At 39.6% G+C, this 494522-nt stretch overlaps 4 protein-coding genes and 5 pseudogenes across 28 annotated transcripts; 5 read left to right on the top strand and 4 right to left on the bottom strand.

The window, feature by feature from the left end:
* Positions 1-411: 411 nt before the first annotated feature.
* Positions 412-74164, top strand: LOC143664912 (meiosis-specific kinetochore protein-like). Of its 7 annotated transcripts, none has more exons than XM_077138362.1 (5): positions 412-492; positions 4502-4639; positions 7264-7379; positions 32019-32058; positions 73718-74164. In XM_077138362.1, the coding sequence occupies exons 2-5, from the start codon at positions 4510-4512 to the stop codon at positions 73777-73779; spliced, it is 348 nt and encodes a 115-aa protein (XP_076994477.1). In that variant the 5' UTR covers positions 412-492; positions 4502-4509; the 3' UTR covers positions 73780-74164. The 7 variants fall into 7 exon arrangements, with proteins under 7 accessions (XP_076994477.1, XP_076994474.1, XP_076994478.1 ...); XM_077138359.1 differs by having other exon boundaries at positions 7264-7383; positions 73718-74163; XM_077138363.1 differs by lacking the exon at positions 73718-74164 and adding an exon at positions 43341-43603.
* On the top strand, positions 57001-59782 carry LOC143664435 (coiled-coil domain-containing protein 32 pseudogene; annotated as a pseudogene).
* Positions 74165-79833: 5669 nt separating the features above from the next.
* Positions 79834-156058, top strand: ACSL6 (acyl-CoA synthetase long chain family member 6). 7 transcript variants are annotated; one of them, XM_077138350.1, is made up of 21 exons: positions 79834-79945; positions 96040-96260; positions 121144-121258; positions 121909-121973; positions 122196-122297; positions 122818-122917; positions 123482-123660; positions 124673-124705; positions 126023-126074; positions 133910-133983; positions 135499-135576; positions 136944-137078; positions 137919-138053; positions 139016-139111; positions 140496-140568; positions 142860-142948; positions 143691-143807; positions 146686-146829; positions 148792-148893; positions 149804-149875; positions 155588-156058. In XM_077138350.1, exons 1-21 carry the CDS (start codon positions 79897-79899, stop codon positions 155723-155725), a joined length of 2169 nt encoding a protein of 722 aa, XP_076994465.1. In that variant the 5' UTR covers positions 79834-79896; the 3' UTR covers positions 155726-156058. The 7 variants fall into 7 exon arrangements, with proteins under 7 accessions (XP_076994465.1, XP_076994467.1, XP_076994466.1 ...); XM_077138352.1 differs by lacking the exon at positions 79834-79945 and adding an exon at positions 85397-85778; XM_077138351.1 differs by lacking the exon at positions 79834-79945 and adding an exon at positions 91127-91432.
* A 6333-nt stretch (positions 156059-162391) lies between these two features.
* LOC143664910 (meiosis-specific kinetochore protein-like) lies at positions 162392-313208 on the top strand. Of its 9 annotated transcripts, none has more exons than XR_013166672.1 (15): positions 162392-162717; positions 162829-162943; positions 163333-163420; positions 165138-165198; positions 169212-169349; positions 171974-172093; positions 196776-196815; positions 209594-209658; positions 211858-211928; positions 225328-225405; positions 228408-228527; positions 261213-261333; positions 287579-287662; positions 297091-297166; positions 305058-305074. XR_013166672.1 is itself a non-coding variant. In XM_077138355.1 (13 exons), the coding sequence occupies exons 1-13, from the start codon at positions 162585-162587 to the stop codon at positions 313082-313084; spliced, it is 1182 nt and encodes a 393-aa protein (XP_076994470.1). In that variant the 5' UTR covers positions 162392-162584; the 3' UTR covers positions 313085-313208. The 9 variants fall into 9 exon arrangements, 3 of the variants coding, with proteins under 3 accessions (XP_076994470.1, XP_076994469.1, XP_076994472.1); XR_013166671.1 differs by lacking the exon at positions 305058-305074 and adding an exon at positions 299068-299171; XR_013166668.1 differs by lacking the exons at positions 287579-287662; positions 297091-297166 and adding an exon at positions 313053-313155 and having other exon boundaries at positions 305058-305258.
* On the bottom strand, positions 294247-295011 carry LOC143664434 (complement component 1 Q subcomponent-binding protein, mitochondrial pseudogene; annotated as a pseudogene).
* A 9870-nt stretch (positions 313209-323078) lies between the features above and the next one.
* FNIP1 (folliculin interacting protein 1) lies at positions 323079-493177 on the top strand. 5 transcript variants are annotated; one of them, XM_077138344.1, is made up of 19 exons: positions 323080-323292; positions 393845-393971; positions 429067-429201; positions 432144-432244; positions 433532-433606; positions 435064-435155; positions 440697-440780; positions 442044-442115; positions 443349-443484; positions 444054-444255; positions 451349-451434; positions 458991-459137; positions 461849-462018; positions 464728-466147; positions 466972-467140; positions 488061-488258; positions 488773-488888; positions 489308-489364; positions 490396-493177. In XM_077138344.1, the coding sequence occupies exons 1-18, from the start codon at positions 323201-323203 to the stop codon at positions 489336-489338; spliced, it is 3453 nt and encodes a 1150-aa protein (XP_076994459.1). In that variant the 5' UTR covers positions 323080-323200; the 3' UTR covers positions 489339-489364; positions 490396-493177. The 5 variants fall into 5 exon arrangements, with proteins under 5 accessions (XP_076994461.1, XP_076994459.1, XP_076994458.1 ...); XM_077138343.1 differs by having other exon boundaries at positions 489308-489368; XM_077138342.1 differs by lacking the exon at positions 489308-489364.
* Positions 348934-350188, bottom strand: LOC143664693 (major histocompatibility complex class I-related protein 1 pseudogene; annotated as a pseudogene).
* LOC143664692 (telomeric repeat-binding factor 1 pseudogene) lies at positions 351275-356062 on the bottom strand (annotated as a pseudogene).
* Positions 356134-356633, bottom strand: LOC143664914 (mitochondrial inner membrane protease subunit 1 pseudogene; annotated as a pseudogene).
* Positions 493178-494522: the final 1345 nt, after the last annotated feature.

Raw genomic sequence — 494522 nt, 5'->3', positions numbered from 1 at the left:
CACTTTGCCCGCTGAGCCACCGCGGCCCGCCCCTTTTTTTTTTTTTAAAGGAAAGACAGAGAGAAGGAAGGAAGGATAGAAGGAAGGAAGGAAGGAAGAAAGGGAAACATTTTTAATACATTTTCTTGTTTTATTGTATTCCGTTTCTCCGTTTTTGTTACATGGGCTGGGCCGGGAATCGAACGAGGTCCTCCGCATAGCAGGCAAGCACCTTGCCCGCTGAGCCACGCGGCCCGCCCCGTATTTATTTTTTAATATTAAATATTTTCAGACTATATCTGTGACTGATAAACTAAAATTATATATATAGCTGATATGCAAAGGTGTTAGTATTTCATTTTCAAAATAGCCAAATCAGTGTGATATAATGTTAAAATATAAAAATACACAATCTTATAATTGGTGCTATCTTTAATTCTTATTATACATAGGAGTCAGTGACTGATGGCCTTCAGGTTGACGGTAGTTCATCAAGTAGTGAACTAGTATCAGGTAAGATTGTCAGATGTGAATTCCCTCAGCTTCCTTCTTTTCTCCATACTTAAGTATCCATCTGTACCTCTGCCTCATCTTCCCATCTCAGTGGAAGTAGCGTCCATTTCCCTAGTCCAAGGTGGCTCCTCCTACCTGTGCTCTGGGTCTCATCCTCAAAGTCTTCAAGCACACACAAATAAATGTGAAATTGCTTTTGAGATAAGTGCTATAGAGAGATTTAATGACTTGAGTATTTGATTGGAGAGATTAGGGAAGGCTTCCATGAGGGAATAGCAGTTGAATTGAGATCTGAAAGTGGATAGAAATTGCCTATGCCAAGAGGTTAGTAAAGAGCAGTCTTGGCAGAGGGAACAAAATGTTCAAAGATCCTAAAGTGGGATTGAGCCATAATGTATACGATGAACTGCAGGGAGGTTAGTTTGGCTGGAATACAGATAGTAGGAGGATATGTGATTATAGGACAAGATTGAACAGCCAGTTAGGAGTCTTGCATAGCCTTGTGTGCCATATCAAAGATATTGGTGGTTTTTTTCTTGCACCAACAGGAAGCCATTGAAGTCTTAAATAAGAAATTACGTGATTGCTTTGGCTGCAGTTCTGGAAAAAAAGACTGGAAAAGGAGCAAGAATTGATGCGTGTAGACCAGTGTAAGGCCATTGCAGTACTTCTGGAGAGAAATAATGGCAGTTTGTACTAGGGTGGTGACGTTGGAGTTGGAAAGAAGTGGGCAGGTCTGATGGCTGTTTCAGGATGTAAAATTAATAGGATTTGGCAAATGAGGAATGTAGAAAATGGTGGTGTTGAGGATGACTCCTGTTTCTGGCTCGCATAACTAGATATAAGGTGGTATCATTTACTGAAGAAAATCTGGTTTGAGGAAAAGATCGTAAAATATTAAGTTATGGATGCTGTACTTGTTCAAAACTTCCCCCAATTCATGTCCACCTGGAACTTCAGGATGTGACCTTCTTTTTGGAAATAGGCTCTTTGTAGGGTTTATTACTAATGTAATAAGGTTTTGGAGAGAAGGGAAACTCTCAAGCAGGCCTAAAAATGACTTGAAGAGATCAGAGATATGAGACTGACTTGAGTTTTTGTGATGACTAGGGGGTGGGGACCTTGGTGAGAGTTCCTGTACAGTTTGAACTCATTTCCAGTGCCAAAAGGGGGAACACCATGGCTTTCTTATCAGCTTGCCCAGATGTGGGGCAGTGGTAAAGAGGGAGAAGTGAAGCTTAAAAGTTGTCAAACATCAAAAAATGGAGTAAGACTCCCTAATGCCCTAACCTAGAATTCTGTAGCTGGTCAAATTGTTACTCTGATGAGAAGGTAGTATAAAAAAATTTTGGACAGATCTTGCATGCAGCTTTTCTTAGGTAATGGAAGAGGTACTTCAACAAAACGAGAGAGTAAATCAATTAAGAAGAATTTATGAAATCTAGGAATCAAAGCCTATAGCTCACGAAAAATGTGAAAGAATTTCTAAGGGTAATGGTGAGGGCAAATCTCAAGAAGACACCTGTGCTGTATTTCTAGAGAACAGTCAGTCCAAATTTGAGCAAGTGTATATAATCTCCACTAGCAAAATTTCTTTTATAAAAAAAAGAAAAGAAGAAACTGATAACCTGGCATTTTTAAAAGTATGAAGAGGAAATTTATATCTCTGTAATAAATTGGGATGAAATAGTGATAGATATTTAGAAACCTATTTTTTAAATTAAGTAATCAATAACCTCTTTAAAAAAAAAACACAAAAACTTCCACCCAAAAAAAGAAGTTAGTTGTAGTGCCATAAGTGGCTCAGCTGTGAATATATTTGAGTAGTTGTGATAATAGAAATGTTAAAACACATTGAGTTTCAAAATGTAAAGGTGAATATTAACAAAAACAGTTAATAGAGTAGTTAATAGACAAAGTAGTTGCCTCTGAAGAGTAGGAAATTGTTATGGGAAGGTATGGCCGTGAGATTACAGTTTTTGTTATAAGCCCTGTGGAGCTATTCGACTTTTTTTTAAAGTATAGTATAAATTGCTAATATATAATTTTTTAATTTCTAGCTTGTGACACTAGGTAGGAACAACCTTTCTCTGCTATTACCATGAACCCAACTGCCCAGATGGTGAGAATAGGACTTCCCCTTATTTCAGAGCCTAGTTTGAGTTCTGGTGTGTGGTGGAAAGGAAATCTCTGCTGTGAATGGTATTCATGGAATTTTGAGGTATGGCAGATGAAGGCAGTATGTGAATGGGAAGAATAGAGACGGAAAAGAGCAAACAGTAGCAAGGACAAGGATAGGACACTCCAGGTCAGTTAGAGCAGAGGAAGCAAAGAATGCTCAGAGAAATAACTTGCCTCTGATAGCTGAGGAGGTAGAGAAGGATGATAGATTGTATCAGTCAATTTGGGTGTTAAGAGTGGTGAGTGGAGGAGGTGGCCAGGTAAGCTTTAACAAGGGGGTTGGAGTGGGAGAAAAGAGTATAGTGAGATCAAAGGAGGAAGGACAAGGAGCTAGTTATTTCAGGTAGGTACTGGATGAGCAGAGATGGGTACTAGTCACATTCAGGCTACGGGATAATAGGTTTCCAGAGCAGTTCTCCCCTTTGATTCCTCCATCCTTTACTAACCCACACAACTAATTTCTAGCAGTGTTGACTTCCATGTAGTGCTATTGGTAGTGTTTAACAAATACTAAGTATATAGTAGAGTAATTCTTTTCTTTTCTACTAAACCTCCTGATTCTCCTTAACTTTTTTAGCGTGGACAGGTACCGGGAATCGAACACAGGTCTCCGCATGGCAGGCGAGTACTCTGCCTGCTGAGCCACCGTGGCCCGCCCTGATTCTGCTTAACTTTTAATACTATGTTCTGTCTTTGTCACTTATTGGAAAGTGCTTCATTCTAGTCTCCTCTCATAGGGATAACTTTAAGGCTTCTGAGTCTGGAAACTTCCTGAAAGTTCAAGTATTTTTCCCATTTTCTTATCGAGATGTTTGTTTTATTATTAAGTTTTGAGATTTCTTTATATATTCTAGCTTCTGGTCCTTTATCTGATATGCTATTTGCAAATAAGTCTCCCAGTCTGTGGCTTTCCTATTTATTCACTGAACAGTCACTTTTTTTTTTTTTGCATGGGCAGGCACTGGGAATCGAACCTGGTTCTCTGGTATGGCAGGCGAGAACTCTGCCTGTTGAGCCACTGTGGCCCACCCTGAACTGTCACTTTTGAAGAGAGATTTTTAATTATGATGAGGTCCAATATATTTTTTTGTTCACTGTTATTTTTTAATGAATCTTATTTCTAGTATCATTGCCTTATCCAGTGTCATAAAGATTTTCTCCTGTACTTTCCTCTAAAACATTTATAGTTTTAGAATATACATTTAGATCTATGATCCATTTATAGTTAATTTTTGCATATGCTAAGGTATGATTATAAGTTATTTTTTTTTTCTTTTCTTTTTGGATATGAATAGCTGGTTGTTCCAGTACAATTTGTTAAAAAGATTATCCTTTCTTCTACTGAATTGCTTTTACATCTTGGTCAAAAATCAGTTGCTCATACATGTATGGGTCTATTTCTGGGCTCTCTATTCAATTCCTTTGATCTATTTGTCTATCTTCAGGTTCATTGGTTTTTAAGTGGAAGAATTAGAATCACCTTTCCCTCTCCTAAGCTAGTTATCTTGCAGTTGAGTTACTTATATGAGAAATGTATGTATGAAACTTGTATTTCTGAGCCAGGAATCATACCTCCACCAAAGTAGAGAAAGAATAAGTAATACATTGAAAACTGTAGGCCAATAAAGTGCTTGATCAACATCAAGAACAGAATTATTTTCTAAGATTGAAATTGAAATGATTTACAGTATTTTGGTCTCTTAGTTAAATCTGGAAGTAATTTTGTTCTTATATACAGTTCCACATACATTTCTACAAATTTGAATTTTTAGGACTTTGAGTTTGATTTCTGTTGAAACATTATACTTTTTGTTTGTTTATTCTATAGGACTAAGTATGGAGCACAGTATTTCTAGTTCTCTTCTGAGCTATTCACTCGTGGACTCTTATACAGAATGCACCAGTTCTGAAGAGAGTTTAAGTAACTTCCCATCGCCTGAACTCTTCAGAGGATCAGGTTATTTAGGTGAGAAAATAATTTCAATCTTAATTGATCCACTATAGAAATTGTTCTTTTGTCCACAAATTCTCCAATACATAAATGTTCCTTTTGAAAAGATCTACTTCTCTTCCTCACCACTACCCTCTTCCCCTTCTTGCTGCTAAGTGTGTTCTTGCTCATTCACATAGGACTAGTGAGCAAACCCTCAGATTGGGGAAGGATGAAGAGATGTCATTTAGTATTTACATGTAATACATATCCAATTATTAAGCTGTTTTTCACATGAGCTTATTTGTTCTCTTGTGATCTTTGTCTTCTGTTTCCTTTACTTCTCTTACTTTTTCAGCAATGAATTTTAAATAGACTGTCTTCTTGTTTGAATTCTCTGCAAATTAACTGTTAATTATATTTACTTTATATATAATTAAGAGCTTTTAGTTAATGATAGCAGATTAAACACATGCCTTACTCCACTCCATTCTGCAATGGCAGGAAATAATTTTTTTAAAGAAAGACAAACTCAAAAGTGCAAAGATGATAGTAAAGAGAAAACAACATTTGGAATACTAGACAGCAGATGGTCTGATACAGCAGGCCTGAGAAAGCTTAGTCCTAAAATCAATAATGACAGTACCCAGAAGCAAGCAAGTTTGCATTAAGGTATCCCAGAAAAGCTTAAAATTTGGCTGTACCAAGTACCTATAAAAAAATGTGTTTAAAAACACGAAAAATAGATGACTGCTTCTTTTCCACTCAGTGGGAGCCTACAGGGTTTTTCTTTGAGATGTACTGAAACAGAGACTGTGTACTAGAGGACACGGGGTACAACTAATAGCAGGGATACTGTGGCGTTTTGAAATGTGGTATTATATATCCATACCCTTGCCATGGTCTCATAGTGGGTAGAGCACACATTCTATTTGCAATTGGCCATGTAGGTTGATTTGGGCAGTAGAATAACAGATGAAACATGAAAGCTTTGAAATGTGCTTAGATGACTGGGCTTGTTCTATTTCATTTCTACCGTAATCGTGAAAAGAATATACCCTGGTTAACTTCTGACTCTCCTGAGAAGTCCCCAGCATAGGAAGCACAGAGCAGAACAGCTCCAGTCAACCTGCACCCTCAGAGAGCTTCCCCAGCTAATCTGTAGACCTGAAACCTGAAGCAGAGCTGCCCAAGCCAGCCAGTAGACACAGGAACAAGAAATAAAAGCTTGTCATTTTATTCCACTCAGATTTGGAGGTTGTTTATTATGCAGCAAAAGTTTATTGTAGCACATACTTTACTGAAACTAGATAAAGGAGAATTAAATGAAAGCCTACATCCTAAGTTTTGGGACTTGCTTACCTTACCCCTCTTCCTACCCTGACCTAATAGCCCATTTCTCTGCCAGAATGCTGACACCCAGACTTTTAACTTTCCAGGAAGGAGGGTAGACGATTCCTTCTGAGAAATCTAAAAAGTCCAAAAGAAAATGCCTAAAGATACTGATTTCAGTTCTTCAGTGAAACTGCCCTGTCAGAACACCCTACAGTGAAGCCACCTAGGTGACAAGACCCACTAGGCCAGAGATTCCACTTAGCCTTTTAAATCCCACTCTTAAATATGAGCAGAAGGCTAATGAGAAAAGTTATCAGACTTCTGAGAAAAGTGTCTAAGATAAACAATCAAAACAAAACAAGAAAAGGCACCAAGCAGAAATAGAAACAACATAATGAGATGAAGACACTAAAAAAAGTCTTAGGAAAATATATATTGCATCCATTAAATAGGAATAAGATGCTATAAAAGATATTCAGAGAACAATTAAATGCAATAAATAATTGTAAAACTCAGTAGAAGAGTTAAAAGATGAGGTTGAGGAGATTTCTCAGAAAAAAAATTAAAAGGGAAAAGTTTTTTTTTTCAAGTGGGAAAAAAAGGAAACTTGGGGAAAAGATAAATTAGAGAAGCAGTACAGGAATTCCAAATTTAAATAATAGAAGTTCCAGAAAAAGAAAATGAAGAAAAGACAAAGAGAAATATTATCAAATAAATAATTCAGAAATGTTTTCTGGAGCTAAAGTATATGATTTCCCACATTAAAAGAGCCAATGTGTCAAACACAATAGATGAAAAAAAAAACACCGAAGAACTGCATTATGAAACTTCAGGACACTGGAGACTGAAATAAACGGAATGGATTTATATAATTTGATAGAGTTAGGGAATAAAGATTAAACGGATGAAAAATAAAACACCATGAACTCTAGGCAAAGCAGAAGGTAGTGTGGTGTACCATAAGAATGAATGGCATTTTTATGGCATTTTGTCATCGTGATGACATCGGGAGATAGATATAATATATCCATAAAATATGAGAGCCAGCTCCCATGTCTCCTGCCCATCCGTTAGATCAATAATCTTTATAGGCAAAAACCTAGGAAGGATGGCAGAGTTACGAAACTGGAATAGACCACTACAAACTACCATTCTGGATTTGTTATCCTGATGCCATCAAGGTTTGTCTTTTTTTTTTTTTTCTGTCTCACCCAAAAGCTTCTTCAGTTAGTTGGGGATGGGTTGGGCCCTAAGTAAGAGAAAAAGGTAACCTGTTGCTGTGTGCTGCTGTTCTAAAATCTATGCCATTTCCCCTGCTTGTTTAGATTGGGAATGCCCCAAGTTGGAAGAACATATGCAGTGCAGGAATTCTACCCTTCTGGATATCAGTAGAGCAGTGGCAGTAGAGAAGGCACCACAGTTTTCAAATATCTCTGCAATTGTAGGTGAGTTTTTCTTCTCTTTTCTCATATTACATCAGCAAAAATTCCTCATTTATGTTGGAAAAACAGTTTATTTTTCTCCTGAATGATTTCTAAGTTAAGTTTATTTAGGATTGCCTTTGGCTGTAAATATTAATCTGACTAATAGTAACTTAAACACAAATATGAGTTTACTTTATTATAACTCTTTATTTTGAATTAATTTTAGGCTTAAAAATTGGAAAAATAGTACAGAAAATTCCAGTATATGTCTCACCCAGCTTTCCCTAATTTTGAAAATTTACATAACAATAGTATAATATTAGAACCAGGAAATTAACACTGGTATAAAACTATTAAGTAAACTACAGACCTATTCAGATTTCACCAGATTTTCCACTAATGCCTTTTTTTCTGCTTGAGATCCTACCTAGAATCCCACATTGTATTTAATTATTATTTCTTCTTAGTCGTCTACATTCTTTAAAAGTTTGTCAGTCTTTCTTTGCCTTTCAGAATTTTGACCAATTATTTTGTAGAATGTTACTCAGTTTGACTTTTTCTGATATTTTCTCATGATTGGAATGACATTTTGCAATTTTTGGTAAGAATACCATAGAAATGATGATTCATCCTCAGTGTATTGTATCAAGGGGTTCTTATTACTGGTGATGTGAAACTTCCTCACTTGGTTAAGGTGGTCTCTGCTGTTTTTCTCTGCTGAAAAGTTACTATTTTCTTTTTGTAATTACTAAATATATGTACTTTGAAACTCCTCAAATTCTGTTTCTCCTCAGACTTTTTTCACTAATTTTAGCAGGCATCAGAGGATCATGACTGCAGCAGTTATTACGGTAGGGTTCTTCTAAAGGTGGTTTTCTATTTTACTCTTTCCTTCTACCTTTATTAATTGGTATACAACTGTAAAAGACAAACTTTCTGTTTCTCCCCATTTACTTATTTATTTGATATCCATATGAATTCATGGATATTTATTTTATTTTATGAGTTAAAGTCCAGTACTATCATTATTTATATCCTTATTTAATTCTGGTATGCACATATCGCTGTTTTGGAAATGCTGACCCACACTCCTTATAAGAAACACATTTACTAACCGGATTGCAGCGTTTATGTATAGTTCTTTTTCTCTTTAGCTTTATAGTATCTAATCAAAATACTATTTTCCAAAGTTACTTATGCTTTTCTTACCCTCTCCTCCCTTTCAGTGTAGCTTTTATTCGTTTGTTATACAGTTAGGTTTGTTACTGTTGTATTCAATTTTGAGTTCACTCTGTATCCTGTTTGCTTTTAATTGTTTATTTATTCAGGGAGTATGTGAAGGTACATGAAACATTACTATGGTCCTAAGAGTCATAGCTATTCCTCTTTTCTCATCCTTACGACTCTCAGCCCACTCCCATCTTTCTTCTCCTACTTTCCACTTACCCCCTGTAGGTAACAGTTTCTTTACTTTCTGGTTTATCTTCCTATATTTCTTTTGCACAAATGAACATATACCTGTATATTTTCTTATATTTATTTTTTTATTACATGAAAGAAAGTGTAATGTAAATGGTAATCTTGGGGAGGCAGATCCCCCTGGTTTTCAGGACTTATCTGGCCTAGGAACCCTCTGGAAGTTATAGATGCCAGGAAAGTCAGCTTAGTGAGTGAAACTTTTATAGGGTCTCAAAGCCCAAGGTGTTCTTAAGAGTCAATAGGAGTGATGTTGGTTGAATTTGATAAACCATGGCAATTAGCAATATCTAGCTGAAGCTTGCATAATAATAGCTTCCCAAAAGCCTCTGGACTCTATTTGATCTCTCTCTTGGTCACTGATGCCTTATTTTTATTATATTTCTTTTCTCCCTTTTGGCCTTGACCCTCGTTTTTAAAGAGTGTTTCTATATTAAGGATGTTAACCATTTGCCTATGGTATATATTTGTGAAGTTTGCCAGGTTTCTTTTTTTTTTAGGGTGCTTTCATCACACAAAAAGTTTTTATTTATTGTGTTACTTTTCTTCAATACCAGTTCAGGGCCAGCTCACTAATATCATCAAGATCTTAGTTTCTTTCTATTTGGTACCAGGTGTGTTGACTTGTTGCCCCATAGTTGTAAGATGGTTGCTAAGCCTCCAAGGGCATGCTCCAGGGAGAAAGAATGAGAAAGGGCAGTGCCAGAGAAAGGACAGTGCCAGCCATACATGTTTTCTTTATCAGAAGAACAAATGTTTCCCAGCAATGCCCCGTATATCCACCTACAGCTAGGGAGGATGGGAAACCAAGTATTTTGCTTTCCTAGCCTATATAGTGGTCAAAGGCAAGGGATAGTGGAAAAATGGGGAGAGGAGATAGACATGAATGTTGTGAGCCAACCTATCAGAACCTGGCATGGTAAGCAGAGGAATATCAGCCAAGAAACTAAGTATCGATTTGGGGGTCTCTTATGGGAGAGTTGACAACTGTCTAGATGGCATTATTTCTAACAGTATTAAAGACATCTGCTGTAATATGTTTAGTTTGACAGTTCCCTTGCTGATATAAAGTGTCCAAAGAAGCAAGGCCTGTCTCTTTAACAGGTGTTTTCATTGGATTCCTTTTCCACTGCAAATAATAGAAAGCTTAAGTCAAATTATATTAGGTTAAAAAGGGAATTTATCCCATGTCAAACTGTGAAATATGTTCTACAACTGTGGTGCTGTGTTTTGAAATTTATAGCTTTTTTGTACATATGTTATTTTTCACAAAAAAAGAAGGAAAAAGTCAATTGTGGTGATAAAACAATATTTAAGCCCTCAAGCCTCCTATATTCTGGAGCAGCTAGAAGGAAATATCTGATTAGATCGTATGGTAGCCCTTGACAAACTCTGGGATCTGTCCTGTAACTACTTGTTGAAGAGTGCTTTGAAAACTTGCTTTTTTATTTCTTTGCTTTGTATATGTGCTATACTATAAAATATAAAAAAAATAAAAAATAAAAAAGGGAATTTATTACCACATGTACCTGAAAAATCCATCCATATATTGCATGCAGAGCAGCTTGATCCAGAATATTAAATTACACCAGTAGGATCTCTGGTATCTGCCTCATATGCACTCAGTTTAGGATCGCTTTTTGTCAGTTACATGCTCAACCTAGTCCCTTCACATAACAACCCTATCCACTCCAAGCTTATATATTCACAGCATTGAATTCTGTAGAAAAATAAATTATCTTTTGCAACTATTTGACTTGAAGTCTGGACTTTACATATTGGCTTAATTTAGTTCATATTTCTAAGCAGTCTCTTTGGCCAGGGTGATGCAGGCTTTTACTGCATTGAGTCACATTTCATGCCTGGACTATCGGAAGAAAAGTTAAGGAATTATATATCTGATAAAGGTTTAATATCCAGAATATATAAAGAACTCCTACAACTCAACAATAAAGACAACCCGATTTAAAAATGGGTAAGCCTCAACCAAGATGGTGGAATGAGAAGCTTCAGGACTTTGTCCCCACACAGAAACTTTGAAGTAAGAACTGGCAGAAACATCTCTCTCAAAGCTCAAAAAAATAAAGACTTGTAGAAACAGGGCAAGTGCTGAAACCAAAAAAAGCCTACTTAAAAGTGGTAGGATCTCTTGTTTCCCGGGCTGGCCCCACTCTACCCCCTCAGTGACTTAGCACAGAGTCAGCCTGTATTCCCAGTATGGGTCCCTGTTACCAGTTCCAGAAGGGTCAGAGTAACCCATGTGTACATATTGGGAACATATATGTCTGACGCAGTCTGTCTAGTGATGGCCTGAGGGTCTTAACCAGGATGCTCATGCCAGACTCACTGTTCCGGAACTTTCCTGTTTATATGTAAGGCAAGCCACAGAATGCTCTACAGAACATTGTCAGGAACCTGTCGAGTCATAGCCACCTGAGACAAGATTTTGGTGACTGTAGGACATGCAGTGTAGTGTATAGAACTACACAGTGGGAAAACTGCTTCATAGTAAGAGGGGACATTTGTATCCAAGCAAATGAGGGAATTCCTAGAGCTACATATGCAGGCCTAAGTTGCCCAAGATCAGATGTATGTGCAAACAGGCTATACTTTAGCTTGGAGCTATTCTCTAAATTCATTGTATAGTTAAGGCCAGAAGGAGAGCAATCCTATAGGTCAGTGTGCAAAGACTGGGAAGAGTTTTCTTTTTTTCTGTCTTTTTTGGTTGTAGTTGCTAGCTCCTGGAATTCAAGAAAAGCTCCTTTATAACACTTGCTGGATACAAGCTTAAGAAACAGACACTGTAGAGTCTAAACTCCAAAGGTAATACACTAAAATATCAGAATGTCCAGATGGCAATGAAAAATTATAAAACATAGAAATAGGAAGGGATGGACCAGGCAAAAGAGAAGATAAAGGCATTAGAAACCATCAATGGGGAAGATCAGCGGGGAGGACCTGGAATTATCAGACAAAGGCTTTTTTTGTTTTGTTTTAATAAAATGGTCTTAAATATGCTTAAAGATGTAAAGGAAAACATGGGCAAAGAACACACGTGAAAATCCTTGGCCTTAGGAAATATACGTGGAAGTATTAAAGGTTCAAGGAGTATAATATATACAACCTACATTCAAGTGGTCATAAAATAAATTGATAGGAATATAGTTGGACTGATAGAAGAATAGATAGAATGATATAGCAAATGTGGCAAAATGTCAAAAATGGTGGATCTGGATATCTGAGGAGGACTACGGTGTGTTAGAGTTCTCTGTATGAAGTCTGTATTATTTTTGTAACTGTCCTGTAAGTTTGAAAATATTTCAGAATAAAAAGTTAAAAAAAAATAGGCAAAAGACTTGAATAGACAGTTCTCCAAAGAAGTTATGCAAACGGCCAATAAGTATATAAAAAGATAACTCAACATTAGCCATTAGGAAAACACATATCATCCAGTATCTATACTCTGCTTTTGTGGCTAACAGTCATGATTTTCTTTCCAGGTCTATGGGCTTTAAACAATTTATTCTGGAAACAAATATACAACATAAAATTTTCATAACCTCCTTCTCAAGGAAATGCTTTGTAAAGATTGGGAGGCAACATTCACTTTACCTCCTCCTAATTGTTGGGATTTTTAATTCTAATCTGATGTAGAAGTGGAAAAGCCAGTCATAAAATTGATATGGATTGATACAAGGGCCCTGTAATGGTCAAGTTCATGTGTCAACTTGGCCAGATGGTGTCATCTGATTGGGCCTGTCTGTTGCTATAAAGACATTGCATGGACTTAAATCGTGGTTACATCAGCTGTATCCACAGCTGGCTGTGTTTGTAATCAGCTAAGGGGAGTGTCTTCTGCAATGAATGATCTTAATCTAATCACCAGAAGGGTTTTAAGGAGGGTTCAGAAGAGACAATCACTCTTCCTGCTTCAGCCGGTGACCCTCTCCTATGGAGTTTGTCCAGACACTTCATTAGAATTGCTAGCTTCACAGCCTGCCCTATGGATTTTGGACTTTTCTCTCCCCATGGTTGTCCAGCCAGACTCTCCTCCAAGTTTGTTGCAGACCTTCATCGGAGCTGCCAGCTTACAGCCTGCCCTACAGGCCTTGAACTCTACATTCCCACGGTTACATGAGACTTTTATAAATTTTTAATCTATGGATATCTCCTGATGATTCTCTTTCTCTAGAGAACCCTAGCTAATACAGGCCCCAAAAACCAAAACCATCTTGAAAAAGAATGACATTGAAAGACTCATACTTCCAATTTTAAAACTTATTAGAAAGCTGTAGCAGTCACAACATGGTGCTGGTACAAGGACAGATGTTATACATCAGTAGAATAAAGTTGACTGTTTGGAAGCAAATTGTCACATCTCTGACCAAGTTATTTTTTATTTAATTTTGAAAATCAAAGTTTGATGACACTAAAGAACTTTCTCAAGAAATTTGGGAGTGACTCCAGCCTCCATATTTCCATTAACATCAAAATCTTGTTTCAAATTACCCTTTCCAAGTTCCAATAATATACCAACCAGTGAATTTTCATTTGTTAAAAATAATATCAGACTTCCGGAGAAGCTGGCGGCTTAGTAAGACACGCGGGTCTTAGTTCCTCCTCCAGAAAAGCAACTAAAGAAACAGAAACAATACGAAACAGCTCCCGGAGTCACGACAGAGACCAAAAAGACAGCGTACCCCATTCTGGAACAGCTGAACGGGCAGGGAGAATCTGCTGCGGTGAGATACCCGAGGGGCGCGCGTTTTCCCGGCCGGGGCGGCTGGCGACTGGGGTCCCCTCCACGCACGTGGCTCCCCGGTCTGACTGGGAACGTTGGATAGCAGGGCCCTCCCGTCATGCTTGGCGTTTCGGGCCAGCTGGGCAATTAGGACCGGCACTCTCCCAAGCCGCGGCAGCCAGCGATCCCCGCCTCCACGCGCGGTTTCCCAGGCCGACTGCCCCACAGACAGACGAGCGCCACGAGCGCCACCTTCTGGGCAGGAAAAGAAAAACAGAGCCCAGAGATTTCACAGAAAAAGCTTTCAACCAGCTGGGTCCCACACCCAGGGAAATCTGATCAAATGCCCAGACACCAGCAGAAAATAATGGATGATGCTCGGAAAATTGAAGATATGGCCCAGTCAAAGGAACAAACCAATAGTTCAAATGAGATACAGGAGCTGAGACAACTAATGCTGAATATATGAACAGAAATGGAAAAACTCTTCAAAAACCAAATCAATAAATTGAGGGAGGACATGAAGAAGACATGGGCTGAACAAAAAGAAGAAATAGAAAATCTGAAAAAACAAATCACAGAACTTATGGGAGTGAAGGACAAAGAAGAAAAAATGGAAAAAACAATGGATACCTACAATGGTAGATCTAAAGAGACAGAAGCTACAGTTGGTGAACTGGAGGATGGAACATCTGAATTCCAAAAAGAAACAGAAACTATAGGGAAAAGAATGGAAAAACTTGAGCAGGGGATCAGGGAACTGAAGGACAATATGAAGCACACAAATATACGTGTTGTGGGTGTCCCAGAAGGAGAAGAGAAGGGAAAAGGAGGAGAAAAACTAATGGAAGAAATTATCACTGAAAATTTCCCAACTCTTATGAAAGACCTAAATTTGCAGATCCAAGAAGTGCAGCGCACCCCAAAGAGAATAGACCCAAATAGGCGTTCTCCAAGACACTTACTAGTTAGAATGTCAGAGGTCAAAGAGAAAGAGAGGATCTTGAAAGCAGCAAGAGAAAAACAATCTGTCACATACAAGGGAAACCCAATAAGACTATGTGTAGATTTCTCAGCAGAAACCATGGAAGCTAGAAGACAGTGGGATGATATATTTAAATTACTAAAAGAGAAAAACTGCCAACCAAGACTCCTATATCCAGCAAAATTGTCCTTCAAAATGAAGGAGAAATTAAAACATTATCAGACAAAAAGTCACTGAGAGAATCTGTGACCAAGAGACCAGCTCTGCAAGAAATACTAAAGGGAGCACTAGAGTCAGATACGAAAAGACAGAAGAGAGAGGTATGGAGTAAAGTGTAGAAAGAAGGAAAATCAGATATGATATATATAATACAAAAGCCAAAATGGTAGAGGAAAATATTATCCAAACAGTAATAATACTAAAAGTTAATGGGCTGAATTTCCCAATCAAAAGACATAGAATGGCAGAATGGATTACGACCCAGCAATACCACTGCTAGGTATCTACTCAAAGGACTTAAGGGCAAAGACACAGACGGACATTTGCACACCAGTGTTTATAGCAGCATTATCTACAATTGCAAAGAGATGGAAACAGCCAAAATGTTCATCAACAGACGAGTGGCTAAACAAACTGTGGCGTATACCTACGATGGAATATTATGCAGCTTTAAGACAGACTAAACTTATGAAGCATGTAATAACATGGATGGACCTAGAGAACATTATGCTGAGTGAGTCTAGCCCAAAGCTAAAGGACAAATACTGTAAGGTCCCACTGATGTGAACCAACATTCGAGAATCAGCTTGGAATATATCATTGGTAACAGAGACCAGCAGGAGTTAGAAACAGGGTAAGATAATGGGTAATTGGAGCTGAAGGGATACAGACTGTGCAACAGGACTAGATACAAAAACTCAAAAATGGACAGCACAATAATACCTAAGTGTAATGTAACTAGGTTGGAACACTGAATGAAGCTGCACCTGAAATATGGTTTTTTGTTTGTTTGTTTATGTGTTTGTATCTTTTGTTTTTGTTTTTTCCTTTTTCCTTTATATATATATATATATTATTAGTATTATTATTTTAATTCTCTTCTCTATATTAACATTCTATATCTTTTTCTGCTGTTTTTCTAGTTCTTTTCCTAAATTGTTGCAAATGTACTAAGAAATGATGATCATACATCTATGTGATGATACTAAGAATTACTGAGTGCATTTGTAGAATGGAATGATTTCTAAATGTTGTGTTAATTTCTTTTCTTTTTTTTGATTAATAAAAAAATTTAAAAAAAATAATATCAATCCACGATTTGTGTTAAATTTTAAATGCAAAAACTAAACACAGAGAAATGTAAAATCTTCCAACTCTTTAAGGCTTTACTTATCACAAGGGGTTTTAAAAAAAGAAATGTAATCACTTTGAGTCCCAATTGCTATAAAATCCTTTTTAAAAAATCTTTTTAAGACAGGATTCTACAGCAAATATTTACTAATTTAGTCAGATGTAGCACAGAATAATTCTGTCTCCCTGTAGCCTTTTAGATGATGGGGAGAGTATTGATTTAAAAAAAAAGTCTGCAATTGACAATAGTAAAGAACTGGTCCAGTAAATTCTTCATAGAACTGTGGAACTGTGAGTGTATTTATTCCTGATAATTTTATTCATAGAAATTTATCTAGCAAATAGAGAGTTAGAAACTATTATCAGAAACCAACAATCAGAGCTCTAAGGAGAATTCAGGAATGAAAACAAATTTTGCTTAATTGTTCTCTTATGAATTATTCAGTTTACTGAGTCAAGAGAAATTCTATTGAGAATATTAGGTTGATAATTCCATTTTACCACCCAATCTCAGTTACACTGTATTATGTTTTACTATGCTTTGCTTTATTGTCCTTTGCAGATACAGTGGTTTTAACAAGTTGAAGGTTTGTGGCAACCCTATGTCCAGCAAGTCTGTTGGCATCATTTTTCCAATGACTTGTGCTTCCTTTATGTTTCTGTGTCAATTTTGGTAATTCTTGTAATATTTCAGACTGTTTCATTATTATTACATCTGTTATGGTGATTTGTGATCAGTGATCTTTGATGTCACTATTGTAATTGTTTTGGGGTGCCACGAACTGCTTATAAGATGATTAATTTAATTGGTAAATGTGTGTGTTCTGACTGCTCCATCACCTGGCTATTCCCCTGTCTGTCTTCCTCTCCTCAGGCCTTCCTGTTCTGAGACACATCAGTATTGAGATTAGTCCCCTTAATAACCCTACAGTGGCCTCTAAGTTTATAAGCGAAAGGAAAAGTTAGACATCTCTCGCTTTAAATCAAAAGCTAAAAATGACTAAGCTTATTGAGGAAGGTATGTTGTAAGCTGAGATAGGCCAAAAGCTAGGCCTCTTGCACCAAACAGGCTAGTTGTGAATGCACAGGAAAAGTTCTTGAAGAAATTAAGAGTGCTACTTCAGTGAACACACAAATTAAAAGAAAGAAAAGCAGTCATATTTCTGATATAAAGTTTCAGTGGTCTGGATAGAAGATCGAACCATTCACAATATTCCCTTAAGCCAAAACCTAATCCGGAGCAAGCCCTAACTCTCTTCAATTCTGTAAAGACTTAAAGAGGTGAGAAAGCTGCAGAAGAAAAGTTTAAAGCCAGAATAAGATGTGTCCTCAGTCTGTCTAAGCCTGACTCTGCAAGTGAAATCATTGCCTTCCCCCCTACGTGGGACAAGACATCCAGGGGTGCAAGTCTCCCTGGCAACGTGGAAAATGACTCCCAGGGATGAATCCAGACCTGGCATTGTGAGATCAATTCCATCCTGACCAAAAGGGGGAAAGAAGTGTAACTAATAAAGTATCAGTGGCAGAGAGAGTTGAATAGAGTCGAGACACTACTCTGGGGGTTACTCTTATGCAAGCTTCAGTAGACCTTGCTACCTATCATAACCTGCCAGCCCTCAACTAGGACCAATCCTAAAGAACACCTAGGGCACTATATAAGATTCCACAAGGGTTCCAGGCACTAGAGTAACTTTCCAGAAAACTACAACCTCCAAATGGGTCCCTGGTCCAGATAAGTCCTAAAACCTAGCCCAGCCTCTACAAAACATCAGATAGTTCCATCTCCCTACCCCACATTAGTGACAGACCCTTCCAATATCAAAAATTTAGAATTGCTATTGACCAAACACCCCTAAAGAGAGGTTTGGAAAGATCAAAGATGATGGTGGAATTATACATAGAAGATAGGACTTAACAAATGAATATGAATGTTAAATCATTAAATTGATGTCTCTTTTAGCCTCCAGTATTTTAGAGCAGCTAGAAGTAAAAACCTAAAATTGTGAAATTGTAATCCATGTCAAAGTCTGAAATATGTTCTACAACAAATTGTGGTGCTGTGCTTTGAAATTTATGGCTTTTTTGACATATGTTATTTTTTATTTTTTTATTAACGGAAAGAAAAAAAAAGAAATTAACATAACATTTAGAAATCATACCGTTCTACATATGCACTCAGTAATTCTTAACATCATCACATAGATGCATGATCATCGTTTCTTAGTACATTTGCATCGGTTTAGAGGAACTAGCAACACAACAGAAAAAGATATAAAATGTTAATATAAAGAAAAGAAATAAAAGTAGTAAGAATAGTAAAAACAACAACAAACAAACAAACAAACAAGCAAACAAAAACAAAAAAAACCCTATAGCTCAGATGCAGCTTCATTCAGTGTTTTAACATGATTACTTTACAATTAGGTATTATTGTGCTGTCCATTTTTGAGTTTTTGTATCTAGTCCTGTTGCACAGTCTGTCTCCCTTCAGCTTCAATTACCCATTGTCTTACCCTGTTTCTAACTCCTGCTGAACTCTGTTACCATTGACATATTTCAAGTTTATTCTCGAATGTCCGTTCACATCAGTGGGACCATACAGTATTTGTCCTTTAGTTTTTGGCTGGATTCACCCAGCATAATATTCTCTAGGTCCATCCATGTTATTACATGGTTCATAAGTTTATCTTGTCTTAAAGCTGCATAATATTCCATCGTATGTATATACCACAGTTTGTTAGCCATTCTTCTGTTGATGGACATTTTGGCTGTTTCCATCTCTTTGCAATTGTAAATAACGCTGCTATAAACATTGGTGTGCAAATGTCCGTTTGTGTCTTTGCCCTTAAGTCCTTTGAGTAGATACCTAGCAATGGTATTGCTGGGTCGTATGGCAATTCTATATTCAGCTTTTTGAGGAACCGCCAAACTGCCTTCCACAGTGGTTGCACCCTTTGACATTCCCACCAAGAGTGGATAAGTGTGCCTCTTTCTCCGCATCCTCTCCAGCACTTGTCATTTTCTGTTTTGTTGATAATGGCCATTCTGGTGGGTGTGAGATGATATCTCATTGTGGTTTTGATTTGCATTTCTCTAATGGCCAGGGACATTGAGCATCTCTTCATGTGCCTCTTGGCCATCCGTATTTCTTCTTCTGGTAGGTGTCTGTTCAAGTCTTTTTCCCATTTTGTAATTGGGTTGGCTGTCTTTTTGTTGTTGAGTTGAACAATCTCTTTATAAATTCTGGATACTAGACCTTTATCTGATATGTCGTTTCCAAATATTGCCTCCCATTGTGAAGGCTGTCTTTCTACTTTCTTGATGAAGTTCTTTGATGCACAAAAGTGTTTAATTTTGAGGAGCTCCCATTTATTTCTTTCTTTCTTCAGTGCTCTTGCTTTAGGTTTAAGGTCCATAAAACCGCCTCCAGTTGTAAGATTCGTAAGATATCTCCCTACATTTTCCTCTAACTGTTTTATGGTCTTAGACCTAATGTTTAGATCTTTGATCCATTTTGAGTTAATTTTTGTATAAGGTGTGAGATACGGGTCTTCTTTCATTCTTTTACTTATGGATATCCAGTTCTCTAGGCACCATTTATTGAAGAGACTGTTCTGTCCCAGGTGAGTTGGCTTGACTGCCTTATCAAAGATCAAATGTCCATAGATGAGAGGGTCTATATCTGAGCACTCTGTTCGATTCCATTGGTCGATATATCTATCTTTATACCAATACCATGCTGTTTTGACCACTGTGGCTTCATAATATGCCTTAAAGTCCGGCATCGCTAGACCTCCAGCTTCGTTTTTTTTCCTCAAGATGTTTTTAGCAATTTGGGGCAACCTGCCCTTCCAGATAAATTTGCTTATTGGTTTTTCTAATTCTGAAAAATAAGTTGTTGGGATTTTGATTGGTATTGCATTGAATCTGTAGATCAGTTTAGGTAGGATTGACATCTTAATTATATTTACTCTTCCAATCCATGAACACGGTATGCCCTTCCATCTATTTAGGTCTTCTGTGATTTCTTTTAGCAGTTTTTTGTAGTTTTCTTTATATAGGTTTTTTGTCTCTTTGGTTAAATTTATTCCTAGGTATTTTATTCTTTTAGTTGCGATTGTAAATGGGATTCGTTTCTTGATTTCCGCCTCAGCTTGTTCATTACTAGTGTATAGAAAAGCTACAGATTTTTGAATGTTGATCTTGTATGTAGCCTGCTACTTTGCTGTACTCATTTATTAGCTCTAGTAATTTTGTTGTGGATTTTTCTGGGTTTTCTACGTATAGTATCATATCGTCTGCAAACAGTGATAGTTTTACTTCTTCCTTTCCAATTTTGATGCCTTGTATTTCTTTTTCTTGCCTAATTGCTCTGGCTAGAACTTCCAACACAATGTTGAATAATAGTGGTGATAGTGGACATCCTTGTCTTGTTCCTGATCTTAGGGGGAAAGTTTTCAATTTTTCCCCATTGAGGATGATATTAGCTGTGGGTTTTTCATATATTCCCTCTATCATTTTAAGGAAGTTCCCTTGTATTCCTATCTTTTGAAGTGTTTTCAGCAGGAAAGGATGTTGAATCTTGTCAAATGCCTTCTCTGCATCAATTGAGATGATCATGTGATTTTTCTGCTTTGATTTGTTGATATGGTGTATTACATTAATTGATTTTCTTATGTTGAACCATCCTTGCATACCTGGGATGAATCCTACTTGGTCATGATGTATAATTCTTTTAATGTGTTGTTGGATACGATTTCCTAGAATTTTATTGAGGATTTTTGCATCTATATTCATTAGAGAGATTGGTCTGTAGTTTTCTTTTTTTGTAATATCTTTGCCTGGTTTTGGTATGAGGGTGATGTTGGCTTCATAGAATGAATTAGGTAGTTTTCCCTCCACTTCGATTATGTTGAAGAGTTTGAGGAGAGTAGGTACTAATTCTTTCTGGAATGTTTGATAGAATTCACATGTGAAGCCGTCTGGTCCTGGACTTTTCTTTTTAGGGAGCTTTTGAATAACTAATTCAATCTCTTTACTTGTGATTGGTTTGTTGAGGTCGTCTATTTCTTCTTGAGTCAAAGTTGGTTGTTCATGTCTTTCCAGGAACCTGTCCATTTCATCTAAATTGTTGTATTTATTAGCGTAAAGTTGTTCATAGTATCCTGTTATTACCTCCTTTATTTCTGTGAGGTCAGTAGTTATGTCTCCTCTTCCATTTCTAATCTTATTTATTTGCATCCTCTCTCTTCTTCTTTTTGTCAGTCTTGCTAAGGGCCCATCAATCTTGTTGATTTTCTCATAGAACCAACTTCTGGTCTTATTGATTTTCTCTATCGTTTTCATGTTTTCAATTTCATTTATTTCTGCTCTAATCTTTGTTATTTCTTTCCTTTTGCTTGATTTGGGATTAGTTTGCTGTTCTTTCTCCAGTTCTTCCAAGTGGACAGTTAATTCCTGCATTTTTGCCTTTTCTTCTTTTCTGATAAAGGCATTTAGGGCAATAAATTTCCCTCTTAGCACTGCCTTTGCTGCGTCCCATAAGTTTTGATATGTTGTGTCTTCATTTTCATTTGCCTCTAGGTATTTACTAATTTCTCTTGCAATTTCTTCTTTGACCCACTTGTTGTTTAAGAGTGTGTTGTTGAGCCTCCATGTATTTATGAATTTTCTGGCACTCTGCCTATTATTGATTTCCAACTTCATTCCTTTATGATCCGAGAAAGTGTTGTGTATGATTTCAATCTTTTTAAATTTGTTAAGACTTGCTTTGTGACCCAGCATATGGTCTATCTTTGAGAATGATCCATGAGCACTTGAAAAAAAGGTGTATCCTGCTGTTGTGGGATGTAATGTCCTATAAATGTCTGTTAAGTCAAGCTCATTTATAGTAATATTCAGGTTCTCTATTTCTTTATTGATCCTCTGTCTAGATGTTCTGTCCATTGATGAGAGTGGTGAATTGAAGTCTCCAACTATTATGGTATATGTGTCTATTTCCCTTTTCAGTGTTTGCAGTGTATTCCTCACGTATTTTGGGGCATTCCGGTTCGGTGCGTAAATATTTATGATTGTTATGTCTTCTTGCTTAATTGTTCCTTTTAATATTATATAGTGTCCTTCTTTGTCTCTTTTAACTGTTTTACATTTGAAGTCTAATTTGTTGGATATTAGTATAGCCACTCCTGCTCTTTTCTGGTTGTTATTTGCATGAAATATTTTTTCCCAACCTTTCACTTTCAACCTATATTTATCTTTGGGTCTAAGATGTGTTTCCTGCAGACAGCATATAGAAGGATCCTGTTTTTTATTCCATTCTGCCAGTCTATGTCTTTTGATTGGGGAATTCAGTCCATTAACATTTAGTATTATTACTGTTTGGATAATATTTTCCTCTACCATTTTGCCTTTTGTATTATATATATCATATCTGACTTTCCTTCTTTCTACACTTTTCTCCGTGCCTCTCTCTTCTGTCTTTTTGTATCTGACTCTAGTGCTCCCTTTAGTATTTCTTGCAGAGCCGGTCTCTTGGTCACAAATTCTCTCAGTGACTTTTTGTCTGAGAATGTTTTAATTTCTCCCTCATTTTTGAAGGACAATTTTGCTGGATATAGGAGTCTTGGCTGGCAGTTTTTCTCTTTTAGTAACTTAAATATATCATCCCACTGTCTTCTAGCTTCCATGGTTTCTGCTGAGAAATCTACACATAGTCTTATTGGGTTTCCCTTGTATGTGATGGATTGTTTTTCTCTTGCTGCTTTCAAGATCCTCTCTTTCTCTTTGACCTCTGACATTCTAACTAGTAAGTGTCTTGGAGAACGCCTATTTGTGTCTAATCTCTTTGGGGTGCGCTGCACTTCTTGGATCTGTAATTTTAGGTCTTTCATAAGAGTTGGGAAATTTTCAGTGATAATTTCTTCCATTAGTTTTTCTCCTCCTTTTCCTTTCTCTTCTCCTTCTGGGACACCCACTACACGTATATTTGTACGGTTCACATTGTTCTTGAGTTCCCTGATACCTTGTTCAAATTTTTTTCCATTCTTTTCCGGATAGTTTCTGTTTCTTTTTGGAATTCAGATGTTTCATCCTCCAAATCACTAATTCTATCTTCTGTCTCTTTAAATCTGTCGTTGTAGGTATCCATTGTTTTTTCCATCTTTTCTACTTTATCTTTCACTTCCATAAGTTCTGTGATTTGTTTTTTCAGATTTTCTATTTCTTCTTTTTGTTCAGCCCATGTCTTCTTCATGTCCTCCCTCAATTTATCGATTTCGTTTTTGAAGAGGTTTTCCATTTCTGTTCGTATATTCAGCATTAGTTGTTTCAGCTCCTGTATCTCATTTGAACTATTGGTTTCTTCGTTTGACTGGGCCATATGTTCAATTTTCTGAGCGTGATCCGTTATCTTCTGCTGGCGTCTGGGCATTTAGTCAGATTTCCCTGGGTGTTCGACCCCACAGGTTGAAAGATTTTTCTGTGCAATCTCTGGGTTCTGTTTTTCTTATCCTGCCCAGTAGGTGGCGCTCGTGGCACACGTTTGTCTACGGGTTCCACCAGTGAAAGTTGCTGTGGGTCCTTTAACTCTGGAAAATTCTCGCCGTAGGGGAGGTTCGGCAGCCGAAGCGTCTTGGAAGAATGCCAGCCGGCCTGGGGTTCCGAATGCGGGGAGGGTCGCCGGCCGCCGCAGCACGGGAGAGCGTCCGGCCGAATTAGCTAGTCGGCCCGGGGCGCCAAGCGTGGCGGGAGGGCGCCAGCTGTCGCAGCCCGGGAGAGTGCACTGTTCCCAGCCGGACGGGGGAGTCACGTGTTTGGAAGGGATCCCCCGGTCACTGTTCTCCGCAGTCTGGGGATTTCCGACCCAACTATCTCAGTTGGTCCGGGGGGCCTCGCGTGGTGGGGGCACCAGCCGCCGCGGCCTAAGGGGACCGCCTGTCCAATTCTACCAGCTGGCCTGGGAAGGTGGAAGGGAGGGACTCCGGTCGCTTGCCGTCCCACCCAGGAAAGCCCGTGCCCCTTGGTGATCTCACCGGAGCTGGTTCTCCCAGATAGTCAGCCGTTTCAGGATGGGGTACGCCGTCCCTTTAATCTCCCTCGTGGCTCCGGGAGCTGCTCTGTATTATCTCCACTCCCCCAGTAGCTGTTCTGAAGGAGGAAAGGTGAGGGCGGCAAGGCTGTCGAGGCTGGTGGCGGAGGAGCCGGTGAAGGCAGGGGAAGAGGGCACCGTGGTGATTGGAGAGCCGCTGGAGCAGGAGGGGAAAGAGGGGGGAGAAGGAGGGCGGGCGGGTTGGCTGCTGCAGGGCGTGGGCGCTGCGCGGCGGGCCGGCAGAGAAAGAGGGGGGAGAAGGAGGGCGGGCGGGTCGGCTGCTGTGGGGCGTGGGCGCCACGCAGCGGGCCGGCGGAGCAATGGGATTCGTTTCTTGACATATGTTATTTTTCACACAATAAAAAGAAAAGTCGAATGTGATGATAAAATATTTAAGCCCTCTAGTTTCCTATATTCTGGAGCAGCTAGAAGGAAAAATATGAGAGGATCTATGGTAGCCAATGTCAGACTCTGGAATCTGTTCTGTAACCACTTTTTGAAGAGTGCTTTGGAAACTATTGCTTTTTTATGTCTTTGTTTTGTATATATATTATACTATACAATTTTAAAAGTTAAAAAAAATAAAAATGAACAAATAAAACGATGTATGACACCTTGAAGAAAAAAAAAGAAGCAAGTGCTGATATAGAAGCTGCAGCAAGTTATCCAGAAGATCTAGCTAAGATAATTGGTGAAGGTGGCTACCTAAACAACAGATTTTCAGTGTAGATGAAACAGCTTTCTATTGGAAGAAGATGCCATCTAGGACTTTAGTAGCTGGAGAGAAGATGTCAATTCTTGGCTTCAGAGTGTCAAAGGATAGGCTGATTCCCTTGTTAAGGGCTAATGCAACTGATGACTTTAAGTTGGAGTCAATGCTCATTTACCATTCTGAAAATCCTAGGGCCCTTAAGAATTATCATAAATATACCCTGCCTGTGCTCTAGAAATGGAAAAACAAAGCCTGGATAGCAGCACATCTGTTGGCAGCATGGCTTGCTGAATATTTTAAGCCCACTGTTGAGACTTACTGCTCAGAAAAAAAAAAAAAAGAGAGATTCCTTTCAGCATATTGCTGCTTATTGACAGTGTACCTGGTCACCCAAGAGCTCTGATGGAGATGTACGATGAAACTAAATGTTGCTTTCATGCCTACTAAATTGATACCTATTCTAAAGCCTGTGGCTCGAGAAGTCATTTCAACTTTCAAGCTTTATTATTTAAGAAATACATTTTGTAAGGCCATACCTGCCATAGATATTCCTTTCAAGGTTTTGGGCAAAGTAAATGAAAACTTTCAGGAAAGGAATCACCATTCTGGATGCCATTAAGAGCATTTGTGATTCACAGGAGGAGGTCAAAATATCAACATTAACAGGATTTTGGAAGATGTTGATTCAAACTCTCATGGATAACTTTGAAAGGTTCAAGACATCATTGGAGGAAGTAACTATGGAGGTAGTAGAAATAGCAAGAGGGTTAGTATTATAAGTAGTAACTGAGGATGTGATCTCATGATAAAACTTTAACTGATGAAGAGTTACTTCTTCCAGATGAGCAAAGAAAGTTTCTTGAGATTGATTCTACTCCCAGTGAAGATGCTGTGAACATTGTTGAAATGACAAAAGATTCAGAATATTACATAAACTTAGTATAAAAGTAGTAGCAGGGTTTGAGAGGATTGACTCCAATTTTGAACGAAGTTCTAATTTGGGTAAAATGCTATCAAACAGCATTGCATGCCACAGAGAAATCTTTTATGAGAGGAAGGGTCATTTGATAATGGCAACTTTCATTATTGTCTTATTTTAAGAAATTGCCACAGCCACCCCAATATTCAACAGCCCCACCCTGATCAGTTAGCAGCCGTCAATACTGAGGCAAGATTCTTCACCGGCAAAAAGATTATGACTTGCCGATGATTCAGATGATGATTAGCAACTTTTAGCAATAAAATATTTTAAAATTTACGTATGCACATTTCTTTTAGACATAAGGCTATTGTATACTTATAGACTACAATATAGTATAAACATAACTTCTGTAGGCACTGGGGGAAAAATTCATGTGATTCAATTTATTGTGATAAGTTTGCTTTATTGGAGTGGTTTGGAACTGAACCTGCAATATCTCCTGTGAAGAAACGTGATTCACACCCCACCCCACGTATACAGCACTGCCATCTAGTGGCAATTTTCCCCCTGCAATTTAAAAAAGCATTTGACCTAGATTTGGTAACAAATGGTAGCCACTGATGGTTTGCCAACTAATCGTTTGTCAAGTAAGCAAATGTATTTTGTATATAATGTCCATGCCAACAGTCTAATTACTGATCTGCTGTATATGAACAGAAAAGAAAAAGTAAAAAATCTCTTATGAGTTACCCTAACTATACCTGGCTATAAATCTCCTCTGACTTCCCCCTCTACTCAAAGATGCCTCTACTCAGATTAGACTACATCAAAGAAAAGCATAAGTGCAAGCTTCTAGAAGTAATGATGAAAAATAATCCTTAAATGCAATGATGATCTGGATCACGCGCACATATGTGCTCCTGCCATTAGTTCCAAGTCCTTGGATATGGCCCACCAAAATAGCTAATAGCATGTAACTGGAAGGTGAACTCCTTATGAACATCTTTTATAAAGTTATAGAGGCCTCTAATAAAGTTTTGTAATATATATCTTAAATATAGAAATAGAAAACTAAAGATTAAACATATAATTTTTTGAGGTACTACTTATAGGAAATTACTGAATAATCAAAAGCTGGTAGGAAACTAGTATAACCTATGACTTTATAACCTTTTAAATGATATAGGTTAAAGAAGAGCTTTCCAAACATTTTCAAGTCATGGCACACAGAAGATAAGAACATTTTTACACATACTGGTAAAAATGCAGTAGCCTGCTCTCTGCTGGACCCCTGAGGGCTGAAGGGATCCATATTTTGTTCACAATCGATAGGAATGCCTGTGCTAAAGGATCAAATGTAAGTGAAAGTCCTAATGGAAGCATGCTGACAAGCACTGAAGCCGCTAGAATTCCTTTTGAGAGTTCTTAGAATTCCTTAAATAAGGTTACAAAAATTACTTTCTTTTATGTAGAGAAGGTTCTTTCTTACTTAAAATCCCTCCATTGATGTGAGACCCTGGTTAAGAAAAACAATGATCTTAGTGTCATACAGGTTAAATCGATATGGCAGGGTCACAGTGCCCTCCCTGGTCACCCAGGGTCCAAGACATACTGCTGTATAGTGTATGCTTTAACCCTGTAGAACAATTCTCACTACTTGGACACTATTTTTAGTTATTACCCTTGCTGCCTTTCTTCTTTTTAAAAAAAATTCCAGAAGTTTCTCTTCCCGAAGTTGGAGAAACCATGTTTTTAAATTTGAGTTATTTCAGATCACAAATTCAGAGACTTGTGAACAAGAGGCTTCTATTCAGTCTCCACAGGGAGATAATCTATTCTGATATTAGTTCAAAGAAAGTTACAGTATTGTGCTTGGAATATAGAGAACCAAGTTATTAACTTTTTGCTATTACTATAATAACAGCTTAGTCAAGTTTACTGTGATCTCTTAGAGATCATGGGAACAAGTTATTTTGTTTTCTTGTAATGACAGTACATTTCAAGATACTTTTGCTTTTAAGAAAAGTCCTGGTACCCTAAGTTTCCCTTTAAATTAATTTTTAAGGGGACACATTTCAATAATGTGTCAAAAAGAGCCAATAAACAAATATTGAATTACATTTTGTTAGGATTTTTTTAACCCTCAAACTTCAGACTGCACAATTTTGTGTGTCTCTTACTCTGACCATGCTGCACTTTTCCATATACCACAGGCCCCCCATACGTACGAAGCCAGGAGGAAGGCTGACATGGTCTACTTGGAGCCAGTAGTTAGGAGTATGATAAGTCTGGATAAAGCGCCTATGGACAAAATATAATTTACCATGAGGTTGAAGTTCTTCAGTGTAAAGAAGGGAGCAAAAATGACCAATACTTGCAATAATTGTTACAAAAGATGGAAAATGTCGTAGCTTCAAATCAGCAGCCTCATTCTTCTACAAGATTCTTTCATCCTTCTTCTGAGTTATCTTTCTGTTATCAGCTACAGAAAGCTTTCAAGTCATTTCTTTGGAAACAGCATCCTCTCTCTTCTGTGCTAGTATATGGAGATGGCCAACATGATGAGAGGCATTCCTGAGGAAAAGAATGGAAATTTGGCTGAGGTTGCAACTGAAATTCTCCTCAGACTGCCTGCTTGGAACCACCCTTCAGGCCCTAATGAAGAAGAAGCTGAGAGGGTTGAGCTGCATGTGAAGTCAGGTGGAATTTCCTGGTACTGCCCCTGAGACCTCAGTATCCAATAATCTAGCCAAATGATTTTTGACAAGGGTTCCAAGTCTTCTCAATGGGGAATGAATAGTCTCTTCAACAAATAGTACTGGGAAAAGTGGATCTCCAAATGCAGAGAATGAAAGTGGACCCCTACCTTACACATTATACAAAAATTATCTCAAAATGGATCAAAGACCTAAATATAAGAACCAAAATTCTACAGCTCCTAGAAGAAAACTTAGATAAACTCTTCAGGACCTCGTGTCAAGCAATGAATGGTTTCTCAGACTTAACAACAAAAGCACAAGGAACAAAATAAAAATAGATAAATGGAACTTGGTCAAAATTTAAAACATTTTTGTATTAAAGGACTTCATTGTGAAGGTAAAAAGATAATCTATAGAATAGGAGAAAATATTTAGAGACCAAGTATCTGAGAAGGATTTATAAAGAATTCAGAATATATAAAGCTCAACAACAAAAGACATATAACCTGATTAAAAATGGGCAAAAGATTTGAATAGATATTTCTCCAAAGTAGATACACAAATGTAAAAAGCGCATGAGAAGATGCTCAACCATAGCCATTAGGGAAGTGCAAATCAAAACCACAGTGAAGTACCATTTCAAAACTCACTATAATGACTTCAATTAAAAGGAAAATATCACATGTTGGAGAGGATGAGGAGAAATAGAAACACCCATTCATTTTTTTGGTGGGAAAGTAAAATGGTTAGCTACTGTAGAAAAACATTTTGGCAGTTCCCTGAGAAAGTTAAATACAGAATTACCATATGACCTGGTAATCCCACTCCCCCAAAGGACTGAAAGCAGCAACTTGAACAGATATCTGCATGTGTGTCGGTTTGAAGCTATTGTGTACCCCAGAAACGCCATGCTCTTTAATCCTCATTTAGTATTGCTGGGTGGGATCTTTTTTATTGTTTCTATAGAGATGTAGCCTACCCAATTGCTTTTTATTAAATAGTTCCCATGCAGATGTATCTTCACACATTCAAGGTGGGGTTGCTTACTGGAGCCCTTTAAGATGGAACCATGGGCAGTGCAATTGTGGCTCAGTGGCTGAGTTCTCACCTGCCATGGCAGAGACCTGGGTTTGATTCCATGCCAAAAAAAAAAAGAGGGAACCATTTTAGAAAAAGCTTGAGCACCATCAAAACTGACAGAGACAACAGAATGGACGGAGGCTGGGGAAAGCCACTGAAGATTCCTGGAGGGAAAGCTAGCAGACATTGCCATGTACTTTTCCAGTTGAGAAAAAAAAACCCGAACATCATCAGCCTTCTTGAACCAAGGAATCTTTTCCTGGATTCCTTAATTTGGACATTTCTATAGCCTTGCTATTTACTTTGGACATTTTCATGGCCGTAGAACTGTAAACTAGTAACTTGATAAAATTCCCCTTTTTAAAAGCCATTCCATTTCTGGTATATCACATTCTGGCAGCTTGCAAACTAGAGCACATACTAATAACTGTTCGTAACAGTATTACGAACAATTGCAGAAAAGATGGAAGCAACTCAAGAGTCCATCGATTGTGGTATATGCATATACAATGGAATATCATTCAGCCATAAAAAGGAATGGAATTCTGATACATACAACAACATGGATGAACCTTGAAGACATCATGTTGGGTGAAATAAGCCAGACACAAAACAACAAATATTGTGTGATCTCACTGGCATGATATAATTAAAATAAGCAAATTCGTAGAATCAAAAACTAGAATGCATATTCCAGGGGCCAGCATAGGGGAGTTAATGCTTAATGGGTAAGAGTTTCTCTTTGGGGTTATGGAAAAATTTTGGTAATAGACGGTGGTGACGGTATAGCATAACATTGTAAATGTAATTAACATCACTGAATTATATTTTTGAATGTGGTTAAAAGGGAAAATTTAAGATTGTATATATGTTACTAGAAGAAAAATAAAACAGCAACCGTAAGGCTTTATAATACAAACAGTAAACTGTAATATAATCTATGGACTATAGTTAATCACATGTTTATAATGTTTCAGCAATTATAACAAAGATAACACTAATGCAAAGGGTTAATAATAGGGGAAACTGAGTGTATGGGTTTGGATGCTTGCCTTCCTTGTGAGAGAACAGGGTTTGATTCCAGGACCATGAACCTAAAAAAACAAACAAACAACCGAAAGAAAAAAAAAAACAGTAATAGGGAAAACTATATGTAAGGGAACTCTATTTTCTGCATGATTTCTCTGTGAACCTACAACTTCTGTCTAAAAAAAATGAAAAGATAAAAAGACTGAGTAGCTTTTCCATTAAAGGAGACTAAAAATACATGACGACTATGCAGAGGTACCAGCTCTTACAGAACATCAACTAGTTCCACCCCCTAGCCCATATTATTGACAGCCCCTTCCAACATGAAAAATTTAGAATGGGCATACCCCAGATACCCCTAAAGAGTGGGAAAATGCTCAAAGGTGATGGTAGAGTTATACAGAGAAATAAGTGTTTAACAAATGAGTATGATTGCTGAATCATTATATTGATATTTCTTTTAATCTCCAGTGTCTGGGAGCAGCTAGTAGTAAAACCTAAAAATATGGAATTGTAATCCATACCAAACTCTAAAATCCGTTCTACAACTAATTGTTGCAATGTGCTTTGAAATTTATTGCTTTTATGTGTATATGTTATTTAAAGAGATGGAGGAGTATAACAGAGAAGGTAGAATTTAACAAATGAGTGTGACTGCTGAATCATTATATTGAAATTTCTGTTGGTCTCCAGTGTCTTGGAGCAGTTAGAAGAAAAAATAAAAAATTGTGTCATTGTAACCCATACCAAACTTTAAAATCTGTTCTGTAACTACTTGTTAAAATATATTTGGAAATTTATTGCTTTTTTATATATATGTTATATTTCAATTTAAAAAGTATAAAAAAATACATGACTACTAAATGCAGTATGTGATCCTAGATGTGTTCTGTCTGGACCAGAAAAGCTAGGGACATTGGTGGGACAATTGGCAAAATTTGAGTGAAGTCTGTAGATGAGATGATATTATTCTATCAGTATTAATTTCCTGTTTTGGGTAATTGTGCTGTGGTTATATAAGATGTTAACATTTTGGGATTATGGATGAAGGGTATATGGGGATTCTTCATACTATTTTTGCGATTTTTTGTAAATCTGAAATTAGTATTTTAAAATGAAAAGCTAAACAGATAAAAAAATTTTTGAAAGAACCATGAAACTTGGGTTTATGTTTTGGTTATACAGCTATTAGCTTTGTAACTTGAGCAGTTATTTTTTTCTTATATGGATAATGGGGATTAATAAATTGGTCTATTTGCCTGACAGAATTGTTTTAAGGATCAGATAAGATAATAAATGTAAAAAACTCTGAGGAACTATCCAAATGCAATGTTACAGATTCTTGTATCTTATAAAATTTTGCAGCAATTTTTCCTTACTTTGGTAATTTGGAAATACTCCTTAATTTAACTGGTAGATGTTAAAAAAAAATAGTACAAAACGATAAAATCATGAAAAGGAAATTATACTGTCATCATGTATTTTAGGGGAAATCATTATTTTGGCTTGAGTAATTTTAGGTTCTAATCTATCTTGAAATTATCTTTCTAAGAGACTGTCTATTTCTCTTCTCTAGGTACCTCTTCAGAAGAGTATCAGAAATGCAATAGGAAAACGTAAGACCTAAAATTTTAAAAGTTGTGCTTTTGAAAGCTGTGGGTCAAGCCATAAACAGAAGCATTCACTCATTCAGTAGTTTTTGATGACTTTCTATGTACTGCAATTATTCTAATTCCTGGAGATAAATAGTGAACAAAATTGATTTTTAAAAAATCTTTCCAATAAATTTGCGTATTGACTTCTCCACTTCTGTAAAATAGGCTGTTAGAATTTTGATTGGAATTGCATTGAATGTCTATGTTACTTTGGATAGAATTGACATCTTAGCATTTAGTCTTCTAATCTATGAGCATGGAATGTCCTTCCATTTATTTAGATCTTTTTTTTAAATTTCTTTGACCATAGTTTTATAATTTTCCATATATAAGTCCTTTGTATACATAGTTAAGTTTACGTCTAGATATTTGATTCTTTTACTTGTTATTGTAAATGGAATTTTTTCTTGATTTCCTCCTCAGATTGCTCATTGCTGTTGTGTAGAAATACTACTGTCTTTTTGCATATTTATCATACAGAATTTAGCCACATTGCTAAATTTGTTTATTAGCTCTAGTAGCGTTGTTGTAGATTTTGAGGGCACTTTATGGGATCATGTTATCTGCAAATAGTGAAAGTTTTATTTCTTCATTTCCAGTTTGGATGCCTTTTATTTCATTTTCTTGCCTAATTGCTCTGGCTCGAACTTACAATACAATGTTGATTAACAGTTGTGATATTGGGCTTCCTTGTCTTATTACAGATCTTTGAGAGAAAGCTTTCAATCTTTCACCTTTCAGTATGATGTTAGCAGTGAGTTTCTTATATATACCCTTTCACATGTTGTGGAAATTACCTTGTATTCCTACTTTTCTAACTGTTTTTATTAAGTATGCTGGATTTTTTCAAATGCCTTTTCTGCATCAATTGAGATATGTGACTTTTTCTCTTCTCTCTGTTAAGGATTAATTAATTGAGTTTCTTATGTTGAACCAGCCTTGCATGCCATATGTATTTCCCACTTGATCATGGTGTATAATTCTTTTAATGTACTGTTGGATTTGGTTTGTAAGTATTTTGTTGAGGAGTTGTACATCTATATTTATAAGAGAAATTGGTCTGTAATTAATTTTCTTTTCTTGTAGTATCTGTATCTGGCTCAGGTATTAGGGCGATGTTGGCTTTATAGAATGAGTTAAATAGTGTTCCCTCCTCTTCATTTTTTTTTTTTTATAAGAATTGGAGTAGGATTGAGTTAAGTCTTCTTGCAGTGTTTGGTAGAAGGCTGTGAAGCCTTTTTCTCTGGGCTTTTCTTTGTTGAGATGTTTTTGATTGAGTCTCTTGTAATTGTTCTGTTGAAATCTTCTATATCCTTGAGTCAGTGTAGGTTGTTTATGTGTTTCTATAAATTTGTCCATTTATCTAGGTTGTCTAATTTGTTGGCATGCTGTTGTTCTAGTATCATCTTATGATACCTTTTATTTCTAAGGAGTCTGTACTAATGCCTCTGCCCCCATTTCTGACTTTATTTATTTGTGTCTTTTCTTTTCTTCTTTGTCTGTCTAGCTAAAGGTTTGTCAATTTTATTGATCTTTTCAAAGAACCACCTATTAGTTTTATTAATGTTCGTTATTGTTTTTAATTCTCTATTTCATTTATTTCTGCTTTAATCTTTGTTATTTCTTTCCTTGTGCTTTCTTTGGTTTTAATTTGCTGTTCTTTTTCTGGTTCCTCCAGGTGTACAGTTAGGTCTCTGATTTTGGCTCCTCTTCTTATTTAATATAAGCTTTTACGGCTGTTAATTTCCCTCTGAGCACTGTGTTTGCTGCCTACCATAAGTTTTGATCCGTTGAGTTCATTCATCTCAATATGTTTACTTTTTTCCTTGTGATTTCTTCTCTGACCCATTGATTGCTTAAGAGTGTTATTTAATATCCATATATTTGTAGATTTTCCAGTTCTCTGCCTGTTATTGATTTCCAGCTTTATTCCTTTGTAGCCAGAGATGTTTTGTATAATTTCAATCCTATGAAATTCATTAGGGCAACAGGACTGAATATAAAAACTCAGAAATGGACAACACAATACTACCTAACTGTAATGTAATTGTGTTAAAACACAATGAAGCTGCATGTGAGAATGATAGAGGAAGGAGGGCTGGGGACATAAATGAAATCAGAAAGAAAGATAGATGTTAAAGATCGAGATGGTATAATCTAGGAATGCCTAGAGTGTATAATAATAGTGAAATGTACAGTGTACAAATTTTAAAAATGTTTTTGCATGAGGAAGAACAAAGGAATGTTATTACTGCAGGGTGCTGAAAATAGATGATAATTAATACTTTAAAATGTCACCTTATGTGTGAGACTAAAGCAAAAAATGTTTATTTGTTACAAAATTTATATTTTGACTAGAGCATTTCCTAATATAACTCGTGTAGATAGTTTGATTGAATGTCATAAGTACTTGGAATCTCAGGCAGGACATGAGATTTTGTTGGTTTGTCCAGAGTGATGCCCCGATGAATCCGAGAGTGATTTCATCAGTGACTGGAAAAGTATTTGCAAGCCCCCTTCGGGGAATGGTGAGAGTGGGGAGAAATTCAACTTCCCCAAGTTGAATTCTTGATATTCTCACAAGCAGTGTGGACAACCAAAGCTATAGGCAGAGCCCCCAGTCTTGGGGTTTGTTCATATGAAACTTAACCCCACAAAGGATAGGTCAAGTGTACTTAAAATTTAGGCCTACGAGTCATCCCCAAGAGAGCCTCTTTTGTTGCTCAGATGTGGCCTCTCTCTCCAGCCAACATGACAAGCAGTCTCACCACCTTCCCCCTCTCTGCATGGGACATGACTCCCAGGGGTGTGGACCTTCCTGGCAACGTGGGACAGAGATCCTAGAATGAGCTGAGACTCAGCATTAAGGGACTGAGAAAAACCCTAGAATGAGCTGAGAATTAACATCAAGGGATTGAGAGAATTTTCTCGACCAAAGGGGAAGAGGGAAATGAGACAAAGTGTCAATGGCTGAGAGATTCCAAACAGAGTTGAGAGGTTATCCTGGAGGTTATTCTTATGCATTAAATAGATATCACCTTGTTGTTCAAGATGTAGTGGAGAGGCTGGAGGGAACTGCCTGAAAATGTAGTGCAGTGTTCCAGTAGCCATGTTTCTTGATGATGATTGAACAATGATATACCTTTCACAATGAGACTCTGTGAATGTGAAAACCTTGTGTCTGATGCTCCTTTTAGCTACTATATCAACAGAAGAGTAGAACATATGGAATAAAAATAAATAATAGAGGGAACAAATGTTAAAATAAATTTAGTTTGAAATGCTAGTGGTAAATGAAGGCGAGGGGTAAGGGGTATGGTATGTATAATCTTTTTTTTTCTCTATTATCGTTTTATTTCTTTTTCCGTTGTCTTTTTATTTCTTTTTCTAAATCGATGCAAATGTTCTAAGAAATGATGAATATGCAACTATGTGATGATATTAAGAATTACTGATTATATACGTAGAATGGTATCATATCTTAATGTTTTCTTTGTTAATTTTTTTTAATTAATAAAAAAAGTTAAAAAAAATACAATTAAATTAAAAAATTTATTAGGGTGCATGAGTGGTTCAGTGGTAGAATGCTTGCCTTCCATGCGGGAGACCCAGGTTCAATTCCTGGACCATACATCCAAAAAAAAATTTTTTTTATTGACACTTGTTTTGTGACCCTACATATAGTCTATCCTAGATGGTCCATATGCACTTGAGAAGAATGTGTATCCTGCTGTTCTGGGATACATTATTATGTATATGTCTCTTAGGTCTACTGTTTTTATCATATTACTAAAGTTCTCTGTTTCCTTATTGATCTTCTGTCGAGGTGTTCTGTCTGTTGATGAAAATGGCATATTAAAGTCTCCACGTATTATTGTAGAGGGTGCCTATTTTGCTATTGTTTAATAGTCTCATGTATTTTAGAGTGCTGTGGTTAGGTGCATCATTACTTATGATTGTTATTTCTTCTTTGTGGATTGACCCTTTTGTTAGTATATAGTGTCTTTCCTTGTCTCTTGTAACAGCTTTTGACTTTGTCTGTTTCATCTGATATTAGTATAGCTACCCCAGCTCTCTTTTGTTTACTGTTTGCATGGATTATCTTTTCCATCCTTCCACTTTCAACCTGTTTATGTCTTTAGGCTAAGATGAGTCTTTTGAAAACAACGTATAGTTTGATCAGGATTCTTTATCCATTCTGTGAATCTGTGTCTTTTGATTGGGGAGTTTAACCCATTAACATTGTGTTGTTATTGTAAAGGCAGTACTTATTTCAGCCATTGTGCCCTTTGTGTTGTTTTTTTTTTTTTAACTTTTTTTATTGTGAAATATATTTTAAAAAAGGAATAAATTTCAATGTACATTTTAGCAAGTAGTTATGGAACAGATTTCACAGTTCGGTATGGGTTACAGTTCCACAATTGCAGGTTATTCCTTCTAGTGCCTCCAGAGATCAACAGAAATGTCAATATATTGATTCAGCAGCCCTACTCATTTGTTAAATCCTACCTTTTCTGTTACACTCATTTCTCTTTAACGTATATACCTAAAAGCAACACATTTCAAAGTACATCACAACAAATAGTTATAGAACAGATTACACAGTTCATAAATTCCTCAATATTATGTTTTTATTTCCACCTGCTCAAAGATACTGGAGGCTAATAGAAAATATCATTAAAATGATTCAGCACTCATTTGTTAAACCCAACTTTCTCTGTATAACTCCACCATCATCTCTGATCTTCCTTACACTCTGTAGGGTTTTTTTTTTTTTTTTTTTACTTTTTTTCTTGCATAGTATAACATGTATACAAAACAAAGAAATAAAAAAGCAGTTTTTTCAGGCACTCCTCAAAAAGTAATTACAGGGTAGATCCCAGAGTTTGTCATGGGCTACCTTATGATCCTTTCATGTTTTTCTTTCTGGCTGCTCCAGAATATAGGAGGCTGGAGGGCTTAAATACTTTATCATCACAATCAACTTTTTTTGCCTTCTTTTTTTTGTGAACAATAGCATATATGCAAAAAAGCTATAAACTTCCAAGCACAGCACCATAATTAGTTGTAGAACATATTTCACACTTTGACATGAGTTACAATTTCACAATTTTAAGTTTTTACTTCTAGCTGTTTTAAAATACTGGAGACTAAAAGAGATATCAATTTAATGATTCAGCATTCGTATTCATTTGTTAAGTCCTATTTTCTATGTATAATTCCACCATCACCTTCAATCTTTCCATACCTCTCTTTGGGGTTGTTTGGCTATGCAGTTCAAAATTTTTTATATTGGAAGGGTCTGTCACTAATATCGGGTAAGGAGATGGAACTATCTGATGTTCTGGAGAGGCTGGGCTAGGTTTTAGGACTTATCTGGACCCATCTGGAGGTTATAGGCTTCTGGAAAGTTATTCTAGTGCCCGGAGCTCTTATGGAATCTTATATATTGCCCTAGGTGTTCTTTAGGATTGGCTGGAATGGTCCTGGTTGGGAGTTGACAAGTTATGATAGGTAGCAAGGTCTACCTGGAGCTTCTGTAAAAGTAACCCCCAGAGTAGTGTCTTGACTCTATTCAACTCTCTCTGCCACTGATACTTTATTAATTACACTTCTTTTCCCCGTTTTGGTGAGGATGTAATTGATGATCCCATGGTGCCAGGTCTTGATTCATTCCTGGGAGTCCTCTCCCAAGTCACCAGGGAGACTTTCACCCCAGAATGTCATGTCCTATGTAGAGGGGAGGGCAATGATTTCACTTGCAGAGTTGGGCTTAGAGAAACTGAGGCCACATCTGAGCAACAACAGAGGTCCTCCAGAAGTAACTCTTAGGCATGCCTATAGGTACTCTAAGCTTCTCCACTATGTACATAAGCTTCACAAGAGTAAGCCTCATGATTGAGGACATGGCCTATTGATTTGGGTATCCCTGAAGTTTGACATGGTATCAGGGAGAAAATACCCTGATGGTAAGGTTTAATTGTTCCATAGTCTTTCTCCCCTCCCTCAGGGGACTTTGTCAATACTTTTTGATTATCTGGTTAATGTACTCTAGGATGTATCCAGGCCTTACAATAATCTATACAGGATTAAAGGACCTCTGTCTTATTCTGTGCTTCCTGTGTTTCACTTGTTCAAATGAGCTATACAGATAGGTTGGATTTACAGAAAATTTTAGTTCCAGATCAAACAGACCTTTCTTCCATTGGTCTCAAAGAGTATTGTGTGGTTCTAAAGTATAGACACTGTTTTCCTTACTCCTGTGTTTTGAATTACTTTAAGCCCAACCTGTTCGGCTCTCTTCTTATCTCTCAAGTATCAGGTTATATATATAAAACAGACTCTCAAAATCCAAAAATAATAATTGCCACTCCGTACTTAATGTGTCTGCTCTACAAGCTTACAATCTAGGCCCCTGCTCTCTTATAAGCATTTTCTAAAGGTGACCATACCATCATTGTTTTTGTTTCTGGCTTATTTTGTCTCACCAAATGTCCCACATGTTCATTCACATCGTTACATGCCTCACGACTTTGTTCCTTTTTGTAGCAGCCTTCTTTGTCTCTTATGATGTCTTTACATTTAAAGTCTATTTTGTCTGATATTAGTATAGCTACTTCCGCTTTCTTTTGGTTACAGCTTGTGTGGAAAATCTTTTTCTGTCCTTTCACTTTCAATTTATTTGTTTCCATGTGTCTAAGATGCGTCTCTTTTAAGCAGCATATAGCTGGATTATGTTTCTTAATCCATTCTGCCAATCTGTATCTTTTAATTGGTAAATTTAGTCCATTAACATTCAAAGTTATTACTGAAAAGGCGTTTCTTGATTCTACCATCTTATCTTTTTTATTTTGTTTGTCAGATCTATATATTCTTTTCCCTTGGTCTCTTTGCATTCTTTAAATTACTCTTAGTTGTACTCTTCAATTCTGTGTCCTCCTCCAGACCTCTCCTTTCTTTTTTTTTTTTTTTTTTCAGCCAGCAGAACTCCTTTTAGTATTTCTTGTAGGGCTGGTCTATTGTTGACAAATTCTTTCAGGACTTTGTCTGTGAACACTTTAATCTCCCTCAATTTTGAAGGACATTTTGGCTGGGTACAGAATTCTTGGCTGGAAGTCTTTCTCTTTTGGCATCTTGATATATCATACCACTGCCTTCTTGCTTCCAGGGTGCTAGTTGAGTAGTCTGAAGTCAGTCTTATTTGATTTCCCTTGTATGTAATAGAATTGATTTCTCTTGCCACTTTCAGGATTCTCTGCTTTTCTACAATATTTGACAGTCTGATTAGTATGTGCCTTGGGGAAGGCCTATTTGGATTTATTCTGTTTGGAGTTCTTTGAGTTTCTTTGAGTTGTATATTTATGTCCTTTATGAGGGTTGGAAAGTTTTCCCCCTTTATATCCTCAACTACTCTTCCTAGTGCTTTATTCCTCTCTTCTCCTTCTGGAACCCCAATGATTTTTATTTTTGTGCACTTTTTTTTTGTCTATCATTTCCCTGAGTTCCCACTGAATTTTTTCCATCTTTTTTGCCATTTGTTGTTTTGAGTCTTTGAAGTGAAATTATCCTGTCCACTATATCACTTATTCTTTCTTCTATCTCCTCAAATCTGGTGTTGTGTGCCTCGAGTATGTTTTTTATTTGGTCAACAGAGTCTTTAATCTCTGTGATTTCCACTATTTTTCTATTTATTCTTTTAAATTCCTCTTTGTGCTCTTCTACTGTCTTTTTTATCTCCTTTATGTCATTTGCTATCCCATTTATTTTATTAAGTAGAGTTGTATGAACATCTTTGATTAGTTCCAATGTCTGTCTCTCCTTTGTTGTTTTGATTTGGTCATTAGGCAGGGCTGCATCTGTCTGCATTGTGATATGCTTAGTGATATTCTTCTATCTTTGTGGCATGTAAATATCTTGATTGATTTACTTTGGGAGTTGATTTCTTTCAGTAGTCTAAGGCCTTGTGTTTGTGGGGTGGTTGTATAGCAGGGAGCAGGGCATGGGGTGGAGCACTCAGTACAATGATTTGTTTCAGGGCAGCTATGGGCGCAGGTTGGGGATACTATGCTGATGCTTGTGAACGTGGGCACTCAGTGGTCAGGGAGGATGTAGCTGTGCGGGTGCACCAGTCTCGGGGGCATAACCCTGGTGTGCACTGGTCTAAGGCATGAGGCCCTTTGTGCGCATGCATAGAGTTATAGCAGCAGGTCAGTGTTATTCCTTCATGGATTGGGGACAGATGTGACCCAGCTGTGCTGGTCGGCACTTTCTCAGAGCTGGGAAGTGAGGCTGAGGGCTGTGCACATGCGCGGTTCTAGGACTGCTGTAAAGTGCGGTTCCCAGAGCTGAATGATGTGACTGGGGGCTCGTGGCACATGTGCGAGCCTGGGAGTGCTATAAACGGATGCACTGAGCTCAGGCAGGGCCTGGTGAGGCTGTGCAACACTGTGGGCGGGGGGCTGGAGTAGCCTAGGTATGGAGTTCAGTGCCTGCGGCCTTTATGTGCTGGCAGCAACCTGCAGCGAAAAGGGAGAGGGAGGTGTTGTGCGAAAAAGGGACAAGGCTTTGAGCCTTCTGGAATGTTACACAGAGATAGAACAAACCAGGCCAAGGCTCCGAAGTTTCAGGAAGTAGGTTTTATTTTCTATGGTCATAGAGCTCAGCCGAGTAGCCTTTGAAAGTCTGAGCCCTGAACAAAAGGTTAATATCAGTTTTTATAGACAGGATGACCTGTTAAAGACAAGGTAAATGATTGGCTGGTTTAAATTGGTAAGAGTGCAAGGCTGGGTTACAAAAGCATGTGGGCCGTTAAGGAAGGGGTCTCCATCCCAGGAATGTCTTATGTTGCCTACTTGCAGTTTCACCCTTTCCTGGAGGCTAAGGGAGGGACTCCTATTCCAGGAATGTGTCTTATCTTGCCTACTTGCAGTTTCACCCATTCCTGAATGCTAAGGGTGGGGGTTGCGGATTTTCCATGGAAGAGGCAGCTGAACCAGAAGAAGAAGTGGGTGGGGGAGGCCTGCCTGCTCCAAAGCCTGCTTGCTATAGAGGTAGTGCTTGGGAGGGGTGGGGAGAGGTAGGTTGGGCTGCACTTGGGGTGGGGGTGGGGAGCAGGTATGTGCACTGGGGGCTGGTGGGTAGCACCTGGAGCATGGGGAATGGGAGTGGGTCATGGGGTTCAGGTGCATGGAGGATGTGCTGAGTCGTTGGTCACGGGGCTGCTCTGGTGAGGGTAATGCTCCCAAGGAATGCAGCTGGCTTACTTCCTAGTTCCATGTTCCTGTCGGTGCATCTCACCTCTGCACCAGGCTCTAGCTTAGTACCTCTCAGTTCCTCAGCCTCTGCAACCAGGGTTGCCACATGTGGTATAGAAGTTACCACATGTGGTGACTCCCAGGTCAGCCATACTCCTGAATTGCCACCTCAGTCTCCCTCCTGACCCTTCTCTAACTTTTCTGTGGGGCAGGGCTAATCTCGAGCTGCTCTAGTCGACCATCTTCTCGGAAGTCCTCGCTGTGTCCTTTGTTTTTTACCTATCATATCTTCTTGTCTCTCTTTTCCTTTATTCAGCCTGCTTTTCTATAAAGTTGAACCTTTGTGCTGTATGTGTCTGATCTCTTTCTCATTTCTGCTTCTGTATATTTTCAGAATATTTTCTTTTTTGTTACCCTGGGGATTGTATTACCTAACCTACACATATAACCTACTAATTTGAAAAGATATGAACTTAACTTTAATAGCATACGTATCATTTGCTCCTTTATCACTTCATTTACCCCTTTATGTTGTTGTGTCCCACATTATGTCTTGGTATTTTGTGTGTCCAGTATCAGGCAACATCACTATTTCTTATTCAATTGTATTTCAACTCTTAAAGGAATTAAAGATTAGAGTTATATATTGAGGATACACTAGTATTGGGTTTTGCCTTACCCTTTTAGTTACCTTTACCGAAGTTCTTCACTTCTTCACGATACTCCCAAGTCACTCTCTCCTGTCTTTTCCTTTCAACCTGAAGGAGTCCCTTTAGTATTTCTTGTAGGGCATGTCTTTTTGTGATGAACTGTCTCAGTTTCTGTTTATCTGTGACTCTCCCTCATTTTTGAAGGACGGTTATGCCTGATAAAGTTTTTGGCTGGCAGTGTTTCTCTCTTTCAGTACCTTAAATATATCATACCACTGCGTTCTCACCTCCATGGTTTCTGATAAGAAATTGGCACTTAATCTTATTGAGGAGCCTCTGTATGTGATGAGTTGCTTTGCTTTTGCTGTTTTCAGAATTAGCTCTTTATTTGACATTCTAATTAGTATGTGTCTTGGCATAGGTTTACTGTTTAGAGTAAGTTGCACTTCTTGGACATGAATATTTATGTCTTTCATGAAAGTTGGGAAAGTTTTGGCCATTATTTCCTGAAATATTCTGTCTTCCCCTTTTCTCTTCTGTTTGCTTTCAGGGACACTCATGATGCGTATATTCCTACATTTCATGTTGTCATTTAAGTCCAGTAGATACTGCCCAATATTTTCTATTCTTTTCTCTATCTATTCTTTTGACTTTATGTTTTTGATTATCCTGCCTTCTAAAGCATTGATTTTTTTCTTCTGCCTGTTTAAATCTACTCTTGTATGCCTCTAGTGTATTTTTAATCTCCTTTCTTGTGCCTTTCATCTCCAAATTTTCTGCTTTTAAAACTTTCTAATTCTTTTGCTCACACCTCGTCTTCTTAATATATTTTAGCTGTATATCCACCTTTAGTTTATTTCTGTCCATATTTTCCTTCATTTCCTTGAATTGATTTAGAACAGTTTGTTGGACAAACAACTTTGATTAGGTTTTCCAAAGTTTGTGTCTTCCTCTGAAGTTTTCATTTGTTCCCTTGACTGAACCATAACTTCCTGTTTCTAAGTATGGCTTGTAATTTTTTGCTGTTGTCTAGGTTACTGATTATTTTGTGCCAACTCTGAAGGTCAATTTCTCCCTCTTGCCTAGGGTTTTGCCGTTGATTGGCTTTGTGTTAAGGCTCTTCTTTGACACGTGGTCCAACTTACTCTGGCCTTTAGATAACCTGTGGTTTACTGTTCAGGTTTTCTCAGCTCTTCTGCACCTGACTCTTGACCTTGATATGAAATATGATTTTTAAGATTGCCCTCTTGTATGTGATTGTTTCGCCTCCAGAAAAAAAGCTTCCTTTCCTTTGTTTCTTTTCTTGGAATTGTGAGATGTTCTGTTTGTTTTTGTGCAGTTCATGCGCGTCCGGATCCACTGTGGGGCATCTGCTTCCTGCAGTGAACAGCTCAAGTTTAGTCTCAGGATTACCAACAAGCATGTCTATATATGGAGTTTATTTATTTATTGCCCTCCCTATTGTGAAGTTATTTATTTTAATATTGGAGCCCTCTCAAGAGCGTCTGAACAGAACTCAGAGCGGGTATGGGCCCATTTCATCTCTGTCTCCAATTCACTAGGGTTCCTTCTCTGGGAAAAATAAACGTTTTGTAAAAAGTCATCTTGTTCTCATCATTGTGTTTCTAGAAGGCATCTCCATCTGACTCGGGTCTGGGCCACGGTTTCCATACTCATAAGTGAATTTCTCTTTAATGCTGTGATTTTGACTCCTCGGGATTCCTGAGCTCAGTCACCAGCATCGGGTGCCCCCACCCCACCCCTCTCCCCCAGCCCCCACACCCACCCCTAGCACCTCTCTGTTCTGCCACCTCTCATCACCCCTGTGGGCACCCCACACTGGCCCCGGCCTGGCCATCTGCACCCACCGCAGCTTCCAGCCTAGATCCCTCAGACTCAAAATGGCCAGACACTGAGCAACTCAAGTGTTGCCTTCTTCCTAGTTAGCTATAAACTGGAGACCATCTGCTTTTTCTAATTTACCCCCATATAATTAAATGCTGAGCAGCGTTTTATCAATTGCTCAAAAAAAAACCCCCAAAACAAAAACTAAAACCCCAGCCCCCAGCATCTAACCCTGTGACTTTCTAGGCAAAAATGAGACAACCTCTCACTGTTTGCTGGAGTGAGGGGGGTTTCCATGACCGGAGAGGATACCTGGAAGCTCATAGGACTTCAATACTCACTGAAGAAGATGCCTACCGGGTGAGGGGCCCAGCAGCAAGGGGCTGCGGGATGCCACAGGGATGGGGGATGTGAGCTGGGAGGTCCCTCCTGTAGGATCCTAAGGGCGGATACACATGTCTCAGGGGGATCCACGTGCCCTGAGAGTCCCACAGCCAGAATCCCAGCTGGAAAAGCAACAATAGACAGAGAACAACAATAGTAAGTGCCTCATGAAGAGAGACAGGTCTATATACATCTTCTTCCTTATGCCCATATACCCAAGGAGAAGAGGGTCCCAAAGAGGGAGGAAAGCAGCTTTTCTCCCATACCATCTCCGTGCTCTGTAGCCAGAGCTGACCAGCCTGGGAAGGAGAAGAAATGAGCATCAAATTGGAAGAGATTGAGGCTCTAAGCCGCAGTGGAATTTCTTTTACATTGCAAGTGACTCGAGAGCTGGGACTCTGCCCAAGAAGTTAACCAGGATCAGGATTAAGGGGCAGGAAGGGGACAGTTTGCATGCCCCACGGAATTCCAATCGTACCACAAGCCCCTTTCAATTGCAGAGCATCCTACCCCAGTGCTTGTGGCAACTGCCTTTCAGTCAAAGCCAGTCGTTCCCAAGTATCTGCCTGCCAGTTCAGACATCCTGACCAGCCTTTTCCTCGGGAGACCCGTCAGCCGTGGATAGGATTGCGTTCCTGCAGAAGTGGAAAGAAGTCCCCTGAGAACAGAAGAGGAGAGTTTGGGTGAATGTTAGCAGCTTCTGTGTCTGGCACACACGCGTATCTTCCCCTGCAGACTTACCATCTCAAGACGCACGCCCCATCAGTGGTCCCACTTGGCACCTTCACACCTGGGAGGTGGCCCATTGCACACGGTCCAGGGACGCGTCTTTCGGGAGTTTAAGCCCTTTGACCCTTTTCTCAGAGAATGCCCTTCTCCCAGACCTGTTCCCCTATCAGGACTCAGTTTAAAAATAGGCCAGGGGTTCTGCAGCTTTGTAGAGCCTGTACCCACTCCCGCAACTCCCCAGGACGACCACGGGCTTACCTGAGGCCTGGGAACATGGTGCAGGTTTCGGGGACATGGGAGTTGTTACGGGCTGATTGTGTCCCCACAAAAGATAAGTTGTCAACCAATGCTGCTAGAACAACTGGAGATCCATCTTCAAAAGAAAGAATGTGGGCCCCTACCTCTTACCATTTACAAAAAGTCAAGCAAAATGGATCAAAATCTTAAATATAAAAGCTAATACCATAAAACTCTTGCAATAAAACAGGGAAATATTTTTAGGATCTTGTAGTAGGCAATAGATTTTTTTATGCTTTCGGTAAAGCATAAACAACAAAAGAAAAAAATAGATAAAATGGACTTCATCAAAATTTTAAAATTTTATATATTAAAGGACAATAGCAAGAGAAAGTAAAAGACAACCTACAAAATGGAAGAATTGGAAACCATATATCTGAAAAGTAATATCCAGAATATATAAAGAACTCCTACAACTCAACAACAAAAGAACTGATAACCCAAATTAAAAAATAGACCAAGGATTTGAATAGACATTTCTCCAAAGAATATTTTCAAATGGCCAATAAGTATATGGAAAGATGCTCAATGTCATTAGCCATTAGTAAAACGCAATTAAAACTACAGCGAGGTACCACTTCACACCCCCTAGGATTGTTATTATTTTTAAAAAACTGAAAATAACAAGTGTTGGAGAGGATGTGGAGAAATACACAGGAATCTCGGCCATTGTTGGTGGGAATATGAAGTGGTGCAGCCACTGTGGAAAACAGTTTGATGTTTTCTCAGAAAGTTAAACATAGAATTACCACATGACCCAGCAATTCTTCTAGGTATATACCCAAAAGAAGTGAAAGCAGGGACACGGACAGGTCATTGTACTCCAATGTTCATTGCAGTTTATACACAATGGCCAAAAGGTGGAAGCAACCCAAATGTCCATGAACAAAATGTGGTGTATCAATACTAAGAAATATCATGCAGCTGTAAAAAGAAGTGAAGTGCTGGGACACGCTACAGCGTAGATGATCCCTGAGACATAATGTCGGGTGAAATGAGCCAGACACAAAAGGACAAGTATTATACGAGTTTACTAATACGAAAAACTTAGAATGAGTGAACTCAGAGAGGTAGAAAGCAGAATAATTACCAGGTGTGGCAGGAATGGAGAATGGGGGTTTATTGCTAAATGAGGATGAGTTCTGGTTTAGCATGATGAAAATAGCCTGAAAACAGTGGTAAAGGTGACACAGTATTGTCAATGTACTTAATGTAACAGAATTGTCTACTTAAAATGGTTAAAATGATTTTTATCTTATATGTATTTTACCACAATTAAAAATAAATTATTAAAAAAAAGAAATGAAGGGCCATGGTGGCCCAGCAGGCAGAGTTCTCCCCTGCCAGCTGGAGACCTGGGTTTGATTCCCAGTGCCTGCTCATGCAAAAGGAAAAAAAAAAGGAAGTACTGACACAGGCTGCAACGTGCATGAACCTTGAAAACATTATGCTAAGTGGAAGAACCCTTCATGACCGCATAACTGGAAGACCTCATTTTTTATCTAGTGCTTAGAAAAGGCAAATCTCGAGTTTGGAAGTTGATTAGTGCTTGCCTAATGGCAGTAACCATAGGGATGAGGGTGGTGGAGGGGGGCTGACTGCTTAACAGGTACAAGGATTATGGGGTGGGGGGGTGATGAAAACATTTTGAAATTAAATTATGGTGATAGCTGCACAGCTCTGCAAACATATTAAATGTCATTGATCTGTACACTTAAAACAGTAAACTTCATGGTTTGTAAATTACATCTCAATAAAGCTGTTTAAAAAGTACATAAATATATATAAATCATATCCCGTGGTACCCGAGAAGTGACCTGATTTGGACATAGGGTCTTTATGGATGTGCTTAGTTCAGATGGGGTCCACAGAGACGGACACCCGGGGAGAAAGCCACGCGGTGAGGGAGGCAGAGGATGGAGGGCCCGCGCGTGTGGCCGGCTCCGTGGGAGCCAGGCAGAGGTGGGGCAGGGGCTTCCCTGGAGCCATCGGAGCGACCATGGGCCTGTGGACACTTTGGCTTTGGACCTCTGGCCTCCAGAACCACGAAAGAATGAACTTGTGTTGTTTTAGGCTGTCACGTTTATGGGCATTGGTAATGGCAGCCCTAGGAAATTAGCACGTCACCCGTATTCCTTGGTCTCCAGGCCGATTGTGGGCAGCCGAGTGCTGCAGCCGCAGGGCCGTGCGACAGCCCGTCCGTCCAGGCGACACGGGCCGGACGGCAGCGCCAGCCCGGAGTCACTAGGCCAGGGCGGACTGTGTGCATTGGGCAGGCGGGAAAGGGTGACCGCAAAGGGCCGAAGGGCACGGCGCTGTGACACCGGACGGACGCGCTGGCTTCTGCGGCCCTGCCTCCTGCCCGTGCCCGCTCCGGGCAGAAGCAGCAGAGCAGACGCCCCGGGCGCCCGGGGCAGCGCCGGCGGGGAGGGTGGGGGCTGCCCGGCTGTGCTGCCCCTCGAGGCCCGGGCCACGCGCCTCCGTGCCGGGAGCTGCCCTGGCGTCGCCCGCGCACGCGGTACCTGAGCCGGTTGGGTTTTCCGAAAGGGCTTCGGTCTTTAGGGGTGAGGGGACAGGAATCCAGACCAGGTCCCACGCAGGGCTGCCCCAGCCGGGAGAAATGCCTTTCTGTTTCATCCTTTCCCCAACCCATGCAAAGCGCCGCAGGTGCTGGGGTACCTGCTCTCCTGGCTCCGCACTGCCCTTTCATTCGCATTCTGTCTTACGCCTCTGGGCCTGGTGTTCAGCCCCCTTCGCAGACGCCCGGGGCTGAGTGCCGCGGAGGCGCTTTGCTGAAGGCCCAGCGAGGGCGCAGGAGCGAGATAACTTTGCAGGGCGCACGCATCAAAGCCAGCTTTGTGTTTCCAATCCCTGCCTCGATTGGTCCCTTCCCGCCACTCATCCCCAATCCTGGGCAGAGTCCCAGCTCTCGAGTCACTTGCAAAATAAAAGAAAGTCCAGTGCCGCTTAGAGCCTTTCTCTTTTCCAATTTGTCACTCATCCCTTCCTCTCCAAGGGCAGGTCAGCTCGGCCTGCAGAGCGCTGAGCACTGGGAGTGGGGACGGGCGTGGGCTGGACATTTCCTTCTCCCTCCTCTTGGGACCCTCCCCCCTTGGATATATGGGGTAGGAAGAGGGTGGAAAGAAACCCTATCTCTTAGGTGACAGGCACTGTGGCCGTTCTCCTATTCATTGTCGCTTTTCCATCAGGGCTTGCCTGGATCCGAGGGATTCCCAGGATTGGAGACTTTCAGTTTTAAGACCAGGACGAGCTGGTCATCCCAGCGAGAGCCGCTCCGGGTGGCAGGTCCTGCTGTCCCTTCCCTCACCTCCCCTCTGCATGGGCGTCAGCCGGAATGAGGAGCTCTGTGCCCCGGTTCCCCGAGGAACTTCCCGCAGACCGCAGGGCAGGGCTGGGCTGCACAGATTGGCCACGGACTTTTCCCGACTCTCTGAAAACGTTTTCAGATTTAACTGAGTCAATCAAATTCTCGTCCTCCCACTGACCGTGCCCAGCACCTCGTGAGGCTGGGCGACGTTCTGGGTGCAATTGGGAAGCCTCTGTCGCCAGGACCACCAAGGCTGGGGTTGGAGCCTCTGGGTCTCTCTCTGGTCTCTGCGATTGTGACTGTGCTGGCCTCTCTCATGGTTCTTTCCCTTAACTGAGCTCACCTTAGCTTCCACCTTAAAAATCTAGCCTGTCTTCACAACAGCGCCTGAGACTCTTTCCCTAGGCTCCCCGCTGCGCTGGCCACTCGTCCTTCCCCAGCCCGGGCACCCTTGCCCTTGCCGACCTGGTCGATGCCACTTCATCTGGACGTGACTCGGCTCATGGTCACTCCTTTGGGGGGGCGGGTCCCCCAACCTCCCCACGCCCCCCTGGGCTGCGCCCCCGTCCTGCGCTGGCCCCTGTACCCGCTGTGGGAGCGTGCGTACCAGGACTGGAAGTTTCCATGATGAAGCTATGCCTGCTTCCTTCTTGTGTCCCAAGAAACCTGGGCAAGAGATGAGGGGCAGGTGCGATTGTCTGGGGGCCCGGGGGCAGTGGGCATTCTGGGGTAGACACGGCACTGCGGGCTGAGGGCTTGCTGCACAGCCCCTGCTCAGGCACCTTGCAGGCAGGGAGGGAGGCGTGAGGAAGCGCCCCATTCAGTGGGCTTTAGTTGCTGGAAGCTCGTAGCGCACATCAGGGCGCTGAGGCTGCCCTTGCAGACGCGTGCTCTGTTCATCTGCCCAGGAGGGAGGCCATCGGCTACGGGTTCCAGCCCTCCTGGCGCAACCTCAGGCAGAAGGAGAGGCAGGTGGGAAAGATAGCCGCTGCTACCATCTTGCCAAACCCTTTTCGTTCTAAGGTTTTCTGTCAATTTTCTATGGTTTTCCAGCATAAGACATGCAAGAAATGTAATTGTTTAAATTATTTTACATTTAAAAATGTAGGATAGAGCCCACGTGTAGAAAAGCACGTAAGACACATACGCACATTTTGACAAATAATTAAAAGCACTGACCCATATAACCACACTCAGGTCAAAACAGAACATTGCTAAGGCTCCCGCCCGCCCATGTTTGCCCTCTGGTTATATTTCCCTTCCCTTTGACGTAGCTACTCTCCTATATTTTATCACGACCATTTCCTTGGTTTTCTTTACATAGCTTTATCACCTACAAATGCATTCCTAAACAGTATAGTTTACCTTTGCCTGTTTTTAAACTTTAAACGAATGTAGTATAAACAAAGCTGCAATGAATGCAAGTACATATACTTTAATATATAGAATAACGACCCCTCAAAGAAGGCCAGTTATAATTCCTGGAATCTGTAGATATTTTGTCTCATATGGTGAAAAGGGACTTTGCAGATGTGATTAAGTTGAGGATTTCAAGACAGGAGGATTATCCTGGATTATCCAAGAGGGCCCAATATAAACACAAGGGTTCTTAAAAGAGGGAGTCGAGAGGACCAGAGCCAGAGGAGACTATGGAAGTGGAGGTCAGAGAAGGGGTGAGAGAGACCCGAAGATGCTACAGTGCTGGCCTTGAAGATGGAGAGAAGGCCACGAGCCAAGGAATGCAGGCAGCTTCTAGAAGTTGGAAAAGGCGAGGAAACAGATTCTCCCCGTGGAGCCTCCAAAAGGAGCCCAGCTCTAATCCCTTGATTTTAGGACTTTTGTCTTCCAGAACTGAAAGATAATAAATTTGTACTATTTGAAGCTACTAAGTTTGTGGTAATTTGTTGTAGCAGCAAAAGGAAACTATATCTGTTTGTCTTCTATCTAGCTATCTATCTGTCAACCTGTCTATCTAAATATATAACTAGGAGTGGAATTGCTTGGTCATTAAATATATTCAATTTTACTAGATAATATTAAACTGTTTCATAAAGTTGTACAATTTATATTCCCACCAGTAGTATCTGAGAGCTCCTATCGTGTCAAAAACTTGCCAACACTTGAAGCTATTGTCAGATTTTTTATTTATGCCAATATGGTAGGCATAAATAATATCTTATTGTGCTTTAAATTTGTGTTGTCTTGATTATTAATGAGACAGAGAAACTTCTCCTATGTTTACAAGCCATTTGGATATTTCCCATTGGGAAATGTTCAACCTTTAGCCCATTCAAACTTTTGCCCAGTTTCCTATGGGATTGTCGGCAATGTTCTTATTTGTAGGAGTTCTTTAACTATTCTGTGGATTATATTTGTTGCAAATAACTTCTCCTACAGTGTTTCTTATCTTTCCACTCCATGATGTCTCGTGAAAAACTGAAGTTCTTAATTTTAACATCATCAAATCTTTTCCTTATGGGTAGTGTTTTTTGTTGTTTTTTTTCCTTTGAATCTTACTTAGTTATTCCTTCCTTCCCTACTACAAGACCATGAGATTTTCTTGTATGCTATGTAAATGGTTTATAGTTTTGCCTTTCGCACTGAGGTCTTAATTGACCTGAGGTGGTTTGAGGCAGGGTTCTAATTCAGTTTTTCCGTAATAATCCAAATTGTCCCACACCTTTCCCTACTCATTTTCAGGGCTGCCTCTACCGTATATCCAGGGCTGTGAGCCTGTTTCTGGGTTCTCTGTTCTGTTTCGTTGGCCTGTGTGTCTCTCCTTGAGTCAATATAACATTGCCTTAAGTATTACAACTTCATAAATATCTTGATAACTGGTAGAGCAGGTTTTCCCACCTTGACCTTCTTCAAGTGCGTCGTAGCTGTTCTTTTTCCATATCGACTTTAAATAAGCCTGTCAATTTCCGCCAAAAAAAAGTCCTGCTGTGACTTCGAGATTATACTGATTCTACAAATTAATTTGAGTAAAATATTGATATTTTTAGTCCATTTTTTAGGTCTTCTTTAATGTCTCTCAATAAAGTTTAAAATTTCTCAGAAGAGAATTTAAACCTCTTTTGCGAGTTTTATTCCTAAGAACTTGATATTATGGTGTAATAGTGAAATCGTATCTTTTTCAAAAGAGTACCGTATTACTAAATGTCTTTTTCTGGTGTAGAGAAACGCAATTGATTTTTGTAGACTGATTTTGTATCCCGCAGCTCGCTGAACTCTTATCAGCACTACGCGTTTATCTAAAGATCTTTTGTCTATGAATAGTAACGATTTTGCTTCTACTTCTCTGATTTTTTCATACACTTTTTTCCTTTATCTTTCCTTCCCACATGGGCTGGAACATCTTGCACAGTGTTAAATAGAAGGGGTAATATCAGGCCTCTTGTCTTATTATAGCTCTCAAAGGGAAAGATTTCATCGTTTCACCATTAAGCATGGTGTTTCCTTAGAAAGTTGCAGATAACGCCTTATCAGATTAAGGAAGTTCCCTTCTATTCCCAGACTTGCCAAAAGTTTTTGTCATGATAGATGATGATTTTTTTCTTTTCCCCTAATATACTGAGATGATCATCGTTGTTTTTCTTCTATAGGCTGTTATTGTGGTGAATTGCATTAATTTAATTTCTAATTTTGAAAGAATCTGTATTCCAGATAAATTCAATGTGGTTAGGGTATATTAGTGCCATTTTTATGCACTTCTAATTTCTGTATCTCAAGACTTTTAAAAAGATTTTCATGTCCAGGCGTATGAGTGAGCTGAGAGGGGCAGTCACCTGGCTTGTGGGGACACCCCCCGTGTACACTTGCCATCCTCATGTCCACACTAATGGCACCGCTTTTCTGAGCCTGCAGATCTCAAAGTGCCCTGGTTTGCATGATAAATTAAATGGTCTCTGGTGATAATGGCCTGTGACATTGCCTCGTCATATTTTCTTTGTCAGGTTTTGGTATCGCAGCAACATTTCCTGATTCTATAATTTCTGGAAGAGTTTGTGTAAGAGTGGAACTCTGTCTTCCCTGAACGGTTGGTGGAATTCACTGATGAAGACTTCCAGAGCTAGAATTTTCTTTGTGTGAAGACTTTTGATTATTGAATTCATCTTCTATGGGTTATAGGATTATTCAGTTTTCTACTACCCTTGAGTCGATTTTGAGGTTATAATTTTATACTAATTTGACCATTTCTTCTATATTTTCCATTTTATCAGCATATGGCTTTTCAAAATATGCTATTAACTTTTTAATATCTGGATCATCAGTACTGATGTTCCTGATATTGGCTTTAAGTTCTTCTCTGTACCTTACTTTTTCACTAGAGCTTTGTAAATTATCTTAATCCTTTCAAAAAACAACTTAAAGCTTTATTGATCCTCTTTGTTGTATGGTTGTTTTCTGTTTCATTACTTTTGCTCTTTATTATTTCCTTTCACCTTTCTTTGGGTTTATTTCACCCTTTATCAAGCTTTGTGACACTGGTACTCAACTCATTTCTTCTCACCTTTATTTTTCTAATATATGTACTTAAGTTTCTAAGCCAAAAAAAAATTTCTGTAAAGCACCAGATGATAAATATATCCAATTTAAATACATCCAATATAAAGATTTCTCTTGGAACAACTCAAATCTGCCATGTAGCACAAAAGCAGCTGTACATAATAAATAAATGACTGGAAGTGGCTGTGTTCTAATAAAGCTTTATTTACAAAATTGGGCTGTGGACCAAATTTAGTTTGTGGGCCACATTTTACCAAACTCCATTCTATTTGTTCTATGCACTGCTTTAAAAACACCCCACAAATTTTAATAAGCTGTATTTTGTTATTCAGCTCAACTATTTTCTAATATTCATTTTAAATTCTTCTTTGACACATGGATTATTTTGGAAGTATGTTTCTTAAAGAATTTTTCAACTATTTTCTAATATTCATTTTAAATTCTTCTTTGACACATGGATTATTTTGGAAGTATGTTTCTTAAAGAATTTCTAGTTTTCTTGTTTGTTTGTATGTTTGTTTTTGCTTTGTTGTTGATTTTTACTTAGTCGCATTGTGGTCAGAAAGCACAGTCTATATCAGCGCTATTCAATAGAAATATAATGCAAACCACATGTAATTTAAACTTTTCTAGTAGTCACGTTTATAAAAGTAAAAAGCAGCAGGTGGAAATTAATTTTAATAATGTATTTTATTTAGCTCAGCATATCCAAAATAGTATCATTTCAGCATGTAATCAATACAAAAATCATTAATCAGTGGTTCAAAATTATTTTCTTTTCCATACCACGTCTTCAAAATCCAGTGTATATTTACATGTAAATCACATTATAATAAGGACTAGCTACTTTTCGGGTGCTCAGTAGTCACATACGGCTAACGGCTGCTGTACTGGACAGCGCAGCTTCACATGATGTTCCCTTTACAATTTGTTGAGACTTACTTCATGGTCCAGTATAAGGTCAACTTTCATAGACATTCCATACATACTTGAAAAGAATCTGCATTCTTTAGTTATTGTCTACAGCATGTGAATTTGGTCAGGTTTTCTCAGTGTGTTCTTCAAATCTTTGTATCCTTTCTGGGTTTTTTGTTTTTGTTTTTTGGTACATATGTTCTGTCAATCACAGAGTCGTGTGTGACAAATCTTCCTCCATGGTTGTGGATTCTTGTAGTTCTGTCAGTTTTCCATTGTATATTTTGAGGCTATGCATACGAACTTTAAAGTGTTGCATCCTCTTCAATTAAACATTTCATTGTTATAAAGTGATTTTTTTCTAGAAGTGCTGTTTTGCCTTAAAGTCTATTTTGTCTTACATTAATGTGGTTCCACTCATTCTCTGCCAGTTATTGCTTGCATGATATAACTTTCTCCACTCTTTTATTTTCAACTTCTCTTATGTTTTAGATATGTCTCTGGTAAAGAGCATATATAGTCAAATTTTGCTTTTTAAATCCAGTCTTCCTGTTTTACCTGGATTGTTTAGTTTTTTTTTTTAAGACTTTAGAACTGCTGTTATATTTTGGATTAATTTACCATGTTATATGGGGATTGTCATTTTTCCTGCTTATGCTATTTCTTTTTTCCCTTTCATTCTTTCATATTGATTATATTTTGTCATTCTTTTTCTTTTCCTCATTAGTTCGAAAGTTATTCACTCTATTTCTAGTCTTTTAGCAGTTACCTTAGTAATTACATCATTCATAACTTAGCGAAGACTAAAACTAATCATTACCTTTATTTTCCTCTTGAACAATGCAATGATGTTGGAACAACTTCACAACATTTACTCATTTCCCAACTTATATGTTCTCATTTTTGCATATTTTTCCTCCATATTTTAACTCTATGGGAAATTATTATTATCATTTTATGCAGTCTGTATAGCTCTATACCCATATTTTCACCTTCTCTCCCCTCCTTCTTTCCTGCACCTCAAGCCTCCTATCTGGAATCACTTTCCTAATGCACTGAGTATATCTCCCAGCATTTCCATCAGCAGGTGACTATAGGATCTCTTTTTATTTCTGAAAATGTAATATTTTTTTCTGGATATAAAATTCCAAGTAGTCAGTTATTTCCTCAGCACATCGAATACATCATTCCACTGTCTTCTGGTTTTATTGTTGCTAATGAAAAGTCAGCTGCCAATCTATCTCTTACCCTTTGAAGTTAATGTCCTTGTTCCCAGGCTGCATATAGACTCCCTATTTGTTTTTATGTTTATAGTTTAACTATGATGTGGACTTTTTTTCATTTTTGTTTTTGAATTAATTAAGTTTCTTGAATGTGACAATTGATGTTTTACATCAGTTTTGGAAAAATCTCACTATTGTCTCTATTTCCTCTGCCTCACTTTTTCTGTCTGCCCTATTTAGAATTCTAATTAAACATGAGCTAACATTTTTCATTTGATCCTCCATATCTCTTAATTTCCTTTTCGTATTTTTTCTTTTGTCTTTCTCTCTGTTATAATTTGGATATTATATCACAGATTATATCTGTCTTTTAGTTTATTGAATCTCTCTAATCTAATCTGCTACTAAACCTCCCCATTGAATTTTTGTGAGTATTGTGCTTGTTTCAGTTTCCTAAAACTACCAGAATGTAATGTACCAGAAATCGGTTGGCTTTTACAATGGGGATTTATTAACATACAGATTTACAGTTCTTAGACCATGAAAATGTCCAAATTAAGGCATCAAGAGGATGATGATACCTGGACTCTGGTATGTGGGGCTCCTTTGTCACGTGGGATGGTACATGAACAGCATCTGCTGGTCCTTCACTCCTGGTTCCCTTGTTTTTAGGTTCTGGTTCCAGGGCTTCCTTGTGGGTCCTCTCTTAGCTTCCCCAGGGAGTTCTCTCTCAGCTCTCTTGCTTTTCTGTCCTTTATCCTTTCATAAAGGACTCCAGCAAAAGGATCAAGACTCACCTTGAATAGTGTGGGTCACATCTCAGTTGAAACAACCTAACCCAAAGGTCCCACCCATAACATATCTGCACCCACAAGAATGGATTAAACTAGCATGGCCTTTTCTGGGGTACCTCGCAGCTTCAAACCAATACAATGTTTTAGTTTTTTTTAAATTCCAGAAGCTCTACTTTACTCTTTTTAAAAACTGCTAGGTCCATGTGATCATCTCAATTGACCCAGAAAAGACATTTGACAGAATCCGACATTCTTCCATGACAAAGACATTTGGAAAAATGATAATAGAATATCAACAGGTTAGAGGGCATTCATGAAAAACCCAGAGCTAACATTATAATCAATGGTAAAAGACTGAAATCTTTCCCCGAAGCTCAGGAGTAAACAAGAATGCCCACTCTCACCACTGTTATTCAACATTGTACTGGAAGTTCTATCCAGAGCAATTAGGCAAGAAAAAGAAATAAACAGTATCCATATTGGAAAGGAAGAAGTAAAACTATTTCTATTTGCAAATGGCCTGATTCTAAATATAGAAATCTCAGAGAATCTGTATGAAAGTTACTAGAACTAATCAACAAATTCAGTAAAGATGCAGAGTACAAGATCAACACACCAAATCACTTGTGTTTCTACAAACCAGTAGTGAACAATCTGAAAAGGAAATCATGAAAAAAATTCCATTTAAAATACCATCTAAAGGAATACATACCTAGAAATAAATTTATCCAAGGAGGTGAAAGTTTCGTAAACTTTAAATGAGGAAGGAAACATTGCTGAAAAAAAAATTAAAGGAGACTTAATAAATGGAAAGACATACAATATTCATGGATGGATTTGAAGGCTTAGTATTGTTAAGGTGGCAATACTACCTAAAATGATCAATGCAATCCTATCAAAATTCCAGCAGCCTTTTTTGATAAAATGAAAAAGCTAATCCTCAAATTCATATTGAATTTCAAGGGTCGCCAAATAGCAAAACAATAATGAAAAAGAAGAACAAACTTCTTAAATCTCAAAATTTACTACAAAGCTACAGTAATTAAAACAGTGTGGTACTGGCATAAGGATAGACATTTAGACCAATGCAATAGAATTGAGAATACAGAAATAAACCCACACATCTATGACTAGTTGACTTTTGATGAGGGTGCTAAATCCATGTAAAGGGGAAAAAGTAGTCTCTTCAACAAATGGTGTAGGGCCAACTGGAAATCCACATGCAAAAGAATGAATGATGGCATTTTCCTTCTGCCCAGCATTTACCTGCTGCTGGGTTGGCAGATTCCAAATGAAAATGAGAATGTTTGAGAGCCCTGACTCTAGATCCACAAGGTCTGGCCAGGATCTCTAGGCTGAAATCTGTTCCTGTCTCCAAATCCTGACAAAGAGGATGGTGTCAACAACGCCTTTTCAGATTCCTTGTTGAATTCTTATCCTCTGGACAAAGGTCAAGACAAGGCAACAGTCTTTGCTGTGCAGCCAGCTCTAAAGCCTTGGGCTAACCTTGCAGGATTCAGAAGTTTATTTAGCATCTCTAGAGAAGAAACTCAGAAAAATCAAAGGTTTAAATCAGGAAGTGTCTTTCAAGGACATGCTTTAAACCCTGGCCCAAACCAAGAAGGAATGCTAGGATCTGTCCCTCCAGGAGAAGTTAGGGTCAGACTTCTTTGTGGATGGACTTGATTCTGATGAGAGCATCTTGCAACATTTCAAAAGGTGGCGCCAGCCAGATAAAGTAGCCATCAGCAGAGAGGAGGTCTAGTGCCTGATTCCTCTGGTCGAGAAGCCAGAGGTTGAGGAGGAGTCAGCGGCAGGGAAACAGTAACTTACACACACACACCAAGTAGCTGTCTCGGGTCCAGAGTGAAAGGTGGAGACATGCATGGAGGGAAAACACCCAAGCTTCCACTCCATAAAGCAAACAGCTGTAGGCCCCCCGAGGACATGTCTGAGACTGGCATGTGTGACCAGACGAAGTGACTGAACCAAGGCATGCTGGATCAAAGGACTGCTTTCCTCTGTGTCTCGCAGCTGGCTGAGCTCTGCTGCTGCAGGTTAGAAGTCTGCTAAAATCCAGTGAAGGACCGAGTATGAAAGTTCTTGGAGAAACGGATGCCCTTGTATAAGCTAAGTGAGCCACATCTTTCTTCTCACTTCTGGGTGTTTCCTGCGAAGTCTTTCCAGACTAAATGGTCAGGAGTAACTGCGGCCAAGGAGAGTGAAGTCTGCCTCCTCGAATCCAAGCCCTGCCTGTTTTATAATGTATCGATAGTCAATATAGGGACTTTATGGAAAGACGCCCAGCTTTTCCTTTGATTTGTTCCTTGAAGGGAAAATGGGTGGAAGAAGTATGAAAATGTGGGTATTAATGGGTGGATTGTATATTTTCTATTTCATGCATGATTTGCTCCCCACCCCACCTTCCTCCTGCACTTAAAAAGGCCAGGTTCAAAATTAGACTGGTAAATCTGATGTCAGTGTGTGGCACTGCCCTTGACTAGTTCCAGGTTTGCCCTTGTGGCAGCTTTCCTGACTGAGCTGGAGACCCCTCTTAGCTTATCATGTTCTAGCTCAGTATGTTTAGTCCATACACAGCTTTTCTTACTGGGGAAAAAAAAAAGAACGAACGAGGACCCCTACCTCTCACCATATTAAAAAGTTAATTCAAAATGGGTCAAAAAAACCTAAATATAAGATCCAATTCTATAAAACTCTTAGTAGAAAACATGGGGAAATATCTTCATGCCCTTGTAGGTGATGGACAGATGGACTTTAGAACAGAAACACAAATGACAAAAGAAAAAATAAATAAATTAGACTTCACTAAAATGAAAAACTTCTGTGCATCAAAGAACATTAGTAAGAGAGTGAAAAGACAACCTACAGAATGGGAGAAAATATTTGGAAACCATATATCTGGTAAGGGTTTAATATCCAGAATATATAAAGAAATCCTAAAATTCAATGACAAAGAGACAACCCAATTAAGAAAGAAGAATTTAAAATGGCCAATAAGTATATGAAAAGATGCTCAACATCATTAGCATTAGATAAATGCAAATTAAAACTATAATGAGATACTACTTCATACTCCTTAGCATGGGTATTATTAGAAAAAACAACAACTGAAAATAATAAGTGTTAGAGAGGACACAGAGAAATAGAATCCCTCATACACCATCAGTGGGGATATGAAATGATGTACCCACTGAGGAAAAGCTTGGCAGTTTCCCAAAAAATTAAACATAGAGTTACCATATGGTCCAGCAATTCTACTCTTAGGTATATACCCAAAAGAGCTGAAAGTAGGAGCTTGAACAGATAACGCCCATCAACGTTCATGGCTGCATTTTTCACAATAGCAAAAAAGCAGAAGCAATCCAAGCATCCATCAGCAAATGAGTGGATAGACAAAACGTGCTGTAGCTGTACAGTGGGGTATCATTCAGCTGTGAAAAGAAGTGAAATGCTGGTACACGCTACAGCTTAGATGAACCTTGAAGACATCATGACGAGTGAAATGCACCAGACACAGAAGGACAAATATTGTATGATTTATCTTATAGTAAATGCATAGAATAAGCAAGTTCATTGAGGCAGAAAGCAGAATTGTTACCAGGGGCTGAGGGAGAGAAGAAATGGGGGAAGTTGTTGCTTAATGAGTATAAGTTTCTGTTTGGGGTACTGAAAATGTTCTAGAGGTAGATCATGATGAAGAAATGTATAATTAAAAGTGGTTCAAATAGTATTAGTGTTATGTATATTTTGTGGAAATTTTAAAACATTAACAAACTGGATCACTTTTATACTTTCTCATTTCCTTCAGCTATTTTCAAGCTAGGCTTCCAGTTCTGTAAATCTTGCAAACTTAGCTGTTTTAAAGTCTGTCTGATGATACCAATATCTAGAGTCTTTGTGGGTCTATTTCTATTGGTTTTTTTGGCGGGGGTGCATGGTCTGGGAATTGAATCCGTGTCTCCCGCATGAAAGGCAGGCATTCTAACCACTGAACTACCGGTGCACCATTTGCTGTTTTGTTTTGGTGCATCTTTTTGTTTTGGTGCATCTTTTTTATGCTTTGTTTCCTTGCATGCTTGGCTGTTCCTATATATATAGGTTATTCCAAGTTTCTTGAAAAATTATTTATGGTGATAATTAAGATCTAGGATGAAGGCGCCTTCATTTGCTTCTGCCGGGTGTATTTCTGGCTCACCCTTCTCTTGATGGTTAGCCCTGTAGGGGCCATAGTTTCATGAGGGAAGCATCCCTATTAGACCTCCTGCCTTGGCCTGTCCTGCTCTTTGACTTCTGATCCTCTTCCTTGAAGGGACATGAAAAGTGAATTCCAAGTTTACAGGACTGTTAAATGTTCTCAGAACAAAAGGGGCTTCGGTGCTTTGTAAATCTTTGGGTGTTCACTGATGCTTTTAAGGAGATTATTTTTTTAATTCCAATAACCTAGACCATCATAATCTTGGAAATGAAATCCCCTGGTTTTTTTTTACCACTCAGCCTATTCTCTGAGTACGCCGCTACAGTACTTGGTCACTTCGTTTGGGGCTCCCCCATTCCCTGGCTTGCATCTAAATTCTGGGAGCTTTTGAAGGCATCAGAGCGTGGAGTCACGTGGGCAGCAGCTACCCTGGCCTTCAGACGTTGGTCTGTGTACCACTGAACAATCTTTCCTTGATCCTTATCCAAGTTCCTTCCATCTGATCCTCTCAGGTCACAGCCATCCCCACTGGGACCACAGAATACATGACTGTTGCTCCTATACTAAGCTGGAGACTCATGGAAAATCTGGCCCATCACCCCAGGTAGACCAGCTCCACCAGAGAAGGGGGCAGCCTTCTGCACTGAGATCCTTTAAATCCCCTGGCCAAGCTGAAGGAAGGGGAAGACATTGGTTCTCCTTTTTCCAGAACATTAACTCTAAACTTCCCTTCCCATCAGCCCAAGAAACTTCATCAAGTCAGGTGAGATACCTGGCTCTGAAACATTTTGCATTCATTCCCTGAATCCTGAATCACTTAAGACTCTGGGGCTTTGACCCTCTCTGAGGTAACATCCCACCCCAGAGGACTTGGATGATCTGCAGTCCAATTATGAGAATTGGGGAAGTCTTGTGTGATAACAGGACTTACCAGAAAATACAACTAGGTTCATATTCCCCAACATTCTTCTTTCATGTAATTGTCATTGCGCTCTCTTTCATTGGTCTCTTGAGAAGTAAGAACAATGACAAGGAGCAGGACCCAGGGAGTACAAGTGACATGGTGGAGGATTGGGGTCTGGTGGCAGTTCTGGTCTCTCCCCACCCTCATCTCCTTTTACTTTCCTCCAGTGTGGGCTGAGTCCACAGCCCGAGGAGGCCAACCTGCGGAGTCACTGCTTGAGGACTTGCTCCACTTGGAGCACATTGGGGTTTAGTTTAGGTGGGCTCCTACCCCCAGGGAACCCACTACATGTTCCCTGGCCTTTTGCAGCAGCTGCATTGCTGCTCATCAACCTTCGAGGACTGACCTTCCTGGCTTCCCCCGATGGCTCCTTCTAGTCTGTGTAACTGGCTCCTTCGCTTTGGGCTTAGTCCTGGGACTCTGCTACTCAGATCAGGACAGCCAGGATCCCACAGCTCCATCACCAGCTCTAGGCCAACCCAGACCTCTCCCCAGGCTCCACACATGAATCCCTACTCAATGTCTCCCCTTGGATATTCCATAAGTCCGTATAACTCATCACATTCTAAAACTGTATCATCCTTCTCCACTGAGACTTCTCTTCCCTCAATATTTCTCATCCCAGTGACAACACCACCCACCCCGTCACCCCAGCCAGTGGCCATGCTCACCTCCCCGTGTTTATCTCCACATTGGCCAGTCATCTCACCCTCTACTCATTCAGTTCTGGAGAGGAAACTTCTCCTGGCTCTGTCCTCCCCCCATCCCAATGGCCTCCACCTGGACGTCTGCTGAGCCTCCTCACTAAAATCCTGCTCTCCAGTCCTGTTCAAGGCCATAGGTCCTCATGCCTGCAGCCTCATCTCCCATCACCCCCAGTGCATCTGCACCCTGGGTTCACCCAGCCTGGATTCCTCATACTCTTTTCTCTCCTGCCAGGCCTTTATCCCTGTTGTTCTTTCCCTCTGGAATGCCTTCCCTCCTCCCCTAGCCCACCCACTACCCCCACTTTCTCTTTCTCTTCAGGCTTCAAATCAGATACTTTTTCCAGGAAACTTCCAGAGCTAGATCAGACACCTGCGCGGGGGTCAGTGTCTGAGTTTCTCCAGTGGTTTGTAGGCTCTTCATTGCCATTTGCCCATCCTTCTCACTGGACTGTGACGACTGTCTTATTTCCTCTCATAATCTCAGTGCTTAGCTCAGTACGCAGACCACAGTCCCATCATGAATGCTTGTTGATTGAATGATTAAATGCCTTTCCCTTTTCTGCCCCTTCTCTCTTTCTCTCTCCTTTCTCTCTTCTCCCCCCTTCCCTTCTTTCCCCTTTCTTTCCTTCCTCTCTCTCTTTCTCTTTCCCTTTCTCCCTTCCTCCCTCTTTCTCTTTCTTTTTTCCTTTCTCTTCTCCCTCCCTGCCTTCCTTTTTCCTCCCTCCCTCCCTCCTTCTTTTCCATCCTTCCTACTTGACCTATTCAGTCATGTTTTTTGCCATTTTCCATTGAGGTCTCAAGTGCTTTTCAGATAAGAGCTTTGCACGTATTAAGGTTAGTAACACATGGACATATTTGTGGAAAATATCTTCTCTAACCTGTAGCTTATCTGTTGATATAACTCATGGTGATTTTCCCTCACAAAATTTTTTTTACTTATATGGTATTAAATCTATAAACCTTTTTCAAGTTACTTTTGGGGAGAATTTTAGCAATGTGAGTGGGCTTTATGGGATGGAATACTAGAAATGTTCTAGATTGTGATCTGAGTGTTGCTTTACAAATGTACACATATGTAAAAATTCTCTCGGTTATACATATATCTATGCATATTACTGTATATAAGTTATACCCTGATTTAAAAGTTTAAAAAAATAATTTATCTTTTTATTTGTGATTTTTGGAACATTTTAAGACACTTTTTAAGAAAGTTTTATCGAGGAACAATTGGCGTAGAATAAACAGCACATATTGAAAGTATAGAGCTTTGTAAGTTACAACATACGTATGCACTCATGAAACCATCACCACAATCAAGATAATGAAAATATGCATCACCCTCAAAAGTTCCCGCATACGCCCCGTAATCTCTCCCTCCTACCCCTTCCCCAGGCAACCACCAATCTGCTTTCCATCACCATATGGCTTACATGTCACAGATTTTATGTACATGAAGTCATACAGTATGTACTTTTAGTCTTGCTTCTTTTATGTAGCATAAACTTTGAGATTCATCAATGTTGTTGCATTCATCAGTAGTTCATTCCTTTCTATTGCTCAGAAGTATTCCAATGTGAAGCTAGCATATCACAATTCATTTGTCCATTACCTGTTACTGGAAATTTGGGATGTAACCAGTTTAAGGCTAATACAAATTCAGCTGCTATGAACACTCATGTATAAAATTTTATATGGACATATGCTTTGATTTCTCTTGGATATATTCTTTCATTGATTTTTGTTTCTTTGTTTGTTTTTTTCTATGAGCAGGCCCTGGGAATTGAACCCAGGTCTCTGACATGGCAGGCGAGAACTCTGCCTGCTGAACCACCGTAGCCCACCTTCTTTCATTGATTTTTTATTTTTCAAAAGTTCTTTCCCACTTCAACCTCTGTGTGAGACCAAAGGGAGCAATGTTTACTTGGTGCAAAATTTATATTTTGGGTAGTGTATTACCTAAATTAACTTGTATGGTCAGTTTAGTTGAACACCATAAGTACATGGAATCCTAAATAGGGCATGAGATTTTGTTGGTTTGGCCAGGTTAATGTGATACCCCAATGTATCTATCCACGGTAATCTGGGCAGTGAATAAGGACGTTATTTGCAAAGTTCCCTTGGGGGACTGGGGAGAAAGGAGGAAATATTCACCGTTCCCATTTGGAGAATTTCTGATATTCTTGCAAGCAGTGGGGACAACCAAATCAATAGGCCAAGCCCTTGATCTTGGGATTCGCCCCTATGAAACTTTTTCCTGCAAAGGGTAACCTAAGCCTATATTCTGGAGCAGCTAGAAGGAAAAATCTGAGAGGATCATACAGTAGTCCATGACAAACCCTGTTATTCTGTCCTGTAACTACTTGTTGAAGAGTGCTCTGAAAACCATTGCTTTTTTGTTTCTTTGTTTTGTATATATATGTTACAGTATAAAATTTAAAAAGTTAAAAAAAAAAAAAGGATAGGCTAAGCCTACTGATAATTATGCCTAAGAGTCACCCCCAAAGAGCCTCTTTTGTTGCTCAGATGTGGCCTCTCTCTCTAAGCCAACTCAGCAGGTGAACTCCCCCTCTACGTGGGACATGACTCCCAGGGATGTAAATCTCCGTGGCAATGTGGGACAGAAATCCAGGGACGAGCCATGACCCAGCATCAAGGGATTGAGAAAGCCTTCTTGACCAAAACAGGGAAGAGAGAAATGAGACCAAATAAAGTTTCAGTGGCTGAGAGATTTCAAACAGAGTTGAGAAGTTGTCCTGGAGGTTATTCTTATGCATTATATAGATATCCCTTTTTAGTTTATGGTGTATTGGAGTGGCTGGAGGGAAGTACCTGAAACTGTTGAACTGTATTCTAGTAGCCTTGATGTTTGGAGCTGATTGTATAAAGATATAACTTTTACAATGTGACTGCGTGATTATGAAAACCTTGTGTCTGATGCTCCTTTTATCCAGGATATGGACAGATGAATAAAAAATATATGGATAGAATATACATAAATAATAGGGGGAATAAAGGGTAAAATAAACTGGGTAGATGGAAATACTAATGTTCAGTGAGAGGGAGGGGTAAGGGATATGGTATGTATGAGTTGTTTCTTTTTCCTTTTTATTTTTTTTTCTGGAGTGATGCAAATGTTCTGAAAAATGATCATGGTGATGAATCCACAACTATTGTGGCTATTGTGAGCCACTGATTGTACATCATGGATGGAATGTATGTGTGTGAAGATGTGCCAATAGAAATATTTTAAAAAACCAAGTTCTCTCCCATTTGATAAGAGAATCAATGTTTAAACATTCCTTTGTTGCATAACATGAGGTAGGGATCTTAACTGTCCTTTTTTTTTTTTCACATAACCATTTCTTTCACCATGTAATGAAGATTTGGTCCCCTGCCCATGGTTTGCCATCTCTAATTCCCCACCCCACCTGCCCACCCGTAATTTTAAGGACTAGAGCAACGGGAGAAGTCGGCTTTTGCCCACACACATTTAGGTCCTTACCATATCATGCAATTATTTCTGAGTGTCCCCAGAGCAATATCTTGCAGCCACATACACACTCGTGCCAAAATCCCACATGGTTGCTCAAACGTTAGACCCACCGTCACCCAAGTACAATTGTCCATTGGTGGTTGGTAGGTTTAGGTGACACCTGCCCAGTGCATGCAGCGATCCAGGCCTCGGCAGAGTGGACAACCAGGAGTGGCCACAGTGAGGAAGGCAGAGCCACCCAGGTGGCCGCCCTTTCAGCCAAATCCTCTTCCCGCTACACTTTGTGGGATGAAGTGGGAAGAAAGCTCGGCTGACGGTGATGGGAGCCTCGAACGCAAAGCCGAGGGCTTTGATTTTGCGGCCACCTGCTCTGCTTCCAGTCTGCACCACGTATATGTGCTGAATATACAGCGATGATTTACGTGCAGGTCACGCCCCTGAGAAGCTCACCAGCAAGTAAACAGACAACTGTGGTTATTCATTCATTCATTCATTTGACTAGTATTTATTGAGTACTCACTAATTGCCCCGTACTATTCTAAGGGGTTAGGATATATAAATGAACAAAACAGCCATAGAGGCCTGCCCTTGTAAAGCTCAGCAGGAGAAAGAGACGATACAACAAGATGGTCCTAATAGAAATTATATGGTGTGTTAGAAGGTGCTAAATGCTTTGGAAGAGACAGAATAGGATACGGGAAGAGGCCTGCTGGGAAGAGGAGGGAGAGGCAGTGATTTAAATGCAGTGGCTGTGGCAGCTCTCAGGGAGCTCGGGGGTGCCTCCAGGAGACCTACAATGTGGCACAGAGGGGCGCCACCCATCCAGCTGGCGGGGCCTTAGGGGGGACTCCTAGGAGGAGCGCTCCAAGATCTGACACTAGAAGGTTGAGATAGGAAGAGAGGGGGGAAAGGTGTTTCAGGCAGAGAAAGTGTGGATGGAGAGAGGGTGGCCCCGCAGGGCCGCAGTACAGGCAGGAGCGGGGGATGCCTCCGTCTGCAGCCAGTAGGAGTTTGGGTGAAGATTAGCGGCCAGGGATGGCAAATCCCAGTACTGGCATCCGGGCCTCTCGCCAAGGGGCTCAGTAGATGCCTAGAGCTAGTAGGGTGCAGGCTCCCCCCAACCCGGAATGGGAGTGTAGGGTTGCCCGGAGCCATGGGGTTAGTCTGGGCCGCCTAGCCCCAAGGGGGTCGCTGGGTCGTGGGGTCCCCAGCTGGGGAAGGCTGGGGGAGGGGGCGAGGCTGGCACACCTGGTCCCGTGTATTTTTGGCTCCTCTCGACCAAGCCAGCCTGGGGGGCTGGGGGAGGCCGCGGAGACTAAGGCTGTGGCTTCTGATCTCAGAACAGGGCAGGAAGCTGCGGTCAGGGCCCCAGCGACAAGGCTTGCTTGTCAAACAAAAGAGAGGAAGTGTGTGCCGGGAACCGCCTGTGCGCTCCTCCCGGCCGGCCTGGGGGCGGCCGTCCAGCAGAGGCCCAGGCCTGCCCTGAGGCCTGCCAGCGGCCCCTGCTGCCCCGAGGCCGTGGTGGCGGAGGTGGTCACCGTGTCCCCAGGCTTTACTTCGGGGGCTCCCCACGCCGCCGCAGCCGCAGAGGTTATTCAGGCTCCTTTTCTCTGACGCTTTTTCCACAGGACAGCTGGAAGGGGACGTGAGGCCTGTCAGGAGCCCGCAGGCCTGGCGGAGCCTCCCTTATCTGCCGCCCACGGCCGCCCCACCCAGGGCCTGGCCCAGCTCCGGGAAGGCTCCCACTGCGCTGGGCGTGTGCCCCGGCCGAGCCGCCGCTGCCCTCAGGCGCCCAGCACTGGCCTCCGCTCCCGGGCCCACCCTTGGTCCAGCAGGGTGCTGGGTGCAGGGAGACCGCAGCGCACAGGTGCTCTCGGGAGGGGAAGGGCGACAGGCAATAGGGAAGTGAGCACACGTACAGACAAGAAAATTCCAGATGGTGTGAAGCTTAGGGATTAGATAAGACAACGGAATGGGTGGGCCCTGGGACATCGAGTCTTTGAGGAAGTGTCCCTCCCTGATGAGGGGACTTTGGAGCCGACATCTGGACCACCAGGGAGGCCGGTGTAGGGGGCATGGCGGGGCCCAGAGGAGCAGGCCGAGGCCTGGGGGGCAGCCAGCGAGGGCCCAGAGGAGGCCGGTGCAGTCGGAAGGAGGCAGGGGAGGTCGAGGCGGGAGGGGGCAGGGCGACCTCACAGCCGCCTCGGAGACCCTGCTAAGCAGTCTGCACTGCATTCCGGGCTGGAAGACTTTAAGCAATGGCATGATCTAATTTAGGCTGGTAAAGACTAGTCTGCCTGCTGTGACTGAGCAGGGAGTCCAGGGTAGGAGAGGGGAGAGGCCATGGTGGCTTGGACTGGGGGACGCAGGGGACAGCAAGAGCTTGGTGGATTCCCTACATATGTTGAAGACAGAGCTAATGGGGTTGCTTACACTGGGATGTGGGGAGTGGGAGAGCGAAAAGAGTGGAGGATGAGGGAAAGGATTTGGCTGAGCCACTGAGTAGACTGGGGTGCCATGAACTGAAGTGGGAAGACCACAGGAGAGCTGGTTAATCATGACGCTGCAACTGTCGAGTAACAGAGAGCACAAGTAAAACTAAACAGCAAGGCGGATGTGTTAGCTCTAACCACTGAGAAGGCCTGAGGTAGTCCAGAATCTGGGTGTGATTTGATCAGAGCTTCTGCTCTCCTCTTGGTTCTCTCTGCTCTGCTCTTCTCCTTGGGTCGGCTTTGCCCTCAGTCTGGCTTCCTTCAGGGGGGCAAAACGACAGCTCTGGTTCCAGTCCTGACACCCACCAGCAGAAGAAAAAGCTTCTGCTGCCCTAACCATGAAACAAAAGTCCTGAACTTTTGTTCAGTCTGATCGGACCGACTTTGATCACTGATCACTGTGGCAAGAGGGGTGGGTTTTTACAAATTGCCTTCACAGATCGGACACTGCCTGGGGGCCATGAGTGGGAGCAGCTGCTCACAAGATGCCTGCCAGGGGAAGGAGTGGAACGGATGCTAGAGAGCAGCCAGTGCATCCACACACACGTGGTTAGCTGAAGACGCCACTTAGATGTCCACGTGGAGCTAGCAAAAGAAAGCTGGACACAGGAGTCTGAAGCCGGGGCTGGGGGGAGGTCAGACTGAGATCTAGAGACTGATCTGTGAGTGGTGTGTGGACAGTACATAAAGCCATGAGGTTAGAAGAGGGAGCCTGAGAAGGGACTGTAAACAGTGACCCTTGGGGTGTCAACATCTAGAGGCAGGACTGCTCCTTAGGAGAAGCCAGCAAAGAAGATTACAAATGAGTAGCCAGTGAGACAGGAGGAAACCCTGCAGAGTTTGTTGTCATGGAATCAAGAGAAGAAAATATTCAGGGAAATGTTTCCCTTCAGCTGAGTGAAAAAATAAGGTGGGAACTGAGACATAGCCCCTGGATTTGGCAGCCTGGCCATTAGCGGTCTTGACAAGAGCCACCTCGGTGGACAGATCATGAGGGGAGGGAGTGGGAACAGTGAGTGATGATTCTTTTGGAGAGTCTTAGCAGGAACGGGGGAGAGAAAAGGTATGGCATCTGGATGGGACACGGAGTCAAGTACAGGTTAGTGCCCCTGGCTGCAGCTACCCTTTCCAGCCTGTCCATGTAGGCCACAGCTGTGCCTCAGGAGAAACAGCCAGGACACTGGACAGTCATTTTTTTCTCTGTTCTGGAACGCACTGGGCTAGGATCCCGTCTCTGCCCCTCAACCCTTCGGTGTCCACATGTCAGAGCATGCAGCCACCCATACTATAGCTACCCACCAGCAGCTCTCTTCGGTGGCCTAGGCTGATGAGGGCTGGGCATGGAGTAGAGTGGATGACTGAGCTCTAGTCACCGAGGCGTTGGCACAGAGAGAAAAGTCTGGGCATTGACCAAACTCATTGATAGGGAGCTGGGGAGGGCAGTGATGGCTTTGGGCCTGGATGGGAACAGAAGTAAAGGATGAGGGACAGTAGAGGCCTAAGAGCCAACATAGGAGGGAGACAGGATGAATGTTGGAAAGGCTTGAGGCTGTGTCCTGTGGGATGTGTGAGGGTAAGCACGATAGGAGGGGCCTGGAGGGGGCTGACTGGAAGGAGAGGTCAGGAACACAAGGGTTATAGGTCCAGGTCATCTTTGGGGGCAGCTATAAGACAATGGTGGCATCTACCCTGGGAGAAGACCTGTTAGCTGATGCCAAGCCCTCTTCATGTGTCATATTAACTTCCCTTGGACCTGTGTTGAGTTTCTTCAAACAAGCCACAAAGAGAGAACATAAAACCCTGGGCCAGAACTCTGTCTACACCAGTGAAGGAAGTCCCCTGGGGGTGGGTTGGCATGCACAGGTAACCCACATTCATTGCCACGGGCAGTGGCTGGCTCTGGAGGGGCAGCAGAAGAGCCCCACTCCTGGGGGGCATCACTGTGGCTCCAGGAGTGGTGGGAGGGTTGGGTGAAGGTCAAACAAGCGCTGAGTCCCAAGGAGTAGGTGATTTATGACGACTGCTGTTGTGCTCCTCTCCAAATCTGCGTTCGTGTGGTCTCGGAGAAAAAACAACCCCCACTGGGGGCTCTAAGGAAGCAGTGTCCTGGGATAGGTCAGGGTAGGGGGTGGAGGGAGGGTCAATGAAGACTTCTGTCCAGGAGCCTAGAGGACAAAAGTAGGCTCTTTGGGAGGTGGGAGGGGAGGCTGGGCCAGAAGAGGGGTCTCTGGTGAGAGATGGAGGGTAGGGAGGCTGTGACCTCAGGGTCTGTCACCAGGGTCAGATGGAGGCCAGGGGATTGATTATACTCAGTGCCCCTGAGAGTGGACAGGAGCCAGGGTGATGGGACTTCAGCCCTCCCTGGATGGCCTGGCCTTGGCTGGATTCACTGGCTAGACTGTTTCTTAGACCCCAGGCTCTACAACAGCACAAGGTGCGAGAAAGGAGCCAAAAGTGACACATTTGATGAATGAAAGGGAATAAGAAGAGATCAAAGAATGAGTATTCAATTCTGAAACCCAATTTCCAAAAAAAGGCTCAAAAAACTCAGTTCAGGAAGGACTGAGTCAATTCCGTGAGCCATCTGCCAGGCCTGGCTGCCCAGGGGAGGCCTGGGCCGCAGCCGTGCTTGGCAGGAGATGCCACTGACTCACGGAAAAGACTCCACAATCAAGATCAATGTGATTTTGTGGGGGAGTATTTTAGAGAAAGACCTGTGAGGTGTTCCTTCGCCCGGACTTTTCTTTCCTCCTACTTCTCACCCTGTGTCAGCTGGATCCCACACCCACCCCTGATGACCGGGCCCACCCTCGGATGCCCTCAGCCCCATGGCCAGAGTAGCCAGCTCCTGCCGTCTCCTCCACTGCTGGAGACAAGCGATCGACAGGAAAATAAACCCCAAGATTTGCAGAAGCCACAATTACTGACGTTTCAGCTGGCATTCTTTTAAGAAAGAGGGCACCTTTTGTTTTCATTTCTGGTTACAAATGTGATATATGTTCATTACAAAATGGTGGGGAAATGCATAAAAGCGCCAAAAAGAGAGCACAAACCATGCTCAATTCCAAGCTCAGCAGTAATCGCTTACCTGTGGCACATCGGTTTGTGTCTTCCCTGACTCTCTTCCAAACACATCTTCTTCTTTAATCATCCCTTGTGCTCCAGCTTGTAAGTTTTATAAATGGAATGTAAGCTCAGTGTGGGCAGGGACTTCAGCCATTTCATTCACTGCTGTTTAATAGTACAGGATAGTTGTTCGATAAATACTTGTTGGAAGCCTGGATTTCATAACCTGTTCTCAGTGAATGCAGTGTAACCATTTTCTGGTATTCTTATGTATTTTCTTATGCCACTACTTTTAATGGCTACATAGTATTTTATCCCATGAATATTTAATAATTTATTGTTAAATATTGAAGTTGTTTCACATTTTTTATGACTGTGTGATGAACATCTCTGAAAACTCATAAATAGCTGTTTCTGCACAATATTTAGTATTTTAATCCAAGAACACAGTTCATCTCTTGATGCATTCAAGTCTTCTTTTATGTCCCTCCATCAAGTTTTATACTGCTCTTCATTTAGGTTCAGCACCTATCTTGAGTTTATTCCCAGTTATTTTCTATGTTTTTGTGAATGGAATCTTTTTTTCCTCTATGTATTTTAATTGCTATATGTATTTTTACATTTAATAAATACTCAGTCACCTTACAAATACTCCTATTTGGAACCAGAAGTTTTTAGGGAGCTGCAACCCTCTAGGTGCTCACTTTGAGTCTTTCTTCTTTCTCTCTTCCATCCACATGTGGGTGCAGAACTAAATTTGAGTAATCAATTACTCAAAGAAGTACAGATCAGCCTGCAGTCCTGTTCTCAAAAGAACATGAGGGGTCTTCCTCCAGTGGGATGTTTGGTGACTGCCTTGGAAAGAAGAGTCTGATATGGATGAATAGATTTGTCCACGGCGAAACAGGAAGGAGACAGTCCCTCCCAGACAAGGAACCATGGAAACAGGTGTCTTGGGAGAAGCAAAAGCAGTTAGGAAGGGCTGAACACGTGGAGTTGTGTGTAACGTGGCTGGAGATTAAGCAGAACTGGCCTTGGGGACACTGGGGTTGGCTGGACACCTTGAACTTCAGGCTCTGGACAGCAAGGACCCACCCTTGAGACCAGGGTGATGGGAATGGAAGGCCCAAGGAGGAGGAGAGAACAAAGGTGTATAGATTATAGGGTAGAGGTTGTGAAAGGTGGCCAGACGGGACAGTGCCTGGAAGGAACACAGATGAGTGTGAGCCTGTCTGCCCAGTGCTCCCTCTTCCTTCGAGTGCCATTGGCTGTTCCCTCACAGTGGAGGAAATCATACCCGACCCCTTCTAAGGGCATGAATTAGAGGTCCATCCTCCTTGTTCCCAGGAGCACTCTGACTCATAGTTGATTCCATCATAAAACTTACTGCTCCGGGGAGGAGTCTAACTCTCCACCAGACAGTGGATTTTAGAACAGGACCTGTTGGTGTTTGCATATGCCTAATGATTTCTCTTTCATTCTAAAATTTACATCACCAAACTTTCATTGAGCACCTTGCATGCCAGATGCTGAGTGTGACACCAGCATGCATGCTGAGCAGAGAAGGTAGAGTCCTCTCCTGTAAGGAGGAGAGTGGGCCCGTGGGTTTCAGGATGAATCTCCATAAGTGTTGGTGGTTTCTCACCTCCCTCACTCCTTGCCCTGCAGCCTCTGGGAATTCACCTTGTGAAACTGTCTTTTCTTCATTGCTCGTTAGCCCAATGTGTCCAATATGGATGTTTCCCAGTCCATTGCCTCTTCCTTGTTTAGGAGCTTTCATTGTATAGATTTTTTTTTAATTAAAAAAAAATACTTCCTTTGGACATGATTAGAGTTGTACAGCACACATCTGTAAGCTGCATCAGTATTTTGGGTGGATTCCTTGCTGCTGTGTCATCACGGAAAGCCTGTGGTTGGCCAGGTGTTTCTACAAAAATCAGATTGCGTTCTCTTCCCTTCGCCCTGGGGTTTACCCTCAGTCTTTCTCCAACCACAGCGAGGCTATAGCAGTTGCATGGGCGAGAGCAAGGATTCCAGTTGTTAGACTTTCATTGCCAGGTTTTCCCCTATGAAAATCATTGGCCCCAGGCCTCAGTTAGCCTTTCCCCAAGAAACTAATTCTCCTTTTCCCTTTTTTTTTTTTTTACTTCAGAAACTTAAAATATTTTTAAGATATTTTATTGAGAAGAAATATTGAATTCCTCTTTATACAAATTTTGCCAATTTTCCTATAAATAGGTAGAGCGGAAAGAACACTGACTTAGGATTTGGATAACCTTGGGTTCAAATCTCAGGCCAGCTGTTGGGCCTTGAAGAAATTATTTCAGCTCTCTAATCCTTAATTTCATCATCTTCAAAATTAGGAATCTGTTAGTACAAATGACCGCAGGCAACAATAACCGACCCCAGCCAGCTCAAGCGTATAAGGGGATTGATTAGAGGGTCACTGCAAGTATCTCACAGATATCAAATGTGGGGATGCAGTGGGGCCTCCTGGACAGACTGAAATCAGGGATGCTGGTAAAGTTGGAAATGAGGGTCACCAAAAGTGGTTTCAGATTCCAGTGTGGACTGCCTAAAAATATTTATCTGGGATTTGTTTGGAGAAGCAGCCTAGTTGGTTCTACGCCCTCTTATAGGCTGTGTTTCCATACCGACTTTTTCTCCCCTTCCTTCACCCTGTGGAAAACCCAACAATGAATTCCTCTCTGTTTCTCTGGGTATATTTGCTTCATTTTTCACATCTCTCTGCAGAAAAGAACTACAATCCCAATTCCAAGTTCTCAGGGAAGGACCACGACTGTTTCAGCTATTGATTACCTGGACCAGACACTGGTGGCCAGGGCTGGGTCATATTGCAAACTTGAGATGGGGTGGAGACCATGGTGAGAGCAGACATTTCCTAAAGACCCTGCTGCAGAGACGATCGTCCTAGAGTCCATCCCCTGGGGACAGCCACACTTACATCTCAGAGCTGCTGAGCACAGAACATGAGCTTATCATGTGGTCACACCTGGAGAATGCTCACCAAATCTTACGAACTTGTTCCATGTCAGCCTGGCATCTTGGGGATAGATTCAACCTTATTTTAGTGGAAAAACAATTTGTATGCTTAATAGCCTTGTAAAAAATGTATTTAAGATTTCTGTGTCTATCTTTATATCTACAATTTAATCTATATTATAACCATGATCCACTTTTAGTTGTTTAAAATTTTTGTCACATCAGGTTTTGGAACTGTGTTGATATTTACTTCATAAATTGAATCAGATGGCAAATGATGTTTTTCTGTAGTTTAAAATAATTTACATAATATAGGGATTACTTAGGTTAAAACAAGTCTTCCTAGGGGGCAATGCATCGACTGGGAGTCAGAACACCCACGTTTTGGTTTGGTCTTCGTTTTAATTATCTATGTGACTTTGCACAAGTCCCTGCACCTCCTTACAACTCTATAGGATCGGGGAGGCCAGGGCATCTCAGATGGTCTCTCATCCTCCACCTAGATGACCTTTCGGGGTGATCAGTCACTGGTTCTCGGAGCACTGCCTTTTGGAGGCCCCCCCCCCCCTGCATCTTTCTGGTGCCCTCTAGCAGCTTTCCAGCGAGTGGTTCCCCCTCCCCGCCCCCGCCTCTGAGGTGTTTTATGATGTGTCGCATTTCCCTCCTGGCTCTGAGACTGCCCTTCCAAAGCATTGCTTCTGTTTTCAAGGGGTTGGGCACATGGGCAATGTCTTTGGCACTGATTTCTTGGTTCACTGTAATGAGCTCTGAAACAGGGACGCAAACCTCCAGCTTCCAGGGGACACACCCCCCTCTCTTTGGAAATTCTCTTCTTCCCTGGCCCCTGGCCCCTCCTTAAACTCCTCTTTCTACCACCTCCCAAAGGATCTGTGTCTGCTCCCTCCCCTCCCTCTGTTCCACCCCCCTGGGCTCACATGAGCCATCCTGAAGGTCCTCATGTCCACCTCCAGCCCTGGCCTCCCCCCACAGCCTCAGTTCCATGAGGTCCTCAAATGGCTGCCAGGGAAGAAGTCTGGGGCAGACGCCCAGAGGTCCGAAGGTCAGGAAGGGACAGGCGAGGCAGCAGTGACCCTGCAGCCATGACCTCATTTCTCTCATGATCCTCCCATGACCTGTTTCTCCCTCTTCAGCACCCCAGAACTCTCTGAACCAAGCAAGGGCTCTGGAACTACTTACTCCTTAAAATATATTTTCCCTCATTGCAATATAATGCCTGTTCATTGAAGAAAATTCCGAAAATACAGAAAAATTCAAAGAAGAAAAAACTCATAATCCCATCACTCAGAAATAACCACTATTAACCTTTCTTCCATGTCCCCCATGAATATTCAAATGCTTTTAAACATAATTGGGATCAGACTGAAGTTATTGTTTTATACCTGCATTTTCCAATTAGCCGGGTGCCACAGACGTCTCTCTACATCACTGTGCAATCTTCTGCACCATCATTTTTATGGGCAGCAGAGCATACAGACACCATCTCATAGATACACAAAATGTCTTCAACCTTGTCATTGGGCTTTTCACTTGTTACAACTTGGTACTATTATAATAAATCATATTGCAATGACTAAACTTGCAAACAAATGATTCCTGATTTTTCTCCCCTTTCTATCAGTTCCTAAGCAAATCCACCAGGCGTAGTCAAAGGATAAGAATTTGTTGAGGTTTGTGCCATACCTTGCCAAATGGCCCTTCAAAAAGGGTTTTTTCAGACCCTCAGACATCCACCCGTTCTCATACCTCTGTTCTGCTTTTCTGGTTTGAGGTCCCCCCACCTGGCAGGTGGAGCTGAACTGCCCGGAGGGACATGGGGGAAAGGGGACTGGACTCTGAGTGGACAGATACAGGGATGGGGGTGCTCGGGAGAGTGAGGTGAGGTTTGTGAAATGCTGGTCCTCTTTCCTGTCACTGGCATCAGCGCCCCTCTGACTTGCCCAAGGGACGGGACCCCACCCCAGCCTCTGAGGAAGTTGGCAGTGGCAAGTGGTGGCATCGCCTCACCTGCACAGGCAGCTGGGCAGAGAAAGGAGGTGCATCTGCTCTCACGAATGGCTTGTTCCTGTCTCTTGCTTATTTGCCTCTTTCTCATTGGTTAGGGTTATTTGTAAACCCTTTGTCTCCTGTGGCATAAATATTTTTTGAAGTTATCTATTTATCTCTAAGATTTTTAAATGGTGGTTTTTAACATGCAGATATTTTAAATCTGCATGTAGCCAGATCTTCAAATCTACCAGTCTTTTCCTTGACGGTTTCTGTCTCCTTTGTCGTGTTTGAAAAAGAACTTACCCAGCCCGCAGATTCATATTTATTCATCTATATTTTTTTCGAGTTTGTTTCATTTTCAAAGAGTTAAAAGTGAGGTTCTTTTCCCACGAACCTGAGCTTGTGTAAGTGGAAGGCATGCACAGGTGTCCCCTCAGGGACCTGGAGCTGTTGGTGGCTTAACCAGCCAGAACTCCAGCTCCGTACACTTAGGACACTTCCAAGGACTTCATCTTTGTCTTTCCATGGCTCTGGGAAGATCCAAGGGCCCTCCAGTTGTTTAATTGCCCAACTATCACTTCTGCTGCCACCACCGTGCCAGCAGGATGGACGCCACGTACAGAAACTTCTCCCTCTCACTGCTGGCTTTGGAATCAAAGACTCGAGAAGACATGCCTCACTGGCACAGTCTAAGCTAGTGGCCCATCTCTGGCTGTAAGGGAGGCCGGGAAAGAGAATTCTGGATTCTACTTCAGGAATCCAGAAGTATACTTATAACTCCACTTATAATGTGGAAAACCAGCAAAACATAGAAGAGTGATCAAACATTTTGATGAGCTACAAATGACAGAGGGTCCGCCGCAGTTCAAGAGGCCGGGCTGAGATGTCCTGTGTGCAGGAGGCCCTGAGCTTAAGAGGCCAGGCTCATTCTAGGCTGGCTCTCAGGGCCAAAAGCAGACTGGATACAAAGTGGACACTGGGCTTCACAGGCCTGGTGTGTGGCCACTCAACTGTGATGATGAAGAGGCAGCAGAGTCGTGGCTAGTTAGTCCCGATACCCAGAAGCCTCTAGACAATCCCGTCTTTGTACCGATGTACACAGAGAGGAGCAGAGGCTTGCCTAGGATTACACAGCATGACAGACTCAGAGCAGGGCTGGGAGTGGTGTCCTCTTCCCCACTTTGATGTCTGGTGAACTCGTAACGCAAGATTAAGGGCCCAACCCCAAAAAGTCTTCCTCCTGGAAGCCTCCCCTGGACCAGGCTAGACTAACCCCTCTGTCATCGCACCACACTTAGCTGTTGTTACTGCTACTTCCTATTTGTCTCTTTCCCCACTTAGTGCCCAGCATGGGGCACATATGAGTGAGCATTCTCTGACTGAGTGAATGAACGAGTGAATGGGAGTCAGGAGGCTAGAACTCCAATGTGATCTGAAATAGTTGCTCCCCTCTCTGGGCTTCAGTCTCCTACTCTCTTGAATGGGGTAATGTTCTTGCACTCTCTGGGTCAGACCTTGTGCCAGGACTGAGGTCAGATGGTCAGCACCTGGCTGCTGCCCCCTCAGGGTTGCTGGTCTCAAGGAGACATGGGCGTGATCAACGCTGCCCGCCGCCATGGCTGGCCTAGCTGATAAAGAGTATGTCCAAGGCTCCGGGCTCCCTCCTGCCGGGTCCCAGCAGTCACACCCAGCCAGCCGGAGGTCCTGGCCCATGCAGGGTCCACAGATGGAGACCCACAGATGGGGAAGGAGGCCTTGGGAACCTGGGACGGGAAGGAACAAGTTCCCTCACCCTGCAGAGAGAATGGGCTTAGAGAGAGGAACCCTGGCTATGTCCCCACAGCCAGGCCCAGGGCCCTCCTGTCCCCATCCCTCTAGTGGATGCCAAGCCAGGTTGAGAGGGAAACAGGAAAACAGTTAAACTGCAGCCAGTTGAGGCTCCAGCACAGGTTTTCGGATTAGAATATTCACAAGTAGCAGAGACATCTGTAGGAAGACTATTCGGATATGACATCCTGCTGGAGGCCAGGCTAAATGCGTCCCATGACATCACTCTGGAGAGGAGGCTGCCAGGAGCAGTGTGAGGGCCTGAGCCCTCCCGCAGCTGCGTGCTGCAGGGCAGCGCTGGACCTGGGCCTTCTTGCCAGAAGCCTGGGCTCCCCATTCTGAAAAGAGATGCTCTGTCCATCCCGTGATCTATAAAGAAATAATACATCTTAGTTCCTTAGGCTCCAGGATCAGGGAAAATCTCTGTCTGCCCACCTCCCTACGCCAACCTGGGAGACTGCCCTCTGGTTCTCCTGAGCATTAGCAGTCCAGGTCTGCAGTGGAGGCGGGACGGATCCTGACAGCCAAGTCATCTGCTGGGGGAGGGGGTGATGCTGGATGCCACACAGCCTCTGGGACACCCTCCTGGAGAAGCATGAGAGGCTCCAGCAAGGTCCTTGCCAGGCTGTGCCCGAGTTCAAGCGGAAACAGCTCTCCCAGGGGTCGAGATCCTGCGGATGAGAGCCCTTCTGTAAGCACTGGACGTGACTCAGAGGCACACATCCACCCACCTGCCCCCACAAGGTGCACATAGACCTGGGCACACATGCCATGCACTCAGCAAACTAGGCACGGGCCTCCCCACAAACCTGCACCTCAGCTGCTGAACTGTGAGGGCACGAGCACACAGGGCAGCCTGTCTCTGGTTTGTATGAAGGGAAGTCAGGCTCTTCCCCCTCTGCTACCTGCCCTCTGGGCCTCTGACTTCAGCCCGCGCTGGACCTGGGAGGGCTGCGCTTCTGCAGGGTTGGGCTGCCTGGGCGCTGTCCTCGGTGCTGGAGGCCTGGTTGGCAATGTATGACTGATGAGAACCAGCAAAGGCTGGGAGGAAGTGACCTTGAAATCCAAGTGTAGGTGTCCACCAGGGGACACTAGCATGCCTGCTCTCTCCTTTTTTTTTTTTTTTTTTTTCCTAGAAGAAGGTACAACTGAGCTTCCTCCTTTCAAACCCAGTCTCTGCAACAGAAGATGTCCAGCCTCTCAGCCCATCAGGGTGGCCTCTTGAGACCTCTTGTGCTATAAATGGTTGTGTGTGAAGTGCATGGCTTCTTGTGTCCTCATGAGACATCTGTGATTCCATGTAGCTTCCCGGGACCTCATGCGACTCCTGGGGCTGCTGAGACTTCATGTGACCACATGTGGCAACCTGTGACCACACGGAGCCTGTGACCTTGTGTGGCCTGAAACCTGATCTTCCCAGAAGGGAACTGCGAGGCCTGGGGTCCCCAGTGGATCTGGGTACGAACTCGCCTAACTGTCCCCCTGTCAGAGCCTAGATAGCCCCTCGCAAACCCTCTCCTTACCGGCTTGGAGACTTGGCACCCGGGGGCTCCCTCGTGCCTACAGACCCGGATCCTAGGGGGGCGTTCGGGTGCCCCCTAGGACAAGTGGCCGCGACCCGCTGCCACCCGAGACGGCCCAGTCACAAGGCCCAGGCCGCGGGTCGCGCGGTGGTTGGCTGTGTCGCGGCGGGGCGGTCGCGGGGTCACTCGCCCCAACTCGTCACCCGTGCGCCCTCCCTCCGCCCGTTTCCCCAGAACGCCGGGTTCCGACGTTGGGGGCGAGGGCGCGGAGGGCCGCGGGGCGCCGCGCCTCGACCCCTCCCCCGCGGGCTCGGCAGTTCCGCCGCGGCGCTCGGGGCTGGGGGCGCGGGGCCGGCCGGGCTGCGGGGGGGGGCGCTCCTGCGCCGAGCGCGCGCCTCGCCCTCCCCCTCCCGCCCGGACGCCGCAGCGGCGGGGGAGGGGGGCGCTGCGGAGCCGGCGGGCGGGGGCTAAAAATACCCGGCGGCGGCGGCGGCGCGGCGGCTGCTGGGCTGCGGGGCCGCGGGGCGCGGGACCGAGAGGCCGAGCCGGGCCAGGCCGAGCGCCGCTGCCGACATGCTGACCTTCTTCCTGGTGTCGGGGGGCTCCCTCTGGCTGCTCGCAGGTGAGTCCTGGGCCGTCCTTGCCGCCCCCTCCCCCCGCCCCGGCCCCGGGCGAGGGGCTCTCATCCCCGCGGCCGCCCGGCCCTCCGCCTCCATTCCCGCGGCTCGGCCCTGTGGGGAGGGCGCTGGCTCCGCGGAGGGGACGGGCCTTGCCCCCTGCTCCCCCAGCAGCCCTGCTCCATCCTCACATCTGCAGCGCGAACTAGGCCCCTGGCCCAGACCTTCCCCACGGCCACGGCCAGGGACAGACTTCTTGTGCCCTTGTTCCTTCCCCGGGGACAAGTACCGAGGACTCCGGCCCCGTTGTTCCCGCCCGGAGCCTTCTCAGCGCACCTGCCGGCCGGCCTTCAGCCGGGTGCGCGGTTTCTGTAGAGCAGGGTCGTCCGCCCCCGGCTCAGCACTGGGCTTGAGGCCCCACCACTGACTCCCCTCCCTCTCCCTCTCAGGAGGCCGCCCCTGCCCTGCCTTCTCCCAGGAGGCCTTGAAGTCCCCTGCTGGACCCCTGCCCAGCCCACCCTCCTGCCCACACCCCGCACCTGGGGTCTGGCCGCAGGCCCGCCTTTCCACCAGCTCTGCCTGGTCTCTGGGCCTCCGGTCCCAACTTCCCTGGAGTAGACCCTCTAAAGGACGTCCACCCCACCCCCGTGCAGATGGCATTACAGTGTATGTGAAGTGCTTGAGCCATAAACTGGTCTTAAATGGGGCCCGAGCACATGCTCTGAGAATGTAAGTTTGTACTTCACGGTCAGGTGGAGCCTCAGAGGAGGACATAAGATTCTTTGAAGCTGAGAAGAAGGGGAGGAGGATGACCCTGTGTGAATCCTCACCTGAGGCTACACATGTTCTTTAACATTCTCAGCGCATCCTAGGAGGTTGCCGGCCTCAGCCCTTTTACTAGGTTCAGGGGTTCATTGACTTGCCTCGTCATCCGGAGAATAACTGGCAGACTGGAGTCCGAGGTGAGGTTTTAATTGATAATGAGTGCTCAGTGCTTGGTTGTGGCAGGGGGTCACCTCTCCCCTACATCCCCCCCTCCCCCCGCCCCATGCTGTCCTGTGCCAGGCCACAGGACACCTCCCCGGAGCTGGGAGAGTGAGTGAGCCTCTGTAATCCCCTCAGTGCCCTAAGCTCCTTCTGTGTGCCGGCGGCTGGGGACAGCAGCTGGGGACTGGCTGTGCGGCACCCCCAGGGCTGGGTGTGGGTGTGTGGGAGGCAAGGTGGGGGCTGGAATTGGGTCAGCAGTAAGGGGCAGATTGGTGATGATGATGATGATGATGATGATGATGACTGTCATAGGCACCAATGATTGGGTGATGATCTTAGAGCTTCTTCCCAAGGCCAGGACCCCCTTTTGCTACCCTCAGGAGGCTCTGACCAGGGACGGCTCTCGGAAGCCATGGTCTTCTGTGCCGCAGGCAGGGGCTGGGGGCCTGTGGGACACACACAGGGGCCCCTGGCAGCCTGTGAGGACAGCTCCCCCCACGGGGAGGGGCCTCGCCTGCAGGTGGGGTGCAGCAGATCACTGGCTCAGACTGGCTCCTGTCCTGCTTCCTCATGGAGTGTTTCCAAAAGTGGTCGGCTGTCTTCCTAAATGGCAGAGTGGGGGGCTGCCTCAATGCGGGCATGCACAGGGACCTGTCTGGCTGACCCTGGGGTCGGAGGTAGCTGCTTCCGCAGAAGCCAGGCTTCTTAATGCAAACAGGAACTCCTTCCAAGGGGCCGTGCTTGGAGAAAGAGTGAGAGACTAGGGGTGGGTATGTGGCCCCCAGATGGAACACCCAGGCCCACGCTGGGGCGTTTCTCGCTCTTGTGTCCATCCAGCTTGGAACTTTGCCTGGATTCCCCCTTTTTGGGGGGTGGGGTGCGGGACATACGGGATTCCTGGGCTAGGAACTGTGGTTTAGCGAGCATACCTGAGAGCATACTGCCTTGTGATCTTAGGGTCTCAGGGCAGCAGCCTGAAACAGAAAGTTCGGTTCAGCCAGAGAGACCCTAAGGTGATATGCTTGTTAGTAGAGTCTGGCCACCCAGATTGACCCTCGAGAGACAGGCTAAGGCCAGGCAAGAGCTTCCCTCAAGGGGCTGCAGGGAAAGAATGGCATGAGGGGGACGCTTGGACCACAGCTGGCTGTGTGGAGGAGGAGGTGTGCACAGCTCACTGTAAGCGGCTGTGCTGCTCCGTCCCCATGAGGAGGTGGGCGCTAAGTCTTGCGCCAGCCAGCGCAGGTCCCTCCTGCGTGCTGGTTAGTAAATAAAGAGGCAGATAAAATAGGTCCAGCATGAGTCAGATGCTGTGCCTGGCCCAGGAAAGCGTGTCCTCACTGCTGTTAGCACTCAGAGAACATGGACGCAGTGGGCTGGAGCTTCCGCCCACCTATATGGCACCTTCCTGCAAAGTGGAAGATGGCTCTCTTCTTGGTGGATGTATTTCTAGTAAAGCCCCGTGCCCTTGTGCAGGGTCTGTCTCCTCAACCATATATCTGACCACTAGTGATGTCTAAGGAGGCTTCTGCAGTATGCAAGGGCGTCTGTCAGAGACGGGTAGGCCAGACTCCAGGTAGAGCAGGTCCGGTGTGCAGGAGGAACTGTGACGTGGAAGGTGCCTTCAGGGTCTGTGCCTGGGAGAACTGGGTTATGGGAGGCTGGTAGGTTTGGGGAATAGTGGGGAGGACATTCTGGAGAGGGAAGTAAGGTTTCATCTGGGGGCAGAGGAGCCCTGGATTTAGCTCTGAGTCAGAGGGAGGGGTGTAGAGGCCACAACAGTAGGAGGCTCTTGTGATTATGCATGAGAACAGACATCGCCCAAGGATGGCCTGATCCAAGGCTGGATGGACTCCAGGAAGGGAAAGGGAGGAGGCACTGACCCGGAAGGGGCGAGGGGAAGGCTGGTCCTGACAAGATGGGACAGGGCTGCCTGTCCAGCAGTGCGTGTAGCAGATACTAGCTATAGAGGTGTGGGATAGGCACAAGTACCCCATTCCCTGCCCACGCTATTAGGATGGACGCTGGTATAAAGTCTGGGATTCTTCCAGGGTCTCAGGAAGGCAGCTAGACCCCAGGCAGGCGGTGGAGCCCGGGCAGAGCAGGCAGCTCTCTGACCAGCTGGGGGCAAGCCTCACAAACCAAATCTGGATGCACACAGGCCATGCCGCTGTGCGGAAAGATTCTGGCCTCTGCACCTTCCCAGGTCTCCCGAGCCTACGAGGTGGGATGTAGGGGCAGGGGGGCAGGGGGTGGGGGGCTGGGCTCCCGGTGAGGGCACACAGACAGCAGGGGGTGACAGAACCCAGACGTTCTGCTGTCTGGCTGATTTCTTCTCGTGACTCTAAGGGCTCTTTGATTGGCCTTTAGAAGGCTGACGTCAGCTCAGCTGGACCCAGAGGGGACTCAGCGCTGTCCCGTACACACAGCAAGCTGGGTGAGTGAGCACGAGGCCTGCACTTGTTTGCAAAAAGAGGCAAAAGTTGCCGGCTTTTGTAGAAGAGAAGCTGCACTGTGTATCTGGCCAGTGCCTGCACAGCACTTAGTAGGCACCTAAATATTTGTGGAGTGAAGTGCTTTGTGGGGGAGGGAAGTGGGGGAAGGGGAGTGTTGTTAAAACCTGCTGACTTAACTTCTGCTTCGGAGAACACCCACCATGTGTCAGGCACTGTGCTCTGCAATTCCCCCAGCTTTTTTCTAATGGTGCTGCTATCTCCGTTTAACCCATGAGGCGCTGAGACCCAGAGAGGTTTAACGGTGAAGCGACTCATAGGAGCTGCTCGTAAGAGCTGATTTCCAGACCGGGAGGAAGCTGGTGGGCATGATGTGCCAGGGTCCGAGCCCCTGCAGGCAGGCTCATCAGGGGGCACAGACAGAGGAGGGATTAATGAGAGGATGTATGTCACATGTTGAGACCAGGGACTGGCACATAGGACGGGGCTCCTTAAATGTTAATTAAATTTATAACAATTTGAGCTAAATCTCCCTTGAAGGGGGTCAGGATTTCACATGCAGAAAGTAAGTAGGGAAAGAAAAGGCATTCCAGGCAGAGGGACCTGTGTGAAGAAAGATTGGCAGTCGGAATAAACGAGGTTTAGGGTCAAATCCTGCTGTGCCGGTGGGGTCACCAAGACTGGGTTCTGTAGGCCCTGCAATGGCAGCATCAGCTTGGTTCTGTGTGGTGTTGCCTCAGGGAGGTGTGGCTAGAACAGGACATGTGGGTGGCGAGGTGATGCCATCCTTGCACTCCGTGAGCCCCGTGCATCCCCGGTGGCACATGTCCCACCAAGCCCTCGTCCTTGGCTCCTGCCAAGGAGCCTGTGATCTCCTTGAGGGCAGCCCCAGCCTGTCTCACCTCTGTGCCCCCTGCCCACTGCTAAGCATACAGGCTGCATTAGCATTTGTTACAAAGATGAAGGATATTTAAAAATTCCCTGAGAATAATTCCCTTTAATAATGACTGTGTTATAAGCTGTTTCTGACCATGAGTCAATCAATAAGCAGCAGGCCTTGTGTGTACTCCTGCTAGGTGCCAAGCTCTGTGCTCAGGTGTGGGGGTGGGGGTTGGGTGACCCAAATATGGTAGAAACAGTAGGGGAAGGCAGGTGTGAGCTCTCTGCAGCAGAGGCAGGTCAGCCTTGTTCACTGTAAGAACCCTCAGTGCTCAGAACCAGTGCAGTCTGGCATAGAAGGAGGTGCTCAAAAAGTGCTGAATGAATGAATGAATGAATGAATGAAAGATGTTACAGCTATGGGGTGACTTGTTTTATGGAAGGTAGTCTCTTATGAGAGCAAGATCCTGCTTCCCTTCTGGAGTTTCGAAGGTTCCAGTTCCCAGCAGGCTGGCATCGCTGGGCACTGCCAGGCAGAGCTAAGAGTAGCTTAGCCACGGTCCCCGGCCCCCTGGGTCGTGTGGTGTGGTCACCTAGGGAGGCTCTACCAGGCCTGCCTTGGCCTCCCCAGAGTCCCTGCCCACCAGCCATCTCACACTGCACCTGACTTGACCAGCTCTGTTTGGAGCTTCAGCTTCCCTATCCAGCTCACAGCCTTGGCTAGGAAATGTTTGGGGTCCTGGGGCCCTGAGACGGACACTCCAGCTGGCCAGGGGCTGAGGGTAAGCAGCTGAGATGGAATGACTTCAGGCCTCGGGACAGTAGTAACTGAGCACTACTGCACACGCCAGATGTCAAGGACACTTTGTTTGTCTTTTCCGCATTTCCCAAGTGTGAATGCCCGATTCCCTTCTTCAGTCACAGATTTTTGACTTCTTCACGGCAAAAACCTTGGGCCCCAAGATTGGCAGGGAGAGAGGGGGGACAGTTGTGGGTGAGACACTGGCTTGGGCCTTTGCGATTGCCCTTCGGGATGCCCAGGGGTAGTCCCCGCATCACAAAGTGGCTGTCCATGATGGGTGTGGCTGTTCCCAGGCTGAGTGCCTTTGAGTGGCTCCTGGCTCCTGATTCAGGGATGCTTGGGGTCTGCAGCAGGTAGAAGCAGGCAGATGACAAGTGGGTTGGGACAGAAATTCTGGGCTAAGCTGAGCTATCTAGTCTGAGGTCCAACCAGATGTCTCAGAGCCTGAAGTAGCTCAAATCCCAAGAAGTCCCACCTGAGCCTGTTTGCCTGCCCTTCCTGGAGCTGCCCGTCCTCTCCTCCCCCCACACTGAGTCCAGGCATTGAGCTGGAGGGTGTTCATGGAGAGCTGGAGGTCAGGAGGGGACTAACTCCCGCTTCGCCGTCTGCCCACTCAGGCCTGTCTTCTGAGATAGCTGCCTCCTGTGGCTTTAGAGCAGGAAGCCAGGCCAGGCCAGTGCAGGGAGGGGACAATCAGCATCTTACTTTTCAGACCCCAAGGTAAGGAAATTTGGGTTGGCATCTGTTTGTTGGGGCCAAGGCCTGACCCAGTGATTGTTGCTTATTGGGGGAATGAGAGGGGGAATAGGTAGGCGCAGGTTGAATGGGCAGCTCTGGAACAGGCCCCACTAAGCAATGCTGGAATCCCTGCCCCGGTCCCTGCACACCACAGCCTCGCCCACCAAAGCAGGAGGCAGATGCCAAGGGACTGAGCAGAGCTAGGCCCTGCGGCAAAGCCCTGTCTTTCCTCCAGTGTGGGGACTGCCACTGGGGCTAGGACTCCCTAGTGGGGCTCCTCCTGGCCACCCACCCCTGTCTCAGCCTCGGCTGCAGACCATTCTGGGCACTGACCACATATCCTGCCCAGTGGGCAGAAAGGCCAGTGGAAGGTACAGTGAAGTCAACCAGAGACTGAACAGCGAGTCCGGCTGGAGGCCACATAGTAAGGACAAGTACAGATGGGGAAGGGAAGGCAGTCAGAGCCGGAACAGAGAAAGCAGCAAGTTGGGAGGTGGGCCAACCAGTGAGATTGGGCAGGAAGATTTAACCGAGGCTGAAGTTCAAGGCCCTGGAGGCCAATGAGAGGAGGATAGATATCAGGGTGGGGAAGGAGAGCTGAGCTGGGACTTCTCCAGGCCTGCAGCGACCCCTTCGCTTTGGGACTGGTCCCTTGGCTCTGCTCCCTGGAGCTGGGACTACATGAAGTCGCTTGAACCCCAGGGCCCACTTAGTGACCGGAGAACTTCAGGTAATGATGACAGCACCTTCCGGCAGATGGGCTGGATGTGGTCCTCTCAGCTTACCCTTTCCCGGCCCTCACCCTTCCGCAGGCCACCTCCTCCCAAGCCTGGCTGTACCTGGGGCGGCAGAGAGGAAGAGGGGCAGGCATTGCAGCAGACGGTGGGCTGACACGGGCTTGACCAGACGGCAGGGAAGGCTCTCTGTGAAACCCGCTTTCCCAGATCTGGACTGAAATGTCCTTTTTCCTGCTCCTCCCCTCTGGTGGTTCCGTGGACCCTCCCAGGGACGTGCTGGCATCTTGGCTTCAGGGGCAAACCGTGTGTACCCAGCTAAATGCAGGGAGCCCTGAGGAGGGTGGCAGCCAGAGGGCAGTCTCTCCCTGGCTGAGGGCTGACCTGGCCTGTGTCCCTTGGCTTGAGGAAGGTCTGTGGACCATCTACCAACCCTCCTATCACTTCACAACCTAAATGGTTTTGTCCCAGATATCCTCTCAGGCTAACTGATCCTTTCACATGTGTCTGAGTGTTGCTGTGTCTCTGTCTCCCTGTTAAAGGGACTCTGCACGGAATCCGTGCTCTATGGGTACAAGACTTGTGTTGTGATTAATGCACAGCTGGTGAGCTTCGGGCACCAAAGAAAGCAGAGCTTCTGCCCTCTGCAAGTCTGTAAAGGATTGACGTCTGGCCTTACGGTGGTGCCTCTGCGGGAGACAGAGTGCCACCCTGGGGTGAGCCTCTGGGGCATGGAGTTCCACTCTGGGATGAACCTCTGGGGGGGATGGAGTCCCACCCAGGCTGAGCCTCTGGAGGGCATGGAGTGCCACCCTAGGGTTAGCCTCTGGGGGCCTGGAGTGCGACACTGGGCTGAGCCTGCAGCTACCGACCTGACACCAGGGCCGCAGTAACCCCGCCCTGCCCGCGGCACCTGTGGCTGCTGCTGTGGGAACAAGGAAACGCGTGGCCTCCATTCTCAGAAGCCCTTGCTGTGCACTGCACAAAGTGAAAAGGTTCCTACCGTCGCTTTCCCTTCCCATTCCTTTCTCCCTGTTTACCCTTAACACCACGAGAACTGCGGAAGTTCCCTCAAACAAAACTAGCTGCCTCCTCCTACTGGGCCATTTTGAACTTGGCCCCCACCCCGGCCAAGCGCAGTGTTTTCCTCGGGGGCCGCAGAAGCCTTCGGTTCCCTCCAGAAAGATGGTGGGTTCCTTGTGGGCGCTCTCGGGGTGCAGTGCGAGCCACGTCCAGTGGCCGTCCCTGGGCGGCAGGCCCGGTTTGGCTCGGGTCTGAAAGAGATTTTTGTTTTACGGTGAGAACAGGCCCGGCCTGGCCAGCGCGGGAGCCTGCGCCAGGAATACAATCCCTGACCCAGGCAGCCCGCAGCCCACCCCGGCCCGCGCCCATTAGCATGTTCCCCATTCATCTGGGCCCTGAGAGGCAGCCTCGTCTCCAGCCCGGGTCCGCCCCGCCCCGCTTCCTTCTGGCCCGGCGTTAACCCTGCGGGCACCAACCCGGGTGGCAGGGGGCGGCGGCTGCCCAGCGGCCCTGACCTGCAGGGCACAGGCTCCCACTGAGTGCCAGGAGATTCGGGTTTGTTTCTTCTTGTAGCATCTGAAAGAGGAATTTTATCAGTGCAGGGTAGCCACAAAATTAAACCATTTAGCAAAGTCGCCTGATAATTTACCTTTAACCAAATGCAACACTCTCTTTGCTCTGCTCATTGTCTAATCTACAAAGAAACAATCCCACCTGGAGTGGGGGGGGGGGTGCAGGACCCGTGCTGGTTCCTGCAGCAGCAGTAGCCCCTCTGGTAGGGATCAAGGGCACGGCTCACTTAGGGGCCCTGTGCACTCTCCAAACCACTGGGTGCCAGGCTGTGTCAGCTGGGGGTGCCGTTAGCTTGTGCACTGAGAGCTTTCGAGGCCCAGCGCATGTATATGGCACCAACCACACTCTCCTTTCTCCTGCACCGACGTGCCATCCTCCCAGCCTCAGCCTCCTCCCTAGTCCTTAAGGCAGCCAGGGTCTGCCTCCTTCCCACAGGGATGCGAGGCGCCTGTGAGGTGCCCTGACATCTGGCCTGTTCTCCCTGTGACTTGCCAGCCAGCCTCTGAGGCTACCGTGGACTGGCGATCCTCTCCTTCTCAGGATGCCCCCTACCCACCCTGCCTCTAAGCCTCTCCGTGCTCCCACGCCCTGGCTGACGTGCGTCTCAGATTGTGTCACTTGGGCATCTCTCCCTAGCAGCGCGTCCCTGGTAGGCCAGCCTAGCTGGGAACTAGTCCTGCTCCCCCTACCACAATGACACCTAGCTGTATCTCCCAGCCCCCTCCCCACTTCAAGGAACTTTGCCCCCACCGAGGAAGGTCACCTCCTGTTCCCCCTGCAGCTGAGCTCTGAGGGCTGGGACCTGCCAGGCCCAGCCCATGTGCCCCTCACTGAGCCTGGTCCTGGATTTGCAGGTGTCCTCAGCTACTCTGGGCCACTGCTGGAAAAGGCTCACTGGTCCTGAGACCAGGACCCAGCAACCCTCCCAGGGGCATGGCCAGGAAGGGAAGGGGTGATGCTGTGTCCACAGGATATTTCCAAAGGGACGACTGCTATCGTCTTAGCCTCTGCTGCTCCTCTTTTCTCTGAGAAATGCCTGATCCTTGGTGAGGCACCCTTTATCTCAGAGCTTGTGAGAGACACTGTGTTTCTGTTTGCTTCTCTGTTCTCAAGGCTATTTATATTTTTAAGTCCCTGAAAATGTTGTTTGAGCCTGGCTTGGGGTGTGATGGTTGGGAACGTGGGCCCCGGCTCTGTGACCAGGGCTGGGGTCAGGGGCAGAGCTCAGGGGCCCTGTCCACGGGAGCTCGGGCGGTCGGGGCAGGTGTCCTGCCAGGTGGTCAGGGACAGCCAGCCCTAGTCAGACCCTTCCTTCGCCAGGAGGCCCAGCTGAACCTTCAGGGCACTGGCTGGGCCCTCTGGAGGCTGGGCATGTGAGGCCCTTGACACCCTGCTCACCTTTGGTTCTGTGGCTCTGATGACAGCCGAGGGGAAGGAGAGGAAGCCCCTGGCGCCTCGGGGGCCAGCTTGAATGTCTGTGCGGAGGGGTGGCTGCCAGGCCACGTCGAAGCCGCTGCGCCTGTTCTCTGCATGTCCCGGTCACAGGACTGTGCGGGGGTCAGTGCTTCCCGGGGCCCAGCTGCTTCCGTGGCCCCGTGGCCTGTGCCCTCCGTCCCCAGCTATGACACCCCGCATGGTGGAGCAGCAGGGTCCTTTGTGTGGCCACCGGGTTTCCTGCCCCAGCAGCCAACCCAAGAAGCACTGAAGGAAGGCTTCGTATTATTTAAAGGCATCTCTGAAGGTGTCTGGAGAAAAGCAGGGATCCTGTCAGGAAGGAAGGGGAGGGGGATTTTGGACAGAAAGGCAGGTCCTCCAGCCAGTGACAGGCCAGGTAGGTCCATGTTAAAACTTCCGGGAGTGGGGGGTGGGAGGTTGGGGCTGAGGCCAAGTCCTGGGTGAGGGCTGCAGAGGCAGGCGCTCTGCCCCGCTGGCCCCTGGTGCTGCGGGGAGTGGGGGGAGCCCTGCCAGCCCCACAGAAGGTGTTGAGGGCCTGTGGGCTCCGGAGGTGCCAGGCAGGTTGTGCGGGCAGCTCTCAGGAGAGTCAAGAGGGCGCCCAGGGCAATGGGCCTTGGCCTGGGACAGTCTCAGTGCAGGGCAGCGGGGGTGGTCAGCGGCCCAGCCAGGGTAGGCTCAGAAGTACCTGGAAGTACTGAGTGTCCACAGGACTGGGAGGGGCGAGGTGGGTCTCCAGCCTGCACTTGCTGTTCACTCACTGCCAGCCGCCTCTCCCTGCCTACTGTGTGCCCAGCTGGCTCCAGGCCGTACCCGCCTCCATCCCTCCCCCCAGCCTTTGATGACAGACCTGGCAGGAGCGAGACCAGGCAGTCCCTGGGCCCTTGTTGTGCCAGCCTGCTTGGCAGAGGTGCTGTGGGGGTTCAGACTCAGCTTTAGCTCCAGCAGGAGAGGGTGTGCGGCGTTGGGCAGGCCAGGATGCAGTGTCTCGTAGGGCGGGCATTAGGGAGGGGCTGATGCTCGGCCCTGGGGCCTGGGGGAGGGGAGTCGGTGTCTTCCACCTACTGCCCTGTCCGGTGGTCCAGGCCACCCGCCCCCCAGAGCATCCCCGGGCAGGTGTCCCATCCGAACCTCTGCTGGTTTCCATCCCCTCCCAGAGTGGACTGCTTGTGCTTTGTGGGGGTGGAGAGAGGAGCGGCTGGGAGGCAGCATCTCTGGGGTGGACAGTGCTGGCCTCTCTCAGCATCAGAAGTGTGCCATCCCCCCCACCCCCTCTTCCTGCCACTCCCAACACTCACGCTGGCTACAGGTCCTCAGTCCATGGCTGCACCCTGGCCCCTAGTCGGTGTCACCGATGGGTGTGGAAGGAGGCTTTGTCCTTTAGCAAACTCTTCCAGGGCTGAGGAGGTGGGGGGCGAGGCAGAGATGTGTGAGTTGAGACTCTGGGCCTCCTGGCAGAGTGAGGGTTAAGGCTGGTGGCTTGGCTCTGAGCCATCTGAGCCGGCTCCGCCCTGTGCAGATGGGGGGGCGGTGGGACCTTGAGGGGCCAGCAGCTCCTCACAGAGCCGCTCTGCGCCACCGTGGCCCCTGCCAGACCTGCTCCCACGGGCTCAGGGGAGCCTCTGCCATCGCTGAGACCGCCGAGACCGCCTCCACCGCCACCCAGCTTCTCAGAGCAGGTGGCTGTTGCCACCCACTGTCCCCAGGAGGGCAAGCTTGGGGCCCAGCCTCCCCACTCTTGTGCTGTGATCAAGATGTGGTAGCCTCTCCCTGAGCCTCAGGCCCTGTAAAGGGAGCCTGGATCTAGTGGGATCCGTTGAGCTGCCTCCCAGCTGCCAGGAGCCTTCTGGAAAGGTAGGGTGTTATTGCATCTACTTTTGCAAGTTTTCTTTGAGCCCTCTTGACTGGCGAAGAAACAGAGTAACTGCTTGAGCTAACTTAGTTACTGAGTGTTTCCCTTACAATGCACCTGGCACTGGCCTTTTATGTTCCTGAGCATGTTTGAGATGAGACTCAGAGGGGTGAAGTGATGGGGCCAAGGTCACACAGCCGTCAAGAGATGAGTCAGGAATTGTACCCAGGTCAGCCCAGCATGAGAATGCCCTTTGGATCCTCTTCTTAGCTGGTTTGCTAGGGACCCTGGACCTTGGGACAGGTTGTAATTTTCTTTTTGGAACTCTTTATGGGGAGTGGATAAAAGACTCTTTGATGATTGGATGGCTTGGCTTGTGCTTGCCCACCATTTCTGGAGGCCCCAGGGGTCTGTAGAGACCCAGACCCCCACTGTGAGAACCCACCCACCCCTAGGCTGAGGCAGAGGAAATTGGGGGTGATTCTAAGGGGAGGAAAGAATCTGAAGCTCATGGTGGATCTCGCTGCCAGCATCATGAGTTTGGACTTCTGTCCTAAGGCAGTAGGGAGCCATATGGAGTTTTTGAGCAGTGGCATGCCTTTCTCATAACTGTGTATCAAAAATAAATTTGGTATCCGTGTGAGCAGGGATTGGAGCAAGGAGAGCTGTGAAGAAGCTGGTATGGACAACTGGGCTACACTTGGTGGTGGCTGGACCTGGCCATGGGCTGTGGGGGTGGAGAAGGTTGGTGAGGTTTGAGAGATTTTAGGAGATGTCCTGTCAGAGACATCTAGCCAGGCTGTGGAGGTCCAGAGAGCTGGGCTTATGAGGCTGGACTAGCAGAGGGTGCCTGGAGCTGAGCCATGGGCCCAGGGCCATTTCTACAAGGATTGGGCTCTGGGGCTTCCCGCCACCTTGGAGCCAACATGTTCCTGCCAGGGGCCCTCCTTCCCTTCCTCTCTTATTCTGGCCGATGGCTCTCATCACCCACTCTCCATGCCCTGCGTCAGCAGAGGACGTGGTGAGGTGACGGGAAGCCGAGTCCCCCCAGCCTGTGCCACCACTTGGTATTCTGATATTCTGAATGAGTTTGTGCCAGAGGAAAGAGGGCAGAGGATGTGCTGGGAGGAGAGGAGCCTCGTTCCTGCTGCGGGGTGGGTCCTCCTGCCAGGTGAGTATTTATTTGCAAACACTCATAGCTGCTCACCTAGCAACACCAGTGCTGCTGGTCCCTAGAGTGCCCCCACTCCCCCCCCACACACACACACACTGCAACTAGGAGAACCTCCTGGGGTGAGGAAGGAGGCAGCCATAGCCAGGGCCCCAGGGACCAGCGCGTCCCACCCCAGTCCAGCAAAGAAGGAATGAAGGTCAGAGGAAGTGGGACTCCCAGGCCTAGGCCGTGCCCTGCCCCATGCCCGGGGCTGGCCAGCTGAGCTGGCTCTGTGGCCTGTGTCCTCAGAGGACCCAGACTCGCAGCTCTAGGTCTGAAGGGAATTGCAGTCTGGGCTGCACAGAAGGCTGGTGGGCCTGGAAGGATGAGAGGCTGCTGCCCAGCCAGGTAGGGGCAGGCCCAGCCTCGGGGCAGGGGGAGCTGCAGCCACTGGGAAGCCTCTCTAGGGATGGGTGCCAGAGTAGGAGTCTGACAAGAATCAGGCGGCCAAGCCCCTTCCCCCTGTCCTCCACCACCCCATGAGAGTGGGCTTCCTGGAGGAGGAGGACCAGCCATGAGAAGATGTGAATTCCTGATGTAAGGCCAGGAGGGCCCCCACCCACAGTGTGTGCACAGCAAAGCGCCGGCTCTGCTCACTGACGGATCCCCCTTCCAGCCACTGCCGGTCCCGAGCCACTGCTCTGGAACCTGGGCCCGGGCTGGCCAGAGCAGGTCAGAGCTGGTTTTCTGTTGATTCAGGACCAATATGCAGAGGGTAGGCCAGGCTGCGGGAGTGGGTCCAGTGCTGGCAGGGGCTGGGTCCATAGGAAACACGGGAGCGGATTTGAGTCCTGGCGCCACTAGCTCACTGCGGACCTGTAGATGCACACGATGTCTCCAGGGGCACCTCTGCAGTGAGCGTGCGGGCTGTGGTGGGGACTGCAGTGTAAGGGCAGAGGCTCCCCAGGTGTTGAATTCCCCGGGCAGTTTAGACAGGCTTGTCCTTCCCTCTGCTGAGGCCTGTGATGCTTCGAGGACTGCTGAAAGCTGGGCATCACCAAGAGGCCAGCCTCACAGACTTGTGGCACTGACACTTGTATGAGATTCCTTGTTTCAAGACTTTATTTCCTGAACAGAATAGTCAGCTCCCTAAGTGACCTGTGCTGTCTCTCAACCCTGGCCTTTGTACATTTGGTTCCCTCTTTCTGAGTTACCCTTTCTTTTTTATCCTTCAATGTCAGCATCATTATTGCTTCTTTCCAGGAGCTTGCCCTGACTCCCCTTAACTAAGCCGAGCACCTCAGCTGCACAGACATGGCCTGCTCTCTCATATATCTCCCCCGTGGGACTGAGAGCAGCCCTCCTCCGGCTTGTCCCAGTGCCCAGCATTGGGCTAGGACAGAGGGTCCATGGAGGGTCTGGCAGGTGGATGGATGGATGGATGGATGGTTGGATGGATGGATGGATGGACGGACGGACGGACGGATGGACAGATGAATTCATGGATTGATGAATGAGTGGGCGGGTGGGTGGATGAATGGATGGATGGAAGGATGGATGGATGGATGGATGGACAGATGAATTCATGGATTGATGAATGAGTGGGTGGGTGGGTGGATGAGTGGATGGATGGATGAATTGATGGCTTGGCAGTACTGGGCTGTGCTCTGTGAAAAAAACCAGTATTGCACCAAATGCCACAAATGTCTGCTTTCTGCTGCAGTATAGAGTCTGTGAGCAGGGAGTGATGAGAGTGAGGGTTCCAGGGTTTCCTTGAAGCTTTTGGGACCATGTAGCTGAACCCTTAGAGGCTGAGCAGGGGTTTCTCAGGCCTTGGCTTCTTTGCCCTTTGTCAGTTCAGCCTGTTAAAGGAGATGTCAGTCAGTTCAGAACTCACACCTAGAGCTGGTGGGTGTGTCTGAATTTTCCACTGTGTGGTGAGTCATTCATCTGATAGGTCTGCCTGTGAGTTGGTGTCCTCATCCGCAGCAGAGGGAAGTAAATGTCCCAAGGAGGCCGGTGGGCTATCTGCCCAGAGTCTTCCCCCGAGCATTTTTCCTTGGCATACTTGCTGTGGTCAGTAGCTGGACCTCTCCTTTGCTGATGCAGAACCCTAATTTGGTCAATATGCCAAGAGTGTGTCATTCCCATGGGGTGGCCTCAGAACTGAGCATGCTCAGGCAGGCCACTGGGAAAACTGGATTTCAAGTTCAGGAACTCAGTGAGAATTACACTCTGGCTGATGGGGGGTTCATTTTCACTGCTCCACAGGGAGCTCCCTGAGCCTACAGGTGGCTGGTGAGTGCTCCCGGATCTCAGACAGCCTGTGTGCCATCTAGAGAGAACACAGCTCCTCCGATGGGGCTGCCATCCCTGGACCCACCTGCCTCTGCAGGATTTGGACCAGCCTGGGCCAGGCCTGCCTGGGGCCCATTTTCTGATCCCTGGGCTGAGCAGCCCCTTGGTAAAGCCATCTCTTTACTCCTGGCCAGATACAGCATGAGAAGCTGTACAAGGTATTATCTCCATTTATAAGATGGAGCAGCAGAGGCTCGGAAATGCAGGGTTTGCTCAACCTTGCATAACTTTTTAGTAAAGGAGAAAATATTCGAACTGAGGAGCTTTATTTTCTCTTCATGATGACTCTGCATATGATTGGCCTCATCTCCTGTTTGGTGATGTTTCATTTGTCGGCATTTCAGCAGCTCTCTCCTCCTTCAGGGGTCAAGCTGTTGCTGTTTGTCTTGCGTCCTGTGGCTGCAGAGTGGCTGCCATGTGTCTCTTTGTTTCCCAAGAAGAAAAATCAAAGCCATGCTTCCGAAGGCTGAGGGCCTGTGGGGAGGGCGGTGGTGCACAGTGCCTGGCAGCCTGGAGCCCACTAAGCCCTCCTTGGGCGGGCAGACCTGAAGTGTCAGGCAGCACTTCCAACTTGGGGTCTTACTGGGCAGTGGCAACGAGGAAGCATCTAGCACCTGGCCCACCCTCACTGCCGGCTGCTGCCTTCCTCGGTGCTGGACATGACGCACACCCTGAGCCCAGCCTGGCCTTGTGTCTGCCCCGCCAGCCTTTGTAAAATGCTGTGACCACAGTCACCAGAGTGGCAGAGCACCGAGGCCCTGGGGCCTGGGAGGCATTAGCTCACAGAGCTGTTGGCTCTCCCATGCCCTTCTCCTGGGGCAGGTGGGGCAGCGTCCAGCCATGGTTCAGAACCTGAGCTTACGGGTCTCAGGAAACTGGACCCATGTTCAGCTGCCAGGTGTGAGTGCTCAGGCTCTGGTCAGTTTCCAAGAGGAGCCCCTCCGAACTTCCTGGCTGTGTCCTTGCACCCCAGTTAGCCCATGGCGGGTCTGCAGTGTATCAGCCTGGGCCAAGGTCACTGTGTCACCTGTGATCCAGAGCAAGTGGGAAGACCAGGACAGACCCCCTCCCTCACAGTGTCCCCCTCATTTCCTGCAGAGTTCGTCCTCTCAATCCTGGAGAAGATGCAGACCCAGGAGATCCTGAGGATGCTGCGGCTGCCCGAGCTGGGCGACTTGGGCCAGCTTTTCCGCAGCCTCTCGGCCACCACCCTCGTTAGCATGGGGGCCCTGGCCGCCATCCTCGCCTACTGGTTCACTCATCGGCCAAAGGCCTTGCAGCCACCGTGTGACCTCCTGATGCAATCAGAGGAAGTGGAGGTGAGCAGGGAGGGAGCAGTTGGGCTGCGGAAAATAGTAGGAAGAGAACAGGCATCTCAGCTCCCGTCCACTTGTGTCTTATTTGACCTCACATGGCCTGGATATCCTCAGCCTCCCCTGGGAGCCAGCCAGCAGGCCCTGGAGTGGCCTTGGGCTGGACTTCCTGCCAGAGGCCCCTTCTGCCTCTCCCAGGACAGCCCCTGGGCGCAGGCTGACTTGGCTTTGCACTAGGCCTGTGGTTTGCCTGCTTCCCGGCTGGGGTCCTTAACCCATTGGCATCTCAGTAGGAAGCCTCAGCAAGGGTTCTGAAGGAGCTCCCAGATGGATTCCCTCCCAGGCGCTCCTTGCGTCCGGTCCTGGCCTGTGCTGGGACCCAGAGCTGACCCCATCAGGCCCTGTCCTATTCATAGGTATCTCCCCACCTATACGGACTCATAGGTGAAGACACCGAGGAAATGAAAGTACAGTGACCCAGCCAGGACGAGAGTATCCCAGGGAAAGTCTAGAAGGCCTGGTGGGATGTGCTTCTTTATTAGGCTTATGGAATTTGCTTTTTTAAAAAACAAGTCTTTTATTTGAAATAATTGCAAATGTGTAGGACAGTTGCAAGGATAACAACAAACTCCATACTGAGAACTTCAGTAACCCCCACCGCTCCCAGATATCCAGGCCCACCAATTTTAACATGGTCACCTTTGCTGTATTACTTTTGTTCTTTAGAGAAATTGTAGGTTTACAAAAAATCATGCAGAAAATGCAGTTTCCGTATACCCACTACCACACACGCAGTTTTCCCTGATAATCCTTTGCATGAATGTGGTATCTTTATTACAGTTGATAGGAGACTATTGTGATAATTGTACTATTAATGTAGTTCATAGTTTACATTAGGGTTCGTTGTTTTTGTTGAACAGTCCTATGTTTGTTTCTTAAAATTTTTCTTCTAGCAACACATATACAACCTAAAAGTTGCCCCTTTTTTAAAAATTTTTTATTAATTAAAAAAATTACAAGAAACAAACATTCCCAACACATACCCTCAGCAATTCACAATATTGTCACATAGTTGCATATTCATCATCATGATCATTTCCCAGAACATTAGCATCAATTCAGAAAAAGAAATAAAAAGACAACAGAAAAATATAACAAACAGAAAAAAAAAATTTTTATAGGCCATACCCCTTACTGATCCCTTTCATTGATCACTAACGTTTCAAACTAAATCTATTTTAACTTTTGTTCCCCCTATTATTTATTTTTATTCTATATGTTCCTCTCATCTGTTGATAAGCTAGATAAAAGGAGCATCAGACACAAGGTTTTCACAATAACACAGTCACATTGTAAAAGCTATATCATTATACAGTCATCATCAAGAAACATGGCTACTGGAACACAGCTCTACATTTCAGGCAGTTCCCTCCAGCCTCTCCATTACATCTTGGATAACAAGATGATATCTACTTAATGCATAAGAATAACCTCCAGGATAACCTCTCGACTCTGTTTGGAATCTCTCAGCCATTGACACTTTGTCTCATTTCACTCTTCCCCCTTTTGGTCAAGAAGGTTTTCTCAACCCCTTGATGCTGAATCTCAGCTCATTCTGGGATTTCTGTCCCACACTGCCAGGAAGATCCACACCCCTGGTAGTCATGGCCCACTTAGACAGGGATGAGTCTGCTTGCTGTGTTGGCTGGAGAAAGAGGCCACATCTGAGCAACAAAAGAGGTTCTCTTGGGGATGACTGTTAGGCTTAATTTTAAGTAGGCTTGACCTGTCCCCTGTGGGGTTAAGTTTCATATGAACAAACCCCAAGACTGGGGGCTCAGCCTATAGCTTTGGTTGTCCACACTGCTGTGAGAATATCAAGAATTCAACTTGGGGAAATTGAGTTTTCCCCATTCTCACCATTCCCTGAAGGGGACTTTGCAAATACTTTTCCACTCACTGATCAAATCACTCTGGGATTCATCAGGGTATCACCTGGACAAACCAACAAAATCTCATGTCCTATACAAAGTTCAGTGTACTTAAGGTGTTCAATCAACTATCTACATAAGTTATATTAGGAGATGCACTAGTCAAAGTATAGATTTGTACCAAATAAACATTTTTTGCTTTAGTCTCACACATTAGTTGAAATTTTAAAATATTAAGTACCATCTATTTTCAGCACACTGCAGTAATGACATTCCTTTGTTCTTCCTCATGCAAAAACTGTTTTTAAATTTGTACATTTAGTCTTTTTCTTTACTCATAGTCTTCCTTTCTACACTCTTCTCCACACCTCTCTCTTCTGTCTTTGTATCTGTCTCTAGTGTTCCCTTTAGTATTTCTTGCAGAGCTGGTCTCTTGGTCACAAATTCTCTCAGTGATTTTTTTGTCTGAAAATGTTTTAATTTCTCCCTCATTTTTGAAGGACAATTTTGCTGGATATAGAATTCTTGGTTGGCAGTTTTTCTCTTTTAATAATTTAAATATATCGTCTCACTGTCTTCTCGCCTCCATGGTTTCTGCTGAGAGATCTACACATAGTCTTATTGGGTTTCCCTTGTATGTGATGGATTGCTTTTCTCTTGCTGCTTTCAAGATCCTCTCTTTCTCTTTGACCTCTGACATTCTGATTATTAAATGTCTTGGAGTATGTCTATTTGGATCTATTCTCTTTGGGGTATGCTGCACTTCTTGGATCTGTAATTTTAAGTCTTTCATAAGAGATGGGATATTTTCAGTGATAATTTCCTCCATTAGATTTTCTCCTCCTTTTCCCTTCTCTTCTCCTTCTGGGACACCCACAACATGTATATTCATGCGCTTCATATTGTCTTTCAATTCCCTGAGTCCCTGCTCATATTTTTCCATTTTTTTTCCTATAGTTTCTGTTTCTTGTCGGATTTCAGATGTTCCGTCCTCCAGTTCAGAAATCCTATGTTCTGTCTCTCGAAATCTACCATTGTAGGTTTCCATTGTTTTTTCATCTCTTTCTACTGTATCTTTCATTCCCATAAGTTCTGTGATTTGTTTTTTCAGACTTTCAGTTTCTTCTTTTTGTTCTTTCCTTGCCTTCTTTATATCCTCCCTCAATTCAATGATTTGGTTTTTGATGAGGTTTTCCATGTCTGTTCGTACATTCTGAATTAATTGTTTCAGCTCCTGTATGTCATTTGAATTGTTGGTTTGTTCCTTTGACTGGGCCATAACTTCAGTTTTCCTAGTGTGATTTGTTATTTTTTGCTGGTGTCTAGGCATTTAATTACCTTAATTAGTTTATTCTGGAGATTGCTTTCACTTCTTTTATCTAGGGTTTTCTTGCTGGATGAATTTGTTGTCTATCTGTTCTTTGACATTCCATTCAGCTTTATCTGGACATTTAGCTTAAGTTTTGTTTAACAGAGGAGAATTTTTCAGTTCTTGTTTTCTTGTTTCTTGCCCTGCTTGTGTGGTGCCTTTCCCCGCCACACACTTAGGAGGGTCTACTTAGATATTATAGACCCCAGCCAGATTTTCCCAGACCAAACTGGCCTCCTATCAGGAGGAAAGAGTCACCTGTGTCGGTTTTCCCTGAGGGTGAGACCCAGCAGGTTGAAAGACTTTCCTGTGAAGTCTCTGGACTCTGTTTTCTTATCCTGCCCAATATGTGGTGCTTGTCTGACTGCAGGTCCCACCAGCATAAGATGATGCGGTACCTTTAACTTTGGCAGACCTCCCTGCTGAGGGCGTGGTGGAGACAGAGGAGAGGTTGTAGGCTGGTTTTAATGGCTTCAGATTACCAAGCCCTGGTGCCTGAATTCCTTGATGGAGGGATTCCACCTGGGTGGGGCTTCACCCCTCGCCTGGGGAAGGCACAGGCTCCAGACAAGCCCCCGAAAGAGCTCACTTCTGCCTATGCCTGGGGCAGTTGCAGCCTGAAAAGTTCTGCCGCTGTATCCAGAGGCAGTCAAGCCTTTGTAGATACACAGCCACAAAAAACTCTGTTTCCATCTTTTTTTTTTTTCCGCTTTTTCTGTCAGTCCTGCCTCCTTGGTGCTGGGGCAAAAATGAGCAACCTCCGCTTTGATCAGGTTCACCTAAGCTGGGGGCCTATTTTTAGTAGTCAGAATTTGTTAATTAGTTCCACAATTGGCATTTGATTGTGCCAAGTCCCTGCTGCTGGTAAAGTCTTTTCCTTTCCCCTCTGGGAAGCGGTCTGTGGGGGAGGGGCGCTGGCCGTCACAGCTTTGGGAACTCACGGTTCTGGGGGGTGCTCGCAGCCAGTCCATCTGGTCCTGACTGGGGTATACTGTGTGTCTGGTCACTGTCGTGGCTCCGGGAGCTGTTCTGTACTGTTTCTGGTTATTTAGTAGTTGTTCTGGAGGATGAACTAAAATGTGCACGTTGTTAAGCCGCCATCTTGACCTGGAAGTCTCAAAAGTTCCCCTTTTTAATTCACTGGTGTTCATTACAATGTTGTGCTAGCATCAGCATGGTCCTCACCAGAACTTTTTCCATCACTCCAGTTATGCATGAAATCTCTATTCCCTACCCCTACCCAAGTTCCTAGCAACCTGTGTTCTAATTTCTGACTCCATGACTTTGCATCTTCTCATTACGCCCTGTCAGTGAGATCATACAATATTTGTCCTTTGTGTGTGGTTTATTTCACTGATCATGATGACTTCAGGGTTCATCCATGTTGTTGCAGATATCAGAGCTTCATTTCTCTCTATGGCTGAATAATATCCCACTGTATGTACATACCACATGGAGATACTTGGGTTGTTTCCATCTTTTGGCAAGTATGAATACTGCCACTGTGAACACTGGTAGAAAATATCTTTTAGAGTCCCTGGTTTCAGTTCTTTTAGATACATACCCAGATGTCAGGTTACCAGGTCATATGGTAATTCTATATTTAACTTTATGAGTAACCACCTGTTCTAGTTTGCTAGCTGCCGGAAAGCAACACACCAGAGATGGATTGGCTGTTGAAAAAAGGGGATTTATGTCGTTAGTTCTTCAGAGGAAAGGCAACTAACTTTCATCTGAGGTTCTTTCTTACGTGGGAAGACACAGGATGATCTCTGCTGGCCTTCTCTCCAGGCCTCTGGGTTCCAACAACTTTCCCTGGGGAGAAAGTTCTGCATCTCCTGGGCTGAGCTATGAGTGCTGAGATGAGGTATGCTGACCTGCTTGGGCTGTGCTATGTTGTGCTCTCTCAGCCAATGAACTCAAACATCATTCATTGCAGCAGGCACGCCTCCTAGCCGACTGCAGATGTAATAAGCAATAGATGAGGTTCACGTACCATTGGCTCATGTCCACAGCAACAAAACTAGGCACATTCACCTGGCCAAGTTGACAACTGAATCTAACTACCACACCAGCAAATTGTTTTCCATAGTGGTTCCACTATTTTGCACTTCCATTAACAATAAATGAGTGTTCTTTTTTCTCCGCATTCTCTCCAACACTTATTTTCCTTTTTTTTTTTTAGTAGTAGCCATTTTAGTGACTATAAAATATTATCTCATTGTGGATTTGATTAGCATATTCCTAATGACTAATGATTTTGAGCATCTCTTCATGTGCTCTTTGACCATTTGTGTATCTTCTTTGGTGAAGTGTCTGTTCAAGTCTTTTGCCCATTTTTAATTGGGTGTCTTGCTTTTTGTTGTTGAGTTGTAGGATTTCTATATATATATCCTAGACGTTAAACCTTCTTCAGGTATGTATCTTCTTCAAGTATTTTCTCCTGTTCTATAGTTTGTCTTTTTACTTTAATGTTGAAGTCCTTTGATGCACAAAAGTTTTTAATTTTGATGAAGTTTCATTTGTCTGTTTCTTCTTTTGTTGCTTGTGCTTTGGCTTTAAAGTCGAATGCACCATTGCTTAACCCAAGGTCCTGAAAATGCTTCCTTAGTATTTGTTCCAGGAGTTTTACAGTTTGAGTTCTTATATTTAGGTCTTTCACCCATTTTGAGTTCATTTTTGTTTGTGGTTTGAAATAGGGTTCCCCCTTCATTCTTTTGCATAAGGATATCAAATTTTCTCAGCACCATTTGTTGAAGAGACTTTTCTTTTCCAATTGAGTAACTTGGCACTCTTGTCAAAAATCAGTTGGCCATAGATGTGAGGGTTTATTTCTGAACTCAGCTCAATTCCTTTGCTTTATATTTATGTCTTTGTGCCAGTACCATGCTTTTTTTATTACAGTAGCTTTGTAATAAATTTTAAAATCATGAGGTTTGCATCTCCAACTTTGTCCTTCTTTTTCAAGATGGCTTTGGCTATTTAGGGTCCCAAACCTTTCTGTATAAATTTGATAACTGTATTTTCCATTTTTGCAAAGAAAGCTGTTGGAATTTTGATTGAGATCACATTGAATCTCTAAATCAGTTTAGATAGAATTAACATCTTAACAATATTTAGTGTTCCAGTCTGTGAACATGGAATGTCCTTACATTTATTTAAATCTTCTTTGATTTTTTTTTTTTGGAGGGGGGTGCATGGTCTGGAAATTGAACCTGGGTCTCCCGCATGAAAGGCGGGCATTCGAACCACTAAGCTTCCCGTTTTTTTTTTTATTGTTAACATTTTTAATTGTGAAGTATAACATATATACAAAAAAGCAATGAATTTCTAAGTGTGCTTTAATAAGTAGTTATAGAACAGATTTTAAAGTTTCGTATGGGTTACAGTTCCATGATTTTTCATTTTTTTCTTCTAGCTGTTCCAAGACACTGGAGACCAAAAGAAATATCTATGTAATCATTCAGCAGTCATTTGTTAAAACCTGTCTTCTCTGTTATAACTCTTCTTTGTTTTTCTTTTTAGTGAAAAATAACATATGTACAAAAAAGCAGTAAATTTCAAAGTACATCGCAAGAATTAGTTGAAGAGCAGATTTCAGAGTTCGGTATGGTATACAATGCCACAATTCTAGGTTTTTACTTCCAGCTGTTCTAAGGTACTGGTGACTAAAAGAAATATCAATGTAATTATTCATCACTTATACCCATTTATTAAACTCTAACTTCTCTGTATAACTCCACCATCATATTTGATCTTTTCCCCACTCTTTAGAGGTATTGGGCTATGTCCATTCTAACTTTTTCATGTTGGAAGGGGCTATCAATAATATGGGAAAGGGGTATGGAACTAGTTGACATTCTGGAAAGGCTGGCCCCTCTGCATTTTAGAACTCACCTGCAGTTGCACATTTCTGGAAAGTTACCTTAGTTCATGGAACCTTGTATACTCTCAGCCACTGATAGTTGTTCATTGTATCCTCTTAGGATTTTTTTCATTTCTTCCACATCTGTGGTAATGACCTTCCTCTCATTTCTGATTTTGGTTTCTTTGAATCCTCTCTTTTTTTACTTTGTTAGCCTTGCTAGTGGCACATTCATTTTATTGATTTTCTTAAATAATCAGCTTTTTTTTTTAACTTTTTTTATTTTATAGTATAACATATACAAAGCAAAGAAATAAAAAAACAGTACTTTTCAAAGCACTATCCAACAAGTGGTTACAGGACAGATTCCAGAGTTTGTCATGGGCTACCATACGATCCTCTCATGTTTTTCCTTCTAGCTGATCCAGAATATAGGAGGCTAGAGGGCTTACATACTTTTTTATCATCACAGTCGACTATTTTTCCTTCATTTTTGGTGAAAAATAACATATATGCAAAGAGCTGTAAATTTCAAAGCACAGTACCACAATTAGTTGTAGAACATATTTCAGACTTTGACATGGGTTATAATTCCACAATTTTAGTTTTTACTTCTAGCTTCTCTAAAATACTGGAGACTAAAAGAGATATCAATTTAACGATTCAGCATTCATATTCATTTGTTAAGTCCTAATCTTCTATATATAATTCCACCATCACCTTTGATGTTTCCATACCTCTCTTTGGGGTTGTTTGGGCCATGGCAATTCTAAATTTTTGATATTGGAAGTAATTACTGTCAGTAATATGGGGTAGGGAGATGGAATTACATGGTGTTCTGGAGAGGCTGGGCTAGGTTTCATGACTTATCTGGACCAGTAACCCATCTGGATGTTGTAGGTTCCTGGAAAGTTACTCTAGTGCCTGGAACCCTTGTGGAATATTATATATTGCCCTAGGTGTTCTTGAGGCTGGAATGGTCCTGGTTGGGGGTTGGCAGGTTATGATAGGTAGCAAGTTCTACCTGAAACTTGGGTAAAAGCAGCATCCAGAGTAGCCTCTTGACTCTATTTGGACTCTCTCTGCCACTGATACTTTAATTATGCTTCTTTTCCCCTTTTTGGTCAAGATGTAATTGTTGATCCCACAGTACCATGTCTGGATTCCTCCCTGGGAGTCCTCTCCCACATCTCCAGGGAAACTTTCACCCCTGGATGTCATGTCCCACATCGGATGGAGGACAACGATTTCACTTGCAGAGTTGGGCTTAGAGAAACTGAGGCCACATCTGAGCAACAACAGAGGTCCTCCAGAAGTAACTCTTAGGCAGGCCTATAGGTAGTCTAAGCTTCTCCACTACCTACATAAGCTTCACAAGAATAAGCCTGATGATCGAGGGCATGGCCTATTAATTTGGCCATGTACCTAAAGTTTGACACAGTACCTAGGGATTCCCTGATCGTAAGATTTAATAGTTCCATATTCTTTCTCCCCTCCCTCAGGGGTCTTTGCCAGTACTTTTTGATTATCTGGTTAATATACTCTAGGATGTTTCCAGGCCTTACAATAATCTATACAGGATTAAAGGACCTCTGTCTTATTTTGTGCTTCCTGTGTTTCAGTTGTTCAAATGAGCTATACAGATAGGTTGAATTAGATTAGGCACTACAGAAAATTTCAGTTCCAGATGAAATAAAACTTACTACCATTGATCTCAAAGAGTATGTGTGGTTCTAAAATATAGACACTGTCTTCCTTACTCCTTTGTTCTGAATTACTTTAACCCCAACCTCTTTGGCTTCATTCTTATCTCTAAGTATCAGGTTATATATGTAAAACAGCCTCTCAAAAACCAAAAATAATAATCGTCACTCCGGACTTAATGTGTCTGCTCTAAAAGCTTACAATCTAGCCCCTGTTTTCTTATAAGCATTTTCTAAAGGTGACCATGCCATTGTTGCTTTTTTTATTTCTGGCTTACTTTGTCTCACCAAATGTTCCACATGTTCATTCACATGGTTGCATGCCTCAAGACTTTGTTCCTTTTTGTAGCAGCACAACCTTTGCTCATAAGTATACTCCATCGTTCACCAATCTACTTCTCCGTCAGTGCATCCTTCAGCTACTCGCATTCATCGGGCATCATGTAGAGGGTCTAAAGTCCACAGTCCATCAACATTCTCAATTTTAGATAATTTCATTCCCAAGAGACAGTAAATCAATAAACATACCATTGCCAAATAAGAAATCTAAACCCCCTTTTAACTCTTGTCCCTCACCCCATTATTTACCTCTGCTGTTGCTGTAGTAGTGCTGATGGTTTCCTTTTGAACATAGCTCATAGCATGCAGTAGCAGTTTGCCCCGTGCCCTAGACTTTAACACTCTTTGTACAAGAATCTTATCTTTGAAGTAATTCTTATGAGAACTCATTCGTATTTCTAGTATGAGCCAGTTTGGCATGTAGGTCAATGCAACCCCTTTTAATCTTGTTCATCTTCAACATGGTAATATTACTTCTAGACCCACTAGAGAATCACCTTCACTCCTATCTATTCCCTTACATTGGAGTTCAACCTCATTATCTAATGGTTAACCCATCTCTAGCTTCTATTTATCTCTAAATCCCCTACCTTCTGTATTATAAGCCTCTGATTATACCTTTATGCTGGTCATAAAAGTAGAATCATACAGTATCTATCCTTTTGTGTCTGGCTAACTTCACTCAGCATTATGTCCTTGAGGCTCATCCAACTTGGCATGGGCTTCCAGATGTAATTTTGTCTTTCTGCTGCATAATATTCCATCATATGCATATACCACACTTTGTTGATCCACTCGTCTCTTGATGCATTTGGTTTGTTTCCATTTTTTGGCAATTGTGAATAATGCTGCTGTGAACATTGGTGTGCAAATATCTGTTTGTGTTGTTGCCTTCGGCTCTTCTGTGTATATACCAAGTAGTGCTATTGCTGGGTCATAGGGCAACTCGATATTTAGTTTCCTAAGGAACCACCAAACAGTCTTCCACAGTGGCTGCACCATACATTCCCACCTGTAGTGCATAAGTGTCCCAGTTTCTCCACATCCTCTCCAACATTTGTATTTTCCTGATTGTTTAATACAGCCATTCTTATAGGTGTGAGGTGATGTCTCATTGTAGTCTTGATCTGCATTTCCTTTATAGCCAGTGAAAATGAGCATCTCTTCATGTGCTATTGAGCCATCTGTATTTGCTCTTCAGAAGAATGCCTATTCATATCTTTAGGCCGTTTTATAATTGAATCGTTTGTTCTTTTGTTATTGAGTTGTATGATTTCTTTGTATATACAGAAAATCAAACCTTTGTCTGAAATATGCTTTCCAGATATTTTCTCCCATTGAGTTGGCTGCCTGTTCACCTTTTTGACAAAGTCTTTTGAGGTGCAGAAGCATTTCATTTTGAGGAGTTCCCATTTGTCTATTTTTTCTTTTGTTGTTTGTGCTTTGGGTGTAAAGTTTAGGAAGCTCCCTCCTATTAATAGAACTTTAAGATATTTCCCTACATTTTCTTCTAGAAGCTTTATGATGCTAGTTCTTATATTTAGGTGTTTGATCCACTTCGAGTTAATTTTTGTGTAGGGTGTAAGAGAGGGGTCCTGTTTCATTCTCTTGGCTATTGATATCCAGTTCTTCCATGCCCAGTTATCGAAAAGAGTATTTTATCCCAGAGGATTATATCTCAGAGGATTCCATTGGTCAGTGCTTCTGTCTTTGTGCCAGTACCATGCTGCTTTGACTACTGTGGCTTTATAACAGGTTTTAAAGTCAGAGAGTGTTAAACCTCCCACTTCGTTCTTCTTTTTTAGGATGTTTTTAGCTATTCAGGGTCTCTTTCCCTTCCAAATGAATTTGATAGTTAGCTTTTCCAAATCTTCAAAGTAGGTTGTTCGGATTTTGATTGGTACTGTGTTGAATCTGTAGATCAATTTGGGGAGAATTGATGTCTTAACTATATTTAGCCTTCCTATCCATGAGCAGGGAATGTCTTTCCACCTATCTAGATCTCCTTAGATTTCTTTTAGCAGTGCTGTGTAATTTTCTGTGTACAAGTCCTTTATGTCCCTACTTAAGTTCATTCCTAATTATTTGATTATTTTAGTTGCTGTTTTGAATGGAATTTTTTCCTCTACCGACTCCTCACCTAGGTCATTGCTTGTGTGTAGAAATGTTACTGATTTTTGCACATTAATTTTATATCCTGCCACCTTGCTGAATTTATTAGCTCAAGTAACTTTCCTGTAGGTTTCTCAGGATCTTCCAAGTATAGTATCATATCACCTGCAAATAATGAGAGTTTTATTTCTTCCTTTCCAATTTGGATGTCTTTTAGTTCTTTGTCCTGCCTGAATGCTCTATGTAGAACCTCTAGCACAATGTTGAATAATAGTGGTGACAGTGGGCATCCTTGTCTTGTACCTGACCTTAGGAGGAAGGCTTTTGGTCTCTCTCCATTGAGTATGATATTGGCTATCAGTTTTTCATATATTCCCTTTATCATGTTGAGGTAGTTACCTTTGATTTCTATCTTTTGGAATGTTTTTATCAGAAAAGGATGCTGAATTTTGTCAGATGCTTTTTCAGGATCAATCGAGATGATCATGTGATTTCTCTCTTTTGACCTGTTAATGTGCTACATTACGTTAATTGATTTTCTTTTGTTAAACCATCCTGCATTCCTGGTATAAACCCCACTTGGTGATATTGTATAATTCTTTTAATGTGCTGTTGGATTCAGTTTGCTAATATTTTATTGAGAATTTTTGCATCTATGTTCATTAGGGAGATTGGCCTGTAGTTTTTCTTGCTTATAGCATTTTTACCCGGTTTTGATATTAAAATGATATTAGTTTCATAAAATGAGTTAGGTAGAGTTTCTTTCTTCTCAATTTTTTGGAAAAGTTTGAGCAGAATTGGTGTTAGTTCTTTCTGGAATGTTTGATAAAATTCCTCTGTGAGGTCATCTGGCCCTGGGCTTTTTTTTGTAGCAAGAGTTTTGATGACTGATTAACTCTCGTTACTTGGGATTGGTTTGTTGAGATCCTCTATTTCTTCCTGAGTCAGTGTAGCTCGTTTGTGTGTCTCCAGGAATTTGTCCATTTCATCTAAGTTGTCTAATTTGTTGATGTATAATTGTTCAGAGTATCCTCTTAAGATTTCTTTTATTTCTTCAGGGTCTGTGGTAACGCACCCCTTCTCATTTCTGATTTTGTTTCTTTGCATTCCCTTTCTTTTTTTCTTTGTCAGTCTTGCTAGTGGCCCATCCATTTTATTGATTTTTTCAAAGAACCAACTTTTGGTTTTATTGATCTTTCTATTATTCTTTGGTTCTACCATTCATTTATCTCTGCTTCAATCTTTGTTATTTCTCTTCTCCTATTTACTTTGGGGTTAGTTTGCTGTTCTTTCTCAAGTTCCTCCAGGTTTGCTGTTAAGTCCTCAATTTTTGCTCTTTCTTGTTTTTTAATATAGGCATTTAGGGCAATGACATTCCCTCTCAGCACGGCCTTTGCCACATCACATAAGTCTAGATAAGTTGTATTCTTATTTTCATTCATCTCCAGATAGCTGCTGATTTCTCTAGCAATTTCTTCTTTGACTCACTGGTTCTTTAAGAGTATGTTATTTAATCTCCATATATTTGTGGATGTTCTCATTTTTTGGTGGTTCATCCCATTGTGATCAGAGAAAGTGCATTGAATAATTTCAATATTTTTAAATGTATAGAGACATGTTTTGTGTCGCAGCATATGATCTATCCTGGAGACTGTTCCATGAGCACTAGAGAAGAATGTATAACCTTGTGCTTTGCAGTGCAATGATCTATATATGTCTGTTAGGTCTAATTCATTTATCAAGTTATTTAACTTCTCTATTTCCTTGTTGATCTTCTGTCTGGTTGTTCTATCTATAGAGGAGAGTGGTGTATTGAAGTTTCATGATATTATTGTTGAAATATCTATTGCTCCCTTCAGTTTTACCAGTGTCTGTCTTATATAATTCGGAGCTCCTTGATTGGGACCATAAAGATTTATGATTATTTTATCTTCTTGGTGAATTGATATACTTAAATTAGTATATAGTGTCCTTCTTTGTCTCTTGTGATGTCTTTACATTTAAAGTCTATTTTGTCCAATATTGGTATAGCTACTACTGCTTTCTTTTGGTTATAACTTGTATGGAAAGTCTTTTTACATCCTTTCACTTTCTTTCAATCTATTTGTATCCTTGTGTCTAAGATGAGTCTCTCATAAGCAGCATGTAGCTAGAATATGTTTCTTAATCCATTCTGCCAATCTTTATGTTTTAATTGGTAAGTTTAGTCCATTAACATTCAAAATTATTACTGAAAAGGTGTTTCTTGATTCCACCATCTTATCTTTTTAATTTTATTTGTCAGATCTATATATTCTTTTCCCTCTTTCTTTTTGTATTCTTTAAATTACCCTTAATGGTACTCTTCAATTCTGTGCCCTCCTCCAGAATTCCCTCCCCTGTCTTTTTTTTTTTTTTTTCCCGGCAGAACTCCTTTTAATATTTTTTGTAGGGCTGGTCTCTTATTGACAAATTCTTTCGGGACTTCTTTGTCTGTCAAAACTTTAATCTCTCCCTCAATTTTGATGGATAATTTGGCTGGGTACAGAATTCTTGGCTGGAAGTCTCTCTCTTTCAGGATCTTGAATATATCATACCACTGCCTTCTCGCCTCCAGAGTGCTAGTTGAGTAGTCTGAAGTCAGTCTTATTTGATTTCCTTGTATGTAGTAGATTGTTTTTCTCTTGCCGCTTTCAGGATTTTCTGCTTCTCTTCAACATTTGACAGACTGATTAGTATGCGCCTTGATAAGGCATATTTGGATTTATTGTGTTTGGAGTTCTTTGGGCTTCTTTGACTTGGATATTTATGTCCTTTATGAGGGTTGGGAAGTTTTCCCCCATTATATCCTCAACTACTCTTTCTAGCCTTTTACTCCTCCTCTCTTCTCCTTCTGGGACACCAGTGATTCTTATATTTGTACATCCTTCTGCTCATTCTTCAATTGTACAAAGACATACATTTAACCAAAAGGGTCTGTGCACGTAGCAGTGTGGCTCAGGTGAGTCACAGCTTCTACAGTGCTGTCCCCTGCCTACCTGATGTAGCCGTTTTACCACCTTTGATGGTTTCTTTGTTGGTTTCTTTCTTTTCTTCATCCTTTATTTGCTTTCTTTTTCCTCTTCTCTGTCAGCTCTTTTCTCTCCTTCTTTTCCCTGAACACCAGTATGAACTGCTTTGTTGTAACCTTCCCAGTTTTGAGCGATTTCAATGGCAAAATAAATATATATTCTGGGGGCAAATATGGTGTTTTTTTTAGTGTAGCCCTAAAAGCAATCTAGCTGCAGCAAACTACCATAGTTGAAAAGTCTCTGAAATCCTATCAAACTTCAAGCAGAATGGCCTCCACTTCTCTTTAGCAGATTCTGACTTGAGTTCATCTGGGTTCAAAACATCTATCTTGGGTTTCTCAGAATTTTTCTAGAATTCATAGTAGATTTGGTCATCTACTTTGGGGAGTATTCTAACTTGATAGCTGCCAGAATGTGATATACCAGAAATGGAACAGCTTTTAAATGGGGGGATTTAGTAAGTTGCTAATTTACAGTTCTAAGACCATAAAAATGTCCCAATTAAAGCAAGTCTATAAAAATGTCCAAATTAAGGCACCAACAAGAGGTTACCTTCACTCAAGAAAGGCTGCTGAAGTTCAGGGTCTCTCTCTCAACTGGAAAGGCACGTGGTGAACATGGCGACGTCTGCTAGCTTTTTCTCCAGGCTTCTTGTTTCATGACGCTCCTCCAGGAGCGTTTTCCTTCTTCAGCTCTAAAGGTCTCTGGCTGTGTGGGCTCTGATGGTTCTTGAGGCTCTGTCACGTGGTTCTCTCCAAAATGTTTTCTCTTTTAAAGGATTCCAGTAAACTAATGAAAACCCACCTGGAATGAGTCACATCTCCCTCTAATCCAAGGTCACACCCCCAACTGGGTGTGTTGCATCTTCATGGATTATCTAATCAAAAGTTTCTAACCTACACTACTGAATCAGGATTAAAAGAAACGGCTGCTCCCACAAGATTGGATCAGTATCAAAATAAGGCTTTTTAGGGTACATAACCTTTCAAATCAGCTTAAAAACAAGGCTTTCCTAAGGTAACATAATCCTTTCAAACCAGCACAGTGAGTCTAAGAAACTGTGGGTCAACTGGTGCAGTCAACTTGTGGTAGACTTTGGCCTGCTGCAGTGCTCTCATTGTCCATGCTACCTCAGCGTGAGGCCAGCCCCAGAGCAGCATCTCACCAGCCCCCTCTGTTCCACTAGTAGCCTCCATGTTGCAGCCCAGCTATTAAATTTTTTGTATTGTACCATTTTGAGTACCTTCTCATTTCTTTCTGTATATACTTTTCATGTTTTTTTTTATTATTATTATTACCATGGGGCTTAAAATGAATATCGTAAATATGTAACAAATCACATTTAATTTGATACCAACTTAACATCAGTAGCATACACATATACTATTCCTATACTACTCCATCCCCCTCACCTGTCTGTTGTACATCTTATGAGTTAAGTCTTTATATATTTATGTCTAAAACCACAGATTTACCATTTCCTTTTATGCCTTTCATTTTAGAACATGTAAGAAGTAAAAAGTGGCATTAAATACCAAAAATACAATTGTGCTGGCATTTATAATTACCTTCACTGGAGGTCTTTATTTCTTTATGCCACTTTGTTCCACTGTCTAGTGTCCTTTCCTTTCAGTCTGAAGGACTCCCTTTAGTACTGCTTGTAGGGCAGGTGTAGTGATGGTAAACTCCTTCAATTTTTCTTTATCTGAGAATGCCTTAATCTCTCCTTCTTGAAAGACAGTCTCACCAGCTATAAAATTCTTGCTTGGCAGTTGTTTACTTTCAGTACTTGAAATACTTCATCTTGATGCCTTATTACCTCCATGGTTTTCTGATGCAGAATCAGAACTTCTTTGGTCTTATTTGAACTCCCTGTATATGACCTATTGCTTTGATTTTGTAGCTTGCAGAGCTTTCTCCTTGTCCTTGGCATTTGACGGTTTGACTGCTGTTTGTCTGGGTATGGTTTTCTTTGAGTTTATCCTGTTTAGGGTTCATTGGGATTCTTGAATATGCTCCTTCATGTCTTTCATTAAATTTGGGAAGCTTTCTTCTTTTATTTCTTTGTATATTGCCTCTGTTCCTTTCTCCTTTTCTTCTCTAGGGACTCCCGTAATGCGTATATTGGTATGCTTGATGGTGTTTGTATTAGTCAAGGTCCTCTAGAGAAACAGAACCAACAGGAGAGATCTGTAAATATCAGATTTATAAAGGTGGCTCATGCAACTGTGGAAATGCTAGAGTACAAAATCTGTAGGGCAGGCCACAAGCTGGCTGTTCCAATGAAAGTCCTCAACGAATTCCCCAGAAGAGGCTAGCTGGCTGAAGCATAAAGAGAAATTTTCTCTTCTGAATTCTCCTTAAAAGCCTTTGGGTGATTAGATTGTCACTCATTGCAGAAGGCACTCCTCTTACACTGCAGATGTAATCAGCTGTGGCTGCACCAATGTGCTCATGATTTAATCCATGAACGGTCAACAGAAAGGCCAGTGCTTGCTTGACCAGACAGCCGAGCACCATCACCTGGTGACGTTGTCACACGAACCTGACCACCACGGTGCCCTGCAGATGTTTCAGGCTCTGTTTGCTTTTTTAATTCTTTTTTCTTTCTGCCCCTCCATCTGAATCATTTCAGTTTTCTTGTCTTTAAGATCACAGATTCTTTCTTCTGCTAGTTCCAGTCTGCGTTCGAAACCTTCTAGAGAATTTTTCATTTTCATTATGATGGTCTTCAATTCCAGGATTTCTGTTTCATTCCTATTTAAAATTTCTATCTCTGTATTGAGAGTCTCAATTGTTCCTTCGTTGTGTTCCTGATAGTTCTTTCCCTGTGTTTTCTTTTATCACCTTGAGCATATTGAAGATCATTTTGAAATTTAAGTCTTTGTTCTTTATGTCCAAAGTCTGATCTTCACTGACGGTTTCTGGATTTTTGTCTTGTTCTTTTGAATGGGCCATCATTCCCTGTTTCTTTGTTTGTCTCGTAATATTTGTTGCACACTGTGCATTTTAATATTGTAGTGTGATAACTCTCGGATTTAGCCCCTGGTCTGTCTGTTCTTTAAGTTAGTATCTAACCAATGATATGACAACGAATGATATGAGAGAGATTTCCTTGAGTGCCAGGAACTAACAAAAACAAACCAATGTTAAAAACATCTTTCATGGTCTTTGCCAATTAGTTCTTTGTTAAATGGTACTCTCCTTCAGAGTTCAGCTCTCCTATCAAGAAGATCAGCCCAAGGTGAATATGAAGTCCAGTGTCCTCTCCTTTTTTGAACCTAAGTCTTGTCAAGGATTTGTGCTTGCTGGTCTCCTTAGAAATTCTTGCAAGAATGACTGGCCCCTTTATTCCCCAAGAAATAGACTTTCTCCCCTTCAAGGTGCTGTACTGTATGGCTTAAAGCAGGTAATCCTTGCCCCAGGCCACTTTGACTTAATTGTTTCTTACACTGCATTCACTGTCTCCAAGGTGCGTATGCCTGAAGGGCAAGTTCTGGGAGGGTAAGCTGAAACTTGTTTCCTATTTCAGTCTCTCAGACACCTGTCCAGTGGCATCCACATTCAGGACCCAGATGTGCACAGAAGGGCTACTCTGCTCCCTCCCGAACATGGTCACAGACCACAGCGGCCCGAAGAGGGATGCAGAGGGCAGTAAGAAGGTCATGAGCGGCTCCTACCATTGTTAAAACTGTATTTTCTTGATTCAGCTCTCTCCCACTTACTGCAACTATTTAACTGATTACCAGAGTTTTGAGGAAAATGGCTCTGCCAGTTTTTATTGCTAATTGTTCTAAGATTCTGTGGGGGAATGACACCCTAGAACATCTTATACCACCGTCTTGGTTAACCGGAAGGCTTGTCTTATGTTTCTATCCTTTCTCTCCTCTCTCTCTCAAACATTTAAGAGCAGGATGCAACCACCATACTCCTTGAACACATAATACTTCCATTTGCATTTCCCACTAATAAAGATATTTGCTATGTAATTACCTTGGGCCCACCTATCAAGTTCAAGAAACTTAATTTGACATAAAGCTTACATTCTATATTCCAGTTTTTTCCTATGTCCCTATAATGTCCTTTTGAGCCTTTTCTCCTCCCTTGTTAGTTCCTTTCCAGTATCATGTATTGCCTTTAATTGTCATTATCTCTTTAACTTCTCTTTCTTTTTCTTTTAATTGTGGAAACATGTGTACAACGTAAATCTTCCCATCTCAACCCTTCCAAGCATATATTCCATGGGATTGATCACATTCACAATATTGTAGTACTCTTACCACCAGTCATTACTAGAACTTTCCTTTCACCCCAAACAGAAACCCTGTACTCATTTTGCATTAACTCCTCATGCCCCTGACCCCTTCCTTTGGGAACCTGTACTCTACTTTCTGTTTCTGTGAGTTTGCATTTTCTCTGGTATTTTCATTTTAGTTACTGTGGGGCTTCGATTCAACATCCTAAATCTATAACAATCTTGTTTGCTTTGATGCCAACTTATCTTCAATAGCATAAATAAAGTATGTTCCTAAACCCTTCTGTCCACCCCCCCCACATTCATGTAGTTCTTGTCATAAATTACATACATATACATTGAGTCCCAAACCACTTATTTATCATTACGTTTTATGCATTTGCTTTTTAGATCCTGGAGAAAGTAAAAAGTGGAGTTACAAAGCAGAAATACAATATGAATTTACGAGACAATGGAATACATTTTGCTTTTTAAAAGTTCAATGTATTTTAAATAAACTGACAGGAAAAATAATTTTAAAGATACAATAGTACTGGTATTTATATTCACCCACATCCTTATCTTTTACTGGAGGTCATTATCTTTTCAAGTGGCTTTAGACAATTGTCTTGTGTCCATTCCTCTCAACTCCCTTTAGTATTTTTTGTAGGGCCAATCTAGTGGTGATAAAATCCCTCAGCTCATGTTTGTCTGTGACTATCTTAACCCCACACTCTTTTTTTTTTTTTTTTGCATGGGCAGGCACTGAGACACGAACCTGGGTCTCTGGCATGGCAGGCGAGGACTCTGCCTGCTGAGCCACTGTGGCCTGCCCCACCCTCATTTTTGAAAGACAGTTTTGCTGGATATAGAATTCTTGATTGGCATTTATTTTGCTTTCAGCACTTTACATATGTCCTCCCACTGCCTTCTTACCACCATGTTAGATGATGGCTAATTAATTAATCTTATTGAGGCTCTCTTGTATTTGATACATTGCTTCTCTCTTGCAGCTTTTGGAATTCACTCTTTATCTTTGACATTTGACAGTTTGATTATAACCTGGTGTGGTGTGGCTCTATTTGGGTTTCTTCAATAAAGGTTAGAGTTATTGAGCATCTTGTATGTTTATATTTATGTCTTTTATTAAATTTGGAAAGTTTCATCGTTATTTCTTTGACTATTCTCACTGCCCTTTTCTCTCTTTCTCTTTGTTCTGGGACTTCCGCAATGCATATATGGTATACTTGATGGTGTTCTAATTTGTTAGCTGCCAGAATGCAATATGCCAGAAACAGAATGGTTTTTAAAAAGGGTAATTTAATAAGTTGCTAGTTTACAGTTCTAAGGCCAAGAAAATGTCCCAATTAAAATAAGTCTATAGAAATGTCCAATCGAAGGCATCCAGGGAAAGATACCTTGGTTCAAGAAGGCCAATGAAGTTCACGGTTTCTTTCTCAAGTGAAAGGGCACGTGGCAAACACAGTGAGTTTCTCTCTCATCTGGAAAGGCACATGGTGAACATGGTCAGGGTTCCTCTCTCATCTGCAAGGGCACATGGCAAACACGGCATCATCTGCTAGCTTCTTCTCCAGGCTTCCTGTTTCATGAAGCTCCCTGGGAGGCATTTTCCTTCTTCATCTCCAAAGGTTGCTGGCTGGCAGACTCTGCTTCTTGTGGCTATGTCGTTCTGCTCTGATCTCTCTGAATCACCTTCATTCTCCAAAATGTTTCTTCTTTTATAGGACTCCAGAAACTTATCAAGACCCACCCAAATGGGTGGAGACATGCCATCACCTAATCCAGCTTAACCACCACTCTTGATTAAATCACATCTCCAGGGAGATGATCTGATTACAGTTTCAAACATACGGTATTGAAGAGGGATTATTCTGCCTTTACAAAATGAGATTTTGATTAAAACATGGCTTTTCTAGGGGACATACATCCTTTCAAACCAGCACAGATGGTATCCTACATGTTCCTTAGGCTCTGTTCACTTTTTTAAAAAAGTCTTTTTCTTAGTCCTGGGATTGATCGTCATCATTCATGGTTTCTAATGCTTTATACTTCTGTGCCTGGTCATTCTTGTATTGTAATCTTTTGTCAAAACCTGGGAATTGTTATATTTTAATGTGTTATTTCTGGATTTTATACTCTGAGACATGTCTTCCTTGAGCATGTATCCAACTAGTATTGTGCAGAGCTTTCCTTGAATGCCAGGAGCTACAAAAAACTGAGATGTAAAAAAAAAAAAAAGGAAACCACTTTCCCATTCCCCCCTCTGGTTGACCTGAGTGAGTGCACTCCTTCAGAGCTTATTCATACAATAAATTTATAAAATAGCTCCAGACCAAAGTGTAGTGGCCTCCCTTTCCTTTCGGTGCGTGCCTCTTGTGTTGACATGCATGTTTTACCCTAAGAATTCCCTGTTTACGCAGATAGCAGTGTCCCCTCTTCCCTAGGAGCGCGTTTCCGCATGGTCCTGGACACTGTGTTATATGTCCTACAGTCCTTTGCCCCTGGCAGATACTTGACTGCTCTCCCACGGCATTCAGCAGAGAGCTCTGTTGGCCACCTTCTTTGTGCATGCAAGTTCTGGAACATTCCCAGAATGAAGAATCCTGATTCCTCAGGCCACCACCTGACAGGTTGGGCAAGACCTACATGCTCCCAATACACACAGTAGGATTCCTCTGCTCCCCGCCAGGACCCTGTTCTGCTCCCCTGGGGCTGGCTCCAGGCTGAGCTGGTGATGGTGGGGGTGGGGGGAACAGCCAAGACTCCACCAGATCCTACCACTTTCAAGAGCCTTTTGTTTTGGGGTTTTGCCCCATTACTGCAGTCCTTTAATGGTTTTCTAGAGCTTTGACAAAGATGTTTCTACCAGATCTTGCAAGTTGTTCAAAGCTTTTGTTGGGGAGCACAGCCCTGAAGCTTCTCATTCTACCGTCTGCATTGGAGTAAAGTCTTCTTCTCTTTTCAGTTTGCCTTTTTCTGAACTTTAATTCTATTCATTTTGAATAGATGATATATATACACAGGTCAAAAGAAACAAAAGAACTGTACTGAAATGCTTGTACCTTCCTCCAGGCGCCCGGTTCCCCTTCCCTGAGGCAGCTTGAGTTAACAGTTGTGTCCTGTGCACAGACAAGTGTGCTGATATTCCGCCCCCTCCCCCCAGTGATATCCAGCTCCGTCTGCTGCTCTGCACTTTGCTTTTTTGCTCTTGGCAGTGCCTCTTGGTGCTCACAGACATGACACTTATAGACACGGCAGGCTTGCCTCGTGGAGAGGGCACAAGACGGGATAGGAGCTGACTCCTTTCCCAGCAGGAATGATGTGGGAAGGTACAGGTGTGTGATAAGGCATGCGGCGGCTTGGGCAGATGGTTATTTGTGTGGATGGCTGGATGATGGAGAGGGGCTAGAGAAGGGCCATCAGAGTGGTGACAAGAATGGCCTTTGGTGACCAGTGACCTTGGGTTTGAAGCCTGGTTGTGCCTCTTACTAGTTGTATGGTCCTTGGAAGTTTCTAAACTCTCTGATTCTCAGTTTTCTCAACTGTAAAGTGGTAATAAGAACACCTGCCTCTTAAGTGTGTGGTAAGGATTTGATGAGATAATGCCAAGAAAAGACTAAGAACGGTTGGTTTTTAGTGAGCATATAATTATAACTCACCTAGAGAGGTCAGCAAGGACAAAGTCCTATTAACTGGTGGAACCCTTGGGTGGACAGCATGGATTTATTTTGGGTTTTCAGTAGGGAGAGACATGGCATAGAGCGAAGCTAAGGTCTTCGTTCCTGAGAAGACTGAAACCTCCCTCGCCTCATTCCCCAGTGGTGCAGGAAGCCAGCATGGCTGGAGCTGAGTAAGCAAACGGGAATGGTGGGAAATTAGGTGTGATGGACGAGGGCCCAGACCACAGAAGGCCTGCCAGCATTTACTCTGTGTGAGACACATGGTGAGAAATGTAATTCCAGTCGTGGCTGTCATCCCAGTTTAAAATTCTCCTCTGGCTCCCCAGTGCCCTGAACCAGACCCCTTGCCTCAGTCCATGCGGAGCTCCATTAGTTTGTCTGTTGTTCCCCAGATGTGCTTGTGTTTCCTGTCCTGAGCATTTGATCTTGCTATTGCCTCTGGTTGAGTTGCCATTCCCTGTTCCTCAGTCTGCCTGGCAACCCCCCTGCAGACTTCAAACCCCAGCCCAGTGGCCGCTCCCTAGCACCCATGCCTGCTTGCACCTACTCTGTCCCTGACATAGTTTCTTGCTGTGTCTTTTCTGTCTCTGTGGAGTGCTGGCCATGTCTGATTGTGCACTTCCTGAGCTTCCACAGGGGTCTTACATGGGGCTGATGCTTAGGGAGTACTAGCCAAATAGAACTTTCTGGTCTAAAACAGTTGAGAGCTGCCTGTGGTTTTAGTTTGGCTGTTTGCTTTGGGTTCAGGCAGACATTTTTCCTCAGACGTGATGTTCGAGTGGTGGCAGGCCCTGCGCCAGCCCTGTGCAGCCCAAATAGTGTGACAGTGGTGAAGCTGGGTGTTCTAGTTTGCTAGTTGCTGGAATGCAATATACCACAAACAGAATGGCCTTTAAAAAGGGGAATTTAATAAGTTGCTAGTTTACAGTTCTAAAGCCGAGAAAATGTCCCAGTTACAACAAGTCTATAGAAATGTCCAATCAAAGGCATCCAGGGAAAGATACCTTGGTTCAAGAAGGCCGACGAAGTTCAGGGTTTCTCTCTCAAGTGAGAAGGCACATGGCGAACACAGTCAGGGCTTCTCTCTCGGCTAGAAGGGCACATGGGGAATACGGGTCATCTGCTAGCTTTCTCTCCTGGCTTTCTATTTCCTGAAGCCCCCCGGGAGGTGTTTCCTTCCACATCTCCAGAGGTCACTGGCTTGTGGGCTCTCTGCTTCTTGTGGCTATGTCCTTCTTCTCTGTTCTGAATCGCTTTCATTCTCCAAAATGTTCCCTCTTTTATAGGACTCCAGAAACTTATCAAGACTCACCCAAATGGGTGGAGACATGTCGTCACTTAATCCAGTTTAACAACCACTCTTGACTAAATCACGTCATCCAGGGAGATGATCTGATTGCAGTTTCAAACACACAGTATTGAATAGGGAATGGGATTTTGATTAAAACATGGCTTTTCTAGGGGACATACATCCTTTCAAACCAGCACACTGGGGTACTGAGGGATCTATTGGGGGCTGGGGGCGGGCAGGGGGAGGAGGCAGGCGAAGAAGCCTTCCTCCTCTCCATGGCCCCCAGCATGCCTTCCCTCTCCGGACCCATGCCATAACCCACCCCCACTCCCGACTCCTGCCCTGCAACTGGATTTAGCATCATTCAGCCTGTCCTCCCCCCCCTCAACCTTACTGGCCACTGTTCCCAGGAAAGTTCCTTCAGCGCAGTCCTCAAAGTAATTCTTTTATGTGAATGATGGCTAAGCAGCCTTCCCAGCTAAAGACTGTACCCAATTGATCCTTAACCTAAGGGTCTGGCAGCAGGGGTGTGTACAAACAGTCCCTGAAAGTTCTGTATCCTGGGCTAGTGTGTGAATGTCGAGTGTGTGTGTAGGACCTCGGTGTCCTGGGCCTAGGTGTGCAAACCACCTGTTCGAGCTGTGGATATGTGCAAACCGTGTGTATAAGCCATGTGCACATGAGCACATGTAACCAGATGTCTTAGTTTGCTGGGGCTGCTATAACAACATACTGCATACTGGCTGGCCTAAACAACAGGAATTTATTGTCTTCCAGTTTGGAAGGCTGAACATCCAAAATCAAGGTATCTCCTGGAGTCTGTAGCATTCGGTTGGTGACCTTCTGAAATTTGTAACTGAGCTCTGCCTTGATCACATGGCCGTCTGTCTCTTCCTGTCTCCTTCCTCCTCTGATTACGTGTTTGGGCTTCTGGTGATTGGCTGCATCTGAATTTCCTCTGCTTCTAAGGACTTCGGTTGTATTGGATTAAGTCCCACCCTGATTTGGCCTTTTCCAAGTAGAATCTTTGGAGCCCAATTTACAAATGAGTTCATGCGACAGAACCAGGGGTCAGGACCTGAACATGTCTTTGTGGGACATGACTCAGTCCGCCTGTGTGTGTGTGTGCAGCTGGGCATGCACAGTGCAGGCCGTGTGTGAGGTTGCGCAGATCCCTGCTCCAGTTGTAAATGGAGTGCACATCTGTGCTGCACACCACCTGGGCATCCTGCTGCCTGCTCCTGATGCCGCTGCGCACCTGAGCTGGTTTCTCTGGCCTGTGCTTGGCTCGTAGGACAGTGGCGGGGCCCGGCGGTCTGTGATCGGGGGTAGCCCTCAACTACTCACCCACTACTACGATGATGCCCAGACCATGTATCAGGTGTTCCGCCGTGGGCTCAGCATCTCAGGTGAGGGGATGGGGGGATGGGGGGAGGATGTGGCAGGGGCTGAGCAGGTATAAGGGTGGGGATGAGCAAGCCTGTACCGGGGGCTTGGCAGCTGAGAGGAGCCTGGGTTCAGAAAAGAGAAGTCACTCCTGGCCCTCCTTCTGCCCAGCCTGAGAAGCCACTTCATTATGTGGCTGAAGGGTCGACTCCCAGCCCTTAGAGTGGCCTGATGTTAGGCTGTCTCTTGGGCCAAACCCTACAAGCTCCATTGGTGGCCCCTGGTGAACTGTGAGCTGCCAGGCTGCTGGCTGGCTCAGTTCTGAGCCTGAGTGCTGAGATGCCTGCACACTCCCAGAGGTGGGGCAGAGGGAGCTGGTCACAGGGAGGTGGCCTGCTCCCTCGGCCCAGGTGCCCCCTTGGGTTGCAGTAAGGAATGCCACACAGGAACTAGGCACGGCATTGACTGGTCCCCATTCTAGTGCCTCCGTGGTCCCTGGGGATGCCCTGTGTTTGCATATGTTAGGCACACCTGAGCCTCAGCAGGGTGGGCACAGGCAGCTGGGGAGCAGCCCCCTTGACCCGTGGACCACTCCATTGTCTGAAGCATCTATCCTGGGGGGCAGATGTAGGTGGTACCCCCACTCTACCCAGGCCTGATTGTCTCTTTGCAGGGAATGGGCCCTGCCTTGGCTCCAGGAAGCCCAAGCAACCTTACCAGTGGTTGTCCTACCAGGAGGTGAGTGATCCAGGACCTGTGGGCGCCACGCTGGACCTCAGAAGGTCAGATTTTACTTACCTGGCCTGCCTGACAGGCTCCCGGCAGCAGCCTCACAGGACTGTCAGCACACCTGGGTGGGGAGTCAGGAAATGCTCAGGACTGCAGGAATTCCACCTGAGTACTTTCCTCCCCTGCTAAAGAGCTCTCATTCTCCCATCAATTCCCCATGTCCATTTGCAGGTGGCCGACAGGGCTGAATTTCTAGGGTCCGGACTTCTCCAGCACAATTGTAAAGCATCTACAGATCAGTTTATTGGTGTTTTTGCACAAAATCGACCAGAGGTGAGCATCTGCCTTGGCTGGTTTTAGAGGTGTCAGTAGAGTAGGGGTTGGGGAGTGGAATGGCCCTGCTCTACTATCTGTAGGGCCCAGGGCAAGAGAATGAATGGAGACTCTAGCTCATTCCACACCCCTCTCAGCCTCTGCTCTGCCCTGTCTCGGGAGTGGATGCCCTGGCCACACTCCATGCATACCCCACCTGGCCCCACAAACAGCTGCCCCTCAGCTCCCTGCCTTGAGCCAAAGTGGGGGAAAGATTTGGGGAAGAGGCTCACGCAGGCCTGGAGGTGGACTTCGGCCTGCTTGAGCAGGGAATTCTGGAGCCCTAGAGTTCCCTGGGGTTCGTGCATGGTCCAGAAGGCTGTGGTGGGCAGGCCCAGCCTGTTAGCCTCATGGGGTTCTTGCCCCCTGCTGAGAGCCACAGCACAGGGCCAAGAGCAGGGACCCTGGTAAGACAGGCCAGTCTTGAAGCCCTCTAACCCCCTCTTTGCGCCCCCCACCCCCACCCCACATGTCTGCACAGTGGATCATTGCAGAACTGGCCTGCTACACGTATTCCATGGTGGTGGTCCCGCTGTATGACACCCTGGGCCCTGGGGCCATCCGCTACATCATCAACACAGGTGAACCCCCACTGCCCCTTCCCCACCGTTGGCGGCCAGTCCCCAGCCTCTCCAGGGATGCCAGTTGTCTGATGCTCATAAGAAGCACTTGGCTGCTCTCACAGTTCTGGGGGCGTCCGCTTTGGCGCAGGAGTTGGCTTCCTGAGCCCTGATTGCCTCCGGCTGGATTTTAGATCTAGGCCCCTAGGGCTGGGCTGCCAAGAAGGAGCCCCTGGACCAGCCCCCTGCCCCCTGCCCCCACCCCCACAGGCTGCCAGCCCATTGGGGTTTATTGCAGCTTGAGGCAGATATGGGGGAGGTGGCAGAGATCACCTGTGGACCTGGGATGGGGTGGGGGCAGCTGAGTCTGGGGCAAAGACGGGCTCAAAATCCACCCCAGGAACTTCCCTGGCCTTCTGCCCTCGGCACCACCCAGGACCCGGTCCCTCCTTACACTGCACCCGGCCCCCCAGCCTGGGTTCGTATTTACCTGCACACAGCCTGGGGCCCTGCAGCCCTGGCACATGCTGGGCACGGTCACAGCCTGTGCCCACAGAGTCTGAGTCTCTTTGGTGTCCCCCGCAGCGGACATCAGTACCGTGATTGTTGACACACCTCGGAAGGCTGTGCTTCTGCTGGAGCATGTGCAGAGGCAGGAGACCCCGGGGCTCAAACTCATCATCCTCATGGAACCGTTCGAGGAGGAGCTAAAAGAGAAGGGGCAGGAGTGTGGGGTGGTCATTAAGTCCATGCAGGCTGTGGAGGTGAGGTCTACTTCTGGGGTGTTTGCTGGGCCCAGGCAGGCCAGTTCTCTGCCCTCCCATGCTCGGAGGTGGCTGTTTCGGGCCCTTGGGTGGGTCAATGTTGGGACAAGGCAGGAGTCGAGGACTGGTGGAGGGTGGTGGGGATGGCACCCCTGGGCGTCCCCTAAGAGCCAGGCTCAGTGGCTGGCACAGTCGATGACACCAGGCACCAACAGGTGGGTAGGTGGTGCCAGTGCCCCACTAAGCTGCCCACACAGCCTCTGGAGCTGCTTCACCCCCCCAGCTGGCCACCAGCCCATCTGCTGAGGACTGTGAGCATGAAGTCCACCGGGGAGTCGGGGAGAGGTTCTCTCCCACATGCTCCTGACACCCAGCAGTGGCAGAACTGTTTTTTCTGAGCAGGGCCTCCCCGTGGAGGCCAGGTGGGGGCAGCTTGTGGCCTGCTGGCCCTGCTCAGTGGCAGCCGACCCCCACCCTGCCTGACTAGATCTAGGCCCCTGGGCCCTCCAGTTCTCCTCGTGCCTCCCTATCTGCTCCTTGCTGTCCCAGTGATGCCTGTGCGCTGGCCCCCCTCCCTGGATTGAGGGGCCACACTGCCCTGGCAGCCCTCGCTGCCCCTCCGCCTGAGTACTCCTCTGGAAGCCCAGGACCACGCCCCCCCATGTGTGTTCCCACATATACATGGGCACCTCAAGCCCAAAGTGTCCAAAACTCAGAGCGCCATCCACCATCATGCGTGCACAAGGCCCAGCCTGCACCTGGCCTCAGCCTCCCCGTCTGCAGTAGGTGCCTGTGCCTACGGCCTCTAAGGGCCCTTCCCTCTCCCCTGGGAACCTCAGGCCCGGTGCCCCCGAGGAGAGACCGGTTGGAAACTGTCCACCACGGGGGCCATGTCTGGGCACGGCTTCTGGAACCCTGGGCTTGGCGTGGGAACGAGGTGTGCTGTGCTGATGTTTTTTTTGTCAGTGTGAGAGCTTCTGTGCATTTAAAAATATCTGTCTTCTTCTCGCAGGACTGTGGCCAAGAGCACCTCCACGCGCCTGTGGTAAGCTCACCTGCCAGCAGGCCTTCTCCGGGCACACACTGCGTAGGGCCTGTCCTCACAGAGACCCCTCTGTGCACAGGGCTCAGGACAGAGGCCGGACACGCACCTCCAGCCAGCCAGCAGCTCCTCTGAGCCCTCCCGGGAACGCCCCTCAGGGTGGGGGAAGGAGCTGGGGCAGGATGCAGATGTTTGGGAGATATTTGCAGATGTTAAGCAAAAACAGCACAGTGACCCTGGCCACCCTTGGTCTTCTGGCCACTTCTTTGGAAAGTTTTATTTATTTTTTTCCCTTTGAATGTGTGTACCTCACAGTGGATGGGATGGACAGAAGCAGCAACAGAAACACAAGTGGGTGCCCTGGGCCCAGAGGCCTTGTGACATGGGCTAACTTTGTATATCTTTGTTTTGTGAACCTTTCTGTGTGTCATCTCCATGCGATACTGCTTGGGGTCAGGTCACCAGGGAGGGCAGCTGCCCCCTGATGGTCCATGTGGGGTTTCCTGTCCTCCGTCCAGCTCAGGCCTTCCTAGTCCCCCCATGGAGCTTTCTCATGCACAGGCCTGCGAGGTCAACCCTGCTCCCCGGACCCTGCACGGGTGGTGCCTGCTATGGCCCACCCTCCCACACGTTGGGCTTTGGCCTTTGGGAACTGCCCTGTGGCCCCCCAGCATGCCCCTAGCTCTCATGCCTCTGCCTGGGCTCTTTCCTCCCCCAGAACACCCACCCGCACTTGATCTGGAGCAATCCCTCTTGTCACGCAGCTGCAGTTCAAGTGCCATATCGTCTGGACAGCCATCCCCTACGTGCAGAGGGACTTGGCGGGCTCCTCCCTGGTGATCCCAGGAATGTGTGCCCGGAGCCAGGGCATGCAGAGCTGTCTTGGTGGACACAGCACAGTCACACGCTGTCCCCCCAAGCCTCACCCCAGACATTTGGGAGAAAGGAAGAAAGAAGGAGGGAACTGGGGCACATTCACTATAAAAGTGAGCCCTTTGATAGAGGCCTAGGCAGGGCCCCCTGCAGCCTAGTCCCAGTGAGGAAAACCCAACTGAGGCTAGATAGAGGTGGTGGGACAGATCAGTGTCAAAGCCCCAGTTAGGTGCGTCAGCTTCTTTCTCCCTCTCCTGGGAGCGTACCTGCCTGCCTTTCTGATCTGTAGCACGGAGGCAATGCACGCGTGCCCATACACACCCACCAGCACATATAGCACATGCATGGGGGCGTGCACACGGGGCTGGGTGGCGGTGGGCCCAGAGATCTTGGACCTGGCTGGCCAACCTGGGTCTCCTTAACACATACCTCTTCTCCCTCCTACAGCCCCCACGGCCAGATGACCTTTCCATTGTGTGTTTCACAAGCGGCACGACAGGTGAGCTGAGGCAGCTGGGTCGTCCACCAGGCCACCTGCACGCTTCCCTGGGCAGCCTGGTGGGGCTACTGCGGGAGCCTACGGTGCCCTCGCTGTGAAATGGACCAAGACTTTCCCTGTGGCTCCCAACGTTGGGTCCCCCCTACCGTTTGCTGTGGCCAGCTGCAGCTGGGCAGCGTGGATTAGGAGGATGGGGGCCTGGGGTTTCCAGAGTTGGGGTCGAGAAAGGCTGGGCAGCAGGATCATGTGCTGGGAGAAGTACTCTTCTTTCTGGAGCTGTTTCTCAATGGGAAGCAGTTCTCATCCCTCTGCTTCCTGGCCCTGCCTGGCCCCCGAATCAGGGAATGGACGTGTAGGGGCTGGGGTCTGAGGACCTCAATTAGGGTCCCCCCTCTACCACGTGCCAGGGGCCTGTGAGCCATTTGATTGTCTTCTCTGCTACCAGTACCCTCAGTTTCTCACCTGTTGGAGGTGGTGGAAGGCGCAAGGAGGAGATGGGTGTGTGTGTGAGAGGCTCATGCCGAGGCCCCGCAGGCTGGAGGTGGGTGTGTGTGTGAGAGGCTCACGCCGAGGCCCTGCAGGCTGGGTATGGCATGCCGTAGGGAAGGATGTCATCTCAGGAAGAGGGCACGGCAGAGATGACACGCTCTGCATCTGGCCCTGACAAATGGGCCCACGTTTCTGCCACGGCAGGAATAGTCAAGGAAGGCTTCCTGCAGGAGGCACAATCCACAGGATGGTCACAGCCACAGGCTCAGCATGCTGCACTCTGCTGTGCCCTGATCACCAGATGTGTCACCTGCTGAGGCCTGTCCACGGTGACAGCACAGTTAGTGGGGCCATCGGGGCTGTGCCCTGTCCCCCCACAGCACCTGCTCCCTCTCCATCTCATCTGGTGACTTGGCGAGCCACTTGCCCTCACCCTCAATGGACAGGAAGCTTCCAGCCTTCTTTTTCCAGACCGAGAGTGGGCCTGCCTCAGGGTAGATTTTGGGCAGAGAACTGGGCTCCCGCACCTCCCACAGACACTCTCTAAGGCGTTCGGTGGATCCTTGACCAGCACCACAGGTAGAACCATCCCTGCAGGTGGATCATGATGATGTGGCTTTACTGAATGGAAATGGGTTTTTACCGTTTACACACCCTCTCCTAGATCCCATCGGGAAAGAGATATAATGCAGATGTAGCCCTTGCTCTCCAGCAGCTGATGTCCAGAACCAGCCCCAAACTCACTAAAGGCCTCCAGGTTCACATTGCCTTTTAAACAGAGCTTTCACAGGTCTTCATCGTGAGTTTCACAGTGTGAATTTTTGGTGGTGTGTCCCTCCATCCTGGGGAGCGGGTCACTGCTGTGGCTCTAAGCTGTGGCCCACTGCGTGCCCAGAGTGCCCTCAGGCTTTGAACAGGTCAGCCAGCACAGATGCTGCTGCCGTGTCAGGGAAAGAACATCCCTGTGCAGAGATGTGCTGTTGACCTGCCGGGGTGGGCAGGTGTGATGCCAGCGCCGTTCCAGATTCTGGAATAGCCCTGCAAAGTGAGCTTGCCCGCTAAGCCGTGCGTGGTGGGAGCAGAGCGTGCGGAGATTCTCATTCATCCTGCTCCAGAGGTGTGCCTGGTGCTGGGGCCAAGTGGGTGGTGGGATCCACGCCTCTGCAGCCCCTCCTGCCCGCCCTGCACGGCTGCATGATCGGATGTCCTTGGCTTGGGGCTGAGCCTGTGCCGTGCCTCTTGTCGTCGTCCTCTCGTCGAGCCGCGTCAGCCACCTGTTTCCTGGGCTCCCAGCTGTGGTGAGAGTATGTTCCTCTTTCAGGGGTGGAAGATGGAAAGTGTGATCTGAACCCGGCACTTCCTGGAGTCGTTCCAGGAAGGTATTCTTCATGGCATATGACAGAAGCATCTGTGGAGATTCCCAGGATGAGCAGGGCTGTAAAGCCCCTGCTGGGAGCAGGAAGGCCCAGGAGGAGGTGGGAGCTGAGGGTCTGTGCTCGGGATGGCTGATGCGGTGGCACGTACGTGGTTGCTTGTTCATTTCAGAATAACCTCTTGACTGGACTTTGAGCCTGTTCCCCCAAAAAAGGATCATGTGTGGGTGTGGACACAGCTCAGTTTGGGCATCTGGGCTCCAAGAATGATAGTTAAGATGTTGAATCCTTATGAGTACCTTCTCTTCCCAGAAAAGAGAATGCAGTTGTCTTTTAAAGTATACTCTTCTCAGCCCCCATGCTTTTGGCACTTTTTCTCTGATTCGTGTAGATTCATTCACTCAGTTCCTTCATTGGGCACTCGCTGTACATCAGAACTGGTGTTGGGGCCTGCGGACTCAGAGATGAGCAAGGTCCTGCCCTGATGAGCCCACAGCTCACTGTCATCAGGCAGCTACAAAGCCACGTGGCCCTCGCGGGGACTGTCCCAGGGTGCACGAGTACAGAGGCCAGGACAAAGGATTCCCAGAGGAAGCCAGTCTCCAGAGAGTCCTGCAGGACCAGCACCTGGAGAAGAGGGCAGGGCACTTTTCGGCAGAGGAAACAGCATGGGCAAAGGCCTAGAGGCAGGAAAGAAAATGTTGCTTTGAGGGAGGGTCAAGTGAGGAAAAGAAAGGGCCTGGGGCAGGACCTGGGAACATGGCAGGAGAGGAATGACAGGGGCAGAAGTTCCGAATGGAGACTGAGAAGAAGCTGCCGGGGAGGTTAGAGAAGAACAGAACCTGTCCACATTGTCTGGTGGCTGGGATGCACCCACAGGATGTAGCCATCAAAGCACCTTGGGATCATTGTGGGGTAGGGTATGGAGGTGGAAGCTGAGTTGCTGTGGGCCAAGGAGTGGGTGAGGCCACCAACTCGGCAAGTGTGGACGACTCAGGAAGCTCATGTGCCACCAAAAGGCATCCTCCAGAATGTTCACAGCAGCACTGAGTCTGTACTAGTCAAAATATGGAAACAACTCAAATGTCCATCAGCTATGCAATGGCGTATGCCCACAAAGGAATATTACGCTGCAATGTTGCACGAAACAAAGCAGACACAAAAGAGCACATAGTGTTTGAATCTTTTCATTTGAAATCACAAAACAGGATAAACTCTGTGATTTTAGGAGTTGGGATAACGGTTACCTTCCAGGATAATGGAGCTCTGGAAGTGCTGGGGGGAGCTTCTGGGATGCTGGCAACGTCCTGTTCTTAAACTGGGTGCTGGTTACACAGGTGAGTTCCCTCTGAAATTTGTGCACTTTTCAATTTTTATGTTATATTGCAAGAGAAAGTTTATTAGGAAGGAAGGAAAGAAAGAAAGAGTAGCTGTGAAAGAAATGCAGGGAAAAAGAATGGCAGTTGGCAGTGGCCCTGGGATTGAGGGAGGGTGGGTTTTTTCCCCCAGAAATACCCGAATGTGTTCATTACAATTGAGAAGACCAGACAGAGGGAAGAGAGGTGTTGCTCAGTGGGACAGTGTCCAAAGCTTTCGTCGGAATCAAGGGAGGGGTGAGATCTCTGGGCACTGGGAGAGAGGGGAAGGGTGGGAGAAGGTTGCTCGGGGCAGGCCAGGCTTCTGGGGGCTTGGGCCCCGCTGGGAGCAGGCGTCATGGCCCAGGCCTGAGCGTGAGGGGGTTGGTGTGACAGGTCCCCTGGAATGTGGGGCAGGGGGGACCTGGAGGCTGCCAGGCTTGGGGCCCTGTTGTGGGAGGAGCAGAGAAGGTGGGCAGCTGTACTGGCCTATGGGATTCTCATGGTGGACTTGCCAGAGAAAGCGGCTTGCTGAAGCGCTTGGCAGGAAGGGAGGGACACAGGGTCCGGGTGGGGAGGGAGGAGCAGAGAGGGGAACCACGTGTCTGGGGTCACAGGAGGCCACTGGCACGCGGGTGTCTTGCTGAGTTCATTGCGGGTGAGTGGTCATTTGGCTGAGGGTGAGTGGTCATAGGGCTGTGGCTCCTCAGACGCTGGCTCTCTGGAGGAAGAGCCTACCGTGGCCTATTCATGTTACACCTTTGGGTTCGGGACTTGTCTGATCCTAAAATCACACTTCTGCTCTGTGTTCTCAGGAGAAGTACTTAACTTCTATAAGCCTAAATTCCTTTGAATGTTAAATGAGTACATGTCACACCTGTCACATAGGGTAGTCGTTGCCAGCAGGAGCCAAGCTACCTTTGTGAAATGCATTGCACAGGGCCCACCTGGGTGGGTGCTCAGTAATTGGCTGCTGTTAGTTACTCTCTGTGTTCCTACCGGCCCCTGAAGCCGATCATTAAAACTGTGCTGGGTGTGTGTGAAGTTGATGAAATTAACACTCAATCCTGAAGGAGTTTCTGGAGCCTTTTGGCAGGGAGAGGCACACTTTACCTGCTTTCAAAGCTTTCAGAGCATTTCAGTCATTGGTGTAGCTATTGTAACACATCTGGGACCGTGTGAAGGTGGGAACAAGCAGCTGGAGGGCCTGGCACCGTCCCACCTGCTGCCTTCACCCCTGCGAACCCGGCGTTACCCTGCAGCTGCCCACTGTTGTGCCAGTGTCCAAGCAGGGCGCATCCCCACCTAGGGACACTTTTGCTTTCCGCACATCGGCCGAGAGCCGCCTGCCTGAACGCTGGCTGCAGCCAAAAAGCCATCTGCAGAATCTGAAACTAGGAGAATTTTTCCTTCATTAGCTGGAGATAAAATTAAATGCAAGAACGCCCAGTGTATGAGTGAAGGTGAGAATGGACAGTGGTCTCCTGCTGAGCCATTGGGCCCAGGTGGCAGAGCCCCTCACTAGTGCTGCAACAGTGGAAATGCCGCTGCAGCCATCCTGATTGTCCATGGGCCCAGGAATGCTGAGCCTGTTCTTTCAGGTGGGCAACTCCCGGGGGGAGTTTCCGTATCGTGTTCAAGTGATACGCTGCCTGAGGTGTGCACGTGTCCTGAGTCAGAGAAGCGAGCAGAGCTTTCCAAAGCCTTCCTTTGCACCTTGGACCTCACAGTCTCCTCCCAGGATTTGTTGTCAACAGACATTCTAATTCTCCTTCATCCTTTGGGACCACATCTTGAGATGACGTGAGGAAAAAAATTGAACATTTTTGAGAAATATTTTGAAATTCTATAGGTGATTAGAAAGTTATGAGGCTCATATGCACGAGAAAATAGGTTTTGTTTCTAAAAGATTGAGCTTCTCTCATCATGGAGAAGGAAAAAGTCTTTCTAAGCAGAATTGTTTAACTACTGCGGCTGTATGGATTTGTCCTGAACCGAACGGAGGCTTTAGGAATTTCTCATACGCGAAGACAGCTTCTCTTGAGATTCTCGCGTGATCCTCCCTGAAGTTATATTAAGCATGAACAGGATGGCCAGTGTAGCAGGTCTAGAGTTCTATAATACAGGACCCCATTTTAGGACAGTTTTGGTTTTACCCTTGATGCTTTGGGGAACTCCTTGGAAACTGCCAGAACCTGAGAATCTGTCGGTAAAAATTCCCAGATGGCATGCTGAGAATACTTTGTGGCCCAGGGACTCTATGGGATTTGTATACAGAAGGCAAATTGGGTATTTCTTTACAAGGGCCTGGGTTTGAGGAAAATTTTTAGGATAAAAAAGGACAAACAGAGGTAAAAGGACAAAAAAGAGGCGCCATGTCTCTTCTTCCATTCAGAAGGAAACTATTCGAACAGCTGCCTGTTAGAGAGTGTTGTGACTTTTAAATAACATAACCTTCTTTGCCACCAAAATCACCTCTGTGATTTGCAATGTGCAGAGAACACATTAAAATCTTGTTTCCTACCCATCCTGACCCAGAAGGCTGTGTCTGTCCTGAATTAAAAGATGGAACATTACTGATGCTCCTTTCTCTGAGAAAGGGGTACTTTATGTGTCACCATTGAGTTGACCACTATTGAGGTCTCATGGGATAAAATTATGAAAGCAAATTTAGGTTTTATCTATTGCTTTAAACTTACGTGGTGGGGGTTGGTGTTTTTTGTTTGTTTGTTTTCAGTGACTGGATGAAAACTCAGGCATTCATGCCTTTTTCTGGTCACTCTCAAGTAATTAAAAGATCCATGGTCATTGGAAGTCACACACAGGCCTTAATTTGGAATGACAAGTGTCAGTCTAAAATATGAATCCGTACTCTTTGTGGAGACTTCTTGCCCTCCGCCAGCTAGGGCTGGCTGCAGGCTGGTACCTGCTCCTTGCAGGGGGTGTATAGACTTCCTTCCTTTTTCCCTCTCTGGTGTTTCACCTCCAAGAAGGCTGCAAGTTTCTGTCCTCTCTCACTGCATTTGAAGTGGGGATAGAGAATAGGTCAATAGGATATGAAAATTGGGAGATGGTATTGAGCAAATATTCAAAGCTCACTTTTTTACTTACAGACACTTTCATGAGTTTTTTTGGATACTCCTCTGCCTCCAAAGCAGTGTTTTAGAAGCTGCTCTTCCCCTTCCCCCCTGCAATCCCTTACTGAAGGCAGTCCCCCCTTTTAGTTATCTGCTCCCCATCCCACTCCAGTTTCAGCCTCTGGTGGTCTTCTTTATTGCCTCCCTGATGTGGGCGTCCTTTTGCCCTATACTAGTGGACAAGATTCTTTTGTAACCCATTGCTCCCTACCCATCCCTGCAGACAGACATTCCTTCTGCAGAGTCCGTATCCAGTCCCTGGAACTGGTTGCTTCTTTGCAGCCACAGGCTTCTTCACTTTTTTCAGGGTGAGACAGGTCCCCGTACACTAGGTCCCCAGATGCAGGGACCACTGCTGTGCTCTTCAAGTGAGCTCACTGATGCCCCTCCCGGTAGGGGTTTCAGTTGGGGCTGGAGGAGGGTACTTCCCTTCCTCCCCTTTTGATGGGATACAGGTCATAGTGTAGTTCTCTCCAAAGAAATCCCCCCCACAAATACTCTCTTAAGCATTTAAAGCTTCCTTCTAGGTGGGGGCTGTAATGTTAACATATTGGTTTATTTATTTGATGTTTTCTGAGTAAATTCTATGCATGGTCTGGCCCCTTATTTTTGGAATTTCACAGCAGTTGTATCTGCTGCTTCAGTGGAAACGTCCTACTTCACATCTTTTATACATGCATTATGTCCTTAAACCTTACAGCGTCCCCGTGGGGTGAGCACCTCTGCCTCTCCCTATTTTCTGGATGAGTTGCTGACAGGAGTGGTTTGCCAGTGTTGTGCAAGTAGTAAGTGGCCAGGCTAGGGTTTTCATTCATGGAGATCTGTCCAGCTGTAGCACCACTATTGTGTCCATCCTGGCCAGAAATGGTGGTCCAGCTGACCTCTGGCCTCTCAGTCAACCTGCAGCCCCAGGCTTCCACAAGGGCCCTGAGGATCAGGCCTCACAGGCAGTGATGAAAGTTTGTGCCTAGACCACGCCAGCGTGTCTGCGTCTCGTCTCTGCCCACGAGCCGGTGGGCTAGGCTGCCATAGCCTCTGGTCCCCCAGCCTGGTCTGGACCTGGGGCCCCTCTAGGTGCCCTGAATGCAGGGCCCAGGAGACCAGCCCTAAAAGGTGCAGCAGCAGAGGCCACTGGGTGCACATGAGGGGCGTGGGGCTGAGCCCTGCACTCCCTGAGGGAGGCAGGCGGGGCAAGGGTGGGACCAGCGGGAGCCGCCCCTCTAGGCTGCAGCCCACCCCAGCTGTGGGGCTAGGTTATGTCCCTCCTGGACCTCGGCCACTGGCTGCCATGTGCCTGCAGGATGGAGGTTCCAGTTTCCTGGCATCCTTGGAGGCAGCGCTCACCTGCCAGGCTGTGCAGGTGGCTCGTGTGAAGGCCTGGGCTGGAGCAGCGGCGTGTGGTGTCCAGCCTGCTGAGTCAGGCCCTGCTCCCACGGAGGGCCAGTGGGCTGCTAACTCTCCTTGTCACTTTCTCTTTCCAGGGAACCCAAAAGGCGCGATGCTTACCCATGGGAACGTGGTGGCTGATTTCTCAGGCTTTCTGAAAGTGACAGAGGTGAATATAGTGGACTCTGTAATGCCGGTGTGTCTTGAGGACAACCCCAAGCCTCAGAAATGTTGTTGTTTTCTTTTTTCCCCTGATATAGTCCTTCATAGGCAAGAGTTTGGTTCTCATTAAAACCACTTTGCTTCTACAACAACTTTTAACTCCAAACGCTGAAATGATTGGTACCTGATAAATGTTCAGTAGATTTTTAAGATTGCTAATGTCCCAGAAAGAAAAACATGAAAACTTATTTTTCATGTTTTAACTTCAAAAACTGAGATATGTGTGGTCTTGTGTGCACCTTTACTGAAAAAGTCATCCTGGCTTCTCCACCTTTGGAAAATGCCTGTGCTTATCTTCCTTTGAGTGTGTGCTTTTGCAGCAATATTTTCAGCTGTGAAAAAAGAAATGTAATTCATAATAATACTTGCTTTTCAGTAGGTCAGGGTATAATTCAGTCACTTTGTACTGAAGGACTAGTAGAGTCTGAGAAACAAAGACAACCACTAGTGTATAAGGCAGTACTTAGAGGTAAATCTAAAGTTAAAAAACCCTGATATTTTGTTCTGGAAAAAAGCATCTTAGAGTGTTAAAAGTGGCTTAGAAAGAAGGACCTTTTTCTACAAGGGGTGAGTATTGCAATGCCCTGAGTTTCTTTAAGGAGAAGGGAATGTGCCTTTTCCTATCCGTTTGGCTCTTTTCTCCCCTGTTGGAGAAATCACCCGTCACGCTGGTGCTGGATGGCGCTAAGGGTCGCATGCTGCCCGTTACACATTCTGGTAGAAATTGTCAGAGGCGGTTGGTGGCTGAGCCCAGGTCAGAGACCATGAGCCGGCTTCCCGGGCTCGACCTAACTCCCCGGAAGGCCAGCCCGGGAGAAGGAAGGCCTCTCCAGAGCAGGCGGCGGGCAATGGAGAGCCGCTGAGCCTCCGCGGCCCCCTCCGCCTCCCCAGCCCCTACCCCCGCCTCAGCCCCGGCTCCCACCCCAGCCACAGCGGGTGTAGACGCAGGGCTCTCTGAGCCACTTTCTCTGGAAGAAGGACTAGAAAGTGTGGACAAGGCAAGACCCCCTGGGCCCCCGGGAGGTTGATGAGCTGGGGCCCGGGTGGTGTCCTGCGGAGGTGGGCGGGGGGGGGGGGTAAGAGAGCAGGCAGGGCTGCCACGCGGGGTGCAGCCCCCCAAGGGAGAGGAGACTTCCCCTGCGGAGGCCACTCCGCTGGTTTATGTGTGCTTCATTTGGCTCTTTGCTTCTGCAGATAACCTAGACCCACTGGTGCTGCGACCTAACACTCCGCTTCCTCCGCTGCCCTGTCTCCGCCCCTCTTCTCTCCGCGCCTCTCATCGCCTCCCTCTCTCACCTTCTTCCTCTCACCTCTCTCTGTGCCCCTCCCCCTGACCTCCCCCCTCCCCCCTTCCTGTCTGCTCCTCCAGGACCATTTTCTCTTTATTGTTTTATGACTCTCTCGTCGTCGTCTTCCTGTCAGTGTTTCTTTCCTTTCTGTCTCCCATGCCCGTCACCTGCAGAAAGTGATCTTTCCGAGACAGGACGATGTGCTCATCTCCTTCCTGCCTCTGGCTCACATGTTTGAGAGAGTGATCCAGGTAAGTCGCCCGCCTGACTGACTGGGCCTTCCCTGGACTCCTTCTGTTCTCTTACAGAGTCAGTGGGCTCCCACTTGTGCGGATGTGCACATTTCCTATTTGCCTTTAGCACACATGTTTGAGCGAATGGTGCAGGTAAGGCCCTGGCATCAGGGAGGCACAGCCCGTGCCCAGAACCCAGAACCCTAGCGGTGCGGCGCTGGGGCGTGAGCTAGCACTAAACCACCCTGTCCTCGGAAGGTGCCGCGGGAGTCACCGGGCTCAGAGGAGCCCGGCCGCCCCACCTGCCCCTCCCAGGCCTGCCCGGGGTCACTCACGGCCACGCCCAGCTGGGCCTCTACTTAGGGAGAGCTTCGAGTCTGCAGGAGTGCTCTAACTTCAAGCTCTGTGCAGTGGGGGCTCCTTTTATGGCCCAAACACTAATGTTCCACCACTTTCCTAACTCCCAGACGCCCCCAGAAGAAAACAAAGCAGTTAAGGAATCGAAGTGCAGTGTCTCCTCAGGCTGCAGTGATGTGGGACGGGGGCAGCCTTATGTTTGGTTGGAGACTGACCATGTGGGGTGCTGAGGGTGGGGCAGGGGTGCAAAGTCCTCATGAATTGTGGAAACAAAAACTCTCTGTGCATGCATCATGCAAGGGATCAGATAACCAAAAAACTGAGCCTTCAGATCTGGTACATAGGGCTTTCGTCTTTCCAGACCTGGGTTAAATGCCAGCAATTACTCCAGGCAGTCCCTCTGTCTCCCTAAGCCTTGCGTTCCTCACCAGTAAAATGGGAATTAGGAATATTCCCTCCCTGTGAGCATTAAAGAAAGGGGCATATGTGAAGTCTCTGGCATACTCCTAGTCCCATTAGGAACCAGCCATGCTCCCTCTTTGCCTCCCACCTAACCGCACACAGTCAATTGTAGCAGCAGTGCTGGTCACAGGGCCGTGCTTTTGTCACAGACAGTCCCTCCCTGGCTCTGCATGTGGTCCCTGGGGAAGCAGGCATGTGGGGACCAGCATTGCCAGGACTGGTGGGGAGTTGCGGAGTCTCTGAGACCTGGGCCAACCCACTGAAGGGGTACAGGGTGGCCCAGAGCGCTGAGTCCCAGGGAGGCAGGAGAAAGCGGGCACTGGTCTACTGGCTGCCCCAGCACCCATCTCTTGCTTCTTGTCCCCACGCTGGAGTGGGACTCATTGCAGCGGGGACAGGATGGCAGAATGCCCGGGTGACGTTCCCCACCGTGTGGTGGCAGCAGCCAGCGCTGCGGCTTGCCCTCCGCTTCGGGCAGAGCTGGGCGGGGCACTGGGCAGGGCTCTGGGCGGCGCCCCGGAGTGGCCGTGCTGAGGGTCTCCTCCCTTCCTGTCTTCTCCCTCCAGTCTGTCGTCTACTGCCACGGGGGGCGCGTCGGCTTCTTCCAGGGAGACATCCGCCTCCTCTCGGATGACATGAAGGCTCTGTGCCCCACCATCTTCCCCGTGGTCCCACGGCTGCTGAACCGGATGTATGACAAGGTGAGCCTGGCAGGGCCTCGCTCCAGCCTGAGAGGGTCCACGGGCATCACGGCCACCTCCGTGCCCCGGGCGGGCTTTCCACACCTCCACGTCTGTGTCCGGGAAGTTGCCTCCTCCCTTGTGTTTCCTGACTCTTTTCACTCTTCCGTTTTCTCCCCTTTCCCCAAACGCTGGTTGGGAGATTTTGTTTGTTTGTTTTCTGAGAGACATCTGTGAATCCTTAACATGCCTGGAGTCTAGTCCTGTTAACTTTCAGTCCAACGCCATGCCCCGACTGGCCTCTGTACTGGTTTCCTAGTTTCTAAAACCAACACCAGACAACGGGTAGGCGTAAACAACGGGGATCTGTTGGCTCAGGTTTTGAAGCTAGGAGAGGTCCAAAATTGAGGCTTCTAGGTGTTGCTTTGTCCTCAAAGACTGGCGTTCTGGGGTTGGCTGCCAGTGGTCCTTGGACTCCTGGGCTTTTCCGTCACATGACGATGTCCTGTCCTTTCTCTTCCGGGTTCCGTTGTCCTCTGGCACCTTCCTTCTCCCATGGCTTTTTCTCTATGGCCTTCTCTGTAAGGTCTCCGCTAACAGGACCCATCCTGGTCCGGTTGGGCCACACCTTAACTACAGATAGCGTCTGCAGAAGGTCCTGTGTACCATGGACTCCCACCCACAAGAATGGATTAAGATTAAGAACATGCTGTGTCAGGGATACGTGAATCAGTCAGCTGTAGCCTCCTGCGGGGGTAAAGCACATAGCTTCTCTGCTGGCCAGTCTGGGCCCTCTTCCCGGGGGGCTGTCTGCGGGGGGACAGGCAGCCACCGACAGCTGTTTCCAACTGTGCTCCTCAGATCTTCAGCCAGGCAGACACACCACTGAAGCGCTGGCTCCTGGAGTTTGCAGCAAAGCGTAAACAGGCTGAGGTCCGGAGTGGAATCATCCGAAATGACAGTATCTGGGATGAACTGTTTTTTAATAAGATTCAGGTAAGAAAATGAACAATTGATGACAGAGTGACACGTAAGTGTCCAGCAGATGACCTTATAGAAGAACTAGAGAAGTTCATCCCTGTGGTTTATAATCTTTCTTTGTGTCCTTGATCATGAATTGTATCTTTCAAGAGGCAGCCAGTGAGAAGGACCCCTAGAAAGTAGGCATTGGGGGGCGCATTACCCTTGTGTGGTCAGGTCACCACCTCAGCAAGGCACTCCTGGGCTGGATGGTTCTGTTGTCCCTGTATGCAGCCCTGACCAGGCTGGCTGTCCAGCAGCTCTAGGTGCTAGCCAGATGACCAGAATCTTTCTTTTTTATGTTCCCTGTCACTTGAAACTCTCAAAACCAGGCCAGTCAAGAATTGCTGGTTCCTTTGTCCTCATTAAAGTTTTCAAGCTCTGCATTTTCAAAAACACAGACTATAGTTTTTCTTGCAACTCTGTTTTTCACTATAAAAAATGAACATTTAAACTTTCTTTGATCAACTTACAGAAGCAAAATGTCTAAAATATTCTCTGACCTCTGCAACGCATATATGTAAAGCAAGTTATTGATTGAGAAATGAAAAAAGGACAATGCCATTAAAATGGAAGTTGGGAGAAATTGCCCTAAGTAATTGCTCTGGGCACTTGTGAATGATAGGAGAGTGAGGTAACAGATGGATAGTTTAATGATATTGATGGGAGAACTGAAGCTACAGGATGCCACACAGGCTACTGGCACTTATCTCACAAAATATAAAAGAGCTGGCCACACTGTGCGTCAAGGTGCAAAACCTTCTGGCTTGATTCTTTTTGAGCGGAAAGGATGTCCTCGGCCTCAGGCCCCCTCTCCTGTTCCCACGTGGGGCCCGCATGGAGTTCAGCTGTTGACTGTTGGCCTTGGATGAGACCATGATGGGCTGAACCCTCCTCTGGCGTCACACACTTTAGGGGGCTCTTCTGTCTTCCCGCAGGCCAGCCTCGGGGGGTGCGTGCGGATGATTGTCACTGGAGCAGCCCCCGCATCCCCGACAGTCCTGGGATTCCTCCGGGCAGCTCTGGGGTGCCAGGTATTGTCACTTTGAGGCCTTCCCTGGGGCTGGGGGCAGCATATTAGGGTGGGAGGGGAAGCCATTGTACCCTTTACCACACAGAGAAAGATCCTGGGGCCAACATTTTTGTGGGCTAAAAGCTCCAAAAGCCCAGAGCGGCAATAGCCGCAGTGACCTTCCTGTATTCTGGAACACCCGTGTGCATTCCTGCTCAGGGAAGTTCCTCTTCCTGGGCCCTTGGAAGTTTTTGGCACAGGGCAAAGGGATCAGATAAACTGCGTGTGGGTCACAGTGTGCTGGAGAACCTACACTCCCACCCTGTGGTCAGCTCTGCATTCTTCAGTCTGCAGAATGTCTTCCAGCCAAGAAAAGGAACCCAGGGGGAGAGGATGAAAGTCTATTTTTATGTTGTTATTTGACTCAAGAGGTTTTGTCACTTAAAAAAATCCATTCTTTCGTTTATTCGTTAATTTAATGTTTAAGTTCTTCCATGTTGGAGGTATAGCCGCGTGGTTGTGGCTGGTGGGTTTTAAGTGAAGTAGGCACATTTTATACTTGCGCGTGCTTGAAATTTTATGCTTTAGAAGCCAGGGGCTTCTCACCCCGTCCTCACCACACCAGCATGGGTGACCCACCCTAAGGGCAGATCTTCCACATGGTGTATATTTTTTATTGATTTTTTTATTAATGCTATTATTTCTTCTTTACTTTTTTTCCTTAATTTTTATTGATAAAACCAAACAACATGCAAACATGGACATTTTTAACCTACTTGGTGTGCAATCAGTAGCTCACAATATCATTACATAGTTGTATATTCATCACCATGACCATTTGCATATTCTAGAAAACATTTGCATATTCTAGAAAAAGAAATAAAAAGAAAAAAGAAGAAACTCATGCATCCCATGCCCCTTACCCCTCCTTCTTATTGACCACTTGTATTTCCCTCTACTCAATTTATTTTAACATTTGTTCCCCCTATTATTTATTTATTTTTAATCTGTGTTTTTTTACTCATCCCACATGGTGTATTTATGCAGGCAGGTGGGGTATAGACAGGAATGTCTCACGGAGATAAAGTGAAGCTGATCATGAGCTTTTAAATATTTATTTTTAAAACATATTATCCAAATGGAAATTAGACGAGGTGGCGGAAAATGGGACAGAAATCCTTACCGCAAACCACATGATGTCATCTACTAAGTGTCTGTGGTAAAAATAGCACTTCTTCCAAACAAACCTGGCCACCCGTATCATGTGCATTAGGCTTCACCCAGAGCTGCCGCCCCTAGAGCCCTCCCCACCACGCCCAGCGTGGAACGGTTGGGTTCTCCATGGGAGGCAGCCAGCTGGCTGGAGGCGAGGCCTGCCCACAGTGGTCTCTGTGTTTTGCTTGAAGGTCTATGAAGGTTACGGCCAAACCGAGTGCACAGCCGGATGTACCTTCACTACACCCGGGGACTGGACCTCAGGTAGGATGGGCTGGAGACGTGAGAATGTTCCGCAGGGATCTGATGAGTGAAAACAGGAGGCTCTACCACACTATCATGGGAAATAAACTTACGTGGGCACTTAGAAAAAAACAGAAGAAATAGGGAAAAAATTAATAGTGATCATGTCTGCATTGTGGCATTATGGCTCTGCTGTTTTCTTTCTTACACATTTTTGTATTTTCCTATTTCTTTTATAGATGATTGAAAGTTATGTAACACAAAACAAAACAAATAACAGATCACAAGGTACAACTGCAGGTGGAAAAATGCTTATAACTTCAGTAGATTATAAATACCATATAGCCTTAATATAATCGTTTTTGAATGAAGGAAGTAGGTGAATAAATACAATATGATTTGTAAAGGAAAGGAAAGTTCCTGGTGGCCAGAGCACTGTTTCTTCAAGGGCCATTTCAGAGGCCCTCTGGGAACTACAGTCTCCTGTGACGTTAATGTCTGAAAGGCGGCAGCACCCTCAGGAAGGCGCAGCCCCAATCCCCAGCCTCATTCGGAGGAGATTCCTCTCGTAGGGCGAGAGGGAAGTAGGTCTGTGGTGAGTAAACCATGAATTACTCAGCACCAAATTAGACCAAATCCTGGAAGAACTTGAATACCACTCTGAAAGAATCGTTCAGATTCTGACTTCCTCTGTGAGCCTGTAGCCACCCTTTGTGCTTTTAAAGTTGCTTAGATACAACTGGGGATGTGTGGATGATGTGAATGTAAAAGAAATATGCTCATTAATGCGATACTGTCTTCAAAGTGCCTTGAAGTGGTCAGCAGAAATATGATAGGTAGATTCCAAATTGAAATCATCTTTGGCTGAGTCAAGTATAGAAGCATTTTTTCCTGAGTTTCCTCCCTTTCAATTCTAGCTGAATAAATCCTACTTTGTATATAAATCCTTTGATCTCTCTGCCACTGGCAAATGGATCTTATGCCCTCCTTGACATCTTCGTCTGTAAAACTTTTGACGTTTTGCCTTTTTTTTAATTCATCCTGACCACAAAGACTTGCAAAGACTACTGGGGACGGTAGGGTGGCCTTATTTTTTACAGTTCTGCAAATGGTTTACCAGTCTCTCTTTTGAAAGTGAAACCAAGATGTCACAGTCTCATCTTTCATATATGTGGCTCACTTCTGTTTCAGGACCTCGGCCAGCGCCTGCTTTTAAACACTCCGGCTTGTCAGTGAATTACATAATAACCACAAACAATTTACTAGGCTATGACTTAAATGTGATTTTGTGCTTGGAATATACAAGACCAAAAAATGTGAAGTCTTGGTTTTGGGGGCAAAATGTCTCAGGTCATTTTTCTGTTCCTTTATGTCATGTGGCCCAGCAGCAAAAGCAGTAGCAGCATCACATAGAAACCTGGAAGAAATACAGGCTACCAGGCCCTCTGCAGACCTACCGAATCCTAGGCAATTCCTAAGCCCATTAATCAGCAGTCTGATGACTGGAGGAAAAACAATGATGACAGTGTTTTATTATCACCAAACCAAGACGTGTGGTCTGACGTTGGGGAAAATGTTTTAATATGGGCACTATTGTTTAAAAAAAAAAAATACTGACCAAGTGGTTCATGTGGGTGTAAGCCCCTGCAAGGACCCTGTGCCGGCTGGTGCTGAGTCTGGTCTGCCTGTCCAGCTCTTTGAGAAAAAGATGCAAAACAAAGGAAGTAGAGGTTGGCCTCTACCTTCTTTAGAACTTTGTTTGATCATTAGTGTTGGCCTGTGGCAAATGCCTTTTTTTTTTTAATTGGAGAAATTGTGGGCATACAGAAGCATCATACGTGAAATGTCAGGTCCCCATGTACTACCCTATTATTAACGTCTTGCCCTGGTGTGGTCCTGGTGTGGTGCTTTTACAGCTGGTAAAAGCACATTGCTATAACTGTACTGTTAACTATAGTCCATAGTTTTTAGCTGTTTGTGTTGTGCAGTTCCCCTGATTTTTAACCACATTGAAATTTGTAATTCAGTGCTGTAATTGAAGTTCACAGCGTCCTGCTGCTGTTGCCACACTCATCCATGACCCAAAGTTTTCCATCCTCCCAAATCGAAACTTTGTACGTTTTAAGCCTTAATTCTCTATTGCCTGCCCCAAGTCCATTCCTTGGTGACCCCGGCAAATGCCCATTTAAAGGTGTACTGATTTCCATTCACGGTTCTCCACTCTGGCCACTTAGAGGCTTTATGGGGCTGACGTGTCTTCGGGGCTGAAGTGGTCTGAGCGCTGACAAATGCCATGTTGTTCCATGTTGTAGGGCACGTAGGGGCACCCCTGCCCTGCAATCACATCAAGCTCATCGATGTCGAGGAACTGAACTACTGGACCTTCAAAGGGGAGGGAGAGGTAAACTTAAGCATTTCATTTGTGCCTAAGGATGCTCCTTGTAGTAAGTAAAAGAATACTGGGGATGGAATTCATTTCCTTCACTCGGTGTGTAAAGTCATTGTAATAACTGATTAATTTAACTCTACTGATTGAATTCAGCATCTTCTTTCCTGTATGGGGCAACCAGACTCCAAGGCTAGGACTGGGCTGGTCTAAATCAAGACTTGGATTTCCCAAACCTTTTTAAAATCCTTTTGTCTGCCCTATCCGTGGTGTGGCCTGCTGCTGCAGCCATGTCATCTGTCCCAGGAGAAACATGCCTGTTTGAAGATAGGCCAGTGGGGTGGGTAGAGTTGCTGTCTACTTGTTTGTTCCATGGGAGTAGGTGGGTGAGGGGTGGGTGTGAAAGCTGCCTGCCTGCTCAAAACACAGGGGCCTTCTCCAGTGGGGTCAGCCAACTGCGACCTCTGTGATGAGACCCCATCCAGTGTCACTAGGGCAGCATGTCCCAAGGGGCTTTCTGAGGACAAGGTGGAGGTCTGGGGTGCCAGGGCAGGGAGGCCATGTGGAAAGACGGTGAGGAGGCTGCTTGAGAGAAGGCAGGGGACAGTTAGGACAACTGGTGGCTGTTCCCTGTGCTCTGTTGGCTTCCCCCGGCAGACTTGCTCCTGGTTAGTGTGTGTTCTTCTGCACGTACCTCGTGACAGCCTCGCAGTCCCTGAGTGTGGGCTGGGAGCGGCCACGGTGTCTGTCCCTGCAGATCTGTGTGAGAGGCCCGAATGTGTTCAAAGGCTACTTGAAAGATGAGGACAGGACAAAGGAGGCCCTGGACAGTGACGGCTGGCTTCACACTGGAGACATTGGGCAATGGCTGCCGGTGCGTATGTTTGGAACTTGGGGTGCCAGCCTTTTGGTGGTGAGCGGGTGTATAATCTGCTTCGCTCCTGAGGCGGGAGTTTTCTCCATGTCCCCCTGAATGAACGGTTTAGGAGCACTTCTGGGGGTGGAAAGGCTCTTCCTTACCTCATCCCCGAAACTTCCTCCCTGCCTCTCCTGATGACAATGATATGGGACCTTTTTGTTTTTTGGAAAGTTATAGCTGGGGTCTTTGAGATGGACTCCCTATCCTGAATGGTTTTTAGGAAGAGACCGGACAGTCCTGTGGGATCCAGTGGGTGGGGTAGTAGGAGCAGGGGGCTCTTATTTCTTGGAGGTCCGAGAAAGGTAGGGCCTGTGCGCCTGTGTCATAGGACCTGGGCCTGGGCGGAGAGGTGGCACAGAGCAGCATGAAAAGCCTGGGGCTGAGTGAGAGGACGCCTGGGTTGCTTTGGCTCTGCCAGCAGTTGCTTTGTGACCTTGAGCAAAGCCTTATCCTTCTCTGGAGCTACATGTTGGCTCACTTATAGAGTAAGGGAGCCAGGCTATGTGACATTCTTTGGCTGTCCCTTCCCTGTACCCCCGCCCCACCGAGTTTTAGCCAAAACGAAATATTGTACCTCAGTTTTCTCATTTGTAAAATGGGGCTTATAACAGTGTTTCCCTGTGAGAGTGATTGCTGTCAGGAATAAATGAGATGATACCTGCCACGTAGGAGACAGTTGGTTAAAAGTTGTGACCAGAGAAAGGCTCCCTCACTGAAACTAAGAGCCCCTTGCCTGGTGCATTCTACCTCAAGAACCTTTCCCATATCTGCATAAAGTTAAATGTTTAGCATTACTTGGGCATTTTGAGGTGTTGAGTTTATCAGACACATGAATGATGTTGTGCCCTTCGAGGGCCCCTCCAGGCTGCTGAGTTGATTTGCCCCTGCTGGGTCTGTGGGCTTCCCTCCCCTGTGCAGCAAACTTACCCAGTAAGTGCCCTGGGTAGGGACTCTGTTCAAGGAGAGAAATGCATCTTGAGACAGTTTCTAGCCCAGGGTGACGGGCATGAGCTGAGGGTAACGCTCACTCAAGGAGAGACAGAGGGCCAGCACCCTTGCATCTGAGTCTCAGGAGATGAGTCACGTTCTGAGGCAAGAGGGGAGGACATGCTGGGTAGGGGTCGTGGCATGTGTTGAGGTAGAGACTGAGGTGTGAGGCAAGCAATTCCACTAGTGCCTTAGGTGCGTGAGAGGGGGCTGGCGGGGCCCTGACTCCTGCAGAGGATGGACAGTCCTGCCAGCTAAGGAAGGTGAGGTTTCAGAGCCCCACACTTGCATAGAATCTTTCCAAGGTACTGTATCTCAATTATATATTATTTTTCTTTAAGAAGGCTCCCCCCTTCCAGCCACCACCAAAACTGTAAAAACTCAAAACCTTAAAAATCCTTGGACTGCTGCTGCTGCCCTGAAACTTTCTTAGATGAGACCATCAGCCATGCAGGGTGTTACGAGAAGCAAGTGAATTGATTCATGTGAAGCACTTGGTGTTGTGTTTGAACAGCAGGCAAGCAGTCTCTGAGAGTCATTTTTAAGAAATTATTATTATTTGGAAAGTTAATGGGAGAAGAAAGAGAGAGGAAAAGGCATAAACTTCCAATCAAGAAGGACCTGAGTTAAAATCCTGGTTCTCCTACCTCCTAGCTGTGTGGCTTTGGAGGAGTTAAGTAACCTCTCTGATTCTCCTTTTCTTCATTTGTGAAGCAGAGATGACATTCAGGTCATGGGGTTCCATGAGGACCAAAGGTGATAGTATAGATAAAGCATCTGATGTCCAGCCTGGGCTTTGAGTAGAGAAGTACCGTGCTCGTTTTTCTGTTCTGGAGAGATTGCTCTGGCTCTGTGGATTGAACAGCTAGAGCAGATACAGAGTGTATGCAGAAGTCCAGTCGGGAGGAGCAGGTGAATGTGAGCAGGATTTATAAGGGGAAACTGATAAGCCTGACTGCTGGAAGGAACGGGGGAGGCAAACAGCAAGGCCACTTCAGGTTTGGGGCTGGGGGGCTGGGACAGGCTTGGGGATGACAGGGATGAGCTCCGTTTGGGGCAGGTTGCATCCCAAGAGGCAGACTGGCTGGATCTGAAGCATTCTGAGAACACGTGGGTTCCGGGTCTGAAGCTCAGTTAGGAGGTCTAGACTGGAAGTCTAGACAGACCTCGGAGTGGCCGGGGAGGAGATACATGTGGATTATCTCCAGGAGCATGGTCAATGGAGGGGAGCAGAGTGCAATGTCAGGGGTCGAGGCCAGGGAGAGGGGCCCGCCCGATCACCTGGGAGACTCAAGGTTAAGGGGAGTCACAGAGGTGAGTGGGGTCCTGGAGGTCTTGTGCCTGCCCAGGAGAGTGGCTTCCCTGCTATAGAGGTCCAAGGGGGTGAGGACCCCTAGGGCCACTGGGCTAGGCAGGGAGGAGTGGCTGGTGGCCTCTGCAGTGCTGTGCGCTGGGGCATGGAGAAGCCCCCCGTGAGGGTGAGGAGTGGCGGGACTGAGAGGCCTGAGTGCTGTCTCGAGCAGGGTGGAAGGTGCTGGTGCGAGAAGGGACAGCTGCAGCAAGGGCAAGCGGGGGCACCAGTGGGAAGGTGGGTCGGCCTTCGCAGGACCAGGGGGTGAGGACACCTGCTGCTGGGTGTGAGGTGGGGCACAGTTGCTGAGGGGAAAGGACAGTGAGCCCCCAAGGCCTGGCAGCCCGGGGCTGGCCTCAGAACTCCGTAGGTAGAGACGGACCAGGGCGGGGTGTGTGGGGCGGGGCAGGCAGGGGCGAGGGGCCGTGGCACTAAGGAGTGTGGAGTTCGGGACCAGCATCTTTCTCTTATTAATCCGTCTGCCCATCTCCACAGGCAGGAACGCTTAAAGTTATTGACCGAAAAAAGCACATATTTAAACTTGCTCAGGGAGAATATGTCGCACCCGAGAAGATTGAGAACATCTACATCCGGAGCGAGCCTGTGGCGCAGATCTACGTCCATGGCGACAGCTTGAAGGTGAGCCGCTACACCAGCCCCCGCGCCTCCGGGCCGCTGAAACGTGCAGCGGCATCTCGGAGTAGTCTCCAGTCACGGGCACCTACCTGATGGGGTAAACAGCCATATCCAAGCACCAGCGTTCTCCTAGGCCTGTGAAATGATAAGAGAGAATTTCTTTTTAAAAAAGAAATCATAATTATTTGTAGTTTGGTGAGTTGTATTGAGACTAAGCAAGGTGCTTGAAATAGTACTTATAAATATCCCCACTGCTTGTAATTTCTGCTGAGCCTACTTCCAAGGGGGAATTTTGTGATAAGATGTTAAAGGGAGAATCTGGATAAGGGCTGCCTCGTTCTGACATCTTCCTGGGTCAGAATTCAGGTTTTTCCTTATCTAAGCATCATTTTCTTTCAGTTTCGTTTTGACAGACTCAGACTTGCAGTTGCTTTGTAGTATTTTTAACTTGTTGTTTGGATGAATTTTTTGAAATGTTTGTAGCTGTTAAAATATAGGAAATTATATAGCTTTGCATGAAATAAAGAACATTTTATGCAAGTTAGTGAAAAAAGAGAATTCAGAGTTTATGTTGACTTGATTTTAAAATATGCAAATGTACTCTACAGATGGTTGTGTACAGTACTGCAAAGAATGGTGCTGCTAACAATATAGCCTGTTAGTATTAATTTATTTGGAGAGTATTTATACTTAATCTGCTCCCAACATCTTTTAGAATCAAAGTCAGAAAGATCACTGTGAACATATTCTATGCTTTCATTGAATTTGTGTAATAAACTACTATTAGTAATTTTTTTTACTATTATTACTGTTTGTGTAATAAACTATTATTAGTAATTTTTTTTTTTTTTGCATGGGCAGGTACTGGGAATCGAACCCTGGTCTCCAGCATGGCAGGCTAGAACTCTGCCTGCTGAGCCACTGTGGCCCGCCTATAATTATTTTTAAGGGAAATGCTTTAAAAATTTAAATGTGGTCCTTCTTTTGTAAATTAAGGCTATATTGATGAAACAATTTCAGAGTAGCTGGGAAGGCATCAGAAACAAATGTGTTTTTGTTCATAGCATCTGGATCATTAGCATCCTAAAATATGTGCTCATCTGATAGTCAAAGGTGTGCATATCAGTCCTAACTTCACTGATTCTTAAACTCCTTAGTTTGTTTTTTAAAAAAACTTTTAAAATTATATAACATATATACAAAGCAAATAAATCAAAAAGCAATAATTTTCAAAGCCCGCTTCAACAAGTAGTTACAGGACAGATCTCAGAGTTTGTCATGGGCAACCATTCCATTATCTCATATTTTTCCTTACAGCTGCTCCAGAACACTGGAGGCTAGAAGGAATATATATATATTTTATCATCACAATCGACTTTTTAAAAAAAAATTTTGTGGAAAATAACATATCTACAAAAGAGCAATAAATTTCAAAGCGCAGTACAACAATTAATTGTAAAATAGATTTCAGAGTTTGGTATGGATTACAATTCCATAATTTTAGGTTTTTATTTCTAACTGCTCTAAGGTACTGGGGGCTAAAAGAAATATCAGTATAATGATCTGGCAATCACACTCATTTGTTAAACCCTACCTTCTCTGTATAACTCCACCATCCCCTTTGATCTTTCTTCCACTCTTTAGGGGTATTTGGGCAATGCCATTCTAACTCCTTCATGTTAGAAGGGGCTGTCTGTAATATGGGATAGGGGACGGAATTCGCTGGTGTTAACCTCCTTAATCTTAATCTTTGTATATACTTTATAGTTAGGAGAGTATGTAGGAAAATAAGCAGTAAAGACTGTATGACATATTGATGGAAATGTTTTATAATTCAAGGCTATACTTACTTTTAGAAGAGGATGGATTCTTAGAGAATATCAAAATATTGTTTTTAAAACTGGACCACAGAAACCACTTTCAAAGCTTTTGTCATGACTGTGTTTCCTCTGATGGGCACTGCAGGCCTTTTTGGTGGGCATTGTTGTGCCCAATCCTGAAGCCATGCCCTTCTGGGCCCAGAAGAAAGGATTTGACGGGACATATGCTGAGCTCTGCGCAAATAAGGTTGGCATGTTGAAGTTGTTTCCTACAGATTGCTGTATTTTTTATGATACTGCATAATGAGAGGACAGAAAAGCGGTAGATGAATGGAATTTGATTATGTGTGGGAAATTCCCACCATTATTGTATAAATGTTAGGAATCCCAAACCAGAGGTTCATATTTTTTTGGTTGAAGGAACACATATTTCCTCTTAGAAAGTTCGAGAAACCGTTGGATTTTCGAGCCAGAAATTACAGTCAGAAGATTTGTCCAGGCCTGTTGTTTTCCAGCTTGGAGGAGAGTCCAGAGAGAGAGGGGACTTGCCCAGGGCCACACAGCAACGTGCTTAACAGCAGGGGCTGATGTGAGCACAGGCATCCTGACTCATTGGCCATGATCTTTCCAAAAGTCAGGTGCATTTTGTACCTGCTAGACTTGGAGAGACAGTCATGCAGTTGAAAAAGTAGCACAGTTCTTCCTGCATTAACCACTTACAGCTTCCAGAAACCTCCTGTGGCGCACTCAGGGTTCACTGCTGCCGGGATCTGTCTCCTCATCAGCCTCAGGTCACATGGTCCATTTCTCAGCAGCAGTCACAGACCCGGCCTCTCCTACTGGGCTGCAGGATCCCTTTGGCTCACAGGCTGACCAGAGGGCCCTCTTTAAAAAAAATATGAGTGGCCTCTTGGTCTGTTCATTGTCCCTGTGTGGCCTTTTACGGCGGTGACCTGCTGATGAGGTGTTAACACGCTCCCAGGGAGCATACCAGCTTCAGTTGGGGTGTGTGTGTGTGTGTGTGTGTGTGTAGGGAGGTGAGAGGCAGGCACTAGTTGGCACAGTCGCCTCTCGCACTTGGCTCAGAACTCGTTTCCTTTACATCCATTTTGAAATGTATACTTGTCTTGTAATTTTACTTCTATGGTTCAACTCAGGAACTGAAGAAAGCCATTTTGGAAGATCTCGTGAGGTTAGGAAAAGAAAGTGGACTCCATTCTTTTGAGCAGGTAAATGTTACCTTTCCCATACTTCCTTTACCCCATGGTGAGAATTCACCTACAGAGACCCTGACCTGGTCCCCCCCCCGCTGCCGCAGCCGGTTGGCAGCCTGGGTCCCAGGGAGCCCTGGAGTGCTGTCCAGCTGACACTGTGGCACCTCCTGAACTGAGATAGGTCCCATGCGCTCATTATCCTTTATTATGTTACCCCAGCTGGGACTAGCAGACCATGTGTCTCCCAAGCTTCCTACGATACTCAAGACCAGAGTCCTGTCTTATTTTTTATTTTTATGGGGTTCTGAAAGACATTGGACTGTCCTCTTGGCTGCAAGTGCACCTTACTTGCTGTGAGACGTCAAGAAAGATTGGGCAGTGAGGCCAGTGATGTGTGAGCCCAGCGTGCCCTCAGCGAAGAAGAGGCAAAGGGCGTGGGGCGGGAGAGGAAAGTCCTCTGTGACCTTCTGTTTCGTAAGGTTGGGGTTCTTACTATGACCGAGTTCATAAGCATCCTTGGTGCTCCTTGCATGCAACATATCGATACCCTCTTTAGTCAAAAATTCAAAAATAACAGTTCTTCAAGCAGAAAAACGTTAATGTGCCGATTTTAAAAACTGCCTCATATTTAAAATAACTTTTTCATAAAATTTTGTTTCTCCAAAAGGGATCCCCAAACAGAGTGTCAGGGGACTGCAAGGTTTGTGAGAATTAAAAATTTTGTATGTTCATTGAACGATAACCTAAAAACATTTTAAAAACCGGTTTCAAATATGAAACTCTTGCTGTGATAATTTGCAATTGAAAAACATTTCCACAGATTAAGACTTTAATTTCTCAAGTTTCAAACTGAGGAAATCTAAGCCTAATTTTGGAGTCTGGGAAAATTGTTTTTCTTTGGAAGTAGATCCTTGCATTAGTTTGGTTTGAGAAATACTGCTTTACTCTCATCTGTCAGTACGGTTTAGGGCAATTGAGGCCTAGTCAAATGAATCTCTTTTTAAAAATCAGTTGTATTGCCCAGACCGTTACCTGTTGATTTTCTGTGCTCTCCTTCTCCTCTTTGTTGGCCTCTGGTACCCCCCAGCCCAGCCCAGCCAGAGTGTGCCCTCAGCTGACCACAGGGGGGCAAAACTCAGCCCATTGCCCACAGGAGGTGATGCCCAGTTGTGTTCCAAAGCCCACCATAATTAATTTGGGTTAATCCATAATCCAGTGGCAGCTTGTCCTTTTCCGTCTTCCCCAAAAATAAATGGTCGATTAAGGCTTGACACTTCTTAGAGCCTTAGATTTCCAGCTGTTTAAATTGGGTAAGGTTAAGGCACCTACATGTAATGCCAGCTGCAGTTTTGGCCTTTAGACCACTCCCCTGCCCACATGCTTGTGCACACATACGTACACGAATCCTTTCAAATGCTTCCTTTTATTGTAAAATATAACATATATACAAAGTGAAGAAAGAAAAAAGCAATAATTTTCAAAGCATACTCCAGGAAGCAGTGACCGAATAGATCCCAGAGTTCCACCATCTCAGATTTTTCCTTCTAGATGCTCCAAAACACTGGAGGCTAGAAGGAATATTAATATAGTGATTCAGCAGCCATACTCGTTTGTTAAATTCCATTTTCTCTGTCATACCTCCTCCTCCTCCTTTAATCCTTCTTCCAATCTCTAGTGATCATTGGGCAGTGCCTTTTCTGACATTTTTATGTTGGGAACGTAACTCATGCTAAAGGATAGAGGGATGTAATTAGTTGATAATCTTGGAGAGGCCAGTCCCTTTGAGTTTCAGGATTTATCTGACCTAGGAAACCTACGGAAATTACGTGTTCCAGGAAGGCAAACCTAGTGCATGAAACCCTTATAGAGTGTCAGTTCAAGCCCTAAGTGTTCTTAAGAGTCAATAGGAGTGATCATGATTGGAAGTTAGCACTAACTGAAGCTTGCATAAGACTCTTGATTCTATTTGATCTCTCTTAGCCACTGATGCCTTATTTTATTACTCATCTTTTCCCCTTTTTGGTCCAGAAGGCATTTTCTATCCCATAGTACCAGGGTCAGACTCATCCTAGGGAGTCACGCCCCACATTGTCAGGGGACTTTCACCTCTGAATGTCGTGTCCCATGTAGGGGGAAGGGTAATGATTTTCCTTGCAGAGTTGGGAAAGTTTACAGTTCCATATATATAGATATAGATATGGATCTGGATCTGGATATAGATATAGATACTTTTCCTTTGGTCCCTCAAGGGACTCTACCAATACTCTTTAATTCTCAGCCCACCATAGTCTGGGATGTATCCAGGTATTACATTAAGCTATACAGAGTCACAAGGCCTTGTTCCTGTTCTGGACTCCAGGAATTTGGGTTGTTTAAATGTACTATCCAGACAGGTTGATCAAATGCTGCTTTTTATGTTGAAAGTGAATCCTTCATCTGAACAAATTTCTCAGAAAAAAAATGGATATAATTTGCTATTCTGTGCTCATTTGAAAATTCTCACATTTTAAAATTACAAACAAAAATTTGTTAGAACTTTTCTAGAAAGCTTTTAAATTCTTAAGTAGAGATTGTAAGTATAGCTATTTTAGGGGACTTTGTATATCAAGTTTTTTTTTTATATCTGCAAACACTGAATGTAATGGAGTGTTTTCTGAGCAGAGTTGTTTGTCACAACAAAAATACCCACCTGCCAGGATGCTAACTGTTAGCATCAGAGATCTTGAAAACAATTATTGACCTGTTGAAGTTTTGCTACTATTGGCATTCATTGATTTTTAAAACAAGTTATTTCTTGTTTGCATACATTGATTTTAATAACTATTTTCATCTGACAGCAGCATTTGACATACCAAGCTCTCTCTTCTTTTGATTTTTGTAACCCACCCTCCCTTGGTTCTTTTCTATAAGTCACTCCTCTCTCTCCAGTCCAGGATGCAATTCTGACCTTCAAACTAAAATATCCAATGTCCAAAGACTTCTTGGGTATCTCAGAAGTATTTCAAACTTAATGTGAATGCTTGAATTCATACTCCCCCCACCTCCAAAAATACCTTTCTACTCCTCCTCCAGTTTTGACATCTTAGTATGTGCTCAAGCCAAAAATATAGAGCCATTCTTATTATCCCTGTGTCTTTACCACTTACCCAAACCAATTCCCAAGTCCTTTCCTATCTACCTCCAAATTCTTTTTCTATCTGCACCACTCTCATCGCCATTATCTCATGTCTCTTGGCTGAAACGGTGCCTAACTGGTCTTACTGCTTCACCCTTGCCCTGCTTCCATCTGTTTCTCTTCACAGAAATGCTTTCCAAAGAACCATTCTGATTCTGTCTCTCACTTCTTAAAAATTGCTTTAAGAATCATGTCTAAACTCCCAAGACTGGCATATAGGTCCTTTATAATTTGATTCCATTCTGTTTCTCCAGCCCCATCCCTTTCTTCTTCTTCATTTGTACCATATGCTTCAGGCCACACTTGTGATGCCCCCATGTGCTTTGGCTCATGTTGCCTCTACATACAGCACTTTCCTCAATATCTTCACCTGGCTAAATCCTAGCCCTCAGGGTTTGACTCAGGCATTCCTTCTCAATGAATTCTGCCCGAATCCCCAGCCTAGGTTAGGTGGCATATCAGGAGTACATTTAGCTTTAACAGAAAACGTGACTCAGGGTGTCTTAAACTCATAATTGTTTTTTTTCTCGCATAAGAAGAAGTCCAAAAGCAGGCAGTTCCAGGCAGGTACAGGCTCTCAAAGACTGAGGCTCTGCCTCTCTTTCCATTCTCCATTCTTAGCCTGTTGGCTTATGTCACTCATGGTCACAAAGTGGTTGCTACAGTTTGGGACTTTGTTCAAGGAAGGGAGAAGAGGAAGCAGGTGGAGATAGTTGTGTCTGAACCATTTATCAGGAAAGCAAAATCTTCCCTTTTCACTAGCCAGAAGTGGATCTCATGGCCACCCCTAACTTCAAGGGAAGCTGGGAAAGCAGAAATCAGATTGTTATGGTTGACACAGATAATTTCAGCCCCAAACCAAGTTAGAGTTCTGTTAGCAGGGACGAAATGAGGAGTGGGTATGGAAAAGCAGTTGACTCCACCTGCCACAGGTGGCCTTCTCTGTGTTTGTGCCCATGGTAGCAGTATCATGCTACAGTATCTCCCACTGGATTGTCAGCTCCATCCTGGCGAGGGCTGCCTTGTTCTTTGTATCTCTGGTGCCTAACACAGTACTGGGCACAACAACAAATTAGTGCATATGTGTATTTAGTGCATAATTTTTAATAAACAAAAAGTCTATATTAAAGCAACTCATAACACTATTCACTATTTGATGATTGTGGGTGTAGTCTCTAGACAGAATCATTGCATTTAGTCCCAGTTGTCAGTCAGGATTCAGTTTCTTGGAGACAGTTTTATACCAGGATTTATCCTAAGCCCAGATCATAAAATTCTCATAGAATTGACTGTGACCCTTTGTCTTGGAGCCTCCCACAGGGGTCTGTCCAAGCCCTGTAACACATCTGTCCTCTCTGGCTCCCATTCAGTCTTTAAATAAGCCTTTGCATGAGAAGGCCTGGGGTCTGCCTCAAAGAAATAGGCAATGTGGACACAAAATCTTATCCCTCTGTGTCCCACCTACCATTGGTATTACATCATTACCATTGATATGATAAAACTCGACATCGGAAAAGTTTTTTTTAACTTGAATTCATCATGTGCCCCAGATTTTATATTTCTTCTGTGCATGGCACCGCCATCTATGTAGCCATCCAAACCAGAAATCTTGGAATCTTCAAGGCTGCTTCCCTCTTATGCTATGTCTTGCTAGTTTATCTCTGAATCATCCTTAGAAATGTGTACTCTTCTGCATCTCTGCCACTGCTCTAGCATAAGACCTTGTCTTCTCTCCCATGGATTGGCCAGATCCTTCTGGTTGGTTTCCCCACTTCTGGTCTTATCTTTCTGAAAAACCGGCTTCAAAGTCCCTTTAGAAAGGTCTTTCTAAAATGCATATTCAGCCGTGACATTCTCCTGTAAAACACCTTCAGTGTCTCCCTGTTATCTTCAGAATAAGGTTTAAGCTCCCCCATGAAATGGCCCATCTACCACATCTACTTCATTTCTCATCCTCTTTACTTCCTTCTTTAAACTACAACAACAAGAAACCACTTGGATTTCCTTTCCCACCTTACTGCCATTTCTTACCCTCATAACGTTGTTCTTGAGGTTGGGTCTGCCTAGAAATGCCCTTCTCCACTCACTCCTCCCCTTGCTGGTTAATCCTAATACATTCTTTAATTCTTATTTATTTGGGGATTCTTCACTGACTGCCCTTCTCTCCCCTCCACTCTAACCAAGTTAGGCGCCCTCTGTCCTGGGCATTCCGTATTGTCCAGTAATTGCCCACTGTCAGTCTGTCTGCTCTACCAAATGAGACCGTGCACTCCCTGAAGGCAGAGTGATTCTCAATTCATCTTTATATCCTCAGGGCCTGCCACAATTCATATCTGTTGACTGAACTAAAGGAATAAATAGAAAGGAAGAGAGGTGACTTTCGGATTTGTCAAGCGGACTGACATGTTCAGCTCCTAACATCATTTCAGCTTTTTAATAGGCATAGTGTTTGTCTATATATCGATTCCCAAATGCTTGTTTACTTTTATCATACGTGCTGTAAATGCTGTGTTATAGTCCTGTTAAAGATGTATTCTGCATTTGGTTTTTAGGTTAAAGCCATCCACATCCACTCTGAAATGTTCTCAGTTCAAAATGGCCTGCTGACTCCAACGCTAAAGGCGAAGAGACCCGAGCTGAGAGAGTACTTCAAAAAACAAATAGAAGAGCTTTACTCAATCTCCATGTGAAGTTCAAAGAAAGTTCTTCTCAGTAGAATGGACTGTTTAGCAATATTATAGTTATTCTTGAAAGTAATAAGTCAGAATGATGCAGTCGAAAATGAGTAAGTACCTGACTTTATGACTGAGCCTTTTCCTGTTCCAAGAGGTCTTTAACAATATTTTCTCTATTATCACTGAGTACACTTTATTTTTATTAAAATGATATTGTAGCAAACTGCTAAAAAATATCTCAAATGGCAATGTAAAGATCAAGACATTTTCTCAAGAACCGTGTACCACTAAAAGTAATATATTCTCAATGTTCACAGAACTCCTATTAAATATAAAGGAAAAACGTAACTGATATACTGTACTTAATCATTTGTGGACCAGTAACCAGATACAGCAAATATCTAGACAAAGTGGACTACCTCATTCAATAACCAAGATCAAAATCACAATTATATCGGACAAAAAGTCACAACTAGCTGTACAGAATCACGCCAAAACAAATCGGGACCACTCACATCCTATATACTTCAGGTTCTTTAAACATGACAATCCTCATTGGTATGGAAAAGTCTGTCTCTAATTTTAATTTTTATCCATGAAAAATGCAAATTCAGTTATCTATCTATCGGAGGTTATATTTATATAACAATTGACAAAGATCTTTCAATACATTTTCTCACTTAAGCTCATTAAGCCATTCAAGAACTACCGAGAAGAAAAAAATGTAATGGAAACCTCCTTCCAGTTTAGTAAGCGTATGTCCGTGGACTTCTTAGCACAATGAATTCTAAAAGATTTTGTGGCTGTGGGAGGCATGGGAGAAGAAGCCGGGTTCTTTGGCAGGGAGGACAGCAGTTACCATACCTGGGTTCCTCGCTGGGTCTCCCAGGCTCCCATTTGCAGTCTGTCCGCACCGGGACGGGGACGGCCCGGATGGCTATGTTCGGCACGGCCTCATCTCCTTTCAGTAAGGCCCTCAAGGCAGGATGTGGGTAAGAGTGTTCCCTCAACACAGAATAAATTTTCAATAACATAATTTTGAAGAACCCCTTCAAAATGCCCCTAGAAAACTGTGTAAGTCCATCACATAGGAATAAATGCTGAAGACAGATCCCCATTCTTAACATTTTTAAGTGCTTCTAAATTAAGCACCAAAAAACTCCTTTCTTGCAATATCTGTTTAGACATGTCCTGACCCTGGGATGCAATAGCTGCATATAATTAATGCCCATATACCATGAACAGAAATTAAGTTACAAGCTACAGACTGCACCTCAGGGAAGTGCCCTTCTTGTAGAGAGACATGACTCTGAAAACAGAGGAGGGAATAATATTCATGATCTGGAGTCTCCTTTCTCCTGGAGGAAATCTAAACTGTAAATAAATGCTATCAGTTAGAAACTGCATAATCACCTGATTGTACACTTACATTTCAGTCTTGTCCTAAGTCGACCACAGCTTCATTTGATGTATTTATCTCATCTTTTACATATTCCTTCTATTTATTCTTTTGGAAGAACCACTTGCATTTACAGATTTGAAATTTAGTAAATGAGCAAGTTAAAAGCACATTCATTTTTAAAGGTATTTATGAATGAATAATATTAAAAAATTGTCTGAGGCCATCTCTATAGAGCATTGGTTTTTTAAATACCGAATTTATAGATGAATAATTTAAAGTGAAAACCATTATCTGAATTGGATAGATACTATTTTAAAGGCAAGTAACTTCACATTTCAAAGAAAAAGAGATTATTTCTCATTGTCCTTCCACTTGAATAAAATTTCATGGTTGGCTTTGTTTCCAAAAGGATTAGGGATTTTGTTTATATCTTATAGTAGTTAAGTCCTGTTGATTATGGATAACTTAAGGTTTCTTCTTTTTTCTCACTTAAAAGATCTTACGCTTTTACCGTCTTTCCTCATGTATGTGAAAATCATCACATTTAGTTAGTAAGTAGGTTAGTGCAGATGTGCTAAGAAAAGTAAACTGCGGATATAAACATACAGCATGTGCATTTATCCATTCCTTAATTCCATTTACTTTATTAACAAAGGAGAAATGAGACAATATGTATTAATAGAAGGATCTTTCTTGTTTCAGATATCCCAACTTTATTTGGGGAAAAAAAAAAACAAAGTTGTATTTCTCTTTAGCCAGTAAAGGCTGTGTGCTTAAGAAGTTCACATTCAGATTAGTCATTAGATCTGATTTATGTCTCCAGAGGTATAATAGAGAATTGGTTCCTTATGCATAACACAATCTTAAATATGTGGTCTTTCTACCTATTTCTCATTCAAATGTGTTAGAAATTCTCATGTTTTATAAATCATTCCTGTGTGTATACTATAAAATAGATTGAGTATACACCAATTCCTTTTTCCTTTTGCCAGAAAAGGGTCTTTGTATTGTATTATTTCCCCTCCTGGTGGGAGAGGAAACTGGCCAGATGTGGTGTGTAGCCCTAACTCCGTATATTAGGAACTCACAAATTCAGGAGCCAACGAGTAAACATACCATGTGTCCCTCACATGAGCAATTCACCCTTTCATTCCAAATTTAGGTAAAACTGCAAGCCAGAGGGAAAAAAAATTGAACTTTCCATTGTTATTTTTACAATCAGGTAATGCTTTACAACTTGAAATCAGTGCTTAATTTGATTTGATTACCTATCAAAGAATAATTTATATTTCTGCAGTAAAGAAAATGAAACATTATTTTCCAAGTGTATAAAGCACAAATGTGATATAGTTATTTAGAATATAAAATACTATAAAATGAATGTAAATAATGGGAAAATGTATTTTTGCATGAAACTACAAACTTGCTATGTCTCAGGAAAAAAAAAGAGTGAATACTCATATATAAAATTGATAAACTGTATGTTGGGCTAAGTTGGCTGTATTTTCTTGCCTGTTTCTATTTTAAGGAAACAGTTACACACACACACACACACACACACACACACACACATACAAGGGATCCTGGTAATCTGACTTTTCTTTCAGATATGCTGCACAGTCATTTCTGTGCATCTATAATTACCTACAGTAGAATGGAATTAGTATTCGGGTGAGGACTGAGCCCCAAATGAGAAACTCTTCAGTCAGAACACATTATTGATTGTAACACAGAGGCAATAGATAAATATCTGGAATACAAACCTTTCTTAACCCGGTCCCAAACTGAAAAGATTTGCAGTGAGGTGACAACAGCTTTTTGATTGGTTATCTTAATTTTCCTTGTTAAATTATTGCAATAACGGCATGAGGAAAAATCAGTATTTTTCTGAAGAGTTGCTTATTTTACTTTCAACTTTGAAAAAGCAACGGATTTAAAATATTACTTTTTAAAAATGCATAAATGTATCCTAACTGTAATTATATTTTCAGTTGCTTTGTTATAATAGCATGCATATCAAATATATAATGCATTTATGAAAACTTTTGTAAAAAAATAAAGATTTTTCATTTCTCAAAGTTGCTTATAATTACTATTTTATATCTTTATTTAACATAATCCCCTGATGTTAGTATATTAGGTAGTCATCAATCTTAATTAGTGCTTATGGTAAATATAATATTAAGTGATATCCCTCAAAGTAAAATTTGTCTTTCTCTGCAAGGATTCCCGAGACTCCAGATACTCATGATGCATCCAAAGAGCTCCTCTGCCTGAGCCACTGCAGAAATTCTTGCTATCACCAAATATATCTTGGATTTAAGTAATTTGTCATACCTCTGAAAGTAACCGTATTTAAATTTTCCATCACAGTGGCCCTTCAACAGTATTTTCATAATATTTTTTACTCATATATAGGTTAATGGGTACAATTTCTTAAAATGGCACACACTGCCATTTCTAAATTTTGTGGATTCTGCCTTCCCGTGTATCTGCTACAGCCACTGCTCTCCATTCTGACAGCTGTTAAGTGTAGTTTGGGCCACCTTCACCTTTTGTCTGGAACATTTGCATGCTCTTTTAACTAGTCTTCCTGTTTCTAGCCTGGCTTCCTCAAATTTCACCATCCATATCTCAGCCAGGGAGAACTTTCTAATTGAAAATCTGGTCATGTCACTCTCCTACTTAATATGCCTTCAATGACTTCTCATAGTTTCCAGGATAAAGTTCAGACTCCCTGATACAGCACACAAGGCCTAAAGGAATCTTCCCATCTCTTCTCCTGCCCTCCCCCCTGGAGTTTCGTTCTAATCCTAACAATCCCCTTATGCAGTGCCCTAGAAGCATCATGTTTTTCTGTGCCTCCACACAGTCTCCTTTTTCTAGAAGGCCCTTTCTTTTATTTACTTTCTTTAACTCCTGCCATTCATCTCTCAAAACTTGAGTGTTCTTTACTCTGAGAAACTGCCCACATGGTTGATTGTCCCTCTGCCCCACCCCCATTCGTACTGTGAACTGCTTGCTTCTTGTGCAGAAGGCCTGGCCTGCTCTTAGTGGATGCTCGAGAAATGTCTGTTGAAAGAAAGTCTCCTTATCCCTTTTTCAAATGCCTAAAATGACATTTCACGTATCACTATGATTTATTCGGTACCTGTCAATTAAGCAAAAATAAACTGGTTTTCAGTTGGACTCCTGAAGCCCATGAATCACACAACAAACAAAACTGCTCACGATGTGACTCCAGAGAAAAACACTCAGAAGCTTTTCTTTGGGTTTCAGGGAATCCCAAATCCACAAAGTACCTGTTTTCCTAAAAGCTTTGTTCAGAAATCTCTTCAAAATTTGAGGATTTATTTTCCCATGGATGTTAGGGCCTCTGTGACTATTTCAAATCTAGACAAAGCCATCATGTGACTGAAACACTGGTAGCAGGGTTTTAGGTCTAGGCATTGGAGCAGTGCAGTGGAGAAATGAAAGGAATTCAGTTTAACACTCATGACTCAATGCTTGCACTGGTGTGTGTTTGGGGATGTGTTGGGGAAAGACAGATGACTGAGGTGAGACGTCTACTTAACTCACCTTTTTGTAGGAACACAATTTCTTCCCCTTTTATAGGGTGGATATAGATGAAGTTTTAAACAGACCAAGTTCGTCTCTAGTCTCTCCCCCTCCTCTGCTATCAAGAGCTCCATGCATCTTGCTCACAGCAGCCCTTTCCCAGACATGTGTCAGGAGGACCAGAGCCCGACAAACACACTAGCCACATGCCGGGAGACCCATGCCACCTTTGCCAACCATCTGTCTTTCCTTGAGATAATGAGCAAACCATGTCACTTCCCTAGGCGGTGGTTTCCTCAGGTGCAAAATGAGGGAATAACTAGATCATCTCTCAGAAGCCTTTTGGCTCAAGAAATACCAAGGGTTAAAGCGGTTTTAAAACAACATACATTCACTCCCATAATTTTTACTCGTTAGCAACTTCAGCAAACGTAATTTAGTATAATGACACAAAGTTCTAGGGAATAGGGCTGCTGAATGGCAGATCAGTTCTGGTTTAAGCTGTTTTCACTTTTCAGTGCTTCTGGGCCTAGGGAATGCCAGGGCCCAGACCTCCCAAGGCCATTTAAGAACTCCAAGTTTTTTCACAACAGTCCCCAAAGGGAGGGGAACATGGAGACCTAGGATGTAAATTAGGTCTGGCTGGCAGCATATCATGGATGTGACTAAAGAAAGAATGTTGAAATATGGTCATTTCTTTACACTGCAGCAAAACTGCGAGATCATTTCTAATTCATCTCTGTATCCCCAGGACCTACCGTAGTGCCTAATACAGATTTAGGATTTTCAGTAACTACTAATGCTGTGACTCTGAGAGTATCTAACCAGTTAACAATGCCTCCCCATTGTTCTTAGCTTTAATTCTTAAATATAAATTAAGTTGATAAATGACTGTTTTTATACAAGCAGATTTTAAATAAAAATTTCAGAGTGATTTTATTATGAAAATATTGTGGATATACATGTACTTTAATTCACGCATGTAGTACTGGGTATCAAAGTCCTGGAGCGTTTTGTAATTTCACCCCTAAAAACTGCATTTTCCAACTTTGCACAATGTTGCCACTTTTTTGCAATAATAAGATGGTTATTGTATTGTGCACAGTACACCTATCAAATGCGGCCACATGGCTCACCCAGGATGTACGGAAAGAAATGGCGGTCATTCCTATGTCCCTCCAACTGGGCGGAGCAGAAGAGTTGAGCCCCAGTGCACTAGGAGAGGAGACCCTGTGGAATTCTCCATCTTGACAAGGACGTCCACATGTCCCAGAGATGGCTGCTAGGCAGAGGCTAAGGGACACAATCCTCATGAAGAAGCCTCCTAGAGCTCTGGATTCTTCCAAGGCTTTGTTAGACCCTTCAGGGCCTGAAGTTGATTCCTCAGGCCGATGCTCCCTATCCCCACATCTGTGCATTCGTTCCTGTTTGCTCTTCTTGAACCGAGTCAGTTTGGTTTACCCGTGCTCAGACACGTAAAACTCCCTAGCTAAGGCCTTACTGGGTACTCGGGAGAGCGACCGAGCCCTTAATGGTGGCAAGTGTTGGGCCCATTAACTAATGAGGAAATCAAAGCAAAGGAGTGACCTGGTGGGCTAGGAAAAGGCTGCGGCATTTCTCAACGAGCGTCCCTGTAGCCCACGTGCCGGCGCCCGCCCCACGCAGCCAGGTGCGCGCAGCCCCCGCCCCCGCTCCCGCTCTTCCCAGAAGCCTCCGCGCGGCCTCGCCGCGATAAAAAGGCGGGAGTGGGACCGGCCGAGGCCTCCTCCGTGTCCTGCTGCTCTTCGCGCGGTTTTCCACGGCGGAGGGGTTCTCAGTCCCACGGGCCCGCCGCAGCGAAGGGGTGCTCGGTCCCTCTGACTCTCTCGTCGAGAGCCGAGAGGCCCCCGAGGCCTGGACCCGGGGTGGGTGGCAATGTGGCCGCTACGAGTCTATACTCGCAAGAAGCGGGCGGGGCAGAGGCTCAACCTGACTCCGACGCCCGACCTGGCCGCCCCGGCGAAGGCGGAGGCCCCGCCGGGTCCGGGCGGAAGGCTCGCTGCCCACCGTAAGCCCGCGGGGCCGGCCTGCTGTGCGGAGGGCGGGGGCGGCCGGGCCTCGGCCCCACAGACGCCCGGGACCCCGGGCCGGGGCGCTAAACCGCGCCAACCTCTCGCAGGTCCGAAGGAGAAACGCGGGGTGCGCGGGTTGCCGCAGATTTGCGAGCGGAGCGGGCAGAGCGAGCCGAGTGGGCCGGGCGGCGGCGGCGGCGGCGGCGGCTCCGGGCCGCCCAGGTGCGTTACCTCGGGGAACAGCCCCACAGCCCTGGGCCGGTCAGAAACAACCCTCCTGTTCCGTTCCGACCCTCACACTCTGGGAGTCAGCGAAGGGAAGCTCTGATTGCGCTCTTCTCAGAACACAGACCCAGAAATGTGGCCTCGGGAAGATTTAAGTTAAAAAATAATAATGATAAAAAGGGAAACCTTGTCCCTTACCCAAAAGCAAGCGGGTATAAAAACTCTGGGAAAGCATTTTTAGCATCATCCTGTGCAATTCTTCCACCGCATTCCTTGCTTCTGGGTAAGGGCATCCCCAGAGAGCCTTGCAGGTCCCGAGCGGTCTGAGCAGGGGTGCGGAGGGCCAGGCCGGGTGGAGCCGGCTGATTGCGTTGTCTGTCTGTCAGCACTCAGGGAAGAGGGACAGGAGAGACGAGTGTGCGCGGAGAGAGCCCTAGTGAGGACGCCGAGGAGGAGGCGATGGCGCCGCGCGGGGTACGTATGCTTCTCCTGGGGTCCTGGGATCCATTCATGTGGTGCGGCTAGGGGTGAAAGCACAACTTCCTTTGTTCGACATAGGCCGCGCAAACGGGTTTCTTGTTTTGCTTTGAATTTCTGATTCAGGTAAGCTCACGGTCACACATTTTTATTTTTATTTATTTATTTTTTTAACATGGGCAGGCACCGGGAATCGAACCCGGGTCCTCGGGCATGGCAGGCAAGCACTCTTACCTGCTGAGCCACCGTGGCCCGCCCACGGTCACACATTTTTATTTTTTAGTTTTTCCCTTGCCAAATATTTGGAAGTTATATGTTATTGGCTCATTTTCTGTATGACACATACAAAATAGTTCTTAAAAACTCTTGATGTTTAGTAGCATTTATACATTTAAAACTATTTCCACACTTTCTCTTTCGGTCTTCCAGTAACAACTAGAAACAGAGGATTTGTTACCATTAGAATATTGTGTGGCTTCTTGATCTGCTATATTGTGAATATAGATTCTGTACAGTATTTTAAAACTCTCTGGCAGTAGGTTGGGGGAAACATCTTAAAATCTCTGCAGCTCATCTTACTGCAGACATGTTAGTCAAGTTCCAGATTTTTAGCTTAGGTATTCCACTATAAACTTTTTGGAGAAGAGGGCAATTTCAACTCCAGGTTTTTTTAAAAAGACTCTAACTCCTGATTAAAACAATGGTATGTGTTCCTTGTAGATAATCAGGCTGTACAAAAAAAATGTACAAGAAAGTTTTCTTCCTATTTTTATATACTTCTTTTCGTTCCTTATTCTTGCGCTTTGTTTATTTTACAGATTATCTTATTGTATATTTCGCTTTTTTCCCTACTTTAAGTCTTCAGAAACATGCTTTTTAGTGTCTGCATAGTGTTTTGTATTGTACATAGATACTTTGCTATCTGTATAGCTATTTCCTGTGGTTGGGAGATTGTGATGGTCTCAACGTTTTGCTGTTGTAAATATGAGTGGGCATCATTCTATAGAAGTTTTTCTTTTTGTGTGTACCTCAAATTGTTACCATAGGACAAATAGTTTGTAGTAGGTCATGAGGTTGGATAATGTTTAAGGTTTTTGATTCATGTTTACAAATCAACGCCCTCTTACTTGAAACTTAAGAAAAAAAACTCTGGTAGATGAAAAATTGCATGTTTTAATGTTCATTTCTTTGAATATTAGTAAAGTTGATACTTTTTACTCATGTTATTGGCCATTTGTATTTCTTTTTTTGTATATATGAAGTGTCTGTTATATATTGAAGATAGTCATACTTTCACACATACACATATCACAAATATTTCCCTATTTGTTTGCCTTTAATTTTATTTCTAGTATTTTGAACTTATCTATCTTTTCTTTTGATTTATGTATTTTGCTTTGATATTTGGAGAAAAAGGCCTTCCTAAGGATGAGAAAAATATTCATCCTTATTTTTTTTGGTTTATCTCACAGTAGTTATAGATTGTCAACTCTAAACATATACCCACAGTGTTATATTTTAGTATTTATTTTCTAATATTAAATATTTTCAGACTATATCTGTGACTGATAAACTAAAATTATATATATATAACTGATATGCAAAGGTGTTAGTATTTCATTTTCAAAATAGCCAAATCAGTGTGATATAATGTTAAAATATAAAAATACACAATCTTATAATTGGTGCTATCTTTAATTCTTATTATACATAGGAGTCAGTGACTGATGGCCTTCAGGTTGACGGTAGTTCATCAAGTAGTGAACTAGTATCAGGTAAGATTGTCAGATGTGAATTCCCTCAGCTTCCTTCTTTTCTCCATACTTAAGTATCCATCTGTACCTCTGCCTCATCTTCCCATCTCAGTGGAAGTAGCGTCCATTTCCCTAGTCCAAGGTGGCTCCTCCTACCTGTGCTCTGGGTCTCATCCTCAAAGTCTTCAAGCACACACAAATAAATGTGAAATTGCTTTTGAGATAAGTGCTATAGAGAGATTTAATGACTTGAGTATTTGATTGGAGAGATTAGGGAAGGCTTCCATGAGGGAATAGCAGTTGAATTGAGATCTGAAAGTGGATAGAAATTGCCTATGCCAAGAGGTTAGTAAAGAGCAGTCTTGGCAGAGGGAACAAAATGTTCAAAGATCCTAAAGTGGGATTGAGCCATAATGTATACGATGAACTGCAGGGAGGTTAGTTTGGCTGGAATACAGATAGTAGGAGGATATGTGATTATAGGACAAGATTGAACAGCCAGTTAGGAGTCTTGCATAGCCTTGTGTGCCATATCAAAGATATTGGTGGTTTTTTTCTTGCACCAACAGGAAGCCATTGAAGTCTTAAATAAGAAATTACGTGATTGCTTTGGCTGCAGTTCTGGAAAAAAAGACTGGAAAAGGAGCAAGAATTGATGCGTGTAGACCAGTGTAAGGCCATTGCAGTACTTCTGGAGAGAAATAATGGCAGTTTGTACTAGGGTGGTGACGTTGGAGTTGGAAAGAAGTGGGCAGGTCTGATGGCTGTTTCAGGATGTAAAATTAATAGGATTTGGCAAATGAGGAATGTAGAAAATGGTGGTGTTGAGGATGACTCCTGTTTCTGGCTCGCATAACTAGATATAAGGTGGTATCATTTACTGAAGAAAATCTGGTTTGAGGAAAAGATCGTAAAATATTAAGTTATGGATGCTGTACTTGTTCAAAACTTCCCCCAATTCATGTCCACCTGGAACTTCAGGATGTGACCTTCTTTTTGGAAATAGGCTCTTTGTAGGGTTTATTACTAATGTAATAAGGTTTTGGAGAGAAGGGAAACTCTCAAGCAGGCCTAAAAATGACTTGAAGAGATCAGAGATATGAGACTGACTTGAGTTTTTGTGATGACTAGGGGGTGGGGACCTTGGTGAGAGTTCCTGTACAGTTTGAACTCATTTCCAGTGCCAAAAGGGGGAACACCATGGCTTTCTTATCAGCTTGCCCAGATGTGGGGCAGTGGTAAAGAGGGAGAAGTGAAGCTTAAAAGTTGTCAAACATCAAAAAATGGAGTAAGACTCCCTAATGCCCTAACCTAGAATTCTGTAGCTGGTCAAATTGTTACTCTGATGAGAAGGTAGTATAAAAAAATTTTGGACAGATCTTGCATGCAGCTTTTCTTAGGTAATGGAAGAGGTACTTCAACAAAACGAGAGAGTAAATCAATTAAGAAGAATTTATGAAATCTAGGAATCAAAGCCTATAGCTCACGAAAAATGTGAAAGAATTTCTAAGGGTAATGGTGAGGGCAAATCTCAAGAAGACACCTGTGCTGTATTTCTAGAGAACAGTCAGTCCAAATTTGAGCAAGTGTATATAATCTCCACTAGCAAAATTTCTTTTATAAAAAAGAAAAGAAAGAAGAAACTGATAACCTGGCATTTTTAAAAGTATGAAGAGGAAATTTATATCTCTGTAATAAATTGGGATGAAATAGTGATAGATATTTAGAAACCTATTTTTTAAATTAAGTAATCAATAACCTCTTTAAAAAAAAAACACAAAAACTTCCACCCAAAAAAAGAAGTTAGTTGTAGTGCCATAAGTGGCTCAGCTGTGAATATATTTGAGTAGTTGTGATAATAGAAATGTTAAAACACATTGAATTTCAAAATGTAAAGGTGAATATTAACAAAAACAGTTAATAGAGTAGTTAATAGACAAAGTAGTTGCCTCTGAAGAGTAGGAAATTGTTATGGGAAGGTATGGCCGTGAGATTACAGTTTTTGTTATAAGCCCTGTGGAGCTATTCGACTTTTTTTTAAAGTATAGTATAAATTGCTAATATATAATTTTTTAATTTCTAGCTTGTGACACTAGGTAGGAACAACCTTTCTCTGCTATTACCATGAACCCAACTGCCCAGATGGTGAGAATAGGACTTCCCCTTATTTCAGAGCCTAGTTTGAGTTCTGGTGTGTGGTGGAAAGGAAATCTCTGCTGTGAATGGTATTCATGGAATTTTGAGGTATGGCAGATGAAGGCAGTATGTGAATGGGAAGAATAGAGACGGAAAAGAGCAAACAGTAGCAAGGACAAGGATAGGACACTCCAGGTCAGTTAGAGCAGAGGAAGCAAAGAATGCTCAGAGAAATAACTTGCCTCTGATAGCTGAGGAGGTAGAGAAGGATGATAGATTGTATCAGTCAATTTGGGTGTTAAGAGTGGTGAGTGGAGGAGGTGGCCAGGTAAGCTTTAACAAGGGGGTTGGAGTGGGAGAAAAGAGTATAGTGAGATCAAAGGAGGAAGGACAAGGAGCTAGTTATTTCAGGTAGGTACTGGATGAGCAGAGATGGGTACTAGTCACATTCAGGCTACGGGATAATAGGTTTCCAGAGCAGTTCTCCCCTTTGATTCCTCCATCCTTTACTAACCCACACAACTAATTTCTAGCAGTGTTGACTTCCATGTAGTGCTATTGGTAGTGTTTAACAAATACTAAGTATATAGTAGAGTAATTCTTTTCTTTTCTACTAAACCTCCTGATTCTCCTTAACTTTTTTAGCGTGGACAGGTACCGGGAATCGAACACAGGTCTCCGCATGGCAGGCGAGTACTCTGCCTGCTGAGCCACCGTGGCCCGCCCTGATTCTGCTTAACTTTTAATACTATGTTCTGTCTTTGTCACTTATTGGAAAGTGCTTCATTCTAGTCTCCTCTCATAGGGATAACTTTAAGGCTTCTGAGTCTGGAAACTTCCTGAAAGTTCAAGTATTTTTCCCATTTTCTTATCGAGATGTTTGTTTTATTATTAAGTTTTGAGATTTCTTTATATATTCTAGCTTCTGGTCCTTTATCTGATATGCTATTTGCAAATAAGTCTCCCAGTCTGTGGCTTTCCTATTTATTCACTGAACAGTCACTTTTTTTTTTTTTGCATGGGCAGGCACTGGGAATCGAACCTGGTTCTCTGGTATGGCAGGCGAGAACTCTGCCTGTTGAGCCACTGTGGCCCACCCTGAACTGTCACTTTTGAAGAGAGATTTTTAATTATGATGAGGTCCAATATATTTTTTTGTTCACTGTTATTTTTTAATGAATCTTATTTCTAGTATCATTGCCTTATCCAGTGTCATAAAGATTTTCTCCTGTACTTTCCTCTAAAACATTTATAGTTTTAGAATATACATTTAGATCTATGATCCATTTATAGTTAATTTTTGCATATGCTAAGGTATGATTATAAGTTATTTTCTTTTTTCTTTTCTTTTTGGATATGAATAGCTGGTTGTTCCAGTACAATTTGTTAAAAAGATTATCCTTTCTTCTACTGAATTGCTTTTACATCTTGGTCAAAAATCAGTTGCTCATACATGTATGGGTCTATTTCTGGGCTCTCTATTCAATTCCTTTGATCTATTTGTCTATCTTCAGGTTCATTGGTTTTTAAGTGGAAGAATTAGAATCACCTTTCCCTCTCCTAAGCTAGTTATCTTGCAGTTGAGTTACTTATATGAGAAATGTATGTATGAAACTTGTATTTCTGAGCCAGGAATCATACCTCCACCAAAGTAGAGAAAGAATAAGTAATACATTGAAAACTGTAGGCCAATAAAGTGCTTGATCAACATCAAGAACAGAATTATTTTCTAAGATTGAAATTAAAATGATTTACAGTATTTTGGTCTCTTAGTTAAATCTGGAAGTAATTTTGTTCTTATATACAGTTCCACATACATTTCTACAAATTTGAATTTTTAGGACTTTGAGTTTGATTTCTGTTGAAACATTATACTTTTTTGTTTGTTTATTCTATAGGACTAAGTATGGAGCACAGTATTTCTAGTTCTCTTCTGAGCTATTCACTCGTGGACTCTTATACAGAATGCACCAGTTCTGAAGAGAGTTTAAGTAACTTCCCATCGCCTGAACTCTTCAGAGGATCAGGTTATTTAGGTGAGAAAATAATTTCAATCTTAATTGATCCACTATAGAAATTGTTCTTTTGTCCACAAATTCTCCAATACATAAATGTTCCTTTTGAAAAGATCTACTTCTCTTCCTCACCACTACCCTCTTCCCCTTCTTGCTGCTAAGTGTGTTCTTGCTCATTCACATAGGACTAGTGAGCAGAACCCTCAGATTGGGGAAGGATGAAGAGATGTCATTTAGTATTTACATGTAATACATATCCAATTATTAAGCTGTTTTTCACATGAGCTTATTTGTTCTCTTGTGATCTTTGTCTTCTGTTTCCTTTACTTCTCTTACTTTTTCAGCAATGAATTTTAAATAGACTGTCTTCTTGTTTGAATTCTCTGCAAATTAACTGTTAATTATATTTACTTTATATATAATTAAGAGCTTTTAGTTAATGATAGCAGATTAAACACATGCCTTACTCCACTCCATTCTGCAATGGCAGGAAATAATTTTTTTAAAGAAAGACAAACTCAAAAGTGCAAAGATGATAGTAAAGAGAAAACAACATTTGGAATACTAGACAGCAGATGGTCTGATACAGCAGGCCTGAGAAAGCTTAGTCCTAAAATCAATAATGACAGTACCCAGAAGCAAGCAAGTTTGCATTAAGGTATCCCAGAAAAGCTTAAAATTTGGCTGTACCAAGTACCTATAAAAAAATGTGTTTAAAAACACGAAAAATAGATGACTGCTTCTTTTCCACTCAATGGGAGCCTACAGGGTTTTTCTTTGAGATGTAGTGAAACAGAGACTGTGTACTAGAGGACACGGGGTACAACTAATAGCAGGGATACTGTGGCGTTTTGAAATGTGGTATTATATATCCATACCCTTGCCATGGTCTCATAGTGGGTAGAGCACACATTCTATTTGCAATTGGCCATGTAGGTTGATTTGGGCAGTAGAATAACAGATGAAACATGAAAGCTTTGAAATGTGCTTAGATGACTGGGCTTGTTCTATTTCATTTCTACCGTAATCATGAAAAGAATATACCCTGGTTAACTTCTGACTCTCCTGAGAAGTCCCCAGCATAGGAAGCACAGAGCAGAACAGCTCCAGTCAACCTGCACCCTCAGAGAGCTTCCCCAGCTAATCTGTAGACCTGAAACCTGAAGCAGAGCTGCCCAAGCCAGCCAGTAGACACAGGAACAAGAAATAAAAGCTTGTCATTTTATTCCACTCAGATTTGGAGGTTGTTTATTATGCAGCAAAAGTTTATTGTAGCACATACTTTACTGAAACTAGATAAAGGAGAATTAAATGAAAGCCTACATCCTAAGTTTTGGGACTTGCTTACCTTACCCCTATTCCTACCCTGACCTAATAGCCCATTTCTCTGCCAGAATGCTGACACCCAGACTTTTAACTTTCCAGGAAGGAGGGTAGACGATTCCTTCTGAGAAATCTAAAAAGTCCAAAAGAAAATGCCTAAAGATACTGATTTCAGTTCTTCAGTGAAACTGCCCTGTCAGAACACCCTACAGTGAAGCCACCTAGGTGACAAGACCCACTAGGCCAGAGATTCCACTTAGCCTTTTAAATCCCACTCTTAAATATGAGCAGAAGGCTAATGAGAAAAGTTATCAGACTTCTGAGAAAAGTGTCTAAGATAAACAATCAAAACAAAACAAGAAAAGGCACCAAGCAGAAATAGAAACAACATAATGAGATGAAGACACTAAAAAAAGTCTTAGGAAAATATATATTGCATCCATTAAATAGGAATAAGATGCTATAAAAGATATTCAGAGAACAATTAAATGCAATAAATAATTGTAAAACTCAGTAGAAGAGTTAAAAGATGAGGTTGAGGAGATTTCTCAGAAAAAAAATTAAAAGGGAAAAGTTTTTTTTTTCAAGTGGGAAAAAAAGGAAACTTGGGGAAAAGATAAATTAGAGAAGCAGTACAGGAATTCCAAATTTAAATAATAGAAGTTCCAGAAAAAGAAAATGAAGAAAAGACAAAGAGAAATATTATCAAATAAATAATTCAGAAATGTTTTCTGGAGCTAAAGTACATGATTTCCCACATTAAAAGAGCCAATGTGTCAAACACAATAGATGAAAAAAAAAACACCGAAGAACTGCATTATGAAACTTCAGGACACTGGAGACTGAAATAAACGGAATGGATTTATATAATTTGATAGAGTTAGGGAATAAAGATTAAACGGATGAAAAATAAAACACCATGAACTCTAGGCAAAGCAGAAGGTAGTGTGGTGTACCATAAGAATGAATGGCATTTTTATGGCATTTTGTCATCGTGATGACATCGGGAGATAGATATAATATATCCATAAAATATGAGAGCCAGCTCCCATGTCTCCTGCCCATCCGTTAGATCAATAATCTTTATAGGCAAAAACCTAGGAAGGATGGCAGAGTTACGAAACTGGAATAGACCACTACAAACTACCATTCTGGATTTGTTATCCTGATGCCATCAAGGTTTGTCTTTTTTTTTTTTTCTGTCTCACCCAAAAGCTTCTTCAGTTAGTTGGGGATGGGTTGGGCCCTAAGTAAGAGAAAAAGGTAACCTGTTGCTGTGTGCTGCTGTTCTAAAATCTATGCCATTTCCCCTGCTTGTTTAGATTGGGAATGCCCCAAGTTGGAAGAACATATGCAGTGCAGGAATTCTACCCTTCTGGATATCAGTAGAGCAGTGGCAGTAGAGAAGGCACCACAGTTTTCAAATATCTCTGCAATTGTAGGTGAGTTTTTCTTCTCTTTTCTCATATTACATCAGCAAAAATTCCTCATTTATGTTGGAAAAACAGTTTATTTTTCTCCTGAATGATTTCTAAGTTAAGTTTATTTAGGATTGCCTTTGGCTGTAAATATTAATCTGACTAATAGTAACTTAAACACAAATATGAGTTTACTTTATTATAACTCTTTATTTTGAATTAATTTTAGGCTTAAAAATTGGAAAAATAGTACAGAAAATTCCAGTATATGTCTCACCCAGCTTTCCCTAATTTTGAAAATTTACATAACAATAGTATAATATTAGAACCAGGAAATTAACACTGGTATAAAACTATTAAGTAAACTACAGACCTATTCAGATTTCACCAGATTTTCCACTAATGCCTTTTTTTCTGCTTGAGATCCTACCTAGAATCCCACATTGTATTTAATTATTATTTCTTCTTAGTCGTCTACATTCTTTAAAAGTTTGTCAGTCTTTCTTTGCCTTTCAGAATTTTGACCAATTATTTTGTAGAATGTTACTCAGTTTGACTTTTTCTGATATTTTCTCATGATTGGAATGACATTTTGCAATTTTTGGTAAGAATACCATAGAAATGATGATTCATCCTCAGTGTATTGTATCAAGGGGTTCTTATTACTGGTGATGTGAAACTTCCTCACTTGGTTAAGGTGGTCTCTGCTGTTTTTCTCTGCTGAAAAGTTACTATTTTCTTTTTGTAATTACTAAATATATGTACTTTGAAACTCCTCAAATTCTGTTTCTCCTCAGACTTTTTTCACTAATTTTAGCAGGCATCAGAGGATCATGACTGCAGCAGTTATTACGGTAGGGTTCTTCTAAAGGTGGTTTTCTATTTTACTCTTTCCTTCTACCTTTATTAATTGGTATACAACTGTAAAAGACAAACTTTCTGTTTCTCCCCATTTACTTATTTATTTGATATCCATATGAATTCATGGATATTTATTTTATTTTATGAGTTAAAGTCCAGTACTATCATTATTTATATCCTTATTTAATTCTGGTATGCACATATCGCTGTTTTGGAAATGCTGACCCACACTCCTTATAAGAAACACATTTACTAACCGGATTGCAGCGTTTATGTATAGTTCTTTTTCTCTTTAGCTTTATAGTATCTAATCAAAATACTATTTTCCAAAGTTACTTATGCTTTTCTTACCCTCTCCTCCCTTTCAGTGTAGCTTTTATTCGTTTGTTATACAGTTAGGTTTGTTACTGTTGTATTCAATTTTGAGTTCACTCTGTATCCTGTTTGCTTTTAATTGTTTATTTATTCAGGGAGTATGTGAAGGTACATGAAACATTACTATGGTCCTAAGAGTCATAGCTATCAAAAAGATATTCTCAGAAAATTATCACTTCCTCTTTTCTCATCCTTACGACTCTCAGCCCACTCCCATCTTTCTTCTCCTACTTTCCACTTACCCCCTGTAGGTAACAGTTTCTTTACTTTCTGGTTAATCTTCCTATATTTCTTTTGCACAAATGAACATATACCTGTATATTTTCTTATATTTATTTTTTTATTACATGAAAGAAAGTGTAATGTAAATGGTAATCTTGGGGAGGCAGATCCCCCTGGTTTTCAGGACTTATCTGGCCTAGGAACCCTCTGGAAGTTATAGATGCCAGGAAAGTCAGCTTAGTGAGTGAAACTTTTATAGGGTCTCAAAGCCCAAGGTGTTCTTAAGAGTCAATAGGAGTGATGTTGGTTGAATTTGATAAACCATGGCAATTAGCAATATCTAGCTGAAGCTTGCATAATAATAGCTTCCCAAAAGCCTCTGGACTCTATTTGATCTCTCTCTTGGTCACTGATGCCTTATTTTTATTATATTTCTTTTCTCCCTTTTGGCCTTGACCCTCGTTTTTAAAGAGTGTTTCTATATTAAGGATGTTAACCATTTGCCTATGGTATATATTTGTGAAGTTTGCCAGGTTTCTTTTTTTTTTAGGGTGCTTTCATCACACAAAAAGTTTTTATTTATTGTGTTACTTTTCTTCAATACCAGTTCAGGGCCAGCTCACTAATATCATCAAGATCTTAGTTTCTTTCTATTTGGTACCAGGTGTGTTGACTTGTTGCCCCATAGTTGTAAGATGGTTGCTAAGCCTCCAAGGGCATGCTCCAGGGAGAAAGAATGAGAAAGGGCAGTGCCAGAGAAAGGACAGTGCCAGCCATACATGTTTTCTTTATCAGAAGAACAAATGTTTCCCAGCAATGCCCCGTATATCCACCTACAGCTAGGGAGGATGGGAAACCAAGTATTTTGCTTTCCTAGCCTATATAGTGGTCAAAGGCAAGGGATAGTGGAAAAATGGGGAGAGGAGATAGACATGAATGTTGTGAGCCAACCTATCAGAACCTGGCATGGTAAGCAGAGGAATATCAGCCAAGAAACTAAGTATCGATTTGGGGGTCTCTTATGGGAGAGTTGACAACTGTCTAGATGGCATTATTTCTAACAGTATTAAAGACATCTGCTGTAATATGTTTAGTTTGACAGTTCCCTTGCTGATATAAAGTGTCCAAAGAAGCAAGGCCTGTCTCTTTAACAGGTGTTTTCATTGGATTCCTTTTCCACTGCAAATAATAGAAAGCTTAAGTCAAATTATATTAGGTTAAAAAGGGAATTTATCCCATGTCAAACTGTGAAATATGTTCTACAACTGTGGTGCTGTGTTTTGAAATTTATAGCTTTTTTGTACATATGTTATTTTTCACAAAAAAAGAAGGAAAAAGTCAATTGTGGTGATAAAACAATATTTAAGCCCTCAAGCCTCCTATATTCTGGAGCAGCTAGAAGGAAATATCTGATTAGATCGTATGGTAGCCCTTGACAAACTCTGGGATCTGTCCTGTAACTACTTGTTGAAGAGTGCTTTGAAAACTTGCTTTTTTATTTCTTTGCTTTGTATATGTGCTATACTATAAAATATAAAAAAAATAAAAAATAAAAAAGGGAATTTATTACCACATGTACCTGAAAAATCCATCCATATATTGCATGCAGATGCAGCTTGATCCAGAATATTAAATTACACCAGTAGGATCTCTGGTATCTGCCTCATATGCACTCAGTTTAGGATCGCTTTTTGTCAGTTACATGCTCAACCTAGGTCCCTTCACATAACAACCCTATCCAACTCCAAGCTTATATATTCACAGCATTGAATTCTGTAGAAAAATAAATTATCTTTTGCAACTATTTGACTTGAAGTCTGGACTTTACATATTGGCTTAATTTAGTTCATATTTCTAAGCAGTCTCTTTGGCCAGGGTGATGCAGGCTTTTACTGCATTGAGTCACATTTCATGCCTGGACTATCGGAAGAAAAGTTAAGGAATTATATATCTGATAAAGGTTTAATATCCAGAATATATAAAGAACTCCTACAACTCAACAATAAAGACAACCCGATTTAAAAATGGGTAAGCCTCAACCAAGATGGTGGAATGAGAAGCTTCAGGACTTTGTCCCCACACAGAAACTTTGAAGTAAGAACTGGCAGAAACATCTCTCTCAAAGCTCAAAAAAATAAAGACTTGTAGAAACAGGGCAAGTGCTGAAACCAAAAAAAGCCTACTTAAAAGTGGTAGGATCTCTTGTTTCCCGGGCTGGCCCCACTCTACCCCCTCAGTGACTTAGCACAGAGTCAGCCTGTATTCCCAGTATGGGTCCCTGTTACCAGTTCCAGAAGGGTCAGAGTAACCCATGTGTACATATTGGGAACATATATGTCTGACGCAGTCTGTCTAGTGATGGCCTGAGGGTCTTAACCAGGATGCTCATGCCAGACTCACTGTTCCGGAACTTTCCTGTTTATATGTAAGGCAAGCCACAGAATGCTCTACAGAACATTGTCAGGAACCTGTCGAGTCATAGCCACCTGAGACAAGATTTTGGTGACTGTAGGACATGCAGTGTAGTGTATAGAACTACACAGTGGGAAAACTGCTTCATAGTAAGAGGGGACATTTGTATCCAAGCAAATGAGGGAATTCCTAGAGCTACATATGCAGGCCTAAGTTGCCCAAGATCAGATGTATGTGCAAACAGGCTATACTTTAGCTTGGAGCTATTCTCTAAATTCATTGTATAGTTAAGGCCAGAAGGAGAGCAATCCTATAGGTCAGTGTGCAAAGACTGGGAAGAGTTTTCTTTTTTTCTGTCTTTTTTGGTTGTAGTTGCTAGCTCCTGGAATTCAAGAAAAGCTCCTTTATAACACTTGCTGGATACAAGCTTAAGAAACAGACACTGTAGAGTCTAAACTCCAAAGGTAATACACTAAAATATCAGAATGTCCAGATGGCAATGAAAAATTATAAAACATAGAAATAGGAAGGGATGGACCAGGCAAAAGAGAAGATAAAGGCATTAGAAACCATCAATGGGGAAGATCAGCGGGGAGGACCTGGAATTATCAGACAAAGGCTTTTTTTGTTTTGTTTTAATAAAATGGTCTTAAATATGCTTAAAGATGTAAAGGAAAACATGGGCAAAGAACACACGTGAAAATCCTTGGCCTTAGGAAATATACGTGGAAGTATTAAAGGTTCAAGGAGTATAATATATACAACCTACATTCAAGTGGTCATAAAATAAATTGATAGAGAGGAATATAGTTGGACTGATAGAAGAATAGATAGAATGATATAGCAAATGTGGCAAAATGTCAAAAATGGTGGATCTGGATATCTGAGGAGGACTACGGTGTGTTAGAGTTCTCTGTATGAAGTCTGTATTATTTTTGTAACTGTCCTGTAAGTTTGAAAATATTTCAGAATAAAAAGTTAAAAAAAAATAGGCAAAAGACTTGAATAGACAGTTCTCCAAAGAAGTTATGCAAACGGCCAATAAGTATATAAAAAGATAACTCAACATTAGCCATTAGGAAAACACATATCATCCAGTATCTATACTCTGCTTTTGTGGCTAACAGTCATGATTTTCTTTCCAGGTCTATGGGCTTTAAACAATTTATTCTGGAAACAAATATACAACATAAAATTTTCATAACCTCCTTCTCAAGGAAATGCTTTGTAAAGATTGGGAGGCAACATTCACTTTACCTCCTCCTAATTGTTGGGATTTTTAATTCTAATCTGATGTAGAAGTGGAAAAGCCAGTCATAAAATTGATATGGATTGATACAAGGGCCCTGTAATGGTCAAGTTCATGTGTCAACTTGGCCAGATGGTGTCATCTGATTGGGCCTGTCTGTTGCTATAAAGACATTGCATGGACTTAAATCGTGGTTACATCAGCTGTATCCACAGCTGGCTGTGTTTGTAATCAGCTAAGGGGAGTGTCTTCTGCAATGAATGATCTTAATCTAATCACCAGAAGGGTTTTAAGGAGGGTTCAGAAGAGACAATCACTCTTCCTGCTTCAGCCGGTGACCCTCTCCTATGGAGTTTGTCCAGACACTTCATTAGAATTGCTAGCTTCACAGCCTGCCCTATGGATTTTGGACTTTTCTCTCCCCATGGTTGTCCAGCCAGACTCTCCTCCAAGTTTGTTGCAGACCTTCATCGGAGCTGCCAGCTTGCAGCCTGCCCTACAGGCCTTGAACTCTACATTCCCACGGTTACATGAGACTTTTATAAATTTTTAATCTATGGATATCTCCTGATGATTCTCTTTCTCTAGAGAACCCTAGCTAATACAGGCCCCAAAAACCAAAACCATCTTGAAAAAGAATGACATTGAAAGACTCATACTTCCAATTTTAAAACTTATTAGAAAGCTGTAGCAGTCACAACATGGTGCTGGTACAAGGACAGATGTTATACATCAGTAGAATAAAGTTGACTGTTTGGAAGCAAATTGTCACATCTCTGACCAAGTTATTTTTTATTTAATTTTGAAAATCAAAGTTTGATGACACTAAAGAACTTTCTCAAGAAATTTGGGAGTGACTCCAGCCTCCATATTTCCATTAACATCAAAATCTTGTTTCAAATTACCCTTTCCAAGTTCCAATAATATACCAACCAGTGAATTTTCATTTGTTAAAAATAATATCAGACTTCCGGAGAAGCTGGCGGCTTAGTAAGACACGCGGGTCTTAGTTCCTCCTCCAGAAAAGCAACTAAAGAAACAGAAACAATACGAAACAGCTCCCGGAGTCACGACAGAGACCAAAAAGACAGCGTACCCCATTCTGGAACAGCTGAACGGGCAGGGAGAATCTGCTGCGGTGAGATACCCGAGGGGCGCGCGTTTTCCCGGCCGGGGCGGCTGGCGACTGGGGTCCCCTCCACGCACGTGGCTCCCCGGTCTGACTGGGAACGTTGGATAGCAGGGCCCTCCCGTCATGCTTGGCGTTTCGGGCCAGCTGGGCAATTAGGACCGGCACTCTCCCAAGCCGCGGCAGCCAGCGATCCCCGCCTCCACGCGCGGTTTCCCAGGCCGACTGCCCCACAGACAGACGAGCGCCACGAGCGCCACCTTCTGGGCAGGAAAAGAAAAACAGAGCCCAGAGATTTCACAGAAAAAGCTTTCAACCAGCTGGGTCCCACACCCAGGGAAATCTGATCAAATGCCCAGACACCAGCAGAAAATAATGGATGATGCTCGGAAAATTGAAGATATGGCCCAGTCAAAGGAACAAACCAATAGTTCAAATGAGATACAGGAGCTGAGACAACTAATGCTGAATATACGAACAGAAATGGGAAAACTCTTCAAAAACCAAATCAATAAATTGAGGGAGGACATGAAGAAGACATGGGCTGAACAAAAAGAAGAAATAGAAAATCTGAAAAAACAAATCACAGAACTTATGGGAGTGAAGGACAAAGAAGAAAAAATGGAAAAAACAATGGATACCTACAATGGTAGATCTAAAGAGACAGAAGCTACAGTTGGTGAACTGGAGGATGGAACATCTGAATTCCAAAAAGAAACAGAAACTATAGGGAAAAGAATGGAAAAACTTGAGCAGGGGATCAGGGAACTGAAGGACAATATGAAGCGCACAAATATACGTGTTGTGGGTGTCCCAGAAGGAGAAGAGAAGGGAAAAGGAGGAGAAAAACTAATGGAAGAAATTATCACTGAAAATTTCCCAACTCTTATGAAAGACCTAAATTTGCAGATCCAAGAAGTGCGGCGCACCCCAAAGAGAATAGACCCAAATAGGCGTTCTCCAAGACACTTACTAGTTAGAATGTCAGAGGTCAAAGAGAAAGAGAGGATCTTGAAAGCAGCAAGAGAAAAACAATCTGTCACATACAAGGGAAACCCAATAAGACTATGTGTAGATTTCTCAGCAGAAACCATGGAAGCTAGAAGACAGTGGGATGATATATTTAAATTACTAAAAGAGAAAAACTGCCAACCAAGACTCCTATATCCAGCAAAATTGTCCTTCAAAAATGAAGGAGAAATTAAAACATTCTCAGACAAAAAGTCACTGAGAGAATCTGTGACCAAGAGACCAGCTCTGCAAGAAATACTAAAGGGAGCACTAGAGTCAGATACGAAAAGACAGAAGAGAGAGGTATGGAGTAAAGTGTAGAAAGAAGGAAAATCAGATATGATATATATAATACAAAAGCCAAAATGGTAGAGGAAAATATTATCCAAACAGTAATAATACTAAAAGTTAATGGACTGAATTTCCCAATCAAAAGACATAGAATGGCAGAATGGATTACGACCCAGCAATACCACTGCTAGGTATCTACTCAAAGGACTTAAGGGCAAAGACACAGACGGACATTTGCACACCAGTGTTTATAGCAGCATTATCTACAATTGCAAAGAGATGGAAACAGCCAAAATGTTCATCAACAGACGAGTGGCTAAACAAACTGTGGCGTATACCTACGATGGAATATTATGCAGCTTTAAGACAGACTAAACTTATGAAGCATGTAATAACATGGATGGACCTAGAGAACATTATGCTGAGTGAGTCTAGCCCAAAGCTAAAGGACAAATACTGTAAGGTCCCACTGATGTGAACCAACATTCGAGAATCAGCTTGGAATATATCATTGGTAACAGAGACCAGCAGGAGTTAGAAACAGGGTAAGATAATGGGTAATTGGAGCTGAAGGGATACAGACTGTGCAACAGGACTAGATACAAAAACTCAAAAATGGACAGCACAATAATACCTAAGTGTAATGTAACTAGGTTGGAACACTGAATGAAGCTGCACCTGAAATATGGTTTTTTGTTTGTTTGTTTATGTGTTTGTATCTTTTGTTTTTGTTTTTTTCCTTTTTCCTTTATATATATATATATATATTATTAGTATTATTATTTTAATTCTCTTCTCTATATTAACATTCTATATCTTTTTCTGCTGTTTTTCTAGTTCTTTTCCTAAATTGATGCAAATGTACTAAGAAATGATGATCATACATCTATGTGATGATACTAAGAATTACTGAGTGCATTTGTAGAATGGAATGATTTCTAAATGTTGTGTTAATTTCTTTTCTTTTTTTTGATTAATAAAAAAATTTAAAAAAAATAATATCAATCCACGATTTGTGTTAAATTTTAAATGCAAAAACTAAACACAGAGAAATGTAAAATCTTCCAACTCTTTAAGGCTTTACTTATCACAAGGGGTTTTAAAAAAAGAAATGTAATCACTTTGAGTCCCAATTGCTATAAAATCCTTTTTAAAAAATCTTTTTAAGACAGGATTCTACAGCAAATATTTACTAATTTAGTCAGATGTAGCACAGAATAATTCTGTCTCCCTGTAGCCTTTTAGATGATGGGGAGAGTATTGATTTAAAAAAAAAGTCTGCAATTGACAATAGTAAAGAACTGGTCCAGTAAATTCTTCATAGAACTGTGGAACTGTGAGTGTATTTATTCCTGATAATTTTATTCATAGAAATTTATCTAGCAAATAGAGAGTTAGAAACTATTATCAGAAACCAACAATCAGAGCTCTAAGGAGAATTCAGGAATGAAAACAAATTTTGCTTAATTGTTCTCTTATGAATTATTCAGTTTACTGAGTCAAGAGAAATTCTATTGAGAATATTAGGTTGATAATTCCATTTTACCACCCAATCTCAGTTACACTGTATTATGTTTTACTATGCTTTGCTTTATTGTCCTTTGCAGATACAGTGGTTTTAACAAGTTGAAGGTTTGTGGCAACCCTATGTCCAGCAAGTCTGTTGGCATCATTTTTCCAATGACTTGTGCTTCCTTTATGTTTCTGTGTCAATTTTGGTAATTCTTGTAATATTTCAGACTGTTTCATTATTATTACATCTGTTATGGTGATTTGTGATCAGTGATCTTTGATGTCACTATTGTAATTGTTTTGGGGTGCCACGAACTGCTTATAAGATGATTAATTTAATTGGTAAATGTGTGTGTTCTGACTGCTCCATCACCTGGCTATTCCCCTGTCTGTCTTCCTCTCCTCAGGCCTTCCTGTTCTGAGACACATCAGTATTGAGATTAGTCCCCTTAATAACCCTACAGTGGCCTCTAAGTTTATAAGCGAAAGGAAAAGTTAGACATCTCTCGCTTTAAATCAAAAGCTAAAAATGACTAAGCTTATTGAGGAAGGTATGTTGTAAGCTGAGATAGGCCAAAAGCTAGGCCTCTTGCACCAAACAGGCTAGTTGTGAATGCACAGGAAAAGTTCTTGAAGAAATTAAGAGTGCTACTTCAGTGAACACACAAATTAAAAGAAAGAAAAGCAGTCATATTTCTGATATAAAGTTTCAGTGGTCTGGATAGAAGATCGAACCATTCACAATATTCCCTTAAGCCAAAACCTAATCCGGAGCAAGCCCTAACTCTCTTCAATTCTGTAAAGACTTAAAGAGGTGAGAAAGCTGCAGAAGAAAAGTTTAAAGCCAGAATAAGATGTGTCCTCAGTCTGTCTAAGCCTGACTCTGCAAGTGAAATCATTGCCTTCCCCCCTACGTGGGACAAGACATCCAGGGGTGCAAGTCTCCCTGGCAACGTGGAAAATGACTCCCAGGGATGAATCCAGACCTGGCATTGTGAGATCAATTCCATCCTGACCAAAAGGGGGAAAGAAGTGTAACTAATAAAGTATCAGTGGCAGAGAGAGTTGAATAGAGTCGAGACACTACTCTGGGGGTTACTCTTATGCAAGCTTCAGTAGACCTTGCTACCTATCATAACCTGCCAGCCCTCAACTAGGACCAATCCTAAAGAACACCTAGGGCACTATATAAGATTCCACAAGGGTTCCAGGCACTAGAGTAACTTTCCAGAAAACTACAACCTCCAAATGGGTCCCTGGTCCAGATAAGTCCTAAAACCTAGCCCAGCCTCTACAAAACATCAGATAGTTCCATCTCCCTACCCCACATTAGTGACAGACCCTTCCAATATCAAAAATTTAGAATTGCTATTGACCAAACACCCCTAAAGAGAGGTTTGGAAAGATCAAAGATGATGGTGGAATTATACATAGAAGATAGGACTTAACAAATGAATATGAATGTTAAATCATTAAATTGATGTCTCTTTTAGCCTCCAGTATTTTAGAGCAGCTAGAAGTAAAAACCTAAAATTGTGAAATTGTAATCCATGTCAAAGTCTGAAATATGTTCTACAACAAATTGTGGTGCTGTGCTTTGAAATTTATGGCTTTTTTGACATATGTTATTTTTTATTTTTTTATTAACGGAAAGAAAAAAAAAGAAATTAACATAACATTTAGAAATCATACCGTTCTACATATGCACTCAGTAATTCTTAACATCATCACATAGATGCATGATCATCGTTTCTTAGTACATTTGCATCGGTTTAGAGGAACTAGCAACACAACAGAAAAAGATATAAAATGTTAATATAAAGAAAAGAAATAAAAGTAGTAAGAATAGTAAAAACAACAACAAACAAACAAACAAACAAGCAAACAAAAACAAAAAAAACCCTATAGCTCAGATGCAGCTTCATTCAGTGTTTTAACATGATTACTTTACAATTAGGTATTATTGTGCTGTCCATTTTTGAGTTTTTGTATCTAGTCCTGTTGCACAGTCTGTATCCCTTCAGCTTCAATTACCCATTGTCTTACCCTGTTTCTAACTCCTGCTGAACTCTGTTACCATTGACATATTTCAAGTTTATTCTCGAATGTCCGTTCACATCAGTGGGACCATACAGTATTTGTCCTTTAGTTTTTGGCTGGATTCACCCAGCATAATATTCTCTAGGTCCATCCATGTTATTACATGGTTCATAAGTTTATCTTGTCTTAAAGCTGCATAATATTCCATCGTATGTATATACCACAGTTTGTTTAGCCATTCTTCTGTTGATGGACATTTTGGCTGTTTCCATCTCTTTGCAATTGTAAATAACGCTGCTATAAACATTGGTGTGCAAATGTCCGTTTGTGTCTTTGCCCTTAAGTCCTTTGAGTAGATACCTAGCAATGGTATTGCTGGGTCGTATGGCAATTCTATATTCAGCTTTTTGAGGAACCGCCAAACTGCCTTCCACAGTGGTTGCACCCTTTGACATTCCCACCAAGAGTGGATAAGTGTGCCTCTTTCTCCGCATCCTCTCCAGCACTTGTCATTTTCTGTTTTGTTGATAATGGCCATTCTGGTGGGTGTGAGATGATATCTCATTGTGGTTTTGATTTGCATTTCTCTAATGGCCAGGGACATTGAGCATCTCTTCATGTGCCTCTTGGCCATCCGTATTTCTTCTTCTGGTAGGTGTCTGTTCAAGTCTTTTTCCCATTTTGTAATTGGGTTGGCTGTCTTTTTGTTGTTGAGTTGAACAATCTCTTTATAAATTCTGGATACTAGACCTTTATCTGATATGTCGTTTCCAAATATTGCCTCCCATTGTGAAGGCTGTCTTTCTGCTTTCTTGATGAAGTTCTTTGATGCACAAAAGTGTTTAATTTTGAGGAGCTCCCATTTATTTCTTTCTTTCTTCAGTGCTCTTGCTTTAGGTTTAAGGTCCATAAAACCGCCTCCAGTTGTAAGATTCGTAAGATATCTCCCTACATTTTCCTCTAACTGTTTTATGGTCTTAGACCTAATGTTTAGATCTTTGATCCATTTTGAGTTAATTTTTGTATAAGGTGTGAGATACGGGTCTTCTTTCATTCTTTTACTTATGGATATCCAGTTCTCTAGGCACCATTTATTGAAGAGACTGTTCTGTCCCAGGTGAGTTGGCTTGACTGCCTTATCAAAGATCAAATGTCCATAGATGAGAGGGTCTATATCTGAGCACTCTGTTCGATTCCATTGGTCGATATATCTATCTTTATACCAATACCATGCTGTTTTGACCACTGTGGCTTCATAATATGCCTTAAAGTCCGGCATCGCTAGACCTCCAGCTTCGTTTTTTTTCCTCAAGATGTTTTTAGCAATTTGGGGCAACCTGCCCTTCCAGATAAATTTGCTTATTGGTTTTTCTAATTCTGAAAAATAAGTTGTTGGGATTTTGATTGGTATTGCATTGAATCTGTAGATCAGTTTAGGTAGGATTGACATCTTAATTATATTTACTCTTCCAATCCATGAACACGGTATGCCCTTCCATCTATTTAGGTCTTCTGTGATTTCTTTTAGCAGTTTTTTGTAGTTTTCTTTATATAGGTTTTTTGTCTCTTTGGTTAAATTTATTCCTAGGTATTTTATTCTTTTAGTTGCGATTGTAAATGGGATTCGTTTCTTGATTTCCGCCTCAGCTTGTTCATTACTAGTGTATAGAAAAGCTACAGATTTTTGAATGTTGATCTTGTATGTAGCCTGCTACTTTGCTGTACTCATTTATTAGCTCTAGTAATTTTGTTGTGGATTTTTCTGGGTTTTCTACGTATAGTATCATATCGTCTGCAAACAGTGATAGTTTTACTTCTTCCTTTCCAATTTTGATGCCTTGTATTTCTTTTTCTTGCCTAATTGCTCTGGCTAGAACTTCCAACACAATGTTGAATAATAGTGGTGATAGTGGACATCCTTGTCTTGTTCCTGATCTTAGGGGGAAAGTTTTCAATTTTTCCCCATTGAGGATGATATTAGCTGTGGGTTTTTCATATATTCCCTCTATCATTTTAAGGAAGTTCCCTTGTATTCCTATCTTTTGAAGTGTTTTCAGCAGGAAAGGATGTTGAATCTTGTCAAATGCCTTCTCTGCATCAATTGAGATGATCATGTGATTTTTCTGCTTTGATTTGTTGATATGGTGTATTACATTAATTGATTTTCTTATGTTGAACCATCCTTGCATACCTGGGATGAATCCTACTTGGTCATGATGTATAATTCTTTTAATGTGTTGTTGGATACGATTTCCTAGAATTTTATTGAGGATTTTTGCATCTATATTCATTAGAGAGATTGGTCTGTAGTTTTCTTTTTTTGTAATATCTTTGCCTGGTTTTGGTATGAGGGTGATGTTGGCTTCATAGAATGAATTAGGTAGTTTTCCCTCCACTTCGATTATGTTGAAGAGTTTGAGGAGAGTAGGTACTAATTCTTTCTGGAATGTTTGATAGAATTCACATGTGAAGCCGTCTGGTCCTGGACTTTTCTTTTTAGGGAGCTTTTGAATAACTAATTCAATCTCTTTACTTGTGATTGGTTTGTTGAGGTCGTCTATTTCTTCTTGAGTCAAAGTTGGTTGTTCATGTCTTTCCAGGAACCTGTCCATTTCATCTAAATTGTTGTATTTATTAGCGTAAAGTTGTTCATAGTATCCTGTTATTACCTCCTTTATTTCTGTGAGGTCAGTAGTTATGTCTCCTCTTCCATTTCTAATCTTATTTATTTGCATCCTCTCTCTTCTTCTTTTTGTCAATCTTGCTAAGGGCCCATCAATCTTGTTGATTTTCTCATAGAACCAACTTCTGGTCTTATTGATTTTCTCTATCGTTTTCATGTTTTCAATTTCATTTATTTCTGCTCTAATCTTTGTTATTTCTTTCCTTTTGCTTGATTTGGGATTAGTTTGCTGTTCTTTCTCCAGTTCTTCCAAGTGGACAGTTAATTCCTGCATTTTTGCCTTTTCTTCTTTTCTGATAAAGGCATTTAGGGCAATAAATTTCCCTCTTAGCACTGCCTTTGCTGCGTCCCATAAGTTTTGATATGTTGTGTCTTCATTTTCATTTGCCTCTAGGTATTTACTAATTTCTCTTGCAATTTCTTCTTTGACCCACTTGTTGTTTAAGAGTGTGTTGTTGAGCCTCCATGTATTTATGAATTTTCTGGCACTCTGCCTATTATTGATTTCCAACTTCATTCCTTTATGATCCGAGAAAGTGTTGTGTATGATTTCAATCTTTTTAAATTTGTTAAGACTTGCTTTGTGACCCAGCATATGGTCTATCTTTGAGAATGATCCATGAGCACTTGAAAAAAAGGTGTATCCTGCTGTTGTGGGATGTAATGTCCTATAAATGTCTGTTAAGTCAAGCTCATTTATAGTAATATTCAGGTTCTCTATTTCTTTATTGATCCTCTGTCTAGATGTTCTGTCCATTGATGAGAGTGGTGAATTGAAGTCTCCAACTATTATGGTATATGTGTCTATTTCCCTTTTCAGTGTTTGCAGTGTATTCCTCACGTATTTTGGGGCATTCCGGTTCGGTGCGTAAATATTTATGATTGTTATGTCTTCTTGCTTAATTGTTCCTTTTAATATTATATAGTGTCCTTCTTTGTCTCTTTTAACTGTTTTACATTTGAAGTCTAATTTGTTGGATATTAGTATAGCCACTCCTGCTCTTTTCTGGTTGTTATTTGCATGAAATATTTTTTCCCAACCTTTCACTTTCAACCTATATTTATCTTTGGGTCTAAGATGTGTTTCCTGCAGACAGCATATAGAAGGATCCTGTTTTTTATTCCATTCTGCCAGTCTATGTCTTTTGATTGGGGAATTCAGTCCATTAACATTTAGTATTATTACTGTTTGGATAATATTTTCCTCTACCATTTTGCCTTTTGTATTATATATATCATATCTGACTTTCCTTCTTTCTACACTTTTCTCCGTGCCTCTCTCTTCTGTCTTTTTGTATCTGACTCTAGTGCTCCCTTTAGTATTTCTTGCAGAGCCGGTCTCTTGGTCACAAATTCTCTCAGTGACTTTTTGTCTGAGAATGTTTTAATTTCTCCCTCATTTTTGAAGGACAATTTTGCTGGATATAGGAGTCTTGGCTGGCAGTTTTTCTCTTTTAGTAACTTAAATATATCATCCCACTGTCTTCTAGCTTCCATGGTTTCTGCTGAGAAATCTACACATAGTCTTATTGGGTTTCCCTTGTATGTGATGGATTGTTTTTCTCTTGCTGCTTTCAAGATCCTCTCTTTCTCTTTGACCTCTGACATTCTAACTAGTAAGTGTCTTGGAGAACGCCTATTTGTGTCTAATCTCTTTGGGGTGCGCTGCACTTCTTGGATCTGTAATTTTAGGTCTTTCATAAGAGTTGGGAAATTTTCAGTGATAATTTCTTCCATTAGTTTTTCTCCTCCTTTTCCTTTCTCTTCTCCTTCTGGGACACCCACTACACGTATATTTGTACGGTTCACATTGTTCTTGAGTTCCCTGATACCTTGTTCAAATTTTTTTCCATTCTTTTCCGGATAGTTTCTGTTTCTTTTTGGAATTCAGATGTTTCATCCTCCAAATCACTAATTCTATCTTCTGTCTCTTTAAATCTGTCGTTGTAGGTATCCATTGTTTTTTCCATCTTTTCTACTTTATCTTTCACTTCCATAAGTTCTGTGATTTGTTTTTTCAGATTTTCTATTTCTTCTTTTTGTTCAGCCCATGTCTTCTTCATGTCCTCCCTCAATTTATCGATTTCGTTTTTGAAGAGGTTTTCCATTTCTGTTCGTATATTCAGCATTAGTTGTTTCAGCTCCTGTATCTCATTTGAACTATTGGTTTCTTCGTTTGACTGGGCCATATGTTCAATTTTCTGAGCGTGATCCGTTATCTTCTGCTGGCGTCTGGGCATTTAGTCAGATTTCCCTGGGTGTTCGACCCCACAGGTTGAAAGATTTTTCTGTGCAATCTCTGGGTTCTGTTTTTCTTATCCTGCCCAGTAGGTGGCGCTCGTGGCACACGTTTGTCTACGGGTTCCACCAGTGAAAGTTGCTGTGGGTCCTTTAACTCTGGAAAATTCTCGCCGTAGGGGAGGTTCGGCAGCCGAAGCGTCTTGGAAGAATGCCAGCCGGCCTGGGGTTCCGAATGCGGGGAGGGTCGCCGGCCGCCGCAGCACGGGAGAGCGTCCGGCCGAATTAGCTAGTCGGCCCGGGGCGCCAAGCGTGGCGGGAGGGCGCCAGCTGTCGCAGCCCGGGAGAGTGCACTGTTCCCAGCCGGACGGGGGAGTCACGTGTTTGGAAGGGATCCCCCGGTCACTGTTCTCCGCAGTCTGGGGATTTCCGACCCAACTATCTCAGTTGGTCCGGGGGGCCTCGCGTGGTGGGGGCACCAGCCGCCGCGGCCTAAGGGGACCGCCTGTCCAATTCTACCAGCTGGCCTGGGAAGGTGGAAGGGAGGGACTCCGGTCGCTTGCCGTCCCACCCAGGAAAGCCCGTGCCCCTTGGTGATCTCACCGGAGCTGGTTCTCCCAGATAGTCAGCCGTTTCAGGATGGGGTACGCCGTCCCTTTAATCTCCCTCGTGGCTCCGGGAGCTGCTCTGTATTATCTCCACTCCCCCAGTAGCTGTTCTGAAGGAGGAAAGGTGAGGGCGGCAAGGCTGTCGAGGCTGGTGGCGGAGGAGCCGGTGAAGGCAGGGGAAGAGGGCACCGTGGTGATTGGAGAGCCGCTGGAGCAGGAGGGGAAAGAGGGGGGAGAAGGAGGGCGGGCGGGTTGGCTGCTGCAGGGCGTGGGCGCTGCGCGGCGGGCCGGCAGAGAAAGAGGGGGGAGAAGGAGGGCGGGCGGGTCGGCTGCTGTGGGGCGTGGGCGCCACGCAGCGGGCCGGCGGAGCAATGGGATTCGTTTCTTGACATATGTTATTTTTCACACAATAAAAAGAAAAGTCGAATGTGATGATAAAATATTTAAGCCCTCTAGTTTCCTATATTCTGGAGCAGCTAGAAGGAAAAATATGAGAGGATCTATGGTAGCCAATGTCAGACTCTGGAATCTGTTCTGTAACCACTTTTTGAAGAGTGCTTTGGAAACTATTGCTTTTTTATGTCTTTGTTTTGTATATATATTATACTATACAATTTTAAAAGTTAAAAAAAATAAAAATGAACAAATAAAACGATGTATGACACCTTGAAGAAAAAAAAAGAAGCAAGTGCTGATATAGAAGCTGCAGCAAGTTATCCAGAAGATCTAGCTAAGATAATTGGTGAAGGTGGCTACCTAAACAACAGATTTTCAGTGTAGATGAAACAGCTTTCTATTGGAAGAAGATGCCATCTAGGACTTTAGTAGCTGGAGAGAAGATGTCAATTCTTGGCTTCAGAGTGTCAAAGGATAGGCTGATTCCCTTGTTAAGGGCTAATGCAACTGATGACTTTAAGTTGGAGTCAATGCTCATTTACCATTCTGAAAATCCTAGGGCCCTTAAGAATTATCATAAATATACCCTGCCTGTGCTCTAGAAATGGAAAAACAAAGCCTGGATAGCAGCACATCTGTTGGCAGCATGGCTTGCTGAATATTTTAAGCCCACTGTTGAGACTTACTGCTCAGAAAAAAAAAAAAAAGAGAGAGATTCCTTTCAGCATATTGCTGCTTATTGACAGTGTACCTGGTCACCCAAGAGCTCTGATGGAGATGTACGATGAAACTAAATGTTGCTTTCATGCCTACTAAATTGATACCTATTCTAAAGCCTGTGGCTCGAGAAGTCATTTCAACTTTCAAGCTTTATTATTTAAGAAATACATTTTGTAAGGCCATACCTGCCATAGATATTCCTTTCAAGGATTTGGGCAAAGTAAATGAAAACTTTCAGGAAAGGAATCACCATTCTGGATGCCATTAAGAGCATTTGTGATTCACAGGAGGAGGTCAAAATATCAACATTAACAGGATTTTGGAAGATGTTGATTCAAACTCTCATGGATAACTTTGAAAGGTTCAAGACATCATTGGAGGAAGTAACTATGGAGGTAGTAGAAATAGCAAGAGGGTTAGTATTATAAGTAGTAACTGAGGATGTGATCTCATGATAAAACTTTAACTGATGAAGAGTTACTTCTTCCAGATGAGCAAAGAAAGTTTCTTGAGATTGATTCTACTCCCAGTGAAGATGCTGTGAACATTGTTGAAATGACAAAAGATTCAGAATATTACATAAACTTAGTATAAAAGTAGTAGCAGGGTTTGAGAGGATTGACTCCAATTTTGAACGAAGTTCTAATTTGGGTAAAATGCTATCAAACAGCATTGCATGCCACAGAGAAATCTTTTATGAGAGGAAGGGTCATTTGATAATGGCAACTTTCATTATTGTCTTATTTTAAGAAATTGCCACAGCCACCCCAATATTCAACAGCCCCACCCTGATCAGTTAGCAGCCGTCAATACTGAGGCAAGATTCTTCACCGGCAAAAAGATTATGACTTGCCGATGATTCAGATGATGATTAGCAACTTTTAGCAATAAAATATTTTAAAATTTACGTATGCACATTTTTTTTAGACATAAGGCTATTGTATACTTATAGACTACAATATAGTATAAACATAACTTCTGTAGGCACTGGGGGAAAAATTCATGTGATTCAATTTATTGTGATAAGTTTGCTTTATTGGAGTGGTTTGGAACTGAACCTGCAATATCTCCTGTGAAGAAACGTGATTCACACCCCACCCCACGTATACAGCACTGCCATCTAGTGGCAATTTTCCCCCTGCAATTTAAAAAAGCATTTGACCTAGATTTGGTAACAAATGGTAGCCACTGATGGTTTGCCAACTAATCGTTTGTCAAGTAAGCAAATGTATTTTGTATATAATGTCCATGCCAACAGTCTAATTACTGATCTGCTGTATATGAACAGAAAAGAAAAAGTAAAAAATCTCTTATGAGTTACCCTAACTATACCTGGCTATAAATCTCCTCTGACTTCCCCCTCTACTCAAAGATGCCTCTACTCAGATTAGACTACATCAAAGAAAAGCATAAGTGCAAGCTTCTAGAAGTAATGATGAAAAATAATCCTTAAATGCAATGATGATCTGGATCACGCGCACATATGTGCTCCTGCCATTAGTTCCAAGTCCTTGGATATGGCCCACCAAAATAGCTAATAGCATGTAACTGGAAGGTGAACTCCTTATGAACATCTTTTATAAAGTTATAGAGGCCTCTAATAAAGTTTTGTAATATATATCTTAAATATAGAAATAGAAAACTAAAGATTAAACATATAATTTTTTGAGGTACTACTTATAGGAAATTACTGAATAATCAAAAGCTGGTAGGAAACTAGTATAACCTATGACTTTATAACCTTTTAAATGATATAGGTTAAAGAAGAGCTTTCCAAACATTTTCAAGTCATGGCACACAGAAGATAAGAACATTTTTACACATACTGGTAAAAATGCAGTAGCCTGCTCTCTGCTGGACCCCTGAGGGCTGAAGGGATCCATATTTTGTTCACAATCGATAGGAATGCCTGTGCTAAAGGATCAAATGTAAGTGAAAGTCCTAATGGAAGCATGCTGACAAGCACTGAAGCCGCTAGAATTCCTTTTGAGAGTTCTTAGAATTCCTTAAATAAGGTTACAAAAATTACTTTCTTTTATGTAGAGAAGGTTCTTTCTTACTTAAAATCCCTCCATTGATGTGAGACCCTGGTTAAGAAAAACAATGATCTTAGTGTCATACAGGTTAAATCGATATGGCAGGGTCACAGTGCCCTCCCTGGTCACCCAGGGTCCAAGACATACTGCTGTATAGTGTATGCTTTAACCCTGTAGAACAATTCTCACTACTTGGACACTATTTTTAGTTATTACCCTTGCTGCCTTTCTTCTTTTTAAAAAAAAATTCCAGAAGTTTCTCTTCCCGAAGTTGGAGAAACCATGTTTTTAAATTTGAGTTATTTCAGATCACAAATTCAGAGACTTGTGAACATGAGGCTTCTATTCAGTCTCCACAGGGAGATAATCTATTCTGATATTAGTTCAAAGAAAGTTACAGTATTGTGCTTGGAATATAGAGAACCAAGTTATTAACTTTTTGCTATTACTATAATAACAGCTTAGTCAAGTTTACTGTGATCTCTTAGAGATCATGGGAACAAGTTATTTTGTTTTCTTGTAATGACAGTACATTTCAAGATACTTTTGCTTTTAAGAAAAGTCCTGGTACCCTAAGTTTCCCTTTAAATTAATTTTTAAGGGGACACATTTCAATAATGTGTCAAAAAGAGCCAATAAACAAATATTGAATTACATTTTGTTAGGATTTTTTTAACCCTCAAACTTCAGACTGCACAATTTTGTGTGTCTCTTACTCTGACCATGCTGCACTTTTCCATATACCACAGGCCCCCCATACGTACGAAGCCAGGAGGAAGGCTGACATGGTCTACTTGGAGCCAGTAGTTAGGAGTATGATAAGTCTGGATAAAGCGCCTATGGACAAAATATAATTTACCATGAGGTTGAAGTTCTTCAGTGTAAAGAAGGGAGCAAAAATGACCAATACTTGCAATAATTGTTACAAAAGATGGAAAATGTCGTAGCTTCAAATCAGCAGCCTCATTCTTCTACAAGATTCTTTCATCCTTCTTCTGAGTTATCTTTCTGTTATCAGCTACAGAAAGCTTTCAAGTCATTTCTTTGGAAACAGCATCCTCTCTCTTCTGTGCTAGTATATGGAGATGGCCAACATGATGAGAGGCATTCCTGAGGAAAAGAATGGAAGATTTGACTGAGGTTGCAGCTGAAATTCTTCTCAGACTGCCTGCTTGGAACCACCCTTCAGGCCCTAATGAAGAAGAAGCTGAGAGGGTTGAGCTGCATGTGAAGTCAGGTGGAATTTCCTGGTACTGCCCCTGAGACCTCAGTATCCAATAATCTAGCCAAATGATTTTTGACAAGGGTTCCAAGTCTTCTCAATGGGGAATGAATAGTCTCTTCAACAAATAGTACTGGGAAAAGTGGATCTCCAAATGCAGAGAATGAAAGTGGACCCCTACCTTACACATTATACAAAAATTATCTCAAAATGGATCAAAGACCTAAATATAAGAACCAAAATTCTACAGCTCCTAGAAGAAAACTTAGATAAACTCTTCAGGACCTCGTGTCAAGCAATGAATGGTTTCTCAGACTTAACAACAAAAGCACAAGGAACAAAATAAAAATAGATAAATGGAACTTGGTCAAAATTTAAAACATTTTTGTATTAAAGGACTTCATTGTGAAGGTAAAAAGATAATCTATAGAATAGGAGAAAATATTTAGAGACCAAGTATCTGAGAAGGATTTATAAAGAATTCAGAATATATAAAGCTCAACAACAAAAGACATATAACCTGATTAAAAATGGGCAAAAGATTTGAATAGATATTTCTCCAAAGTAGATACACAAATGTAAAAAGCGCATGAGAAGATGCTCAACCATAGCCATTAGGGAAGTGCAAATCAAAACCACAGTGAAGTACCATTTCAAAACTCACTATAATGACTTCAATTAAAAGGAAAATATCACATGTTGGAGAGGATGAGGAGAAATAGAAACACCCATTCATTTTTTTGGTGGGAAAGTAAAATGGTTAGCTACTGTAGAAAAACATTTTGGCAGTTCCCTGAGAAAGTTAAATACAGAATTACCATATGACCTGGTAATCCCACTCCCCCAAAGGACTGAAAGCAGCAACTTGAACAGATATCTGCATGTGTGTCGGTTTGAAGCTATTGTGTACCCCAGAAACGCCATGCTCTTTAATCCTCATTTAGTATTGCTGGGTGGGATCTTTTTTATTGTTTCTATAGAGATGTAGCCTACCCAATTGCTTTTTATTAAATAGTTCCCATGCAGATGTATCTTCACACATTCAAGGTGGGGTTGCTTACTGGAGCCCTTTAAGATGGAACCATGGGCAGTGCAATTGTGGCTCAGTGGCTGAGTTCTCACCTGCCATGGCAGAGACCTGGGTTTGATTCCATGCCAAAAAAAAAAAGAGGGAACCATTTTAGAAAAAGCTTGAGCACCATCAAAACTGACAGAGACAACAGAATGGACGGAGGCTGGGGAAAGCCACTGAAGATTCCTGGAGGGAAAGCTAGCAGACATTGCCATGTACTTTTCCAGTTGAGAAAAAAAAACCCGAACATCATCAGCCTTCTTGAACCAAGGAATCTTTTCCTGGATTCCTTAATTTGGACATTTCTATAGCCTTGCTATTTACTTTGGACATTTTCATGGCCGTAGAACTGTAAACTAGTAACTTGATAAAATTCCCCTTTTTAAAAGCCATTCCATTTCTGGTATATCACATTCTGGCAGCTTGCAAACTAGAGCACATACTAATAACTGTTCGTAACAGTATTACGAACAATTGCAGAAAAGATGGAAGCAACTCAAGAGTCCATCGATTGTGGTATATGCATATACAATGGAATATCATTCAGCCATAAAAAGGAATGGAATTCTGATACATACAACAACATGGATGAACCTTGAAGACATCATGTTGGGTGAAATAAGCCAGACACAAAACAACAAATATTGTGTGATCTCACTGGCATGATATAATTAAAATAAGCAAATTCGTAGAATCAAAAACTAGAATGCATATTCCAGGGGCCAGCATAGGGGAGTTAATGCTTAATGGGTAAGAGTTTCTCTTTGGGGTTATGGAAAAATTTTGGTAATAGACGGTGGTGACGGTATAGCATAACATTGTAAATGTAATTAACATCACTGAATTATATTTTTGAATGTGGTTAAAAGGGAAAATTTAAGATTGTATATATGTTACTAGAAGAAAAATAAAACAGCAACCGTAAGGCTTTATAATACAAACAGTAAACTGTAATATAATCTATGGACTATAGTTAATCACATGTTTATAATGTTTCAGCAATTATAACAAAGATAACACTAATGCAAAGGGTTAATAATAGGGGAAACTGAGTGTATGGGTTTGGATGCTTGCCTTCCTTGTGAGAGAACAGGGTTTGATTCCAGGACCATGAACCTAAAAAAACAAACAAACAACCGAAAGAAAAAAAAAAAAACAGTAATAGGGAAAACTATATGTAAGGGAACTCTATTTTCTGCATGATTTCTCTGTGAACCTACAACTTCTGTCTAAAAAAAATGAAAAGATAAAAAGACTGAGTAGCTTTTCCATTAAAGGAGACTAAAAATACATGACGACTATGCAGAGGTACCAGCTCTTACAGAACATCAACTAGTTCCACCCCCTAGCCCATATTATTGACAGCCCCTTCCAACATGAAAAATTTAGAATGGGCATACCCCAGATACCCCTAAAGAGTGGGAAAATGCTCAAAGGTGATGGTAGAGTTATACAGAGAAATAAGTGTTTAACAAATGAGTATGATTGCTGAATCATTATATTGATATTTCTTTTAATCTCCAGTGTCTGGGAGCAGCTAGTAGTAAAACCTAAAAATATGGAATTGTAATCCATACCAAACTCTAAAATCCGTTCTACAACTAATTGTTGCAATGTGCTTTGAAATTTATTGCTTTTATGTGTATATGTTATTTAAAGAGATGGAGGAGTATAACAGAGAAGATAGAATTTAACAAATGAGTGTGACTGCTGAATCATTGTATTGAAATTTCTGTTGGTCTCCAGTGTCTTGGAGCAGTTAGAAGAAAAAATAAAAAATTGTGTCATTGTAACCCATACCAAACTTTAAAATCTGTTCTGTAACTACTTGTTAAAATATATTTGGAAATTTATTGCTTTTTTATATATATGTTATATTTCAATTTAAAAAGTATAAAAAAATACATGACTACTAAATGCAGTATGTGATCCTAGATGTGTTCTGTCTGGACCAGAAAAGCTAGGGACATTGGTGGGACAATTGGCAAAATTTGAGTGAAGTCTGTAGATGAGATGATATTATTCTATCAGTATTAATTTCCTGTTTTGGGTAATTGTGCTGTGGTTATATAAGATGTTAACATTTTGGGATTATGGATGAAGGGTATATGGGGATTCTTCATACTATTTTTGCGATTTTTTGTAAATCTGAAATTAGTATTTTAAAATGAAAAGCTAAACAGATAAAAAAATTTTTGAAAGAACCATGAAACTTGGGTTTATGTTTTGGTTATACAGCTATTAGCTTTGTAACTTGAGCAGTTATTTTTTTCTTATATGGATAATGGGGATTAATAAATTGGTCTATTTGCCTGACAGAATTGTTTTAAGGATCAGATAAGATAATAAATGTAAAAAACTCTGAGGAACTATCCAAATGCAATGTTACAGATTCTTGTATCTTATAAAATTTTGCAGCAATTTTTCCTTACTTTGGTAATTTGGAAATACTCCTTAATTTAACTGGTAGATGTTAAAAAAAAATAGTACAAAACGATAAAATCATGAAAAGGAAATTATACTGTCATCATGTATTTTAGGGGAAATCATTATTTTGGCTTGAGTAATTTTAGGTTCTAATCTATCTTGAAATTATCTTTCTAAGAGACTGTCTATTTCTCTTCTCTAGGTACCTCTTCAGAAGAGTATCAGAAATGCAATAGGAAAACGTAAGACCTAAAATTTTAAAAGTTGTGCTTTTGAAAGCTGTGGGTCAAGCCATAAACAGAAGCATTCACTCATTCAGTAGTTTTTGATGACTTTCTATGTACTGCAATTATTCTAATTCCTGGAGATAAATAGTGAACAAAATTGATTTTTAAAAAATCTTTCCAATAAATTTGCGTATTGACTTCTCCACTTCTGTAAAATAGGCTGTTAGAATTTTGATTGGAATTGCATTGAATGTCTATGTTACTTTGGATAGAATTGACATCTTAGCATTTAGTCTTCTAATCTATGAGCATGGAATGTCCTTCCATTTATTTAGATCTTTTTTTTAAATTTCTTTGACCATAGTTTTATAATTTTCCATATATAAGTCCTTTGTATACATAGTTAAGTTTACGTCTAGATATTTGATTCTTTTACTTGTTATTGTAAATGGAATTTTTTCTTGATTTCCTCCTCAGATTGCTCATTGCTGTTGTGTAGAAATACTACTGTCTTTTTGCATATTTATCATACAGAATTTAGCCACATTGCTAAATTTGTTTATTAGCTCTAGTAGCGTTGTTGTAGATTTTGAGGGCACTTTATGGGATCATGTTATCTGCAAATAGTGAAAGTTTTATTTCTTCATTTCCAGTTTGGATGCCTTTTATTTCATTTTCTTGCCTAATTGCTCTGGCTCGAACTTACAATACAATGTTGATTAACAGTTGTGCTATTGGGCTTCCTTGTCTTATTACAGATCTTTGAGAGAAAGCTTTCAATCTTTCACCTTTCAGTATGATGTTAGCAGTGAGTTTCTTATATATACCCTTTCACATGTTGTGGAAATTACCTTGTATTCCTACTTTTCTAACTGTTTTTATTAAGTATGCTGGATTTTTTCAAATGCCTTTTCTGCATCAATTGAGATATGTGACTTTTTCTCTTCTCTCTGTTAAGGATTAATTAATTGAGTTTCTTATGTTGAACCAGCCTTGCATGCCATATGTATTTCCCACTTGATCATGGTGTATAATTCTTTTAATGTACTGTTGGATTTGGTTTGTAAGTATTTTGTTGAGGAGTTGTACATCTATATTTATAAGAGAAATTGGTCTGTAATTAATTTTCTTTTCTTGTAGTATCTGTATCTGGCTCAGGTATTAGGGCGATGTTGGCTTTATAGAATGAGTTAAATAGTGTTCCCTCCTCTTCATTTTTTTTTTTTTATAAGAATTGGAGTAGGATTGAGTTAAGTCTTCTTGCAGTGTTTGGTAGAAGGCTGTGAAGCCTTTTTCTCTGGGCTTTTCTTTGTTGAGATGTTTTTGATTGAGTCTCTTGTAATTGTTCTGTTGAAATCTTCTATATCCTTGAGTCAGTGTAGGTTGTTTATGTGTTTCTATAAATTTGTCCATTTATCTAGGTTGTCTAATTTGTTGGCATGCTGTTGTTCTAGTATCATCTTATGATACCTTTTATTTCTAAGGAGTCTGTACTAATGCCTCTGCCCCCATTTCTGACTTTATTTATTTGTGTCTTTTCTTTTCTTCTTTGTCTGTCTAGCTAAAGGTTTGTCAATTTTATTGATCTTTTCAAAGAACCACCTATTAGTTTTATTAATGTTCGTTATTGTTTTTAATTCTCTATTTCATTTATTTCTGCTTTAATCTTTGTTATTTCTTTCCTTGTGCTTTCTTTGGTTTTAATTTGCTGTTCTTTTTCTGGTTCCTCCAGGTGTACAGTTAGGTCTCTGATTTTGGCTCCTCTTCTTATTTAATATAAGCTTTTACGGCTGTTAATTTCCCTCTGAGCACTGTGTTTGCTGCCTACCATAAGTTTTGATCCGTTGAGTTCATTCATCTCAATATATTTACTTATTTTCCTTGTGATTTCTTCTCTGACCCATTGATTGCTTAAGAGTGTTATTTAATATCCATATATTTGTAGATTTTCCAGTTCTCTGCCTATTATTGATTTCCAACTTTATTCCTTTGTAGCCAGAGATGTTTTGTATAATTTCAATCCTATAAAATTCATTAGGGCAACAGGACTGAATATAAAAACTCAGAAATGGACAACACAATACTACCTAACTGTAATGTAATTATGTTAAAACACAATGAAGCTGCATGTGAGAATGATAGAGGAAGGAGGGCTGGGGACATAAATGAAATCAGAAAGAAAGATAGATGTTAAAGATCGAGATGGTATAATCTAGGAATGCCTAGAGTGTATAATAATAGTGAAATGTACAGTGTACAAATTTTAAAAATGTTTTTGCATGAGGAAGAACAAAGGAATGTTATTACTGCAGGGTGCTGAAAATAGATGATAATTAATACTTTAAAATGTCACCTTATGTGTGAGACTAAAGCAAAAAATGTTTATTTGTTACAAAATTTATATTTTGACTAGAGCATTTCCTAATATAACTCGTGTAGATAGTTTGATTGAATGTCATAAGTACTTGGAATCTCAGGCAGGACATGAGATTTTGTTGGTTTGTCCAGAGTGATACCCCGATGAATCCCACAATGATTTGATCAGTGACTGGAAAAGTATTTGCAAGCCCCCTTCGGGGAATGGTGAGAGTGGGGAGAAATTCAACTTCCCCAAGTTGAATTCTTGATATTCTCACAAGCAGTGTGGACAACCAAAGCTATAGGCAGAGCCCCCAGTCTTGGGGTTTGTTCATATGAAACTTAACCCCACAAAGGATAGGTCAAGTGTACTTAAAATTTAGGCCTACGAGTCATCCCCAAGAGAGCCTCTTTTGTTGCTCAGATGTGGCCTCTCTCTCCAGCCAACATGACAAGCAGTCTCACCACCCTCCCCCTCTCTGTATGGGACATGACTCCCAGGGGTGTGGACCTTCCTGGCAACGTGGGACAGAGATCCTAGAATGAGCTGAGACTCAGCATCAAGGGACTGAGAAAAACCCTAGAATGAGCTGAGAATTAACATCAAGGGATTGAGAGAATTTTCTCGACCAAAGGGGAAGAGGGAAATGAGACAAAGTGTCAATGGCTGAGAGATTCCAAACAGAGTTGAGAGGTTATCCTGGAGGTTATTCTTACGCATTAAATAGATATCACCTTGTTGTTCAAGATGTAGTGGAGAGGCTGGAGGGAACTGCCTGAAAATGTAGTGCAGTGTTCCAGTAGCCATGTTTCTTGATGATGATTGAACAATGATATACCTTTCACAATGAGACTCTGTGAATGTGAAAACCTTGTGTCTGATGCTCCTTTTAGCTACTATATCAACAGAAGAGTAGAACATATGGAATAAAAATAAATAATAGAGGGAACAAATGTTAAAATAAATTTAGTTTGAAATGCTAGTGGTAAATGAAGGCGAGGGGTAAGGGGTATGGTATGTATAATCTTTTTTTTTCTCTATTATCGTTTTATTTCTTTTTCCGTTGTCTTTTTATTTCTTTTTCTAAATCGATGCAAATGTTCTAAGAAATGATGAATATGCAACTATGTGATGATATTAAGAATTACTGATTATATACGTAGAATGGTATCATATCTTAATGTTTTCTTTGTTAATTTTTTTTAATTAATAAAAAAAGTTAAAAAAAATACAATTAAATTAAAAAATTTATTAGGGTGCATGAGTGGTTCAGTGGTAGAATGCTTGCCTTCCATGCGGGAGACCCAGGTTCAATTCCTGGACCATACATCCAAAAAAAAATTTTTTTTATTGACACTTGTTTTGTGACCCTACATATAGTCTATCCTAGATGGTCCATATGCACTTGAGAAGAATGTGTATCCTGCTGTTCTGGGATACATTATTATGTATATGTCTCTTAGGTCTACTGTTTTTATCATATTACTAAAGTTCTCTGTTTCCTTATTGATCTTCTGTCGAGGTGTTCTGTCTGTTGATGAAAATGGCATATTAAAGTCTCCACGTATTATTGTAGAGGGTGCCTATTTTGCTATTGTTTAATAGTCTCATGTATTTTAGAGTGCTGTGGTTAGGTGCATCATTACTTATGATTGTTATTTCTTCTTTGTGGATTGACCCTTTTGTTAGTATATAGTGTCTTTCCTTGTCTCTTGTAACAGCTTTTGACTTTGTCTGTTTCATCTGATATTAGTATAGCTACCCCAGCTCTCTTTTGTTTACTGTTTGCATGGATTATCTTTTCCATCCTTCCACTTTCAACCTGTTTATGTCTTTAGGCTAAGATGAGTCTTTTGAAAACAACGTATAGTTTGATCAGGATTCTTTATCCATTCTGTGAATCTGTGTCTTTTGATTGGGGAGTTTAACCCATTAACATTGTGTTGTTATTGTAAAGGCAGTACTTATTTCAGCCATTGTGCCCTTTGTGTTGTTTTTTTTTTTTAACTTTTTTTATTGTGAAATATATTTTAAAAAAGGAATAAATTTCAATGTACATTTTAGCAAGTAGTTATGGAACAGATTTCACAGTTCGGTATGGGTTACAGTTCCACAATTGCAGGTTATTCCTTCTAGTGCCTCCAGAGATCAACAGAAATGTCAATATATTGATTCAGCAGCCCTACTCATTTGTTAAATCCTACCTTTTCTGTTACACTCATTTCTCTTTAACGTATATACCTAAAAGCAACACATTTCAAAGTACATCACAACAAATAGTTATAGAACAGATTACACAGTTCATAAATTCCTCAATATTATGTTTTTATTTCCACCTGCTCAAAGATACTGGAGGCTAATAGAAAATATCATTAAGATGATTCAGCACTCATTTGTTAAACCCAACTTTCTCTGTATAACTCCACCATCATCTCTGATCTTCCTTACACTCTGTAGGGGTTTTTTTTTTTTTTTTTTTACTTTTTTTCTTGCATAGTATAACATGTATACAAAACAAAGAAATAAAAAAGCAGTTTTTTCAGGCACTCCTCAAAAAGTAATTACAGGGTAGATCCCAGAGTTTGTCATGGGCTACCTTATGATCCTTTCATGTTTTTCTTTCTGGCTGCTCCAGAATATAGGAGGCTGGAGGGCTTAAATACTTTATCATCACAATCAACTTTTTTTGCCTTCTTTTTTTTGTGAACAATAGCATATATGCAAAAAAGCTATAAACTTCCAAGCACAGCACCATAATTAGTTGTAGAACATATTTCACACTTTGACATGAGTTACAATTTCACAATTTTAAGTTTTTACTTCTAGCTGTTTTAAAATACTGGAGACTAAAAGAGATATCAATTTAATGATTCAGCATTCGTATTCATTTGTTAAGTCCTATTTTCTATGTATAATTCCACCATCACCTTCAATCTTTCCATACCTCTCTTTGGGGTTGTTTGGCTATGCAGTTCAAAATTTTTTATATTGGAAGGGTCTGTCACTAATATCGGGTAAGGAGATGGAACTATCTGATGTTCTGGAGAGGCTGGGCTAGGTTTTAGGACTTATCTGGACCCATCTGGAGGTTATAGGCTTCTGGAAAGTTATTCTAGTGCCCGGAGCTCTTATGGAATCTTATATATTGCCCTAGGTGTTCTTTAGGATTGGCTGGAATGGTCCTGGTTGGGAGTTGACAAGTTATGATAGGTAGCAAGGTCTACCTGGAGCTTCTGTAAAAGTAACCCCCAGAGTAGTGTCTTGACTCTATTCAACTCTCTCTGCCACTGATACTTTATTAATTACACTTCTTTTCCCCGTTTTGGTGAGGATGTAATTGATGATCCCATGGTGCCAGGTCTTGATTCATTCCTGGGAGTCCTCTCCCAAGTCACCAGGGAGACTTTCACCCCAGAATGTCATGTCCTATGTAGAGGGGAGGGCAATGATTTCACTTGCAGAGTTGGGCTTAGAGAAACTGAGGCCACATCTGAGCAACAACAGAGGTCCTCCAGAAGTAACTCTTAGGCATGCCTATAGGTACTCTAAGCTTCTCCACTATGTACATAAGCTTCACAAGAGTAAGCCTCATGATTGAGGACATGGCCTATTGATTTGGGTATCCCTGAAGTTTGACATGGTATCAGGGGATACCCTGATGGTAAGGTTTAATTGTTCCATAGTCTTTCTCCCCTCCCTCAGGGGACTTTGTCAATACTTTTTGATTATCTGGTTAATGTACTCTAGGATGTTTCCAGGCCTTACAATAATCTATACAGGATTAAAGGACCTCTGTCTTATTCTGTGCTTCCTGTGTTTCACTTGTTCAAATGAGCTATACAGATAGGTTGGATTTACAGAAAATTTTAGTTCCAGATCAAACAGACCTTTCTTCCATTGGTCTCAAAGAGTATTGTGTGGTTCTAAAGTATAGACACTGTTTTCCTTACTCCTGTGTTTTGAATTACTTTAAGCCCAACCTGTTCGGCTCTCTTCTTATCTCTCAAGTATCAGGTTATATATATAAAACAGACTCTCAAAATCCAAAAATAATAATTGCCACTCCGTACTTAATGTGTCTGCTCTACAAGCTTACAATCTAGGCCCCTGCTCTCTTATAAGCATTTTCTAAAGGTGACCATACCATCATTGTTTTTGTTTCTGGCTTATTTTGTCTCACCAAATGTCCCACATGTTCATTCACATCGTTACATGCCTCACGACTTTGTTCCTTTTTGTAGCAGCCTTCTTTGTCTCTTATGATGTCTTTACATTTAAAGTCTATTTTGTCTGATATTAGTATAGCTACTTCCGCTTTCTTTTGGTTACAGCTTGTGTGGAAAATCTTTTTCTGTCCTTTCACTTTCAATTTATTTGTTTCCATGTGTCTAAGATGCGTCTCTTTTAAGCAGCATATAGCTGGATTATGTTTCTTAATCCATTCTGCCAATCTGTATCTTTTAATTGGTAAATTTAGTCCATTAACATTCAAAGTTATTACTGAAAAGGCGTTTCTTGATTCTACCATCTTATCTTTTTTATTTTGTTTGTCAGATCTATATATTCTTTTCCCTTGGTCTCTTTGCATTCTTTAAATTACTCTTAGTTGTACGCTTCAATTCTGTGTCCTCCTCCAGACCTCTCCTTTCTTTTTTTTTTTTTTTTTCAGCCAGCAGAACTCCTTTTAGTATTTCTTGTAGGGCTGGTCTATTGTTGACAAATTCTTTCAGGACTTTGTCTGTGAACACTTTAATCTCCCTCAATTTTGAAGGACATTTTGGCTGGGTACAGAATTCTTGGCTGGAAGTCTTTCTCTTTTGGCATCTTGATATATCATACCACTGCCTTCTTGCTTCCAGGGTGCTAGTTGAGTAGTCTGAAGTCAGTCTTATTTGATTTCCCTTGTATGTAATAGAATTGATTTCTCTTGCCACTTTCAGGATTCTCTGCTTTTCTACAATATTTGACAGTCTGATTAGTATGTGCCTTGGGGAAGGCCTATTTGGATTTATTCTGTTTGGAGTTCTTTGAGTTTCTTTGAGTTGTATATTTATGTCCTTTATGAGGGTTGGAAAGTTTTCCCCCTTTATATCCTCAACTACTCTTCCTAGTGCTTTATTCCTCTCTTCTCCTTCTGGAACCCCAATGATTTTTATTTTTGTGCACTTTTTTTTTGTCTATCATTTCCCTGAGTTCCCACTGAATTTTTTCCATCTTTTTTGCCATTTGTTGTTTTGAGTCTTTGAAGTGAAATTATCCTGTCCACTATATCACTTATTCTTTCTTCTATCTCCTCAAATCTGGTGTTGTGTGCCTCGAGTATGTTTTTTATTTGGTCAACAGAGTCTTTAATCTCTGTGATTTCCACTATTTTTCTATTTATTCTTTTAAATTCCTCTTTGTGCTCTTCTACTGTCTTTTTTATCTCCTTTATGTCATTTGCTATCCCATTTATTTTATTAAGTAGAGTTGTATGAACATCTTTGATTAGTTCCAATGTCTGTCTCTCCTTTGTTGTTTTGATTTGGTCATTAGGCAGGGCTGCATCTGTCTGCATTGTGATATGCTTAGTGATATTCTTCTATCTTTGTGGCATGTAAATATCTTGATTGATTTACTTTGGGAGTTGATTTCTTTCAGTAGTCTAAGGCCTTGTGTTTTTGGGGTGGTTGTATAGCAGGGAGCAGGGCATGGGGTGGAGCACTCAGTACAATGATTTGTTTCAGGGCAGCTATGGGCGCAGGTTGGGGATACTATGCTGATGCTTGTGAACGTGGGCACTCAGTGGTCAGGGAGGATGTAGCTGTGCGGGTGCACCAGTCTCGGGGGCATAACCCTGGTGTGCACTGGTCTAAGGCATGAGGCCCTTTGTGCGCATGCATAGAGTTATAGCAGCAGGTCAGTGTTATTCCTTCATGGATTGGGGACAGATGTGACCCAGCTGTGCTGGTCGGCACTTTCTCAGAGCTGGGAAGTGAGGCTGAGGGCTGTGCACATGCGCGGTTCTAGGACTGCTGTAAAGTGCGGTTCCCAGAGCTGAATGATGTGACTGGGGGCTCGTGGCACATGTGCGAGCCTGGGAGTGCTATAAACGGATGCACTGAGCTCAGGCAGGGCCTGGTGAGGCTGTGCAACACTGTGGGCGGGGGGCTGGAGTAGCCTAGGTATGGAGTTCAGTGCCTGCGGCCTTTATGTGCTGGCAGCAACCTGCAGCGAAAAGGGAGAGGGAGGTGTTGTGCGAAAAAGGGACAAGGCTTTGAGCCTTCTGGAATGTTACACAGAGATAGAACAAACCAGGCCAAGGCTCCGAAGTTTCAGGAAGTAGGTTTTATTTTCTATGGTCATAGAGCTCAGCCGAGTAGCCTTTGAAAGTCTGAGCCCTGAACAAAAGGTTAATATCAGTTTTTATAGACAGGATGACCTGTTAAAGACAAGGTAAATGATTGGCTGGTTTAAATTGGTAAGAGTGCAAGGCTGGGTTACAAAAGCATGTGGGCCGTTAAGGAAGGGGTCTCCATCCCAGGAATGTCTTATGTTGCCTACTTGCAGTTTCACCCTTTCCTGGAGGCTAAGGGAGGGACTCCTATTCCAGGAATGTGTCTTATCTTGCCTACTTGCAGTTTCACCCATTCCTGAATGCTAAGGGTGGGGGTTGCGGATTTTCCATGGAAGAGGCAGCTGAACCAGAAGAAGAAGTGGGTGGGGGAGGCCTGCCTGCTCCAAAGCCTGCTTGCTATAGAGGTAGTGCTTGGGAGGGGTGGGGAGAGGTAGGTTGGGCTGCACTTGGGGTGGGGGTGGGGAGCAGGTATGTGCACTGGGGGCTGGTGGGTAGCACCTGGAGCATGGGGAATGGGAGTGGGTCATGGGGTTCAGGTGCATGGAGGATGTGCTGAGTCGTTGGTCACGGGGCTGCTCTGGTGAGGGTAATGCTCCCAAGGAATGCAGCTGGCTTACTTCCTAGTTCCATGTTCCTGTCGGTGCATCTCACCTCTGCACCAGGCTCTAGCTTAGTACCTCTCAGTTCCTCAGCCTCTGCAACCAGGGTTGCCACATGTGGTATAGAAGTTACCACATGTGGTGACTCCCAGGTCAGCCATACTCCTGAATTGCCACCTCAGTCTCCCTCCTGACCCTTCTCTAACTTTTCTGTGGGGCAGGGCTAATCTCGAGCTGCTCTAGTCGACCATCTTCTCGGAAGTCCTCGCTGTGTCCTTTGTTTTTTACCTATCATATCTTCTTGTCTCTCTTTTCCTTTATTCAGCCTGCTTTTCTATAAAGTTGAACCTTTGTGCTGTATGTGTCTGATCTCTTTCTCATTTCTGCTTCTGTATATTTTCAGAATATTTTCTTTTTTGTTACCCTGGGGATTGTATTACCTAACCTACACATATAACCTACTAATTTGAAAAGATATGAACTTAACTTTAATAGCATACGTATCATTTGCTCCTTTATCACTTCATTTACCCCTTTATGTTGTTGTGTCCCACATTATGTCTTGGTATTTTGTGTGTCCAGTATCAGGCAACATCACTATTTCTTATTCAATTGTATTTCAACTCTTAAAGGAATTAAAGATTAGAGTTATATATTGAGGATACACTAGTATTGGGTTTTGCCTTACCCTTTTAGTTACCTTTACCGAAGTTCTTCACTTCTTCACGATACTCCCAAGTCACTCTCTCCTGTCTTTTCCTTTCAACCTGAAGGAGTCCCTTTAGTATTTCTTGTAGGGCATGTCTTTTTGTGATGAACTGTCTCAGTTTCTGTTTATCTGTGACTCTCCCTCATTTTTGAAGGACGGTTATGCCTGATAAAGTTTTTGGCTGGCAGTGTTTCTCTCTTTCAGTACCTTAAATATATCATACCACTGCGTTCTCACCTCCATGGTTTCTGATAAGAAATTGGCACTTAATCTTATTGAGGAGCCTCTGTATGTGATGAGTTGCTTTGCTTTTGCTGTTTTCAGAATTAGCTCTTTATTTGACATTCTAATTAGTATGTGTCTTGGCATAGGTTTACTGTTTAGAGTAAGTTGCACTTCTTGGACATGAATATTTATGTCTTTCATGAAAGTTGGGAAAGTTTTGGCCATTATTTCCTGAAATATTCTGTCTTCCCCTTTTCTCTTCTGTTTGCTTTCAGGAACACTCATGATGCGTATATTCCTACATTTCATGTTGTCATTTAAGTCCAGTAGATACTGCCCAATATTTTCTATTCTTTTCTCTATCTATTCTTTTGACTTTATGTTTTTGATTATCCTGCCTTCTAAAGCATTGATTTTTTTCTTCTGCCTGTTTAAATCTACTCTTGTATGCCTCTAGTGTATTTTTAATCTCCTTTCTTGTGCCTTTCATCTCCAAATTTTCTGCTTTTAAAACTTTCTAATTCTTTTGCTCACACCTCGTCTTCTTAATATATTTTAGCTGTATATCCACCTTTAGTTTATTTCTGTCCATATTTTCCTTCATTTCCTTGAATTGATTTAGAACAGTTTGTTGGACAAACAACTTTGATTAGGTTTTCCAAAGTTTGTGTCTTCCTCTGAAGTTTTCATTTGTTCCCTTGACTGAACCATAACTTCCTGTTTCTAAGTATGGCTTGTAATTTTTTGCTGTTGTCTAGGTTACTGATTATTTTGTGCCAACTCTGAAGGTCAATTTCTCCCTCTTGCCTAGGGTTTTGCCGTTGATTGGCTTTGTGTTAAGGCTCTTCTTTGACACGTGGTCCAACTTACTCTGGCCTTTAGATAACCTGTGGTTTACTGTTCAGGTTTTCTCAGCTCTTCTGCACCTGACTCTTGGCCTTGATATGAAATATGATTTTTAAGATTGCCCTCTTGTATGTGATTGTTTCGCCTCCAGAAAAAAAGCTTCCTTTCCTTTGTTTCTTTTCTTGGAATTGTGAGATGTTCTGTTTGTTTTTGTGCAGTTCATATGATTTAAATTGTTTTACTCACTAAGTGTCCCCTTTTCTTTATACCTTTCAGTATTGGGACCCATCCTGTCTTACAGAAGTTCAGTTTTGTTCCCTTTTTTGTGAGACTTTTCTGCCACTGGTTACTTCCCCAGTAGGTATCCTGCTCTGGGGAGCCAGATTGGGTCAGTCCAAAATGGTCATATGTGGGTGCACCAGCAGTCAGAGATTAGGTTGAATGTGTGACCAGTTGAGTGTATGCCTCTGGCCAACAGTTCTACCATAGTCTCTTTTATTTCATGGAGGCCTTTTTGTACATTTGTACTAGTCAGCCACTTGTGTTTTACCCTGGTCTCGGTGGACTTGGGTCCCTGTACCTAGATGTGGGTGTGTTTCTAACTCTCTGCTCTGAGTGGTTCTATTGTCTGCATCCAGAGCAGGCTGTCCCCAGGCCATGCTGCCTCTGTGTGACTCTTAAGCTGTTTAGGACTAAATGAGAGGGAAGAGTGCAGACTGGTGGGTCCAGGTCATAGAGCATCTAGTTTTTGGTGTTTTTTTTTCCCTTCAATTGTGCGATTTCCCTTTCTTCAGTCTCTGTCATCTTTCAGAGTACCAGGCAGAATTTGTTCTTTTATTAGTTTTTTCTGAAAGAAGACTTTCCCAGGGGATGTATGTCACCATATTGATGATGTCACTCTACACTGGACTTTTTATTACCTAGAAATGACTGTTTATTATCAGAGAGTGGGCATAAAAGCAGTGAAATCCATCTGAAAACTCATTCAGAGCAAGAAAGTACAATTTTGACAGAATGAGTTTAAGGGAGAAATAGAAAGTGTAAGTTGCCTTCAGCTTACTGAATTTGGCTATTCAGAAAACCAGTAATAGAAATTTAGAAAATTCCTGTTCTCACAACTGATTTTCAACTCCATTGTCTTGCTAAGAACTCAGAAGTCCCATTTTAGTGGTCACAGTCTGCACTTTGGTCCTTCATTTCTGTTTGTATTCCTCTTATAGCAGCTAATCTTCTCCTGCATATTTGGATAGAATTGGGAGAGTCTTGTTTGTGGACATGCAAAAGAGAAAAGATTATTAAAGTTAAAAAATGTTCTCTCATTCTCTCATGTTACTTGAAATCCTTGGCACAAGAATCCTGGGAAACAGGATTGCTATCTCTTTTGTATAAATGAGGTAAAACTAAAACTCAAGTTAGATTAAGTAATTTCCCAAGACTGTTCAAGTAAGAGTACCAGAACTGGGGTTTAAACCCAGATCTGTTTGATTCTAAATACTATGCCTTGTCTTCTGCACATAATGACATACCGTTTATAAATATATTAATATATTGCCTTTTATTATTAAACTACTTTTGTTTATCTATATATGTTAAAAATTTTTCTAACGAGTTATATTTTTCTGCAGGATAATTTTGTATAAATGTTTTTAAGAATTGTTTGAGCATACTCAAAAATTACTGAGATTGAGAAAATATCATTAATATGTTCTTATTTATAGAGTGATGACATTAACAGACCAAAATATTTCTCCAGAATCCAAGGGTACTTCAAATTCAGAATCAGGTAACAAATAGTGAAACATTATTTTCATGATTCTCTCTTTCTTTATTTTTGCCATAATGCAGAATTACCAAAGGAAATTGTTAGCCCAGGAAAAAAACAATATTTTGTTAGCTTGAAATGAAGTTATGTGGAGTTAGAAAGTGATTCTTAACTATCCCCACAGGGCTTATCATTTATTCATTTTATAAACATTTAATGAATATGTACTCTGTGAAAGGCATTGCTATATATACAGTGGGGATATTCCCACTGTACACATTTCCTCCCTCTATGAGTTTCACCGTTGGAGACAAAGAAAGTAAACAGATATATTGGAGTTATGTGTGATGATTGAAAAATTAAAGAGACCAACAATATGCTAAATGGTATAGGCAGTCTTTTGTTAAGTTTATTATTAGAATAAACTAAGCGGGATTTTTACATCCTTATTAACCTGTGCTGTATCTCAAATTTCTATTTATTTCTTTCCTGCAACAATATATAGCATCTATTTGGGGGTAAACTTTGAAGAATTGCTGATTTTGCTCCTAATGGTTGTTTATTCAAAATATGAACTAAAAAAAATTTATAATCTTCACTTTAAGAAGTTGTTTTAGAGAGGCTGTGCTGGAGGTCGCTCTTTTTTTTTTTTTTTTTAACATGGGCAAGCACTGGGAATCGAACCCGGGACCCAGGTCCTCTAGGCAGGGCAGGCGAGCATTCTTGCCTGCTGAGCCACCATGGCCCGCCCTGGAGGTCACTCTTACGCAAGCTTCAGTTAGACCTTGCTACCTATCATAACTTGCCAAACCCCAACCAAAGCCATTCTAGTCAATCCTAAAGAACACCTAGGGCAATATATAAGATTCTACAAAAGTTCCATGCACAAGGGTAAGTTTCCAGTAGCCTACAACCTCCAGATGGGTTCCTAGACCAGGTAAGTCCTGAAACCTAGAGGCCCCAGCCCTTTCCAACATGAAAAAGTTAGAATGACCATAGCCCAAATACCCCTAAAAAGGGGGATAGAAAGATCAAAGGTGATAGTGGAGTTACACAGAGAAGATGGGTTTAACAAACAAATATGATTTCTGAATAATTAAATTGGTATTTCTTTTAGTCTCCAGATTCTTTGAACAGCTAGAAGTTAAAATGGTAAATTGTGGAATTGTAACCCATACCAAAGTCTGAAATCTGTTCTACAACTAATTGTTGTGCTGTGCTTTGAAATTTATTGCTTTTTTTGTATATATGTTATTTTTCACAAAAAAGAAAGAAAAAGTCAATTATGATAATAAAAAATTTTTTATTCCTTTTAGCCTCCTATATTCTGGAGCAGCTAGAAGGAAAAATCTGAGAGGATGGTATGGTAGCCCATGACAAACTCTGGGATCTGTCCTATAACTGCTTATTGAAGAATGCTTTGAAAACTGTTGCTTTTTTCTTTCTTTGCTTTGTGTATATGTTATATTATAAAATTTTAAAAAGTGTAAAAAAAGTTGTTTTAATGAATATTTACTAAATGTCAGGCATTATGTTAGAAACTGTGAGTATAGAAACGATTAAGATAGTTTATATCCTAGAAGAAATCCATCTATTGATAAAAACTGCATTTGTAAAAGCACAGTCCCTAGAAAGGAATTTCATCTTCCTGTTTCTAGGCTAATCATTAGAAGGAGGATTTGTTTTATAGTAAGATAGCTTGTGAACAAGAGTAAAGAACTAATGAAAGGGAGTTGCTGTGGGAGTGAATAGGAGAACTGTGAGTAAAGTTAGCATAGGTAGACATCTCTTTGAAGAAACTTGCCTATGGACAAGAGGAAGAAGGAGCTATAGGAGAAGGAGGATGTGGAATAGAGGGAAAGTTTTTTTTTAAGATGAGAGAAGCTTGAGCAAGTTTTAAGTACTGATAGAAATATTGCAGAATAAAGGTAAAGCATGAATGTACAAAAGAACAGAAATGATTGGATAATTAATAGTTGTAATCACATACAACTTTCTCTACTAATTAAAAGAAAAAATTTTATCCAGTTTTTTACTTCTATGAAGCCTGATGCTGTTGAAAAAGTTATTTTTAGGAGTATTTTCTCCTATCTGTTAGCACTATTATAAAGGCACAGTCTTTAAAATCAGTATTTCCTAGTTTGAGGCCTCTTATGCTCTGTACATATAGGTAATGATAGCCTAAATAATTAGAATATTAAATTATGTTTTTATTTACAGACACTGCAGCTTGTGAAATTTCACTTGCTAAAAAAACTTTCCCTCCAAGCCCTGGAAAAACAAAGAAAAAAGCAAGTATTGAAGAAGAATAACTACATAAATCATAAATTTAGTTAATAAAGGACATTTTGGGGAATGCTTTTTATAAGGGGGAATTTATTAAGGCAAGTTTACAGTTCCAAGGCTGTGAAAATGTCCCAATTAAAGCAAGTCTATAAATATGTCCGAATTAAGGCACCAACAAGAGGTTACCTCCACTCAAGAAAGGCTAATGAAGTTCAGGGTTTCTCTCTCAACTGGAAAGGCACATGGTGAACATGGCGACTTCTGCTAGCTTTCTCTCAATATAGGACATTTTTAACCAGTGCTTTTATAGGAATTAATTATTTTTTCAGCTACTTAGGTCAATAATTTAAAACAGTTTTGGAGTTTTTTTTTTGTTTGTTTTTTGTTTTACATAGCCAGGCACTGGAAATTGAACCCAGGTCCTCTGGCATGGCAGGCGAGCATTCTTGCCTGCTGAGCCACCATGGCCCACCCTTTTGGAATTTAACAATTAAGTTATTCATTATGAACAATCTATACAGCATATATATGACTATATACTCCATATAAGTTTAATGAAGGAAAATTAAAATTTGCTTTGTAAGTTTTTCCAACTTCCCTGTGGATAATGGATGCCTATTAATCACTAATTTAAGGTAAAAATAAGAAATTCACTATGTAGCCAGAGCAGTGTTTCATGCTGAGAAATACTTGTAAATCAGTATACTCGATCTGGAATCTGGAGGTCTTTGGGGAGATGTGTGGACTTTATTTTGTATGTAGCAGAAGCTACTGCTTGAGTGGCTGTTCGATGTTACTCATTATCCTAAGCATTTTACATTACTTATATTTTTTCTTTCTGTCATTCCTGTTAGGTAAGTAGTGTTATCCCTATCTTACAGATGAGAAAAAGTAATGCTTAACTGTTAACAGATTTGTTTAAGCAGCTTGTCTCATGGCACTACACATGTAATCTTTTCACTACACCATGCTGTCCCCAATTATAAATTGGGAAACGAATTGAAGGAGAGCTAGAGTGACAGCCAGAAGAACCATTAGTAGACAGTTTCAAAGATTTTGGTGAGAGTTCATGTTTGCTTGCACTACAGTGTTTGTAGGAGTGATGGAGAGATGTGGGTGGATTCAAAACAATTTTGCTAATCAAGTTGGTGGATTAGACATAGGGGATGAAAGAGTGATAAGGATCAAGAATGACTTCTAGGTTTCTATCTTGAGCAGCTTGGTGGATAATTGTGATAAAATGGATAGTAATGTGATAGGAAAGGCAGGAGGTCTAAGAGCATAGAAGATGGAGATATTGGGCCATCAACTATAAATTTAGAGATTAAGAAACCATATGGGAGTGTACCGTATTGTGGATGTTTTTTTAAAGTCATGGAAATGGATGAAATCACTTCAGAAAAAGTAACTAGAGAGAGAGGAAGAGAAGGGGGTCTAGAATCAATATCTGGAAAAACTCTATAGTCAGATTGAAAGGGAGAAGGAGGAAAGAAGGAAAAAAATAGTGCATTTAGAGTCATGAAGAAACTGGTGACTTTAGCAAGTACAATTTTGGTGAACTAGTGAGAGGCATGCCAGAATGGGACAGGTTGAAGAGTTATATAGAAGGTCAGATCTAAGGACTACAGAGAAAGCTTGCCTCTGAAGAGGAGTAGAAGAAAAGAAAAACAGATGGAAGAAGGGATGGAATTGGAAGAAGTTTTTTTTTAAGCTGAGATATAGCAGATCAGTTTTGAGGGCTAATGGGAATGATGGAAGGGAGGAAGAGAGAATAGTTGGATATATTCTCCATGTCCTGGAAAATGAGTTGAACTCAACCTGAATACCACTTCTTTAGCCTGAGGTTATCAAAACATTTCCCCATACTTTCGAATTTTCCTTTCTTTACTTCTTTACTGCCTCATTGTTTCCTATCTGTCTCCTGCTTTCATGACTACTGTCTCAGTTTCATCCTCCACCAATTTAAACATATGCACGCACATACACACACAGTTCTGTACAAAGCAAGCATCTTGTAATTTAAGCGTGGCATATCTTACATTAAATGCCATTTCTTATGCTCTTTTATGTTCTGTACTTTCTCAAAACCGAACTCTTAGTAAGTGACTCTTACTGAGTTCACCTATACCATCTCTTGAATTTTAGTCTATAAAAAACTTCCAAGGAAGATAACCTAATGGCCAATAAGCATATGAAAAGATGCTCAACATCATTCGCCAGTAGAGAAGTGCAACTCAAAACCGCAGTACGATGCCACTTCATACCCATTAGAATGGCTATAATAAAAAAGACATAATTTTTTTACAGGGATTTGGAGAAATTGTAACCTCATACATGGCTGATGGGACTATAAAGTGGTAAATCTGCTTTGAAAAGTAGTTTGGAAGTTCCTCAAAATTTTAAAAATGGATTTAACATATAACCCAGCAATTCTTCTAGGTGTTTAACCAAGAGAAAATGACAACATATTTCCATACAAAAACTTGTGCACAAATATTTGTAGCTGCATTTTTCATAATACTCAAAAAGTGGAAACAATCTAAATGACCATCAGATGATGAATGGATAAATAAAATATGGTATAGCCACACAATAGGATATTATTTGACAACAAGAAGGAATGAAATACTGATACATGCCGCAATATTAATGAGCCTTGAAAACATGTATAATGAAAGAAGCAAATCACAAAAGACCACATATTTTATGATTCCATTAAGATGAAACATCCAGAATAAATGAATCTATAGAGATAGAAAATAGATTAGTGGCTGCTTAGGGTTGGTGGGGACAGAATGGGGATTGACTGCTAATGGGTCCATAATTTCTTTTGAGCACGAAAAAATGTTCTAAAATTGATTATAGTAATTGTGTGCAATCCTGTGATACACTAAAAACCGTTGAATTTTATACTTTAAATGGAAAAATTGTATGATGTGTGAATTATATCTCAAGCTATTTAAAAACAAAACTTCCCTATATAATTATATGGAAGAGTACAGTCCTTGAAAATATGAAGAGGGATAAGATCTAGAATATATGTGAGGAAATTGACCTTTAAAAATAGTTGCATTGTGGTAAATTTGTAGCTCTAGTGGTGGCAGGCCTGGCTTCTTAGGTGTGCTGTCTGTGCAGTTACACAGAGCCTTATGCTTAGGTGGACCCCATATTTGGTTTAATGCTTTTCTGTTGCCATCTTGAAGTTCTAATAAGTTTTTAACATGGACCTGGCATTTTAGTTTTGAACTGAACCCAAATTATGAGTCCTATTTGGAGGCATCCAGTTGATGGATCACTTCTGTTGTTGCAGTGAAGTATGAAGCAAGGCCAGCAGTTAAGAATGGCATAGGGAGGAGGGGCCAAGATGGCGACTTAGCAATGTGTGCGTTTTAGTTCGTCCTCCAGAACGACTACTAAATAAACAGAAACAGTACCGAACAGCTCCCAGAGCCACGTCAGTGACCAGACACGCAGCGCACCCCAGTCGGGACCAGCTGGACCGGCTGCAAGCCTCCCCAAAACCGTGAGTTCCCCAAGCCATGGCAGCCGTCGCCCAGCGCCCCTCCCCCACAGGAGGCTTCCAAGAGGGAAAGGAAAGAGACTCTAAACCTGGTCAAGGCAGAGGTCGCTCATTGGGCTCACGGAAAAAGAGGAAAGGGGAGGAAACGGAGGCTTTAGTGGCTGTGTCTCTACGGAGACTTGGCAGCCTCTGGATTCAGTGGCGGAACTTCTCAGGCTGCAACTGCCCCAGGCATAGGCAGAAATGGGCTGCTTTCAGGGATGTCTCCCACCTGTGCCTTCCCCAGGAGAGGGGTGAAGCCCAACTCAGGTGGAATCCCTCCCTCAAGGAATTCAGATCCCAGGGCTTGGCAATTTGAAGCCATTAAAACCAGCCTACAACCTCTCCTCTGTCTCCACCACACCCCCAGCAGGGAGAGTCTTCCAAAGTTAAAAGTGCCACAACATCTTTTGCTGGTGCGACCTGCAGGCAGACGAGCCACATACTGGGCAGGATAAGAAAAACAGAGCCCAGAGCCTTCACAGGAAAGTCTTTTAACCTGCTGCGTCTCACCCTCAGGGAAAACTGATGCAGGTGACTCCTTGCCCCTGATAGGAGGGCAGTTTAGTCCGGGAAAACCTGGCTGGAGTCTATAATACCTATGTAGACCCTCCTAAGGGTGGGGAGGGAAAAGGTACCATACAAGCAGGGCAAGAAACAAGAAAACAAGATCTGAAAAATTAACCTCTGTTAAACAAAATCTAAGCTAGAGGTCCAGTAAAAGCTGAACTGAAGGTCAAAGAACAGATAGACAACAAATTCATCTAGCAAGAAAACCCTAGGTAAGAGAAGTGAAAGCAATCACCAGAATAAACTAATTAAGGTAATTAAATGTCTAGACGCCAGCAAAAAATAACAAATCACACCAGGAAAATTGAAGATATGGCCCAGTCAAAAGAACAAACCAGTTCAAATGAGATAGAAGAGCTGAAACAACTAATTCAGAATATACGAACAGACATGGAAAACCTCATCAAAAACCAAATCAGTGAATTGAGGGAGGATATGAAGAAGACAAGGAATGAACTTTTGTTCATTCCTTCTTTTTAGAAGAAATGGAAAGTCTGAAAAAACAAATCAGGGAACTTATGGGGATGAAAGATACAGTAGAAGAGATGAAAAAAACAATGGAAACCTACAATGGTAGATTTCAAGAGACAGAGGTTAGAATTAGTGAACTGGAGAACGGAACACCTGAAATCCGACAAGATACAGAAACTATAGGGAAAAAAATGGAAAAATATGAGCAGGGACTCAGGGAACTGAATGATAATATGAAGCACACAAATACACGTGTTGTGGGTGTCCCAGAAGAAGAGATGGGAAAAGGAGGAGAAAAACTAATGGAAGAAATTATCACTGAAAATTTCCCAACTCTTATGAAAGATCTAAAATTACAGATCCAAGAAGTGCAGTGTACCTCAAAGAGAATAGATCCAAATAGATGTTCTCCAAGACACTTACTAGTCTTATGTCAGAGGTCAATGAGAAGGAGAGGATCTTGAAAGTAGCAAGAGAAAAGCAATCAATCACATACAAGGGAAACCCAATAAGACTATGTGTAGATTTCTCAGCAGAAACCATGGAGGCGAGAAGACAGTGGGATGATATATTTAAGTTACTAAAAGAGAAAAACTGCCAACCAAGAATTCTATACCCAGCAAAATTGTCCTTCAAAAATGAGGGAGAAATTAACACATTTTCAGACAAAAAGTCACTGAGAGAATTTGTGACCAAGAGACCAGCTCTGCAAGAAATACTAAAGGGAGCACTGGAGACAGATATGAAAAGACAGAAGAGAGAGGTGTGGAGAAGAGTGTAGAAAGAAGGAAAATTAGATATGACGTACAAAATACAAAAGGCAAAATGGTAGAAGAAAGTACTACCCAAACAATAATAACACTAAATGTTAATGGATTAAACTCCCCAATCAAAAGACATAGACTGGCAGAATGGATTAAAAAACAGGATCCTTCTATATGCTGTCTACAGGAAACGCATCTTAGACCCAAAGATAAACATAGGTTGAAAGTGAAAGGTTGGGAAAAGATATTTCATGCAAATAACAACCAGAAAAGAGCAGGAGTAGCCATACTAATATCCAACAAATTAGACTTCAAATGTAAAATAGTTAAAAGAGACAAAGAAGGATACTATGTACTAACAAAAGGAGCAATTCAACATGAAGACATAACAATCATAAATATTTATGCACCGAACCAGAATGCCCCAAAATACATGAGGCAAACACTGCAAACACTGAAAAGGTAAATAGACACATCTACCATAATAGTTGGGGACTTCAATTCCCCACTCTCATCAATGGGCAGAAAATGTAGACAGAGGATCAATAAAGAAACAGAATTTGAATGTTACAATAAATGAGCTTGACTTAACAGACATTTATAGGACATTACACCCCACAACAGCAGGATACACCTTTTTCTCAAGTGCTCATGGATCACTCTCAAAGATAGACCATATGCTGGGTCACAAAGCAAGTCTCAACAAATTTAAAAAGATTGAAACCATACACAACACTTTCTCAGATCATAAGGGAATGAAGTTGGAAATCAATAATAGGCAAAGCGCCAGAAAATTCACAAATATGTGGAGGCTCAACAACACACTCTTAAACAACCAGTGGGTCAAGGAAGAAATTACAAGAGAAATCAGTAAATATCTCGAGGCGAATGAAAATGAAAACACAACATATCAAAACTTATGGGATGCAGCAAAGACAGTGCTAAGAGGGAAATTTATTGCCCTAAATGCCTATATCAAAAAAGAAGAAAGGGCAAAAATACAGGAATTAACTGTCCACTTGGAAGAACTGGAGAAAGAACAGCAGACTAACCCCAAAGCAAGCAAAAGGAAAGAAATAACAATGATTAGAGCAGAAATAAATGAAATTGAGAACATGAAAACAATAGAGAAAATCAATAAGACCAGAAGTTGGTTCTATGAGAAAATCAATAAGATTGATGGGCCCTTAGCAAGATTGACAAAAAGAAGAGGAGAGAGGATGGAAATAAATAAGATCAGAAATGGAAGAGGAGACATAACCACTGACCCCACAGAAATAAAGGAGGTAATAACAGGATACTATGAACAACTTTATGCTAATAAATACAACAATGTAGATGAAATGGACAACTTCCTAGAAAGGCATGAAAGCCAACTTTGACTCAAGAAGACATAGATGACCTCAACAAACCAATCACAAGTAAAGAAATTGAATCAGTTATTAAAAAGCTTCCCAAAAAGAAAAGTCCAGGACCAGACAGCTTCACATGTGAATTCTACCAAAAATTCCAGAAAGAATTAGTACCAATTCTGCTCAAACTCTTCAAAAAAATTGAAGTGGAGGGAACACTACCTAATTCATTCTATGAAGCCAACATCACCCTCATACCAAAACCAGACAAAGATATTATAAAAAAAGAAAACTACAGACCAATCTCTCTAATGAATATAGATGCAAAAATCCTCAACAAAATTCTAGCAAATCGAATCCAGCAACACATTAAAAAAATTATACATCATGACCAAGTAGGACTCATCCCAGGTATGCAAGGATGGTTCAACATAAGAAAATCAATTAATGTAATACACCATATCAACAAATCAAAGCAGAAAAATCACATGATCATCTCAATTGATTCAGAGAAGGCATTTGGCAAGATTCAACATCCTTTCCTGTTAAAAACACTTCAAAGGATAGGAATACAACGGAACTTCCTTAAAATAATAAAGGAAATATGTGAAAAACCCACAGCTAATATCGTCCTCAATGGGGAAAAACTGAAAACTTTCCCCCTAAGATCAGGAACAAGACAAAGATATCCACTATCACCACTGTTATTCAACATTGTGTTGGAAGTTCTAGCCAGAGCAATTAGACAAGAAAAAGAAATACAAGGCATCAAAATTGGAAAGGAAGAAGTAAAACTCTCACTATTTGCAGATGATATGATACTATATTTCGAAAACCCTGCAAAACTACAGCAAAACTACTAGAGCTAATAAACGAGTACAGCACAGTGGCAGGGTACAATATCAACATTCAAAAATCTTTAGTGTTTCTATACACTAGTAATGAACAATCTGAGGGGGAAATCAAGAAACAAATTCCATTTACAATTGCAACTAAAAGAATAAATACTTAGGAGGCGGTTTTATAGACCTTACACCTAAAGCAAGAGCACTGAAGAAATAAATAAATAAATGGAAACTCCTAAAAATTAAACACTTTTGTGCATCAAAGAACTTCATCAAGAAAGTAAAAAGACAGCCTACACAATGGGAGACAATATTTGGAAACGACATATCAGATAAAGGTCTAGTATCCAGAATTTATAAAGAGATATTTCAACTCAACAACAAAAAGACAGCCAATCCAATTACAAAATGGGGAAAAGACTTGAACAGACACTTCTCAGAAGACGAAATACAAAATTCCAAAAGGCACATGAAGAGATGCTCAACGTCCCTGGCCATTAGAGAAATGCAAATGAAAACCACAATGAGATATCATCTCACACCCACCAGAATGGCCAGTATCAAGAAAACAGAAAATGACAAGTGTTGGAGAGGATGTGGAGAAAGAGGCACACTTATTCACTGTTGGTGGGAATGTCAAATGGTGCAACCACTGTGGAAGGCAGTTTGGCGGTTCCTCAAAAAGCTGAATATAGAATTGCCATATGACCCAGCAATACCATTGCTAGGTATCTACTCTGAGGACATAAGGGCAAAGACACAAACGGACATTTGCACACCAATGTTTATAGCAGCATTATTTACAATTGCAAGGAGATGGAAACAGCCAAAATGCCCATCAACAGACGAGTGGCTAAACAAACTGTGGTATATACATACGATGGAATATTATGCAGCTCTAAGACAGAATAAACTTATGAAGTATGTAACAACATGGATGGACCTTGAGAACATTATACTGAGTGAGACTAGCCAAAAACTAAAGGATAAATGCTGTATGATCTCATTGATATGAACTGACATTAGTGAATAAACTTGGAATATTTTCATCAAAACAGAGACCATCAGGAGATAGAAATAGGGTAAGATAATGGGTAATTGGAGCTGACGGGATACAGACTGTGCAACAGTACTGGATACAAAAATTCAGAAATGGCCAGCACAATACTACCTAACTGTAATATAATTCTGTTAAAACACTGAATGAAGCTGCATGTGAGAATGATAGAGGGAAGAGGGCTGGGGGCATATTGAAATCAGAAAGATAGATGTTAAAGATTGAGATGGTATAATCTAGGAATGCCTAGAGTGTATAATAATAGTGAAATGTACAAGGTACAATTTTAAAAATGTTTTTGCATGAGGAAGAACAAAGGAATGTCATTATTTCAGGGTACTGAAAATAGATGGTAATTAATATTTTAAGTCACCTGTGTGAGACTAAAGCAAAAAATGTTTATTTGTTACAAAATTAATATTTTGACTAGTGCATTTCCTAATATAACTTATGTAGATAGTTTGATTGAACACCATAAGTACTTGGAATCTCAGGTAGGATATGAGATTTTGATGGTTTGTCCAGAGTGATGCCCCGATGAATCCCAGAGTGATTTGATCAGTGACTCGAAAAGTATCTGCAAAGCCCCCTTCGGGGAGTGGTGAGAATGGGGAGAAATTCAACTTCCCCAAGTTGAAGTCTTGATATTCTCACAAACAGTGTGGACAACCAAAGCTATAGGCAGAGCCCCCAATCTTGGGGTTGTTCATATGAAACTTAACCCTGCAAAGGATAGGTCAAGTCTACTTAAAATTTAGGGCTAAGAGTCACCCCCAAGAGAGCCTCTTTTGTTGCTCAGATGTGGCCTCTCTCTCCAGCCAACATGACGAGCAGTCTCACCACCCTCCCTCTCTCTGTGTGGGACATGACTCCCAGGGGTGTGGACCTTCCTGGCAACGTGGGACAGAGATCTTGGAATGAGCGGAGACTCAGCATCAAAGGATTGAGAAAAACCCTCGAATGAGCTGAGACTTAGTATCAAGGGATTGAGAAAACCTTCTCCACCAAAAGGGGGAAGAGTGAAATGAGACAAAGTGTCAATGGCTGAGAGATTCCAAACAGAGTCGAGAGGTTATCCTGGAGGTTATTCTTATGCATCAAGTAGATATCATCTTGTTATTCAAGATGTAGTGGAGAGGCTGGAGAGAACTGCCTGAAAATGTAGAGCTGTGTTCCAGTAGCCATGTTTCTTGATGATGATTGTATAATGATATAGCTTCCACGATGTGACTGTGTGATTGTGAAAATCTTGTGTCTGATGCTCCTTTTATCTACCTTGGCAACAGATGAGTAGAATATATGGAATAGAAATAAATAAGGGGAACAAATGTTAAAATAAATTTAATTTGAAATGCTAGCAATCAATGAAAGCGAGGGGTAAGGGGTATGGTATGTAAAATTTTTTTTCTGTTTTTTATTTTTCTGTTGTCTTTTTATTTCTTTTTCTGAATTGATGCAAATGTGTGGGAAATGATCATGATGATGAATATGCAACTATGTGATGATATTGTGAATTGCTGAATGTATGTGTCGGGAATGTTTGTGCTTCTTGTAATTTTTTTTAATTAATAAAAAATTTTAAAAAAAGAATGGCATAGGGAAAGAAACCTAGAGGTTTAAGGAAAATGGAGCAAGTACAAAATTGTCATGAGGAGCCAGAGAAGTATAGTAGAGTTGCTAATCTGTAGATATTCCTTATAAATTTGTGGTGACGTCAGTTTGCCAGATTGTATAATTTTCTTTAGCACTTAGTTGAACTAGAGGTACAGAGAATATGGATGTCAGAATTCATCTAGTAGTGGTATTTTTCAGGCATATGTAATAGAAAGATAAAGAGGTAAGAATATAATTATAATAGATGAAGGCATATAAACTAGATAAGGAAAAGAGTGAAGAAAAGAGAAGGCCAATGAATGAAGAGAAAATGGCAGGATCAATGAATTGGAGATTTCAATTGAAATTATTTCAAATCAATGAGGTGGGAGTTGTTTCATGAAGACACTATAGCAGGGATGGGAATAATTTAGAAAGCTATTTGAATAGCTTATTCTGTAGTTTCTGTCAATGATAAGGGCTAATATTTGCTTATAGAATGGCTGACTGAAATTGCATAGAGCAAAAACTTATTAGAAATGCAGAGATCGAGGAACTGAGAGGCCAGTGATTGGATAATGAAATCATTAAGAATTCTAAGAATTAGGAGCGAAAACTATGAACAAGGTGTGAAATCTTCAGTGAAAGGAAGTCAGTAGATGCCATGTTACCTTACTCTTTGCTCCACACTCTTTGTTCATTCTTTTGCTTGGAATATACTGTGGTGGCTTGGAGCTATGTACCCCAAAGAAAACATTTTCTTAATCTTAATCCATACATATGTGTGTGAATCCTTGTAAGCAGGACACCTATTAAGGTGTGTTTCAACTGAATCAGGATGGTTCTTGATCCTATTATTGAAGGCTTTATAGGGAAGGCCAAAGAGAGAGAATGCCAGAGGAAGCAGCCTGAAGCTGAAAGTTAGTGGAACTGGAAGAGAAGGGAAAAGCCAGGAGAGGCTACCATACATATTGTTATGTGACAGAAAAGCCAAAGACCAAGAATAGCTTGCAGCCAACCCCAGAATGCCAGTCTTCTTGAAGAAAGCATTGCCTTGATGATGCCTTGATTTTGGGCTTCTCCTAGTCTCCAGACTGTGAGCCAGTAAATTCCCGTGTGTATGCCAGCCTATTTCGTGGTGTTTGTTTTAGTACCCAGGAGACTAAAACAAATACCTTACACCTCTTCTGCTTCCCTTTCTTTCCTCTCTACTCTCCGTTCCATCTCCTCCCCCAACTCAGAATCTTTTTATTTTTTTCAAGACCCAACTCAAACTGCATACCTCCATTTATGTTGAATATATTTAAACATTGAAAAATATTACTAATATATACCCAAAATGTAAGACAAAGTATGTAATTTATGATCAGCAGTCACCAAACCGTCTACAGTTTCAACGCAGGAGTTAATTGATAAAGCAACATGGTGTCTTGTAGTTGTGGCTTCCTGACGGTTTGGAGTGGACTATGTTCCTTAAATGCAGATTATTGTATAATAAAGATACCTATGTAAATATATTTTATGTTTCATGTTTTTCCTAAAATTTGATTTTCAATATTGATAAATAGACCTCATTAGCATTTTTTTCTTTTTACAAAAAAAAAAACTTTGGAAGATGTTACCTAAATATGGTAAGGGAAATGTTTTGTGCTAAGTAGACTTAATACTATTTTGTTTTTCAATAAATATTTTCCTTAAATATGTAGAAAATATTTTTCTAGAAAAACATTTATCTCTAACTTTAAAAACATTTTTTAAGTTAAGGGAATAAAACATAAGTTATAATAAAAAATAGGATGTCAGAGTGGTATTAGAAATGTCTTTTACACTATGAAATGTATTTCACGATAATGAATTTAATTCAGCCTGAAAGAGATTCTGAACCAAGAGATAAAAATGTTCAGACTAAGTTAAACTCCCATCATCTAAGAATCAAAGTTCTAATAACTCATCATAGTTTTGTTCTTCAGCATGTAGGTAGCTCAGTTACCAAAGTTCTGTGGTCTCAGCCCATGGAACCTGTGTTGGTGAGCTGTGACATTTTATTAACCCAAAATTTCTTGGAAATACTATAAAAAGAAAAGTGCTCTGATTGGGAATATTAGACATTCACAATTTCTTAGTAAACCTAGGAAAAAATGCAGGAAGCTATTTACTTACTATATACAGGCTGATGTTCGGTCTGACACTTGACAATTATTTTCATTGAAACCACTGGGAAGCAGATACTGAGACAAAATTAAAGAGTGTGAGTGGTTTATTGGAGGGAATAATACCTGATGAAGGAAAGCAAGGAAGAGCAGAATAGGGCAGAAATAGCCACAGTCTTCAATGCAGATCTGACAAAATCTTGTCTAACCCAATTGAGAGCTCTAGAGCAAAGATTGCCCATTAGAGGAGTCTTATGTTGGGCAGAAATGGCCACTCCTTACTATCTCTGGTGTGCTCAGCTATTGTTGGGAGGGAAGACTGCCTCTAAAAAGCCTGGACTCAGCTTGAAACCTGACATAAATTCCAGAGATTTTCAGTTGAAGGCTATCAGCGAATTGTACTCCTTGCAGTAGAACTGTAACTCTAAATCCTGTTTCTTTCTTTCCTTGTTCTTTCTCTTGCTCTCTCTTACTTTGTCTGCCTATTGCTCTGACTCTCCTTACCTCTTTTCATCTTCAAGAAAAAGGAAATGAGTCTGCATCCTACTTTGTGATTTCTTTAACTTTAATATTCTGTAAATGAAAACATTTATGAACATTTGATTTTATGTATTTTAAACAATTATCCTTGTTATGTATATGTTTTAACCATTCCAGAAATAACTTATAATCCCTTTCCATAAAAAGTACAATAGTATACTAGGAATTAAACAAATGCTAAAAGTAAAATAACTTTCTTAGCAATTAACTGAGATAACCAAAGCATCATTTTCTAATTCAAAACACTTTCGTAATTTCAACCCAAATATTCTCATATAATTGTTATACCACCTAAAATTCTTTTGGAAGTTATTTGACCTAGTTTGATCCAGAAAGTTCTTTAGTTACCTATCTGGTGGTTTAAAATTTAATTAGCAGATTAAAGATTTTATTAGTATGACACAATATGGTCTGTTATGTTAACTTATAGTTGTGGTTTCACTGTATCAAAGTAGCTCATGTTTTTCTGCTATTCAATTCCTTGTTTTACAAAACATTTATAGATAAATTCCACTATTCCTGATAAGAAAAGTAGAGGCCTGTTAACAAGTACTCCATCTTCACAGACTGGTGGTTTTGTGGTAAGTTCTTGCTTTTCCCGTTTGTAGTATGTATTTTATGACTCCACTCTCCATTTTTCTACTTTTGTCACATCAAGGGAAGGTTGGCTACAGAGAACAATGTCTGTATTTTTAGGTTGCACTAACATTCTTTCTTTGGAAGTACTCTATACACTAATATACACGTAAGAAAGAAAGATTAGGATACCCCAACATCAAGTAGAGTTTTTCTTAGTTTACACTGAACAGAACTGCATCAAGTATTCCTCTTCATAGGTATAGCCCTCAAAGAAATTCATGCAGCAGCTTACCTGGAAATCTGGGGATAGCTGAGGCATAAGGACATGAGACGCATATTGAGTAAGTGTGGGAACCACCCTACCCACAGAAGTCAGTATCTTTTATAACAACATATAGACATAGCTTCCAGGGTCTCCACAAGAGCCGTGCCTAATTACAAGAATCACTTCATTCAAAGAAACCCAAATTATTTTGTCCTTTGTAACATGTATTCATTTATACTGCATTTATAGTATCCTTCTAGTCCATATATAGTTTACCACAATCAGGTATCATTTTTGCCATAGGCAATGTTGCTTACTAACACAGTTGACAGAGCTAGAGAGTTAACCAAAGATCAATTTTCATGCTAGGGAAAAAGGATTTGCTAATACTCTGCTCATAAACACTCTTTCCAGTGCTTTAAAGTTTTATATTTTTCCAGAAAATGTGTGGCTTCATTATATACATTTTTATTTATTCCTATTTTATATTTGGGGTCAAAAATTTATAAATCAGGAATAAACATACCAAAATGCATTTTTCCCTACAAAACTAATAACTATTGGGCAGGTCATGGTGGCTCAGTGGCAGAGTTCTCACCTGCCATGCCCAAGACCTGGGTTCAGTTCCCGGTGCCTGCCTGTGCAAAAATAAATAAATAAATGAACAGCCATAATCTTCAAAAAAAAAAAACTAACTAATAACTATTTTACAAATACCAATATCTTTTAAATTGAGATATAATTCACATCCCATAAAATTCTCCATTTTAAAGTGTACAACTCAATGTCTTTTAGTATATATGCAGGATTATGTAACTATCATCTCTACCTAAGTCTAGAACATTTTCATCACCCCATTAGCAGTCACTCCCCATTGCTTCCTTCCCATGCTTCAGTCTCTGAAAACCACTAATCTACTTCCTGTAAATTTGTATATTCTGGACATTTCATATAAATAGAATCAAGCAATATATGTGGCCTTTTGTGTCAGGCTTCTTTCACTTAGCATAATATTTTCAAGGCTTGTCCATGTTTTTGCATGTATCAGAACTTCTTTCGTTTTTATGTATGAATAATAAATAGTCCATTGTATGGATATACCACATTTTGTTTGTCCATTCATCATTAAGTAGATATATGGGTTGTTTTCATTTTGGCTATTATTAGTAATATAGCCTGGGTCATTCGTGTAAAGTCTTTGTGTGAACATATGCTTTGAGTTCTCTTCGGTATATACAGGGAGTGGAATTGATGGGTCAAATGGTAACTCCATGTTTAACATTTTGAGGAAATTGTTTTTCAAAGCAGCTTCACCATTTTGTATACCCAGCAGCAATGTAGGAGGGTTCCAATTTCTCCACATCCTCACCAACACTTGCTATTATCTTTCTTTTTTATTATAACCATCCTAGTGAGTTTGAAGTGATGTATCATTGTGGTTTTGAGTTGCATTTTCCTTATGACTAATGATATTGAGCATCTTTTCATGTATGTATTGGCAACTTCTACATATTTTTTTGAGAAATGTTTATTCAAATCCTTTGCCAGTTTTAAAATTGCATAATTTGTCTTTTTACTGTTGAGTTTTTATCTTATTTTTGGGGGGAGAGGGGTGCATGGTCTAGGAATCGAACCCAGGTCTTCTGCATGGAAGGCTAGCATTCTACCCTTTAACCACCCCTGCACACTATTGTTGAGTTTTAAGAGGGTAAATCTCTTAAAGGGTATAAGAGTTTTATATACCCTAATCATATATGTCATTTGAAAATATTTTCTCCCATTCTGTGGGTAAATACCATCATTTAATAAACAAAAATACTTTGAGAATACTTAATGACTTGACATTTTAAGGTCCATATTCTGTTACCAGATGAAACTGAGACTAATTGCCCTTGTTCATTCCACAGCTTGCTACCATCAAATGAGAATTGTAGGTTCTGGTCAATTACAGGTTGTTAGACCCAACTGGCTACGCCAGGGAAGACTAATTGACTCAAGTACTTCTGGGAGATTTTCATTTTCCAGGGTCTCAGTTTAACGTGACCTTCCTAAGACTGTTCTGAGTTACACATGGATAGTCAAGAAATTGATCTGTCCTCCTAGGAGGAAGAGAAGCTAGGCAAAGGCAGAACCCCAGTACAGCTGATAATCCATCCAGGTACCCATATCTGTGGCCTAATCTAAAGTCAGGCAGTATTACCCCAGTCAGATCTGGCTGGTCAAAATGCAAACCTACCTAAAATATGGATCATGAGTCTGGTGTTTGAATTTTGAATTTAAGGCAGATATATGGAGTGATTTATTTTAGTAACCGGATAGAGATTGAATCTGAAGCTCAGGAGAGAGTTCTGTATTAGAGACAGAGACTTAAAAATCTCTATTGTACGATGGGTAGGTGAGAAGAAAACAAGGACAGAACCCTGGAGAAAGCTAAAATTCATTTAAATAGAAAGAAGGGAAAATTATTCCAGAAGGTTCTGAATTTCATCTGTTAGGCACTTGATAAGCATTTATTGGATGAATGAACAGAAAACATTGCATCTTTGGGAGAATTTTTTCCAAATGTCAGCAATTATATTAATTTATTTTTTAAATTATATTCATTTAATGAAATTATTCCTATGTCAAGTTCACAAGAAAATCCTAATGAGAAAGTATTTTCAATTTTTCCTTTAATTACTTAAAAAATAATTGATTTGAAACATTTAACTTTTACCAGTGTAATATATTCTTTCATAGATTGATTTGTCCTCAGTGCAGAAAGCATCTTTTGAAGAGCTATTTCCAAATGTCAGCAATTATGTTAATTCAAATGAAATAGTTCCTATGTCAAGTTCACAAGAAAACACTTCAAATGAGGTAGTATTTTCAATTTTTTCTTTAATAACTAAAATAATTTTTATATTAGATACTTTATATATGGATATACTTTAAGAAATCTGTATCCAGTTGAGGCCAACACCATCTACATGTGGAGTCAGCTATCAGTTACAATCCCAAAATAATGATATTAGGCTGTCATAGCCAAAACATCTTGCATTGTCAGGACTTGGGGTGTTAAAAAACTGGAGGAAGCAGAATTGTACTTCAATCCAAAAATCAGTCCAAATATTAAAAAATCAATTTTATTCTTAAAAATTGTGGTCAACAACTTGAAGTAAAGCATACCATATTAGGATGAATATATGGACGTATTATGCTCCATTAATACAGATAACATAAAATTGATGATTCTAAGAGACATGGAGGTGGACAGGGAGAATAGAGAGAGAATGAGTAGAATAATAGAGAAGGGTAGGAAAATAGAAGAGAAGAGAGGAAGAGGCAGAGAGAAGGGAAGTGGGGGCAGAGAGAAAGGGGGTCAGACAGAGAGACAGAAAAAGGCAAGAGAGAAGGAGAAAAAGAGGCTTTATTTAACTTTAGGGAAATGTAGTTCAGTGCAGCTGGACCTTTTAATTGTGACTAGGTGTGAGGGTGGGGATTGGGGGTGTTGAAGAGAAAGCTAGAGATGGATTGTAAAGTTAGTTGAGGACCAAGGTCCTAAAGGTTGTTGTAATCCATGATAAGGAATTTGGATTTTTTTTTTCCTGAAGGAAGCCAATGAAAGATTATAAATAGGAGAATGATAGCAGATGTTCTTATTTGTTCTGGTTCCAGGGTGAATAACAGATTATAGGAGTTTAAGACTGGAGACAGAGAAGTTAGAGTAGTTATTAGAGTAGTTGACTGTATTACAGTAGTACAGGCAAGAGAAGGTAGTGATCTCAGCTGTGGGAATGACAGTGGGAATGGAGAAAAGTGAATGAATTTGAGTACTGATAAAAAGGTAAAACTTCTGAGACTTGGTGATTGGAAATGGGGAAGAGAAGGAATCAAGGGTCACACCTAAGTTCCTGGAAGAACTGGCTGAATGGTGGTGTCATTCCTTAATATGAAAAACATAAAAAGAGGAATATCTTTGTAAGAAAGGAAATTCTGGGTTTGAGGTGCTTGTGACTCACCCAATTCATGAACAAGGTATATGTATGCATTTATTTAGATCTTTCTTAATTTATCTCAGAAATAGCTTATAGATTTTATTGTGCAAATCAAATATACCTTAGGATTTCATATTTTTTATGTTATTGTAAATGGTACTTTTTATTTCAATTTCTGGTTATTCATTGCTAGTGTATAGAAGTTTTTTTTGTATATCAATCATGTATCCTGCAAACTTGCTGAACGTACTTATTCTAGTAGTTTTTTTTGAGGTTCTATCAGACATTAGGGAGTTATATCATCTGAGAATAAAACTATTTTGCTTCTTCTTTTCCTATCTGAAGGCCTTTTCTTTTTCTTATCTGATTGCACTCGCTGGAATCTCCTGTACAGTGTTGAATAGCAATGATAATGGACATCTTGGCCTTATTGTGATACTTAGAGCAAAATCATTGAATTGTTCACTATTAAGTACCATTGATTCTTGTTATTTGAGGTAGATATTTCTATAAAGTCACCATAAATGTTGAATTAGTGAATATTGAGCCATTGTTTTTAAGGGAAATATAGGGTTAGGTTCCTGTGAAACTAGTCACAACATTTTCATCAAACAAATAATATGTGTATTTCTGTGTAAAACCACTTTATTTAATAAGCCTTGTTGATTCATTAAAATTGAACTCCTGGCCAACAGGAGTCTGAATGAAGCTTATCTAACACACATATTTTCTCTGTAAAGTACTTTACAGCCTCCTTGTGCTAAGGAATACTGGGCAGTATTCCAGTGCCATGCCTGGGAGCCATTTTAAACAGTGAAATCACCAATAAGCAGCACAAAAAACCACTTCATTAATGATATTCCACAAATATTTATATTCTGTATTTTCCATTTTCATGCAGTTCATAATACTTTCTACCTTCCTTTTTTCTTGCTTCACTGTTTATTTTTTACTATGTCAACAATTCCCATTGATATAAACATTGTGTAGATGGAAGGAAAAAAGAGAAGGTATTATTTACTTCCATTTTTCATGGTCAAAGCTAATAAAAACAAATAATGATATTAGTAATGTTCAAATTTTTAATTTCTTTTTTTTTTTTTAACATTTTTTAGTTTAAAAAAATGATCCTTAATGTGCTCAGGGAATAAAGGGAAACATGGAAAAATAACTAAAGGATATGAAAAAAGCAATGAAAGAGCAATGTGAGAATCTCAGTAAAGAAATAGCGATTTTAAAAAGGAAAGAAACAGAACTATTATTGTTAAGGACCACAGTAACTGAAATGAACAATTCCCTAGTGGATTTCAGTAGGAGATTGGAGCTGGCAGAAGAAAGAATCAGTGATCCCAGAGACAAGACTATTGAAGTAAGTCAAGCTGAGAAGCAGGAAGAAAAAAATAATTTTAAACAAGCAAATAAAACCTAAAAGAACTGTTGGATACCATCAAGTGTACCAATTTATGCGTTATGGGATCCCAGAAACAGAAAAAAGAAAGAAATGGGCAGAAGGAATATATAAAGAAATAATGACAGAAAACTTCCCAGCTTTAATGAAAGACATGAATATGTACATTCAAGAATCCCAGTGAATCCCAAACAGGATAAACCCAGAGATAACCGTTCCCAGACAGATAGTAATCAAACTGTCCATACCAAGGACAAGAAGGTAGTTTTGAAGCCTGCAAGAAAAAAAATCAATGAGTATGTATAAGAGAGTCCCAATATATACTGCCAAGTTCTCATTAGAATCTGTCAAAGCAAAAAATCAATGTGACTAAAGATTTAAAGTGCTATAAGAAATCAGTTGTCAAAGAAGAATTTTATGTCTAGCAAGACTTTATTTCAAAAATGAGGAAGAAATTAAGACATTCCCAGGTAAACAAATGCTGAGCAATTTCATCACAGCTAGACCTGCCCTAAAATTAGTAAGAAAGGGGTTTCTTCAGTCTTAAAGAACACTAGCTAGTAAATCAAAGTAGCATGAAGAAATAAAGACTTTCTGTAAAGGTAATTATATGGGTTAATTATAAATCCCAATACTATTATATTGTGTTTTTTGGTATGTAACTCTATTTATAACTTATAAATTCATAGAAAGTAATGATAAATCTATAGTTTTGGGTATATAAAGATGTAATTTGTACAATAAAAAGTTGAGGAATGGAAGAACATAGGAAGTTTGTATGTATATGCTATTGAAGGTAAAAGAGCATCAAATCAAGTGTGATTGTTACAGATTAATGATATTAAATTTATCCTCCCTAACAACCACAAAAAATATGAAAAATACATCTAGAAAGATATCAGGATGGACTTGTGCCAATTTGAAAATGTTATGTACCCTAGAAAAGCAGTGTTTTAATCCTGATCCGATCTTGTGGGACCAACCTTTTCTTTTAATCCTGATTCAATATTGTAGGTTGGACACTTTTTATTAGTTTATCTCCACAGAGATGTGACACATTCAATTATGGGTATAATGTTTTGGCTAGATGGAGATATGACTCCACCAATTCTAGGTGGGTCTTGATTAGATTATTAGAGCCTTTAAAAGGGGAAACATTTTGGAGAGAAACAAGAGAAATTGACAGAGCTGACAGAAACTTCAGAGCAGAACTGACACAGATGTTTGGAGATGCTTAGAGTCCAGCAGACATTGCCATTAGATGTCAAGCAAACCAGAACGTGGAAAGAGCCAAGGGAAGCTTAGTCTCCCAAAGCTACCAGAATGGAATACACCAGAGATAAAGCTTTAAATAAAAGGACATTTTATTTAGTTAAAAACTTATAGTTCTAAAGAGGAAAGGCAGCTAACTTTCATCTGAGGTTCTCTTACACAGGAAGGCACAGGGTGATGTCTGCTGGCCTTCTCTCCTGGCTTCTGGGTCCCAACAGCTTTCCTCAGGGTAATTCCTTTTTGCATCTCCAAACATCTGGGCTGAGCTTCAAGTGCTGAGATGAGTATGTCGAGCTGCTTGTGCTGTGCTGCGCTGCATGAGTTCTCTTCCGACCTCTCTGTTTTATGCCTCCAGCTAATTAAATTGAACATCATTCATTGTGGAAGGCACGCCCTATAGCCATAGATGAGTTTCACGTGCTAACGATTCCACTCCACAGCAACTGAATTAGACACCCTCACCTGGCTGAGTTGACACCTGAACCTAACTACCACTGAAGCTAAGTGAAGGCCAGCCCTGAAGAAGCAAAGTGAGGAACCCCCACAGGAACAGAGGCTAAAAGCAATGGAGTCCAGGAACAAGCAACCAGCAAATGCCAGCCATATCACTACCCAGCTAACAGAGGTGTCCTGACACATCAACCTTCCTTGATTTAAGATATTTTTCCCTGGATGTGTCAGTTTGGACATTTTTATAGGTTTATAGCAGTAGAGTTGTAACTTGAAAATTCTGCGTTTTAAAAGCAGTTTCAGTTCTGGTATATTGCATTCAGGCTGCTTGCAAACTAACACAGGTACGGTGAAAAGAATCAAATGAGTATGAAAGTAGGCATTAACATAAGAATCGAGGAATAAAGCAATGTCTAAGACTTTAAAAGACCAAATTGCAAAATGGCAGAAGAAAGTCCTGCATTATTAGTAGTCACTTTAAAGGTAAATGGATTCCCCCTTGGTCCACATAGACAACCATTTTTAGAAAATTGGAATTTATTCTTCCATTGTTTCTTTTTTCAAAAAAATATAAGCAAATATATTTTAAAAGGGCATGGCTTAAACTCTCCAGGCAAAAAGCAGACACTATTAGAATGAATAAAATAGCATGACCCAACTATATGCTGTTTATAAGAGACTCACCTTAAATTCAAAGACACAGATAGATTGAACAAAAGAATGAAAAAAATATATCATGCAAATAGTAAACAAAAGGGAGCTGAGATAGCTATACTAAAATCAGGAAAAAATAGACTTTAGGTGAAAATCGATTACAAGAGACTAAGAAAGTCACTGTATACTGAGAAAGGGGTCAATTCAGCAAGAAAAAAATAACAATTATAAATATATGCATACCAAATGGCAGAGCCCCAAAATGTACAAAACAAATATTGACAGATTTGAAAGGGGGGGAGGAACGATTCTGTATTATTAGTAGGAGACTTTGAAACACCACTTTCAACAATGCACAGAACATCAAAACCGAAGATTAATAATGGAAACAGTAGATTAAACAATACTATATACCATCAAGAACTGACAGACATATATAGAACACTGCACTCAACAGTAACAGAATACATACATTTTTTCTCTAGGGCACATGGATCATTCTCCAGGATAGTCCCATATGTTAGGTCAAAAAACAAGTCTCAGTAGATTAAAAAATTTTGAAATCACAGAACTTCTGGGAATGAAAGGCACAGTAGAAGAGATGAAAAAATAATGGGAACCTACAATGTTAGATTTCAAGAGACAGAAGATAGGATTAGTGAACTGGAGGACAGAGCATCTGAAATCTGACAAGCAAAAGAAAATATAGGGAAAAGAATGGAAAAATATGAGCAGGGACTCAGGGAATTGAATGGCAACATGAAGCGCACGAGTATACATGCTGTGGGTGTCCCAGAAGGAGAAGAGAAGGGAAAAGCAGGAGAAAAACTAATGGAGGAAATTATCACTGAAAATTCCCCAACTCTTATGAAAGACTTAAAATTACTGATCCAAGAAGTGCAGCATACCCCAAAAAGAATAGATCCAAATAGACATACTCCAAGACACTTACTAATCAGAATATCAGAGGTCAAAAAGAAAGAAAGAATCTTGAAAGCAGCAAGAGAAAAGCAATCCATCACATACATAGGAAGCCCAATAAGACTCTGCATAGATTTCTCAACAGAAACCATGGAGGCGAGAAGACAGCAGGATGATATATTTAAATTACTAAAAGAGAAAAACTGCCAACCAAGAATTCCATAGCCAGCAAAATTGTCCTTCAAAAATGAGGGTGAAATTAAAACATTTTCAGAAAAAAACCTCTGAGAGAATTTGTGACCAAGAGACCGGCTCTGCAAGAAATACTAAAGGGAGCACGAGGCAGATGCAAAAAGACAGGAGAGAGGGGTTTGGAGAAGAGTGTAGAAATGAAGACTATCAGTAAAGATAAAAAGAAGAAAAATTAGATATGACATAAAAATCCAAAAGGCAAAAGGGTAGAAAAAAGTACTACTTGTACAATAATAACACTAAACATTAACAGATTAAACTTCCCAATCAAAAGACATAGACTGGCAGAATGGATTTAAAAATAGGACCCATCTATATGCTGTCTAGAGGAAACACATCTTAGACCCAAGGATAAACATAGGTTGAAAATGAAAGGTTGGGAAAAGATATTTCATGCAAATAACAATCAGAAAAGAGCAGAAGTAGCTATACTAATATCCAACAAATTAGATTTCAAATGTAAAACAATTAAAAGACAAAGAAAAACACTATGTATTAATAAAAGGAACAATTCAACAAGAAGACATAATAATCATAAATATTTATGCACCGAGCCAGAATCCTCCAAAATACATGAGGCAAACACTGAAAAGAGAAGTAGACACATCTACCATAATAGTTGGGGACTTCAATTCCCCACTCTCATCAATGGAAAGAACATCTGGAAAGAGGATCAATAAAGAAACAGAGAATTTGAATAATACAATAAATGAGCTAGATTTAACAGACATTTATAGAACATTACAGCCCACAACAGCAGGATACACCTTTTTCTCAAGTGTTCATGGATCATTCTCAAGGATAGACCATATGCTGGGTCATAAAGCAAGTCTCAGTAAATTTATAAAGATTGAAATCATACAAAACACTTTCTCAGATCATAAAGGAGTGAAGTTGGAAATCAATAATAGGCAGAGGGCCAGAAAATTCACAATGTGGAGGCTCAACAACATACTCTTAAACAATCAGTGGGTCAAGGAAGAAATTGCAAGAGAAATCAGTAAATATCTTGAGGCAAATGAAAATGAACACACAACATATCAAAACTTATGGGATGTAGCAAAGACAGTGCTAAGAGGGAAATTTATTGCCCTAAATTCCTATATCAAAAAAGAAGAAAGGGCAAAAATTGAGGAATTAACTGTCCACCTGGAAGAACTAGAGAAAGAACAGCAAACTAACCCCAGAGCAAGCAAAAGGAAAGAAATAATGAAGATTAGAGCAGAAATAAATGAAATTGAGAACATGAAAACAATTGAGAAAATCAACAAAACCAGAAGTTGGTTCTATGAGAAAATCAGTAAGATTGATGGACCCTTAGCAAGACTGACAAAAAGAAGAAGAGAGAGTATGCAAATGAATAAGATCAGAAGTGGAAGAGGAGACATAACTACTGGCTCCACAAAAATAAAGGAAGTAATGACAGGATACTATAAACAACTTTATGCTAATAAATATGACAATGTAATGAAATGGATAACTTTCTAGGAAGGCATGACAACCAACATTGACTCAAGAAGAAACAGACAACCTCAACAAACCAATCACAAGTAAAGAAATTGAATCACTCATTAAGAAACCCACAAAGTTTTCTCCGCCGGCCCGCCCTCCTTCTCCCCTCTCTTTCTCCACCGGCCCGCCACACGGCGCCCACGCCCCGCAGCAGCCGACCCGCCCGCCCTCCTCCCCTCTTCCCCCTCCTGCTCCGGCGGCTCTCCAACCACCACGGTGCCCTCTTCCCCCACCTTCACCGGCTCCTCCGCCACCACCTCAACAGCCTTGCCGCCCTCACCTTTCCTCCTCCAGAACAGCTACTGAGGGAGTGGAGACAATACAGAGCAACTCACGGAGCCACAACGGAGATCAAAGGGACAGCGTACCCCATCCTGGAACGGCTGACTGTCTGGGAGAACCAGCTCCGGTGAGAACACCGAGGGATGTGGGCTTTCCTGGGCGGGACGGCAAGCGGCCGGAGTCTCTCCCTTCCTCCTTCCCAGGCCAGCTGGCAGAATTGGGCAGGCGGTCCCCTCAGGCCGCGGCGGCTGCCGTCCCCACCATGCGAGGCCCCCCGGACCAAGTGAAAGAGTTGGGTCAGAAATCCCCAGACTGCGGAGAACGGTGACCAGGGGGTCCCTTCCAATCACGTGACTCCCCAGTCCACCTGGGAACAGGGCACTCTCCCGGGCTGCGACAGCTGGCGCCCTTCCGCCACGCTTGGCGCCCCGGACCGACTAGGAAATTTGGTCGGGTGCTCTCATGTGCTGCAGCGGCCGGCGACCCTCCCCGCGTTCGGACCCCCGTGCCGGCTGGCACTCTTCCAAGACGCTTCGGCTGCCAAACCTCCCCTACGGCGAGAGTTTTCCAGAGTTAAAGGACCCACAGCAACTTTTACTGGTGGATCCCGTAGACAAACGTGTGCCACGAGCGCCACCTACTGGGCAGGATAAGAAAAACAGAACCCAGAGATTTCACAGAAAAGTCTTACAACCTGTGGGGTCCAACACTCAGGGAAATCTGACTAAATGCCCAGACGCCAGCAGAAGATAACGGATCATGCTCAGAAAATTGAAAATATGGCCCAGTCAAAGGAACAAACCAATAGTTCAAATGAGATACAGGAGCTGAAACAACTAATGCTGAATATACGAACAGAAATGGAAAACCTCTTCAAAAACGAAATCGATAAATTGAGGGAGGACATGAAGAAGACATGGGCTGAACATAAAGAAGAAATAGAAAAACTGAAAAAACAAATCACAGAGCTTATGGAAGTGAAGGATAAAGTAGAAAAGATGGAAAAAACAATGGATACCTACAATGATAGATTTAAAGAGAAAGAAGATAGAATTAGTGATTTGGAGGATACAACATCTGAATTCCAAAAAGAAACAGAAACTATCCGGAAAAGAATGGAAAAATTCGAACAGGGTATCAGGGAACTCAAGGACAATATGAACCGCACAAATATACGTGTTGTGGGTGTCCCAGAAGGAGAAGAGAAGGGAAAAGGAGGAGAAAAACTAATGGAAGAAATTATCACTGAAAATTTCCCAACTCTTATGAAAGACCTAAAATTACAGATCCAAGAAGTGCAGCACACCCCAAAGAGATTAGACCCAAATAGGCGTTCTCCAAGACACTTACTAGTTAGAATGTCAGAGGTCAAAGAGAAAGAGAGGATCTTGAAAGCAGCGAGAGAGAAGCAATCCATCACATACAAGGGAAACCCAATGAGACTATGTGTAGATTTCTCAGCAGAAACCATGGAAGCTAGAAGACAGTGGGATGATATATTTAAGTTACTAAAAGAGAAAAACTGCCAACCAAGACTCCTATATCCAGCAAAATTGTCCTTCAAAAATGAGGGAGAAATTAAAACATTCTCAGACAAAAAGTCACTGAGAGAATTTGTGACCAAGAGACCGGCTCTGCAAGAAATACTAAAGGGAGCACTAGAGTCAGATACAAAAAGACAGAAGAGAGAGATATGGAGAAGAGTGTAGAAAGAAGGAAAGTCAGATATGATATATATAATACAAAAGACAAAATGTTAGAGGAAAATATTATCCAAACAGTAATAACACTAAATGTTAATGGACTGAATTCCCCAATCAAAAGACATAGACTGGCAGAATGGATTAAAAAACAGGATCCTTCTATATGCTGTCTACAGAAAACGCATCTTACACCCAAAGATAAATATAGGTTGAAAGTGAGAGGTTGGGAAAAGATATTTCATGCAAATAACAACCAGAAAAGAGCAGGAGTGGCTATATTAATATCCAACAAATTAGACTTCAAATGTAAAACAGTTAAAAGAGACAAAGAAGAAGAGAGAGGATGCAAATAAATAAGATCAGAAATGGAAGAGGAGACATAACTACTGACCTCACAGAAATAAAGGAGGTAATAACGGGATACTATGAACAACTTTACGCTAATAAATACAACAATTTAGAGCAAATGGACGGGTTCCTGAAAGACATGAACAACCAACTTTGACTCAAGAAGAAATAGATGACCTCAACAAACCAATCACAAGTAAAGAGATTGAATTAGTCATTCAAAAGCTCCCTAAAAAGAAAAGTCCAGGACCAGACGGCTTCACATGTGAATTCTGTCAAACATTCCAGAAGGAATTAGTACCAACTCTCCTCAAACTCTTCAAAATAATCGAAGTGGAGGGAAAACTACCTAATTCATTCTATGAAGCCAACATCACCCTCATACCAAAACCAGGCAAAGATATTACAAAAAAAGAAAACTACAGACCAATCTCTCTAATGAATATAGATGCAAAAATCCTCAATAAAATTCTAGCAAATCGTATCCAACAACACATTAAAAGAATTATACATCATGACCAAGTAGGATTCATCCCAGGTATGCAAGGATGGTTCAACATAAGAAAATCAATTAATGAAATACACCACATCAACAAATCAAACCAGAAAAATCACATGATCATCTCAATTGATGCAGAGAAGGCATTTGACAAGATTCAACATCCTTTCCTGCTGAAAACACTTCAAAAGATAGGAATACAAGGGAACTTCCTTAAAATGATAGAGGGAATATATGAAAAACCCACAGCTAATATCATCCTCAATGGGGAAAAATTGAAAATTTTCCCCCTAAGATCAGGAACAAGACAAGGATGTCCACTATCACCACTATTATTCAACATTCTGTTAGACGTTCTAGCCAAAGCAATTAGACAAGAAAAAGAAATACAAGGCATCAAAATTGGAAAGGAAGAAGTAAAAATATCACTGTTTGCAGACGATATGATACTATACGTCAAAAATCCGGAAAAATCCACAACAAAACTACTAGAGCTAATAAATGAGTACAGCAAAGTAGCAGGCTATAAGATCAACATTCAAAAATCTGTAGCTTTTCTATACACTAGTAATGAACAAGCTGAGGCGGAAATCAAGAAACGAATCCCATTTACAATTGCAACTAAAAGAATAAAATACCTAGGAATAAATTTAACCAAAGAGACAAAAAACCTATATAAAGAAAACTACAAAAAACTGCTAAAAGAAATCACAGAAGACCTAAATAGATGGAAGGGCATACCGTGTTCATGGATTGGAAGACTAAATATAATTAAGATGTCAATCCTACCTAAACTGATCTACAGATTCAATGCAATACCAATCAAAATCCCAACAACTTATTTTTCAGAATTAGAAAAACCAATAAGCAAATTTATCTGGAAGGGCAGGTTGCCCCGAATTGCTAAAAACATCTTGAGGAAAAAAAACGAAGCTGGAGGTCTCGCGATGCCGGACTTTAAGGCATATTATGAAGCCACAGTGGTCAAAACAGCATGGTATTGGCATAAAGATAGATATATCCACCAATGGAATCGAATAGAGTGCTCAGATATAGACCCTCTCATCTATGGACATTTGATCTTTGATAAGGCAGTCAAGCCAGCTCACCTGGGACAGAACAGTCTCTTCAATAAATGGTGCCTAGAGAACTGGATATCCATATGTAAAAGAATGAAAGAAGACCCGCATCTCACACCTTATACAAAAGTTAACTCAAAATGGATCAAAGATCTAAACATTAGGTCTAAGACCATAGAACAGTTAGAGGAAAATGTAGGGAGATATTTTATGAATCTTACAACTGGAGGTGGTTTTATGGACCTTAAACCTAAAGAAAGAGCACTGAAGAAAGAAATAAATAAATGGGAGCTCCTCAAAATTAAACACTTTTGTGCATCAAAGAACTTCATCAAGAAAGTAGAAAGACAGCCTACACAATGGGAGATAATATTTGGAAATGACATATCAGATAAAGGTCTAGTATCCAGAATATATAAAGAGATTGTTCAACTCAACAACAAAAAGACAGCCAACCCAATTACAAAATGGGAAAATGACTTGAACAGACACCTACTGGAAGAGGAAATACGGATGGCCAAGAGGCACATGAAGAAATGCTCAATGTCCCTGGCCATTAGAGAAATGCAAATCAAAACCACAATGAGATATCATCTCACACCAGAATGGCCATTATCAACAAAATAGAAAATGACAAGTGCTGGAGAGGATGCGGAGAAAGAGGCACACTTATCCACTGTTGGTGGGAATGTCAAATGGTGCAACCACTGTGGAAGGCAGTTTGGCGGTTCCTCAAAAAGCTGAATATAGAATTGCCATACGACCCAGCAATACCATTGCTAGGTATCTACTCAAAGGACTTAAGGGCAAAGACACAAACGGACATTTGCACACCAATGTTTATAGCAGCATTATTTACAATTGCAAAGAGATGGAAACAGTCAAAATGTCCATCAACAGAAGAATGGCTAAATAAACTGTGGTATATACGTACGATGGAATATTATACAGCTTTAAGACAAGATAAACTTATGAGGCATTTAATAACATGGATGGACCTAGAGAATGTTATGCTGAGTGAATCCAGCCAAAAACTAAAGGACAAATACTGTATGGTCCCACTGATGTGAACGGACATTCGAGAATAAACTTGAAATATGTCATTGGTAACAGAGTCTAGCAGGAGTTAGAGGCAGGGTGAGATGATGGGTAGTTGGAGCAGAGGGGATACAGACTGTGCAACAGGACTGGATACAAAAACTCAAAAATGGACAGCACAATAATACCTAATTGTAAAGTAATCATGTTGAGACGCTGAATGAAGCTGCATCTGAGCTATAGGGTTTTTTTGTTGTTGTTTTTTACTGTCATTACTACTTTTATTTCTTTTCTCTATATTAACATTTTATATCTTTTTCTGTTGTGTTGCTAGTTCCTCTAAACCAATGCAGATGTACTAAGAAACGATGATCATGCATCTATGTGATTATGTTTAGAATTGCTGAGTGCATATGTAGAATGGTATGATTTCTAAATGCTGTGTTAATTTCTTTTTTTTAATTTTTATTTTTTTTCTTTTTTTCTTTCTTTCCGTTAATAAAAAAAATTAAAAAAATAAAAAAGAAAAGAAAACCTTGGAGATCTAACAGAAAAAAAAAAAAAGAAACCCACAAAAAGAAAAGTCCAGGACCCGATGGCTTTAATGTGAATTCTACCAAACATTAAAGAAAGAATTAGTACCAATCCTGCTCAGACTCTTCAAAAAAATTGAAGAGGAAGGAAAGCTACCTAACTCATTCTACAAAGCCAACATCACCCTCATACCAAAGCCAGAGAAAGATATTAAAAAAAAAAAACTACAGACCAATCTCTCTTATGAATATAGATGCAAAAATCCTCAAAAAATTCTAGCAAATCGTGTCCAGCAACACATTAAGAGAATTATATACCATAACCAAGTAGGATTCTTCTCAGGTATGAAAGGATGTTTCAACATAAGAAAATCAAATAATATAATACAGAATATCAACAAATCAAAGCAGAAAAACCACATGATCACCTCGACTGATACAGAAAAGGCATTTGACAAAATTTAACATCCTTTCTTGTTGAAAACACTTCAAATGATAGCAATAAAAGGGAACTTCCTCAAAATGATAAAGGGAATATATGAAAAACCCACAGCTAACACATCCTCAATGGGGAAAAACTGAAAACTTTTCCCCTAGGATCAGGAATAAGACCAGGATGTCCATTATCACCACTGTTATTCAACATTGTGTTGGAAGTTCTAGCCAGAGCAACTGGACAAGAAAAAGAAATACAAGCCATCAAAATTGGAAAGGAGGAAGTAAAACTCTGTCGAAAACACCCTGAAAACCTTAGCAAAACTACTAGAGCTAATAAATGAGTACAGCAAAGTGGCAGGTTACAAGAGCAACACTCAAAAATCTGTAGTGTTTCTATACAGTAGTAATAAACAGTATGAGAGGGAAATCAAGAAAAAAATTCTGTTTACAATTGCAACAAAAGAATAAAACATTTAGAAATAAATTTAACTGAAGAGATAAAAGACCTATACAAAGAAAACTACAAGAAATTCTTAAAAGAAATCACAGAAGACCTAAATAGATGGAAGGGCATACTGCGTTCATGGATTGGAAAACTAAATATAGTTAAGATGTCAATGCTACCTAAATTGATTTACAGATTCAATGCAGTACCAATTAATGTCCCAAAAACTTGCTTTTCAGAAATAGAAAAACCAACACCCAAGTTTATTTGGAAGGGCAGGGTGCCTCAAATAGCTAAAAATATCCCGAGGAAAAAAATGAAGTCAGAGGTCTCACGCTACCTGACTTTAAGGTGTATTATGAAGCTACAGTGGTCAAAACAGCATAGTACTGGTGTAAAGAGACACTCACCAGTGGGATAGAATAGAGTGTTCAGATATGGACCCTCTCATCTATGGGACAATTGATCTTTGATAAGGCAGTCAAGCCAACTCACCTTGGACAGAACAGTATCTTCAATAAATGGTGACTAGAGAACTGGATATCCATATGCAAAAGAATGAAAGAGGATCCATATCTCACACCCTATGCAAAAATTAACTCAAAATGGATCAAAGACATAAGCATTAGATCTAAGACCATAAAACTGTTGGAAGAAAATATAGGGAAATATCTTATAAATCTTATAACAGCAGGCGGTTTCCTAGACCTTACACCCAAAGCAAGAGCATTGAAGAAAGAAAGAAAGAAATGGGAACTCCTCAAAGTTAAACACTTTTGCGCATCAGAGAACTTTGTCAAGAAAGTAAAAAGACAGACTACACAAAGGGAGACAATATTTGAAAATGATATATCAGATAAAGGTATAGTATCCAGAATATATAAAGAGATTGTTCAACTCAACAACAAAAAGACAGACAACCCAGTTACAAAATTGGCAAAAGACTTGAGCAGACACTTCTCAGAAGAGGAAATACAAATGGCCAAAAGGCACATGAAAAAAATGCTCAACTTCTGTGGCTATTAGAAAAATGCCAATCAAAACCACAATGAGATATCATCTCATACCCACCAGAATGGGCATTATCAATAACAGAAAATGGCAAGTGCTGGAGAGATTGTGGAGAAAGAGGCACACTTGTCCACTGTTGGTGGGAATGTCAAATGGTACAACCACTGTGGAAGGCAGTTTGGCAGTTCCTCGGGAAGCTAAATACAGAATTGCCATATGACCCAGCGATGCCATTGTTAGGTATCTACTCAGAGGACATGAGGGCAAGCACACAAACGGACATTTGCACACCATTGTTGTTAGCAGCATTATTTACAATTGCGAAGAGGTGGAAACAGCCAAAATGTCCATCAATAGATGAGTGGTAAAACAAACTGTGGTATATACATACGATGGAATATTATGCAGCTGTAAGACAGACTAAGGTAATGAAGTATGTAACAACATGGGTGGACCTTAAGGACATTATGCTGAGTGAAATTAGCCAGAAACAAAACAATAAATACTGTATGGTCTCACTGATATGAACTGACATTAGTGAATAAACTTGGAGAATTTCATTGGTAACAGAGACCATCAGGAGATAGAAATAGGGTAAGATATTGGGTAATTGGAACTGAAGGGATACAGATTGTGCAACAGGACTGATTGTAAAAACTCAGAAATGGATAGCACAATACTACCTAACTGTAATACGATTATGCTAAAACACTGAATGAAGCTGAAAGTGAGAATGATAGAGGGAGGAGGGCTGGGGACACAAATGAAATTGGAAAGAAAGATGATAAAAACTGAGATGGTATAATCTAGGAATGCCTAGAGTATATAATGATAGTGACTAAATGTACAAATTTAAAAAATGTTTTTGCATGAGGAAGAACAAAGGAATGTCATTATTACAGGGTGTTGAAAATTGATGATAATATTTTAAAATTTTAATTTATTTGTGAGACTAAAGCAAGAAAACGCTTATTTGGTACAAAATTTATATTTTGACTAGTGCATTTCCTAATATAACTTATGTAGACAGCTTAATTGAACACCATAGGTAAGTGGAACCTTGAGTAGGGCATGAGATTTTGTTGGTTTGTCCAGAATGATGCCCCGATAAATCCCAGAGTGATTTGAACAGTGAATAAAAAAGTGTTTGCAAAGTCCCCTCCAGGGAATGATGAGAAAGGGGAAAATTCAATTTCCCCAAGGTGAATTCTTGATATTCTCACAAGCAGTGCGGACAACCAAAGCTATAGGCTGAACCCCCAATCTTGGGGTTTGTTCATATGAAACTCAACCCCACAAAGGATAGGCCAAGCCTACTTAAAATTAGATTTAAGGGTCACCCCCAGGAGAACCTCTTTTGTTGCTCAGCTGTGGCCTCTCTCTCCAGCCAACACAACAAGCAAACTCACTGCCCTCCCCCGTCTATGTGGGACATGACTCCAAGGGGTGTGAATCTTCCTCAGAACATGGGACGGAAATCCTAGAATGAGCTGAGATTCAGCATCAAGGGATTGAGAAAATCTTCTCAACCAAAAGGAGAAAGAGCGAAATAAGATTTTTAAAGTGTCAATGGCTGAGAGATTCCAAACAGAGTCGAGAGGTTATCCTGGAGGTTATTCTTATGCATCAAATAGATATCACCTTGTTAGCCAAGATGTAATGGAGAGGCTGGAGGGAACTACCTGAAAATGTAGAGCTGTGTTCCACCAGCCATGTTTCTTGAAGATGATTGTGTAATGATAGAGCTTTCACAAAGTGACTGTGTGATTTTGAAACCCGTGTGTCTGATGCTCCTTTTACCTACCTTGTCAACAGATGAGTAAAACATATGGAATAAAAATAAATAATAGGGGGAGCAAATGTTAAAATAAATTTAGATCGAAATGCTAGTGATCAATGAAAGGGAGGGATAAGGGGTATGGTATGTATAATTTTTATTTCTGTTGTCTTTTTATTTCTTTTTCTGAATTGATGCAAATGTTCTAAGAAATAATGATTAATATGCATCTATGTGATGATATTGTGAATTACTGATTATATTTGTTGAATGAAATGATCATAAGAATGTTTGCATTTGTTATATATTTTTTTAATTTAAAAATTAATAAAAAATTGAAATCATGCAGTGTATCTTCTCCAAAAACAATAAACAAAGCAGAAAATCAATAATCAGGAGAAATGGAAAATTCAAAAATATGTGGAAATTAAACAACACAGTCTTAAAGAAACAATGGGTCAGTGAAGAAGTCAAAAGAAGATTTAGGAAATATCTTAAGGCAAATAAAAACAAAAACGCAATGGACAAAACTTGTGGGATGTGACAAAGGTAGGCTGAGAGGGAGATACATATCTCTAAATACTTACATTAAAAAATAAGGACTTCACCTGCATGCCAGAGACCCAGGTTTGATTCCTGGTGCCTGCCCTTGAAAAAAATAAATAAGAACTATCAGATTGCGCAGGTGGTTCAGTCGCAAAATGCTCATCTTCCATGCATACCTGGGGTTTGATTCCCAGACCATGCATTCCACCCCCCACCCACCAAAATATATATAAATATATATATATAAACTATCAAAATAGAGATCTAACCTTAGAATGGGGTCTTCTTGAAAAAGAAGAGTAACCTAAACCCAAGGCAAATTTAAAAGAGGAAAATAATACGTTAGAGTAAAAATAAATGAAATAGAGAATAGTAAAAAAAAATCAACAAAACCAAAAATAACTTCTTTGAAAAAGATTAATATAACTGATAAATCCTTAGCTAAGGAAGAACAAAAACAAAAAAGCATGCACATAACTAAAATAAAAAATGAAAGTGGGGATATTACTCCTGCCCTGCAGAAACAAAAAGATTATAACAAGATGTTTGAGCAACTGTTTTCCAACACAGAAAATGTGGTTGAAATGGAAAAATTCCTAGAAACGTAAACATAAACATAAACACTGGCTCAAGAAGTAGATCTCAACAGACTAATAAAAAGAAATTAAAATAAAATATGAAAAACCTCCCAACCAAGAATAATCCAGGACCAAATGGCTTCATTTTAGAATTTTACCAAACTTTGCAAGAAGAATTAACACAATCCTGCTAAACTCTTCCAAAAAATCAAGGAGGAGAGAATACTCCTTAACCCATTGTTTGCAGCCAACATCACCCCAATACCAAAACCAGATAAAGATACCACAAGAAAACAAAATTACAGACCAATATTCTTTATGAATATAGATGCAAAAATCCTCAACAAAATATTAGCAAACCTAATCCAACAGCACATTAAAAAATGAAATACCATGATAATTTGGAATTCATCCTAGATATATAAGAATGGTTCAATTTAAAATCAATATAATATATCACATAAGGAAATGAAGGAAAGGAACCATGTGATCATTTCATTTGTACTGAAAAGGCATTTGACAGAATCCTTCTTGATAAATCTAGGAATATGGGGAAACCCTTTCATGGCATACATGAGGCATACATGAAAAACCCACTGCTAACATCAAACTCAAAGGTGAAAGACTGAAAGCTTTGCTTTAAGATCAGGAACATGACAAGGATGTGCATTGTCACTGTTGTTTTTCAACATTGTACTGGAAGTTCTTGCCAGAGCAATGTAGCAAGAAAAGAAATAAAAGTCATCCAGATTGCAAAGGAAGAAGTAAAACTTCCTTTATTTGCAGATGACATTATCCTATGTACAGAAAGTCCTGAAAAATCCACAACAAAGCTCCTTGTGCTAATAAATGAATTGAGCAAAGTGGCTGGGAACAAGATCAGCCGACTCAACTCAGGAGTGATTCTACACACTGGTAATGAATGATGTGAGGAGAAAATAAGGAAAAAAATTCCAATTACAGTAGCAACTAAAAGAATTAAGTATCTAGGAATAAATCTAACCAAAGGTGTAATGGACTTTTTCACAGAAGATCCAAAAGATTGCTAAAAGAATTCAAAGAAGACATGATAAATAAAAAGACATTCCATACATATATATAGTATGTAGATTTATCTCAAAATCTGTGGATTAAAAAAAAAGACATTCCATATTCATGGGTTGGAAAACTAAATATTGTTTGATGTCAATTTTATCCAAAGCAATTTATAGATTCAGTATGATCCCAACCTCTTCTTTGCAGAAGAGGAAAATTCAATCATCAGGTTTTTCTGAAAGGTTAAGTGGCCCTGAATAGCTAAACCCATTTTGAAAAAGAAGAACGAAGTTGTGTGCTCACACTTCCGAATATTAAAACTTATTACAAAGCTACAGTAATCAAAAAAGCATGAGGTGGTGTGACGGTGTCTCAATGACAGAATTCTTGCCTGCCATACTGGGGACCCGGGTTTGATTCCTAGTGCCTACCGATGCAGAAAAAAAAGAGCATGGCGCTGCACGTGAGGACAGATATATAGACGAATTGAATTGTTTATTGAGAAATAAACCCTCACATTTATGACCACTGATTTTTGACAAGAGTGCCAATTCTACTCAATTGGGAGAGAAAAGTCTCTTTAACAAATGGTGCTAGAAAAACTTGATATCCATATTGAAAAGATGAAGGTGGACCCCTATTTCATACCATATACAAAAATTACCTCAAAATGAATCAAAAGGTGCACGGGTGGGTGGTTCAGTAGTAGAATGCTCGCCTTCCTTGCGGGAGACCCATGTTTGAGATTTCCAGACTGTGCACCCCCCCCCCCCAAAAAGAAAGACCTAAATATAAGAAACAAAACTATAAACTCCTAAAAGAAAACATAGGGAAGCATCTTCAGAACCTTGTGTTAGGCAATGGTTTCTTAGACTTTACACTAAAAGTACAAACAGCAAAAAATATTTGTAAGTGGGACCTCATCAAAGCTAAAAACTTCTGTGCATCAGAGACTTCATCATGCAAATAAAAAGACAAACTACAGAATGGGAGAACATATTTGGAAACTATATATCTGATAAGAGTTTAAGATCCAGAATATGTAAAGAACACCTACAGCTCTACAACAAAAACACAAACAATCCAAATAAAAAATGGGTAAAAGTCTTGAATAGATATTTCTCCAAGAAGATATACAATTGCGTAATAAGTGTATGAAAAAGATGTTCAACATAATTAGCCATAAAGGAAATATAATTGAAAACCTCAATGAGATTCCATCTCACACCTAATAGAACGGCTATTATTAAAAATGAAAATAGCGCCGGTGAGTAGGTGCAGAAATGAGAAAATTACTTTTTTTGGTGGGAATTTAAAATGGTATAGCTGCTTTAAGAGCTTGCCTGGCAATTCCTCAGAAAGTTAAATGTAAAATTGGCATGTGACCCAGCAATCCCACTTCTGGGGGAACTGCCCATAATGTATGTATAGGTATACTTGATGGTATCCCAGAGGTATCTTAGGCTATTTTTGCTTTTAATGATTCTCTTTTTTTTTTTTTCTGGTTTGCAGCCTGACTCATTTTAATTGTTTTATCTTCATGTACACTGAATTCTTTCTTTTGCCAGCTCTGGTATTCTCTTGAAACCCTCCTGGGCATTTTTCATTTCACTTCTGTGGTCTTCAACCAAAGTAGTTTTTTTGGGTTCCTTTTATTTATTTGCATGGGCAGGCACCAGAAATCAAACCTGAGTCTCTGGCATAGCAGGTGAGAATTCTGCCACTGAGCCACCATCGCACCACCCTGTTTGGTTCCTTTTTAAAGTTTCTATCTCTTTGTCAGGATTGTCATGTTGCTCTTTCATTGCAGTCGTTCTTTCTTTGTACTTCCTTCACCTCTTTGAGCATTTTCTTCTTTGGTGTTTTCTGGGGGTTTTGTTTTTGTTTTTTATCCTTTAGTTGTTGCTGTACAAAACAAGGGCACACTGCCCAATGCACATAAAAGCCAATCTATAACAACAGGGTTTCAAAGTGAGAAAAAGCTTTATTACAGACATAAGGGGAACAGGAGGCTTGCATGCCTCACATCTGTCTCCCTGAACTGGAGGGGTTCTGACACCTTCGTAGCATTTGACACAGACAGACTTACAATAATGTTTGCAGTGGCTCAAGATGACAAGATTAGTGATAGCGTGATTGTTGAGCATGTGCAGATAGTTTACATACCTGGTCATGTAGGGTGAATGTAAGAAAATGATGGCCTTGACATGATGATGTGCATGATTTTTAATATAATGAGGCATAGGCCACTATAAATTAATGTTTGACATTACTCTGCATGTCAGGCCATTTCTGGTTAGAACTATATCTAGCAAGATAGACTGGGAATTTAGGATTAGCCAACTTGTGTTGACTCAGGTTTCTTCGTTAATAAACATTAAGGGGGCTACTAGCAGAATCACAAGGCTTTTAAGTTACAAAACAGGATAAGTAAGGGTTACAAGATACTTATGAAGCTGCTCAGTTACAATTACAAAGCAAAGCATCAAGGTTTTGGGGTCATAGTTCACTGTGTTACAACAGTTACAAGTATTAGCTCTTGACTATATATTACAATATTTCAGATAGTAGGCACAAGCAGTCTAGGTTACACCACCTAGACACCACATTCACTGTGATGTCTGTTTCCTGATTTTCTAACCAGCTGGTGATAAGACAGAGATTTTCTGCCCTCCTATCAGGAAGGCCTGCCCAAGGCGAATACAGTATGCCAAGTTTTCCCCAGCCTCTGTCTTCTCCTGGACTTCTGCTTATCAGTTGTGTTAGAGTTCCCGTGTTTACAGGAGTGTGACTGTCTTGTTTCCCAGGACTTCCCTCTCCTACCTGCTTGAAGCTAGCAGGCTTTTTGCCCCAGACTTTCTACCTCTACTGTTCTAGTTTGCTGACTGCCAGAATGCAATATACCAGAAATGGAATGGCTTTTAATAAGGGGAATTTAATAAGTTGCTAGTTTACAGTTCTAAGGCTGAGAAAATGTCCCAATTAAGCAAGTCTATAGAAATTTCCAGTCACAGGCAACCAGGGAAAGATAACTTGGTTCAGGAAAGTTGATGAAGTTCAGGGTTTCTCTCTCAAGTGAGAAGGCACATAGTGAACACAGAGTTTCTCTCTCATCTGGAAAGGCACATGGTGAACATGGTCAGGCTTCCTTTCTCATCTGGAAGGGCACATGGCAAACATGGCGCCATCTGCTAGCTGCTTCTCTTTTTTTTTTTTTTTTTTTTATTAATTAAAAAAAATTAACTAACACAACAATAGAAATCAATCCATTCTACATATGCAATCAGTAATTCTTAATATCATCACATAGGTGTATGGTCATCATTTCTCAGTACATATGCATCGATTTAGAGAAAGAAATAGCACTACAACAGAAAAAGAAATAAAGTGATAACAGAGAGAGAACACAAATAAAAATAAAAAGTACAAAAATATATGAGAAAAAAACAAACAAACAAACAAAAAAAAAACTATAGATCAGATGCAGCTTCATTCAGCGTTCCAAGATAATTACATTACAATTAGGCAGTATTGTGCTGACCATTTTTTTTTTTTTTAGACGTCATCCCATTCTACATATGCAATCAGTAATTCTTAACATCATCACATAGATGCATGATCATCGTTTCTTAGTACATTTGCATCGGTTTAGAAGAACTAGCATTATAACAGAAAAAGATATAGAATGTTAATATGGAGAAAAAAAATAAAAGTAATAATAATAAGAACAAAACAAACACAACAAAACAAAACAAAACCCTATAGCTCGGATGCAGCTTCATTCAGTATTTTAACATGATTACTTTACAATTAGGTATTATTGTACTGTCCATTTTTGAGTTTTTGTATCTAGTCCTATTGCACAGTCTGTATTCCATCAGCTCCAATTACCCATTATCTTACCCTGTTTCTAACTCCTGCTGAACTCTGTTACCAATGACATATTCCAAGTTTATTCTCGAGTGTCGATTCACATCATTGGGACCATACAGTATTTGTCTTTTAGCTTTTGGCTAGACTCACTCAGCATAATGTTTTCTAGGTCCATCCATGTTATTACATGCTTCATAAGTTTATCCTGTCTTAACGCTGCATAATATTCCATCGTACGTATATACCACAGTTTGTTTAGCCACTCGTCTGTTGATGGACATTTTGGCTGTTTCCATCTCTTTGCAATTGTAAATAACGCTGCTATAAACATTGGTGTGCAAATGTCTGTTTGAGTTTTTGCCCTTAATTCCTTTGAGTAGATTCCCAGCAATGGTATTGCTGGATCGTATGGCAATTCTATATTCAGCTTTTTGAGGAACCACCAAACTGCTTTCCACAGTGGTTGCACCATTTGACATTCCCACCAACAGTGGATAAGTGTGCCTCCTTCTCCGCATCCTCTCCAGCACTTGTCATTTTCTGTTTTGTTGATAATGGCCATTCTGGTGGGTGTGAGATGATATCTCATTGTGGTTTTGATTTGCATTTCTCTAATGGCCAGGGACATTGAGCATCTCTTCATGTGTCTTTTGGCCATTTGTATTTCCTCCTCTGAGAGGTGTCTATTCAAGTCTTTTTCCCATTTTGTAATTGGGTTGGCTATCTTTTTGTTGTTGAGTTGAATAATCTCATTATAAATTCTGGATACTAGACCTTTATCTGATATGTCGTTTCCAAATATTGATTCCCATTGTGTAGGCTGTCTTTCTACTTTCTTGATGAAGTTCTTTGATGCACAAAAGTGTTTAATTTTGAGGAGTTCCCATTTATTTATTTCCTTCTTCAGTGCTCTTGCTTTAGGTGTAAGGTCCATAAAACCGCCTCCAATTGTAAGATTCATAAGATATCTCCCTACATTTTCCTCTAACTGTTCTATGGTCTTAGACCTAATGTTTAGATCTTTGATCCATTTTGAGTTAACTTTTGTATAGGGTGTGAGAGATGGGTCTTCTTTCATTCTTTTGCATATGGATATCCAGTTCTCTAGGCACCATTTATTGAAGAGACTGTTCTGTCCCAGGTGAGTTGGCTTGACTCCCTTATCAAAGATCAAATGACCATAAATGAGAGGGTCTATATCTGAGCACTCTATTCGATTCCATTGGTCGATATATCTATCTTTATGCCAATACCATGCTGTTTTGACCACTGTGGCTTCATAATATGCCTTAAAGTCTGGCAGCGCAAGACCTCCAGCTTCGTTTTTTTTCCTCAAGATGTTTTTAGCAATTCGGGGCACCCTGCCCTTCCAGATAAATTTGCTTATTGGTTTTTCTATTTCTGAAAAATAAGTTGTTGGGATTTTGATTGGTATTGCATTGAATCTGTAAATCAATTTAGGTAGGATTGACATCTTAACTATATTTAGTCTTCCAATCCATGAACACGGTATGCCCTTCCATCTGTTTAGGTCTTCTGTGATTTCTTTTAGCAGTTTTTTGTAGTTTTCTTTGTATAGGTCTTTTGTCTCTTTAGTTAAATTTATTCCTAGGTATTTTATTCTTTTAGTTGCAATTGTAAATGGGATTCGTTTCTTGATTTCCCCCTCTGCTTGTTCATTGCTAGTGTATAGAAATGCTACAGATTTTTGAATGTTGATCTTGTAACCTGCTACTTTGCTGTACTCATTTATTAGCTCTAGTAGTTTTGTTGTGGATTTTTCCGGGTTTTCGACGTATAGTATCATATCGTCTGCAAACAGTGATAGTTTTACTTCTTCCTTTCCAATTTTGATGCCTTGTATTTCTTTTTCTTGTCTAATTGCTCTGGCTAGAACCTCCAACACAATGTTGAATAATAGTGGTGATAGTGGACATCCTTGTCTTGTTCCTGATCTTAGGGGGAACGTTTTCAATTTTTCCCCATTAAGGATGATATTAGCTGTGGGTTTTTCATATATTCCCTCTATCATTTTAAGGAAGTTCCCTTGTATTCCTATCCTTTGAAGTGTTTTCAACAGGAAAGGATGTTGAATCTTGTCAAATGCCTTCTCTGCATCAATTGAGATGATCATGTGATTTTTCTGCTTTAATTTGTTGATATGGTGTATTACATTAATTGATTTTCTTATGTTGAACCATCCTTGCATACCTGGGATGAATCCTACTTGGTCATGATGAATAATTCTTTTAATATGTTGTTGGATACGATTTGCTAGAATTTTATTGAGGATTTTTGCATCAATATTCATTAGAGAGATCGGCCTGTAGTTTTCTTTTCTTGTAATATCTTTGCCTGGTTTTGGTATGAGGGTAATGTTGGCTTCATAGAATGAGTTAGGTAGTTTTCCCTCCACTTCGATTTTTTTGAAGAGTTTGAGGAGAGTTGGTACTAATTCTTTCTGGAATGTTTGATAGAATTCACATGTGAAGCCGTCTGGTCCTGGACTTTTCTTTTTAGGAAGCTTTTGAATGACTGCCTCGATTTCTTTACTTGTGATTGGTTTGTTGAGATCATCTATCTCTTCTTGAGTCAGAGTTGGTTGTTCATGTCTTTCCAGGAACCCGTCCATTTGCTCTAAATTGTTGTATTTATTAGCGTAAAGTTGTTCATAGTATCCCGTTATTACCTCCTTTATTTCTGTGAGGTCAGTAGTTATGTCTCCTCTTCCATTTCTGATCTTATTTATTTGCATCCTCTCTCTTCTTCTTTTTGTCAATCTTGCTAAGGGCCCATCAATCTTATTGATTTTCTCATAGAACCAACTTCTGGCCTTATTGATTTTCTCTATTGTTTTCATGTTTTCAATTTCATTTATTTGTGCTCTAATCTTTGTTATTTCTTTCCTTTTGCTTGCTTTGGGGTTAGCTTGCTGTTCTTTCTCCAGTTCTTCCAAATGGATAGTTAATTCCTGAATTTTTGCCTTTTCTTCTTTTCTGATATAGGCATTTAGAGCAATAAATTTCCCTCTTAGCACTGCCTTTGCTGCGTCCCATAAGTTTTGATATGTTGTGTTTTCATTTTCATTCGCCTCGAGGTATTTGCTAATTTCTCTAGCAATTTCTTCTTTGACCCACTCGTTTTTTAGGAGCGTGTTGTTGAGCCTCCACGTATTTGTGAATTTTCTGGCACTCTGCCTATTATTGATTTCCAACATCATTCCTTTATGGTCCGAGAAAGTGTTGTGTAAGATTTCAATCTTTTTAAATTTGTTAAGACTTGCTTTGTGACCCAGCATATGGTCTATTTTTGAGAATGATCCATGAGCACTTGAGAAAAAGGTGTATCCTGCTGTTGTGGGATGTAATGTCCTATAAATGTCTATTAAGTCTAGTTCATTTATAGTAATATTCAGATTCTCTATTTCTTTGTTGATCTTCTGTCTAGATGTTCTGTCCCTTGATGAGAGTGGTGAGTTGAAGTCTCCAACTATTATAGTATATGAGTCTATTTCCCTTTTCAGTGTTTGCAGTGTATTCCTCACGTATTTTGGGGCATTCTGGTTCGGTGCGTAAATATTTATGATTGTTATGTCTTCTTGTTTAATTGTTCCTTTTATTAGTATATAGTGTCCTTCTTTGTCTCTTTTAACTGCTTTACATTTGAAGTCTAATTTGTTGGATATTAGTATAGCCACTCCTGCTCTTTTCTGGTTGTTATTTGCATGAAATATCTTTTCCCAACCTTTCACTTTCAACCTATGTTTATCTTTGGGTCTAAGATGTGTTTCCTGTAGACAGCATATCGAAGGATCCTGTTTTTTAATCCATTCTGCCAATCTATGTCTTTTGATTGGGGAATTCAGTCCATTGACATTTAGTGTTATTACTGTTTGGATAATATTTTCCTCTAACATTTTGCCTTTTGTATTATATATATCATATCTGATTTTCCTTCTTTCTACACTCTTTTCCATATCTCTCTCTTCTGTCTTTTTGTATCTGACTCTAATGCTCCCTTTAGTATTTCTTGCAGAGCTGGTCTCTTGGTCACGAATTCTTTCAGTGACTTTTTGTCTGAGAATGTTTTAATTTCTCCCTCATTTTTGAAGGATAATTTTGCTGGGTATAGGAGTCTTGGTTGGCACTTTTTCTCTTTTAGTATTTTAAATATATCATCCCACTGTCTTCTAGCTTCCATGGTTTCTGCTGAGAAATCTACACATAGTCTTATTGGGTTTCCCTTGTATGTGACAGATTGTTTTTCTCTTGCTGCTTTCAAGATCCTCTCTTTCTCATTGACCTCTGACATTCTAACTAGTAAGTGTCTTGGAGAACGCCTATTTGGGTCTAATCTCTTTGGGGTGCGCTGCACTTCTTGGATCTGTAATTTTAGGTCTTTCATAAGAGTTGGGAAATTTTCAGTGAAAATTTCTTCCATTAGTTTTTCTCCTCCTTTTCCCTTCTCTTCTCCTTCTTGGACACCCACAACACGTATATTTGTACGGTTCATATTGTCCTTGATTTCCCTGATACCCTGTTCAAATTTCTCCATTCTTTTCCCTATAGTTTCTGTTTCTTTTTGGAATTCAGATGTTCCATCCTCCAAATCACTAATTCTATCTTCTGTCTCTTTAAATCTATCATTGTAACTATCCATTATTTTTTCTATGTTTGCTACTTTATCCTTCACTTCCATAAGTTCTGCGATTTGTTTTTTCAGTTTTTCTATTTCTTCTTTATGTTCAGCCCATGTCCTCTTCATGTCCTCCCTCAATTTATCGATTTCATTTTTGAAGAGGTTTTCCATTTCTGTTCGTATATTCAGGATTAGTTGTCTCGGCTCTTGTGTCTCATTTGAGCTATTGGTTTGTTCCTTTGACTGGGCCATATTCTCAATCCTTTGAGCGTGGACAGTTATCTTCTGCTGCTGGCGTCTGGGCATTTATTCAGATTTCTCTGGGTGTTGGACCCAGCAAGGTTGTAAGATTTTTCTGTGAAATCTCTGGGATCTGTTTTTCTTATCTTGCCCAGTACGTGGCACACGTGGCACACGTTTGTCTCAAGTGTTTGGAATGGGTCTCCCCCAGTCACCGATCTCCGTGGCCTGGGGCTTTCGGATCCAAATCTCTCCTTTGGTTCAGGGGCCGCGCGTGGTGGGGGCATCAGCTGCCGCGGCTTGAGGGGACCCTGTGGCTGGTTGCGGGCCGCAGCGGGCCTGGGGGATTCCCCACCGGACCAGAAAGCCTCCCGTGGGGGGGGGGCTTCCGCGGCTTGGATAGCCCTCCTATCTGAGACTCGTATCCGCGGACTCGAAGCAGAGACTCGAAGCCGCCCGCAAAAGAGGGGTGCCACCTGCCTCGGCTTGGGAAACTTGCTTCTCCAATACTCTCAGCAGGCCCGGAAAGGGGGGAGGGAGTAGCTCGGACCACCGCAGCTGCCGCTGATCGGGAGATCGCACACCGCTCGGGGGTCTCACTGCAGCCGAATCTCGCAGTCAGTCTAGCCAGCCCAGACTTTGGATAGCCCTCTGATCCGGGACTCGTAGCCGCGGACTTAACGCCGAGACTCGAAGCCGCCCGCAAAAGAAGGGCGCCGCCTGCCTCGGCTTGGGGAACTTACTTCTCCGATACTCTCAGCCGGCCTGGGAAGGAGGGAGGGATTAGCTCGGACCGCCGCAGCTGCGGCCGCTCGGGGGTCTCGCCGCAGCCACGTCTCGCAATCAGACTTGCCAGCCCAGACTTTGGATAGCCCTCTGATCTGAGACTTGTAGTCGCGGACTTGAAGCCGCCCGCAAAGGTGTGGCGCCAGCCGCCTTGGCTGGGAAGCTTGTCTCTCCGAGTCTCTCAGCCAGCCCCGGAAGGAGGGAGGGATTAGCTCGGACCGCCGCAGCTGCGGCCGCTCGGGGGTCTCGCCGCAGCCACGTCTCGCAAACAGACTTGCCAGCCCAGACTTTGGATAGCCCTCTGATCCGAGACTTGTAGTCGCGGACTCGAAGCCGCCCGCAAAAGTGTGGCGCCGGCCGCCTTGGCTGGGAAGCTTGTCTCTCCGAGTCTCTCAGCCAGCCCCGGAAGGAGGGAGGGATTAGCTCGGACCGCCGCAGCTACGGCCGCTCGGGGGTCTCGCCGCAGCCAAGACTCGGAATCAAACTTGCCAGCCCAGACTTTGGATAGCCCTCTGATCCGAGACTTGTAGTCGCAGACTCGAAGCCGCCCGCAAAAGTGTGGCGCCGGCCGCCTTGGCTGGGAAGCTTGTCTCTCCGAGTCTCTCAGCCAGCCCCGGAAGGAGGGAGGGATTAGCTCGGACCGCCGCAGCTACGGCCGCTCGGGGGTCTCGCCGCAGCCAAGACTCGGAATCAAACTTGCCAGCCCAGACTTTGGATAGCCCTCTGATCCGAGACTTGTAGTCGCGGACTCGAAGCCGCCCGCAAAGGTGTGGCGCCGGCCGCCTTGGCTGGGAAGCTTGTCTCTCCGAGTCTCTCAGTCAGCCCCGGAAGGAGGGAGGGATTAGCTCGGACCGCCGCAGCTGCGGCTGCTCGGGAAATCGCCCGCCGCTCGGGGATCTCACTCACCACAGCTGAGTTTCGCAGTCAGACTAGCCAGCCCAGACTTGGTTACGCTGTGTGTCCATTCCCTGCTGTAGCCCCGGAAGTTGTTTTGTACTGTTTCTGTTCACCTATTAGTTGATTTGGAGTCGGAGGAACTAAGACGCATGTACCTTACTAAGACGCCATCTTGGATCTCCCTAGCTGCTTCTCTTGGCTTCCTGTTTCATGAAGCTCCCTGGAAGGCATTTTCCTTCTTCATCTCCAAAGGTCTCTGGCTGGTGGACTCTGCTTCTCATGGCTGTGTCGTTCTGCTCTGCTCTCTCTGAATCTTTTATTCTCCAAAATGTTTCCTCTTTTATAGGACTTCAGAAACCAATCAAGACCCGCCCAAATGGGTGGAGACATGTCATCATCTAATCCAATTTAACAACCACCCTTGATCAAATCACATCTCTAGGGAGATGATCTAATTGCAGTTTCAAACATGCAATATTGAATAGGGGTTATTCTACCTTTATGAAATGGGATTTTGATTAAAACATGGCTTTTCTAGGGTCCATACATCCTTTCAAACTAGCGCAGGTACTTACACTCCTTTTGTTATCTCAAGCTGCTTTTGCCTGGAGGGTATATTCTTGAGAGAAAGGGCACTGCAGAGAGGACATTCCCAAATGTGTCTTTCTAAGCTAAAACCAGGCCAGATAGCAAGGGCACAGATGAGCTCCAGAGTTCCCTGGGGAGTTCAAGAAGGGCACAAAATCTTCTCCTATGGCTTTCCAATGCTCTGTTTCCTGGCCTGTCCAGCACATATGCCTCTTCAACTATCCCCCACACCCTGAAGGAAGTGCAACATCCTTAAGTTTCCACCACTGCTACCCCTTTCTGGGATGGCTGAAACAATGGCTGCCACTGCTTTTGTCCAGGGCAGGGTTGAAACAGTGGCCATGCTCAGAGCTGAGCTCCCAGCAATCTGAATTCACTGATCAAAAGCCATGATTAAACAATTTATCTCTCTACACTCTGTCACCTCTCCTTCAGCCCCGTATTAATTGAGTTCCAGTGCATGCTGATGATACACAAGACATAAGCTTCAGCCATGACCCTGCCTGTAGAGAAGTAGCAAACTGGAGGTCTGCTACAGTCATCTTGCTAACACTTAGCAGTCAATTGCTAACATTAAAAACTCAGAACAAGAAAACATCAGGACAAAGGAGACATGACTAAATGAATATAGGGTCTGGATTGGCTTCTGTTGCAGAAAAAAAGGATATAAATGGTACAGTTAGTGAAATCTGAAGTAGGTCTGTAGATAATAGTGTATCATTGTGTATTTTCTGACTTTGATAATTATACTATGGTAAGATGTTAACATTAATGTAAGTTTAAAATTATTTTTAATAAATGAAGTACTACTACTAATAATTAAAAGCCATGATTAGCGATTGGGAGTACTCTTGGGAAAGAGGATTTTTACGTCCCTTTCTGTCACCAGTGAGTTAGCCGGGGCTGGACCCCAGGTAGGCCTGCTGCAAGAGTAGGGGATAAGTCCTGGTAGCCACCTCCTTGGAGAATGCAATTTATTGTTCTTTACCGTAATTTATCAGCCTATTTCTCCTGCCTTCCCTGGATTCTCTACAGTGTTCTTCTTGCCTCCAAGGTTTCAAAATAGTTGTTTCAGACAGTTCCTTTTAAAAGTTGCTTTGGTGGAAGGACTGTGTTCTGGAGTTCCCTACTCCACCATCTTCCCACAGTCTTTCCCTACTGTCGTATTTATTTGGCTTTTTTGTATTGTATCATATTGAGTCCCTTTTCATTTATCTCTTAATATTTTTCACGTTTTTCTTACAGTTACCATAAAGTTAAAATTTAACATCCTGAATCATATTTGATTTCTACCAACCTATCTTTAAGAATGTACACACACTGTTCTTATACCCATGAATCCCCCACCTTTTTTTGTACTCATTACAAATGATATTTTTGTACATTGCATGCTCAAAATGCAAATTTATGAATTTGCCTTTTAGTGCCTCTAGGAAGTAAGTGAATTACATACCAAAACAGTAGTACTGGCATTTATAATTAACCATGTGATTACCTTTACTAGATGTCTTTATTGCTGATTTAGCAAATCCAATATCTGCATTCTGGAGATTAAATCCATTGTTTGATATTCCTGGATAGTCTCAGATATAATAGATTGTTTCCTCCTGAGTCTGCTACTTCCTTTATTGTTGTTATAATGAAATTTTAGGAGGTGTGAAATGTATTTCACCCATCATTTCTACAGAACTATTAGCTGAATCTTGAAGGACAAATCTGACATGGCCCTGACCATAATGATTTATTTATTTGCTTGGTCTTAGTTGACAGGAATTCTGTGGGACTAAATTGGGCTTCTTATTCTCCTTAGAGGATTTCTATCTGTTTCTACTACAAGAGCTATACCTAGGCAGGGTATCAATCTAGGATCACTTTAACCTTGTTGAAGGATTCTGGCTTAGTACCAGAATCTCAGGTCCATCCTTCCCTTCTTTATGCTAGCCAATTTACAGGGTTGTTGACTGAAGCAGTCTGTGTGGCCAGGATCATGAAATATTTTTATTGGCTTGGCTGGGTCATCTAGCCACCCCTGGTACTCAGAATTATTAGCCTCACCTAATCCATTAGAAATGGAGGGGCATAGGCTGATAGAGTGGAAAGATTCTCCCAAGAAAATTCAGAATACTAGTACTGGAAGTATGGAAAATAGCAAATGTCCATCACAGACAATCATATGAATTTTACAGTAGAAGAAGAGGTTTCTTATATAGTCTTTATTAAAAATGGGAAAAACTCTTGATGAACATATATCTCTACTTTCGAGTTCTAAGAAACTAGACTTGTCATTTCTGAAAGATGTGGTATTTCTTTTTTTCAGGGACTCTTCTTGATGAGAAATTGTCCACAGAGTTGGGAAATCAAGGACCTCTAGTGTTTGACTCAGAATTAAATTTAAATTTATGTTTAATTCAGTAAATCATGCAAATTTTCTTTCCCACTTTGGAGTACTTGAATATCAGCTCTACCATAACTAGTCCTCTGGCATTGAGTAACTTATCCGACATCTCTAAACCAAAGTTTCCTCATTTATAGAGTGGGAGTAATATAATCTGCTTTGCCTTATGAGTATTAAATTAACATGTTTTAAACCAATTGGTGTTTAGAGTTAAATAAGCATCTTGTTAATATCTTGTTAATATTAAATAAGCATTTGTTAATATCTATAAGATGTGGATATTGAGACTACTTTTCTTTCAAAATAAAACAACATATGACTGTAATACCTTGAGGAATGCTATCTCTGCTTTCTTTTTTTCTTTTGCAGGATCCTTCAAATACGTCAGAAATATGTTGTATTATTAGAGCATCACCAGGAACTAGGCAAGTGAAAATTAAAGATGTTACTGTAAAGAAGAAATACACTCCTTCAAAAAATATTCCTCAAGGTAATGTAATATAAATACATAGATTATTTTTGGGATGATATAAAACAATTTTTCATGGTCAACTTTTATGTACACAGGAAATTCAGTTATGAATTGTATGTTATTGCACAAAGTGAAATGTTAAAGTTATAAAAAGTCTGGCCATGTTTCAGAACCTGAATAAAATAATTTGGGGGAAGATAAATGCTTCATCTTTTAAAAGATTATCTTATACCATTGTTAAATGTATTTATCTAGAGTGCCTTCTTGTATAAGTATTTAGAAGTTAGTGTCATTTGCATTTCATTTTCAGTAGTATTCTTTTGTAAATATATGGAAATTTTAAAAAGTTTTCAGTAAATGGTAGTTTTATTGTTAGTGTATTTTATTTGAGGCTATTTTTGTGGGGGGTTGCCTTTTTTGCTTTAACTTTTTATTCTGAAACAATTTCAAAATTACTGAATGGTTGCAAAAATAACATAAAATCTAGTTCTGTATAGCTTAAAGTGATACCTGGATACATTTAAGAATATGTTGGGCAGATTATTTAAAAGTATTAGCAAAGTCCCTTGAGGAACTGGAGATAAATTACAGAACTATTAAACTTTCCCAACTGGGAAATCCCTGATACTTTCTCAAGCATTAGGGACTCCAAAGTTAATAAGCCAAGTCCTTGATCTTGCGGCTTACTCTCATGAAACTTATATTTATAATGGACAAGCTAAGCCTACCTATATTTATGCCTAAGAGTTACTTCCAAAGGACCTCTTTTGTTGCTCATATGTGACCTCTCTTTTTTTTTTTAATTTTTTTTATTAATCAAAAAAAAGAAAAGAAATTAACAGAACATTTAGAAATCATTCCATTCTACACATGCACTCAGTAATTCTTAGTATCACCACATAGATGTATGATCATCATTTCTTAGTACATTTGCATCGATTTAGGAAAAGAACTAGCAAAACAGCAGAAAAAGATATAGAGTGTTAATATAGAGAAGAGAATTAAAATAATAATACTAATAAAAAATATATATATATATAAAGGAAAAAGAAAAAAACAAAAACAAAAGATACAAACACATAAACAAACAAAAAACCATATTTCAGGTGCAGCTTCATTCAGTGTTCCAACCTAGTTACATTACACTTCGGTATTATTGTGCTGTCCATTTTTGAGTTTTTGTATCTAGTCCTGTTGCACAGTCTGTATCCCTTCAGCTCCAGTTACCCATTATCTTACCCTGTTTCTAACTCCTGCTGGTCTCTGTTACCAATGATATATTCCAAGCTGATTCTCGAATGTCGGTTCACATCAGTGGGACCATACAGCACCTGTCCTTTACTTTTGGGCTAGACTCACTTAGCATAATGTTCTCTAGGTCCATCCATGTTATTACGTGCTTCATAAGTTTAGTCTGTCTTAAAGCTGCATAATATTCCATCGTAGGTATACGCCACAGTTTGTTTAGCCACTTGTCTGTTGATGGACATTTTGGCTGTTTCCATCTCTCTGCAATTGTAGATAATGCTGCTACAAACACTGGTGTGCAAACGTCCGTCTGTGTCTTTGCCCTTAAGTCCTTTGAGTAGACACCTAGCAGTGGTATTGCTGGGTCGTAATCCATTCTGCCAGTCTATGTCTTCTGATTGGGAAATTCAGTCCATTAACTTTTAGTGTTATTACTGTTTGGATAATATTTTCCTCTACCATTTTGGCTTTTGTATTATATTTATCATATCTTATTTTCCTTCTTTCTACACTTTACTCCATACCTCTCTCTTCTGTCTTTTCGTATCTGACTCTAGTGCTCCCTTTAGTATTTCTTGCAGAGCTGGTCTCTTGGTCACAAATTCTCTCAGTGACTTTTTGTCTATAAATGTTTTAATTTCTCCTTCATTTTTGAAGGACAATTTTGCTGGATATAGGAGTCTTGGTTGGCAGTTTTTCTCTTTTAGTAATTTAAATATATCATCCCACTGTCTTCTAGCTTCCATGGTTTCTGCTGAGAAATCTACACATAGTCTTATTGGGTTTCCCTTGTATGTGACAGATTGTTTTTCTCTTGCTGCTTTCAAGATCCTCTCTTTCTCTTTGACCTCTGACATTCTAACTAGTAAGTGTCTTGGAGAACGCCTATTTGGGTCTATTCTCTTTGGGGTGCGCTGCACTTCTTGGATCTGTAAATTTAGGTCTCTCATAAGAGTTGGGAAATTTTCAGTGATAATTTCTTCCATTAGTTTTTCTCCTCCTTTTCCCTTCTCTTCTCCTTCTGGGACACCCACAACACGTATATTTGTGCGCTTCATATTGTCATTCAGTTCCCTGATCCCCTGCTCAAGTTTTTCCATTCTTTTCCCTATAGTTTCTGTTTCTTTTTGGAATTCAGATGTTCCATCCTCCAGTTCACTAATTGTAGCTTCTGTCTCTTTAGATCTACCATTGTAGGTATCCATTGTTTTTTCCATTTTTTCTTCTTTGTCCTTCACTCCCATAAGTTCTGTGATTTGTTTTTTCAGATTTTCTATTTCTTCTTTTTGTTCAGCCCGTATCTTCTTCATGTCCTCCCTCAATTTATTGATTTGGTTTTTGAAGAGTTTTTCCATTTCTGTTCGTATATTCAGCATTAGTTGTCTCAGCTCCTGTATTTCATTTGAACTATTGGTTTGTTCCTTTGACTGGGCCATATCTTCAATTTTCCGAGCGTCATCCATTATTTTCTGCTGGTGTCTGGGCATTTGATCAGATTTCCCTGGGTGTGGGACCCAGCTGGTTGAAAGGTTTTTCTGTGAAATCTCTGGGCTCTGTTTTTCTTTTCCTGCCCAGTAGGTGGCGCTCGTGGCGCTTGTCTGTCTGCGGGGCAGTCGGCCTGGGAAACTGCGCGTGGAGGCGGGGGTCGCTGGCCACCGCGGCTTGGGGAAGTGCCGGTCCAAATTGCCCAGCTGGCCCGAGACGCCAAGCGTGACAGGAGGGCCCCGCTATCCAATGTTCCCAGTCAGACCGGGGAGCCACGTGCGTGGAGGGGACCCCAGTCGCCAGCCGCCCCGGCCGGGAAAACGCACACCCCTCGGGTGTCTCACCGCAGCGGATTCTCCCTGCCCGTTCAGCCATTCCAGAATGGGGTACGCTGTCTTTTTGGTCTCTGTTGTGGCTCCGGGAGCTGTTTTGTATTGTTTCTGTTTCTTTAGTTGCTTTTCTGGAGGAGGAACTAAGACCCGCGTGTCTTACTAAGCCGCCATCTTCTCCGGAAGTCTCATATGTGACCTCTCTTGAAGCCCAACTCTGCAAGTAAAATCAGTACCTTTCCCACTATGTGGAACATGATGTCCAGGGTTGTAAGTCTCTCTGGCAATGTGGGACAGGCTGTTGTGGAGGCTACTATTATGCAAGTTTCAGTTAGATATTGCTGTTTCCATGGTATGCCAAGCCCCAATCAACAATATTCCTGTAAACTCTAAAGAATACCCAGGACTCTATCTGAGACTCTATTAAAGTCTTACTAAGTTTATTTTTCAGAAACCTAAAACCTCCAGGTGGTTACTAGGCCTGGGATAATCCCTGAAACCCAGAGTTACCAGTCTCTCCAAAAGCATCAACTAGTTGTATCCCCCATCCCATCATGTTGACACCCCTTTTCAGCTTGAAGAAACTAGAGTGGTCATTTCCCAAATATCCCTAAATGTTGGGAGAAGAATCAAAGGAGAAGGAGAAATTATAACAGAGAAGATAGGACTTAACAAATAAGTAAGACTACTGAATCATTATATTGATATTTCTTTTTCCTCAATATCTTAGAGCAGCTAGAAGGAAATATCTGAAATTGTAGAACTGTAACCTATACCATACTTCGAGATTTGTTCTATAACTACTTGTTGAAATGTACTTTGAAATTTATCACTTTTTTATATATGTTATATTTCACAATAAAAAATGTTGAAAACAATGCAAAAGCCAATACAGAGAACACCAGCATATCTCCATCCCCACCTCAGACACCCAGATGTACCACTTTTTAATATTTTACAACCGTTGCTATAGCTATTCTATCTGTCTGTCTGTCTGTCTATCTGTATATCTCATGAACATTTAGAGCAGGTTGCACACATCATACTCCTTGGAAAAATAATATCTCCATATACATTGGAAATATTTCTAAATACAAGAATACTGTGAGGTGTTTCCTCTCTGAAAGGTAGTGTGCTAAGCACCTCATTATATCTCACTTATTTGTCACTACAACTTTATGATAGAGAGGACATGTGATATCATCCCCATTTTACATATTAAGAATCTGAGGCGTTAGTTAGTATGCAGTTTATCCAACAACATACATCTAGCTAGTGCTGAGAGAGCTTCATTTTCTCAAGGCTTCAAACAATAGTTTAGATTTTTCTATACTTCCCTTGTATTTCAGGCAAAATGTCTAAATACTCAAAAGCACTTTGGAACCTTTTATGAGTAAGCAACCAGCGAAGCAATTAAAATTTAATAGACTATGTATAAACCAACCATCCACTCTTGGTTCATTTCCTCCACAGAGCCAGCCTTGAGCATCTAATGCATAGAAACTCTTTTAAGTTTCTTGGATACTTAATTTGATGCTGCTCATTTGACACTTAATAATATACTGCTATGTGATATAATTTATAATGCTATCTTTTCATATCCTTTAGATTATGAAGTTTTCAAGGACAAAGGCCATAAAATAATCTTCTTTCTAGCTTTGATAACACTAGCATAGTGATAGGGTCCAAACTTTAGTTGAATATATAATCATTTGTTGAATAAATGAATCACAGTGTCTTGACCTGATCTGATTAGTTCACTAATCTTAATGTGCAAAAATTGCTTCATATAAATTTTCATGGAAGTGAAACTTATACTTTTAAGGTGTATGGTTATGGTTTCTTTAATTTTACAGTTAAAGAAAAATAATTGACTTGGCTCTGAGCTTTCAAGGTTTACTTTGAGAACAGACGATTGACTGCTGTCAGGCTGTGGAGAACCTTGGCTGGATAATTCTAGCATTTGTTTTTTTAAATTTAATTTTAAAAAGAATTTTATTAGAGGAATTGTAGGTTTACAGAAAGGTCATGTAGATAATACAGAGCTCCCACATACCCTACTCCCATTATGACAGTGTGCATTGTTATGGCGTGGTTGTTATCAATTCTTGAAACAATATTATTAGAATTGTACTTTTAAATATAGAATAAAATTTACATTAGGGTTCAGTGCTCCTCTTGTACAGTCCTATGTGTTTTTTTTTCAGATTTTATTAAGATTTATTCATTTATCAGCTATTCTGTCCGAAGTATACAATCAGTATCTCACGGTATCATCATTTACATGTGCGGTCATCATCACACTCACTTTTAGACCATTTTCATTACTTCAAAAAGAAAATTATCATATAGACACACACAAAAAACCCAAACACCTCATATCCCTATCTCTCCCTATTACTGACCCCTGGTATTGGTGTGTTATACCCTTTACTGTAGATGAAAGAATTTTAAGGTCTTACTGTTAACTATAGTCCATATCTTGCAATAGGTATTTTCCCCCACATACTACTGTATTATCAACTCTTTGTATTAGTGTCATGTATTTGTACCAGTTCATGCAAGTAATTACAAGTACTTATTTAAATTTGTAGTTTTAATTGGTGGCATACATGACTGTAAATAACTTTCAATGAAATTCACCTACCATTCAGCATGATTCCTTATGTTCCTCCTAACGAGCTACCCTCACTCTCTATTTCCAAATAGATATTGGAAATAGAAATATCTATTTCCAAACATTTTAAGTTCAACCTTGTGATACATTCTGAGCATATTAGGTCACCATTCCCCCTTTTCCAACTACTATCCATTTCTGGTATCCTGTATTCTGCATTTTAAAACTCTTGAGTTTACATATTCTAGTTAGTCCGTATTAGTGAAATTATACAATATCTGTCCTTTTGTGCCTGACTTATTTCACTCAGTATTATGCCCTCAGGATTCATCCATGTTGTCACATGCTTTGGGACCTCAACTTTTCTTACTGCTGCATAGTATTCCATCATATGTGTACCACATTTTCTTTATCTGTTTCTTTCTTGATGGGCATTTGAATTGTTTCCATCTTTTGGCAATTGTAAACAAGGCTGCTATGAACATCAGTGTGCAATTATCTGTCTTATCCCTGCTTTCAGATCTTCTGAGTATATACCAAGTAGCAGAATTTCAGGTCACATGGCAACTCAATAGTTTTCTGAATAACTGCCAAGCTGTCCCCCACAGTGGCTGTACCATTTCACACTCCCACCAGTAGTGGATAAGTGTTCCTGTTTCTCCACAGCCTCTCCAACATTTGTACTTCCTGTTTGTTTAATAGCAGCCATTCTTATGGGTATGAAATGGTAACTCATTGTGGTATTGATTTGAATTTCCTTGATAGCTAAAGAAGATGAACATCTTTTCATTTGCTTTTTAAGGAATTGTATTTCCTCCTTCAAGAAATGTCTATTCATATCTTTTACCCATTTTATAATTGAGTTATTTGTCCTTTTATTGTTGAGTTGTAGGATTTCTTTATATATTCTGGATATCAAACCCTTATCAGATATATGGTTACCAAATATTCTCTCCCATTGAATTGACTGCCTGTTCACTGTTTTGACAAAGTCCTTTGAAGCACAGAAGTGTTCAGTGTTGAGGAGTTCTCATTTATCTATTTTTTCTTTCGTTGCTTGTGCTTTGGGTATACAGCCTAAGAAGCTGTCTCCTACCACTAAAACTTGAAGATGTTTCCCTATGTTTTCTTCTAGGAGTTTTATGGTACTGGCTGTTATATTTAGGTCTTTGATTGTTGAGTTAATTTTTGTATAGGGTGTGAGGTAGGGGTCCTCTTTCATCTCTTCGGATATGGATATCCAGTTCTCCCAGCCCCATTTATTGAAGAGACTATTCTATCCCAGTTCAGTGTATTTGGAGGACTTGTCAAAAATCAGATGACCATAGATCTGCAGATCTGTTTCTGAACTCTCAATTCAATTCCATCGATCAACATGTCTATCTTTGTACTACTGCCATGCTGTTTTGACCACTGTGGATTTATAATAATCTTTTTTTTTCCGAGTGAAATAATGTTTATTCAGTTAGTAAATATAATGAAAACTCATTTAAAATAAAAAGATGATGATAAACAAAATTCAATTTTTATACTCTGCTCTCCAATAAAACAACACAAGAACAGCTCTTCACTCTTTGAAGTTTGCAACCACATGCCATATGGATTTTCTCAAAGTAAATCTTATTCTTTACAAAAAAAAGAACATATGTTTTCTTTATAAAGATGCATTATTATAAATTCCAATATGTTTTACTCTGTTAATGTAAAAATTGCAGACTGGTTATTGTTTTTATCCCACCCAGCCTAAATCTGCATTCATTAGGATTGATGACTATTCTAGTTTGCTAGCTACAGGAATGCGATATACCAGAAACAGAACAGCTTTTAAAAGGGGCAATTTATTAAGTTGCAAGTTTACAGCTCTAAGGCTGTGAAAATGTCCCAATTTTAAAAAAGTCTATAAAAATGTCCAAATTAAGCCACTAACAAGAGGTTATTATCACTCAAGAAAGGCTGATGAACTTCAGGGTTTCTCTCTCAACTGGAAAGGAACATGGTGAACATGGTGACATCTGCTAGCTTTCTCTCCAAGCTTCTTGTTTCATGAAGCACCCCTGGGAGCATTTTCCTTCTTCATCTCCAAAGGTTGCTGGCTGCTTAGGCTCTCATGGTTCTCATGGCTCTTTCCTAAATGTTACCTCTTTTAAAGAATTCCAGTAAATTAATCAAGACCCACCTGGAATGGGTAGAGTCACATCTCCCTCTAATCAAAGGTTAATGCCCACAATTGGGTGTGTCACATCTCCACAAAGGTAATCTAATCAAGTTTCCAGACTACAGTGCTGGATAGGGATTAAAATAATGGCTGCCCCTACAAGATGAATCAGGATTAAAACATGGCTTTTCTAGGGCATATAATCCTTTCACACCAGCACAATGACTATTGATACCATCCAGACTTTTATAATTGTTTCTAAATAGGTGTTTTTATTTTAATGTAATTTTATTGATATATATTATGTATATTCACATGCCATGTACTTATCCGAAGTGTACAGTCAGTGGTTCACAGTGTCATCATATAGATTTGCATTCGTCATCATAATCAATTTTTTCTTTTTTGTGAAAAATAATATATATATAAAAAAGCTATAAATTTCAAAGTGCACCTCAACAATTAGTTATAGAACAGATTTCAGAGTTTGGTATGGGTTATAATTCCACAATTTTAGGTTTTTACTACTAGCTGCTCTAAGACACTGGAGACTAAAAGAAGTATCAGTTTAATGATCAGCAATCATATTTGTTTGTTAAACCCATCTTCTCTGTATAACTCTACCATCACCTTTGATCTTTCTCCCACTCTTAAGGGTTATTTGGGCTATGCCCATCCTAACTTTTTCATGTGGGAATGGGCTGTCAATAATGTGGGATAGGGGATGGAATTAGTCAGTGTTCTGAAGAGGCTGACCCTCTGTGTTTCAAGACTTATCTGACCTAGGAACCTATCTGGAGGTTGTAGGTTTATGGAAAGTAATCCTAGTGCATGGTACCTTTGTAGAATCTCATATAAAGCCCTAGGTGTTCTTTAGGCTTGGCAGGAATGGTTTTAGTTGGGGGTTGGCAAATTATGAAGTTAGGTAGCCATGCCTAGCTGAAGCTAGATAAGTGTAGCCTCCAGAGTAGCCTCTCAACTCGATTTGAACTCTCTCAGCCACTGATTATCTCATTTGTTACGCTTCTTTCCCCCCTTTTGGTCAGGATGGCATTGTCAATCCCATGGTGCCAGGAAGTCATATACCATATTGCCAGGGAGACTTTCACCCCTGGATATCACATCCCATGCAGGGGAGAAAGTAATTATTTCACTTGCAGAGTTGGGCTTAGAGAGAGAGAGGCCCTATCTGAGTAACAAAAGAGTTCCTCCAGAAGTAACTCTTAGGCATAGCTATAGGTAGGCTAGGCTCTCTGCTACAGAAATAAGCTTCACAAGAGCAAGCCTCAAGATCAAGGGCTTGGCCTATTGACTTGGGTGGCCCTAATGTTTGGCACCATAAAAGGGGTTTCCCTGGTGGTAAAATTTAATAGTTTCATAATTTTTCCCCCATCCCTCAAGGAACTTTGCTAATACTTTTTTGATTATCTGCTTAACAGACTTTGGGATGTATCAGGGTGTTACATTATATGATACAGGATTACAGGCCTTCATTCCCATTCTGTGTTCCCTGTGTTTGGGTTGTTTAAATGATCTATCCAGACAGGTTGAATTCGATTATGTGCTACAGAAAATTTAGGTTCTGGACAAAATAAACCTCTCTCCCTCTGGTCTCACAGAGTAGATGAAGTTCTAAAATACAGGCAATGTCTTCCTTACCCCTGTATTCTGATTTACCTTACTCCCTACCTGACTGGCTTCATTCTTATCTCTAAATACCAGATTATATATATATAACACTGCCTCTCAAAATCCAGAAATATAATTATAGCTCCAGACTAAATGTGACTGGTATAAGAGCTTACAATCTAGGCCCAGTTTTCTTATAAGTACTTTCTAAATGAGACCGTACAATATCTGCTCCTTTGTTTCTGGCTTATTTTGCCCACAAAATGTCTAGTACGTTCATTGAGTGCTGCATGCCTCACAACTTTGTTCTTTTCTGTAGCAGCACAATATTCGATCGTATGTTTATACCACCATTTGCCATTCTACTTCTCAATGTATCCTTCAGCCACCTCCATCCATTGGGCATGATGACTAATGTCCAAAGTCAACAGTCCATCAACACTCTCAATTTTAGACAATTTCATTGTTTCCAAGAGAAAAATAACTGGTAAACACACCCTCACTAAATAGAAAATCCAAACCTTCCCTTAATACTTGTCCCTCCCCCCATTATTTATCCCTGGTGTTGCTGTGGTATTGTTGATGTTTGCCTACTAAACATAGCCCTTAGCATGCAATAGCAGTTTTCCCCTTATGACCTGAATTATACGATCTCTGTACAAGATTCAGACCTTTTAACTAATTCACACAAGAAAATTCTTATTTAATTGGTGGGACACGTGGGACCATACAACCCCTTTCAGTTATGTTCACCTTCATATGGCAGTGTTACTTATAAACTCACTAATGAACTGCCTTCACTTTTGTCTATTCCCTTACATTTAAGTTTAGGCTCATTAGCTAACCGTTCACCCATCTCTAGCTTCTGTGTATCTCTAGGCCCCCTATATTCTGTATTTTATGACCTTTACTATGGTCATAAAAGCAAAGTCATGCAGTATTTATCTTTTTGTGTCTGGTTTATTTCACTCAGCATTATGTCCTCAAAGCTCATCCATCTTGTCATGTGCTTCAGGACGTTTTATTTTATTTTATGGCTGTATAATATTCCATCATGTATATATACTGCATTTTATTAATCCACTCATCTATTGATGGGCACTTAGATTGTTTCTGTCTTTTGGCAGTTGTGAATAATGCTGCTATGAATATCAGTGTGCAAATTTCTACATGTCACTGCTTTCAGCTCTTCTGGGTATATACCAAGTAGTGGTATTGCCAAGTCATTGGGCAGCCCGATACTTAGTTTTCTCAGGTTCCTCCAGACTTACTTCCATAGTGGTTGTAGCATCATAAATTCCCACCAGCAGTGCATAAGTGTCCCAATTTCTCCACATCCTCTCCAACATTTGTAGTTTTCTGTTTGTTTAATAGCAGCTGTTCTAATACGTATAAGACGTTATCTCATTGTGGTTTTGATTTGCATTTCCCTTATAGCTAATGAAAATAAGCATCTCTTCATGTACTTTTTAGCCATCTGTATTTGCTCTTCAGAAACATGTCTATTTATATCTTTAGACCACTTTACAATTGGACTGGTTCTTTTCTTGTTGAGTTGTATGATTTCTTTATGTATACAGGATATCAAACCTTTGTCCAATGTATGATTTCCAAATATTTTCTTCCATTGGGTTGACTGCCTCTTCACTTCTTGACAATGTCTTTTGAGGCATAAAAGCATTTGATTTTGAGGAGTTCCTATTTATCTATTGTTTTCTTTTCTTGCTTGTGCTTTGGGTGTAAAATTTAGTACCATGCTGTTTTAACCACTGTGGCTTTATAATAATTTTTAAAATCTGGGAGTGTTAATCCTCCCACTTCCTTCTTTTTTAAGAATGCTTTTAGCTATTCAAGGTCACTTTCCCTTCCAGATGAATTTGGTAACTAGCTTTTCCAAGTCTTCAAAGTAGGTTGATGGAATTTTGATTGGTACTGTGTTGAATCTGTAGATCAGTTTGGGTAGAATTGACATCATAACTACATTTAACTTTCCTATCAGTAAGCATAGGATGTCTTTCCATCTATTTAGCTGTTTTTTTATTTCTTTTAACAATGTTATGTGGTTTTTGTGTACAAGCCCTTTATATCCCTAGTTAAGTTCATTCCTGGATATGTGATTCTTTTAGTTGCTATTTTGAGTGAAATTTTTTCCATAATTGACTCCTCAGTTAGGTCATTGCTTGTATATAGAAACATTACTGATTTTTGCACATTAATTTTATATCCTGCCACTTTACTGAATTTATTAGCTCTAGTAACTTTATTATACATTTCTCAGAATTTTTCAGGTATGGTATTATGTCATCTACAAATAATGAAAGTTTTACTTCTTCCTTTCCAATTTGGATGCCTTTTATTTCTTTTTCCTGCCTGATTGCTCTCATTAGAACTTCTAGTACAATGTTGAATGATAGTAGTGACAGAGGGCATCCTTGTCTCATTCCTGATATTAGGCAGAAAGCTTTCAGTCCCTTTCCATTGAGTACGGTGCTGGCTATCAGTTTTCCATATATTCCCTTAATCATAATGAGGTGGTTACCTTTCATTCCTATCCTTGGAGTGTTTTTATCAGAAAGGGATGTTGATTTTATCAGAAAGGAATGTTGATTGACAATTTTGTCAAACGCTTTTTCAGCACCAATCATGATTTTTCCCTTTTGATTTGTTAATATGCTGTATCATGTTAATTGATTTTCTTGTGTTGAACTATCCTTGCATTCCTGGTATAAACTCCACTTGTTTGTGGTGTATAATCCTTTTAATGTGTCATTGGATTCAATTTGCTAGTATTTTGTTAACAATTTCTGTATCTATGTTTATTAGGAACATTGGCCTGCAGTTTTCCTTTCTTATAGCATCTTTACCTAATTTTGATATTAGAGTGATATTAGCCTCATAAAATGAGTTAGATGCTATTCCTTTTTCCTTAGTTTTTTTTTTTTTTGAAAAGTTTAAGCAGGATTGATGTTAGTTCTTTTTGAAATGTTTGATAAAATTCTCCTGTGAAGCCAGCTGGCCCTGGGCTTTTCTTTGTAGGAAGAATTTTGATGACTGATTGAATCTCTTTACTTGTGATTGGTTTGTTGAGATCTTCTATTTCTTCTCAAGTCAGTGTCACTTTTTCTTGTGTTTCCAGGAATTTTTCCATTTCATCTAAGTTGTCTAGTTTGTTGGTGAATAATTGTTTATAGTATCCTTTTATGATTTTTTTTTTATTTCTTCAGAGTCCATGATAATGACCCCCACTCATTTCTGATTTCGTTTATTTGAATTCTCTCTTTTTTTCTTTGTCAGCTTTGCTAGGGGTCCATCAATTTTATTAAAGAACCAACTTTTGGTTTTATTGATTCTTTTTATTGTTCTTTTGTTCTATTCATTTAACTATGCTTTAATCTTTGTTACTTCTCTACTTCTTTTTGCTTTGGAATTAGTTTGCTGTTCTTCCTCTTGCTCATCCAGGTGAGCAGTAAAGTCCTTGAATTTTGCTCTTCTTTTTTAATATAGATATTTATGGCAATAAATTTCACTCTCAAGCACTGCCTTTGCCATGTACCGTAAGTTCTTATATGTGATATTCTCATTTTCATTCATCTTCAGATAGTTACTGATTTCTCTAGCAATTTCTTCTTTGACCCACTTGTTATTTAAGAATACATTATTTTCTGGAGCAACTAGAAGGAAAAATCTGAAAGGATGGTATGGTAGCCCACAACAAATCCTGGGATCTGTCTTGTAATTACTTATTGAAGAGTTCTTTGAAAACTCTTGCTTTTTTCTTTCTTTGCTTTGTATATATATTATACAATGAAAAAGTTTTTTTTAAAAAAAAAGAGGAGAAGGCGCACCACACAAAAAAGAGTACATTATTTAAAAATTCTCCATGTATTTGTGAAAGTTCTTTTTCTTTGGTGCTTATTGATGTCCAACTTCATTCCATTGTGATCAGAGAAAGTGCTTTGAATAATCTCAGTTTTTAAAAATTTATACAGACCTTTTTGTGCCCCAGTATATGACCTATCCTGGAGAAGATTGCATGAGCACTGAAGAAGAATATATTTCCTGGTATTTGGGGGTGTAACAACCTATTTATATCTGTTAGGTCTAATTCATTCGTCAAATTGTTTAAGTTCTTTTATTACTTTGTTGATCCCCTGTCTGGTTGTTTGGTCTATAGAGGAGAGTGGTGTATTGAAGTCTCCTACTGTTATTGTTGTAATGTCTATCACTCCTTTCAGTTTTGCCAATGTTTGCCTCATGTCCTTTGGAGCCCCTTGATTGAGAACATAAACATTTATGATTGTTATTACTTCTTGGTGAATTGTCCCTTTTATTAATATGTAAATTCCTTCTTTGTCTCTTATGATGTTTTTACATTTAAAGTCTATTTTGTCTGTTATTAGTATGGCGACTTCTGCTTTCTTTTGGTTACAGCCTGTGTGGAGCACCTTTTTCCATCCTTTCACTTTCAATCTATTTGTATCCTCATGTCTAAGATGAGCCTCTTGTAAGCTGCATATAGCTGGATTATATTTCTCAATCCATTCTGCCAATCTGTATTTTTTAGTTGGTAAATTTAGTCTGTTAGCATTCAGTTATTATTGTAAAGGCATTTCTTGAATACATCTCTTATCCTTTGGATTTTATTTGTCAGATCTTTATATTCTTTTCCCTATTTCTCTTTTTAGCCTCCTCAATTTTTTGTTTAGCCAACAGAACTCCCTTTAGTATTTCTCATAGGACCAGTCTCTTTTTGACAGTTTCCCTCAGCATTTGTTTGTCTTGTGAAAATTTTAATCTCTCCCTCATTTGAAGGACAATTTGGCTGGGTACAGAATTCTTGACTGGGAGTCTTTCTATTTCAAGATCTTAAATATATCATATCACACTGCTTTTTCCCCTCCAGGGTGCCTGTTGAGTAGTCTGAACTCAGTCTCATATGGTTTCCCTTGTATGTAGTAGATCATTTTTTCTCTTAACACTTTCAGGATTTTCTATTTCTCTTTTGACAGACCAATTATTTTGTGTCTTGAAGTAGGCCTATTTGGATTTATTCTATTTGGGGTTCATTGGGCATCTTTTTTTTTTTTATTTTTTACATGGGCAGGCACTGGGAATCGAACCCGGGTCCTCGGGCATGGCAGGCAAGCACTCTTACCTGCTGAGCCACCGTGGCCCGCATTGGGCATCTTTGAATTGCATATTTATATCTTTTATAAGGGTTGGAAAGTTTCGCCCATTTTATCTTCAACTAATCTTCCTTGCCCTTTACTCTTATCTTCCCCTTCTGGGACACCAATATTATTTTTATCATATTTGTGTGCTTCATTTTGTCCATCGTTTCATCATTTCCTTGAGATCCAGTTCAATTTTTTTTTTTTGCATGGGCAGGCACCGGGTATTGAACTCAGATCTCTGGCATGGCAGGAGAGAACTCTGCCTGCTGAGCCACCATGGCCCGCCCATTTCCATCTTTTTTTGCCATTTGCTTTTTTGTGTATTTGGAATCAATTGTTTTGTTTTCTGATTCTCTTACTCTTTCTTCTGCTTCTTCAAAGCTGCTGTCTTATGTCTGTAGTTTATTTTTTATTTGGTCTGCAGCATCTTTAATCTCTATGATATCTGCTGTTTTTCTGTTCTTTCAAAATTTTCTTCATACTCTTCTAGATATCAAATTCTTCTTGATATCCTTTATGTCATTAGCCAACCCACTGATTTTATTTAGTAGACTTATATGAACGTCTTTGATTAGTTGTTCCAAGGTCTGCATCTCCCCTGGTGTTTTAATTTGGTCATTAGGCTGGGCTATATCTGTCTGAAGTTTCATATGCTTTGTGATTTTCTGTTGTCCTCAAGGCATGTAATTATCTTGATAGGGTTACTTTGGAAGTTGATCTCCTTCAGTGGTCTAAAGTTTTGTATTTGTGGGACAGGTAGGGGCCAGAACATGGGGCATAGGATGGAGTACGGTGGTGCAATGATGGGTTGTGGCATAGAGATTGGCGTGGATCAGGGGCACTATGCTGGTGTCCAGGAGCATGGAGTGCAGGGTTGTGGGACTTCAGGGCAGGGACTGTGAGGAGTGGGATGCAGCTCAAGCAGGCCTTGAAGTGCAGGAGCAAGGCACAGCATGGGGGATACAGAGGCAGGGCATCACGGGAGGGGCGTGTCTGTGCAAATGCACAGGCACTGGTGCTTGGATAGGTGTGAGTGGGTGCATGGGGTGAAGTGGTCATGAGTATCAGGGTGCAGGGTTCAGGGCGCAGATGTTGGGGCACAGAGTAGGTGGGATATAGGTGTATGCTTATGTGTGGGAAGGGGCTCCAAGGGGACCTTGATACAGATGCGCTTCTGCACAGGGGCGGGGCACAGGTTGTAGGGCATGGGTTGGGGGTAGAGCACATGTGCCCATGCATAGGGTTTATTGGGGAATGGGGGCAGGGGTGCACGTGTGTGAAAGGCAGGGACTGTGTGGCATACATGTGCATATGAGCACCTGCCAGGTGGATAGGTGGGGCATTAGTGCTGGGGGCTGGAGGCAGGTGTGGCCCAGATACACAGGTGAGCACTTGTATGCAGCTGGAGGTTAAGGTGGGGGTGTGCTAGTGTACTAGACAAGGGGTCAGGGTACATGGGTCAAGGGGTCAGGGCACGGATACGTGAATGCTGGAGCAGGCAGGATGCAAGTGTGCACGTGTGTGGTTCTGGGGGACAGGTTTCTGTGTGGCATGCACAGAGCTCGGGTGGTGGGGTGGGACTGTGTGACTGCATGGTTTTGGGGTGGTGTGTGGCATGGATGCTTGTGTGAGCACCTGCAGGGGGCAGTGAGAGAGAAGTGGAGGATAAGGGACTGGACACAGGTGGGCGGGTGGGAAGGGTGCAAGAGTATGTGGGTCCAGGGGTGTGTGCATGTGTGCGGGATGGGGTTTGTGGGTGAGAATGTGCAGGTTGGGGGAATCCGGGTGGGGCTACTTAGAGTGTCGTGGGGCAGGGTTTGGGTGCATGGGGCCCTTTGGGGGGGCAGGGGCAGGGCTTGTGACATGTGGGGTGGTTATGGGTCGTGGTGGGGTGGCACGCTGGGAATGGGGAGTAGGGTGTTCAAGGAACACAGCTTGGCTTACTCCCTTGTCCCTGTCTCCCTGTCCGTGTACTCCTGAGGGCTCTGGGCCTCCATTTGGAAAGGGATGGATGCCATGCGTTAAGCTGTTTATAGTAGCTGGATGGTCTCTGGTTCTCTGTGTCTCAAGTTTTCAGCTTCTGCAACCATGGCCTCCCTTTGTGGTGTGCAAGACCCTCAGTGGTCATTTATACCCTGGAATCGCTGTCCTGGTCATTTTACTGTCACTTCTCTCACTGTTCTTTGGAGCAGGGGTGAATTCGACCTATCCTAATCTGCCATCTTCTACAATAAGCTTGAATGTCAAGAAGTATAAGGCAACCCCCTTCATTCTTCTTTTTCAGGATGTTTTCAGCTATGCGTGACCCCTTTCCCTTCCAAAAAAATTACACTAACTGACTTTTCTAATTCTGCGAAGTAGGTTGTTGTAATTTTGATTGGTCGCATTGAGTCTATAGATCAATTTGGTTAGAATTGACATCTTAATGACATTTAGCTTTTCTATCGATGAACACAGAATATCTTTCCACATATTTAGGTCTTCTTTAATTTCTTTAAGCATGTTTTTTAGTTTTATGTGTACAGGTTCTTTACAAGTTTGGTTAAGTTTATTCCTAGGTATTTGATTCTTTTACTTGCTACTGTGAATGGGTTTTTTTCTAATTGCCTCCTTAGTTAACTCATTCCTAGTGTATAGAAACACTCCTGATTTTTGTGCATTGATCTTTTATCCCACCACATTGCTGAATTTATTAACTCAAGTAGCTTTTTTGTAGGTTTCTCAGTATTGTACAGATATAGGATTATGTCATTTGCAAATAATGAGTTTTACTTCTTCCTTTCCAATTTGGATTACTTTTATTTTGTTTTCTGCCTAATTGCTCTCACTAGAACCTCCAGCAAAATGTTGCATCCTTGTCTCATTCCTGATCTCACAGGGTAGGCTTTCATTCTCTCCCCATTGAGTATGATGTTGGCTGTGGGCTTTTCATAAATGCCCTTTATCATGTTGAGTAAGTTTCTTTCTTACCTTTTGAATTGTTTTTATCAAGAAAGAATGCTGATATGTTTCTTGAAGATGGTTATATAATGATACAGCTTTCATGATGTGACTGTGTGATTTTGAAAACCTTGTGTCTGATGCTCCTTTTATCTACCTTATTAACAGACGAGTAAAACATATGGAATAAAAATAAATAATATGGGGAACAAATGTTAAAATAAATTTAGATTGAAATGCTAGTGATCAATGAAAGGGAGGAGTAGGGGGTATGGTATGTATGAATTTTTTCTGTTGTCTTTTTCTTTTTCTGAATTGATGCAAATGTTCCAAGAAATGATCATGATGATGAATGTGCAACTATGTGATGATATTGTGAATTACTGATTATACATTTAGAACAGAATGATCATAAGTTAAGATGGTTGTGTTTGTTTGTTGCTATATTTTTTAAACAAAATTTAAAAATTAAAAAAAAAGATACTGAGATACTGAATCTTGTTGAATGCCTTTTCAGCATCAATTGAGATGATCAGGTGATTTTTTTCCCTTTCTATTCTTTAATGTGGTAAATTATATTAATTGATTTTCTTGTGTCAAACCACCTTTGCATACCTGAAATAACCACTTGGTTGTGGTGTATAATTTTTTTGATGTGCTGTTGGATTTGATTTACAAAAATTTTGCTGAGAATTTTTCCATCTGTCTTGAATAGGAAGGTTGGCCTGTAGTTTTCCTTTCTTATAATATCTTTATTAGGTTTTGGTATTAGAGGGATATTAGCTTCATAGAATGGGTTAGGTAGTGCTCCCTTCTCTTCAATTTTTTAGAAGAGCTTAAGCATAAATGGTATTAATTCTTCCTGGAATGTTTGATAAAATTCCCGTTTGAAACATCCAGCCCTGGGCTTTTCTTTGTACAGAGGTTTTTGATGACTGATTGAATCTCTTTACTTATGATTGATTTGTAGAGGTCTTCAATTTCTTCTTCAGTCAGTATAGGATGTTCGTGTGTTTCTAAGAAATTTGTCCATTAATGTAAGTTGCCTAGTTGTTGGAATAGTTGTATGTAGTATCCTTTTATGATCTTTGTTTATTACTTCAGGGTACATGGTAATGATCGTCCTCTCATTTCTGAATTTATTTATTTGCATCTCCTCTCTTTTTTACTTTTGTCAGTCTAGCTAAGGTTTGTCAATCTAGCTAAGGTTTGATTTTTTTGGAGTACCAACTTTTGGTTTGATTGATTCTATTGTATTTTTTTGTTCTCTAACTCATTTATTTCTGTTTAATTTTTGTTATTTCTTTGCTTTTACTTGCTTTAGGATTAGTTTGCTGCTATTTCTTGGGTTTCTTCAGTTGGTAAGTTAGGCCTTTGGTTTTAATTCTTTCTTCCATTTTAATGTAAGCATTTACAGCTATAAATTTCCCTCTCAGCTCCTCCTTTACTGCATCTCATAAGTTTTGATATGTTGTATTCTTGTTTTCAATTGTCTCCAGATACTTACTGATTTCTTGCAATTTCTTCTTTGACCCACTGATTATTTGAGTATGTTATTTAACCTCCATATGTTTGTAAAAGTTCTGGTTCTTTTGGTGGTTACTGATTTCCAAGTGCATTCCATTGTAATTGGAGAACATGCTTTGAATAACTTAAGTCTTTTTAAATGTTTAAGACCTATTTTGTGCCCTAGCATATGATGTATCCTAGAGAATGTTCCATGAACACTTGAGAAGAATGTATGTATATCCGGGTGTTTTGGGAATACGATTATTTATATATGTCTTTTAGGTCTAATTCATTTATGTTATTATTTAGGTTCACTATTTCCTTGTTGATCTTCTGTCTAGTTGTTCTGTCTATTGAAGAGTGTGGTGTGTTGAAGTCTCCCACTATAAGTGTAGAAATGTCTGTTGCTCCCTTCAGTTTTGCCAGTGTTTGCTTCATGTACTTTGAGGTACCTTGATTGGGTACATGGACATTTATGACTCTTACTTCTTCTTGGTGGGTTATCCCTTTTATTAATATATAGTGTTCTTCCTTGTCTCTTATAAAATCTTTGCATTATACATCTATTTTATGTGATGATAATATCGGTACTCCTTTTTGTTGTTGTTGTTGTTATTTCGTGCATGGAATATCTTTTTTCATCCATTCACTTAAATTTATTTGTGTCTTTGGGTGTAAAGCAAGTCCCTTGTAAACAGCATATAGATGGACAATATTTTTTCATCCATTCTGCCAATCTGTGTCTTTTTATTGGGGAGTTTAATCCATTAACATTCAACGTTATTACTGTGAAAATTGTCCTTGCTTCATTTGTTTTATCCCTTTGCTTTTATTTGTCAGATCTAGTTTCTCTCTTTTTATCCATTTGGTTAACCTTACTGATAATCATCATTCTATATTCTCCTCCAGGTTTCTCTCTCTCCTGTCTTTTTGTTCAGCCAACAGAACTCCCTGTAGTATTTCTTGCAGCACAAGTCTCTTGTTAAATTCCTTCAGCATTTGTATGTCTGTGATAATTTTAAATTCTCCTTCACTTTTACAGGACAACTTTGCTGGATAAAGAATTCTTGGTTGGCAGTTCTTCTCTTTCAGTATCTTAGATATGTCATAACACTGCTTCTTACTTGCACAGTGCCCAAGAAGTAGTTAGTGCTTAGTTTTATGTGACTTCTGTTGTATGTGGTGAATTGCTTTTCTCTTGCTGCTCTTGGAACTCTCTCCTCTTTAGCATTAGATAGTCTAATTCGTATGTGTCTTAGACTATGTCTGTTTGGATATATTCTATTTAGAGTTCATTGAGCTTCTTTGACTTGCATATTTTTATCTTTTATAGGGGTTGGGAAGTTTTCCCCCAATTATTTCTTCACATAGTCTTCCTAACCTTTTACTCTTCTTCTCTCCTTCTGGAACACTAGGGATTCTTATATTTGTATCTTCATGTTGTCCATCATTTCCCTGAATACCGATTCCAATTTTTCCATCTTTTTCACCATTTGTTCTTGTGCTGGTTTGAAACTGTTGTGTACCCCAGAAAAGCCATGTTCTTTAACCCTCATTCAATATTGTTGGGTGGTGTTCTAGTTTGCTAGCTGCCGGAATGCAATATACCAGTAACAAAATGGCTTTTAAAAGGGGGAATTTAATAAGTTGCTAGTTTATGGTTCTAAGGCCGAGAAAATGTCCTAATTAAAACAAGTCTATAGAAATGTCCAATCTAAGGCATCCAGGGAAAGATACCTTGGTTCAAGATACCAGGGTTTCTCTTAAGTGGAAGGGCACATGGCGAGCATGGTGTCATCTGCTAGCTTCTTCTCTCCTGGCTTCCGATTTCATGAAACTCCCCAGGAGGTGTTTTCCTTCTTCATTTCCAAAGGTCACTGGCTCATGGACTCTCTGCTTCGTGGTGCTGCAGCATTCTCTGCTCTCTCCGAATCTCTTTCATTCTCCAAAATGTTTCCTCTTTTATAGGACTCCTGAAATTTATCAAGATCTGCCCATATGGGTGGAGACGTGTCGTCACCTAATCCAGTTTAACAGCCACTCTTGATTAAATCACATCTCCAGGGAGATAATCTGATTACAGTTTCAAACATGCAGTATTGAATAGGGATTATTCTGCCTTTATGAAATGGGATTTAAGTTAAAACATGGCTTTTCTAGGGGACGTAAATCCTTTCAAACCAGCACAGGTGGAATCTTTTTTATTGTTTTCATGGAAATGTGACCCACTCAATTGTGGGTGGTACCTTTTGATTAGGTAGTTTCTATGGAGATGTGTCTCCACCCATTCAAGGTGGGGTTGCTTACTGTAGTCTTTTAAGTGGGAACCATTTTTGGAAAAGTTTGAGGGCCCACACAGCCAAAGACCTTTAGAGATGCAGAAAGAAAACACCCCTTCGGAATCCTTATGAAACGAGAAGCCAGGAGAGAAAGCTAGCAGATGTTGCCATGTGCCTTCCCAGCTGACAAAAGCCAAAGACGGCAGCAGACACTAGCCATATGCTTTCTCAGTTGACAGTGGTGTTCCAGATGGCATCAGCCTTTCTTTAGTGAAGGTAACCTCTTGTTGGTGCTTTATTTTGGACATTTTCATGGCCTTAGAACTGTAAACTTGCAACTTAGTAAATTCCCTTTTTAAAAACCGTTCCATTTCTGGTATTTTGCATTCCAGCAGCTTTAGCAAACTTAAACAGTTCTTTTTTCCATTCAAATTCACTTGTTCTGTCCTCTAGTTTGCTTATTCCTTCCTGTTGTGCGTCTCTAGTATATTTTTAATTTATCTACGGTATCTTTCATTTCTGTAAGAACTGCTGTTTTCTGTTTATTCTTTCTTTCAAATTCTTTTTTATGCTGTTCTCATGTCTTGTTGATAACCTTTATCTCTCGCCAATCCGTTGAACTTATTTAGGAGATTTGTAGGAACGTCTTTGATTAATTATTACAAGTTCTGTGTCTCCTCTGGATTTTTATTTTGAACAATTGGTTTGACCATATCTTCTTCATAGTTAAGATTTTTTTTGTTGTTGGTTTTTTGGAATTTGATTATTTTGATCAGGTTATTTTGAAAGTTGGTTTCCCTCACTTATCTGATATTTTGTTTTTACTTGGGTTTGTGATGAACATCTCCTTTGGCACTTGGTATTACCAGCAAACCAAAATCAGTGCATATTTCATGGAGAGCAGCCCTTTTCTAAAAAAGGCTGGGCGGAGCAGCAGCTTGCCAGTCTGTACTTTCCCCATCTTCCCAGAAGATGGCAGTGTTGAACCACCTCTCCCTCACAACCTTGCCGCTCCCTGGCTGTGGCAGCCTACTGGGCAGGTCCAGACCAGGTGAAAATCCAATCAAGGCTGCAGACCCCCAGGTATGCTGGAAGCCACTGGTTCCAGGGGTTGAGGGGTGGGCACTGTGCACCACAACGAAGACTCTGGCTTGTAAGTTCATTGGCCTGATGATTCCCAGAAAGACTCCAGGCTTTGGGACAGGGACGTTCAGCTTCACCAGCCAGCAGCCAGTACTGGAGTGCTTTTCTTTTCTCTGGCCAGCAAGAAAGACTTTGGGGTTGAGGAAGGATGCCTGGCGTTGCAATGCAGCTGCCTGGCCACTGCCTCTCTGATCAAGTATACAATGAGAGTCCTGAGCCCCTATATATAAAGGATTGACCAGCGGGATCCAACGTGTCTCTCTTGCCAGCCAATTATCAGATCGGCTCTGCTCTGCACCGTCCTCTCCTCCTGAGTGAGGACCTTCCTAGAATCCTTCAAGTCCAGGTACTTGAAGTGTCCTGCTTCAGGGTTGAGAGGTAGGCACTGGGCACTGTAGCAAGGTCTGTATGTGGCCAAGATGAGTCTACTGGCTTCCAGGTTCCTGCAAGGGAATACTAGGCTGCAGGTCTTAGAGGAGTGCCTTTCCCACCTCTCTGAAGCAGACGTTTGCCACTTTTTGGCTGCCAAATGCAGCCATTGTGTGGTAGCAGACCTTAGAGATGATCACATTTGAATACATTTACCCCAATTTCTCAATCCTAGTTTCTCCACTTTTCCGTCCGGGTCTTCCTTATATAATGCACAGGTCTTTCTGATCACCCAGACTCCAGAATTGCTACTTTGGTTGTTTTTTGCCTGTTTTCTAGTTGTTTTGTGGTGGAGGAGTTAATTCTGCCTGTTGTATTCTGCCATCTTCCTGGAAGTATATCCATTCCTTACTTCTTAACACTCAGCTACATCACTATGCACTTAGCCTGTACTTCTGTTGAAAACACTTTCAACTAAGCAGTGATGTACCCATGCTAATTCTTTACATATATTTTTAGAGTCTTCATTGTCACTGCTAGATAGTGTTTTGTTCTTATATTCTGGGATGTATCCGGGCATCACATTAAACTGTACAGAGTTACAAGACCTCACTCATTCCCATTTGGGGCTCCCTGTGTTTGGGTTATTTAAATGATCTGTCCAGACAGGCTGAGTTAGATCATGTGCTACAGAAAATTTAGGTTCTGGACAAAATAAACCTTTCTTCCTTTGGTCTCAGAGAGTAGGTGAAGTTCTAAAATACAATATGTTCCTTATCCCTGTACTCTGATTTACCTTTGTGCTGACCTGATCAGCTTCATTCTTATCTGTAGTTGAAGCCTTCTCTCTTTTTCAGTTTCTTTAACTGTTGTTATATGTGGCAATGCTGACCTTCAGAACTGCAGAATTCCTACTCTGAGTCTCAGATGTCACACAAGTACTCAAAGTTCCAGGGAAATACCAGGTTATACATATATAGTACAGCTTTAAGTTTCATCCATGCCTTTGCATGGCTGATAACTCAGTCCTTTTTATTTCTTAATTGCATAGATGTACCAGTTTGCTTATTCATTCACTAATGAAGGAAATCTGGTTGTTTCCACTTTAAGGGAGATTGTGAATAAAGCTACTACAAACATTTGCATTTAGGTTTTGTTTGGAAACAAGTTTTTCAACTCAATTGGATAAACATCTAGGCAAAAATTGCTGGATCGTTTAGTACATCTATTTAACTTTGTAAGAAATAGAAAAACTGTCTTCAAAGTAGTTGCAACCTTTTGCATTTCTACAGGCAATGGATGAAAGTCCTGTTGCTCTGCATCTTTGTCAGCATTTGGTATTGTCAGACTTTTTATAGCTATTCTAATAGCTGTATAGTGGTATCTCATTGTTATTTTAATTTGCAATTCCCTAATGACATATGATGTTATGCATGTTTTCATATGCTTAATTGCCATCTGTATATACAATTTATGAGATGCCTGGATCTTTTGCCCAATTTTATATTGGGTTCTTTGTTTTTTTTTCTGTTGAGTTTTAAGAGTTCTTTGATTATTTTGCATAAAGACCTTTATCATATATGTGTCTTGAAAATATTTTCTCCCAGTTTGTTGCTGACTTCTCATTTTCTTAACAGTGTATTTTTTCAGGATGGAAATTTATAATTTTGTAATTAGTAACTTTTTATTTCATGGATTATGCCTTTGCTGCCATATCTAAAAACTCATTATCAAACCCAAGTTCATAAATAGTTTCTGCTATGTTTTCTTCTAGAAGTTTTTTAGTTTTGCACTTTACATAAAGGTCTGTGATTAATTTTAAGTTAATTTATGTGAAAGGTGTAAGATCTGTGTCCAGGTTCATTTTTTTCTCATATGGACATACAGTTGTTCTAGCACCATTTGTTTAAAAGATTATTCTTTGTCCATTCAGTTGCTTTTGCTATTTTGTCAATTAACTTTGTCTGGATAGATTACTGGGCTCTTTCTTCTGTGCCACTGATTTATGTGTTTATTCTTTTGGCAACACCACATTGCCTTGATTATTGTAGCTTTATAGTAAGTCTTGAAATTGGATAGTGTCAATCTTCCAACTTTGTTTTTCTTCAGTGTTATGTTGGCTCTTCTGGTTCTTTACCTTTTGTATTAGTCAGGGTTCTATAGAGAAACAGAATCAGCAGGAAATATCTGTAGATATAAAATTTATAGAAGTGTCTCACGTAACCATGAGAACGTAGAGTCCAAAATCCACAAGGCAGGCTATGAAACTGACGACTCAGATGGAGGGTTTGGATGAACTCCACAGAAGAGGCTCACTGGCCGAAGCAGGAAGTGATTGCCTCTTCTGAATCCTCCTTAAAAGGCTTCCAGTGATTAGATTAAGCATTACTCATTGCAGAAGACACTCCCCTTGGCTGATTACAAATGTAGTCATCTGTGGATGCAGACAACGTGATCATGATTTAATTCTATGAGATGTCCTCATAGCAACAGACAGGCCAGCACTTGCCCAACCACACAAACAGGTACCACCACATGTTGAAATGTGAACCTGACCATGACACCTTTCCATATAAATTTTTGAATTTGTTTGTTTGTATCTATAAAGTAGCTTCTGGGATTTTGATTGGGATTGCATAGACTCTATAGATCAATTTGGGAAGAATTGATACTATAACAATATCAAGTCTTCCAGTCTATGAACATGGAGTATCTCTCCATTTATTTAGATCTTTTAAAAATTTATCTCATTAGTATTTTGTAATATTCCAAACAAAGACCGGTACATATTTTGTTAGATTTATAGCTAAATGTAAATTTATTTTGCTGTATCATTTTAAGTATCATTTTTTGGTGATATTGTAAATGATATTTTTATTTCAGATTCCAATTGTTCATTACTAATATGTAGGAAAGCAATTAACTTTTGTATTTTAACCTTATATCCTTTGACCTTGCTGTGTTCACTTATTAGTTTCAGAAGATTTTTGTTGATTCTTTGGGATTTTCTGCATACCCAGTCATTCCTCTATGAATACAGACTATTTTTTCCTTTATAATCTGTATACCTTTAATTTTCTCTTTTTTTCAGTCTGATTTCACTAGGACTCCCAGTATAATGCTGAATGAGAGCAATGCAAGAGGACATTCTGACTTTGTTCCCAATCTTAGGAAGAAAGCATTCAGTCTTTTACCATTAAATATGATGTAAACTACAGTGTTTTTTTTTTTCAGCTTGTATGTGTATGTGTGTATATGTTCTTTATCCAGTTGAGGAAATTCCTTTCCAATCCTAATTTTCTGACAGTTTTATCATGTATGAATTTCAGATTTTTCAAAAGCTGCTTCTGCATCAAGTGATATATCATATGATTTTTCTCCTTTAGCCTGTCGATGTGATTAATTACATTAATTGATCTTCATAAGTTAAACCAGCCTTGCCTACCTGGAATGAATCCCACCTGGTTGAGGTATAAAATTATTTTTACACATTGTTGTGTTTGATTTGCTAATATTTTGTGGAAGATTTTTGCCTTAATGATCAAGAGAGAGATTGGTTAGCAGTTTTTCTTTCTTGTAATGTCTGTATCTGGTTTTGGTGTTAAGGTAATTTTGGACCCACAGAATGAGTTAGGAAGTATTCTCCAAGTTTCTCTATTCTGGAGGAAATTGTGAAGGATTGGTATTACTTTTTTCTTAAATATTAGATAGAATTCACAAGTGAAAACAGTCTGAGCCTGGTGTTTAGTTTTTGGAAGTTTATTAAAAATTTATCCAGTTTCTTTAATAGATATAGGCCTATTCAGATTGTTTATTTCTCCTTGTGTAACTTTTGGCAGTTTCTGTATTTCAGAGAGTTGGTCCATTTCATCTAAATTATCAGATTTGTTGGCATGGAGTTATTTATAGTATTCCTTTGTTATACATCAGTATCCATTGGATCAGTACTGATGATTCTTCTTTCATTTCTAATTTAGTTATGTGTCTTTTTTTTTCTTTAATATTCTGACTAGATATTTTAACAATTTGGTTGATCTTTATAAAAAACCATCTTTTGGTTTTGCTGATTTTTTCTATTAGTTTCATTGATTTTTTTGTTCTAATTTTTGTTATTTCCTTTCTCCTACTCAATTTTGTTGTATGTTGCTCTTCTTGTTCAAGTTTCCTAAGGTGGAAACTTAGATTAATGATTTAAAATATTTTTCTTTTATAATGTATGCTTTTAATACTGAAAATTTCCCTTCAAGCACTTCATTCACTACATTCAGAAATTCTGCTAAGTTGATTTTCTTTTTCATTTATTTAAAAAATATTTTAACATTTATTTTTAGACTTCTTCTCTGATCCATGAATTATTTACAAGTGTGTTGTTTAATTGCCAAGTGTTTGGGGATTGCCCAGCCATCTATGTTATTGATTTCTAGTTTAATATCATTGTATGGTGAGAGCATACTTGATATGATTTTCAGGTTAAAAAGTGAGAATTTATTTTCTCAGGGTTTTGAGATCAGGAAAATGTTCAACTCAAGGCATCATTAGTGCTTTGTCCTGGCTGCTCGTGATCCTTGGCTTCTCTGTCACTTGGCCAGGCACATGCCATTGTCTGCTGGTCTCTTCCTTATCTTCTGGGTTTCTTTAATTTCAGCTTTTTGCTTCCATGGCTTTCTCTTTGTCTGAATTTCATTCTCTTATAAAGGAGTCCAGTGAGAGGATTAAGACCCATCCCAATTGAGGTGGGTCACCCCTTAACCGAAGTAGCCTCATCAAAGGTCCTACTTACAGTGGTTTCACACCCACAGGAATGGATTAAATTTAAGAACATATTTTCCTAAAAAAAAAAAAAAAAAAAGATAAATGTTAAAATAAATTTAGTAGATTGAAATGCTAGTGATCAATGAAAGGGAGAAGTAAGGGGTATGGTATGTATGAATTTTTTTTCTGTTTTCTTTTTATTTCTTTTTCTGAATTGATGCAGGTGTTCTAAGAAATTATCATGATGATGACTATACAGCTATGTGATGAAAAAAAGGAATGTTCATATTGTATGTTGATTGGTTTTGTTAATAAAAAAAAAAAAGAACATGTTTTCCTGGATACATACAACTTCAAATCACTACACATGACGTATCTTTACCCATCCCTCTACTTTTACCTTAGCTGGGTCTATGCATTTAGAGTGGGTTTCTTCTGTAGACTTGGGTGTTGTTTACTTATCCACACTTACAGTCTCTGGCATTTCATTGGTGAATTTAAGAACATTCACATTTAAAGTGATTATTGAGGCAGGAGGATTTATATTACCATGTTTGCAACTGTTTTCTTTCCCTTGCCTTTGTTTTTATTTGTTTTAATTGAACATTTAATATGATTCCATTATCGCCTCTTTTAGCTTATCAATTATGCTTCTTTTTAAAATTTATACTGGTTGCCCTAGACTTCACCCCAAACATTTTTAACTAATCTAAGTTCACCTTCAGATAACATTCTACCTTATTGTAGTGCAAGTATCTTAAAACAGAATATTCCCAATTCCTTCCTCTCATCCCTTGTGACTTGGTCATTCATTTCACTTATCCATATGGTATAATCTCTCAATACATTGTTGCTATTATAGCTTTGAAGAAACAGTTATTTGGTCAAATAAGTATAAGTAAATTCAGGATTTTATTTTACCTTCATTTATTCTTTCTCATCCTTTCTTAATGTAGATCTGAGATTCTGACATATATCTGTTCTCTGTGAAGAATGTTTTTTATCATTTCTTGCAGGCAGTTCTAGTGATTTTCATGCCTGCTTTCCTGTGTCACTTCAGTTGGTGTTCCTTCTTGCTTTTTAGCATACCTTGTAATTTTGTATTGCTAGCTAGTCATGATGTATTGGGTAATAGGAACTGAGTTAAGTAGGCTTTTATTTTTGTGTATTTTTTAAATATAATTTTAGGCATTCAGAGTTGTCACAAAGATAGTACAGAGATTTTCTGTGGATCCTTCACAAGCCTTTCCTAACGTTAACATCTTATGTAACTGATATAATTATCAAAGTGTGTGTGTGTGTGTGTGTATACTTATATGTTTATAAGTTTTTATTGAGATGACTTCATGCACCATATAGTCCATCCAAAGTATACAGTCAGTGGCTCACAATATCATCACATAATTGTGTATTTGTCACCATGATCATTTTAAGAACATTTGCATCACCCCAGAAAAAAAAACTTTAAAAAAGAAAAACCACAGATCCCATACTCCTTACACCTCCCTCTCATTGACCAATAGTATTGTAACCTACCCAATTTTTAATCCCTTAACACCCCCCATTATTTATTTATTTTTTATCCCTAATTTTTAACTCATCTGTCCATACCCTGGATAAAAAGAGCAACAGACACAGTGTTTTCACAATCACACAGTCACACTATAAAAGTTATATATACTTATACAGTCTTCTTCAAGAATCAAGCCTACTGGAATACAGTTCAGCAGTTCCAGGTAATTCCCTTCAGCCACTCCAATATATCATAAACTGAAAAGGGATATCATATATCTGTATATGAGCCAGGACCCAGCTCATCCCTTGGGAGTCATGTTCCATATTGTCAGGGAGATTTACACCTCTGAGAGTCATGTCCCATTTAGTGGGGAAGGCAGTGAGTTCACCTGCAGAGTTGTTGTACAGAGAGAGCACACATCAGAACAACAAAAGCGTTTCTCTGGGGAATTCCTGATATTCTCACAAGCAGCAGGGACCACAAAATCAATAGGCTGAGCCCTTTAATCTTGGGGTTTATTTGTATGAAACTTATCCCCACAAAGGATAGACTAAGCCTACTTAAAATTAGGTGTAAGAGTCACCCCCAGAGAACCTCTTTTGTTGCTCAGACGTGGCCTATCTCTCTCTCACCAACACAGCAAGCAAACTCACCACCCTCCCCATCTCTACGTGGAATATGAATCCCAGGGGTGTAAACCTCCCTGGCAGTGTGGGACAGAAATCCTAGAATGAGCTGGGACTCAGCATCAAGGGATTGAGAAAACCTTTTCGACTAATGGGGGGAGAGAGAAATGAGACAAAATAAAGTGTCAGCGGCTGAGAGATTTCGAACAGTGTCAAGGTTATTCTTATGCATTTTATAGATATCCCTTTTTAGTTTAAGATGTATTAGAGAGGCTAGAGGCAAGTGTCTAAAACTGTAGAGCTGTGTCCCAGTAGCCATGTTTCTTGAAGATAAATGTGTAATGATATAGTTTCTGCGATGTGACTGTGATTGTGAAAACTTGTGTCTGATGTACCTTTTATCTATGATATTGACAGATGAGTAAAAAACATGAATTAAAAATAAATAAATAATGGGGGAACAAATGTTAAAATAAATTGAGTAGGTTGAAATACTAGTGAACAATGAAAGGTAGTGGTAAGGAGTATAGAGAAAAAATAGAGGGAACAAAGGTTAAAATCTATTAAGTAGTGGAAATACTAGTGGTCAATGAGAGGGAGGGGTAAGGGGTACAGAATGTATGAGTTTTTTCCTTTTTCTTTTTATTTCTTTTTCTGAAGTGATGCAGATGTTCTAAAAAATGATCATGGTGATGAATATACTACTATGTGATGCTGTTGTACGCCATTGTTTGCATACCGTGCGTGGAATATTTGTATGTTAAGAATGTTCATGGGTTTTTTTGTTGTATTGGTTTGATAATACAAAAGCAATTAAAAATTTAAAAAGAAGTTCTCTGGGGATGACTCTTAGGCAAAATTATAAGTAGGCTTAGCTTCTCCTTTGCAGGGATAAGTTTCATAAGGGTGAGCCCCAAGATCGAGGGCTCTGTCTATTGAATTGGTTATCTCTATTGCTTGTGAGAATATCAAGAATTCCCCAGATGGGTAAATTTAATATTTCCTCCTTTCTCCCCAGTCCCCTAAGAGGACTTTGCAAATACTTTTGTATTCTCTGCCCAGGTTACCCTGGGATGTATTGGGGCATCACATTAACCTGTACAAACCAAAAATCTCACTCCCTATTCAAGATTTCATGTACTTATGGTATTCAAATAAACCGACCATACAAGTTAAATTAGATAATGTGCTACCCAAAATTGACACAGAAGTTGAGGTTTTAAAATATAGACCATATTATCCTTTACCCTGTATTAATTTACCTTAGTCTTATCTCAGTCAGCTTCATTCATATCTCTACTTGAAGACTGATCACTTTTTCAACAGTTGCTTTTTAAAACGATGCTGACTTTCATAGCTTCAGAGTTCTAATTCTGAGACTCAGGTGTCACACAAATACCTGAAGTTCCAGGGAATGATCAGGTTATACACAAATAACTCAGCATTTGAATTTAGAAATAAAGTTACAACTCTGGAATAGGTGTGACTCCGTGAGAGCTTACAATGTAGGAACTTTTACAATAGGCCCCAACCTGATAACCCATGCTTTTGACTTTAGTTCTCCAAATACACTATAACCGTATATTATAGTTAGTCCATATGAGTGAGTCATGATAATATTTGTCTTTTTGTTTCTGACAATCCATTCAACATACAGTCAAGGTTCATTCACTTAGTTGCATCCCTCACAACTTCATTCTCCCTCTCAGCTGCTCAGAAGTCTGTTGTATGTATATACTACAGATCCCCCTTCCATTCTTCAATCGATATACTCTTAGGCCACCTCCATCCATTGCAAGTCGTGAATACTACTGCAATAAACACTAGTGTGCAAATGTCCATTCGTGTCCCCACTCTCAATTCCTCCAAGTGTATACCTAACAATGGGATTGCAGTTCATATTGCAACCCAACCTCCTGTGATATCACCATACTGCTCTCCTGAGGAGCTGCACCACTCTGCTTCCCAACTAACAATGAATTGGTACATCTCTTTCTCCACATTTTCTCCAGCACTTGTATCTCTCTGTTCATTTTTGAAGAGTTTTATTTGCACAACATATGCAGTCCAACCTAAGTAAAAAAAAAAAATCAGTGGTTCCCAGTATAATCACATAGCCATACCTTCCCCATCACCATCTTAAATAGGCTTTTAGTGTGAGGTTTTATGTTGATTTGACCAGGGAATCAGCTGTGTTTATGTATTCTGTAGCTGTAGGTGTCAGACAATTTGGTTCCTTGATTTGTTTTCTCTTTTCTATTTTTTGGGTTTTCATAAGGATTCTTTTTTTGAAAATACATAATTATCGTTTACTGATCACATATTGATCCCAAATATGCTAAACAATTTATATGCATTGTTTACATGTTATTTTATTGTTATAACAATCTGTAAAATAGGTTTCATTAGTCCCATCTTACACATGAGGAAACTGAGGCTCCATGATCTAAGTGACTTTTCTAGTGCTTAGCTCTATTAAGTGCTGGAGCCACTTTCAAGAGGACTCTTTCTTAAATATTGTTTAATTTTTAAGTCTTTTGTTCATTTTTAAATGGGTTGTCTTTTTTTATTGAGTTGTAGGAGTTCTTTATATATCTAGATATTAAATCCTTATGAGATCAATTATTTCCGAATATTTTCTCCCATTATATAGATTTTCTTTTCACTTTCTTGATAATGTCCTTTGGTGAATAAAAGATGCTTATTTTCATGAAGTCCAAATTTATCTATTGTTTCTTTTATGTTTGTTCTTTTGATGTTATTTGAAAGAATTCATTGCCTGATAGAAAGTCCCGAAGATTTCCCTTATATTTTATATCAAGAGGTTTATGGTTTTAGCTACTATATTTAGGTCCTTGTTCTAGTTTGAGTTAATTTTTGTACATGGTAAAAATGTGAAGGGCTAAAATTCATTCCTTTTTTTTGGAGGAGAGAAAACAATTTTATTTTTCATCATCATATCATACAAAATCTAGAAATGAAAGTTTTGTAAAGCAGGAACAAAGGAATAGTAAACAAGAATGCAGTAGAAATAGTTTAAATTTTAAGTTTTCCATGATATTAGGATGATAATCATTTCAAAGTACATATATGTCTCGCCTTCAGAATAGGTTTTGTTCACTGGCCAAAGCCTGCCATATAATGATTTTCAGTGTCTGCTCTACTGGCTCTTAACAAAACATTTGAGGTCTTCAAGAAAGGTGATGTATTCCTGGTGCTCCAGGGCTTCACCAGCTCATCTGCAAAAGTGTTGTCCACCCCTCTGTCTGTAAGGAAATCCATTAAGGTGGTCATATAAGTCCCAGTCCAGTGAATCTGGGTTGAGTAATTAGTGTCTTCCAGTCAGACTCACCAGTGGACTGAAAGCTCATTTCCCTGATGGAGAAAATGTCAGGCTTGTCCTCTGCTTGTCCAACCACATCCTCTGGATAGTGGCAGTCCAGCACAAGGGACTTCTTGCCTTCATTCCTTATAACTTCAGCCACAAAATTGGAAATTGTCATCAATTCAGGCTTCTGCTCTTCAGCCTTTTGCCCTTGTGAGAGCACCTCTTCCCCATCGAATGTGAGCGGGATGCTATTGTTGATATTGAAAGTGACAGTGACCTTTTCCCTGGCAACTTTCCACACAAACTTAGCTTCTGTCCGGTTCACTTCCAGCTCCCAACCTCCAGACATCTTGGGAAGGGACCTATGCTTCTGGATCTTCTTCTTCTCCTTAATCTCATCACTCAGGAATTCAGCAAAAGCTTTGACCCCTTCTTTGGGCAGGGACCATGAGCTGACTCTGAGCAGCAGAAGGGCCGGGTTTGTGGCTGGGGCGGCCATTGCGGCCGCTGCCAGAGTGGCTGGGAGGGTGTGGCGGCACGGAGGCCAGCGACCTCAGAGCCTATGACACAGGGTACACAGCGCAGGAGAGGCAACATCACGAGTGTGAAGTGAAGGGGCGATACGTGCCACTGCTGAGGACAACTTAAGTTCATTCTTTTGCATATGGATTTCCAGGGTATTGACACCATTTGTTCATAAGACTATTTTTCTCTTTGAAGTGGACTTGACATCCTTTTTAGAAATTGACCATAACTGTATGGGTTTATTTCTGGATTCTCAATTCTATTCCATATATATATATATTTATATACCATATATTTTATAATGGTATAAAAACATCTGTTTTTATACCATTATAATTATATGGTATATCTGTTTTTATACCATTATCACAATCACAGTGTTTTATTTATTGTAGTTATTTAGTAAGTTTTGAAATCAGTGTTAGTTCTCCAATTTTGTTCTTGTGTTTCAAGATTGTTTTGCTATTTGGGACCCCTTGCAATTCCATATGAATTTGAGTCTTGGCTTTTCTGTTTCTTCAAAATAAGACTGTTGGGATTTTGAATGAATTGCATTGAATCTCTAGGTCTTCTGAGTTGTTTAAATCTTCCAATTCAGGAACATGGGATGCCTTTCCATTTTTAGGTCTGTAATTTCTTTTTACTGTACTTTGTAGTTTTCAATAAACCAGTCTTTCACCTCCTTTGTCAAATTTGTTCCTAGGTATTTTATTCTTTCTGGAGCTATTGTGAATATAATTTTCTTAATTTCCTTTTCAGATGGTTCATTTCTGATTTATAGAAACAGATTGGGTTTTGCTAGCTGATCTTGTTTTCTACAACTTACTGAATTTGTTTGTAGCTCCATAGCTTTCTTATGTTTTGGCGGGGGATATTCTATATATAGGATCATGTCATTACGAATGGAGATAGTTTGACTTCTTCCTTTCCAATTTGAATGCCTTTTATTTCTTTTTCTTCCAATACAGTGTTGAATAATAGTGGTGACAACAGGTATCCTTGTCTTGTTTCTAATCTTTCAAACTTCTACCAGTGTGTATGATGTTATCCATGGGTTTTTCATAAATCCCCTTTTTCAAATTGAGGACATTTCTTTCTTTTTTTTTTTTTACTGTAGAGGTCACTCTTTTTTTTTTTTTTCTTTTATTAACGGAAAAAAAAAGTTAACACAACATTTAGAAATCGTACCATTCTACAGAGGACATTTCTTTCTATTCCTTGTTTTCTGGTGTTTTTATCAAGAACTGCTATATTTTGTCAAATGCCTTTTCTGAATAAATTGACATCATTATGTGACTTTTTCATGCTATTAATGTGGTATATTACATTGATTTATTTTCATATGACAAACTACCCTTGCCTTTCTGGGATAATGCTGGTTGGTTATCGTGTATAACTATCTTAATGTGCTACTGAATTCATGTTAAGATACTAAGTTTCTTAGTACTTTGTTGAGGAATTTTGCATCTATCTTCCATAAGAGCTATTGGTGTGTAATTTACATTTCTCTTAATGTCTTTATCTGGCTTTGGTATTAGGGTAATGCTGACCTCATTGAATGGATGAGGTAGAGTTCCCTTTTCTGTTTTATGGAAGAGTTTGAAAAGAATTGATACTATTTCTTCTTTAACAGTTTGGTAGAATTCTGAGTGAAGCCACCATTCTTAGACTTTTTTTTCTTTGTTTGAGGGTTTTGATTACTAAGTCAATCTCTTTACTTATTATAGGTCTGTTGAGATTTTCTATTTATTTTGAGTCAGTTTTGATAAATTCTGTGTTTTTAGGAATTTTTCCATTTTATCTAGGTTATCCTATTTGATATTAGATGTTTTATAGTATACCCTTATATTCCTTTTTATTTCTGTAATATTCATAGTAATGTCCCCACTTTCTGATTTTAGTTATTTGTTTCTCTCTCCTTTTTTTCTTTGATAGTCTGGCTGTTTGCCAATTTTATTGAGCTTTTAAAAGAAATAACCTTTTGTTTAATATTCTCTCTTTTTTCTATTATATAGTTCCCTTATCTCTGCTATAATCTTTACTATTTTCTTTCTCTGTTAACTTTGGGTTTAGTTTGCTGTTTGTTCTGCTTCCTCTAGGCTGAATTTACTTTACTGATTGGTAATATTTCTCCTTTTTTTTTTTTTAAAGTAAGCAGATAGAAAGTTTTTTGAATACACATGTGAGAGACCATGCCAACACCTTTGCAAGAAAGGAAAGATGAGAGGTGAGAGGCAATAGGCAGTGTGGGGCCATTTGATTTTTTTTTTCATGGGCAGGCACCAGGAATCAAACCGGGGTCTCTGGCATGTCAAGTGAGAATTCTGCCACTGAGCCACCGTCACACCACCCTGCCATTTGATTTTATAGAATAGCTTTACTTATTCTCCTTTCCCCTTCTTTGTTTGGGGTTTCTTTACCCTTCCCTTCTCTGTAGGGTGATGTCTGCTGGTAGATAGCTCTTTTATGTGGGTCAGTTGGTGCCACCCTTCTCCCTAGATCACTCGCACAAGTGGGAGTTCTTTGGCTTTAGATGGCTTGGTTGCCACAGGGTGATTCCCATAAGTGGATCGTCTCAGGGTTGTCTATCCAGGACACAGGCCTTCCTGACCTGATAAACTGTCCTTACTCAAGGCCTCCTTCACATTTTTTTTTCTCTCCCCTCTCTCCATGTTCTAGCCTGCCTTAAATTTCCCCTCAGAGAGTTCTTGCCCCTTAATCTTGAGTTGCTGTGGAATAAGGGTCTATTTTTTGTAGCTTCTTACTGCTTGTCAGAGAGTTTAGGCTCTGCCTGGTGGGGTGTAGAACTTTCTGGCTGAGTGGGATAACAGCTACCTACCCAAAAGATTTCTGAAGACAAGAGGTTAAATCAGAGACAGCCATTGTTCTATTTCTTTCTCATGAGAAAGGACACCCCCCAGGTAAGTAGAAGCAGGCAAGTATGCTGGCTCTGCACAGTAGCAAAGATTATGTAAGTCCCCTGACGCAATTGCCCCTTCCCTCTGCTCACCTGTCCCCCATTGCCTGGGAGTCTTGAGCGCTAAAGCTAATCCAATTAGGAAGAGACAAGACTCTTGAGCGTGAAAGCTAATCCAATTAGAAAGAGACAGACCCTCCCTTAGGAAGGTCCGAGGTTACAGTTACAGCCCCCTTGTTGACGTGGATTTGGGGAAATGGACTGGCCTAGAGGAATGGGAAACTTAACTTAAATGGGGAACCAGAATGTGGGAGGTTTAGCAAACAGGACTGCAGGGAGTTTGGGCAAGCAGATCTGAGCCATTTTGTTTCATAACAAGAGGCCATTTTCCCCATTTCTATCATGGCTATTTTATTTAAGTTGAGAAGAGAGGAATCCAGAGGGACAGTTAGAATAGCTGAAAATTGTCACATCAGCATTGGTTTGGTATGAAAGATTTCCAATCTGAAAGTAATAAATTTGGTGAGAAATTTAAAATGCAAGGTCCGATTAATAGCAAGAGGAGGATAGAAGTGAGCAGGCCTAGGAGATGGCATTAGCCAAAGAGACTGGGAAAAAGGAAGAAAATGACCATTTTTTAGGTTTAAGAATGAATTCAAGCTTGGTGACTCGTTTCTGCTTAACTCAGGAATAATAGGGTACATGTAGCAAGTTAAGGGGTTCAGGAATGAGATTTAGAAGGTGATTGATTGAATGGGCTGTGTCTTTGGTTGCTGGATTGGCTCTCTTATTCCCTTAAGAGATGTTATTATTATTATTATTTCTTTGATTTTTTTTCTTGGCAAGAAATTTAAGAAATTGAGTATTTCTTGGTGGTGTTTAATTGAGAGAAAGCCTTGCTCTTTTTACACTGCTGTATAAGCAAGCATTCAGGACTAGGAAGGCATAGTTTTTTTTCCTTCCTTTTTTTGTAGTTCTAGAGCTCAGGTGAGCTAAAGTCCCTGGGGGCAGGGCTTTGGTTTCACCTAGTTTGGCTGACTATCATATACTTTGCTTTCTTTGTATTTTCTTTAATGAAGCTTCTTTTAGAAATGAAAATATTTAACAAACTACAGCAGAAGTTTTGTCCTGTTTTACCTTTATACATTTACTAGGGTTACATTAATTAGCAGATAGGATATAATTTTGTACTTGCTGTGCTGGTTTGAAAGGAAACATTTTGGAGAAAGGGAGATTCGGAGAGAGCAGAGAAACGCCACAGCACTATGAAGGAGAGAGTCCACCAGCCAGCGAGTTTTGTTGATGAAGAAGGAAAATGCCTCCTGGGGAGCTGGAGAGGAAGCTAGCAGATAGTACTGTGTTTGCCATGTACCCTTCCAGCCAAGAGAGAAATCCTGACCAAGTTCACTATGTGCCTTTCCACTTGAGAGAGAAACCCTGAACTTTATTGGCCGTCTTGAACCAAGGTATCTTTCCCTGGATGCCTTAGATTGGATATTTCTGTAGACTTGCTTTAATTGGGACATTTCCATGGCCTAAAAACTGTTAACTTGCAACTTATTAAATTCCCCTCTTGAAAGCTATTCTGTTTCTAGTATATTGCATTCCAGCAGCTAGCAAACTAGAACAGATTTGGTACCAGATAAGTGGGGTACTGCTGTGGTTTGCAAATACCAAACATATTGGAATGGCTTTTTAAATGGATAAGGGGAAGATTTTGGAGGAGTTTTGAGGAGCTTGATAGAGAAGGCCTAGAATGCTTTGAAGAGACTGTTGGTAGAAATGTGGCTCTAAAGACACTTCTGATAAAGCCTTAGACAGAAATGAGACGTGTGTTATTATTGACTAGAAGGAAGATGAGCCTTGTTTTAAAATGGCAGATAATCTGGCAAAATTGACTAGTGGCTTTGGCTGGAAGGCAGATTTTAAAAGCCATGAACTTGGATATTTAACAGAAGAGATCTCCAAATTAAATGTGGAAAGTGCAGCCTGGCTTTTCCATGCAGCTTATAGTGAAATGTAACAAGAAAGAGATATGCTGAGAACTGAACTCTTGGATATAAAGAAACCACAAGTTAATGTCCTGGAGAATTCTGGGCTTCCTGGGAGGGACAAACAACCCAGAGAACAGTGCCCTGTATGAGGACTTGACCAAATGTGAAACCAGTCAGCCATTTCAGAAAAAGCCAGGATTGGAAATGGAGTTATACAGGAAGGATTTGTGGAAACTCCTTATGTCTGATAGGCATGATCCAAGGCTACTGCACAGAAAGCCAATGAGAGTGTTGCGGGATCTGTATAAAAAGAACCACTGCCAGCCAGGACAGAGAAGGGACACATTGGAGGAAAAATAACCTCAGAGTCAAAACCATGGAAGCTGGGGTCTGAAGTCAAGAAGCCTTGGGCCAGGAGAACAGACACACCCAAGCCTTTGGAGAGGGTGAGATTGCCCCAAAGGCAGAGGATGGGCCTTCCACCTCATTGCAGTTCAGGAGTCATGCCACCTCAGACCTTGGAGAGGGTGAAGCACATTCCTTGAGGTTTGGGGAGAGCCTGACTGCCACCACATGGAGGGGTTGAGCATGTGCCTGGAGATGGCAGAGAGCCCAGAGGCAGCCATGATGAGGGTGGAGCTGAGAAAAAGGTGGTCTCCCCAATGTTCCCTAAGGTTGCATTTGGAGAGAGGCAGGCCTCTGCATAGGTGCTTGGAAAGAGTGGGACTGCCACTTTCTAAAGCCCTGAAGATAAATGTCTCTCAGACTTTAAAATCTAATGGACTTTGCCTTGTGGGTTTTGAAACTGTATGGGTCCAGTGACCCCTTGTGCTGGTTTGAAAGGAAGTATGCCCCCTAGAAAAGCCATGTTTTAATCAAAATATCATTTCATAAAGGTAGAATAATCTCTATTCAATACTATGTGTTTGAAACTGTAATCAGATCATCTCCCTGGATGATGTGATTTAGTCAAGAGTGGTGGTTAAACTGGATTAGGTGATGACATGTCTCCACCCATTTGGGTGGTTCTTGACTGGTTTATTGGAGTCCTATAAAAGGGGAAATGTTTTGGAGAAAGAGATTCAGAGAGAGAGCAGAATGATGTAGCCATGAGATGCAAAGAGTCCATAAGCCAGCAACCTTTGGAGATGAAAAAGGAAAACGCCTCCTGGGGAGCTTCATGAAACCAGAAGCCAGGAGAGAAAACTAGCAGATGACAATGCTGTGTTTGCCATGTGCCCTTCCAGCTTAGAGAGAAGCCCTGACTCTGCTTGCCATGTGCCATTCCACTTGAGAGAGAAACCCTGCACTTCATTGGCCTTCTTGAACCAAGGTATCTTTCCCTGGATGCCTTAGATTGGACATTTCTATAGACTTGTTTTAGTTGGGACATTTTCTCGGCCTTAGAACTGTAAATTAGCAACTTATTAAATTTCCCTTTTTAAAAGCCATTCCGTTTCTGGTATATTGCATTCCGGCAGCTAGCAAGCTAGAACACCCCTGTGTTTCTTCTTCTCTATGGAAATGGGTATATGTATCCTATGACTGTTCCTCCTTTGTATGTTGGCAACAAATAACTTGTTTTGAGTTTTTATAGGTCCAGAGCCAGAGGAGAACTTTGCCTTAGAACAGACTGTGCCTGTAACTAACTTTTATAGGAATTTGTATTGTTTCTAACTTTGTATTTCATTTGTATCACTATTGAAATGGTGTAAGGATTTCTGATATTGTGATGGAATGAATGTATTTTGTATATGGGAAGAACATGTCTTTTTTAGGGTCCAGAGGGTGGAATGTGCTGGTTTGAAAGGATGTATGTACCCTAGAAAAGCCATGTTTTAATCCTAATCCCATTTTGTAAAGGCAGCTGTTTCTTCTAATCCCTATTCAGTACTGTATGATTGAAACTGTAATTAGATCATCTCCCTGGAGATATGACTCAATCAATAGTGGCTGTTAAACTGGATTAGGTGGAGATATGTCTCCACCTGTTCAGGTGTGTCTTGATCAGTTTACTGGAATCCTATAAAAGAGCAAACATTTTGGAGAAAGGGAGATTTGGAGAAAGCAGAGAATGCCATAGCACCACAAAGGAGAGAGTCTACCAGCCAGTGAGTTTTGGAGATGAAGAAGGAAAATGCCTCCCAGGGAGCTGGAGCGGAAGCTAGCAGATGATGCCGTGTTCGCCATGTGCCCTTCCAGCCGAGAGAGAAACCGACGGTGTTTGCCATGTGCCTTTCCACTTGAGAGAAAAACTCTGAACTTCATCGGCCTTCTTGAACCAAGGTATCTTTCCCTAGATGCCTTAGATTGGACATTTCTATGGACTTGCTTTAACTGGGACATTTCCATGGCCTAAAAACTGTTAACTTGCAACTTATTAAATTCCCCTTTTAAAAGCCATTCTGTTTCTGGTATATTGCATTCCGGCAGCTAGCAAATTAGAATACTTGCCTTATTTGTTGAAGATGAAGTTTAGGAGGCTTAGAATAAAGTAGAATAACTGACAAGTAAATTTGGTTATTGTACAGATCAGTATTAGGATATAATATGGACAGAACATTGTCAAGTCTTCAGTAATTTTATACAATTTATAAATATATGAATAACATTTTACCTATACAAATTTAACTTAACAGATGGATGGAAATTGTAATATTTAGTATATTAAATTCTTTTAGTACCTCACTTTTACAAGGTGAGAGAACAAATCATTTGTAACAGTTTTTCTTTGAGAGTGAGAAGATTTATCTTCTGAAATAAAGGATAATGTCAACATAAACATCAACAAGGATATAATTTTGATACAGTTTTTATCTTTTAGACAAAGTACTCAGATGGTTAATAAAAACTTACTATAACTTTTCATGATGTGCAGTTTAACTGAGAGCAGCATTGACTATAACAGTTCATTTTTATAAGCTGTTTATAATTTATTGCAGTCAGCAATGACTATAAATAAAACTTTCTTAAACTTTTCATAACATTCCATATTATATCAGGGCTTGTAGTCAGCAATGATTAGAAAATTCATTTTATTAAATTTCTACAACTCTCCATATTCGTTCAGTTAGCAATGACTAAAACAAAATTTACTTTTATATTAGGAATATGTTAGTTCACAAAATTAATAACTTGCAAACTGAGCTTTGAAGATGTCAGTAAGGTCCGCTGCTAAGGCATTCTTAAAGGTATGAGGATTATTTTTAAACCCTTGGGACAGCACTGTTTAAGTGAACTGGGTGAAAATTTTCTCTCTCTCCCCTCCCCCCCCCCCCCCCCCCCCGCTTTTTTTCTTTCTTTTTTTTTTTTGCCTTATTTAAAAGGAAGTAAGTATTGAGAATCAGGGCAAGGAGTGATACAAAAATGTGTCCTTAAAATATGGGACTGAGAATGGCGTGGGAGTAAGTATTGGTTTTCAAGGAATTTTCGTAATTGACTGGAGACTTTCAATTTTCCATTTAAAGTGATTTTTTGCTTTTGATGGGGAATGGTTACTCCAGACTTGACCTGAATGCAGACTGGCGCTACATAGTGGGCACCTTGGATGCCTTCATCTCATACAGAGGGGTCTATTTGCTTAAGAATTTCCTTTGGGATGTTAAGCAACCTTGAAGTAATAGGGCCTCAGGGTAAACAAGGGGTAACACTTGTTGGGTGTACTAGTCTTAAGGTGGCCTCAGAGAATGAAGAAGATTCCTCCCTAGAAGGGGGTGGGGCATTAAGGACCATGAGAAATTAATGGGATACTAGAATGTTTCCAGGTTTACAAAGGAGGTAAGGTTACAAAGGTTTTAGTTTAGGCTTTACTGTCAACTTTCATAACTAGGCAAGTCTGAGTGGAGATAGGCCCAGAGTGGCAGTTTAGGACAGAATGGCTCCAGTGTTAATTCAGAAATTAATTATTTTACCTGTCATGCCCTTTAAATTGGTCAGATGTGAAGTCAGCAGAGCCATATGTGGCCTTGGGCACTCTCAGTCTTCTTCAGTTGCTGTGAGCAGGTTCTGAGGGCCTCTCCTACCCACCCACCCCGCACCCCCAACCCTCCCACCAGCTTTGGGAGACAGTGGAGTTCCTGGGCTCAAAGCCCAAGTTGGTGGCATATGTGGTAAGGCCCTGTGGATCCCGAGGTTGAGTTTGTTTTGAGGTTTCTGGTACTGTCCTTGCCAGTGGCCCTCTGACCCACAGTTGAAGCAACGCTTTTGAGGCTTGGAGCCATGATTTGCATGATCTTTAGAGGACAGGGTACTGTTAACAGTAAATGCAATAAACTGAGCCTGTTTTCTGTTTTGTTTTGTTTTTTCTTACCTCTTTGCCTTTTCCTCCTCGGTCTTGTTTCAGTTGTTAAAACAGAATAGGTGGGTGCATGGGTAGTTCAGTGGTTAGAATGCCTGTCTTGGTTAGAATGTGGGAGACCCAGGTTCAATTCCTGGACAATGCATCCAAAAACACAAAAAACAAACAAAAAAAAACAGAATAGTTTTTAATACATCATTAGTGGGAATTTGTGGGCCCACGAAGAGCTTTTGCCACTATTTCTGAATGTCAAGGGTAGACTGGCTAATAAAATAGATTCCAGGCAAAATTTGACTTTCCTGGGAATCCAGACTTACATTAGTATACCATTTTGGGGTTACATTCATTTCCCTTGGAACAGAGCTGGGTTTTCTTCTTTCTCCTGAGTGATATTCCTTAGCTTTTTACAATTAATTGTCTTGGTGGTACATTTTCTCATGCCTTTTATCAAACAAGCTTTTTGTTTGTTTGTCTGTTTTGCATGGATAGGCTCTGGGAATCAAACCCAGGTCTCCAGCACAGCAGGCAAGAACTCTGCCACTGAGCCACTGTTGTCTTCCCTAGCAAACAGGTTTTAAAAGTGGATTATTAAAGATTTTTCCTCTAATGGAAATTCAGACATAGGCATAACACAGCAACAAGTCATTTTCAGGTCGTCTTGATAGAGAGCCATAAACTTCTGGGCATAAGGAATTTCTGACTACTTTCCCTGTCTTTTACAGACTGGAGACTGGTATTGTAATTGAGAATTCCATTGGAGGGCTATAATTCCCTATTTTTTAGCTTATATTTACTGTTGGTGTTTCTCATTTTTGTTCCCAAGATGAGGTTGCTCATCTATCCTGAGAGAAATCTAGGACAATGCTTCCAGGAATATTTTTTGCCCTCTAAGTTTACTGTTTCCTGACAGCAGGCCAGATGGTCACAGAAGAAAACTTACTCCTGGCTGGCTTGCCAAAACATGTGGCTGGATTTCAGTTTCCAAGTTCTTGGTCTTGCTGTGAGAAAGAATTCAAGGGCACAGCACAGCATAAAATAAGCAAACAGAAAGTTTATTGAATACATCTGTGAGAGAACATGTGGGCACTTCTGCAAGAAAGGAAGATGAAAGGTGAGAGGCCTCTTCTTTTTTAATGTAAGAGTGTATAGTTATAAATTTCACTCCAAGCACTGCCTTCACTGCATCCCACAGATTCTGATATGATGTGTTTTTCATCTTCATTCATCCCTTTTTGATTTCTTCTTTGACCCCTTTGTTGTTTAAGAGTATATTGTTTAATTTGTAAATTTTTCAGTTTTTCTTCTGTTATGGATTTCTAGCTTAATTTAATTTTTGGTCAGAAAAAATGCTTTGTATAATTTCAGTCTTCCTAGATTTATTAAAACCGGATTCATGGTCTTACATATGGTCTATTCTGGAGAATGATACGTGTGCACTTGAGAAGACTGTATATTCTGCTGATGTTGGGAGGAGTGCATGTGTCTAGGTCCAGTTGGTTTACAGTGTTGTTAAAGTCCTCTTTTTCCTTCTTGATCTTCTGTCTAGATAGTTTATCTGTTATGGGTAGTGGTGTATTAAAGTCTCTGAGTATTGTAGAGATACCTATATCTCCCTTCAATTCTGTCAGTGTTTGCTTCAATATTTGGAGGCTCTGTTGTAAGGTTTGTGTATGTTTACCACTGTTAAATGTTCTTGCTTGAGTGAACCTTTATCGATACATAATTTCTTCTTTTCTCTTATAGTTTTTTTTTTTTTTTTTTTTTTTTTTACTTAAAATCTATTTTGTCTGACAATAATATAGTCACCCCAGCTCTCTTTTGGTTACTGTTTGCATGGAATATCTTTTTCTGTCCTTATGGTTTCAACCTCTTGTGGTTTTGTATCTAAAATAGGTTTCTTGTAGACAGCATATAGGTGGATAGGTGGATGATTTTTTTTTTATCCAGTATTCCAGTGTCTGCCTTTTAAAAGGTGAGTTTAATTTATTTACATTTAAGGTAATTACTGATAAAGAAGAGTTTACACCTGCCATTTATCCATTTGCTTTCTGTATGTCTTAAATGTTTTTGTTCTTCAGTTACTCCATTACTACCTTTTATGCTTCTGTTTGATTTTTTTTTTCTACTGTAGTGTTGTACAGACCCATTTTAATTCCATTCTTCTGTACTTTTTGCTCTGTATTTAGGCATTTCTTAGTGGTTACCTTTGTGATTACAATTAACATCTTAAATTTAAAACAATCTTGTTGAGTAATTCTAACTTGGTTTCAGTGGTGTCCAAATTCTCATTTGTACTCATATATATCTCTGGCCTTTCTCCAGTAGAGAATGTCTTAATTTCTCTTTCATTTTTAAAGGATAATTTTGCTGGATACAGAATTCTTGGCTGACAGTTCTTTTATTTCAGGACTGTGGTGGTTAGATGCTGTATAGACCATAGAAACATATGTTCTTAAATCTAGTATCTTCCTGTGGGTGTAAACCCATGTATGTAGGGCCTTTTGATGAGGTTGCTTCAGTTAAGGTGTGACCCACCTCATTCAAGATGGGTCTTAATCGTCTTACTAGGAGTCCTTTATAAACAGAAGGAATACAGAGAGAAGGACAGCCATGGATACAAGAAACTGAAATCAGAGAAATCTAGAAGAGAAGGGAGAGACCAGCAAATGCTACCATGTGCCTTGCCATGTGGCAGAGGAGCCAGGAATTGCTGGCAGCTGATCTTTAGGAAAAAATTATTGCCTTGGTGATGATTTGATTTTGATATTTTTCCAGACTCTGTGCATAAGTGAATAAATTCTTCTTGCTTAAGCCAAATCATTTCATGGTATTTACTTGAAGCAGGCTAAGAAACTAAAACAAGGACTTTAAATATGTCATCCCACTGTCTTCTGGTCTCTGTGATTTCTAATGAAAATTTGGCTGTTAATCCTTTTGAGTTTCCATTTTTTTGATGTGTCATTTCTCTCTCACTCTTTTCAAATTCCTCTCTTTGTCTTCGAGGTTGATTATTTGACTATAGTGTATCTTTATGTATATCTCTTTGAGCTTATCCTGCTTGGAGTTTGTTAAGCCTCTTGGATGTGTACATTCATTTCTTTCATTAAATTTAGAAAGTTTGGGGCCATTATTTCTTCAAATACTTTTTTGGCCCCTTTCTCTCTTTTTTCTTCTGGGGCTCCTGGGGTACGCAAGTTATGGTATGTTTGATGGTTTCCCGCAGGTTCCTCAGGTTCTCTTCATTGTTGTTTTTTTTAATTTTGCTTCTTTTTGTTTGTTTTTTCTTTCTTCATTGTTTTTTTTCTAGTTCTTTTTTTTTCCTTCCACTGCACAATGGATAATGTTCAGCTGTGTTATCTTCAAGTTAGCTGGTCCTTTGCTGCTCAGATTAGCTTTTTAAAAAATAAATAAATAACCCAAGACTTTCTAGGCATAGGAGAGAAAGGTACAGAAAGATTTCTAGTAACAACGACATAAATTTTGGGGAAAAAGATATTACATTAAATATTGTATAATGACAGTGAAGAGCAAAATATCCCTTGTTTTGCCCTTGGGCAACCAAGAAAAGCGGAATAGTTTTCTATCCCCCAAAATAAGAAAGGTTTGCTGGTAAAAAGTTAATTAATACTTTTATTAGATCTGTACAAATCATGGAAATAAATTCCTTTTTTAGAGCAAGGAAAAATCCAATCAAACCTGCTTTTGAACCCCTCTGTTGAATTTTCCATTGGTATTTTTATACTTCTCAGTGCTAGGATTTCTGTTTTGTTCTTTTAAATAATTTTTATCTTTTGATTTTTTTCAGTCAATGTTTTCCTGATTTCCGTTAGTTCTTTGTTAGTGTTTTCCTGCTCACTAAACCTCTTAAGACAGTTTATTTAACATCTTTGACTAATATATTTCCAGTATATAAGTTTTCTCAGGAATGGTTTCTATTAAATTATTTTTTCTGTGAATGTTCCATACTTTCCTGTTTCTTTGTATGTTTTGTTTTGTTTCATTTTTGAGAACTGGCTATTCTAAGTATGTAGTAATTCTGGAAATCAAATTCTCCAGTTTCTCAGGGATTTATGATTTTTCCTTGTGGAGTAGCACTGTCAGATTGTCTCTTTTCCCAACTATTTTTGCTCTCAAGTGGGAAAGAGTAAAAAAGAGATTCTGTCTCTTTAAACACCCTCCATAGTCTGCTGCATCAGCTTGTGAGGGTTGAAACAGTGCCCCCTTTATCTGTTAGACCCTCAGCTATCAAAAGCAGGGATCAGCAATCAGACCATATTCCCCTAGTTTTGGGAGGACATGGTCCTTATTGACCACCCTGTCACCAGCAAGCTGTACTGCAAATGCAGCCTGCAATCCCCATAGTCCTAGTGCCTCCTAGAACTAGGTCCTCAGTTAGTCTACTCTCAGCTTCCAACTATGTGTAGTCCAACTTTTTACATGATCCTACCAGTTACTGGTTCCACTGGCATCTGCTTAAGGTAAGCTTATCTCAGCTGTGAATCTCTGTATTTGCCTTGTTTCTCCAGATTTTGGTGTGGTAACTTAACATGACTTTACTTTTTGTGGGATCTAAGAAGATTGATTTTTAGTCTATTCAGCTGTTTGTTCTTGTGACTACAGGAGTGACGACTTCCAAGTTCTTTTCATTTCTGAGCTGAAACCAGAGGTTGTTTCTGTCACCTTATGGTCTTTTTCCTTTCAGTCCTTCAGACTAAGTAATTTCTATTATCTATTCTAATAATTGATGTTAAGTATCAATTCCAGCATTCAAACCTATCATCTCTATGCCTGTCTTTTTTTTTTAATTTTTAAATTTTTTTTTAAAATACCAGAAAACACCAAACAAATGCAAACATTCTTATTTTGATCATTCCGTTCTACATATATAATCAGTAATTCACAATATCATCACATAGTTGCATATTCATCATCATGATCATTTCTTAGAACTTTTTTTATGCCTGTCTTTTGATCACTGTGGTAGAGTACCTTCTTTCTTTTGTTAAATTAAATTGTGTCATATCATATCAAGTTATATTATACATTACATATATTACTGATTGTTACATCTCACAGTGATGTAAATGATACACCATTATCAAATAAATTTGAAAATCCGATAGAAAAATGTATAAAGCCTTGAACAGATAAATATGTCTATTTATCTATTCTTGCTAATAAGCATTTACAAAGTTCTCACTTTATTAGTTATGACAAAAATATAAATTAAAATTACAATAAAATACCATGGCACACCTGTACCAGAATGGCTATAAGTAAAAGAAGTCATCAAGTGATGGTTAGTATATGAATCAATTAGAACTCATTCACTGCTGATGGGAATATAAACTGGTACAACCATTTTGAAAAACTGTTTGGAAATATTTACTAAAACTGAATATTTGTGTACCTGAAGACCCAGCCCTCCCAAATTCCAGAAATATACCCACTGAATTGAGTACATATGTTCATCAAAAGATATATACTAGAATGTTTATAGCAGCACTGTTTAAAATAGCCCCAAACTGGAAAGAATTCAAATATCCATCATCATTAAAATGCATATATTATGGTATATTCATGTATTAGTATGTTATACTTGCAGGGAGGGGGGTATTAACTGGAAGAGGTTAGGTGAGGGACTTCTAGGATGCTGGTAATGTTTTGCTTCACTATGTGGTTCTGATTACATAGATGTAAATTTGTGAAAACCCATCAAGCTGCATACATATGTGTATTTTTCTGAGTGTATATTATATTTCAGTGAAAACCTAAAGGATAAAAATAGAGAAACTTTTCTTACTTCGATCTTTTTGGCCCATGATATTAATTTATGTCAAAAGTCTGGGTTTAAGTATGCAACAAATTGAAACTAAAATGTGTCTGGGAGATTCTTTTGAGTATTCAGATATAATTGCAACTAAGTCCAAAGTTTTTAGTTTAATTCACAGAGAAACCCCCTGATACATATTGAACCAATAATGGTGCCACCTCTTGCATTCTTAGGTTCTCACCATTAACAACAGCTTCCTGACCTAAGTAATTTCCTTTCAGACTCTGGCCACTTATCTCTGCCTTTCCTTTAGTAAAAATAGCAAAGCTAACTAGTGAGCATGTTATTTTAAACATGTAGCAGCCTATTTTTAGTTCTGGCATTTAAAGTTTTAGCTAGTTTGGCAGTATTATAATGAGGATTACAGAGTGAAGCTCACTTTTGATGGTCTAGTCCCCTGTTCTGTATGGTGCTTTTTCATCTACAATTGGCACTATTCTTATTAAAGAAGAAAATGTGATGAAAATAAGCCACTAGGGGAGTACAAAATAGATGTGATAGAGAAGTGTAGTGGACAAGTTGATAGGATAGACTTTATAGAATGTCTAGTCCAAGTTTTCCCAGTGTGTAGTCCCCTAACCACCTACATCAGAATCTTTCCAGACTTGGGAAATTACAATTTCTAGAGATATGGCAGAGGAATCTATAATTTGGAGAGATTGCAAAGTGATTCCAATGAGCACTACAGTTTAGTTTTTCATTATTTTGAAAACCATATAATGATACAGTCACTATTACTCATTTTTTAGATAACAGAAATGACCTGGCCAGATTGATGAGTGGCTTGACCAAGGCCACACAGCTAATTACTAGCAGAATCAGAACTAGAACCTAAGGTTGACTGGAGAGCTATAAAGCGAAGGATGAGGATTTGCTTATGTAGGATTCTGAGTTTCCCCAGTTTATCTAGAGAGAGCAGGTCTGTTTCTCTTTGCTTTACATGTTGGGGGTTCTCTGTTCTGTTCTTTTCTTTTCTGAGAGGACGGTTGTATAATCATTGCTCTGGATTTTCTTATAGTTATAGCAATAGATGACTAATTTATTGGTGCATTAATTTATCCAACAGGCATACATTAAGCACTGCAGTATGAGCTAGGGATATAAGTACAGCTATAGCTCTCCAGTGTCTTATCTCTAGTAATGAGATAGATCTTTCAACCCTCCAGTAAGGCAATAAACTAGAGTTGGAATAAGATATTTGTTAGGAACTCAGAGGTGGCCCCTTTTAATTTGGCTTAGAGGTATCAGGGAAAACTTATAAACTAATATACCTTTTGGAAAATCAGACAAAAAGGGGATATTTTAAGATTTCTATTTTATTTTGAGCTAGGTGATATAAATGATGTGCTATACATTCCTGTCTTAAACTAGTAGTTGTAAAACAGCCTGTAACAGGATACATATATGCCTTTAGTGAGAAGTATGCGTTTTTAGATAATAGGCAAAGTACAATACAGATGTATGACAAGTGAGGTAGAAAATTATCTACTAAAGTATCTGAGAAATACAAAGTAGATAAGAATAGGACATCCTTAAGTTCAAATCCCAGCTCTAGCATATGGGTAAATATTCTCCTTATCTATAAAATTGGCAAAATAGTAGTTCTTACCTAAAAGAGTTGTTGCAAGAATTAGAGATAATCTATGTGAAGTATCTGACATATAATAATCACTCATTATGCAATAAGTATTATTTGCTTCTATAGGTTAGATTAATAACTAGAATCTAGCTCACTATATTTCCTTTTCAAAACTAATTTGGCTTATCAAAGTGCAAAAAGCCTAAAAATAATGAATGGTTATTGCATTTGTTGATAAATTTGGTTATGCTATCTCATATAATATATGTAAATAATATATCAGAAAAGTATATGTAGCCTTTGACTTAGATATATTGATCTAGTACAGATAAAGAGATGGAGTTTGTTGGGGAAAAAGAAATCAAACTAGTTTCACATCATGGAGTTTCACATTTTTACCTTTCAATCCATTATTTGGTATCATGTTGCTATAGTATGAAAAGATGAAGTTCTGTAGTAGGTTGGTTCATTCATTCAGAGGAAGATATAGGGTATGGCCCTGGAAGTATATATGAAGGTTGAGAAGGTAAAGTGTAGATGAAACTAGATAGTTGGGTGGGATGGTTCTACACTTGTGAAGTTACCTAGAAGTTTAGGGGTAGAAAATGACTGTGAACCAGGTGCCAAAGTCTTTGATGAATAAGATGACAGTGTCTGAGGTCAGTAAAAACAGAAACAAGAGTATAGAGTAATATAGGCCACTGTTTTCTAAACATTAATGTCCTTCGTTAATCACTTGGAAGAGTTTATTAAAATTCAGATTTTGATTCAGTAGGTCTGGAATGGGGCCCAAGATTCTATATTTACAATAAGCTTCTAGGTGATGCTGAAGTTTCTGGTCCATGGATCACACTTTGAGTTGCAAAGATATAGGTCTGTGGTTCTCAAATTTAGCTGCACATTTAGACTTTCCTGGTAGTTTGATATTTAGGTCCCTTGCTCAGATATTCTGATCTAATTGATGTGGAGTGTGGACCAGACTTTGAGATTTTTAAAAGCTCCCAGGTAATTCTAATGTACAATGAAGTTTTGAGAACCGTTGATATAGGCTGATTAGGCCAGAAGATGAGGTGAGGCATAGTATAAAAGTGGCAGTGGGAAATGGTAACAAGAGGAGGAGACTGCAAAGGAAGTGTGGATGGGAGGATGTGAGGGGCCTGGGTAGTAGCTGAGGAGGACAGGGATGAGAATCACAACTGGACTGATTTCTCATCCCCAGGGATGAGGCTGGGATTAGAGGCCCTCTGTGAGAGCCACTTAGCAGTCATTGCTTGACCTTTGAATGGAATATTATTGAGCAGGTCTGCTTGTATCTCAAAAGAAAACTGTTCTCAGCCTTCCTTTTTTTGGCGTCTGGATTTGTTTTTAAGGCCTGATGGATCAGATTAGTTTGGGTATCAAGAGCTCTTTCCTCCAGGAACTGGTTGTTAGTAACTGTTGAACACTGGCTTGTGATGTGTATGAAGTAATCTATTGTAATATATTTTTTCCAGATATTATTATAAAAACAAATGACAGGATATAACAGCTATGGCTGAACTTTCACTACTTTGAAGACATGAATTTGAAGTATAACTCCATAAAGCAGAATGTCTACCTGAAATTATATGAAATTAAAAGTTAAAAATTCTCTGGTTATTTGTGATATATCTGTGTGTTGAAATTGTATTGAAGTTCTTTTCATTTAATTTTAATCAGTTATAAAGGAAATATTCTTTTTTATGCTTTTAAAAATGTGTATGTTTGTATTGTAAAATAAGAACCAATAGCTGATATTAGAACACTAAAATAGGTTATTGTAATTTACAAAAAGCCAACACCAGGGTCTATGTCTGTATAACTTCCTTTGGTTGTTTTTTACCCAAAATTTATCCTTTGTATGGATTAAATGTAGTAAAGTTGTTGAAGCACTAAAAATGAAAATTCTTATATTACAAGCTATTTTTAACAGAACTTAATTGAAACCACATGAGTGAGAGACCTAATTCTAGGCCCACCTGAAAGAAACTCTATACTCAAAGATTGTTGAGGCAGGGAATGTGTAATACATACAAGCAATCATATATTAATTATTTCTTACATTACCTCATCCCAAAACAACCTTTTTTAGCTAACACTGGTAATCTGAGGAAGTTGTTTTTTTTTGGTAATGAAATTTGTTGCAGAATCCTGACAATGCCCTTCCTAAAAAGCAGCAATCCTGTTGTCAGTGAAATTATACAATTGTGTAACTCTTGTCAAGATTTCACTCTGATGGCTTTCCTAATGTTATTATATAGAAAAATATGTAAACACAAGTCAGATTTTTAAAGCTGCTTCAATATGAAAGGACATTGTGAAATTTCCTGAATTAATTTGATGGTATATACTTAAAAATAGTATTCATTTTTAAATAGGAGTGCTATAAAGATATTCTTATAAATGATTTGACAAGGCCTTAAACCACTAACAAAGTTATTTATAATTTCTGTTTCATATTTTCATCTGGAGGTGAAATAAGGTAAAGTTGTGAGGAAATGTAGAAGAGATTGTTAATGATAGAGGCTAGAATGAAATTTAGACCTGAATTCTAAATCTGTACTCATCTAAGTCAGCAACTCTTGTGGTGCTTTAAAAAGTAGAAACGTGATAAATAGTTGGGGACCAAGAATGAAATAAAGAACTATTCTTTGCCTTCAAGGAGTTTATAATCAAAGGAGGAAGGTAAAGAATGAAAATGAATTATTTGATAGTTTCTAATCAGGTGGTAGGTTCCTGTGAGAAAGAATAATACCTGAATTTTGCATTGGGCCTTGTAGGTGGGAGGAAACAAGCTCATAAGGAAGTAAATATTTTGCCAGGGTGATGTAACTTAGAAAGTGACTGAACCAGGATATAAAGGTGGGACTATTTGAGTTCAGTATTTTTGTTTTATAGACTCGAGCACTCAGAAGGAATAGTAATGGGTAGAAGAGGAAGGAATTGAAATTGGGTTGGGGTGAGGGGCATAGCCTCAATTATGGTATAAAGGAAGGAAAGCAGAAAATTGCTGGCTTGCAGACATGAGACGTCCGAAGAGAATTCCTGTTGACAAATCACAGGAGAAGATTGTACTCTTAGCCTACTATCTGTGGGCAGGCCTCAGGGGTCTTTCAGTGCCCTTCCTTGGAAGAACATGAAAAAAAGGAGTTTATCTCTTTCTTGATCATAGTTTTAATCATATTCACAAAGTGGCCTATGATCTAAAAAAGGTTAACCACAGAACTGGACCCCATTACTTCAGCACATAACAAATTATACATTTTAAAACATTTAAAATTAATTTTCAAATTATGCCTCATGAAAAAAATAACCTCAGGCCGTAAGTTTCCAGAAAATCCAGTTAAAAAATGCATGAGAGGCCAGTTGTTGATTTCATTTCCATTTAAAAATTTTCAACTGGCATTTCTCATGGTTTGTTCAGTTATGAATAATCTTTCTATCTCATATTGTATATACAGAACATGTTTTTATGAAGGATGTGATGCAAAGATTTTCCAGATAAAAGTTATCTTCAGTCTTTCCTTCTCTGCTATTGTTTTCCAATCAGCATTTAAAAATGTGTAATTTTCCTCCATCTTAAATTCTCTCTTGACTCCATGTCCTTACAGCTACCCAATTACTATTCATCAGTTTACATGCATGCTTCTTAAAGAGAGTGCTTTCTGCTTTCTCACCCCTCAATTCTTATCCCTCCCCTCTACCTTCTGGGAAATACATGGGCACACTCCGCAGCCATCTTTGATACTTCATCTACACCTCTCCTTTTCCCCTTTTGCTTGTTTGCATGCAGGTGTTTTGTTATGTTTCCACTCTTGTTTGTTTGCGTACAGGTGTTTGGAAAGGTTTCTGTTTCACAAGAGACCACAGGCAGCTGGGGAGACGTTTAAAAAATCTTAAGCAGCTCCCGCTACTTCACATCTCTGATGTGAAGCTAGGTGTGAGGAACTGCCGAGCAGGTAGTCTCCCCAAGGGACCAGCCACAATCGGTCCCACATCTCCAACATGAAGTAAGGCAAGTGGAGCTGCCATCCACCAACCCTGACTTGAGCAGTTGGCCTCCCCAGGGGACCAGTCACAGTGGGATCTCTTCCTCTGCTTTCTGAACCCTTTGTACAGTTTAAGTAATAATGCAGTCATTTGCTGGGAGTCTCTGCTGTGCCCAAGCCTGGGTTCCCATAGCTATACAGCAGCTCACTCCATATTTTCTTCCTGGAAGCCTTCAGTGAGGAATAATCTCTATGATGCATTACTCTTTAGGCTTTAAATTTATCTCTAGTTCTTTCTTTTCCACCTTTTCTGAAGGCTCCTTTCCCTCTGCCCAGCCTTTAAATGTTGATGTTTCCTGGGATTCTGTCCTAGGGCCTCTTCTTATGACACAAACTCTCCCTGGGTGATCTCTTCTATTCCTTTGGCTTTAGATACCATCTCTATACAGTTGACCCATAATCTTTGTTTCTAATAGTGATGGATACTGGTAGTAGATGTTTGTGGTGGCTTCCCCTTCATCTATTCCCCTCTAACTCCATCCTAATTAGACCATGAATTTCCAAGTCGTATTATTTAGGTGGAATTGATCCCACCCTTAAGTTCCAGGGGTCAGCTTTTAATGACTTAAGTTAATTAACAGAGCCCTCCCAATTCTGGCATAGTGATTGGTTCAGGGATACATTCAAGACCTAAAATGATTCAATTGGATTAAATCTTACAGTTTCCACTGGGAATGCTGGGACACAGAACTTTTCCTTTACCTCTTGGATTTTTATCTGAAAGAATATATGCTGGAAGCTCCTGGCAGCCATCTTGTGTCACAGAGAGAGGCCTTGTCTGGAAATGGAGTTTATACAGAAAAATAAGAGCTGAGATGGAGAAACTAGACCTTTGATACCATTACCGTTGTACCCAGAGCCAGCTGTTCCTGAACTGTCCATCTAATTTACATCCAATTATGGGAACTAATCAATTTCCTTCTTTGCTTATGCTAGTTTAGTTTGGGTTTTTTGTTATACCCAACATAGGACATCCTGACTGACTCAACCAAGACCTTTCAAGAATTCTAGGTCTCAGTAGCCAAATACTTATCACCACACTGGCCCTCATGGGCATCTCAAACTCAACATGTCCCAAACTGAACTTATCTTCCCCCCTGATGAAGCTCCTCCTCTTCTGTTTCAGTATTTGATATCTATATCTACTTATTATATGAGCCAGAAATTTGACCATCATCCATAGTTCCTCCTTTTTTCCTACCTATCATAGTCAATCACAAAATCCTGTTGATTTTAAATCCTAAATAGGCCTCAGTATTGTTCACTCTAGTCCTATGGCCACTCTCTGAGTTCAGACAACTACAATTTCTTTCCCTGATCAGTCATAAGAGTCTCCTCACTAGTGTCTCAACCTCTATACTGGACCCTACTGTCAGCTTTCCACATTGCAACCAGAGGAAGCTTTCTAAAATGTTCATCTGATCATGTCAGTTTTTCTGCTTAAAAGCCCTCAATAGCTCTCCAATGTCCTCTGGATAAAGTCTAACCTTTTAAATGTACTTTACATACTTTTCTTAATCCATCTCAATTTTACTGATTATTTATAGGTCCCCGAATTTTTGTTTTCTCTTGCCTCTCAGTTTTTTTTTTTTTAACATGGGCAGGCACCGGGAATCGAACCCAGGTCCTCTGGCATGGCAGGCAAGCATTCTTGCTTGCTGAGCCACCATGGCCCGCCCTTGCCTCTCAGTCTTGCATGTGGTGTTTTCATCTGTCTGAAATACTCTTTCTCTGTCCCTTATCTTCTTTTCTTTACCTTCTCCTATTTTTGTTTTTAATCTCTGTTTTCTCCTTCCATCAGGAAGCCCTCCTTAATGTCCCAAAAGGTTAACTGTCTTTCCTTGTATTCCTGTGGCATCATATAATTGCCCTCATTGAAGCATGTGTCACAGTGAACCATAATTGCCTGTCAAATTCTGTTTTCTTCCCTAGATTGTAAACTTAAGTACAGAAACTGGGTCTCATTTGACATTGTATTTCTAGGTTTTAGCACTGCTGTCGTGTACATATTAAGAGTTTGATAAATATTTGTTGAAAGAATGCCTGTTGTAGAAGTATGTCATTATATAAAGGACCTTCTTTTATATACTTTCGGTGTAATTTATGTTTTGGGGAGGGGCGTGGACAGGCTCTAGGAACTAAACCCAGGTCTCTGGCATGGCAGGAGAGAATTCTGCCACTGAGCCACCATTTCACTGCCCTTCTAATGTAATTTAAGGGAAGGATTTCAAACCAATAGTTTATAATTATACTGAAGTTAAAAGTTTGATGCCTTCATAGCACTTAGAACAATAGAACAATAGAAAAAATACTTAGAAATAAGAAATTTATTCATTTCTTAAGGACAAGGACTATATTTGTCTTGTTCACAGTTGTATTTTCAGAAACATGGAATATAATAGGTTCTTGATGGTGCCCTCTTTATCAGATTACTTCTAGTAGCATACAGAATTCTCTAATATCTCCCATGTTGGGGTGGGGTGTGGGGAAGAGAGAGAGAAGCAATTTTCCAGTCTTCTCTCCATCCACATTTCTCTGCTCCCCATTTCAACGAAACAGTTGTCTACACTGCTTTAACACTTCCTCTCTGCTCTTTCTTTTTGCATACTTAAAGGTTTTTTTTCCCCACACTGCTCCATTGAAACTGCTCTTGTCAAGGTCATTACAGATGTCCATATTGACCAATATAATGGAAACTTCTTAAACTTTCATCACAGTTGACTCCTGTCTCCTTGTTGGGACACTTCTTGCTTTTGTCTTACTGCTGCTCCTTCTCATTCTTCTTTGCTGGATCCTTCTTTTCCAGACTTGTAAATGTTGTCCTCCCTGGGTCTTAGTCCTTTGCCCTTTTATGTATCTATATGTAATCTCATACATTCCATTATTTTAAATTCTATGAGCTGATGCCTTCCAAATTTATCTCTTCAATCTTGGCTTCTTTCCATATATTTTACTCAGAAATCTCTGTATAGATGCCTGATAGGCAATTCAAATTTAACATTTCCAAACTTAAATGCTTGCTTTTCCTTTTCAAACCTATTTTCCCTGGTGTTTCCATCAGGATATAACTTCTACTTGGTTGCTCAAGGCAAAATCCTAGGAGTCATTTTTATTTTTCTTTTCTTTGATCCTATTAGAAGTGCGTAAGGGACACTTTATTTTAGTACTCACTAATCATGAGACAGCTTTATTTCTCCAAAATAACCTCAGTTAACCACCATAAATCTCACCTAAAATACATATGCGCCTCCCATATGGGCGTCTCTGCTTCCATTCTTACTCTTTAATAATCCCTTGTCCACAGAATAACCAGAGTAATCCTCTAAAATCATAAGTTGTATCATGTCCTTATTTGTTTTAAACTTCTGCAGTAGCTCCCATCATGCTTAATAAAACTCCTTTCTATGGCTTAGAAGGCCCTACATTCTTTGCTCCCTAGTATCGTTGCAACCTCATCTCAACCATCTCCCCCTCTCTCAAAGTATACTCTAACCCCTTCTCTTCTTCTAAGAGGTCAAACCCTTTCTTGCCTCAGGGTCTTTGGGCTTTTTCTTCTCTCTGTCACAGTGTTCTTCACCAATTTCTTCTTATGGCTATTTCCTTTTCATTCTTTAGACCTAAGCTAAAATCCCACATCTTTGGAGAGGCCTTCTCTGACTACCCTAAGTTTGGCCTCTTCCAGTTGTTTGCTATAATCTTGTTTCATAGCGTCTACCACTACTTGCAAACATCTTGTTTATTTATGCTGTATACTTTCACTAAGATCTAAGTTCTGGAGAGTAGGGACTGTGTCTTGTTCAGCACTTTGTAACCAAAGTCTACAAACATGTCTGAGACCATGGAAGAATTCAAGAAATATTTCATGAATAACTGTTTATGTTTTCAGGTGCTTCAAATTACTACCATTCCCTTGTGTTCTAGTTTGCTAGCTGCCGGAATGTAATATACCAGAAATGAATGACTTTTAAAAAGAGAAATTTATTAAGTTGCAAGTTTACATGTTCTACGGCTGTGAAAATGTTCAAATTAAAGAAAGGCTATAGAAATGTCCAATCTAAGCCATCCAGGGAAAGATACCTTGGTTCAGAAAGGCCATTGATGTTCAGGGTTTCTCTCTCAACTGGAAAAGCACAAGATGAACATGGTGATGTCTTCTTGTTTCATGAAGCTCCCATGGGGGCATTTTCCTTCATCATCTCTAGAGGTGCTAGCAGCATGGGCTCTGTGACTTCTTGGTTCTTAAGCTTTCTCCAACATGTTTCCTCTTTTAAAGGATTCCAGTAAACTAATCAAGACCCACCTGAAATGGGTGGAGTCACATCTCCCTCAAATCAAAGGTTAATATCATCAATTGGGTGAGTCATATCTTTGTGGAGATAATCTAACCAAGTTTCCAACCTACAGTGCTGAATACAGATAAAAAGAAATGGCTGCCTCCACAAAATGGATCAGGATTAAAACATGGCTTTTCTACAGCACATAATTCTTTCAAACTGGCACACCTTGTTACATACAAATAAATGTTATATAGCAACAACATAACAGATACAACAAAACTAACAGTAACAGTTAAAGAGTTTTTAAAACTGTGGTAACCTGAGTTCATTAAAGTGCTACCCAGGTAGTTCTTGAGCATTCTGATCTTGAATATCTTGTTCTGAGATGTTATCAATGGAATTTCAGTTGTGTCAGGATAACTTGGCACAAAGGTTTATTAGCATGGTGGTGAAGGGAACAAGATTCCAGTTTTATTGCTACCTCTTCCTTTACTTGGTAACCTGCAAATGGCTATGAAGAGTGTCCCTGTTTTTTATGTTATAAGGAGGGTAATCCTAGAAACAGATTTACAGATACCAATAGGGAGTTAGGGTTTTGAGGAGACCAAATTTTCTACTCTTGAATGAAAATGTAAGCTTCTTGTCTGATCTTTCTAATCGAACAGTTCCACGTGCATAAAACATAATATTAATAGATACTCTTTATTTCTCACAATTCTTCCTTCAGTTTACAGGCTGCATATAAGGCACCTCAGCTTCTTTGTGGAAAGAGGTAGGACTAAGTGAAAGAAAAATAATATATACCAATACTGAACTTGAAAGTGTTTTCAGTTAAATTTATATATTAGGTATACTTAAGTGCTCTTTTATTACAAATTTGTGTCATTTTAGAGCTCTATGATTCTGTGATGTGAGTATTATGCTGGGGAAATGTGATAGCAAGTAAATTTAGTTTTGATCCACACCTTCAAGTATAAAACTGAAACTACAGAAATAAAGTTATTTTATGATTAGTGAGTACTAAAAGTGTCTCTTATGCAAGCAGTAATATTATTTCCCTTACAATTAGTATCTATAATTATCCATGAAGTAATTTCTTCCCAAGATGAAAGCACCCAAGATTATTGTATTTGGAAATTTTCTTCTGAGGGGGCCTAGGACTACTCTGTGCCAGCCATGAGTCCTCAGTGTTTTTGGTCCTATATATACAGGCTTGAGCCTGTTACCACTTATATGCATTTAATGTAGTGTAAAATCAAAATAATTTTGACTTTGTAGTGTAAAATCAAAGTAATTCCTAAATGATTCATTAAATGACACATAGGATATTCAGTTTTTCACTTTTTAAAATTATATCGACTTCCAGTTTTTGTCTATAAAATAATCTCATTCCATGGATAAGCATTTTGTGAGATGTATTCATAGTTTGCTTTGCCCTATTAGAAGTCTTTCAGTGTTTGGCACTAGAGTCTAGAGGATTAGCTGAAGTTTATAGGTAATAGAATCCTGCTATTTTTGAGCCATGTATTGCCCAGTAACTTCTGGAGCTTGGGCAATACACAGAGGACCTTTGAATGAGTTTTAACCTAAGCACTTCAAATATCACCTCCTTACAGAGACCATCTCCACTTCCTTATTAATTTCACAAAAGTTGTCACTATTTGTAATTACCCTGTTTACTTATTTACTGTCTCTCCTTGAAAGAATGCTGTTTTTGTTTACTTTGGCGCCCCAATGTCTAGAATGGGCAGGTAAACGTTTGTGGAATGAACACTGATTTCTTAAAAATCTATAGTGCTTTAAAAAATTCTTGCAACATTGAAATTCAACATGCTGACTACTGGCAAATTCTCAAAGATATAAATTCTATTACTTTCTTTTATTTTTTCTATATGTCATGGCGACTTCTTTGAAGCTTAAACTCTAGTTGTAAATTAGTGGGGAATTGGTAGCTGCTTAAAGAAAATTAGACTTGTATGCCTAGTTCAATAAAATCCTGAAAGTATTTTTATCCAGCCTTCAAACCATATACCAATCATTTCCTAACAACATCCACATTTCTCAGACAATTGTATCCCACGGAACAAAATTCCTCAATCTTGTAGGTGGATGGGCGAATGGGCAAGGTACCCACTTATCTAAGATTAATTTGATCTGAACCCTTTATTTTGGCTTCCTGGGTTTAATAAGAACGTAAGGTTATTTGTGAATTTGTGAGCAACCGTTTTTTGGTCCTATATAGAGCGATTTTTCTCTTTCAAGCCCCCTTGGTTACAAATTCCACGCGTTCCTCTCTTCCTCTGTCTCTAGACCTTAAGATATTGGGTCTTAATTAAAATTCCAAATCATTAACGTTAAGGGTGTCTGTACATCTGTGTCTTCTGTAAGCTTCCTGACAGTCGTTGGTGTCACTTCTGATTTTGTTGGTTACCAAGGAAACCGAGCCTAACTCCCGAGCCTCCCACCGCCAGCTCTTCCAAGGGATTAATTCCCGGGTTCAGGATTCCAAGTGCTAGCCGGAAATTCCGATTGCCTCTGTCCTCAGTCCCTAGCCAAGGCCATCTCTGCTAGGAATCATGGGTGTGGTGGGGGGTCCCCGGAGGGTCCGCCGTCAGCATCAGCGCTGTCTGGCTCCAAACCCAAACCTCACGCGGGGCCATCTACGGGCGGGCCTACGACCCGGGTTCAAAGCCCAGCCCTAGCTGCGAGGCACCTTCTCTGCTCCAGGGGCTGCAGGACTCAGTAAAGGGCCTGATGGAGGTGCGAAGCCGCAGAACCCCGGAAGGGGTCGGTAGGGGAGAGTCGATTGTGGGTGGTGCCACAAGCACTTCTTTTTGTAGACGGTACGGGATGCCAAGGGCTTTTACCCCAAGGTCCCAGGAGGTGTCCCCGCCCACCCTGCGGTAACTTCATCGTCAACAGTCTCACACGGGAAATCCGGGTCCTTCGTGCGTCCCCCCACGGCTCCTCTAACCACCCTCTACCCACCTTCCTTCTCCTCCGTGCACGTCCCACCCCGTGCGCTGCCACGTGATGTGACGCACCCGCCAGCCTATGGGTACTAGCTCCGCTCCCCGCCTCCGCCTTGCCCCTGCTCCGCGCGCCGCCACGTGAGGTGGCTCACCGCCAGCCAATGAGCGCGGGCCTTGCCTCGGGCCCCGCCCCGCGCGCCGTGGCCGTTTGAAGTGACTAATTTCTGTCATATGACTGAGGCGCGGATGGGGGTGGTGGGGTGGCTCTAGGAGCCGGGCCCTAGCAAACGCCCTGTGGAGCGACCCTGGCCTGGCGGTGGCCAGCATGGCCCCTACGCTGTTCCAGAAGCTGTTCAGCAAGAGGAGCGGGCTGGGCGCGCCCGGCCGAGACGCTCGGGACCCGGATTGCGCATTCAGGTAGGGCGCTGTGGGCCCGCGGGTTGGGGGGCGCGGAACCCGTGGCCTTGTGGACTCACTCTCCTGGGGCGCCGGGGCCTTCCGCGCCTAGGCCCGAGCGGCGGGGCTGCGTCGGAACCTGGCCAGCGTTCGAGAGCGGCCGAGCAGCTGCGGACTTGGCGCTCGAGGGTTGGAGCGAGGCACCCTTCACCCCCACAGCCTTTGCTCCTTTCCCTTTCTCCGGGCTGGTTTGTTTACATCGCGTCGGGCAGCCACGCGCTGCTCTGCTCCTCCGGAAGAAGCCCCGCGGCCTGGCGCGGTGGAGTCTGCGCGCGTTAAGGGCGGCGAAGAGTTGGGCACAGATTGGACTGGACCTCAGCCCCGTCCTCCGGACCGACAAGTTTCCCCTCCTCCCCACGATCAGTCGCCCTTCGCGTGCTGGCGTCCAGCATGGGTGGTTCTGTGGAGGGAGCAGCATGGTTTGCCCAATCTAAGAGTGTGGAGAAGGCTGGAGTAGAGAGTAGACAAGGTGCCGTTCTTTGAGGTTTCTTGGACACTAAAACTGGAGGTGTGTTGTTACTGGGCCGAGCGACCTCACTGTTATCGAAGGAGAAGCATGAAACCCAAGAGTACAGGGTTGCTACAGATCAGACTAAAGCATGGCTGAGTCAGGTGAAGTATGGCCGAAAGAATTGGCCATAGAATCTCCCCTCCTTAAAATTCTTATTAGGAAGGAGTATCTTAAAATTGAAAAGGGTAGCAAAATATTTTGTGGTTTTACAGGATTTGATGTTTTTTTGGTTGCAATACCTGTTGCTGGCAGAATAACTTTTAGAATTGTAAGACGTAAATCTGGATTCAAGATAAAATTTAGTCACAAAATTCCGTTTGAAGAAGAGGTTTTGTTTTCCAAACAGCCTTCATACGTTGCCCTTTGGAAACTTGTAATATAACTAGGCTAAATGTCATCACTCAGACCTAGTAGGATAGCAGAGAGCCTGGTTGAAATAGGAAAACATGACAGTCTAATTTCGCAGCATTTAAAAGCATGAAATGATATATCACAGTGGTTTAAAGCTTGATATTCTGCAGGTTACGTTAGTAAACATTCAGCAAATCCGTGTGGAATTGAAGTAATACTTGGAAAGACATTTAACTGACTTTTGAGGAAGTTGAGCATCGTGGGAAAATGCTTAGTAAAAATAAACAGTTTTCTAGGTATTGTTTTTTTTTTCACTGGGAAATAAATGTCTAGATATGCTCATCTAATAAACCTTCTTTAAGCTATTTTTTATTGCTTTCCTTTGAAAAGTGAAAGTGCAGTCTGGATAATAATTACATTGAGGCATCCAGTAACTGAAGAAACAATAGGAAGTAGGCTGTGGAGAGATATTAAAAAAGTCTGACATTTGAATAGACAGTTGATTTTTTTGGGGGGGGGGGGGCAAAGATTGACCTTTTGTACCCAAATTCCCAAGATTCTGAAGTTACTCATGTGAAAAAATTTTTTTTCATGTCTCTTTTTTAAAATGTATAGTCTGCTGTGTGGTTGTGTAGTATTACCTTACAGTTGCCAAAGCACTTTCTCATCAGTTATCTTATTTGATATTTCATAGCCCTGTCAGATAGGGCAAATAGTAGTATAGATATGGTTCATTCTCCAGTGGAAGTAAGAATTAAGTGTAAGCCCAGTAATTGTAATAAATATAAAACTGATTGCTACAGAAATAAAATACATGCAACTGTATTAATGAGAAAATGAAGACTGTTTAATTCAACTGGTAAATTGCAAGTGTAATCAATTCATGTCTTTTTTCCCCCAACAGCGTCATTGAAGTATATTGCATACACGATTGACCCATTTTAACATATACCAAGTTCCATGAGTCTTGGTATATGTTTATGGTTGTGTACCACCGCCCCAGTCAAGTTTTAGAACACTTTCTGTCACCCAAAAAGTACCCTCATGCCCTTTACAGTCAGTCCCCAATTCCCCTCACCTGGGACGATCACTGATCTGCTTTCTGTCATTATAGTTTTGACATTTTTATAAATGTATTCGTATTGTATATAGTCTTTCTTGACCGGTTTATTTTTATTTAGCATAATTTTGAAATTCATCTGTGTTGTAGCAGTATTATTTTTTTCATTTCATTGCTGAGTAGTATTTCATTGTATGAATATATTACATTTTGTTTATCCTTTTGTTAGTTGATGGACATTTGGGTTGTTTCCAGATTTGGGCTATTATGAATAATGCTGCTGTGAATATTTGTATTTAAGTCTTTATGCACAGACATATGCTTTCATTTTTCTTGGGCTGATACCTAGAAGTGCAGTTGCTGCCAGGTGTTATAGTTGAGTGTATGTTTAATTTATTAAGCAATTGCCAAACTCTTCCAAAGTAGTGTACCATTTTGCATTCGCACAGCAATATATGAAGGTTACAGTTGCTTTACATCCTCTTCAATATTTGGTATCATGAGCCTCTTTGATTATAGCCATTCTAGTGGTCCTATAGTGGTATATCATTTTTAATTTGCATTTCATTAATGACTAATGATGTTCAGCATCTTTTCCTGTTACCCAGGTGTTTGAGTAGACTAAAATTTGGTGTTCGTTCCCGTATACTGTGGTTTCCCTTCTAGAATCCTTTTTTGGATTTATTTTGTTTTAGTTAGCTTAAGTTAAATCAGACTTGGGCAGACTTATTCATTGACAACTAACTGTAGCTCAACCTTTAAGAAGGTAAGTCCTAGAGTAACTGATTTAAAAGAGCCAGTGGTGATAAGCCACAATAGAACTCTGAAGTAGAAGTCTTTTGAGAAAGAGTCTTTAGCAATTTCTCAATAAAGCCCTTTCATGGTTGCTCTTGGAAAAGATTTGTCAAGTACAAACCCTCTATCCTCCGGTCTTCACTCATAAGAAAACCCCTTTACCCTAGAGATTTGTGTCTGTCTTATCTAAGCTTGAGCCAGAGATGAGTTTGAAGGCTGTCACAGGGAGGATATTCTTTCAGTCATTTAAGACTTAAAACAGTGATTTGTATTCATCTAAAGAATTTGGGAAAGGGGGTGCTTTCTAGGAGAAGACGTAGCTTTGTTACCTCTCTCAGGTCACTTTACAGAGGAAGTAAGAATTAAACATTAGCCTATAAGTATGTATATGAATGATTGCTTTAAAAAATAAAACTCTAATGTGTTGAAGAACGTTGTTTCACAGTTAAATGTCTGTAGGATATAATTCATGTTTGGTTCAAAAAACTTTCTATATTTATGTTTTATTCCTAATACAGTGAATGGTTACTCTCATTATCTGTAGCATTTGTAACCTGTTGTAACAACTTTTAATTGTTGTATTTATCTTTACTCTTACCTTCTTCCCAAACTACCCAACATTTCATCCTTTAAACAAAATGCAAATTCTGATCCTGATCAGCAGGAAAATGGTATAGAATTTAATATCTCTATTACAAGGTTATTTTAAGGATTCAAAGTGATAAGTCATGTAAAGGGCTTAGCACAAGGTTTTCAGGAACCAGAAATTATTGTTAATATGATGATGTCACTCTTTTAGCAAAATCATTCGGTTTTGGGGCCCAAATTCCTTCCAGTGGATCTGCATGGTGTGCTAGTATGCTCACTCTCTAACATAAACTTTATTCTGTTAAACAGAATTAACAGAAATTCCCTAATATTACCTGTATTCTTAGTCCATATTTAGTCCATATTTATATTCTCACTTGTCAGTATGGGACATATTGTTTTTTTACAGTAGGTTGGTTTAAATAAAAAATCTAAGAGTTTGCATATGGCATGTGCAATTATGTTTTCTATAACATTCTCCTTCTCTTTAAAAAAAAATGATTTGTTGTCAAAACTGTGTCGTTTTTCCTTTAAAATTTTTCACATTTCTTTATTTGGTTATTTGCTTCCTTATAAGTTTCCTTTATCTCGCTGGTTCCCAGCAGCTTGTTTTAGCAAGCTTCCTAGGTGATTCTGATGCTCAAGTTTGAGAATCACAGCTTTATCGTTATTCCTGTATTACTTGAAACCTGGTAGTTAAATTTAGATATGTTTTAGATTCAGGTTCAGTTTTTTTCCTTTAGATAAAAATATTCCATAGATATTGCTTTGTATTTCTCATCTATCAGCGTTGCATAATGTCTGCTCCCACTTTTAGTGATATTGAGATACAGTAATGATTTCAGATGGTATCTATTATAAAAGTCCCCTTTCCCCAAAAGTTTTAGCTTTATTGATTGATTGTTGCCTCATTCCATTAGTTTTTTTAGGGTTGCAAAATAGTGCTACCCTAATTCTCTAACTCTTTCTGCATTTGTTTACTGGAAAAACTTTCCCTTATTATCTGTTTGGTTACCTTTTATTACAGGAAAGACAGCATAAAAGCTTGATTGCTTCCCTTTGTTAATTTTCAGAGTATTGAATGGGTGCCCTGACAACTTCTGTTGTGTTCAATAAGAGTTTTGCATTTTAATTATCATTTTTTAAGAATCGTTATGAATTCTTGGGTTTTAATGTATTTTAATCCATTGCAGTCAAATTGTCCCACTTTTGGCCAGTGGGATCATTTTCAAATTGACTTCTGTGCTTTTTTGATATGATGTCATTAGTCTTTGATTCCTTCCTGCTTTCTTCTGGCCTTGTCTTAATCTATATTCCCCCTTCTAATATTTCATCATCTTGGACTTGTTTTAGGGTCTGAGGTGTAACATGCTATACTGTTCACTTTTCTTGGCATAGTCCCTTTACCGTTTTTGTTCTGCTAACTTTTAGTGATGATCTGGGCACAACCTAATTATCCCTTCCTCCAGGGAGCCTTTTCTGATTTCTCCAGACTGGGTTAAAGGGCCCACTCTTACTTGCTCCTATAGCATACTGCATGTCGCTGTGACATCTGTCATATTTGTCATCAGTTTTTCCATGCCTCTCTTTGCTTGCATAAGAGTTGTCTTCAGCTTAAAGGTGTATTTTGGAGTTAGAACTCATAGATCCATCTGTTGTGTTGATTGTGGATAGTGGATGCCTAGGTTTCTGGTTTGAGCACCTAAGGTGAATGCCATTTTCTGAGGAAGAAAAAAATAACTTTTCTCTTGAACACTGTCAAAAGTAGCAGCCGTCTCCCCTGTTTTCTGTTAATGCCCTTCATAGCACTCTTTAAAATTTTGTAATTTTACTTATTTATCATCTGGTCTCTCTCATGTTTACATTGTGCTTTTGCACGGCACAATGCCTGGCACAGAATGTATGCTTAGTTGATATTTGTAGAATGAGTAAACGAAATAACAGTTCTAGGGGCAGACAGCAAAAAAATCTGTTTTGTACATTTGGGCTAGTTTTAATTGCTGGTGAGACATCTACTTAGAGATGTCCGGTTGATAGTTAAATAAAGTAAATCTGGAGTAAACAGGAGAGGTTGAGACTAGAGCTATAAACTTGATTTGTGGTCATTTATTAACTTATGGAATGGATGAGCTCATCAGGTAAAATGATATAGTCAGAGAAGTGGAAAGGACCAGAGCCTTGCCATGAGGAAATGTAAAATGTACAGATTTGGCAGAGGAAAGCCTACAGAGAAGGAATTGCTGGAGAGATAGAAGGGAAACCTGGTGTATGTGGGGATAGGAAAGCCCCGGAAGGCAAATGTTTAAAAAGTGTGGCGACAGTGTAATATGCTGACTGCTGACAAGTCTTTTAGGGTGAGAAACAGAAAAGTGTTCATTGGAATTTTAAAGTTGAGTCATCTTTTTTTTCCAGGAGATGTATTTGGGGGGTGGGGAGGGAGATGAGATAGATGTGAAATAAATGAGATGTGAGGAAAAGGTCTCACTGTGAAGTTTTCTATGTATTATTTTTATAGGGGAAATATCTGCAGTGCCATATTTTTCACTTCCAGTATGCTGATTTAATGACACATTTAGAACTTCTGAAGTTGTTGAAAGTTTGGTTGTTTACATTGTCAGTAGTTGTAAGCATATGTTTTAGAAGCTTTGTTACTTGAATGTGATTTTAAAAGATTTGCTGCATTCACAAGGACTTTTATTATTACTACAGTTCAAAAATGTACTTTTTAATTTGACATTGGAAGTAGTAAAAAGTCAATTATAATATTCTTTACAGAGAATCCTGTGGGATCTTAACTTTCTTATTGAAATAGGAAGATGACAACTATAAGTAATTACTGGTAATGTTCTGTGGAAACAATAGTTGGTCCTGAAAGTCTGATTTTACAATAAGAAATATCATTATAATTTTTTTTTTTACGTGAGTGTGGTGTTGGGTATCACTTGCTAAACTTAGGCTCCATTATAATTTTTATTGTTGATTTTATTTGCTTTTTCATTCTTAAGTAGTGGAATTAGATTTGTGTTTTTTAGAACTATTTTTAATGAAAGGAAATAGGTTTGTGAAAAATACAGCTTCAAATTTCAGTTTGAGTGATTTGGACTTCATTTCTTATTAATGTAATAATCGCTGTTTTAAATGTCTTTGCTGAGTTTGTCATCTTTTAAGAAAGACTTGTTTAAAAAATCTCCCATGTAGGACATAGTGAATTCTTCTTTTTTGAAAAGAGTTAAGTCAGTTTCTCCCAATTTTATTTCTGTTCTTGGCCCCACCATTCTATTAGTTTACTAAATTGAAAATTGGAGAATCTTTTTTCATTCCTTCTTCTCTCTGATTGCCATATTTGGTCAAATTTTATTAAGCCTATTGATTGATATTCTGCAATATCTTAGTTCTTTTCTATTTCCACCACCATCATTTCATTCTGACTCCTAATGCCTTTCTTAAAAGTTTGCCATAACTTTCTCACTTCTGGTATGTTTTTCCACACCATTCTGCTTAATTGATCTCCCTATACTGTGATTCTGAACAAATCACTCAGAAACTTTCATTAGCTCCCTTTTGTTAATTGAGGCATTGCTCTGTGTCCTGCACTGTTTTAAGGGCTTTGCATCTATTATATCGTTTCATTATCACAATAGCTTTATAAAGTAGGCCAATTATCCCCTGCTTATAGATGAAGGAATTGAGGCACAAAGAAGTTAAGTATTTTGACTTAGGTCACACAGCTTGTGAGTGCTGACATTAAGAATTTGCACTCAAAAATTTTTATTCCAGAACCTTTGTTAATTCCTGACTCTTCAACTTGGCCTATAGCCTCCTCTAGAGGTGGAGCGTAGTGTGATGAACATGACATTAGCCCTGTGCCTAAGTAGTTTCTGTATATATAACCTTGGGAAGCAGTGTCATGTAGTCATTAAATATGGGGTATCTGTGTCTGTTCTTATGTCTCTTGGTTTTGAAATCTGGCTGCTTGGTTTTTAACCTGAGCTCATCCAAAGGTTGATTGGAGGAGGGAGTGGATACTGGAGAGAGAGTCCCAGTGTTCACTGCACCTGTCTTCTTAAGAGTTGTTTTGAGGATGAAATGGCATGGTAGGCGCTCAGATGGTAGAATTCTTTTCCACTCCTCCTTACTCCCCAGTTTCTTCTTTCTAGTTATTATTTTGGATGTGGGCTCTGAATTGGACTATTTGTGTTTCCTGGGAATGCTCTGGTTCCCTTCCATATTCATGTGTTTGCACACTCCACCAATCTTTAAATTAAACCCCCATGGAACCCCTATTTTTCCTGTATTTCCCCATCATGGCAGTTATTTTACTGTGTTGTTGTGGTTGCTTGTTTATGTCTGTCTCCTTCACTGCTTGTAAGTTCCATAAGAGTGCAGCCTTTGTTGGTCTAGTTTATTGCTGTATTTCTGGTGCCTGGTTCAAAGAAGGTATTCATAAATATTCATAAATATTTGTTATAGTCATAAATATTTGTTGAATGAACAAATCGGTAAAAAATAGTCACTGAGTTGAAAAGTCCTAATTCATTTAACAAAGTTGTTGCTATTTTGAGTTATTTGCTTAAAGTAGATTATGAAACCTTCATTTTTTTAAAGTTTTTTTTCTAGTTTAAGTGGATTTTTCTTTTTTTAACTTTTTTTATTGTCTAGTATAACATATATACAAAAGAAAAGAAAAAAAAAAGCAATAGTTTTCAAAGCACTCTTCAATAAGTCCCAGAGTTTGTCATGGGCTACAATACGATCTTCTCATATTTTTCCTTCTAGCTGCTCCAGAATATGGGAGGCTAGAGGGCTTAAATTCTTTTTTATCGTCACAATAGACTTTTTTTCTTTTTTTTTTGTGAAAAATAACATATATGCAAAAAAGCTATAAATTTCAAAGCACAGCACCCCAATTAGTTATAGACATATATTTCAGACTTTGACATGGGCTACAATTCCACAATTTCAGGTTTTTACTTCTAGCTTCTCTAAAATACTGGAGACTAAAAGAGATATCAGTTTAATGATTCAGCAGTCATATTCATTTGTTAAGCCCTATCTTCTATGTATTATTCTACCATCACCTTGATCTTTCCATACCTCTCTTTAGGGTTGTTTGGACTATCGCAGTTCTAAATTTTTGATATTGGAAGGGTCTGTCACTAATATGGGGTAGGGAGATGGAACTCTCTGATACCCTGGAAAGGCTGGGCTAGGTTTCAGGACTTATCTGGACCAGGGACCCATCTGGAGGTTGTAGGTTTCTGGAAAGTTACTCTAGTGCCTGGAATCCTTGTGGAATCTTATATGTTGCTCTAGGTGTTCTTTAGGCGGAGTTTTCTCTGACATCACTTTTTGTCTAGCTAAAGAAAAATTTCATTGCTGTTTTGATTTCTTTTTTTAAAGATTACAAGGATGGTCCAATATTCCAAAATAGGTTAGATTTCAGAAACACAGAGATTTTGAAGTACTGTGGGATGAGCTTATTTCAGGAACACAAGAGATTTTGAAGTACTGTGGGATGACTTTTCCATTTGAGCATTCCGAGTCCTAGCAACCTTTTCAGCTTACTAAAGTGGACCTTATGGGAAACATGACCAACATTTGAACCTAGCTCTTTGGGACACAGCAGAGCCCTAGGGACCTGCTTCCTTGTACCCATACTGCCCATATAGAGTATCCCTTGACACTCTGGAGGTGATTGGTTTCTGTCGAGCTTTCAGACCTCCCTAGTCTAATCCTAGTAGTTAGAGTGATAGAGTGGAGCTTGTGGGGTAATGAGCCATCTCATTTTGTGTTCTTATCTCATTTAGAGTTGGCAGCCAGTAGGCTCCTAGTGGCTTTTTGGCCTGCTTTGCCACCCTGCTGTGGTCTATTACATAATTTTTAAAGATTTCTGTTTATATCAAGAAAGTATAGATTGTGAAGTTAATGGAAAGTTGATTAAAATGGACTCACATATGTATAGATGATTTGTATTTTTCTTCTTTAGAATATGAAATGTACATATATAGGTACACTATATATTTATAAGAATGATAAATATAATGGAAATCATTTGTGAATAATTTAAATATTTTACATTTTTATCAAAGGGATACTTGAAAATAGTTTAAACAGTAAAACCCTATGTTAGTGTACCAGCAGTACCATGAATGGCTCTTGGACCCTTGAAACTCCTGCTGACTAGCTGGACAGGCTTATCCAAATTTTATGTGTTGAGTTTTTTCCCCCCATACCTCACCTGCCCCAACAGCCTTGTAGCAGTCATTTATTTATAGTATTATAATAGCAATCGTATTGTACCTCAAACTCAGTCCAGAGCCAATTGTTTTTTCATTTCTTTTGCTGTTTCTTTGGGTATTTATCTTTATGTCTCTAAATAATATGAATGTACTGTTTTTTTTTCTTGATATACTCATCTTTTAATTTCCTGTATTGGTAGTTAAAGATTGATGTCTTTAACTCATATTCACCTCATAGGCTTCCCCTTTTTGTTTTTCCAATATTACAGTTTTTGGTTAATTTAAATGTTCAAGATTACTTATATTATTATAATGTAAATGTTCAAATATCTTATGTATTTTTTTTTCTTGGAGTTAGCTTTTATTTTTTTGGTTTGGTTTGCTTTTTTTGATATGCTTAAGTATTTCTATAGCCTTTAACAGCTCCATAAAGCACCCTCAAAACAGTTTACCTCTTAGCTCTGTCAGATAATCGATCAGTTCATATTTTTCTCCTACAGGATATGTTCCTCTTGCAGCCCTCTCTATTCCAGCTCTAGTCTTGACTCCTTGCCGTATAGATCTGCTCTAAAGCTGTAGTCATGAGGCTTCTTTCACCTTCATTCTGGGAATTTCTTTGACCATTTTTTGTTTGAATTCCCTATTGATTGGCTTCCATGCCTTCTTCCTCTTTGGAGTCTTCCCTTGTTTTGGTGGAGCACATTCCTTAGAAGCTTCCTGAAAATGAATGTCTGAGAGATAAATTTTTCAAGATTTTACAAGTCTGAAAATGTCTTTTTATTTTCATGCTTTTTTGGCAATCTGTTAGGTTTAGAATTTTAGATAGAGAATCATTTAATACAGAAATTTGAAGGCATTTCTCCTCTGTTCTGGCTTCCAGTGCTTTTGACAAGAAGTCCATAGTCATAGCTCTTATCTCCAAGAAGCTTTTGGGATTTTTTCATTATCTTTGTTCTGAAATTTCACTGTAATGGATCTTATATATTTGCTGATATTTGAGTTGGGGGGGAGGGTGTTGTTTCAATCCGGAGACATTTTAGTTCTCCATTACACGTTTTCTTTGTTGATATTATCACCTCTGGTTTCTCTTTCTGGAACTTTTATTAATAAGATCTTCCAAAGAGAGTCTCCTAGATTGATCATTCATTTCTTGCATTTTCTCTTACAGTTTCTATTTTTTAATTTTTCTGTTCTGCCTCTAAGAGATTTTATCAACATTATTTTTGGATAAGTTATTGTATTTTTATTTCAGCTGTTCATTTTTATTCTTTTTCTTAGTCCCCCGTTTTCAGTCCTGCATCTCGGCCTCTTTCTTTGAAGTCCGTAATGACCTGAATCTGGTATTGTTTTTAACAGTTTGTCAGGAGAATAAATGTTGGAGCTAAGAGAACATATGGGGAAAGCCATTGTTCTACTTTGCTAGCTGCTGGAATGCAACACACCAGAAACGGACTGGCTTTTAATAAAAGGGGATTTATTTTGTTGGTTCTTCAGAGAAAAGGCAGCTAACTTTCCACTGAGGTTCTTTCTTATGTGGAAGGCACAAGATGGTCTCTGCTGGCCTTCTCTCCAGGCCCCTGGGTTCCAACAACTTTCCCCGGGGTGACTTCTTTCTGCGTCTCCAAAGGCCTGGGCTCAGCTGCTAGTGCTGAGATGAGGAATGCCGAGCTGCTTGGCTGTGCTACATTGCGTTCTCTCATTTAAGTACCAGCCAATTAAGTCAAACGTCACTCATTGCAGCAGACACGCCTCCTAGCTGACTGCAGATGTAATTGGCAACAGATGAGGTTCACGTACCGTTGGTTTATGTCCGTAGCAACAAGATTAGGTATGCTCACCTGGCCAAGTTGACAACTGAATCTAACTAACACAGCCATCTTCTGAGAATGTATACAAACTTTGGCTCAGTTCCTCTCTTTTTAATTATGTGCCTCTCCTCCACCTTTACCTATGCTTCTAAGGTCTTTTCTTTTCAGGAGTTTTGAGGGGCATGTTTTTGGTTGCTCATTGATGCCACGTAAACTGACAGTTAGGTTATAGCTGCTTCCTGTTTAGAAAATTTTTTATTATGGCAGCATATGTACTGTTCATGATTTCCCATTTTAATTGCTTTCAAGTGTACAATTTAGTGGTACTAATTATATTCAGATACTATGTTGCCGTCACCTACTTCGTTACCCCATCTTTATCCTCAACTCTAATAGAACTTGTACATCCATTGAGCAGTAGCCCTCCCACCTCACCCCACCATCCAGGTAACCTGTAATCTATCTGTCTCTATGAAATTTGCTTACTCTAGGTATTTCATGTAAGTGAGTTCTTACAGCACTTGTCATTTTGTGTCTGGCTTGTTTCATGCAACGTGAGGCCTTTAAGATTCATTCATGTTGTAGCATGTATCAGATCTTTATTCTTTTGTTTATTATTGCAAAATATAACACATATACAAAGAAAAGAAAGGAAAAACAAGTAATTTTCAAAGTACTTTTTTTTTTTTCGTGGGCAGGCACCAGAAGTCGAACCCGGGTCTCCAGTATGGCAGGTCAGAACTCTGCCTGCTAAGCCACTGTGGCCTGCCCTCAGAATACATTTTAACAAATAATTACAGGACAAATTTCAGAGTTTGTTATGGGTTACCATTACACTATTTCAGATTTTTCCTTTTCCCTGCTGCAAGACACTGGGGGCTAAAATAAATAGCAATATAGTGATTTCACAATCATACTCATTTGTTAAATCCTATTTTCTGTGTTATAACTCCTCCTTCTCATTTGATCCTTCTCCCAACCTGTGGTATCTTTGGAGAGAGCCCATCCTAACTTTTTCATGTTGATATGTGGTGTTGGCTATAAGGGATAGGGGGATGTAATTAGTTGATAATCTTGGAGAGGCTGGTCCCCCTTTGGGTTTCAGGATTTATCTGGCCTAGGAGCCCTCTGGAGTTATAGATTTCAGGAAAATAAACTTAATGTGTGAAACTTTTATAGAGTCTCAGTTAGAGCCCTAGATGTTCTTAAGAGTTAATAGTAATGATGTTGGTTGGGCTTTGGCAAGCCATTGGAATTAGCAATGTCTAGCTGAACTTTGCATAAGAGTAGCCTCCCGGAATAGCCTCCCTAATCCACCCAAGCTCTTCAGCCACTGATGCCTCACATCGCCACATTTTTCCTCCCATCCTTGGCTAGGAAGATGTTGTTAATCCCACAATGTCAGGACAGAACTCATCCTTGGGAGTCATGCCCCATGTTATCAAGGAGACCTTCACCCCTAAATGTTATGTCCCATGTAAGAGAGAGGGCAATGATTTCTCCTACAGAGCTAGGCTTAGAGAGAGAGAAAGGCCACATCCTAACAATAAGAGGTCTCCTGGAAACAACTCCCAGACTTCGTTATAGGTAGTTTAGGTTCTTCACTACAGAAACAAGTTTCATTAAGAGCAAACCCCTACCCCTTACCCCTCCCTCTCATTGACCCACAGTATTTTATCTACCCAATTTTTGTCTTTTATTTCCCTCTTTTATTTAGTTATTTTTTATCCTTTTTTTTTTACTCATCTGTCCACACCCTGGATAAAAGGAGCATCAGACACAAGGTTTTCACAACCACATGGTCACATTATAAAAGCTATATAGTTATATTCTAAACTATACAATTCTAAAAATGTTTTTGCATGAGGAAGAACAAAGGAATGTCATTATTGCAGGGTACTGAAAATAGATGGTAATTAATATTTTAAAATGTCACCTTCTGTGTGAGACTAAAGCAAAAAATGTTTGTTAGTTACAAAATTTATATTTGGACTAGTGCATTTCCTAATATAACTTATGTAGATAGTTTGATTGAACGCCATAAGTACTTGGTATCTCAGGTAGGACATGAGAAAAAAAAAAAAAGAGCAAACCCCCAAATCAAGGGCAATATTCAGCCCACCATAGTCTGAGCTGTATCTGAGTATTACAAAGCTGTACAAAATTACAAAGCCTTGTCCCCATTCTGAGCTCCATGAGTTCTGAGTTACATAAGTGAGCTATCCAGACTGGTTGATTTAGATTGTGTGTTACAGAAAATTTAGGTTCTAGACACAGTCAAGCTCTCTGCCTTTGGTCTCATACCATAGGTGAAGGTCTAGAGGTACATACGCTGTCATCTTTTACTCTGCATTCTGATTTACTGTAGTGGCAGCCAGATTGACTTCGTTCGATCTCTGATTGAAGTCTTACCTCTTTTTCGGTTACTTTGTTATTATATGTAGCAGTGCTAACTTTCAGGGCTGCAGAATTCAATTTCTGAGTCATAGTGTCACAGAGAAATATTAGCTTATACACACATAGCTCTGTGTCTCTGAATCTAGAAATACACTTAGAACTTTGGATTAAGTGTGGCTGCTATAAGAGTTTACAATCTAGGCTCCAAGTTTTGTGTATTTTCTGAAAGAGACCATAGCATATTTTTTCTTTTGTTTCTGGCTTATTTTGCACAACACATTGTCCCCAAAGTTCATTCAGTTTGTTTGCATGCCTCATCATGCCCTTCCTTTTTGTAGCTGCCCAGTATTCCATCATATATGTGTATCACAGTTCGCCTTTCGGCTTCTTAGTCATTACCCTTTAGCCCTTTCTATCCATTGGGCATCATGGATAATGTCCAGAATAAACAAACCATGCTTACAGTGTCCTCACTTCGTTGTACGTTTAGCAGCACTCTCAGTTTAAGACAAGTTTCATTGGTCAAGAGACAAGAACTGATAAACACAGCCTCACCCAATAATTAAATCAAAACTTCCCCTAATCTCTTGCCCTTCCCCCTCAATTATTTACCCCTTGTATTGCTGTCGTACTGTTGGTGTCTTCCTGTTAACTATTGGCCATAGCATGCAATTTTAAAAACTTCGTTATTTTTAATGGGTGAAGAGTATTCCGTTGTGTATATATACCACAATTTGTATATCCATTCATATGTTGATGGACACTTGGGTTACTTCCACCTTCTGTCTCTTATGAAGAATGCTGGTATAAACATTGATGTATAAATGTCTGTTGGAGTTGTTGCTTTGCATTCTTTCGGGTATATACTAAGAAGTGAAATTGCTGGGTCATATGGTAGTTCTATACTTTCTAAGGAACCTCAGCTGATTTCCACAGTGGTATTACTATTTTACAATACCTCCAATGGTGTATGAGGGTTTTTGGTTCTCTGTGTCCTTGTCAACACTTAATTCCCTGTTTAAAAGTGTAATAGCCATACTAGTGTGTGTGAAATGGTATTTGTGGTTTTAATTTGCATTTTCCTAATAAACAGTGATTTTGAGCATCTTTTCATGTGCTTATTGGTTATTTTTATATCTTCTTTGGATAATTATCTATTAATTCAGATTTTTTGCTTTTTTTTAAAGTATTTTTATTGAGCAGTATACACACACATATAGTCCAACCATATTATACAGTCATTGGCTCGCAATCTTATCACATAGTTGTTTATTCTTCACCAGGATCAGTTTAGGACATTCGCATCACTCCAGAAAGAGAAAAAAAAAAAAGAACTCATACATCCCATACCCCTTACCTCTCCCTCTCATTGACCCACAGTATTTTATCTACCCAATTTTTGTCTTTTATTTCCCTCTTTTATTTAGTTATTTTTTATCCTTTTTTTTTTTACTCATCTGTCCATACCCTGGATAAAAGGAGCATCAGACACAAGGTTTTCACAACCACATGGCCACATTATAAAATCTATATAGTTATACAATCATCTTCAAGAATCAAGGCTACTGAAACACAGTTCAGCAGTTTCCCTCTAATCAGTCCAATACACCACAAAAATAAAAAGAGATATCTATCTATATGGTATGTAAGAATAATCTCCAGGATAACCCTTCGACTCTGAAATCTCTCAGACACAGAGACTATTTTGTCTCATTTCTCTTTCCCCATTTTTGGTCAAGAAGACTTTCTCAATCCCATGATGCCAGGTCCTGGCTCATCCTTGGGAGTTAGGTCCCACATTGCCAGAGAAATTTACACCTGTGGGAGTCATGTTCCCAACTGGGAGGGTGGGGAGGGCAGTGAGTTTACTTGCAGAGTTGGCTTAGAGAGAGAGAGGCCACATCTGGGAACAGAAGAGGTCCTCTGGGGGTGACTCAGGCATAATTGTCAGTAGGCTTAGCTTTTCCTTTGCAGGAATAAGCTTTTTTATAGGAGCGAGCCCCAAGATTAAGGGCTCAGCCTATTGAATTGTTTGTCCTCATTGCTTGTGAGAATATTAGGAATTCCTCAGATGGGAAGTTGAATATTTCCTTTTTTCTCCCCAGTCCTCCAAGGGAACTTTGCAAATACTTTTTTATTCTCTGCCCAGATTACTCTGGGATATATCTGGGCTCTTTGCTATTTTTTACTTGGGTTGTTTATATTTTTATTGTTGAGTTGTAAGAGTTCCTTTATATTCTGGATATTAAACTCTTATTAGGTAAACTATTACCTATTATATTTTGTAGGTTCCAGTATATCCTGTAGGTTGTCTTTTTACTTTCTTGATAATGTATTTTGACATAAAAATGTTTTTAATTGTGATGTAATCCATTTAATCTATTTTTTCTTTAGTTGCTTATGCTTTTAGTATCATATCTAAAAAACATTACCATCAATTACAAGGTGTGCTGGTTTGAAAATATTATGTACTATAGAAAATCTATGTTTTAATCCTGATTCAATCTTGTGGGCAGCTGTTTCTTTTAATCCTCATTCAGTACTGTAGATTGAAATGTTTTGACTAGATTATCTCCACAGAGATGTGGCACACCCAGTTGTGAGTGTGACCTTTGATTAGGTGGAGATGTGACTCCAACCATTCAAGGTGGGTCTTAATTAGTTCACTGGAATCCTTTAAAAGAGGAAACATTTTGGGGAGAGCTCAAAGCAGACAGAGATCGCCAGTGTACATGTTTGAGAGTGAGACAGTAATAGCCCTCGTGCTAAGCAATGACTTACAGATATAGCCAGAACGTAAAGAGAAGAAATCTCCGGCTCTGGTTAAGCTAAGAGTTGAAACCCAGAGTATTGTTCTGGAGCAGCTAAGTGAAGGCCCATAGACGCCAAGTTGGGAACCCTCACTGGAAACAGAGGCTGAAAGCAGCGGAGCCTAGGAGCAAGGAACTAGCTCATGCTAGCCACGTCTCTTCCCAGCTGTCAGAGGTATTCTGGATAGCTTTAGTGTTCCTTGATTGAAAGTAACGTCTTGTGGGTGCCTTAATTTGGACACTTTCACGGCATAAGAACTATATTCTTGTGACTTATTAAATTCCCTCTTTAAAAGCCCTTCCATTTCTAATCTATTGCATTCCAGCAGCTAAACTAATACAAACGTATATACCACATTTTATTTATCCATTCATCAGCTGATGGATACTTGGGATTCTTCCATCTTTTGGCTATTGTGAATAATACTGCTATGAACATCATTTTGGAAATAATCTGTTTTCAACTCTTTAGGGTATATACCTAGAAGTGGGGTTGTTGGGTCATGTACTGATTCTTTACTTAACTTTCTGAGGAACTGCCAAAGTGTCTTCCACAGTAGCTGCAACATTTTCTATTCCCACCAACAATGAGTATTCCTGTTTCTCCACATCCTTGCTAATACTTGTAATTTTATATATTTTTTCAGTATTAGCCATTCTAATGAGTATGAAGTAGTATTTCATTGTGATTTTGATTTGTGTTTTCCTGACACCTAATAATGAGGACCTTTTCATGTGCTTTTTGGCTATTTGTATATCCTCTTTAGAGAAAAATATATTCAAGTTTTTTGCCCATTTTAAAAATGGGTTGTTTGTCTTTTTATTGTTGGGTTGTAGGATTTCTTTACATATTCTGGATATTAAGCCATTGTAGGATATGAGGTTTCCAAATACTTTCTTCCATTGAGTAGGTTGTTTTGTGTATCCAGTCATCTCTTGATGAGCACCTGGTTATTTGCTCCTTTTGGCTATTATGAATAATGCTGCGATGAACGTTGATATACAAGCACCCGTTTTAGCCCCTGTTTTCAATTTTTGTGGGTTTATACATAGGAGTCAAATTGCTGGGCCATATGGTACTTCTGTGTTTAACTTTCTGGGGAGTGGCTGAGTTGTTTTCCACAGTGGCTGCACCATCTTACATTTCTCCCAACAGTGTATTAGGGTTCTGAGTTCTCTGCATTATCTCCAACATTTGTTATTTTCATTAAAAAAAAAAAAATTGTAGCCATGCCAGTGGGTGTGAAGTGGTATCTCAATGTGATTTTGATTTGAATTTCCTTAATGAGTAGTGATGTTGAGCATTTTCATTGCTTATTGGTTATTTGTGAATAATCTTTGAAGAAATATCTACTCAAGTCCTTTGTCAATTTTTTAAAATTGCATTATTTGTATTTTTGTTCAGTTTTAGGAATTCTGTATGTATTCTGGATATAAACCCTTATCAGACACATGTTTTGTAAATATTTTCTTTTCTGTGGGCTTTATTTTCACTGTCTTGATTTTAGTTTTACATTATATGTAGTTGTTGCTGTCTAGTATTGTTATTTATTGTTATTGATGGACAATTTTCAACCAAAGCAGTTCCCAATTTTTACTATTAAGAATAGAACTGCTATAAATATTCCTATACGTGCCTTTTGTTGTGCATGTATTGAATACTGATAGTTTCTCCTCTGCATTTCCATGTTTGGAGTGTATAAGAGAGTTCCCAAGTTACATAGATTGTATTTCTAAATATCATATAGCAAAATTTGTACACTTGTTAGAATTGCATAATAACCCTAGTAAAATGTAATTACCCTTAACCCTATAGAATATCAAGATGAAGCCAGGCCTGTCCACACACACAAAAAAAAAGTATGGGAAAGTACACCCAGTGATTTCAGTATTTTTGTGATTGTAGTAAGCGGTACAGTTCTACGAATTTATCTTTTTAGAAGCATTGTGCAAAACCCTCTGGATGCAAAGTTGAGTAAGATACCTGCCAGGTAATTTACAGCCTAAAAGATGATATAAAATATGAAAATAGCTTATTTGTCATTGTATTAATGTCATGTAAGTATTATAAATAATGTTTGAAGTACTGTAGTAAGTAGAATCAAGATAAATTTTCTTTAGCTGGAGGGAAGATGTTAGGATTTAAACATAAAGATAGGGAAAGGATTCCAGGTAGTGAGACAACATGAGCACAGTCACAAATATGGAGGAATACAAGTATATTGAAGAAACTTTTGAGTAATACAGAATTGCTTGAACATGGGGTTTGTGCTAGGCAGAATACAGATATCGAGGGGTTTTTGAAAAAAGTGAGTAGTCAACTGGGAATTTAAGAAGTGATGTTGGATGCTGAAGTACTTCTGTGTATCACAGCAGTTATAACTGTGCTCTTCAGAGGAAGTATCTGTTAAAACTGAAGTTAATGTAGGCTCTTTGGGCTATTTCTAATGCTTGCATCTAGTCTGTGCCTACTAAAAAAAAAATGAACAGCTTTATTGAGATATAATTCACATACCCTATACTTCATTTAGAGTGTATCATTCAGGTTTTTATATATATATATAGAGAGAGAGAGAGAGAGAGAGAGAAAGAGAGTCGAGCAGTCATCACCATATTCAATTTTAGAACATTTCTGTCACCCCTAAAAGTAATCCTGTACCTGTTGGCAGTAACTCCCCATTACTCCTAACCCCCTATTTTCCTGGGCTTAGGCAACCACCAACCTGCATTCTTTTTCTGTAGGTTTGCTTATTCTGGACTTTTCATTTTTGTGAAGTCATACAGTATGTGGTCTTTTGTGACTGGCTTCTTCACTTAGGTTCATCTATGTATAGCATGTATTTTCATTGTATGGATATACAAGATTTAAAAATATATATATTTTTATTATAAACAACAAACAAACACACAACTATTCTTGACATACAAACATTCTGATATACAAGATTTTGTTTTCCCATTCATCAGTTGATGGCCATTTGGGTTGCTTCCACTTTTTCACTATTATAAATAATGCTGCTGTGAATATTTGTGTACGTTGGTGTGATCATAAATTTTCGTTTCTCTTGGGTGTATATTAAGGAGTAGAATTATTGAGTCATATGGTAACTACATTTTTAAAGTTTTGAAGAACTGTCTAAGTGTTTCCAAAGCTCCTTTATATGTTACATTACCACTTGCAGTGTATGAGCGTTCTAATTTCTTTGTATCCTTATCCAGCGCTTAGCTTTTTTAAAAAAAGTTATTATTATGGCTATGCTGTTGGGTGTGAAGCATTAATCTCTCTTTATCTTTGTGTAGTATTTTTACGAACATCATTTTGTTTGATCTTCACACTATCTATTACAAATGAGAAAAGCAAATCTAGAGATGTTAAGAAATCTGTCTATAGTCAAGTAGCTGACATGTAGCAGAGCTGAGTTAGAGCTCAAGTCCTGATTTCTAGAGTAGTGCTCACTTTGCAGTGTCATGCTAATCATGCATTTCTTCTAAATGTGTATTCATAAAGTTTATAAAAGTATTTCTCTTAATGTGTATAGTTATGGAATATATAATTATGTAGAATCTACTAACAACTTTGCTAAAAGTTAGTGAAAGCAAGCATAATTACTTATGTTGTAATAAATGACCTAATGCAATGTTTAAATATCCCATCTTTAATTAGCCTAGTTTTCACTTGACGGACTGTATCTTTTTAATCCTTTTTATTTCCTTTTATGCCTAAGATTGTTGAGCTTAGAAAGCTAGACAGTGGTTCTTAACAGGACTGTGTATTAGGATGACCTAATCTGTTAACACTTGTCTCTCTTGTATTGATGTATTATATTTCAGAAGCAATTTTCCAGAGAACAATTATAAATGTACTTGAAGTAGCATAAGATAATAGATGTTACTGAAGTATAGAAAGAAAAATAAGGTTTTATTAATTCTAATAATCAACCAAAGTACAGTGCATTGTGTATAATATACTTGGTAAATAAGAATGTTTGCTTTGGGATTTAGTCTTAGCTGTACCTGAAAACCTAAAATATTTTTATTTAGTTAGCTAGTCTAATCAGTTCTAGGGGATGAAAGCAATAGAAAAATGCTTTTAGTAGAATTATCAACCTCAAGAAATTTCAAACTCAGTGGGAGAGATTATATATATTTTAAGGAGAACCCATATTTGGTGTAATAAGCAAGAAAGAGAATGGCCCTTATTTTCAAATGTGTCAGTGGTTCCCAACTTGGAGACTGTATCAGAATCACCTGTAAACCTGTTTTAAAATCCTTCATACTTGATCCTGGGTTTCGACACACACACAAGAATCCTTCATACTGTTGTTTCTGAAATTAATTTGGGTATGCAATTATTTTGGTTTGTCTTGAAGCTTTCCGGGATGATTTTGAGGTATAAAACCTAGTTTACAATCAGTGATCAATGTTCTCTTATTTTGAGATAAGTGAGATTAGCTCAGTTTTTCAAATAAGGAAGGTAAAAGCTTAATGTGATACAGTATCTTGCACAAGAAGTGGTATACACAGGAAAATTCACAGAACATGTTTTTAAATGGCCTGTAAATATTTTTGATCATGCTTACTCTTAATAATGAAAAAATACAAATAAAATAATGCCTCTAATTTTTTAAGATCGCTGACAAAGATTAGAATAATTTTATCCTAGTAAATGAATGGTAAAACAAGCCCTATTTTTATGATGGTAGGAGTGTATATTGGTACAATTTTGGGGAATGAGGTTTGTGCAAAGGTAATCACACAAGGGTATTATGATGTTCATTGAAGCATTGTTTGAAGTTTCCAACTTCAGTCCTTACTGTGTCCATAATTGGATAGATTAAATAAATATGGTATTCTACATTGGCACACTATGTAGTTAAGTAGAATATGATAACTCTACATCTTGATAGAGTGAGTGTCTGCATATATTAAGTTAAAAAAAAGTTGCAGGATCGTATTTAGTATGATCATGCTTTTGTAAATATATGGATGTAAACTTTATAATATGTATACTTATATATTCATAGAAAAGAGTCTGAAAGAAAACAGAAGTGTTGAGAATGGTGGCATGGGTTTTATTTTACATTTTATTCTTATTTATTGTTTGCATTCCCTTGATAATATAGTCTATCATTTCTATAATTTTAAAAGGATGTAAATGTGGAAAATATGATTTGCTTAAGGTTAACACAACTGGTAAGTGACGAAGCTAAGACTTGGAACTGTAAGACTCTCAGTGAGGAAATTTTCAGAGCAATATTTACCAGTGTAAATGAAAGTTTAGCTGATTTGAAATAGAAAACATTTTAAATATGTTATTATTTTAAAAGAATTTACATATGGTAAAATTCTTCTTTTTTTTGGTGTACTTTGTCTTATAACACATGGTTAGATTCTTACAACTACCACTGTTTTAAACAGAATATCAAGCAGTTCCAATTTCCCCAAAGAATTCCCACATTTCTGCCCTTTGGCAGTCAGACCCTCCTTACTCCTCACTGCTGGTTATCACTGATTTCTTGTTTGCCCCTATAGCAGTAGGAAATTTATGGAATATCCTATCCATTGTTTTGTCTGGCTTTCCTTAAGTGTGTAATGGATTTCTCAGAAGTAAAATTTTAGAATTGGAGACAATGCTTTAGATATCAGGGACTAGAAATACTTTATATGAGAATCATTACTAAATTCAGTTTTTCCTACTTGGGAGTTGTGATAAGAAGAACCAAATTAAAATTGCTAAACATAGTACCAAAAACAGTTAAAATTTTCAGAGATAAGTAATTATTCAGCACTAAAAAAGAAAAACTGCTGGTAACATAAAATCCTACACTTATCTAGAGTGCAGAGGAAATTGTCAAGAATGCTATCTTAAAATATTTAAAAGCTTAAACGTGAAATAATTTGGTATCATTTTTTAATGAGCTATTTCTTATCCTTATTGTTTAGTTATGTTTATGTGCAAAAGATGCTTTATATTTTTAAATATTCTTCGTGCTGAAATCTTCCATTAAATATATACTGATATATTTACTTGTTAATTTTACAAGCTCAGAGAGAGGAAAGAATAGTCAGCTTTCTGAAAGCATGGCATGTACAATAAAATAACTGTTTCCCAGGGGGAAAAAAAAGCCCTGTTGTCTTCTAGTACCAGTTGGTATTACGTAGGTTTGTTTGGTGTCTCACATCTTATTTATAGTAGTTTGGAACTGGAAACTGATTCTAAACAAGCACTGATGTTCTATTGTAGCTTAACTATGCCGTAGAGTCTTTCTTTGATTGTAATTGTTTTTACTTGTGTGTATACTTCTGTGAAATTAGGAACTTTTGAGAACCTGGTGACTTCCTTGGCTCTAATCCATTTTTTATATCTTAATACAGAAGCAAGATATAGCACATCTAAACATACTCATTTGTTTAGATGTTATTTATAAAAAAAAGCTCTGTAACATTTCTAATGTTACAAATTAATGAAAGATATTAAATAATCCTCAGTAGTAGTTTACTGAAAGAGAATATGAGGAAATATTTATTAAGCATTATGTGTTTGGCTGTAGAAGTTTCCCACATTCCATCTACCTCAAGAAAAAAGCTCTTTTGGGAAGAATCTCAAATCAGATAATTGTGATTCTTAAAATATTTCATGTATATATCAATGTTTAAAATCATATTACTAGGTAATTTTAGTTGTCTGTGTCTTCTTTTCTTGGTATCTCAGCAGCTGTCTAATTTTGCTTATCTCCTTCAACATGCAGAACCTGAGTGTTAGAATAGCTTCATTTTATACCAGCAGTTGACCTTTATTAATTGGCCAGATTAAGTTTTCATAATATCAAGGATCCTGCGTGGATGAATTTTTCAAAGTATTGCAGGACATAATGGAAACATATGAAATAGAAAAAATAGGTTTATGACTTTTAAAAGTCAATCTGAAAAATAGAGCTCTTAAAAATCTATCACCCTGATATTGTGAGCCATTGATTGTACATCATGCACAGAATGTTTGTATGTTAAGAATATTCATGTTTGTGTGTTGTTTTGGTTTGATAATAAAAAATAAATTTAAAAACCCATCACCCGATTTGTTCAAGGTTACTTTTTTAGAGGTAGCCTAAGATACCCTATATGGTATACTGCCTCCATACTATTTGGAAAATAAAGGCTGTTTTAACTTTGTTTTCAAAATGTAAAGAAGCTAAAGCTGATGGATTTCAGGGTGGGCCTCATGGCTCAGCAGGTAGATCTCTCTCCTGCTGTGCTGGAGACCTGGGTTTGATTCCTGATGCCTGCCTATGCAAAAAAAAAAACAAAAAAAAAAAACAAAAAAAAAAACTGATGGATTTCAAACATATATCAGTATATTCATTTGGTACTTTTTCAGAACTTTTTTTTTATAAAACTTTTAATAGGAAATGAAATGTAGAGTATAAAATAATAGCATTTGATTTTTTAAAAATAAGAAATAGTTTAATTTTGAACCGCCAGTGAAATGAAGGTTGCAACATTTAGGTATTTTTGAAAATCACTTTTAACGCTCCTTATATTATGAAATCCTCAAGGGAAAAACAAATGCTGCAAGTACAATACAGAATGTCTTATCCTAACATCCTTCTCCTGGCCATCGCCTGCTCCTCTTTCTTCATCCCTTTAGGCATGTTAATTATGTGTTACATGCAGAGCAAGGTCCTGGGAGCATAAAGAGGCTTTTGACCATCCATATGTTTGATGAGAGTGCCATAAAATTAAAGAAACAAGACAAATACATGTGTACATCACTATACCATTGTAAACTTCCAAAAATACATTAATTCCTACCTATTTTGATTGCAAGAAGAAGCCATTCCCCCCATAAGTTGTATATGGTTTCTTCAGGGTGCAACAGTGCTGAAAGGATGGTATGAAAATTAACCTTGGCAACCCTAAAAGCAAAATGTGACACTTGTGTCCACATGCTACTCAACTGACACTGGAAAAGAAAGATGTACAATGAGCGTATAATCCATGAAACTAGGTAGGGACAGAAGAGCAAGGAGTCTGTCCAGCAAGCAGGTTTTCTAAGACGTGTGGTGCTGCAACAATATTGTTACATGTGGCTGTGGTGATTAAATCCATAGGGCAAATGCCAGGGTCAAGGTCAAGGGAGAGCAGAGCTCAAGCCGAGGCACAGGTCCAAAGCCAGTTGTCAAAATTGACACTGCAATGAGTATCAAGGCCGAGGTGTGCAGTCAAGCAGGGTCAGAGACATGGGGCAGATGAATATATAACTGACAGTCCACTCTGGGATAGGCAGCTACCCATGGCAGGACACAAGGCAGATGATGGTGAGAATTTTGGAGGGTTGGGGAGAATAAAGAGGACCAAGGAAATATTAATTCTCACAGTGAATGTTTTTTTCTTATTCCCATTGCATAAAAGGAAATGAGGCTTAGTCACGTCCACCTGACATAAACCAGTATCAGATAGACAGAAATTAGAATTGAACTCTGTCACGAGAGATGAACATGCCATCATTTTTACATTAAAATGTTGCAGTTGGAAAAAGAAATGTTGCAGTTGGGTCCAGGTCGCTATAGTTCCACTGAAAGTGATAGTATGTCTTATAATTATTATTCTTAATCTTTCATAAAAGGCAAAGAGTGAGACCACCTCTATCGATCCACCAGGTCAAGATTGTTGGATCTATATCCAATCTATATTCAAGATTCCAAACTACCAGACAGAGTTGCCATGAAAAACAGGGCAATTTGCCTTCTTTCAAGCCTAGAAAATGTATAGAATAATTAGGCCATCCAAAGACCATCGCACAAACTTGCTGGCTCCTTTAATGGAGTGACCCAGCACTGTCCATAGGGTTGTGGTCATGGCATCCCCCATATTCAAAGCTTTCATGGGAGAAGATGAATGGGAAAGGCCATTTTATGATATAGTGAGCTGCCCTTCCTTAGTGGTATTTAAACGGAGGCTGGAGGTCTAAGTCAGAGACATTGTAGAAGACTTTTCCTGCCATGGATAGAAAGGCTTGTTCTAGCTCTAACCCACTCGTAAACCATCATTGACAAATGGGATGTAGGGAAATTCTTGTGTCATGATACAAGGAGGATTTAAAGCCAAATGTGGTGAAAGAGCCCATCCAAGTAGCCTGAAAGCAGACAGTCTTTTTGGAGCCAAAGAGCAAAGAAAATTTGTGGCTCCTGTCTTTCTGCCATAAATTCTCAATCCTATAATACACATATCTGTGGTGGGTGTGGATTTGAGTACATGAAGGATAGAGGAAGCACATAGTTCCTGGAGGAAAGAGAACTGAAAAAGGGGTATCTGCAATCACTGATCTGGTAAGAACACAGATGACTCCATTTTGCTCTTGGGGTTGTCTTCTCCAGACTAGGATACTATCTTTAGCCAGGACAGTGGCAAGGACAGTGGGCCCAGCTATGGTTTTTATCACCAGAGGAAAGGTTTTTGATTCCTCAGCAACCTGAAGGACCAAGTGGAGGTTACAGTGCTCCACTTGACAGGAGTAAAGGTCACTGCTCTGAGATCTGTCTCAGCTGATATCCATGTCTGATAGCTTCTGTCCCTACTGGAAAGAATTTCTCCATAATCAGTTTCTTCCCCATTTTTCGTACAGATCATGGAAGTCTCTAGGGGTTAAAAACATGAGCAGAAGAGAGTTATAATCCCTGGAGAAGTTTCTTTGTGATTTACTCTGACCATTGGGGGCTGGGGGTTGGGTCTCTTCCTTGTAGGATATCTTTCCTGTGCTCCAGGAGCCTCTTCAGTCAGTACATTCTGTTTCCAGCCAGTTCTTCTGGTAATTGTAACTCATGCAGATTGGCCTCACATGCCTGTTTGGTGGTGTAAGCCACATTGTCCGCAGCTGTCCAGGAGAGGGTATCTTTATCGAAGATAATGAAATCCTGTGCATCATAATGCATATAAGAGAAATCCTGTGGTGCTGCTGTTCTCCTGCAACTCAGAGCCAGTCATGCTCTGGTAGGTGTGAAACCGTGAGTGATTGTAGCACTGTGCAGGTACTGTAGTTCCATCTTGAATGTATGCTGTCAGCCCCTCAGCAGCTGAGTGTACCTCTCCCAGTTATTAGAAGCATGGTTCTCTGCCATCCACAAGGCCCGGGGCTCCTTCTGCAGAGTGACACTGTCATATGTGGTGTTAGGATGGGAATCCACATACCCAGATGAAGTAAATGCAGGGATCCCATGGCTGGGATTGGAAATGCTTAGGTGAAAATATCTCAAAGAATGAGTCCCTTCACTCAAGAAAGGCTGATGCCGTCTGGAACACATCTGTTAGCTGGAAAGGTACCTGGTGGTGTCTGCTAGCATTCTCTCCTGGCCTCTCATTTCATAAGGACTCCAAGGAGTGTTTTCCTTTTGCATCTCCAAAGGTTTCAGGCTGTGTGGGCCCTAGCATTTCATTTTTTAACACGAATATTCAGTATTCTAAATTTTAAATACGGTGTTCCCTTACTTTTTGAATAAGGTGCTTGTAACTAGAGATGCTAAATTCTGTTACTCTGACTTAATCCTCTTTTGAATAATGTGTTAATGAAAACTCAAAATAGCCTAAAAAGATATGTATGGTCTTGCCTATGTAGTATTTAATATAGATGTTAAAATCATCGTGGTTAATTGCAGTGTAAAGCATTTACTGAATATCATTAAGGCACAATATTTGTTTACTAAATGAATGTTTCAGAGAATTTGATGTTTATGGCTCTAGGCTATAAAGGACTTTATTTAAAACCATCTTTGTCAAAATTGTAATGCTGAAACATAGGTCAAAATGTACCTAAATGAGACACAAAGCTATTCATGCTTGCAGTACAAATTTTTCTTATGGGTATTACTGTTTTCAAGTTTTTTCTCTTTATATGAAAATTTAAGTGTATTATAATTGATAGATTATCTTATACATTTATTATTCTATAAACAAACATCTTGATAATGAAGTAACATTAAAGCTATAAATCAAGTCATTACCTCTTAGGTCAAAGGCCTATTATTAGTCACTGATTGGGAAATTTTTTTATGTGTGTTACAGGGATGAGGTCAACTTACAGTAACAGAATAGATTAATAGAAGCATATTTTTCTTTTGATAGGATTTTTTCCCCTTCTTTTAAACCAGTATTTGAGAATGGGGGTATTGAATGAGGCAGGGTTGAAGTAAAAAGACTCTGAAGAATGCAGTGATGGCCTATGTTACTAGCACAAATTCTCAATTGAATTAAATGAATTTGTTTAATAAAAAATACCATAATGCTTTAAACAAAAACATTAATGTAAATCAATGACCGGCAAGTTTAAAACAAATGAAGCGATCAAAGTGTATAAAATTATCTCCTTTTTTATCAAGTTTTTACAAATGCATTCAATCTTCACTGTCTAAGCAAATCAGTTTTAGTTTCTTCAGTCTTCCATCTATTAGCATGACACGTTTGGTTGTTGAATTTATAATGTATGTAATAATATTTTAGACTAGGTTTTCTCCCCTCATTTCTCATACTGGGTTGCAGACTCTTGTCCTCTTCCCAAAGCCATGCCTGTTTTTTCCTAGATCGATGTTTTTCAGAAGATACAGGCTGGTTGAAACATGTGTCATCATGCTCTCAGTGGTCTTCGACTGTTTTCTTTCTTTTTTACATTTTCAAGAGTTCCACCTCTTTTCTTTTTTATCAAGATCTTACTGGCTTCAGTGTATGAACTTAGATAAGAAAATATTCTTGTAAGACATCAATAAGGATACTATGCTTCCTGAGGATTCAGTTACTGTAAAGTATTGGTCACTAACACATTTGCCTACACCCATATTAGCTTTAATTTCCACGTCGTTATTACCATTAGGTTTATCTTGAGAAGTTATTGTTCTTGCTGTTTTACCTTCCACTCCTTTTGCTGCTGCCTTTTTCTCTTAGCCCAAAATTCACATAACTCTTAATTTTCTCCATCAGGTGGTTATAGCTAGTGTTGAAAAACAGAATGGAATGCATCTTTCTGAGAGGTAATTGATCATAATTTCCTTTAAAAATTTTTTAAATTAATTTTTAAATTTTTTTAAAAAATGACAAGAAACACGTTCTTAACATATGATCATTCCGTTCTACATATATAATCAGTAATTCACAGTATCATCACACAGTTGCATATTCATCGTCATGATCATTTCTTAGAACATTTGCATCAATTCAGAAAAAGAAATAAAAAGACAACAGAGAAAGAAATAAAATGAAAACAGAAAAAAAATTATATATACCATACCCCTTACCCCTCTCTTTAATTGATCAATAGCATTTCAAACTAAATTTATTTTTAACATTTGTTCCCCTTGTTATTTATTTTTATTCCACATGTTCTACTCATCTGTTGACAAGCTAGATAAAAGCATCAGACACAAGGTTTTCACAATCATAGCAGTCACCTTGTGAAAGCTGTATAATTATACAATCATCATCAAGAAACATGGCTACTGGAGCACAGCTCTACATTTTCAGGCAGTTCCCTCCAGCCTCTCCATTACATCTTGAGTAACAAGGTGGTATCTACTTAATGTGTAAGAATAACCTCCAGGATAACCTCTTGACTCTGGAATCTCTCAGCCATTGAAACTTTATCTCATTTCACTCTTCCCCCTTTTGGTCGAGAAGGTTTTCTCAATCCCTTGATTTTGAGTCTCAGATTGTTCTAGGATTTCTGTCCCACGTTGCCAGGTAGGTCCACACCCCTGGGAGTCATGTCCCACGTAGACGGGGAGGGTGGTAAGTTTGCTTGTTGTGTTGGCTGGAGAGAGAGGCCACATCTGAGCAACAATAGAGGCTCTCCTGGGGGTGACTCTTAGGCCTAAATTTTAAGTAGGCTTGACTTATCCTTTGTGGAGTTAAGTTTCATATGAACAAACCCCAAGACTGGGGGCTTAGCCTATAGCTTTGGTTGTCCACACTGCTTGTGAGAATATCAAAAATACAACTTGGGGAGGTTGTATTTTCCCCTGTTCTCACCATCTCCCGAAGTGAAACAATTTGCTTTTAAAGGCATATAAAAGTTTGGGCCACCATATATTCTTTCCAAGACTTCTGCTTCTTTAAAATTGCTGTTTTTCCATAAAAACAGCTATAGCCTGAGTTTTAATTAAATTCTGTATTTCTTCATGAAGTTTGTCATGTTCCTTTGCAGTTGAAGTACAAATCATCAAGGCTGATTCCAAAGGTGCAATTTTTCATCACTTTCAAACTTTGGATCATGAGATTTTCCTGTTGCAATTCTTGTTAACAGCTGACATGTATGTAATTCTCAGTTGTGAAGCTGTTAGATTGAACAGTCCTTGAATAATAGCCTCAGCACTGTAGTAAGTTCGATGTAGTAAGAGTGACCATTGTGGAAGACCTGATAGAGACAGAGGAAGTTGAATATCCAGCCCACATTCACGGTCTTGGCCAACAGATCTGCATCCTTCTCCTTCTAGGGCCCCAGCTGCACCTGGTGGTGGAGCAGTTCCTGACTGTTAAACTACCCCTGGCCATCTTTTAGTGTTTCTGCCATCTGCTCACTAGGAGAGCCCTCATTGTGTCTGCATAAAACCCTGCAAGCTCAGAGCCTCTGTTGTAGCCTCCTCTTGGGAACTATTTTTTTTGAATGCCAGACACTGTGATGGGCCTACAGAAGAGAATGAGGTTCTCTAGGGCAGGGGTTCTTATTTATTTATTTATTTTTTGCCAGGTACCCCTTTTGCAGACAGTTAAAACTTTTAGACCTTTTCTCAGAAAAAATGTTTATAAACACATAAAATACATAGGATTATAAAGGAAATTAATTATAACAAAATAGTTCTCAAAATATTCATGTATAGTAACATTATTAATTCATTAAAATAATAAGACCTAGCAGTGGGCCTAATAAATGCTGTAATTTTGAAGTAATGGTGAGCATAAGCAGTTTTTCAAGATATTTGCATTAGCTGTAATGTGATAACATCTGTGCTGGTTTGAAAGGATGTATGTCCCCTAGAAAAGCCATGTTTTAATTTAAATCCCATTTCATAGAGGCAGAATAATCCCTATGCAGTACTGCATGTTTAAAACTGTAATCAGATCATTTGCCTGGAGATGTGATTTAATCAAGAGTAGTTGTTAAGATGGATTAGGTAACAGCATGCCTCCACCCATTTGGATGGGTCTTGATAGTTTCTGGAGTCCTATAAAAGAGAAAACATTTTGGAGAATGAAAGAGATTCAGAGAGAGCCAGAGAAGAATGACATAGTCATGAGAAGCAGAGAGCCCACTGGCCAGCCACCTTTGGAGATGAAGAAGAAAACTGACTCCTGGGGACCTTCGTAAAACAGGAAGCCAGGAGAGAAAGCTAGCAGATGATGCCTTGCTCTCCATGTGCCCTTCCAGCCAAGAGAGAAACTGTGACTGCGTTTGCCGTGTGCCTTCTCACTTGAGAGAGAAACCCTGAACTTCATCGGCCTTCTTGAAGTTATCTTTTCCTGGATGCCTTTGATTGGACATTTCTATAGACTTGTAATTGGGACATTTTTTTGGCCTTAGAACTATAAACTAGCAACTTATTAAATTCCCCTTTTTAAAAGCCATTCCGTTTCTGGTACATTGCATTCTGGCAGCTAGCAAACTAGAAGAACATCTATGATTTCTATCATTGATCAAAGTTGTAGTAACTGCTAATACAACCGAGGCTTTTTGCAATTTTTTTGACTTTTTTTTTAATTGTATAATATAACATATATACAAAACAAAGAAAGAAAAAGCAATAGTTTTCAAAGAACTCTTTAAAAAATAGTTACAGGACAGATCCCAGAGTTTGTCATGGGCTACCATACCATCATCTCAGGTTTTTCCTTCTAACTGCTCTAGAACATAGGAGGCTAGAAGGAATAAATACTTTTTTATCATCACTGTTGACCTTTTTTTCTTTTTTTTTTTGTGAAAAATAACATATATACAAGAAATCAATAAATTTTAAAATACAGCACAGCGATTAGTTGTAGAACAGATTTCAAACTTTGGTGTGGGTTACAATTCCACAGTTTTAGATTTTTACTTCTAACTACTCTAAGATACTGGACACTAAAAGAAATATCAATTTAGTGATCCAGCAATCAAATTAGTTTGTTAAACCCTACTTTCTCTGTATGAGTTCACTATCACCTTTGATCTTTCTATCCCAGAAAAGATGCCTATTCTAATTTTTTATGTCGGAAGTGGCTATCAGTAATATGGGGTAGGGAGATAGAACTGTCTGATGGCTCTGGAGAGGCTAGTCCTTCTAGGTTTCGGGACTTATTTGGTCCACGGATCCATCTGGATGTTGGCAGATTCTGAAAAGTTACTGTAGTTCATGGAACCTTTGTAGAATCTTGCATATTGCCCTAGGTATTCTTTAGTACTGGCTGGAATGGTTTTGGTTGGAGTTTGGCAAGTTTGCAATGTTGCATAAGAGTGACCTCCAGAGTAGCCTCTCTACTATTTGAACTCTTTCAGCCACTGATACTTCATTAGTTACACTTCTTTTCTCTCTTTTGGTCAAGATGGCATTGTTGATCCCATGGTGTCAGGGCTAGACTCATCCTTGGAGTCATCTCCCATGCCATCCATTTCACCCCTGGATGTCATGTCCCACGTAGGCGGGGGGAGGACAGTGATTTCACTGCCTGCATTTTTTTTTCTTTTTTTATTTTGAGGTTATGAATTTTAACAAGAGGTTAGCCTGCAAGTACAGAATTCACAAATAATGAGGATCAACTGTATTAATATTCTGTATTTCAGAATTCATTTAGATAACTTTAAGGGGTCACTGAAACTTTTTGAGTGAGGCAAGCATATGACAGCAGCTTTTTATTATGTGAAATCTTGCTGTCACACTGTACTAAGTAATAAGTATTCTAATGTACAAGTGTAACTGAAGTTATGAGGCATATTCAAAAAGATTACTTTCATTAAGTGTATAAAACCAAAAATTCTAAAATTGAGGTAGTCATTCAGGTTTTCCCTTCAAAACATATCAATAATTTTTTAATTTAGGTAACTTATTTTGGTTTAAATTTTATATATTTTGAACTAATGTAACTTAGAGTATATGACTTGTTCTTTACATTTAAACATTAAAAATAAAAGTTAATAGCAAATACTTTATTAGTAAATACATGGTTTCAATGACAGTAATAATGAAATCACCCAAACGGGAGACAATAATCAAGTCAAAAGAATAAATGCTTGTTAATCATCAGAAAATTTGTGGCCATTAGGGCTGTCACGTAGAAATCCAAACTCACTCAGAGGCCAAATTTTAAAGAAGATACGTCCTCTTATTAATCCATATGGAATAGGTCCATACACTTAGAATCTGTAGAATTCTGTAGATTATCACCTTCTAATGAAACATGACCCATTGGCATGTAACTATGGCTTTTAAAGAGATCTGATGAACTATTGGTGAGGATTTTGTCTACTTCACAACCAATTACTCTTTTACAAATATTTGATTTGGGATCACTCAGGCTTTTTGCAATCGCAGTGTCACCTCTTTGGATACCATAAAAATGTCGACTAAGATTTTCTGCAAAAACAATTTTTGAATTTTGAATTGTAGGCTCCATTGATGGTCCAGAACACATGACAACACCAGCAATGTATTCAAAAGCACAATGCGCTATACAGCTGTACTGAATAGTATAGCCAACAAGTCAAAAGGTTTTTCCCAAAACACCGTGAAGCATAGTTCTGTGTAGACTCTGCCACCATTGGCCATAGGTCTGTTTATAATACATTCAATTTTCAGAGTAGTTGCAGGGCCTCCAGAAAAACACCTAAAGCATGTCTCAAAGTATATATGGGTGATCAATCAGGATTCCTCTGACCCCTGAGAACTCCGAATGACCCTCACACAGAACACAGGTGGGCCTTTCTCACCTGGGACCCAAAATCCCTCACTGCCTGCATTTTAATTGAAATGCTAAAGTATAGGTAGAGATTGGTGAAAGTAAAAATATAATTTTCTTCTTCCATGTTCAGGGACCCACTTAATTCCAACTATGGATCCCTTCAGGGTTAGTAAACTCCATGTTAAGAACCCTTGCTCTAGGTGCTCTTAGTTTGTTAATTGAGACCGACACTTGAATAGTTGGAATCTGTGCAGGTATTTTTGTCTTACTCGTTTTTGCATTCTCACGGTCTCACAGTCCCAACACATACTATGTATTAAATAAATGTAAGCAGATGACTATAATGTGTTCTAATAAAGCTGTATCAGTAATTTTGGGGGCATGGAGGGAGATGACCTTGTTTAGGCAGGCTGTTTGAGGAGTTGACATTAAGTTGAATCCTGAATTTAAGGTACTTTGGAATTTTCAGGTTGAATGAGGCAAGAAAGATATACTGCTAGTTGAGGTATGCTCATAGGCATGACCTTAAAAAGGGCGCAAGTTTGGTGATAATTGAGAGCTTCCGGATATCCATACAGAGGAATGCCAGAAGATGAGAGATTGGGGCTCAAATTATAAGGGGAGTTTTGTGTATTAGGTACCTGGGAACTAGCAGTTGTATGGTATGATCATCTTTGTGTTTTAGTAAGTTATCTCAGTTGATATTGTGACAAACAAATGGAGCACAGTGGGCATATATGGGAAGCAGAGGCCAGTTAAGACACTGTTGCATTTGTTAAAGACTAGAAAGTGTATGGTCATGACAGAGTAGAAGGATGGGAAAAGAGGAGTCATACCTGAGAGAAGATGATTCAGTGAATGCGTGATTGACTATGGAGTGGGAGGGAGAAGGTGTGTGACAATCTACTGTCAGGAAACTGGGGCATGGAGAATGGTAGTGCCATTAACCAAGTTAAGGACTATGAGAAGAATAAGAGTAGGTGAGGTGAAGATAAGGAAGTTCAGTTGTAGTGCTTAATAAGCTTGAGGTACTTTGAGATTCAACAGGGGGTTTCTTAGTAGGTAGGCAGGCAAGTTAGGGCTGGAGATAGAGATTTTGAAGTCTTACTCTTGAATCAGAGGTTTTCTACCCTGACTATACACTATAGTCGTTTGCGAAGGGTTTTTGTTGTTGTTGGTTTTATTAAGACATAATTTACATGCAGCAAAATTGATTTTTAGGTATGCAGTTTGATGAGTTCAACGGATATATATACCGGCATGTAACCTTCATCTTAATGGAAAATATAGAACATTTCCATCACTCCAAAAAGTTCCCTTTTATACCTTTTGTAGTGAATCTTCCCTCCCCCACCTCCAGTTCCTGGCAACCACTGATAAGATTTTTGTCCTTATAGTTTTGTCTTTTCCAAAATTTCATATGAATGAAATTTCTGGTTTCTTTCGTTTATCATAAACACTTTTGAGATTCATCCATGTTACTGTATATATTCCATTGTATGTGTGAAGATTTTAAAAAATACATATACCTGGGCTCTATTCCAAGCACTTCTGTTAGAGGAATTCAAAAGGATAGCCAGGAAATGTTAATGTGTTGAAAACTACATGAGACGAGGTTATTAAGGAATAGAATGCAGCAAAGTAACAGTATCAAATGTGCACCTGTTGAATGGGGTAAAAAGAGATCGTAATTGGGCATCTTTTTCAAGAAGTTTTATTTAGAAGGGAAAGAAATGTGGCACTGACCTAATATAGTGCTTTGTGGACATAGAGGAGAGATAAGAGTTAAAAGAAACATATAGGTTTGAACATGAGACCGGAAGGGATGGGATTAAATCCATAGACTTGGAGAGGAAGAGGAACACCTTTCCCTATAAGGTAAAAGGAGTGGTGGTGGTATGATTGGGTGCTATTATAGTATGGTGGGAGAATGGATATCCTTTAGAAAATTTGTGGTCATCTGTATGAAAGAAAATCAGGAGTCATTCATAGTTTTGGAGTAGTGGAATGACCTGATAAAGTGATTCATAGAAGATGAATCTGGAGTAAGTTGGAAGAGGTAAGGCTAAAGTTAAAAAAGAACACAAAGAAAAAAAACCACGTTACTGTTAACCTACATATGCTATCAAGAGGGTCTGGAGTTTGGAAGTGACATGAGAAATGAAAGTGATAGATCCTAGAGACATTTTTATTTTGGGGGTGTTTGGAGGTTACTTTGGGGAATTATTAGAAGTTTAAACTTAATTTTTAAAAAAAAGCGAAGAAAGATTGAATAGCTTAATGGAATTGGTAACACTGAGATGATATTTAGTTTTCTAAGCCTTGCTTTTATTGTGTATTTCTTTGTAGAATCACTATAGTGATTTTAAATAAATTTAGTTTTTATTAGTGAAGACTTCTTTGAATAACCCATAGAAGAAAAAGCTCTCTAAAACCTATTTCTATATTTTAGAGACTGTCCCAATTTTCAAGTTTTAGGTTGATATTGAATTCAAATAGGTTAGTGTGATGATTAAATAAATGAGTGATGTTTGCTTTCTTTTGGATGACCTCTTGATTCTCATAAGTACAGAAGCACTTAGAACTAAGGGACCAGTTAAAATCATGGCTTTTAGGTTATGATCTTGCAAACTATTTAAAAACAAGCATTTCAAAACTTTTATTTCTTGTTAATTACACTCATTGGCAGCTGCTAGCTATAAAAGGGATGCTACTAGGTTATTGGCATATTTTGTTCAGTTTTTCATATCTTCAAAATGCTGAGATTTTGTCAACCTAAAAATAAGTTTGAAGTATGAGATAAAATTCTATTAATATGGCATCATTTTAGAAATTAAGAAGAAAATAGAAATTAAAAAGATGGATTTTTACAGTAGTAGCTATAAAATCATCTTTTTGGGGCTTAGTTTTCTTTAAAATATGTATCTGATGATAGTACCTCCCTACCCTACTCCCTTAGGACTTGGAGAGAATTAAATGAGCACAACAGCAATGCATGGTAGTAAAAAATCTATCCGACTTTCCCACAAAGGGAGGTCCAGGTACGCATTTTAGTTGCCTTTGGGACATCTTCATTTTGATACCCCTCCAGTGCCTTAGGATAAATGTAAATTAAATTGTATAGGTTTCTTATTTCTGCCATTGGGTTATTTTGAGGAATTGTTAACACTGCCCTAGTACCACATTTAATTATTCACCAAATCTTTATTTTGTTGGTTGGGGAGGGGAGGGTAAGAGTGCAGTTCGCTCAGTTGATACAAAGAAGGCCAGAGGCAGTAGAAGCTCATCCCCACTCAGAATATCCAGATCAACATGTACCTTTAATTTCTGGGTCTTTAAGAGAAGTTAGTTTGTGGAAAACAGAGTAGAGGATAATTTGGGGGTTAGAAAATAAGTCCAGATGTGGATTTTGGGTAGCTAGAACACAGCCTGAGGGTGCTGTCTTGATATAAGAGGATTTCAGAAAGGCAAGGAAGATTACAGTTCAAAATTCTGCGCACATATGAATGCCTCCCTTTCCCTAGGAACCAGTTTCCTCATAGTCCTGGGCACTGCATTCAGTGGCACAGCCATCAGTCCCTTCATCCAGGCAGCACAACTTGACTGCTTTCCCACAGCATTCTGTAGAGAGCTTGGTGAGCTGCCTTCTACGTGCAGGGAAAGTTCTGGGATGGTGAGTCCCTCAGGCCACCATTACACAGACATACATGTTCCCAGTATGCATGACATCCCAGAGTGCACGACGGTTACTCTGGTCCTTCCGGAACTGGGCCCAGCAATCCACACTGACCAGAGGCTGGCTGTACTGTAAGCTGGCTCTGTGCTGCTGAGCTGGTGAGGGAGTCAGGGAAAAGTCAGCCAGGGTACCATGAGATCCTACTGCCTTTAAATAGCCTTTTTCTCGGTTCAGACTTGCCCTGTTACTGCAAGTTGTTTCTTGCAGTAACAACTTGCCCTGTTTCTTTCATTGTTTTCTGGAGCTTTTAAAAAGGTGTTTTTGCCAGTTCTTGTTGGTTGTTCAAAACTTTAGTTTTGGTGGAGCATCACCGCCATTTTGATTAGGGTAGGGCCAGTCCTTCTTTGGTACATTTTTTTTTTTTTTTTGGCATGTGCAGGCTCCGGGAATCAAATCCGGGTCTCTGGTGTGACAGGCGAGAACTCTACCACTGAGCTACCCTTGCGTCGCCTGGTACCCTTGCACTGCCTGGTACATCTTTTAACAACACTTATGTAGTATTGTTCCTCGGCTAAGGAATCTATGATATTCCCGGTTTCTTTTGACTGGCATCAGAACAGTTTAGAATTGTTATATTTGAGAATTTTAGTGGGTGCATTTTACTTTTTCATCCTTATTTTCCAAATATGTAAGCCCTTGGGCTTGGTTGTTCTGTGAACTTGCCCTTTATATTTTACCTTCAGCTTGTAATCCCTAGTCAGTGCTGTGCCCTCTCCATATCAGAGTGACTACTCAAATATAACAGTTTCTAAAGAAACTGGGACATATCTTATAATACTTTATTACATAATGATGAATTTTATTTGTACATGCCCTGTCTTCTTACTTAGATTACAGGCTCTTCCAGGGCTGGGTTGGCTTTTTTAAATACAAAGCTGACTTTCATGAATAATAATATGAAGAAAAAGAGGTATTTGCAGAGCTCATATTTCTGTGCTATAGCATAAATAGGTTTATTTTTATGTTTTTTTAATTTTTAACTTTTTAAATTGTATAGTATAACAAATAAAGCAAAGAAATGAAAAAGGAATAGTTTTCAAAGCACTCTTCAACAAGTAGTTACAGGACAGATCCCAGAGTTTGTCATGGGCTACCATATGATCCTCTTATACTTTTCTTTCTAGCTGCTCCAGAATATAGGAGATGAGAGGGCTTACTTAGATTTTTATTACAATTGACTTTTTTTCCTTCTTTTTATTTTTGAAAAATAACATATATACAAAAAAAGGTATATATTTCAAAGCATAGCACCACAATTAGTTGTAGAACATATTTCAGAGTTTGACATGGGTTATAATTCCACAATTTTAGGTTTTTACTTCTAGCTACTCTAAAATACTGGAGACTAAAAGAGGTGTCAATTTAATGATTCAGCATTCATATTCATTTTTTTAAAATTTATTTATTAATTAAAAAAATTAAGAACAAGCAAAAACATTAACATATAATTTCGTTCTACATATATATTCAGTAATTCTCAATATCATCACATAGTTGCATAGTCATCATTTCTTAGAACATTTGCATCAATTCAGAAAAAAAAAGACAACAGAAAAAGAAATAAAACAATAATAGAAAAAAAAGATTATACGTACCATACCCCTTATCCCTCACTTTCATTTATCATTAGCATTTCAAACTAAATTTATTTTAACATTTGTTCCCCCTATTATTTATTTTCATTCCATATGTTCTACTCGTTTCTTGACAAGGTAGTTAAAAGGAGCATCAGACACAAGGTTTTCACCATCACACAGTCACATTGTGACAGCTATATCATTATTCAATCATCCTCAAGAAACATGGCTACTGGAACACAGCTCTACATTTTCAGGCAGTTCCCTCCAGCCTCTCCATTACATCTTGAATAACAAGATGATATCTACTTAATGCATCATATTCATTTGTTAAATCCTATCTTCTCTATAACTCCACCATCACCTTTGATCTCTCCATACCTCACTTTAGGGGTGTTTGAGCTATGGCAATTCTGAATTTTTCATATTGAAAGGATCTGTCACTAATATGGGGTAGGGAGATGGAACTATCTGATGGTCTGGAGAGGCTGGGCTAGGTTTCAGGGCTTATCTGGATCAGGAACCCATCTGGACGTTGTAGGTTTCTGGAAAGTTACTCTAGTGCCTGGAACCTTTGTGAAATCTTCTGTATTGCCCTTGGTGTTCTTTAGGATTGGCTGGAATGATCCTGATTGGGGGTTGGCAGGTTATGATAGGTACCAAGGTCTACTGAAGCTTGCGTAAGAGCAACCTCCAGAGTAGCCTCTCACCTCTATGTGAACTCTCTCTGCCACTGATACTTTATTAGTTATACTTCTTTTCCCTGTTTTGGTCAGGATGGATCATCCCCGGGAGTCATCTCCCACGTCACCAGAGAGACTTTCATCCCTGGATGTCATGTCCCATGTAGAGGGGAGGGCAAGGATTTCGCTTGCAGAGTTGGACTTAGAATGAGGCCACATCTAAGCAACAAAAGAGGTCCTCCAGAAGTAACTCTTAGGTATGCCTATAGGTAGTCTAAGCTTCTCTGCTACCTACATAAACGTCACAAAAGTGAGCCTCATGATTGAGGGCATGACCTGTTAATTTGGGTGTCCCTGAAGTTTGACAAGGTATCAGGGGATTCCCCGATGGTAAGATCTTAATAGTTCCATATTCTTTCTCCCCTCCTGCAGGGGACTTTGCCAGTACTTTTTGATTATCTGGTTAATATACTCTAGGATGTTTCCAGGCATTACAATAATCTATACAGGATTAAAGGACCTTTTTCTCATTCTGTGCTCTCTTTATTTCAGTTGTTCAATTGAGCTATACAGATAGGTTGAATTAGATTATGCACTATAGAAAATTTCAGTTCCAAATCAAATAAACCTTTCTTCCATTGGTCTCAAAGAGTACGTGTGGTTCTAAAATATAGGCACTGTCTTCCTTACCCCTATGTTCTAAATTACTTTAACTCCAGCCAGTTCGGGTTTGTTCTTATCTCTAAATATCAGGTTATATATACAAAACAGCCTCTCAAAATCCAGAAATAATGATCACCATTTTGGACTTAATGTGTCTGCTCTACAAGCTTACAATCTAGCCCCCGTTTTCTTATAAGCATTTTCTAAAGGTGGCCATACCATTGTTGTTTTTGTCTTCCTGGCTTATTTTGTCTTGCCATGTGTCCCGCATGTTCATTCACATCATTGCATGCCTCACGGCATTGTTCCTTTTTGTAGCAACACAGTCTTTGTTCATAAGTATACACCATCATTGACCATTCTACTTCTCCATCGTGCATCCTTCAGCCACTTGCATTCATCGGGCATCATGCAGAGAGCCCAAAGTCCACAATCCATCAACATTCTCAATTTTAGATAATTTCATTGTTCCCAAGAGACAGAAAACCAATAAACATACCCTCACCAAACAGGAGATCTAAACCTCCTCTTAACTCTTGTTCCTCTCCCCATTATTTACCTCTGCTGTTGCTGTGGTAGTGCTGATGGTTTCCTTTTGAACATAGCTCATAGCATGCAATAGCAGTTTTTCCCCCGTACCCTGGACTTAAACACTCTTTATACAAGAATCGTATCTTTGAAGTAACTCTTACAAGAACTCATTCATACTTCTAGTGTGAGTCAGTGGGACACATAGGTCTATACAACACATTCAGTCTTGTTCATCTTCAATGTGATAATATTATTTCCTGACCCACTAGAGAATCCCTTTCATCCTACCTGTTTCCAGATAGCTGCTGATTTCTCTAGCAATTTCTACTTTGACCCGTTGGTTGTTTAAGAGCGTGTTATTTCATCTCCATATATTTGTAATGTTCTCATTCTTTGGTAGTTATTGAGATCCAGCTTCATCCCATTGTGATCAGAGAAAGTGCTTTGAATTATTTCAGTATTTTTAAATTTATAAAGACCTGTGTTGTGCCGCAGTATATGATCTATATTGGAGAATGTTCCATGAGCACTAGAGAAGAATGTATAACCTTGTGCTTTGGGGTGCAGTGACCTATATATGTCCATTAGGTCTAATTCATTTATCAAGTTATTTAACTTCTCTATTTCCTTGTTAATCTTATGTCTGGTTGTTCTATCTATAGAGAAGAGTTGTGTATTAAAGTCTCCTACTATTATTGTTGAAACATCTATTGCTGCCTTCAGTTTTGCCACTGTCTGTCTCATGTACTTTGGAGTTCCTTGTTTGGGAGCATAAACATTTATGATTGTTATGTCTTCTTGGTGAGTTGACCCTTTAATTAGTATATAGTGTCCTTGTTTGTCTCTTGTGATGTCTTTATATTTAACGTCTATTTTGCCCAATATTAGTATAGCTACTCCTGCTTTCTTTTGGTTACAACTTGCGTGGAAGATCTTTTTCCACCCTTTCACTTTCAGGCTATTTGTATCCATGTGTCTAAGATGAGCTTCTTGTAAGCAACATATAGGTGGATTATGTTTCTTAATCCATTCTGCCAATCTGTATGTTTAATTGGTAAATTTAGTCTGTTAACATTCAGAGTTATTACTGAAAAGGCGTTTCTTGATTCCACCATTTTATCTTTTTTATTTGTCAGATCTATATATTCTTTTCCCTCTATCTCTTTGTATTCTTTAAATTATCCTTAATGGTACTCTTCAATTCTGTGTCCTCTTTCAGACCTCCCTCTCCTGTCTTTTTTTTTTTTTTTTCAGCCGACAGAAGTCCTTTTAGTATTTCTTACAGGGCCGGTCTCTTGTTGACAAATTCTTTCAGGATTTCTTTGTTTGTGAAAGCTTTAATCTCTCTCTCAATTTTAAAGGATAGTTTGGCTGGGTACAAAATTCTTGGCTGGAAGTCTTTCTCTTTCAAGATCTTGAATATATCATGCCACTGCCTTCTCGCCTCCAGGGTGCTAGTTGAATAGTCTGAACTCAGTCTTATTTGATTTCCATTGTATGTAGTAGATTGTTTTTCTCTTTTGTCACTTTCAGGATTTTCTGCTTCTCTTCAACATTTGAGAGACTGTTTAGTTTGTGCCTTGGAAGGCCTATTTGGATTTATTCTGTTTGGAGTACTTTGGGTTTCACTGACATATATTTATGTCCTTTATGAGGGTGGGGAAGTTTTCCCCCATTATATTCTCAAACTGCTCTTTCTAGCCCTTTACTCCTTTCTTCTCCTTCTGGGACATCAGTGGTTCTTGTATTTGTGAGCTTTGTTTTGTCTGTCATTTCCCTGAGTCCCCATTCAATTTTTTCCATCTTTTTTGCCATTTGCTGTTTTGAGTCTTCAAATTCAATTACCCTGTCCTTATTATATAAGTGAAAGAATAATCACTTATCCTTTCTTCTGTCTCTTCAAATCTGGTGTTGTGTGCCTCTAGTAATGGTTTTTGTTTGGTCCACAGAGCCTTTAATCTCTGAGAGTTCTGCTATTTTTGTATTTATTCTTTCAAATTCCTTTTTGTGCTCTTGTGCTGTCTTCTTGATCTCCTTTATGTCATTTGCTGTCCCCCTTATTTTATTAAGTAGAGTTGTATGAACATCTTTGATTCATTGTTCCAATGTTTGGGTCACCTCAGGTGTTTTAATTTGGTCATAACGCAGGGCTATATCTGTCTGTATTGTGATATGCTTAGGGACCTTCTGCTATCTTTGTCACTTGTAGATATCTTGATTGATTTACTTTGGGAGTTGATTTTCTTTCAGTAGTCTAAGTCCTTGTGTTTGTGGGTAGGTTGTACAGCAGGGAGCAGGGTACGGGGTGGAGCACTCAGTGTGGTGGTTTGTTTCAGGAAAGGTATGGGTGCAGGCTGGGGATGTTACCTGGTGCTTGTGAACGTAGGTGCTCAGTGGCCAGAGAGGATGTAGCTGTGCAGGTGCACCGGTGTATGGGACTTAACACTGGTGTGCACTGGTCTAAGGCATGGGACCCTTTGTGCGCTTGTGTAGAGCTTTGGCAGCAGGTCAGTGTTCTGTCTTCGTGGATTGGGGGCAAATGTGACCCAGTTGTGCAGGTCAGCACTTTCTCTGAGCTGGGAAGTGGGGCTGAGGGCTGTGTATATGTGTGATTCTGGGATTGCTGTAGTGTGCAGTTCCCAGAGCTGAATGTTGTGATTGGGCTCCCATGCGCATGAGTGTGCCCAGGATGCCATAAATGTTTGCACTGAGCTCAGGGAGGGTGGGGTGAGGCCATGGGACACTATGAGTGGGGGCAGGGGGTAGCCTCGGTATGTAGGCTAGTGCTGGCAACTTTTATATGCTGGCATCAGCCTGAAGGGAGCAGGGATGGGGAGGTAGTACTCAGGAGGGTTGCAGGAGAGGTGGATTGGGTATGCTTGGGGAGGAGGTGTGGGACAGGTATGTGCACTGAGGGCTGGTGGGGTCAAGGCGCCTGGAGCACAGGAAATGGAAGTGGGTGAGTGGGTTCAGGTGCATGGGATGTGGGGTGAGCCTCATTAATGTGGCTGTTAGGCAGGGTTATATCTGTCTGCATTGTGATATGCTTATTGATCTCCTGTCTTTGTGGCATGTAAATGTCTTGATTGATTTACTTTGAGAGTTGATTTCTTTCAGTAGTCCAAGGCCTTGTGTTTGTGGAATGGTTATACAGCAGGGACCCGGGTTCAGGGTGGTGCACTCAGTGTGGTGATTTGTTTCAGGGCAGGTAAAGGTGCAGGTTGGGGATGCTATGCTGATGCTTGTGAACTGGGGCACGCAGCAGCCAGGGAGGATGTAGCTCTGCGGGTGCACCGATCTGTGGGGAGTAACTTTGGTGTGCAGTGGTCTAAGACATGGGATCCTTTGTGCGCATGCATAGAGCTGTGGCAGCAGATAGGTGTTATGCCTTCATGGATTGGGGGTAGGCGTGACCCAGATGCACATGTCAGCACTTTCTCAGAGCTGGGAACTGTGTACATGTGCAGTTCTAGGACTGCTATAAACTGTGGTTCCCAGAGCTGAATAATGTGATTGGGGGCCCATGCTCGTGCATGGGTCTAGGAGTGTCGTAAACTGATGTTCAGGGCTCAGGGGTTGGGTGAGGCTGTGTGACACTATGGGCAGGGGACAGGGGTAGTCTGGGTGTGGAGGTTAGTGCCTGCAACCCTTATACGCTGGCAACTGCCTTCTGGAAACAGGGAGTGGGAGGTAATGCAGGAGAGGTGGGTTGGGCTGCGCTTGGGTGGGATTGTGGGACAGGTATGTGCACTGGGGGCTGGTGGGGTGGGGGTGCCTGGAGCATGGGGAATGGGAGCAGGTGAAGAGGGTTTGGGAGTGTGGGGTGTGGGGTGAGTCGCTGGTCATGGGGCTGAGCTGGTGAGGGTAGCGTGCCCAAGGAACGCGGCTTGATTTACTTCCTAGTCCCCAGCTCCTCTCCACGCACTCTGGCAAGCTCCATGCCTCTATTCCAGGCTCCAGCTTTCTGCCTCTCAGTTCCTCGGCCTCAGCAACTAGGGCTGCCCTGTGTGGTGCAGAAGGCTCCCCCAGGTCAGCTGCACTCAGGAATCACTGCCTCAGTCGTCCTCCTGTCCCTTCCCTAACTTTTCAGTGGAGCAGGGCTAATCTCGAGCTACTCTATTTAGCCATCTTCAAATAGGTTTATTTTTAAATCTTCCCTTAGGGCTAGTGCTGTGCAGGCCTGCAAAAGTAGGTTTTTAATGTAATATATTCAGTGAATAAAATTCAATCATTCAGTATAATAATAGCCTTTTATTGTTTATTTACAATATGCCAGGCAGTTTTCTAAATGCTTCACACATATTAAGCTTATCTAAATCTTTACAACAATTTTGTGAAATAAGTACTGCTTAATAGTTGTAATACTTATTAGTATAGCCAAGAAATGGCAGAAGTTGGTCTTGCACCTTGGTCTGTCTGCTTTTAAAACTCCTTAAACACTGTGCCATATTCCTTCCCATACAGTTTATTTATGTATTTAAGATTTCCAAGTTCATATTATGCATCCTAAGGCTATCTCAAATTCAACTTCATGGTTAGAAATATGAAACTTACACTGCACATTTATGTTTCCTGAAGTAGAGCATAATGGTTCACCTTCTATTGTCATTGCACTGTTAATAAAAAGTGTGGTCTGACGAAAATCAAAGGGCAGTATATACCAGTCATAAATTTAGAGTTGGAATCAGTCTTTTAAGGTGAATCCCAGAAAGGGGAACGAACAACTTGCTTAGGAGTGGGACTCAAATCCAGACTGGTGTAACTATGTATTTGGGTGCAAGCCAAACTGCAACAGAGACCCTAAGATATAGTGAAATAGGAAAACGATTTCTCTCTTATGTAATAGAAAAGGAAAGTAGGTGGTTAACTTTTGGCAGTGGACAGTGCTGTTGCATGAATTCATTTTGTAGTCCTGATGGAGAGGTCAGCTATAACTGAAGGTCAGTTCTGCCTTCTTTAACATGTGGTTTTCCCTTTCAGAGTAAGGAGGTGTTGTAATTATGCTTTGTCCCAGTCATCAGGAAGGGGTAAGAAAAATCAGTTTGTTTTTTCAGGAGATGGCCTAGAAGTTGCACCCACTGATTCTCTTGTATTGATTGGCTTGAACTTAGTTATGTGCACACACCTAGATACAAGGGAGATTTAGAAATGCAGTCTCTAGCTAGGTGGTTGTGTTCCCATTGAAGATCTGGTAGATATATTATTACAAGGAAGAAAGGGAGCAAGCAAAGAGGGACAGTTAGCAGTCTTAACTACAGTCTTAATTTAGTGTTCAATATGAATGTAGAGATTTTAGAATATATTGATGAAGCTTATATACTGATAAGCTGAATTTGGAGCATTTGCTAGAAGATTATTAAGAGATAGAATAGAGATGTGCCAAGTAGCAGCAGTGATTCATTAAAAAGTATTTCCTTTTTTCTCTAGCAAGGCTCTGTAGTTGAGAAAGCATATTAAAGTAGGACAGAGTTGTGGGATGGGGATTCAGGATTTAAAAGTAACCGTGAGTATATCTAGAAAGTGTGGATACTGGAAAATGTGGGTGGTGTTGAAAGGAAACATTGAAGTGTCAGACTTGACACTAAAACCAATGAAATGGGAGGACTTTTTTTTTTCCCTGTGAAAAATTACATATATACAAAAAAGCAATAAATTTCAAAGCACATCTCAGCAATTAGTTGTAGAGGAGATTTCAAAGTTTGATATGGGTTACAATTCCACAATTTTAGCTTTTTACTTCTAGCTGGTCTGTGATACTGGAGACTAAAAGAAATATCAATATAATGATTCAGCAATCATACTTATTTGTTAAACCCTACCTTCTCTGTATAACTCCACTGTCACCTTTGATTTTTCTCCCACTCTTTAGTGGTATTTGGGCTATGCCCATTCTAACTTTTTTATGTTAGAAGGTGCTGTCAATAATATGGGATAGGGAGATGGAACTAGTTCATGTTCTAGAGTGGCTGGCCCCTTTGCAGAAATGGAAGGACTCTTAACCATAGGGTCTGATTAGGGTGGAAGCAGCTGTTTGTTTTCCAACTGAACATAAAGATTATTTGATTTTATGTTTTTTGTTTTTTTTAATGACACTGAACACATGGAGTGATACTTCTGTTTTTATGCTACAAGCTCTATTCTCATTCCAGCTTGACAGATATCATACTTGTTCTTTGAATATATTTTCTCTCACATTGGGACAGATAACCATTAGGTTCAGTGATTAACTAGAAGAACTAACAGGACTTTGCATGTAGTTGCACTCATGACTGAAATTTATTACAGTGGAAAGATACAGAACAAATTCAGCAAAAGGAAAAGGTGCAAGGGGCAAAATCTAAAGAAAACTAAACACAAGCTTCCAAATGTCCTTTGCCAATGGAATCACATAGCATGTACTTAAATCCTCTAGCAATGATGTGTAGACTTCAAAAATTCAAGACTTTTAATGGGCACTGGTCACGTAGATGCTCTCTAACTAGTGTATAACCAAATTTCCAGACTTCCAGAAGGAGAGCAAGTATTCAGAATAAATCACGTTGCGCAAACAGTTTAGGTGCAGTAAGTTGCTCTTATTTAGGGAAATATTCATGTCAGTGCAGGGAACTATTTTCTAGTCAAGTTCATGGATGCTAGCCGAAGGCCAGCCTTGGCATGCAGACCTTTCTAAGGATAGCAGACTCAACCCTCTTTTGAAAAGCAGACCTGTACTAAGATTATATTCATGCTGATTTCCATGTTTCTTGTGGAGTCAATGCCTTGTCAATAGGTAGTCAAAGCCACATGTATATAACCTTGCTTGATTTTCCCAACTCCATGGTTGAGGTTAGTAGAGAATATAAACTTTATTAACTATTTTATGGGTGAGAAAATAGAGATTTAAGAAGTGTGAATGATGTCCAAGGCACCAAAGCTAATAAAGATTGGAGGCCAGATCTTTTGAGCTCCAAATATTTTAAGTACTCTTTAGAAATGGTTTATGACTTAAGATCAGCACTGAGAAGGAAAGTTAAAGGAAAAGAGGAGAAATTTAAGGTTCAACATTTTGGTAGCTCCCCATAAAATCCGCCCTAATATTTATGACTTGAGACACCTCCCACCCCCAATCTTGGGGGAAAGAGAGTAAAAAGGATTGTATAGTTTGTTTATGTTATGTTTAGACTGATTATTATCTTCTTTAAAGATAAAGAGTTGGGAGGAATACCAAATGTAGTACTTCTAAAATCACTGTGTTCTGCAAAATAAGTATGAGCAAATAGGTACTGATAGAAATAATTTTCATTGTTATAAAAGTCACCAAAATCCTATTTAGTGTTTTGTTAATATTAAACTGATCTCAAAATAAGAAATTTCTTTAAAGTTCATTTAAAACTTAGTTTGGCTTAAAGAGAGGCTGCTAAATGTTATCCATAGTGCCTGACACTAGAATACAGCTGTGCACAAGAGAATTATAATCCCAGCCTTGATAGAGTTTATGGTTCAGTAGGAATGAAGATAATGAACAGGTAGTTAAAACAGTAATCTGTTCAGGCACCAGGATGAAGGATGTGTAGAGTGTTAGTTAAGGGCTCTATTTGGGGAAAGAGAGAGATACTGTGGAGGCAGATGGAAAGGGAAATCTATTCTAGATGTAGGGCAAAAGGTGGGAGTGATCAGGAAGGCTTGTTGTGTGAAATAACATGAAAGCTGAGATCTGAGAAATGAGCTATGCTAATAGGGGAAGGACAGAAGAAAGTGTGTCAGACCAAAGAAAAAACATAATGGAGAAAGTTTGAAGTAAAAACTTTATATGTAAAGAACTGATTGGAATGAATGTAGGTAGAGGATGTGGGGGGAGGGGGGAGGTTGATAGGCAAAGGGCAAGCCTATTTGAAAGTTAGGACTTTATCCTTGAGAGCAATGGGGCATCACTGAAGGATTTTGAAGTAGCTGAGTGACATGTGGTTTTCCTGATTTGGCTACAGTGTGAAGACAGAGTTGGAGGAAAGCAGGTTGAGAGACTGGGAAACTAATTTAGACAGTGAGAGATTATGGTGGCTCAGACTAGGATGGTGGCCATGTGGTGGTGGTCTGAATGAAGATGTTTAGGAGATAGAATCAACAGAACTTACTTAATACCTACAAAGGTAGGTATTAAATTTTTGTTTTGAGCATCTGTATGAATAGAAATTTAGTAGGTTGTCAGTAGAGAAATAAACTTCTGATTAATTCAACTACTGGTTTCTCTCTGTTGGAACGTATCCTTTTTCTTCCATTGTTTCTTACTTTCCTGGCAGTTTGTTGGTTTTTGAGCTAGTTCTCAACAAGCTTTTCCTCTGGCCAGTTCTTTTCTCAAGATGAAGCACTTCGAGTATTAAAAACAGGTCATTTTCTACCATAAGAGTGTGATGGTTATCTAATTCATTTTTTCACTCCTTGTGGGAGATGAGATCTAGAACCTAGGGACTCAAGGAAATGTTTATTGAAATGAACATGAAGTTTTAGTACCAGCCTAGAGATGCAGAAGAACATAATGTAAAAAGTAAATTTCTCTCTTTCTTTCTCTATTACCCAGTTTCATTTTCCAGGGGTCACATTTATTAACCATTAATTTTATGATTTGTATTAATTATCTTATTAATCTTCTTGAAGATATTTAATGTGCATAACATTAGTGTTTCTTTGCCTCCATATTGATGATATAGAAACTGTTTTGAACCTTACTTTTTTTAATGTAATTACTTTTGAGGTCTCTGCATAAAGCTCTAGCTTACCCTTTAAAAATATTTGACTGTATGAAACTTCTACAGTTTATTTACCAAGTCTGTTATTGAAGAACATTTAGTCATTTCTAGATTTATTCTCTCCCCCCATTAACGCATTTAATGCTGCAGTAAGCATGCCTGTACTCTGTGATTATATTCTCCCAAGGGTTGTATCTCAGGTCTATCATGAACGAGCTGTGAGACTTTGATTCTATTTCTTTGTAAAGTGGATATTATCATTGCTTCAGGGGTTGATGTAGGGCTTGGAGGTAATGCACGTGAAACAACTAGCATTGCACTATTTTTTCAATAGATATATGAATATGAAATAAGCTCGAAACGTGGAACTTCTTAAGAGGCATAGAGATGCCTCTAATGGATAGCTTAACTCAAGATGTTATTTTCAAATGTTAATATCACAATCAGCCAAAATTTAGTTATAAAATTGGTGTTAAGTTCACTTTAAATGTCTGAAGTAAAATTTAAATGTTAAGATTTTCAATGTACTTATTTAATGAAAAATTGATGTAAATTATGGTAATAAATTTAATTGGAAGGACTTCTTGGGAATGTTTTAAATAAGTATTGCTCATTATTTTTAAAAAATATAATTTATAAATGTTATGCATTTGACCTTGGTGTATGTGTGTCTTATGATTCTATTTATGCTTTTCTCTAGTTCTCTTTCTTTTCATGCTTATGTGGGAACACTCACTACAGATGTTTGGAAAACAGTGTGCTTTTGTGTGTTTCACATACATATATTTAAAAGTAAAATTTAAATTTGAAACTTTCCATCTTAGTGTATTGAATATCAAAACCTAATTATGTTCATGGCTAGTGCTATGTTCTTTATTATTGTTATTAATTTTTTTTTGGTATGCTTTGCATGTGGGTGTCCCATTATCACAGCAGCATTTGTTGAATTTTTTTATTGGGCGTGCATGGGCCGGGAATTGAACCCGGGTCTCCTGCTTGACAGATGAGAATTCTACCCTTGAACTACTTGTGTATCTCTATATATTCTTTAATTTTACCAACATGGACCTGAATTTATCTGCTATTATTTTTCATGCTCTGTGAAAAACACCTTAAAATATGAATGGAATGACTTTGCTAAATTATTTAAATTACTGATGAATTTAGACAATTTAGTTACATTATTTTATGTTTTAAATACTATTAAAGTTTCAGAATATGTTTTTCAGTGTGTATAACCCAGTTTGAACAGACTGGATACTGGCTATCTTAGTTGTTTCAGCTCGTTTTTAACATTCGTACAGTGATTCTCTGCAGTTTCTAAATAGAGTTCAGAGGTATATAAAATTAAAGTTAAAACCACACAGACCAATATATTTCAGTCAGGTGAATGTGTTGCTGAAAAGTACTGTGCAGATGTGAAAGCTGATATGATATATGGTAACCTCTCCATATATCATAATAAGACATTATTCCTTGAGATTCAGTTTCACCAAAGGATTCAAATCATATTATTAATTTCTCTCTTTTGAAATTCTTAGTGTAAAATTTTACTTTGTATATGGGCTATGCTTAGAATATGGAATAAGTATAAATGAGTTTTTGGATCTTTAATGAATACTGGTGATAGTTATTTTTATCTTGCAGTATTTTACATGTATTATCTAATTTGATTAAATGATGATGATAGTCCTGCAGCCTAAGAACTTTTCCTGTCAGTAATCTTATAGCCAAGTAACTATTCCTGTCATTATTCCTATAATCAATTAACTATGCCTGTCATTGAAATGTAAATGACAAGTCATTAGAATTTCATTGGTATTTTAGATATAATTGAATTTAGCTGACTAGAGATCATCTAGATTTATTATATTTAGCATATTAAAATATAGTTTGAGAACAATATTAGGATATAAACAGCCTATACAGAAATTAATCAAGATTTTTCTGATTTAATAAAAGCCTAAATTGGAAACTGTTGAGATTAACGTATAAATCATGGGATTATTTTTCTGTTGTACTATAGAGCATTGGTTCATGATATGGGCTTCCAGCCTTAAAGTGGGACCTCTTAAAATAGTTGTTTGCTTACTCATTTGTTCAGCAAGTTCTATGGTATTGCATTTCTTCCAACTTCTCTCTGATAGTACTTAGGAATATATTGAAATATATGAAAAATCAAAACAAAGTTATAAACTCAAATTTGTGATTAGCCAGTTACAATTTGGGAGGAATTTCTGTTGTTTACAAAATCAGCTTGTAGTGAAAAAGTGCAATTGGTACGACATCTTTCTTTTGTCGCTGATGATCCTACCTACCTGAAAAAGTTTCTTATCAGCACTTTTCTCATGTGTGACTCCTGGCAGAAATCAGAAAACGAGGTAGCTGTCTCTGCTACATGGCTGCTACATGGCCTTCTTAAACCTTTGAAGAAGATTTAAGGCTGACTTTCCCCTCCTTCTGTTAGTCATCGCTTTTCTTCCTTTGCTTTTTTGGAAATTGCATTTCTAAGAAAACCACAGGGCAAAAATAGTATGCTGTAGGCATTTATTTTGATATCTGCAAATTCAGAGAATTGTTTTTTATGTACTTCTTTACTTAAGCAAAATTTAAAGCCTGGAAGTAGAAGTAGGAGATAATTACGGTTACACTGCAGTAGAGTTACATCAATAGAAACATTCTAGACCTGATAATTGGGTTACAACATGTGCATATTAAACTGTTTCCTGGCTAAATAGCTTAGAAGGGATATAACCAGCAACTAACTGAATAGAAACATTTTAGACTTTAGAAATCTCTCCTTGTCAAAATTAAGTAGTAGTGGAGGGGAGTAAAAAGGAGTTTTGGAAAAAACCTCGAAACAGAGGAAAGGAAACATTTATCTGCAAACTCGGAGAAAGATTAAATTTTGGGAACGTAACAATAGAGTGAAAATTTTAATAAAATAATGTGGCATTCTCAACAGGATCAGGAAAGAATGATTTCTGAAATAGAAGCAGAGCACAATAAGGAAATACAATGGCAAAGAAGATACAAAATAGGATGGTATAAAATGGGAAATTGGGGAGATAAAGATTATACAGAATCAAAAACTTCTGTGGCAAAATTAAGTTTTATATTGCTAGCAGTAAAGAGCAGAAATGATTCTTGGGGAAATTTTATAAGTGGCTTGAGGTAGGTACAACATAAAATTCTTCTGGAAGGAAAAAGAAAATGAAAAAAATGAGGTAAACATTGTCAGATGTTGAATGGTGAACCTAAATGGACATTTAGAGTGATTTTATAGATGAACAGAAGCAATGAAAAAAATGAGGTAAACATTGTCAGATGTTGAATGGTGAACCTAAATGGACATTTAGAGTGATTTTATAGATGAACAGAAGCAAACAGATATGCAAGGTGATTATACCAGAGTTGAAAAATTATATATATAGTATATACACATTAAAAGGGTTTAATAACTTCTAAAAGTGGACATTAAAAATCAATTTTTGGAGCACTGTAACAGCCTATTTCATTTTTAATTCCAAGGAATTGACTAGTGATTGCTATAGCTTTAAAATTAATTTTGAATTACCTGAATCATGAAATTTTTTTAATTGACAGAGATTATCTGGCTTCAGGTCTATTTTTGTATTATCTTAAATCTCTAGGACCTGTGAAAGTGTGTTAATTATGTGTTAAAAAATGCCTGACTGTGTACATATATACAGATGTACACCATACACACTTGAAAACATACATACATATACCTGGGAGAATAATGCCAAACACTAAAACATTTCCTGTGGTTTACTTATGTGTAGTAATAGTCTGAATAGTGATCTGTAGTATTTCTTCATTATTTTCTGCAGTGTATTTTTTTTACATGTTATTTTAAGATTTTAACTGTGAAAAATAACATGTATACAAAAAAGCAATACATTTCAAACCACACCACAATAATTAGTTGTAGAACAGATTTTAGAGTTTAGTATGTGTTACAGTTACACAATTTTTGGATTTTTCTTTCTAGCTGCTCCAAGACACTGGAGCAATATCTATATAATAATTCAGCAGTCATACTCATTTGTTAAATCCTATCCTATCTGTTATAACTTCACATTCTCCTTTGATCTTTTCCCCAATCTTTGGGAGTATTTGGGCTATGCCCATTCTAACTTTTTCATGTAGGAAAGGGCTACTGATAATATGGGATAGGGGAATGGAACTATCTGACGTTCTGAAGAGGCTGGCCCCACTGGGTTTCAGAATTTATCTGGCCTAGGAACCATATGGAGGTTGTAGGTTTCTGGCAATTTTACATGTATTTTATGATTCCTATAATTTTTTCTATATCATGGCCTAAGGGCTTTGTAACATTAAGCAGGAATAGAGTTAGTTATATATATGGTCTTTGAATCCACAAAATTAGTGAGTGTGATCTGTAAGGTGAATAAATAACTGATGCACGTGTAATTCTGTTTTCAAATGTATGTAAATGTTCTTTTGATTAATACTATGCTGTATTCATAGTGGCTTTCCGTCATATATTTTCTGTTACTAGATACTTTTTTTTTCAGTATTCAAAGATTTCTTCTTACTGGATATGATTGAAAATTGCTGTTAATAGACCATATGCTCACATTTATTTTTTACAGTGCACATTATACATGTTGGAAGGAAAATTAGTAGCTCAGTTGGTGCTTGTAGATTAATGTAAAAGGCCTATTGAAGTGAGCGATTAAAAAAACTAATACGTTATATCATCTTATTTTTAGCTTAAAACATATAAATATGTGTTTATTCGTCATTCTTTTGCTGGTCAGTATGTTTTGCAGAGGAAGTGGTGAGTGTTGATTAATCCAACAAGTAAGGTCAAGTGAAGATCAGTTTAAAGAGATTCTGCAGTATGCCATAATATTAATTAACTATGGCTACCTCAGTGTTGTGGGACCAAAAAAGTTAAAATGTTATATAACTTAAAAAAGCATTCCAAGACTGCTTTCAGGAGACATTTAAAAATTGACTAGTTAGCAGCAGATTCTTCTAAAGTGAAATGTAATATGCCTATGGACTTCTAAAAATTCAACCATGTACAGAAAACTTTACTATGTACAGAAAATATTTCTTCAGTAGACTGAGATTCTGATGGTGTCCAGTTCTTGGCATGGGCTGGTTGGTGTGTTATATTAATAGCAAAGCCTTTTGCCATACACTTGGCTCTTGTAACACAATTTAGCATACTTTCTTCCCTCTCTTCTTGCTTTCCTATCTCCTTGCCTTCCCCTCTGCTCAGTCTTCCTTCACCGAACTCAGAATGTTTTCCAGTATTAGGGGGGAATTTCTCTGGTTCTACATGCACAGCGTTTGAAATTTGGCTCCTCTATCCATTTCCTGCAGAAGTGTAGGGTGACAGTAGTTTCTCAGAGCTATTCTGTATCATGTTGGGTGTTTCCATTTCAGTGAGACATAGCAGTAATGGATATGGCTCAGGAAAGAACAACCAACGCAATACCTGACACATAAAACTCTCCAAGAAATAATTCTTGAATGAATGAACTAAAAAAAATCTTCTAGTTTGTATAATAAGTGATTGTTCCAGACCCTTTTAGTGCTATTTAGAGATGCAAGCGTATGGATGATCAAGTGGAAGAAGGGTTAGAGGGAAGAGAAGAAACCAGCTCGTATTTATTTACAGGTGCATGAAATTCAGTTTTAAAGATGATTGGTGTGGTAGAAGAATTGGTCACATAAGAAAAAAAATTATTTAGGTATTTAATTCTTTAAGGGTGATCAACCTTAATGTGTTGGGATATAAACTCATATTTAGCTTAGTGTTTTTCAGTCTTTTACCCTATTTTCCTTCCCTCCAAGGAGCCTTTTACAGGCATTTCTTCCTAATTACTTCCTGCTCTCCCTAAAAAATTTTAATACTACAGATATATGTTATATTTGTTCATGTACTGTTGCTCTTTGGAGGGCTCCCTTAAGAGCAGTCTCACCCCTGTTGAGACTGCATGGTTTAGCCTTATTTTAGTAGCCAGTAATGTGTATTAGAGAAGTTCACACGTTCTTCTGACATACATTGTCAGTGTGTAAAAGTCTATTACAGCGTGTTTATTTTCTGTGCATTCTTTGAACTTGTCAGAAAAAAATATGCACAATAGATAAGCTGACATAAACTATAAATAACATTTGTATAGAGTCTTAAATTAGTTAATGATTCATGACAGAGTATTTTTCTTACCAGCGTTTAAGTTAGTTCTATGCTGACGTATAGTAGCTTAGTACTGAGAAAGTTTTGCGATGGTATATAAACAATTTTTGTGAAAGGTAATGCTACCACTATTAATGATTTAGCTTCGTTATGTCTTTGGCTAAATTTTGATAAAAAGAGACAGTGTGATGAAGTGGAAAGCAGAAAGGCTTAAGCTCTACCGTAATGGGAGATTATTCCAAACCCTTTAAATGTGGAGCAGAAGTAGATACTAGTGGAAAATAGAGTGTGTACATTACGCACATGTTGCCTTTTTCTTCCAGAGAAAAGAATGCCATTCTCCTTCGCTTGAAGCTGATAAGCTTTAAGTATTCCTACTTAAGAGGCATTACAGAATAAATGTGTAAGATCATGAACTCCAAAGACACACCACCTAAGCTATTGTGAACGGGTTACTTAACCTGTTTGTAGCTTGTTTTCTCACTTATAAAATAGGGGTAATCGTAGTATCTATCATATGGAGTTGCCTTGAGGATGGAATGAATTAGGATTGTGATGGTTAAAGAAATAAACATTTGTAAAGCAGTTAGAAAAGCAGTTAGCACATACTGTATGTTAGCTGTTATTTGGATATCATTTATGGTTGTTCCTCAGTGAAGACTTATCTGACCTTCCGAGGAAGATATCTTGTCTAATCTATAATTTTTCCTCAGTCATACCATGTATCATTTATATGTCTTCCATTAACACATTGGGACTCCATTGATGGTGTAGTACAGCCATCTTTTTCTTTTCATGCTTAATAAATGCTTTTAAGTCCGTGACTGAATACGTACATTAAGAATGTGGTGAAAAGTATTCCCAGCATCTAGCATGATAAATGTTTAATGTATCTGTTTTTTTATGAACATTTGATTTTTATTTAAAATAGTTCCATTTTAAATTCCTTTCTAAACTTTCATGGCAATATAAATGGTATTTTAAAAGAGGAATATTTATGTACCATAAGACTCTTCTTCTAAAGAGTGCTTATCAAAGTTTGTTTTCATCCATGCCATGAACATATATTTTACCTATATGATAATGAAGACACATAATACTATATTCTTTGTGTTTGAGTTAACATTCAAAGTTCTTTTCTAATTGATTCAATTATTTGTGTTTAGATCTGCATAAAAACAAAACTAGAACATGGCCAACATATTAGATATTCAGCAAAAATATTTGTTGCCTACAAATATGCAAGTAATATGGAATTAATATCACTTCATTTTACTTATTACAGAATTCATCATTCAGTATAATATCATATGACACTTCACAATTTAAATTGTTATCCTACGTAATTGCAATAGTAAATCGTGTTCAGAATTCTTGACTGTTTGCTTAATTGAGTGCTAAAGGCTCCAGATAAATATTTTATTTAAATATGAATATTCTGATGTGAAATTTATTTTAGTAAATTGACTTTAGGATTGTTGATTCCTCAGCATAAGAATATTAATGCTAAGGAATGAGTAATCACTGAAGACATGCCTTCATTCATGAAACCAGTGAGTTTTATATAGTGTAAATTCACATTTGCCCTAAAAGTGTTGCTGTATGAGTAAATGATTTTGTGTGATTTTTCATTAGTAAGGTCTCTAGCATCTATTGTCTGGTACTCTCTCACAGGACTTCTTAGTCTGGTAAAGACTTGTTTATCAGAGTTGTGGAGGTAGACCCTTCGAATTTCATTGTATGTATATTATGATTTCTCTCATGCTGTGTAACCATCTACTAAAAGCTTTCAAACACAGGTGATATTTACATCAATCCTCTTCAGTATAAACTGGTTTAGATTGATGCTATAGTCAGGATAACTAAAAACTCTACCAGATTGAGTACAGTGTGTTTTATTTTTCAGTGTGAAGTGTTTTTTTAGCATGTTTAAAGGTTCACTCAAGGGCTCAAATCTCTTCCATTTACATAACATTTTTAGTATGAATTCTCTTATGTCATCTAAGGTCAGGATACTGATTGAAGCCTTTCACATAAATAGCATTCATAAGATTTCTCTCCAGTTTGGGTTATTTCATGTTATCTAAAGTTACAGAAATGAACTAACGTCTCCTCACATAAATGTGTATATATATATATATATATATATATATTAAATTAGGGCTTCTTTCCAGTTAACTCAGTGCACGAATGAAGACTAAGCATTACTTAAATGCTGTATTATGTAAGACTCCCAGTACTTATTGTTACTTGGGGAACCCTAAATATTTCCCTAGATCCAATAAAGCTATCTTTAAAAATGTGATCTCTTATATTTGGCTCTTCTTATAAGATCTTGTTCTGTGCTGCCTTATAAACAAACTCCAACCTACTTGTGAGTTCCATTGTAATATGTAAGACCTGAGTTTTTTTTTAACCCAAAGAGAGAAAGAGTTTATTACTAGCTTGCATAGTAGGAGAGCAGATGGCCTAGTGGCGCCAAATCTGTTGCCCTGAGCTGCAGTAATTCAGATGGTTTTTATTCGTGAAAAGATGGGCAGGGTTTAGCATAATTAGCACAGCAACCCCAGATGATGTCATTAGAGGTGATGTGATTATTGAGCATGCATAGATTGATTATATGCTAGTCAAAGAATGTATGAAAGAAAATGGTGGAATTAAGTATAGGTGACTTGTAGGCTAAAGTCTAAGCTACTGTGCATGTCTGGTGGGCCCACTTAGGTTAGATCCAGTCTTGGTTATCAAGATAACTTTAGATTTGGAGTGTTAGTTATGGGCTGACTTAAGACCCTTCATTAATAAACATTAGGGACTGTCTTCAGCTAAACTGGATAACTGCGTACAAATGAAGTTTAGTCACAAGGTTTTTACAATCACAGGGGCAGAAGATAAGGGCTATACCACCATTATCAGAGATCAAGGCAGCTGGATTACAATTCATAGATTTCAGGAATTCCCCTCTGTCTACTCCAGTATACCAGAAAGCAAAAAAGGAGTATCTATATAATGATTCAGTAATCAGAATCATCCCTTAAATCCTAATTTCTCAGTTGCAATTTCTCCCTCCCATTTGATAATTATCTCTCAATCTTGAGGGATATCTGGGTGATGACTGTCTAACTGCTTCAAGACTGAAAAGGGGCATAGTTATTAAGAAACGAAAGGATGAAACGATGAAACCGGTTGCTATTCTTAAAGAGTGGGTTTCAGAGCTTCTCTGGCATTGGAACAATCTGGAGGTTTCAAGACTCTGAAAAACAAACTTAAGTAAAATTTTATAGAGCACAAGATATCTTTCCGGGTTTCCAAGAACATTTTCGTTGGGGTTGGCCGTATTGTGGCAGTTCACAATATCTGGCTGAAACTTGCATAACCTCCAGGATGAATTCTTGACTCGACTTGAAATCCCTTTGCCATTGAAACTTTTATTTCTTTACCCTCTTTTGGTCAATTAATCTGCTCTGTTTGAGTCTCGATTGAGTCAAAAAAAAAAGCAAGTGACGTGTCCTCCTTGCTTTGTGGCATAGCACAAGAAGCTTGGCACTCAGTGTTTAGTTGTGGTCATGTGTCCCCTCTGAGCGGGAATCTCTGAAATTAAGTATTCCTCCAGTATATCTGTTTTAATGACATGTCATGCGATGGCATGTCTGCAATGTAAATGATTATATATAGTGTTATTTTTCCCACAATCCCACTTTTTTTTTTCCTTTGCATGGGTGGACACCGGGAATCGAACCTGGGTCTCTAGCATGGCAGGCGAGAACTCTGTCTGCTGAGCCACTGTGGCCTGCCCCACAATCCCCACTTTTTAAAAAAATAATTTTATTGTTAAAACTTAATATCCATTCTTTTTTTTTGAATTTTGCATATTTCAGTTTTAATATAACTCACATTTCTAATTATTGCAAATGACAAAATACTGAATTAAAAAAAAATAACTAACTAGAAATTATAAAAGCAGACTTCCTGAATTATTTCTTGACAAGCATCATAACAAAAATCCTATACAAAAAAAAGATCACTTTTCATAGGCACATTCTGACATAAGTTACATAACTAAATATTTAATTCATAAACAGAATGTTAATTATAAGTAAATAATGTATAGCTAGCAAAAATAATGTAGAGTAGCATAATTTTTTTTTTACTCTATTTGCAACCTATTGACTCAAACATCTTTCTCAAAAATTATGAATTACTATATACCCAAAGATAGACCAGGAACAACTCCATTTTATGGCAAGACACAGTTAATCAGTTATTTCCAGGAAGTTTCCTTTTTACCACACCATATATTAAAAATTTCATTTCTTTTTCCATTTAATATAATTCCAGGCACTTCTTCTTCAAATTAGAATAACATTCTTGAGAAATACAAGTTAAATTTCCTAGGTCTGTGTGCACAGTGGACTCACTGCTAATCTTGTTAGCAGTCTAGCACATCTTTTGTACTAAGCTGGTGTTGAGCAATCCCTGGTGTTGTGATACAGCCGATGGAAAAGTTTACTACATTCAGCTGAAAATGTGACTGGTCCTGTGAAATGCTTTATGCATTTGTCCTTCAAGTTCAAATCTCTTAAAGATATTTCCTTGGTGATGAGCCAATAATCTTGTTTCAGCGTTATCTTCATTGTGATATACTCTTAATTTCCTAACTTGGTTCAAGAAGGCCGATGAAGTTCAGTGTTTCTCTCTCATCTGGAAGGGCACATGATGAACATGGCAGCATCTGCTGGCTCTCTCGTGGCTCTGCAAAAAAGGCTTAATATATATTCTTAACATACAGATAGTCCCTACATGGTGTATAGTCAGTGGCTCACAGTATCATCACAGTTGTGTATTGATCACCATGATCATTTTGTTGAACATTTGCATCACTCCAGAAAAAAGAAAAAACTCATGCATACCATACCTCTTACCCCTCCGTCTCTGACTACTAACTAGTGTTTCCATCTATCCAATTTATTTTAACTTTTGTTTCTCTATTATCTATTTATTTTTTATCCATATTTTTAACTCATCTGTCCATATCCTAGATAAGAGGAGCTTCAGACATATGTTTTTGCAATCACACAGTCATATTGTAAAAGCTGTATCATTATATGATCATTTTCAAGAAACAAGGCTACTGGAACACAGCTCACCAGTTTCAGGTACTTCCTTCCAGCCACTTCAATACACTGCACACTAAAAAGGAATATCTGTATAATGCCTAAGAATAACCTCCAAGATAACCTCTCGACTCTGTTTGAAATCTCCCAGCCACTGACACTTTATTTTTCCTTATAACTCTTTTCCCATTTTTGGTCAAGAAGGTTTTTTCAATCCCTTGATACTGGGTCCCATCTCATCCCAGGATTTCTGTTCCACGTTGCCAGGGAGGTTTACTTCCCTGAAAGTGATGTCTCATGCGGGTTGGGGAGTGGGGCAGTGAGTTCACTTTCTGTGTGGGCTTAGAAAGAGACCCTCTTTTTTCAAAAAACAGTTTTATTCACACAATATACAATCTGTCCTAAGTGTACAATCAGTGGCTCTTGGTATAACCACATAGTTGTGTATTCACCACCATAGTCAATATAAGAACATTCCCATTTCTTCCCAAAAAAGTCTCATATCCTTTCCTTATATACCCCTATTATTGAATTTAGCTTTGGTATAGTGCCTCTGTTGCAAATAATGAAAGAATATTACAATATTACTGTTAACTGTAGACCTTAGTTTGCATTAATTTTGTATTTCCCATATACCATCCCATTATTAACACCTTGTAATAGTGACATATATTTATTCTAGTTCATGTAAAAACTTTGTTTTATTTGTACGATTAGTCATCATTATACCCTCTAGCATATTCACACTCATCTTTATTAATTACACTTATAATATTGTTCTACCATCACACAGTATTGTGCTATCCATTTCCAGGAATTAACAGGTAATGTTATTAAACATTCTGTACTGCTTAAGCATCTCTACCTTTTTCTATCTCCTGATAACCCATACTTTCAAATTTAATTCTCAGAGTTTACTCATTATAGTTAGTTCGTATTAGTGAGACCATATAGTATTTGTCCTTTTATTTCTGGCTTATTTTGTTCAACATAATGTCCTCAAGGTTCATCCACATTGTTGCATGCATCATGACTTGATTCCTTTTCAAGCTGCATAGTATTCCATCTTATGTGGATAGTACAATTTGTTTATCCATTCATCTGTTGAAGGAGATTTAGGCTCTTTCCATGTATTGGCAATTGTGATTAATGCCACTATGAACATTGGTGTACAAATGTCTGTTTATGTCCCTGCTTTCAGTTCTCTGGAATATATGCCTAGGAACGGGATTCCCAGATCATATGGCAATTCTGTACTTAGCTTCTCGAGGAACTGCCAAGCTGCCTTCCAGAGTGGCCATGCCAGTCTACAGTCCCAACAATAGTGAACAAGTGTACCTTTCTTCACATCCTCTCCAGCACTTGATGTTTTTTTGTTTGTTTGTTGTATAATGGCCGTTCCAGTAGGTGGGAAAATTGTATCTCATGTTTTTTTTAAATGACATTATTTATTGTGAAATTTAACATAAATACAAAAAGCAACAAATTTCAAAGTATGTTGTAATAAGTAGTGATGACACTGATTTCAAAGTTTGGTATGGGTTACAGTTCCACAATTTAAAGTTTTCCTTCTAGCTGCTCCAAGATACTGGAGACTAAAAAGAATTATCGATATAATGATTATCAATTATCAATATAATGATCAGTAGTCATACTCATTTATTAAATCCTAACTTCTTTGTTATAACTCCTCCTTCCCCATTGATCATTCTTCCAGTCTTTAGGGAAATTTGGACTATGCCCATTCTGACTTTTTTCATCTTGAAAAGGGGTGTCAACAATATGGGATAAGAAGATGGTACTGGTTGATGTTTTTTCAAGAGACTGGCAATTTTGGATTTTAGTACTTATCTGGCCTAGGAACCAAGTGAAGGTTTTGGGTTTCTAAGAAGTAAACCTAATATGTGAAACTTTTGTAGAATCTCACATACAGAGCCCTGGTTGTTCTTTAGGATTAACAGAAATGATGTTGGTTGGAGTTTGGCAAACTGTGGCAATTAGCAATACTTAGCTGAAGCTTGTGTAAGAGTAGCCTCCAGAATAACCTCTGGACTCTATTTAAACTCTCTTAGCCATTGATACCTTGTTTTGTTAAATTTCTCCCCCTCTCCCCCTTTGTCAATCCCATGGTGCCAGGGCCAGGCTCATCCCTAGGAGTCATGTTCCATGTTGACAGGGAGACTCAAACCTCTGGACAGCATCTCCCATGTTGAGGAGAATGATTTTACTTGCATAGTTGGGCTTAGAGAGAGAAAAGTCACATCTGGGCAACAAAAGAGGTTCTCTGGAAGTAACTCTTAGGCATAATTACAGGTAACTTAGTTTCTGTGCTGCGGAAATAAGTTTCAAAAAGCAAGCCTCAAGATCAAGGGCTTGGCTTATTAACTTGGGAGTCCCTGGTGTTTGAGAGAGTATCAGGGGTTTCCCAGGTGGGAAAACAACAGTTCCATTTTTTTTCTCCAGTCTCTCAAATGACTTTTTAAATTATCTGCCCAACATACTCTGGAATATATTCGGGTATTACATTGAGCTATATACAGAATTACAGGCCCTTGTTCCAATTCTGGGCGCCATGTGTTTGGGTTGTTTAAATGAACTATCCAAACAGGTTGATTTAGATTGTGTGCTACAGAAATTTTAGGTTTTGAACAAAATAGAGCTCTCTTCCTTTGGTCTCATGCAGTAGGTGAGACCCTGTCAGCCATTACCCTGTGTTCTGATTTACCCAGTGCTGACTTTCAGAGCTGCAGAACTCTGGCTCTCAGTCTTGGGTGTCATAGAGGTACCCAAAGTTCCAGGAAAATACCAGCTTATACACATATAGCACAGCATCTCAGAATCTAGAAATGCACTTACAACTCTGGACTAAATGTGACTGCTATAAGCATTTAAAATCTAGTCTTCATTTTTCTTATGAGTATTTTCTAAAAAAGACCATACAGTATTTGTTCTTTTGTTTCTGACTTATTTCACACAGCATAATGTCCCTCAGATTCATTCACTTCACTGCGTGCCTCTTGACTTTGTTCCTTTTTTGTAGACGTCCAGTAGTCCATCGTATGTATACATCACAGTTCACCTTTTTGTGTCTCAGTCATTGTGCTCTCTGGCCCCTTCCATCTATTATGCATCATGGAAAATGTCCCAAATAACCAATCCATGTCTTCCAGTGTCATCACTTAGTTGTACAATCATCAGCACTTTCAATTTTAGGCAGTTTTTATTGGTCCAAAGAGACAAAGAACCAATATACACCGCCTCACCAAAATCTAAAGCTAAAGTAGTTCATTATTTATACAGTTATTTATGATTTATTTATACAGTTGTATAATAATTGGATAAATTATTTATATGAATAATTTACATATGCAATTATTTATTATTGTAGAGTTAATCAGTGTAATACATGGCTCTATACAACCCCTTTCAATTATATTTGCCTAGAATATGACAGTTTTATCTATAGCCCCACTAATGAATTACTGTCACTTTTATCTGTTCCCTTACATTTAAATTCAAACTCACTGGGTATCTGCTCACCCGTGTCTAGCTTCGGTGTACCTCTAGGTTCCCTATATTCTGCATTAACAGCCTCTGATCTTAACTTTACCAGTCATAATAGTAAGATTACAATATCTATACTTTTGCTTTTCTGCTGCATAGTATTCCATTGTGTCTATGTACAACATTTTGTTTATTCACTCGTCTGTTGTTGGATACTTGGATTGTTTTCCATCTTTTGGCTTCTTTGGGTTATATAATACCTTCAAACCGGCACACTTGCTATTTGGATGCCTTTTATTCCTTTCTACTGCCTGATCTCTCTAGCAAGAACTTCTGGTACAATTTTGAATAATTGTGATGACAGTGGGAATCCTTGTCTTGTTTCGAACTTAGAAGGAATGCTTTCAGTTTCTCACTGTTAAATATGATGCTGGCAGTGTCCTTTATGATATTGAGGGGGTTTCCTTCTATTTCTATCTTTCGAAGTTTTGTTATCAGAAAAAGGTGCTGAATTTTGTCAAATGCTTTTTCAGCATTAATTGAATTGATCATGTAATTTTTCCTCTTTCGATTTGTTAATGTGTTCTGTTACAAAGATGGATTTTCTTGTGTTGAACCACTCTTGCATCTGGTTATAAACCCCACTTGATCATGGTGTATAATTCTTTTAATGTGTCCGTTGAATTCGATTTGCTAGTATTTTCTTGAGAATTTTTGTATCTCTATCCATTAGGGAGATTGGCCTGTAATTTTCCATCCTTGTAGCATCTTTATCTGCTTTTGGTATTAGAGTGATTTAACTTCATAAAATGAATTAGGTAGGTTTCCATTTTCCTCAATTTTTCGAAAGAGTTTGAGCAAGATTGGTGTTTGGTGTTTTTGGAATGTTAGATAAAATTCCCCTGTGAAGCCATCTGAGCAGATGCATGGGGGCTGGTATGTGGCAGGGTGGGTGCATACAGCTGTAGGTTGTGGGTGGGTGTGTGGCATACAGTGCTCAGAAGTCAGGGCACAGGAAGGTTGGGGTGCGGTTGTGCCCTTGTGCATGGGGAGGGGTTCAGGGCAGCTTGGATGTCAATGCAAGAGTGTGTAGGGGCAAGGCACAGGTCACCGTGGTTGCAGGATGTGTGTGTACAGTGGGTCATGAGGGTGGGTGGGCTCCTTGCGCTGGTCCGCAGGTGATGGAGTGGGGTAGAGGTGCCCACTAGTGTAGGACAGAGATTATGTGGCACAGGTGTGTCCCTCAGCACCTGCCAGGTATGGGAGAAGGGCACTTGTGTCGTGGATTGGGACAAGGGTGTGCATGTGTGGGCAGGAGGTGTGGGGTCCAGGGGTCAAGAGGTCCGTGCAGATACATGGGTACCTGGTGGGGAGGATGTGGCTATGCTGGTGCTTGGGTCTAGAGGGCAGGGCCATGGTGTGCATGTGTGCAGAGTTCAGAGGCAGCGAGCTGGGGTTGTGCCTATGTCAGCTGGGTGTGACCCAGATGCCAACTCTATCAGTTTTGTTGTAGATGTTTCAGGACTTTTTCATATTGGATCATGTCATCTGCAAAAAGTGAAAGTTTTACTTCTTCCTTTCTAGTTTGGATGTCTTTTTTTTTTAATGAGGACTTTTATTTTATATCTTTTTCTCTATGAGATGCCTGTAATGTAAAAGGATGGTTTCATTATATATGGTGTTATTTTTCCTACAACCCCCTTTTTTTTTTGACTGAGATACAATTTACATAGAATAAAAAGCACAAATTTAAATGTTTGTTTTGATTATTTTTGAAAAATGTATACTTGCATTTAAGCACAACTCTAGTAACAATATAGAACATTTCTATTTCCCCAGAAAGTTCCTTTGTAACCAGTGTAGTCCTGTCTCCTAGTCAGTCGTCATGTACAAATTCTTTGGTCATTGTATATATTGCAAATATTTTCTCCTGGTTTGTAGCTTGCTTTATTGTTTTCTTAACTTTGTCTTTTCATGAACAGATTTTAAAATTTGAAGCAATACATCTTAGCAGTTTTTTCTTTTATGCCTAGCAGTTATTGTGTCATTTTTAAGAAATCTTTGGCTGCCCCAAGGTTGCATATATAGTTTTCTGTGTTTTCTTCCAGACGCTTTATAATTTTAACTTTTACATATGGTCTTATTTTGGAATAACAGAGTATTTTGCAAATGCTTTTAACAAGTTCAGGAGAAAAGCTTTAAACTTTTAAAAAAATGATACATAATTCATGTACTCTACCATTCACCCTTTAACATTCATAGAGTTGTGCAACCATCACCACATCTAATTTCCATACATTTTCATCAACCAGAAAGAAACCCTACATATCCCCGTTAACAGTCAGTCGCCCTGTCCGTCTTCACTACTCCTTTGTCTACTTGTTTCCTCCCTCTAGTCCCTAGCAACCACTAATCTGCTTTCTGTAAGTATGGACTGCTTGCCTTTTCTGGACATTTTTATCAATGGAATCAAACAGTATGTGGCCGTTTGTGTCTACCTTCTTTCACTTAACATAATGATTTCAATGTTTATTCATTTTGTAGCATTTGTCAGTATTTTATTTCTTTCTATGGCCAAATAATATTCCACTGTATAGGTACATACTACATTTTGTTTATCCATTCATTAATATTTGCTCATATTAATAAAAGGCATATATGGACATGCCTTTTAACTTGTTTTCTCATCTTTAAAAATTTTTTTTATTAAAGAAGTTTCAGGCTTACATAAAAACGTAAACTGATAAAAGTCCAGTGTGGAAGATACTATTGGAGCTGTGATCTTAGGTACATGTAATCCAGAAATCAGCAACTAATTCTGCCTGGAGGAGTTAGTGCAGGCTTCCCAGGGGAGGTGACATCTGAGCTAGCCCTTTATAAGAATGGAGAGGAGTTTGCTGGGGAGGTTGAGGGTATTTCACATAGAAAAAATAGCTTGTACAAAGTTACGGAACTATGAAATAGTCTGGTGTGTCCAGACACCTTTGAGAAGGTCAGTGTGAGGTGTCATGGGTACCATAAAGTGAATTTGGAAAGGCGGATCAGGACAGATTATGAAGAGCATAATATCCAAGTAAAGAAATTTGAATTTTATTCTTTGTATGTTTTGGAGATCATAGGGGTTTGGGACCAATGTAATAGGGTTTGGGAGGCTGGTCATAGCTCATTAATGGAATACTTCATATCCAGCAAAGCCCAACTTTTTATCCTTTCCAGAAAATTTTTCCATGTTTGGCACTTTTTAAAAAGTGCCACCCCCTCACTACTACCTTCCATTACAGTCTGATTCCCTGTTTTGATTTACTTCATCAGCCACTTATCTGAAATCACCATGTTCATTTAATTCTTTGCTTAATTGCTACTGTCTCTTGCTTCCAGAGCAGATTCTTTCTTACCTTGCCCTGACCAGTGCTTTGCATATAGTAGACATATACCTCTGTTGAATTAATGAGTGAACTGTTCTTCCTCTAATATGTTAAATTATAGTATTCTATCCTGTGATTACAGCCTCCATCCTTTGTCTCCCTCCCCACCCACTCCCCACCCCAGTTTACCTCTTTTTGTCATTTCACTACTTGTACATAGCTTCTTCAGTTTCTTCTAATCTGCTAGCTGCCTGCCTTCACTGCCTTCCCTGACAAGTTTGGATTCTGTCATACATCATTTCACCTGTATTCTTTTTAATTTTTTCCTTCCTTTTCCTTTTGTCCCATCTGTCAAAATCTCTACCATGACTTAGACTGATCCAAATTGAACTTAAGAAGTACCTCCTGGAGAAAATCATGTAATGTATAGATTGTTGCCTGTAAAAATTAATAGTCTTCAACCTCAAGTAGACTTGCATCTTCCAGGAATCTTTTGTTTCCCACCCAACATATTTTCATTTCCTGCAGCCTCTGGTTTTGTTTTGCTTTTTAAATTTCCCCGCTATCCCCACACTTATCACCTTTCCCTTATTTTCCTCACCCACTTTACAAAGAAAATAGAACTCTTAGGTATGAATTTTCTTAACACTCTGCACCCATGTCCATCTTTGCCTCCTTTCCTTCCATCGCATTGCAAGAATTCTCTTTCTTTTGTTGAGCCGAATACTTTCACCTGTGCTATATATCCTATCCTATCCTCTTATTTCCTTGAAAGAGTGACTTTATCAGTCACTACCTCTCCATCCACCTCAAATTTTTTGTAATGAGTAGGTAAACATGTTTGGGTGTGTCCTTTCTTTATAACAAAAAGCCTTTCATTCTACTTAGTGATTCCTTTTTTCTGTTTCCTTAAGAGTGGTTTTAAACTCATTGTTTCTTAGCTCTCACCCACTCCTCAGTTCACTGCAGTCTGACCTCTGAACTCTACTCCTTAAAATTGTCTCTAACTGGGGTCACTAGCAACTTCTTTGTTTCTAAAGCTAGTGGATGCTTTTTAGTAGCTTCCATGGTATCTAAGACCATTTCTTCTTCTCCTTTAAAACTTTTATTTCTTGGTTTCTCTGAGGCAACTTTCTTGATTTTCACCTCTGTTCTTTTACAGTTTCCTTTGCATAATATCAAAGCACAGTTTTAGTAAAAGCAGTGGATGCAAATCAGTGTGTTCTAAAGATTAATCTCTGATTTAGCTGGAATATCTAGTCTTTCATTAATTTCTAACACCTAGACTTTTGCTAAGGATTAGACAGAAGAAATTTAAGGTTGTATTTTCTGTCAAGAATTTTGAATGAAAATGTGTTATGTTGCCAGTTACGGGTAGTTTCACCTGCACTGATAGGGTAGTTTCACATGCATTGATAAAATTCTCTTAAGGAAATAAAGGAGCCCAATCAAGAGCTGCGCTTACATACATTGTGAGCTGCGCTTACATGCGTTCAGCCTGATGTGGCTAATGACAAACTGCTTATGGAATGATGGCTCTCCCAATTCTTAGTAACTGTTCTGTCATCTATGATATGTTCAGTTCACCAGAGACTAGTATCTCAACAGTGCAGTTTGGTTGTGTTCTGTCTTTCTCTCTCCTCCCCATCTCACCTCCCCTATTAATCCTTTCAATGTGAAATATAATGTATGAAAAAGTACATGAAACAACTGTGGTGGTTATTTATTAATGCACTTTTATTGAGATATATCCACAGACCATACAATCCATCCAGAGTATACAATCTTAGGCCACAGTGTCATCATAACAATGTATTAACTATTTAAATGCAATTTTATTGAGATATATATTCACATACCATGTAATCATCCAAATTGTACAACCTAATGGTTCACGGTATCCTCATATAGCTGTGCATTTGTCATGTGATGTTTTTTTTTGTTCTGTGAATATCTATATAAATACTTTCCAAGTAAAAAAATAGATTATAATCAGTACCACAATCCACACTCTGAAAAATCTCTTCCCTTACCCTCAGATGTTACCGCTTTCCAAATTTCGAGGCCTTCACTCCCTTTGTTTTCCTTATAATTTTAAAAACTAAGTGTTACATCCTTAGACAAACGTTTCCTATTTTACATCTTTATATAAATGGAAAAATACAATAACTATTGTGAGTGTGTTGGTGTCAGTGTCAACCTTGTGCTTATGGTCCATTTATGTTGTTGCTCATAGCTTTAGTTCATTTATTATCTTTATTATGTAGCATTTCTTAAAATATACAGATATTGACCCATTTTACTGTTGATGGACATTTGAATTATTTCCAGTTTTTAGCTATTATGAACAGTGCTGCTATGAACATTCTTGTGTATTGGTAAACTTTTTTGGAGTCAACTTCAGTTTCACTGTATTTTGAATGTTTAGTATTATAACAAAAAATTAAACTTTATATTTCACATGCAGGTATATGAGATTTCCAGCCATCTCTTGGCTGTTCATCTCTTGTTACTGTTTTATGAGTGCTTAACTGCTGTTATTTAAACTGAAAATTGCTTCTTTCACATTCCATGTTGAAGAAACCATAAAAAGACTATTTTAAAATATGACTTAACCTTGTGATGATGTCATGTAGATCCATGCTGAGAAATTGCTATATGTTTCCATTATATTGTCACTATTAAATATGTTTGTAAGCTATTTTTAGATTCATATGGATGTTTATATTTTCTATAACAAGTGATGCTTGCCACAATTTTTTAAAAATTCTTAACCTAAAATGTCACCACTGTTTAATTTTTCAGTCCTAAAACTAATTGTTGATAAATAAACATCCGCTATATATTTTTCACCAATAATACAAATTTAGGTTTTATTGTAGAAATCTTATTTCTAAGAATGTATGTGTGATATTTATTATAGTAACTCTAATGGATTTTTGTTTTTTTTTAAGTTGGCCTTTGCCAGAGTTTGATCCAAGCCAAATTCGACTGATCGTTTATCAAGATTGTGAAAGACGAGGAAGAAATGTCTTGTTTGACTCCAGTGCTAAGAGGAAAACTGAGGACATATCAGTATCGGTGAGCATCATTATTGGTTTGGTTGAAATTTAATGTGTACCATTTGAATAATTAAAAAATGAAGGGATAAAATGTCAATTATGGCACTTTTATTTGTGAGTACAGAACATGTTTATCTTGTTTTAAAATTCACGGCCCTTCTCTTAAGAGATTCTGAAATTAACACTTCCATTATTCATCACTGGTCTAGCACCAAAAAGCATTTTATTTTAACATTTATTTCCTTATCTGGTTGTTTTGTGAGATGACTAGCACTTACAGAAATCCTTTTGGGTGTCTGGTCCAAGCTTTTCATCTTAGAGTTGTAGAAAATTAAACTCTGAAAGTTGAAATTCTTTGCCTGATGCTACAAAGCAAATTTAATCTCTAGTCTTTATTCCATAATTTCCCCCCTCCTTTACTGTGAACGCAGGAGCATCTGCTCTGTTACCTTTCAGAGGAAGATTTTGAAATACTCTGTGACCAGTTTAGCAATAGTACCTGGACATTGACTTGCTTGACCAAGGAAACCTAGCTGTCATCTGTGATTGAGTTTCTTTGCTGCTGTGCCATAATACTTTGAACCAAAGACTCAGTCCCCTGGAGTTGTAATTTGGAAATAGTAGCCTGGAATTGCATTTTTCCCAACTTCCCCTAAATTGATAGCTTTCCCTGACATTTCAGAATTTCCCTTGGGAAAGATTTCCTATCAGTAGAACTAAATTTCTTTGGAATTGGGTGTAGTGAATTGAGTATTAGTGTTTGAGATTTTTGTGTTCCTAGAAGAATTTTAATATATTGGCCATATTCTGTAGACTTATATATAATTGCATACTTAGCCTCCACTCCACATACAGGCACTGGAATAATTTTTGAATTACTTTGGTTGCTTGGTTTTATGATATCCTCTAATCAGTAACACGTTTCCTCATTTTCTGGGGATTGTGTTTTGTTTAGATCACTTACGTATCCTCTGAAAACTTTTTACAATTTTATGAGAAAAAAGCATTGCAGAAATATTCTTAAGCAATTGTGCAAATAACTATCTACAAAATACTAGGTCCTTGGAGATTTAAGTTTCTGTCCTCTTGATGCCTAATGTATTTGAAGAGGTAAACATTAAACAAATATATGTACAAATATATACACATATAAATAATTCCAAATTGTGATTAAGTACTGTGAAGGAAACACACAAACTTGTGAGATGCTGCCTTCCCGGTGGGCCCAGTTTTTATTGACTTGGGTGTGGTGATGTTAAGGAAGGTCTCACTGAGTAAAAGAAATTTAAGGTGAGATCTCACAGAATTGAGGAAGAGTATTCCTGTTAGCAGAACCAGCTAATGCAGTCTACACAGTGATGTGGGAGCTTGGTAGAATTCAAGGAACTAAAAGAAGGCTAGTAAGTAAAATGCAGAGTGTCTAGAGATGAAGTTGGAGAAATAGGAAGGAGCCAGAACATGCTGGGCCTTATTGGTGTCTGGGTTAGAAATTTGGATTTTATTCTAAATGCGGAGGGAAGCTATTGAAGGCATCTGGTTCAGGCATCACGTTAAAAGAACACTGGCTGCTATGTGGAGAGTGGTTAGATGTAGGGGGTGAGGGAGAAGGAAATGTTTGATGAATCCATTATTTTGATTTGAATACTTAGTTAGTAGATGGATGAGAACATCAAGAGTTTATCTTTGTGTTTAAGATACCTGAATTATTGTATTGGACTTGCTCAAGCAGACAGTTGAAATCTAAAGCTAGTTACTGCAAGTGTAATAAACATGTTTTCTCTAAGGTGTTGAGAAAAAACTCAATAGAGATAGGCTGAATGTGATAGGTGACAGTTATTGATTTATGAATATACTCTTTCGGTTATTTTTTTCAGCAAATATTTTGCAAGTTTTTCTTTACGCTTGATATTGTCATATTGACTTGCAGTATCTAACCTGTCTTCCTTACTATTTATCTTTTTAAATTTTTTATTTTTTATTATATATATTATATATTCACATACCATGTAATCATCCAAAGTATACAGTGGTTTACAATATCTTCATATAGCTGTATATTTATCGTCACAATTGACTTTTTGTGTGAAAAATAACATATACAATATTTATCTTGATTAATGCTATTCATTGTTGGTTTCCGTAGCATCCTTTGTTTTCATCCTAAACAATCTTGGGAGTCTTGACTCTTTCTGTCTCTTGTTCTCAGCCAGAAGATTATCTGGAATGATGTTTCATTTATCTTCTCTCCTGCCATTGTTTTCTTTCTTTCCTCTCAGGTTTTTTTGGTCTGTAAGTATTTACAAAAGCTTTCTACCTCAACTTTAACAAAATAATTATTCTTTGACTTTCTTCCTCATGACTCTGTCTCTTTTTTCTCTCTCTGTCTTTGATCCTCTTTGTCCCTTTCAGTTTATATCTGTGGTGTATCTTGGTATCTTTGGATCACTCTCTTGTGTCTCTGTTTCTCCTCTGTATATGGGTCGCTTTTCAGGTGTCTTTTCTCACTCTTTGTTCAGTGTTTCTTAGTCTCTGCTCAGTGTCCCTCCTCTCTAATTCTCATTGTCGTCTCTCTGCTTGTGTCCCTTTCAATAGTAATCTGTCTTCTGGCTCGATTCTTATGCCATCTATTCATTCCTCAGCGTTCTGTAATTTATTGTAAATTTACTCTTATTTTTTTGAACTTTCCCTTGAGTCAGACAGCCTTAAATACTTTCAGTCTGTTGTTTTCTATGTCTTCATCCTCCCTAGTTGAAAATTTTTCCTCCTTCAAGGTTCATTTCAATCGTTTCTGATTCCTTTAGCTATGTATCTTCTCTCTTCCATCAGACTTCTTTACTCATAGTCTTTAATACACTTCTATGTCATAGCTGTATTTCTGTGTACATTTGTTATTAGATTAAAACCAATAAACAAACAGAGAAAACCACTAATAAACAATTGGACCGTATATTTCCTGAACTGTACACTGCCTCTTATGTAGTAAGTTCTCAGGATATATTTTAATCAATTGTACTTACTCTTAGGAGATTTATTATCAAAATCCTGTAAATACTTTCATAAAAATTTCACATATTCCTTTTGATTACCACAGAACATGTTGAAATACTTTTTATTTACCCCAAAGTACAGTTTGAATGTTTAAATGATATTATTTTCATTTATATTACACTGTGTACTCTTGGAACATCAGATCATGTGGGTTCTGTTTAGGCAAAGAAGGAGTGTGTGTGATGTAAATTATATGTTGTATTACAGAATCAGCAGGAAACACTCACAAATATAAAATTTATAAAAGTGTCTCATGTAACCATGGGAACGCACAGTCCAAAATCCGCAGGGCAGGCTGTGAAGCCGACGATTTCAATGGAGGGTCTGGATGAACTCCACAGGAGAGGCTTGCCAGCCGAAGCAGGAAGAGAGACGGTCTCTTCTGAATCCTCCTTAAAAGGTTTCCAATGATTAGATTAAGCATCACTCATAGCAGAAAACACTCCCCTTGGCTGATTACAGATGTAATCAGCTATGGATGCAGCTGACGTGATCATGATTTAATTCTATGAAATGTCCTCATTGCAACAGACAGGCTAGCATTTGCCCAGCCAGACAAACAGGTACCACCACTTGCCCAAGTTGACGCACGAATCTGACCATGGCAGTCCACCCCTTGTCAACTTGGCAGCTATGCATATCACCTTAAACCATACCTAATTTCTAAATAAAAAACAATGAAACACATTTTTTCTTTCACCTAACAATACTCAGCTGTCTTGCACATAACTGGAAACACATTAAATCTCTCCACAGTAGGGTGCAAGTCCTTGGGTAGTATTCATTCTTAAACTTGCTATCTTGCAACTTAAATAGTATAATGTGAACAAAACAGCATTACAGTCCTCGTTTCTATAACCGATCACGTTGTCGTAGTTCTTATTTATCACTACCTTCTTCCACTACCCATTCCATGTTCCCTTTCCCTCAGCAAGCACTTCAGCTGGCCATGGTTCTTTGCCTGGTGGGGTGACCCAAACCTTCATTCCTGAAGTTTCAGAGCCATTGGTAATCCTGCCTGGATTGGGTTGTTGCAGTTTTCCATTGATTTTTTTTTTTTTTTTTTGAGTCTAACCTAAAGCAGGTCATTTTATTTTTTATTTATTTATTTTATTAATTAAAGGAAAAAAAATAAACACAACATTTAGAAATCATTGCATTCTACATATGCAATCAGTAATTCTTAACATCATCACATAGATGCATGATCATCATTTCTTAGTACATTTGCATCGATTTAGGAAAAGAACTAGCAAAACAACAGAAAAAGATATAGAATGTTAATATAGAGAAAAAAATAAAAATAATAATAATAGTAAAAAAAAAAAAGAAAAGGAAAAAGAAAAAAAAAGACAAACAAACAGACAGACAAAAAAAAAACCCTATAGCTCAGATGCAGCTTCATTCAGTGTTTTAACATGATTACTTTACAATTAGGTATTATTGTGCTGTCCATTTTTGAGTTTTTGTATCTTGTCCTGCTGCACAGTCTGTATCCCTTCCGCTCCAATTACCCATTATCTTACCCTGATTCTAACTCCTGCTGGACTCTGTTACCAATGACATATTCCAAGTTTATTCTTGAATGTCAGTTCACATCAGTGGGACCATACAGTATTTGTCCTTAAGTTTTTGGCTAGACTCACTCAGCATAATGTTCTCTAGGCCCATCCATGTTATTACATGCTTCATAAGTTTATTCTGTCTTAAAGCTGTATAATATTCCATCGTATGTATATACCACAGTTTGTTTAGCCACTCGTCTGTTGATGGACATTTTGGCTGTTTCCATCTCTTTGCAATTGTAAATAACGCTGCTATAAACATTGATGTGCAAATGTGTGTTTGCGTCTTTGCCCTTAAGTCCTTTGAGTAGATACCTAGCAATGGTATTGCTGGGTCGTATGGCAATTCTATATTCAGCTTTTTGAGGAACCGCCAAACTGCCTTCCACAGTGGTTGCACCATTTGACATTCCCATCAACAGTGGATAAGTGTGCCTCTTTCTCCGCATCCTCTCCAGCACTTGTCATTTTCTGTTTTGTTGATAATGGCCATTCTGGTGGGTGTGAGATGATATCTCATTGTGATTTTGATTTGCATTTCACTAATGGCTAGGGACATTGAGCATCTCTTCAGGTGCCTTTTGGCCATTTGTATTTCCTCTTCTGATAGGTGTCTGTTCAAGTCTTTTTCCCATTTTGTAATTGGGTTGGTTGTCTTTTTGTTGTTGAGTTGAACAATCTCTTTATAAATTCTGGATACTAGACCTTCATCTGATATGTCGTTTCCAAATATTGTCTCCCATTGTGTAGGCTGTCTTTCTACTTTCTTGATGAAGTTCTTTGATGCACAAAAGTGTTTAATTTTGAGGAGTTCCCATTTATTTATTTCTTTCTTCAGTGCTCTTGCTTTAGGTTTAAGGTCCATAAAACCGCCTGCAATTGTAAGATTCATAAGATATCTCCCTACATTTTCCTCTAACTGTTTTATGGTCTTAGACCTGATGTTTCGGTCTTTGATCCATTTTGAGTTAACTTTTGTATAGGGTGTGAGATACGGGTCCTCTTTCATTCTTTTGCATATGGATATCCAGTTCTCTAGGCACCATTTATTGAAGAGACTGTTCTGTCCCAGGTGAGTTTGCTTGACTGCCTTATCAAAGATCAAATGTCCACAGATGAGAGGGTCTATATCTGAGCACTCTATTCGATTCCATTGGTCGATATATCTATCTTTATGCCAATACCATGCTGTTTTGACCACTGTGGCTTCATAATATGCCTTAAAGTCAGGCAGTGCAAGACCTCCAGCTTCATTTTTTTTCCTCAAGAAGTTTTTAGCAATTCGGGGCACCCTGCCCTTCCAGATAAATTTGCTTATTGGTTTTTCTATTTCTGAAAAATAAGTTGTTGGGATTTTGATTGGTATTGCATTGAATCTGTAAATCAATTTAGGTAGGATTGACATCTTAACTATATTTAGTCTTCCAATCCATGAACACGGTATGCCCTTCCATCTGTTTAGGTCTTCTGTGATTTCTTTTAGCAGTTTTTTGTAGTTTTCTTTGTATAGGTCTTTTGTCTCTTTAGTTAAATTTATTCCTAGGTATTTTATTCTTTTAGTTGCAATTGTAAATGGGATTCGTTTCTTGATTTCCCCCTCTGCTTGTTCATTGCTAGTGTATAGAAATGCTACAGATTTTTGAATGTTGATCTTGTAACCTTCTACTTTGCTGTACTCATTTATTAGCTCTAGTAGTTTTGTTGTGGATTTTTCCGGGTTTTCGACGTATAGTATCATATCGTCTGCAAACAGTGATAGTTTTACTTCTTCCTTTCCAATTTTGATGCCTTGTATTTCTTTTTCTTGTCTACTTGCTCTGTCTAGAACCTCCAACACAATGTTGAATAATAGTGGTGATAATGGACATCCTTATCTTGTTCCTGATCTTAGGGGGAAAGTTTTCAATTTTTCCCCATTGAGGATGATATTAGTTGTGGGTTTTTCATATATTCCCTCTATCATTTTAAGGAAGTTCCCTTGTATTCCTATCTTTTGAAGTGTTTTCAACAGGAAAGGATGTTGACTCTTGTCAGATGCCTTCTCTGCATCAATTGAGATGATCATGTGATTTTTCTGCTTTGATTTGTTGATGTGGTGTATTTCATTAATTGATTTTCTTATGTTGAACCATCCTTGCATACCTGGGATGAATCCTACTTGGTCATGATGTATATTTCTTTTAATGTGTTGTTGGATACGATTTGCTAGAATTTTGTTGTGGATTTTTGCATCTATACTCATTAGAGAGATTGGTCTGTAGTTTTCTTTTTTTGTAATATCTTTGCCTGGTTTTGGTATGAAGGTGATGTTGGCTTCATAGAATGAATTAGGTAGTTTTCCCTCCACTTCGATTTTTTTGAAGAGTTTGAGGAGAGTTGCTACTAATTCTTTCTGGAATGTTTGATAAAATTCACATGTGAAGCCGTCTGGTCTTGGACTTTTCTTTTTGGGAAGCTTTTGAATGACTGATTCAGTTTCTTTACTTGTGATTGGTTTGTTGAGGTCATCTATTTCTTCTTGAGTCTAAGTTGGTTGTTCATGTCTTTCCAGGAACCCATGCATTTCATCTAAATTGTTGTATTTATTAGCATAAAGTTGTTCATAGTATCCTGTTATTACCTCCTTTATTTCTGTGAGGTCAGTAGTTATGTCTCCTCTTCCATTTCTGATCTTATTTATTTGCATCCTCTCTCTTCTTCTTTTTGTCAATCTTGCTAAGGGCCCATCAATCTTATTGATTTTCTCATAGAACCAACTTCTGGTCTTATTGATTTTCTCTATCGTTTTCATGTTTTCAATTTCATTTATTTCTGCTCTAATCTTTGTTATTTCTTTCCTTTTGCTTGCTTTGGGATTCGTTTACTGTTCTTTCTCCAGTTCTTCCAAGTGGACAGTTAATTCCTGAATTTTTGCCTTTTCTTCTTTTCTGATATAGGCATTTAGGGCAATAAATTTCCCTCTTAGCACTGCCTTTACTGCGTCCCATAAGTTTTGATATGTTGTGTTTTCATTTTCATTCACCTCGATGTATTTACTAATTTCTCTTGCAATTTCTTCTTTGACCCACTCGTTGTTTAAGAGTGTGTTGTTGAGCCTCCACGTATTTGTGAATTTTCTGGCACTCCGCCTATTATTGATTTCCAACTTCATTCCTTTATGATCCGAGAAAGTGTTGTGTATGATTTCAATCTTTTTAAATTTGTTGAGACTTGCTTTGTGACCCAGCATATGGTCTATCTTTGAGAATGATCCATGAGCACTTGAGAAAAAGGTGTATCCTGCTGTTGTGGGATGTAATGTCCTATAAATGTCTGTTAAGTCTAGCTCATTTATAGTAATATTCAGAATCTCTATTTCTTTATTGATCCTCTGTCTAGATGTTCTGTCCATTGATGAGAGTGGTGAATTGAAGTCTCCAACTATTATGGTATATGTGTCTATTTCCCTTTTCAGTATTTGCAGTGTTGGCCTCACGTATTTAGGGGCATTCCGGTTCGGTGCATAAATATTTGTGATTGTTATGTCTTCTTGTTTAATTGTTCCTTTTATTAGTAGATAGTGTCCGTCTTTGTCTCTTTTAACTGTTTTACATTCCAAGTCTAATTTGTTGGATATTATTGTAGCTACTCCTGCTCTTTTCTGGTTGTTTTTTGCATGAAATATCTTTTTCCAACCTTTCACTTTCAACCTATGTTTATCTTTGGGTCTAAGATGTGTTTCCTGTAGACAGCATATGGAAGGATCCTGTTTTTTAATCCATTCTGCCAGTGTATGTCTTTTGATTGGGGAATTCAGTCCATTAACATTTAGTGTTATTAGTGTTTGGATAATATTTTCCTCTACCATTTTGCCTTTTGTATTATGTATATCATATCTGATTTTCCTTCTTTCTGCACTCTTCTCCATACCTCTCTCTTCTGTCTTTTCGTATCTGACTCTAGTGCTCCCTTTAGTATTTCTTGCAGAGCTGGTCTCTTGGTCACAAATTCTCTCAGTAACTTTTTGTCTGAGAATGTTTTAATTTCTCCCTCATTTTTGACGGACAATTTTGCTGGATATAGAAGTCTTGGTTGGCAGTTTTTTGTCTTTTAGTAATTTAAATATATCATCCCACTGTCTTCTAGCTTCCATGGTTTCTACTGAGAAATCTGCACATAGTCTTATTGGGTTTCCCTTGTATGTGATGGATTGTTTTTCTCTTGCTTCTTTCAAGATCCTCTCTTTCTCTTTGACCTCTGACATTCTAACTAGTAAGTGTCTTGGAGAACGCCTGTTTGGGTCTATTCTCTTTGGGGTGTGCTGCACTTCTTGGATCTATAATTTTGGGTCTTTCATAAGAGTTGGGAAATTTTCAGTGGTAATTTCTTCCATTAGTTTTTCTCCTCCTTTTCCCTTTTCTTCTCCTTCTGGGACACCCACAACACATATATTTGTTCGCTCCATATTGTTCTTCAGTTCCCTGACACCCTGTTCAAATTTTTCTATTCTTTTCCCGATAGTTTCTGTTTCTTTTTGGAATTCAGATGTTCCATCCTCCAAATCACTAATTCTATCTTCTGTCTCTTTAAATCTATCATTGTAGGTATCCATTATTTTTTCCATCTTTTGTACTTTGTCCTTCATTTCCATAAGTTCTGTGATTTGTTTTTTAGTTTTTCTATTTCTTCTTTTTGTTCAGCCCATGTCTTCTTCATGTCCCCCCTCAAGTTATCGATTTCGTTTTTGAAGAGGTTTTCCTTTTCTGTTCATATATTCAGCATTAGTTGTCTCAGCTCCTGTATCTCATTTGAACTATTGGTTTGTTCCTTTGACTGGGCCATATTTTCCATTTTCTGAGCGTGATCCGTTATCTTCTGCTGGCGTCTGGGCATTTAATCAGATTTCCCTGTGTGTTGGACCGAACAGGTTGAAAGATTTTTCTGTGAAATCTCTGGGTTCTGTTTTTCTTACCCCGCCCAGTAGGTGGCGCTCATGGCACTCCTTTGTCTGCGGTTCCCACCAGTAAAAGGTGCTGTGGGTCCTTTAACTTTGGAAAACTCTCACAGTAGGGGAGGTTCGCCAGCCGAAGCGGCTTGGAAGAGTGTCAATTCGAATCTCCCAGCCGGCCCGGGGATCCGAACGCGGGGAGGGTCGCCGGCCGCCGCTGCCCGGGAGAGCGCCCTTCCGAATATCCTAGTCGGCCCGGGGCACCAAGCGTGGCGGAAGGGCTCCAGCTGCCGCGGCCCGGGGGAGTGCACCGTTCCCAGCCGGACCGGGAAGCCACGTGTTTGGAAGGGACCCCCGTCACCGTTCTCCACGTCCTGGAGATCTCCGATCCAATTCTCCCAGCTGTTCCGCGTGGCCGCGCATGGGGGGTGCACCAGCCGCCGCGGCTTGAGGAGACCGCCTGGCCAATTCTCCCAGTTGGCACGGGAAGGAGGGAAGGAGGGACTCCGGCCGCCTGTCGTCCCAGCCCGGGGAAGCCCGTGCCCCTTGGCGATCTCTCCGAAGCGGGTTCTCCCAGCCAGTCAGCCATTCCAGAATTGGGTACACTGTCTTTTTGATCTCTGTCGTGGCTCCGGGAATTGTTCTGTATCGTTTCTACTCCCCTAGTAGCTGTTCTGGAGGAGGAACTAAGACCTGCGTGTCTTACTAAGCCGCCATCTTCTCCGGAAGTCCTTAGGTCATTTTATTTTTAATCCACACTTTGATGCCATAAGAAGAAAAATGTTATAGAAAAATATACATCCCAGATTAGCTAACTGTCTCCTTGGCTGCCACTGCTCTACTTTATGGAGAGGTTTTGAACCTCAACCAAGATTCGCCCTCCAAAACCACACTCTGCATCTCCTGGTTTTCACACCTGTGTGTAATCCCCTTCCCTTGCAAACACAACGTGGCAGAGAGGATGATGAGCTGCCACTTCAAAAAGACCACAGCTTCCATCCTGGGCATCCTCCATTGCTGGGTCGGAGGAAAGTCAGCTGCGTTTAACGGCAAACTTCTTAGAGGTCATAGCTTAGTGATTCTGGAGTAATCACAAACCTACGATGGTGGCGGGATTGGGTTCGGGCTTTTATTTGTTTTGTTGCTGTCCGGGGTCACTAGTTCGGTAGTACTTGGCCAAGAAAACTCAGACTACACAGGAAGCAGGGTGTCCAGCCTAGTTTCAGAAGCTCTGGGAAATCGCGCTTCACATTTACTTCCCCTTCCCGGGCTCTCCCTGCACATTTGAGAACACCGTTGCTGCCCAATTAAAAGATTCCATTGATTTTAATCACAGGACATGATAGTACTAAAAGGTGCCCTAGGAAATCGCCTATATTCCAAGAAGACTCTTCTTTACCTCTGTTGTGTAGTTGCAGTCCTAGTTCCCCCTGATAGTCAGGGTCAATCACCCCAGCCAATAATGTCATCCCCTTCTTGGCTTGTTGATCCAGGGGCATGAGTAGCCCAAAGTGACCAGGTGGCAGTCTTAATCATTATTGTTTCTTCTAGTGGATGCACTTCCCCTTTGGTAACTAAAACCTGTAGACCAGCAGAGCTCAGGGTTGCAGGGACAGGAAGCAAAAATTTTCCTAGTGGATCACTAGGGTAATAGTGACTGGTAATACTCCCATTTCCAATCCTTGGTTCCTGGACCCATGGATCCTGGCTATGCGAGATACAGCACCTTACAGCGGATGCTGATTCTGAGCATATATAGCTTCCTGGAGAACATTACCCGAGCACTTCAAGGTATTGCCACATAGTTGACACCATAATTGAGTTTTCAAAAGGCCATTCCACCGTTCTATCAATCCAGTTGCTTCTGGATGATGGGGAACATGGTAAGACCAAAGAATTCTATGAGCATGTGCCCATTCCCCTACTTCATTTGCTGTGAAGTGTGTCCCTTGATCGGAAGCAATGCTGTCTAGAATAGCATGACGATGGATAAGGCATTCTGTAAGCCCACAGATGGTAGTTTTGACAGAAGCACTGAGTGCAGGGAAAGCAAACCCATATCCAGAGTATGTGTCTGTTCCAGTTAGAATAAATTGCTACCCCTTCTATGAAGGGAGTGGTTCAATATAATCAACCTGTAGCCATGTAGCCGGCTGGTCACCTCTGGAAATGGTGCCATTTTGGAGGCTGAGTGTGGGTCTCTGCTGCTGGCAGATTGGGCACTCAGCAGAGGCTGTTGCCAAGTGAGCCTTGGTGAGTGGAAGTTCATGTTGCTGCACCCATGCATAACCTCCATCCCTACCACCATGACCACTTTGTTCACGAGCCCGTTGGCAGTGACAGGAGTTGCTGGGGAAAGAGGCTGACTGGTATCCACTGAACGGGTCATCTTATCCACTTGATTATTTAAACCTTCCTCTGCTGAAGTCACCCTTTGGTGCATATTCACATGGAACACAAATATGTTCATGTTTTTAGCCCACTCAGAAAGGTCTATCCACATATTTCTTCCCCAGACCTCTTTGTCAGCAATTTTCCAATTATGGTCTTTCCAAGTCTCTGACTATCCAGCCAGACCAGTAGCAGCAGCCGGTGAGCCAGTATACAAATGCACCTCTGGCCAGTTTTCCTTCCAAGCAAAATGAACAACCAGGTGCACTGCTCAAAGTTCTGCCTACTGGGAGGATTTCCCCTCACCACTGTCCTTCAGGGACACATGAGAAAAGGGTTGTAGTGCTGCAGCTATCCACTTTTGGGTGGTACCTACATATCATGCTGAACCATCTGTAAACCATGCCTCAGGCCCGAGTTTTCTCTTTCTTAGTGCACTGTAAGGAACTCCCCAAGAGGCCATAGCTCTGGTCTGGGAAAGAGAAGGTAATGTATGTGGCAGGAGTGGAGACCATAGGCATTTGGGCCACTTCCTCATGTAACTTATTTGTGCCTTTAGGACCTGCTCTAACCCTATCTCGTATATACCATATCCATTTTACAATTGGGTGCTGTTGCGCACGCCCAACTTTATTGGGCTTGGTGGGTCAGACAACAGCCATCTCATGATAGGCAACTCAGGTCTCATGGTAACTCGGTGGCCCATGGTTTAAGTGTTCAGTCTCTACTTAGGGCTAGTAGCAGGCCAAAAGCTATTACAGCAGAGGGTAAGGCTTTGCTCCAAAATCCTAAGGGTCTGCCTTGTGATTCTCCTATAGGGGCGTGCAAAGGCTCCAAATAGCATCTCTGTTTGCCACTGACACTTCCAGCACCATCGAATCTGCTGGATTATACGGCCCAAGCAGCAGAGCAGCTTGTACAGCAGCCTGAACCTGTTGCAGAGCCTCCTTTTGTTCAGGTCCCCACTCAAAATTAGCAGCTTTTCTGCTCACTCAATAAATGGGCCGAAGTAGTACACTTGGATATACATAAAATAAAGAATATGCTGTTACCAAAATCCAAAGAGATGAACTAGGCATTGTCCCTCTTTTTTGGTCATAGGAAGTGCCAGATGCAGCACCTTATCCTTCACCTTAGAAGGGATATCTCTACATGCCCCACACCAGTGGACACCTAGAAATTTCAATGAGGTAGAAGGCCCCTGTATTTTTGTTGGATTTATCTCCCATCCTCTGGCACTGAGATGCCTTACCAGTAAGTCTAGAGTAGTTGCTACTTCTTGCTTACTAGGTCCAGTCAACATGATATCATCAATATAATGGACTAGTGTGATGTCTCGTGGGAGGGAGAAACAATTAAGGTCGCTGTGGACATAATTATGACATAGGGCTGGAGAGTTGATATACCCCTGAGGTAGGACAGTGAAAGTATATTGCTAACCTTGCCAGTTGAAAGCACACTATTTCTGGTGGTCCTTACTAACAGCTATTGAGAAAAAAGCATTTGCCAGATCAATAGCTGCATACCAGGTACCAGGAGATGTATTGAAACAGATGGGCCATCTGTTTTCTGCACAGGCCAAGTAGGAGAGTTGAATGGGAATGTGGTGGGAATCACCACCCCTACATCCTTCAAGTCTTTAGAAGTCGCAGTAATCTCTGCAGTCCCTCCAGGAATCCAGTATTGCTTCTAATTTACTATTTTGCTAGGTAGAAGCAGTTCTAGTGGCTTCCACCTGGCCTTTCCCACCATAATAGCCCTCACTGCACAAGTTAGAGAGCCAATGTGGGGATTCTGCCAATTGCTTAGTATGTCTATTTCAATAATACATTCTGGAATTGGGGAGATAACTATAGAATGGGTCCAGGGGCCATTGTGAGATGGACCTGAGATAAAACTCCATTGATCACCTGGCCTCCACTCTGACTGGTAGACCAGAGTGATGTTTTGGGTCCCCTGGAATTAATGTCACTTCTGAACCAGTGTCTAATAATCCCCCAAATATATGATCATTTCCTTTTCTCAGTGCACAGTTACCCTGGTAAAAGGCTGTCAATCTCCTTGGGGAAGGCTCGGAGGAAGATTAACAGTATAAATTTGTGGCAGTGTAACAGGGTTCTCCCCCAAAGGGACGTGGCCTCCCCTGCATTCAAGGGCTTTGGGTCTGTAAACTGTCTCAAGTTCGGAAATTGAGTAAAGGGGCCGTGACTCTGTGTTTTTGTAATTCAGGGGCCGTGACTCTGTGTTTTTGTAATTCAGGTTGGACTTCTGTTCACTTGACCTAGAACTCTTTTGTTTATACAGCTCGAACAAGAATTTAGTAGACTGCCCATCTATTGTATTTCTAGGTACCCCATGATTTACTAGCCAATGCCACTAATCTCTGCGAGTCATGTTATTTTGACTCCTGCTTTAAGTTTGCTCTCTATTGCAATAGCCATGTCCATCCTGTCTTTGGTGATTAAGTGCCGCACCTAGCTTCTGCCAAATTGGGATCCAGTCATCCCCGTTGTGTTTAAGTTTTCCAGCTCAGTGATAGCAGTTCCTATGGTAATATCTGACCTACAGAGAAGTACAACTACAGAGCTCTTCAAGAATGATGGTGCTAGTCTCACAAATTTATTTTTCACTGTTCTGGTAAAAAGTGCATCCTCCGGACATTCCTGGGGTGTAAGAGCAGGCTTTGCATGATAAATCCACTCTAACATTCCAATCTCTGTACGCCTCTGGAGCCCCTCATCTACATTATACCAGGGCAGTTCTGGCATTTCAGCTACAGGTAATGTCAGTCACCTTTTGATCTATGCTTCAACCAACCATCCAAATCAACTGTTAATACCTTTTCTAACCCCTCGAGGTATAACACTGAATGCAGAATCTCTCCTTAATGGGCCCATATCAATAAATTCAGCCTGATCCAGCCTTATATCCCTCCTACCACTATCCCGCACCCTTAAAATCCATTGCTACACATATTCCCCTGATTTTTGTCTATATAAATTTGAAAACTCATAGAGTTCTTTTGGAGTATAGCATACCTCCTCATGTGTGGTACTTTGTACCTCACCTTTAGGGGCCTGTTGGGACTTTAGTCCAGTTATAGATCTAGAAGAAATGAGGGGTGGTGGGGGTGGGTCATGAAAAAATTAGAAATATATTCCAAGCCATTTGCTTCAGGGCATTCATTTGCAGTTTCATCTGGTGAAACAGGATTAATCACTCTTGGGCTAATCCCTTCAGGAGGAGGGTGGGTGGCCAACTCCTCAAGGCAGGCTGGAAGTGGAGTGGCTATGTTCTCAGGGCAGACTTACAGGATTATCTAGAGAAGACTCAGCACGATCTAGGGTTTCAACCTCACCCCCGACATCATTATCAATCCATGTGTCACCATCCGTTTTTTCAGGGGCCCACTCCTTTCCAATCAGTGCCCTCACTTTAACAACAGACACCATACAACTTTGAGATTTCAGTTTACATTGTGAAGTTGCTACTCTTAACAATAAGATTCTGAGTCTGATTTTCAGAGAACTCAAGTCTGTGGCTACAGGAAATAAGATTTTCTTTCAGGATACTCATAGAAATGCCTACATCTTGTCAGACGGAGCTTAAGCTTCTCATTTGAAGCCTTATGCCCATCCCTTTCACTCCTTAATGTATCCAATGTATCTAACAACAACCAACCAATGTCTCTATACCTCTTATTTCCACAAAACTCCATAAAGGTGTCAAAAACATTATACCCCAAAGCCTGGCTTCGTATAAGTGAAGCATTAGGAGAATTTAATGGTGATATTTTGACTATCTCTTTTGCCAGTTCACTTCATGGATTGGGAGTGTCATTCTGATTATGGAACTCAGAGTCCTTAGTGCCTTTGAGCCAAGCAGAGTAGAGAATCATTCATAGAAACCCATTTTTATGATTCTGTTTCCTAAGAACCACTCTTGGTACCAAGTTGCATTAGTTAGGGTTCTCTAGAGAAACAGAATCAACAGGAAGCACTCGTAAATATAAAATTTATAAAAGTGTCTTATGTAACTGTGGGAACACAGAGTCCAAAATCTGCAGGACAGGCAGTGAAGCCGATGATTCCAATGGAGGATCTGGACGAACTCCACAGGAGAGGCTCGCCGGCCAAAGCAGAAACAGAGCCTGTCTCTTCTGAATCCTCCTTAAAAGGCTTCCAGTGATTAGATTAAGCATCACTCATTGCAGGATACACACCCCTTGGTTGATTACAAATGTAATCAGCTATGGATGCAGCTGACGTGATCATGATTTAATTCTATGAAATGTTCTCATTGCAACAGACAGGCCAGCATTTGCCCAACCAGACAAACAGGTACCACCATTTGGCCAAGTTGACATATGAACCTGACCATGACATACGTCTAATCTTCTCATTCAATATTTTGTGTCAAAACATAATGAGGTAATGGTTTAGGCATTAGCAGTTTGCTAGACAAAAGTAAATCATTCAGGCTTGCTATCTTTGTCTGATGACATTCTATACTGATACAGTAAATGTCGAAGTCATTTCTCATGCTCTTCTTCTCAGTTCCGAGCAACCTGCCAGAGAAAATAAAGATTATAAATACAATTTTGACCACATAATTAACCAGAAATTTTATTGAAACAAATTTCTGTCTTATAGTTGAGAAAGTAATACCATCATGACTTGCAAGTGGAGAGACAAGCTTTGGGGTGTCAGACCCACCAAATTGCTTTATTCAGTTGCCTTTAGCTAGATGAATTTAATGTTTTCCTATTTGGAAACAGTTTTAACTTTCCTGGGCAATTTAAATATTAGTGTGAATTTAATTTAAGCATTATGTCTGATGAAACATTCATTTGAAAATTGTCAAGTAGGAGTAGACCTACTCGGGCTCACCCAGTAAGTTAGGGTATAATTAAATGGGTCAAAATTATATTAATGAAACCTGTTTACTTTGATGCTATACCAGCATTAAGAAATGGCTGTATGACTGACTGTAATATACAAACTCAGAGAATTGAAGTCAAGAGCATGGGTTATCAGGTTGGCATGTATTGTAAAGAGTCCTAGATTGTAAGCTCTTACAGCAGTCACATATATTTAGAAATTGTAACTGATATTTCAAAATTCTGAGATACTTAGCTATTTGCATATAACCTGATCATTTCCCGAAACTTTGTGTATTTATGTGACACCTGAGACTGACAATTAGAGCACTGAAGCTATGAAAGTCAGCATTACTCCCTACAGGAACTGTTAAAAAAAATTGAAAAAGTCATCAGACTTCGACTAGAGATATGAATGAAGCTGATCTGCATAGGGCTAAGATAAGTCAGAACCTTGGGTAAAGGATGATATGGCTCATATGTTCAAACTTCAACTTCTGTGTGAGACTAAAGGAGGAGATGTTTATTTGCGGCATTATTTATATTTTGGGTACACCACAAGTATATGGAATCTTGACTAGGGTGTGAGATCTTGTTGGTTTGTGCAGGTTAGTGTGATACCCCAGTATATTCCAGAGTAATTTGGGCAGAGAATAAAAAATACATTTATAAAGTCCCCTTGAGATACTGAGGAGAAAGGAGGAAATATTAAATTTCCCTATCTGGGGAATTCCTATATTCTTACAAGCAGTGAGGACAACTAATTTAATAAGCTGAGCCCTCAGTCTTGGGGCTCACCCCTATGAAGCTTATTCCTTCAAAGGAGAAGCTAAGCCTACTGATAATTATGCCTAGGAGTCAACCCCAGAGAACCTGTCTTGTTGCTCAGATGTGGCCTTTCTGTGTAAGCCAAATCCACAGGTGAACTCACTGCCCTCCCCTCTACGTGGGAAATGTCTTCCAGCGGTTTAAATCTCCCTGGCAATATGGGACAGAACTCCTGGGATGAAAGTCCTGGTATTGAGAAAGCCTTCTTGAGCAAAAGGGGAAAGGGAGAAAAGAGACAAAATAAAGTTACAGTGCCTGAGTGATTTCAATCAGAGCTGAGAGGTTATCCTGGAGATTATTCTTATGCATTTTATAGATAACCCATTTTAATTTATGGTGTGTTGGAGTGACTAGAGGGAAGTACCTGAAACTGTTGAACTATGCTCCAGTAGCCATGATTCTTGAAGAGGTATCTTTTACAATGTGACCATGTGATTGTGAAAACTTTCTGTCTCATGATCCTTTCATGGACAGATGAGTAAAAAATAAATAAATAATATGGAAGATAAAGGGTAAAAATTGGATAGATTGAAATATTGTAGGTCAGTGAGTGGGCGGGAGAGTAAGGGGTATGGGATGTATTGAACTCTTTTTTCTTTTTATTTATTTTTATGGAGTGATGTAAATGTTCTAAAAATGATCAGGTGAAGAATACTCCACTAGGTGATGATATTGTGAGCCATTGATTGTATAATATGGTTGGAGTTATGTTTATGTAGATTTCTCAGTAAAAATAAAAAAGAAATGGCCATTTAAAATATTTTTGAGATCCCTTTGAATGCATAAGACATATAGTAGTTTTTTTGTATATATAAAGAAAATAAATAGTCTTTATTTATTATCTTTCATCCTTTAACCAAAGGATTGTCTGTGAAAAATGTTTGTTTTAGTTTCTTTGTGTTCAAGCATATGCCATGCGATGGGTTGGGTTAAACAATGAGAATTTAGTAGTTCATGGTTTTGAGGCTAGGAAATTGTCCAAATCAAGACAATACTTTCTTCCTGCAGACTGGTATTCTGGTGCTGGCTGCCAGTGATCCTTGGTTCTAGACTCCTCTCACATGGCAGTGCACATGATGGCTTCTCCTGACCTTCCTTTCTCTCTTCTGTGTTCTGTTCGCCTTCAGTTTCTTGGTTCTACTGGCATCTCTCTCTCTGTCCGAATCTTATTCTGCTTGTGAAAAACTCCAGGAATAGAATTAAGACCCATCCTGATCGAGTTAGATCATACCTTAACTAAAGTAACATCATTAACAGGGTCTATTTACAGCAGGAATGGATTAAGTTTAAGAACATGATTTTCTGGTTACATAATTCCAAACCACCACAATCATAATGGCACTATATAAGCATGAAGAAATCATGTCTTTATTTCCAAGCAAAACAAACATTCTGTTTTAGAGCTATGTATTTTGCTACATTTTAATTTCAGTATGTAATGAACTACATAAATGCTTTGATTTTATTTTAGAAATCATAGTATATTGCATGACTAAATAATGTTTTAAAATGCTGAACTAAAATTATAGTAATAAATGTATAGCTTTCTCACAATATATGCTTTTTATCTGTAATATTCCCTATGTGAAATGACTATTAAAAGTGTAAAACCTGATGGAAGTGAATACATTAAATGATCTTAATAAAGGAACTTTCTAGGTTTGTGAAAGATGTTGAGATGTGGTTTCTTGAACACTGATATAGATAATAGAATCCAGTGTGATTATATCACATAATACTACTGTTTTTATCCTAGACATTGCTTTTGTGTCAGTGATAATGTAATGCTGGTTTGTGAGTTCCCAGTGAAATACATATTCATTCGTGTTTCAGCCTTCAATGGTTGTATGCAATAATGAAGTAGTATATCACCAGATACAGATAACTTCATAAAGGTGAATACAAATTACAGTGTGTGAGAGTTTTGTACTTTCTGAAGCACTAGACAAGAGATAATTTGGTAGTTGAGTCTTAATTATGATATAAAATTTGGAATATGGAATTTGGTTTAAAGTATACAGAATGAAATTTAAAAATAAATATACAGAAATCAGTAGACCCAATATTTGCAGATAGCTCCCATTTAGAAACTCTGAAGGAAAGGAAGACTGCGTTTAAAAAAGAAATTGCAGTGTTAAAAGTGTTTATGCATGAACTTAAAAACCTCTTTGTGGTATTGGGGATTGAATCGTGTCCTCTACAATAGATATGTTTAGATCCCAACTTCTTATCCTGTGGGTGTAAGTCCATTTGTAAATAGGCCCTTGAAGATGTTATGAGTTAAGGTATGCCCAAACTAGATGAGAATGGGCCTTACTTCAATAAGGCTTGAAGTCCTTATAAGCAATGGAAATTGGAAATAGAAGGAAAAGCCAAGGGAAACAGCCAGAACCTGGAAGTCAGCAGAACACGGGAGAAAGGAGAAAACATCACCATGTGCATTGCCGTATGAAGAAACCCCAAGGATTCCATTGATTGCTGGCCAGCCAGACAATACCAATCCTGGGAGGAAGTAAGCCTTCTAGTTTCTGAAACTGTGAGCCAATGAATTCCTGTTGTTAAGCCAACCAGTTGTATGTATGGTATTTATTTTAGCAGCTGGGAAACTAAAACACTTGGAGAACTTTAGTAGTTTCCTAAGGTATACAAGAGCTTACTTGAACAAATAGAAACACAAAATATATTCCTAGTACTAATACTCAGAAGTAGTTACTTCTTTTTAAGTTAATTTATAAAGTAATGCTGTCCAAATAAAAATGCTAACCTTATGCTTTTGTGGGATGGGGTAGTGTTTGGAACGACTGTGAATTCTAAAGTTTCAGCAATTAAAACTTTATTTAGCATGTAAATAGACAGACTAATGGAGCAATACAGACATAGATCCATAAACATTCAGAAATGCCATATGTGTTAGTTTACTAGCTACTAGAATGCAATATACCAGAACTGGAATGGGTTTTTTAAAAGGGGAATTTAATAAGTTACAAGTTTACAATTCTAAGTCTGTGGGCATATCCAGATAAAGACATCCAGGGAAAGATACCTTAATTCAAGAAAGGTTGATGCATCTGGAACCCCTCTGTCAGCTGGGAAGGCATGCTGGTCCCTTGCTCCTGTGCTCTGTGGCTTTCAGCCTCTGTCCCTCTTGTGGTTCCTCCCTTTACTTCTCTAGGGCTGGCTTTCATCTCTTGGCTTCCCTTGGCTATCTCCAGGTTCTGGCTTGCTTAACATCTCAAGGCGACATCTGGTGGGCTCCATGTATCTCCAAACATCTGTGTCTCTGTTGACCATGTGTCCACATCTGTGTCACCTATGCTGTGAGGTTTCTGTTGGCTCTGAGGCTTCTGGTGTTTGTCTACACTGTGTCCTTTCTGGTGTTTCTCAAAAAATATTCCCTCCCTACCCCTTCTTCTTCTTTTTTTTAAAAATATTTTTATTGATAAAATAACATACAAACACAAACGTTCTTAACATACAAACATTCCATACATGGTGTACAATCAGAGGCTTACAGTATCATCATATAGTTGTGTATTCATCACCATGATCATTTTTTAGAATATTTGCATCACTGTAGATATCTTTCTCAATGTAATTTTAGGTGTTTGGGGCACCCTGCCCTTCTAAATAAATTTGGTTATTCGTTTTTGGTTTTGCAAAATAAGTTTTTGGGATTTTAATTGGTATTGCATTGAATGTATAAATCAATTTAGGTAGAATTGACATCTTAACTATGTTTAGTCTTCCAATCCATGAGCACAGTATACCTTTCCATTTATATAGGTCTTCTGTGATTTCTTCTAGCAATTTCTTGTAGTTTTCTTTGTATATAGGTCTTTTGTATCCTTAGTTAAATTTATTCCTACATATTTTATTCTTTTGGTTGCAATTGTAAAGGGAATTTTTTTCTTTATTCCCGCCTCAGATTGATTGCTCATTTCTAGTGTATAGAAACACTACAGATTTTTGAGTGTTGATCTTGTAACTTGCCACTTTGTTGTACTCATTTATTAGCTCTAGTAGTTTTTCCTGTGGATTTTTCGGGGTTTTCGACATATAGCATATCGTCTGCAAACAGAAACGTGGTCTGGCTTACTTTCTAGTCCCGTGGTCCTCTCTGTGTAGTGGTCCTCTCCGTGTACTTCCGCGGGCTCTGTGACTATGCACTTCCATTCCAGGCTCCAGCTTTCTGCCTCTCAGTCCTTGGCCTCTGCAACCAGGGCTGCCACATGTGGTGCAGAAAGCTCTCCCAGGTCAGCTGCACTCTTGAATTGCTGCCTCGGTATATGAACCTTATCTAACTTTTCTGTGGAGCACGGCTAATCTGGAGCTACTCTAATCTGCCATCTTCCCGGAAGTCACTGTGTTCATATTCTAATCAAGTGATAGTGATGATGTTTACCAAGCAAGTGGTGTTTACCAAGCATCTCCATTGTAAACAAACTTCTTTTCTGTCATTGATAATGTGTTTTGGTGGAGAGGGGAGGAGATTCTGAAACTATGTAAATATGCTATTCCTCGATAAACTTTCAGTGTACTGATTTATATCAGTAGAGACTCATGGTTTCCTATTTTGTTTTTCTAATGGATTATAATCTGTTAACATAATTGTTTGTTTTTATGCCTAAGTGCTTCCCAGTCTGGCCAGTGGGTGTTCTTTCACGCTGGCTTCTGGATTCTTTTGACATGTTCCTTCCCATCATTCTCTGAGCTTTCAGCTTTCAACACAGACTTATCTTATTCTTTCTCTTCCCCAGTCCAGGGACCAGCCATTTCTTCAAGGATACCTTATTCCTTTTAGGGAAGAATAGTATTTAGAAAACAAACTCTGAATGCTAGCTATGCTCATTATATTGGGGTGTCATTGCCCCCAGGTCCTCTCATTGGAAGAGCAAAAGGGTATTTGCATATGTGTACATATACACAGGAACATACATACGTTTATATCTGTTTATTGTATTTGTGTATATGTTTCTGTGTTTATGCTTGTTTTCTAGTTTCAGCTTATGTGGTCACTTGATTTCCTCAGACTAAGTTAAGATATCTCTTTGGCAAGAGACCTCTTTGTTCCTTAACCTTGTTGTAAAATGGGGATAACAATAATATAGTTGTTGTGAAGAATAAAGAATAAATATATGTAAAACAGAATAGTACATGACAGAAAGTGCTACATGTTATTATTATAACCTTCTTTAGACATATATGAAATAAATTTATTATAATTCATATAAAAATAAATATTTATGTTATTATTTTTAATTGTCTGTCTCCCTTGTTAGATTGTTAGCTCTATGAGGAAAGGAACTGTGTCTTCTATTAACCTACGATCCCTATGCTTGTTATATATGTAGTACTCAAATACTTATAGACTGATAAGAATAGTGATTTGCAGTAATGGATAACTGAAGCAGACTGGTTGTGAGAAGAAGGAGATTGTCGATTTACTAGTTTTTGTAACGTAGTGTTGTTGCTTAACTTCTCTGGCCTTTAGGTTTTTCATCAGTATAATGGAGCTGATAATATCTCCCATGTTAAGTATTAGAGATATTATCTGATAAAGGCCTAGCATTTTATTGGTGACCTATAAGTAGTGAAATTATTAAGATGTGGCCAAGAATACTGATCGGAAATGATTTTTAGTGAATGTTGAAATGAAATAATATAAATTAAATCAATTCCTGACTCCCGAGGAGGGCTTCAATCATTTTAGCCCCTTACTAACATTTCCCTGGTAATGATATTAAATGCAATTTGATAAGCACATTTTATTTCTAGATATTGCAAGAGTACTTCATAGATAGATAGGAGAGAGGGAAAGCTAGAGGGTGATTGGTAATGTGTGTGTGTGTGTGAGTTGCTTAAGTGTCTCAAATAGCATACTCAATCAGGTAGGATTTTTCTCCCCATTTAATAGCAAATTAAGCTTTAGAAAGGTTAAGTGATTTTCCCAAGGAGATAGCATTTGAATTCAGATTGCTTTAGTTCCTTTTACTTTACCATGCTTTTTTTTTTTTTAAACATGGGCAGGCACCAGAAATCAAACCCGGGTCCTCTGGCATGGCAGGTGAGAACTCTGCCTCCTGAGCCATCGTGGCCTGCCCACTTTACCATGCTTTTTAAAAATGTTTGTTAGAGAAGATAATTGAAATTTATGCTACCTTTCTGATGGTGACAACTATAAAATAATGTTCAAAAGTTGTCATTTCAGTCATATTGTTCCTTCTTTTCAAAACCTAATTGAGATCTGTTACTTGAAGATTGGAGTACTTCTAACTGTGATAATACTTTGAGGAGTTTCACAGATCTTGGTGGATTGCTATTTTTGTAGTTGAGAGCAATGAAAGCTCTAGCAATCTTTGGGGAGGGAGAGGGAGAGCAAGAGGAACAAACAAAAAGAAATACATACTTTTTCCGTACTGGACTCTAGATTTCACAGCCCTTTGTTTCTAAGCTTAGCTCTTAATAAAACTGTAGCTGTTCAATACATAAAACACATTCTCATTTCAAAAGACTAAGCGTAAATGTATTTGCAATAAAATGTGAAAGTCTCATTACATTTTTTTCTCCCATCCCTACATCTCTCTCCAGGAAGTAATTATTTTTCGTAATAAGGTATTATTTATGCTACTTGTAATGAGTTTATTATTTTTAAGTGAATTGATAAATGCCTTTAAACATTATCAGCTTTAATTTCTAATATGGGAAAATATTGATAGATAGAACCCACATAAAGAAAAGATCTTTGAGGTCCTTAATTTTCAAGAACATAAGGGGATTTTGAGCCAAAAGACTATGAGAACTACTGTAGTGTACTGTTAAGCCACTAGTAGGCCATAGCAATATAGGAAAATTCCCCCAATATGATAATGTTAGTGAGAAAAATGAAAACAGGCTCCATAAATACTATTTTAAATATGAGACAAAAAGTAGACGAAAGAACAGGAGAAAATACAGTAAAATGTAAATGGTCATTATATTAAGGTTATATTATTTTGAGTTGTTTCATCCTCAGTTATTTCAAGGGATTTTATATTATGATTAAATTTGTATATAGTCAATTGAGGGGAGGGCCAAGATGGCAGCTTGGTAAGGTGCGCGCGTTTTAGTTCATCCTCCAGAGCAACTACTAAATAGCCAGAAACAGTACAGAACAGCTTCCGGAGCCACGACAGAGACCGGACACACAGTGTACCCCAGTCTAGACCAGCTGGACCGGCTGCTAGTCTCCCGAACAGTGAGTTCCCTGAACCATGCGCACTTCCCCAAGCCTCAGCGGCCGGCGGCCCGTGCCCCTCCCTCACAGGCGGCTTTCCGGACCGGCAGTGAGGCTCTGGAACAGCGAGTTTCCCAAGCTGTGACGGCCGGTGGCCGGCACCCCTCCCCCACAGGCATCTTCGCGGACCAGCTGCGAGTCTCCGGAACAGCAAGTTCCCCAAGCCGCGGCGACTGGTGGCCGGTGCCCCTCCCCCACAGGCAGCTTCCCGGACTGGCTGCGAGTCTCTGGAACAGGGAGTTCCCCAAGCCGCAGTGGCCGGCGACTCCCCCACAGGCGGCTTCCTGGAGGGAAAGGAAAGAGTCTCCAACAGTAGCAGGGACTGAGTCCAACCAAACACCAATGGTGGCATTAATAAACAAATTCTGACTACTAAAAATAGGCCCCCACCTCAGGCGAAACTGATCAAGGCGGAAGTCGCCTATTGGGCTAACTGAAAAAGAGGAAAGGGGACGAAACAGAGCCTTCTGCGGCTGTTTCTACGGAGGCTTGGTTGCCTCTGGACTCAGCGCCGGGATTAGATAGGCTGCAACTGCCCCAAACGCAGAAACAGGCTGCTTTCAGGGCTGTCTCCCACCTGAACCTTCCCCACGGGAGGGGTGAAATGCAACCCAGGTGGAATCCCTCTCTCAGGGAATTCAGATCCCAGGGCTTCGCAATGTCAGGCCATTAAAACCAGTCTACAACCTTTCCTCTGTCTTCACCACGCCCCCAGCAGGGAGAGCCTTCCAAAGTTAAAGGAGCCACAACATCCTTTGCTGGTGGAACCCGCAGACAGACAAGCGCCACATACTGGGCAGGATAAGAAAAACAGAGCCCAGAGACTTCACAGGAAAGTCTTTCAACCTGCTGGGTCTCACACTCAGGGAAAACTGAGGCAGGTGATTCCTTCCCCCCGAAAGGAGGCCAGCTTAGTCCGTGAAACCCGGCTGGAGTCTGTAATACCTATGTAGACCTTCCTAAGGGTAGGGAGGGTAAAGGCACCTTACAAACAGGACAAGATTGCTATTTCTTTTTCTAAATCGATGCATATGTACTAAGAAATGATGATCATACATCTATGTGATGATATTAAGAATTACTGATTGCATATGTAGAATGGAATGATTTCTAAATGTTGTGTTAGTTAATTTTTTTTAATTAATAAAAAAATGTAAAAAAAAAAAAAAAGAATGATTTGACCTGCCGTTAATTCTCCTAAATCCAAATCTGGAGTCTGTCAAGGGTGCTTAAATGTATTTAGCCAATCAATTGCAATAAAGATAATGAAAGGGTAAAAAAAAAAAAAAAAAAAAAAAACCAGGACAAGAAACAAGAAAATAAGAACTGAAATTTACCCTCTGTTAAACAAAACTTAAGCTAGAGGCCCAGAAAAAGCTGAACTGAAGGTCAAAGAAGAGATAGACAACAAACTCATCTACCAAGAAAACTCTAGGTAAGATAAGTGAAAGCGAGACGGGGCCAAGATGGCGGCTTAGTAAGGTACGCATGTCTTAGTTCCTCCTCCAGAGCAACTACTAAGTTACCAGAAACAGTGCAGAACAGCTCCCAGGGCCACGGCAGGGACCGGACACACAGTGTACCCCAGTTTGGACTGACTGGACCGGCTGCGAGACTCCGCTGTGGTGAGCTCCCCGAGCGGCGCGCGCTTCCCCAAGCCACGGCGACTGGCGACCGGCGCCCCTCCCCCACAGGTGGCTTCCCGGTCTGGCTGCGAGGCTCAGATCAGCGAGTTACCCAAGCCGCGGCGGCCGGCGACAGGCGCCCCTCCCCCACAGGCGACTTCCAGGTCCAGCTGCGAGGTTCAGATCAGCGAGTACCCCAAGCCGCAGCGGCCGGCGCCCCTCCCCCACAGGCGGCTGCCCGGAGGGAGAGAAGGGAGTCTCCGACAGTGGCAGGGACTGGGTCCAACAAAACACCAATAGTGCCATTAATAAAGGATCCACAACATCCTTTGCTGGTGGGACCTGCAGACAGACAAGCGCCACATACTGGGCATAATAAAAAAAACAGAGCCCAGAGACTTCACAGGAAAGTCTTTCAACTTGCTGGGTCTCTCACTCAGGGAAATCTGATTAACTGTCCAGATGCCAGCAAAAAATAACAAATCTCACTAGGAAAATTGAAGATTTGGCCCAGTCAAAGGAACAAACCAATAGTTCAAATGAGACACAGGAGTTGAGACAACTAATTCTGAATATACGAACAGAAATGGAAAATCTCTTCAAAAACCAAGTCAGTAAATTGAGGGAGGACGTGAAGAAGGCAAGGGATGAACAAAAGAAATGGAAAGTCTGAAAAAATAAATCACAGAACTTATGGGAATGAAAGATACAGTAGAAGAGATGAACAAAACAATGGAAACCTACAATGGTAGATTTCAAGAGACAGAGGTTATAATTAGTGAACTGGAGGATGAAACATCTGAAATCCAAAAAGAAACAGACACTATAGGGAAAAGAATGGAAAAATTTGAGCAGGGGCTCAGGGAATTGAATGATAATATGAAGCGCACAAATATACGTGTTGTGGGTATCCCGAAAGGAGAAGAGAAGGGAAAAGGAGGAGAAAAACTAATGAAAGAAATTATCACTGAAAATTTCCCAACTCTTATGAAAGACCTAAAATTACAGATCCAAGAAGTGCAGTGCACCCCAAAGAGAATAGACCCAAATAGGCGTTCTCCAAGACACTTACTAGTTAGAATGTCAGCGGTCAAAGAGAAAGAGAGGATCTTGAAAGCAGCAAGAGAAAAACAATCCTTCACATACAAGGGAAACCCAATAAGACTATGTGTAGATTTCTCAGCAGAAACCATGGAGGTAAGAAGACAGTGGGATGATATATTTAAATTACTAAAAGAGAAAAACTGCCAATCAAGACTTCTATATCCAGCAAAATTGTCCTTCAAAAATGAGGGAGAAATTAAAACATTTTCAGGCAAAAAGTCACTGAGAGAATTTGTGACCAAGAGACCAGCTCTGCAAGAAATACTAAAGGGAGCACTAGAGTCAGATACGAAAAGACAGAAGAGAAAGGTGTGGAGAAGAGTGTAGAAAGAAGGAAAATTAGATATGGTATATACAATACAAAAGGCAAAATGGTAGAGGAAAGTATTACCCAAACAGTAATAACACTAAATGTTAATGGACTGAATTCCCCAATCAAAAGTCATAGACTGGCAGAATGGATTAAAAACCAGAATCCTTCTCTATGCTGTGTACAGGAAACACATCTTAGACCCAAAGATAAACATAGGTTGAAAGTGAAAGGTTGGGAAAAGATATTTCATGCAAATAACAACCAGAAAAGAGCAGGAGTAGCCATACTAATATCCAACAAATTAGACTTCAAATGTAAAACAGTTAAAAGAGACAAAGATACTATCTACTAATAAAAGGAACAATTAAACAAGAAGACATAACAATCATAAATATTTATGCACTGAACCAGAATGCCCCAAATTTCGTGAGGCCAACACTGCAAATACTGAAAAGGGAAATAGACACATCTACCATAATAGTTGGAGACTTCAATTCCCCACTCTCATCAATGGACAGAACATCTAGACAGAGGATCAATAAAGAAACAGAGAATTTGAATATTACATAAATGAGCTAGACTTAACAGACATTTATAGGATATTACACCCCAGAACAGCAACATACACCTTTTTCTGAAGTGTTCATGGATCATTCTCAAAGATAGACCATATGCTGGGTCACAAAGCAAGTCTCAACAAATTTTAAAAGATGAAATCATACACAACACTTTCTCAGATCATAAAGGAATGAAGCTCGAAATCAATAATAGGCAGAGTGCCAAAAAACTCACAAATACGTGGAGGCTCAACAACACACTCTTAAACAACCAGTGGGTCAAGGAAGAAATTACAAGAGAAATTAGTAAATATCTCGAGGCGAATGAAAACAAAAACACAACATATCAAAACCTATGGGACGCAGCAAAGGCAGTGCTAAAAGGGAAATTTATTGCCCTAAATGCCTATATCAAAAAAGAAGAAAGGGCAAAAATTCGGGAATTAACTGTCCACTTGGAAGAACTGGAGAAAGAACAGCAAACTAACCCCAAAGCAAGCAAAAGAAAAGAAATAACAATATTAGAGCAGAAATAAATGAAATTGAGAACATGAAAAGAATAGAAAAAATCAATAAGACCAGAAGTTGGTTCTATGAGAAAATCAACAAGATTGATGGGCCCTTATCAAGATTGACAAAAAGAAGAAGAGAGAGGACGCAAATAATAAGATCAGAAATGGAAGAGGAGACATAATCAGTGGCCTCACAGAAATAAAGGAGGCAATAACAGGACTGTGAACAACTTTATGCTAATAAGTACAACAATGTACATGAAATGGACAAGTTCCTAGAAAGGCATGAATAACCAACTTTGACTCAAGAAGAAATAGATGACCTCAACAAACCAATCACAAATAAAGAAATTGAATCAGTCATTCAAAAGCTTCCCAAAAAGAAAAGTCCGGGACCAGACGGCTTCACATGTGAATTCTACCAAACATTCCAGAAAGAATTAGTACCAACTCTGCTCAAATTCTTCAAAAAAATTGAAGTGGAGGGAAAACTACCTAATTCACTCTATGAAGCCAACATCACCCTCATACCAAAACCAGGCAAAGATATTACAAAAAAAGAAAACTACAGACCAATCTCTCTAATGAATATAGATGCAAAAATCCACAACAAAATTCTAGCAAATCGTATCCAACAACACATTAAAAGAATTATACATCATGACCAGGTAGGATTCATCACAGGTATGCAAGGATGGTTCAACATAAGAAAATCAATTAATGTAATACACCATATCAACAAATCAAACCAGAAAAATCACATGATCATCTCAATTGATGCAGAGAAGGCATTTGACAAGATTCAACATCCTTTCCTGTTGAAAACACTTCAAAGGATTGGAATACAAGGGAACTTCCTTAAAATGATAAAGGGAATATATGAAAAACCCACAGCTAATATCATCCTCAATGTGTGAAAAATTGAAAACTTTCCCCCTAAGATCAGGAACAAGACAAGGATGTCCACTATCACCACTGTTATTCAACATCGTATTGGAAGTTCTAGCCAGAGCAATTAGACAAGAAAAAGAAATACAAGGCATCAAAATTGGAAAGGAAGAAGTAAAACTATCACTGTTGCAGATGATATGATACTATACGTCAAAATCACTGAAAAATCCACAGCAAAACTACTGGAGCTAATAAACGAGTACACCAATGTAGCAGGTTACAAGATCAACATTCAAAAATTTGTAGTGTTTCTATACACTAGCAGTGAGCAAGCTGAGGGGGAATCAGGAAACGAATCCCATTTACAATTGCAACTAACAGAATAAAATACCTAGGAATAAATTTAACTAAAGAGACAAAAGACCTATACAAAGAAAACTACAAGAAACTGTTAAAAGAAATCACAGAAGACCTAAATAAATGGAAGGGCATACCATGTTCATGAATTGGAAGACTAAATATAGTTAAGATGTCAATTCTACCTAAATTGATTTATAGATTCAACACAAAGCAATCAAAATTCCAACAGCTTATTTTTCAGAAATAGAAAAACCAATAAGCAAATTTATCTGGAAGGGGCAGGGTGCCCCGAATTGCTAAAAGCATCTTGAGGGAAAAAAAAGAAACTGAAGGTCTCACGCTGCCTGACTTTAAGGCATATTATGAAGCCACAGTGGTCAAAACAGCATGGTACTGCCATAAAGATAGATATATCGACGAATAGAATCGAATAGAGTGCTCAGATATAGACCCTCTCATCTGTGGACATTTGATCTTTGATAATGCAGTCAAGCCAACTCACCTGGGACAGAACAGTCTCTTCAATAAATGGTGCCTAGAGAACTGGATATCCATATGCAAAAGAATGAAAGAGGACCCGTATCTCACACCCTATACAAAAGTTAACTCAAAATGGATCAAAGATCTAAACATTAGGTCTAAGACCATAAAACAGTTAGAGGAAAATGTAGGGAGATATCTTATGAATCTTACAGTTGGAGGTGGTTTTATCGACCTTAAACCTAAAGCAAGAGTACTGAAGAAAGAAATAAATAAATGGGAACTCCTCAAAATTAAACACTTTTGTGCATCAAAGAACTTCATCAAGAAAGTAGAAAGACAGCCTACACAATGGGAGACAATATTTGGAAACGACATATCAGATGAAGGTCTAGTATCCAGAATTTATAAAGAGATTGTTCAACTCAACAACAAAAAGACAGCCAATCCAATTACAGAATGGGTAAAAGACTTGAACAGACACTTCTCAGAAGAGGAAATACAAATGGCCAAAAGGCACCTGAAGAGATGCTCAATGTCCCTAGCCATTAGAGAAATGCAAATCAAAACCACAATGAGATACCATCTCACACCCACCAGAATGGCCATTATCAACAAAACAGAAAATGACAAGTGCTGGAGAGGATGCGGAGAAAGATGCACACTTATTCACTGTTGGTGGGAATGTCAAATGGTGCAATCACTGTCGAAAGCAGTTTGGCGGTTCCTCAAAAAGCTGAATATAGAATTGCCATACGACCCAGCAATACCATTGCTAGGTATCTACTCAGAAGACTTAAGAGCAAAGACACAAACGGACATTTGCACATCAGTGTTTATCGCAGCATTATTTACAATTGCAAAGAGATGGAAACAGCCCAAATGTCCATCAACAGACGAGTGGCTAAACAAACTGTAGTATATACATACGATGGAATATTATGCAGCTTTAAGACAGAATAAACTTATGAAGCATGTAAGAACATGGATGGACCTAGAAAACATTGTGCTGAGTGAGACTAGCCAAAAACTAAAGGACAAATACTGTATGGTCCCACTGATGTGAACCGATAATAGGGAATAAAGTTGGAATATGTCGTTGGTAACAGAGACTATCAGGAGATAGAAATAGGGTAAGATAATGGGTAATTGGAGCTGAAGGGATATAGACTGTGCAACAAAACTTAATAGAAAAACTCAGAAATGGACAGCACAATACTCCCTAATTGTAATGCAATTATGTTAAAACACTGAATGAAGGTACATGTGAGAATGATAGAGGGAGGAGAGCTGGGGACATAAATGTAATCAAAAAGAAAGATGTTAAAGATCGAGATGGTATAATCTACGAATGCCTAGAGAGTATAATAATAGTGAAATATAGAATGTACAGATTTTAAAACTGTTTTTGCGTGAGGAAGAACAAAGTAATGTCATTTTTGAAGGGTGCTAAAAATAGATGATATCTAATACTTTAAAATGTCACATTCTGTGTGAGACTAAAGCAAAAAGTGTTTATTTGTTACAAAATTTAGATTTTGACTAGAGCATTTCCTAATATAACTCATGTAGATAGTTTGATTGAATGTGTGAGACTAAAGCAAAAAGTGTTTATTTGTTACAAAATTTAGATTTTGACTAGAGCATTTCCTGATATAACTCATGTAGATAGTTTGATTGAATGTCATAAGTACTTGGAATCTCAGGTAGCACATGAGATTTTGTTGGTTTGTCCAGAGTGATCCCCCGATGAATCCTAGAATGATTTGATCAGTGACTGGAAAAGTGTTTGCAAGCCCACTTTGGAGAATGGTGAGAATGGGAAGAAATTCAACCTCCCCAAGTTGAATTCTTGATATTCTCACAAGTAGTGTGGACAACCAAAGCTATAGACTGAGCCTCCAGTCTTGGGGTTTGTTCATATGAAAAACAACCCCAGAAAGGATAGGTCAAGTCTACTAAAATTTAGGCCTGAGAGTCACCCCCAAGAGAGCCTCTTTTGTTGCTCAGATGTGGCCTCTCTCTCCTGCCAATATGATGAGCATTCTCACCACCCTCCCCCTCTCTGCGTGGGACATGACTCCCAGGGGTGTGGACCTTCCTGGCAATGTGGGAGAAAGATCCTGGAATGAGCTGAGATGCAGCATCAAAGGACTGAGAAAAACTCTAGAATGAGCTGAGAATTAACATCAAGAGACTGAGAGAACTTTCTCGACCAAAAGGTGGAAGAGTAAAATGAGGCAAAGTGTCAATGGCTGAGAGATTCCAAACAGAGTCGAGAGGTTATCCTGGAGCTTATTCTTACGGATTAAGTAGATATCACCTTGTTGTTCAAGATGTAGTGGAGAGGTTGGAGGGAATTGCCTGAAAATGTAGTGCTGTGTTCCAGTAGCCATGTTTCTTGATGATGATTGAATAATGATATAGCTTTCACAGTGAGACTCTGTGAATGTGAAAACCTTATGTCTGATGCTCCTTTCAGCTACTATATCAACAGAAGAGTAGAACATATGGAATAAAAATAAATAACAGGGAGAACAGATGTTAAAATAAATTCAGTTTGAAATAGTGGTAGGTGAAGGCTAGGGGTAAGGGATATGGTATGTATAGTGTTTTTTGGTTCTTTTGTGTTTTCTTTTCTCTCTATTATCGTTTTATTTCTTTTTCTGTTTTTTTCTTTTTCTAAATCGATGCAGATGTACTAAGAAATGATGAATATGCAACTATGTGATGATATTAAGAATTACTGATCGTATATGTAGAATGGAATGATTTCTAAATGTTTCGTCAATTTTTTTTAATTAATTAAAAAAAAAAGTAACTGATGATTAACCTTGAAGGATCACAAAGAAAACTCTTCAGTGTGCTAAGCATTTTCTATATCTTGATCAAAGTGATGGTTACATGGGTAAATGCATAGGAAAGATTAGTGTGCTTTGATTATTTATATCGTACCTCAATTAAAGTAACCTTCAGCATTTAAAAATTTGAAGATTTCAATTAAATGGCCAAACATTCCTCTTCTTTTTTAAAAATGTAGTGACCCAGCAATATTGGGCCCTCCTTCCTTATTGGGATATTTGAGTGGAGTATAGCAGCACCTTAATATATGAGCATATTGTCCATAATGTTGAGCCAAGATCTGGATAGCACAAAGTCTGGCCATGTGTTTGGTGAAAAGTGACACAAGGTTATTTCTATCAAAATTTTGGTTGTTCATTTCTATCCATCTCTATTTCTTTCCTAATTATCTCATTTTGTTTTCATAATAAAGAATTTCTAAACCACACAATGGGATGAAATGTCTGCAAATCATATAAACAACTTCTGATCTAGTCTGAGATGGAATTTTATCTGAAATATATAAAGAGCCATTATAGCTCAACAGTAAAAGTGCAAATAACCCAGTTTGAAAGTGCTGGAAGAATATGAGTAGACATTTTTCTAAGGAAGATATATACAAGTAGCCAAAAAGCATGTGAAGAGATACCCAAGGTCACTAATTATCAGGGAAGAAATATAAATCAAAACCACAGTAAGATACTACTTCATACCCACTGCGATGATTATACTACAAGAGACAGGTAGAAGCAAGTTTCAATGAGGGAGTAGAGAAATTGGAAAATTTATATACAATTGATGGGAATTTAAAATGGTGCAACCACTTACAATATAGTCTGCAGTTTCTCAAATGATTAAACGTAAAGTTAACATGTCATCCAGCATTCCACATCTAAGAGAAATGAGTACTTGCATCCACACAAAAACATTTACATTAATATTCATAGTATCATTAGTCATAATATCTAAAAGGTGGAAATGATTCAGCTATGCATCAACCAATCAAAAGATAATTAAAATATTGTATATGCATACATACATTGGAATATTATTTCAACAATAAAAATAAATGAAGTACTGATACATACTATAACATTGGTGAACTGTAAAAATAATATGATAAATGAAAGAAGTCAGATGGAAAATCATATATTTTTTATTGTGATTAAATTGGGAAAATCTAATTTAATCACTTTTACACTAATTTAAGCACTTGTACTGACTAGTGTTCACATAAAGTTGAGATATGGAGCAGAGGGATTGTGGGTGATAGCTAAGGAAGGTAGAATTTCTTTTTAGGGTAATGAAAATTGATTGTTATTGTATAGTTTGCTCATATCTGTAATTATACCAAATGCCATGAAACTGGACAATTAGAGTGGGTAAATTTCATGGTATGTGAATTATTTATCAACAAATCTGTTTAAAACAATAAAGAGAGTTTGACTAATTGTTCAGAAAAAAAATTTGTATATAGGAAATGTATTAGAATATGAATGGGCATAATATTTGTATTTCAGAAACTCTGTAGTGATGCTCAGGTCAAAGTCTTTGGGAAATGCTGCCAGCTAAAACCTGGAGGAGACAGTTCTTCCTCCTTGGATAGTTCTGTGACTTCATCTTCTGATGTAAAGGATCAGTGTCCTAAGTATCAGGTAAGATTACTGATCTCATTTATTACTCATTCATTCATAAATACTTCTGAGTACCTGTAATGTGCTGTGCACTATCCTAAGAATAGAACAACTTGGAACTTTTACATTTGTAGCTGTGGAAATAGTTAATCAAGTAAGTTTATGAAATTTGATAAATGTTAGGATAGAGGAAGTCCACAGTACTTTGAGTGTAGGTAACAAGGGTATTTTTCCCTTTTTCTGTTTCTCGATTGAGATCTATTAGGCTACCAAACATTTTCTTATTTTATATATCTCTAAATGAAGTATGAAGATTAATTTTATATTGCATATGTATATATTATTGTTTTATACTTATCTTTATACTCTGTGTATGAAGTGTAATTGAAAGTGTGTACAATCAGAAATGTGTATTTGTATTTCTCATAGTCCCACATAGGAACTTCTTTATAATGTTGTTACATTTTATGTAAGTGTTTTGTTTCAATCTAAGCAAATATTAATTCATTTTTTCACATTATTTCAAAAAAATTCACATTATTTGTGTCATCCAAACTTTCATTATCCCAAGTATTTTATATTTAGCAGTACCAAAATTGAATCTTGGGCTTTTTAATTACTTGTAATGAGATAGTTATGTTTAATGGAAATTGGTCTCTGTACCTTATCAGTGAGAAAGTAGATGAGAAATGTATTAGTTAGAGTTCTTTAGAGAAACAAAATCAACAGGAAATATTTGTAAATATAAAATTTATAAAAATGTCTCATGGAACCATGGGAACGTAGAGTACAAAATCTGTAGGGCAAGCTGAGAAGCTGACAATTCTGATGGAGGGTGTAGAAGAACTCCACAGGAGAGGAGAGGCTCGCTGGCCGAAGCAGGAGGAGAACCTGTCTCTTCTGAATCCTTCTGAACAGGCTTCCAGTGATTAGATTAAGCATCATTCATTAAAGAAGACACTCCCCTTGGCTGATTACAAATGAAATCAGTGTGGATGTAGCCGACGTGATCATGATTTAATTCTATGAAATGTCCTCATAGCAACAGACAGGCCAGCACTTACCCAACCAGACAAACAGGTACCACCACCTGGCCAAGTTGATACATGAGCCTGACCATGACAAGAAAGGACACTGAGATTATTAAACATACATGCCAGAACTATATACTACATACTCTTCTCTGTCATGATACCGTAATAATTTCCTGATATCAGTGTGCCATGTAACATCATAGTGACTTGTGCCGATTTGCATAGCTTGGGAAGCTTTCTAATTAGATCAGTTATACAAATTTGGCTTTCTTTTATATTATGCATTTAAAAATGAATATTAGCAGGTGATGCAATGGTGGCTCAGTGGCGGAATTCTTGCCTGCCATGTCAGAGACCCAGGTTCGATTCCAACTACCTGCCCATGTTAAAAAATATATATATTAGCAGACTAATCCAGATTGGAGAAACCCTAAAGCACTGTGTAATTTTAATCTATTTGCATCAGAATCCCTAGAGATTTTCTTTTTTAAACTACAGATTCCCAAGTCATGCACCTAGATAGTCTGCTATTAAGTTCAGTATGGTCTTGAGAATCTGTCACATTTTTATTTTATTAAAATCAGTGGTGTGATTAATCAAATTATCAAAGAAAAAGTAGAACTTTTATTTTTCTATAAAGCACACAAATATTATAAAACTCATGTCTAATACTGTGATTACCTAACAATAAGTGCTTAGTAAGTGGTTGTTCATTTGAATGAATATAAATTATAAAAAGTAAGTAAAATGTTATATTGCTAGAGTTGGGATAAAAATCTGTGCTTTCCATTAATACATATACCTAATACATGTTTATAAAAATCAGTAATAAGTACTTGTCAAACAGAGATTGAGAGAAATATTTATGTTATTCTGACTGCTGGCCACTACATCATATATACTACAGTTCTTTATGTACTGGAAATACACTGCGCAGCAATTAAGTTGAGCTTTTTCAGTTAAAATTTGTAAATAATCCTCCTTTACTGTCTTAGATAGTAATTTAGGTTTTCTTCCTCATTGATTATTTTATTATACAATTGCACTGGTTAGGCATTGTACTGGGAAACAACCAAAACAGTGACATATACAAATTAGGTATTATTTTCCTCATGTGACAAAAAAACTGAGGGTAGACCATCTATCTGATACATAGGCTTCAACATGGCCTCAGGGACCAAGGCTTCCCTTATATTTCTGCTTAGCCAGACTTGGTGTGTAATAGTTGCCTTGTGATCATAATACGGCATATCCATATGCAGTAACTTCCACTCCTTGACCAGGTCTGTGTCAAGTGCATGTAAGTGAGATAGTTCTGAAGCCACTCCTTCAAATATCAGTTTAACCTCTTGAATATAGAAACTAACTCTAAATCCTGTATCTTTAAGGGATGCTGCAAAATGCAGTTTTTTTCATCTGGGTACATTGTTGCCTTCAATCAAGTTAGACTTCCAAGAAATAAGGAATAAGTTGAGTATAGCTATATATGGTAAGCAATTAGTAATATTTAGCTATTTTCTGACTCCTTTGAGGATATTTAAAGAATAATAGAAAGGAATAACCTTTTGATAGAATTCTTTTAGAACAAGACATTTTAATGTTCCTTGGAGCACTGTTTGCAAAATTTAGCAGAAATCTGAAAGTGACCTAAGTGATGGTTTGATAAACTGTGGTATTTTTATCCAATAGAGTACTAAGCAGCTCTTAAAAGAAATTAGCTAAATGTATGCTTAACAGTAAGATTATATCCACAAGACATATTATAAAATGAAGAAAATAAATTTGCATGTCAGTATACACAATGTAGAATCACTTTTAAAAATATCCTTTATGCATAAGTATAACAAAGGAATTTTTAATAATTAATATTTGAAATAGTTACAGAATTTTAAGTATTGTGATTTTATTAATGTTACGGTTTTTGTTTAGGGTTCTCGGTGTTCTTCTGATGCCAATATGCTTGGAGAGATGATGTTTGGCTCTGTAGCAATGAGCTACAAGGGATCGACCCTAAAAATTCATCAGATCCGGTGAGGAGTTTTAAAAAGTTTTTTAAGATACTCAATTTTGTTGAAGATGAGAGAATTTCATATCTTTATTCAAATTGATATTCAGTTGATATCTCACATAAGCAATTTATGATGTTTTTATGGATTTATTGACATTTCATGACTGTTATAACTTGGTTGTGAAATCTCTGACTTATACATTTTTTTCCTCTTTGATCAAAGGAGCTTTATTGGGAGGCTCTGCACAAGCGGCTGAAGCCTAAGATGGTGACAAACAGCACAGAGCAGGGGGAGATGTGCAGCTTATATAGGACGGTTGGTAGGAAGAAGGGAAAGGGAGGCAGTGGGTTTTATTTGTCTAGCTTAGGAGCGAGAAGTCGACAGCTTTCTAATGGTTGGATTTGGAAGCAGAGGGCTAAGTTGGGAGCTGGCAAATTTTCTGTGATGAAGTTTAAAATTGAAAGCTGTCTTGATCATGCAGGGTTGCAACTGCTGGAGGGCGGATTTTGGGTAAGGGAAACTTATTGCAAGATTACAGTTGCCAGAGGGTTAGAGGGCATTGGCCAGGGTGGGCTCCGTGGATTTCCGGGAAATCATGGGTTGGGGCCAAAGCTTCTTGGAATATTTGCTAGAGGTTGGTCACATCATACAGGAAGGGATTCTGCCTAACATTCCAGCCTTTTCCTTTTAGTTTTCATGGGAGGCTGAAGGGTGGAGGTCTGTTTTTCTGTATCTGCTTCTGGCGGGTGGGGGGCATAGAGCTGTCCCTACATTTCATCACAGGGCAGTGGCTGGTACTGTTTTTGCTGGAGGAGTAGCATGTTGCTGACAGCCTGATTTGTCACCATTTGGATAGTTCTGCAAATAAAACTTGTTAAGAGTTTTAAGAGACAGGGCCCAAAAATGAGGAGGAATTACTGGGTGATGACTCTTACTGCTTCAAAGCTGGAAAGGGGTATTGTTATTAAGGGGCAAAGGGATGATACAGTGAAACTGGTTGTTGTTTTTGGAGAGTCTGGTATCTGGGTTTCAGAGCATCTCTGGCATTGGAACTATCTGGAGGTTTCAAGTCTCCTGACATGCTTTGCTGGTATTGGTGTTGAAGTCAGGCAAGCGGGTTCCATCCCCTCTTAGGGTGGTTTCATTTCCATTCCTGGTCCTGAGTTTTTCAACTGGGAGTGAGGAGGAGAGACCAAAACTCAATCAAAGGAGCTTTAATGGGAGCCTATGCACAAGCAGGCTGAAGCCTACGATAGTGACAGCCTATACATTTTCATTTATAATAAATCCCTCTCTTTCTCTTCATAGTTCCCCTCCACAGCTTATGCTCAGTAAGGTTTTTACTGCACGAACTGGCAGCAGTATCTGTGGAAGTCTCAATACGTAAGTGCACTGGGGGCACTGGGAGGAAGATTTTTTAAGATGTGCAAATTGCAAAAACTAACAGACTATTCCTAGGATTGCAGCATAAATTCAGATTGTTTTTTTCCTTAATTTTGAAAGTTCATGTAAGTCAGATTGCATTCTCATTTGAATTTAGTTGAAGAACATGAGATGTGTTTTATTTTGATCTAATTTACTGGAGGTGATATATAGAAATAAAATGTTGAATGTTTTACCATCTTAGGGTAACATGTTAATTTTCAGTTTTCCACTACAATGCTGACTTAGCATCTGTAGATTGTGTTCTTAGTTTCCAGATGAAGGTTAGCCATGTGATGAGGAACAGATATTACAAGTTCTTAATGCCATATTAGAACATTGAAGCCTAAACAATGGCAGACCTGGTGATAGGATGATGGGCCATATACCAGAACCTAGTAAATGAAGGACTGGCGCTAGGGTTAAAGGTACAAGTGGATCCCACCGACTGCTTTTGCAGGTGTAAAATCAGAATAGGGCATGCTGAAGAGCCACATTCCCTGGGGCTCACCTAAAGTCAAAAGCAGCAAGAGCTAGCAAAGAGACCACTCTAGATTAAAAGAATTCTCTTGTGTTCCCATTAATTATAAATGCTCTAAAGAGAATTATGTTCTAAGAGGTTTTATTAGCTAAGTTTCTAATATTTGTAGCTTTTTAAAATTTTTCTTTCAGGAAGAAAAGATGGAAAAGGAAAGATGTTCTTTAAAATTTCATGGACACTAAATAAAAAACATCTTGATGCAAAGAGGCAATTATTGAGAGTTTGGTACCACAGAAGTGAGAAATTCTAAGTTAGAAGAAACAGATTTTTAGCTAGAATTACCTCAGTTTCTTTATCTTTTTAAAGTTAGAATAGATAATTCCTAAAATCTCTAGAAATCATAAAGTAATTTGTTTCTGTTACTTTGAGTGATTTACTAAAAGAAGTAATGTAAGCTATTTATAATATTTAGACTGCAGAAAGTTTTTTGATATTAGACTGATTTTTCTCTTTTCTCCACCCCCCGAAATATTTTCAGGCCCAAAATCTTCATTCAGGGAAATGTTGTTTGTAATTTAAATTAGGATCCACAACCTTTTTTCTAGTAAGGGCCAGATAGTAAATATTTTTGTCTTTGTGAGCCAGACAGTATGTCATATTCTCTCTGCTCTGCCATTGTAGCATGAAAGCAGCCATAGACAATATATAATGAGTAGGGGAGGGGTGGTTGTGTTTCAAACTTTGTCAGAGCTGGCAGCAGCTAGATTTGGCCTTCAGGCTGTAGTTTGCCAATCCTTGATTTAAGTGATTAGTTCATAGTACTAATGGAGAAACTTACCTGTTTTGCACTTAAAATTTCCTTGAAATATATAAAAAATTGTCACTAAGAGTATAAAATGAATTTTGAATTTACTTTTTTTCTTCTTCCCTTCCATAGACTGCAAGATAGTCTTGAATTCATTAATCAGGACAACAGTACATTAAAGGCTGATAATAACACAGTTATTAATGGTCTACTTGGAAATATAGGTAAATGATTCTTTAGATTTTATAAGTTTTAAAAATGTTAACAGTGTAAGGAAGGGTTAAAGTTGTTATTATAAGACCAAAGAATTTCAATTCCTGAAAACCGAACAGGGATTTAAATTGCAAGCATTTATGATGATGTATTATTTGGAAAACATATTTTTCATATATTTAAACATAATGTTTATTTTTTTTTGAAAAAATAATGTGAATGATATATCTATATTTGTCTTCACTGTTTTTTGTTTTTGTTTTTAACTTTGATGCATCTTGTAAAGACATCGTCTTCATATGGAAGATCTTCACTAGCTTTATTGAATATTTCAGCTGAAGAAGACTGATATTTTATACTTTCTCCGTTCTCTCTTCTGTAACCACAGAGTCATTTTGAAATTGTGTTCATTTTAGTGACCTAGAACTCAGTTGAGCAGATATTTAAATATTGTATTTCTTAAAATATTTATTAATAGAGCATAATTGATTAGCCTGATTGTTGTTGCTGTTTTAAGTTCAGCGTTTTTAAGTGATAACTGTTTCTAAAATTTCCCGTCATTTGTTTTATCCTAGAAAGCTCAGCTAAATTGCTGCCCAGTGTATTTCTTGTACATAATGAACTTTAGTATGTGATGAAGTGGACAGCAGTTTGAATAATATGAATATTTCTCTCATTCTCTGTTTAGCGAGAACTTATAAAATACTGTCAGTAAATATGTATTAGGTGTATGTATTAATGGAAAGCAAACAAATTTTCTTCCAACTGGAGCAATATAATAAATATAATTACTTTTTTATAATTCATGTTTGTTCACATGAGCAACCATTTATTAAGCACTTATTGTTGGGAAGTCACATTATTAGGCATGTAATATGTATGTGTATATAGTAGAAATATATACATTCTTTTTCTTTACTAATTTGATTCATCACCTCATTGATTTTAATCAAGTAAAAATAAAACAAATAACTTTTTTCTTCATAATTTGACACTTTGAAGGCTAAGAAATTTTTTAAAGGTATTCATTTAATACTACCAATTCCTTTTCAATTTAAAAGGTAAATTACACTATAGAAGCTGAATATACTCATCCAATCTGTTGTAATATAGAGTAGAAAATTAATCAGTTTAACAAAACACAGACTTTAAATAATGTACAGCTGTTACTTGCAAGCTCTTAATTGTGAATCAAGGATAGTTGAGCACCATTTCTTATTTTTTTATATTTCCAATCATTCAGCCAACGAATACTTATTGAGCACCTATAATACACCAAGTACTCTGCCAGGCCCTGAGGATACAGTAATGAACTAGACACAAACCCTGCCTTAATAGTTTTATATAATAAGACTTAGACAAATAATATAACAGTTATAGCTTTGTGTAGTGAATTCTTGGACAAGGTTGAGAGCAGAGTGGACAGAAACAAAGAAGAGCACCTGATGCAGTCTTGGAGAGTTAGGAAGGCTTGCTGGAAGAAGTGAGGCCTAGGCTTGGAGGATTAGACAGATGGTTGGGCAAAGGAATGTTTGAACCTTTTAGAAGCAATTGCATGTGTAAAGACTTGAGAAAAGAACATACAGTATGGAAAGAATGTAAATAAATCAGTGTGATGGAACACAGATTAAAAGTAAAGAAAGTGAAAAAGAAGTATAAGCAAAGAGTCATATCATGAAGGGCATTGTGAGCTATACTGAGATAAATCCAGATTTATCTTTTGAGCAGTTGGGCATCAGTAGGGGTGTGTCAGTTTGTGTCTTCTGAGAAACAGGCATGTATTGGGCTTTTATTAGGGGAAATAATTATGTGTGAGAAAATAGGGAAGGAGCTGGGTAAATCTGAGAAGGCCCTTATATTTTGGTACAACTCTGACCCTTAAGGAAGGAGAGAGGAATAGAAAGTTGGGTGGAAGTGTTCCAGCCTGCCGTGCAATCCAAGGACAGTTTGGCAAGACCACTGGGAAATCTTCAAGCCAAAGCTGGTTGTCAGAGGAATCCCATTATCTCTCACCAATGGGCCTGCCTTAGTATAACTCCCATGGTCCAGTCATTGGCTGGGATCATCTCATAGGATGTGTGACCATGGCACAACTGGCAGTGGATTTCTATGCACACACCAGCTGGATCCCTTGGTCAGTTACACTCCTTATAGTTGAAATTCATCAAGGTGTGTTGTCAGTGCCAACACAAGGGCATTTTCAGCATATAGCAAGGTGATCAGATCAGATTTGTATCTGTAAAAGAATATTCTTACTACAGTCAGAATAGATTCAAGTGAGCCATTGGGATTGAGCAATTAGAAGGCTGTTCATGATTAATTCAAGTGACAGATGATGGCAAAGTGGATTAGAATTTTGTCAGTGGGGACAGACAGTGATTGAGGGGTTTATTAATGCATATAGAATTTACAGAACTGGTAACTGAATAGAAGAGGTAAGGGAAAAGGAGGAATCAAGGGTAGTGCTTTGCTAGCTTGTTGTGTGATTACATGGGTATTGGTACCATTCAGTGAACTGAACAGAAGAAATTGAAACTGATGATTTTAGGTTTAGGCATGTTGAATTGGAAATATTGATGGTCTACCCAAGAGAAAATATCCATTATAGTTTGTTAGTTTGATAGGTATGTTATAGTGATAACATATACTTTTCTGTAACTTAAAAACTAATGAACACATATTGATTTAAGTAACAGAAGTTTTTTCCCCCATTCAGTCCAAAAGGGTACAATCCAAAAGGGTATTCCTAATTGGCAGGCAGTTTTCCTTTAAATGATATTTCAAAGATCCAGTCTCCTTCCCTCTTTAGATTGTACCATATTCAACTTGTGGCCTTCAAGGTTGTGCTTAGCTACATCAAGCCAGTAGAAAGGATCAAGGGTGGAAAAGGCATATCCACTTCATAACTATTTCAGCCTGGAAGCGATATACACCACTTTTGTTCATATTTCATTGTTGGTAACTAATCACATGGCCCCATCTGTGTATAAGGTGTTTAAAATATGGTCTGTTGCTGGACAGCTGCTTTCCACTGACTATTTCATATTATGGAAGCTAAACACAACTTTTTGTAGGACAGTTAGCTGTATCTGCCATGGATTAAGCACATAAGTGATAATTGAAAGCCTAAGAATAGATGAGATGACCCAGGAAAAATAGAGTGAGAAGTAAAGATTGTTGAGGATAAACCTTCAGGAACACTGGCTTTAAAGAAGAGAGTCACACAAAGAGAACTGAAGAGAAACCTGTCAGAGAGAGTGGTTTTATGAAAACTGAGAGAAAAAATGTTTGATGTGGAAAATAGCATCATATAACATGGACTACATTAGGTAACTGGAAAGTTTTTGGTGGCCCAGGTGCATAGTTTCAGTGGGGAGTGTAGAAACCAAAGCTGAGGAGAGACTCAAAGGTTAATCTTTTTTCCATGATTCAAGTAGTGGTTCTCCAACTTTTTAGTTTCAGTATCCCTTAAACTCAAATTTTTGAGGACCACAGAGAGCTTTTGTTTATGTGTTATATTTATTGAAATAACTGCATTAGAAATTAAAACTAAAATGTCATGCAGTCCAAGGATGGTTTGACAAAGCCACTGGGGAATCTTAAAGCCAAAGTTCATTGTCAAAGGAATCCCATATCTCTCAGCAATGAACTTTTTATGAACAATAAACATTTTAATGATACAGTGGATATAGTGGTTCATTAAAATGACCCCAACAACCCCTTTGAAGTTAACATAAATAGGAAGTTTTTAAAAAAAGTTTTCCAAGACAAAAAAGACTAGTAGAGTGGTATTTTACATTTTATAAGTTTCTTTTAATATCTGGCTTAGTAAAAGATAGCTGGATTCTCATATCTATGTCTTCATTCAGTTCTATTGTGATATGTTATTGTTTTGGTTGACGTGCATCAAGAAAATCCAGTCTCAGATATTTACTTGGAAAGGGACACCCTGAGGGTCCTTGGACCACATATAGATAACAGGGAATGTAGAAGAGTTTAACTTTGTTTAAGTGTTAATGGAAAAAGGTTATAAGGAGGGTGATGTTAGAGGTAGAGTTGATAATTGGGAGAGTGAGGTTTTTGGAGGAGGAAGAGAAGTTGTGGTCCTAGCAGACAAAATAATTAGCTATGGAGTTGATAATTGGGAGAGTGAGGTTTTTGGAGGAGGAAGAGAAGTTGTGGTCCTAGCAGACAAAATAATTAGCTATGGAGTTGATAATTGGGAGAGTGAGGTTTTTGGAGGAGGAAGAGAAGTTGTGGTCCTAGCAGACAAAATAATTAGCTATGGAAGCAAGCAAAGGGAGGGACTTCTTGGATATATTACTGAATAAGTCTGTAGCACATAGTAAGGATTGAATAATGTTACTGTTATTACTGTTCAGGCAGGAAGGAGGCTAGGATGTGTGAGAATTTTGGTAAGTTTGGAGGTAGGGTGGTAGGAAAAGGAGGGGCTCCCATCTGGTGAATTATTCTTCGTATTATGTACACAGGCATGCATATGCATGGTGTAGGAGACAGTCAAATGCAAAGAGTAAGGGAGGGCTAGACGGAAGAGTCTGAGGATAGTGGATAAGTTTTGAAGTAAATAGGAAAATTGAAGAAAGAACTGACCATGAAAATATGGAAGAATTGCTGCCCCTTCACCATAGTTACAGAAATTCTTGTAGAAAAATGGTATCTACCGCCAATTTGAAAAATATGATCGTTGTTTTTTGAAAGAGAAGGCCCTATTCAGTCTTAGGAAAACTTCCTGAATGGCTCTCTAGTGTGTCTTAAAAAAGCATAACTAACAGGTAACCCAGCTGCTTGCTTTCCGACTGTAATGTTGCCTTTTTTGGGTCTTCACACCACTCCGTTACCTTCTCCAGGTTAAGCATGTAGCAGCCACTTGTTTTGAGCAGCTAGGAGTCTGGCCCTGAAGGGTTGCATTGGCCTTCCTGCTTCCTCAGTGGCTGACCCCTTGTCTGGGAGTCTTGGTTTCTGCCATTACCTTGTAACTATTCCTAGCTAAAACTAATTTTTATGCTAATTTGTCAATAAAATCCTTTTTCTGTATTTTCTCATTGTTTTATGTTGCATTTTGTTTTCTCAGCCAAGCACCCAGATGGTTTTCTCCTTACTGCAATTAACAGATATTGCCATCTTAAACCTGGCTTTGTTTAAAGATAAATTTATTTAGGAAATGCTTAATTATTATGTAGATAGCATTGCTATGCTTTTTTGAATCTTTAAGAATATTATTTTAGACTAGAAAAAATTGAGCATTTAAAATAACTTTTACCTTGTATAATGGAAGCTTACTTCTGTTATTGTGCACATATTTATTTGTAAATATGTATGAAATTGTTGTTTGACATAAACCATGACCAAGGAGGGGAACTCCATTCTGTTTCAAAAAGGGGAAGCCAGCTTGAATTAGTCTTACTTAGTTTAAGTTTCCATCCAAATCTGTTGGTCTGCTCTTGTGCTGCCTTAGCTTATCTTTATTCCTGACGCATTGTGGCTTCTCTAACAGCCCTCTTTCATGTGTATTTTACATTTTTGCCATGTAGGTCTTTCACAGTTCTGCAGCCCCAGGCGGGCATTCTCTGAGCAGGGTCCGCTCCGCCTGATCAGGAGCGCCTCTTTCTTTGCAGGTTTGCGATGTGCTGTGTGGGTAGACTAGTTGGTGTGCCTCAGCGGCTAGAATCTGTAGTTATGCTGTGGAAACAAGAGTCCACATAAATACATTTGATGGGTATCGTTGAGAAAACATTGCTTAGGAAATATTTGAACTTAATTCCATTCTATTGAATATGGTTCTTAAAATTTCCAGAGAGTGTGTTATCATTGAAATTGACAATTTCATGAAATTTCAGTTTGCCCATTCTTATCTCATTGTCATACTTTTAGTTTTTAGAATCCTAAATCAAATTTTAATATGGAATTTATTCCTTATAGTACCAGTTCTAGTTTCTAATGTGACACTTTCTTGTTTCCATGGCTGAGTAACTTTTGTACCATAGTTCACCAATTGTAGAAAATACCCTATCTTATTATTCTTGTAAAATTTTTGATTTACGCTATTTCATAAATAAGATTTTTTCTTGGAGCTATGATTCAGGTGAACAAGCAAGACATATATGAGTATATTTGTTTATATTATTAAATTGTTGATTGTAGAGTGTTTGTTCATGCTTCTACATCCAGGGCTTTAGTAATACTCCACGTTTTCACACATTTTAGTGGGTTTCCTAGCTTTGTAACTTTCTGGTAGAAATTATTAGAATGTGAATAAAGTTATTCAAAGATGCTCTCACATTGATATCAATTTGGCCTTCGTTTCTTGTTTTAATTAACTTTTGTTTACCTTAAATATGAAATATGAACCATACCTATTTATTATAGAAAATTTGGAAAATAGATAAATAAAATTATATTCGCCATCTTGTCTGCCAGAGATAATTGCTCTTTTTTTTTTTTAAAACCAAATTGAAATTTTACTATTCAAATAATTTTCTTAAAATTTTATTATGGAGAATTTTATTGTTTTTATTATGGAGAATTTTGAACACACATGAGAGTAGTACTGTTTAGTAACTTGCTTTTTTTTCATTTAGTAGTATATTGTGAATCTCTTCCTATGTCATTTAATATGCTTTTAAAGTAAGAAATTCTCATCACCCCTTCTTTAGATATTATGTTATAGATTCCTTTTGTCATTTAAGATGTCATATCTTCAGGTAGATATCAAAGCTTGTTCAGCTGAGTAGTAGCTCCTGGTGTTGGGTTGGTGCCATGCTATTGAAAAAAATAAAGGAATGCAATGAGATGAGCATGATTTAGTTTGCTACTTAAAAGGAGCAACATCAACCTGAATAAGAATGTTTTATAACTGACAGTTTTGTCTTGATCCACAGTTCATAGCAATCCAATGGACATGCCTGGAAGAGAGCTAAATGAAGACAGAGACAGTGGCATAGCGCGCTCTGGTAATGCTAGGTTTCTGTATTAATATGCTTGATTATTATGTCACTGCTAACTAGCATTGATTTTTTCCCTTGCCTTTATCACCCAATTTTGTGTACAGTTTATTAGTATTTGGTAGTAAACTTACAAGAGAAATGTAGAGAGAGAGATTTTAAATTTTTTCATGTTTACTATTAAAGGTTCAGAGTTGTGTATTTACTTTTCCCTGTGTCTGGTGGAGTGTAATGTAGCAAAGTGCATGCTGATCTAGGAATAGCCAGTATAAGGAAAAAAAAATTTCAGTCTCAGTGTCCAAAATAATCTCTCATCTAGCATGTACCTTTTTATAGATGATGATATTGCCTCCCTGTTTTTGATCACTTTATAAATTTTTGCTATGTGATTATAATCATGAAGATAGAAATCTGAAATATCTTTTTGGCAAAACAAGCAGATCTGTTATCCTCTTTAGATCCAGTGGAAAGAAGGGAAGGATCCTAAGTCCAAGGAAAAATAAAGCATTTTAGCTTTCAATACCCCAAGCAAGAAACAGAAATTTAAAGATTGTGGAAAGGGAATTTCGGAGGAAAATAATTCCCACAGTCAGGTCATTGCAGCATTTATAATCCGAATGGACTTGACTATAATGTGTCTGTCACCTGACTGCTCCAAAGAGCAGTTTATAGGGTCTTCTCCTTTTTGAAACTTAGAGAAAGCTAGTCATGCCTCTTATTAAGAAAATGTCTAGGCATTTAGAGTCTTGACTACCTGTGCTCAAATAATCCACTAGTACTTTTAAAATCTTTAAATGCATTTGAATTCTTTATTTTCAAATGCAGCTTTTATTCTTAAATTCCAGCTGCTAACTTAAAAATTGAATTATATCACATTGCTTCTAGCTAATGAGATAGGGCTTAGCTAAATTAGGGAAAAGTGGGTTGAAGATAGGAAAAGACTTGTTACAGAGTTGCAGTTTCTTTTGGGGGAGGGAAAGGAGGGATATCAAAAGAGTATTTTCTCAGAGTTTCTTGCCAACACACTGTTAGTAGATATTCTTTTTTTCTGGAATCTTGCTCTAATAATGATGTGTTTTTTTTTATGATTTTTTGTTTTTTCCATTGGCAATTTTAGAGACTCATGAGGCATAATGAAATATTTGCACCGGCCCCCCTCCCCATATTTGTTAAAAAGATATTTGCCATTTTTACTTACTCATTACCAACTTACGCATTATACTTGTTTTTCTGTTTTAACAGCATCTCTCAGCAGCTTGCTTATTACTCCGTTTCCCTCCCCAAACTCCTCACTTACCCGAAGTTGTGCCAGTAGCTACCAGCGACGTTGGCGACGCAGCCAAACAACAAGTTTGGAGAATGGAGTATTTCCTAGATGGTAAGTTGGAAGATTACATTTAGAACAAGATTGAATAGTTCCCTGAACATAATTTTGTTTTGTAGAGGATGGACTTGCATTTTGTGCATTTTAAGACTGGAACTGAAAACTTTTATGTATTGTACATTTTAACATTTGTTTGTTCTGTTTCTATTTTGGAAAATTAATTCATTTAGGCCATGTTAAGTGCAATTCTAGATAATGAAGCTTCTTAGTTCCTCACTTACTCCATCGTTTTTTTCCCTTCATCTTTGACTTTACTCTTAGAATCAAAAGGAGAGGCAAATAGATGCTAGAACAGCCAAGAGAATCTACCAGACTCATCTATAAACCTTGAAATTTGACTTCTAATTAGACAAAAGTGTTTCCAATCTAATTCTCTAGTAAAATTTTTTATAAAAATGTGAGTGTGAAAGAATAGCCAACAGATTTTTTAGAGAGTCACACAACTGATATGAATTTTTAGATTTATTTGACAAAATGGCAGAAGACCTTTAACTTGCCTCTATTTAATTGGCAAGAAGTTTGAATTGCCAATTTGAATAAGTATGTGAACATTTCTTTTTAAGGTCTATAGAAGAAAGCTTTAATCTGTCAGATGAAAGCTGTGGCCCTAATCCAGGAATTGTGAGGAAAAAGAAGATTGCTATTGGGGTAATCTTTTCATTATCCAAAGATGAAGATGAAAATAGCAAATTTAATGAATTCTTTTTTTCACATTTTCCTCTCTTTGAAAGCCACATGAACAAATTAAAGAGTGCAATAGAACAGGTAAGCATAGTCGTGTTGTTGGGCTGTTTGTACCCTTTATTTTCTTTTATATCTTATTCTCCTGATGAAGCAATATTTATTTGGTAAAAACATTAACAGGCCCTGTGCAGGTACCCTTTAAAGTGCTCTGGGAGATACAAGTAGACTTCAACCCTTTTTAAAGAATTACTGTCTTGGGCGGGCCGCGGTGGCTCAGCGGGCAAAGTGCTTGCCTGCTATGCCGGAGGACCTCGGTTCGATTCCCGGCCCCAGCCCATGTAACAAAAACGGAGAAACAGAATACAATAAAACAAGAAAATGTTTAAAAATGTTTCCCTTTCTTCCTTCCTTCCTTCCTTCTATCCTTCCTTCCTTCTCTCTGTCTTTCCTTTAAAAAAAAAAAAAAAAAAAAGAATTACTGTCTTAACAAAGATCTGAAGTTATTCATCTGTTCATCCACCAGATAAATATTTGAGGGCCTGTAATATCACAGACACTATTCTAGTAACTGAAGATACGTTGTGAAAAAAACACTCCTAACCTCGTGGAACAGAAAATAAACAGATGAATATATAATATTTTAGGTAGTAGTGTATACTGTGGAGAAAAATAAAACAGAAAATGTTACATAATGAATGCTGAAAGAAAGGATTCCTAATTTTTTATAGGGTAGTCAGGAATATATCTGACACGGTGATATTTGAGCCATAGATCTGGAGGAAGTGAGCCCCACAATATCTAGGGAACACTTTTCTAGGCAGAGAAAAAGTCCCTATGGCAGGAATGACTTGATACTTGAGCCAGTAGTAAAAAGGCCAGAGTGACTGAGTGAGGAAGAAAGAAGCTTATAAGAGGAGATGATGTCTGAGATATCAAGGGACCAAATCACATAGGGCCTTTTAGGGTACCATTGTAAACGCATTCACATTTACTCTTAAGAAAGATGGGAGGGGGGCGCATACAGGAAGCCATTGAAGGGTTTTAAGTGAAGGAATGGCATTATTCATCAGGCTCACTCTGTGAGCAAAGGTGGATGTTGTGAGAACAGTTAGGAGGCTGTTAAAATAATCCAGGTGAGAGATGGTAGATATTTGAACCAGTGTCGTGGATATTTGAATCAGTGTAGCTATTGAATTGGTGAGAATTGGTTAGGTTGTGGGTATATTTTGAGGAGAGACCAGCAAGATTAGCTGATGACTGAATTAGGGTGTGAGAGAAGAAAGTTGACTACAGGAGTTTTCACTCGAGCAGTTAGAAGGAATGGGTTGCTAGCTAAAAACTGAAATGGGGCAGTTGCAAATAGAATAGACATGATGGTAGGAGATCGGCAGTTTATATGATACCTGTTGGAAATCTGAGTGAAATATGAGTCTGAAGCTTAGGAGAGAAGTCGAGGCTGAAGATAGAAATTTGAGTCATTACTTTATCGGTGATATTTAAAGCCATGAAACTGGATGGGAAAGAGAAGAATGAGGTTGTAAGCCAGAGCTGTGTGGAACATTTGCAGAGTTTGAGAAGATGACATGGAACAAAAGGTGCATGAGAAGGACTGACCATGTAAGTAGGAAGAAAAACAAGACCGAGTACTTTCTTGAAAACCAAGTGGAGAGAGTGTTTCAAAAAGAGGGGGTGATTGGGAGATGACTCTGAGGGATGAGCCTAGCCCTGGCTCTATGGTTTCAACAATGCCATCCTAACAAAAAGGGTGAAAAGAAGTGTAACAAATAAGGTATCAGTGGCTGAGAGAGTTCGTATAGAGTCAGGAGGCTACACTGGAGGTCACTCTTACATACATGCTTCAGTTGGACATTGCTACCTATCATAACTTGCCAAATCCCAACCAAAACCATTCCTGCCAATCTGAAAGAACACCTAGGGCATTAGATAAGATTCTACAAAGGTTCCATGCACTAGGGTAGCTTTCCAAAACCTTTAACCTCTACATGGGTTCCTGGACCAGATCAGTCCTGAAATGCAGAGCGGCAGGCTTTCCAGAACATCATCTAGTTCCGTCCTCCTCTCCCATGTTATCGACAGTCCCTACCAACATGAAAAAGTTAGAATGGGCATAGCCCAAATACTCCGGAAGAGTGGGAGAAAGATCAAAGGTGGTGGTGGAATTATACAGAGAAGGTAGGGTTTAACAAATGAGTATAACTGCTGAATCATTATGCTGATATTTCTTTTAGCCTTAGAGCAGCTAGAAATAAAAACCTAAAATGTGGAATTGAAATCCATACCAAACTCTGAAATCTGTTCTACAACTAATTGTTGTGATATGCTTTGAAATTTATTGCTTTTATGTGTATATGTTATTTAGAAAGGAGGAGGAGTATAACTGAGAAGGTAGGAAAAATGGTGGAACTGTAACCCATACCAAACTTTAAAATCTAGTGTGTAACAGCCTGTTAAAATGTACTTGGAAATCTGTTGCTTTTTTTTGTATATATGCTGTATTTCACAATTAAAAAAAGTTAAAAAAAAAAAAAAGGAACTAGAAAAAAATACTTTTCCTATATTCTCCTAGTGATCTCTAAAAAACTGCTTTTTAATATATTAATCTATAACAATAGTAACATATTAATCTATAACAATAGTAACAAGTACCTTGTATGAAGTATTTAGGTGCTTGGTGTATATTATGTCTATAATTTTACAAGTCTCAGTTGCCTTCCAGTTTTTAAAAGTCTGCGTATGAATTAAAGTGATAAAGCTACAAAAAAAGAATAATGGGGGGACAAAGGGTAAAATAGGTTGGGTAGATAGAAATTCTAGTGGTCAATGAGGGGGATATGTAAGGGGTATGGAATGTATGAGTTTTTCCTTTTTTCTTTCTATTTCTTTTTCTGGAGTGATGCAGATGTTCTAAAAAATTATCATGGTGATGAATATATAACTATGTCATGATATTGTGAGCCACTGATTGTACACCATGTATGGAATATATATGTGTGATGATTTCTCAATAAAAATATTTTTTTAAAAAAGGGAGTGATAAATTATGTGAAAAGCTGCTGATATAGAGTGAATGTATTACAAATATGAAAGGTATTACAAATATGAAAGATTATTGTTAAATACAAGATAGAACATAAGGATAGAGTGAAAAGAAGGGCAACCAATATCTTCTTAAGAGTTCAGAGAAAAGAAAAATCACTTCCTTTTAGAGAAAGTTTCATGTGGCCTACATTTTAAAGAATGTGTAGTTTTTAAAACATAAAGCTTTAAAAATTGGATAGAGCAGAATAGCCAGAAAAATTGATATCTTTGCCATCTAAAAAGGGCTCATTAACATTATGCTGATATAATCTCATCCAGGCCTTTTTTATCTATATTGTACTTTTATCTTGCTTGGGATTATATTGTGTCCATATTTTTAAAATTATGTTCCCATTTTAAAAATTCATTATTGTAACATGCTCTTTTCCCACACTATTATAAATAGATCTTAAATAATGTATTTTAGTCTCTGCCTGTAATTTAAGTAGCAATTTTCCTATTAGGCCATTTTCACTTTTTCACAATTATAGCTATGCTGAAGTTACATCATGGAGTATTTTCCATATGTTTTTATAGTTTTGTATTGTGAAATAGAACATATACAGAAAAAAAAAAGAAAAAGCAATAATTTTCAGAGTATATTTTAACAGGTAGTTGCAGAACAGATTTCAGAGTTACAGGTTATCATTCCACTATGTATTAGTTAGAGTTCTCTACAGTAACAGAATCAACCGGAAATATTCATAAATAGAAAAATTTTTAAAGTATCTCACATAATTGTGAAACGTAGAGTCCAAAATCCATAGGGCAGACTGTGAAGCTACCTATTCTGATGAAGGTATCTGGACAAACTCTGCAGGAGAGGCTTGCCGGCCAAAGCAGGATAAAAGCCTGTCCCTTCTGAATCCTCCTTAAAAGGCTTCCAGTGATTAGATTAAGTACCACTCATTAAAGAAGGCACTCCCCTTGGCTGATTACAAATGGAATCTGCTGTGGGTGTAGCCGAGATGATCATGATTTAATTCTATGAAATGTCCTCATCACAACAGACAGGCCAGCACTTGCCCAACCAGACAAACAGGTACCACTACCTGGTTAAGTTGACACGTGAAGCTGACCATGACACACTATTTCAGGTTTTTTCTTCTAACTGCTTCAAAACATTAGAGATTCAAAGAAATAACAATATAGTCATTCAGCAGTCGCACTCATTTGTTAACTCGATCTTCTCTGTTATAACAATTCCTTCTCCTTTGATCTTTCTCCCAATCTATAGGGGTCTTTTGGGAATGCCCGTTCTCATTTTTCATGTTGAGAAGCAGTGTTGACAATAAAGGACAGGGGAATATGATTGGTTGATAGATGTTTGTTTTGGTTTGCTAAGGCTATTGGAATGTAATACATCTGAGATGGTTGGATTTTATAAAAAGCCTCCAGAATAGCTTCTTGACTCTATTTGAACTCTCTTAGCCACCTGTGCCTTATTTTGACACTCCTTTCCTCCCTTTTGGTCAAGAAGACATTATTGATCCCCCAGTGCCAGGACCAGACTCATCCCTGGGAGTTACATCCCATGTTGTCAAGTTGATTTTCACCCCTGAATGTCATGTCCCACATAATGGGGAGGGTACCGATTTTCCTTGCAAAATTGGGCTTTAAGAGAGAGAGAGAGGCCATATCTGAGCAACAAAAGCAGTTTCTTTCCAGGTTATATTTTAGAAGAGATTCATAGAAGTTGAACTAAGGAACCTGTGGCTAAAAGTTCTTGATCCCTGTGATGGTGTACAGAGAGGATGAGGGGTACTAAGAGGAATTGTGAATGGTAGGACTATCTGGAAAAGTTAGTGGGGACCACATCATGCAGAATTTTGGAATGCTTGCCAAGGAGTTTTGACTTTGTTTTCAAAACCATCTGAGGATTGTGCTTTAGGAAAGTTAATTTGGCAGTATGTTTTAAAGCATCTTAGAATAAGAGGCTAGAGGTAAGAAGACCAATTAGAATGGTCAGGAAAATAGAGACAAAGCAGTAGTGACTAAGGATCATCTGCCCTAGAGAAGACATAATGTATTTATTTACATTGCATCTGCTAAAAGACAACTAGATCATTAGCAGTATTTTTTGTTTAAAACTTTTTATTTTGAAACAATTTCAAATTTATAGGAAAGTTGCAAAATAATACAAAACTCATACAGAGAACTCTAACATACTCCTTGCCCAGATACCAGGTCCACCATCTTTTAATGTTTTGCCACATTGACCATGGTATTCTTTTTTCCTGTTCATCCATCCATCCACCATCTATCCATCCTTCTATTTTCTAAGCATTTGAGAGTAGTTTGTACACATCATGCTTCTTTGAACACTTAATACTTCTGTGTACATTTTCTGAGAACAGAAATATTTACTTATGTACCCACCTTTAGTACAGTTGTTAAATTCAAGCAATTTAATATTTGTATGATGTTTACAGTCTATATTGCAGTCATTTCATGTGTATCAATAATGTCTTTTTCTCCTCTATTTCTAGTTCCAGTTCAGGATCATAGATTGCATTTGTCATTGTTAGCAATACTTGTTTTTTACTGATCTTTAAGAAAAGGCCATTTTTATTTCTGGTAAAATAGCCTTTTCAGAAATTAGCCTCTGGTGACATTTTGTTCAGTCTGTTGCTGGGTGTTTTGTGGTCTCTTCTTGCCAAAGTCATTATACACAATATTTTAGCTGTGGTCAAACTGACATTCCGAGTTACTTGGAGAAGTGGTTCAAGCATTGCATAAAACTTGAAATATTCAGGCACTGTAGAGCTCATTAAAGATGACTTTTTTTGTTTTTTTATTTTATTTTATTTTTTAATTGACAAGCCAAAACAGCATACAAACACGAACATTCTTAACATACAAACATTCCATATATGGTATACAATCAGTGGCTCACAATATCAACACTTAATAGTATATTCATCACCATGATAATTTTTTAGAACATTTGCATCACTCCAGAAAAAGAAATAAAAAGAAAAAACTCATACATACCATACTCCTTACCCCTTCCTCTTAAAGATTACTTTTTAAGTGTTGTATATTTAATATTTTAATCCTTTGACCATTCCATAATCAGAAGTGTACATTGTAATATTTCTTTGACCATTCTGTAACCAGAAGTGTGCATTGTAATGCTTCTGGTTATCTGGATATTTGTTCAAGTTTAACATCCTGTTCTTTATTAAAGCTGAAAGATAAAACTAATGAATACTTTCTCTATGGATTTTTATTCTGAGTAGCTTGGAAATTACGTGGAGGTCAGTGCTACTTTTTGGAATCTAAAATATAATTTTAAAACATTACTGCTGATAAAGTTAGGGAAGAACACTTCTCAATTCTAGAGTATTAACTTCCTTTTAAATTGGAAACCTCTCTTAATAGTTTGAAAAAGCCTAAAGTAAGTTCCGCTTGTAACTCTATGAAGTTTTTGGATGTACCAGAAACATTATTTTTGTGTTTGAAGTAGTCTGTCTTTTATATACATGTTTCTTTTAAATTTTTAATAAATTTCTAATTATATAAATAGTACATACTTCATTTTGAAAAAATATTTAAAATTACAAATAAATTCTTTTGGCATCCATCTCTTAATCCTGATCTTCTTTTTGCTTACCTAGAGCAAGACTTCTCAATTTAAGCTGAATATGTTTTTAAGAAAGCAATACTACTAATAACTTGAGTTGCTTTTCAGTAGAATCTTTATTTTCCAGATTTTAAAAAAGATTAGTTAACAGAAGCTCGTCTATTAAATGTAAGAAGCAGTGATCTATCTGTTAAGTTACAATGTTTGAAAAAAATAGTTTTATGAAACCTATAAGCTATCAACATCAGTTTTTTTGTGTTTTGACATTCTGTGGTTTGACAGTTGCTGAAACAGAGCCAACATTTGAAGATTTTGAATTTTCTTATAACCTTTAATGACCAAAGGTGCAGAACAGAAAGCCACTGTAAATGTGTGTGCCTTTTAATTTCTTTCTAGATGAGAATGTTGATAGAGTGTTTATTTGACTTAGTTTTTCATGTTTTGGCCATTATCATTATAAGAATTAACTGTTTACTGATTGCTTTCAAGGCAATGAAAATGAGTCGAAGATCAGCTGATGCCAGTCAGAGGAGTTTGGCCTATAATCGAATTGTTGATGCCTTAAATGAATTCAGGTACATTTTCTCCATAATAGAGAGTTGTTTTGCAGTATACACAGGAAGTTGTAGTTCTTTAATTTGCCCTAGTAAAATTTAATTCTTTAAATTTTTTTGCTCCATAGTCAGATGAAGGTGGAATCCAGTAGGTCATTGACTCCTGTATGCTTGAATCTTATGTCGGAATTTAAGCGCTTTTGGGAGTGGACACTATATGGTTTTCAGTATTGGACCATTTAACAGGCAAATAGTACCAGAAGGGACCCTTCTTCCATTAGAAGGGTGCTTTGTCTTCTCTTGAGCTCCCAGATGTAGAGACTGGTTAAGTGTTATTTAACCAGTTGTAGTAACCAGATGTTCTTAGATACATCAAATCTAAGATATTTGAATATAAGAAACATGGCCTTGATGTTCAGATAGCTCTATTGTTTGTTCCTTTCTGTAGACCAGATACAATGAATAGTCTTTCTTCTGCCAGTATTTTCTGACTCACCAGAGTTTGTACCTTGAAACCCCAGTGATGATTGTAATCGCCCTCTAACTATATATCAAGCAAACATGTTGCACACAAAGTGTTGGGAATCACTGAAAGTGACAGATATGTGTCTCCCTCAAAAAATTCAGTTCAGGTCTACTTCATCCTCCTATCCTCTCAGTCTTTCCTTTAGACTGGAGAGATACTATAGCACAGAAAGTGAGAACTTAAGACGTTAGTGTCCCAGACAGACCTGTGTTCTCACCCTGTTCTGCTGTTTAATACTACTGGTGTCCATGGACAAGTCCATTAGCTTTTCCAAACCTTAGTTTTCCAGTCTAAAAATCTATAAATTTTAGATTTGTACAATGAATGTAATTAGTTGTTGTAAAGATGGGATGAGATAACATATGTAAAGAAGTTTGCAGACTTCCTGACATTTGTGATAGCATTATTTTCTATAGCAAATACAGCCTATTGCAGTTTCTCTCCCACTTCAGTCATTCACATTTCATTTGTCTTGGAAGGAAAATTATTTGTGTGGCAAATTATTCAGAGGCAATTATTAGAGGCAGTATTTCTGACGCAAATATTAATTTTATTTTGACATTAATTTTAGGCCTTTATTAAGTTATATGAAGCACAACAAGTAATGCAGTATTTTTGATCAACTTATTTCTTTAATATGTGAACTGTATGCAGTTCATAACTTCATTTGTTCAATCCCTAAGAATTCAGATCACTACTTTGAGGTGCTATTCATGATTAAATCAAGGCCTTATATAAATGGTTATAGATAAAATATAGGGAAATAAAATACATTCCTTCTGGCATTCTAGAGGAAATTTAATGAGTTGACTGTTGCATCGCCTCCTTTACCTTCCTAACTTCTCAGTGTATGTAGACCTTTTTTGCATGTTTAAAAGACTTATGTGAAAGCACAAAATTTTGTATACCTCAGATGATACACATAACTGTCAGACTTTTGCTTGATAAGAATTTTTTGAGGTATTTTCTGTCTTTTTTTGCACTTTTATTGAGATATATTCACATACCATACAAACTATCTGAAGTACACACTTATTTACAGTTTCATCACTAGTTGTGCATACAACCCCATAATCAATTTTTAAAACATTTTCATTACTCCAGAAAAGAAATAAAAATAAAAAAGAAAATCCAACTCTTCCCATCCCTTAACCACCGCCTCCCCATTATTGCCTCCTAGTATTGGTGTTGTGTACTCCTTACTGTTGATGAAAGAATCATAAAATATTACTGTTAACTATAGTCCATAGTTTGCAATAGATATATTTTTTTCCCCATAAGCCATTTTGTTATTGACTCTTCCTAAAAGTGTCATACTTTTGTTCTTGTTCATGAAAGAATTTTTTTGTATTTGTGCAGTTAATCATGGGCATTGTCCACCCCAAGATTCAATGTGTTATACATTCCCATGTTTTAACCTCCATATAACCAATTGTTAATTTTAATGTTAAACCAATCTTAATTTATCAAGTTAATCATTAAGTAAACTTGCATTAGATAAATCTCTTACCATTTGAATTGATATTTGAGTGAGTGCTAAGGGACTAGAGGGCTGCAAAAGGCTCAAGATAAATGTTTTTCTATTTTCTCAGTGTTGAATGAAGTCCTTGAGACTAGTTTAATTGCAGGTGATAGAACTTCTCCAGCTAGCCCAGATGGGATTGCTAATAAGTAAAATGGGGATGGTTGGAGATATAATAGGCATGATGGGGAAAATCAACAGTTTATATGAGGTTCCTATTGGACATCTAAATGAAATATAAGTGTGAAGTTTAGGAGATCCAGGCTGGAGATAAAAATTTGACTTTCATTGGTGTATGGATAGTACCTAAAGCCATTAAACTGTATGAGAAGAAAAGAGGAAATCCTAGGCCTGAGCTATGGAGTATTTCAGCAGACATTTTTGGATTTTAGCTTGTAGAATAGTTGTGTAGTGTTATCTCATTGTTGTTTCAATTTGCAGTTCCCTAATGACATGATATTGGCAATGTTTTCATATGCTCATTTGCCATCTGTATATCTTATTTGGTGAAGTTCAGCCATTTGCCCATTTTTTAGTTAGATTGTTTTTATTGAGGAGATGTCAGTGTTGGCATTTGAGTATAATTTTGCCTTGAGTGTAATTATGAGTTTCTGGGCTTGGAAATTCTTGAGAGATTGCATATGCAGGGAGAAATTATGTTTTATTTAAATGAAGACATAGTGAACCTATCATGAGAAGCTATCAATGGGGTCTAGTGGTTATTTATTCCTAAGTGTTTATGACAGATTTTCTATGACCCACAGTCCATGTAGCCTAATAAATGAGCAATTTTCATACCTGGAAAATTGGATTTAACCACATAAACTCAGCACAGCTTTCTAAATGAATTCTCTGTCAAAAATCCATAAAATGTGCCTCTTTCATTAATATAAGAAGCATTTGAGAAGTCTATTAAAAGATCTAAATTTTAGTTTCCTTAAAAGTTCAGCCAAAGAGTCTTAAGGGATTTTCTTTTCCTGAGATAGACATTATGCCTTTCATTTAAAAAAAATGTACCGTGAATGGTCAGATATTTTGTTTGCATTTTTTTCATTTTTGTGAGTTTATCCAAAGTTTAGTTGACCTTGTAAGGACTAGAATTATTCTAAATACATGTTTTGAAGAATTCTTGTTTGCCTAAACAAATTCTGTAGCATTCTTTTTGAGTGTTCCTTTTTATGATATTACAGGCAGTGAATCTTTGGCCTTGTGCTTGTAGCTATTACTTACCTTGTGGGATCAACAGTTTCTTTTCTGTAGTCACAAGCTTTGTGGCAAAAGGCCAACAGTCTCAGTTTAGACTCAGAGGAAAGACTGGCGTTATAGATCCAGCTCAGGTTACCAGAATAGTAAATATTATTATCCTAAGTCTCATTATTCCCTTAATAGAATACCTATCTTGCTCTTAAGCGTATAAACAAAATTTTTAATTAAAAAAATGTTATTGAAGTACCTATGAGTCAGTTGCTGGTATTGTGTAGTACTCATCCTCTAGCCTTAAAATTTTAAGATTGCCTAGAATTTACAAAATGCTTGAGTCATGAAATATTGAAAGAATATGACATAATTGGGTACCCTCCCTTTTATATTAATTATTTTATTTCAGTCACTCCATTAATCTGAAAGACTTTAAGTTAAACATTCATATAATATCTTTAAAATACTTCATACAGTCTTTTAATAATTTTTAGTAAGAAGAGTACCTTTAGAAGTGCTTTAACATGTACTTAATTGAATGATTATTACATTTTAACAATATCTTAATTTTTAAAGTGACAAGAACAATGAATGAATTTGTGGTACTTGAGAAGAGGAAGGAAATGATTCACATATACAGGAAAGCCCTGAAACCTACAGAAACAGGAAGCTTGTTTAGTTAGCATTGCTGCCTGGCAAAGATAAAGTTCTTGAATTTTTACTTAGACTTCATACATATCAAAGAAGACTAAATCATGTCCACAAGTGCCTTCAAGCTGCAGGAGTGTTTCATTCTCTGGACACAGACAAGGAAAAGTAAGGGGTTAAATAACTGAAACTACTTGCCTTTCCTACCACTGAAGATTAGGTTAGAAACATTAGGGGGTAAGTAAGCACTATTACTTCCAGATTGTTAATGACAACAATCAACGTAGAGCTATATTTAGTAGGAAACACTGTTGTGCAATTTCTTTGCCTTCTTTGAGGTTGATATCCACTGAGGTCATAGCACTCATCATTTAACACTAAGGTCACAGTTCTCAGTATTAATGTCAGTGTTAGGGATTTGGCCCATGGTGCATAGACTTACAGTAGTTGCTGAAAAAACTCTTGGAAAATTCTTATTAGGATTAATTGATCAGCTTGTTCATTTAATTATATAGTGTTTCTGTTAATCAAAAAGCTCATGCACATAATTAAGAAGCAAAAATTATATATATAATAAAAATGCAATAGTGAAAACTAATTGAATACTGTTCCACTCCTTTCTGTCCTTCATTCTTGCAAAGTAATACTGTCTTTTAACTGATAGCTGTTTACTTTAGTAATCACCTCCGTAGTATTAACCAATATAGTTAATGCTACTATTTCTTGATTTTTAGATTATAACCTTTCTTTATTTTCTACTATGTTGACTCAATTTATACCTTCCCTTTACTCCTTTATCTTTTCAGTGTAGTTATATCACTGTCTCATTCTTAAGCTCTGGCAAATTTTTTGGTGTTATTGCTTTCATAATTTATTTTCCCTTTTGGGATTTTTGCTATTGTTAGAAATGGTATTCCTGGATTGATCTTCTGTGTCTCTTTTCTTTCAAGTTTCCCGTTTATTTTTCTGAGTACATTACTTTCTGATTTGTTTTCTATCCTTCAATGAAATATTTTCATTGCAGTAAATCTTTTTTGATTTCTAAAAATATTTTCTTGTTTCCTCTAGGGTCATTTTGTGTGCATGAATGTGTCTGTGTGTTTCTATCTTTTTGTCTGTCTATCTTTCTGTCCTTTGAATGCTTTCCCTAAATGTTGATGGTTTTTGGTTGCCTATTCAAAGTTGAGAGTAAGATACTGAAATGTAGGTTGGGAGCTCTGTGAATAATCAGACTTCTAACATGTGACCTTCACTGTAAAGCTGTGTTTCTCAGCCATTTTTTTCATGATCACTCCCTGAAGGAGCATTTTTTAGACACCCCACCCTCACCCCCCAATTGCTATCTCTCACCAGGAAATTTTTAATGCTACAATATACACTGATTATCTGCTTATGTACTGTGAAAAATTTAAATATCGGGAAGGGTTTGGGCAGGTCATTTCTTTATTCACCTATCTGTAGGATAATGCTGGGAGGATAGAGGTCACCACCATTTATGGACTTTGAATTAGTCTCCTAGTTTTCAGTCCTATATCTGAACTGCCTTCTGCTGTACCAGGCATTTATGAGTCCGGCAACACTTTTCACATCATTGGGGCAAATTACCTCTTCTTTGTCTTTGTCTTCCTCTGTGGATCACTCCTGTATATGTTGTATCTTCTAGAGTGCTATTAAAAATGATTTAAATTTTTTTTTCTTTCTTTTTTTTTCACATGGGTAGGCACTGGGAATCGAACGCGGTCCTCTGGCATGGCAGGCGAGCATTCTTGCCTGCTGAGCCACCATGGCCCACCCTGATTTAAATTTTCACTGATGGCTCATCTCCAGTTTTATATGCTGTAGAGATTTATCTGTTTCCAAATTCTTAATTGGGATTTATTTAGTTGGGATCTCAGAACTCAACGAGGATAAACATGTGTTCAATTTTCCATCCTACCTGGGAATGTTGTACGAAGCTTTTAGAAAGCATTTCTATTTATCCCTAGTTTATATACTTAGGTTGCATTTCTCTATAAAATACATTTAAATTTTTCCTTTATTTTTTTAATTATCAGCAATGACTTTATACTCTACCAAAGACAAATTAAAGTGACTGTGATTTATATCCATAGTAATGTATTATACTCATTTTTGGGTTGAGACTCATAAAACTGTATAGGCAGGAAACTTCTTTTCCTTTTCTGGATCCTTGGTGTCTCAGTTTCTAGGGCTGCTGTAACAAAGTACCACAAACTGGATGGCCTAAAATAAAAGAAACTTATTGTTATGGTTTGTGTAGGCTAGAAGTCCAAAAACAAGGTATCAGGACCTTGTTCCATGTAAAACCTGTAGTGGAGACTCTTTCCTTACCTCTCATCTTGGATTTTCTGACAGTCCTTAGAATTCCTTCGCTTCGATTACATCACTGCAAACCTCTGCCTCCATTTTTACATAGCCTTCTCTCTGGTCTGTTTGTATATCTGTGTTCAAGTTTCTTCTTATAAGGATACCAGTCATATTGTAATAGGGCCCACCCCAATTTAACCTCATCTTAACTTGAATACATCTTGAAAGACCCTGTTTTCAAATAAAGTCACATTCATGAGTCTTGGGTATAGGACTTGAACATATCTTTCTGGAAGAGAATTATGCTTTAGATGGATATTAGTTGTGGAGGTCTCTGCAAACTTTCTAGAGATGCACTGTTTATATTGCAGCCACTAGTCGCATGCAACTATTTAATTTAATTAAATACTAACCACTTTTCAAGTGCTCAGTAACCTTATGTGGCTAGTGGCTGGGTAGAGAACAGCACAGTTTTCAAAAGTAGAAAGTAGGATACCGTTGTATAGCTTCTGAGAGATAGACTAATTTCTTAAGACCCAAGCCTTGCAGGTATTACTTAGCCTTGTGCATATTTAGGATTTGACTGAACAGATAGTGATGTAAAAAGAAAAGAATTACCAGAGACCTGGGTTCGATTCCCAGTGCCTGCCCATGCAAAAAAAAGAAAAAAAAGAGTGAAAGAATTGACATCCTAAAGGTATGCTTTGTAGCCTTCTAGAGAGCCTGCAAATCACTGGAATAGCTATTGACTAAATAAATCCAAGAGATTGTCAGAAAAGTACTATAATGATTGCAGAATCACTTCCTTCATTTTGTTGGTTCAAGGGAAAACTGTAGAAGGTTGAGAGCGAGTCAGGAAATACAGCATTCGTATATTATGTACTCATTGTCTTTTAGAACTTTACTGAAGTCTCACCATAGGAACTAAAGCGATGCTGATAAACTGTTTTCATTGGGTTGATAGATATCCTATTTAGAGTATTTTTCCTTACTATATATTGTTGGTTTATTGTCCACATATACAAGTTTAATATAAATCTTAAAAATATAGAGCTAGAAGGGGGCTTTGAAATTATCTGGTCCTATTCCCTCATTTTAGAGATGGAGGAAATTGATGCTTAAAGCAAGAAAATAGTTTACCTTAGGACACACAGTTAATGTGTAGGTTGAACCTGCAAAGTTTGGAGTTCATGTACAGAACATTTACTGTGGAGTTTTGTTGATTACAAAGAAGATATGACCTAAGTCATTGTCTCTTATCAAATCTTAGTATGTGGCCCAAATTGGCACCTTAGCTTTATCTTCCAAGTATGCAACTCTGGAAATCTTGACTTTCATGACGTGTCTTCCTCTTTTTAGAACAACAATTTGTAATCTGTACACAATGCCACGGATTGGAGAGCCTGTCTGGCTTACAATGATGTCAGGGATTCCAGAAAAGAACCAGCTTTGCCATCGTTTCATGAAGGAGTTTACTTTTCTAATGGAAAATGCTTCCAGAAATCAGTATGGATTACTTTACTTTACTTACTTACTTATTTATTCACTTAATTTAGCTATCATTTATTGTATCTAAATATCTATATTAAGATCAATCCCAATAAAAAGGCAAGAATTATCTTTATAATTATACCACATTATTAATAACCAAAACAGAATTCTAAAAGATGAATAGAGAAAGACTGTAAGAATAGGAGATTGTCTTAGAACTTTGAGTAAGAAAAAGTAATTATGCCTTTTATTATACGTTAAATTAAAATTCCTCTCATCTTTTTTAAAAATTTTGATTATTAATTTTTTTAATTTATTAATTTAAAAAGTTAAGAACAAACAAAAACATTAAACATTAATATATAATTCTGTTCTACACATATATTCAGTAATTCTCAGTAGCATCACATAGTTGCATATTCATCATTTCTTAGAACATTTGCATCAATTCAGAAAAAGAAATAAAAAGACAACAGAAAAAGAAATAGAACAATAACAGAAAAAAAAAGATTATGCATACCATAGCCCTTACCCCTTACTTTCATGTATCACTAGCATTTCAAATTAAATTTATTTTAACATTTGTTCCCCCTATTATTTATTTTTATTCCATATGTTCTACTCGTTTCTCGACAAGGTAGATAAAAGGAGCATCAGAGACAAGGTTTTCACAATCACACAGTCACATTGTGACAGCTATATCATTATTCAGTCATCCTCGAGAAACATGGCTACTAGAACACAGCTATGCATTTTCAGGCAGTTCCCTCCAGCCTCTCCATTACATCTTGAATAACAAGATGATATCTACTTAATGCGTAAGAATAACCTCCAGGACAATCTCTCGACTCTGTTTGGAATCTCTCAGCCATTGACACTGTCTCATTTCACTCTTCCCCCTTTTGGTCGAGAAGGTGTTCTCAATCCCCTGATGCTAAGTCTCAGCTCATTCTAGGGTTTTTCTCAATCCCTTGATGCTGAGTCTCAGCTCATTCTAGGATTTCTGTCCCACATTGCCAGGAAGGTCCACACCCCTGGGAGTCATGTCCCATGTAGACAGGGGGAGGATGGTGAGATTGCTTGTTGTGTTGGCTGGAGAGAGAGGCCACATCTGAGCAGCAAAAGATGCTCTCTTGGGGATGACTCTTAGGCCTAAATTTTAAGTAGACTTGACCTATCCTTTGTGGGGTTAAGTTTCATATGAACAAACTCCAAGACTGGGAGATCAGCCTATAGTTTTGGGTGTCCACACTGCTTGTGAGAATATCAAGAATTCAACTTGGGGAAGTTGAAAAATTCCTCACATCTTGATACTCTGTAGGTCACTCTTACGCAAGCTTCAGTTAGACCTATCATAACTTGCCAAACCCCAACTAAAACCATTCCAGCCAATCCTAAAGAACACCTAGAGCAATATATACAAACCTACAAAGGTTCCATGTACTAGGGTAACTTTCCAGAAACCTACAACCTACAGATGGGTCCCTGGACCAGACAAGTCCTGAAACCTAGAGGGCCCAACCTCTCCAGAACATAAGTTTGTTCCATCCCCTTATCCCATATTAGTGACAGCCCCTTTCAACATGAAAAGTTAGAATGACCATAGCCCAAATACTGCTAAAGAGTGGCAGAGAGATCAAAGGTGGTGACTGAGTTATACAGAGAAGGTAGGGTTTAACATATGAATATGATTGCTGAATCATTAAATTGACATTTCTTTTAGTCTTCAATGTTTTAGAGCAGCTAGAAGTAAAAACCTAAAATTGCGAAATTGTAACCCATATCAAACTCTGAAATTTGTTCTACAACTAATGGTTGTGCTGTGCTTTGAAATGTATTGCTTTTTTGTATATAATTTTTCACAAAAAAAGAAAAATGTCGATTTTGATGGCAAAAAAATATTTATTCCTTCTAGCCTTCTATATTCTGGAACAGCTAGAAGACAAAATCTGAGAGAATGGTATGGTCACCCATGACCAACTCTAGGATCTATCCTATAATTGTTGAAGAATGCTCTAAAAAGTATTGCTTTTTTCTTTCTTTGCTTTGTATGTCTGTTATATTATACAATAAAAAAAATAAAAAAATAAAGCCACTACCAGAAAAAAAATTCCTTACATCTTACAGAAGTATCTGGGGCCTCCAATCTTTGTAAATAAAATCCAATTATAACAGTTTCATTTTATGGAGAAGATAAAAGAAAAATGTGATGAAGTGCTAGGATTCTGATGATACATTTTTAATGTGCTATTTTACCATCTTATATTTTCTTCTTATCATTCATCAGATCCCTAGAATTCACATGAATGATTCAGAAGTTTTTATTCCCTTTGATGGTAGACAAAAGTTTGCTTAATAATTCCCTTCATTTTCCAATTTAGTAATTTGGAAATGACCTGTTGGTTAATTCATTAATGAATTTTTGCAGATTAAACACTAAAATGAATCCATTGTTTCTGAAGTGCAGTAACATTTTTGTGTTGTCATTATCACAAATAGCTGCCTGTCTGTGTTTTTCTCTTTATTTTAAGGATTTCTTTAACTCCTCCCCAACCAAAAGTTTAACTTTCATTTTCATCCTAATCATACATTTATCCTTTCCTCTCCCTTTTCCTTTTTTATGCCATTTAGCCATGTGATAATATGTACTCTCTTTGCTGTATGCTGCATTTTACCTAAGGTTTCATGAAGATAGATTGGAATTTGATAGGATGTTTTGTTTTCAGATTCTTGCCAGCTCTCATTACTGCAGTTCTGACCAATCATCTTGCCTGGGTCCCAACAGTCATGCCAAATGGACAACCACCTATAAAAATATTTTTAGAAAAACATTCCTCTCAGAGTGTGGACATGTTGGCAAAGACTCATCCATATAACCCACTTTGGGCACAACTCGGTATGTAGTTTGTACAGCTATGCATTGCCTTCATACTTTCGTGTAACTGGAGTTATTTAGCGCGCATGCACACACACACATGCACACACAGAAAGTAAAATGCTTCTGTTTTATCTTCTCCTTTACTTGACCTTTCATGTCTGCCCCATTGTGTAATCCCCTCAATTGTCTAATATCCTTCCTTATAATAGAAATCTGGAGCTGAAACAAGGAGAGCAGATTGAGGACTGGTTTACTAATAACTATAGGGTCTTTAAGATATTTTATATATTTGTATTTTTCATTATGTACTTAATCTAGAAATAATGAATCAACAAAATCTCCTGTGATAGTGAAAATAAATATGATTAAGAAAGTAGTTAGCATTGAGTTTTCTGTTGTTCCACTCTTTTTTTGGTTTGTTGAGTCAACTTTACATATGTTTTCCTTAGTGATGGGCATGACTAAATAAAGGGGTAATCGAGGAGAGAGGATGATCGATTAGTTCATAGTCATTTGGGAGGTAATGTAGCATGATATTTAAGGAACAGACTGTGTAGTCAGGCAGACCATGTTGAGTCCCATTTCCTTATTTATAATGTGGAAATGCATCATAGTTAGTACATACTTTGTCAAATTGTGGAGATGGGGGAGAGTAATATAAGAACTTTTTGGCAGGTGCACTGTCATGTGACTTATCAGTTTATGGAACCAACCTACTTATTTACCTCTTTCTCTCTTTGTCTCTGTTTCTCCTTAAGTCCTCCCTTCTACCCTCATCTTTATTGAGGTATAATTGACATACATTAAGCATACATTTAAAGTGTACCGTTTTACAAGTCTTAAAATACACACACATGAACACAAGTATCACCATAGTCAAGATGGTGAAAATATCCATCACATCCAGAGTTTCCTCCTGGTTCTTTGTAATCTCTCCTTCTTGCTCCTCCCCATCCTCGCTGTTCTCCCTTCCGCCCCATTCCCAGCCAGGTACTGGTTTGCTTTCTGTCACTAGATTAGTTTGCTTTTTCTGAAATTTTATGTTAATACGGTCATACAGTACGTACTTTTATTGGTCTGGCTCTTTTCATTCAGATGATTATTTTACCTACGTTGTATGTAGTAATAGTTCATTCCTGTTTATTGCTGAGTGGTATTCCACTGTGATATTAGCTTTCTTTTTTCAAATCAAGTAGTTCAGTAGTGTTTGTTTTAATTTGGACACTTCAAACCTACTTTCAGTTTTTTGAACATTTTTTTGGTATATAATGTATCTAAAACTGTGTGCCAAGAGCATTGGAGAATGTAAAAGTGAATGATAATAGTCCTTGTCCCCAAGAAGTTAATGTCTAATACTGATAATTCCAAGAGAAACTATAAGAAATAAACAGCTCAGTGTAACTTTAGAAAGGGGAGCTTACCTTTGCCTGAGAGAGGCTGGTTAGATGGGAAGCTTTGGACAGATTTCAGCTAGCAGAGATATAGACGGAGGGAATAAATAGTACGTGACTTAGGTATTAAAAGTGCAGAGCATATCCTGTAATCTGATTTTACATGAGGCTTTGGGTGAATTACATGAGGCTTTGGATGAATTACATGAGGCTTTGGGTGAATAAAAATGAAAAAGGGTGAACTTTAAAGAGACAAAACTGGAAAAGTAAATTGGAACCAATTATAAAAGACTGATTTGCCAAAGCACTTTCAGTTATTTGGTAATTAGTGGAAACCTTGGGAGTAGTTTATGAGAAGTGTGCAGGATGATATTAGGGCCCTTGTTTTAGCCAGAAGAGAAAGTTGATCATAAAACCATCTACAACATATATATATATATATTTTTTGTCTCAATTTCCTGGGGTGGTGGTAACATAGTACTAAAAACTAGGAGACTTAAACAACAGAAATGTATTGTCTCTTGAGTTCTGGAGGTTAGCAGGCTGAAATCAGGATGTTGGCAGGGCTGTGCTCCCTTGACTCCTATAGAGGAGAATCCTTTTTGTCAGCTTGCTAGTTTCTGGTGATTTGCCTGCAATCCTTGATCTTCCTTGGCTTGTAGATGCATCACTCCAACCTCTGCCTCTTGTCTTCTTTCCCTTTGTCTGTTGTCTTCTTTTAATTAGGATACCAGTCGTATTGACCTAGGGCCTACTAATTCTGATGACCTCATCTTAACTTGATGAGGACTTTGGAAACATGGGAGCCAGTGTTGAGTGCTGGATCGGCAGCAACCATTAAAGTTTATGGTTAGGATTAAGTTCAAGGATGGTTCTATATTCTACCATTATTTCTTTCCTTCCCTTCCCTTCAACCTAACCCCCAGAAGATATTATGCTTTCTCTTCTCTGTAATAAAACAGTTACAGAATCCTTGTGCATATAGTACTTCAAGCAGTACTTCTGCACCCTGATAAAGGTGCCCTGCATGGGACCTGTCACAGAGACGGTTTTTGTTAAATTTAACTCTCTGAAGTGACTCTTTGCTTGACATTTCAGAACCATAACAGCTGTTTAGGGAGGAAGCTATAAACCCCCTCTGTAGACCTTTGTCCATGATTAAGACTATTTATCTCATCATACTCTCATCATACTCTCCTGAACAATTCTTCACCTATTAAAGAACTAGAGTACTATCTGAACCATCTTCATACCATAACAGTAGTTTCTGATAATTGAAAAGAGCCTATTTAGCTTTGTGAGTAGAGTGTTCCATTAACTGATTTTTCCTTTTCAGGAGACCTGTATGGCGCTATTGGCTCTCCTGTACGGTTAGCAAGGACTGTGGTAGTTGGCAAACGACAAGACATGGTCCAGAGACTGCTTTATTTTCTTACTTATTTCATAAGATGCTCTGAACTCCAAGAAACCCATCTTTTAGAAAATGGCGAAGATGAAGCTATTGTTATGCCAGGCACAGTAATTACTACCACTTTAGAGAAAGGTGAAATAGAAGAATCTGAGTATGTGCTTATCACAATGCATAAAAACAAGAGCAGTTTGCTCTTTAGAGAGCCAGAAGAAACAAGGACTCCTAATTGTAATTGTAAGTATTGCAGTCGTCCATTCCTTGAGCAAAATGTAGAAAATGGTTCACAAGAAGAGAGAGAAGCTATTCGAAACATCTCTAAGGAGCTGCTAGGAGCTTCAGATGTATGCCGGATGGTATCTCCAGACTGCCAAGAAGAAAGTACTGCTGATATTAAACACTACAGAGATAAATTGAGAACTTGCCTTGACACCAAGTTAGAGACAGTTCTTTGCACAGGATCTGCCCCAGTAGATAAATGTGCTTTGCCAGAGTCAGGCTTTGAGCCAACAGAGGAAACATGGCAGGGTGAAGAAGAATTGCTGGATTCAGTTAACCTCACGGGCAAAGTGTTGAGATCCACAGGAATGGTTGTAGAAAAAAAACCTCCCGATAAGCTTGTGCCTGCTGTGTTCTCTTGTGAGGCAACCCAGACAAAGGTTACTTTCTTGATTGGGGACTCCATGTCACCTGACTCAGATACTGAACTCCGGAGTCAGGCAGTCGTAGATCAGATCACCAGGCATCATGCTAAACCACTGAAGGAAGAAAGAGGAGCTATTGGTCAGCATCAAGAAACTAAACAAAGAACTAAAGACCAATCTGGAAAGTCTGGTAAACAGAACACAATTTCTGGAAAGCCCTGTGAACTTCCCTGTTGGAATCATTCAGACCCAGAAAGCATGAGTTTATTTGATGAATATTTTAATGATGATTCAATTGAAACCAGGACTATTGATGATATTCCACTTAAAACAAGTACAGACAATAAAGAACATTGTTGTATGTTAGAATTTTCAAAGAGATTATGCACAAAAAATAGCAAACAAAACAATGAATTTTGTAAATGTATAGAAACAGTTCACCAAGATTCATGTAAAACCTGCTTTCCTCAGCAGGACCAAAGAGATATACTCTCCATTGTTGTCCCCCATGGGGATAAAGAGAATCCAGAGAAAAAAATTCCTGTAGGAACTGATTGGGACATTCCAAGAAATGAAAGTTCAGATAGTGCCCTGGGTGATAGTGAAAGTGAAGATACAGGTCATGATACGACTAGACAAGTCAGCAGTTATTGTGGAGGAGAGCAAGAAGATTGGGCAGAAGAGGATGAGATACCTTTTCCTGGGTAAGTGAGAAGTTTTTACCTATAATAGACTCATATAAAGTTGTACCATTCTCTTGTTTGACTGGTCCCTGAAGATTGGTACTAGTGGATTTGAAGGAAGAGATCATTTTCCTGCACAAATTCTCTTTTACAGTTGTGTGCTCACACTCATAGAGGGATTAAAGGCTAAGTCACTCAGACACCCGAGAAATGTTTTGTAAATACACCAGGGAAAAATTAAAGGATTGTAGGAGATTTCTCCTTACTTTGAAATTTTCAAGCTATTTAGGGGTAAATTATGCACAAAGAAAGGCCTGTGTCAAGACTAGCCAAGTAGGGAGAGACAATCACTAAGAATGAAGGAAAAGGCCATTGTATTTTGGCCAAAACTAACAGAAAAATAGGGGATGTATACTATGAGTCAGTATTACAAGGAGAAGATCCCTAGTTCAGAAATATAATACATCAAGGCTTTGAATTTGTGAGGTATTTTGCTGCTTTGTTTTGGATAATGGTTTTCATTTATCTGAGTATATTAGGATTACATTATATTCAGTAAGAAACAGAGGGGAAAACTCTCCAAAGCCTACCAGGAAAGATTTATGTTTATCTCATTATGAAGTTATTAGGTCCCTTCCTGAGAAAGAAGGACTGTTTTGTGGTCTAATTGAGCATTTGAGCCAGTTTTAAATTTAAAATTTAGTACTTGAGTCTACTGTGTAGAAAATGATGGTGCTAGAAATATGGACCACTAGAGTGCAAATATTTTTTCATTGTAAAATGTTTATTATTGTTGTTGGTAGATATGTTTATTATTAAGTAGATAATTGGGGTCTTTCTTTCAGGTCCAAGTTAATTGAAGTGAGTGCTGTTCAGCCCAACATTGCCAATTTTGGGAGGTCTTTGCTGGGTGGGTACTGCTCATCTTATGTACCTGACTTTGTTCTTCAAGGAATTGGGAGTGATGAGAGGCTCCGTCAGTGTCTGGTTTCTGATTTGTCCCATGCCGTGCAGGTTAGTGACCTTCATTGTCTTCGGATTATTTAGAATAAACTCTCTTAAGCAGCAGAACTCAGAATTGCCTTTTATTTGTAGTTATACTTCACTGTGTATCACAGTCATTGTTTTCTGAATCCATCCCTTTATATACAATTCCTACGTCCTTGAACCTATTGCTTTGAATGAAAAGTAGAGAGTTCCCGAATCTAACCAAATGGTAGTGTGAGGTATAGAAAGTACTGCCTATATTCTTAGATGTTCGTCACAAGATTATTTACAAAATCAAAAAATTGCAGATGCTTAATTTGAATGAAATTGTTTGCTTAATCTCACTTTGAGATTGCTTGTTGCTAATATATAGAAGTACAGTTGTTTTTTACATATTGGTCTTGTAGCCTGTGACCTTATTGAACTTTTATTAGTTCTAGTAGCTTTTTGTGCGGATTCCTTAGGATTATCTACTTACAGAATCTTGTCATCAGTGAATAAACAGTTTTATGTCTTCCTTTCCTACATGGCTGCCTTTTGTTTCTTTTTCTTGCCTGGCTAAAACTTTCAGGATAATGCTGTAAAGAGGTGGTGATAGCAGACATCCTTGTTTTATTCCCGATTTTAGGGGGAAAACATTGATTCTTTCACAGTAAGTGTGATGTTAGCAGTAAGGTTTTTGTAGATAACCTTTTTCTGAAGAAAGAAGTGTCCTTCTATTCCAATTTGTAAAAAATTTTCTTTCTTTAAATTATGAATGGTGCTTAGATTTTCTCCAGTGCTTTTTCTGTACATATCTAGAGGATCATGTGATTTTCTTCTTTGAAATGTTAATGTGGTGGATTGTATTGGTTGATTTTCAGATGGTAAACCAACATTGTATTCTCAGCTGGTCATTAGATATAATCCTTTTAATAAGTTGCAGGACTTTTTTTGCTAATATTTTATTGTGTATTTTGGTGTCTGTATTTTTGAGGGATATTGGTCTGTAGTTTTCTTGTGATATCTTTGCCTAGCTTTGATATTAGGATAATCCTGGCCTCCTAGATTGAACTGGGAAATAGTCCTTTCCTGTTTTGTGTGAGAGTGTCTGGAGGATTGGTATTTTTTCTTTAAATGTTTGATAGAATTTACCAGTGAAGCCATTTGGGCCAACTTTTCTTATGGGAAGATTTAAAATTACTAATTTCTTATTTGCTATAGATCTATTCAAATTTTTATTTCTTAGTCAGTTTTGATAATTTTTGGTTTTCTAGGAATTTGTCTCATTTCAGTTTTCTAATAATTTTTTGGAAAAAAGTTGTTTATAGTATCCACTTATAATCCTTTTCATTTCTGATTTTGGTAATCTGTGTCTTTTTCCTTTGTTTTTTTTTTTTTTTTTCCTAATGTTTGGGGTTCTCAAAAAAGATAGCTGATAGATATTTTTTGACCATATGTGTCAAGGATCAGCACACTGTGGCCCATGATCTAAATTTGGCCTGCCAACTGTTTTTATAAAGATTTATTGGAACACAACTTGCCCATTCATCCATTTATGTACCCTGTGATTGTTTTCATGCTTCAACAGTACAGTTGAGTGACTATGACAGAGGCCTTATAGTCCACAAAACTTAAAATATTTTGTCTGTTTCTTTATGGAGCAAAGTTTGCTGACTCTTGTTCTAGCTGAAGGATTATAATTGATCTTTTCAAGGAAGCAACTTTTTGTTTTCTCTCTTTTGATTTTCTCTGTTTTTCTGTTTCATTGATTTCCACGGTTTCTTTCCTTTTTACTTCTTTGGGTTCAGTTTGCTCTTTTTCTCGCCTAGGTTATGGATTTGAGATAATTTCTCTTTTGTGCTATAGTCATTTAAAGCTCTAAATTTTTCTCTAAGCACTACATTAACTGCATCCCATAAATTTTGCTATGTTGTATCTTCATATTCATTCACCTCAAAATATTTTCTGATTTCTGTTGTATCTTCTTTTACTTATATGTTATTTGAATATGTACTGTTTAATTTTCAAATATTTGTGGACGTCTCAAATTTCCTTCTGTTGATTTCTAATTTAGTACCATTGTGGTTAGAGAACTTGCTTTGTATGTTTTTAAGTAAATAAATTTAAATTTATTGAGACATGTTTTATGGCACAGCATATTGTCTATACTAGAGAATGTTCTCCGTCTGCTTGAAAAAATATGCATTCTATTATTGGGTGGAATGTTCCATAGATGTCGTCTATGTTAGTCAAGTTAGTTGATAGCTTTATTCAAGTCTTCTATGTCCTTGTTGATTTTCTGTTTAGTTGTTTTATCAGTTTTGAGAATGCAGCATAGGCATACCTCATTTTATTGAGCCTTGCTTTACTGCACTTTGTCGATACTGTGTTTTTTTAAAATTGAAGGTTTATGGCAACTGTCAAGCAAGTCTGTCAGTCCCATTTTTCCAACAGCATGTGCTCACTTTGTGTCTATGTCACATATATATTTATTTATTTTAAAGTTTGTATATTTTTTAGATATGCTGTTACACACTTTATAGACTATAATATGGTGTAAATATAATTTTTCTATGCATTGGGAAACCACAAAATACATGTGACTCACTTTATGTAATATTCACTTTATTGTGGTGGTCTGGAATCAAGCCCACAAGATCTTCTAGGTAGGCCTGTATTAAAATTTTTAACTATTATTGTTGAATTTTTAATTTTTCCCATCAGTTCTATCTTAAATTAACATCTCTCCCCCCAAACTTTAAGAAGGAAATACAGAAAACCATCTGAAAAATGGTATGTGACAACATGTGACTCAATGAGCAAGCAGTCAGTTATAAGCCTAAAAAGATTAGACCTTCTGAATCTGCTTTAAGTGACCTAAAGTTGCAAATTTAATGTTTTATTATATGGTAGAGAAATGACAATTCAGATAAAAACAAACCTTGTGAAGAAAACTTTTCAAAACTTGTGTTCTTCATATTTAAAAGTTGCTTTATGCAACCATTTAATGTCAGTCATAAATACTTACCTGTCCCTACTGTGTTCTGAACACAGCAGTAATACTCCAAGGAAACATAGATGAAAAAGAAATAATTTCTGACCTTAAGTTCTTTACTTAAGTAAAGTGGAAAATAAGGGAAGCATATGAATAAGTATAGTACAAAGCATGAAAAATAAATGCCTAAAGGAGATTCTGAGTAATTTAGTGTTTCAGAGGAAAGAATTTATTTCAGTTGGTGCTATTTGTCCTTCAGAGCCAGGAAACCATATCTTTTTTTTCAAGTTCTATCTTCTTAGAGCCTGACATAATGCTCTGTAAGTATCTATTGAAGTACTTGTTAGAGAATCCCATGTGAGTCCTTCTAATGCTCCCTGTGCTCTCTTGTCTTATTTACCTCCGATCTTAGTCACTCTGCCTGTTTCTTCTTCCATCTGTACCCATTACCACACACAAACTCCTTTGGTGTTCTTCTGTCTGAAGGCCTGGCTTTGGAAGGATTTTCTATCTCCTGGTAAAGACAGAAACATCATTTTTAGTTTAAAGATGTCTGCCTGCTAATTATTACAGAAGAAGAACAGCCATAACAATAATAATAGCATTGTTAGTATTCACTGAGGACTTGCTGTGTGCCAGGCACTTAAATGTCATATCTCATTAATTTTATAATAATTCTTTGGGGGTACTTATTATTATCATCTGTATCATCTCTGTATTTTAGAAACTGCTCAGACAGATTTCTAAGTTACATAGGAAGTGGTAGAACTAGAATTCAAGTCATGGTCTGCCTGCTCTTAAGCTGTGTGCTAAACTGCTGTGCCATGTACTGTTTGTAAAATGGTGGAACACAAACAAATACAGAATTGGCGTTACAAAGCAACGCCAAGCAGAATTGACATTACAAAGCTTAGAAGATTTCTTTTTTGTAATTTTTTTATTAGAGCAATTCTCAATGTACAGAAAAATGGTTCAGAATGCACAGAGCTCACATGTTACCCCCCCCATATAGGCAATTTTCCATATTATTAACATTTTGCATTAGTATGTTACCATTGATGAAGTATTACTATAATTGTATTATTAACTATAGTCCATAGTTTATTTTAGGGTTTACTCTTTGTTGTACAGTTCTGTTTTGGGTTTTTTTTTATTTTGATAATATATATAAAACCTAGAATTTCCCATTTTCAATATTTTCTGGTAAACAATTCAGTGGTATTAATTACATTCACATTGTTGTGCTAACATCACCACGAACTATTAACAAAAGACTCTTTTCTTGTATGCTCTGTGATAGGGGTCACATTTCATTCTTTTTCCATGTGAGTATCCTGTTATTGTAGCACCATTTGTTGATTTTTGGGGGGTTGTAGGGGAGTAAGTACATGGGTCAGAAATTGAACCCGGGTCTCCTACATGGCAGGTGACCAGAAGACTTTTATGTAGTAGTTCCAGATCTGTTGCTCTTGGAATCTTTATGCTGTGGTTAAAAGGAATAGTTATTTGGCTTCTGCCCTCTGTTTTAAGTTTTGCTTTTTTGTGGGGGGGAGGGGGTGGTTCATGGTCTGGGAATTGAACCTGGGTCTCCCCCACTGAATCACTGCCCTCTGTTTTTTTTTTTATTATTATTCTTTTAAAATATGAATTACCATCTGTTTTCAACACCCTGCAATGTTGACATTCCTTTGTTCTTCCTCATGTAAATACATTTTTTAATTTGCACACTTAGTCACTATCATTGTACACTCTAGACATTCCTAGATTATACCATCTCAGATGATGTATCTTTCCTTCTGATTTTATTTGTGCCTCCAGCCCTCCTCCCTCTATCATTCTCCCATTCAGCTTCACTCAGTGTACTAACATTATTGTACTACAGTTACTTAGTATTGTGCTATCCATTTCTGAATTTTTACAATCAGTCCTGTTGCATAATCTGTTTCCCTTTAGCTCCAATTACCGAATATCTGTCCTATTTGTATAAACTGATAGTCTCTGTTCTTAACTGAAATTCTCCAAGTTCATTCATTAATGCTAGTTCGTATCAATGAGACCATACAGCATTTCTCCTTTTGATTCTGGTTAATCTCACTCAGCATAATGTCCTCAAGGTCCATCCATGTTGTTACATACTTCGTGACTTTATTCTGTCTCACAGCAGCATAATATTCCATTGTATGTATATACCAGAGCTTCTTTAGCCACTTGTCTGTTGATAGACATTTGGGCTGTTTCCATCTGTCGACAATTATAAATAATGCTGCTATAAACATTGGTGTGCAAATGTCTATTTATGTCATTGCCCTCATGTCCTCTGAGTAGATACCTAGCAATGGTATTGCCAGATCATATGGCAGTTCTATACTTAGCTTCCTGGGGAACCACCAAGCTGTCTTCCACATGGGTTGTACCATTTTACATTCCCACCAACAGTGGATAAGTATGCCTCTTTCTCCACATCCTCTCTAGCACTTGTGATTTTCTGTTTTATTTTTTTGTTTGTTTTGTTTTGTTTTGTTTTGTTTTCACATGTATATATGTGTTTGTGTGTATTTCATTTTTTTATTAATTAAAAAAAGAATTAACAAAACAATTAGAAATCATTCCATTCTACATGTACAATCAGTAATTCTTTTTATTATTATTATTATTATTTTTTTATTACCTAAAAAAAGAATTAACAAAACAATTAGAAATCATTCCAATCTACATGTACAATCAGTAATTCTTAATAACATCACCTAGTTGCATATTCATCATTTCTTAGTACATTTGCATCGATTTAGAAAAAGAAATAAAAAGACAACAGAATAAGAATTAAAACATTAATAGAAAGAAAAAAAAAAAACCTATACCTCACATGCAGCTTCATTCAGTGTTTTAACATAATTGCATTACAATTGGGTAGTATTGTGCTGTCCATTTCTGAGTTTTTATATCCAGTCCCGTTGTACAGTCTGTATCCCTTCAGCTCCAATTACCCCTTCTCTTTTTTTTTTTTTTAATTAACGGAAAAAAAAGAAATTAACCCGACATTTAGAAATCATACCATTCTACATATGCAATCAGTAATTCTTAACATCATCACATAGATGCATGATCATCATTTCTTAGTACATTTGCATCGGTTTAGAAAAACTAGCAACATAACCGAAAAAGATATAGAATGTTAATATAGAGACAAAAATAAAAGTAATAATAGTAAAGTCAAAACAAAACAAAACGAAACAAAACAAAAACCTATAGCTCAGATGCAGCTTCATTCAGTGTTTTAACAAGATTACTTTACAATTAGGTATTATTGTGCTGTCCATTTTTGAGTTTTTGTATCTAGTCCTGTTGCACAGTCTGTATCCCTTCAACTCCAATTGCCCATTATCTTACCCTGTTTCTACCTCCTGCTGGACTCTGTTACCAATGACATATTCCAAATTTATTCTCGAATGTCTGTTCACATCAGTGGGACCATACAGTATTTGTCCTTTAGTTTTTGGCTAGACTCACTCAGCATAATGTTCTCTAGGTCCATCCATGTTATTACATGCTTCGTAAGTTTATCCTGTCTTAAAGCTGCATAGTATTCCATCGTATGTATATACCACAGTTTGTTTAGCCACTCTTCTGTTGATGGAGATTTCGGGTGTTTCCATCTCTTTGCAATTGTAAATAACGCTGCTATAAACATTGGTGTGCAAATGTCCGTTTGTGTCTTTGCCCTTAAGTCCTTTGAGTAGATACCTAGCAATGGTATTGCTGGGTCGTATGGCAATTCTATATTCAGCTTTTTGAGGAACCGCCAAACTGCCTTCCACAGTGGTTGCACCATTTGACATTCCCACCAACAGTGGATAAGTGTGCCTCTTGCTCCGCATCCTCTCCAGCACTTGTCATTTTCTGTTTTGTTGATAATGGCCATTCTGGTGGGTGTGAGATGATATCTCATTGTGGTTTTGATTTGCATTTCTCTAATGGCCAGGGACATTGAGCATCTCTTCATGTGCCTTTTGGCCATTTGTATTTCCTCTTCTGATAGGTGTCTGTTCAAGTCTTTTTCCCATTTTGTAATTGGGTTGGCTGTCTTTTTGTTGTTGAGATGAACAATCTCTTTATAAATTCTGGATACTAGACCTTTATCTGATATGTCATTTCCAAATATTGTCTCCCATTGTGTAGGCTGTCTTTCTACTTTCTTGATGAAGTTCTTTGATGCACAAAAGTGTTTAATTCTGAGGAGCTCCCATTTATTTATTTCCTTCTTCAGTGCTCTTGCTTTAGGTTTAAGGTCCATAAAACCACCTCCAGTTGTAAGATCCATAAGATATCTCCCAACATTTTCCTCTAACTGTTTTATGGTCTTAGACCTAATGTTTAGATCTTTGATCCATTTTGAGTTAACTTTTGTATAGGGTGTGAGAGATGGGTCTTCTTTCATTCTTTTGCATATGGATATCCAGTTCTCTAGGCACCATTTATTGAAGAGACTGTTCTGTCCCAGGTGAGTTGGCTTGACTGCCTTATCAAAGATCAAATGTCCATAGATGAGAGGGTCTATATCTGAGCACTCTATTCGATTCCATTGGTCGATATATCTATCTTTATGCCAATACCATGCTGTTTTGACCACTGTGGCTTCATAATATGCCTTAAAGTCAGGCAGTGCAAGACCTCCAGCTTCGTTTTTTTCCCTCAAGATGTTTTTAGCAATTCGGGGCACCCTGCCCTTCCAGATAAATTTGCTTATTGGTTTTTCTGTTTCTGAAAAATAAGTTGTTGGGATTTTGATTGGTATTGCATTGAATCTGTAAATCAATTTAGGTAGGATTGACATCTTAATTATATTTAGACTTCCAATCCATGAACACGGTATGCCCTTCCATCTATTTAGGTCTTCTGTGATTTCTTTTAACAGTTTTTTGTAGTTTTGTTTATATAGGTTTTTTGTCTCTTTAGATAAATTTATTCCTAGGTATTTTATTCTTTTAGTTGCAATTGTAAATGGGATTCGTTTCTTGATTTCCCCCTCAGCTTGTTCATTACTAGTGTATAGAAATGCTACAGATTTTTGAATGTTGATCTTGTAACCTGCTACTTTGCTGTACTCATTTATTAGCTCTAGTAGTTTTGTTGTGGATTTTTCCGGGTTTTCGACGTATAGTGTCATATCGTCTGCAAACAGTGATAGTTTTACTTCTTCCTTTCCAATTTTGATGCCTTGTATTTCTTTTTCTTGTCTAATTGCTCTGGCTAGAACCTCCAACACAATGTTGAATAATAGTGGTGATAGTGGACATCCTTGTCTTGTTCCTGATCTTAGGGGGAAAGTTTTCAATTTTTCCCCATTGAGGATGATATTAGCTGTGGGTTTTTCATATATTCCCTCTATCATTTTAAGGAAGTTCCCTTGTATTCCTATCTTTTGAAGTGTTTTCAACAGGAAAGGATGTTGAATCTTGTCAAATGCCTTCTCTGCATCAATTGAGATGGTCATGTGATTTTTCTGGTTTGATTTGTTGATGTGGTGTATTTCATTAATTGATTTTCTTATGTTGAACCATCCTTGCATACCTGGGATGAATCCTAGTTGGTCATGATGTATAATTCTTTTAATGTGTTATTGGATACGATTTGCTAGAATTTTATTGAGGATTTTTGCATCTATATTCATTAGAGAGATTGGTCTGTAGTTTTCTTTTTTTGTAATATCTTTGCCTGGTTTTGGTATGAGGGTGATGTTGGCTTCATAGAATGAATTAGGTAGTTTTCCCTCCACTTCGATTTTTTTGAAGAGTTTGAGGAGAATTGGTACTAATTCTTTCTGGAACGTTTGGTAGAATTCACATGTGAAGCCATCTGGTCCTGGACTTTTCTTTTTAGGAAGCTTTTGAATGACTAATTCAATTTCTTTACTTGTGATTGGTTTGTTGAGGTCATCTATGTCTTCTTGAGTCAAAGTTGGTTGTTCATGTCTTTCCAGGAACCCGTCTATTTCATCTAAATTGTTGTATTTATTAGCGTAAAGTTGTTCATAGTATCCTGTTATTACCTCCTTTATTTCTGTGAGGTCAGTAGTTATGTCTCCTCTTCCATTTCTGATCTTATTTATTTGCATCCTCTCTCTTCTTCTTTTTGTCAATCTTGATAAGGGCCCATCAATCTTATTGATTTTCTTATAGAACCAACTTCTGGTCTTATTGATTTTCTCTATTGTTTTCATGTTTTCAATTTCATTTATTTATTTCTGCTATTTTCTGTTTTATTGATAATGGCCATTCTGGTGGGTGTGAGATGGTATCTCATTGTGGTTTTGATTTGCATTTCTCTAATAGCCAGGGAAGTTGAGCATCTTTTCATGTGCCTTTTAGTCATTTGTATTTCCTCTTCTGAGAAGTGTCTGTCCATGTCTTTTGCCCATTTTTGTTTTTGGGTTGTCTTTTTGTTGTTGAATTGAACAATATCTTTGTATATTCTGGATACTAGACCCATATCTGATAATATCATTGCCAAGTATTGTCTCCCTTCGTGTAGGCTGTTGTTTTACTTTCTTGACAGAGTTCTTTGATGGACACTAGTGTTTAGATTGGAGGAGTTCCCATTTCTTTTTTTCTTTCTTCAGTGCTCATGTTTGGGTATGTAAGATCTAGGAAACTGCCTGCTATTATAAGATTTATAAGATATTTCTCTACATTTTCTTCTAAAAGTTTTATGGTCTTAGATATAATGTTTAAGTCTTTGATCAATTTTGAGTTAATTTTTGTATAGGTTGTGGAATATGGATCCTCTTTCATTCTTTTGTATGTGAATATCCAGTTTTCTAGCACTATTTATTGAAGAGATTGCTCTGCCCCAGGTGAGTTGGCTTGACTGCCTTATCAAAGATCAATTGTCCATAGATGAGGGGGTCTATATCTGAACCTCTATTTGATTCCATTGGTCAGTATATCTATCTTTATGCTAGTACCATGCTGTTTTGACCACTGTAGCTTCGTAATACGCCTTGAAGTCAGGTAGTGTGAGACCTCCATCTTCATTTTTCTTTCTCAGGATATTTTTAACTATTCCGGGCACCGTGCCCTTCCAGATGAATTTGGTTATTGGTTTTTCTATTTCTGAAAGGTAAGTTTTGCTATTTTAATTGGTATTACATTCAATCTGTAAATCAATTTAGGTATAATTGACATGTTAACTATATTTAGTCTTCTAATCCATGAACATGGTATGCCCTTCCCTTTATTTAGGTCTTCTTTGATTTCTTTTTTGAAATTTCATGTAGTTTTCATTGTATAGGTCTTTTGTATCCTTAGTTAAATTCATTCCTAAATATTTTATTCTTTTGGTTGTAATTATAAATGGAATTTTCCTTGATTTTCCCCTCAGATTGCTCATTACTAGTATATAGAAACACTACAGAATTTTGAGTTTTGATCTTGTAACCTGAGCTGCTGTGCTCATTTATTAGCTGTAGTAGTTTTGCTGTGGATTTTTCAACATATAGTTTCATATCATCTGCAAACAGTGAGAGTTTTACTTCTCCCTTTCCAGTTTTGATGCCTTGTATTTCTTTATCTTATCTAATTGCTCTGGCTAGAACTTCCAACACGGTGTTGAATAACAGTGGTGAGAGTGGACATCCTTGTCTTGTTCCTCATTTTAGGAGGAAAGTTTTCATTTTTTTCCCCATCAAGGAAGATCTTAGCTGTGGGTTTTTCATATATTCCCTTTATCATGTTGAGGAAATTCCCTTATATTCCTGTTCCTTGAAGTGATTTCAACAAGAAAGGATGTTGAATTGTTTCAAATTCCTTTTCTGCATCAACTGAGAGAATTATGTGGTTTTCTGCTTTGATTTGTATCATTGATATGGTGTATTACATTAATTGATTTCCTTATGTTGAACCATCCTTGCATACCTGGGATGAATCCTGCTTGGTCGTGGTGTATAATTCTTTTTTTTTTTTTTTTATGTCCTCAGCCAGAATCCCATGATTGCCCTTTTTTTTTCTTTTTTTTTTTATTAATTAAAAAAATTACAAGAAACACAAACATTCCCAACACATACACTCAGCAATTCACAGTATCATCACATAGTTGCATATTCATCATCATGATCATTTCCCAGAACATTAGCAACAATTCAGAAAAAGAAATAAAAAGACAACAGAAAAATATAACAAACAGAAAAAAAAAATCTTACAGGCCATACCCCTTACTGTTCCCTTTCATTGATCATTAGCATTTCAAACTAAATCTATTTTAACATTTGTTCCCCCTATTATTATTTTTATTCCATATGTTCCTCTCATCTGTTGACATGATAGATAAAAGGAGCATCAGACACAAGGTTTTCACAATCACACAGTCACATTGTGAAAGCTATATCATTATACAATCATCATCAAGAAACATGGCTACTGGAAAACAGCTCTACATTTCAGGCAGTTCCCTCTAGCCTCTCCATTATATCTTGGATAACAAGGTGATACCTACTTAATGCATAAGAATAACCTCCAGGATAACCTCTCGACTCTGTTTGGAATCTCTCAGCCATTGACACTTTGTCTCGTTTCTTTCTTCCCCCCTTTTGGTCAAGAAGGTTTTCTCAATCCCTTGATGCTGGGTCTCAGCTCATTCTAGAGTTTTTCTCAATCCCTTGATGCTAAATCTCAGCTCATTCTGGGATTTCTGTCCCACGCTTCCAGGAAGATCCACACCCCTGGTAGTCATGGCCCACATAGACAGGGGTAGGGTGGTGAGTCTGCTTGCTGCATTGGCTGGAGAGAGAGGCCACGTCTGAGCAACAAAAGAGGTTCTCTTGGGGGTGACACTTAGGCTTAATTTTAAGTAGGCTTGACCTATCACCTGTAGGGCAAGTTTCATATGAACAAACCCCAAGACTGGGGGCTCAGCCTGTAGCTTTGGTTGTCCACACTGCTTGTGAGAATATCAAGAATTCAACTTGGGGAAGTTAAGTTTTCCCCCGTTCTCACCATTCCCTGAAGGGGACTTTGCAAATACTTTTCCACTCACTGATCAAATCACTCTGGGATTCATCAGGGCATCACCTGGACAAACCAACAAAATCTCATGTCCTATACAAAGTTCAGTGTACTTAAGGTGTTTAATCAAGCTATCAACATAAGCTATATTAGGAGATGCACTAGTCAAAGTATAGATTTTTACCAAATAAACATTTTTTGCTTTAGTCTCACAGATTAGTTGAAATTTTAAAATGTTAAGTACCATCTGTTTTCAGCACACTGCAGTAATGACATTCTTTTGTTCTTCCTCATGCAAAAACTGTTTTTTAATTTGTACATTTAGTCACTATCATTATACACTCTAGGCATTCCTAGATGACACCATCTCAATCTTTATCATCTGCCTTTCTTTGTGATTTCATTTATATCCCAGCCCTCCTCCCTCTATCATTCTCATATGCAGCTTCATTCAGTGTTTTAACATAATTGTATTACAGTTAGGTAATATTGTGCTGTCCGTTTCTGAATTTTTATATTCAGTCCTGTTGCACAATCTGTATCCCTTCAGCTCCAGTTACCCAATATCTTACCCTATTTCTATCTCCTGATGGTCTCTGTTACCAAGGAAGTATTCCAAGTTTATTCACTAATGTCAGTTCATATCAGTGAGACCATACAGTATTTGTCCTTTTGTTTCTGGCTAATCACACTCAGCATAATGTCCTTAAGGTTCATTCATGTTGTTACATACTTCATGACTTTATTCTTTCTTACAGCTGCATAATATTCCATCTTACGTAAATGTCACAGTTTGTTTAGCCAACTGTCTGTTGATGGACATTTTGGCTGTTTCCATCTCTTGGTAATTGTTAATAATGCTGCTATAAACATTGGTGTGTAAATGTCCATTTGTGTCCTTTTCCTCGTGTCCTTTGAGTAGAGACAGCATATAGATGGGTCCTGTTTTTTTTCCGTTCTGCCAGACTATGTCTTTTGTTTGGAGAGTTTAATCCATTAACATTCAGTGTTATTACTGCATGGGTAGTACTTTCTTCTACTGTTTTGCCTTCAGGATTTTATATGTCATATCTAATTTTCCTTCTTTTTACCTTTACTCATAGTCTTCCTTTCTACACTCTTCTCCACACCTCTCTCTTCTGTCTTCGTATCTGTCTCTAGTGTTCCCTTTAGTATTTCTTGCAGAGCTGTTCTCTTGGTCACAAATTCTCTCAATGATTTTTTGTCTGAAAATGTTTTAATTCTCCCTCATTTTTGAAGGACAATTTTGCTGGATATAGAATTCTTGGTTGGCAGTTTTTCTCTTTTAGTAATTTAAATATATTGTCCCACTGTCTTCTTGCCTCCATGGTTTCTGCTGAGAAATCTATGCGTAGTCTTATTGGGTTCCCCTTGTATGTGATGGATTGCTTTTCTCTTGCTGCTTTCAAGATCCTCTCTTTCTCTTTGACCTCTGACATTCTGATTATTAAATGTCTTAGAGTACGTCTCTTTGGATCTGTTCTCTTCGGGGTACACTGCACTTCTTGGATCTGTAGTTTTGAATCTTTCATAAGAGTTGGGGAATTTTTAGTGACAATTTCCTCCATTAGTTTTTCTCCTCCTTTTCCCTTCTCTTCTTCTGGGACACCCACAACACGTATAGTCATGCGCTTCATATTGTCTTTCAATTTCCTGAGTCCCTGCTCATATTTTTCCATTTTTTTCCCTGTAGTTTCTGTTTCTTGTCGGATTTCAGATGTTCCATCCTCCGGTTTAGAAATCCTATGTTCTGTCTCTCGAAATCTACCATTATAGGTTGCCATTGTTTTTTTCATCTCTTCTACTGTCTCTCATTCCCATAAGTTCTGTGATTTGTTTTTTCAGACTTTCCCTTTCTTCTTTTTGTTCTTTCCTTGCCTTCTTCATATCCTCCCTCAGTTCATTGATATGGTTTTTGATGAGGTTTTCTATGTCTGTTCGTACATTCTGAATTAATTGTTTCAGCTCCTGTATGTCATTTGAATTGTTGGTTTGTTCCTTTGACTGGGCCATATCTTCAATTTTCCTAGTGTGATTTGTTATTTTTTGCTGGCATCTAGGCATTTAATTACCTTAATTAGTTTATTCTGGAGATTGCTTTCACTTCTTTTATCTAGGGTTTTCTTGCTGGATGAATTTGTTCTATGTCTATCTGTTCTTTCTCTATCTGTTCTTTGACATTCCATTCAGCTTTATCTGGACCTTTAGCTTAAATTTTGTTTAACAGAGGAGAATTTTTCTGTTCCTGTTCTCTTGGGTTTCTTGCCCTGCTTGTGTGGTGCCTTTACCCCACACACACTTAGGAGGGTCTAGTTAGGTATTATAGATCCCAGCCAGATTTTCCCCGACCAAACTGGCCTCCTATCAGGAGGAGAGAGTCACCTGTGTTGGTTTTCCCTGAGGGTGAGACCCAGCAGGTTGAAAGACTTTCCTGTGAAGTCTCTGGACTCTGTTTTTCTTATCCTGCCCAGTATGTGGCACTTGTCTGACTGCAGGTCCCACCAGCATAAGATGATGTTGTACCTTTAACTTTGGCGGACGCTCCCTGCTGGGGGCGTGGTGGAAACAGAGGAGAGGTTGTAGGCTGGTTTTAATGGCTTCAAATTACCAAGCCTTGGTGTCTTGAATTCCTTGATGGAGGGATTCCCCCTGGGTGGGGCTTCACCCCACCCCTGGGGAAGGCACAGCCTCCAGATAAGCCCCCAAAAGAGCTCACTTCTGCCTATGCCTGGGGCAGTTCCAGCCTGAAAAGTTCTGCAGCTGTGTTGTAGATACACAGCCACAAAAACCTCTATTTCCTTCTTTTTTTTTCCCCCCTTTTCTGTCAGCCCTGCCCCCTTAGCGCCAGGGCAAAAATGAGCAACCTCCACTTTGATCAGGTTCACCTAAGCTGGGGACATATTTTTAGTAGTCAGAATTTGTTAATTAGTTCCACAGTTGGTGTTTGATTGTGCCCAGTCCCGCTGCTGATAAAGTCCTTTCCTTTCCCCTCTGGGAAGCAGCCTGTGAGGGAGGGGCGCTGGCCGCCGCAGCTTTGAGAACTCACGGTTCTGGGGGGTGCTCGCAGCTGGTCCAGCTGGTCCAGACTGGGGTACACTGTGCGTCTGGTCACTGATGTGGCCCCAGGATCTGTTCTGTACTGTTTCTGGTTATTTAGTAGTTGTTCTGGAGAACGAACTAAAATGCGCACGTTGCTAAGCCGCCATGTTGACCCGAAATCTCTGATTTGTATAATTCTTTTAATGTGCTGCTGGATTTGATTTGCAGGAATTTTATTGTGGATTTTTGCATCTATTTTCATTAGAGAGATTGGTCTGTGATTTTCTTTTCTTGTAGTATTTATGTCTGGCTTTGGTATGAGGGTGATATTGGTTTCATAGAATGAGTTAGGTAGCCTTTCTCCTCTTGTGTTTTTTTGAAGTGTTTGAGCAGGATTAGTAGTAATTGTTTCTTGAATGTTTGGTAAAATTCAAATGTGAGGACATCTGGTCCTGGACTTTTCTTTTTGGGGAGCTGCTTAATGACTAATTCAATTTCTTAACTTGTGTTTGGTTTGTTGAGGTTGTCTGTTTCTTCTTGAGTCAGTGTTGGTTGTTCATGCCTTTCTAGGAAGTTGTCCATTTCATCTATACTGTTGTATTTATTAGCATTAAGTTGTTCATAGTATTCTGTCATTACCTTCTTTATTTCTGCAGGGGTAGTGGTTATGTCTCCTCTTCCATTTCTGATTTTATTTATTTGCATTCTCTCTCCTCTTCTTTTTCTCAACCTTGCTAAGGGTCCATCAATCTTACTGATGTTCTCATAGAACCAACTTCTTGTTTTGTTTATTTTCTCAATTGTTTTCATGTTCTCAATTTCATTTATTTCTGCTCTAATCTTCATTATTTCCTTTTGCTTGTATTGGGGTTAGTTTGCTGTTCTTTCTCTGGTTCTTCCAATTGGACAGTTAATTCCTTGATTTTTGTTCTTTGTTCTTTTTTGATATAGGTATTTAGGGCAGTAAATTTTCCTCTTAGCGCTGCATGTGCTGCATCCCATAAATTTTGATATGTTGTGCTTTCATTTAATTTCATCAATATATTTACTGATTTCTCTTGTAATTTCTTCCATGACCCACTGGTTGTTTAAGAGTGTGTTGTTGTGCCTCCACATATTTGTGAATTTTCTGGATCTCTGCCTGTTATTGATTTCCAACTTCATTCCTTTATGATCTGAGAAAGTGTTTTGTATGATTTCAATCTTTTTAAATTTATTGAGACTTGCTTTGTGACCCAGCATATATTCTATCCTTGAGAATGATCCATGAGCACTTGAGAAAAAGTTGTATCCTTCTGTTGTGGGGTGTAATGTTCTATAGATGTCAGTTAAGTCTAGCTCATTTATTGCATTATTCAAGTTCTCTGTTTCTTTATTGATCCTCTGTCTTGATGTTCTTCTGTCCATTGATGAGAGTGGGGAATTGACGTCTCCAACTATTATGGTCGATGTGTCTATTTCTCTTTTCAGTGTTTGCCTCACATATTTTGGAGCATTCTGGCTCTGTGCATAAATATTTATGATCATTATGACTTCTTGTTGAATTGTTTCTTTTATTAATACATAGTGTTCTTCTTTGTCTCTTTTAATTGTTTTACATTTGAAGTCTAATTTCTTAGATATTAGTATAGTTCCTCCTCCTGGTCTTTTCTGATGATTGTTTACATGAAATATCTTTTCCCAACTTTTCACTTTCAACCTGTCTTTATCCTTAGGTCTAAAATGCATCTCCTGTAGACAACATATAGATGGGTCCTGTTTTTTAATCCATTCTGTCAATCTATGTCTTTTGATTGGGGCATTTGATCCATTAACATTTGTGTTATTTTTATAAGGGCAGTACTTTCTTCTACCATTTTGCCTTTTGGATTTTATATGTTGAATGTAATTTTTCTTCTTTTTACCTTAATGATAGTCTTCATTTCTACAGTCTTCTCCACACCTCTTTCCTCTGTCTTTTCCTATCAGTCTCCAGTGTTCCCTTTAGTATTTCTTGCTGAAACAATGTCTTGGTCACAAATTCTCTCAGTGATTTTTTTTGCCTGAAAATGTTTTTATTTCCCCCTCATTTTTGAAGGCCAATATTGCTGGATGTAGAATTCTTGGTAGGCAGTTTTTCTTTTTTATTATCTTAAATATATTATACCACTTCTCGCCTCCATGGTTTCTGCTGAAGGATCTACGCATAGTCTTATTTGGCTTCACTTGCATTTGATGGATTGCTTTTCTCTTGCTACTTTCAAAATTCTCTCTTTCTCTTTGACATCTGATATTCTGAATAGTAAGTGTCTTTGAGTATGAAGAGATTCTGTTTGATTCTATTCTGTCTGGGGTACACTGTAGTTCTTGGATCTGTAATTTTAAATCTTTCATAAGAATTGAGAAATTTTCAGTGATAATTTCCTCCATTAGTTTTTCTCCTCCTTTTCCCTTCTCTTCTCCTTCTGGGACACCCACAGCACATATATTCATGTGCTTCATGTTGTCTTTCAATTTCCTGAGTCCCTGCTCATAGTTTCTCCTTCTTTTCCCTATATCGTATGTACTTGTTGGATTTCAGATGTCCTGTCCTCCAGTTCACTAATCCTATTTTCTGCCTCTTGAAATCTAACCTTGTAGGTTTCCATTGTTATTTCATCTCTTCTACTGTGCTTTTCTTTCCCAAAAGTTCCATGGTTTGTTTTTCCATACTTCCAATTTCTTCTTTTTCTTCGCCCCTTGCCTTCTTTATATCCTCCCTGAATTCATTGATTTGATTTTTGATGAGGTTTTCCATGTCTTTTCAAACATCCTAAATTAATTACTTGAACTCCTGTATCTCATTTTAATTGTTGGTTTTTGCCTTTGACTGGGCCATATCTTCAGTTTTCTTAGTATGATTCCTTATTTTTTACTGGCATTTAGACATTTAATTTTCTCAATTAATTTATTCTGGAGATTGTTGTCACTTTTTTTCCCTGAGATTTTCTTGCTTGATGACTTTGTTGTCTATCTGTTTTTTGACATTCAGTTCAGCTTATTCTAGACCTCAATCATAGGTTTTGTTTAACAGCAGAATTTTTCAGTTCTTGTTTTCTTGTTTCTTGCCCTGTCTGTATGGTGCCTCTCCCCACAACCCCCCACAGGAGGGTGTACTTAATTATAATAGATCCCAGTCAAATTTTCTCAGACCAAACTGGCCTTCTCTCAGGAGGAAGCGTCACCTGCATCAGTTTTCCCTGAGGGTGAGACCCAGCACATTGAAAAACTTCCCTATGGAGCCTCTAGACTGTTTTCCCTATCCTGCCCAATATGTGCTGCTTGTCTGTCTGCAGGTCCCACCAGCATAAGGTGATATGGTTCCTTTAACTTCAGCAGACTCTCCCTGCTGGGGGGTGGTTGAGACAGAGGAGAGGTGTAGGCTGGCTTTAAGTGCTTCATGTTTCCACATCCTGAGTACTGAATTCCTTGAGGGAAAGATTGCACCTGAGCTGGGTCCCACCCCTCTCCTTGGGAAGGTGCAGACTCCAGAGAATTACCTCCCTTCAACTGACTAGCCTTTTTACTCCTCAAACAAGCTCAATTCTTTCCTTACCTGGGGCAGTTGGAGCCTGAGAAGCCTTGCAGTTGTCTCCAAAGAGCAGTTCAGCTGTAGAAACACAGTCACAAAAAAGAAAAAAAAAAAAATCCTTTTCAGAGCAGGACCCCATCCCTTAGTTGATAAGTTGCTTTTGTATCTCCAGGTCCTTTGTGCCCCCTCCTTTCCTTCCTTGAAAGGCTCAGACCCTTTCAAGTATTTTGTACTGTCCGAACCAAAAAAAAAAACCTTTGTTTTGTTTTGTTTTTCTTTTCCTGTCAGTCCTGCCCCTCTGTGCTTTGTCAAAAGCCGGCAACCTCAGCTTTTAGCTGAACTGGGGGCCTATTTTTAATTAATTAATTTGTTAATTAATTCCACAATTGGATCTTGGTTGAGCTCAGCCTTTGCTGCAAGTAAAGCCTCTTTCCTTTCCCCTCTGGGAACCAGCCTGTAGGGTAGGGGCTCCAACCTCTGAGATTTGGGGGACTCACGATTTTAGGTAGAATTTTAGCTGTTCCAAATTGTCCAGACTGGTGTATGCTGTGTGTCCAGTCACTGATGTGGCCCCAACAGTTCTGTACCATTTCTGGCTATTAACTAGCTGCTCTGGGGGAAGAACTAAATCCAGCACCTCACTAAGCTGTTGAAACTCCACGCCTTCCCTGTGTTTTAATAACTGCTTACTAGTCCATCCCTCTCATATTTTCATTTACTTTTATAAGCATATTTTATCATCAAAGCAATATTATAGAAAATTTTCAAAAGAAAGACATAATCCTCTAGTTCAGAACTGAATTCATGGACAGTTTATTTTTCTCTCCAGTTTCTAAAGAAATTTGTGGCCTTTTTTGCTGTTTTAACTTTTCCATTCCCTATACCCATCCTATCCCCTGGTAGCCTGTATTCTGAATTCTTACTCTGTATGTTTGCTTGTTCTAAGTATTTCTGATCAGTGAAATTATACATTATTTGGTCTTTTGTGTCTGGCTTATTTCCCTCAACATGATGTCTTCAAATTTAATTCATCATGACTTCATTTCTTTTTCCAAATGAATAATATTCCATTGTATATATAGTACATTTTATATATCCATTTATCGATTGATAATTTGTGTTACTTCCATCTTTGGCAACTGTGAATAATGCTGCATTGATGTGCAGATATTTGTTCCAATGCCTACTTTTAATTTTGGATATATATATCTATTAGCAGGATTGCCAGGTGATATCTAAGTATCTCAAATACTTAGTTTTCTGAGAAACAAATTGTCTTCCACAGTGTCTGCACCATTTTACATTCTCATCAGCAATGAATGAGTCCTCCTAGTTCTCCACATCCTTTACAACACTTTTCTGTTTTTTTAAAGCAGCCATTTTAATGGGTGTGAAAAAGTATCTCATTGTGGTTTTGATTTGCATTTTCCTGATGGAAAATGATGTTGAGCATCTTTTCATGTACTTTCTGGCTATTTGAATATCTTCTTTGGAGAGATATATATTCAAGTCTTTTCCCGATTTTTAAATTGCATGGTTTGTCTTTTTGTTGTTAAGTTGAAGCATTTCTTTATATATTCCAAGTATTTAACTTTCATGTAATGTGTGGTTTCCAAGTATTTTCTCCCATTATGTATGTTATTGTTTTTCTTTCATGACAAATCCTTTGAGGCACAAAAGTTTTTCATTTTGATGAGGCTGTATTTATGTTTTTCTTTTGTTGCATGTGTTTTGGGTATGAAGTCTCAGAAACCATTGCCTAACACACAAGGTTCTGAACATGCCCCTTGTGTTTTCTTCTAGGAGTTCCTTTTTTTTTTTTAAGGAAGGAAAGACAGAGAAGGAAGGAAGGATGGAAGGAAGGAAGGGAGGAAGAAAGGGAAACATTTTTAAACATTTTCTTGTTTTATTATATTTTGTTTGTTTGTTTGTTTGTTTTTTACATGGGCTGGGGCCGAGAATCGAACCGGGGTCCTCCGGCACGGCAGGCAAGCACTCTTGCCCGCTGAGCCACCGCGGCCCGCCCTAGGAGTTCCTTTTATATTTAGTTCTTTGACAGACTTTGAGTTTATTTTTGTATAGGTGTAAGGTAGGGAGAAATGCCATTTTTCTTACCTCTAATTCAGTATGTATTTATCATACAAAATGTTGAGGTTTAAAATAAGCTGTAAAGAAAAACAGTATTTGTTGAGTTAACTAACTATTCCATTCTCTTCTGTGAAGGATTCTTTGACAGTAGCTGTCCAAATTTAATATTCTTTTTTTCTGTTTTTATTGAATATTTCTTCAGTTGCCTTATTCCATAGGCATTATCTTTGAAAACTCCCATTTGCTTATCATTAAAAATGTTTCTTTTCTTTGCAGCATCCAGTGTTGGATGAACCGATAGCAGAAGCTGTGTGTATTATCGCAGATATGGATAAATGGACTGTTCAAGTGGCCAGTAGCCAGAGACGAATGACAGATAATAAACTGGGAAAGGAAGTATTGGTTTCCAGCCTTGTTTCCAACCTGCTTCATTCTACTCTTCAGCTTTATAAACATAATCTTTCTCCAAATTTTGTAAGTATGTGTAAACCTTGAATTACCTAGACTGCTGTGTTGGGTGACTGAGCTCTGTTTAGTATGTGCTTGCTTCATCATTGTTTCTCTGTATATTCTATTATTTTAGCTTTCAGAATTTTACTCTCAGTTCCTGATTAGGATAATGCATGGTAAGGTCATGAAAGGTCCCCAAGCTTTGTATAGAAGGCCAGTGCCTTCTGGAGTCTCAGAGTCGTATCAGGAGTTTGAGTGATCCTTTATCATGCTGGTAATCTTTTACAGAAGACACCATTTCCAACCATCAAGGTTCTTTTTTTCTCTTGTTAGGAGAACTATAATATGGTACAGTTTAAAAGTTCTATGGAGGCTCATCTTTGATATAATCTAGGAAAAAAACTGAATGTGCTCCAACTGTTAGTTGATATTGGAATAATTAAATAGAATTGTCAAAAACATGATGCTTTGGATTTTGCCATCACTCAAAGTTGGAAACTGTTTTCTGACTTGGTTCTTGTTTTTCCTCTAACTGCAGTGCGTCATGCATCTTGAAGACCGGTTGCAGGAGCTGTACTTCAAGAGTAAAATGCTGTCTGAGTACCTGAGGGGGCAGATGCGTGTTCATGTCAAGGAGCTGGGAGTAGTTTTAGGGTATGTTCATGGTTACTTTTATGACTTTGCTTTCCTGTTGCTCTGTTTTTAAGCAAGGAATCTTCCTCAGAGTTGCTCTTTATCTTTTTAAGTATTTTTTTCTGTTACAAGTTGGATACTGTTATTAATTAGGTTGTTCTATACCATATAAAAGGAGATCCTCTATTTTCCACTGACCTAAAAGACATTATCCTTTGTGCTATTACAATATGTTGAGAATATAGTCAGATAAAAATTATTTAAAATTTAAATTTCACTTTGAAAAAAAAAACACTTATCATTTCCAGTCTCTGTCCCACCACCCAAATGAGCTGATGGAAATACTACTACTCTGTGGATAGTAGTACATTTTCTACATATTATTACTCCTTCGCTATTATCTGTACTATATAGCTCTCTACTCCACATTTATTCCTTAGGAGGAAGACAGTTACTGAAAATACTAAATGAAGGAGGAGCATGAAGTTGGGCGAACAGTGGGTAGTATAGTCCTCTTTTGTAGTCTCTGGCCACTTTTCCTTTATGTGTGTATATTTCTGCATTTGTATCTGCAAGTAAATTATTCTTGACATGCTATGTGAAGAAATTAAAACTAGAACTTTTGTCTAATTATGCTTTATTGAAAGGAGAGAGGGGGAGCCAACATCAGTGAGAACCTACTGTATGTCAGAAACCAAGTTAAATACTTAAACCATTATTTCTTTATTTTATTTATTTATTTATTTTTTTTTTTTACGTGGGCAGGCACTGGAAATCGAACCCGGGTCTCCAGCACAGCAGGCAAGAATTCTGCCACTGCGCCACTATTGCCCTGCCCTATTCCTTAATTCTTAATAATCAGTCTGCAGTGTGCAAGCAGTATCATCCAGATTGGAAAAGTTGATTCTGGATGTCGTACAGTATTAGGACTGTTTAGGGATTTGAATGTCTATATATTTTTCTGATTCTATAATATATAAATATACTGTAATATACTGCTGCTGAAGTCCTAATGAGGCTTTTGTCTTGAGAAGTACAGGGAGTGTGGTTCTCAATTATTTGGGAAATTGGTAACATGATACAATCTTGTTTTCCTGGGAAGTGGTGTGTGTGTGTGTGTGTGTGTGTGTGTGTGTGTGTGTGTGTGTACATACACATGTCAGAGAAATGCCTTTCTTTTTAAAATTTAAACTAGTTTTAATGCTAAAGTAATATGCATATAACTAAAGTTCAAAGTGCATTTTGGAATAAAATGAGAATTAAGTCTTCCTTTTCTTTCCCCCAACTTCCTTCCCTCACCCAAACACTGTTAATAGATTTTTTAATGTACAGTATAAAAAATATAAATAGGTTTGTAAAAAACTTCTAGCATTTGATATTTCAACTCCCTTTCCCTTTTCTTCATATTCTGTATGGCCTACTACCGTAACTGCTGAGGTATAGTGATCTTTTAGGTAAAAGTCATTGCCTAGGACACATATTCTATGTACAGAAATCCTGAACTGATACTATTTTTTCTTTATTTCAGAATCGAATCCAGTGATCTTCCTCTTCTGGCTGCTGTGGCAAGCACTCACTCTCCTTACGTAGCCCAGATATTGCTATAAAATGCTTAAAAGTTGAGAAATTAATTTTGGGAGAAAGTTAAGTAGAGCCAAGGAAGCAGGCACAACACGAATTTATGGCGATTTTTTCCCCCCTGTTAGGCTTCCATCTGATTGAGTCACTCACCTGAGTATCCTGCATTGCATATTCTGTGACTTCAGATGACTTTACCTTTTGACTGGACTTTTGGGTGGTGGTAGATTTTTAAACAGGTGAAACTAAACGACATAATTTGGGGGTAAAACATTGAGAAGACCAAAGCTGAACTTAGAAATTGCTGCAAGAATGATTAACATCGAGGAATTTTATTTGATCATTATATGTTGCCACAACTCATAAATAGCAACAGATGTCTCATGACTAAAGGTTTAGAAATAGTCATTTCATTCATTTTTAATTTTTATTTTTAAGATACAGAGAATTGTAAAATCTTGATCAGTTGTTACTTTGTTTTTCAATTCAAAAGAGCTAATTTTTGACTTTCTTGAAGTGAGTATTTTTAACTACCATTAATTATAACAAACTCAGAATAATGAGTGTAAATATGTTATGTCATCCACTCACGTGTACATATGCATCTGTTTTTTTAAAGAGCAGAGGTAGAAATACAAGACTGGTAAACATGACTTTTTTTAAAAAACAGACTTTTCAATGAGTATTAATTATATGTAATGTTAAAATGTTACTTTCTGGTGATTTTCCTGTTTCACACACTCAAAAAACCAATCTTTTTTATGGCCAGGAAATGTAGAGACCCAAATAAGAATATTACTTTATACCATATGTTCTGTTTATAAGTATAAGCTAATTCTTATGAATATTAATATTTACATATTCGATAACTAATTTTTAAGAATTGAAAATTAGAGTTAAAAATTACACCAAAGTATTGGCAAAAATAATACTATTTTCTTTAAAAGTGCTCAGGTAGCCGAAGCCCTTGCTTTCGGTATCAGCCCTTCTTGAACATACAGGGGCTGAATATTTGTTTATCTACTTCATTTAATTCAGTTTACACTAATAGAATTTACAACTCTTAAAATTATTTTCTTTTATGTAAATTCTGGCATTTACCATCCTCTCCCTTCCAAAAGTCAATTTTTTCCACAGATTTCCACTCTTTTATTTTTATGTCTTTGTATGTAGAATGTTGCTTTGTAAGAAAGGCTAATATGGAACCAAACTCTTGTAAGTAATGTAAATAGATGGGTAGATAAAGTTTTCAATATGTTCTACTACCTCAGTTTACTTGAATACTGCATTATAGTTTATCCTCTGCTTATCTGGTTTAAGATATTTTTAATGCTAGAAGTTGAAGTTGGTTTATGCTTTCATTGGCTATTTTCATCATAATTAATAGATTAGCTAAAAATTAGCAAACTATTTGCTTATACAATTATGAAATACATTTACTATTTAACACACCCATTCTTGCTCATTTTTTCATTAATAGGGAATTCCTGTGGTTGGTTTAGTCTTTGACCTTGAATTATAAATTTGTATGTTCACATTTTGCCTTGCCTCTTTATATATTAAGGAGCTCTCCAATTAGATAAAGAAGTAGTGGTTGTTTTAATGAAATGTAAACTGAAATTGTCATGGCCGAAATCATTTTGCCCTCTGTGAGCTATCTATCAGCTGGTCCCCCCAGCAATTTCCAGAGTCTCCTGTGGATGACTTACTGTCCAAGAGTGTTTATTGATACTTTTTCTTTGGCTTAATTTTTTTAATTCCATTTATTAACAGATATTTTCTCTCCTTTATTTAAAGTTTGGAATTCTGTGAATCAATCTCCTTGGCAGAATTTAGAATATAGAAAAGTTCATATGTGGGCCATTTTCCATTGTTTTCACTGTTAGGGAAAGTTTTGATTGTAGCTCAGAATGATATATCTGTTTGAATGTTTTCATTTTTTAACCAATAAAATTATTCTCAGACCTATCTGTTCAAAATCTCTAATAAACCACCATTTAGGAAATTTAGTCTTCAACATATGGGTGGCTCATGCGATTGTTATTCTTAAAACTAAGCTTTGCAGGAAAGAAAAGGCCTCTATAGTTTATTATAGAATCATTAATCCTTATAGGATTCCTGAATTTTATAATTCCTGACCCTTCTGTAATTTCCGCTCTCTTCATCATAGTCATTCTTTTCTTACATGAAGCTCAAGAACTGAATTGCTGCTTCTTTCAAGTGTGGTCATTGTGATGAATGTGATGAAGAGTTTTGGCCTGTTTGAAAATAATTTTTCAATTTCTTATGGTACAGACAGATACGTGTTACATTGTAGAAACCTGTTTTTGCAATAGGAAATGAAAAAGGGATCTTTCACACTATAGAATTAAAATTAATTTTTCTTTGTATATAAACTAATGGGTTTATTTTAAATGTACCTGGATTTTATTAATGTCTTAATTTTTAGTTTGAAAATGTTAAGTGCAATAAACATACTAGCACAGATTTCATTTTGTTGCAGTTGGCATACACTGGGGATGCTCACTAAAAAACAGATTTTACACAATGCCTATTTCTGATTGATGTCTTTTGAGAACATTTTGCTTTCTCTAAGTTATTTAGATGGTGGAATATATAAAATGTACATACTTGTTCCTTGTTCTGTATACATTTCTCAAATGTGCACCTGTATTATAATAACCTCCCAGTTCTAGGGGGAATTTGTGCAATAAATACACATGTCAATTTGCTGGGTGATGTTGACCTTTCTTTCATATGTTAATAAGGTAGGTATAACATAATAGATTGTATAAGACCACCTGGATTCTTGTCTCAACTTTGACACTCCTAAGCATGTGACCTTGTTTATATTGCCCTTCTCTAATCTAGATTTCTCTGTTGGTATATAGTAGAAGGTACTTCATGAGATTGTTGTTAGAATCAAGTGAAATAATGAATGCAAGAAATTTTAGTTCATTGCCTGGCACACAGCAAGTGCTCGTAATTGTTGGCTGTTATTGTTGCTAGGTAATCTGTCCAACTTCCCCCCCTTTGCTGGAAGAATTTTCAATACATGTTCTTATGAATAAAAACATAGTAACAAAAATGTACTGTCATATTCTTACATCTGACCTAAATCCCACAATGAAAAATTGAAAATTTTTTAAAATGCTTTTATGAAAGCAAACTTAAAAACCAACCAAAACCTAGATTGAGCCATATAGAGCTGTTATAAATTTTGTATCCAATCCAAATCATTATAGACACTAGAATTAATTAAACAAAAAACTAGCCAGTTGACTTGCATTCTAAACCTGGATTGTTCACTGATTTGGTTATAACTGAGTAAGTCTGTCCTCTTCATCACCCTTTGTAAGGAAATCAGCTCTTCAGTGAAACCTTAGTGCCGGCTCTGTAGTAGTGATTCAGCCTTGCATTGGCTATAGGGAAGCTGTAAACTGCCACATGTTGGGTTGATTTGCATAGAGTTCTGCCCAGAGGCAGGACTAGACCAGGAGCTTTTTGGAATGCTTATTTTCAGGTCATACTAAATATTCTACTCAAATTTAACCACAGAGCATACATAAGTGCACTGTTTTTGAGGCAGGATGGAAGTATCAAGTATAAGGAAACAATCATTAGCTATTTTGGAGGTTCACAATTTGAACCTGAATTTATGTGTAGTTCCCACATATAAACTTAGATCTTGCAACATTTCTGAGCATAAAGGGATGATTTTGCTAATGAAAAACAAAGCTACAGAGAATTTGTTGTGATTATTTGGGGCTATACAGTCTTTCCTCTATGGGGCTTTGTCTGACTCTCAGACCAGAATGGTTTACCAACTAGTATATGGTGATACATGTAAAGATATCCAGGATTTCTTCTTGTGTCTTTGTCAGTGTTGAAGATTTGTGTGGGGTGGCAAGTGGGACCAGAACCAAGCTTAAAGATGTAGTGGGGGTTGCTGGGGAATAGCAGGTCTAAGTGGAGAGGCATATGCCCATAGAAAAGGAGATAAAGGGCTATAGTGCTTCCTATCCTTGCTCTTCCTTGCAGACTGTGGACTTGGCCATATTTGCTCTAAATTTGAGA

This window comes from Tamandua tetradactyla, chromosome 20, assembly GCF_023851605.1.
Source record: "Tamandua tetradactyla isolate mTamTet1 chromosome 20, mTamTet1.pri, whole genome shotgun sequence".
In the NCBI taxonomy this organism is placed as follows: Eukaryota; Metazoa; Chordata; class Mammalia; order Pilosa; family Myrmecophagidae; genus Tamandua; species Tamandua tetradactyla.
This window is presented reverse-complemented; position numbering and strand designations above follow the sequence as displayed.

Coding starts and splice junctions, on each gene's coding strand:
- LOC143664910 (XM_077138354.1), top strand. CDS start 162,585: ATGTGGCCGCTACGAGTCTATACTCGCAAGAAGCGGGCGGGGCAGAGG. Junction 165,199..169,211: donor AAGTAGTGAACTAGTATCAG/GTAAGATTGTCA, acceptor TTTATTCTATAG/GACTAAGTATGGAGCACAGT. Junction 209,659..211,857: donor TACTTCAAATTCAGAATCAG/GTAACAAATAGT, acceptor TTTTATTTACAG/ACACTGCAGCTTGTGAAATT.
- ACSL6 (XM_077138350.1), top strand. CDS start 79,897: ATGCTGACCTTCTTCCTGGTGTCGGGGGGCTCCCTCTGGCTGCTCGCA. Junction 122,918..123,481: donor CCGCTACATCATCAACACAG/GTGAACCCCCAC, acceptor TGTCCCCCGCAG/CGGACATCAGTACCGTGATT. Junction 135,577..136,943: donor TGTTTGAGAGAGTGATCCAG/GTAAGTCGCCCG, acceptor TTCTCCCTCCAG/TCTGTCGTCTACTGCCACGG.
- FNIP1 (XM_077138342.1), top strand. CDS start 323,201: ATGGCCCCTACGCTGTTCCAGAAGCTGTTCAGCAAGAGGAGCGGGCTG. Junction 393,972..429,066: donor CTGAGGACATATCAGTATCG/GTGAGCATCATT, acceptor TTTGTATTTCAG/AAACTCTGTAGTGATGCTCA. Junction 443,485..444,053: donor AATGGAGTATTTCCTAGATG/GTAAGTTGGAAG, acceptor TTTCTTTTTAAG/GTCTATAGAAGAAAGCTTTA.
- LOC143664912 (XM_077138358.1), top strand. CDS start 4,510: ATGGAGCACAGTATTTCTAGTTCTCTTCTGAGCTATTCACTCGTGGAC. Junction 4,640..7,263: donor CAGAGGATCAGGTTATTTAG/GTGAGAAAATAA, acceptor CTGCTTGTTTAG/ATTGGGAATGCCCCAAGTTG. Junction 32,059..43,340: donor CAGAAATGCAATAGGAAAAC/GTAAGACCTAAA, acceptor GTTTTTGTGCAG/TTCATGCGCGTCCGGATCCA.